This window comes from Haematobia irritans, chromosome 4 (genome assembly GCF_050003625.1).
Source record: "Haematobia irritans isolate KBUSLIRL chromosome 4, ASM5000362v1, whole genome shotgun sequence".
Lineage (NCBI taxonomy): Eukaryota > Metazoa > Arthropoda > Insecta > Diptera > Muscidae > Haematobia > Haematobia irritans.
The window spans coordinates 104,100,525-104,673,604 of NC_134400.1; the positions used below are offsets into that span (position 1 = coordinate 104,100,525).

A 573,080-nucleotide genomic window follows, 5' to 3' on the forward strand; every position below is an offset into this window, starting at 1 on the left:
TTTATTCACATTTATATGCTAGAGGGCTCTAACAATTACAACTTGTGGCTTTCCTCTCAAATATAAAATTATAATACAATCAGGCTTGAATACAATTACGAATAACTTTATTTCTGAATGCAATTGATAAAAACGTACGCTTGTAAACAATAAAATGAACTGTCACTGGATTAAATCTGTCAGCTATTCAGACAAACGTTTTAGAAATGATAGCAACCTTAATTCGGTTGCAATACATGTCAGCCACACTGTATATAAGTAAATAAATAAAATAAAAATAAGCACTACAAATTTGATTAAGAGTGTTTGAGAAATTACCATTGATACAATGACTTTTGCTGCTCACTTTATATTTACTACGAGCCACATGTATAAATACTCCAAAATAAATTCAACCGAAATTGACCCTGTCAATTGCCAATTGTTTCGATTAATATTTAAATAATTATGACACAATCATTTAAAATACGTTAAATTAAAACCATTTATGTGATTGTAAGGGTTGTATATATATACATATTCAGTATACTTACATATTCTTATTTATGCGTTTTATGGCAAGTGTTACAAAAATATCCACTGACCATATCGAAAATAATAGCAAATGATACTCGTATGAGTTCCATTCATGGTAAATAAAACCAGAAACTATAACAGGGTAGACCAAATGGCACCAGAATAGTACTTTGCAAAATGACCTTCCTTTCAGGATTTTGGTAATGATTCCGAGCCAAAGATGCGGCTTCTTAAAAATAAAGACATTTTTTAGCGACCTTTATTTAGGATCAATAACATTAAAATTAGGATACAGATTTCTTTTATCGAATTTTCATTCTATTTTCCCGGTATATTAATAATGCTACTGCACATACAAACAAATGCCAGTTTAAAAATCCAAACTATAACTGATACTTCAAAGTGAAATATGTTATGCTAAATCCTCACAATAAGTCTTAGCCTATATTTGAAGCGTTTTTATCTCAAATCTAAAGATTTAATATTTCAGTTAATTTAAGGATTTAATTTTCTTTAAATCAAAAGTGTGTTTCTTTACTTTAAGGAAAATTTTCGTTAGTTCAAAGACATACGACTTTAACGGAGGGACGCAAATTTCCAAAATTTGTGTCTTAAATTAAAAAAAAAAAATTTAAAGCAAAGATTATTTCAATCAAAAATTTAATTTTAACAAGTATATACGGCCGTAAGTTCGGCCAGGCCGAATCTTATGTACCCTCCACCATGGATTGCGTAGAAATTTCTACGAAAGAATGTCATCCACAAATTTCAACTCACTCGGATGAAATTTGCTCCTCCAAGAGGCTCCAAAACCAAATTTCGGGATCGGTTTATATGGGGGCTATAAATGATTATGGACTGATATGGAACACTTTTGGCATGGTTGTTAAATATTATATACTGAGGACCTGTTTATGGGTTGCTCCCGCTAAATTGTCCCAGGACGTGTCCTTTGGGATGAGTCCAAGACGCGTCCTAAAATGTAAGTTTACTCCGTCAATGACAAACGGTCCCTTCCATACGTTTTGATCAGAACTGGGACTGGTCCATACACACCAGGGACTAGTCCTGTACCAATTATTTGGTTGATCCATTTCCCGTAGGGTAGTTCCACACTTTTCCCAGCAAACAATTGGGAGTTGTTCTAAAGGCACAACTTTAAAAGCACTTCCAAGAATGTCTTCACAAAGAAGTTAACTATTTTAACTACACAGGAAGTTTTTTTACTTCATATTTTTATATTTTAATGCGTAATTTTTTGTTTTCTTTTTTCAAATAGTTTAAAAAAGAGTAAGAATAAATAAAATGGTACAAATTATTCAAATTTTGCCACAAAAATGCTAAATCCATTATAGAAAAATCGATAATATTTGAAAATATTCGAGGGAAAACTTTTCAAACAAAATATCACAAAATTATTAATTCACATTCAAAACACTGAATTCGGATCACACCTAAAGAAGTGATGCAAATTCATTGCAACGGCTGTTGAAACGGTGGACATTCGTTCTATGACAAGTTCATATTACATTCATCGCTTCTCCGCCAATTTTGCAACACTTCCAGACTCAAAAAGAACATTTTCACTTCTTTTTTTGGCGACGCTTTTTTGCAGCATTACTAAGATATTAATTTATGAAAGAATAGTTTTAATATCAATTACTATTTTTTATTCAACTAAATCATAAGTTCAACCACAGCTTTATTTCATAAATATCATACTTCTACCACAACCCAAGTAATTCGATTGTGCATGAAAGTCTTTAGTGGAACTTTGTGCGTTGTACGAGTATATACTTGTTTACTTTTTATAAAAATGTAAAATCGTAAATAGGTTTTCAAATTCTGGGGGGGGGCTAAAATTTTTCCGGGGGGTCTAAGCCCCCTCCCCAGAGGCCTTCCTACGCTTATGAATACCATCCGACCTACATCAATAACAACTACTTGTGCCAAGTTTCAAGTCGATAGCTTGTTTCGTTCGGAAGTTAGCGTGATTTCAACAGACGGACGGACGGACATGCTCAGATCGACTCAGAATTTCACCACGACCCAGAATATATATACTTTATGGGGTCTTAGATCAATATTTCGATGTGTTACAAACGGAATGACAAAGTTAATATACCCCCCATCCTATGGTGGAGGGTATAAAAAACGACGTCATTGGAAAGTTTATCGACTTTTGGACAAAGATATGCGTAAGTTATGAAATTGTTAAACTCACGACAATTTTGTTTTCAGTATACACCGAAAAAAGTAAACTCTTTTGTAGGAAGAATAAACTAAATCGTGCGGAAATTAAACTAAATTGTAAATTGTGTTAAAACCAGGAAAATTTAATGCCTACTATTCACTAAAACTAATGAAGAAAATCATTGGCGCCAAATCATGACCATTTAACCACATAGAAGTTATTTCTTACTATTTTTGGGAATCGTACGAAAATGATTTTTTGCTTTAGTTCATATTGAACTTATGTGTACGGTCATTGAAGTTCACCAATGTGGTATCACAATGGACTGAATAGTCTAAGTGAGCCTGATACATCGGGCTGCCACCTAACCTAACCTAACCTAACCTACGGTCATTGAACGTTTAGTTCATAAAACGCTTGAGACATACTTAAAAAAAGTCAAATTTCATTAAGCTATGGAAAATTTCGAGAAAAAAATAATAATTTTACAACAAACCAATAATTTTTAAAAATAAGTTAAATTTAGCGTTATTTTAACTATTCTGTGTACCTTAAGTATAGGTCTAAATATATCACATTCAAATTAAACGCCAATGAGTAAAAAACGCACCCAAAATACCAGTAATTGCCACAAACATACCATAAGTATGGGTGGAGCCTGCTTACATTTTATTCTAATTATATTTATCGTTTTACAATTACTTGAATCCTCTTCTCCCAATTGATGTAATAATTCTTCCTAAACAAATTTCCCATTCATCAAATTTAACTCTTTTGTTTCGACTTCTTCGTACCATATAATGAATATTCCGTTAGATGTTTTACTTTAAGAGAATTCTTCCTTACCAAATTATAATTCAGAGTTGAACGTTGAAGGAAACGGAAAATTTTACCATAATACGTTTATTTCAAAAATGTATGTCACACTTCCGGCTCTCGCTGTGGCCGCGTACACGGCCACATCATAAATGCTTGGATGTTTGCCATCCACACATTAATCCACTGTGACAGCATCAAGAGGCGTATGCAAGACATAAATTATTTAAACGTAAAACTGGGCAAAACCAACCAAACAGACTTTTGTCGCCACTCCACCCAACGTCAACTTCAATGAAATTTTTTCAGTTGGCCCCCATCAAGAACGTGAAAAACATAGCACACCGTCACCGGAGTAGAAGTGAATCACACCCACACTTGTTTACTTACAGTGTAAATAAAAGAAAACAAAAATACGTTGTTACTTTTCACAGAATTGATCTACAACAACAGCTTCATTGTTGAGTGAGTATTTTTATGAGAGCTTTTGTAGCTGTGGAAGCGGTTTAATGTTTTTTTTTTTATATAATTCATATGTAATTTAAATTAAATGTATATTTGTATTCTTGATTACCGTAGTCCAATTGTGAAATATGGCTAGATGCTATCCATGATATGTGATATGTGAAAATCTCTGTTGGTATTGAGCGACTCCTTTATGTGGGCAACAGAAATCGTTCATCACCAAACCCAAAGCCAACGTCAAAAAACATCAATTATACAAAATGCCAGAAGAATGATTACAGAATGCATTTTGTGAACTACTTTAATGTGGCTACATGGAATTGCAGGCGCCAACAGCTCCATCTGCTTTGGCGAAGAAGAAAGAACGGTTGACATAGCTTCGACTATGGAGTGACATTATTACCATAGGGCCAATTAATTGCAAATTAAACACCAACATTTTATTTTTGAGTGCAGTTTTAACTTAAGTTTTTTTTTTTGTCGAAAACCTTTGTTTTTAGTACCTTCCCCATTTAATATCATAATTAATTATGATTTAAAATTGTTCAACAAATGTTGTAGACAATTAAAAAATTATTTACGTGATATTAAAGATTACGCAACCCAAATTTTAGGGTGCGCAATTAACAAAGTATTAAAAATTTCTTTGAAATAATGAAATTTTTATTAAAATAAAGTTTATAATCTTTATTATAAATATTTTTTTGTTCAAATTTAGGACACAAATTTTGTAAATTTGCGTCCCTCCGTTAAAGTCGCATGTCTTCGAACTAAAGCAAATTTTCCTTAAACTAAAGAAACACATTTTTGGTTTAAAGAAATCGTCTTTAAATTACTTGTAACACTGAATCTTTCACCACTGTGGTCAGTGTTACCGTTGTGCGGCTTTAGTCGCATTTTGCAACCTTTCTGACGTCTGCGACTTTTTCCGACTTTTTTAAAATATGCAAAATGTGCGACTTTATTGTTTTTGTGTTGTTTTATACAACATTTTTTTTGGGAGCCACCGTGGTGCAATGGTTAGCATGTCCGCCTTGGATACACAAGGTCGTGGGTTCGATACCTGCTTCGACCGAACACCAAAAAGTTTTTCAGCGGTGTTGTCGTTGAACTTAACATGGAATCGGGCAGCACTTATTGATAAGAGAGAAGTTCACAAATGTGGTATCACAATGGACTGAATAGTCTAAGTGAGCCTGATACATCGGGCTGCCACCTAACCTAACCTAACCTACAACATTTTTTGTTATGGGACTTTTTTGTGCGACCTTTTTATATCCTTCACCACTACTATGGTACAGGGTATAATAAGTTTGTGCATTTGTACGTAACGCCAAGAAGGAAAAGTCGGAGACCCATCGTTTAGTATGCCGGTCGTCTTAGAATTAAATCGATTTAGCTGTCTGTCCGTCTGCCTGTATATGTAATTTTGTGTGCAAAGTACAGCTCGCAGTTTAAGTCTGATCGTCTTCAAATTTGGCACAGACGTTTACATTGGCTCAAAGACAATCACTATTGATTTTGAGAAAAAAAACGGTTCATATTTAGATATAGCTGTCATATATATTTATCACCGATCTCGTCATAATTGACGTATTTATAAACGTATTTTCTCAAAACTTCGGGCAGCCAAATATTTTGGGGTTTTCGAAAGATATGCAAAATATCAGCCAAATCGGTTCAGTTTTAGATATAGCTCCCATATATATCTTTCGTCCGATTTGAACTTATATGGCCTCAAAAGCCAGAGTTTTGCCCTGATTTGCTTCAAATTTTGCACAAGGAGTACGTTTAATAGCATCATTAAATATACCAAATTTCGTTGAAATTTCTATTCTTGTTTTCATATATTTTCGCGTAAAATCGCCTGATTTAAAATTGAATTTATATTCAGAGTATAGCAACGAAATACAGGTGATGGGTTTTGTCAAAGACCATTCAGTTTAAGCAGAGTTTTGTCATTGTAAAATTGAAATACCAGAGGTTCAATGGACATTCTGCCAACAGAATGTCGATAGCGCCGAAACATATCTTAATTGAAAACAACAAAAGTAATGCAAAAATGGTTATCTTTATATGTATTCAAAATTCAAAGTATGTTTGTTTATTTGTTTGTTTGCATGTTCCGGGGAAGCTCGGAAACAGCTGAACCGATTTTCTTTAACTTTCGGAGAACGTAGAGGGTTATCATGTGGTGAAAATATGGTACCTCATTTTTTGATATCTGGAGCGGGAGGAGTCCAAGTTCGCCCCCTTGCCGGGGCGAACTTGGACCAAAGTTCTCCGATTTGGGTGAAATTTCCAAAAAGGTTAGGGGTGATGTTTAGACAAAGATCCGCGACTTTATTTTTCGAATTTGGTCGACCTTTTTTTTTTAAGTACAGAGAAAAAAACAAAAATTCTCTGATTTACTTGAGACTTACAGAGGACATGGCGGTTGTGATTATGAAAATAATATGGGGTAGCTGATTTTTTAATATTTGGCCGGATTTGCTTGAAGGTTGATGGGGGCGTCTAGACAAAGAATGGCTACTTTATTTTTCGAAATTTGGGGACCTCCCCTTTGCCCGACTGTTTTTATAGTACAGTGAAAAAACTAAAAACTATCCTGAGGGATGTTATGAAATTTATACGAGGTACATGATTTTTTAACAAAGACACTGTGCCGTAATGGTCAGCATGGCCACTGTGCTGTAATGGTTAGCATGGCCACTGTGCTGTAATGGTTAGCATGGCCGCCTTGGGTCGTGGGTTCAAACCCAGTTTCGACCAAACACCAAAAAGTTTTTCATCGGTGGATTATCAGTAATGCTGGTAATATTTCTGAGTGTTTCAAAGCTTTTCTAATTGGTTTCACCGCAATGTGGAACGTCATTCGGACTCGGCCCTTGTTATTCAGCTAAATATAGAATCAGGCAGTACTCAGTGATGAAAGAGAAGTTTACAACTGTAATAGAATGAATAGCCGGTAAACGTAGGATAACAAATTAAGTCCAACTATTCAATTCTTTTTTTTTTTTTTTTTGACAAATCTATTGCTCAACTCCTACACCCAAAGAAAATATAAATAATTAGCTTCGAAACAAAATTGAAGAAAAACTTAATTCCTTAATGGCAAAAATTATTTTCCTATTATTATCTTTTTCAAAGGGGAAATAGAAAAATTTCTGATAATATGAAAAATGTATAATTAAGTTGAATTTAAATTTGAAATCTCATAGTTTTAAATTTTGGTTTCAATTGTGTGATTTCATTTTGTAACATCTCCTGATTTTGCCAACAGTGTTGCGTTTTTTTTATTCCTTTCACAAATAGAAACTTAATCCAAATATATGACGAATAAAAATAAAACAGGTTGAAAGGAAAAATAAAACAGTTTGCAACAAAAACAATTTATTACAATGTTGATGTGGATTTAGCTTAATTTCATTTTTTTTTTCGATAATTTAATTTGTTTTCTATCACCAAATGACTAGCAAATCCTATCTACCTAAACTACCATGCATATAAAGCACATGTTCAATGTATCATAACAACATCAATGTTGGACCAATTAAACGTAATTCTCATTCATGCAATTATTTCGAATGTGAAGTATTATTGTCAAATTTTATAGAATTAAATGTTTGTCAAATGAAACTGAAATAATTAAAACCAATTCTGGACAAAAAATTTAATTATGTTGGCCAAGGTGTTTTATTTGTTATAAACTTAAAACACTACTATTAGCGAATCACATAATTTTTCGTTCAAATTGGTATGGTATAGGTATATTTATGTGTATAAATTTTCGTAGGAGGAAAATTTGGAAGTCTTTTGTCACATTTTTGGTAAATTTAAATTTTATTTTGTCCAGTCGCATTAATAAGTAGGAACACTGAAAAAATACGCTTGTCCGGTTCTAAAGATTTTTGAAATGAAATAAAGATTTTAACTTTACACTACTGCTAAATGCTTTTTTGGCTAGAAATCAATACCAAGATTCCTAGCCAAATAAGCGGAGTTTTGAAGCAAGGATACCTTGAAGACAAATTTGTCTTTTTGAGTTTTGCGTACTGGATACTAGGAAGAAAACTTGAATTTAATTTTGAATAATTTTTCAAGCCAAGATGTCAATATTCTTTTCAGTGTATGACAATATACTTTGCAGTGTATACTTCATTTGTGTATAGCGTTTTATGCCCTCCACCATAGTCATTACGTTTGTAATACATCGAAATATTGGTCTAAGACCCAATAAAGTATATATAGTAGTATTCTGAGTCGATCTATCCCTATACTAACACCATGTACCAAATTTCAGCCGGATCGCAAAAAAAACTGATCCCCAGATTTGGCTTGCGGAACCTCTAAGAGACGCAAATTTCATCCGATCCGGCTGAAATTTAGTACATGGTGTAAGTATATGGTCTCTAACAACTATGCAGAAATTGGTCCATATTGGTCCATAATTATATGTAGCCCCCATATAAACTGATCCCCAGATTTGAACTCCGGAGCCTCGTGGATGAGCAAAATTCACCCGATTCGGCTGAAATATGGTACGGGGTGAAATTTGGTACATTGCTCCTTGTATATGGTCGATAACAACCATGCCAAAATTGGCCCATATTGGTCTATAGCCGATCCCCAAAAATAATCTACCAAAAATTTTATTACTATAGAAAATTTTGTAAAAATATAGACAATTTTGTAAAAATTTTATTACTATAGACAATTTTGTAAAAATTGTATTTCTATAGAAAATTTTGTCAAAACTTTATTACTATAGAATTTTTTGTCAAAATTTTATTACTATAGAAAATTTTGTCAAAATTTTATTACTATAGAAAATTTTGTCAAAATTTTATTACTATATAAAATTTTGTCAAGATTTTATTTCTATAAAAAAGTTTTGTCAAAATTTTATTACTATAGAAACTTTTGTCAAAATTTTATTACTATAGAAATTTTTGTCAAAATTTTATTAATATAGAAATTTTTGTCAAAATTTTATTACTATAGAAAATTCTGTCAAAATTTTATTACTACAGAAAATTTTTTAAAAATTTTATTACTATAGAAAATTTTGTCAAAATTTTATTACTATAGAAAATTTTGTAAAAATTTTTATTAATATAGAAAATTTTGTCCAAATTTTATTTCTATAGATAATTTTGTCAAAATTTTATTACTATAGAAATTTTTGTCAAAATTTACTATAGAAAATTTTGTCAAAATTTTATTACTATAGAAAATTGTGTCAAAATTTTATTAATATAGAACATTCTGTCAAAATTTTATTACTATAGAAAATTTTGTAAAAATTTTATTACTATAGAAAATTTTGTCAAAATTTTATTACTATAGAAAATTTTGTAAAAATTTTATTACTATAGAAAATTTTATCAACATTTTATTATTATAGAAAATGTTGTAAAAATTTTATTTCTATAGACAATTTTGTCAAAATTTTATTACTATAGAAAATTTTGTCAAAATTTTATTAATATAGAAATTTTTGTCAAAATTTTATTACTATAGAAAATTCTGTCAAAATTTTATTACTACAGAAAATTTTTTAAAAATTTTATTACTATAGAAAATTTTGTCAAAATTTTATTACTATAGAAAATTTTGTAAAAATTTTTATTAATATAGAAAATTTTGTCCAAATTTTATTTCTATAGATAATTTTGTCAAAATTTTATTACTATAGAAATTTTTGTCAAAATTTACTATAGAAAATTTTGTCAAAATTTTATTACTATAGAAAATTGTGTCAAAATTTTATTAATATAGAAAATTTTGTCAAAATTTTATTACTATAGAACATTTTGTCAAAATTTTATTACTATAAAAAATTTTGTAAAAATTTTATTTCTATAGAAAATTTTGTAAAAATTTTATTTCTATAGAAAATTTTGTCAAAATTTTATTACTATAGAAATTTTTGTCAAAATTTTATTACTATAGAAAATTTTGTCAACATTTTTTTACTATAGAAAATTTTGTCATTATTTTATTACTATAGAAAATTTTGTCAAAATTTTATTTCTATAGAAAATTTATTCAAAATTTTATTTCTATAGAAAATTTTGTCAAAATTTTATTACTATAGAAAATTTTGTAAAAATTTTATTTCTATAGAAAATTTTGTAAAAATTTTATTACTATAGAAATTTTTGTCAAAATTTTATTACTATAGAAAATTTTGTCATAATTTTTTTACTATAGAAAATTTTGTCAAAATTTTATTACTATAGAAAATTTTGTCAAAATTTTATTTCTATAGAAAATTTTTTCAAACTGAATTATTTACGTATTTAATCGGCCTTTTTTGTTTAATGTATACCCCGTATGGACTAACTTACAATTGAGAAGACGGTGTTAAGAAGTTTTAAGATACCTTGCCATCGGCAAGTGTTACTGCAATCCAAGTAATTCGATTGTGGATGACAGTCATTAGTACAAGTTTCTATGCAATCCATGGTAGAGGGTACATAAGATTCGGCCTGGCCGAACTTACGGCCATATATACTTATTTTCAATTTTAATGGAATTTTTAATAAAATGTAATTGATTCAAACAAATTTTTAATTAAAACAAACATCAATCACAAAATTTAGTAGTATAACTTAATCAATTAGTTTATTAATTGAGTTTTGTGATTGATATTTACTATCATTTCTGTTATTAAAGACATTTCAGTTGAAAATTAATTGGATCAATCAAGTTCGTGATTAAATTCCAAAATTATTTTTTTGTGTGTAATTACAATGCAGTTCATAATTATATATAGTCTACTCTGTATAAACTGATCAAGAACATAGACTCCATATGGACTAACTTACAATTAGAAGAAGATTCAGATTCCTTTCCATTGGCAATTGTAACCACAACCCAAGTTATTCGGCTCTATGAGCTTTAGCTCAGCCAAACTCCGGGACTCTTAACTTTTCACACCAAACCAAAGAAGAAGACATATCAATCATTTGTAAAACCCTGAAGATTTATATTTTACACTTTCATGATCCAAAAATAACATGGTCATACATAAAATTTATGAAATTAATGCATAGTTATATCGGTTAATGCACAATAAAAGCAAACAAAAAATAACAACTTTATTTATAGGCGGTGAACAAATGAAGTCATTTGATACTTTGGCACTTTTGTTGTCACTCTTCATGCTACATATTTATTCGGCTTGTTTTTGTTGGCGTTTATTTATTTAAATATTATGAAAAAGAACGACACAACAAAATAATCATAGGAATGCAATTGCATTTTAAATTCTTTTCCATTCGCTTTTCATTTCAAATTAATTTACACACAATTAATTGCATTTTTGTTAACTCTACCATGATATTTATTTTATTTCATTACGATTATTTTATGTCCTTTCACACGCATACGTTAACTCAGTCACTCTCTTGCACACACACCCACACACACATACACAATTTCGCATCTAGTATATTTAAATGGCAAACGGTTGGAATAATAATATTTTCTACTTCTGCTGTTGGTTGATGCTGTACTCGCAATGTTGGGTATTTGTGCAGCCCCCGTCGTTAACAATTTTATTTTATTTAAATAAATAATTCATTCCATATTTTTTACACCCTGAATTTCCGTTGCATAAAACGGAAGCTCTATTGTCTGGCCTTACAGCATACAGCTACACAAACACATGTACATTGTAGATATAATGGTGCTCAGCTAAAAACATGACGGAATTAATAGCCAGCAGAAACGAATATCTAGCATACTTTATATTTTGAGGAATGTGTTTAACTTTGTATACATATATCTAAAATTTCTGTGCCGACTCTTTGGATGGCCTCAAACTAAAAAAAATAAAAAGGATGAAAAACGGACTTCGCCAACGTTGGTCTTATGTTATAGTTTTCGAATTTCTTTGAAACGTTCAAAGTGTGTATCACAAAAAAAATATTTTTGTTGTAAATACGAATTTTTTTAATACAAAATGACAGACGATTTCGTTAGTATCAAGTTCTGTTTTTTATGTGTATCATGTGGTTTATGCCGCAAATATGACACATTACGAAATTATGTGATAAAACTTTAATATTTTACTATGTATTACCTCGTATATTTTCGAAATTTTACTACAAATTTTCAAAAATATTTAAAATTACATTATTTATGTTTCAATTCTACTGAAAATTTGTGTTTGGTACATTGTTTGTACGAAAGAGGGAATCTAAAATTTTCAACCGAAAGTTGTTTGGAAGGGACCGGCCACTTTAATATGGATTTATCACTGACGGGATAAATTTACACTTTAGGACACATCTTCGACTCATTACACAGCACACGTCCTGGGACAACTTAGTAGGATTAATCTATAGATAGATCCTCATGATCTAATCTAATAGCAAGCAATAAATTATATAAAATTTAAAAAAAATTGCAACAAATTGAAGCACCAGTGCTGTGAGAGGTCAGTTAGTGGAACGTTGGGAGCCACCGTGATGCAATGGTTAGCATGCCCGCCTTGCATACACAGGGTCATGGGTTCATACCCAGTTTCAAACAAACACCAAAAAATTTCCACCTCAGTAATGTTGGTGACATTTCTAAGTGTTTCAAAGCTTCTCTAAGTGGTTTCACTGCAATGTGAAACGGCGTTCGGACTCGGCTATAAAAATGAGGTCCCTTGACATTGAGCTTAACATAGAATGGGGCAGTACTCAGTGATAGGAGAAAAGTTTACCACTGTGATATCACAATGGACTGAATAGTATAAGTGAGTCTGAGTTATCGGGCTGCCACTATACCTAACCTAACCTAGTGGAAATTTCCACCAATTTACCGTAGGGTGGCTATAGTGATATTTGTGTGCTGATAACTATCTACTCGGCTATATAGTTTATTTGCTTACAGAACGAATGGGCTGTGATTCGATTCTCCGTCCGGGCAAGAGGTAAAACTTAAAAAGGGAAATTATAAAAGTTAATATTTGCTTCTAAATTAAATAGTTTGGAAGTGATCAATGTTTATCACTTTTCTATCAAGTAAATTTCTTACAGCGAGAAGAAAATGAAAACGATGTTCGTTTATCTCAAATTTCGTTTGAGAGAACATGTTTAATATTAAAATTGAAATTTGGTTGAAATTTCTCTTTTAATATACAACTCATCATAATGGATAAGCGTTTGCATCCAACTTATTTTCAAAGAATATAGGCAACAGTACAACATTCACTGATAGTGATACAATCCCAGCAAACAATGGAACACTATTTCAGCAGGATTGTAAAGGAGAGATGCTGTACCAACTGCTTACAAAACAACCGATTTTTGTGGGCGATTTTCCGATTTAGAGCAGCTTCTACATAGCACTGATATAATTGCCCATCTTAATAGAAATATTGCTCAGAAGTGATATAAAATCTTGAGGATAGTATTGTTGGCGTGAAGGAAAACAGCAATACTTTTCATAAATCTATACTGCATGAATTGGTTGCAATAACGTAAACGAATGATCTTAAACTAGTTTGATTACTCGTGTACGTTATTGCCACCGATTTATGCAGTGTGTATGCACTAACAGGTTGGCTGATAAGTCCCCGGTCTAACAAAGAAAAACACATTTTTTTTTTGTCAAAATTCGTTTTTATTATTCAACATAGTTCCCTTCAAGAGCGATACAACGATTATAACGACCTTCCAATTTTTTGATATCATTTTGGTAGTACTCCTTCGGTTTTGCCTCAAAATAGGCCTCAGTTTCGGCGATCACCTCTTCATTGCAGCCAAATTTTTTCCATGCGAGCATCCTTTTGAGATCTGAGAACAAGAAAAAGTCGCTGGGGGCCAGATCTGGAGAATACGGTGGGTGGGGAAGCAATTCGAATCCCAATTCATGAATTTTTGCCATCGTTCTCAATGAATTGTGGCACGGTGCGTTGTCTTGGTGGAACAACACTTTTTTCTTCTTCATATGGGGCCGTTTTGCCGCGATTTCGACCTTCAAACGCTCCAATAACGCCATATAATAGTCACTGTTGATGGTTTTTCCCTTCTCAAGATAATCGATAAAAACTATTCCATGCGCATCCCAAAAAACAGAGGCCATTACTTTGCCAGCGGACTTTTGAGTCTTTCCACGCTTCGCAGACGGTTCACCAGTCGCTGTCCACTCAGCCGACTGTTGATTGGACTCAGGAGTGTAGTGTTGGAGCCATGTTTCATCCATTGTCACATATCGACGGAAAAACTCGGGTGTATTACGAGTTAAAAGCTGCAAACACCGCTCAGAATCATCAACACGTTGTTGTTTTTGGTCAAATGTGAGCTCGCGCGGCACCTATTTTGCACAGAGCTTACGCATATCCAAATATTGATAAATGATATGACCAACACGTTCCTTTGATATCTTTAAGGCCTCTGCTATCTCGATCAACTTCATTTTACGGTCATTCAAAATCATTTTGTGGATTTTTTTGATGTTTTCGTCGGTAACCACCTCTTTCGGGCGTCCACTGCGTTCACCGTCCTCCGTGCTCATTTCACCACGCTTGAATTTTGCATACCAATCAATTATTGTTGATTTCCCTGGGCAGAGACCGGAAACTCATTATCAAGCCAAGTTTTTTCTTCCACCGTATTTATTTCCTTCAGAAAACAGTATTTTATCAAAACATGAAATTCCTTTTTTTCCATTTTTTTTTCACAATAACAAAAGTTGCTTCACAAAAGACGCTCTATCTCACATACTAATTGACTTACAGAGGTCAAATTTTGACACGAATCATTTGAATGTTGGTACTATATAAAAATAATATGCATTTAATACTAGCGACGTCATCTATGTGTCAGACCGGGGACTTATCAGCCAACCTGTTACCTACTTTATTGTATACCAAAAAGCGCAACTAAACTATTACTGCTAAAGTATGTTTTGCTGGGATGATATCATCATATTTGGCCATATAATAATAATTTCCCCCAAACGAAAATTTAGGTCAAGGAATATCATTTGCCATTTTCTTTGGGCTATAAAAACGATTGTTTGGAAGAAAAGTATTGAATATATGTTTTCACTGAATATAATTGCATAAAGACAACCCAAAAAAAATATGATTGTGCAAGGTCGACTATCAAACAAAACCTTTTTCGGGAGGTTCGAGTGTAATTCACATTGGGTTTAGTAAATTATCCGAATTTATTCTGATAGTTTCGCTGCAAGTACAGAATGCTTATGAGGAATGTGGAAGTTCCGAAACTATAGTCTATCCAACTAAATTTGACAAATATACTTTTCCTATGTTGGTTAAGCTACTCTTGTAGTTTACTCAACGTATAGTTTTATCTAAAATCAAAACAATAATAATGAAAACAAAATATATTATTTGCCTTTTTACAAACGAGATACGAGATACAAATTTTGGAAATGGAAATAATGCAATGTTTCATGAATTTCAAACATTTTCACAACATTTCGCAAAGGCGTGTGGCACTACATAGTACTAGGTATAAAAGTTTGCCAGATAACCTCAAAATATAATTTATTTGTTACATAAAACCAATAGTTTCTCATTTGGAACAAAAAGTTGTTTACTTATGCCAAAAACATGTTTTGTTTGTTTATTTTATGCATTGTATTCCGCAATGTTCCAAATTAAATCGTAAACCTTGCATCTGGTTCGACACTTTCTCATCAGATTCAGTGATGTGATGTGGCATTTTAGAACTATGTATATATTTCGAATTCGACCAGGATGAATGAAGTTTTTTGTATTTCGTGCAATTTGAATGCTTTTTTACCCCCAACTCTTTTCGTTAATTTATGGCTCTTCGTAAGTGAATTACACCAGAATTTTTTTGTTGGCTTCATTACAACACGCCCTGCTGTTGCTTTCCCATTCCGCGTGAGTGTTAACAGACATGACTTGTGGCCAGATGAGTTTAATAGACACCTTGGCACGTTTACACCGCAAAAATAGCTTACGTTGATGTCAGTATGGCGAATAGTATATACGAATAACAGTCACTATCTGTAATTACTGACCAGAAAGTGATTTAAGAATGTTAATTTATTTGCAATTGCTTTATAGCCTATGAAATTGGTTGTAATCAAACGAAACAATATGCATGTGGGACATCTGATGAAAATTAAATGTGCTGCGAGCAAAGGATAAGACAAATAATTGCAGCAGCAGTAGCAACCAGTTGGCACTATTAGTGAAATGGTCATAATTAATGGTGAATCGGGGGGAAATCAATATTTTTATAGAACTATTTATTCCATACTGAAAACAAAAGCATGCCAAAGGTTCCAAAGTTTTTTCTTTACACGAATGAACCAAAGAAGCGGAAAATTAAAGTAAGGATACATCCCAGCAAAAAATGGAACACTATTTCAGCAGAATTGTAAGGAAGAGAAACAGTACGAACTGCTTACAAAACAACCGAATCAGCGCTAATTTTTGTGGGTGATGTCCAGATTTAGAGCAGCTTCTACTCGTAAATAGCGCTGATATAATTACTCATTTCAATAGCAATATTGCTCAGATGTGATATATAATCTTGACTTTTCTATTTTATAGCATTGTTGGTATGAAGAAAAACAGCACTACCTTTCATGCATCTATATTGCATATGAATTGGTTGCAATAACGTAAACGAATGATCATAAACTAGTTTGATTACTCGTTTAGGTTATTGCCACCTATACATGCAGTGTGAATAAGCGCAACTAAACTCTTACTGCTGAAGTATTTTTTGCTGGAATTTAAGACACACATTTCTTGAATTTTGCGTATTTGATTCCAGGAAACAAATGTAAAATTAAAATTGTATATATTATTACAATTTTTTATACGAACTTTTTGGGAAAGAAGATGAAGGGAATTACATGTTATTGGCAGTTGAAAGCTAATGTCCTTGCTGAAGACTATGAAAATGTTGAGAAAATTTAGGGTATCCACTTCTGAGGAGGTTTCACTCTATGAAAATGTGATGCACAGTGGTGTGAAAATGGTTCAATTTGGGAAGAATATTTAATTGACGTATGCAATTTCCATAAGACATTCCTCCTTCAATTTCCTTCCAGCAGATCTATACTGAAGACTATGGAAATTCACTTTAGCATGCAATGAAACTTATAACTACACTGAAAAAAAAACATGTCCTACTCCAAAGATTTTGTCTTTACACTAATGATTTTGGTATTGATTCCGAGCCAAAGAATCGGAAATTTGAGGTAAAGATAAGTTTAAGACAAAATTCTCTTTAAAATTGTGTACTTGATTCTAGGAAACAAATTTTAATTAATTAACTTTTTCAGCTTTTTTCTTCATGTACTTCTTCAAGTCCATTAAAAACTTGTTGACGACTACTTAAATTTCCAAATTCATACTCGACAATAAGTAAAAATTATGCTATGTTTCAAGTAAAACAAGTATATACGGCCGTAACTTAGGCCAGGCCGAAGCTTATGTACCCTCCACCATGGATTGCGTAGAAACTTCTACTGAAGCCGATGGCAAGGTATCTTAAAACTTCCTAACAACGTAATATATACCACATAGTCCATACGTGGTATATATTAAACTACAAAAGGGCCGATTAAATACGTATATAATTAAGTTTAAAGTTTCTATAGAAATAAAATGTTGACAAATTTTGACAACATTTTCTATAGAAGTAAAATTTTGGCAAAATTTTCTATAGAAATAAAATTACGACCAAATTTTCTATAGAAATAAAATTTTGTCAAAATTTTCTATAGAAATAAAATTGTTTAGAAATAACATTTTGACAATGTTTTCTATAAAAATAAAATTTTGGTAGCTTATTTTTGGCTCGAGTGGCAACCATGATTATGAACCGATATGGACCAATTTTTGTGTGATTGGGGATCGGCTATATATAACTATGGACCAATTTTGGCATGGTTATTAGCGGCCTTATACTAACACCACGTTGCAAATTTCAACCAGAGCGGATGAATTTTGCTCCTCCAAGAGGCTCCGGAGATCAAATCTGGGGAACGGTTTATATGGGCGCTATATATAATTATGGATCGATATGGACCAGTTCTTGCGTGTTTGTTAGAAACTATATTCTAACACCATGTTCCAAATTTCAACCGGATCGGATGAATTTTGCTCTTCCAAGAGGCTCCGGAGGACAAATCTGGGGATCGATTTATATGGGGGCTATATATAATTATGGACCGATATGGACCAATTCTTCCATGGTTGTTAGAGAACATATACCAACACCATATACCAAATTTCATCCGGATCGGATAAAATTTGCTACTCTTAGAGGCTCCGCAAGCCAAATCGGGGGATCGGTTTATATTTGGGCTATATATAATTATGGACCGATGTGGACAAATTTTTGAATGATTGTTAGAGACCATATACTAATACCATGTACCAAATTTCAGCCGGATCGGATGAAATTTGCTTCTCTTAGAGCAATCTCAAGCCAAATTTGGGGGTCCGTTTATAAGGGGGCTATACGTAAAAGTGGACCGATATGGACAAATTTTTGAATGATTGTTAGAGACCATATATTAACACCATGTACCAAATTTCAGTCCGATCGGATGAAATTTGCTTCTCTTAGAGCACTCGCAAGCCAAATTTGGGGGTCCGTTTATATGGGGCTATACGTAAAAGTGGACCGATATGGACCAATTTTTGCATGGTTGTTAGAGACCATATATTAACACCATGTACCAAATTTCAGCCCGATCGGATGAAATTTGCTTCCCTTAGAGCAATCGTAAGCCAAATTTAGGGGTCCGTTTATATGGGGGATAGACGTAAAACTGGACCGATATGGACCAATTTTTGCATGGTTTTTGGAGTCCATATAATAACACCATGTACCAAATTTCAACCTGATCGGATGAAATTTGCTTCTTTTAGAGCAATCGCAAGCCAAATTTGGGGGTCCGTTTATATGGGAGCTATACGTAAAAGTGGACCGATATGGACCAATTTTTGCATGGTTGTTAGAGACCATATACCAACACCATGTACCAAATTTCAGCCCGATCGGATGAAATTTGCTTCCCTTAGAGCAATCGTAAGCCAAATTTAGGGGTCCGTTTATATGGGGCTATACGTAAAAGTGGACCGATATGGCCCATTTGCAATACCATCTGACCTACAAAATTTCCAAAATAGTCCGCAAATTTTGGAAATTTGCGTCCCTCCGTTAAAGTCGCATGTCTTTAAATCAAGTCAAAATTCCCTTAAAGTAAAGAAACACATTTTTGATTTGGCTCGGAATCAATACCAAAATCCTTAAGGGAAGGTCAAAATCTTTGGATCCAAGTAAATTTTTTTTTTTTGAGTACACAGTAAGCTCTTATAAAAAAAACATTTTAGTAATATGTAGAATAATTAATTTGAACATAAAACCAACCTGCATTGATATCAGGCTAATATAAAAGTTTAAATGTTATCACAAATCATTTATTGTTTTTAATTTAAAATTAAAATACATTTGAATACATATACGCAGAGAAGGAATATAATCACCCCAAACATATTTTAAGAGCAATATGTTATTTTTGGACGGTGAACAAGATACATTGTTTTGTTGTTTTCCCGGCCAACATATACATGGTTGCCGAAATCAGATATAACATAGTTGCGACACACATGTTACATGTTCCCCGTCCAATAACAAAATTTTGCTCTTGAAACAAGTTTAAGGTGATTATATTCATTCTCTGGTTGTAAAATAAATCGTAATATATATTTAATCATTTGTATATTTCTTTTATTCCTCGTATATCGATTAAGAAAACGTCGTTAATATCAATGGGTTACGTTAGAGTTTTACTAACTTTTTTATTCACCATACATCGAATATTGTTATTTACTATTATGTGTATATAAAATCAAATATCCATAATAATAAATATTAGCTATAAAAAATATTTCACTAAGAATTGACAAATGAGCAAAACTGAACGGAATAGCATTGCAGTTATACATAAATTCATTCATGTCAGCATACAATGGCTGGTCATCACATAAAATATTGATAAAATGACTCTGTCCAATGTTTTAAGTGCCATATTTTTATGAACTGAGACAATGTCTTCTGTAATAAAGAAAAACGAACAAATAAAACCGTGGGGGAAATATTCCCCTTGAAATGGGGTGATGTGGTAGGTTGCAAAAACTTCCGTATGCCAAATTGCATAGTGACATCTAAAAGATAACCGAAAACCCCATAAATATTTTGAAATGCTTTTACACGTATATACGCTAGGAAGTGTATGTGATTTTTTATACATTTTTCAAATGTATAATTTTTAAATATTTTAAAATTGCCACCGTATATTTATTAATTTATAAAGAAATTAAATGTTTAAAATACCTCTAGATTTTTTATTGGAAGAAGTCTTATCGGGGAGTTGGTTTATATAGAGGCTATATCAAAACTTTGACCTTCTTCAAATGTTCAACTACACGGACGAAAAAGACTGTTTTTCATATGTTTGGGCGTAAAAATTATATGTTTGGAATTAATTAATTAATTAATTATTTAATTAACACAATATTTTTAAGTGCAGGCCAATAAATTAAAACAGGACACAATAAAAAACAAAATTTTATTATGTTTTGTCCTTGTTAGAAAAATTAACTACAACAGGGGACAAAATTATACGCAAATGCAACATGCCGATTTACTTAATTCGTGTTTCTCACAAAAAAAGTTCAGAATTTCTTAAAATTTGTAAATTATATCAATAATGCGCCCATCTTGAACTTCGTAGTTTTGCAATTTTGAACTCCATGTTTTTTTTTCCTTCAAACGACGAAATTTTCTTTAACAAGTGAAAGAAAATATTTGTCTTTTTTTACTTTATCGAAAAATATTTACTTATTTTGTGAAATCAACGTGATATCTTCGTTTGATTACATGTTTTTAATATTAACCAAAATTTTCCATTCTGATGGGTTCACTGCTTTTTTAAATTTAAAGACGATTTCATTAATTTCTAAGAATTTTTCTGAATTATTAAAGAAAAGTTGACCTTAGTCAAACACATTTTTTCATACCCTCCACCATAGGATGGGGGTATATTAACTTTGTCATTCCGTTTGTAACACTTCGAAATATTGCTCTAAGACCCCATAAAGTATATATATTCTGGGTCGTGGTGAAATTCTGAGTCGATCTGAGCATGTCGGTCCGTCCGTCCGGCCGTCTGTTGAAATCACGCTAACTTCCGAACGAAACAAGCTATCGACTTGAAACTTGGCACAAGTAGTTGTTATTGATGTAGGTCGCATGGTATTGCAAATGGGCCATATCGGTCCACTTTTACGTATAGCCCCCATATAAACGGACCCCCAAATTTGGCTTTCGATTGCTCTAAAAGAAGCAAATTTCATCCGATCCGGCTGAAATTTGGTACATGGTGTTAGTATATGGTCTCTAACAACCATGCAAAAATTGGTCCATATCGGTCCACTTTTACGTATAGCCCCCATATAAACGGACCCCCAAATTTGGCTTGCGATTGCTTTAAGAGAAGCAAATTTCATCCGATCCGGCTGAAATTTGGTACATGGTGTTAGTATATAGTCTCTAACAACCATGCAAAAATTGGCCCACATCGGTCCATAATTATATATAGCCCCCATATAAACCGATCCCCCGATTTGGCTTGCGGAGCCTCTAGAGAAGCAAATTTCATCCGATCCGGCTGAAATTTGGTACATGGTGTTTGTATATGTTCTCTAATGACCATGCAAAAATTGGTCCACATCGACCCATAATTATATATAGCCCCCATATAAGCCGATCCCCAGATTTAACCTAGAAAATTTTGTCAAAATTTTATTTCTATAAAAAATTTTGTCAAAATTTTATTTTTATAGAAAATTTTTTCCAAATTTTATTTTTATAGAAAATTTTGTCAAAATTTTACTTCTATAGAAAATGTTGTCAAAATTTTATTTCTATAGAAACTTTAAACTTAATTATCTACGTATTTAGTCGGCCTTTTTTAGTTTAAGATATACCACGTATGGACTATGTGGTATATATTACGGTGTTAGGAAGTTTGAAGTAGAAGTTTCTACGATATCCATGGTGGAGGGTACATAAGCTTCGGCCTGGCCGAACTTACGGCCGTATATACTTGTTTCATACTAAGATACCCATGTTTAATTCGAATCACTTAACTATAAGGACATAAGGACTTTATTGAAAAGTTTATCGACTTTTGGACAAGAAAAAACTTTTCTAGCAGAAAAATTGTAACGTGGTTTTCTTCGTGGGCTGAGGTAGGGCAGTGGCCGTCCAGAATTACCTTTTAAGGATCCACAAACCTTAAATAATAACACACTACGTTTACTCTTTTGCGGGTTTTATTTACAACTCTTATCTATATAAAATACAGTTTTGGGTAAGGGCAATGAGTGGGCTGAGTGGGCGGCGACGACTGGTGGGGCTTCGACTATGAAATGTAGGCTGAGCTGGGTCGGACGACGACGAAGACTCGGGCAGTGCTGGTTGACGAATGGGCGATGTTGTTTGATGATGAAACGGTGTCGGTGAATCGACTGGATACGATGATGGACGGTGTCGGTGAATTGACTGGATGCGATGATGAACAGTGTCGGTGAATTGACTGGATACGATGGTGAACGGTGTCGGTGATAGGACGGGGTGATACTAACTGGTGACGACGGTGGATAGCAGGGCGTTGACGATGGTGTTCGTGTACGGGGCTGACGATGGTGTCGGCCGACGGTGTTCGTGTGCGGTGATGACGGTGGGGTCGGACCAACGGTGTTCGTGTGCAGTGATGACGATGGTATTGGGACGACGGTTTTCGTATAGGAGGATGCCGATGGTGCCGGGCCGACAGGTGTTGGTAGACTGGGATGATGATGATGTCGGTTCCGTCCCTGTAACGATACGAGGAAAGGGGAAGGGTGTTCGGCTATACTAGCTCTAGATTAAAGCGGACGAACCGCTGAAGCAGCCGAACTGCTGAAGCGAACGAATCGCGGAAGCAGCCGAACTGCTGAAGCGAACGAATCGCGGAAGCGGACGAACCGCGGAAGCAGCCGAACTGCTGATGCGAACGAATCGCGGAAGCGGACGAATCGCGGAAGCAGCCGAATCACGGAAACGGACGATCCGCAGAAGCAGTCGAACTGCTGAAGCGGACGAACCGCGGAAGCAGCCGAACTGCTGAAGCGTACGAATCGCGGAAGCGGACGAACCGCGTTGGGTGGGTGCTAGTATAGCCGGGGAGAAAAAAGGGTAGGTGAGAGGGCGGTGGTGGTGTTGGCCTACTACACTGTTAGGATGCGAACGGATCGCGCTAAGCCTACAACGAATCGCGTTGTAATGAATGGGGTCTGCTCTCGGAAGTTCGGCAGCGGTCGATGGCACTTGCTTTACTATTCTTCAAGCTTCGGGTGATTCATGCCATCGTCTCCAAAAAACCACATTCTTAAGACGATCATAATCTCGATCCAACGAGAATTACCAACATATACCCCGCTTTATGTTGGGTGTTATCCCTATGATATTTGTACTTTCATCAACTAAATGAGGCCTTGGGAACAGTAGTGGATAGTTAAATGTGCGTATGGTAAACAGTGATGCAGAGTAAATAGGTAGGTACAGTGGCGCAAAGAGAGACCAAATCTAACCAAAATAATAATAATCCATAGAATAAAGTATGTACGAGCAATTGGCTCGTTACAAAATGCTACTATGCTAAGCAAAATTCCATTTCGTATTTTAAGGACATGAAATCTTTGGCCTCACGACAATATTTTTTTCAATGCATGTAATTATGAAAACACAAAATTTCAAAAAAAAAGTATGTACGGCCGTAAGTTCGACCAGGCCGAAGCTTATGTACCCTCCACCATGGATTGCGTAGAAACTTCTACTGAAGACTGTCATCCATAATCGAATTACTTGGGTTTCCGTAACACTTGCCGATGGCAAGGTATCTTAAAACTTCCTAACACCGTAATATATACCACATAGTCCATACGTGGTATATATTAAACTAAAAAAGGCCGATTAAATACGTATATAATTAAGTTTAAAGCTTCTATAGAAATAAAATTTTGACAAAATAAAATTTTGACAACATTTTCCATAGAAGTAAAATTTGGAAAAAATTTTCTATAGAAATAAAATTTGGAAAACATTTACTATAGAAATAAAATTTTGACAAAATTTTCTATAGAAATAAAATTTTGACAAAATTTTCTATAGAAATAAAATGTTGACAAAATTTTCTATCGTAATAAAATAATGACAAAATTTTCTATAGAAATAAAATTTTGACAATGTTTTCTATAAAAATAAAATTTTGGTAGATTATTTTTGGCATGATTATGAACCGATATGGATCAATTTTTGTGTGATTGGGCATCGGCTATATATAACTATAGACCGATATGGATCAATTATGGCATTGTTATAAGCGGCCTTATACTAACACCACGTTGCAAATTTCAACCGGATCGGATGAATTTTGCTCCTCCAAGAGGCTCCGGAGATCAAATCTGGGGAACGGTTTATATGGGGGCTATATATAATTATGGACCTATATGGACCAATTCTTGCGTGTTTGTTAGAGACCACATTCTAACACCACGTTCCAAATTTCAACCGAATCGGATGAATTTAGCTCCTCCAAGAGGCTCCGGAGGACAAATCTGGGGATCGATTTATATGGGGGCTATATATAATTATGGACCGATATGGACCAATCCTTGCATGGTAATTAGAGACCATATACTAACACCACCTACCAAATTTCAACCGGATCGGATGAATTTTGCTCCTCTAAGAGGCTCCGGAGGTCAAATCTGGGGATCGGGTTATATGGTGGCTATATATAATTGTGGACCGATATGGACCACTTTTGGCATGGTTGTTAGAGACAATATACTAACACCACGTACCAAATTTCAATCGGATCGGATGACTTGTGCTCATCTAAGAGGCTCCGGAGGTCAAATCTGGGGATCGGTTTATATGGGGCTATATATAATATACCAACACCATGTACCAAATTTCAGCCGGATCGGATGAAATTTGGTTCTCTTAGAGGCTCCGCAAGCCAAATCGGGGGATCGGTTTATATGGGGTATATGTAATTATGGAACGATATGGACCAATTATTGCATGGTTGTTAGAGACCATATACTAACACCATGTACCAAATTTCAGCCGGATCGGATGAAATTTGCTTCTCTTAGAGGCTTCGTAAGCCAAATCGGGGGATCGGTTTATATGGGGGTATATGTAATTATGGACCGATAAGGACCAATTTTTGCATGATTGTTAGAGACCATATACTAACACCATGTACCAAATTTCAGCCGGATCGGATGAAATTTGCTTCTCTTAGAGCAATCGCAAGCCAAATTTGGAGGTCCGTTTATATGGGGGCTATACGTAAAAGTGGACCGATATAGCCCGACCTACGTCAATAACAACTACTTGTGCCAAGTTTCAAGTCGATAGCTTGTTTCGTTCGGAAGTTATTGTGATTTCAACAGACGGACGAACGGACGGACATGCTCAAATCGACTCAGAATTTCACCACAACCCAGAATATATATACTTTATGGGGTCTTAGAGCAATATTTCGATGTGTTACAAACGGAATGGCAAAGTTAATATACCCCCATCCTATGGTGGAGGGTATAAAAGGAAAAATAATTCCTCTAATTTTCGAATGACACTACCATTTGGGCGAAAATACAATGAGGGAGAAAGTAGTGTAACACAAAGGCAACATATTTTTTGCGCAACGAAAGCGCATTTAATTTAAATAGCTTAAAAAAAAACTTTCTCTGCCTTTTCGAACATTTTGATATTAACACTTCAAAAATCCGGATCTTTTTAAATTACTCATTGTTCTATTGTTTTTGGCTGAGATTTTTCCAATTTAGTTTCTTTTATTGATGACCAGAATATAAAACGTTTTTGTTGCCAAAATATTAACTATGCCGGTAGTTATTCTCTTTGATACAACCAAATTGCCTTGCATGGAGTGGACCTAACACTATTCGTGTTGGCTCAAATAGTTGTTTTGGCACAAGAAAACTAGCTTACGTTTATTTGTCACTTCAATGATATATTTTAGGGTCCTCATCCTTTGGACTCCCTTTGGTTTATGGCAATATGATGATGGGGCGACAGTATATTTTTGTCTAAACTCATAGATACAATTTTTGAAGAAACGTGAAATGCATTTTGTTTGATAAATATTTTATATTCATTTTTAGTCTGTCATATGCAACGGTAATAATAATTCACCATGACAAATTATGCTTTTGGCAATATTCCATTGATCCTTGCAGTTCGTGTGCAAAAGATGAAATCTAAACATTTATGGAACGTATGTGATTTATATGTAATGCACTAGCAAATATAAATATTGAGCTATAAGACCACTGTAAATACCATCGAATATGATTAAATCATAATTATTAGAATTTATTTACAATTTATGGAGGACATAACAAGTTATAGGTTGAAAAATATTCGTTTAGTTTTAAAAGTATGCGCTTAGAAATATTTGATATAATGATTGAGATACTCAAAGAATAATAATTTTGTTTAATGCAAATAAAATTTGGTCTATGGTCTCTTTCGTTTTGAAAATCTCGAACTGATTGGAGGTAATTTCTTGTTACTTTCTTGGTGAGCTATAAGTTTTGACACACATTTGCTTGACGTCTCCAAACCTTTGCACATTTCTTCCATCGATCAATACACCGAAAGAAAATTTTTCTTTTCTGATTAATGAAATTTTAGACAATAGAACTTTTCTTTTGACGCTAAAAATTTTTCTTTAAAAGCAAAGTAGAAAAAATTACATCGATGAAAAAAACTGTTTTTCATATATTTCGCTGCTAAAAATTATATGTTTGTAACTCAAATTTTAACACATTATTTTTATGTGCAAGCATATAATGTTCGTCAACTAGTATAATATATATTAATATGTTAGACCATATTATGTGGATACAAACACATATTAATTTAAACATTTAGTATAAACATATATATGTTTAGAAACGTCAGAGAGAGCGAGCGGGAATAGAGAAAAAAGAAATAAAGGTAGCATTTAGATGACATTATAATATAATAATATGCTGGCACAATGCAAACAATTTTTTGTTTGAACACATTCTGAAAATATATATGATTGAAGCTGAATATGTATGGGAGTATATGTTATAGAGGCGTTCCTTTAGAGGGTGTAGAGTCAATTATTGAATCCCTTACATTATTTCGGTTTTATTTGCTATAATAGAAAATACTTTAAAAGAAGGAGAATTTTGTTTGTCTAAAATTTCGGTCCGGATGATGGCATTTTTATTCCCTTCGCCACACTGTGGAAAAGGGTATTATAAGTTAGTGCACATGTTTGCAACACCGAGAAGGAGATTATATAGACATATGGTGTCTTTGGCAATATTGTTCAGGGTCGGCCCCTGAGTCGATCTAGCCATGTCCGTGTCTGTCTGTGAACACATTTTTGTAATCAAAGTCTGTAGGTCGCAATTTAAGTTCCATCGACTTCAAATTTGACACAAGTATGTATTTTGGGTCTGAATAGAACCCTATTGATTTTGGAAGAAATCGGTTCAGTTTTAGATATAGCTCCCATATATATCTTTCGCCCGATATCTACTAATATGGCCCCAGAAGCCAGAATTTCAGCCTGATTTACTTTTAAGAAGTGCAAGTATGTATTTTGGGTCAGAATAGAACCCTATTGATTTTGGAAGAAATCGGTTCAGTTTTAGATATAGCTCCCATATATATCTTTCGCCCGATATCTACTAATATGGCCAAGAAGCCAGAATTTCAGCCTGATTTACTTTTTAAGAAGTTCAATTGATAGTGTCGTAAAGTGTGCCGAATTTGGTTGAAATCGGTTCAGATTTGGATATAGCTCCCATATATATCTTTTGCCCGATATGCACTTATAAGGCCCCAGAAGCCAGAGTTTTGCCCTAATTTGCTTTAAATTTTGCACAGGGAGTAGAACTAATATTGTAGCTATACATGCCAAATTTGGTTGAAATCGGTACAGATTAAGATATAACTCCCATATATATCTTTCGCCCGATATGCACTTCTATAGCCCCAGAAGCCAGAGTTTTGCCCTAATTTACTTCAAATTTTGCACAGGAAGTAGAATGAATATTGTAGCTATATGTACCAAATTTGGTCAGATTTATATATAGCTCCCATATATATCTTTCCCTCGATTTTCACTCATATGACAACAAAGGTCAAAGTTGTAATCCGATTTAAGTAAAATTTTGCACAGCGAGTAGAATTAACATTGTAGCTTTGCACGCCAAATTTGGTTGAAATCGGTCCAGATTTAGATGTAACTCCCATATATATGTTTTTTGTGATTTCGGCAAAATTGGACAAAATACCCACATTTTCCTTGTAAAAACGACACTGCTAAGTCGAAAACTTGCAAAAATGGCTCTAATTTTCCTATACGTCTAGTACATATCTATCGACCGATAAATCATAAATACACTTTTGTAAAGTTGCCTAAAAATTGCGGATTTGATATGGTATCGAAAATGTGGATCTTTAAGTGGTGCAGGGTATAATATAGTCGGCCCCGTCCGACTTTAGACTTGTTATACCCTCCACCACAGGATGGGGGTATATTAACTTTGTCATTCCGTTTGTAACACATCGAAATATTGCTCTACGACCCCATAAAGTATATATATTCTGGGTCGTGGTGAAATTCTGAGTCGATCTGCGCATGTCCGTCCGTCCGTCTGTTGAAATCACGCTAACTTCCGAACGAAACAAGCTATCGACTTTAAACTTGGCACAAGTAGTTGTTATTGATGTAGGTCGGATGGTATTGCAAATGGGCCATATCGGTCCACTTTTACGTATAGCCCCCATATAAACGGACCCCCAAATTTGGCTTGCGATTGCTGTAAGAGAAACAAATTTCATCCGATCCGGCTGAAATTTGGTACATGGTGTTAGTATATGGTATCTAATAACCATGCAAAAATTGGTCCATATCGGGTTATAATTACATATAGCCCCCATATAAACCGATCACCCGATTTGGCTTGGGGAGCCTCTAAGAGATCCAAATTTCATCCGATCCGGCTGAAATTTGGTACATGGTATTGGTATATGTTCTCTAATGACCATGCAAAAATTGGTCCACATCGGCCCATAATTATATATAGCCCCCATATAAACCGATCCCCCGATTTGGAGCCTCTTAGAGGAGCAAAATTCATCCGATCCGGTTGAAATTTGGTACGTGGTGTTAATATATGGTCTCTAACAACCATGCAAGAATTGGTCCATATCGGTCCATAACTATATATATAGCCCCCATATAAATCGATCCCCAAATTTGTCCTCCGGAGCCTCTTGGAGGAGCTAAATTCATCCGATCCGGTTGAAATTTGGAACATGGTGTTAGAAAGTGGTCTCTAACAAACACGCAAGAATTGGTCCATATCGGTCCATAATTATATATAGTCCCCATATAAACCGTTCCCCAGATTTGATCTCCGGAGCCTCTTGGAGGAGCAAAATTCATCCGATCCGGTTGAAATTTGCAACGTGGTGTTAGTATAAGGCCGTTTATAACCATGCCATAATTGGTCCATATCGGTCTATAGTTATATATAACCGATCCCCAATCACACAAAAATTGGTCCATATCGGTTCATAATCATGATTGCCACTCGAGCCAAAAATAATCTACCAAAATTTTATTTTTATAGAAAACATTGTCAAAATGTTATTTCTATAGAAAAATTTGTCAAAATTTTATTTCTATAGAAAATTTTGTCAAAATTTTATTTCTATAGAAAATTTTGTCAAAGTTTTATTTCTATAGAAAATTTTTTCCAAATTTTATTTCTATAGAATTTTTTTTTAAATTTTATTTCTATAGTTTTTTCCAAATTTTACTTCTATAGAAAGTGTTGTCAAAATTTTATTGCTATAGAAACTTTAAACTTAATTATATACGTATTTAATCGGCCTTTTTTAGTTTAATATATTCCACGTATGTACTATGTGGTGTATATTACGGTGTTAGGAAGTTTTAAGATACCTTGCCATCGGCAATTGTTACCGCAACCCAAGTAATTCGATTGTGGATGACAGTCTTCAGTAGAAGTTTCTACGCAATCCATGGTGGAGGGTACATAAGCTTCGGCCTGGCCGAACTTACGGCCGTATGTACTTGTTTTTTTTTTTTTTGGTTGTATTTTTGACCCACGACTTAATCTGTTTGCAAAAAAACTGTTGATAATACGTGTAATTGGTTTACCAAAATATTCCATTAATCCAGAAACTATATTCGCGAAGTTATTCAACTTTCATTACTTCCATGTTCTTCAAAATGGGATTCGCTTAACGATATAAAATTCATTTACTACACAAGCGAATTTAATGGATCTTCTATATTGACGAATTCGACTGTGATTTTTGCAAAAAAAATAAAACAAAATATTTTGGTGATAATAGTACGAACAAACAACATAGCAATTTCAAATGCTATATTTTTTTTATTTTTTTTTTTTTGCGTGTAACAATGTCAACATAATATTTGTAAAACATTCCAATCCAAGTTTTTCAAATTAAATAATTTCGATATAATTTGTTTGGATAACAAAACTATTGATAATACATGTAATTGGTTTACCAAAATATCCCATTAATCCAAAAACTATTTGCAAATCGCAAAGCTATTCAACTTTTATTATTTCCATGTTCTTCAAAATGAGATTCGCATAACGATATAAAATTACTTTACTAGAATATCTTGTGGACTTTAGCTTTAGCTTTAAACAGATCTACACTTATTTGAAAACTTGTCGAATGTTGAAAAAGAAAAATATTCCGTAATGACCATGATGGCCCCACTGAAAATTCTCATTCTCCCCATTGACTCGTCTTATGTTTCAAAAAAACTTTTAATTTCCTCATTGGGCATTTGCTGTTTCTTTTGGCTTTTTTTTGGCTTTAGCTTTTTTTGCCATTGCTATTCACCTCTTAATTTTTGTTTTTGTTTTGCAATACAAATTATCCTTCGCATTCGGTGACATCCTGGCGGAACCATTCATATCCCAGGTTGGTGGTCTTCTTTTTTTTTCATTCATGCTTCGATGGTTTTTTTATTTACTCTCATTATTTGTTGAGTTCAGAGAGTGTATTGGATGGGATTCTAGCCAGTGGCTGATAAGAGGATTGGTAGGTATCGTTTTTGTTTTCTTATCGCTTAATATATAAAATAAAAAATCATAAAGTGGATTTCCAAATGATGACTCCTAAGGCGATATCATTCCTGCTGGAAAGCATAACATAGAAGACGTAGCAGGTACCAAGATAAAGGACGAGTTGGCGAAAGATATGCCATGGTATATATAAAATTGAATAAAACGAATCGGATTTGTAGACCAGTTTTAGCAAACAAGGACTGTACAAGACTGCCTTGATCAAAGACTATGGAGTTAAAATTAAACCACGGTTTCGAATGAACACTAAGGCTTCTCACCGTGAGTGGCCGTGAATGTCATTGAAGGAATAGGATCAACTACAAACATATCTCATTTACACCCAAAAAAAGTGAACCCACAGTGGAAGAAAATGTAGGTTTATTTTAGAAAATTTTAACTAAAATAGTTTTCTAATTGCAACATGTTACAAATAAGTTAATAATTTTTGTCAAATTGAAGAAAATTTATTAAAAATAATTAATTTTTTTTCTCTTGATTAAGAAAGTTTCATATGTTGAAAGAAAAAATTGGATTTAAAAATTGTTAAAATGTCTTTAGCGCTATACGAAGTTCATGATAGGTACAATTTGAGTAAAATTTACTCGTTTGAGAGACTTGTGAACTCAATTTAAGCAAACTTCTGCCATTTTAGGAAAATATGAACTATTTTATTTTTAGTAAAATTGTGCGCTATATTTGTCTACAACTTTTTTTCCTTATTTTTATTTCACGTCATTAAAGTTAGCAAAAAATTATTCTAATAAGGAACATTTACTCATATTGTGCAAAATTTAACTAAAATCAACTAATCTTCATGAACTAAAATAAAGTTCAGTTGGCATTAGAGCCCCTTTTTTCTGGGTGTATGTTACTTTTTCACTTTGTCGCAAAAATATTGGTTTTTCGTCGAAATCGGATAAATAACTTCTAGGAAAATAAAATTGTTGCGACAAACATGTTACATATTCCCCGTGAAAAAGTAATAAGCACTTAAAACCATGTTTGAGTTGATCGTAAGCTCTCTCCGGGTATAGGATACTTTGAAAATTTATTTTTTTATACACATTATTTGCGGAACAACATCCATCTTTACCTATAGCAATAGAAAGAAATTGCACACAAGGAAAAAATATTTAGAAAACGTTGTACTTTTGTTCGAATTTCTTCGAAAACGTCCAACTTTTATCACCAAAAAAAATATTTTGTTACAAAATTTGTATTTTTGCAATAAAAAATTATTTTTGTTGCAAAATCACAGTCCATTTCGTTTATATCAAGCACTATACTTTTCTGACTTCAAGTCTTTAATAAAACACATTTTAAAGTTGCATAGTAAAAATTTAATACAGTAGTATGTAATGTTGGACATCTTTTCGAAATCTTGCGAAAATTTTTGGAATATATGAACAATTACATTGTTTCCATTTCCAAAAGTTCTATTATTAGTGGTCAACTAAAGGTATGTTTCTGTTAAAAAAAATCTTTACATCAGCTCGTAGGTGCCCAAAACGATGCTCTATAAATATAGCTCCTAAACTGTATGAGTTTATAGCTATAGCGATAATTATCTGTTGACGGCAATAACAACTATGTAGCCCAGTGGAGAGTGTGGACTTATAACTGTGTGGTTCGCGGTTCGATCCTCCGTCCAGACGAAAATAAAATTTTAAAAAGTTATAAAATCAAATAATTTCTTCTACATTGTTTGTATTACCGTAAAAAGTGTTAAGAACTTAATTAACGTCGTGGTAGTGAGAAAGATGTGAGGGAAGATGCAATTAGCCAGAAAAATAAAAAAAATGTTTTTGAGTAAGTCTTCATGAAATTGTTTTTATATCCCGTAAAAGTATCAACTTTTATCAAAAAAAGTATATTCTTTTCTTCAAAAAAAAAGAAACTCCCCTACAGCGCAAACTAAATGGGAAACGATATTTGGGAAACGATTCTTTTCGTTTGAGAGAAAAAGAATTATTTTTTTGCATGTGTTATTCGAAGCGAATTAGTCCATTCGTTGCACACTTAGCGTGATTTCTAGAAACGGACATAGATGGTTAAATAGGCTCAGAGTTTCATCGTGAACACGAATGTACTATACTGCACTGAAAGAAGAGTTTTCTTTTATGACCAACGAAATTTTCTTTTGATTCTAGAAAATTTTCTATCTAGATTAAAAACAATCGTTGCCGTCAAAAAAGTCTATTTGAATCCAAAGATTTTGATTTTTTAAATCTATGATCAATAAAATTAGAATACATTTATCGAATTTTCATTAATTATATGAATTTTCATTAATTTATTAATACGGTATATTAATAAAGCTATTCACGTACAAACAAATGTCCAAATGTTAACGGATACTTCAAAGTAAAATATGTTTTCTTAATTCAAAAAAAAAAAACTAAACCAAATATGCTAAATCCTCAAAATAAATATTTGTATTGAAGCGTCTTTATCTTAAATTTAAAAATTTAATCTTTCAGTCAATTTAATGACGATATCTTTAAATCAAAAATAATGTGTTTCCTTACTTTAAGGAAAATTTGCCTTAGTTCAAAAATATATGGTTTTAACAGATAAATTTAATTATAAAATTGTTTGAAGCAATGGTTATAAACTTTATTTTAAATAAAATTTCATTGTTTTAAAGAAATTTATGCTTAATATTTTGTAATAGTAACTGCACTGCGCATACCAAAATCTTTAATATCTCGTTAATATTTTTTTTTTCAGTGTGGAAACCTTATTTATAAATTCATTATAATTATACCCTGCGCCACACTGTGGAACAGGGTATTATAAGTTAGTGCATATGTTTGCAACACCCAGAAGGAGACGAGATAGACACATGGTGTCTTTGGCAAAAATGCTCAGGGTGGGCTCCTGAGTCGATTTAGCCATCTGTCCGTCTGTCCGTGAACACATTTTTGTAATCAAAGTCTAGGTCGCAGTTTTAGTCCAATCGACTTCAAATTTGGCACAAGTATGTGTTTTGGCTCAGAATAGAACCCTATTGATTTTGGAAGAAATCGGTTCAGATTTAGATATAGCTCCCATATATAAATTTCGCCCGATATGGACTTATATCGACCCAGAAGCCAAAGTTTTACCCTAATTTGCATAAAATTTTGTACAAGAAGAACAATTAGTACTATAGTCAAGTGTGCCAAATTTTTTGGAAATCGGTTCAGATTTAGATATAGCTCCCATATATATCTTTCGCCCGATATGGACTAATACGGTCCCAGAAGCCAGAGTTTTACCCCAATTTGATTGAAATTTTGCACTAGGAGTAAAATTAGTAGTGTAGTCAAATGTGCCAAATTTTATTGAAATCGGTTCAGATTTAGATATATCTCCCATATATAGCTTTCGCCTGATTTACACTCATATGACCACAGTGGCCAATCTTTTACCCCGATTTGATTGAAATTTTGCACAGGGAGTAGAATTAGCATTGTAGCTATGCGTGCCAAATTTGGTTGAAATCGGTTCAGATTTAGATATAGCTCCCATATATAGCTTTCGCCCGATGTACACTCCTATGACCACAGAGGCCAATTTTTAACACCGATTTAGTTGAAATTTTGCACAGAGAGTAGAATTAGCATTGTAGCTATGCGTGCCAAATTTGGTTGAAATCGGTTCAGATTTAGATATAGCTCCCATATATATGTTTTTCTGATTTCGGCAAAAATGGTCACAATACCAATATTTTCCTTGTCAAATCGCCACTGCTTAGTCGAAAAGTTGTAAAACTTACTCTAATTTCCTAAACTTCTAATACATATATATCGAGCGATAAATCATAAATAAACTTTTGCGAAGTTTCCTTAAAATTGCTTTAGATTTAAATGTTTCCCATATTTTTTACTAACATTGTATTCCACCCTAGTGCATTAGCCGACTTAAATTTTGAGTCTATAGATTTTGTAGAAGTCTATCAAATTCTGTCCAGATCGAGTGGTACTCTGGAGTGAAGTAAAGAGTGTAATTGTATCGATTTCAAAAAAGGCCCTTTTGTCAAATGACCCCACCCGTAAGCACCTGCGACAACTATGGTAGGAGTATATATGAGTTTTGTTTACAATTTGTTATAACTTTGTTTTTCATTTAGTTTCCTATGAGAATGTTTGTGGAAGGTATGTGCTTGGCTGATAAATGTGTATGTGTGCCATGTGAGTGCTTAGTTTCAGAAGGCTACGTAAAAATAGATATGTATGTTTGTTTGAATATACGATTGTGTGTGATATTACTACGATTATTATACAATTTTTCTTGATCGAAAATTATGATTACAACCGTAATGTGTAACGCCTGTACGGGGAATTTTTTTTTTGTGCTATGTTTTGTTTTATTCCGGTGCCGGATGTCAGAGCTAGAACCAACAGTCATAGCCAGCTCCAACACCCCCCACCGGCCTTACCCAACCATATCGCTGTCATACATTCCATCGTTGAACCCTGAAATTGAGTACAGAATTTTTTATTTTTATTTGTACTCGTTATACGTCGAATGAAACTGAACAAAAAATAACACGAGAAAAATTCTTCTACCCTCAAGTTATATATAGGGTAGGCTTTTTTTGGTTTCGCGTCGTCTTTCGTCCTTTGTGCCTTGCAGAATTTAAAAAATATTATACATTGTATGAGTCCTTCGAGGCCATGATGGTATTCCTTTTGCTCGAAATGACTGTTTTACCCAATAACGAAAATGTAATGTCTACAAAATGGATAAGAGGGGAATCGGAAGGTATGGGGTTTTCGATTCGAATAAAACATTTCATATAAGCAACATCCAATGAGTATGAGTTGAGACATTTAGAGAATTCGTTATTCTCTGTTATTATTCTTTATTTTGGAGGACTTGAAGGAGGTTTAATGCCAAATAAAATGTAGGTAAACGTGTGACACTGTAAGCCCCTTCTAGCTCCATCGCTTAACCCCCCCCCCCCCCCCTTTCAAACAGCTTCATTGTCTCATTGTATGTAAATTACATGGCATTTTGGAGTTTTATTCAATACTGGCAAAGAGACAATCCACAAACTTCTTTATTTTCGATATGACAATTATGGTGGCGGTATATTACAAAGGAGGTTAATATTGATTCAATTTATGGATTACAAATGGTTTTTTTTTTCTTTCCTTACCCAGGGCTGGCTGTTTCGATGCAAAAGGTGATGCCACGGAATACGAAGAAGAATGGAAGATGGTGTCATAAAGCAAATGCTTCCCAAAGGCATCTATCTATCTAAAGGGTGATTTGTTAAGAGCTTGATAACTTTTTTTTTTTAAAAAACGCATAAAATTTGCAAAATCTCATCGGTTCTTTATTTGAAACGTTAGATTGGTCCATGACATTTACTTTTTGAAGATAATTTCATTTAAATGTTGACCGCGGCTGCGTCTTAGGTGGTCCATTCGGAAAGTCCAATTTTGGGCAACTTTTTCGAGCATTTCGGCCGGAATAGCCCGAATTTCTTCGGAAATGTTGTCTTCCAAAGCTGGAATAGTTGCTGGCTTATTTCTGTAGACTTTAGACTTGACGTAGCCCCACAAAAAATAGTCTAAAGGCGTCAAATCGCATGATCTTGGTGGCCAACTTACCGGTCCATTTCTTGAGATGAATTGTTCTCCGAAGTTTTCCCTCAAAATGGCCATAGAATCGCGAGCTGTGTGGCATGTAGCGCCATCTTGTTGAAACCACATGTCAACCAAGTTCAGTTCTTCCATTTTTGGCAACAAAAAGTTTGTTAGCATCGAACGATAGCGATCGCCATTCACCGTAACGTTGCGTCCAACAGCATCTTTGAAAAAATACGGTCCAATGATTCCACCAGCGTACAAACCACACCAAACAGTGCATTTTTCGGGATGCATGGGCAGTTCTTGAACGGCTTCTGGTTGCTCTTCACTCCAAATGCGGCAATTTTGCTTATTTACGTAGCCATTCAACCAGAAATGAGCCTCATCGCTGAACAAAATTTGTCGATAAAAAAGCGGATTTTCTGCCACTGATTTTGGTAATAAAATTCAATGATTTGCAAGCGTTGCTCGTTAGTAAGTCTATTCATGATGAAATGTCAAAGCATACTGAGCATCTTTCTCTTTGACACCATGTCTGAAATCCCACGTGATCTGTCAAATACTAATGCATGAAAATCCTAACCTCAAAAGAATCACCCTTTATATAAATTTTCAAATAGGGGAAAATTATGTGGGTTTTAAAGAAGTCAACATAAGAAAAGGGGGCATAGAATAAAATAAAGCCTTAAGGATTTTTTTTTTTGGGTGGGGGGGATGTAAATGAAGTGCAACATCAAAATTCATTTATGGTTTGCAGACTTGGAATATAGCTTTTAATCTTCAAAAAGAAATTTAAATCTTCAAAAGTTTGAAGTTTAGGTTTTGTTCACAGAAGATGAGTGGTTTACTCATTTCTATAATCTCAACATAAAGTGTTATAACTAATTAATTGGATCCATTAAATTCATGATTGAAGCCAAAAAAAAATATTTTTCGGGACGTAGTCAAGGTGACCACTTTAGCATTTTCAGAGCTAAATTTTGCTGTAAATTTTGCAGCCCTTGCACATTTCATTAGGACTGAGCACCATACACTGAAAAAAATGCATGCCCGGTTCCAAAGATTTTGTCTTTTGTCTTTAATCTAAAAATGTTGGTATTGGTTCCGAGCCAAAGAAGTGGAGAATACAAGTAAGGACACTTTTAAAACACAATTCTCTTTTAAATTTTAATTTTTCGTTTTTCACCTTTTTTTCTTCATATGCTATCAAAGTCCTTTAAAAACGAGTTAACAACAACTTTTTCCAAATTCAGACTCGACTTCCAGTAGAAATTATGCTATGTTTCAAGTAAAACAAGTATATACGGCCGTAAGTTCGGCCAGGCCGAATCCTATGTACCCTCCACCATGGATTGCGTAGAAACTTCTACGAAAAACTTTCATCCACAATCGAATTAATTGGGTTGTGGTATCTTAAAACTTCTTAACATCGTTTTCTAAATTGTGAGTTAATCCATACGTGGTATATATTAGACAAAAAAGGTATGTATAGGTAAGTCTACAAATAATTACGAATCGATATGGACTTGTGCACGGTACGTAGAGAGCCAGAATTGAAATATGAGGGTCGCTTATATGTGGGCTATATACAATTATGAACTTGATATGGACCAATTTTTGTGTGATTAGAGATCTATTTATCTGATGGCTATATATAACTATAGACCGATATGGGCCTAGTTAGGCATGGTTGTTAACGGCCATATACTAGCACAATGTACCAAATTTCAACTGACTCGGATGAAATTTGCTCCTCCAAGTGGCTCCAAAACCAAATCTCGGGATCAGTTTATATGGGGGCTATATATGATTATTGACTGATATGGACCACTTTTGGCATGGTTGTTAAATATCATATACTAACATCATGTGCCAAATTTCAACCGAATCAGTTGAATTTTGCTCTTCCACGAGGCTCCGGAGGTCAAATCTGGGGATCGGTTTATATGGGGGCTATATATAATTATGGACCGATGTGGACCAATTTTCGCATGGATGTTAGAGACCATATACTAACATCATGTACCAAATTTCAGCCGGATCGCATGAAATTTGCTTCTCTTAGAGGCTCCGCAAGCCAAATCGGGGGATCCGTTTATATGGGGGCTATATATAATTATGGACCGAAGTAGACCAATTTTCGTATGGTTGTTAGAGATCATATGCTGATACTATGTACAAAATTTCAGCCGGATCGGATGAAACTTGCTTCTCTTAGAGGATCGGCAAGTCAAATTAGGGGGTCCGTTTATATGGGGGCTATACGTAAAAGTGGACCGATGTGGCCCATTTGCAATACCATCCGACCTACATCAATAACAACTGCTTGTGCCAAGTTTCAAGTCGATAGCTTGTTTCATTCGGAAGTTAGCGTGATTTCAACAGACGGACGGACGGACGGACATGCTCAGATCGACTCAGAATTTCACCACGACCCAGAATATATATATATATATATATATATATATATATATATATATATATATATATATATATATATATATATATATATATATATATATATATATATATATATATATATATATATATATATATATATATATATATATATTATGGGGTCTTAGAGCAATATTTCGATGTGTTGCAAACGGAATGACAAAGTTAATATACCCCCATCCTATGGTGGAGGGTATAAAAAAACTTTAAACCAAAGCCTATGTTTGAAGCATTCTTATCATAGATCTAAAGATTAAATTTTTCAGATAATTTTGGGACGATTTATTTAAATCAAAAATGTGTTTCTTTGCTTTAAGGAAAATTTACCTCAGTTCAAAGATATACGACTTTAAAGGAGGAATGCAAATTTCCAACATTTGTGTCCTAAATTTAATGAAAAAACACTAATTAATTAAAATTTCATTATTTTTGCCCTCAATATAGTGTAAATTGCGTGTCCTAAAAATTAGGTCGCGTAATTTGTAATATAACATTAATATTTTTTCAGTTAATGCTAAGCAAAATTCGTATTTTAAGGGTAGTGATTATTTCATGAATAGAAACACATTTTAAATTTATCATTGGTTTTTGGTATTTCAATATTTTAGCATTATTTCAATGCTGATTTAACTGCACTTTTTTGATCTGATTACACTAGACGTAGTCCACTCTGTCTGTGTTTCGTGATTGCAGACAAGTCAATATGTTTCCCCAGTAAAAGTTGTCCAAATATTTCCATTAATATATTAAATGGATAATTTTAAATCTTTTGTCCTTGGACAACATTTTTTTCACATTGAATTTGTAGCTATTTACATTATTAGTAATATCAAATACATACATTTATTCCAAATAACATATAATGCCATATAGATATGGAACAAATTACCACAAAACGTAAAATTAAATTACCACAAAATCCCGAAATGTCATCGCCAATCATGCAAAGTACATGCCAATCTATATCATGTCTCTAATTTCGTTCCATAAAACGTACCCTACTCAACAGGCACTCACACACATACTTACCAGGAATATGTCTCATCAGCATTTTCATTTGACGTTTGGAATTATGTTGATGAGGTGCCTTGCAGGCATATCCGGTTGTAAACATCATTTGGGCAATGGAGTTTAAAATAACTTTCCATAGACAGACATGTGTACGAATGAACACTTTATTAATTAAATGAAATCACGTTATTATAATTTGCAAACTTTTCCAATTTTCGTCTTTTTTTTTTCATTATTTTATTTTAAACAACATTGTTGCATTCGTTCTGTGTACACACATTAAATTAATCGCATTAATTATATCTGGGTAAAAAAACATCTGTTGATTTTGCCTTGAACTATGGTGACACACAAAAATAAACGTTCCCGCCTCAATTAATGCGGATAACTGCAAAGGCTTTAACTTTAAGAGCATAGTAGAAGAAAGTTCGGTCGGGCCAAATCTTAAATAGCCAACATCCTGGAACGTATACAATAATTTTCCTTAAAACCACTCATCGTAATGGATTGTCTAGACATCCAGAGAAGGAAAACATGAAATGAAATTAATATTATTCCCTCAAACATTTTTCAAGAGCAAAAGGAGAAACATTTAACATGTTTGTCGCAACTAGTGTTATTTTCTCGGAAATGATATTGTTTCCGATGTTAAATTTGTAATATGAGGTTTTAGATTTGTTCAATGTAGTATTGTTCTTTTTATATTTTTTTTAAATTAATTTACATTAAATAAATAAATAAAGATTTAACATTGTTCAAAAATCGAATCTATTCTAACTCTCTATTGGCAGCTGCAAGGGCTATTGCACACAAAACAAAATGATTACTTCATCCTAAACAAAATTTTAAAACAAGGAAGTTTTTTGGTGGAGTTGTCCCTTTAAAGGCAAATAAGTCGTTTGTTTATGGTACTCGTTGTCACGTTGGTTCCCAAAATGCTTTGTTTAGTCTGAGAGATAGAACTTTAAAAACAAAATAAAACTTCGCTGGTTAAAAATTTCATTTCCCAGAAAAGAAATTAATAATAATTTCTTCCGTTGTCACGTTGGATTCCAACTGACTTTGTTCAGCCTGTAGGAAAGAGCATAAACAACAAAAGACACACCCAGAAAAAAGTGCCTTCGAAACTAAAGGAAAAATTTTTCATCAATATAGTTTATCCATTTTATTTCCATTAAGGTAAATTTTTGTGAGAAATAATAAAATTTACTCGTTTCAGTAAAAAAATCCTATACTGTAAGCAGTTAGGAATAGTTCATTAACTAGAATAAGGCATGAAATTTTACTCATACTATTTTCTTCGCTGGGTATAAGAATTTACTACTGAACAAGAAAATTTTATTCGCCGATAACAAAGCATTCGTAAAAATAAACAAAAACCGAACTAAAACCAAGTTTCCTCAAAATTAGTAAAATTTCTTATAAAATGATAATTGCGACTTCCTTTATCATAGAAAGTTTTTCATACATACGAACAACACTTGGCATAGAAAAATATTTTAGTTCATTCGTACTAAGAAGTATGCAATCCAATCAAAACTTAAGGAAACACACTTGTTAGAATATAGGAAATTTTCCTATATTTCTATTGTCTACCTGTAATCGATACCTGTCATCGCAATCTATGTGTTTGCGCGTGGGTGTAATCGATATGTTTGCGCGTGGGTTGTTTTTTTAGTTGGAATCGCGTTGTTGTGGTATACGGAAAGATTGTTAAAAAATAATATTGTAAAATAATATAATAAATAACAAATAAAATATATAAAATATTTATTATTTTAAATTAGTGAGAAAAATTTTCGTTTTTTGAAAATAAATCTATCAATGTTCGTGATGGTATATAAAGAAAGAAAACACCAGCAGAATAACAACCCTTTCATTTGTCTTCATTTTGGAATCTTCAATTATCAGGTAATATTCAGTGACGCTAACCTTTTGTAACAAAAATGGTTTATGATTTTTTATATTTGTAGATATTGAAATTGTAAAAGGAGGACAAAATCGTTAGGCAGCAACTTATTAAAAGTGAAAAGTACAAGAAGAAGAAAAAGTGCGTTTTACAGTTGATAATATCACATGGAAATTGGAAACAGCGGAATAATAAACTAATATTTCAAGGAGATTCGATGCTGTTGATTCTTAATAAATATATTCAATATATTAATAAAACATGTCTTTTATTGAGGATAAAATTGTATTTAAAAACGAAGGTAAGCAGTTCGAATTATGAAGTAAAAGTTTTACCACAAATGTGGAAGATTTGTCCAAATGAATGAAAAAATTTCAATAAAATCATTCCATATATGAATTCAAATCAGTTAAATTTTTTCATTCTGTAGTATAGTGGTACATAAATATAGGAAAATGTTAACTAATATATGGAATGCATTATACCTAATTTCTACGAAAATCACATCGTTCAAACAAATAAAAATGTCTTTGGCGCTATACGAAGTTCAACTTTCTTCACAATGAGTTCATTTTAACTTAAAGAAGGGGTCACTTTTTTCTGGGTGCAAGTAAATAAAGTAGAAATTCGGGCGGGGCCGATTATATCATACCCTAAACCACCCCTACTGAATTAGTAAACATAAGTATTTGTGGGGTAACATTGGTATTGGTTTGAGCGATAAACCGCATTTCCATATTTAAGAACATTAAGGGGTACATTTTTATGGGAGTTTTGTCATAATCTGAACAGATATTATATATTATATATAGATATTATCTGATATTATATATAGTTGTAGCCGTTATTAAAACAGAGGAAATCGCTCAATTAATGTGGGTAATAAATCAAAATTCGGGAAAATCGGGCAATATTATTATGTAACATATGTAAGGGAGATATATCTACATCTGAACCGATTTCGATGAAATATTGCACATATAGTTAGTACTATAGAGGGCTGGGTCTAGCCAACTTTGAGTAAGATCAGTCAATAAATAAGGGTTCTATGTCCAAATTTGGTAAAATCGGGCTATACATATATATGGGAGCTATATCTAAATCTGAACCGATTTCGATGAAATTATGCATATATATTTAGTTAACGCTATAGAAGATTACATTTAGCCAACTTTGAGTAAGATCGGTTGATAAATAAGGGTTTTATTGTCAAATTTGGGAAAATCGGGCGATAACAGGTTGGCTGATAAGTCCTCGGTCTGACACATAGATGGCGTCGCTAGTATTAAATGCATATTATTTTTATATAGTACCAACCTTCAAATGATTCGTGTCAAAATTTGACGTCTGTAAGTCAATTAGTTTGTGAGATAGAGCGTCTTTTGTGAAGCACCTTTTGTTATTGTGAAAAAATGAAAAAAAAGGAATTTCGTGTTTTGATAAAATACTGTTTTCTGAAGGGAAAAAATACGGTGGAAGTAAAAACTTGGCTTGATAATGAGTTTCCGGACTCTGCCCCAGGGAAATCAACAATAATTGATTGGTATGCAAAATTCAAGCGTGGTGAAATGAGCACGGAGGACGGTGAACGCAGTGGACGCCCGAAAGAGGTGGTTACCGACGAAAACACCAAAAAAACCCACAAAATCATTTTGAATGCCCGTAAAATGAAGTTGATCGAGATAGCAGAGGTCTTAAAGATATCAAAGGAACGTGTTGGTCATATCATTCATTAATATTTAGATATGCGGAAGCTCTGTGCAAAATGGGTCCCGCGCGAGCTCACATTTGACCAAAAACAACAACGTGTTGATGATTCTGAGCGGTGTTTCAAGCTATTAACTCGTAATACACTCGAGTTTTTCCATCGATATGTGACAATGGATGAAACATGGCTCCATCACTACACTCCTGAGTCCTGAGTCAACAGTCGGCTGAGTGGACAGCGACCGGTGAAGCGTCTCCGAAGCGTGGAAAGACTCAAAAGTCCACTGGCAAAGTAATGGCCTCTGTTTTTGGGATGCGCATGGAATCAATTTTATCAATTATCTTGAGAAGGGAAAAACCATCAGCAATGACTATTATATGGCGTTATTGCAGCGTTTGAAGGTCGAAATCGCGGCAAAACGGCCCCATATGAAGAAGAAAAAAGTGTTGTTCCACCAGGACAACGCACCGTGCCACAAGCCATTGAGAACGATGGCAAAAATACATGAATTGGGCTTCAAATTGCTTCCCCACCCACCGTATTCTCCAGATCTGGCCCCCAGCGACTTTTTCTTGTTCTCAGACCTCAAAAGGATGCTCGCAGGGAAAAAATTTGGCTGCAATGAAGAGGTGATCGCCGAAACTGAGGCCTATTTTGAGGCAAAACCGAAGGAGTACTACCAAAATTGCATCAAAAAATTGGAAGGTCGTTATAATCATTGTATCGCTCTTGAAAGGAACTACGTTGAATAATAAAAACGATTTTTGACAAAAAAAATGTGTTTTTCTTTGTTAGACCGGGAACTTATCAGCCAACCTGTTGCATATATATGAGAGCTATATCTAAATCTGATCCGATTTCGATGAAATTTTGCAGACTTGAAGGGCGGCGAAAAAGATTTCCTTTTGCCAAATTTGGTAAGCGGTCCGGTTGTACAAAAGCAACGTTACCCCTTTTGTCGAAATCGGGCGATACATATATATGGGAGCTATATCTAAATTTTATCCGATTTCTTCCAAGTTTCCAATAACGTTTGTCCTTGTGCCCAAAAACACCCTGTACCAAATTTCATCAAAATCGGTTAATAATTGCAACCGGAATCCTGTGAACAACAAATACATGGACAGACGGACGGGCGGACACCAAGCGCTAGATCGACTCAGGAGGTGATTCGGAGTCGATCGGTATATATTTTATATGTTAGGGTCTAAAATCAATATTTCTGGTAGGCACATTTTTTTGGCAGATCAAAGTTATTATACCCTGGCCAGTGGCCACTATGTGGTTTAGGGTATAACAAATTCGTTGGTTTCAAATTTCGTTTCCCGGAAAAGAATTTTTTTTTTTTAGAGTATTATAGAAAATTGATTATTTGCGGCAAAGTAGCTATTTCTATTTCAACACCCGTACACTTAATAAAGTGAAACGAACAGGAAGGAAAGTTGGTAAATTTTAGAAAAATTTTAACTAAACTGTATTACAAGCTCCGACATTACAAAAATAATTCAATATTTATCGATATATTCAAGAAAAGTTATTGGAAGAAATTAATGATTTTCACTCGTTAAAGAAAATTTTTTAGTTTGAAGGAAAAAAATCAAGTTCAACATTACAAAAAATATCTTTAGCATCATATGCAGTTCAAGATGGATGCATTTCATCATTGCAAATTTAAAGAAATTCTATTTTCTACAAATTTAATAAATCATTATGCATTATTTGTGTATTATTTTGTCCACATTATTTCGGTTCATTTAACTAACATACACAAAAATTATTAAAGTCTGAGAAAGTTTTGTCATATTGGAGCAGTTTTAACTAAATCATAATAATTTTCATTAACTAAAATAGAGTTAAATTGGCTTAATGCCCAAGAGGGTTAAACTGTTTTTTCAGTGTAGAAAGTACACTCCATAATGCCATTCGATCTAGCCTTTATGCATGCAGAAGAACTTCAGTCAAAAATCTTCTCTACGAAAGGGGAAAAACTCTTCTGAAAAATTTACTTTCTGAAGAAATGTCTCCAGTTAGTTAACCTGTTGTTTTTATTTCAGCTTGAGGTCCGAAATAAAATTATAAAATTGAGGTCCGAAAAAAATTATAAGAAAAATTAATTTTTCAATTATGAGTATTCAAATAATTTTAACTGAATTTTCATGTTTTTACATTTAAAACATACAAAGAAAAATTTTTTTTTCCAAATATTCTTCGAAAAGGGCCCTTTCCATAATCCAGATTTTTTCGGAAAATGTCGAGACCAATGTGAATATAAATATACGAATGAGTTGTACTGTATACAAATACAATTTTCATTAAAATGGCTGAAAGGCAATTTCAAGTTAATAAATGAAGTTTTAATGAGTAAAACAACGCGTTCGTACGTCTTTTTCCACGGTCTCACTCCATAAATGGAAGCACTTTTCTGTTTTTGTTTTCATTTTCATTTTATTTAAGGACACCTCTTAGCGGGCGTTTGTCCCCATTCACAGTAAAGGTAAACGAAATAAAGCATCGTGCAGGTATAAAGTGAGACATGAATTATAAGCCATTAAATCGCTTCAGTTGTTATTGTTCGTTGAATATGCGTCGCTCGGTCGGTGTATGTGAAGGTTATTTGTTAACAAATAAACACCCCCCAACAGCATGCATTTTGATGTTGTTTTTAATACAATATCCTTTTATTCATCCAAATGGTAATATTGCCTTAGCATACAAATATGCAGATGCATGTGTGTGTGTTCATTTCCCTGCGTAAAACTGTATATTCAGGATGCATAATGTGTTATGTACACCCAAGTTCCAATGATGACTGGAGTTAAAGTAATTTGCAGTTGGCTTATCTTCATTTACGGCTTTGGGTCTTCTCTCTGGCATTTTTTTTCGGAGCTTTGTTTTCTCACCAAATTGGCTTATTTGTGTGCTGTTTGCCTGTTGTTATTTTATAACTTCATGGAACCAATAAAGCCTGCCATAAATGCCAGAAATTTAAGGCAATACACGAGGCAACTCTTCCTACGTTGTGGTTTCCCACGGCCTCTAACTTTCGTTACTGTGGTGTTTGCTTTTATTAACATCAAAACTGAAGGAACAATGCAGCACCAGCAGTAGAATTCAGTCCATAATGACGTGTTTCACAAAAAATCTTATTTGTGGCCTAACACAATGAAGCAAGCAATAGTTGGAACCATAGGATTTTGTAACGTTGCTCATATATTAGACTATCGTTTGGCAAATATGCAACTTTCTTGTAATAACGCTAGCAAAAAATGTCTTATATTATGTTACACCAAACCTAAACCAACATTAATCATTACCCAGCAAATACTTTAAGAAAAGAACAAAAGTTTAGGTAACTAACAAACATTTCACAAATGTAATCTTAATTAAAATAATGTTGAATATTATTGAGGGTATTCGCATTCAACAGGTTTTGACATGTGAAAGCTACACGCAAAAAACAACGTTTGGAAAACTTGTACCGAAAACGTTTTTCTTTTGTTAGAGTTTTTTTCAATTCCTTCGAAAATTTTAAACTTTTATCACCAAAAACTTCGTTTGTTACAAAATTTTTATTTTCGCAATAAAAAAATATTTTTGAACCAAAAACACGGTACATTTCGTTTATATCAAGCACTGTTCTTTTCTGTCTTTAACTCTTTAAAAGACACATTTTAAAGGTTTATAGTAGAAATTTAATATAGTATATTACATAATACTCGAACATCTTTTCGGGATCATTCGAACATATTTCGAATATATGTAAAAACAAACACAAAACATTTTGGTGTTCGGTCAAAGTAGGGATAGAATCCAAAACCCCTGGTTTGCAAGGCGGACATACTAATCATTGATCCACGGTGCCCAAATAAATTTATGTTTCTGTTAAATAAAGTTTATTTAATCTGCTCGTGGGCGCCGAAAAGTATGCTATATAAATATAACTGTTTGACAGTTTGCGTTGCTTGTGCGGCGAGGGCTATAGCGATAATTGTCGGCTGATGACAGTAACAGCTACGTAGCCCAGGGGATAGTGTGTTGGCTTACAAATTGTATGGTCCTCGGTTCGATTCTCCGTCCAGGTGAAAGGTAAAAATAAAAATAACAAGTATACACGGCCGTAAGTTCGGCCAGGCCGAATCTTATGTACCCTCCACCATGGATTGCGTAGCAACTTCTACGAAAGACTGTTATACACAATCGAATTACTTGGGTTGTGGTATCTTAAATCGTTTTCTAAATTGTGAGTTAGTCCACACGTGGTATATATTAGACAAAAAGGTATGTAAGTCTACAAATACTTACGAATCGATATGGACTTTTGCACGGTACGTAGGGAGCCAGAATTGAAATATGGGGGTCGCTTATATGGGAGCTATATACAATTATGAACTTGATATGGACCAATTTTTGTGTGATTGGGGATCGATTTATCTGAGGGCTATATATAACTTTAGACCGATATGGACCTAGTTAGGCATGGTTGTTAACGGCCATATACTAGCACAATGCACCAAATTTCAACTGACTCGGAGGAAATTTACTCCTTCAAAATGCTCCAAAACCAAATCTCGGGATCGGTTTATATGAGGCTTTGTATGATTATGGACTGATATGGACCACTTTTGGCATGGTTGTTAAACATCATATATTACCACCACGTACAAAATTGCAACCAGATCGGATGAATTTGGCTTCTCCACAAGGCACCGGAGGTAAAATCTGGGGATAGGTTTATATGGGGGCTATATATAATTATGGACTGATATGAACCAATTCATGCATGGTTGTTGGATACCATATACTAACATCACGTACCAAATTTCAACCGAATCCGATGATTTTTGCTTTTCCAAGGGGCTCCGGAAGTCAAATCTGGGGATCGGTTTATATTCGGGCTATACATAATTATGGACCGATTTCGACCAATTTTTGCATGGGTGTTTGAGGCCATATATTAACACCACGTACCAAATATCAACTGAATCAGATGAATTTCGGTCTTCCAAGAAGCTCCGGAGGTCAAATCTGGCGATCGGTTTATATGGAGTTATATATAATTATGCACCGATGTGGACCAATTTTTGCATGGTCATTGGAGACCATATACTAACACCATGTACCCAATTTCAGCCGGATAGGATGAAATTTATTTCTCTAACAGGCTCCGCAAGCCCAATCTGGGGATCGGTTTATAAGGGGGCTATATATAATTATGGACCGATATGGACCAATTTTTGCATGGTTGTTAGATACCATATACTAACACCATGTACCAAATTTCAGCCGGATCGGATGAAATTTGCTTCTCTTAGAGCAATCGCAAGCCAAATTTAGGGGTCCGTTTATATGGGGGCTATACGTAAAAGTGGACCGATATGGACCAATTTTTGCATGGTTGTTAAAGACCATATACTTACACCACATACCAAATTTCAGCCGGATCGGATGAAATTTGCTTCTCTTAGAGGCTCCGAAAGCCAAATCGGGGGATCGGTTTATATGGGGGCTATATATAATTGTGGACCGATGTGGACCAATTTTTGCATGGTTGGTAGAGACCATATACTAACACCATGTACCAAATTTCAGGCGGATCGGATGAAATTTGCTTCTCTTAGAGCAATCGCAAGCCAACTTTGGGGGTCTGTTTATATGGGGGCTATACGTAAAAGTGGACCGATAAGGACCAATTTTTGCATGGTTGTTAGAGACCATATACTAACACCATGTACCAAATTTGCTTCTCTTAGAGGGTCTGCAAGCCAAATTTGGGGGTCCGTTTATATGGGGGCTATACGTAAAAGTGGACCGATATAGCCCATTTGCAATACCATCCTACCTACATCAATAACAACTACTGGTGCCAAGTTTCAAGTCGATAGCTTGTTTCGTTCGGAAGTTAGCGTGATTTCAACAGACGGACGGACGGACGAACATGCTTAGATCGACTCAGAATTTCACCACGACCCAGAATATATATACTTTATGGGGCCTTAGAGTATAAAAAGTTATAAAATCGAATAATTTCATCTACATTGTTTGTATTACAGAAAAAGGTGCTAAGAGCTAAAAAAAAACCTTGTGGAAGTGAGAAAGATGTGAGGGAAAATGCAATGAGCCAGATAAGATAGTCTTTATGAAATTGTTTTTACATCCTGTAAAAGAATAAACGTTTATCACAAAAAATGTATACTTTTCTTCTTAAATAAAAGTTTATAATCCTTGCTTCAAAAATCTTTTTCATTAAATTTAGGACACAAATCTTGAAATTTTGAGTCTCTCTGCTGAAGTTGTAGATCCTTAAAGTAAGGCAAATTTTCCTTAAAATAAAGAAAAACATTTTTAATTTAAAGAAATCTTCTTTAACTCTACTGACATACTGCATTTTTCAATTTAAGATAAAACGCTTCAAATATAGGCTAAGATTTATTTTAAGGATTTGCATCTTTGGTTTAAAGTTTTTTTTAGCATTAAGAAAACTGTTTTTACTTTGAAGTACCTGGCATAATTTGGATTTTGAAATTGGAATTTGTTTGTACATAAATAACTTTATTAATATATCGCAAAAAGAAAATAAAAATTCGATGAATGAGATCTGTATCCAATTTTAATTTTATTGATCCTAGATTTAAATCCAGGGAGATCCGTAAGAAATGTATTTATTTTAAAGAAGCCGCCGCAAGAAAATAAAAATTCGATGAATGAGATCTGTATCCAATTTTAATTTTATTGATCCTAGATTTAAATCCAGGAAGATCCTTAAAAAATGTATTTTTTTAAAGAAGCCGCATCTTTGGAATCGATACCAAAATCCTTAAGGGAAGGTCAAAATCTTTGGATCCGAGTAAATTTTTTTTTGAGTGTAGCTCCCAATATATGTATCGCCTGTTTTTCAAAAATGTTCCTTTAATAACCGTACTTCTGACAGAATGGTTAATTATTTCTTTAAATTTGTAAATTTTACTTCAAATGCGCTCAGCTTGAACTTCGTATGGCACTAAAGTCATTTTTGCAATTTTTAACTAAATTTTTTTTCTTCAAACTACAAAATTTTCTTCAAAATTTCTGAAAAAAATTAATAATGTCTAATATATATTTATTTTTTTTTTTTTTTTGAATTTGTTGAAAAATATTCACTTTTTTGTGATATCGGCGCGATGTCAGCATTTGCAATACTGTTTAGTTAAAAATTACTAAAAATAATCTAACTTTACTAAAATTAACCAAAATTTGCCATCATGGTGATTTTTTTGTAGTGTGAAATCTTTACCCTAATTTTAATTTTATTGATCCTAGATTTAAAGCCACATAGGTCACTAAAAATGTTTTTTTTTTAAGAATCCTCATCTTTGGCTCGGAATCAGTACCAAAATCCATAAAGAAAGGTCAAAATCTTTGGATGCAAGTAATGTTTTTTTTTAGTGTCAGCATTTCTGTTCAGATTGTGATAAAACTCCCATAAACATGCACCCCTTAATGTTCTTATATATGGAAATGCGGTTTATCTCCAAAATCTGTACCATTGATACCCCACAAACAATGTTAACTAATTTAGTAGGGGTTGGTTTAGGCTATGATATAGTCGGCCCCGCCCGACTTTCTACTTTATTCACTTGTTTTATAAATCTCTCGAAATTAAAATTAGCCTGTTCCCATATTTTTAAGTGTAGATATTGACATTCACCGAAACTTGTCACCAAATATTTCGTTGGGTATATTCAATTCTTGCTTAGATGTTCACATACATATTTCTTTATAAACTCCTCACATCCACATACTCGCCTCGGTTTATATATACCTATATGGATAGGTTTTTCGATATTCTTTTATAAATTACTAAGTTATGGATTTTCTCACATCCCTGTCGTATTGAAGTTTTTTTTTTTGTGTTACCAACCAACAAAAGAAGCAACAAACAAGAAAATTTCTAAGTTTTAGATGGTAAAAAAATATCAAGTAAATGAGTGGTAAAAAGAATTTTCCATTTTTCGTTTTTTTTTTTCTCTACTTGTTCTCATATAATTTTGGAGTTTTTGTTCTAAAGAACAATAAAAAGAAATCATAAGGGAAAACTCACGCTCCACTGCGGTGGTGCCATCGGTTTAGTGGTGGGCTTTTATGTTTCATGTGGCACGCGATTGCAAATTAACTTAAATTCGAACAATATCAACAATTTCTTTAATGGTCCTTGTTGCCGCCGCATACCACCTGTCAGTAGTAGTATGAGGTAGGAAGATTCTTTTGCAATATCTAGTGTTTATTGTTGTTTTCTTGCTATTATATTTTGTAATATATGTATTGTCTTTAGTTATTAGGTCACATTGATCTAGGGACATAAATGTGAATTTGATATAAAATAAACAATGGTGTTGGGGATTGGAAGACCGTATTTGAGCTTTTAGTTTAGCAAATACATTGCAATGTAGACATATCGTTATCGAGGATCGACTTTAAGACATCAAATCTAAAGATCCGTTTATATGTAGGCTATTGAATGTCGATCTAACTACGTCGATCCTGTCGTCGAAATTAACTATCTTCTGGAAACTTGGCATAAGTAGTTACTATTAAAGTAGGTCGAATTTGGGAGCCACCGTGGTCCAATGGTTAGCATGCCCGCCTTGCATACCCAGGGTCGTGGGTTCAACCTCAGTTTCGACCAAACACCAAAAAAATTTTTCAGCGGTGGATTATCCCACCTCAGTAATGCTGGTGACATTTCTGAGTGTTTCAAAGCTTCTCTAAGTGGTTTCACTGCAATGTGGAACGCCGTGGCGTTCGGACTCGGAGGTCCATTGTCATTGAGCTTAACATAGAATCGAGCAGCACACAGTGATTAGAGAGAAATTCACCACTATGGTATCACAATGAACTGAATAGTCTAAGTAAGCTGCCACTATACCTAACCTAAACTAGGTATAACCCCCTTATAAATCGATCTTTAGATTAGATTTTTTTGAGCTTGTTGAGGCCACGATGTGATTAAAATACGATATGTAATGTCAATAACAGGTTGGCTGATAAGTCCCCGGTCTAACAAAGAAAAACACATTTTTTTTGTCAAAATTCGTTTTTATTATTGAACATAGTTCCCTTCAAGAGCGATACAACGATTATAACGACCTTTCAATTTTTTGATACCATTTTGGTAGTACTCCTTCGGTTTTGCCTCAAAATAGGCCTCAGTTTCGGCGATCACCTCTTCATTGCAGCCAAATTTTTCCCTGCGAGCATCCTTTTGAGGTCTGAGAACAAGAAAAAGTTGCTGGAGGCCAGATCTGGAGAATACGGTGGGTGGGGAAGCAATTCGATGCCCAATTCATTGCAGCCAAATTTTTTCCTGCGAGCATCCTTTTGAGGTCTGAGAACAAGAAAAAGTCGCTGGGGCCAGATCTGGAGAATACGGTGGGTGAAGCCCAATTCATGAATTTTTGCCATCGTTCTCAATGACTTGTGGCACGGTGCGTTGTCTTGGTGGAACAACACTTTTTTCTTCTTCATATGGGGACGTTTTGCCGCGATTTCGACCTTCAAACGCTCCAATAACGCCATATAATAGTCACTGTTGATGGTTTTTCCCTTCTCAAGATAATCGATACAAATTATTCCATGCGCATCCCAAAAAACAGAGGCCATTATTTTGTCAGCGGACTTTTGAGTCTTTCCACGCTTCGTAGACGGTTCACCGTTCGCTGTCCACTCAGCCAACTGTCGATTAGACTCAGGAGTGTAGTGATGGAGCCATGTATCATCCATTGTCACATATCGACGGAAAAACTCGGGTGTATTACGAGTTAACAGCTGCAAACACCGCTCAGAATCATCAACACGTTGTTGTTTTTGGTCAAATGTGAGCTCGCGCGGGACCCATTTTGCACAGAGCTTCCGCATATCCAAATATTAATGAATGATATGACCAACACGTTCCTTTGATATCTTTAAGACCTCTGCTATCTCGATCAACTTCATTTTACGGGCATTCAAAATGATTTTGTGGATATTTTTGGTGTTTTCGTCGGTAACCACCTCTTTCGGGCGTCCACTGCGTTCACCGTCCTCCGTGCTCATTTCACCACGCTTGAATTTTGCATACCAATCAATTATTGTTGATTTCCCTGGGGCAGAGTCCGGAAACTCATTATCAAGCCAAGTTTTTGCTTCCACCGTATTTTTTCCCTTCAGAAAACAGTATTTTGTCAAAACACGAAATTCCTTTTTTCCATTTTTTTCACAATAACAAAAGTTGCTTCACAAAAGACGCTCTATCTCACAAACTAATTGACTTACAGACGTCCAATTTTGACATGAATCATTTTGTACATATTTGGGTCCGTTGTACAATGTTTGGCATATTGGATTATTGTTTAAAAATAAATCAAATATGATTAGTTAGATTTTGGTGCACTCATATTTATAGAAACAGTCCAGAACCTACCACTTTCTTCACTGCGACATCTCTTTGAGGTTCCCAGTAGACAATGCATCCTGGATATATATCATTAAATCCGATTGGGGTGTGGAACGTATGATTCTTTGCGCCCTATAATATACCCAACATAAATTATCCACTTCAATATCATGTGTATCCTTTACTTACGTCCATTAATTTCAGTCGGACATCATCAAAAAAATATCTTAGACTGCATTGTGGATGCCAATAAAATTTGCAGCGGCTTAAAAATCGTCCATTGTGTTGCTTAATTTGAAAGAAAAAATATCTTCTTTGAGTACCAAATAATTAAAACAAATTTAAGTGACATTTGAAAATATTTCAAATAGAATTCGGTTGTGAATACTGATTGTCAGTGCTGATTACTAAATGACGGTTACGAAATTTATTTAAAGTTGCTCGTGCCAACAGAATTTAAAACAAATGCTACAAAATACATAGATTTTGTTGCTACAACCATTTGTCTTGTATCACAAATGAAATTCTATTGAAATGATTGCCAAATGACAGTTAGCATGAAAAAATGATTGCATTAAAGGAAATAGATTGACAGAACTAATATATAATTCTAAATGTAGAATTTTCATTATCAGAACCGATTTCCAACCAAATTGTTCTCTGTGTGTAGAAAGAGCACTCCATAGGCAGGAACCACTCTCGGACAAACTCTTAGAAATCTGTTTCATTTTGGGCATCCGAATCGTATTCGAACTTTTGAAATATGTCGAACAGTAGGTTATTCTGATAACTTTATGTCACTAAATGTGTAGATCCAATAATATTTTAATATCAAGCGAGCATAAAAAAATGTTGCATTAAAGGAAATAGATTGACAGAACTAATATATAATTCTAAATGTAGAATTTTCATTATCAGAACCGATTTCCAACCAAATTGTTCTCTGTGTGTAGAAGGAGCACCCCACTCTCGGACAAACTCTTAGAAATCTGTTTCGTTTTGGGCATCCGAATCGCATTCGATTCGACTATTGAAATTTGTCGAACTGTAGGTTATTCTGATAACTTTATGTCACTAAATCCAATAGATCCAATAATATTTTAATATCAAGCGAGCTCGGAAATCAATAAATGAAGACTATTTAAAATTTGCAACTAACTGGAGCACCGATACCAGTTCTGTTATAGGTTCGTCAGTGGCAATTTGCACCAATTTTCCGTAGGTATGCATGCTTGTATTTATTTTCTTCTAATTTTTTGTTTGCATCATCTAAAAGTTGTTCCTTAGAACAAAAAATATTCTTTCAGTGTAGCAAAATCGCATCCCGGGATCCTCCATCAATAAATCAATAAAAAGTAGGTTAGGTTATGTGGCAGCCCGATGTATCAGGCTCACTTAGACTATTCAGTCCATTGTGATACCACAGTGGTGAACTTTTCTCTTATCACTGAGTGCTACCCGATTCCATGTTAAGCTCAATGACAAGGGACCTCCTTTTTATAGCCGAGTCCGAACGGCGTTCCACATTCCAGTGAAACCACTTAGAGAAGCTTTGAAACCCTTAGAAATGTCACCAGCATTACTGAGGTGGGATAATCCTCCGCTGAAAAACTGTTTGGTGTTCGGTCGTAGCAGGAATCGAACCCACGACCTTGTGTATGCAAGGCGGGCATGCTAACCATTGCACCACGGTGGCACCCCAATAAAAAGTAAAAACAAGTATATACAGCACTAAGTTCGGCAGGGCCGAATCTTACATACCCACCACCATGAACCAAATATTAGGGTTTCCTTTTAAATTTCAGGAGGACTATATCAGATTCTGGATTTATAAGAACCATTTTTGTTTGAGTTTTAGAGGAATCATTAACATCTCTTGTAAGTATGCAAGAAAATTATAAAATAACGTCTTGATTTGAAATCTTAAATCTGTAGAAGTAAAATCTGGAAATTTTACATTGAGTTTCAAGCTATTTTCATGATCAGTGCGCCTTCTACACCATCAAGAAGTGAAGTCGGTCTATATGGAGGCATTACCACATGGACCGATAAAAACTTAATCCGATACTCGCTTTTGTGAGCCTAAAATACCACAATTTTTACAATTACAGGCAAATCAGATAAAAACTACGGTTTCTAGAAACCCAAGGAGTTAAATCGGGAGATCGTTCTTATGGGGGCTATACTAAAATATGGACCGATACTCACTGTTTTCGGCACACCTCTTTATGACCCGAAAATACCTCTAGATTTCCAATTTCAGGCAAGTAGGATAAAAACTTCGGATTCTAGAAGCCCAAGAAGTAAAATCGGGAAATGGGTCTATATGGGGCTATACCAAAATATGGACCGATACTCACCATTTTCGGCACACCTCTTTATGGTCCTAAAATACCTCTAGATTTCAAATTTCAGACAAATTGGATAAAAACTACGGTTTCTATAAGCCTCAAATCGGGAGTTCGTTTTATATGGGGACCATACCAAAACATGGACCGATACTCACAATTTTTGGCACACGTATTTGTGGTCCTACAATACCTCTAGATATCCAATTTCAGGTAAATTGAATAAACACTGCGGTTTCTATAAGCCTAAGGTGTAAAATCGGGAGATCGGTCTATATGGGGGCTATACCAAAATATGGACCAATACTCACAATTTTTGGCACACGTATTTGTGGTCCTACAATACCTCTAGATTTCCAATTTCAGGTAAATTGAATAAAAACTGCGGTTTCCATAAGCCCAAGAAGTAAAATAGGGAGATCGGTCTATATGGGGCTATACCAAAATATGGACCGATACTCACCATTTTCGGCACACCTCTTTACGGTCCTAAAATACCTCTAGATTTACAATTTCAGACAAATTGGATAAAAACTACGGATTCTATAAGCCCAAGACCCCAAATCGGGAGGTCCTTTTATATGGGGACCATACCAAAACATGGACCGATACTCCCAATTTTTGGCACACGTATTTGTGGTCCTACAATACCTCTAGATTTCCAATTTCAGGTAAATTGAATAAAAACTGCGGTTTCTATAAGCCCAAGAAATAAAATCGGGATATCGATCTATATGGGGGCTATACCAAAACATTGACCGATACTCACAATTTTTGGCACACCTCTTTATGGTCATAAAATACCTCTAGATTTCAAATTTCAGGCAAATTGGATAAAAACTACGATTTCTATAAGCCCAAGACCCCAAATCGGGAGGTCGGTTTATATGGGGACTATATCAAAACCTGGACCGATATAGCCCATCTTCGAACTTGACCTGCCTGCAGACAAAAGACGAGTTTGTGCAGAATTTCAGCACGATTGCTCCATTATTGAAGACTGTAGCGTGATTACAACAGACAGACAGACAGACAGACAGACATCGTTATATCGTCTTAGAATTTCTCCCTGATCAAGAATATATATACTTTATGTAGTCGGAAATCGATATTTCGATGTGTTACAAACGGAATGACAAACTTATTATACCCCCGTCACCATTCTATGGTGGTGGGTATAAAAAAATAATGAAAATATCGTTGAAAAGTCCATCCCTGCTGGGATTTGAACCTATACCGTTTTGACTTTTCTACTTCCATGGAGGTAATGTGAAATCCCAAGTCTTTGAAGAGGTTATTATTTTACAACCAATTCCAAAAATATTGCACTTTTTTAGGGAACCGAAATCGCTTTTCACATTCGTTGTATCTCAAAGCCTTGCATATATAAAGGCTGCTAGGATGCAAACGCTACATAAATAAAATTAGTAATCTAGTGTTTCATGTCTTTTTAATTTTGATTATATTTGAAGCGTGATAAGTGAACATCAAGAAAAACTGAAAAAGTCATTTAGTTGACATTTAGCCCAATATTCATTCTGTTTGTCATACATAAACTAAGCATAACATATAGATTTATCTATACAAATTGTTTATTTAATGTCATTAGAAATGAAAAAGAACAAACATTGACACACATATACTTGTCACCAGAATTTTTGCAATAGTGCAATAACTCTAAATAGAATTTTTGAAATCTTTTTCGATTTAGTAATTTTCTTTTTGATACATTATATTTTTATTCTAACGATGACAAATGTCGAATGCGGTAGACCATTATCCAAACCGGAGCTTATTTATAAAAACTAATTATTTTACATTTTCTATGTAAACTTTGCTTAATTGTCATATCCTCAACTTCTTTCATAATCAATATTTTTTTAACTTTGTAAATGACTATATAACTCCAAAGATACGATTTGTGTTTGCATATAAAATATATGCATACAGGTATTTGTAAGCTTTAATGGAAATTTAAAATGCATTTCAATTTAGTTATATAACAGCAATAATATTATTTCAAATTATTTAAATATACCCCCCAACAACTACGTTATGTTAGATTGCAATGGTTGTAAATGTACAAATATTTATTTTGTACAGATGAAAATAAATAGAATATGTTAAGGAAATGAATCGCATTTTATTATAATATGGAATGTATACGAGGGTAGACCCAGTACAGTGGAAGAGTTAACTTATAGGTGACGGTATAGTACTAATCTACTGAATGCTTCTAAATTTTGCCAGATATACTGATCTCAACCTCAAAGTGGAACAGGGTATTATAATGTAGTTAGTGCATATGTTTGCAACATCCAGAAGGAGACCAGATAGGCAGATGGTATCTTTGCCAATATTGCTAATGGCCGGCCCCTGGCTAGATCGATTCAATCCGTTCGTCTGTGAACACATTTTTATGATCAAAGACTAAGTCGCAGTTTTAATACAATCGACTACAATTTTGGCGGTTTAGATTTAGATATAGATCCCTTACACTCAAAAAAAAGTTTACTTGAATCCAAAGATTTTGACCTTCCCTTAAGGATTTTGGTATTGATTCCGAGCCAAAGATGCGGCTTCTTTAAAATATAGAAATAGAAATGCAGATCTCATTTATCAAATTTGCATTCTCTATTCGCGGGTTATTAATAAAGGTACACACGTACAAACAAATGCCAGTTTAAAAATCCAAATTATAACGGATACTTCATATTAAAAAAAATGTTCTTAATTCCAAAAACGCTTTAAACCAAAGAAGCAAAATTCTCAAAATAAGTCTTAGCCTATATATGAAGCATTTTTATCTTAAATCTAAAGTTTCAATATTTCAGTCTTTTTCTTTAAATCAAAAATGTGTTTCTTTACTTTAAGAAAAATTAGCCTTAGTTCAAAGACATACGACCTTAATTGAGGGACGCAAATTTACTAAATTTGTGTCCTAAATTTAATGAAGCAAAAGTTATAAACTTTATTTTAATTAAAATTTCATTATTTTAAAGAAATTTGTCCTTAATATTTTGTAAATTTCGCATCCTAAAATTTAGGTTGCGTAATCTTTAATATCAGGTAAATATTTTTTTCAGTGTATATATCTTTAGCCTGATTTAGACTCATTTGACCATCATATGTTAATTCAAAATTTCACACCAATTTAACTGACATTTTGCACACTCAAAATTCAGTGTACCCTCTAGGGCACTAAAGCCAATTTAACTCTATTTTAGTTCATGGAATTATTATGTTTTGAGAAAGTTTCCTTGGTTTTAAGATTTTTTTTTTTGCATAAGTTAGTTTGATTAACTAAACAAGAGTACAAAATTATACACAAATGAAGCAGAAAGATTTTTTAAATTAGTATTTCCAACCAAAATTTTGGTTGGTTTTAAATATTACCACAAATGTGCCCATCGTGAACCTCATATGGCGCTGAAAACATTTTTACAATTTTGAACTCAAAATTTTCCCTTCAAACTACGAAATTTTCTTTAACAAGTGAAAAAATATAATTACATGTAATAAATTATCTTGAATTTGTCGAAAAATATTTACTTCGTTCATTGGATATCGACGTTCAATGGGCTTTTGTTCTACAGTTTAGTTTTAGTTTTTAGGGAACCAACGTGCTGCAATGGTTAGCATGCTCACTTTGCATGCACAAGGTCGAGTTAAAGCCCAGTTTCGACCAAACACCAAAAAGTTTTTCCGCGGTGGATTATCCCTTCTCAGGAATGCTGGTGACATTTCTGAGGGTTTTCAAGCTCTCTACACCCTAAAAAATCACTTCTGTAACATGCTTCAAGCGTATATATTTTAAGGATTTTTCCAAACAAAATATTGTTTGTTTTGTTCAAACATATTATGTTTCAACTTAGGCATATCTATTTTTAAGGTGTCAGTTGGATTCTTTTTTTACATGTAGCAAATGCCATAAACATACTTGTGTTGGATTAGAAATAAAAAACTATGTTTATAATTTATTGCAATGTTATGTTATGATCCAAATATGTATTTATTTATAAACAAAATATAAAAGTCAACAAGCAATCACCAACATTTACGTTTTACACATTCCATCATGTGAGCTTTTAGCCTCACTATGACATCAACACATGTCTTTCGTTATCTCTCTTATTCGCTATCATTAGTTTTTCTTTATACTCTCTCGGTCTCTCTTTCTAAACTCATATATGTTTATAGGCATTTTCTAAATTAATATATGTTTGCATTCCCACATATTAGATTTAAAAAATGTTAGTCCCAATCGTAATATGTTCTAACATATTAATATATATGTCGCAAACATGTTATGCTAGTTTATGAACATTATATGATTGCACTTAAAAATAATGTGCTAAAAGTTGAGTTCCAAACATATAATTTTTACACCGAAACATATGAAAAACTGTATTTTTCGTCCGTACAAGTGGTTTCACCGCAATGTGAAACGCTGAACGGCTATAAAAGGATTGTCATGGAGCAAAACATAGAATCGGGCAGCACTCAGTGATGAGAGAGAAATTCACCACTGTGGTATCACAATGGACGGAAGAGTCTATGTGAACCCACTATATCTAACCTAACTTATCGATTCATATGATCACGGAGGCCAAAGTTTCACTCCTATTTTTTTGAAATTTTGCACAGAGAGTACAATAACACATTAGCAATGTGAGCTAAATAAAAATCGGTTAGATAAAGCTCCCATATGTATAAAATCAAAGAAAAAAGATTTGAGACAATCGTCAAAGGACATATAATAAACTAGGGTTTATTTGTTCTTAAAGAAAAGGTATTACAACATAGGGAATTTTATTTGACTGAAATTTCGTTCTGGAGGAAAAGACACACAATTTATCTCTCCAATTTTTATCGAAGAATGCGAAATCGTTGTTAAAATAAAATTTTCAAAAACTCCTAATTTTGAACGCTTTTTGCTTTGTATTATAATTGTGAAGAGTTTTTCTGAATTATAAAGGCAAGTTGATAGAAGGAAAACTCGATTTCATTGAAAAGTTTATCGACTTTGAAACAAGAAACAACTTTATATATCACATTCATATTTTAAGGAGAATAAATCTATGACGATAATATGTTTTTCAGTCTATGAAATAGAATAAAAGGGCATCAATTACTACGTAATACCCTTCCCTTCCGGTGTTAAACACTTTGTCTTTATATTTATTTTTAATGACTTTAAAAATGTAACCGCAAACTAAAACTGCCATTAGTTGCGGAAACCGAACTTAGTAACAGCCGGATGATGTTGTCAACGAAGAGTTCTTCTTTAGAAACATATGTATGTATATCACTTTACACTTTCCGTCCTTCATATACATATAATGCTCAGCATTTATATACCCATTAATTTTGTATATCTTTTCAATAATTACTGACAAAATTTCTTTTTGTATGTTATTATCACTGAACCCAGTATATTCTCAACCACAAAAAAAGCAAATCTTCCATAGCTCATTAAAAAATTTGAAAATATTTTATTATTCCGTTTCCAAAAGAAACCCAATGTCAAATTCATATGCAAACATAAAAAAGATATTATATAAATCATTTTTGTGTGGCCAATTGAATTGCAAAATTTAGATTGAATGCATAACATAAAATAGAAAAGTAATAGCATTGTGTTAGTATCAATAAAAGTAAAAAAAAAACATTTAAATTAATTCTTTTTTATTAGCAAGTATAAATATGACAATTAGTTTAATTGGAATAAAAGTCAATAAGGAATAAAGCCAATTTAGACAATAGGTGTATTTTATATGTAATACAAATTACACGCAGAGAAGAAACATGATTGTCACAATCATATTCGAAGAGCAAAATAATATGACAGGAGCTATTTTTGCGGCGACCATGTAACATTTTCACCTGCAACCATGTTGGCTCAATGAACATGGTTCTAAGAAAAATAAAATTGTCCTCATCTAAAAGGTTATTATATTGATAAAAAGAATTTTGCTTCCATTAAAAGACAATGGTCACCATCTAAAATGTTATTGCATTCGTCAAAATTGGTTTACTTCCAGTTAAAAGAACATAGTCACCACCTAAACTATTTTGATCTTTATGGTCACGAAAACAATGTACATGGTCTTTATGGCCATGTAATGGTTCTAGACATGTCTACACGTAAGCTACAAAAATACTTTTTTTTCCCTGCAAAAAAGTAAAAAAATTGAATGATCAGATAAATGATTTTCCCGACCATGTAATGGTCTCAGAATCGATCATTTAAATAATAGAGAATGTTTACGGCATTTGAGAACCATTTGAATGCTTATTGCCACCATATATTTTTCTCCGCTCGAAAATAATTTTTACAAAGACAAAATACATGGTTTTCACGACAATTACATACTCTAGATAAGCATTAAATGTATGCGGCAACCATGTCCAAACATGTTTTTTTCTGTGCGTGTATCCAGCTCATTAGTTAAAGAAGTGGCATAGTTCTGAATCTGGAGATTTAAACCAAACCCACATTTTAACAAGAAAAAAAAAATTAGCCAACTAAATCAACCAAGTCTCCCGGGAGAGACTATACGTCAATCTGGTGAGGCGTAATAAATTCGACCGATTTTAAATGAAATAAGATAGGGAGCAATACCATCAATCAGAGGAGCCCTTGAACTAGTACGAATTAGTAACAAATTTGAATCAATCCTACACTGAAAGATGAAAGCTTTTACATGAAATAAAAGAAAGATTTTGCAACCCAAATTGCAGGACAAATTGTTTCGAAATGCTAAATTCGTTTCCAACACTAAACAAATATTGATCTAATAGGAAGATTATGCAACCTAAATTTTAGGACAAGCAATTTACACAATATTTAGGACAAATTTCTTTGATTTAATGTAATTTGAATTAAAAGAAAGTTTAGAATGAATCTAATCTTGGAAATTAGCTTCCTTCTGTAAAAGTCGTATATCTTTCAAGTAAGGCAAAATTTCCTTCAAGTAAACTTACCCATAAAGAAAACCATAAAAGTAGTGCTTTTTAAATTAAGAATCTTTAGATTTAAGATAAAAACGCCTCAAATATAGTCTGAGACTTATTCCGAGAAGTTTGCTTATTTGGTTAACAGTTTTTTGGAATTACGAAAACAGTTTTTATTATAATTTGGATTTTTAAACAGGCATTTGTTTGTACGTGAATAACTTTATTAATAAATCGTAAATAGAGAATGAAAATTCAGTAAATAAAATCTGAATTCTAATTTTAATGTTATTGATCCTAGCTACATGGACGAAAAAGACTGTTTTTCATATGTTTGGGTGCAAAAATTATATGTTTGGAACTCAAATTTTTAACACAATATTTTTAAGTGCAAGCATATAATTTTCATAAGCTAGCATAACATGTTTGGGACATATATGTTAATATGTTACAACATATTATGTTTGGGACATAAAATGTTTGTAAATATAATATGCTTAGATACAAAAATATATTAATTTGGAAATAGTCTATAAACATATATGTATTTAGAAATGGAGACCTAGAGAGTATGCTGCAAGTAAAATAATGGAAGCAACCAATTGGTGCCTTAAAAATATATACACACAAAGAAAATTTCATTAAAATTTTTTAATACCAGTGTATGCCCTAAGGTGAAACATAATATGTTTGAACAATACAAACAATATTTTGTTTGGACCAATCCTGAAAATATATATGCTTGAAGCAAACCGTGTTTGGAGTATATGTTACAGAAGCGATTGTTTTTTGAGGGTGTAGAATTAAAGCTAGATAGGTCTCAAAAAATGTATTTATTTTAAAGAAGCCACATCTTTGGCTCGGAATCAATACCAAAATCAATACAAAGTCAATGCAATTTTTATACCCTGCGTCACACTGTGGAACAGGGTATTATAAGTTAGTGCATATGTTTGTAACACCCAGAAGGAGACGAGATAGACACATGGTGTCTTTGGCAATAATGCTCAGGGTGGGTCCATGAGTCGATATAACCATGTCCGTCTGTCCGTCCGTCCGTCTGTCTGTGAACACATTTTTGTGATCAAAGTCTAGGTCGCAATTTAAGTCCAATCGCCTTCAAATTTGGCACATGTTCCTAATTTGGGTCAGAATAGAACCCTATTGATTTTGGAAGAAATCGGTTCAGATTCCGATATAGCTCCCATATATATCTTTCGCCCGATATGCACTAATATTGACCCAGCAGCCAGAGTTTTATACCGATTTCCTTGAAATTTTGTACAAACATAACACTTAGTCGTATAGTCAAGTGTGCAATTTGATTGGAATCGGTTCAGATTTAGGTATAGCTCCCATATATATATCTTTCGCCCGATATGGATTTATATGGCCCCAGAAGCCAGATTTTTGGCCAAATTTGGTTGAAATTTTGCACTAGGAGTACAATTAGTATTATAGTCAAGTGTGCAAAATTTGATTGAAATCGGTTCAGATTTACATATAGCTCCCATATATATCTTTCGCCCGATATGGACTAATATAGTCCTAAAAGCCAGAGATTTGGCCCAATTTGGTTGAAATTTTGCACAGGGAGTAAATTTAGCATTGTAGCTATGCGTGCCAAATTTGGTTGAAATCGATTCAGATTTAGATATAGCTCCCATATAAAGGGTGATTTTTTAAGAGCTTGATAAAAAAAACGCATAAAATTTGCAAAATCTCATCGGTTCTTTATTTGAAACGTTAGATTGGTCCATGACATTTACTTTTTGAAGATAATTTCATTTAAATGTTGACCGCGGCTGCGTCTTAGGTGGTCCATTCGGAAAGTCCAATTTTGGGCAACTTTTTCGAGCATTTCGGCCGGAATAGCCCGAATTTCTTCGGAAATGTTGTCTTCCAAAGCTGGAATAGTTGCTGGCTTATTTCTGTAGACTTTAGACTTGACGTAGCCCCACAAAAAATAGTCTAAAGGCGTAAAATCGCATGATCTTGGTGGCCAACTTACCGGTCCATTTCTTGAGATGAATTGTTCTCCGAAGTTTTCCCTCAAAATGGCCATAGAATCGCGAGCTGTGTGGCATGTAGCGCCATCTTGTTGAAACCACATGTCAACCAAGTTCAGTTCTTCCATTTTTGGCAACAAAAAGTTTGTTAGCATCGAACGATAGCGATCGCCATTCACCGTAACGTTGCGTCCAACAGCATCTTTGAAAAAATACGGTCCAATGATTCCACCAGCGTACAAACCACACCAAACAGTGCATTTTTCGGGATGCATGGGCAGTTCTTGAACGGCTTCTGGTTGCTCTTCACTCCAAATGCGGCAATTTTGCTTATTTACGTAGCCATTCAACCAGAAATGAGCCTCATCGCTGAACAAAATTTGTCGATAAAAAAGCGGATTTTCTGCCAACTTTTCTAGGGCCCATTCACTGAAAATTCGACGTTGTGGCTCGTTAGTAAGTCTATTCATGATGAAATGTCAAAGCATACTGAGCATCTTTCTCTTTGACACCATGTCTGAAATCCCACGTGATCTGTCAAATACTAATGCATGAAAATCCTAACCTCAAAAGAATCACCCTTTATATCTTTCGCCCGATATGCACTTATATGGACCCAGAAGCCAGAGTTTTATCCCGATTAGCTTGAAATTTTGCACAAGGAGTACAATTGGTAGTATAACCATGTGTGCCAAATTTGATTGAAATTGGTTCAGATTTAGATATAGCTTCCATATATGTTTTTCGCCCGATATGGGCTTATATGTCCCTAGAAGCCAGAGTTTTGGCCCAATTTAGTTGAAATTTTGCACTAGGAGTACAATTAGTAATATAGTCATGTGTGCCAAACTTGATTGAAATCGGTTCAGATTTAGATATAACTCCCATATATATGTTTTTCTGATTTCGACAAAAATGGTCAAAATACGAACATTATCCTTGTTAAATCGCCACTGCTTAGTCGAAAAGTTGTAAAAATGACTCTAATTTTCCTAAATTTCTAATACGTATATATCGAGCGATAAATCATTAATAATCTTTTGCGAAGTTTCCTTAAAATTGCTTCAGATTTAAATGTTTCCCATATTTATTTTTTACTAAAATTGTGTTCCACCCTAGTGTATTAGCCAACTTAAATTTTGAGTCTATAGATTTTGTAAAAGTCTATCAAATTCTGTCCAAATCGAGTGATATTTAAATGTATGTATTTGGGACAAACCTTTATATATAGCCCCCAACACATTTGACGGATGTGATATGGTATCGAAAATTTAGATCTACAAAGTGGTGCAGGGTATAATATAGTCGGCCCAGCCCGACTGTAGACTTTCCTTACTTGTTTTTATTTGTTTTATCTTCAATATTTCACAATAAAAACAACACATATTCTTACTAGAGACAGAGAACACGGTTGCCACAGTTTGTAGAATTCTAGCAAAAATGCAAGATGTTTTACTGTTTGGTAGATTGGTAGATTGGTAGAATTCTTGATGTATTGGTAGATTTCTGTGGAAATACAATTTTGACAAAATTTTCTATAGAAATAAAAATTTTACCAAATTTTCTATAGAAATAAAATTTTGACAAAATTTTATGTAGAAATAAAATTTTGACAAAATTGTCTATAGAAATAACATTTTGACAAAATTTTCCATAGAAATAAAATTTTGACAAAATTTTCTATAGAAATAAAATTTTGACAAAATTTTCTATAGAAATAAATTTTTGACAGAATTTTCTATAGAATTAAAATTTTGGCAAAATTTTCTATACCTCCAAAGAAAAAATACTTTCCTCAAGAACGAAATTTTAGACAAAAGAAATTCCTCATTAATCTAAAATATTTTCTTTAAGAGCAAATGAATCCGAATTGACGATATACGATCCAACGACTACCTCCAATCATTTTTATTTGTTGTTAAGGAAAAAATGTTGGAGTCAAAAGAAAACTTTGGTTGTCTAAAATTTCGTTACTCAGAAAAGAAAACTCTTCTTTCAGCGTAGAAATAAAATTTTGACAAAATTTTCTATAAAATCAATAGTTAAAAAAAAAATAATTTTTGTTTTAAGCCAAACACCAAAGTCACCATTTTTCTCTATTTTTGTTGAAGTAGTAACTTCCTCTTGTTAGTGCAAGCTAAAAATATTTATAAGTTCAATACACTTAGGCCGATAGTTGCTAGTGCCCGTATAAATAAGTTTATTGTAATTTCTAATTATAATGAATTAAATAATAAATAAATAAATGATAAATAAATAAGTAACTTTGATACAATTACAATTCAAGTGATACATGATGATACACTCAAATAAATTGACGCTATTAGGAGTGATTATAAAATAATAAATAAACTTCTAAAATAAAATAATAAAACATTTTTATGAAGAAATATACAAATGGTTTTATAATAACCACAACAATTTGATCAAACACTGCAAAATAAGATTTTTTTTATTTGGTAATGTTTTGGTAACATTTTCTTCAAATGTTGGTAGATTGTTTTTGGCTCGAGTAGCAACCGTGACAGCACACAAAAAAAATTTTTTTCTGATTCAATCACGAAATTAATTGATCCAATTAATTTTTTAATTGAAATGTCTTCAATCACGAAAATGATAGTATCAATCACAGTTTTAATTGGGCATAGAAAAAATTCTTGATTAAAAAATTAATTGATGTCAATAGCAATTTTCAATTAATTTTTTAATTGATTCAATTAAATATTTAATTGATTTTGAATGCAAACCCCAATTAATTTTTTATTTAAAAAGGTAACTATTTTCAATTACTTTCTGAATTGGCTTAGAGTTTTTATTCGGATTAAGAAATGTTCATCACTTTTTTAACTGACTTAGTCTTCCGAATTTGATTAAAAAGTTAATTGTATCAATTAATTTTTTAATTTAAAATTTTCAATCATTGACTTACCCCCATTTTCATGAAGCTCCGTTAGTGCTACGTTAGCTAACGAACTTTTAAACCGCACTATGGACATATCAGTTACCTTGGCTATATATTCCATATGCCAGTTAAAAATTTAACTGCTGAAATTTTTTCAGTTAATGTTAACCGGAAAGAAGATATTGACAGTTCATTTTCTGTTAACTGGAAGTTAAAGCCTAACGGAGCTACATGAAAATGGCCGTTAATTAACTTAATGTCTCTATCTTGATAAAAAAGTTAATTGTATCAATTAATTTATTAATTGAAAAAAAACATTCAACTTCAATTAACTTTTTAATTGGAAATATTTTGGTGATATTTTTTTCTGTGAGAGAAACGTCTGGTTTCTACACACAAAGAAAACATACTTTCATATTATTACAATATTTTCTAAAACAAAAAAAAATCTTTCCTCCGGAACGAAATTTTAGACAAAAGAAATTCCCCTTTGTCATAGAGTATTTTCTTTAAGAGCAAATAAACCTGAATTTATGACAAGCGATACAGCATTTGTTTCTAATATTTGTAAGTTGCTTCTAAAGAAAATTTGTATAGCGTCAAAAGAAAATTTAGTTTGTCTAATATTTCTTTCCTCTGAAAATCAAAAACTTTTCTTTCAGTGTATATTGCAAAATAAAACGAATAAAAACACACATAGATCCGAAGCTTAAAAAAAGCATAGAACTTTAATTTTAAATTTGCAATATAAAACACGGTTTATATAAGACAAAATGTTTTCAAAGAGCACATACACACACACACATATATATAAAAATATATTCAATAAGCCACAAGTATGTATGGTAAATTTTTTACTTGCATAATCACACACATATATTGTACATATATATGTATATAAATATATTTACCACTAATTGTATCTATAGACTAATAACTTCAATCGCTTACAATCAGACACAAAAAAAAATTCTCACAATTACATTTCCTATATAACATTGTATATATATTTGAATGTATATTGAAATTACAGGGTAAATTTTACAATAACGTCCACCACAATCAATACCACCACCACTACCAAAACCAACCACATACACCTTATTATAATTCCACTAATAATACTAGTAATAACCATGCACGTGAAAGTATTTCACCCTATCACCACCAAATGCATCAGGACCAAGATCTTCCTGAGCCTTTCCCCCCACAAACGCCAGAAACTCCTATTGTATTGGTAGACAAACAATTCAGTCGATTGCCATCACAAGAACCAATGCATTTGAATAAGAGCGGAACCTATGATGATGGTTCATCATCTAAGGCCGGTGCCGCAAGTTCGGAATGGCAAAAACCAAGGGAAAACCAACCACCAACATTTAATCAACCATGCCAATATTATCAACAGCAATACCAGACACCAAGATATCAGCAACATCCACAGCAGCAGCAGCAGCATCAACACCAACCTCAATATCAACCACAGCAACGGGAGACGACTCCCGGTGGATGCTGGAGCAAAGTGGACCAGCCACAATCTAAGCATGATTTTCCATATACAAAACCAGCAGGTGATGTAGGTCGTGATGAGTCTACAGCCTCTCCTCAACCTATTTACCAAAGACAATTTGAATCCTATCACAAGCAACAACAACAACAACAAGAACAGCAACAAACATACGTTCAAACCCAACAACAATATCAACAACAGGTATTGCCTACACACAAACACGCGCTCCAGCAGCCCCCCAGTGGCACACATGAGAATATGCTTAAGTAAAGCTCTCTATTGGAAGCTTTCGTGTAGAGTTTAGTCCAATGCAAAGAAGAAGCAGACTCAAAAGTATCGCTTATCCACGAGGCTTGCATAGCTTTTATTATCCACAGCAAGTTTTTCTTTAGAACAATCACTGATAAAAGCAATATTCAAAACGAAAATACAAAAGAATATGGATATAATTGGTTTGGAGATTTGCTAAGCTCTTGCCTACTATAGAATGGAAAATTCGTCAAGTGAAAGCTTTAAGGGAGGAAATACTTGTTTGTGCTTACTCTGTATATATAACAAAATGCAAAACATACTAATATACAATTAAAAAAATTGATTTTTTTTTTTAATTTTAATTTCAAATTAAAATAACTCTAATTAACATTGAATTAAAAATTATTTGTCATGTATTTTTTAAAAAAATTCCATAGTATTCATAGAGAAGAGGACGACTAAGGAAAATAAATATCAGGTATTGGGATAAGTTCGGTCCAGCCGAAGCTCAAACACCCTATACCATGAATTTGAGTCATTATGCTTTGCTTTAGAAAGAGTTTAATAAATTGCTGATTTGACTGCTGCCTAAGATATAGCGTTGCTAGCATTAAATCCATATGACATTCAAACTACGCATATATACAGGGTAGCTGATATGTTTTTTTTTTTTTTTGTTATTTTATTTTTCAAAAGCAAACAATGTCGGAAATAATTAAAAATTTTAGAATCAATTTAGATTCTAAAATTCGGTCTTTAAACGGTCGACAAAGCTATCACACAATGCACAAAAGTGGCTCTGTAGTATTTTGGTCCATTCCCGGAGAAACGACGGCCTAAGACATAGCGTTGCTAGCATTAAATCTATATGACATTCAAACTACGCATATATACATAGTAGCTGATATGTTAATGCATCAAAGTAAAGCGCTATATATGTTTTCTTTTTTTGTAATTTCATTATTCAAAAGCAAAGAATGTCGGAAATAATATAAAATTTTAGAATCAGTTTAGATTCGCTCAAATTGTCTACCTTTGACATAAATTATTGTCTTTAATCAGCCGACAAAGCTATCACACGATGCACGAAAGTGGCTCTGTAGTATATTGGTCCATTCCCGGAGAAATGCTGTTTTGAGACGATCGACACTTTTGTATTTTTGTTTAGTGCCAACTTTACTCCCCAAAATGAGTTCTGGTGGCCATTCGAAGGTTTACATTTTCAACTGATGTCTTTGACAAGTGAATACTATACATGGCGATTCGATTCGAAGTCCAGATCCCGGCTTTCATCGCTTTAACTGATTTCAAAAAAGATATGATTTCTATACCCACAACCATAGAATAGTGATGGGGTATAATAAGTTTGTCATTCCGTTTGTAACACATCGAAATACCGATTTCCGACTATATAAAGTATATGTAGTCTGAAATTTGGCACAGATTAGTTTTCCATCTACAGGCAGGTCACGTTCGAAGATAAGCTATTCGGTTCAAGTTTTGATATAGCCCCCGTGTAAACCGACCACCCGATTTGGGGTCTTGGGCTTTTAGAAACCGTAGTCTTTATCCGATTTGCCTGAAATTTAAAATCTAGAGGTATTTTAAGACCACACATAGCTATGCCGAATATGGTGTGTATCGGTCCAGTCGGTTGGTGTATCCCCCATATAGACCGATTTCCCGATTTGATTTCATGGGCTTCTAGATACCGTAATTTTTAACCGATTTGCCTGAAATTGGGAATCTAACAGTATTTTAGGTCCACAAGTAGATGTTCTAAATAGGGTGTGTATAGGTCCATGTTTTGGTATAGACCAATCTCCCGATATGATTTCTTGGGCTTCTAGATAACGCAATTTTTATCCGATTTGCATGAAATTGGATATCCAAGGTAGTTTAGAGCCACAAGTAGATATTCTGAACAGAGAATGAAGCCGCCGAGGCGCGCTGCTGATTTCAGTCGCCGCCGACCATTTTTTGCCACGTCGCCGCCGAATATGTCGACTCATCTCGACTCAAATTTGGCCGCCAATTAATCAAAAATATCGATTTACATCAAAAAAAATGTATTAATAATTGTCGTATTTTTTCCAAAAGTTTGAACCTTTCACCCACAATCAATCAAATTCAAACTGCTATAACAGTTTTGATAAAATTTAGCTCAGACAATTTTAACGAAAAGTAAATTTGATTGTAAGAACGGTTGTACAAATACTCTCATTACCATTCGAATAACTTCAAATTGATTTTATAATGGATAATTGTCCGCCGCCGAATGGACAAATTTATATCGGCTTTGCCGTCAAGCCGCCGCCACCGTAGGCAAACATTTTGTGTCATCCGCCGTCGACAAAATGGGTCGGCTTCATTCTCTGATTCTGAATATGGTGTGTATAGGTCCATGTTTTGGTATAGCCCCCATAAACTCCCGATACGACTTCTTGAGCTTCTATAAACCGATTCTAAAGGTATTTTAGGTCCACGAGTAGATGTTCCGAATCCCGATATTGCGCTTGTAGAAACCGCAATTTGTATCTGATATGTGTGAAATTAGAAATCTAGAGGTGCACAAAAACCTGTGTCGAATTTAGTTTTTATCGGTCCATGTTTGGAAAAAGCCTCAATATAGAGCAAACTCCCGATTTCACTTCTTGATAGTATGTAATTTCCACTGGTCATCCAAATTGTCAGAAACTAAATGAACAATTTTCAGATTTTCCTTGTTGTACTCATCCGAATAGTTGGGGTAAAATTCTTCAGAATTCAGATTTCACATCAAGGCGAGATGTTTAAGATTCCTCTAAAACTCAAGCAAGCATTTTTCTTATAAATTCAGAGTAGGATATAATCTCCATATATAGACAATTTAAATTTATCTTCGAGAAACCTACCATCTGAATCAATCTTGAGATAGTAAAAAAAAATGAAAAAGCCGTCTTTCGGCGTTGAAATATCGACTGTTGTCGTCGCGACTTTCAACTTTTTTATGCATTTTTAACATAAAAAGAGCCACATCGGAGTTCCCTTTCATATCAAATTCGACTTTTTCTTTAGACGATTTTGGTCACTATAAAAAATTGATTAGTCGATTTTGACAAATATCAAAAGCCTGGACGGAATCGAAAATTCATGAAACAGCATTTTTGCAAATGATCCACGTAGTCTCAATCAGTTTGAGGTAAAAAACGCCCTTCTCCCAGTGAATATTTTATTGGTCTGCTTTCAAAATTTCATGTTCTTTGTAGTTTTTTTTCTATGTCAAGATGTTTATGTATGGACTTCTTGGATTTATATGTAGTTTTGTACATATTTAATGTTTAAATATAAGAAATAACAGTTTTGTATATATGCTTATTAAAAACTATATAAATGCTTTCTCTTCTTTCCCAACAATTGCAGCTACTACAGCGAGCTTAAGAATTAAACAAGCAAATGAAATGCAAAATATAAAAAACAAAAAATAAATAACTCATAACTCCTAAAACCATAACACATACTCACCTTGTCTTTTCCATGCAATTTATGTTGTTTTTACACCCATCCATAATAGACATTAATGTTGTTCTTGTCTTTTTTCTCTTTTTCCTCAACAATGCCATCCACAACCAACCACACTGTATGTCAATGTCCTACCAAATGTGCACTATCACCAATTTAAACAACATCACGATTTTCACAAATTTTAAATAAATGTCTTATATGTGAATACAATGTGATATCCTACCCCTGATGTCATCAATACTCAAATATTATAAAATAATTGAAAAAAAAACACGCACACAAATTTTCTTTATGAACAAACCCCAACCCTGGAATGGTCAAAAAAATTTTTTGTTTTGAAAATTTAACTAATAGCAACAACAATATCAACCACCTAAGCAATATTCCCCACAGCCGCAATATCAGGCATCAGCTCCTGGACAAAATCAATACCAATATCAACCCCAGCAGCAACAACAGCCCCATCATCAGCCATGGACTCAAGAACAACATCTTCCCCAACCCTATAAGCCACCAAGCCAACAGGGTCAATATCAGGCTCCACAACAACCAAGCCCATATCAACAACAGCAATATCAACAACCGGGCTATCAGGCTCCTATGAATAATCAATATCAACAACCACAACAACAACAACAACAACAACAAAATCAATTTATATCACAAACCAATCAACAACAACAATTTAATTCTTATTCACAGCCTCAACAAATGCAAAATGCTCCCATCCATGGACAGGACCAACATGATCATTTAATCCAGGGTCATGATCAGCGTGGTGCCAGCCCAGGCATTATTACTTTGCGCAAAGAGGCCCCCATTTCTCAGGCACCGGCGCCCGTTTATACCTCTCAGCCTGCAGCCGTAAGCTTCCAAGGTTCGTATTGTATTTCTCTATTCGTACAGCTCTTTGCATTTTCTATAAAATAATTGAAGGTGATGATGATATTTCAGGCGGCAACAAATTGCGTGGAGACATGAAATGGCCCCCACAGGAATACAAAGAGGCCGCAGCCCGTGAAAATGAAGAACGTCGCAAATTAGCCTTGGGTCCAGTCTGCAGACCAAGAAAAGTCGCTCGCGTAAGTATAGATTTGAAATTTGCGGCACAACACGCAAATAAAATGAAAGATAATGATGAAGTTTCATAGCTTTTAGGCCATTGATAAATACACTTAGAGAACAATGTGTGTAATAATACTAGTTGGGGATACACTTTGTAAAGTTTACCATAAATAAGAAGTATATACGGCCGTAAGTTCGGCCAGGACGAATCTTATGTACCCTGCACCATCTATTGCGTAAAAACTTCTACTAAAGACTGTCATACACAATCGAATTACATGGGTTCTTAAAATCTAAATTGCAAGTTAATCCATAGGAGGTATATACGGCCGTAAGTTCGGCCAGGCCGAAGCTTATGTACCCTCCACCATGGATTGCGTAGAAACTTCTTCTAAACACTGCCATCCACAATCGAATTACTTAAGTTGCGGTAACGCTTGGCGATGGCAAGGTATCTCAAAACCTCCTAACACCGTCTTCTAAATTGTATGTAAGTCCATACGCGATATATATTAAATCAAAAAATCTACAGAAATAAAATTTTAACAAAATTTTCTATAGAAATAAAATTTTGACAAAATTTTCTATAGAAATACAGTATTAACAAAATTTTCTATAGAAATGAAATTTTAACAAAATTTTCTATAGAAATAAAATTTTAACAAAATTTTCTATAGAAATAACATTTTCACAAAATTTTCTATAGAAATAAAATTTTGACAAAATTTTCTCTAGAAATAAAGTTTTGACAAAATTTTCTATAAAAATAAAGTTTTGACAAAATTTTCTATAGAAATGAAATTTTAACAAAATTTTCTATAGAAATAAAATTTTGGTAGATTATTTTTGGCTCGAGTGGCAACCATGATTATGAACCCATATGGACCAATTTTTGTGTGATTGGAGATCGGCTATATATAACTATAGACCGATATGGACCAATTTTGGTATGGTTGTTAGCGGCCATGTACTAACATCATGGTCCAAATTTGAACCGGATCGGATGAATGTTGCTCCTCCAAGAGGCTCCGGAGGTCAAATCTGGAGGATGGTTTATATGGGGGCTATATATAATTGTGAACCGATGTGGACCAATTTTTGCATGGATGTTAGAGACCATATACTAACACCACGTTCCACATTTGAACCGGATCGGATGAATTTTGCTCCTCTTAGAGACTCCTCAAGCCAAATCTGGGGATCGGTTTACATGGGGGCTATATATAATTAGGGACCGATATGGACCAATTCTAGGACGGTTGTTAAAGATCATATACTAACACCATGTTCCAAATTTCAACCGGATTGGATAAAATTTGCTTCTCTTAGAGACTCCTCAAGCCAAATCTGGGAATCGGTTTATATGGGGCTATATATACTTATGGACCGATGTGGACCATGGTGATTACAGACCTTATGCAAATACCATGCGCCAAATTTCAGCCGGATCGGATGAAATTTGCTTCTCTTTTAGGCTCCGCAAGCCAAATCTGGGGATCGGTTTATATGGGAGCTATATATAATTATGGACCTATGTGGACCAATTTTTGCATGGTTGATAGAGACCATATACCAAAATCTAGCCACCGTGGAGCAATTGTTAGCATGTCCGCCTTGCATACACAAGGTCGTGGGTTCGATTCCTGCTACGACCGAACACCAAAAGTTTTTCAGCGGTGGATTATCCCACCTCAGTAATGATGATGACATTTCTGAGGGTTTCAAAGCTTCTCTAAGTGGTTTCACTGGAATGTGGAACGCCGTTCGGACTCGGCTATAAAAAGGAGGTCCCTTGTCATTGAGCTTAACATAGAATCGGGCAGCACTCAGTGATAAGAGAGAAGTTCACCACTGTGGTATCACAATGGACTGAATAGTCTAAGTGAGCCTGATACATCGGGCTGCCACATAACCTAACCTAACCTAACCTAACCTAACATCATCTACCAAATTTCAGGCGGATCGGGTGAAATTTGCTTCTCTTTGAGGCTCCGCAAGCTAAATCTGGGGATCGGTTTATATGGGGGCTGTATATAATTATGGACCGATGTGGATCAATTTTAGCATGGTTTTTAGAGACCATATACCAACACCATGTAACAAATTTCAGCCGGATCGGGGGAAATTTGCTTCTCTTTGAGGCTCCGCAAGCCAAATCTGGGGATCGGTTTATATGGGGGCGATATATAATTATGGACCGATGTGGACCAATTTTTGCATGGTTTTTAGAGACCATATATCAACACCATGTGCCAAATTTCAGCCGGATCGGATGAAATATGCTTCTCTTAGACGCTCCGCAAGCCAAATCTGAGGGTCCCTTTATATGGGGGCTATACGTAAAAGTGGATCGATATGGCCCATTTGCAATACCATCAATAACAACTACTTGTGCCAAGTTTCAAGTCGATAGCTTGTTTCGTTCGGAAGTTAGCGTGATTTCAACAGACGGACGGACGGACGGACATGCTTAGATCGACTCAGAATTTCATCACGACCCAGAATATGGGGTCTTAGACCAACGGAATGACAAAGTTAATATAACCCCCATCCTATGATAGAGGGTATAAAAAGTCATCAGTACTTAGACCGATTTTTGAAAAACCAACTTGAATTTTCCAATTCTCTTTAAATACACATACAGAAGAAGTATGATCACCCCAAACATGTTTTAAGAGCAAAATATTATTTTTGGAAGGTGAACATGGAACATTTTTGTTCTAAAATACCTACAGATTTGGCTTCTAGAAGGCAAATCTAAAGAGAGCCACAGTGGTGCAATGGTTAGCATGCCCGCCTTGCATACACAAGGTCGTGGGTTCGATTCCTGCTTCGACCGAACACCAACAAATTTTTTCAGCGGTGGATTATCTCACCTCAGTAATGCTGGTGACATTTTTGAGGGTTTCAAAGCTTCTCTAAGTGGTTTCACTGCAATGTGGAACGCCGTTCGGACTCGGTTGATACATCGGGCTGCCACCTAACCTAACCTAACCTAGAAGCCAAAGAAGTTTAATCGGGAGATCGTTCTATATGGGGGCTGTACTAAAATATGGACCGAAACACACCATATTCGACACACCTATTTGTGGTCCTATAATGGCTCTAACTTTCTAATTTCAGCCAAAACGGATCTAAATTGCGGTTTCTAGAAGCCCAAGAAGTTATATAGGTATAGCCCCATATATGTGGCTATACCAAAACATTGGTCGATACACAAGTCAAATCGGGAGATTTGTGATCTAGAATGCCTCTAAATTTCTAATTTCAGCCAAATCGGATATAAATTGCCCAATAAGTTATATCGGGAGATCATTGTATATTTGAGGCTGTACCAAAACACGGGGCGATACACCCATATTCGGAAATCGAGGGGTCGGTTGATATGGAGGCTAATGGTTTTAATAGATTGATTTTTTCGGTACATTTCATGTATATGATTATCATGTATCTTTCGGCCAGCATGTTTATGTTTGACGGGAAAACAGTATTTTTGAGACAAAAAATATTTTTTACAATTTTTTATGATTTGTAATGCATTCTAATCCTTAGCTGGAACGTTAGATATTAAATATTTTGAATAATTCGCAATTTTCTAGGGGCGATACACGCATATTCGGAAATCGAGGGGTCGGTTGATATGGAGGCTATATCAAAACCTGGTGCTAATGGTTTTAATAGATTGATTTTTTCGGTACATTTCATCTATATGATTACCATGTATCTGATTTCGGCCAGCATGTTTATGTTTGACGGGAAAACAGTATTTTTGAGATAAAAAAAATATTTTTTACAATTTTTTTTTATGATTTTTAATGTATTCTAATGCTTGTCTGGATCGTTATATATTAAATATTTTGAATAATTCCCATATTCGGAAATCGAGGGGTCGGTTGATATGGAGGCTATATCAAAACCTGGTGCTAATGGTTTTAATAGATTGATTTTTTCGGTACATTTCATCTATATGATTACCATGTATCTGATTTCGGCCAGCATGTTTATGTTTGACGGGAAAACAGTATTTTTGAGATAAAAAAAATATTTTTTACAATTTTTTATGATTTGTAATGCATTCTAATCCTTGGCTGGAACGTTAGATATTAAATATTTGGAATAATTCGCAATTTTCTAGAATCGATTTAACATTTTATTCGGCAAAATTTAAATAATTTGTACCATTTTTTTTTATCCTATTTGAAACAAAAAATTTAAATTTCCCATTAAAAATATTAAAAAAGCGAGTTATAAAAAAAATTGACTCAAATGAACTTCCTGTTCAGTTAAAATAAAGAACTTCTTTGGGAGGACATTTATGGAAGTGTTTTTAAAGTTGTGCCTTTAGAAGAACTTTCAAAAATTTTTCCTGGGATGTTTTGACCTCTAGCCTTTCTTAAAAGTTATATTTTTTGAATTCCCCTAAGAAATATGTTTTTATTGTTTTTTTCTTTCTTTTCAGGACTATACCGATTTCTTTGCTAAGAATGCTTTGAGCCATCACTACCCAAGCTACAAGGTTCCTCCAGGTACCCAGCATATGACCTACTAGGAATCACGTCTCAAACGTTAGCAAAAACCAAGAACGGAAACTCAACGCCTTACAAAACACGGATATAATGATTAACAATACAAATATTTAGTTCAATGAAATGTATAAAAAAAACAAATACATAAATAACTTTTAACGAATTAAAAAGAATTACTAACGAAATAAATTAATTAACTGAGATGCAATAATTTTATAAAACAAATTAATACAAAAAAATACTAATATATATTATTAGGTATATGCAGGCACTTCACTTTACTACGAAAAGGTCATCAACAACAAAAATGGCCCAATTTTCTTATAACTAAAAATTTATATAATTTATTGTGTACTTACTAATACCACATGTAGCTTTTGTTTAATTTTAAGTGATTGATACAACATTGTTAGCTAATGTTCCTCAATAAGTTCGAAATGATTAAACAAACACTAACATAAGACCAATTTTAATTCTTTATTTAGGTTTGATCATTGGATCGACAAAAACGAATTTTATTATAAGTAAAAACAAGCAAAAAAATGTTATCTACTTAATTTTACAAAACGATGCAAATGTTCCTCAGCAAAAGTTTTGAAAAAAAAATGAAAAATTCTCAAATAATAAAAAAGCGACAAAATTATGATTATACTTATACGTTAATTTTAGATTACAACAATGTTATTGTTTCTTTTTTTAGATTTCTCTTAAAATATTTATTTCTGTGCACATGTATATTGATTGCACTTAACGAAATTTCAGAAATATCCGAATAAAATCAAAACTAACATATAAATGTTTATTGCAAATAACAAAATGAATTCAATAAAAAAACCCCCTTAACGAACTTCTAAAAAGCAAAGCAAACTAATTACACTATTTTTTTAATTCTGTGGAAGGTGTGTGATTTGGATAAAATGATAGTCATATATGACCTTTTACCAAAAGATCTTCTACCAAAGACAAACAATTATAAGGGAAGCAATTAAATAAAATCTAATTTTCCCAATTTTCGAATGGAATCATATATAGTCACTTTGACATTGATTTTATATGCATTTCAAAAAAAACAAAAACACAATCATAAATACACCCAAAAGCATGCATCTTTTTCACATCTTTTTATTGTTTATTATTTACATGTGACAGGTTGTGACTATTAAATAATATCCATAACCTGCCATTAACTCGTAACATTAAACATCATTATATATCTACCCCCATTTATTATTTTACAACAAATCTAAATAGTTTATAAAAAAAACTAAATTCTTATGTTTATAATAAAAAAAATATGAATAATAAAAATGGCTAAATATTTAATAGTTTTATTGAATTTCAAACGGAGGTAAGAAAGTTTGAAAAATTTGACTACACTACAAAAACCTTCGTATCGATTCCGATAAATTTAAGAACAAGAAATCTATCTGCTACAAAATTTTTTATTCCCTGCAACAATCCAGCAAAAAAAAAAAACAAGTATATACAGCCGTAAGTTCGGCCAGGCCGAATCTTATGTTTCCTCCACCATGGATTGCGTAGAAACTTCTACTAAAGACGGTCATCCACAATTAAATTACTTGGGTTGCGGTCGATGGCAAGGCATCTTAAAACTTCTTAACATCATCTTCTAAATTGTAAGTTAGTCCATGCGGGATATATATTAGACAAAAAAGGTCGACTAAATACGTATATATTCAGTTCTTGACCGGTATATATAGGGAAGAAATAATTACGAACCGATATGAACTTTTGTTCGGTAATTATAGAGCCAGAATTGAAATATGGGGGCTATATAACAGGTTGGCTGATAAGTCCCCGGTCTAACAAAGAAAAACACTTTTTTTTTTGTCAAAATTCATTTTTATTATTCAACATAGTTCCCTTCAAGAGCGATACAAAGATTTTAACGACCTTCCAAATTTTGGTAGTACTCCTTCTTTTTTGCCTCAAAATAGGCCTCAGTTTCGGCGATCACCTCTTCATTGCAGCCAAATTTTTTCCCTGCGAGCATCCAACAAGAAAAGTCGCTGGGGGCCAGATCTGGAGAATACGGTGGGTGGGGAAGCAATTCGAAGCCCAATTCATGAATTTTTGCCATCGTTCTCAATGACTTGTGGCACGGTGCGTTGTCTAGGTGGAACAACACTTTTTATACCCTGCTCCACACTGTGGAACAGGGTATTATAAGTTAGTGCATATTTTCTTCTTCATATGGGGCATTTTGCCGCGATTTCGACCTTCAAACGCTCCAATAACGCCATATAATAGTCACTGTTGATGGTTTTTCCCATCTCAAGATAATAGATAAAAATTATTCCATGCGCATCCCAAAAAACAGAAGCCATTACTTTGCCAGCGGACTTTTGAGTCTTTCCACGCTTCGGAGACGGTTCACCGGTCGCTGTCCACTCAGCCGACTGTCGATTGGACTCAGGAGTGTAGTGATGGAGCCATGTTTCGTCCATTGTCACATATCGACGGAAAAACTCGGGTGTATTACGAGTTAACAGCTGCAAACACCGCTCAGAATCATCAACACGTTGTTGTTTTTGGTTAAATGTGAGCTCGCGCGGCACCCATTTTGCACAGAGCTTCCGCATATCCAAATATTGATGAATGATATGACCAACGCGTTCCTTTGATATCTTTAAGGCCTCTGCTATCTCGATCAACTTCATTTTACGGTCATTCAAAATCATTTTGTGGATATTTTGATGTTTTCGTCGGTAACCACCTCTTTCGGGCGTCCACTGCGTTCACCGTCCTCCGTGCTCATTTCACCACGCTTGAATTTTGCATACCAATCAGTTATTGTTGATTTCCCTGGGGCAGAGCCCGGAAACTCATTATCAAGCCAGGTTTTTGCTTCCACCGTATTTTTTTCGAATCATTTGAAGGTTGGTACTATATAAAAATAATATGCATTTAATACTAGCGACACCATCTCTGTGTCAGACCGGGGACTAATCAGTCAACCTGTTACAATTATGAAGACGAATCTACCAAAATGGCAGATTTTTTACTAATTGGTAGATTGCTCTATGGGGCCAACGACCGGATTTAGAGGTAAAAACTACAAAAATGCACTTATCGGTTTAAAATTTGGAACACCTGTTGTGCATAACGTCAGAAGAGCTCATAGAAATTTTCAGATCGATCCGCCCACTGAAACCGTTAATATTTATACCCTCCACTAGACTGTGGTTTTGTATTCAATGTCAAGGTGGCAATTTTAGACGAATTGACTTTAAATTTTGCACACTTATGTGTATTGAGTCAGGATAAAGCCCTTTTGATTTTGGAAGAAATCGGTTCAGATTTAGATATAACTCCCATATATATTTTACGCCCGATACGCACATATAAGGCCCAAGAAGCCATAGTTCCACCCCGATTTTCTTCAAATTTTGTACAAAAGGTAAAATTGATAGTATTTTCATGTGTGCTAAATTTCGTTGAAATCGGTTCAGATTTAGATATAGCTCCCATATATATATATATATATATATATATATATATATATATATATATATATATATATATATATATATATATATATATATATATATATATATATATATATATATATATATATATATATATATACTTCGTCCGATTTTCACAAAATGTGACCACAGAAACCAAAGTTTTATTCCGATTTACGTGAAATTTTGCACAGGGAGCAGAATTCAAATTCTAACAATATGTGACATGCCAAATTTGGTGGAAATCGGTTCAGATTTTGATATATCGTTTAACTTATATGAACTTTATTGGTCCCAGAGCCCAAGGTTTTACCTTAATTTGCTTTAAATTGCACACAAAGATGACTCTATTGAAAAGATCCCTTATACTGCGAATCCTCGAGTCCTTCTTTGCATGATCAAGTTTTTATTAACATATAACATTTATTTCTATTTAATGAAGCAATTCTCGCAAACAGCCAATGCAACGCATCTGATATTTCAGTTTCTTCCATTTTTGTTTGGCTCGAGCGAAAATATTACATGTTTTCTTCATGCCATGCAAGTTTACCTTGCATTCCTCGAATATTTGGAATATGACACCAAAGGAATTCCGACCTTTTGCAGTCAATATGTAACGAGTTCAATTTTTTTTAGTTTTAGAAAGACTGAATTTTTAAAATTTTTTCATTATAAGCCGGACGCTTCCTGAATTGAAATTAAAAGCACCTGAAAGTACACACAATAACCTTTCTTCCCATACCAAAATGTCGGTGAATACACGTGAATACATTCCACGAAACACAAACATTTCATGAATATTATGAAACAAAAACTTACAACTTTAACACATCACATTTCTTTTCGCACAAACATATACGAATTTTTAATATTTTTTATATTATTTTACGTACCTGTAGTAGTCCTTTTTACACAATGTATATACGCTTATTAGTTTATTTTTAACAGCCAATTTTCTACAATGTGTTTTTTTACCTAGCGATTCAAAATTTAAACAATCTAAAAACAGCAAACTTTGCCAGCTTGTTTTAAAAGCAATCAGTTGCCATATGTTTCTAATATTTTGTATTTCGAGCTACTGGGATGTCTGAAACAGAATAACGGTATCAGTTTTTCCAATTTAAACTATCGAAAAACTGACTTTTTGCCGCATAATCCGATCATTTGCCCCATAGTGGATTGGTAGAATTGTTGATGTTTTGGAAGATTTTGCAAAACTATGAAATGCTTCATAAATTTTCTATAGAAATAACATTTTGACAAAATTTTCTACAGAAATAAAATTCTGACAAAATTTTCTATGGAAAATTTTTTTTTGACAAAATTTTCTATAGAAATAAAATTTTGACAAAATTTTCTATAGAAATAAAATGTTGACAAAATTTTCTATAAAAATAAAATTTTGACAAAATTTTCTATAGAAATAAAATTTTGACAAAATTTTCTATAGAAATAAAATTTTGACAAAATGTTCTATAGAAATAAAATTTTGACAACATTTTCTATAGAAATAAAATTTTGACAAAATTTTCTATAGAAATAAAATTTTGACAAAATTTCGTAAAGACATAAAATGTTGACAAAATTTTCTATAGAAATAAAATTTTGACAAATTTTCTATAGAAATAAAGAATTTAGAAAACATTTTCTATGGCAATAACATTTTGGTAGATTATTTTTGGCTCGAGTGGCAATCTTGATTTTTCTGTTATTGGGGATACGGACCAATTTTGGCATGGTTGTTATCGGCCATAGCGAAATGTACCAAATTTCAACCGGATCGAATGAATTTTGCTCCTTAAAGAGGCTCCGGAGGTCAAATATGGGGATCGGTTTATATGGGGGCTATATATAATTATGAACTGATATGGACCGATTTTTGCATGGTAATTAGAGACCATATACTAACACCACGTACTAAGTTTCAACAAGATCCGATGAATTTTGCTCCTCCAAGAGGCTCCGGAGGTCAAATATTGGGATCGGTTTATATAAGGGCTATATATAATTATGGACCGATATGGAGCAATTCTGGCATGGTTGTTAGAGACCATATACTAACACCATGTTCCAAATTTCAACCGGATCGGATGAAATTTACTTCTCTTAGAGGCTCCGCAAGCCAAATCTGATTTTTGCATGGTTATTAGAGACCATATACTAACACCACGTACTAAGTTTCAACAGGATCCGATGAATTTTGCTCCTCCAAGAGGCTCCGGAGGTCAAATATTGGAATCGGTTTATATAAGGGCTATATATAATTATGGACCGATATGGAGCAATTCTGGCATGGTTGTTAGAGACCATATACTAACACCATGTTCCAAATTTCAACCGGATCGGATGAAATTTACTTCTCTTAGAGGCTCCGCAAGCCAAATCTGGGGATCGGTTTATATGGGGGCTATATATATTTATGAACCTATGTGGACCAACTTTTGTATGGATGTTAGAGATCATATACTAACACCACGTTCCACATTTGAACCGGATCGGATGAATTTTGCTCCTCCAATAGGCTCCGGAGGTCAAATCTGGAGAACGGTTTATGTGGGGGCTATATATAATTATGGACCGATGTGGACCAATTTTTGCATGGTTGTTAGAGACCATATACCAACAACATGTACCAAATTTTAACCGGATCGGATGGAATTTGATTCTTTTTGAGGCTCCGCAAGCCAAATCTAAGGATCGGTTTATATGGAGGCTATATATAATTATGGACCGATGTGGACCAATTTTTGCATGGTTGTTAGAGACCATATACCAACACCATATACCAAATTTCAGCTATATGCTTTTCTTAGAGGCTCCGCAAGCCAAATCTGCGAGCCCGTTTATACGTAAAAGTGAACCGATATGGCCCATTTGCAATACCATCCGACCTACATCAATAACAACTACATAAAAATCATAAAAAATTGTTTATTTGGTAAAATATCACACATTTTTTTAAATTGACATCCATAACACTGAATCAGGATAACACCTTGGTTAGCATGCCCGCCTTGCATACACAGGGTCGTGGGTTCGAACCCAGTTTAGACCAAACACCAAAAAGTTTTTCAACGGTGAATTATCCCACCTCAGTAATGTTGGTGACATATCTGAGCGTTTCAAAGCTTCTCTAAGTGGTTTCCCTGTAATGTGCAACGCCGTTCGGACTCGGCTATAAAAAGGAGCTTAATATAGAATCGGGCAGCACTCAGTGATAAGAGAGAAGTTCACCACACCCAGAAAAAAGTGACCCCTTCTTTAAGTTAAAATGAACTCATTGTGAAGAAAGTTGAACTTCGTATAGCGCCAAAGACATTTTTATTTGTTTGAACGATGTGATTTTCGTAGAAATTAGGAATAATGCATTCCATATATTAGTTAACATTTTCCTATATTTATATACCACTATACTACAGAATGAAAAAATTTAACTAATTTGAATTCATATATGGAATGATTTTATTGAAATTTTTTCATTCATTTCGACAAATCTTACACATTTGTGGTAAAACTTTTATTTCATAATTAGAACTGCTTACCTTCGTTCTTAAATACAATTTTATTTATTTCTATAAGCAATTTTATCTTCAATAAAAGACATGTTTTGTTAATATATTGAATATATTTATTAAGAATCAACAGCATCGAATCTCTTTGAAATATTAATTTATTATTCCACTATTTCCAATTTCCGTGTGATATTATCAACTGTAAAACGCACTTTTTCTTCTTCTTGTACTTTTCACTTTTAATAAGTTGCTGCCTAACGATTTTGTCCTCCTTTTACAATTTCAATACCTACAAATATAAAAAATCATAAAACATTTTTGTTGCAAAAGGTTAGCGTCACTGAATATTACCTGATAATTGAAGATTCCAAAATGAAGACAAATGAAAGGGTTGTTATTCTGCTGGTGTTTACTTTCTTTATACACTATCACGAACATTGATAGATTTATTAAAAAAAACGACAATTTTTCTCACTAATTTAAAATAACAAATATTTTATATATTTTATTTGTTATTTATTATATTATTTTACCATATTATTTTTTAACAATCTCTCCGTATACCAAAACAACGCGATTCCAACTAAAAAAACAACAGACGCGCAAATATATCGATTACACCCACGCGCAAACACATCGATTACGATGACAGGTATCGATTACAGGTAGACAATAGAAATGTAGGAAAATTTCCTATATTCTAACAACTGTGTTTCCTTAAGTTTTGAAAGGATTGCATACTTCTTAGTACGAATGAACTAAAATATTTTTCTATGCCAAGTGTTGTTCGTATGTATGAAAAACTTTCTATTATAAAGGAAGTCGCAATTATCATTTTATAAGAAATTTTACTAATTTTGAGGAAACTTAGTTTTAGTTCGGTTTTTGTTTATTTTTACGAATGCTTTGCTATCGGTGAATAAAATTTTCTTTTTCAGTAGTAAATTCTTATACCCAGCGAAGAAAATAGTATGAGTAAAATTCCATGCCTTATTCTAGTTAATGAACTAATCCTAACTGCTTACAGTTTAGGATTTTTTTACTGAAACGAGTAAATTTTATTATTTTTCACAAAAATTTACCTTAATGGAAATAAAATGGATAAACTATATTGATGAAAATTTTTTCCTTTAGTTTCGAAGGCACTTTTTTCTGGGTGCACTGTGTTATCACAATGGACTGAATAGTCTAAGTCAGCCTGAAATATCGAGCTGCCACTATACCTAACCTAACCTAGGATCACACCTTAAGAAGTGATGCAAATTCAGTGCAACGGCTGTTGGTGGAAATCCGTCCTATGACAAGCCAATGTTAAACTTATCGCTTCTGCGCTAATTTTACACCACTTACGGATCACAACTTTTTTGGCGACGCTTTTTTTTTTTGCTGGGAAGCCCGCTTCCATATCCAAAAAGCCTATTTTCATTACTTTTTGGCTACGCTTTTTGCTGTGAAGTTACTGAATATTTTTTCAACACCCAAAAGGAGAAGGGTTCAGTCTGAGTCGATTTTGTGATGTCCGTCTGTATGTGAACGCATTTTTGGTATCAGAGTCTTGGTCGTAATTTTAAGGCAATCGATTGAAATAGGACACAATGCAAGAAACGATTCCTATTGATTTTGGTAAATATCGCTTCAGATTTGGATATATGTAGCTCCCGTACACCGAAAGAATTCTCTTCGTTATTTTTACGAAGAATTCTTCATTAACTATTTTTCGTGAATTTTTCATTAAAACAACGAAAGTTTCATTCATTTTCGTAAATTTTACGAAAAACATTTTACGAATATATGAAACGTCTATGGAATATTCTACATTAACTTTTCTTCTTAAAAAGTTCGTACTTTTAACGAAACAATCTGCGTTAAAGTTTCTTCATAAAAGTACGAGACATTTGAAATAACGAAGAAGTTTAATTGAAGAAGTAAAATTTCCGTTCGCGACATAAACTTGTCTTTGATAATGTGCTTGAGTCTATTACTTTATTCAAATTTTTAATGTATGTCTATGCTAATTCTCATTTGGGTGACAGCATGCTATGAATAAAAGTCAAGAAACCAAACTAAAAGTTATTCAAAAACTTAAGATGTAAAATAGTGATGACATTTTTCCAACTTGTTACTACAACCAAATCCACTTTGGACTATACAACTTTTTTTAGAAGTTCGAACATTTTCACAAAAAGTACGAAAGTTTTTCATAAAAAGTACGAAATTATTTCAATAAAAATACATAACAATTTCATAAAAAATATGAACAATTTTCGTAAAAAGAGCGAAACAATTTCAAAAATAGAACGAAATTATTTCATAAAAAGTATGAATCTTTTTCATAAAAAGTACGAAATTGTTTCTTAAAAACTACGAAAATTTTGGAAGTACTTTTCTTCGCAAAAAGAACGAAATATTTCGCACTTTTAATGAGAAGTTTCTTTGGTTATAAAACAATGACAAATTTCGTACTTTTAACGAAATTTTTCGTTATTTTTACGAAGAAAATTCTTTCGGTGTACTTATCAACCATCCGATATGTACTCATATAGTGTAGAAGATATATATGGCAACCAACTTCAGGCTGCTATCATTTCTAAACAGCTCGTCTGACAGCTGGCAGATTTTTTCCATTAACAGTTCATTTTATTGTTTACAAGCTTACGAAAGCATTTTGATATATTGCATTCAGAAATAAATGTTTTCGTGACGTGATACTGTGATTGCTTAATATATTCGAAGACGATTATATTTGTATCAAAACTTTCGAAATCATACATGGAAAAGCTTTAAAGCATAGATTGGTCTTATGAAATTGATTCAGAAAAGTAGCAGTAAGTAACATAAGTTGATTATCGGCGAGGAAACCGGCATAGTACCTTTACTTAAAATTTCTCACAGGAAGAGAAATAGAATGGGAGAACACCTCATATTGCAGAAGAAGACAAGAAATTTGTTATTAGAAACAGCAGAAAAGTCTGCTAAAACAGCGAAAAGTCTGCTGAAAAAGAGAAAGCAGTCACAGTTTGCTGAAACATTGTCTGTTGTTTTTTAATCTCGATTATAATATAACATGTTTTAGTTTGGCTGAAACAAATAAAAATGTCAACTTAGGGGCTATCGTAACACAATTAAAACAATATTTTATGAATATTTCTAGTATTTGCCCAAAAATCTGAATATTTATCAAATTGAAGCATAACAGCAAAGAAAATGTTTGCTGATATACCAAAAACTACTTTGGGTTCTTAAATATGCTTTGGGGATAAATGTATAACCTAAAAATTTTATAATTTCCCAGCAAACAAATTTTGTTGTTCTTCCAAAGGCAAAACTTTAAAAGCACTTCCAGAAGACGCACTCCCCATGATGTTCTTTATTTTAATTACCCAGGAAGTTCTTTTAATTCAATTTTTTATAACTTGGTTTTTTCATACTTTTAATGGGTAATTTTAACTTTTTTGTTTCAAATAGGTTAAAAACAGAGTAAGAATTCATAAAATGGTACAAATCATTTAAATTTTGTCGACAAAAAATGCTAAATCCCATCTGAAAAAATTGTGTATTTTTGAAAATATTTGAGTTCAAACGTTTCCGACAAGCGTTAGAATCCATTAAAAATTATAAAAAATTATAAAAATTATTTATTTGACAAATTATCACAGAATTTTTTAATTAACATCCAGAACATTGAATTCGGATCACACCTAAAGAAGTGACGCAAATTCAGTGCAACGGCTGTCACAATGGAGGACTTCCGTCCTATGACAAGATTTCACTCCGATTTAAAACTTAACAGAGAGAGTAGAATTGGTATTCTTTTTTCCGAACGATCCCATCGCCGACTTTCCCACCCCTTCCGACCGTAGGGACAGCGTACACACCATGATGCTGACCACGGCGGGGTGGAGGCAGGGGGATGTAACCAGCTACAGAGAAGGACTCATCAGCCGTAAATATTACATTCCAAGTCTAAGTGCTAGCATCCAACAAAAACTGTATTAGTTACGTAAATATTAGAGCATTGCATCCAAAGACAATAAACTTGAGGAAGATAGGAAATTGGCTTGCGTCATACCAAATGTTGCATTTACCATGTTAGTTCCATACATGTTCGTAATTCTTTTATTTGTTTTTCGTTTTTATTTTTTAAATGAAAAACCTAATTTTCCTAATGAAATAATGTTAAATTTTAGGCAACAACAAAAAAACTATATTTTCCCGTTTAAGGAAATTTATTTCGTGCACTTAATTTATTTTTATTTGCATTTTAATGCTATGACAATACTTGTCGTATACGCGTTTGGTTCGAGTATGAAACTAACACGGTAAATGGTTTGATCTCCTCAGTAGCCAATTTCCTATCTTCCTCAAGTTTATTGTTTTTGGATGGAAAGGCGTTTGTGTATGAAGTAAAAAAAAACATAAAGTGGACAAAACCAAAGATTATAGAAGAGGAAGATGGGAGATTGGCTACTGAGCACATCAAACCATTTACCAGATTAGTTTAATACTCGAACCAAACGCGTATACGACAAGTATTGACATAGCATTAAAATGCAAATAAAAAGAAATTAAGATCACGAAATAAATTTCCATAAATGGGAAAATGCAATTTTTTTTTTGTTGTTGCCTAAAATTTAACATTGTTTCATTACGAAAATTACATTTTTCATTTAAAAAAATAAAAACTAAAAACAACTAAAAGATTAAAAACATGTATTAAACTAATCTGGTAAATGCGACATTTGGTATGACGCAAGCCAATCTCCCATCTTCCTCAAATCTATAATCTTTGGACAAAACCTTCTGCATTTCTATGTAAAAAGGTATTAACAGCAAAACAAAATATTGCTCTAGCTTTTAGGAGAAACATTTGGGATGATATTTTTGGGCATTATAGTAAGTAATCGTTAAAATGCAATTCACGTTTTCGTATAAAAAAATAAGGGGCATTCGTATTTAAAGGAAATGAAACATTTTGTCTTTTTCTATAGAAATAAAATTTTGACAAAATTTTCCATAGAAATAAAATGTCGACAAAATTTTCTATTGAAATAAAATTTTGACAAAATTTTTTATAGAAATAAAATTTTGATAAAATTTTCCAGAGAAATAAAATTTTGACCAAATTTTCTATAGAAATAAAATTTTTGATAAAATTTTCTATAGAAATAAAATTTTGATTAAATTTTTTATAGAAATACGATGTTGACAAAATTTTCAATAGAAATAAAATTTTGACAAAATTTTCTATAGAAATAAAATGTTAACAATTTTCTATAGAAATAAAATTTTTACAAAAATTTTTTTATAGATTTACTCGTTTGCGAATAAGTTCATTGTTCTTTACTTCTAAAAAAATTTCCCTGAAAACGAACATCGGAGATGTTTCGAAATATTGGATAATATTAAATAAAAATACAACTCCAAAAAACAACAACATCTGTTTTTATTCATATGACCTCAAGCCGAATTAAACAAATATAATGTTGATAAAATTTTCTATAAAAATAAAATTTTGACAAAATTTTCTATAGAAATAAAATTTTGACTAAATTTTCTATAGAAATAAAATTTTGACAAAATTTTCTATAGAAATAGAATTTTGATAAAATTTTTTATAGATGTTAACAACATTTTCTATAGAAATAAAATTTTGACAAAATTTTCTATAGAAATAAAATTATGACAACATTTTTTATAGAAATAAAATTTTGATAAAATTTTCTATAGAAATAAAAATTTGATAAAAATGTTTATAGAAATAAAATTTTCACAAAGTTTTCTATAGAAATAAAATTTTGATAAAATTTTCTATAGAAATACAATGTTGATAAAATTTTCTATACAAATAAAATTTTGATAAAATATGGCCCACTTGCAATACCATCCAACCTACATCAATGACAACTACTTATGCCAAGTTTCAAATCGATAGCTTGTTTCGTTCGGAAGTTAGCGTGATTTCAACAGACGGACGGACGGACATGCTTAGATCGACTCAGAATTTCACCACGACCCAGAATATATATACTTTATGGGGTCTTAGAGCAATATTTCGATGTATTACAAATGGAATGACAAAGTTAATATACCCCCTTCCTATGGTGGATGGTATAAAAAACAGACAACAAATACAAAAATAAATTTACTTTTGCTATTTACATATAAAAACATAACAAATTTAAACATTTACCTTGTTAGAATTACTCATTTTATCGTCAATAAGCTTAACTATTAATTACACACTTATATCTAAAGAAACACAAACTGTATGACTTCTTTCCTCATTAAGCATGATTCCATTTTTTGTCATAACATACTCGAGAACTTTGCAAATTCCCGAAACTCCCGCTAAATGTTCGAGTATTCTCGATTATCCCGTTTCACCAAATGCAATCGAATGTTTGCTTGCGACCGAGAATGGAAACAAATGCACAACCAGCGTTGCCACAACGAAATTATATTTTGGACCAAATTTTTTCCAAAATTGGACCAAAATTCCCTCAAGCGGACCAAATTTCCAATTGCGAAGATAAATGCCTTAAAACGTATTTTATTGGCGTACATAGTACTTTTATTAAAAAAAAGTAAAGTAAACAGAAAGGACTGATATGATTTAGCGGCTGACATATTAATCAAAACGTCGACTTATCAACGTTTTTTTTTTTAATTTTGAGAAAATAGGCTTTTTGAAAAGGTCGAATTCTAAAGTCAATTTTAGTTAACATCAAAAGTCGAAATTCAATATTACAAAAAGTTGATTTAAACTTCCGACTTAGAGGAAATTAAATACCACAACAGTCACGCATTTGGTTTATATTGCATTTGACCCATGAAGACCTTACTTGAGAGAATACAATAGATTTCCGAATTTTTATCCAATTTGCTGTAGTGTTGCTTCGCACCCATAATTTTATGCGGAAAATGTGGTCCATATCGGCCCATATTCTTATATAGCTCAATCTTAATATTTCACTTATTGTGCACATTCGAATATTGGGGTTGAAATTGTCAAAAAAATATAAAACCTGACCCAATATCTAAAACGCGAAATTTTCATTAGATTTTCTGTGATTGAAATGGTATCTAATCTCACACTGAAACAAAAAACATTCACGGTTCCATAGATTTTGTCTTTGCCCTTGTCGACTACAAGGGAAAATTATTTTATGTTTCAAATAAAAAACGACTTTAAAATAAAGTGTTAAATTATATCCCTCATATGCAAAAAAGTTAAAGAAAAATTCTAGCCTACTTTTACCATATAAATTCCTTAGATAAACTGTCAATAAATTATTTTGCATATGGTCATATATTTTTAAACGCTTTTTAGTTTTATACTCAAGATACAAAAATTGAACAATACTATAGATGATTTCATTAATTTTGCAGATTTTTTTTCAGAAGTATTAAAGCCAAGTTGACTTAAGTAAAACGAAATTTTCTTTCATATTAGGATACCCAATTTTAAGTCGAATCGTTTAACAAAAACAAGGAAAACGGCTTCATTGAAAAGTTTATCGACTTCTGGACAAGGAAAAAACTTTATATCAGAGAAATGAGTGTACTGTGCAAAGAAAAATTCACATTCGTATTTAACAACATGAAATATTCGGCCTCACGACAATATTTTTTCAGTGCATAGCTACTATTGAATATGTGACAAAAATTTTAAATACTAGAAAAAAATTATAAATATGACAAAATTTATGAAAATGGACCAAAACGAACCAAATTCCGTTTGGTCCGACCATCGGACCAAATTTAAAAATTAGAAATCTTTTGGACCAATTTTGGTCCGATCGGACCAAAATGGCAACGCTGTGCACAACTTCAATGATGTGACGTCACAACAATATTCACTCGATACTGAATTATTTGGTGTGATTCAAACCATGTCTCATTCATACATTTACATTCATTCGAACCGATTCGATCAAGCCAGTGTTCTCATTTTATTCATTCGATCAACGAAGATTATTCAGTCTTCTCGAACCGTTTCATGAGTGAAGTTGTGTGCGCTATGAATGAATGTTCTCATGCAATGCTCTAGTAAATATGCTAAAATTCTGGACTTTATCACAATAATACTTAAGTTGGTGTCAATTAGATGCTAGATTTTAAAATCAATGCACATCCTACTAATAGGCTCAACAGAGGCATAATTCCAATGGAGATGCCTCAAAGCGAACAACAAGAACTGCTTCTGCACCAATTCTATCCTCTCAATGTAAACATCATATTGAGGATCCATTCTGTAGGATGGGTCTAACAAGGGCAGTAAAAAGCGTCTTGGTAACATAAGGGTCCAAAAACTACTTCGCCCAACTCTTTACGAATTCTAGAACCCCAGATGTCTTATTCACCGTTGAATTAATATGATCATTAAAATTAAGCTTACGATCCATAACAATACCAAGATCAACAAAAGAATCAACCTCTTCTAATAACGACCCCCGTATATGTTATACCGAATATCAATAGACCTAGACCTGAAGAATCGCATAAACTTACATTTCTTCAAGTTCAAATCCATTAGATTCACCCTACACCAACCACTAAAGCTATCCAAACCATCCTGTAATAAATGCGCTCGAACCGAATCATCGAACGAGGAAAATAACTTAATATCATCAGCATCATCAAAACTCCAGAGTTAACTATCGATTGAGGTAAATCGTTTATAAACAACAAAAATAGGACAGGCCCCAAATGACTACCCTGAGGCACACCCTGCGGGAAATCAAAACACCTCTAGGTTAGGTTATGTGGCAGCCCGATGTATCAGGCTCACTTAGACTATTCAGTCCATTGTGATACCACAGTGGTGAACTTCTCTCTTATCACTGAGTGCTGCCCGATTCCATGTTAAGCTCAATGACAAGGGACCTCCTTTTTATAGCCGAGTCCGAACGGCGTTCCACATTCCAGTGAAACCACTTAGAGAAGTTTTGAAACACTCAGAAATGTCACCAGCATTACTGAGGTGGGATAATCCACCGCTGAAAAACTTTTTGGTGTTCGGTCGTAGCAGGAATCGAACCCACGACCTTGTGTATGCAAGGCGGGCATGCTAACCATTGCACCACGGTGGCTCCCTGACACCTCTAAAAGGAATCCCCAATCAAACGACGAAATCTAATCCAAAACAGTACTGGTCATGAGTCCGATTCCCAACAACAAACTGACTAATAACATGAGCAGTAAACTCCACAAAGTTCATAGTAGTCGATAGGCCCTTACGAAAACCATGCTGCTGTCATGAAACATTGAATAGTCACAACTCTGACAAATATACCCAAACAAGCCAATCCCACGGCTGCGGGTTCTTCGTACCGGATTGACCCGAAGGATCCCACACATTGGCCAGCGGCTGCCACATCAGTGTGCGTGTTGTTTCGTCCGTATTTTTGTGTTGGAGGTGCATCCCGGGGAGCCTTCTCCGTTTGCGGACCATGGTACTGTTCAGTCTACCGAAACCTGATCCACCACCGTTCGGTTTCGGTGATGTGTAACCGGTGCTTAGAGTGGGTGCACTTCCGAAACTGCTCCTAACATCGCTGCGGGAGTATAGTCATACTGACTACGTGACAGGATGCTGTACCAACGACAGCAGCAGTGAGTCATCAGACTATGCGACCCCCGGCATCTCCCATACAACAATATTCTCCGCAGCAGCATCTTACATCCAATATTGTTGTATCAGTTCCGGATAGTGCATCGTTTTTGCATTTTAATTGCAACGGGCTCCGAGGTAAGATTAGTGAAATCGTCGACTTTATGAATCGGAAAAGAGTCGCGGCGATCCAGGAAACTAAGCTGAATTCCACCTGCAGCCTATGCCATTGTGATGGATACAATGTGCTACGAAAGGATCGCACAAGAAGTGGAGGTGAGGCCTGGCTTTCATATTACACCGTTCCGTGCAGTATAGACCTATCCCGCTTGTGCCAGACACTAGTGACCCGTATATGGAATGTATGGGGGTAGCAGTCAAGTCTGGGGCTGCCGAGATAGAGCTATACAATGTGTATATACCGCCGGTTGGTAGCTGTGCTCCAGGTTATAGCCCAAACATTGAGTGACTGTTGTGCAGCCGATTGGTGCTAGGAGACTTTAATGCCTACCATGAACTTTGGCATTCTCTCCTAGGTGATGACCAGAGAGGCATAGCTTTGGCAGAGCAGATATATGACTCCACATTTTGCACGGTGAACGAAGAGGCCCCCACGAGAATTATGGGTGACTGCAGCAGTTCGCCAGATTTATCTTTAGCGTCGACGTTTCCTGGCAACCCGTCATTTCACTGGGATCAGACCACCTCCCCATAATTCTCACCATTAACCGACCCTCCTTTATAACCTCTGAACGCCGGACGTTTATCAATCAAAAGAAAGCCAACTGGGAAGGCTTCAGAAAATACACACCTCGCCGCTTCAGTGGGCTCCCGTCCCCCTCTCATGTTCATGTTGCCCAGAGCGTCAGTGGGCAACATGAATGTGAGAGAAAGAGGGGAGGGCCGGTCAGTGGTAAACTATGCAGCGCCAGTGTGGACACCTCAAACGAGCGACACACAGTGGAATAACATACAGACCTGTCAGAACAGACTTGTTGTCAAAGCAGTACCTATAGGGTTGCTATCGAAGCAATCAACCAAATCACCATCTTGTGGATAGACAACCTCCACCCAGGAATGTAAGGGTTGATCTTCACCTTCTAGAGCGCGAGATCCAGCGTTATAAAAGAGAACCTCAAGATTAGGCAGCATACCAGACTGGTCTGAACAGGATTCATGAGGATACTGTAGCTGAAGCGGTGAGAAGCTACAAGGTTAATCCTGTTCTCGGAGTCCGACCACCTCCCATAGCACCGGAGGAGAGAGACTTCCCTAGGCAGACCAGTTTTGGCCCAACTAAGATCAGTCAAGTGCAGCCGCCTCAATTCCTACTTATCAGTGATCTGTAATCAAGGGCCACATTACACTCCTGACCTTTTCGCTTGCCCAGATAAGCCTACACGTCTCACCACCAGATCACTCTGGACACACCCCATCCTTGTCGCAGAGTTCCTTGATCTGACTACTAATTGAACTACATAAGCATAGAACAAAATGGATGAAACTACATTAAAAACTGTTACAACAACAACCCAAACAAGCCGCATGCGCAGTTAACAAACCCGCCAGAACGCAGAGCGCGTAAACAAATTGGATTCATATCAGTTATAATACAAGCAAACAAAAGTAAGGAAATTTGTATGGGGTAATATATAAAGAAAATATATGCAAGACAATGTTTAAATAACGCCTTGATTTTAAATATAAATTCTCTACCTGGAAATTTTAGTTTCGAGCAATTTGATGACCAGTACGCCTTCTATCCCATCAAGAAGTGGAATCGGAGATTAGTCTATACCCTGCCAACATTTTTTGAATTTGACGGCACTTCTGAGAATACCCACAAACGACGCCAATAAGAGCATTTTGGGTTAGGCAACCCTTCCCATTTTGGGTTAGGCAACCCTTCCCTTCAAGAAAATATAACTAAGAATTACATCAGAAACATGTAATGTGTTAAGGTCGGAGCTATGTTCCCTTTTCGCGGTTACTGTATTGAAATAGCTTAATTTAAATCAGACAATTTAACTCCATTGATACGAGACTTCATCAAGATTTAACACGAATATGTTTGTTATACCCTAAACCACATAGTGGCAAGGCCGTAGCCAGGATTTTAATTCGGGGGGGGTTCAAAAAATATTCATATAATCTCATGTGTAGAAAATTTTATTTATGCATAGGTATGTATACAATATTTTTATACCCACCACCATAGAATGGTGACGGGGGTATAATAAGTTTGTCATTCCGTTTGTAGCACATCGAAATATCGATTTCCGACTATATAATGTATATATATTCTTGATCAGGGAGAAATTCTAAGACGATATAACGATGTCCGTCTGTCTGTTGTAATCACGCTACAGTCTTCAATAATGAAGCAATCGTACTGAAATTTTGCACCAGCTCGCCTTTTGTCTGGAGGCAGGTCAAGTTCGAAGATGGGCTACATCGGCCCAGGTTTTGATATAGTCCCCATATAAACCGACCTCCCGATTTGGGGTCTTGGGCTTATAGAAATCGTAGTTTTTATCCAATTTGCCTGAAATTTGAAACCTAGAGGTATTTTATGACCACAAAGAGGTGTGCCAAAAATGGTGATTATCGGTCCATGTTTTGGTATAGTCCCCATATAGACCGATCTCCCGATTTTACTTCTTGGGCTTATAGAAACCGCAGTTTTTATTCAATTTACCTGAAATTGGAAATCTAGAGGTATTGTAAGACCACAAATACGTGTGCCAAAAATTGTGAGTATTGATCCATATTTTGGTATAGCCCCCATATAAAACGACCTCCCAATTTGGGGTCTTGGGCTTATAGAAACCTTAGTTTTTATCCAATTTGTCTGAAATTGGAAATCTAGAGGTATTTTAAGACCATAAAGAGGTGTGCCGAAAATGGTGAGTATCGGTCCATATTTTGGTATAGCCCCCATATAGACCGATTTCAAGATTTTACTTCTTGGGCTTCTAGAATCCGAAGTTTTTATCCTATTTGCCTGAAATTGGAAATCTAGAGGTATTTTCGGGCCATAAAGAGGTGTGCCGAAAACGATGAGTATCGGTCCATATTTTAGTATAGCCCCCATAAGAACGATCTCCCGATTTAACTCCTTGGGTTTCTAGAAACCGTAGTTTTTATCTGATTTGCCTGAAATTGTAAATATTCTGGTATTTTAGGCTCACAAAATCGTGTATCGGATTAAGTTTTTATCGATCCATTTGGTAATGCCTCCATATAGACCGGCTTCACTTCTTGAGGGTGTAGAAGGCGCACTGATCATGGAAATTGCTTGAAACTCAATGTAAAATTTCCAGATTTTACTTCTACAGATTTAAGATTTCAAATCAAGACTTTATTTTATAATTTTCTTGCACACTTACAAGAGATGTTAATGATTCAAACTCAAACAAAAATGGTTCTTATAAATCCAGAATCTGATATAGTCCTCATAGGTGAAATCTTTAAATTTATCTTCGGGAATATCCTACAGTCCTCAAGCCCTCCTGAAATTTCAAAGGAAACCCTAATATTTGGTTCATGGTGGTGGGTATTTAAGATTCGGCCCGGCCGAACTTAGTGCTGTATATACTTGTTATAATATTAAATTGATAAGATACGTCTTTAATCTCTTCATTGTTGAAAATTAACGTTCGGATGAGCACGTAGTAACTGCAGGGATGGAAAATGCAGTACTATAGTACTTTTTTCAAACCTTTTTCACCCCGGTCAGTACCGTAGTACCCCCGCGAATGATTTAGTAGCTTTTGTGTAGACATTTTTGAGTCGATATCAGATTTATGGTACAATAGCTTTGACAAAATATTTTAATATTTTGAGAAAGTCTTTATCAACCTTATTTGCTAATAGTCTTTTACAAATATGGCAAAACAGACATGTTCATGTGGGAAGAAAATCTCGATTTTATAAAAGACATAGTCAAAAACAGGATTTTATTGAACTTCAAGAAAGTTTTAGTCGAAAAAAGAATGCGATTCTATATTATCGATTTTTTATTTCGGTAGAAATAGTTGTCAACATTTTATTATACCCTTCACCACTACTGTGGTACAGGGTATAATAAGTTTGTGCATTTGTATGTAACGCCAAGAAATAGTGGTCATAAACCCATCTTTTAGTATACCGATCGGCTTAGAATTAAATTCTGAGTCGATTTAGCGATGTCCGTCTGTCTGTCTGTCTGTCTGTCCGTCTGTCTGTCTGTCTGTTAATGTATTTTTGTGTGCAAAGTACAGCTCGCAGTTTTAGTCCGATTGTCCTAAAATTTGGTATAGGGTCCTGTTTCGGCTCAAAGACGATCCCTATTGATTTTGGAAAAAATCGGTTCAGATTTAGATATAGCTGCCATATATATTTTTCACCGATCTGGTCATAATTGGCGTGCATATCAACCGATCTTCCTCAAATTCCGTACATCCGAATATTTTATGGGTCTCGAAAAATTTGCAAAATATCAGCCAAATCGGTTCAGATTTAGATATAGCTCCCATATATAGCTTTCGCCCGATTTACACTCATTTGCCCACAGAGGCCAATTTTTAACTCCGATTTAGTTGAAATTTTGCACAGGGAGTAGAATTAGCATTGTAACTATACGTGCCAAATTTGGGTGAAATCGGTTCAGATTTGGATATATCTCCCATATATAGCTTTCGCCCGATTTACACTCATATGACCACAGAGGCCAATTTTTTGCTCCGATTTAGTTGAAATTTTGCACAGGGAGTAGAATTAGCATTGTAGCTATGCGTGCCAAATTTGGTTGAAATCGGTTCAGATTTAGATATATCTCCCATATATAGCTTTCGCCTGATTTTCACTCATATGACCACAGAGGCCAATTTTTAACTCCGATTTAGTTGAAATTTTGCACAGAGAGTAGAATTAGCATTGTAACTATGCGTGCCAAATTTGGTTGAAATCGGTTCAGATTTAGATATAGCTCCGACAAAAATGGTCAAAATACCAACATTTTCCTTGTTTTTTACTAACATTGTGTTCCACCCTAGTGCATTAGCCGACTTAAATTTTGAGTCTATAGATTTTGTAGAAGTCTATCAAATTCTGTCCAGATCGAGTGATATTTAAATGTATGTATTTGGGACAAACCTTTATATATAGCCCCAACACATTTGACGGATGTGATATGGTATCGAAAATTTAGATCTACAAAGTGGTGCAGGGTATAATATAGTCGGCCCCGCCCGAATTTAGACTTTCCTTACTTGTTTCTATATAGAATTTTTGCAAAATTTTATTTTTATAGAAAATTTTGTCAAAATTTTATTTCAATTGAAAATTTTGTAAAAATTTTATTTCTATAGGAAATTTTTGCAAAATTTTATTTCTATAGAAAATTTTGTCAAAATTTTATTTTCTTTAAAATTCAGTCTCTTGACAATAATCTTCCAGTGAAATTTTTGTTGAAATTTAGTAAAAAGTACCTTTCCGCTCAAAAAATACCTTTTTTGTACTTTATTAAAAATTGTATTTTCCATCCCTGAGTAACTGGCAAAGTGACCAAAATTTTTAAAAGAATATGCACGTTTGGAAAAATCTCTTTATTGCTTCCATCGCTGAATTAGGCAGGTTCTTTTCGCAGGTTTTGCGCCATTTCATTTACTGTTTCGAGTCATGTTCACAAAAAGAACAACAAACACACATAAAAAGCAGAAATACATTTTCCAAAAATGAAATTTGTGGTGCGAGAACAAAAATAATTTTTTTTTTTTTTCGACCATCGTTTGACGGGCTTTTCAACTAGTATTCTATGATTTGTGCAAGTTTTATAGGTAAGCGTTTTTCAAAATTAAACCTCCAGATTTTCTTCAACATCTTCGATAAGATTTTTCTATGCAGCTAAAAATATATATTTATTTATATAAAAATATTCATTCGTTTCGGGGGGGTTTGATCCCCCTCATCCCCCCCCCTGAATACGGCCTTGCATAGTGGTCAGGGTATAATAAGTTTGATAAAATATATACCGATCGACTCAGAATCACCTCCTGAGTCGATCTAGCGCTTGGTGTCCGTCCGTCTGTCCATGTATTTGTTGTTCACAGGATTCCGGTCGCAATTATTAGCCGATTTGGGTAAAATTTGGTACAGGGTGTTTTTTGGGCACAAGGACGAACGCTATTGAATTTGGAAGAAATCGGATCAAATTTAGATATAGCTCCCATATATATGTATCGCCCGATTTCGACAAATGGAGTCACGTTGCGCTTTTTTACAAACCGATCGTCATCAAATTTTGCACATAGTAAACTTTTTCATCATTCTTTAAGCCTGCATCGAAATCGGTTCAGATTTAGATATAGCTCCCATATATATGTATCGCCCGATTTTCCCAAATTTGGCCATAAAAACCTTATTAATTAAGCGATCTTACTCAAACTTGGCTTACTCTAATCTTTTATGATACTGACAATATGTGCCAAAAATAATCGAAATCGGTATAGATTTAGATATAGCTCCCATATATATGTATCGGCCGATTTTGCCAAATTTGGCCGTAAAACCCTTATTTATCAACCGATAGTACTCAAAGTTGGCTAAATATAATATTCTATACCTCTAACTGTATGTGCGCAATTTCATTGAAATCGTTCCAGATTTAGATATAGCTCCCATATATATGTATCGGCCGATTTTGCCAAATTTGGCCGTAAAACCCTTATTTATCAACCGATAGTACTCAAAGTTGGCTAAATATAATATTCTATACCTCTAACTGTGTGTGCGCAATTTCATTGAAATCGTTTCAGATTTAGATATAGCTCCCATATATATGTATCGAACGATTTGGTCAAATTTGACCGTAAAACCCTTATTTATCAACCGATCGTACTCAAAAATGGCTAAATGTAATCTTCTATAGATCTAACTGTATGTGCGAAATTTCTGGACAAACCGATCGTCATCAAATTTTGCACATAGTAAACTTTTTCTTCATTCTTTAAGCCTGCAAAATTTCATCGAAATCGGTTCAGATTTAGATATAGCTCCCATATATATGTATCGCCCGATTTTCCCAAATTTGGCCATAAAAACCTTATTAATTAAGCGATCTTACTCAAACTTGGCTTACTCTAATCTTTTATGATACTGACAATATGTGCCAAAAATAATCGAAATCGGTATAGATTTAGATATAGCTCCCATATATATGTATCGGCCGATTTTGCCAAATTTGGCCGTAAAACCCTTATTTATCAACCGATAGTACTCAAAGTTGGCTAAATATAATATTCTATACCTCTAACTGTATGTGCGCAATTTCATTGAAATCGGTTCAGATTTAAATATAGCTCCCATATATATGTATCGCCCGATTTTGCCAAATTTGGCCGTAAAACCGATCGTAACCAAGGTTGGCTAAATGTAATCTTCTATAGCACTACCTGTATGTGCAAAATTTCATCGGTTCAAATTTAGATATATTTCCCATATATATGTATCGCCCGATTTTGAAAAAAATGCCCCTAATAACCTTATTTTTGACCATAGGGGCCTCATTTATTAACTGATCGTACTCAAATTTTACACAAAGTGACCTCCTGTGGTATCAATCATACCTGCAAAATATTATACAAATTGGTTCAGATTTAGATATAGGTCCCATATATATGCATCGCTTGATTTTGTCATATTTGGCCATAATACTCTTATTTATTAACCTATGTTATTCAAATTTCAAATTTTGATGTACTAGCTGATCGTATTTAGACTTTCATGTAGCTCTTACATAAATCTATTGCCCTATTTGCAGAAATTTGGATTTATTACCCACAACTAATTGACCGATTTCCTCTTTTTTAATAATGGACTCAATATTAGAGGCATACTAACTCTTTTCGTGCAAAATAAACCATAGCTCGTAATATTAGACATTTCTGCTCAGATTGTGACAAGACACCCATAAGCATGTACCACCCTTTATGTTCTCCAAAACCTATACCAATGATACCCCACAAATGCTTATGTTTACTAATTCAGTAGCGGTGGTTTAGGGTATGATATAGTCGGCCCGCCCGACTTTCTACTTTACTCACTTGTTTACTAATGGACCCAATATTAGTGGCACACTAACTCTTTTGGTGCAAAATAAACTATAGCTTCTAATAGTAGACATTTCAGCTCAGATTGTGACAAGACACCCATAGACATGTACCCCCCTTTATGTTCTCCAAAACCTATACCAATGATACTCCAAAACCTATACCAATGATACCCCACAAATGCTTATGTTTACTAATTCAGTAGGGGTGGTTTAGGGTATGATATAGTCGGCCCCGTCCGACTTTCTACTTTACTCACTGGTTTTCATGTATAATTTTGATTATTTCATAACCCTGCCAACATTTTTGGAATTTAACGGCACTTCTGAGAATCCCCACCATGAAATGGAAATGGATGATGAACTTTGAAATGCAGGCAGTGTATGAGCAGAAATTCTCCTTTGACTTACCAATAAAGAGATGCATCGAATGTAAAGTGTAAATATGGCCCATTCGTGTCTGTCTCTTCGATTTTATTTCATGGTCTCCACTTTTGTTTCCAAAAAAGAAATATAATTGCATTCAGAATTTTTGTATATTCCCGCGATTATAAAGGGTGATTTGTTAAGAGCTTGATAACTTTTTTTAAAAAAAAAACGCATAAAATTTGCAAAATCTCATCGGTTCTTTATTTGAAACGTTAGATTGGTCCATGACATTTACTTTTTGAAGATAATTTCATTTAAATGTTGACCGCGGCTGCGTCTTAGGTGGTCCATTCGGAAAGTCCAATTTTGGGCAACTTTTTCGAGCATTTCGGCCGGAATAGCCCGAATTTCTTCGGAAATGTTGTCTTCCAAAGCTGGAATAGTTGCTGGCTTATTTCTGTAGACTTTAGACTTGACGTAGCCCCACAAAAAATAGTCTAAAGGCGTCAAATCGCATGATCTTGGTGGCCAACTTACCGGTCCATTTCTTGAGATGAATTGTTCTCCGAAGTTTTCCCTCAAAATGGCCATAGAATCGCGAGCTGTGTGGCATGTAGCGCCATCTTGTTGAAACCACATGTCAACCAAGTTCAGTTCTTCCATTTTTGGCAACAAAAAGTTTGTTAGCATCGAACGATAGCGATCGCCATTCACCGTAACGTTGCGTCCAACAGCATCTTTGAAAAAATACGGTCCAATGATTCCACCAGCGTACAAACCACACCAAACAGTGCATTTTTCGGGATGCATGGGCAGTTCTTGAACGGCTTCTGGTTGCTCTTCACACCAAATGCGGCAATTTTGCTTATTTACGTAGCCATTCAACCAGAAATGAGCCTCATCGCTGAACAAAATTTGTCGATAAACACATTTCGAACCGAACACTGATTTTGGTAATAAAATTCAATGATTTGCAAGCGTTGCTCGTTAGTAAGTCTATTCATGATGAAATGTCAAAGCATACTGAGCATCTTTCTCTTTGACACCATGTCTGAAATCCCACGTGATCTGTCAAATACTAATGCATGAAAATCCTAACCTCAAAAGAATCACCCTTTATTATGATATTTAACTTTTTTCTTCAGGTGAACGTAGGCATTTAAACTTACCTCTCCCCATCGTACATATATAAAATCGATAACTTTTCCAAATGACTATAATTAAAAATCGATTTGTAAAATGCATACACATACATTTTGAAATATTATTTTATTAATACCTTATAGTTATGCAAATCTCGTGTTAAGTTCACAGTTTTGGTTTTAAAAATTTTATAAGTTTAGAACTGAAAATTTCCAAAGATCATAAAATATTACATTACATTGGCGAAACTAATTTTGTTTAAATAAATCAGTCGGTATAAGAGTTTATAATGTTTCAATATTTAGAGATATTTTACAACTTGGAGGTAACTCCTTCGTTATTTCATTTGGTTTTCAAAAATGTCAGTGGTTACTTGTTATAGACGCTTTAATGTATTTGTATAAATATTTGGGGCTCGGAAGCATAACGATTTCAGAAATATTAAAAAATTGATTTAAAAAATAACCCGAGGTTGGTTTAAAACCATTGTTTGTTATGAGTAATATGAAATTATATTCAATGTGGCACTTAAATTCAGAACTAATTCGAATATGAAGTTAAATAAAGATATTGATTAACTACTGCGGTGGTTAAAAAATATGATAGCGGTTAGAAAAGGTGAATTTAAAAAACGAAATTAAATGCAGAAATCAAGTTTTATATGTGGGTAGCTCATTACAGTTTGTTTGGTGTATTATAAATTATTTAGTAAAATACATCAATCTACATTCTATTTAATTGTTTAAGTTATTTTCAACATGTGACAACAGAATTCGAATTTAAAATAATTCATTAACATTTCATTTTATAATATTCGATTTTATTGGGGCAATTTTTAAATCGACGACTTGGTGCAAGATTTTATTTTTTTAATGCTCGTAAAATGTAGATTTGATTGATTTATACACCTTATTATTATATTTCTGTAGAATACCAAAGTATTAGGTCTACTGACCTTGATCCACATCCATTTGTCTTGAATCTGTAGATTTTCGTTCATTACGTTTAGATGTTATGGCGTCAGGATTATCACTGGCCGAATTTGAGTCTTTTTTAGATTGATCCAACGATTCTGTGTCTAACTCTTTAGCACCACGGGTTTTTTCATTTTCTTCATCATCATCATCGTCATCGTCGTCTTCTTCTTCAATAAGTTTTCTTGCCAACTTCACTGCCTCAAACTCTTTGTAATGTGCCTTTCTACGTTGTTCGAATTCGATACGTCGAGCTAGTAAAGATATAAAAATAAAAGGAAAACAAAAAAGTATGAGATATTACTGTCAGCATCTCTATTTCAAGAATTTGGTCCATATCGATCCAGAATTATATATGCATATATATGTATATATTCCCCATATAAACAGATCCCCAGATTTGACTCCCAATCACAATCTTTATGCTGTTTAATGATACAAAACCTTATGAACTTAAAATGACGCTGATAATCGGTCTATATGGGGGCCATACCTATATACATATATATTCTAATATATCCCTATATATATATTCTGATATATCCCTGTACCAGACTGGGGCTGATCCATTTCCCATAGGGTAATTACGAGGGCAGTTCGGAAACTTCTTAGCCTAGCACAAAAAGCGCGGTATAAACAGAAAAAAGTTAAGTGTTTTGGAAACTTCCATCTCTGTTATGAACACATGTTAAATTTTGTTTCGATCTGGCAACAGGTGTTCAAAAAAGACGCATCCGCAATTTTTTTTTACAATGGAAAAATTAGAAATGCGTGCTGTCATTAAATGGATTATCGGGACAAGAAATTCATAATGATATGGTAAATGTGTTAGGTGAAAGTGCTACTTCATAAGCAACAGTAAAAAATTGGGTTGCTGAATTTAAACGTGGTCGTACAAGCATTGAAGATGGCCACGTAGTGGACATCCAAAAACAGCAACAACAACAGAAATTGTAGCCAAAGTGCATGATATGGTATTAAATGATCAACGAATAAAAGTGCGTGAAATTGCTAATATCATGGGCATCTCAAATGATCGAGTCTATTTAATTTTGCATGAAGAACTACAGATGAAAAAGCTTTCTGCAAGATGGGTGCCGTATTTGTTAACAGTAGATCAAAAACGCATAAGAATGAACATTTTAAGCTTCGTTTCATAACTGTTGATGAGACATGGATCCACCACTATACTCCATAGACAAAAGAACAATCCAAACAATGGACTGAAGCTAGAGGAAGTGCCCAAAGAAGGCAAAAACAATTCAATCGGCTGGTAAGGTTATGGCAACGGTTTTTTGCGACTTCAAAGGTATTTTATTGATTGACTATCTGCAAAAGGGTAAAACAATAAATTCAGAGTACTATTGCAACCTTTTGGATCAATTAAATGTACAAATTCGAGAAAAACGACCTGGCTTACAAAAACAAAAATAATTTTAATCAAGACAACGCACAAGAGTGTTTTAACAATGGCTAAAATCAACGAATTAAAGTACGAGTTGCTTGACCACCCACCTAATTCTCCTGATTTAGCTCCCAGTGACTTTTACTTGTTCCCTAATCTAAAAAAATTCCTTGCTGGCAAGCGTTTTACCTCAAATGAAGATGCAATTACAGTTGTAAACAACTATTTTGAAGACCTTGAGGAAAAATATTTTAATCAAGGGATAGAATTGCTAGAAAAGCGTTGGACTAAGTGTATTGAAGTTTCAGGAGATTATATTGAAAAATAAAAATATTTTTGAAAAACTAACTATTCTCTTTCATTGATAGACTAAGAAGTTTCCGAACCGCCCTTGTATGGACAGATGTGAACTTACTTTTGTATGGTTGTTAGAGGTTTAATAATTCTGTCAAGTAAAGAATTTCAAGGGGATCGAAAGAATATTGAACATTCAGAGCGGTCATAAAGTCAAATTTGGGAACCTGTTCATGTTGGGACCATTTCTAATTGAAGACCAATAGGGACGAATTTATCTGTGATTGCTAGTTATATAGCGTACCGAATTTCTGGCGATTAGAATGAAAACTATAGAAGTCAAATCTGGGAATTATTTCAGCATTCAGGATGCTCAAGAATTCAAATCTGGTGATCGGTCTATATGAGGACCATAAAGGGTGATACGGCCAAATTTTGGTCAAGGGAAAACGCGTGTAAATCGGTGACATCGTTTATTTAAAAAATCAAATTAAATTTCTTCTTCAAGTTCAATTAGTATAAAATTCAGGAAAAATATTCAGTTAGGCTTTCGCTTTTCCAAATCCGAATTGCCGGGCCTCACGCTTGACACCTGCCATCAGTTTTTGTACAGCCACCTTGTCCACCTTCTTCGCCGCAGAAAGCCAATTTGCCTTGAACTGCTGCTCGTCCTTAGCAGTTTTTTGGTCTTCTTTAGGTTCCGCTTGACAATAGCCCAGTATTTCTCAATTGGGCGGAGCTCTGGCGTGTTGGGAGGGTTCTTGTCCTTGGGAACCACCTGCACGTTGTTGGCGGCGTACCACTCCATGGCCTTTTTACCGTAATGGCAAGATGCCATATCCGGCCAAAACAGTACGGAACAACCGTGTTTCTTCAGGAAAGGCAGCAGACGTTTATTCAAACACTCTTTCACGTAAATTTCTTGGTTGACAGTCCCGGAAGCTATGAAAATGTTGCTTTTCAAGCCACAGGTACAGATGGCTTGCCAAACCAGATATTTCTTTGCGAACTTTGACAGTTTTATGTGCTTGAAAATATCTGCTACCTTTCCCCTTCCTTTTGCCGTATAAAACTCCTGTCCCGGAAGCTGCTTGTATTCGGATTTGACGTAGGTTTCGTCGTCCATTACCACGCATTCAAACTTCGTCAGCATCGTCGTGTACAGCCTCCGGGATCGCGCTTTGGCCGTCGTATTTTGTTTATCACCGCGATTTGGAGTCACTATCTTCTTGTAAGTCGATAGTCCGGCTCGTTTTTTGGCTCGATGCACGGTTGTAGACGATACACCCAGCTTATTTGCGGCATCTCGAAGAGAGAGGTTAGGGTTTCGCTTGAAACTACCGGCAACTCTCTTTGTCGTCTCAGCGGCTTCCGGTTTTCGATTTCCCCCCGATCCAGACTTCCTGGCTGTCTACAAACGTTCCCCAAACACTTTAATTACATTTGTAACGGTTGATTTGGCAATTTTTAGCGATTTTGCCAGCTTTGCGTGCGAGTAACTGGGACTTTCGCGATGCGCGAGCAAAATTTTGATACGCTGCTCTTCTTGCTTGGACAGCATTTTGACAACTGAAGAGTGAATTCCAAAATCAAAATAGGAGCAACATTCTACACACACACACCTTCAAAATGAGGGGTGTTCAGGTTTAATGCAAAATTGAAAGAAATACGTCAAGTTTATATTGACCAAATTTTGACCGTATCACCCTTTACCTATATATATTCTGATATATTCCATTTACAATACCCGGCAACTTATAGCTATGAGAGAATTTTGCTAAGTTTAAATCTGCTCTTTCCTCTACAAGCAAAAAGCTCAATTGCATTTAATTCAATTATAAATATTATGTGAAAATAATAGGAATTTTTTCAATACCGTGTAATGTTTTACCTTTTTCTTCGGGAGTCTCCTCAAATTCTTCATCATCTGATAACTCTTCTTCATCGTCAAACGAAGGAGTTTGAGTGTTGGCAGCAATACGTAGCCTTTAAAGATATATTATTTATACCAGGTTTAGGAAAATATTAATTGCTAAAAAAATACATACTTCTCAGCCAATAGTTCGGCATCAAGTTGATCTCGTTCTGGGTCTGGTTCACTGTAGCCATATGGTGTTTTAGGTTCGTCGATTTTCATATGGCCATAATCTTTATCAGCTGGATGAAACGTCTGAAGCACATTAAGTTCATCAAACTTAGCACTTTTTCGAGAGCTAAAAATATAAACACATGATGAATGGAAAAACTTGGAAATCGACAATAATAAATAAAAATAAAAAATAAATAAAATGAAAGGCATAATAAAAATTGGACAATATTGATACATATCGCTACCACCAACCCAAGTATAACAAGTATGTAAAAACTAGTAGATTTTCAATTTGAATGGAACTAAATTTTGATGGAATTTTTCAATGCATTTTAATTTAAAAAAAAAAAAAATAATAATAATAAAAGACAAGACATGGTCCATGCTGGGCATATAGGTAGCGAAATGATTGTAAACCCCTCCTTATACAATAAGAAAAGATACGAATCTTTAAGAAATTTGTTGTGTGTTAAAATTGTTAATTACCTTGCTCCCGTACGATCAAAACTGCTTGAAGTTTTTAGTATTCCTTTTTTAGGACGCTTATTACTTCCACTGGGACCACTGCCGCCAACTGCATCATTGCTGCCATTAGAAACGCTCTGCATTTTAATTGCAAATATTCAAAACGCAAAGAATATTTACGGCAAATTCCTTAAGCGTGTAATTTAAAAGAATGTTTCCTCTTTGTTATGATCAATTCAAAGTTTTGATTGGGCACAATGTTTATCTTAAGTGACTAATAAGTGTTGCACAACATTCCAATCTAAAAAAATAAAATCAACAGTGACAGTTTATTAATTGTGTATAAGTAACCTAAAACACAAATAACAGATAATACGAACTAAGGGAAGACTATGACCATTCACTCAGAGAAATTTATCATAAGGCAAAGAAAAATTTGGTAAAACAGCAAGAAGCCTGCTCGAAAGGAAAATCATTCATTAGTCATTATTAACGTTTTCTTTATTCGATCTTTTTTAAATAAAATTTAATTCTTTCATTAATTTTGAGATCATTATATTTTCGATTTCATTTCACATTTATTTCTCCAATATTTCGCAATTTTCCTTGTATTGGATTTATTGTAATTATTTATTATCAGCGGACTTTGTGTTGTTTCAGCAGATTTTTCTGAAAATTCTTAGAGTGTAGGCGTATTGGCATTCATATAATTGTCTACTTAATTTAGCTAGAGGACCTGAAAATAACGATTACATGATTACTCACAAAAAACTGTGAACTCAGCAGTTTAACTTTATTTGAGTTTATATACATTCTTACGTTTAGTTAAAAATTTCCCTCATTTTAAAAAGAGAAACAAATTTATATACAAATGAAAATTTTTTCAGGAAAGTTAACAGGAGAGAATATATTTGCAATTCACTCTTTACTAACAGATAATTAAATCATAACGGAGCTAACTGGAAATGGCCATGAGACAGAAAAATATATATATTTAAGATACCATCAAATGTATAGAATAATATACTTTGTTCAGAACAATCAATCAATTATAGTAACATTTCAAATGTAGGGGAAAATAAAGAAACAAACGCATGTTCACTCAAAGCTGATGCCAGGTGAATGAAAATATGAATGGTGTTTATAGTCGTGATACTGCAACACCCAATCAATCTGTTCCGTAATTGAATTGAACCGATACGCGAATTGCGTCGTGGTATCACGCCTGCCACTATTGGTAGAATTCTACGAAAAATGGTCAATTTTTTACTGTTTGGTAGATTGGTAGAATTCCTGATGTTTTGGTAGATTTTGCAAAATATTCCACTCCAACTAAGAGATACATTTTCAATAGAATTAAAATTTTGATAAAATTTTCTATAGAAATAAAATTTTGACAAAATTAAAAAAAATAATAAAATTCAGACAACATTTTCTATAGAAATAAAATTTAGACAAAATTTTCTATAGAAATAAAATTTAGACAAAATTTTCTATAGAAATAAAATTTTGACAAAATCTTCTATAGAAATCAAATTTTGAAAATTTTTTCTATAGAAATAAAATTTTGACAAAATTTTCTATAGAAATAAAATTTTGACAAAATTTTCTATACAAATAAAATTTTAACAAAAATTTTCTATAGAAATAAAATTTAGACAAAATTTTCTATAGAAATAAAATTTAAGACAAAATTTTTTAAAGAAATAAAATTTAGACAACATTTTCTATAGAAATAAAATTTAGACAAAATTTTCTATAGAAATAAAATTTTGACAAAATTTTCTATAAAAATAAAATTTTGACAAAATTTTCTATAGAAATAAAATTTTGACAAAATTATCTATAGAAATAAAATTTTGACAAAATTTTCTATAGAAATAAAATTTTGACAAAATTTTCTATAGAAATAAAATTTTGACAAAATTTTCTATAGAAATAAAATTTTGACAAAATTTTCTATAGAAATAAAATTTTAAGAAAAATTTTCAGTGAAAATAAAATTTTAACAAAATTTTCTATAGAAATAAAATTTACACAAAATTTTCTATAGAAAAAAATTTAGACAAAATTTTCTATAGAAATAAAATTTAGACAAAATTTTCTATAGAAATAAAATTTTGACAAAATTTTCTATAAAAATAAAATTTTGACAAAATTTTCTATAGAAATAAAATTTTGACAAAATTTTTTAAAGAAATAAAATGTTGACAAAATTTTCTATAAAAATAAAATTTTGACATTTTATAGAGAAATAAAATTTTGACAAAATTTTTTAAAGAAATAAAATTTTGACAGAATTTTCTATAAAAATAAAATTTTGACATTTTACATAGAAATAAAATTTTGACAAAATTTTCTATAGAAATAAAATTTTGACAAAATTTTCAATAGTAATAAAATTTTGACAAAATTTTCAATAGAAATAAAATTTTGACAAAATTTTCTATAGAAATAAAATTTTGACAAAATTTTCCATAGAAATAAAATGTTGCCAAAATTTTCTATAAAAATAAAATTTTAACAAAATTTTCTATAAAAATAATATTTTAACAAAATTTTCTATAGAAATAAACTTTTGACAAAATTTTCTATAGAAATAAAATTTTGACAAAATTTTGTATAGAAATAAAACTTTGACAAAATTTTCTATAGCAATACAATTTTGACAAAAATTTTTATAGAAACAAAATTTTGACAAAATTTTCTATAGAAATAAAATGTTGACAAAATTTTCTATAGAAATAAAATGATGACAAAATTGTCTATAAAAGTAAAATTTTAACAAAATTTTCTATAGAAATAAACTTTTGACAACATTTTCTATAGAAATAAAATTTTGTATAGAAAATTTTGACAAAATTTTCTATAGAAATAAAATTTTGACAAAATTATCTATAGAAATAAAATTTTGACAAAATTATCTATAGAAATAAAATTTTGACAAAATTTTCTATAGAAATAAAATGTTGACAAAATTTTTTAAAGAAATAAAATTTTGACAAAATTTTCTATAAAAATAAAATTTTGACATTTTATAAAGAAATAAAATTTTGACAAAATTTTCTATAAAAATAAAATTTTGACATTTTATAGAGAAATAAAATGTTGACAAAATTTTTTTATAGAAATAAAATTGTGACAAAATTTTCTATAGAAATAAAATTTTGACAAAATTTCTATAGAAATAAACTTTTAACAAAATTTTCTATAGAAATAAAATTTTGACAAAATTTCTATAGAAATAAAATTTTGACAAAATTTTCTATAGAAATTAAATTTTGACAAAATTTTCTATAGAAAAAAATTTAGACAAAATTTTCTATAGAAATAAAATTATGACAAAATTTTCTATAAAAATAAAATTTTAAGCAAATTTTCTATAGAAATAAACTTTTAACAAAATTTTCTATAGAAATAAAATTTTGACAAAATTTTGTATAGAAATAAAACTTTGACAAAATTTTCTATAGCAATAAAATTTTGACAAAAATTTTGATAGAAATAAAATTTTGACAAAAATTTTTATAGAAATAAAGTTTTGACAAAATTTTCTATAGAAATAAAATGTTGACAAAATTTTCTATAGAAATAAAATTATGACAAAATGTTCTATAAAAGTAAAATTTTAACAAAATTTTCTATAGAAATAAACTTTTGACAAATACAATTTGTACAAAATTTTTTAAAGTAAAAATTTTTGACTAAATTTTCTATAGAAAAACAAGTATATACGGCCGTAAGGTCGGCCAGGCTGAATCTTATGTACCCTCCACCATGGATTGCGTAGAAACTTCTACTACAGACTGTCATCCACAATTACTTGGGTTGCGGTAACACTTACCGATGGCAAGGTAACTTAAAACTTCTTAACACCGTCTTCTCAATTGTAAGTTAGTCCATACGGTGTATATATTAAACAAAAAAGGTCGATTAAGTACGTATATAATTCAGTTTGACAAAATTTTCTATAGAAATAAAATTTTGGTAGATTATTTTTGAGGATCGGCGATATATATAATTATAGACCGATATGGACCAATTTTGGCATGGTTGTTAGCGGCCATATACTAGCGCAATGTACCAAATTTCACCACGTAGCAAAGTTCAACCAGATCGGATGAATTTTGCTCCTCCAAGAGCTCCGGAGGTCAAATCTGGGGATCGGTTCAAATGGAGGTTATATATAATTAAGACCGGTATGGATCAATTTTGTCATGGTTGCTAGATACCATATACTAACACCACGTACCAAATTTCAACCGGATCGGGGGAATATGGGGATCGGTTTATATGGGGGCTATATATAATTATGAACCGATATGGACCAATTTTTGCATAGTTGTTAGAGACCATATACTAACACCATGTACCAAATTTCAACCGGATCGGATGAATTTTGCTCCTCCAAGAGGCTCCGCAAGCGAAATCTGAGCGTCGGTTTATATGGGGGCTATACTTAAAAGTGGTCATATATGGCCCATTTGGAATACCATCCGACCTACATCAATAACAACTACTTGTGCCAAGTTTCAAGTCGATAGCTTGTTTCGTACGGAAGTTAGCGTGATTTCAATAGACGGACGGACATGGTTAGATCGACTCAGAATTTCACCACCACCCAGAATATATATGGGGTATTTATTGAGTTTTACAGCAATATTTCGATGTGTTACTTTTATACCCCCATCCTATGGTCATAAGCGTAGGAAGGCCTCTGCGGAGGGGGCTTAGACCCCCCAGAAAAAATTAAGCCCCCCCAGAATTTGAAAACCTATTTACGATTTTACATTTTTATAAAAATTAAACAAGTGTATACAACCGCACAAACTTCCGCTAAAGACTTTCATGCACAATCGAATTACTTGGGTTGTGGTAGCAGTTGCCGATGGCAATGTTTGAAGTCTGATATTTATGAAATAGAGCTGTGATTGAACTTATGGTTTAGTTGAATAACTAAAGCTCCTTTATTATATTGTTTAGTCTGGTTTAGTCATCTTAATTAAAAAATAGTAATTGGTATTGAAATTATTCTTTCATAAATTAATATCTTAACAATGCTGCAAAAAAGCGTCGCCAAAAAAGAAGTGAAAATGTTCTTTTTGGGTCCGGAAGTGGTGCAAAATTGGCGGAGAAGCGATGAATGTAATAGGAACTCGTCATTGAACGAATGTCCACCGTTTCAACAGCCGTTGCAATAAATTTGCATCACTTCTTACGGTGTGATCCGAATTCAGTGTTTTAAATGTAAATTAAAAAATTGTGTGATATTTTCCCAAATAAATAATTTTTATTTATTCGTTTTTTATTTGATTTTTGGTCGACCTTTTGTTAGAATTATTTATAAAGACCTCGAGCTTGAAAAAACATCAATTTATAATAATTTTTATATTTGTTTGAATATTTTCAAAAATGATCGATTTTTCCTTTTGCCTTTAAAACAAATCCCAATTTTTTTGCTGGGAAAAGTGTGGAACTACTTTTAGTTGTTTTATTATAAACTAAATTGTCGATGTCTATTTTGTTATTCATTTTTATGAAATAACACAATAATTGAACCTATTAGTTCAGTCTATAAATTTTTAGCTAGGGGGGCTATAGCAACCCCTTGGAATGTTGCCTAGCTACGCTAATGCCTATGGTGAAGGGTATAAAAGTTTTGACAAAATTTTCTATAGAAATAAAAAGTTAACAACAATTTTTAAAAATTTGACATGTTCGGATTGACCGAAAATTTCCTAGTTGCATATATACTGTGAAATAACTACACTTTCATTTGTAAATTACCTTTACACTAGTCCGAATAAGAAAACAGAAGACGACGATATTATTATTATTATTATTTTATTGTTAATATTTCTTGCATTAATAAAAACTATAACAAACGAAGTGATATTTCATAGATAGGAATAGGAAAATTAAAAAATAAATATTCTTTTAACATATATAGTTCTATTTTTGTTTTTTTTTTTTTTTTTTTTTTTGCCCAAACGTTTATTTTAGTAATTCGCAGCTTTCTTTTACGTTAAATGTATCAAAAGTTTCATTTGTGAACAATATACAAATATATAACTAAATGTATATATTATTATATTTGCTTCAACTTCAAGTTGTTTAATATCGCGGTATCCCATTTTTTTCTTTTGAATATTGAACATGAACTAACAGGACTTGCGATAAGATTTTTGCCAAAATTTGACAAAATTACAGAATTTTAATATACGACTTTGATCAGTTATTGTAGAAATTTGTAAAATGAAATTAAAGACCGTTGTATGAGTAGTTATGCAACAGAAATATGTATAGAAATGTTTATGGTTGAAGATAGTGTTAACAAATAAAACTCATGATTCATCACATTTTGAACTTATAAAAGCTGATGAAGCGTTAATCTGATATAAATTACATTTAATAACATAACAGGGCGCACATACGAGTATATTTTGGAGTAAATGCATCGTATCTAAACATTTTTTTTTTTGGTAATCGTTATCGTTATACAATATTATTTACTTAACATATAATGAAATACACATTTAAAAAAAGGGTTCTAATATTGCTACAGTGAGTGGAAACAAATATATCTTGTATACGTTTTTCAAGGAATGGAGAATATTTGGAGCCAGTGTGTACATAACCACTGCTTAAGTCTATAAGGATTGCTTTCAGGAAACTAATAACAGCACAATGTGCATTTCTAAGGAAGATAAGGATAGAATAGGAAGATCTTTGGCATTGCATGTGCCTAAGAAAAATATGCTTTAGTTTGGAACAAATTGATTAGATGTCATTAAAAATACTGCATATAGAGTGGCCTCTGTGAAAGACCATTAATTTATGAATTCATTCATTCGGATGGCTTGTGTATTTCTTGTAATGTATACATATGTATATATAGTACTTAAGATTTATCGTAATACCTCATTTCGATTGGTGTAATTAATGTTATTGGGATGAAGGCTAATAAAAAATCCAACTACTTAGATACCACTACTTTTACATTTCCTTCCATACGTGCTATGGATAGTTTAGTACTAAAATTTTATGATTACTATCAAAATGTTTATGAATTAATTTTATATACATTTTTCATAAACAAAAAATTGTATCAATATTCGATATTATTGGCGAGTTTAGATGAAATTAGCTCCTATAATTTGGCACGTTGTATTCTCATTGTTAAGATTCTTCGAGTTACTTGTCTTGATTTATATAATAAAGCATATTGTGTAACCAGTACAATATGAAATTTAATCTGTAAATAGATGTTCTTTGGGATGATTTTTTTTAAAATGTGGTATTGGATTTATGTATACTGTTGTTCTTGTTACGCAGCAGGTAAATCGAGTTAACTCTACAGTTATTGTTTCTGTTATTGTTGTTATTAATAAAGAAATATTTTTTTGCTAAAATATGTTATGGAATAATTTATAATTTACGATTACACGCCTTTGGGTGTTCATACTGTTGTGACGGATATTATATTGCTGTTAACGTTATTGCGGTCTGAGGATGTAGTTAAATGGGAGGCTGATGTGCTAGTTGCTGTTGACATTGCTAAATTTCCGGACATTTCTTGCTGGTTGTCTGTCCCACCAACACTAAGGTTATTGCCATCTTCGGCTGTAGTTGCAGCTGTTGCATTATGATAGTTCAAGGCCGATTTATGGGCCGACGAATTGAATTGTAATTGATAATGTTGCCTGTATTTCTGCCGAGAGAAGCTTAAAATGTTAGCATGTCGCATTTGCTCTCGTTCTTGTATTTCTGTACTCGTTTCATCGTAAGGCGTAGTAACTTTTTGTTGGAGTTGCAATTGGTGCTGCTGCTGGTATAGTAGTTGGTGTTGCTGTTGTTGCTGTCTTCGCTCCTTGGCCTTTTCGATGTGTTTCTTACGCTCTTCTCTGGTCCAATAACGGCCGGTCTTAATCTCGGACATGGTATCATCTTCTGTCGTGGTATTATCATCTCTTAGTCGTTCAACATTTAGACGTACATTACGTTCCTTCACGACACGACTTTTAGCCGGTCGCCGTACTATATAGCGCGTACCATCCGGTCGCCGCTTCACCTTCCACACCATTGCCTCTTCCTCAGCACAAGTTTTTGCATTATTGTTGTTGGTTGTTTCAGCTATAGCTGGGGAAGACTTTGGTATTTTGTTATTCAGAGACAAGTTGTTTACCTCTTGGCTACTGACAAAGTGGTATTGACTTAGATTAGGTGCAGTAAATTGAGGGCAGTGCATTTGTTCGGTCGTTCCAGCCGCCGCTATTTGGTGTTGATAATAAGGCGGTTGTATCATTTTATCTAAAGGCAGAGTTTGTTTCATTAAATACTGTTGCATGACTAAATTTCTCTGCTCCATGTTCCCAAAAATGGTTAGCTTTCCGCCGGCAGAAGGGGTTCCTACTGCTATATTCGCTTGACCTTGAATATCCATAACCGCTGGTAGTTTATTGCCACTCTTAGGACTTGTAATTTTATTTTTGTCCTTAGGTGAGAGTATTTTTTGTTGGGCGACATTTTTTTGCTGTAGCAAAAGTTGTTGCATACCCAAAACGTCATCTATGGATGACGAGGCTGTGTTCATGGACGCACATGCTCCTCCTATGGTTGGAAATGCATCTGAACGTTTTTGAGAATTCATCAATAATGAATGGGGAGAGACGCTGTTATTCGATCCACCAGTGTTATAAGCGCTTGATGAATTGTCCTGATCATCGACTTGAGAAGCAGGTAATGTCATAGCAGACCCAATCGCGTCAACTGAACCGTTTGTAATGGAAGTCATTGTGCTGCGCATAGTGCCCCCACCACCTGTGTTGGTTTTATGGCGATTTTTGAAACTGCGTCCACAACCACTACTGCTTCGAAGCGAATGACGCGGAACGGCTGTATTGCAAACTCCCTGAGAGGAATTGATTCCTAACCATTGGACTACACGTTGCTTGTGCTGCACACTTGAGGAGGAACTTGACGCAATGGCAGTAACATAGACTGAACTATCATATGGAGAGCAATAAAACGGCTCAGACTCTGGATCTTCGGGTATAGTTTCATAAATATGTTCAGACTCATAATAATCACTGGTCTTGTTCTCGGCAGAATTATGTTTCGCTGCTATAGATGAAAGTAAAGATGATTTGGCGCTTTCGTTGTTTGTGTTACCTAATGCCGTCGTATTGGAATTAATAATTTTCGACGTATTAGACGACCTTTTATCATACTTTGATGATTTTTCTTTATGCAGATTGGAGGGTAGAGTTACAGAGGTTGTTGACCCTGCTACCGCATCTTCTGCATTCGCTCTGGGCTGTTGTTGTTCTACTTGCGACATAATAGCCTTGTCAAAATCATCCACGTTGTTAAGGCAACAGTCAGTATTGGTCACACAATTTACGTATGTCATATTATTTTCATCATAAAATTCTTCCTCCTCATCATCCTCATCATCTTCGACCACAAGCACCTCATCGTCGTCTTCGTTAGTGGATGGGTCATTGAAATCATCCTCTCCGTACAAATATCGGCTGATCAATAGCGTCACTGCGTTATTGTTTTCTGCTATCAACGTTTCAGTCTCCTCTCTAGTGGTTATATCTTTTCCGTTTATTTGCAATATTTGATCGCCTTGCCGTAAGCGACCATCACGGCCTGCCACACTATCAGCATGTATATCACTTATATATACCTCGGTGACACCAGAGGGTCCACCATATATTTCATTGCCACTGCCAGTGCCACCACCATCGCCTCCAACTTCCCCATATTCTTCGCCATTACTATAACACACTGTTAATCCCAGCCGTTCGTGACTATGGGTTTTTCGCAATGTTATTTCTTCTATATCGATTTCGGGGGCTAAACTTTGCTCGAACAAATTGTGCTCTTCCTCTATGAGACGTTCAGTGTCCTTTTGGATGTTACGTAACTGTTCGTGGACGTAGTAGGCCATGTCATCGGTTTGAGTAGATTTAGACAAGCCATCGATTTCCCCAAATGAAAACGGTGGCATATTCGGTAAATGTAAACTTAGAATTAGCTCCGCTGCCGTGGAAGCTGCATTGCTGCCTGCTACAGTACCGCTTCCGGTCTTTTGTTGTATCTTAAGGAAGCATATTTTTTTACTTATCTCCGTTTCACCACTATCCCCATTTGCTGTCTTACATGCCACATCCCAACAAGATTTTCGCTTCAAATGCAGCACTATATTTTCCGACTCATTGTTCAATAACAGATTGAGAGCGACAGCGTTCCGTTTCTCCTGTTGCAAATGACCGATATCTGTGTCATTTATCTTCAGTAGAACAAAACTTAAATTGGCCATCATCATCGCCACCATCACCTTGGTTTGTTTGATTGTGCAGGTACCTTTTGCAAACGAAGTTGGTAATCTCGTTTGTTGGTAACAACGAATTGGAAAACCTACAAAATATCCATTTCGATATAGGTTTTTATTGATCGATCAGAGTATACGATTTTCCACAGAATCAATTTTTTCAACTGGACGGAATGATGGATGTTGTACCGAGAAATAAATCTACACAAAAACTGTTGATGTTGCCATACTGAAATATTTCTTCTCCAATTATTCGGTGGACGAAACAAAGAAAATAAGGGGAAGATAAGGCGTTGCCAGAGTTTTCATATGTGGAAACAAAAGGCGAGTAGAGTTGCCGAATTTTATTTATATCTATCACTATTTTTTGTTCAATGCATGATAAAATAAGTGGAGTAGTGTTCCGCCTGCAAAGTGTCATTAGCTCCATTCGAGCCGTTCGCTTACTCCAAAAAGTCAACAAAACAGAGCCATGGAGCCGTTATAAGTTGAAAGTTTTAGCTTTCCAGTAAAAGCTTGGAAATTAGCACATTTGTTATTTAGCCATAAACAAATCATACCAAAGACCAATATTTTTACGGCGATTCTCGTTCTCCAAAAAGGAGTTGAGTCACTTTTCTGCGCAATTGAGTGCGGTGGCAGCGCACGGAAACTAAACAAAATAATTCCGTATGGACATGAGACGTCTATACATTTCGTGGTCTATGAACATACGAGCAATATATTTCACAGTGCCAATTAGACGCGTAGTAGAAAATATGAATACGTTAAGTGTTATAATTGGGTGCAAATTTGGAGCATATATGGATCAATCTAACAGAGAAGTCACGAAGAAACTATACAATAGGCATCAGCTTATGATACAATTATAATTACGTTCACGTTACCCATTTATGTGGAATAATCTTCAAAACGTTTACGAGAACTAATTATTAAATTCGATTAGTCAGTTGTTAATACTATTCTGTTTTTGTTGTTGCTTTTGTACTTTTAAAATTTTGTTTACAATATCTGTGAAATTAATTTTTTCAAACCAAATTAAATAAATAATAATAGTAAAATATGACGGTACTGCTTCGATTCGGCAAGAATCGAATTTCTACACAGAAAAATCACGAAAATTTTTGCAATTAAAGACTTAATTGAGTTTTAAATAATATTCAATTAATAATTTGACTCAAAAAATTTTTCAATTGAAACAAAAATCAATCACAAAATGTTTTTAATTCATACTATCATTTCTGTGATTGAAGACATTTCAATTAAAAAAATAATTGGATCAATTAATTTCGTAGTTGAGGTAGATAGGGTCACGAAAAAAAGTTAATGCGGTCACCCCCCAGTTTTGTACCATATTCGAAGACAATTTCAGAACACCAAATTTTTTTTTCGTGCTCCCTACGACCCACCGAAATACAATTTATTGTGCTGTGTCGTCATTTGAAGTCCGATCGAAAAGAAACGCATATCGTTGTTCGTGGTTGATCAGGTGCTACATTTCGTGCATTGGTCATTTTTGACTACGACGTCAAATTTGAGTTTTAATTTTTTTATTTCGCTTCGTGCCCGTTTCTGATAACCATTATAAAGATCTTAACAAAATATGAAACTTTTGCTTTTGAAGTATTTACTTATATTCGTAAACAAAAAAGTTACAGAGTTAAAAAGTCAATAGGTCACCGTACACACCACCAAATAGTTTTTGCTGTGTTGTCATGATGTCCGATCGAAACCACATGCACATTTAAAAAATTAAAAATCAACTTTGACGTCGGAGTCAATAATGACCAATGCACAAAATATAGCCCCTGATCAACCACGAACAACGATATGCGCTTCTTTTCGATCGCACTTCAAATGACGACACAGCACAATAAATTGTATTTCGGGGGGTCGTAGGGTGCACGGAAAAAGAGTTTTGGTGTTCTGAAATTGTCTTCGAATATGCTAGAAAACTGGGGGGTGACCGCATCAATTTTTTTTCCTTTGGGCCGTGACCCTATCTAATATACGAGTGCGGTCAGAACATAGTCACCCCACATGAAGTAGTAGCAAATAGGGCTGTCTCATTCGGGATCGATTTTTAAAAATTCCGGGATTCGCGATTTCAAAATATAGAATACCGGGATCGCGGGATCCCGAAGTTTTCGGGATTCTTTAAATATTTTAAGTACCAAAAATTGTTGTACGTTAAACCAATTTAGTTTAAATAAATTTTATTAACAAGAAAACTACAACAAAAGAACATAAGAGTAAATTAAAAAGCAGTTTTAAATTGTTATCATACTTATCGAACACTTAGGGCGTTTTCGATTCGCAAAAAATATGTTGCCTTGGTGTTACACTACTTTTTCCCTAATTGACATTTCGCCCAAATGATAGTGTAATTCTAAAGTTATTATTAATTTATAATATTGTGAGGTATAAAGGATCCAAAATCTATGACAGTGTCCTTGATATGTTGCAATCAATTTCGAGAATGTTGCACCTTTTTTCCCAATCGAAATCGCCATTAGTCCAACTCAACATTGTGAAGAAAATAAAAACAAATATATTATAACAAAAATAAATAAGAAGCTATTTCATAACGCTATCTTACTCGACGAAACATTTTAAGGGTTAGGTTAGATTAGGGGCATTTTAGTATGTTTGTGATAATCCTATTGTACGTCGATTTAAGTAAAAATATCAAGGCATCAAGCATCCATCAGATAAACGCGATCTTGTCATATTTTCGACGGACCTTTTATTATTGCTTTTTATGTGGCACGAATTCCATTTCATATAAACTCATTATGCAAAGGACCTTATCGTTTACTTCTATTTTTGATGAAATTGTGCTGTTTAGTATACCTCATGTATAATAAATTCTTACTCAAGGTGTATCATAAATGTTTATTAACTCGATTTGACGGGTATGAAATTTAAGGGCCGTTTACACTGAGTGAAGACTCCAAATGCTTAATAAACAATCATAATTTTAACAAATTGAAATTATTTTTCGCGATCCCGAAAAATCCCGGGATTCAAAATAAAACATCCCGGGTGACAGCCCTAGAAGAAAATCACTATCGTGCTACGCATTCTCGTAAACGGCTTCTGTCAGCCAGATCGAGTCGTGTTCTTACTTTATTTGTGATTCTGTGCCAATTTAGAAAGCATCCGGTTACAAATTTGAATTTTGTGGCCATATGAGAGCTAGATCTAAATCTGAGCTAAACACGCTGATATTTTTCAAGTCGTACAATAAAGGATTGTTTCAGTTAATGGTTTCATCGATTTTAGGCTTACTTATTTATGTATTTTTGTTTTTGCGGCCTAAGTTTAGGAAATATCAGCCTGTAAATATCAAAACAATAATATTGATCTGGCGCTATAGTCGATAATTTGGTCTAACGTTCTGACCAAACTTTCACCTTGTTCCTTAAAAGGGAAAGTGTTTTTATTTTGTGGCATACTTTCCAAGAACATCTGCAACCTTTTATTTAGGGTATGCCATTTATTCGAATGGCACATTATTAGGTTGGATAAATTTAAAAGAAAATATTACATGATATTCAAATTCCAAACGAGTTACAGTGACCTTAAATCACATAATGTAGAATTGTAGGTATGCTATTATTACTGTTCTGGGAAAACTCATCCGATAAACAAATTAATTCAAACATTACTAATATCGTAATATCGCGAACATAGCAAACTTATAGAGGCAAATGAACGCCAACAGATATAAAAATACAAAATCTGCTAAATGAACATTAAGTGGATTAACTAAAATAAACAATACCATCAATTCCCATACATACAAAAAGGCGGAAAGGGGTTGTGTGAAGAATGCAAACGAAAAATGCAATATGTATCTGCATATTCATGGAAAGTTTATCGCACCTGACACCCAAATTAACAAATAGATCAGAAAAAATATTAACAAACAGTACAACCTACAAATTTATTGTATAAATTGAATGTGGTGTGCAAATACATACATATGTACACTCATATTTCGTAATCATGCACATCATCCACGCCATTGATTGATGACAATACCAAATCTATGGATGATGCATAAGTACGAGTTCTACAAATAACAATAGAAATGTTCACTCACATGGATGACTTACATTTGTTCGCTTGTTTTATGTTTTTGCAAAGTAAAGCACAACACAATGTTTTTGATTTTCCAAATATTTAATTCTTTACTTTAATCACTTGTATATAGTTGAAATATGTTAAGATTAAGCTTTTCTTTATCGAGCATGCTTTTCAAGCGTTCCAATATTTCTAAAAATATAATCTATTTTTATTTCACTTTAGCAAGCACAAATAATGTTTCTTTTTTGCGGCTCGTCGATTTTTCTCGTTAAACGTCAGATAGAATTTGACAACAAAACAAATAAGACAACTTGTAAACAAAAAACGATTGTACTCAATAATAGTGGGAATGTCATTTGTAGTAGAATGTTCGATGTCAGAGTTGCCAACCTTCAATACAAAGTGCATTTTTAATTTTGTATACAATTTGTGCATTGAAGTTGGGATTATCGCGCTAAAATTGCAAAGAAGCAGAGAATTGAAGCCAGCATACATTTTAAATTTGAGTTGCTACGAGAAAAATTTATAAGCTTTTTCTACAGTTTTTTCATGTGCCATTTCATCCTCATCGCTACCACAGACTCGTAAGTGACACTACAACAATCCCAACTGTGATGGGGGAAGCGTATCAGAAAGTACAAAATATACATGAAAGTACTTTGCCATCACTATTGTTACAAAAGCCATTTTATATTTTGTGAAACGCCCCAGCCAACATTTTTGAATTTGACATCCCCACCACGTCGAAAACAATCGTATACGACGTCCAAAACTCGTTGGAAAAGCACCGTCACTATTGAGAAGCTGTACCACGCCAAGTTAATACAAAAAGGTTTTGCATGAGTGCAATTATTAGGTGCCTTTTTAGATAAATTTAGATCGACGCAAGTAAGAGCCCCTTCAAACAATCAGAAAAAGTGAATTTTAAGATAGTTGTAAAAGAATCATTGTGGTCAAGCAAAACATTTATAAATTCTTATAAATATAACATTTATACCACTATCAAAACACATTTAACATAATTTTTGCATTAATAATAGAATGATGTTGAGTTATATGTTGCAGCGTCTCTCAGCCAGTGTTTTTATTCTCGATGGAGGCAGCGTGTTGGGAAAAATATCTGAAAAACAATCACTTAATTCCATTTGGAAAGTCAAAAAATTGTTCACCAATATACCTTTCACAATTTTAAGCTCTTCTAAGAATAGTGATGGCAAAATACTTTCATGTACATATTGTACTTTTTGATATGCTTCCGCCATCACAGTTGGCGATTGTTGTAGCATCATTTACGAGTCTGTGGTAGCGATGAGGATGAAATGGAACTTTGAAATGCTGGCAGGGGCCAAGCGCAACTATCATATTATAATTTATTTAAACAAAAATGAAGTGCTGAAAACATAGTTACGCTTAAAATTGTGAAAGGTATATTGAAGAACAATTTTCGAATTTCCAAAGTGATAGTTTTTCAGACACGCTGCCTCCACCGAGAATAAACAAACAGGCTGATAGACGCTGCAACATGTAACTTGCTACTTGTAACTCATTTTTATTGAATGCGAAAAATTGTTTTAAATATGAAGTGATAGTCGTATAAATGCTATATTTATAAGAATTTGTAAATGTTTAATTAAAACAAGTATAAACGGCCGTAAGTTCGGCCAGGCCGAATCTTATGTACCCTCCACCATGGATAGCGTAGAAACTTCTACGAAAGACTGTTATACACAGTCGAATTAGTTGGTATGTGGTATCTTAAATCGTGGTATGTGGTATCTTAAATCGTAAATCGTAAATATCATATACTACCACCACGTACCACATTTCAACCAGATCGGATGAATTTTGCTTCTCCACAAGGCACCGGTGGTCAAATCTGGGGATCGGTTTATATGGGGGCTATATATAATTATGGACTGATATTAACCAATTCATACATGGTTGTTGGATACCATATATTAACATCACGTACCAAATTTCAACCGAATCGGATGAAATTTTCTTCTCTTAGAAGCTCCGCAAGCCAAATCTGGGGATCGGTTTATATGGGGGCTATATATAATTATGGACCGATATGGACCAATTTTTGCATGATTGTTAAAGACCATATACTAAAACAATGTACCAAATTTCAGCTGGATCGGATGAAATTTGTCTCTCTTAGAGGCTCCGAAAGCCAAATCGGGGGATCGGTTTATAGGGGGGCTTAGATAATTATGGACCGATGTGGACCAATTTTTGCATGGTTGTTAAAGACCATATACTAACACCATGTACCAAATTTCAGCCGGATCGGATGAAATTTGCTTCTCGTAGAGGGTCTGCAAGCCAAATTTGGGGGTCCGTTTATATGGGGGCTATACGTAAAAGTGGACCGATATGGCCCATTTGCAATACCATCCGACCTACATCAATAACAACTACTTGTGCCAAGTTTCAAGTCGATAGCTTGTTTCGTTCGGAAGTTAGCGTGATTTCAACAGACGGACGGACGGACGGACGGACATGCTCAGATCGACTCAGAATTTCATCACGACCCAGAATATATATACTTTATGGGGTCTTAGAGCAATATTTCGATCCTATGGTGGAGGGTATAAAAATAAACATCTAAATAATCGTGTTTTACTTGACCACAATGATTCTTTTCCAACTATCTTAAAATTCACTTTTTCTAATAGTTTGAAGGGGCTTTTGTTGGCGTCGCTTTAAATTTATCTAAAAAGACACCTAATAATTGCACTCATGCGATGCTTTTTTGTAGTAACCTGGCGTGGTACAACTTCCCAATAGTGACGGCGTTTTTTCCGACGTATTTTGGATATCCTTTACGACTGTTTTCGACGTGGTGGGGATTCTCAGAAGCGCCTTCAAATTCAAAAAATTTTGCCAGGGATTATAGTAAATATACATATATAATATATAAATTTTGAAAACAAAAAGAAAATAAATAAAAATTATTATTAATGGAAATAAAATAATAGAAAACTAATTTTACTGCCTGTTCATGTAATTTTCGTTCGCCTCAAGACGAACGATTGGCCAAAAAGCACATATTGATATCCCGAAAACCAGGGTCTGTGGAATCCCAATTGTTTCGGTGTTCGATAGTAAATCATAAATAATGAGTTCAGGAAAAAATTCAGGATTTTCTAGAAAATATATCTAAAGTTATTTTAGTTTCAATCTAGACGAACGATTCGTCTCGAGTCGATTTTGTGCTTCATGAACAGGCAGTTAACCCTTTCACTACCGAAATAAACCTAATGTTACAAACTTTATTTTTTTCTGTTTTTAATTGTATTAACAGCATGTAGAATAAAAATTGTAATTCTGAGGACCTACCTCAATTACTTCAAGAGCTATAGGAGTTTGTTCTGAAAACTTGATTCTTGAATTGTGACCAAATAGCTCTATGAAAATAAGCGCTATTTGATCTTTTATATCTATCGAAGTGTGAGAAAAAATACAAAAAAGAACCCGAAATATCAGCTATACTTTTAGTACGAATGTCTATTTATTAGAGACATACAGTAAAAAAATGGACTCAAAATTTCGTATTTTTCGTTTATTGTTAAAGAAGTTTATAAAAATGCATTTTAGTGCTCACAAATATGAAAAATATTTATAGCTTAAATAGATTAAAGGCTCAACTGTAAAATTACATCGAGAAATAAATCGAAACTAAATGGGAAAATAGAATTTGGTGTCGTTTTCGAATGTCCTCCTAGGTGGACATCGGTAGTGAAAGGGTTAATATTCAAATACATTGCATTCTTGATGATTGAAATTGTGAGTCAATATTATATCTACAATCAACGTTTTAATATTAGATACTCTAATTTTGAAATAAAATAATGAATAAAAGATGATGCATTCACCCAGAAAAAAGTGACCCCTTCTTTAAGTTAAAATGAACTCCTTGTGAAGAAAGTTGAACTTCGTGTAGCGCCAAAGACATTTTTATTTGTTTGAACAATGTGATTTTCGTAGAAATTAGGTAAAATTCATTCCATATATTAGTTAACATTTTCCTATATTTATGTACCACTATACTACAGAATGAAAAAATTTAACTGAATTTAATTCATATTATTAGTTCTTTGTTTACATTTTTATTTAATAACTAATCCAAACAGAGTTTTTTTGTTCGTATGAGCAACCACAGCATACCCGCCTTATGTCAGAAATAATATCATATCTTTTCGGCTAGCAATGGCTCCTGGCCACCGTATCGCCTTGCAACATTCATCACCCATTTGTATTGACGAGGGACACTAGTATATACGGTAGGAAAATTAAGGCTTTCACACCCAACGCGTAATGATACTATTCCATAAAGCACATTATTGTAGGTCAATGGACCGCCATAATCTCCTTGACAAGCATCTCGGCCAGTAGCATTGGTGCATATTAAGTTTTTCGTTATGATATGCTTGGTTTCGTATGTAGAACGACAAACGCCATTTGGAACTACTGATATGACTGCACCCCGCAAATCCTTTTCGGGCCTGGTCTTTTCGCCAACACTTGACCATCCGCTTAAAAACAATTTCTCTGGTATGGAGACATTACCCGGAGCGAGGCGAATTGGTTGTACATATTGTGACCAGATTAAGGGCTTATTTGTACGAAGCATAGCGATATCATTTTCAAGATTTAATGTGGTGAAACCACCGTTTATAACTATGGTGGTAATGAAACGAATGTTACCACCATTTCCACTGTTTGAGGATCCATATCGTATACCAAAACTTCCTCCTCCATAAACGCATTGAGCAGCGGTAAGAATCCAGTCCTGACTTAATATGGAACCTCCGCAAATGAAATAGTTATCTCTAAACAAGGCTATTTGATACGGAACTTCCTTTATGTCCACCAGTCTACTACCATGAATCTGTGTAAGATTGCCAGCGGATTCCGAAACACTTTGAACTCCAGAACTATCCGAAGATATTGTAACATTTTTCATAGAACTTTGTGCATAACTTGTGCAAAAATTAGCAGCTATGGTGACCACGGCAAGCACAAAAAAGTTCTCTAGCAACATCTTTACTATGAAATCGTACTAATCACAATGCCACTAAGTCGCAAAAGAAAGTTTGATGAAAATTTCAATATCTAGTCTAAATCTTAATGCAAATTGATTAGGTGCTATCAAAAAATATAGCCTATTAAATATCTAGGTAGATTGTAGTAGGTTTCTTCTCTATTATGTGTAGAATAAATTAAATCGTATCAAATTAGCAAATTCATATGTCAGTCACCTTTTACTTCCACACAGAAAAAAGTATCACCAAAATATTTCCAATTAAAAAGTTGATTGAAGTTTTTGCAGCTTCAATTAAATTTAAACTGCTTCAATTAAAATTAAATAGATTTAGTTAATAAAATGATTGACATTTTTTGTGTTAAAAATATATAAAATATGTAAATAAATATATAAAATATAACAAGTACATACGGCCGTAAGTTCGGCCAGGCCGAGGCTTATGTACCCTCCACAATGGATTGCGTAGAAACTTCTTCTAAACACTGTCATCCACAATCGAATTACTTGGGTTGCGGTAACGCTTGCCGATGGCAAGGTATCTTAAAACCTCCTAACACCGTCTTCTAAATTATAAGTATGGATATATTAAAATTAAAAAGACCGATTAAATAAGTATGTAATTCAGTTTGCCAAAATTTTCTATAGAAATAAAATTTTAACAAAATTTTCTATAGAAATAAAATTTTGACAACATTTTCTATAGAAATAAAATTTTGACAAAATTTTCTATAGAAATAAAATTTTGACAAAATTTTCTATAGAAATAAAATTTTGACAAAATTTTCTATAGAAATGAAATTTTAACAAAATTTTCTATAAAAATAAAATTTTAACAAAATTTTCTATAGAAATAAAATGTTCACAAAATTTTCTATAGAAACAAAATTTTGACAAAATTTTCTATAGAAATAAAATTTTGGTAGATTATTTTTGGCTCGAACGGCAACCATGATTATGAAAAGATATGGACCAATTTTTGTGTGATTGGGGATCGGCTATATATAACTATAGACCGATATGGACCAATTTTGGAATGGTTGTTAGAGACCATCATGCACCAAATTTCAGCCGGATCGGATGAAATTTGTTTCTCTTTGAGCCTCCTCAAGACAAATCTGGGGATCGGCTTATATGGGGGCTATATATAATTATGGACCGATGTGGACAAATTTTTGCATGGTTATTAGAGACCATATACCAACAGTGTTGCCAGTATTCGGGATTTTTCCCCAGATCGGGGATATTTTTTCGTGGATGGGGACAAAATTTTTGAGTTGGGGACTTGGGGATTTGGTGGGGAATTTCCACAAATTTGGGGATTTTTGTGGGGAATTTTCGATATTTGTTCAGTATACGAGTAATTATCACAGTAAGAACTATGGTTTATATGAAAAAAAAGGCTTAAAGAAGTACAGAGATTCTCAAAAAAATAAAAAAAAACTTTTTTACTATTGTGAAATTTTTTCGTAAGGACTCATATGCGTACATCACTGATTTTGAACATGTCCCATATCCCGCACATACAGAGTAGAGTTCATATCGGGACAGCAACGCATTTTGATCGATAAGTCAACTTTATTTCTTGACTATATGTTGACCGAACTCCCATTTTTATTTCTCGAACGAGGATTTGCATAAGATGACTCTTTATACCAATAATTAACTCTGATGGGGTCTGGTATCGGATGATATTTTGAGCACCCGTCTCCTGGTTTTGTGTTTTGAAATCTTCATTCAATTGCACATTTTTATTTTATTGAAAATGTTTTTGTTTTTTAAATTTTGTACGGATTTTCTACAGCAGAGTCGTTTATTTTTACTTTACTTTACTTTTTTTTCAAAAAACTTGCCAAAAATTTCTTGGGGATTTTTGTGGGGAATTTTAAATTAAATTGGGGATTTTTGGGGATAAAAGCGATCCATTTTGGGGACAAGATCTCGGAAAATACTGGCAACACTGTATACCAACACCATGTACCAAATTTCAACATGATCGGATGAATTTTGCTCCTCCAAGAGGTTCCGCAAGCCAAATCTGGCCGTCGATTTATATGGGGGCTATACGTAAAAGTGGTCTGATATGGCCCATTTGCAATACCATCCGACCTACATCAATAACAACTACTTGTGCCAAGTTTCAAGTCGATAGCTTTTTTCGTTCGGAAGTTAGCGTGATTTCAACAGACGGACGGACAGACATGCTTAGATCGACTCAGAATTTCACCACGACCCAGAATATATATACTTTATGGGGTCTTAGATAAATATTTTGATGTGTTACAAACGGAATGACAAAGTTAATATACCCCCCATCCTATGGTGGAGGGTATGAAAACTTTAAACCAAAGATGCAAATCCTTAAAATAAGTCTTAGCCTATATTTGAAGCGTTTTTATCTTAAATTTAAAAATTCAATATGTCAGTTGAGTTAAAGACGATTTCTTTAAATTAAAAAATGTTTTTCTTTATTTTAAGGAAAATTTGCCTTCAAAGATCTACAACTTCAGCAGAGAGACGCAAAATTTCAAGACTTAATGAAAAAAAATTTGAAGCAAGGATTATAAACTTTCTTTTAATTAAACTGTCATTGTTTTAAAGAATTTTGTCCTTAGCATTGCGTAAATTTTGAGTCCTAAAATTTAAGTTGCATAATCTTCCATATTAGGTCAATATTTTTTTCAGTGTTCAATTAGGAACTTATATATTGTCAACAAAATCTATGGCATTACTTACGTTATTATTATTATATTTAATTAGGGGTACTTTTCTGATGAAAATGTTTGTTTGCGAATATTTTGAAAAATAACAAAATGATTCTTCGAAAGCCAAATGCAGTATATACAATAAAATTTTTAGTTGTCGAGGCTCTTCAACATCGTTATTAATATAACATTTAAGAAATATTCATAAAAAGCATATGAAACCAAAAAATAAAAAATAAACGTTTTAATGTTTGTCCACGGTATTGTTACCGCAATAACAGCCAAGGATTTTAATTGTTACATTAAAACATTGGAGTATTAAGCGTTTTTGCTACCTTTGGAAAAAATCCGGTTGGACCGGTTGTGCCGATTATTTATTTTTTAAAACACCGCCCACCGGTTATAAAAAATGGTCCGGTTTTTTAGAACCGAGAAAACCTTACATTAAAAAAATTTGTTTTTTGATCACTTTACATAACATACCATTTCTATATATTGTAGTATAGTATTGTTAGTCTCTAAGGATTACTCCCTAGATGAATAATTAAAAAATCTTTAATATGACGTAAATATTTTTTTTAGAGTGTACTGATTTATTAGAAATTTGGGTGCATCTACATATTAGAAGGAACATGCTAATGTTATTATTATGATAAGGAAGCTAATGATTTATTTCTGCAAAACCACAAAACACCAGATATGGACAACTGAGGTACCCTTTGAAGCAAATCATCCCTAAAAGTGTCCAAAAAATCTGAAAACTCTTGTTTAATTTTCTAAGTCGTGCAAGTTATACCACATGATCACTCTTCTGAAGCAAATCGTTTCAGCTGTTTCCGAGATTAACTGCCCTTCAGTGAATCGTTCCCAAACTGGTTGTTTAATTTTGTCCCTTTTATTGGTCATAAAGGGTGATACGGTCAAAATTTGGTCAATATAAACTTGATTTCTTTCAATTTTGCATTTAAAAAACCTGAACACCCCTCATTTTGAAGGTGTGTGTGTGTAGAATGTTGCTCCTATTTTGATTTTGGAATTCACTCTTCAGTTGTCAAAATGCCGTCCAAGCAAGAAGAGCAGCGTATCAAAATGTTGCTCGCGCATCGCGAAAATCCGAGCTACTCGCACGCAAAGCTGGCAAAATCGCTAAAAGTTGTCAAATCAACCGTTACAAATGTAATTAAAGTGTTTGGGGAACGTTTGTCGACAGCCAGGAAGTCTGGATCGGGGGGAAATCGAAAACCGGAAGCCGCTGAGACGACAAAGAGAGTTGTCGGTAGTTTCAAGCGAAACCCTAACCTCTCTCTCCGAGATGCCGCAAATAAGCTGGGTGTATCGTCTACAACCGTGCATCGAGCCAAAAAACGAGCCGGACTATCGACTTACAAGATGGTAGTGACTCCAAATCGCGATGATAAACAAAATACGACGGCCAAAGCGCGATCCCGGAGCAGGGATGGAAAATGCAGTACTATAGTACTTTTTTCAATACTTTTTCACCCCGGTCAGTACCGTAGTACCCCCGCGAAGAATTTAGTACCTTTTGTGTAGACATTTTTGAGTCGATATCAGATTTATGGTACAATGGCTTTGACAAAATATTTTAATTTTTTGAGAAAGTCTTTATCAACCTTATTTGCTAATAGTCTTTTACAAATATGGCAAAACAGACATGTTCATGTGGGAAGAAAATCTCGATTTTGTAAAAGACATAGTCAAAAACAGGATTTTATTGAACTTCAAGAATGTTTTAGTCGAAAAAAGAATGCGATTCTATATTATCGATTTTTTATTTCGGTAGAAAATGTTGTCAAAATTTTATTTCTATATAGAATTTTTGCAAAATTTTATTTTTATAGCGAGTTTTGTCAAAATTTCATTTCAATTGAAAATTTTGTAAAAATTTTATTTCTATAGGAAATTTTTGCAAAATTTTATTTCTATAAAAAAAAATTTTGCAAAATTTTATTTCTATAGAAAATTTTTGCAAAATTTTATTTATATAGAAAATTTTGTCAAAATTTTATTTTCTTTAAAATTCAGTCTCTTGACAATAATCTTCCAGTGAAATTTTTGTTCAAATTTAGTAAAAAGTACCTTTCCGCTCAAAAAATACCTTTTTTGTACTTTCTTAAAAACTGTATTTTCCATCCCTGTCCCGGAGGCTGTACACGACGATGCTGACGAAGTTTGACTGCGTGGTAATGGACGACGAAACCTACGTCAAAGCCGACTACAAGCAGCTTCCGGGACAGGAGTTTTATAAGGCAAAAGGAAGGGGAAAGGTAGCAGATATTTTCAAGCACATAAAACTGTCAAAGTTTGCAAAGAAATATCTGGTTTGGCAAGCCATCTGTACCTGTGGCTTGAAAAGCAGCATTTCCATAGCTTCCGGGACTGTCAAACAAGAAATTTACGTGAAAGAGTGTTTGAATAAACGTCTGCTGTCTTTCCTGAAGAAACACGGTTGTTCCGTACTGTTTTGGCCGGATTTGGTATCTTGCCATTACGGTAAAAAGGCCATGGAGTGGTACGCCGTCAACAACGTGCAGGTGGTTCCCAAGGACAAGAACCCTCCCAACACGCCAGAAATACTGGGCTATTGTCAAGCGGAACCTAAAAAAGACCAAAAAAAACTGCTAAGGACGAGCAGCAGTTCAAGGCAAACTGGTTTTCTGCGGCGAAGAAGGTGGCTGTACAAAATCTGATGGCAGGTGTCAAGCGTGAGGCCCGGCAATTCGGATTTGGAAAAGCGAAAGCGTAACTTAATATTTTTCCTGAATTTTATACTAATTGAACTTGAAAAAGAAATTTAATTTGATTTTTTAAATAAACGATTTCACCGATTTACACGCGTTTTCCCTAGACCAAATTTTGACCGTATCACCCTTTATAACCGATGAAATTAGTGTTAGGTAATAGGAAAAGTAAATTTACCCCCATATAGTTAACTGGTTGTTTGTAATTCCTCAAATAACCAGTTTAAGCCAAAGGGTTATATAACAGTATCATAAACTGTACCCAAGGCTGATCTGCATGATTTCAATAGAAAACCGACTAGAAAATATATACAAACCACTATTCCGAAAATAATAATAAGAATTTCCTCCAGATTTTATTTGGAGGAACAAATTTCATCCGATCCGGTTGCAATTTGGTGCATTATATTAGTTTATGGTCTCTAACAACGATGCAAAAATTGGTCCATATCGGTCTATAATTATATATAGCTCCCATATAAACCGATCCCCAGATTTGACCTCGGAAGCCTCTTGGAAGAGCAAATTTCTTGGAGGCGCAAATTTCATCCGATTGGGCTGAAATTTGGTAAGTTGTGTTAGTATATGGTCGCTAACAACTATGTCAAAAGTGGTCCATATTGGTCCATAGTTATATATAGCCCCCAGTTACACCGATCGCCAGATTTTTTTTTCCTGGATAAGCGAATTTCATTTGATCTTGCTAAAATTTAGTACCAATCACACAAAAATTGGATCGTATAGGTTTATAATTGTGTACAGCCCCCATATAAACTCACCCTCATATTTCACTTCTGCCTCTCTTTTACCGCGCAAAAATTCATACCGGTCAAGAACTGAATTGTACACCCTCAAAAAAAAATCGCTTCTCTAACATATGTTCCAAACATATTTTGCAGGAAGCACATATATTATTGGATATTGCCGAAACATTATTATGTTTATTTTATGTGAACATATTATATGTTTGGAAGCATTTTGAGCCCAAAAATATTATATGCTTGGAAGAATTTTCTCCCCAAGAAGATTGTGCTCAATCCCTCACATAATTTTCACTTCCACGAAATTTTTAGTTCTTGGCATGTTTTTCTGTAATACAAATAATGTTGAAGAAATTATCAAATTTTATAATTTTTTTAAATTTTACCTTTCGCCTGGACGGAGAGTCGAACCGGGAACCATGTAATTTGTAAGCCTAGACACTACCACTGGGCTACGTAGCTGTTATAGTCAGTGTTACCGTTGGAAATTTTGAAAAAGTCGCAAAAAAGGTCGCATACTCAAAAAAGGTCGCACAAAAAAGAAGCATAATGATAAAAAAGTCGCATACATTTGTGAAGTAAATATTTTTATTACAAAAAATCTTCTATAAATCAACACAAAACAATAAAGAAACACTCCCTTTAACATAAAGAAATATTTTAGCATCTTATTGTATCATAAAATCCAGTAAAACGTAAACTTGCAATAAATAAAAAATGGATTTTTTCTCCTTCCTAAAATTAGCAGAAATGTACGAGAACGCCATCAAGTGCCAATTTACTATCAGCCAATTAAAATCATTTAAATCAATTAAAAAAACAAAAATATTTATTTTTCATACTACACTCCTAATTGACTCTGTGAAATATATTTCATGTATTATTTGTTTATGGCTAACTCTTGCAAGATTTTACTGGGAAAAAAATTCCTAGCAAAAACTTGCAATTTATCTATTCTTCAAATTTCAAATTTGATCTCACTCTGGCTCTCTCTTGCTGGCTTTTTGGAGTAAACGAAAGACTCCAGTAAAAATTTGTGATAATTATCAAAAATTAGTGGGTACTCGAACGGAGCTAGTGGTTGAAATGATATGCAACAAAACAACGACTTAACAAACCAGAACACCGTGTAGGGTAGATATCGTAGGTTAGGTGTCCATTGTGATACTATACGTGATTTTCTTTGAAACATTCATAGCAACGTTGCTTTGAAACATTCAGCATCCATCGTAGAAACACATTTTGCTCTTTGGTCGGAACTGGGTTTGAATCCATGACCCTTTGTATACAAGGAGGCCATTGCGGTGGCTTCGCGTAAGGCACACGGCGATGAATTCCCACTTATAAAAATTGTTTAAAATTTAAGCACTTCCCTTTTGTGCCACTTTAGTCGCATGCGTGAGACTAAAGTCGCACATTTTACATATTTTAAAAAAGTCGCACAAAAAGTCGCATGACGTCAAAAAGGTTGCAAAATGCGACTAAAGTCGCACAACAGTAACACTAGTTATAGTCACCAATAGACAATTATCGTCATAAGTTACATTTATATAGCATAGTTTGCAGCGCCCACGAGCCCATGCTACATTAAACATTATTTAACAGAAACATACATTTGTTGGCCACGTGGAGCAGTGGTTACCATACGTTCCGATTTCTTTTAACGAACCAAGAAAAAAATTGTGCCCATAATGCCAAAATGATAAACAAAACACATGTCCACACATACATAAAATGCTGCTCTCAAGGCGAAAACACATGCTGTTTTTTTTTTCAAATGTCTATTCTCTTGGTTCCGAATGTCTATTCTCTTTACTCTTTACTCATTCTAATATTCAAATTAAATAATATTTAGACTTAAGCATATCAAATTTTTGGCCTTATCATAAAACAGATTTCAGAAACAACATACACCCAAAAAAATTTTCTGATTCAATCACGAAATTAATTGATCCAATTAATTTTTTAATTGAAATGTCTTCAATCACGAAAATGATAGTATCAATCACAGTGATTCAATTAAATATTTAATTGATTTTGAATGCAAACCCCAATTAATTTTTTATTTAAAAAGGTAACTACTTTCAATTACTTTCTGAATTGGCTTAAAGTTATTATTCGGATTAAGAAATGTTCATCACTTTTTTTAACTGACTCAGTCTTCCGAATTTGATTAAAAAGTTAATTGTATCAATTAATTTTTTAATTTAAAATTTTCAATCATTGACTTAATTAACTTAATGTTTCTATCTTGATTAAAAAGTTAATTGTATCAATTAATTTATTAATTGAAAAAACATTCAACTTCAATTAACTTTTTAATTGGAAATATTTTGGTGATATTTTTTTCTGTGTACAAGCGGTTTCACAGAAATTGCTCTCTTTTCATTCTCTCGCTGTGTTATGTTGATATCTTTCGTCAACCTTCCCGGTTTCCATCTCTATTTCTTTCTCTATACTCTATACTCTCTCTCTGTCGCTCTCTGAGTAAAATATCACAACATATATATGTTTACTCGAAATTTGTAAATTTATATATGTTTACATTCACACACATTATTTTTATAAAACATTCATGCCCCAAACATAATATATTCTAACATATTAACATATGTGTCCCAAACATTTAGTGTTAGTTTAGGAACATTACATATTTGCACTTAAATATATTGTGTTTAGAAATTTTGACCGAAACACATTTTGTTTATATCGGAACATATGAAAAACATATTTTTTCTAACAGTGTATAGGTTTTTAATCTGCCTTTTTTGCCTAATATATTCCCCGTATGGACTAACTTCCAATTTAGAAGACGATGTTAAAGAGTTTTTAAGATACTTTGCCAATGACAAGTATTACCGCAACCCAAGCAATTCGATTGTGGATGACAATCTTAGTATAAGTTTCTACGCAATCCATGGTTGAGGAATTAATTTAATAAATCAGACTTATAACATTTTAATATATCTTTTAATTTGTTTTTACAAACAACTTGAAATTCGCTCTTCAAACTTCACTAAGCTACCCAGCAAAAAAAGCGTCGTCAAAAAGTAATGAAAATGTTCTTTTTGGATCCGGAAGTCGTGCAAAATTGACGCAGAAGCGATGAATTTAAAATGGGCTTGTCATAGGACGGAAGTCCTCCATTTCGACAGCCGTTGCACTGAATTTGCACCACTTCTTTAGGTGTAATCCGAATTCAATGTTTTGGATGTAAATTAAAAAATTCTGTGATATTTTGTCAAATAAATAAGTTTTAATTTTTTTTTATAATTTTTAATGGATTCTAACGATTGTCGGAAATGTTTCACCTCAAATATTTTCTAAAACTCACATTTTTTCAGTTGGATTTAGCATTTTTTTTTTCGACAAAATTTAAATGATTTGTACCATTTTATAAATTCTTATTCTGTTTTTAACCTATTTGAAACAAAAAAAAGTTAAAAGTACCTATTAAAAGTATGAAAAAACCAAGTTATAAAAAATTGAATGAAAATAACTTCCTGGGTAGTTAAAATAAAGAACATCATTGGGAGTGCATCTTCTGGAAGTGCTTTTATAGTTGTGCCTTTGGAAGAACTTCATAGAAGACATGTAAAATTTTTTTTTTTTTGTACAAACAACAAAAACTATGAATTCTCCCCGCAACAGATAAGAGGAAGTGTGAATTGACATCAAGATACACACCTATAAATCAGTTTGGCCATTAGTTAAAAATTTCATAAGAGGAAACCCATAAAGTGACATACAGCAGGAATATTTAATCACTGTAATGACCGGCATTAAAGTTCAACAGATCACAGAAAATTTTTATTAAAAACATCGATTCAGATACATACGATACTTATTATATTAGTCTACTTGAACGTGGCTTTTCTTCCACCCCAACGTTTAATAACTTTCTTTATCCATTTGTTGACTCTTCGAATGTTGGTATAAATGCCAGGATAGTACGGACGTGCGCATCCAATGCCAAATGATACAATACCATATTGTATACCTCGTCGTACTAATGGCCCACCCGAGTCACCTTGGCATGAGTCCTTTCCTGCACCTTTGGCACAAATCATATATTTTGTAATGTAAACATCTTTTCTATATCTATATCTGCATTTTTTGCGATTCACTCTATGAAGTGTTACACCTTTCAGATGATTGGGAGAGGATCCTCCCTCACGCAGAGTTCCCCAACCACTTACGAAATATCTTTGGGGTAAACGACGACCGCGCTTGGCCAAAGCTATGGGTTGAACGAATTGCGTAAATCGAAATCGCCGCCAAACACGAATCAAACTAATGTCATGATTAGCGGTATATGTATTGTAACCCTTACTGATTACCACATAACGAGCACGGCGAATTTGGCCACCTCTGTTTACCCATGGGGAACCAGCTCGAACATGAAACCTTCCACCGCCCTCGACACAATGGGCTGCAGTTAAAACCCAGTCCGCACTTATTATAGAACATCCGCATATATGGTAACCATAGTAGTACAGGGCACATTGCCAAGGTACTTGTCGTATATTAACGTCCTTTCCTCCGACTATACGCGTTCCATTTATACTATACTGCTCTGGATCAAAGTAGTCCAAATCATCGATTCCCTGCTCCATAAGCGTAACATTCCGCAACTGGGCCAAACAGATGTCAAGTTGAAGCACAAAAACTATGTAGCTTATTGGCGGCAATATTAGTTTCATCCACATCCTAACTGTGCGATTATACAAGTGAAACTAAAGACCATCGTTGACCCATTCTTTTTCTTTACCTTACCCGAATAAATTTAAAACTCTTAACATACCTTCATATGTCCCCAATTAAAAAGAAAAGTATTGACAAGTATGACCCCAATATCTACCACGAACGAAGTTCATTCACTTTGATATTACGTCGTCGCCTCTAATCTTTTTTAGTCGCTCGCAAATATTGAAATTTTTTTTGGACAGGTCAAGAATTTTTAATTATAATTAACAGTATGGGAATTAATAATCCCATGCTAATTTGAATTAAATACCCATGGATGGAACATACATATATTTTTAAAGCTGAGAGATAAGTCCCTCATTACCTATAATACTTAAGGCTATTCTATGGAAACTGGAAAATATAAACATAGCACAGCTATCAAAAATAACATACTCAAAGTTGTACAGCAAAAAATGGAAGTTTTGCCCTCGACGTTTCATTCTAACATCTAATAATTTTCACTTGCGATGAAGTTCTTTTGTACAAGTCTTAAAAAATTCTCTTTTGGCCGTTTTAACCCTAGCTCAGCACTATATACAAATGTAGATATTTCATAATCTAGGGGTAATGTAGAAAAAATTGATGCCAGAGCTACACGCAGAGAAGGAATATGAGCACCACAAATATGTTTCAAGAGCAAAATGTTATTTTTGGACTGCGGACATGGAACATTTCTATTTTGGAAAAAAGTAATACATAAAAATTCAAAAGTGATCTGTGTAAAGATAGTAATGCATTGTATTGTTCATTTTATGTGGGCGTTTTTTCTACATCAGGAGTAGGGTTTTCTTTTTCTCGGACTTTTTTCATTCCCGGGAAATCGGGAATTTTTTTCGAATTTCCCGGAATCCCGGTCAAAGGGAAACCAACTTCGATGGGGCATACATTTACACAGTTGAATAAATTAGAAATCGCCTTATGCTACGATTATAAGGCGTTGTCTGGACAACTAACAATATATATAATGTTGATCTCTTACTCGTAAAATGAAAAAAAGAACGTGGAATCAGTGAAATGTGTAAAAACAAAGTTTAGTTCCTCTTTATTAATTCTTTCGCTACCGAAATAAACTTAATGTTAAAACCTTTTATTTTTCTTCTGTTTTTACTTGTAATAACAGCAATTTTGAGGACCTACCTCAATTACTTCTGATTGATTGGTCTTGATGCTTGACTTGTGACCTATATGATAAACCCATGTTAAATTCATTGCTTCTGCGCCAATTTTGCACCAATTCCGGATCCAAAAAGAACATTTTCAGAACTTTTTGCCGGCGCTTCTTGCTGGATGGTTATCGTTACGTATCGTACGTGTTTGAACCAATTGTCAAATCACTTTTGCCACTCTGATTGAGGTGTCTCCAAAACATGCATTCTGAACGCATCAACAGCTTCTTCAGGTGTCGAACTTTCGACTGCTATTTACTTTCGGGCTAAAACGCGTTAATTCACAATTCATCGTCTGTGACTATCCCAGCAAAAAAAGTGTCGCCAAAAGAGTAATGAAAATGTTCGGATCTGGAAGTGGTGCAAAATTGGCGCAGAAGCGATGAATTTAACATGGGCTTGTCATAGGACGGATGTCTACCGAATTTGCATTACTTCTTAACTTGTAATCCGAATTCAGTTTTTGGATGTGAATTAAAAATTTTTGTAATATTTTGCCAAATAGATAATTTCTGTTTTTATGATTTTTAATGCATTTTAACGCTTGTCTGAAATATTTGACTTAAACAATTTTCAAAAATTCGCGATGGATTTTATTGGACAAAATTTGAATAATTTGTACCACTTTATTAATTCTTACTCTGTTTTTAACCAATTTGAAACAAAAACAAAATAAAATTAACCATTAAAAATATGAAAAAGCGAGTTATAAATTGAATTAAAATAACTTCCTGTGTAGATGAAATAAAGAACATCTTTGGGAAAACATTTTTGGAAGTGATTTTAATGTTATTCCTTTAGAAGTATTTCTATTTTTTACTGGGATGTCATAGATGTGTTTCATCTATGAAAAGAATTAAAATAAAGAAAGGAATTAACTACCCAACAAAAAAGCGTCGCTAAAAATGTAATGAAAATGTTCTTTTTGGATCCGGAAGTGGTGCAAAATTGACGCAGAAGCGATGAATTTTACATTGGCTTGATATATGACGGAAGTCCTCTATTTCAACAGCCGTTGCTCTGAATTTGCATCACTTCTTTAGATGTGATCCGAGTTCAATGTTTTGGATGTAAATTAAAAAATTCTGTGATATTTTGTCAAATAAATAATTTTTATAATTTTTAATAAATTCTAACGCTTGTCTGAAACGTTTGACCTCAAGTATTTTCAAAAATTCACAATTTTTTCAGATTGGATTTAGAATTTTTTTCAACAAAATTTAAATGATTTGTACCATTTTATGAATTCTTACTCTGTTTTTAACCTACACTCATAGAAAAAAGTTTGGTAAAAACAGCAGTCGATGTCTGCTGTTATATTTTTGTACTTTAGGGCCTAATGAACAACAATTTATAAGATTTTTAGGTTATAAATTTTTCCCCAGAGCATATTTAAGAACCAAAAGTAGTTTTTATACCCTCCATCATAGGATGGGGGTATATTAACTTTGTCATTCCGTTTGTAACACATCGAAATATTGCTCTAAGACCCCATAAAGTATATATATTCTGGGTCGTGGTGAAATTCTGAGTCGATCTAAGCATGTCCGTCCGTCCGTCTGTTGAAATCACGCTAACTTCCGAACGAAACAAGCTATCGACTTGAAACTTGGCACAAGTAGTTGTTATCGATGTAGGTCGGATGGTATTGAAAATGGGCCATATCGGTCCACTTTTACGTATAGCCCCCATATAAAGGACCCTCAGATTTGGCTTGTGGAGCCTCTAATAGAAGCATATTTCATCCGATCGGGCTGAAATTTGGTATATGGTGTTGGTATATGGTCTCTAACAACCATGCAAAAATTGGTCCACATCGGTCCATAATTATATATAGCCCCCATATAAACCGATCCCCAGATTTGGCTTGTGGAGCCTCTAAGAGAAGCATATTTCATCCGATCCGGCTGAAATTTGGTACATGGTGTTGGTAGATGGTCTCTAACAATCATGCAAAAATTTGTCCACATCGGTCCATAATTATATATAGCCCCCATATAAACCGATCCCCAGATTTGGCTTGTGGAGCCTCTAAGAGAAGCATATTTCATCCGATCCAGCTGAAATTTGGTACATGGTGTTGGTATATGGTCTCTAACAACCATGCAAAAATTGGTCCACATCGGTCCATAATTATATATAGCCCCCATATAAACCGATCCCCAGATTTGGCTTGCGGAGCCTCAAAGAGAAGCAAATTTCATCCGATCCGGCTGAAATTTGGTACATGATGTTGGTATATGGTCTCTAACAACCATGCAAAAATTGGTCCACATCGGTCCATAATTATATATAGACCCCATATAAACCGATCTCCAGATTTGGCTTGCGAAGCCTCAAAGAGAAGCAAATTGCATCCGATCCGGCTGAAATTTGGTACATGATGTTGGTATATGGTCTCTAAGAACCATGCAAAAATTGGTCCACATCGGTCCATAATTATATATGGACCCCATATAAACCAATCTCCTGATTTGGCTTGTGAAGCCTCAAAGAGAAGCAAATTGCATCCGATCCGGTTCAAATTAGGAACGTGGTGTTAGTATATGGTCGCTGACAACCATACAACAATTGGTCCAATCACACAAAAATTGGTCCATATCGGTTCATAATCATGGTTGCCACTAGAGCCAAAAATAATCTACCAAAATTTTATTTCTATAGAAAATTTTGTCAAAATTTTATTTCTATAGAAAATTTTGTCAAAATTTTATTCGGTTCATAATGAAATGTTCATCATCGTCAAAATTTTATTTCTATAGAAAATTTTGTCAAAATTTTATTTCTATAGAAAATTTTGTTCAAATTTTATTCGGTTCATAATCATGGTTGCCGCTCGAGCCAAAAATAATCTACCAAGATTTTATTTCTATAGAAAATTTTGTCAAAAGTTTATTTCTATAGAAAATTTTGTTACAATTTTATTGCTGTAGAAATTTTTGTCAAAATTTTCTTTCTATAGAAAATTTTGTGAAAATTTTTATTTCTATAGAAAATTTTGTGAAAATTTTATTTCTATAGAAAATTTTATTTCTGTAGGAAATTTTGTCAAAATTTTATGTCTACTTTGTCAAACTGAATTATATACGTATTGGATCGATCTTTTTATACCCTCCATCATAGGATGGGGGTATATTAACTTTGTCATTCCGTTTGTAACACATCGAAATATTGCTCTAAGACCCCATAAAGTATATATATTCTCGGTCGTGGTGAAATTCTGAGTCGATCTAAGCATGTCCGTCCGTCCGTCCGTCTGTTGAAATCACGCTAACGAAACAAGCTATCGACTTGAAACTTGGCACAAGTAGTTGTTATCGATGTAGGTCGGATGGTATTGAAAATGGGCCATATCGGTCCACTTTTACGTATAGCCCCCATATAAAGGGTCCCTCAGATTTGGCTTGTGGAGCCTCTAACAGAAGCATATTTCATCCGATCCGGCTGAAATTTGGTACATGGTGTTGGTATATGGTCTCTAAAAACCATGCAAAAATTGGTCCATATCGGTCCTTAATTATATATAGCCCCCATATAAACCGATCCTCAGATTTGGCTTGTGGAGCCCCTAAGAGAAGCATATTTCATCCGATCCGGCTGAAATTTGGTACATGGTGTTGGTATATGGTCTCTAACAATCATGCAAAAAGTGGTCCACATCGGTCCTTAATTATATATAACCCCCATATAAACCGATCCCCAGATTTGGCTTGTGGAGCCCCTAAGAGAAGCATATTTCATCCGATCGGGCTGAAATTTGGTACATGGTGTTGGTATATGGTCTCTAATAATCATGCAAAAGGTGGTCCACATCGGTCCATAATTATATATAGACCCCATATGAACCGATCTCCAGATTTGGTTTGCGAAGCCTCAAAGAGGAGCAAATTGCATCCGATCCGGCTGAAATTTGGTACATGGTATTGGTATATGGTCTCTAACAACCGTGCAAAAATTGGTCCACATCGGTTCATAATTATATATAGCCCCCATATAAACCGATCCCCAGATTTGGCTTGCGAAGTCTCCAAGAGAAGCAAATTTCATCCAATCCGGTTGTAATTTGGAACATGGTGTTAGTATATGATCTTTAACAACCGTGCCAGAATTGGTCCATATCGGTCCATAATTATATATAGCCCCCATATAAAACATTCTCCAGATTTGACCTCCGGAGCCTCTTGGAGGAGCAAAATTCATCCGATCCGGTTCAAATTGTCAAAATTTTATTTCTATAGAAAATTTTGTCAAAATTTTATTTCTATAGAAAATTTTGTTCAAATTTTATTCGGTTCATAATCATGGTTGCCACTCGAGCCAAAAATAATCTACCAAGATTTTATTTCTATAGAAAATTTTGTCAAAAGTTTATTTCTATAGAAAATTTTGTTAAAATTTTATTTCTGTGGAAATTTTTGTCAAAAATTTCTTTCTATAGAAAATTTTGTGAAAATTTTATTTCTATAGAAAATTTTGTTAAAATTTTATTTCTGTAGATAATTTTGTCAAAATTTTATGTCTACTTTGTCAAACTGAATTATATACGTATTGGATCGATCTTTTTTGATTAAATATATACCACGTATGGACTTACATACAATTTAGAAGATGGTGTTTGATGGAGGTTTTAAGATACCTTGCCATCGGCAAGCGTTACCGCAACTTAAGTAATTCGATTGTGGATGGCAGTGTTTAGATGAAGTTTCTACGCAATCCATGATGGAGGGTACATAAGCTTCGGCCTGGCCGAACTTACGGCCGTATATACTTGTTTGATTTAATATATACCACGTTTGGACTTACATACAATTTAGAAGATGGTGTTAGGAGGTTTTAAGATACCTTGCCATCGGCAAGCGTTACCGCAACTTAAGTAATTCGATTGTGGATGGCAGTGTTTAGAAGAAGTTTCTACGCAATCCATGATGGAGGGTACATAAGCTTCGGCCTGGCCGAACTTACGGCCGTATATACTTGTTTGGTATATTTTTGCACTGTAATATACTTAGAAGCTCCTAAATACGATCAGCAAACATTTTGTTTGCTGTTATGCCTCAATTCGACAAATATTCAGATTTTTGGTCAAATACTATAGATATTCATAAAATATTGTTTTAACTATGTTAGGATAGCTCCTAAGTTGACATTTTTATTTGTTTTAGCCAAAATAAAACATGTTTTAGAGTAATCGAGCTTCAAAAATAGCAGGAAATGTTTGCTATTTTAGCAAACAGTGACTGCTGTCCCTTTTTCAGCAGACTTTCTGCTGTTTTAGCAGACTTTTCTGCTGTCCCTACTAACAAATCTCTTTGGGTGTATTTGAAACAAAATAAAGTTGAAATTACCCTTTAAAAGTATGAAAAAAGCATGTTATAAAAAATTGAAGAGGAGGCACTCCCACCTCTGGAAGTACTTTTAAAGTTGTGCCTTTGGAAGAACTTCCAATTTTGTTTGCTGGGTATTTGAGGCCTTTAAAAAAGATATAACATAATATGTTTGAACAAATTCTGAAAATATATATGCTTGGAGCAGAACATGTTTGGGATTAACATATATGTTACAGAGGCAATTTTTTGTGTAGGGTGTATAATAGAGTGACCGCAACTTATATGGGGCAAAAAAAATGTCGGTATCTTGTTCGCCTTAACCCCAAAATGAATCCCTTTTCCAGATATTAGGATATCCAAAATTTTAGCCCGATTAAACGACGTTAACACGTGCCGCTCGTCGCTCAAAATTTGAAAAAAAAACGAATTTTTTGGCTAAAAAATTGACGTATTGAGCCATAACTCGAGAACGGTAAATAATAAAAACACACACGATATCACAAACGATAGCTTATTTTGTCCTTAAAAAATTATGAACAAAATTGTTGTAACTCTGAGTCAAACCGAGTTACGCCAGCCTTTAGCTTCGAAAACGCGACCTGGTGCCACTATGTTATTATGTGATAAATTTATTTAATTTTTATATTATTTTTAATTAATTTAGTTAATTTTTATTTTATTTTTATACACTGTATAATCTCAAAAATGTCAAGCTTTACGGCAGAGCTGTCAGTTAGCAGATTGCAACACTAGGGTTTCCTAATTTCTAAATATAAAAGGCAACCCTAGTCTATGTTCACATAAAACAAGCTTCATAATGTTTTGGAAATATCCAAATATATATATATATATATATATATATATATATATATATATATATATATATATATATATATATATATATATATATATATATATATATATATATATATATATATATATATATATATATATATATATATATATATATATATATTTGCTTCCTGCAAAATATATTTGGGACATATGTTAGAGAAACGATTTTGTTAGGACGTGCCGATTGCAAGGTATCCTATAACTTCTTAACAAAAAACTTTTTTGTGCATTGAGATGCCCGTTTTTAGTTATCCGTTTTATTTTCTTTTGAATGTAATTCATCATACATCCGTTTGTCAAAGGAGTTTACACTCTAAAATTGGGTTTATGAGGATTTATGGGGATTGAGAACTAACATTACAGCCATCAATTTGGTTATAAACATTTCAATATCACAATTTAATTATAGTTTTATATTTATCTTATGTGTACATACTAGCTATATATAAATAAATAAATACATATATTTATAGTTAAATAAACCTTGGTCTTCGTCCACCCCAACGACGCACAACTCGTCTAATCCAATTATTCAATTGTCTGATATTGGTATAGATGCTAGGGGGCCGCGAACACTGCATTCCCAACGACACAATACCATACTGGATTCGTCGACTCACCAATGGTCCACCTGAGTCACCATTGCATGCATCTCTCCGTTGACCCCCAGCACAAATCATATTGCTTGAGATGGTTAGGCCAACACTTTGATATGTCCGTATACACTGCTGGCGATTATATTTTCTTAACGTTACACCTCTTATACGATTCGGGTTGGAACCTTGGAAGGCACGACTGCCCCAGCCGCTAACGAAAAATTTTTCTGGTAAAGACCTTCCTATTCTAGCCAGGCGTATAGCTCTAACTCGGCGCCCAATTCGAAATCTTCTGTCAACGCGAATCATGGCTATGTCATAATCGAAGGTATTTTCATTAAATCCACTATGTCTGACAACAAAGCGCGTCGATCGATATTGACCCGAACGATCCAGATATGATGAGCCAGCGCGGATGGTAAACCTCCCTCCATTTGCGACGCAATGTGCTGCTGTTAGAACCCAATCAACACTTACTATGGACCCGCCACACACGAAATCGCCATTATTATAAAGAGCGATTTGCCAAGGGACCCTACGTATATCGGTAGGCCTACCTCCAACTATACGAGTAAAATTGAAATGGTCTACACGCCGATAATGATGAAAATTCTCTACATCGGCTATCTCAGTATCTCCACTATATCGACCCTGTGCAGAGACTGGTGGCTTTACTATAGTACCTATGCTTATGAGAACTATGAACGGCCACATCTTCCAATAACAGCGATACTTTCGAAACTGATGGTTTCACAAAATTTCGCATAATTTTTTTATTTTAAAAATACCACATTTTTGCAAATTCATTTATTCTAAAATATACATTTGAATATTTACCTTATTGGCTAAAATGAAGCATTTTATGAGTTTGCAAATTTTATCCAGATTCAATCAAAACCCCTTATTTCATTTTTATTATTTTTTGTAAACATTTTAAAAATTCGTACAATATGGGATGACGACAAACAATTTATTTCCAATATGCATTTTTATGGACAATTTCGAAACACAAAGAATGGACTGAAGATGGACGTAGCTGATAGCCTTAGTTTACTCTATTAATAATATTTTACAGATTTAATGGAAATGATTATACGCAGAAAAAAAGTAAACTACTTTAAGGAAAAAATAAACTAATTCGGGCGAAAGTTAAATTAAATTGTATTTCATTTTTTGAGATTTGAGATTGCGTTGTTAAAATAACGAGAATTTACTGAAAAAGAGTATGGAAATTTACCCCTACTTTAATTAGCATTGAACTTATTTATATGGACAAAATTTTCTTGGTTTGGGAAAAATTTCTTATTTTTTTAGATAAACTAAAACAATGTTAATGATAGCATCAGTTTAACAATGGACTGTTTTCTGTGTATGTACGTGAAGATGAAAAGTTATCATACACAGCAAAAAAGTAGCTCGTGATTTGCGACAAGATAGTTCATATTTCAAGAATTTTATGAAAATCTTTTGCATTCATGAGACTACTTAAAATTAAATTAAAACAAGTAAGTAAAGTAGAAAGTCGGGCGGGGCCGACTATATCATACCCTAAACCACCATTACAGAATTAGTAATCATAAGCATTTGTGGGGTAACATATAGGTCTGGGAGATAAACTGCAGTTGCATATTTAAGAAAATTAAGGGGTACATGTCTATGGGTGCTTTGTGTCAATCTGACTATAGCTCATAGTCAATGTTGCCAGGGAAAATGTTCGGTTTACCGTACAAGGACAAAAAAAGTTCCCTACTTTCCCATACATTCCCAAACAATTTTCCCTACTATATTTTTCGTTAAATTTAAAAAATTTTACAAAACAAAAATGGTTCTAAGTACTTTATTATCTTAAAACATGAATATGCAACGTATATAACTTAGAATATAAATTTGTATTACCACTACGGTGTCCACAGTTGGTAGAATTCTACCCAAATTAGTAATCTTTTTTGTTAAATCTCTATAAAAATAAAATTTTGGAAAAAGTTTCTATAAACAAATTTTTGTGAGAAATTTTTCTATAGAAATAAAATTTTGACAATAAATTCTATAGAAATAAATTTTGAGAAAAAATTCCACAGAAATAAAATTTTGAGAAAAAATTCCACAGAAATAAAATTTTGAGAAAATTTTTTATAGAAATAATATTTTGAAAAAAATTTCTATAGAAATACAATTTTGACAATTTGGATTTCCCCTACTTCTAGCAACACTGGCTGTGTTGATATTGCGCCTACGGAGTTAGTATGCCACTAATATTGAGCCCATTATTAACAAAGAGAAAATCGTTAAATTAGTGTGGGTAATAAATACAAATTTGTAAAAATCGATCAATATTCTTATGTAAGAGCTACAAGTACGTATAAGTACGATCGGCTAGTACATCAACATTTGAAATTTGAGTAACATTGGTTAATAAATAAGAGTACTATGGCCAAATTTGGGAAAATCGAGCGATGCATATATATGGAAGCTATATCTAAATCTGAACCAATTTGCATAATATTTTGCGGGTTTGATTAGAACCACAAAAGGTTACCTTGTGCAAGATTTGAGTAAGATCAGTTAAGAAATGAGGCCTGTATGGTCAAACATAAAGTTATTAGGGGCGAATTTTTCAAAATCGGGTGATACATAAATGGGAGCTATATCTACATCTGAACCGATTTCGATGAAATTTTGCACATATAGTTAGTACTATAGAGGACTGGATCTAGCCGACTTTTAGTAAGATCGGTTGATAAATAAGGGTTTTATGGCCAAATTTAGAAAAATCGGGCGGTACATATATATGGGAGCTATAGCTAAATCTGAACCGATTTGGATGATTTTTTGCACATATAGTTAGTGCTATAGAAGATTATATTTAGCCAACTTTGAGTAAGATCGGTTGATAAATAAAGGTTTTGTAGCCAAATTTGTACACAGAAAAAAAGGTGTCTTGTTAATTTTGGGACCAGTTTAACTTCCACATAGTTCAAAAAATTTACTGTAATATAGTTCATTTTTCGTAACCACTGCGAAAATTAACTTAGCTAAAGGAAAACTTATAAAACTTCAGTAAATGTTTTTTAGTTCACTAACTACGAAATGGGACGGATTTTTCCTTAAATAAATTTCTAATACAATAGTTAATGCATCGTTGATTGTATTATAAAAAGACATAGGCAATATAAAAATCTTACTACGAAATGTGGACAATTTACTAAGAAAAATTTTTGTATGGAAAAAAATTTTTGTAGTAAAAATTAACTTAACCACAGTACCGATTCGTATGGCGGCTTCCTACAGCTTATTTCGGTTTTTAAAGGGTGATTCTTTTGAGGTTAGGATTTTCATGCATTAGTATTTGACAGATCACGTGGGATTTCAGACATGGTGTCAAAGAGAAAGATGCTCAGTATGCTTTGACATTTCATCATGAATAGACTTACTAACGAGCAACGCTTGCAAATCATTGAATTTTATTACCAAAATCAGTGTTCGGTTCGAAATGTGTTTATCGACCAATTTTGTTCAGCGATGAGGCTCATTTCTGGTTGAATGGCTACGTAAATAAGCAAAATTGCCGCATTTGGAGTGAAGAGCAACCAGAAGCCGTTCAAGAACTGCCCATGCATCCCGAAAAATGCACTGTTTGGTGTGGTTTGTACGCTGGTGGAATCATTGGACCGTATTTTTTCAAAGATGCTGTTGGACGCAACGTTACGGTGAATGGCGATCGCTATCGTTCGATGCTAACAAACTTTTTGTTGCCAAAAATGGAAGAACTGAACTTGGTTGACATGTGGTTTCAACAAGATGGCGCTACATGCCACACAGCTCGCGATTCTATGGCCATTTTGAGGGAAAACTTCGGAGAACAATTCATCTCAAGAAATGGACCGGTAAGTTGGCCACCAAGATCATGCGATTTGACGCCTTTAGACTATTTTTTGTGGGGCTATGTCATGTCTAAAGTCTACAGAAATAAGCCAGCAACTATTCCAGCTTTGGAAGACAACATTTCCGAAGAAATTCGGGCTATTCCGGCCGAAATGCTCGGCCGGAATAGCCCGACCAATCTAACGTTTCAAATAAAGAACCGATGAGATTTTGCAAATTTTATGCGTTTTTTTTTTAAAAAAAGTTATCAAGCTCTTAACAAATCACCCTTTACTATAAGTTGGAGTATATTTCCTCACATTGAAAATTTTAGATAAAGTAGAATAAAAAGTAGTTAATTTAATCCTTGACGGGTGTATATAATTTTTTATGGATTCCTCGTAAATTTTGAATATATTTTACCTTATCCTATAGATAGAATACCAACTAATCAATAAACGTGATACTGGAAATTGAAGTGAGAAGAAATTATGAAATTATTGCATCATCTTTTTTTTGTTTGTGTTTGTTATTGCGATGATGTTATGGAATGTGTGTTGTTGGTATCTTTTGTGGTGATAGTTGTTTTGTTGCAATAGCGAGATCAGAAAGGGATCATGTGTGTGTGGAGTTGTTTTTCTTTACATATGTGTCCTTTATGACTATTTGTGTCTTTGAGTTTTATTGGTGCATTCAGTTCTGTTGATGCATTTATGAAGCGCACACGTGGTGCGCTTGCGTGCGGTATTTGTGTTTATTAATAAAAATACATTTATTTCGTAACATTTTAGAAACTGATAAGTGAATGGTGTGATGTTAGAGAAAACAAAAACACTTTATATTGATAAAAAATAAATAACTCTAAAATAAATCACATATTAAGAAACTGTATATTTCTATTAATAATTTAAAATTAGTGCGGTTTTAAATTGGTTTACATAAAAATATTCATAATGAGTGGTAATAAAATGATCTATATTTACTCTACATCTGGATCACAGTACAATTTTTTGAGTCTATATTTTTATGTTATAGCGAGTCCTTAAGGTGTGTACTAAGTTCGAGTTTAGGTGCTAAAATCAGAAATAAATCAGTAAGAAAAGTATAAAATTATACGCCTTCGATGCAAATTTAAATATAACTTGATGGAGAATAGCTCGAAACAAGTTTTTTATAAAGTTTATATTCTTTAAATGGATTACACGATTAAGAACAGAAAATCGTTTTTAAGCTTATGTAGAACGCTGTTTTTTAATTTAATATGATGAATTGTTTTCAAGTTATTCCAATATATATAGCGGAATTCCCTTAATTTTGAACATAACCGTATATCTCAAAAAGTCGAGCTCTTAAAAAAACAAGTGTAAATTTGGATTCAGCAACCTCAAATTACTAAAAATTTGATATAAATTTTAAATGAACACAAAAACGGTTCAATTTTGTTCCCATGTATTTCTAAAGAAAACTAATCATGAAAAATTGGGATTTTAGCCACTAAACTCGAACTTAATATCCACCATAAATAGTAAATGCTATATTGACAAGTGGAAATTATATCTAATTTTATAATATTTTTATTTCATTTATATTCTGAGAAGGATTTCAAAAATGTCCCATTTGTGCATGGATATGATTCCACTAATGTAGTAATTGGATGATTTTTTTCAATGTGGTAAGTTTTTCGTCCATTTGTAATAAAGCCAAAATTTCTATTTATTAAAAATAATTTTCATTTGCAGGATGACAGCAAATCTAATGGTATTTTTTGGAATCTTCTTACTGTTTAATGCTATCTAAGCTGATATCCCTTTTGGCTCTAAGAAAATTCTCTTGTAAGTTAAAGATCAAAATACCATAGAATTTGATAATATTTTTATATTTCATATACCTTTTTAACTTCAGAGGCTTATGACGCAAATCCACAAAACAAAAACTAGCGAAATCGGTGAAATTGGACAAAAATGAAATGAAAATAGCAACTTATGGCATATATCTTTCATATGGATAGAAAATGGAAATTGATATTAATTAGTTTCATTCTACTAACATAGAATATTACTCTTTTGAAGAAGCAATTACTAACTACGGAAAAGTAACAACATACAGCGTACAAATAAAAACATTTCTTTTATTGTATATCATAAAAATAGTTTTATGTAATATAATAATAATTTTTTGAAATAAAATACTGGTAGTTATGAAAAATTGTCTTATATTGTACGAAAAATTTCTTAGTTGTATACAGGCTTGTTGTACCTTTAATTCCTCAATTTATTTACTTCTTTGAAAATTATACTGATAAACAGTTTATTTGAAACCAATTTCTAAATATAGGATTCCCAAAAACTTGTTCATTTTTCCGGATAGCAGGAATATTTTGAATGAGTGTAAGTACATTCTTCCCACAGCGTAGTAAGAATGAACTAAAATACGATGCAATACATAAACTTATTTATAAGTAAATCATGAACTTATCTAGATGAAAAAAATCTTTGGCGCCAAATCATGGTCATTCTTACTATGGGTTAGTTCATTTTTCGTAAACAATAGTAAACTTTTTTTTCGGTGTAGCTAGATCGACTCAGGAGGTGATTCTGAGTCGATCGGTATATATTTTATGGGGTCTAAAATCAATATTTCTGGTAGGCACATTTTTTGGCCGATCAAACTTATTATACCCTTACCACTATGTGGTTTAGGGTATAAAAAATTAAATTAAAAATTGCGATAAAAATTGAACTGCACTCAAATCGATGATTTGAAATTAGCAAAGGAAAAGAGAGATGTTTGTACAAAGATTTATTTCGACAACAACCGACTATCTTAAACTTTTTTCGGAAGGTTCATGTGTGGTTCACTTTGGGTTTAGTGAACTAACCGAATTTATTCTGATAATTGCTTGATAGTTTTGCTGCAAGTAGGGAAATAATAGACATTTTATTTCTATAGAAAATTTTATTTTATAGAAATTTTTATCAAAATTTTATTTCTATAGAAAATTTTGTCAAAATTTTATTTCTATATAAAATATTTGTCAAAATTTTATTTCTATAGAAACTATTTGTCAAAATTTTATTTCTATAGAAAATTTTGACAAAATTTTCTATAGAAATAAATCATAGACCAACCTTTTAGTATACGGATCGGCTTAGAATTAAATTCTGAGTCGATTTAGCGATGTCCGTCTGTCTGTCGGTTTATCTGTCTGTCTGTTGGTGTATTTTTGTGTGCAAAGTACAGCTCGCAGTTTTAGTCCTATTGTCCTAAAATTTGGTATAGGGTCCTGTTTCGGGTCAAAGACGATCCCTATTGATTTTGGATATAGCTGCCATATATATAAAGAAAGATTGAATAAAACCAAAATTTCTAATAAAATTTTATTTCTATAGAAAAATTTCTAAAAATTTTATTTCTCTAGAAAATTTTCTAAAAATTTTATTTCTATAGAAAATTTTCTCAAAATAAATAAAAATTTAACTTGATAGTAATAAAAGGCACTTTTTATGCGCGAACAAAAATTTTTTGTGTGCAATAAAACGAAAGTTAAATTAACAATTTGTTAACTATGATTTTTATTCTGTATAAACATTTGATAAAATATTTAAATCCCTGAAATACTTTATTTTTAATCTTAACAATATACACTGAAAAAAAAAACAGGGAACTCACCAGAAAGGAAAAATTGGTTAATTTTAGAAAATTTAAATTATTTGTAGAAATTTTTAACTAAGCTGTATTACGACGATATCACAAAAACGAAAAACAATAAAGTATATGTTTTTCGACCAATTCAAGAATAATGTTTAGGCATAAATAATTTTTTCCACTTGTTAAAGAAAATTTTATAGTTTTAAGGAAAAAATTGGAGTTCAAAATTGCAATAATGTCTTTAGTGCCATACGAAGTTAACCCTTTCACTACCGAAATAAACCTGATGTTAGAAACTTTAATTTTTCATCTGTTTTTACTAGTACAACAGCATGTAGAACAAAAATTGTCATTTTGAGAACCTACACCCAGAAAAAAGTGCCTTCGAAACTAAAGGAAAAAATTTTCATCAATATAGTTTATCCATTTTTTTCCATTAAGGTAAATTTTTGTGAAAAATAATAAAATTTACTCGTTTCAGTAAAAAAATCCTAAACTATAAGCAGTTAGGAATAGTTCATTAACTAGAATAAGGCATGGAATTTTACTCATACTATTTTCTTCGCTGGGTATAAGAATTTACTACTGAAAAAGAAAATTTTATTCACCGATAACAAAGCATTCGTAAAAATAAACAAAAACCGAACTAAAACCAAGTTTCTTAAAAATTAGTAAAATTTCTTATAAAATGATAATTGCGACTTCCTTTATAATAGAAAGTTTTTCATACATACGAACAACACTTGGAATAGAAAACTATTTTAGTTCATTCGTACTAAGAAGTATGCAATCCTTTCAAAACTTAAGGAAACACACTTGTTAGAATATAGGAAATTTTCCTAAATTTCTATTGTCTACCTGTAATCGATACCTGTCATCGTAATCGATGTGTTAGCGCGTGGGTGTAATCGATATATTTGCGCGTCGGTTGTTTTTTTAGTTGGAATCGCGTTGTTTTGGTATACGGAGAGATTGTTAAAAAATAATATGGTAAAATAATATAATAAATAACAAATAAAATATATAAAATATTTATTTTAAATTAGTGAGAAAAATGTTCGTTTTTTTTAAATAAATCTATCAATGTTCGTGATAGTGTATAAAGAAAGAAAACACCAGCAGAATAACAACCCTTTCATTTGTCTTCATTTTGGAATCTTCAATTATCAGGTAATATTCAGTGACGCTAACCTTTTGCAACAAAAATGTTTTATGATTTTTTATATTTGTAGGTATTGAAATTGTAAAAGGAGGACAAAATCGTTAGGCAGCAACTTATTAAAAGTGAAAAGTACAAGAAGAAGAAAAAGTGCGTTTTACAGTTGATAATATCACACGGAAATTGGAAATAGTGGAATAATAAACTAATATTTCAAAGAGATTCGATGCTGTTGATTCTTAATAAATATATTCAATATATTAATAAAACATGTCTTTTATTGAAGATAAAATTGCTTATAGAAATAAATAAAATTGTATTTAAAAACGAAGGTAAGCAGTTCTAATTATGAAGTAAAAGTTTTACCACAAATGTGTAAGATTTGTCGAAATGAATGAAAAAATTTCAATAAAATCATTCCATATATGAATTCAAATTAGTTAATTTTTTTCATTCTGTAGTATAGTGGTATATAAATATAGGAAAATGTTAACTAATATATGGAATGCATTATTCCTAATTTCTACGAAAATCACATCGTTCAAACAAATAAAAATGTCTTTGGCGCTATACGAAGTTCAACTTTCTTCGCAATGAGTTCATTTTAACTTAAAGAAGGGGTCACTTTTTTCTGGGTGTACCTCAATTACTTCAAGAGCTATATGAGCTTGTTCTAAAACCTTGATTCTTGAATTGTGACCTAATGGCCTTACGAAAATAAGCTCTATTTGGCCTATAATATCTTTCAAAGTGTGAGAAAAAAAATACAAAAAAGATCCCGAAAAAGTATCAGCTATAGTTTTTGTATGAATGTCCATTTACTAGAAACATAGAGAAGAAAAATTGTCTCAAAATTTCATATTTTTCGTTTATTGTTAAAGAAGTTTATAAAAACGTATTTTAGTGCTCATCAATATAGAAAATATTTATAGCTTATTTAGATTAAAGCCTCTACTTTAAAATAACATCAAGAAATAAATCGAAACGAAATGGAAAAATATAATTTGGTGTCTTTTTCGAATGTCCTTCTAAGCGGACATCGGTAGTGAAATGGTGAAAGATGGGCGCATTTGTAGAAAAATTTATAAAATTAAAGAAATAATGAACGATTTTGTGAGAAGAAGAAATTTATTAAATTTTTCTGGTTCATTTGTATATAATTTTTCCACGTTTTGTAGTTCATTGGTCTTTTGGTACTGTATAATTACTTCTTATGTCTTGAAAATGCGGATAAGTTGATTTCTCATAATATTTGCACAACTAATTTTAATCGTTTAATTTAAATTAGGGTAAATTATTGTAAGTCAACGAAATGTCGGTAATGCTCCACCCCAGCGAGTTACAACATTTGTAATCCAACCATTCATTTGTCTGACATTGGTAAATATACTAGGTGGTTGGGAACATAGCTGTCCCAAGGATACAATTCCATACTGAATTCGTCGCCAAACCAAGGGTCCTCCAGAATCGCCGTGGCACGTATCTTCTCCAATGCCTCCTGCACAAATCATGTTTTTTGTTACGTTTAAGCCCAAATTTCGATATATTCGTATACATTCCTGGCGGTCATATAGGTTTATTGTGAGACCTCGGATTTGATTCGATAAAGCACCTTGGTAAATTAAACTGCCCCAACCGCTTACGTAAAATTTATTCGGCGTAGTTTTTCCGTTTTTGGCCAGTGTTATAAATTGAACTTGCTGATTGGTTTCAAATCTCCTATTGACTCGAATCATTGCAATATCGTAATCAATTGTACTGACACTAAAAAGTCTATGACTAACAATTAAACTTGCAGTGAGATAAAGACCTCCTCCTTCATTGAGAAATGATGAACCAGCACGTATTATAAAAAACCCACCATTCACAACACAATGTGCAGCCGTTAGAATCCAATCTTCACTTATGATCGATCCTCCACATACAAAGTTACTATAGTTATAGATAGCTACTTGCCATGGTACTCTATCTATATAAATGGGAACTCCTCCAACTATACGCGTTTTATTTGTATTAAGATTATTAAGACGATTTTGATGTACGTTATGCCATAATTTGTGATCGTTAATAACACCGCTATGCAACTGTGTCAAGGATACAGGAATCGAAATAAAAGCGCTTATGATAAGTAAATTCAGCCACATCTTATCAATTTGACGTTTCTCACGAAACTATTATTAGTGTGTGACTTCAGTAATGCTGTTTTAAATTCTATTTTTTCTGAAATTTACATTTAATTTAATTGACCTCATTATGTAAAGATTTTATTCACAATCAAATATAACATATGCGGCCTAAAGTTCGGCTCGGTCAAATCTTATGTAGTCAGCGCCATGGATAGCGTACAAAATTCTTCTAACAGCGGTAATTTATAATCCCATTACTACACGCAAAAAAAGCTAAGTCTTCCCTCCCAAACGAAATTTTAAACAAACAATCACTGTTTACCACATGCTTTTCGCTGAAAAGATGTTTTTTTTTTGGGAGATAAGTACAGACTGTTTGTCATAAACAGTGTTGCCAGTATTTTTCTGGCTCTTGTCCCCAGATTAGGACGCTTTTGTCCCCGAAAATTCCCAACTTTAATTAAAATTCTTACATAAATCCCTAATACATTTTGAACAAATTTTTTATAAATAAAAAATAAAGAAATAGGCTTTGTGGAAAATCATTAGATATTTAAAAATTTAAAAAAAAATATTTTTTTTTCTTCAATAATTGTTTTGATTAAAGTTTAAAACCATACATTGTCTAAACTACAGGAGTAGCTTAATTGATAGAGGAAAAGTATTGGTTTGAGCAAAGCCCTGTAGACTGCTTAGACTGGTTGGACGATCTTTTCAAAACTACCACATTCCTACCATAGAGGGTGCTACTTCCAACGAAGCTATCAGAATAAAATAAGATAATTCACTAAACTCAATGTGAATTACACTCGGACATCCCGAAAGAAGGGAATCTTGTAGTTTAGTCAACGTACGGTTGTAAGCTGAAATCTAAACAATACCAATTTGCCTAAGGCTATGGTCACACTAGGCAAATATTTGAAAAAAATAAGTATCAAACATTTTTCCAGAACCATTTCCCAAATATCTGGATACGATTTTTGAAAAATAATCCTACCATGATGTTATATATCCAATATGAGCTAAAAATGTCTGTTGGTTTGGCTGTGCGACGGATTCTTTTTTTTTTATACCCTAAACCACATAATGGTCAGGGTATAATAAGTTTGATCGGCCAAAAAATGTACCTATCAGAAATATTGATTTTAGACCCCATAAAATATATACCGATCGACTCAGAATCACCTCCTGAGTCGATCTAGCGCTTGGTGTCCGTCCGTCTGTCCATGTATTTGTTGTTCACAGGATTCCGGTCGCAATTATTAACCGATTTTGATGAAATTTGGTACTGGGAGTTTTTTGGGCACAAGGGCGAACGCTATTGAATTTGGAAGAAATCGGATCAAATTTAGATATAGCTCCATATATATGTATCGCCCAATTTCGACAAATGGGGTCACGTTGCGCGTTTTTTCAAACGGATCGTCACCAAATTTGGCAAAAGGTAATCTTTTACATCGCCCTTCAAGTCTGCAAAATTTCATCCAAATCGGTTCAGATTTAGATATAGCTCTCATATATATGTATCGCCCGATACCATTTTGGTAGTACTCCTTCGGTTTTGCCTCAAAATAGGCCTCAGTTTCGGCGATCACCTCTTCATTACAGCCAATTTTTTTCCCCTGCGAGCATCCTTTTGAGGTCTGAGAACAAGAAAAAGTCTCTGGGGGCCAGATCTGGAGAATACGGTGGGTGGGGAAGCAATTCGAATCTCAATTCATGAATTTTTGCCGTCGTTCTCAATGACTTGTGGCACGGTGCGTTGTCTTGGTGGAACAACACTTTTTTCTTCTTCATATGGGGCCGTTTTGCCCCATATTTCGACCTTCAAAAGCTCCAATAACGCCATATAATAATCACTGTTGATGGTTTTTCCCTTCTCAAGATAATCGATCAAAATTATTCCCTGCGCATCCCAAAAAACAGAGGTCATTACTTTGCCAGCGGACTTTTGAGTCTTTCCACGCTTCGGCGACGATTCACCGGTCGCTGTCCACTCAGCTGACTGTCGATTGGACTCAGGAGTGTAGTGATGGAGCCATGTTTCATCCATTGTCACATATCGACGGAAAAACTTGGGTGTATTACGAGTTAACAGCTGCAAACACCGCTCAGAATCATCAACACGTTGATGTTTTTGGTCAAATGTGAGCTCGCGCGGCACCCATTTTCAACAGAGCTTCCGCATATCCAAATATTGATGAATGATATGACCAACACGTTCCTTTGATATATTTAAGGCCTCTGCTATCTCGATCAACTTAATTTTACGGTCATTCAAAATCATTTTGTGGATATTTTTGATGTTTTCGTCGGTAACCACCTCTTTCGAGCGTCCACTGCGTTCACCGTCCTTCGTGCTCATTTCACCACGCTTGAATTTTGCATACCAATCAATTAATATTGATTTCCCTGAGGCAGAGTCCGGAAACTCATTACCAAGCCAAGTTTTTGCTTCCACCGTATTTTCCCCTTCAGAAAACAGTATTTTATCAAAACACGAAATTTCTTTTTTTTCACAATAACAAAAGTTGCTTCACAAAAGACGCTCTATCTCACAAACTAATTGACTTACAGACGTCAAATTTGACACGAATCATTTGAAGGTAGGTACTATAAAAAAATAATATGCATTTAATACTAGCGACGCCATCTATGTGTCAGACCGGGGACTTAACAGGTTATAAGCTTAAATCTACATATAAAAGTGATATTTAGAATATACCATTGCACACAGAATGTAGGAAAATTAATTAGATAAGTATTCATACCACCGGACCAGAAAGAGTTAAGCCATTCTTGGCTGATGCGTGCTGAGTGTGATGGTGCTCAATACTATTGGAATATCCTTAGTCTTCAGCCGAAACCCTGCCCTTAGGACATTTTCTCGGCATTTATTTCGAGTTCTGGACGTCAAACGAAAGTGTACATATTCAGCTGACCTTTTTAGCAAGTATACGCGATCATTTTTTGTGTTCACAAACTGGAATAGTTTCTCATCAGAAAAACCAAAATTCAGTACCTGACCACATTCGTGCAAGCGAAACAACTTCTTAGCTCATTCCAGTCTAACTTTTCCAAACTTCAATGGCTTTAGTCCGAGCTTAGTTTTCAATATGTTGTATTTGTTCTCGCAATATGTTAAGCTCACATGCAAGTTTTCTACCACTGCGACCTGAAATTCGATCAAAAATGACCTTCACTTTTCGGTTCTGGTATTGTTACAGTTTTTTATTGCCCACTGTTTGGACGCGATGCAAAACTCTATAGGAGAACTTTTCTTCAATTTTCAAAACGTCGTGTACGCGGAAGGTTCCGCTTCGTCCAATTAGTAAAAAATTTGGATACCCCATATTAATTTCATAACCTCCCCCACGCACAGTGCTTCGAAAACCGCAATAATAATGTGCTCCAATTATTATTCTAATTTCTGTTTTTAACAGTCTATGATACCAAGCTTTGATCACAACAATAAAATTCTGCCCTATTCAACTAGAACTATTTTCAAATATTTGAACGTAGGTATTGTTGGTGGTTTCTGAACAAAAAACAACAATAAAATTCTGCCCTATTCGACTAGAACTATTTTCAAATATTTGAACGTAGGTATTGTTGGTGGTTTCTGAACAAAAAAACAAAATATAAATAATTTTGAACAAATTAAAAATTTGAAAATTTTTTTAAAGTTTAGGGATTTTTCACCCAAAATTTGCAGTATCCTCATTTTTGTTCTCACACTAGTTTTTGGATTGATTAAAATGTATATTATTGAATAAAAAAATAAGTTCTGCTATATTTGCTTAGAAGTAATTTTCCAATATATTTACTTTTTGTTGTTAATTACACTAAAAAAAAAGCATGCCCGGTTCCAAAGATTTTGTCTTTGCTTTAAAAATTTTGGTATTGATGCCGACCCAAAGAAGCGGAGAATACAAGTAAGGATACTTTTAAGATACAATTCTCTTTTAAATTTGGGTTTTGTGTACTTGCTTCTAGGAAGCAATTTTTAATTTTTCGCTTTTTCAGTTTTTTTTTCTACATATGCTATCAAAGACCTTTAAAAACGAGTTAACGACAACTTTATTTTCTAAATTAAGACTCGACTTCCAGTAGAAATAATGCTATGTTTCAAGTAAAAAACGTCTTTAAAATAAATTGTTGAAAAACATGTCCTATATTTGAACGATTTTTTGCCAAGTAGTCAAGATGCAAAAAGACAACCAATTTAAAGACAATTGCATTAAATTTAAAGAATTTTTCTTTATTATTAAAATCAAGTTGACCTTATCCCAAACATTTTTTCTTTCATGTTATGATACCCATTTTTAAGTGAAATCACTTAATTATAAGGACAATACGACTTCATTGAAACGTTTATCGACTTTTGGACAAGGAAAACAACTTTTATAGTAGAGAAATGCGTCTTCTATGCTAAGCAAAATTGGCATTCGTATTTTAAAGACATGAAATCTTTGACCTCACGACAATATTTTTTTCAGTGTAGCAACCAAAAAAATAAAATTCTGTGAACTTTAAAAAATTAACGTTACTTTTTCACAAATAGCTAATTATTATGAATTAATTATATTTTGAATTGAAAGCTAACAACAATGATAAAATAAAATCAAAGACTAAAATGAAATTCAAAGTTCCACCAAGATCGCCAAATACGGAAAATTTTTAAAATTGTATATGTTCTATAAACTTTTGAAAAAATTACTTATTCTTTTTAAAATTAGCAAATTTTTTTTTTAATTGGAAGCTATGAAATGAAGTTCAGAAATATAATTTTTTGTTACAAGTCCTCAAGATGGACATCAAAAATGTGCAAGCAAAATGTGCACCAAAAATGTGCAAATTTTACATATTAAATGTTTGTTATAAATTATAAAACATATTTCAAAGTAAATTTTTTTTCTTTTCCAGCAAAAAAAATTTGGAATTTCTTCCAAAGGCACAACTTTAAAAGCACTTCCAGAAGATGTACTCCCAATGATGTTCTTTATTTTAACTACGCAGGAAGTTCTTTTAATTTAATTTTTTAAAACTTTCTTTTTTTCATATTTTTAATGGATAATGTTAACTTTTTTGTTTCAAATAGGTTAAAAACAGAGTAAGAAATCATAAAATGGTACAAATCATTTAAATTTTGTCGAAAAAAAATGGTAAATGCTTTCTAGAAAAATTGCGAATTTTTGAAAATATTTGATGATAAACGTTCCAGACAAGCGTTATAATGCATTAAAAATCATAAAAAATTTTAAAAATTATTTATTTGTCCAAATATCACAAAATTTCTTAATTCACATCCAAAACACCGAATTCACCTCACACCTTAAAAAGTGATGCAAATTAAATGCAGAGGCTGTTGAAATGGTGGACATCAGTCCTATGACAAGCCCATGTTAAATTCATCGCTTCTGCGCCAATTTTGCACCACTTCCGGATCCAAAAAGAACATTTTCACTACTTTTTTGGTGACGCTTTTTTTGCTGGGTTATTCCAAAAAAGTTGCAAAATGCTCAAAACTAAGTCGTAGTCTACATTTGAAGCGTTTTTTAGGGTTTTCTTTGCTTTAAGGAAGCGTTTAAAATTTGCAAAATTCGTGTCCCAAATTTAATGAAAAAAAATTTTGAAGCAAAAACTTATAAACTTTCTTATAGTGAAAATTGCATTATTTTAAAGAAATTTGTCCTTAATATTGTGCAAATTTGCTTGTATAAAAATTTAGGTTGTACAATATTTCATCAATATTTTTTTCATTGTAGATATTATGAGATATAATTAAAGTTAGACATATATAAATTTACAGATATTTAAATATCTCAGACATTAGATCTCGGCAATTGTGAGGCCAAAGATTTTATGATTGAGGCCAAAGATTTTATGATTTTATGAAAATACAAACGCAAATTATGCTTAGCATAGAAGACGCCATTTCTCTATTATAAAGATTTTTTCATTGTCCAAAAGTCGATAAACTTTTCAATGAAGTCGTATTGTCCTTTTAATTAAGTGATTTCACTTAAAAATGGGTATCATAACATGAAAGAAAAAATGTTTGGGCTAAGGTAAACTTGACTTTAATAATTCAGAAAATTCTTTAAAAATAATGAAATGGTCTTTATATTTGTTTTCTTTTTTCATCTTGAATACATAGCGAAAAATCGTTCAAAAATAGGACATGTTTTTCAACACTTTATTTTAAAGACGTTTTTTACTTGAAACATAGCATAATTTCTACTGGAAGTCGAGTCTTAATTTAGAAAATAAAGTTGTCGTTAATTTGTTTTTAAATGTCTTTGATAGCATATGAAGAAAAAAGCTGAAAAAAAAACGAAAAATTAAAATTTGCTTCCTAGAAGCAAGTACACAAAACCCAAATTTAAAAGAGAGTTATGTCTTAAAAGTATCCTTACTTGTATTCTCCGCTTCTTTGGCTCGGAATCAATACCAAAATTGTTCAGTGTAATCATTCAAAGATATGTATTATACAACATTTAAAAGGTCTTGAAGAGCACTTTCAATGCTGCAAAAGTTTGAAAGTTATTCCAATACCTGAGGTGACCCATTTTAGAGACCTTTCAATAGGGTCCACCGGTTCGGTCCGGTCCGGTCCACCTAGGATCATCAACTTTGGCTCATTACTAGATAAATATCTTGGCTCTAACCCAAATGACGGGCCTTATGATATTGGTGTTATCTCACCCATCTATGCAATGAGATATTTTTGAACACTTTTTATATGAGGTACATAAAGGAGTCCGATCGGAACCAAACTTTGCATTTTTCTTATTTCACCAAGGCCCCACAAAGTTTCGCTTTCCTGCGATGTATCCTTCTATTTTTGCCCATTCGTTGTATAGGATTGAAGCACTATGCCACGTTCTCTGTAAATTTCAAGTAAATCGGAGAAGTTTAGTTTTAACAGGTTGGCTGATAAGTCCCTGGTCCTGGCGTCGCTAGTATTAAATACATATTATTTTTATATAGTACCAACCTTCAAATGATTCGTGTCAAAATTTGTCAATTAGTTTGTGAGATATCAAAATATCAGGTACCTTATTTTCACCACAAGATCACCCCCATTGTTCCTTGGAAATTTCAAGTGAATCGGTTAAACCGTTTCAGAACTTACTCGGAATATAAAAATAAATAAATTGATTCAACAGTAGAAAAATTTTTTAGGATTTAACTTGAAGAAAACGACTTTAACTGATATTAAGACTTATTTATGATTGTGGAAAAATCCAAATCAGTTAAATTTGGTATGCTATAGTATTCGAACAAATGAAAATTTTCTAACCGAAAAATGGTAATTTTACATAAATATTGGATATATGTTTTATTGACTTCTACGAAAATTACTCCATTAGAAATATACAAATAAAGGGTGATTCTTTTGAGGTTAGGATTTTCATGCATTAGTATTTGACAGATCACGTGGGATTTCAGACATGGTGTCAAAGAGAAAGATGCTCAGTATGCTTTGACATTTCTTCATGAATAGACTTACTAACGAGCCACAACGTCGAATTTTCAGTGAATGGGCCCTAGAAAAGTTGGCAGAAAATCCGCTTTTTTATCGACAAATTTTGTTCAGCGATGAGGCTCATTTCTGGTTGAATGGCTACGTAAATAAGCAAAATTGCCGCATTTGGAGTGAAGAGCAACCAGAAGCCGTTCAAGAACTGCCCATGCATCCCGAAAAATGCACTGTTTGGTGTGGTTTGTACGCTGGTGGAATCATTGGACCGTATTTTTTCAAAGATGCTGTTGGACGCAACGTTACGGTGAATGGCGATCGCTATCGTTCGATGCTAACAAACTTTTTGTTGCCAAAAATGGAAGAACTGAACTTGGTTGACATGTGGTTTCAACAAGATGGCGCTACATGCCACACAGCTCGCGATTCTATGGCCATTTTGAGGGAAAACTTCGGAGAACAATTCATCTCAAGAAATGGACCGGTAAGTTGGCCACCAAGATCATGCGATTTGACGCCTTTAGACTATTTTTTGTGGGGCTACGTCAAGTCTAAAGTCTACAGAAATAAGCCAGCAACTATTCCAGCTTTGGAAGACAACATTTCCGAAGAAATTCGGGCTATTCCGGCCGAAATGCTCGAAAAAGTTGCCCAAAATTGGACTTTCCGAATGGACCACCTAAGACGCAGCCGCGGTCAACATTTAAATGAAATTATCTTCAAAAAGTAAATGTCATGGACCAATCTAACGTTTCAAATAAAGAACCGATGAGATTTTGCATTTTTTATTTTATTTTTTTAAAAAAAAAGTTATCAAGCTCTTAACAAATCACCCTTTATATAGCCCATATAAAGTTCAATTTTATCCAAAATTACTTAATATTAATTTATCATTGGCTTTACAGTTTTCTGATACTACATGTGTGTTTTTTTATACCCTCCACCATAGGATGGGGGTATATTATTTGTCATTCCGTTTGTAACACATCGAAATATTGCTCTAAGACCCCATAAAATATATATATTCTGGGTCGAGGTGAAATTCTGAGTCGATCTGAGCATGTCCGTCCGTCCGTCTGTTGAAATCACGCTAACTCCCGAACGAAACAAGCTATCGACTTGAAACTTGGCACAAGTTGTTGTTATTGATGTAGGTCGGATGGTATTGCAAATGGGCCATATCGGTCCACTTCGGTCCACTTCGGTCCACTTGCGATTGCTCTAAGAGAAGCAAATTTCATCCGATCCGGCTGAAATTTGGTACATGGTGTTAGTATATGGTCTCTAACAACCATGCAAAAATTGGTCCATATCGGTCCACTTTTACATATAGCCCCCATATAAACGGACCCCCAAATTTGGCTTGCGATTGCTCTAAGAGAGGCAAATTTCATCCGATCCGGCTGAAATTTGGTACATGATGTTAGTATATGGTCTCTAACAACCATGCAAAAATTGGTCCACATCGGTCCATAATTATATATAGCCCCCATATAAACCGATCCCCCGATGTGGCTTGCGGAGCCTCTAAGAGAAGCAAATTTGGTATATGTTTTCTAATGACCATGCAAAAATTGGTCCACATCGACCCATAATTATATATAGCCCCCATATAAACCGATCCCCAGATTTGACCTCCGGAGCTTCTTAGAGGAGCAAAATTCATCCGATCCGGTTGAAATTTGGTACGTGATGTTAGTATATGGTCTCTAACAACCATGCAAGAATTGGTCCGTATCGGTCCATAATTATATATAGCCCCCATATAAGTCGATCCGCAGATTTGTCCTCCGGAGCCTCTTGGAGGAGTAAAATTCATCCGATCCGGTTGAATTTTGCAACGTGGTGTTAGTATAAGGCCGCTTATAGCCATGTCATAATTGGTCCATATCGGTCTATAGTTATATATAGCCGATCCCCAATCACATAAAATTGGTCCATATCGGTTGATAATCATGGTTGCCACTCGAGCCAAAAATAATATACCAAAATTTTATTTCTATAGAAACTTTTGTCAAATTTTTATTTCTATAGAAAATTTTATTTCTATAGAAAATTTTGTCAACATTTTACTTCTATAGAACATTTTGACAAAATTTTATTTCTATAGAAAATTTTGTCAAAATTTTATTTCATAGAAATTTTTTTCCAAATTTTATTTCTATAGAAAATTTTGTCAAAATGTTACTTCTATAGAAAATTTTGTCAAAATTTTATTTCTATAGAAACTTTAAACTTAATTATATACGTATTTAATCGGCCCTTTTGTAGTTTAATATATACCACGTATGGACTATGTGGTATATATTACGTTGTTAGGAAGTTTTATGATGCCTTGCCATCGGCTTCAGTAGACGTTTCTACGCAATCCATGGTGGAGGGTACATAAGCTTGGGCCTGGCCGAAGTTACGGCCGTATATACTTGTTTTTCATTGTGATCACACCTGGTCCTGATTTCAACTTTATGCAATAGAAAGCAAAAACATTATTTGTAATTGTTATAAACACTCATAGAAATATTATATTTTAGTTATAATTTCTCCAATATAAGATAGTTTCATTGATTTTAATAAATAAATACGCGCATTTTCGAAAGGCGCTAGAGATATTTTTGCAATTTTTCCTTCAAACTACGATATTTTCTTTAACAAGTGAAAAAATTAGTTATGGGTAATAAATTTTCTTGGATTTGTCGAAAAATATTTACTTCGTTTTGTAATACAGTTTAGCTAAATGTTTTTTTTTTAAATTAACCTACATTTTCGTTCTGGAGTGTATGATGTAGCAAAACTCATACCTTTATTAATTTTATGTATTATTTAAATGTAGGCTGCTTTCCACCTCTTCTACGTATAGTACTTTTAATCCATCCATTTAATCTACGGGTATTAGTATAGACACCTGGATAATTTGGCCGGGCACATCCAATACCAAAAGAAACAACTCCATATTGGATTCGACCATTAACTAATGGTCCACCGGAATCACCTTGACATGCATCTTTCCTTGGTTTTTGAGTACATATCATATTAGCATTGACAGAAATTTTATCAGGTGTATATTTTCGTTGGCATTGCCGACGGTTTATTTTATGAAGAGTTACACCCCTAATACGATTCGGAGTTGGCCCATTTTCTGTTGTTCTACCCCAACCACTAACGAAAAATCGCCTGGGTAAACGTCTATTTCGTACAGGGAGAGCTATTGGCATTACGTTGCTGGTTCTTTGCAAACTCCTTTGTAATCTTATCAAGGCGATATCGTAGTTAAGTGTGTTCGGGTTGTAACTGGAGTGGATGATGACGGAACGCGCATAACGTATTTGACCACCTCTGTTATTGTATGTGGAGCCAGCCCGTATAGAAAAAGAACCTCCACCGTAGACACAATGAGCAGCTGTTAAAATCCAATCCAAACTAATTACAGAACCTCCGCATATTGCATAACCACTATCATACAGAGCAATTTGCCAAGGAACCAGGCTAATTTCAATAGGTCTGCCTCCCACTATTCGTGTTCCATTGATCGTATCAAAGTGTTCCGGATCATAATAATCCAAGTCATCTATTCCCTGCATTGCTAATGTAGTATTCCGCAATTGACCATTGCTGCATGGAAGAAAAATGACCATACTCAGCGGCAGTAGAAGTCGAAGAGCCCACATCCTAACTTTATAACGATACTATAAGAAATGATTTACACCAATCACCAGTACGAAATTTGGTTAGTTTCTTTCGAAATATTTGCAACTTGTATTTAAATAAGAATTTGGGTTAGTAGTGTGTTTTAGTTAATGGCAAAAATAGCCGACTGACGGCTATGATAGAAAGAACATTTCTATGCCTGACCATTTTTTCGCTAAGTATTATCGTTGATGTTTGTTTTCCAATACGTTTGACCAGGTCAATTCAATGGAAGGCTCTCTTAAACCGGTTATCGCAAAAATATAGAACTGTATTGTAGGCTTATTTGTTTGAAATTAGCATAAAATGAAATTGAGACAACATGAAAAAATCTCAGAATACACACAATGAAAAAAATGTTTTGCTCCGGAAAGAAATTTTAGAAAAATGAAATTTCAATTTGTTATTAGTAACATATTTTCCTTAAAACTTTACACGGGTCATGATCGACATGTTCATTGCCAGCGTCATAAGCGTAGAAAGGCCTCTGGGGAGGGGGCTTAGACCTCCCAGAAAAATTTTAGCCCCCCAGAATTTGAAAAACTATTTACGATTTTTCATTGTTTTTATATAGTTTTATTTCTTAACATTGTCTTCTAAATTGTTAGTTAGTTTCTTTATTATAAGTGAATGCTTGAAGTCTGATATTTATGAAATAAAGCAGTGGTTGAACTTATGATTTAAGTTCCTAAATGTATGTTTAGTTTAATAACTAAAGCTCCTTTATTATTTTGTTTAGTCTAATTATTAGTCAATTTAATTAAAAAATAGTAATTGATATAAAACTATTCTTTCATAAATGTATATATTAACAATGCTGCAAAAAAGCGTCGCCAAAAAAGAAGTGAAAATGTTCTTTGGGTCTGGGAGTGGCTATAGCCCCCTAGCAAAACTGTCTAGCTACCCTAATGGCCAGCGTAGTGTCGTGGAAACAATTTTGTTGTAATGAAACTTAACGGGATATAAGACAAAAAAAAACAAGAATAGAAAGGAACTGCAATATAAATTAATCATTTAAGTTTTGATCGTTAAACAGACAAGACTCAAAAATTGTAAACCGATTATATTATAAGTTTTCAAATCTACTTTAAATAGATTTCGAGCCTAATTTGTATACGTTCGGGACCGGACAAGCCCACTTCAATTGACGCACTAGAATACAGTATTGAAGCATTTATTCGTGAGATACCGGCCGAAATGTTGCAAAGAGTATCACTAAAATATAGAATAATCTTCAAACATTAAATTATATGGACCATACTATCAATTCAAATTAAGATTTCATGCAGTATTTTGAATCTTATCTGTTTTTGTTTTAAAAAAATTTCTATAGCTATATACTAGAAATCACGTTAATATTGTCATTGATAAAATGTAGAGGTTCTGCCTCCTACTGATTCATCAACGAAAATGTAGTTGACTGTGTCTCCTATTTACTGTGTCATTGTTGTCAACGAAACCGTAGAAGACTGCGTTTCCCGCAGTATCATTGACGACAAAGTAGACTAAAATGTAAGCGATATTGACGTCATCATAGACATGATCGTTCACAATGTCCCTTGAAAATTCTTGATGGAACATTTGTATTCTTGATGCGACATTTGTATGAAAATGTCGTCAACGATTTGTTTGAAGTGTCCATAATATGTCTTCAAGAATTTAATATGATCGTGCACGATTCCTTCATGACGTCTTGCAGACATACACCACTGTGATATTTCATTTTACACCTAAAGAATTAGTGTACCACTAAAATTGTGACCATTATTAAACAAGTGAGTAAAGTCTAACGGGACCGACTATATCATACCCTACACCACCCCTGGTAAAACAGCATTTGGGCGTATTATTAAAATAAGTTTAGGAGATAAACCAAAATTTCAGGAACAAATCTACTTTACCACAAGTTGTTAAAAAAGAGAGAATATACGGTAAAGAAGTCGTCGGAAAAGCCTGGTTTTTGAGAAATCGGCCCCTGAAAATTGGAAATTGAAACCATTTTTTTTTAATGTAGGTCGGCAGTTTTTTACTAAATTTAATTAGTAAAAACCGAAACCCAGATTTGGCTTGCGGAGCCTCTTAGAGAAGCAAATTTCATCCGATCCGGCTAAAATTTGGTACGTGGTGTTAATATATGGCCTCGAATAACCATGCGAAAATTAGTCTATAACCGATCACCAAATTTTAATTCATCACAAATTTGAACTTAGTCCATTAGTTAATTAATTTCTCATAAGGTTTAACGTAGAAAAGGCAAGCTCCCCACAAGCACCCCAGCAAAAAATGGAGCACTATTTCAGCAGGATTGTAAGGGAGAGAGGCAGTACCAACTGCTTACAAAACAACCGAATCAGCGCTGGGCGATGTCCCGATTTATAGAAGCTTCAACATAGCGCTGATATAATTGCTCATTTCAATAACAATATTGCTCAGAAGTGAGCGATATTGTTATTGCCCAGCAAAAAATTGAACATTATTTCAGAGGGATTGTAAGAGAGAGAGGCAGTACCAACTGCTTACAAAACAACCGAATCAGCGCTGATTTTTGTGGGCGATGTCCCGATTTACAGCAGCTTCAACATAGCGCTGATATAATTGCTCATTTCAATAACAATATTGCTCAGAAGTGAGCGATATTGTTATTGGTATGAAAGAAAACAGCACTACCTTTCGCGCATCTATACTGCATGAATTGGTTGCAATAACGTAAACGAAAAACGAATAAACTTGTTTGATTACTCGTTTACGTTATTGCCGCCGATACATGTAGTATAGATGCACTGCCTACTTTATTGTATACCAAAAAGCGCAACTAAATTTTACTGCTGAAATATTTTTTGCTGGGACTGCTGTGCGTGGGCTGGGACCATGCCCACGTATAGCAGTGCTTGTATGACATGAATTTTATTGAGGGTTTCAGAAGGTTTTAATACATTTTTCTTCGTCGTTGAAAAATTTCTAATACATCGAATCTAACCTATCACTAAGTTTCAAGATTTTATGTTCTGGGACTTCGAAAATATTTTTGTGTCCTTTAAACCATGATTGGCGTTTGGAACTTTTAAAATATATAGAAAGATTTCGTTGTAGTTGTTCGATGTCATCTGGTATGTATTTTAATGTGGACTTGTTAACTAAATTCATAGAATGTAAAATGATCCAATAACCATCGCCTTTCTGGACTATATGGATTTATTTAGGATTTTATTCTTTAACATGATTGCTACACCAAATTTTTCCAACCTCACAACCTGCTTAACATTTCTTTTGTCACTCCACCATAGGATGGGGGGTATATTAACTTTGTCATTCCGTTTGTAACACATCGAAATATTGCTCTAAGACCCCATAAAGTATATATATTGTGGGTCGTGGTGAAATTCTGAGTCGATCTAAGCATGTCCGTCCGTCCGTCTGTTGAAATCACGCTAACTTCCGAACGAAACAAGCTATCGACTTCAAACTTGGCACAAGTAGTTGTTATTGATGTAAGTCAGATGGTATTGCAAATGGGCCACTTTTACGTATAGCCCCCATATAAACCTATCCCCAGATTTGGCTTGCGGAGCCTCTAAGAGTAGCATATTTCGTCCGATCTGGCTGAAATTTGTTACATGGTGTAAATATATGGTCTCTAACAACCGTGCAAAAATTGATCCATATCGGTCCATAATTATATATAGCCCCCATATAAACCTATCCCCAGATTTGTCCTCCGGAGCCTCTTGGAGGAGCAAAATTCATCCGATCCGGTTGAAATTTGGAACGCGGTGTTAGTATGTGGTCTCTAACAAACACGCAAAAATTGGTCCATATCGGTAAATAATTATATATAGCCCCCATATAAATCGATCCCCAGATTTGATGCAAAAATGGGTCCATATCGGTCCATAATTATATATATGTCAAATTTTATTTTTATAGAAAATTTTGGCAAAATTTTATTTCTATAGAAAATGTTTTCAAAATTTTAATTCTATAGAGAATGTTGTCAAAATTTTAATTCTATTTAAATTTTGTCAAAATTTTATTTCCATAGAAAATTTTGTGAAAATTTTATTTCCATAGAAAATTTTGTCAAAATTTTATTTCTATAGAAATTCAAAATTTTATTTCTGTAGAAAATTTTGTCAAAATTTTATTTCTATAGGAAATTTTGTCCAAATTTTACTTCTATAGAAAATATTGTCAAAATTTTATTTTGTCAAAATTATATTTCTATAGAAACTTTTGTTAAACTTTTATTTCTATGGAAAATTTTGTCAAACTTAATTATATACGTATTTAATCGGCGTATATAGTTTAATATATACCACGTATGGACTACCTTGCAATTTAGAAGACGGTGTTAGGAAATTTTAAGATACCTTGCCATCGGCAAGTGTTACTGCAATCCAAGTAATTCGATTGTGGATGACAGTCTTCAACAGAAGTTTCTTCGCAATCCAGGGTGGAGGGTACATAAGCTTCGGCCTGGCCGAACTTACGGCCGTATATACTTGTTAGCCTTAAATTTTGTCACTTTAATGAGAAAAAAACTAAAAATGAGCCAGAAAGGGCAAAAAAAAAATAAAAAGAGACAAAATAAAAAAGAGTCAAAAAATGGACAACAGCTCAAAAAAGAGTCAATTTGGCTTTTTAGAGGCCAGTAACTGTAACGCTACTGGATATGTAAATTTCATCTGATGCAGTTGGAATTTGGTACGTGGTGTCAATATGTGGCTTTTATCCACTATGCGAAAATTTGTCCATATAGGTCCATAATTATATTTAGCCCCCATATAAACCGATACCCAGATTTTACTTCTTGGACGTCCTAGATAAGCAAATTTCATCTGATCCGGCTAAAATTTGGTTTTAATCACGCAAAGATTGGTCCATATCGGTTCATAATTGTATATAGCTCTTTAATTACCGCAAAAACTGGTTCCTATCGGTTCATAATTATTTATAGACTCCATAGGGACTAACTTACAATTTAGAAGACAATGTAAAGAAAATTAAACATACTTTACAAGTGTAAATACAAGCAGGGCTGCCAGTTTTGCCGATTTATCGGCATTTTGACGATTTTTTACTCACAAAATGGGTAATTTCGATTTTTTCTGATTTCAACGATACTAACACCTTTCTTTAGACAATTAGTTTAGGGATTTAAAGTTTTTACGTTTTGAAGAAATTTTTGAAAATATGAAAATAAAATTGAAAAATGTTGGGAAAATTTTCGGAAACAAAACGTGGAGTACTTTGGTTTTTCGAGTTTTGTCAAAATTCGTACAAATAATCATGATTCTTCTACAACCCACAGCAAACGTAGAAATTTTTAAGCAAAAAACTAAAATTAGATGATAGCTGGAGAATAATTCATTGGATGGAATATTCTGTTCAAAAAATAACCTAAAATGAAATAACTCATGTTGTTTTAATACCAAAATTGATAATGATTTACTCAGAATGTGCAATAGAAACTTTTACTACCCAGCAAAAAAAGCGTCGCCAAAAAAGTAATGAAAATGTTCTTTTTGGATGTTGGATTACACTCAAAAGAAAATAAAACGGATAACGAATAACGGCCATCGCAAAGCACAACAAAGTTTTTTGTTAAGAACCCAGCAAAAAAGCATCGTCAAAAAAGTAGTGAAAATGTACTTTTTGAATCCGGAAGTGGTGCAAAATTGGCGCAGAAGCAATGAATTTAACATGGGCTTGTCATAGGACGGAAGTCCTCCATTTCAACAGTCGGTGCACTGAATTTGCATCACTTCGTTGGATGTGATCCGAATTCAATGTTTTGGATGTAAATTAAAAAATTCTGTGATATTTTGTCAAATAAATAATTTTTATATTTTTTTATAATTTTTAATGGACTCGAACGTTTGTCTGAAACTTTTGACCTCAAATATTTTCAAAAATTCACACTTTTCTCAGATTGGATTTAACAAAAATTTCGACAAAATTTATGTAATTTGTACCATTTTATGAATTCTTACTCCGTTTTAACCTATTTGAAACAAAAACAAGTATATACGACCGTAAGTTCGGCCAGGCCGAATCTTATGTACCCTCCACCATGGATTGCGTAGGAACTTCTACTAAAGGCTGTCATCCACAATCGAATTACTTGGGTTGCGATAACACTTGCCGATGGCAAGGTATAGTAAAACTTTTTAACACTGTCTTCTAAATTGTAAGTTAGTCCATAAGGGGTATATATTAAACAAAAAAAGGCCGATTAAATACGTATATAATTAAGTTTGACAAAATTTTCTATAGAAATAAAATTTTGACAAAATTTTCTATAGAAATAAAAACTTGACAAAATTTTCTATAGAAATACAATGTTGACAAAATTTTCTATGGAAGTAAAATGTTGACAAAATTTTCTATAGCAATAAAATTTTGACAAAATTTTCTATAGAAATAAAATGTTGACAAAATTTTCTATAGAAATAAAATGTTGACAAAATGTTCTATAGAAATAAAATGTTGACAAAATTGTCTATAGAACTAAAATGTTGACAAAATTTTCTACAGAAATAAATTTTTTACAAAATTTTCTATAGAAATAAAATTTTGACAAAATTTTCTATGGAAATAAAATGTTGACAAACATTGCTATAGAAATAAACTTTTTACAAAACTTTCTATAGAAATGAAATTTTGACAAAACTTTCTATAGTAATAAAATTTGACAATTTTTACATGGCTGTTAGAGGCCATATACTAACGAAATGTACCAAATTTCAACCGCATCGGATGACTTTTGCTCCTCCAAGAGGCTCCGGAGGTCAAATCTGGGGATCGGTTTATATGGGAGCTATATATAATTATGGACCGATATGGACCAATTTTTGCATGGTTGTTAGAGACCATATACTAACACCACGTACTAAATTTCAATTGGATCGGATGAATTTTGCTCATCCAAGAGGCTCCAGAGTTCAAATCTGGGGATCGGTTTATATGGGAGCTATATATAATTATGGACCGATATGGACCAATTTTTGCATGCTTGTTAGAGACCGTATACTAACATCAGGTACCCAATTTCAAACGGATCGGATGAATTTTGCCCCTCCAAGAGGCTCCGGAGGTCAAATCTGGGGATCGGTTTATATGGGAGCTATATATAATTATGGACCGATATGGACCAGTTTTTGCATGTTTGTTAGAGACCATATACTAATACCACGTACCAAATTTCAATCGGGTAGGATGAAGTTTGCTCCTCCAAGAGGCTCCGGAGGTCAAATCTGGGGATCGGTTTATATGGGAGCTATATATATTTATGGACCGATATGGACCAATTTTTGCATGGTTGTTAGAGACCGTATACTAACATCAGGTACCAAATTTCAACCGGATCGGATGAATTTTGCCCCTCCAAGAGGCTTCGGAGGTCAAATCTGGGGATCGGTTTATACGGGGGCTATATATAATTATGGACCGATATGGACCAATTTTTGCATGGTTGTTAGAGACCGTATACTTAGACCACGTACCAAATTTCAACCGGATCGGATGAATTTTGCTGCTCCGGAAGGCTCCGCAAGCCAAATTTGGGGATCGGTTTATATGGGGGCTATACGTAAACGTGGGCCGATATGGCCCATTTTCAATACCATCCGACCTACATCAATAACAACTACTTGTGCCAAGTTTCAAGTCGATAGCTAGTTTCGTTCGGAAGTTAGCGTGATTTCCACAGACGGACGGACAGCCGGACAGACGGACAGACGGACGGACGGACGGACATGCTTAGATCGACTCAGAATTTCACCACGACCCAGAATATATATACTATATTTCGATGTGTTACAAACGGAATGACAAAGTTAATATACCCCCATCCTATGGTGGAGGGTATAATAAAATTATCCATGTTTTATTTTCGCTGAAACAAATAAAAATGTCAACTGACATATATTGTTTTAACATAATTAAAACAATATTTTATGAATATCTATAGTATTTGACCAAAAATCTGAATATTTGTCGAATTGAGACATAACAGCAAACAAAATGTTTGCTGATCGTATTTAGGAGCTTGTAAGTATATTACAGTGCAAAAATTTATAACCTAAAAATTTTATAATTTGTTGTTCATTAGGTCCTGAAGTACAAAAATATAACAGCAGACATCGACTGCTGTTTTTAGCAGACTTTTTTCTATGAGTGTATAAAAAATAATCACATTTAGACATTATCGTATCTATCGGAAACACCATAAATAATCACCTGTTTTGGGAAAACATGGGACTTTTTATTTAATTTCAAAATATATAATAAATAAAATAAAAATAAATAAATAATTTTTAAATAAAAATGTTACTCAATTAATAACAATATTTTAGAAAATTAGTTTTTCTTTATACAAAAATTACGAATTAGTTTTTGTTTAACCTGAAAATGATTTTTATGGTAATGTTATTTGTATACAAAACTGGTTTCTTTATATATTTTTTAATTGAAATGCATAGTTGTGTACATTAATTTTCTGTTTTGTAGCCGATTATGACGATTTTTATCAAAAAAAGTTACGATTTTCTTTAAATTTTATTGGCAGCCCTGAACACAAGCTAAGTAACATAATTCGATTGTGAATGGCAGCCTTTAGCAGAACTTTCAGCGCACTCCGTGAGGGAATATAAGATTCGGCCTGGCCGAACTTACGGCAGTATATACTTGTTACTCTGGTTTTTTGTCTTATATCCCGTTAAGTTTCATTAGAACAAAATTGTTTCCACGACGCTACGCTGGACGCTGGTAATGAACATGTCGGCCATGACCCGGGTAAAATAATAAGCAAAATACAAATTGCAATTTCGTTTTTCTAAAATTTCGTTCCGGAGCAAAGTATTTTTTTCTTTGTGTGTATTCTGGAATTTTTTCATACTGTCTCAATTTCACTTTATGCTAATTTCAAGCATATAAACCTATAATATAGTTCTATATTTTTGCGATAACCGGTTTAAGAGAGCCTTCCATTGACTTGACCTGATCAAACGTATTGGAAAACAGCGATAATAATTAATGACAAAATGGTCATAGAGATGTTCTTTCTAGCCTAACCGTCTAGTCGGCTATTTTTGCCATTAACTAAAACACACTACTAACCCAAATTCTTATTTATTCTAAATACAACTTGCAAATATTTCGAAAGATATTAACCAAATTTCTTATTGGTGGTTGGTGTAGATCATTTCTTATAGTTTCGTTAAAAAGTTAGGATGTGGGCTCTTCGACTTCTACTGCCGCTGAGTATGGTCATTTTTCTTCCATGCAGCAATGGTCAATTGCGGAATACTACATTAGCAATGCAGGGAATAGATGACTTGGATTATTATGATCCGGAACACTTTGATACGATCAATGGAACACGAATAGTTGGAGGCAGACCAATTGAAATTAGCCGGGTCCCTTGGCAAATTGCTCTGTATGATAGTGGTTATGCAATATGCGGAGGTTCTGTAATTAGTTTGGATTGGATTTTAACAGCTGCTCACTGCGTCTACGGTGGTGGTTCTTTTGCTATACGGGCTGGCTCTACATACAATAACAGAGGTGGTCAAATACGTTATGCGCGTTCCGTCATCATCCACTCCAGTTACAACCCAAACACACTTAACTACGATATTGCCTTGATAAGATTACAAAGGAGTTTGCAAAGAACCAGCAACGTAATGCCAATAGCTCTCCCTGTACGAAATAGACGTTTACCCAGGCGTTTTTTCGTTAGTGGTTGGGGTAGAACAACAGAAAATGGGCCAACTGCGAATCGTATTAGGGGTGTAACTCTTCATAAAATAACCCGTCGGCAATGCAAACGAAAATATGCACCTGATAACATAGCTATTAATGCTAATATGATATGTACACAAACACCCAGGAAAGATGCATGTCAAGGCGATTCCGGTGGACCATTAGTTAATGGTCGAATACAATATGGAGTTGTTTCTTTTGGTATTGGATGTGCCCGGCCAAATTATCCAGGTGTCTATACTAACACCCGTAGATTAAAAGGATGGATTCAAACTACTATACGTCGAAGAGGTGGAAGGCAACCTACATTTAAATAATAGACAAAATTTAGAAATGTATGACTTTTGCTACATCACACCCAGAAAAAAGTAACCCCTTCTTTATGTTAAAATGAACTAATTTTGCGTATAGCACCAAAGACATGTTTATTTGTTTGAACGATGTGATTTTCGTAGAAATTAGGCAGAATGTATTCTATATATTAGTTAAGATGTTGCTATATTTATGTACCACTATACTAAAGAATAAAAAAATAACTGAAGTGAATTCATATATGGAATGATTTTTTTTATTCCCTCCACCATAAGATGGGGGTATATTAACTTTGTCATTCCGTTTGTAACACATCGAAATATTGCTCTAAGATCCCATAAAGTATATATATTCTGGGTCGAGGTGAAATTCTGAGTCGACTTGAGCATGTCCGTCCGTCCGTCTGTTGAAATCACGCTAACTTCCGAACGAAACAAGCTATCGACTTGAAACTTGGCATAAGTAGTTGTTATTGATGTAGGTCGGATGGTATTGCAAATGGGCCATATCGGACCACTTTTACGTATAGCCCCCATATAAACTGACCCCCAGATTTGGCTTGCAGAGCCCCTTGGAGGAGCAAAATTCATCCGATCCGGTTGAAATTCGGTATGTGGCGTTAGTATATGGTCTATAACAACCATGCAAAAATTGGTCCATATCGGACCATAATTATATATAGCCCCCATATTAACCGATCTCCAGATTTGACCTCCGGAGCCTCTTGGATCCGATCCGGTTGAAATTTGGTATGTGGTGTTAGAATATGGTCTATAACAACCATGCAAAAATTGGTCCATATAGGTCCATAATTATATATAGCCCCCATATAAACCGATCCCCAGATTTGACCTCCGGAGCCTCTTAGAGGAGCAAAATTCATACGATTCGGTTGAAATTTGGTATGTAGTGTCAGTATATGGTATCTAACAACCGAGCAAAAATTGGTCCATATCGGTCTATAATTATATATATACACTGTTAGAAAAATATGTTTTTCATATGTTCCGATATAAACAAAATGTGTTTCGGGCACAATTTTTAAACACAATATATTTAAGTGCCAACATGTAATGTTCCTAAACTAACACTAAATGTTTGGCACACATATGTTAATATGTTAACATATATTTTGTTTGGGGCATGAATGTTTCATAAAAATAATATGTTGAATGTAAACATATATAAATTTACACTTATAACAATAACTACATTGAGAATTGCGATACATGTAAAATATTAGGAGTACATTTTGATCATAAGTATAATTTTAAGAATCATTGTATTAGTCTTAAGAAGAGTTTACAACCCCGGCTAAATATTATCAAATACTTATCGTCGCCTCGTAGTTATGTGCATACAAATAATCTTCTCAAAATCGCCCAAGCTATAATTCTGTCAAAAATAGACTATGGACTTATACTCTACAATGTTGCCCCAAAAACCGCTATGTCTGCAATCGAAAGCACTATGCATAATGCAATCAGATCCAGCCTACGTGCTTTTAGAACAACTCCAGTACAAAACTTATTAGCTGAGAGTGGATTCGAGTCACTACCCGAACGTTCATATAAACTGAAATGCCGACTTTCATACAAAACAATTTGCATACAACCCAACATCTTATCAAAGGAATTATTATTACTGGGTAAACGTAAGACTAATCTACGATGTCCTTCTGCCCTTTTCAGTATATTCAAAATATCCAAAAATTTGGGTCTGACCAAGTTCAAAACACATACTCATAAATACCCGCCATGGGCTTTAGATACAAAACTATTTGATGCCTCTCTAACAAATCTGAATAAGAACAATACCAACCCAACAATTTTTCGTTCCTTATCTAATGAAATATTTACAAACTATAAAATGGATGGTTGGGATATAGTCTTCACTGACGGTTCCAAAACCACTACGAACACCTCCTTCGCTGTTGTATCGGAAAATGGTGACATTCTATCAACAGGATTAGTCCATGAGGACTCCTCCATATATGATGCCGAAGCTCTCGCAATTCAAAAAGCATTGGAAATATGCAGTAAAAGACGGGGTAAAACTTTAATATGTTCAGACAGCCGATCTGTTTTTAATGCGTGTTCTAATTGCTGGAATAAGCACGAATTTATTGTCCAAATCCAACAACTTATGCTTGATATGAAAAACAGAGTAAAACTCATGTGGATCCCCAGCCATGTTGGCATAGCTGGGAATGAAAAAGCCGATTGCATAGCAAAAGAAATTCCCAGTTATTTCCCCACTTACAGTTTTATACCTGCCAATAAAAATTTTCTGATAAAATTGGCGCTAACATCTGCCAAACAAAATACAGACAGCCATTGGGGTACATACAACCACCTATATAAAACAATAAATCCTAACAGAACGCCTCTGAAGTTACCCCCCAATACATCCTATCAAGCTAATAAATGTTTTACTCGTCTTCGACTCACTCACAGCAAACTCACGCATGGACATATTTTATCCCGAGATTCCCCACCGTTATGCGACTACTGCAAACAAACCAACCTCACTGCCAAACATTTTCTATCAGAATGCACATCACTTAAAACAATCTTTCGGAACATGTTACAAACCGACGATTTAGCAACTATCTTACAGCACCCCACCCAGGATAATATAAATAATATATACGCTCTTCTTAAATCTCTTAACTTACAAAACAAAATATAATGTACGCAAAACAAACAATAATTTTTATAATTTACTAACCCCTTTTTTCTTTTAACTCATTTATATCACCTATATTGATTAGTCATAAGCCGATAGCTTTAGCTGCTAGTGCTTAAATTTTCTTTTTATTTATTGTAATTTTAATTATAATAAATATAGAAATAAATAAATAAATAAATAATAAATTTACAAATTTCGGGTAAACATATATATGTTTACAATTTCTGTGAAACGGTTGAATGTTGTTTCGGAAAACTGCTTTATGATAAGGCCACAAACTTGATATGCTTAAGTCTAAATATTATTTAATTTGAATATTAGAACGAGTATTCGAAGTAAAGAGAATAGACATTCGGAACCAAGAGCATAGAGATTTGAAAAAAAAAACAGCATGTGTTTTCGCCTTGAGAGGAGAATTTTATGTATGTGTGGACAAGTGTTTTGTTTATCATTTTGACATTATGGACACACATTTTTTAACGGCCTTAAAGGTAACAAGTATATACGGCCGTAAGTTCGGCCAGGCCGAAGCTTATGTACCCTCCATCATGGATTGCGTAGAAACTTCATCTAAACACTGCCATCCACAATCGAATTACTTAAGTTGCGGTAACGCTTGCCGATGGCAAGGTATCTTAAAACCTCCATCAAACACCATCTTCTAAATGGTATGTAAGTCCATACGTGGTATATATTTAATCAAAAAAGATCGATCCAATACGTATATAATTCAGTTTGACAAAGTAGACATAAAATTTTGACAAAATTATCTACAGAAATAAAATTTTAACAAAATTTTCTATAGAAATAAAATTTTCACAAAATTTTCTATAGAAAGAAATTTTTGACAAAAATTTCCACAGAAATAAAATTTTAACAAAATTTTCTATAGAAATAAACTTTTGACAAAATTTTCTATAGAAATAAAATCTTGGTAGATTATTTTTGGCTCGAGTGGCAACCATGATTATGAACCGAATAAAATTTGAACAAAATTTTCTATAGAAATACAATTTTGACAAAATTTTCTATAGAAATAAAATTTTGACAATTTGAACCGGATCGGATGAATTTTGCTCCTCCAAGAGGCTCCGGAGGTCAAATCTGGAGAATGTTTTATATGGGGGTTATATATAATTATGGACCGATATGGACCAATTCTGGCACGGTTGTTAAAGATCATATACTAACACCATGTTCCAAATTACAACCGGATTGGATGAAATTTGCTTCTCTTGGAGACTTCGCAAGCCAAATCTGGGGATCGGTTTATATGGGGGCTATATATAATTATGAACCGATGTGGACCAATTTTTGCACGGTTGTTAGAGACCATATACCAATACCATGTACCAAATTTCAGCCGGATCGGATGCAATTTGCTCCTCTTTGAGGCTTCGCAAACCAAATCTGGAGATCGGTTCATATGGGGTCTATATATAATTATGGACCGATGTGGACCACCTTTTGCATGATTATTAGAGACCATATACCAACACCATGTACCAAATTTCAGCCCGATCGGATGAAATATGCTTCTCTTAGGGGCTCCACAAGCCAAATCTGGGGATCGGTTTATATGGGGGCTATATATAATTATGGACCGATGTGGACCAATTTTTGCATGGTTGTTAGAGACCATATACCAACATCATGTACCAAATTTCAGCCGGATCGGATGAAATTTTCTTCTCTTTGAGGCTCCGCAAGCCAAATCTGGGGATCGGTTTATATGGGGGCTATATATAATTAAGGACCGATGTGGACCACTTTTTGCATGATTGTTAGAGACAATATACCAACACCATGTACCAAATTTCAGCCGGATCGGATGAAATATGCTTCTCTTAGGGGCTCCACAAGCCAAATCTGGGGATCGGTTTATATGGGGGCTATATATAATTATGGACCGATGTGGACCACTTTTTGCATGGTTGTTAGAGACCATATACCAACACCATGTACCAAATTTCAGCCGGATCGGATGAAATATGCTTCTCTTAGGGGCTCCACAAGCCAAATCTGGGGATCGGTTTATATGGGGGCTATATATAACTATGGACCGATGTGGACCAATTTTTGCATGGTTTTTAGAGACCATATACCAACACCATGTACCAAATTTCAGCCGGATCGGATGAAATATGCTTCTGTTAGAGGCTCCACAAGCCAAATCTGAGGGACCCTTTATATGGGGGCTATACGTAAAAGTGGACCGATATGGCCCATTTTCAATACCATCCGACCTACATCGATAACAACTACTTGTGCCAAGTTTCAAGTCGATAGCTTGTTTCGTTCGGAAGTTAGCGTGATTTCAACAGACGGACGGACGGACGGACGGACATGCTTAGATCGACTCAGAATTTCACCACGACCCAGAATATATATACTTTATGGGGTCTTAGAGCAATATTTCGATGTGTTACAAACGGAATGACAAAGTTAATATACCCCCATCCTATGATGGAGGGTATAAAAATGAAATTAAGTACAAAACACGTTAAGTTTTAAAGGCATTTAAAATGTTGTTAAATGCTAGTAAAAACGGTTCACGCCTAAATAAATTTATGTGTACATTATAAAATTATTTTTCTATGTTTATACTCTTCTTTTGTTAGAGTTTTTGATTTTCTTCCAAAATTTCAAACTTTTATACCAAAAACAGTTTTTTGTTATAAAATTGTTAATTTTGCAAAAAAAAAAAATAATAATATTTTATTCAAAAGCCATTTCGTTTATATCAAGCACTGTTTCTGACTGTAAATCTTTAATAACCCACATTTCGAAGTTTCATTATAAAAATTTAATATAGTATAAATGTCTAAATTACAAAAAAAATTGGTTCGGTCGGAGCAGGAATTGAACCCACGACCCTTTGCATGCAAGGCAGACATGCTAACCACTGCTCCACGTGGCCAACAAATGTATGTTTCTTTTAAATAATGTTATGTTTGCATGGGCTCGTGGGCGCTGCAAACTATGCTATATAAATGTAACTTATAACGATAATTGTCTACTGGTGACTATAACTGCTACGTAGCCCAGTGGATAGTGTGTTGGCTTACAAACTGTATGGTCCTCGGTTCGATTCTCCGTCCAGGCGAAAGGTAAAATTTAAAAAATTTATAAAATTGAATAATTTCTTCAACATTATTTGTATTACAGAAAAAGGTACCAAGAACTAAAAATTTCGTGGAAGTGAAAATTATGTTAGGGAATGAGCACAATCTTCTTTGGGGAAAGTTCTTCCAAGCATATAATATTTTTGGGCTAAAAATGCTTCCAAACATATAATATGTTCACATAAAACAAACATATTAATGTTTCGGCACACAAAAATTGGTCCATATCGCCAAAACTAATCTACCAAAATTTTATTTATATAGAAAATTTTGTCTAAATTTTATTACTACACCCAGAAAAAAGTGCCTTCGAAACTAAAGGAAAAAATTTTCATCAATATAGTTTATCCATTTTATTTCCATTAAGGTAAATTTTTGTGAAAAATAATAAAATTTACTCGTTTCAGTAGTTTCCTTTATAATAGAAAGTTTTTCATACATACGAACAACACTTGGCATAGAAAAATATTTTAGTTCATTCGTACTAAGAAGTATGCAATCCTTTCAAAACTTAAGGAAACACACTTGTTAGAATATAGGAAATTTTCCTAAATTTGTATTGTCTACCTGTAATCGATACCTGTCATCGTAATCGATGTGTTTGCGCGTGGGTGTAATCGATATATTTGCGCGTCGGCTGTTTTTTTTTAGTTGGAATCGCGTTGTTTTGGTATACGGAGAGATTGTTAAAAAATAATATGGTAAAATAATATAATAAATAACAAATAAAATATATAAAATATTTGTTATTTTAAATTAGTGAGAAAAATTTTCGTTTTTTTAAATAAATCTATCAATGTTCGTGATAGTGTATAAAGAAAGAAAACACCAGCAGAATAACAACCCTTTCATTTGTCTTCATTTTGGAATCTTCAATTATCAGGTAATATTCACTTCGAGTGGCAACCATGATTATGAACCGAATAAAATTTGAACAAAATTTTCTATAGAAATAAAATTTTGACAAAATTTTCTATAGAAATAAAATTTTGACAATGATGAAAATTTTATTATGAACCGAATAAAATTTTAGCAAAATTTTCTCTAGAAATCAAATTTTGACAAAATTTTCTATAGAAATAAATAAAATTTTGACAAAATTTTCTATAGAAATAAAATTTTGGTAGATTTTTTTTGGCTCTAGTGGCAACCGATATGGACCAATTTTTGTGTGATTGGACCAATTTTGGTATGGTTGTTAGCGACCATATACTAACATCATGTACCAAATTTCAGCCGGATCGGATGAAATTTGCTTCTCTTTGAGGCTCCACAAGCCAAATCTGGGGATCGGTTTATATGGGGGCTATATATAATTATGGACCTATGTGGACCAATTTTTGCATGGTTGTTAGAGACCATATACCAACATCATGTACCAAATTTCAGCCGGATCGGATGAGATTTTCTTCTCTTTGAGGCTCCGCAAGCCAAATCTGGGGATCGGTTTATATGGGGGCTATATATAATTATGGACCGATGTGGACCAATTTTTGCATGGTTGTTAGAGACCATATACCAATACCATGTAACAAATTTCAGGAGGATCGGATGAAATTTGCTTCTCTTTGAGGCTCTGCAACCCAAATCTGGGGATCGGTTTATATGGGCGCTATATATAATTATGGACCGATGTGGACCAATTTTTGCACGATTGTTAGAGACCATATACCAACACCATGTACCAAATTTCAGCCGGATCGGATGAAATATGCTTCTCTTAGAGGCTCCACAAGCCAAATCTGGGGATCGGTTTATATGGGGGCTATATATAATAAAGGACCGATATGGACCAATTTTTGCATGGTTGTTAGAGACCCTATACCAACATCATGTACCAAATTTCAGCCGGATCGGATGAAATTTTCTTCTCTTTGAGGCTCCGCAAGCCAAATCTGGGGATCGGTTTATATGGGGGCTATATATAATTATGGACCGATGTGGACCAATTTTTGCATGGTTGTTAGAGACCATATACCAACACCATGTACCAAATTTCAGCCGGATCGGATGAAACTTGCTTCTCTTTTAGGCTCCGCAAGCCAAATCTGGGGATCGGTTTATATGGGGGCTATATATAATAAAGGACCGATGTGGACCAATTTTTGCATGGTTGTTAGAGACCATATACCAACACCATATACCAAATTTCAGCCAGATCGGATGAAATATGCTTGTGTTAGAGGCTCCACAAGCCAAATCTGAGGGCCCCTTTGTATGGGGGCTATACGTAAAAGTGGACCGATATGGCCCATTTTCAATACCATCTGACCTACATCAATAACAACTACTTGTGCCAAGTTTCAAGTCGATAGCTTGATTCGTTCGGAAGTTAGCTGATTTCAACAGACGGACGGACGGACGGACGTACATGCTTAGATCGACTCAGAATTTCACCACGACCCAGAATATATATACTTTATGGGGTCTTAGAGCAATATTTCGATGTGTTACAAACGGAATGACAAAGTTAATATACCCCCATCCTATGATGGAGGGTATAAAAGTGCGTTTTACAGTTGATAATATCACACGGAAATTGGAAATAGTGGAATAATAAACTAATATTTCAAAGAGATTCGATTCTGTTGATTCTTAATAAATATATTCAATATATTAATAAAACATGTATTTTATTGAAGATAAAATTGCTTATAGAAATAAATAAAATTGTATTTAAAAACGAAGGTAAGCAGTTCTAATTATGAAGTAAAAGTTTTACCACAAATGTGTAAGATTTGTCGAAATGAATGAAAAAATGTCAATAAAATCATTCCATATATGAATTCAAATTAGTTAAATTTTTTCATTCTGTAGTATAGTGGTATATAAATATAGGAAAATGTTAACTAATATATGGAATGCATTATTCCTAATTTCTACGAACATCACATCGTTCAAACAAATAAAAATGTCTTTGGCGCTATACGAAGTTCAACTTTCTTCACAATGAGTTCATTTTAACTTAAAGAAGGGGTCACTTTTTTCTGGGTGTATAGAAAATTTTGTCAACATTTTATTTCTGTAGAAAATTTTGTTAAAATTTTATTTCTGTAGAAAATTTTGTCAAAATTTTATTTCTATAGAAAATGTTGTCAAAATTTTATTTCTATAGAAAATTTTATCAAAATTTTATGTCTATAGATAATTTTGTCAAAATTTTATTTCTATAGAAAATTTTGTCAAAATTTTATTTCTATAGAAAATTTTATCAAAATTTTATTTCTATAGAAAATTTTGTCAAAATTTTATTTTTATAGAAAATTAAATCAACATTTTATTTCTTAAGAAAATTATGTCAACATTTTATTTCTATAGAATATTTTGTCGAACTGAATTATATACGTATTTAATCGGCCTTTTTTTTGTTTAATATATCTCCCGTATGGACTAACTTACAATTTAGAAGACGGTGTTAAGGATTTTTTAAGATACCTTGCCATCGGCAAGTGTTACCCAAGCAATTCGATTGTGGATGACAGTCTTCAGTAGAAGTTTCTACGCAATCAATGGTGGAGGGTACATAAGATTCGGCCTGGCCGAACTTACGGCCGTATATACTTGTCACAAATTTAAATATAGCCCCCATATATGTTGTTAAATGGGAGAAATATGACTAGAATAGCCACATTTAGCCTCGAGGTTTAACGAGGTTTAGTCAAGCGTCATAGTAATCGTGTGTGGGGTAATAAAAAAGTTTTCATTTATCAAATTTATTGACTATGCTTAAGTTGGTTACATAACATGTCTCTTAGTGCACTGCTGAATGCTACATAGTCGTTATTCGTCTTCACTCGCTATATTATGAAGAAAGCAGCACGTCTGCATGAAAAGTTTTTTCATTTCCCGCAATTTGCAATAACAGAGCTGTGGAAATCTCTGTTTTAAATTTCCAAATGTATGTTAAATTACTACACGCAAAGAAAAAAACGTTTGGAAAACGTGTACCGAAAACGTTTTTCTTTTGTTAGAGTTTTTTGAATTGCTTCGAAAAGTATACACTTTTATCACCAAAAAAAATCGTTTGTTACAAAATGTAATTTTTTATTAAAAAAAGTTATTTTTTGAACCAAAAACACAGTCCATTTCGTTTATATCAAACACTGTTCTTTTCTGACTTTAGGTCTTTAATAAGACACATTTTACAGTTCAAAATTTAATATACTACAATGTAATTCGTTTCTCCGTCCAGGCGAAAGGTAAAAAAAAAATTAAAAATTTATAAAATCCTATAATTTCTTCTACATTGTTTGTATTACAGAAAAACTTGCTAAAGAACTAAAAAACTTCGTGGAAGTGAGAAAGATGTGAGGGAAAATGCAATTAGCCAGAAAAATTTTTTTTTTCAGTTAGTCTTTATGAAATTGTTTTTACATCCTGGAAAAGAATAAACGTTTATCACAAAAAGTATATACTTTTCTTCCAAATACACTTCCTTTCAACGAAAAGCAAGTGAGAAACGAACTTTGTTTGTCTAAAATTTCGTTTGGGAGGAAAGAATTATTTTTTTGCGTGTACTAATAGTATAACGATGTAATGTATGATCGCTTATATGCGAACAACGGATGGGCAAATAAAAGAAGATGTTCAATTATTACGCGGCCAGAACTCAACTTTATGTTAAAGTTTTCTTTAGTTCTGCTTAAATGTCCATTATAAGCACGCAAAAAAATAATTCTTTCCTCCCAAACGAAATTTTAGCAAACAAAGATCGTTTCTCATTTGCTTTTTGCTGCAAGGAAGTTTACTTGGAAGAAAGGTATATACTCTTTGTGATAAACGTTTATTCTTTTCCAGGATGTAAAAACAATTTCATAAAGACTAACTCAACAAAAAACAATCTTTTCTGGCTAATTGCATTTTCCCTCACATCTTTCTCACTTCCACGAGGTTTTTTAGTTCTTAGCACCTTTTTCTGTAATACAAACAATGTTGAAGAAATTATTCAATTTTATAAATTTTACCTTTCGCCAGCACGGAGAATCGAACCGCGGACCATGTAATTTGTAAGCCAACACACTATCCCCTGGGCTACGTAGCTGTTATTGTCATCAGCAGACAATTATCGCTATAGCCACCAACGCACAAGCAAGACAAACAGTCAAATAGTTATATTTATATAGCATAGATTTCGGCGCCCACGAGCCCATTAAACAAATTTTATTTAACAGAAACATACATTTAGTTGGGCACCGTGTAGTAATGGTTAGTATGTCCGCCTTGTATGGGTCGTGGGTTCGATCCCTGCTTCGACCGAACACCAAAAAAAAAATTTTTAACATGTATTCCAGATATGTTCGGAAGATTCCGAAAAGTTGTTCAACATTACATACTACTATTTTAAATTTTTACTATGAAACTGTAAAATGTGTCTTATTAAAGAATTAAAGTCAGAAAAGAACAGAGCTTGATACAAACGAAATGAACTGTGTTGTAGGTTCAAAAATATTTTTTTTTTTATTGAAAAAATAAAAATTTTGCAACAAACGAATTTTTTTGGTGATAAAAGCTTAACATTTTCGAAGAAATTCAAAAAACTCTAACAAAAGAAAAACGGTTTCCAAACGTTTTTTTCTTTGCGTGTGGAGTTACAATTATTTTGCCATGTAACATATACATGTATACGCCGAGTCACCACGTAGATAGAAATCTGAAATTTCTTAATAAACTATACAAAAATGCAACGTTATTTTCACTATTACTTTACCTCCACAGTAACTTTGCATTTTTTGCTAATCGGTCGAATTTTGTAAAACTCAACTGTCGTGGAGAGAACCCAGATAGATAACCCAAAAAATATTGGTAAACTTTTTTGCTTCATTACAAATTTCTTGCTTTACAATAGTAGCATTTCCCTTTCTATCAATAAAGGGTGATACGGTCAAAATTTGGTCAAGGGAAAACGCGTGTAAATCGGTGAAATCGTTTATTTAAAAAATCAAATTAAATTTCTTTTTCAAGTTCAATTAGTATAAAATTCAGGAAAAATATTCAGTTAGGCTTTCGCTTTTCCAAATCCGAATTGCCGGGCCTCACGCTTGACACCTGCCATCAGATTTTGTACAGCCACCTTGTCCACCTTCTTCGCCGCAGAAAGCCAGTTTGCCTTGAACTGCTGCTCTTCCTTAGCATTTTTTTTGGTCTTCTTTAGGTTCCGCTTGACAATAGCCCAGTATTTCTCAATTGGACGGATCTCTTGCGTGTTGGGAGGGTTCTTGTCCCTGGGAACCACCTGCACGTTGTTGGCGGCGTACCACTCCATGGCCTTTTTACCGTAATGGCAAGATGCCAAATCCGGCCAAAACAGTACGGAACAACCGTGCTTCTTCAGGAAAGGCGGCAGACGTTTATTCAAACACTCTTTCACGTAAATTTCTTGGTTGACAGTCCCGGAAGCTATGAAAATGCTGCTTTTCAAGCCACAGGTACAGATGGCTTGCCAAACCAGATATTTCTTTGCGAACTTTGACAGTTTTATGTGCTTGAAAATATCTGCTACCTTTCCCCTTCCTTTTGCCGTATAAAACTCCTGTCCCGGAAGCTGCTTGTAGTCGGCTTTGACGTAGGTTTCGTCGTCCATTACCACGCAGTCAAACTTCGTCAGCATCGTCGTGTACAGCCTCCGGGATCGCGCTTTGGCCGTCGTATTTTGTTTATCATCGCGATTTGGAGTCACTACCTTCTTGTAAGTCGATAGTCCGGCTCGTTTTTTGGCTCGATGCACGGTTGTAGACGATACACCCAGCTTATTTGCGGCATCTCGGAGAGAGAGGTTAGGGTTTCGCTTGAAACTACCGGCAACTCTCTTTGTCGTCTCAGCGGCTTCCGGTTTTCGATTTCCCCCCGATCCAGACTTCCTGGCTGTCGACAAACGTTCCCCAAACACTTTAATTACATTTGTAACGGTTGATTTGGCAACTTTTAGCGATTTTGCCAGCTTTGCATGCGAGTAACTCGGATTTTCGCGATGCGCGAGCAAAATTTTGATACGCTGCTCTTCTTGCTTGGACGGCATTTTGACAACTGAAGAGTGAATTCCAAAATCAAAAGAGGAGCAACATTCTACACACACACACCTTCAAAATGACGGGTGTTCAGGTTTTTTAAATGCAAAATTGAAAGAAATACGTCAAGTTTATATTGACCAAATTTTGACCGTATCACCCTTTATATGTTACTCATCTTTGCAATTTTCGGCGCGTCTATAGTTATATGTGTTCTATCTATGCAACCTAAAGAGAAAAGTATTAATTTATATTGAAATTATCCTGGACGAATTCCTACCTACCAATAAACCCGGAAAAATTGTTTTTGAACAAAATCACTTGTTTGCTGTTTACTGACTTAATTGCTCAGGAACACTCTCACCCGTGAAATGACTCTGTTGACTGAGGATATAGTCACATTAAATCTATCATAACTGTCCCGTCAAAAGTTCGAAAATGCCTATTGTGAAACTTTGGCACAACAACGAATTAAATAGGCACTGTGAAATACGAAAATGCGTTTTGAACTCTTCATCTGAGTAAACGGAACGGTTTCTAGTAAAAACTAGTAAAAGTAGGAACAAGTAGTAGATAAAGGAATACAACTATTCCAAGCAAAAAAATTTGAAGTTGTTCCACAAACATTTCTTTTAAAACGCATCCCAGGATCCCCTATCGATTTTTCAGCTTCCGATGCAGTCCTTTTGGACAAGTATTAGAAAGTATGAAACTATGCTATTTTAATCGAAAATTTTAGTTTTGGAAAATTAAATTTCACAAAAAAATGGAAAATCATTAAAAAAGTTAAAAAAATAATATTAAAAAAATTAATTTTTTTACTTTTTCACATCCATGGAAGTTCTTTTGAGAAGATTTTGCAAATTATGACTATTTTTAATTTTTTTTGTTGACTTTCACTGGAAAAAATATATTTTTATAAAACAAGCATATACAGCAGTAAGTTCGGCCGGGCCGAATCTTAAATACCCACCACCATGAATCAAATATTAGGGTTTCCTTTGAAATTTCAGGGGGGTTTGATGACAGATATTCTCCCAAGCAGAGCAGATCAACTAGTACACTTCCCCAAGATAAATTTCAAGATTTTACCTATGAAGACTATATCAGATTCTGGATTTATAAGAACCATTTTTGTTTGAGTTTTAGAGGAATCATTAACATCTCTTGTAAGTGTGCAAGAAAATTATAAAATAACGTCTTGATTTGAAATCTTAAATCCGTAGATTTTCACCCGAGAAGTAAAATCTGGAAATTTTACATTGAGTTTCAAGCAATTTTCATAATCAGTGCGCCTTCTATACCTTCAAGAAGTGAAATCGGTCTATATGGAGACATTACCAAACCGATAAAAAACTAATCCGATACACGTTTTTGTGAGCCTAAAATACCAGAATATTTACAATTTCCGGCAAATCGGATAAAAACTACGATTTCTAGAAACCCAAGGAGTTAACCCTTGTGTATGTGATAACACCGGATGCGATACCAGCGTGATAAGGTCCCGTGGGACCTATAATAAAAAACGAATGGTAGAGAGGTTATCGCTACGATATTTTTCGATTTTTTACTATGGGTGGAGTCTTCTATGACTCACAAATTGCATATATAGATATTCGTTAGTAAATATAGAGTTTTTTTTTTTAATTTTTAATAGAATACAGATAATGTTTAAATTTTTTATTAGTATTCTAGAGGCCCTGATGTTTGTCAAAGGCGTGGTACGTATAAGTATCCTTATACGTACCAAGCAACAATATATTGTTTTAGAAATTGAATGTTCTGAACAAACTGGATTTTTGAAGGAAAAACAAAACGATTTTTTGTAGTGACGTTCGTTTTGTTCGCAGTATTATGTGCAGTGGTCGCTTCAAACTTGGTCAAAATTGAGGAACATTTTGCCAAATTCCAGGAGCCTATGGGTCTGGAATATGTATAGAAATATAAAAACTTAGATCGACCATGATTCCTATGAAGTTCAAATAACTTTTTTTCCACTTGTAGTTTCGCTATAGTGGATATATCCTCGGAACACATAAAATTATGTACTATGAAGCAATGAAACCAATGGAAACTTCAAAAATGACAAGTTCTTCTAAATAACGGAATTTTCTGAAAGGATGTTATTGTTATTAATTGTTCCAAATATAAAAATCGCATTATCTTTATGCAACTTTTTAAACTGCGCTAAAACCACTGATGCAATTAGTGGTAGGTCCCAATGGACCTCATCACGCAGAATAGCACTAAACTTTTTAAAATACCTATAAAAACCGATTTAATGATTCAATCACATAAAAATTTACAGTTTTCAACTTAAAACCCTTTTATACAAGAAGTCATAAACCATCACGCTGCAAATCATGCAAAAAATAAAGTTATGTAGGAATAAAAATCAAAGAAGTCCAGCGGGACCACATCACGCACAGAAGGGTTAAATCGGGAGATCGTTCTTATGGGGGCTATACTAAAATATGGACCGATACTCACCGTTTTCGGCACACCTCTTTATGGCCCGAAAATACCTCTAGATTTCCAATTTCAGGCAAATAGGATAAAAACTTCGGATTCTAGAAGCCCAAGAAGTAAAATCGGGAAATCGGTCTATATGGGGGCTATACCAAAATATGGACCGATACTCACCATTTTCGCCACACCTCTTTATGGTCCTAAAATACATCTAGATTTCCAATTTCAGGCAAATTGGATGAAAACTACGGTTTCTATAAGCCCATGAAGTAAAATCGGGAGATCGGTCTATATGGGGGCTATACCAAAACATTGACCGATACTCACCTATTTTGGCACACCTCTTTATGGTCATACAATACCTCTAGATTTCATATTTCAGGCAAATTTGATAAAAAACTACGATTTCTATAAGGCCAAGACCCCAAATCGGGAGGTCAGTTTATATGGGGACTATATCAAAACCTGGACCGATATAGCCCATCTTCGAACTTGACCAGCCTGCAGACAAAAGACGAGTTTGTGCAAAATTTCAACACGATTGCTCCATTATTGAAGACTGTAGCGTGAACAGACAGACAGACAGACGGACATGGTTATATCGTCTTAGAATTTCTCCCTGATCAAGAATATATATACTTTATATAGTCGGAAATCGATATTTCGATGTGTTACAAACGGAATGACGAACTTATTATACCCCCGTCACCATTCTATTGTGGTGGGTATAAATATATGCCGAAAATAACAAAATAAAAACGATGTACAAAATAAAAAAAAAATATTTTTTGAAAAATAGTCTATAAAAAAATTTCCGCTGGTGAGGTTTGAACCAGCGTTCTTTATTTTTTCATTCATAATAATAAAGTACATTTCAGGAAGTAGTTAGAATGTTATGCCGTGGTGTCATATTAGGTTCATATGACAAACATTTGCATCATATTTGAATATTGTGCATCGTGTTCAATGGCGTTTGCGGCTGAGTGTGCTAAAGCGTTTTGTTATGGTGCCAACTGACCCGGGTTCAACCCCCGGCGAAAGCGAAGAAATTTTCCAATTTGTAAAAAGTAGTTAATAAGAAAATAAAATTGTAACAAAAAATAACAAAGGAATAGATTTCTTTTCCTGTATAATTTTGATTATTTCAGAAAAAATAATTGGGAAAATTAAGTTATTTTCAACTCGAAAACAAAACATAGTACCGGCCTGTAAATATGAGAATTAAAAGCAAAATAAAATTATAGACTTTTTTGGCAATTTCTATTGCAATACTAATTGGTTTATTTACTTTTCATTGCAGATTGCCTTAACGCTGTAACGTCAAGGCCAAAGAAGAAGAAACACAAACGACAACACTCAAACTAAACTGTCCATACCTCTCTAATGGGATTTGATGTAATTCTATTTATTTCACATATTTAATAAATGTAGAATTTTTTGTATTAAATGATTTATTTTATTTCAAAATGTCGAAAAAAAATGAAAAAGTTTGTTGCTAGGACAACAAACATTAGTAGTTGTTATAGCAGAAAAATGTTAGCTATTTTAGCTGACGCAGTTTGCTATTTGAGCAGCGATGTTTATCCAAAAATAACTACAGGCTACAGCTTTCCCTTTTTCAGCAAACAAAAACTAACAAAATTTTTTGGTTGTAAATATCATTTTCAATATAAATTCAACTTGCTTTGAAACAGTATCAATTCAACTTGCTTTGAAACAGATCATCTTGAATACATTTTGCAAATTGTTTGCGAATTACTTCCAAATCGCCAAAATGTTGACGAAATATTTGAAAATGTATTTTTTAATACTTCTTTGTGCAACGAAGTTTGCAGAAAACTAAATTTGGATTCTATATTCTTGAAAACATTAAAAAGCTGATCGATGTAAACATTTTGGACAAATAGCTGGAATTGCTTCAAATAGTTTATAAACATTGGTAAGTCAAAATAAAATGAAAACTTTAGGGAAGTCACACTTTTCCGACGAGTTTTGGATGTAGTATACGATTGTTTTCGACGTGGTGGGGATTCCCAGAAGCGCCGTCAAATTCAAAAAATGTTGGCAGGGCGCTAAAGTGAAAACTAAATCAGCAAAAAAGGCACACAATTGTACATATTTGTTGCAAATTTTATTATAACTTGATGGGGTATAGCCCATAGCAAATTTTTACAAAGTCTGTATTCCTTAAAATGGATTATTAAAGAAAAGTAATCGTGAAAAATTACGATTTTAGCGGCTAAAGCCACGTTTTCGCACGAAAAACTGTTATACTCCATATAAAAAAACGTTAAGCCTAGTACTAAGATCACGTTTTCGCACGAAAAACTGTTATACTCCATATAAAAAACGTTAGCGCGGAATAAATGCGAAATCTTTGTTATGAGCATTTTCCAACAAATATTTATACAACCCTGGATTTTTCGCACGAATAAAAAGGCAAGCATATTATTTCGCATAAATAAGTTAACATCCCTGGGTTTGAGATAGAGGTGTGCACGTGAGTAATATTTTACTCACGCTCACGCACACTCACGACGGAAAAATCTTACTCACGCACACTCACGCACGAAAAATTTTCGAGTCGCTCACGCTCACGAAAAATCACGAATGAATTTATTTTAAAAAATCACGCTCACGCACACTCACGATAGAAAAATTTTACTCACGCACACTCACGCACGAAAAAATTTGGAGGCATTCACGCTCACGCACACTCACGAAAGAAAATTTTTGCTCACGCACGCTCACGCACGAAAAATATTCGAGCCGCTCACACTCACGCACACTCACGAATGGATTTACTTTAAAAAATCACGCTCACGCACACTCACGAAAGAAATTTTTTGCTCACGCACAAAAAAATTTCAAGGCGCTCACGCACACTCACGAAGGAATTTATTTTCCAAAACTCACGCACGAAAATTTTGTGAGGAATTCACGACTGTAGAAATGCTAATTTGACGTGAAATAATATATATACCCAGCAAAAACTAGGCAACCACATCTCATTAGAATTGACATTACCAGGAGTAAAGCTGTCATTACACGTTGCATTACATTGCGGTAAGTTATAATGACTTACTTGTAATGACAAAAATAAATATTTCTCGGTAATTTTCGAATTGTTATTCTCAAATGTTAAGGCAGTTGGCTTAATAAAATAGAATTGAAAGGTTGAATACTTCTTAGTACGAATGAACTAAAATATTTTTCTATGCTAACTTAATGGAAACTAAAATACATATATAACGATCGACTCGGAATCACCTCCTGAGTTGATCTAGCCCTTGGAGTCCGTCCGTCCATGTATTTGTTGTTCGCAGGATTCCGGTCGCAATTATTAACCGATTTTGATTAAATTTGGTATGTGGCGCTTTATTGGCTCAAGGACGAACGCTATTTAATTTAGATATAGCTCTCATATATATGTATCGCCCGTTTTCGATAAATGGGGTCAGATTGCGCTCATTTACTAACCGATCGGCGTCAAATTTGTCACAATGTAATCCACTGACTGCAAAATATCATCCAAATCGGTGCAGATTTGGATATAGCTGCCATATATATGTAGCGCCCAATTTTCAAAATTTGCCCTTTATAACCTTATTTTTTACCATTGTGGCCTCATTTATTAACCGATCTTACTCAAATTTAGCACAAGGTAATCTCCTGTAATATCAACAAAACCTGCAAAATATAATCCAAATCGGGTCATATTTAGTTATAGCTCTTATAAAGGGTGATTCTTTTGAGGTTAGGATTTTCATGCATTAGTATTTGACAGATCACGTGGGATTTCAGACATGGTGTCAAAGAGAAAGATGCTCAGTATGCTTTGACATTTCATCATGAATAGCCGAACGATCTGCCACAACGTCGAATTTTCAGTGAATGGGCCCTAGAAAAGTTGGCAGAAAATCCGCTTTTTTATCGACAAATTTTGTTCAGCGATGAGGCTCATTTCTGGTTGAATGGCTACGTAAATAAGCAAAATTGCCGCATTTGGAGTGAAGAGCAACCAGAAGCCGTTCAAGAACTGCCCATGCATCCCGAAAAATGCACTGTTTGGTGTGGTTTGTACGCTGGTGGAATCATTGGACCGTATTTTTTCAAAGATGCTGTTGGACGCAACGTTACGGTGAATGGCGATCGCTATCGTTCGATGCTAACAAACTTTTTGTTGCCAAAAATGGAAGAACTGAACTTGGTTGACATGTGGTTTCAACAAGATGGCGCTACATGCCACACAGCTCGCGATTCTATGGCCATTTTGAGGGAAAACTTCGGAGAACAATTCATCTCAAGAAATGGACCGGTAAGTTGGCCACCAAGATCATGCGATTTGACGCCTTTAGACTATTTTTTGTGGGGCTACGTCAAGTCTAAAGTCTACAGAAATAAGCCAGCAACTATTCCAGCTTTGGAAGACAACATTTCCGAAGAAATTCGGGCTATTCCGGCCGAAATGCTCGAAAAAGTTGCCCAAAATTGGACTTTCCGAATGGACCACCTAAGACGCAGCCGCGGTCAACATTTAAATGAAATTATCTTCAAAAAGTAAATGTCATGGACCAATCTAACGTTTCAAATAAAGAACCGATGAGATTTTGCAAATTTTATGCGTTTTTTTAAAAAAAAAAGTTATCAAGCTCTTAACAAATCACCCTTTATATATTTTTCGCCCGTTTTTGAAAAATGTACCCCTTGTAACTTTATTTCTTACCATAGTAGCCTTATCTAATACCCGATCTTACTCTAATTTAGCACAAGGCAACCCTCTGTGGTATCAACCAATATATGGATATAGCTCCCATATAAATGCATCGATCGATTTTTCCACATTTGACCATAATACTCTTATTTATTAACCTATATTACTCAAATTTCAAATAAACATGTATTAGCCGATCGTATTTAGACTTGTATGTAGCTATTACATAAATCTATTACCACATTTTCAGAAATTTGAATTTATTACCCACACTAATTGAGCGATTTCCAGTTTTTTTAATAAAGGACTCAATATTAGTAGCATACTAACTCTGTAGATTCAGAATCAATTATATGTTAATATCAGAAATTTCTGTTCAGATTGTGATAAAACTCCCATGTACCCAGTAATGTTATTAAATATGGAAATGTGGGTTCCCCCAAACCTATATCATTGATACCCTACAAACAATGCTCACTAATTCAGTAGGGGTGATTTAGGGTATGATATAGTCGGCCCCGCCCGACTTTCTACTTTACTCGTTAATTCGAATTTTATTTAATCTACCAATTTTTTATGGTACACTTTTTCGACAATATTTCTCACTTTCGTTAGAAAAAAAAAAACAAAGCAATATTTTATAAAAGGTTTTATTGTTTAAGGAACGGCACTATACTCGGTTTTTGCACCGAAAACCAGCGCTTCAAAATTAATTTTTTTAATCAATTAATTTTAAATGAAAAACTATTGCACAATCCGTACATTGGAAGGTTTAGTGTGACCAAATTTGTGAGTGTGACCAATGTCGTGAGCGTGATTAAAATCGTGAGCGTGACTGACATCGTGAGTGCGATTGACATCGTGAGCGTGATTCAAATCGAGAGCGTGATTCAACTCGTGAGCGTGATTCAAATCGTGAGCGTGATACAAGTCGTGAGCGTGATTCAAATCGTGAGCGTGATTTAAATCGTGAGCGTGATTAAAGCAGTTATCGTGATTCAAATCGTGAGCGTGATTTTGTTTTCGTGAGTGTAATTATCAAATATTTTTACTCACGCACATTCACGAAGAATTTTTTTTCGTGACTCACGCTCACGCACGAAAACTTTGAGCTTGATCACGCTCACGCACGCTCACGAGATTGACTCCATCGTGACTCACGGCTCACGCGTGAGTCACGAAAATTTTCGTGAGTCACGAAAATTTCGTGTCACGTGCACACCTCTAGTTTGAGACCCTATTTACGGAGATAGATGAAGATATTCGGTTTTCGCAGAAACGAACTTAGTACTAAGCATAAAGGTAAGTACTATGTTGTTGTTGTAACAGTTTTTAATGTAGTTTCATCAATTTTGTTCTATGCTTGTGTAGTTCAGCTGGTAGGTCAAGGAACTCTGCGACGGGTGTGTCCAGAGTGATCTGGTAGTGAGACGGGTAGGCTTAGCTAGGCAAGCAAAAAGGTGACGAGTGTCATGTGACCCTTGATTATAGATGGGACACACGTCAGCTACGCTGCTATCAATCACTGATAAGTATGAATTGAGGCGGCTGCACTTGCCTGATCTTAGTTGGGCCAAAACTACCCTGGTCTGCCGTGGGAGGTCTCTCTCCTCCGGTGCTATGAGCGGCAGTCGGACTCCGAGAACAGGATTAACCTTGTAGCTTCTTACCGCTTCAGCTACAGTATTCTCATGAATCTTGTTCAGACCTGTCTGGTATGTTGTCTGATCTAGAGGCTCTCTTTTTATAACGCTGGATCTCGCGCTCTAGAAGGTGAAGATCAACCCTTACATTCCTGGGTGGAGGTTGTCTATCCACAAGATGGTGATTCGGATGACAACTTCGATGGCACCCAAGAGGTACTGCTTTGGCAACATGTAATTGTGTCGACGCACTGTGATGATCTTGGTCTCCGTATAAAGGTGATCCAGGGGCGTACTGCGGAGATCCAGCGGTGTACTGTAAGTAATATGTTCGCTTTTCATGTTGAAATTTTCGCGGTTACTTTATTAAAATAGTTCAATATAAAGCAGATGGATTAACTCAATTTATGTGCAAATTTCTTGTTCCTCTAGATTTCGCAAAGACTTTACAGAAGTATGTCTGTTTTCATTTAATAATTTTGATTATTTCAGGAAAAGTAATCGCAAAACTAATGTGATTTTCAACTCGAAAAAAGTACACACCTTAAGTCTAGTACTAAGATCACATTTTCGCACGAAAAACTGTTATACTCCATACAAAAAACGTTTGCGCGGAATAAATGCGAAATCTTTGTTTTGAACATTTTCAAACACATATTTATACAACCCTGGATTTTTCGCACGAAAAATAGGCAGGCATAGTATTTCGCATAAATAAGTTAACATCTCTGGGTTTGAGACCCTGTTCACGGAGATAGATGAAGATATTCGTTTTTCGCCGAAACGAACTTAGTACTAAGCATTAAACTCGAACTTAATACCCACCTTAATCCTTTGAAAATAAGTTTAAAAAATTATTGAGTTTTAGCATTTTTCAAACGTCCGTGTTTATTAGTTAAGATGACAACATCACTTTTTTAGATCTGGTTACTCTGTTCACCTCCATAAATACTGGTATTTTGAACAGCTGATATTGTCTATACCAACAACAAAAGTACGGGTGGAACTCAAACCTTTTTAAACCAGATGTATCACTAATAGTATTTCCGTGTTATTAATTACTATGCGTCGTTTCCAGATTAATCGCAAAAAATAAAATAAATAAGTCCCGAGTTCCATCAAAAAGTGAAATTGTGTGCATAAACAAGTATAATAAAAGTGTAGGGAAAGAGTAATAGTGTACAAGTTCTCAAATAACAATTTCGAATATCTAAAACAATAACATTCTAATAAATCTTCTATAATGCTTAATGGTTAGTATTATCAAATGAGTGCTAATATCAATAAATATATCGATTTTCTATATAAATATGTATATTTATGTATTGTGCTTTGATGATTTTGCGAATTATTATTATTCATATCAACGCAAAATCCATAACACTACTCTTACACAAGTATTGTAACACACATACACATACACATCTATACCTATTTTCCAAGCAACCTTTTCGCGATAAATGCATGTAGTAGCATATGAATGCAAAAGGAACTAACCTTACCAACTCAAAAATAATTAAATTGAGGAGCTCGAAGTAATTGAATAACAAATGTATTATACAATATTATTATGCTATTGTGTGAATTTTTATGATATGCATTTTGAAATAATAAAACAAATTTATAGGGCTACTTTTTAACGAAATTGCTATATGTTTATGGAAGCGCACTCGTCTGTCCCTGCAGGATTCGCTTATCTAATGATACAACGGTTAATATCGGCAAAAATGTTTATTTCCTTTTTGCCCCTAGTATGAATGTTCGTAGCGAAACGTCCAGAGTAGAGAATGAAGCCGAACCATTTATGTCGGCGGAGGATGACACTACATTTTTGCCTCCCGCGGCGGCGGCTTTACGGCTAATGCGCCGTCCAGATTATACGTTTATCCGGACGGAATGTCTGTATTTGAAAAGAATCTTACAGTGTGGCCAATCGATACGAATTGTCGGCGATGACTAAGTATTCGATAAATGTGTTATCGATCACATTAACAAGCGGCAGTATCGGTTATGCCGTCTGACTTAACTTATAGTGTGGCCAACATCTGATATATGTTCGACACGAGTACTGTCGTCCAGATAAAGTTATAGTCTGGACGGTGCATAAGCCGATATAAATTTGTTTATTCGGCGGAGGACAGCTATCCATTATAAAATCAGAGAATGAAGCCGACCCATTTTTGTCGGTGGATGGCACTAAATTGTTGACTCCGGCGGCGGCGGCTTGGTATAAGCCGATATAAATTGGTATATTCGGCGGCGGGCAATTACCCTGCCAATATTTTTTGAATTTAACGGCGCTTCTGAGAATCTCATCCACGTCGAAAACAATCGTATACGACATCCAAAACTCGTCGGAAAAGCGCCGTCACTATTGAAAGTTGTACCACGCCAAGTTACTACAAAAAGTATCCCATGAATGCAATTATTAGGTGCCTTTTTAGATAAATTTAGAACGACGCCAGTAAGAGCCCCTTTAAACTATCAGAAAAAGTGAATTTTAAGGTAGTTGTAAAAGAATCATTGTGGTCAAGTAAACACGATTGTTTAGTTGTTTATTAATTTGTTTAAACATTTATAAATCCTTATAAATATAACATTTATACTACTATCAGACCACATTTAACACAATTTTTTGCATTAATAAAAGAATGATTTTGAGTTACAAGTTGCAAGTTACATGTTGCAGCGTCTATCAGCCAGTGCTTTTATTCTCGATTGAGGCAGCGTGTATGGAAAAATATTTGAAAAACTATCACTTTATTCCATTTGGAAAGTCAAAAACTGTTCACCAATATACCTTTCATAATTTTCAGCGAAATAACTATGTTTTCAGCACTTCATTATCGATTTTATTTAAATAAATTATAAGAAGCTAGTTTCGCTTGGTGTTTCACAAAATATAAAATGGCTCTTGTAACAAAATACTTTCATGTGCATTTCATACTTTTTCATACGCTTCCCCCATCACAGTTGGCGATTGTTGCAGTGTCACTTACGAGTCTGTGGTAGCGTTGATAGGATGAATTGGAACTTTTAAATGCTGGCAGGGTATCCATTATAAAATAAATTTGAAGTTATGCGAATGGCAGTCAGATTAGTTGTAAAACCAATTATACAATCAAATTTCCATTTCATTCACATTTTCTGAGATTTAAATCAATATTTTTGATGAATTGGCGGCTAAATCGACTGGCAAAAAATGGTCGGCCGTACTATTTTTGGGTTTCTTATTAAAAATCGATTTATTTTCTTTCTTTATTGAGAGTAATATTAAAACATTTTCTTACCTTAACCGGGGAACCAACTATTTTCGAAATATTGGGAAAAAAAGCTTTGTCGGCGAATATATCTATGTCATTTATTTACCAATCCGGAGTCAATATCACGCTTTTTGGCTGTAATTTACATAGAATATATGCCCGATTCTCATTGATAAGAAAAAACATTACCACTTGTGGTATTACAATGGACTGAATAGTCAAAGTGAACCGCTATACCTAACTAATCTAACCTAATATTTGAAAGCTAAACACGTACAGCCCATTGTAATTTATATAAATAAACTTCAAATTACAATATGAAACAAAAATAAATAAGCAACTAATGGTAAGATGATTCCGCTGCCGAAGCCAAGCAAAGATTGGCGCAAGGGTGAATAATTCAGGCCGAGAATTTCCGGCTGCCACCCATCAGCACAAATATCGAAAACAACACAGCATAACAACAGGGTTTTCCCCAAGACGGGAGTGATCTACAAACTATTTGAAAGAGTGGACAGCGTAAAAATTCGGACATAACTGCCATAAAATTCTCGGAGTCACATTCGACAGTCTTTTTAAGTCGATTTCCCATGCCACTGCTATCTGTGGTAAGCTCCGTGGTAGTAAAAGGCCTTTAATATTACTCTTCATAAAGAAAGAAAGAAAAATGTCCTCAAGCCACTTGCCGCCTGCACAAGAGCTGCGGACAATGAAACCTTGTTAGCTATCCATAAGGCAATTGACCGACCGGTGGAGAGCTATGCAATGCTATTGTGGACTCCACAGACAAGCTAAATGCAGTGGGATAATATACAGATCGGTCAAAACGCTGCCCTCAGAACTGTGTCTTGATACTCCGCACGCACCTAAATCATCTTTATGTTGAGACCAAGATCCTTCTCGTGCGCAGACGTAATTACATTGTGTCTAAGCAGTTCCTCAGGGCTGACCATCCCTCTTATGGATAGTCAATCACCCTCTAGATCAGAGAGCCTCTAGATCAGGTATAGACTGGATTCATGAGGATACTGTAACCGAAACATTGCGAATCTACAAGTTTAATGCTGTTCTCGTAGTTCAACCACCGACCAAAGTTCCTGAAGAGTAGGGTAGTTTTAGCCCACGTGCCGCGACCCTAATTTGTATTTATAAAATTTCTCTTGCCACACTAAACTCACACAACATCAAAATGGACGACAAACACAAAACACTATTTCGGTAACAACAACCCCCAGCAATCCAAAATACGTCTTAAGACATGCCATTTTTACAAATTAAATTCCTTATCGATAAGATAGGAAAATTTAGTATTATATACTACAATATGTAGTGGTTCGGAATATACAATATGCAGTGGTTCGGAAAATAAAGATTCAGAAAAATTTTTGGTTTTGCGAATTCGTAAACCATCCCTACTGAATTAGTAAATATAAGCATTCATGGGGTATCATGTGTATAGGATTGGGAGATACACTGCATTTCCACATTTAAGAACATTAAGGGGTACATATTTATGGGAATTATATACCAATCTAAACAGAAATGTCTGATATTAGGAGCTATTGTTGATTTTGCACCTAGAGTGTTAGTATACCACTAATATTGAGTCCCTTATTAAAAATGAGGAAATCGCTCAATTAGTGTGTGTAATAAATCCAAATTTGTAAAAAGCGGGCAATAGCTACATGTAATTCTAAATACGATCGGCTAGTACATCAAAATTTTAAATGTGACTAACATTGGTTAATAAATAAGAGTATTTTGGCCAAAAATAAATAAATACATAAAAAATGTATATAAAACATTATTGATATAAGATTGCTGGTTCAATTTTTTATATAAGATTGTTGTTTATTTTTATTAATTTATATTTTTATATAATATTGTAATGTCCGTTAGAGTAGTATATTGTAATCCATTAAATTGGCCCTGTAAAGGCTTTGAATTGCTTAAATAAATGGAAATAAATAAATAAATTTGGCAAAATCGATTTATCGCTCGATATATATGTATTAGAAGTTTAGGAAAATTAGAGTCATTTTTACAACTTTTCGACTAAGCAGTGCCGATTTTACAAGGAAATTTTTGGTATTTTGACCATTTTTGTCGAAATCAGAAAAACATATATATGGGAGCTATATCTAAATCTGAACCGATTGCAACCAAATTTGGCGCGCATAGCTACAATGCTGATTCTACTCCCTGTGCAAAATTCCAATTAAATCGGAGTAAAAGATTGTCCACTGTGGTCATATGAGTGTAAATCGGGCGAACGATATATATGGGAGCTATATCTAAATCTGAACCGATTTCAATAAAATTTGGCACACTTGACTACACTACTAACTGTACTCCTAGGTCAAAATTTCAACCAAATTGGTGTAAAACTCTGGCTTCTGGGACCGTATTAGTCCATATCGGGCGAAAGATATATATGAGAGCTATATCTAAATCTGAACCGATTTCTTCCAAAATCAATAGGGTTCTATTCTGAGCCAAAACACATACTTGTGCCAAATTTGAAGTCGATTGGACTAAAACTGCGACCTAGACTTTGATTACAAAAATGTGTTCACGGACAGACGGACATGACAAAAATGCCCACCCTGAGCATTTTTGCCAAAGACACCATGTGTCTATCTCGTCTCCTTCTGGGTGTTTGCAAACATATGCACTAACTTATAATACCCTGTTCCACAGTGTGGCGCAGGGTATAAACACCAATAGTATATAACAATGTTCGTATGCAGTGTCTTGCAATCTTAAACCAATCGACATCGTAACAACGCTCGGTAAACAAAAGACGAGGTTGGCACTTAAATGTGATTGCACTCAACAATAGCTCCGTTCGAGAACCCCATAATTTTTGATAATTATCACAAATTTTTACTGGAAGTCGTTCGTTTACATCAAAAAGCCAGCAAAAGAGAGTCAGAGAGAGAAAAAAAATGACAGTTCTAGCTTAAATATTTTGCAAGTTTTTGCTAGAGATTTTTTCTCCAGTAAAATCTTGCAAAACCTACCATTTGTAAGAATCAGCTGTTCATTTTGTAAACAAGTTATTTAAAGATACACTCTTTTTGCTGTGGTCAATGTAAGTTTTAACAAAACTTGTAAGTACCAGTTATAAAACCCCGGACAAATGGAAATTACTACAGAACATTCGATTGGGGATGGTACCCACTCCATAGAAATGCAAGGTAAATACATTAGCTTTTTGAGTTATTACAAAGATAATTTGCTGGTCATGAATCTTGCAGTTTTCGAGATCTGTCTGATCGATTCAATATGTCCCTTTCAACAATAAGCGCTATAATAAATATGGTGTCTTTGTTTTTTAGCAGTTTGAGTCCAGAAATTATACGATGGCCGTCAGATGAAAAGAAGGAGGAATCATCTAAATACTTTGCAGAGAAATGTATGATACCAAAAGCTATAGGTAGAACTTTGTACAGTTTTGTTTTTAAATTATTAATCCAATGTTTCCAATTACAGGTTGTATTGATGGTACCCATGTAGTCATTGACCCACCAAAATGTGGAAAAGATGAATATATTGATAGAAAAGGGAACGTAACAGTTTGCTTACAGGGAATATGTGATGAACGCAATAATTTCATAAATGTATTTGTCGGATATCCTGGATCATGCCACGATAGTTGGGTTCTGAAGAATTCACCAATATATAACAAGTTACCGTCATATTGTGGAGGTTGGACATGTCTACAAGTTTAGACTTTCCTTAATTCTTTATTTTCAGATTATTATTTACTAGGTGATTCAGCATATCCTTGCAATAAATACATCGTTACACCTTACAAGGACAACGGGCATCTTAGAAAGGCTCAAAAAGAGTTCAATATGAAACTGAGTACTGGTAGAATTAAAATTGAACACTCATTTGGAATACTAAAGCAACGATTCCGGCAGTTATACTACTGCAAATTGCGAGGAATGAGAAAACTTTGCCATTTTATAAGAGCCTGCTGTGTTCTTCATAACATTGCTAACGAAGATGGTATGCATTTTGAGCCAACTGCATTCCAGGAAGAGGAAGAAGATTTTATGGATGATTATCCAGATAACGACAACATTTCGCGTGGAGATGACGTGCGAAACGCAATATCAAAATCAATACAAGATGTACTTACTACAAAGAATTAATTTTAATTTATTTAACTTTTAATTATAGTTCTACATTTAAAAATATAGTAAGGTAATCATATCGACTAGAGAATACAGCAATCCCTCGATTTACGTCGCCTCGGTTTACGTTGTTTCGATTTACGTCGTTAAATTTTTTGTTTCATCTACCTTATATGAATATTGTTTTTAAGAACTCTGAATCCAAATCTGCATTTGTTTTTTTTTTTCTATCAGCTCGATTTTTCGAGATATACCGTTATGTTCAAAATTAAGACACTTCCGCTATATAAATTGGAATAACTTGAAAACAGTTCAACATATTAAATTAAAAAAAATCAGAAAATCCCTAGCAATATTCTCTTTTAGCCGCCTTTACATTGTTTTTCAATTTTTCAAGTAGTTTTGGAGATATCGTTCAAGGAAAGACGGCTAAAAGAGAACATTGTTAGGGATTTTCTGATTTTTTAATTTAATATGTTGAACTGTTTTCAAGTTATTCCAATTTATGTAGCGAAAGTGCCTTAATTTTGACCATAACGGTATATCTCGAAAAATCGAGCTGATAGAAAAAAAAATAAATGCAGATTTGGATTCAGGGACCTCAAATTACTAAAAATTCACTATAAATTTCAATAAAACGAGGGATTACTGCATTTATTTCACATAGAGTAATACTATTTATTTTTCTAGAAAGAAACATTGTTTGCACTGTTAATTATTTTTTGTGAATATTTCTATTACAAAGACGAAATAGAAAAAAATAAAAAAATTCATTTACACTGAAAATTATTTTAAAACTATTTCATTTCACTAAATAAAACATATTTTGTAATTTTCATGTTGTATTTTAAATTTTAGAAATATGGTGAAAATACCAAATGTTCATTTTGGTTAACTAAACTGTAAGTTAGGAATTGATAAATTAAATATCTTGGAAGTATTGATAAACAAATTATTTTTTCAATATGTTCACTAGGGTTTCAAGCAAATCCACTTTCTTCTTCTCCAGAGCTTCTTTTCGTTCGGCACGTTCTTCTCTTTGTTTCATACTTTGTTCTAATGTTTGTTGTAGAATTGCATCACTCTCTTCTCTTTTTTTTTGCATGTTCTTCAGACATGTCTATGAATTGTTGAAGGGCTGTTTTCCGTTTTCTTGATGATGAACAACATGGATCTTCGAAAAATATAAAAAATATTATAACATGAAAAACCTGGTTAAGTGGACCCAAGACTCAAGTCCGTATTGCTACGGGCTTGCTGGCATTGTGATCTATAAATCTACATCTAAATTGAGAAACAAATTAGTCCTGGACGGTATCGTTTTACTACCAATAAATATTACAATAGAATGATGACGCATGCAAAGAATATGTATCGACATTGAAATTTGTTATAGGATCACATTACACTCAAAATCTACATTTCAGATTTGAAATCTACTTTTTATAAGGCAAATGACAGTTGAATCTAGTAAAAGTGGATTTTGAAATTGTAATGTGAATGAGGTATTAGAATAAATAATAACAAAACGTCATTAACGGAATTATTTTCGAAATAGGACGATTTTTTCCGCGTAAGGCGTACCCTTAAAATTCCAAACGAAATTTTCGTACCTGTTTCAGATAAATTTGGGCCTTCGATGAGTTTTAAATCCGCCGAAGACACTTCCGCTTCACTGTCGAGTACAAAATCTGGATTTATAGACTTTTTTTCTTGCAAAAGATCGTCCAATTCGCTGCAAAACGAAAGGACATAATGGTATTAGATTCTTAACAAACATGTGCATGCATTTTTTAATTTACCTTTGATAAGGGCACGTCTGCCTATTCCGACCAGTCTTAGAGTTGTAAAGTTGTGTGCGTTTGTATTTCCGTTCCAAACTGAAATACTTGGTTTCCACTTGTTGAGAATTGAAATTGTATCCAAGTGAACACAATTCTTCTGAAATCTTTATCCACATTTGTTTTTTATTTTTTAGGCTGGCCGATTTTCCCACTTTTGGCCGTAATTCTTTCACTTTGGATATCAAAAATTTTACTGCTGGCTCAATCCACACGGGCTTCCCGGTTCCTTCATCGTCGTTGGTGCAAGTGATGACTTCATTTTCAACGTGGAAAAGAAAGTCATCTTCACTCTGGGTGAAAACTACTTCATCAAAACTATCACCAGCAATTTCGTCCACCACATTTTGCTGGTATTCCTCATCTGTAAAATGTCCGAAAGTTACATTTTCTTGAATTTATTTATTTCTTGTATCATACTTACCGAAAGAAATTCTTTTGTATGTTCCCGGTGAGCAAATTACGTCCAATTTTCTTTTATTCATTTTTCTTGGTTTACGTATTTGAAACATAAAATACAATCATCTGATCTGTTTTATTTGCAAGTTTTTACTGGATGGCGTTCGCGTACTTTTTGTGGCAAGAGAGCAAAAACAAAGCAAAGAGAGTAAAAACGGTTTTTACTCTCTTGCTGGTTTTTACTGGATATTTTTTACTGAGAAAGTACGCGAACAAACCTAATAACAATTACTAGCAGTTGACATTAGCTCAAGAGAATTGAGAGAGTACCAAATAAGAGAATAACAAACTGCTGAGATATGGGTAACCAATTTGTGTGATTGCTTTACTACGTTGTTTTCGAGAGACCAACAGTCATACTAACAAAAACCGACAGTCATCGGTTGCATTCGATATTGGTGGTTGAAATTTTTTTTACCAATTGGTGTTTTAAGATTGCAAATGTTGGTGTTTACTAAATACACTGGTCGGTTGCGGTAGATCGCAGCCGTTCTCTGGTTGATATTACAGAAGATTACATTGTGCTAAATTTGTGTAAGATCGGTTAATAAATGGGGCCACTAATGCCAAAAATATGGATATTAGGGGCAATTTTTTGAAAATCGGGTGATACCTATATATACGGTATATATACGGTAGTTATATCTAAATATGAACCGATTTCGGTGAAATTTTGCACATACAGTTAGTGCTATAGAAGACTAGATCTAGGCAACTTTGAGTAATATGGGTTCATAAATAAGGGTTTTATGGCCAAATTTAAGAAAATCGGACGATACATATATATGGGAGCTATATCTAAATCTGAACCGATTGCGATAACATTTTGCACACTTAAAGAGTTATATTAAGCGGACCTTAGACGTTCGGATAAACACTGCGACAGAGGTTCGTCTATTTGTTGTGTGTTCGTTCAAGTTTTGCCCTTACACTGCAGGAACAAATGTGATGACAACATCAAAAAAATAAGAAGAAGCATAAACAAACAATGAAGTTGTATGAAGATTTATGGGTGAAACCATTTTTTACTGAAAAAATGGAAGAAAATAATAAAAAAATCTTGATATTTGTATCAAAACAATGATTCCTGAAGTAATCCACATTTAATATATTACAAATTATTTGATGAATTTCAAATACTTGTCGCCTGGTTTTCCATTGATTGGAAGTGAATTTTTCCACGTTTTTGCCACAATACTGGTATAGATTTATATATTTCTTTAATTTTCAACCAGAATTGGCGATCCATCATTAATTTCATTGCAGAAATGCCTGTTTTTAATGTAAAAATAAATTTGTTTTTGATAATGTTTGTCAAACATCCCCTTACACTCAATGACTTGTACCACCCAACCAGAGAAAAGTTGTTTTGATTTTATGCCAACACGTCCCCGCGACAGCCGAACACGACCTTATACTATCGGATTTGTCGACGCAACGTGTTGTGTCGCAGGGTTTATCCGACCGTATAAGGTGCCCTTTACCTGTGCTAAATTTGACGAAAATTGATTAGAAAAGAAGCGCAATGTGACCCCATTTGTCGAAATCTGGAACTATATCTAAATTTGATGCGATTTTTTTTCCAAATTCAATAGCGTTCGTCCTTGTGTCAAAAAACACTCCAAATTTCTTAGAAATCGGTTAATAAATGCGACCGGCAAATACATGGACTCAGGATTCTATCTTATGGTGTCTAACATCAATATTTCATTTTTTGGCAGATCAAAGTTATTATTTATGATTAGGGTATAATAATTTGTCTAATTCGAATATTACAAAAAATATTACAACTTTAACAAAATGCGATTTTATGCACCGTTTGCCTTTACCGGATGGACATATATGTCCAGTTTGTATTATTTTTTTTCTAATAATCTGGAGACATGGGATCTGTTAAAATGTTGACCCATATTAGTATTAAAGTTCTAACAGTGATTTCGATTGATAAAAATATGTTGCATATTTTACACCTTACCCCCATAAATCGAAAATTTTTGTTCTATTGGAAAATCCAGTGCAAACATTTTGCCCTGTAGCTAGTCTATGGCGCAGGTGATTACACTTTCAAACAACTGTTTAAGACTCTTTTATTCTTAAACCTAAATAATAAACGCAATCACCATAATATGTGACAAATAAAAAATACCCTATTACTAAAGGCTACAGCCAAATGCTGTTATAACGAAATTTTAGCTCGATGTATCCTTAGTTCACTATAGCCATAACATAGAATTATTCAAGAAATATCTCAGGGGGCCGAAGAACTATTCGTTCATTATAAATGTGCTCGTCAGTACCACAATACTGGTGCGGAGGGCAATGAACACAATAAAATGATGACTTATCTGATATTTCTGAATATTAATGTGAACTAAAATATAGGGATCAATAAATAAAGTAAATACGATGCTATGTGTTTCCACTGTTACTTCTGTGATACGGCAATTGATTTATTTTAATGAATCGAATAACTAATAATTACTACTGTTAAAATTATCTTCTAAAATTGTGTGAGATACATACATGTACACATTATTTTAATTGCCTTTGGTTTCATACACTACTCTTATTAACTATGGCTTCAAATTACAAAATGGAAATAAATGAAATGAAACGAAACGAAATATAAGAACACAAAATTCCAAAGTGTGGACTTTGAATTCAGATAATTACACATTAAAATTTCTAGACAAGAGCTCGATTCGACACTATTTTCCACAATATTCATAAATTTTAATTGTTTTCATGGAATTATGATGAGACAAATGGTCGTAAATTGTTAACTAAATACTTTTTAATGGCTCTATACTGGTAAAGGTAAATGGTAATTGAAAATTCTATGTATCTTCAAGCGTGGGATCTGTAGGGTTTTATTTGTTTTTTCTTCAATATGTCGCAATTTTCTTAAGAAAGTTTTTGAGTTTTTTTTTTTTAATAAAGATCGAAGAAGCACAAAAATCTTAAAAGTAACAAGTATATAATATGGGGGTCGCTTTATATGGAGGCTATATACAATTATGAACACGAATCTACCAAATATGGCAGATTTTTTACTGTGTGGCAGATTGGAAGAATTCTTGATGTTGTGGAAGATTTTGCAAAATATTCCTCTCCAACAATGAAATGCTTCCTAAATTTTCTATAGAAATAACATTTTGACAAAATTTTTTACAGAAATAAAATTCTGACAAAATTTTCCAAAAAAATAAAATTTTGACAAAATTTTCTATAGAAATACATTTTTGACAAAATTTTGTATAGAAATTATATTTTGACAAAATTTCCTAAAGAAATAAAATATTGACAAAATTTTCTATAGAAATAAAATTTTGAAAACATTTTCTATAGAAATATAAAATTTTGACAAAACTTTCTATGGCAATAAAATTGTGGTAGATTATTTTTGGTTCGAGCGGCAATCGTGATTTTTCTGTGATTGGGGATCGGTTAATTTGGGGACTATATATAATAAAGATCGATATGGACCAATTTTGGCATGGTTGTTATCGGCCATACACTAGCGAAATGTCCCAAATTTCAACCGGATCGCTCCTTCAAGAGGCTCTGGGGATCGGTTTATATGGGGGCTATATATAATTATGAACCGATATGGACCAATTTTTGCATGGTTGGTAGAGACCATATACCAACACCATGTTCCAAATTTCAGCCGGATCGGATGCAATTTGCTTCTCTTTGAGGCTTCGCAAGCCAAATCTGGAGATCGGTTTATATGGGGTCTATATATAATTATGGACCGATGTGGACCAATTTTTGCATGGTTGTTAGAGACCATATACCAACATCATGTACCAAATTTCAGCCGGATCGGATGAAATTTGCTTCTCTTTGAGGCTCCGCAACCCAAATCTGGGGATCGGTTTATATGGGCGCCATATATAATTATGGACCGATGTGGACCAATTTTTGCATGGTTGTTAGAGACCATATACCAACACCATGTACCAAATTTCAGCCGGATCGGATGAAATATGCTTCTCTTAGAGGCTCCACAAGCCAAATCTGGGGATCGGTTTATATGGGGGCTATATATAATTAAGGATCGATATGGACCAATTTTTGCATGGTTGTTAGAGACCATATACCAACATCATGTACCAATTTTCAGCCGGATCGGATGAAATTTTCTTCTCTTTGAGGCTCCGCAAGCCAAATCTGGGGATCGGTTTATATGGGGGCTATATATAATTATGGACCGATGTGAACCAATTTCCGCATGGTTGTTAGAGACCATATACCAACACCATGTACCAAATTTCAGCCGGATCGGATGAAATTTGCTTCTCTTTTAGGCTCCGCAAGCCAAATCTGGGGATCGGTTTATATGGGGGCTATATATAACTATGGACCGATGTGGACCAATTTTTGCATGGTTGTTAGAGACCATATACCAAATTTCAGCCGTATCGGATGAAATATGCTTCTGTTAGAGGCTCCACAAGCCAAATCTGAGGGTCCCTTTATATGGGGGCTATACGTAAAAGTGGACCGATATGGACCATTTTCAATACCATCCGACCTACATCGATAACAACTACTTGTGCTAAGTTTCAAGTCGATAGCTTGTTTCGTTCGGAAGTTAGCGTGATTTCAACAGACGGACGGACGGACGGACGGACATGCTTAGATCGACTCAGAATTTCTCCACGACCCAGAATATATATACTTTATGGGGTCTTAGAGCAATATTTCGATGTGTTACAAACGGAATGACAAAGTTAATATACCCCCATCCTATGATGGAGGGTATAACAAAACTTAAACATTATTTGTAAACACTTTTGCATTGATAATTCGATTTCCTTCCTGTTGGTGTCATAAAACAGCATTAAAATTTATTAATATGCGGGCAATTTGAAATTAGGAACGTACTGGATCGCGTCTTAGAATAGAAGGAATTCACAAAATATCCATTTTAAACTGATAATCGGATATACATTAAACTAACGATGTGATGCACATTTTCATCCAGAAGTTGCTGATTTTTTCATTGGTCAGCTTCTTAATGTTTGCAGGAATGTACCATCCAAAGATTTTAGTTTTCTGCAAAGAGTTTTGAATTTAGTGACTTCTCTAAAGTGTCGATTTAATTTTTCATATTGACTTACCAATTATTATAAACTATTTGAAACAGTTCCAGTTAATTGTCCAACATTTTTTCACCGGTCAGCTTTTTAATGTTTTCAAGAACGTAGAATCCATAATTTTAGTTTTCTGCAAAGATATATACATTTAGTGACTTCTTTAAAGTTTTATTTAATTTGTATACCCTCCACCATAGGATGGGGGGTATATTAACTTTGTCATTCCGTTTGTAACACATCGAAATATTGCTCTAAGACCCCATAAGGTATATATATTCTGGGTCGTGGTGAAATTCTGAGTCGATCTAAGCATGTCCGTCCGTCTGTCTGTTGAAATCACGCTAACTTCCGAACGACACAAACTATCAACTTGAAACTTGGCACAAGTAGTTGTTATTGATGTAGGTCGGATGGTATTGCAAATGGGCCATATCGGTCCACTTTTACGTATTGCCCCCATATAATCGGAACCCCAGATTTGACTTACGGAGCCTCTAAGAGTAGCATATTTCATCCGATCCGGTTGAAATTTGGTACATGGTGTTGCTATATGTTCTTGAATAGTCATACAAAAATTGGTCCATATCGGTCCATAATTATATATAGCCCCCATATAAACCGATCTCCAGATTTGACCACTGGAACCTTTTGGAGGAGCAAAATTCATCCGATTCGGTTGAAATTTGGTACGTGGTGTTAGTATATGGCCGCTAATAACCATTCCAAAATTGATCCATATCGGTCTATAGTTATATATAGCCAATCCCCAAGCGCACAAAAATTGGTCCATATCGGTTCACAATCATGGTTGCCACTTGAGCCAAAAATAATCTACCATAGAAATAATAGAAAATTTTGTAAAAATTTAATTTCTATAGAGAATGTTGTCAAAATTTTAATTCTATTGAAAATTTTGTCAAACTTAATTATATACGTATTTAATCGGCTTTTTTTAGTTTAATATATACCACGTATGGACTACCTTGCAATTTAGAAGACGGTGTTAGGAAGTTTTATCTTGTGAAATTTTTATTTCTGTACAAACTTTTGTCAAAATTTTATTTCTATAGAAAATGTTGTCAAACTTTATTATATACGTATTTAATCGGACTTTTTTAGTTTAATATATACCACGTATGGACTACCTTGCAATTTACAAGACGGTGTTAGGAAGTTTAAGATACCTTGCCATCGGCAAGTGTTACCGCAACCCAAGTAATTCGATTCTGGATGACAGTCTTCAGTAGAAGTTTCTACGCAATCCATGGTGGAGGGTACATAAGCTTCGGCCTGGCCGAGCTTACGGTCGTATATACTTGTTCATTTTCACTTACCTATTATTTTAAACTATTGAAGAGTAAATTCAGTTATTTGTCTAAAATTTTCCAATTTTTTTATTTTTTCCAATTGACCACGAACTTCGTTGCACAAATAAGTATTGAAAACCACATGGTTTTTTTCCCAATAAAAACAAACGTTTGAAAAATGCTAAATTTCAACAATTTTTCAAACATTTTTTCAAAGGATTAGGGTAATATTCAAGTTGAGAAATTGTTGAGAAAATCGCGTTCTCAACAAAAAACAGACATTACCCTCAACAGTGAAATTCAATACATTAGCAATAATATCTCAAGTGTTATCCTCAAATTGAAATGCATCGCTACTCAATAATTTGTCAAACAATTTTCGACGCGAGTCAAATTCAAAATTAACATCGTTGCAAATACTATTCAACCTAAATTTGTATGAATGATATCCCCACTTCAAATTGAAAGTCAAAGCCAAAATTCTATGAATTTTGTATAATTTATTCATTTTCATCAAAATAAAAAAACATATCAACAAATAAGAACAAAAAAACAAACAACAAAACTTTAAATATCTTAAACATTATTTAACACTTTTGAATTGATAATTCGTTTTCCTTCCTTTTGGTGTCATAAAACAGCATTAAAATTTATTAACATGCGGGCAATTTGAAATTAGGAACGTACTGGACCGCGTCTTAGAAGTGATTTCCTGCAGAAGGAATTCACAAAATATCCATTTTAAACTGATAATAGCATATGAATTAAACTGACGATGTGATGCACATTTTCATCCAGAAGTTGTTGATTTCAACAATTTGTTGTTTTTAACAATTTTAATTGGTTGCACTTTTAATGTTTCTGGAAACTTTTTCTTGTCGATAACCCACTTATTTTTCATTGGTCAGCTTCTTAATGTTTGCAAGAATGTAGCATCCAAAGATTTTAGTTTTCTGCAAAGAGATTTAAATTTAGTGACTTCTCTAAAGTGTTGATTTAATTTTTCATATTGACGTACCAATTATTATAAATTATTTGAAGCAGTTCCAGTTAATTGTCCACCATCTTTTCAACGGTCAGCTTTTTAATGTTTTCAAGAATCCATAATTTTAGTTTTCTGCAAAGAGATATACATTTAGTGACTTCCTTAAAGTTATATTTCATTTTTTATTTTCACTTTCCTATTTTTATAAACTATTTGATTATTTGTCTAAAATTTTCCATTTTTTTATTTCTTGCAATTGACCACGAACTTCGTTGCACAAATAAGTATTGAAAACCACATGGTTTTTTCGTTGCATTTTAGGGTAGTGTTTTGTCAAAGTTTTCCCGTATTATCTTCAACACCTTTTCAAAGATTTCGTCAACATTTTTTTTTTTATTTTTGTTGAGAACGCGATTTTCTCAACATTTTCTCAACTTGAATATTACCCTAATCCTTTGAAAAAATGTTTGAAAAATTGTTGAAATTTTGCATTTTGAAATTTTGCAAAGGTTTGTGTTTATTGGGTTGGGTTCGTTGCATTTTAGGGTAGTTTTCTCATTATATCTTCAACATCTTTTCAAAGATTTCGTCAACATTTTGGCAAATTGGAAGTAATTCGCAAACAATTTGAAGATGTATTGAAGATGAGCTGTTTCAAGTCAAGTTGAATTTATGTTGAATGTTATAATTACCCTCAAACTTAAAAGTTGTTGCATTTGAAAAACGCTCATCCTGTGTTTATTGGGATTGATCATAGTTTCGTATGAAAATATTCAGTCAAACAACTACACTTGCAATTTTGGCTCAGAAATTAGGAATAAGGCAATCAATATTAGAAATTTGAATGAAATAAAATAATTTTTCTATCAAGAGTTGTCTGATCTGGCAGAAGTTTCGACATGACTTCAAAATCAAGAATCATAAAATCCTAAATATATTTTTTACCCATTTCAGGATATAAAAAATGGTATATGTGGAGTCAACATTTGATGTCTTGAATATTTTAAGTATGCAGATTGCTTTTAATCTTCCGAAATTTTATATTTTATTGTCAGATACACATCAAACTCCACATTTTAAATGGATATTTTTATCCCACTTGATTATAATTCGGTCATTACCTAAAATATGTGTACAATATTATTTATATTGGACTCCTTGAGCATTTTGAAGGCGAACTGACTACTTCAAATTGTACCAAATAGGTCATTGCAGTACCATTGTACTTTTGAGAAGTGAAATGTACCAAATAGAACAATTGTACCAACTATTACAACCCTACTCCATTTGCAAAATTTAATGTAAATCGGAGTGAGTGAAACTATGGCCTCTGTGGTATTATGAGTGTAAATTGGACAACAACTATATACGGGAGCTATATCTAAATCTGAACCGATTTCAACCAATTTCGGCATGCATAGTAAATGTGAACCCAAAATCAATAGAGTTCTATACTTTCCCAAAAAACATACTTGTGCCAAATTTGAAATCGATTGAACTAAAACTGCGGCATAGACTTTGATCACAAAAATGTGTTCATGTTGAATGTTATAATTACCCTCAAACTTAAAAGTTGTTGCATTTGAAAAACGCTCATCCTGTGTTTATTGGGATTGATCATAGTTTCGTATGAAAATATTCAGTCAAACAACTACACTTGCAATTTTGGCTCAGAAATTAGGAATAAGGCAATCAATATTAGAAATTTGAATGAAATAAAATAATTTTTCTATCAAGAGTTGTCTGATCTGGCAGAAGTTTCGACATGACTTCAAAATCAAGAATCATAAAATCCTAAATATATTTTTTACCCATTTCAGGATATAAAAAATGGTATATGTGGAGTCAACATTTGATGTCTTGAATATTTTAAGTATGCAGATTGCTTTTAATCTTCCGAAATTTTATATTTTATTGTCAGATACACATCAAACTCCACATTTTAAATGGATATTTTTATCCCACTTGATTATAATTCGGTCATTACCTAAAATATGTGTACAATATTATTTATATTGGACTCCTTGAGCATTTTGAAGGCGAACTGACTATTTCAAATTGTACCAAATAGGTCATTGCAGTACCATTGTACTTTTGAGAAGTGAAATGTACCAAATAGAACAATTGTACCAACTATTACAACCCTACTCCATTTGCAAAATTTAATGTAAATCGGAGTGAGTGAAACTATGGCCTCTGTGGTATTATGAGTGTAAATTGGACGACAACTATATACGGGAGCTATATCTAAATCTGAACCGATTTCAACCAATTTCGGCATGCATAGTAAATGTGAACCCAAAATCAATAGAGTTCTATACTTTCCCAAAAAACATACTTGTGCCAAATTTGAAATCGATTGAACTAAAACTGCGGCATAGACTTTGATCACAAAAATGTGTTCACAGACAAACGGACGGACTGGATGGCTAGATCGACTTAGGAACCCACCCTGAGCATTATTGTCAAAGACACCATGTGTCTATCTAGTCTCCTTCTGGGTGTTGGGTATAACAACCCAAGCATCCACCACCACCACTTGAAAAATAGTTAGCTCTTATTTTATTTAAAGTTAACTGCATGTACACAAAAACAAAAATTTTTCTGATTCAATCACGAAATTAATTGATCCAATTAATTTTTTTAATTGAAATGTCTTCAATCACGAAAATGATAGTACCAATCACAGTTTTAATTGGGCATAGAAAAAATTCTTGATTAAAAAATTAATTGATTGAATTAAAAATTTAATTGATTTTGAATGCAAACCCCAATTAATTTTTTATTTAAAAAGTTAACTATTTTCAATTACTTTCTGAAATGTTCATCACTTTTTTTAACTGACTTAGTCTTCCGAATTTGATTAAAACGTTAATTGTGTCAATTAATTTTTTAATTAAAAATTTTAAAATTTTCAATCATTGACTTAATTAACTTAATGTTTCTATCTTGATTAAAAAGTTAATTGTATCAATTAATTTATTAATTGATAAAACATTCAACTTCAATTAACTTTTTAATTGGAAATATTTTGGTGATATATGTGAACCATTCTATTCACTAACATATGATTCATTTCACATACCATATATTGCTGTAAAATCGAATACACATATTCTTATCTCTTTTCGTCAATTGGAATATCCATCTATGTTATTTTTGTAATTTTCTTATTCTTATTAGGTTTCATTTACTAAACGCATTTCATCAACAAGTCCTGCCTTCATCTGACGAAGATCATAAATTTCATACGCTATGTCTTGGATGAGTTTTGGAGTTATTGCTACTGGTTTCGGTATAACACTTCTCATAACATTTTCTGTAATACTAACATAATAGTAGGATACTATCATAATATCTAAACTGTAAATTAAACACCTTTTTCATATGTGATTCTTCTGCGAGAATCTAAACGCTAGAGCACAACAGTTCTAATTTGTATCATATCGCTTGTGAGACTATTCTTAAGTTATTTTTATATAATATAAAGTATTTTCGTATAAATGATAAGTGTAAATAAATAAATCAATCATTTAATGACAAAGTCTATTAATATAATTTTATATAAAATTTTTGATTTGATTTCAATACAATATTATTACATATAAAATTTGAAAAAATGCTAAATTGATTCAATTTGAATTTAGCTTGGGGCAGATGGTAAACCCATAGAACCCCTTTACTGACAATCAAAGTTCTACTGGTTTCCAAAGTGAAAAATTATATATTGGGTTGATCGAAAAGAAACTGGAGATTTAAAAGTGACAGCTAAAAACTGACAAAAGAAAAAATGCAATCACGGACTCACAAACCCAGACCAGTATAGGTCCATTGTGATTCCTCGAGGTAATTTTCTCAACTTCTTGTGGTAGTCTCCTTCAAGATCACTCAAGTTGTAGGCGAGTATGTTCCTTAAGCTACACTTTCACAGATTGGTGGTAGCCTGAAAGTATCTTGTTTCTCCCTTAAGCTACACTTCCACAGATTGGTGGTAGCCTGAAAGTATCTTGTTTCTTCTAAACGATAATGCTGGACACTGGCACAGGAAGTTGTACGAGTCTTCCGTAACTTCCGGGTCCTGGCACCATCTGCAAATATCGTCATCTCTAAGTCCTTTTCTTACCATATGTTTCCCAAGTGAGTTATGTCTAGTTACAATGCCAATTAAAGGCCTAAATTCCTGTCTGTTCATCGCCATCTGAATTTCGCAACTTCTACGTTTTTTCGTCCGACATCAACTTGGTTTGTTCGCAACTTTTCGAAGAGAACCGAGTGAAGACAGCAAGGACACGAGCGCCTCGTTAGACAGCACATTTGCTTCTTTATTTTCCCTTTATATCATAGTGCCCGGTACTCAGCACAGAGTTTCATTATGCTGTTCAGTGAGAGCCATAAGTTCTCTACGACAGCGGCTGACTACCTTAGACCTAATGTCTGCATTGCTTAAGGTCTTTATAATTGTTTGGTTGTCGATGAAGAAGGTGATATCGATTTTGAATAACAGCCTCATCATCAACGACTCAGCAACTTTTGTGATTGTGGATATTTTTGCCTGAGAGATACAGTAATCGCTAGCTAACGTGTATGACTAGTTCCTAGTTCACTGCAATAAATACCCCTATCCGTTCATTCGTCTATTTTAGATTCATCTTTATACATATCCAGAGTTCCGAATGGTATTTTCCTTTTCTTCGACTCCTCAATAGTTGGTATATCGTGATAAACATACTCAGTCGTTTCTTTATAACGCTCGACTAGAAGTTCTGTATGTCTGCAAACAATGGTTAGGTTAGGTTAGGTTAGGTGGCAGCCCGATGTATCAGGCTCACATAGATTATTCAGTCCATTGTGATACCACATTGGTGAACTTCTCTCTTATCACTGAGTGCTGCCCGATTCCATGTTAAGCTCAATGACAAGGGACCTCCTTTTTATAGCCGAGTCCGAACGGCGTTCCACATTGCAGTGAAACCACTTAGAGAAGCTTTGTAACCCTCAGAAATGTCACCAGCATTACTGAGGTAGGATAATCCACCGCTGAAAAACTTTTGGTGTTCGGTCGAAGCAGGAATCGATCCCACGACCTTGTGTATGCAAGGCGGGAATGCTAACCATTGCACCACGGTGGCTCCCAATCAATGCTCTCCAATATATCTAAACTTTTATGTCTCATGAGGGTCACCTCTACCATTTTCTTTATGTGAAAATAGAGTGGGCAGACTCCCATCAGGGCCTATAAGGGCCAGTGAACGTGGTCCTCATAGCTCTTATATAAATATATATTTTCGATATCTGATTTTGGTGGTTCGCGATTGTGATAACAGACAAATGAAAGAATGCAATTACAGAGTCACAAACCGTTCAAAAAAAATCAACGCCGTTTGTGGAAAATCACTGGTTTCTTTTCGCTCAAAACAATAGTTAACTCACAAAACATTAAATGATACAAAATTGTATAAACCTGTAGTTTACATTCCCTCGGTTCTATTTTGCTTGTTCATTAATTTTTTTGACGGATTCTCACTTGGAGTAAATTATTGTTGATATTTTTCATTACGTTGTATTGTATTTAAAGCGATCCTCTGTAATAGCAAAAATTGTTAGCTGATGCATTTTGTTATTTTAGCAGCTTACTATTATTTTATCTCACCGTAGATAACTATGTTACGTTTGTCACTATTATTTTTATAAATACTATAATTTATTTATACTTTTAAATTTAGCATTGCAGCGTTTATTGGGTACCGAAAATCCTCCCAATAAGGTACTGGAAATAAAAAGTGAATCTTTAGGTCTACTACAAATTTTAGCTCGAGATGAGGCTATGCTACTCTATGCTCCACCCTTCAATTCGAACGATAAGAAATGCTATGAAATTGTATTACAACGACCTCATACAGATTCTAATACAACATCATTTAGCTTATTTCGGTCGCCATCCCAACAAGAGGCCGAAGACAAATTTAATGCTTTCTTGCATAGACTTCCACTATTTGTGTCCATTGTGAAAGAAGTAAGCACCAGACATGTTGCATTAGATATATTATTAATAATATCATACAAATTCAAATATTTTATATTCACAGTTCTATAATGTCAATGGATTGCAGAAATTGAGTGACATTTTAACGGAAAATCCATCATGGTCAATAACACATTTAGTGGCTTATTTCAATTTAGTGGATTATATTAGTCATCCGAAAGTATTGCAGTTCATTGATTATGCCGACCATGATAATTGCATGTCTCCGTTTCAGGTTTGTTTCCATTAATACATATTTTGTAATCATTATTTTTAATTAAAAATTGTGTTTACACATTATTTCAGCTGGCTATTAAAACCGGTAATGTAGAAATGGTGAAAGCTTTGCAGCCTTTGTGCAAAATGGAGCACTTAGATAATAACAGCAATTCCGTATTTCATTATGCTGCTGGTACTACCAAAGAAATCTTAAATGTAAGTTTAATTTGTACATACACAATTTCTACATAATTGTATACTAGAGCTCGGACGAAGTGGATTTTTGGCCGAAGACAATTATTATGTTCGCAAATAAGGCAATATTCGGCAGAAGGGAAAACCAAATTATTTGTAGTATATTACAATAAGTTTCGAGAGCTTTCCTTTAATATTTTTGAACAAAAACGTAAAACATGTGTTATACTACTCTTGCAGGATTCTAGGATTTTCAAAACTCTGACAGTTTAATAACATACCGACAATACAGCCCTTTCGTTATTTACAAAAATCAAGCCCTTTCGTTATTTACAAAAATTCGTTAAATCGAATCGGGAATTTGAAATGTTAACTTTTATTGAAAATCGTAGTTTTTTACCATATGAGTATTATAGAGGCACTTAAAAAATAAACTGTTGAATTTGATACATGTATCTAGGATAAGCTGTTTCATAAGGGGCTATATATATCAATATTCGCCTTGATGTGTGCCTGGTTTCAAGCTGGGCCAAGCATAGCTAGAGTTCATAGTAACATCCTTAACACGTCCTACACACACCATTGTTCACTGATTCCTGTTCGGCATAGATGTACTCGCAACGCCAGATTCCCGTTTCGATCTAGCACTAAAAAAGTTCTTCAACGGTAGTTTATCCCTCTCAGTAGAGAGAAGTTCACCACCTGTGGTATCACAATAGACTGAGTAGCTCCTTACTTATTTAGTCCAAATAGCGATCCAACGGAAAATTGGTACATACTGCCACTAACAGACCTACCAAAGGACTAGTAATAGTGCTCCAGTTTGTGGCAATTTTTTTAAATATCAATATAATTTATTGATTTCTATAGTCTCTTGATTTTTAAATCTCATTAGATCAACACATTCCAAAAGTTTTTCCTTTCTGATGCGATTGGAATTGGGAAATGAATCCTAAGAGTTTGTCCCAGACTGGTTCATGAGAACCTGTGTAGTCCTACTAAGTTCTCCCAGGTCATGTCCTTCGAAATGAGTTCAAGCCGTATCTTGCAGTGTAAATTTACCTCGTCAACGGCAAACCTGTGTTACAGTGGTCGTTCCCTTCTGATTCTGGTCCATTCACACAGTAGTCCTGTACCGGTTCTGGGGTAGATCGATTTCCCATAGCGGAGCTGCCACTCTATCTATCCTACCTAGGTACCTAGGTACCTTACCATTAAATATGTGTTTCCAAACATTTGATTCGATCTAAATCAAAGTAGATACGAATTTTGTATTGAAATTTGTTTGTCAATTGCCCCCATTTTCATGAAGCTGAGTTAGTGCTACGTTAGCTAACGAACTTTTAAACCACACTATGGACATATCTGTCACCTTGGAGTTACATAAAAATGGCCGTTAGTCGTGTAAATGGTCATGTATGAAACTTAAATTTTGTATGGTTAGATTTTAAAATTACTAAAGATTTTAACAATCAATTCATAGTGGAAAGATCCACACTTTTGGATCTTTCCCATAGCTTTTAAACGGTCGAAAATTGTTTGTTGTGCAACATTTTACAAAGCTGCCATTTGCTTTTGACTCTCCATCCAATATCGTTTGCAATTCGGCTCTTCAAACTTTTTTAGTGGGCTTCCACGTTCTACATTTCTCACATCAAAATCATTATTTTTGAACCGTTGAAACCATCTTTTGCATGTTGCTTCTGATAGAACTTGATCACCATATGCCTCGACAAGCATTCGATGCGACTCTGCAGCACTGTTCTTCAAATGAAAGCAAAAATTTAATGCTTTCCGCAAATCATCACTTTCTGGTACAATATTGGACATTTTTCCTATTTATTGGATAATGGGATGAGGGGGAAGTCTCCATAATTCACCGCTTATCATAAATTTGACCATAATTCCCCTCATTAATAAACCTAAGTTAGGTTAGGTGGCAGCCCGATATATCATGCTCACTTAGACTATTCAGCTCAATGACAAGGGACCTTCTTTTTATAGCCGAGTCCGAACGGCGTTCCACATTTCAGCGAAACCACTTAGAGAAACTTTGAAACACTCAGAAATGTCACCAGCATTACTGAGGTGGGATAATCCACCGCTGAAAAAATTTTGGTGTTCGGTCGAAGCAGGAATCGAACCCACGACCTAGTACGCAAGGCGGGCATGCTAACCATTGCACCACGGTGGCCCCCCAAATAATAATAAACCTAATTTGTTCTCAAGCAAATAAAAATTTGTGGTATAAGGTGGGTATTAAGTTCGAATTAGAGGTGGGTATTAAGTTCGAGTTCAGCCGCTAAAGTGAAAACTAAATCAGTAAAAAATGGCATAAAGTTATACATATTTGTTGCAAATTTATTATTAAAGCTTGATGGGGAATTGGGGAATTTTCACAAAGTTTGTGTTCCTTAAAATGGATTATTAAAGAAAAGTAAAATGACGATTTTAGCGGTTAAACTCGAACTTAATACCCACCTTTAGCCGCTAAAATCGTAATTTTTCACGATTACTTTTCTGTAATATCCATTTTAAGGTATAGGTTTAATAGTTAGTTTTAAGTTTTAAGTCCTGAATTGTACTAAATTCTATCAACATGTTGTCCTATAGGGCTTTGGTTGATTAAATAAATGAATAAATAAATAAAATACAAACTTTGTGAAAATTTGCTTTGGGCTATTCCCCATCAAGTTATAATAACATTTGCAACAAATATGTATAATTTTATGCCTTTTTTACTTATTTAGTTTTCACTTTAGCGGCTAAACTCGAACTTAGGTCTCACCTATAATGCAAAGAAAACGGTGAATTTGTTTTTAAAATGACAAATTATTATTTATTTTTATAAATCAATTTCATTCCCTTCAAAGTAATCCCCTCCCGATAAAATGCACTTATGCCAACTTTATGCCTCGAAACATATCAAATAGTCCCTTTCCGGTATAGAGCCAAATCAGTCGAATACGGCAGTTGTGGAACTATATTGGTTGAATTTTTGGCAAAATGGTCATGAAGAACGAGTGCAGTATATAAAGATATTATACAAATCGAAGAATGCTCTTTGGTCGTTTGGTAAAAGCAGGAGCTGATACTGATACTAGTAACGAATTTCGATTTACAAGTTTCGTTATCCGTAGACAACTTTAACAAGTATAAACGGCCGTAAGTTCGGCCAGGCCGAATCTTATGTACCCTCCACCATGGATTGCGTAGAAACTTCTACGAAAGACTGTTATACACAATCGAATTACTTGGGTTGTGGTATCTTAAATCGTTTTCTAAATTGTGAGTTAGTCCACACGTGGTATATATTAGACAAAAATGTATGTAAGTCTACAAATAATTACGAATCGATATGGACTTTTGCACGGTACGTAGGGAGCCAGAATTGAAATATGGGTGTCGCTTATATGGGGGCTATATACAATTATGAACTTGATATGGACCAATTTTGGCATGGTTGTTAAATATCATATAGTAAAACCTCGTACTAAATTTCAATCAGATCGGATGAATTTTGCTTCTCCAAAAGGCACCGGAGGTCAAATCTGGGGATCGGTTTATATGGGGGCTATATATAATTATGGACCGATTTCGACCAATTTTTGCATGGGTAATTGAGGCCATATACTAACACCATGTACCAAATTTCAGCCGCATCGGATGAAATTTGCTTCTCTTAGAGGCTCCGAAAGGGCTATATATAATTATGGACCGATGTGGACCAATTTTTGCATGGTTGTTAAAGACCATATACTAACACCATGTACCAATTTTCAGCCGGATCGGATGAAATTTGCTTCTCTTAGAGGCTCCGAAACCAAATCGGGGGATCGGTTTATATGGGGGCTATATATAATTATGGACCGATGTGGACCAATTTTTGCATGGTTGTTAGAGACCATATACTAACTCCATGTACCAAATTTCAGCCGCATCGGATGAAATTTGCTTCTCTTAGAGGCTCCGAAAGCCAAATCGGGGGATCGGTTTATATGGGGGCTATATATAATTATGGACCGATGTGGACCAATTTTTGCATGGTTGTTAGAGACCATATACTAACACCATGTACCGAATTTCAGCCGGATCGGATGAAATTTGCTTTTCTTAGAGGGTCTGCAAGCCAAATTTGGGGGTCCGTTTATATGGGGGCTATACGTAAAAGTGGACCGATATGGCCCATTTGCAATACCATCCGACCTACATCAATAACAACTACTTGTGCCAAGTTTCAAGTCAATAGCTTGTTTCGTTCGGAAGTTAGCGTGATTTCAACAGACGGACGGACGGACGGACGGACGGACATGCTCAGATCGACTCAGAATTTCACCACGACCCAGAATATATATACTTTATGGGGTCTTAGAGCAATATTTCGATGTGTTACAAACGGAATGACAAAGTTAATATACCCCCCATCCTATGGTGGAGGGTATAAAAATGACTTTCCAAAGAAGCATGTTAAAAAAGTATATTTTATTTATTTTTATCAATAGGACATATGTTTTACTGTACAAACTTGTTCAACTGAAATAAAGGGTGATTCTTTTGAGGTTAGGATTTTCATGCATTAGTATTTGACAGATCACGTGGGATTTCAGACATGGTGTCAAAGAGAAAGATGCTCAGTATGCTTTGACATTTCATCATGAATAGACGAACGATCTGCCACAACGTCGAATTTTCAGTGAATGGGCCCTAGAAAAGTTGGCAGAAAATCCGCTTTTTTATCGACAAATTTTGTTCAGCGATGAGGCTCATTTCTGGTTGAATGGCTACGTAAATAAGCAAAATTGCCGCATTTGGAGTGAAGAGCAACCAGAAGCCGTTCAAGAACTGCCCATGCATCTCGAAAAATGCACTGTTTGGTGTGGTTTGTACGCTGGTGGAATCATTGGACCGTATTTTTTCAAAGATGCTGTTGGACGCAACGTTACGGTGAATGGCGATCGCTATCGTTCGATGCTAACAAACTTTTTGTTGCCAAAAATGGAAGAACTGAACTTGGTTGACATGTGGTTTCAACAAGATGGCGCTACATGCCACACAGCTCGCGATTCTATGGCCATTTTGAGGGAAAACTTCGGAGAACAATTCATCTCAAGAAATGGACCGGTAAGTTGGCCACCAAGATCATGCGATTTGACGCCTTTAGACTATTTTTTGTGGGGCTACGTCAAGTCTAAAGTCTACAGAAATAAGCCAGCAACTATTCCAGCTTTGGAAGACAACATTTCCGAAGAAATTCGGGCTATTCCGGCCGAAATGCTCGAAAAAGTTGCCCAAAATTGGACTTTCCGAATGGACCACCTAAGACGCAGCCGCGGTCAACATTTAAATGAAATTATCTTCAAAAAGTAAATGTCATGGACCAATCTAACGTTTCAAATAAAGAACCGATGAGATTTTGCAAATTTTATGCGTTTTTTTTTTTAAAAAAGTTATCAAGCTCTTAACAAATCACCCTTTATATTCTCAAAAACTTAATTAATTTCTTAAACCATTTTAGATCCTTATAGAAAAAAGTACCGTGAATTTGAATCACATTAACTCTGACGGTTATACACCACTTCATTTGGCGTGTTTGTCTGACAAGCCCGAATGCGTAAAAGCTCTACTTATTGCTGGTGCAGACGTAAACATCGAAGCAAAAAATATTAGTAAATTATATAAAACATCAACTCCTACCTCTGTAGCAGAATTTTTGAAACAAAACGCCAACAAACTGTACACTCAGGATATGAAATTCGGGGGTAGTCCATTACATTGGTGTTCCTCGAGAGAAACCCTGAACGCATTAATAATGCAAGGCTGCAACGTTAATGCAACGAACTTCGATGGACGCACGGCTCTTCATGTTATGGTGGCCCGAAATCGTTTTGAATGTGTGGTCACTCTTCTTGCTCACGATGCTGAAATTGATATTGTAGATAAAGATGGTAATACACCGTTACATATAGCTATAGAACAAAAATTGGTGAATATTGTTCAGTGCTTGGTGGTATTTGGATGCGATATAAATATGAAGAATAAAAACGGCGTAACACCTCGTCACATGGTCGGAAGTGAGGCTGGGGGCAGCAAGCAGGATGAAATACTATATATTTTGCATTCTGTAGGAGCTAAACGGTGAGTGGTTATTTTATTTTTATACCCTGCGCCACACTGTGGAACAGGGTATTATAAGTTAGTGCATATGTTTGTAACACCCAGAACGAGACGAGGTAGACATATTGTGTCTTTGGCAATAATGCTCAGGGTGGTTCCCTGAGTCGATATAACCATGTCCGCCTGTCCGTCCGTCCGTCTGTCTGTGAACAAATTTTTGTGATCAAAGTCTAGGTCGCAATATAAGTCCAATCGCCTTCAAATTTGGCACGTGTTCCTTTGGGTCAGAATAGAACCCTATTGATTTTGGAAGAAATCGGTTCAGATTTAGATATAGCTCCATATATCATTCGCCCGATATGCACTTATATGGCCCCAGATGCCAGAGTTTTGGCCCAATTTGGTTGAAATTTTGCACTAGGAGTACAATTATTAGTATAGTCATGTGTGTCAAATTTGATTGAAATCGGTTCAGATTTAGATATAGCTCCCATATATATATTTCGCCCGATATGCACTTATATAGACCCAGAAGCCAGAGTTTTATCCCGATTAGCTTGAAATTTTGCACAAGGAGTACAATTAGTAGTACAGTCATGTGTGCCAAATTTTATTGAAATCGATTCAGATTTAGATATAGCTTCCATATATATCTTTCGCCCGATATGGACTTATATGGCCCCAGAAGCCAGAGTTTTGGCCCAATTTGGTTGAAATTTTGCACTAGGAGTACAATTAGTAGTATAGTCATGTGTGCTAAATTTGATTGAAATCGGTTCAGATTTAGATATAGCTCCTATATATATGTTTCGCCCGGTATGGACTATTGTGGTCCTAGAAGCCAGAGTTTTGGTTCAATTTGGTTCAAATTTTGCACACGAAGTACAATTCATAGTATAGTCATGTGTGCCAAATTTGATTGAAATCGGTTCAGATTTAGATATAGCTCCTATATATATGTTTCGCCCGATATGGACTATTGTGGTCCTAGAACCCAGAGTTTTGGTTCAATTTGCTTCAAATTTTGCACACGTAGTACAATTCATAGTATAGTCATGTGTGCCAAATTTGATTGAAATCGGTTCAGATTTAGATATAGCTCCCATATATATCTTTCGCCCGATATGGACTAATATGGTACTAGAAGCCAGAGTTTTGGCCCAATTTGGTTCAAATTTTGCACTAGGAGTACAATTAGCATTATAGTCAAGTGTGCCAAATTTGATTGAAATCGGTTCAGATTTAGATATAGCTCCCATATATAGCTTTCGCCCGATTTAGACTCATATGACCACAGAGGCCAATTTTTTACTCCGATTTAGTTGAAATTTTGCACAGAGAGTATAATTAGCATTGTAGCTATGCGTGCCAAATTTGGTTGGAATCGGTTCAGATTTAGATATAGCTCCTATATATATGTTTTTCTGATTTCGACAAAATGGTCAAAATACCAATATCTTCCTTGTAAAATCGCCTCTGCTTAGTCGAAAAGTTGTAAAACTGACTGTAATTTGCCTTAACTTCAAATACATATATATATATATATATATATATCGAGCGATAAATCATAAATAAACTTTTGTGAAGTTTCCTTAAAATTGCTTCAGATTTAAATCTTTCCAATATTTTTTTTAATAACATTGCGTTTCACCCTAGTGCATTAGCCGACTTAAATTTTGAGTCTATAGAATTTGTAGAAGTCTATTAAATTCTATCCCGATCGAGTGATTTTTTTGGGGCAAACCTTTATATATAGCCCCCAACACATTTGACGGATGTGATATGGTATCGACAATTTAGATCTAAATACAAAGTGGTGCAGGGTATAATATAGTCGGCCCCGTCCGACTTTAGACTTTCCTTACTTGTTTTGATATAAATAGATGATAACACAAATTTATTCAGCATAAAGAAAAAAGACGATTAATTTTTCTGAATAGACTCGTATTTGAGTTTGGAAGAAATTAATCTCAAAGTTATTTGTGGTGATATTGAAAAATAAAAAGTAGCAACTGTAGTTTAGCTATACAACTCAAAAAAATTTTGTTTTTTGGGTCGATAGAGAATTAAATTTTATGTCGAAATAGCAGTAACCCGATTGCGGTCGTAACCGGATAATCGGTTATTCGAGCCTAAAGTATAAGTAAATAATCTTTAATAAAGCCGGTTCTACTGAATCGATACTTTTAAATATACATCACTAAAAAGGTAAAGGCATTACCTTTCAAATGAGGCATGATCCTAGTTTTTCCGGCTATTGATCTAGTTTCTACTTAAAAAATGTGTATTTGTGAACCGATTTTGTTACAAAACTGGCTATAAATCGAAAAGTGTTCGATGTAAAGGTATTAAGTAACCCGTTGTAACAACACTACCACCTATCCGTTAATGTTAAATTTAGGGATTTATGCGCTTTTGAATTTAATTGTATCCGTGAAAAGTGGACATTTGCATAGTAACCTATTTTACTAATTTTGGCTTAGAAGTTGTTTTTTTCGGGTAGAATAAAACAGAAGCGGTTTTAAACCGGTTATGGGAACCTGGTTGTAAATCGATTGTTTGGAAAATTACAATAACAAAACAAAATAATATTTCCTTTTAAACCGGATATAGGTATAAATCGGGTAATATCTGCGGTTCTAAAACAATTTCGATATAAAAAGCATCGCGGGCGAATTTTTACCGGATATTTATTTAAATCGGTTAATATTGTTACGTTTTTATATTTAGGCGTTTTTAATTACCCGATAATTAAAACACAGTTCTTCTAAATAACGACAATCTACAATTTATTTACTATGACTTCACACTTTACAATTCGTTCACACTGAAGTTATTCGTTTGACGCTTTAATTAAGACTGACCCGTTAGCAGCATGCGAGCGCTTTTATATATGACGGTGTGGCAATACGAGAACATTCTGGTAGCACTACAATATTCTGGCAACGCCAGAACATTCTTAGACAATGCTAGAAGGATCTACGACCATTAAGTTGTTTACCTGGTGGCTGCCAAACACATACACACTCACATAGATATATGCTCGCACTACTACAACAACAACAATAATGACAATAGACAATGAGATGAAATGAAATGAGAATGCAGAATAACAAAGCAAAGGGGTTGCTATTCTATGAGAGAGTAAGAACTAACATTTCGGTAAGCAAACAAAAGAACATAAAAGAAATTCAGGAAAATACTAGAAAATGAATAGATGATTCCAACAAGTGATAGCGAAATTTTATCGTTACAATTTGAAATTTTAAATTAACGGAAACTAATTTAAATAAACTTATATCTATAATTATCAAATTCGTAACACTGCCTCCCGCTTAAGCCTGTTCGTCCCGAACAGGCACAGAACCTGTTCCGTAAGGAGCCAATCGTTCCAGATGTACAACTTTCATCTTTGATCTAGGGCTGTCGTCCTTCTGAATCCGGTATACAACATCATTGATCTTCTTGATGACTTTGTATGGGCCTTCCCACTGTGTTTGCAGTTTAGGACACAATCCTTTCTTTCGTTGCGGGTTAAATAGCAGAACCAATTCTTCTTCTTGGAAGCCCTCAGTATTTACAGCACGATCGTATCTCGCCTTCATTCTGTTGCTGACCATTTTTATTTTGTTGCGCACTGATTCGTGAACTTCACCGAAAGTGTTTGGGATGTCGTCTCTGTTTTCTTCCATGGCGAGCTCATTAGGTTTAGCGCCGAATATCAGATCTCCAGGCAACTTCAACTCAGTTCCGAATAGAACATTGGCCGGTGTTCGAGAGGTGGAATCATGAATGGCAGATCTATACGACAGCAAAAACTTTGGTATATGCTCGTCCCAGTCCCTCTGGCCGTTGTCCACTACTTTTCGAAGATGTTCCTCCAGAGTGCGATTAAACCTTTCTACCATGCCATCGGATTGTGGATGTAATGGTGTAGTCCTCGTTTTCTTGATACCAAGGGATTCACACATCTCTTTGAATATGGCCGATTCAAAATTTCTTCCCTGGTCTGAGTGAATCTCGGACGGCACACCGTAGCGACATATCCAGTTTTTGTTGACAACATCCACAATCGTTTTTGCCTCTTGGTTTGGAATTGCATACACCTCCGGCCATTTGCTGAAGTAATCCATGACCACAAGGACATAACGGTTTCCAGAATCACTTACTGGGAAAGGGCCTGCCACGTCCATTGCTATTCTTTCAAACGGGGCTCCTGGTCTATATTCTTGCATAGGACCTCGACTTTTCCTTGTTGGACCTTTCGCCTTCATGCACTTCTCGCAATTGGCTACCCATTCAGCAATTGATTTCTGGCATCCAACCCAGTAGAATCGTTGCTTCACTTTCTCGGCGGTTTTGGTTATTCCCAGATGACCTCCACTGGGACCATTATGGAACTCCGCCAAAACGTCTCTTATTTTGGAATCTGGAACGATGATCAAATTTCGGCTGCTCTTGCCATCTTCGCTTTCCCATTTACGTTGCAGGGATCCATTGACTAGAACTAAACTATCCCATTGAGCCCAGTATGATTTCATAAGTGGACTTTCGGCTGCGATGTCTTTCTTACTGGGCTTCTTGTTCTCTTCCTTTGCCGAGATAATTTTGTTCAAAATGGGATCTTTACGCTGTTCTGTTGGCCAGTCCACTCCAGATTCGATGTGTAACAGCCGAATATCAACAATCTCCTCCTTATGTTCAGCTTTCGAGCAGTGCTTGCATTCTATACTGCAAGGTCGACGTGACAAAGCGTCAGCGTTACCGTGTTTTCCACCTTTTCTATGCTCGATACTGAAATTATAGCTTTGGAGCCTCTCGATCCAACGTGCCAGTTGAGCTTCCGGATTCTTGAATTGGAGCAACCATCGTAGAGCTGAGTGATCAGTCCTGAGCAAGAAGTGTTGTCCATACAAATATTCATGATAATGTTTTACACCCTCTATGACGGCTAGCAGCTCTCGTCGCGTTACACAGTAGTTCTTTTCGGGCTTGGACAACGTTCGGCTGAAATATCCGATGACCTTCTCCTTGCCGTCTATCTGCTGGGATAGCACACCTCCAATACCATGCGCGCTAGCATCTGTATCCAAAACAAATTTTTCGCCCGGAATAGGATACGCTAGAACAGGAGCTGAACATAAAAGTTCTTTTAAATGTTGGAATGAATCCTCCTGTTCGTCGCTCCACTGGAACTTCTGACCTTTTTGCGTCAATTTATGGAGACTAGCGGCGATGCTGGCGAAGTTTGGGACGAATCGTCGGTAATATGTACATAACCCAAGGAAACTTCTTAATTCGTGGAGATTTCGGGGTCGTGGCCAATCTCTGACAGCTTGGATTTTGTCTTCATCGGTGGATATGCCCCCTGCAGTCACATGATGACCCAGGTATTTAACTTCCCGCTGAAAAAGGGAGCATTTCTTTGCGTTAAGGCGTAGACCAGCGGCTGACAATTGCTGGATAACGTCTTTCAAGTTCTTAAGGTGCTCGTCAAATGTTTTGCCCATCACTATGATGTCATCCAAGTATATCAAGCACGATTTCCAGTGCAACCCCTTCAGTACCCGCTCCATCAATCTTTCGAAGGTAGCCGGAGCGTTGCAGAGCCCGAACGGCATTACATTGAATTGCCAGAGACCGCCATTAACGCCAAAAGCCGTCTTTTCCTTGTCTTTCTCGGCGATCTCTACTTGCCAATATCCACTCTGCAAATCGAGCGTAGAAAACCATGTTGTTCCGGCTAGTGTGTCCAACGTGTCATCAATGCGTGGAAGCGGATAACTGTCCTTTTTGGTGACATCATTCAGTTTTCTGTAGTCCACGCAGAATCGGGTACTTCCATCTTTCTTTTTGACCAGCACAACTGGGGAACACCAAGGACTTGATGATGGCTCGATCACTCCACTCTCCGCCATTTCCTTTATGAGCTTTTGAACTTCGTCTCTTTTTGCCAGGGGAACACTTCGTGGTGCCTGTTTTATGGGCCTTTCTTCTGCGGTTTTAATTTCATGTTTCACTACAGATGTTCTTCCTTGATTTCCCTTTTCAGAAGCAAAAGCAGAGGCGTTTTTCCGCAACAATTGCTTGGCTTTATTTCTCTCTGACGGCGATAGATGACGTGTCCAAGCCTCAAAATACCCTTCTAGATGTTTTCTCACTGCTCCATGTGTCTTTGATGAGTTGCCTTCCAAATTGATTATTGCCTCGGCTGGTGTACATTTTCCAATATCAGAAAATTTTGCAATTTGCTCATGATTGTCAGACATGCTCAAGACACGAACTGGTATTAGTCTCTCTTCGTTCGTTGTTACCAGGGCATTTGCTATCAAGATGTTGTTGCTTTTGTTTTCTGCTGGTTCAACAACCCACAATTGGCCGACTTCACAATCTCCATTCATAGAAACCCATATAATTGCTTCGGCATTCGGTGGTATAGACTCTGACTGGCTCGTTGTCAAACGTCTGACAGGTGTATTCTCGTCGTATCCCACGTTTACCGTTATTTCGGCATCGCACCATGTCATTACACGACGCTTCATATCCAGATTGAGGCCAAAAGCAATCATGAAATCCGCTCCAATTATAACTTCGTCTACTATATCGGCCACAATGAAATCATAAGTAACGGATTTGTTAGCAATAGTTAATTTTACGGCGACCTTTCCATATACGGTTGCGGGTTCCCCTGTAGCCGTGCGTAGCTTGACTCCAATCAGTGGTGTAACTTTTCCTTTTACTAAATCAGATCTAATGATAGACTTTGATGCACCAGTATCCAACGTCAAAGTACGCTTGTCGCCATTAATAACACCCGCAATAGTTAAATTGTTATTTTTCTGTTGAACTATTGCTATGGAGATGGTGGGGCCATCGTCTGTGGGAGCCAGCTCTTGCCCCGCTGAACTAGCTCGATTTAGTTTAAAGGTGACTCACTTGACTGTGGGGTCACCTTCTTATGGCTATTGTTTAATGGAGATGGTGATGTGGACCTTGACCGTTTGCGTCGTGCTTTGCATTCTCGAGCTAGATGTCCCGGCTTATCACAGTTATAGCATTTGATCCGGGATTTATTTGCCTCTTGCTTCATTTCTTGCATTGCCTGCTTCATGGCCTCTTTCATCGACTCAATAACGGACTTTGATTCATCACACTCTGTCTCTACTTTACGTACCTTGTGAATTTGAGGGCGCGCTAGCAATCTCGCAGTCTCCTGTGCAAGTGCGAATGTTACTGTTTCAGCGAATGTAGCCTTTTGTGACGCATATGTTGCACATTTTATATCTGGGTCTCGAATTCCATTGACGAAGGTTTCAATCTTGATGCGGTCCACAAGAGGATGACACTCACCTGGGTATGTCAAAAGCACTAGCCGCTCAACTTCTGTTGCGAAATCTTGTAGGGTTTCATTCGATTTCTGGATTCTTCCTCTCAATTCCATTCTGAAGATGTCCTGCTTGTGCTCTCCACCATACTTGCGTTGAAGTGCCGCTATTACTTCATTATAGTTATTTCTAGAAGCAGCGGGAATGCTTTGTATCACATCAGCAGCATTGCCCTTTAATGCCAATAGAAGTTCAATTGCTTTATCATCGTCATTCCACAAATTTCTACAAGCAACCATTTCGAATTGGAATTTGAAGACATCAAATGACGTTGAGCCATCGAAAACAGGAGTTTTGATTTTTGAGCCCTCGATGACGCGCACTGGACCACCTTTAATTTCCAGCTCTGACATTTTTTTCTCAAGGTGTAGAAATTTTTCATCGTGAACCACAAATTTCTTATCCAATTCCACAATTTGATTTTCTATATGGTCCACACGTTTCTCCATGCCTTCAGAAATTTGTTGTAATTTTTCGTTGACCATTCTAGAATTTTCGTCGAATTTTTCTTCCAATTTTCTAGAATTTTCTTCCATTTTTCTAGAATTTGCTTCCATTTGTAGGGCATTTTCTTTCAGCAATTTTCTAGAATTTTCTTCCATTTTTCTAGAATTTTCTTCCATTTTTCTAGAATTTTCTTCCATTTTTCTAGAATTTTCTTCCATTTTTCTAGAATTCTCATCCATGATTTTTCTAGAGTTTTCTTCCATCATTTTGCTTAAAACATTGAGCATTGAGGTGTAATCCACAACACTTGAAGCCACAGATGGATTTTCTACACTGCTGGTATTGACGAGTATTGATTCGTCAATGTCCTCCTTATAATCAAACTCATGCGTCGCAATGTCCATATTACGCCGTTCAAACTCTTCCAGTAGACGCTTTTGAAGCTGGGCCTTATTGCCTGTTGTCGGCAGGTCCAGTTTGCTCAATTCCCTTTTTAAGTCTTCCACACGAAGCTCATTAAACTTCATTGTAGATTTTTTTTTTCGTTATCCCACTTCTGACACCAATTGTTACGTTTTTATATTTAGGCGTTTTTAATTACCCGATAATTAAAACACAGTTCTTCTAAATAACGACAATCTACAATTTATTTACTATGACTTCACACTTTACAATTCGTTCACACTGAAGTTATTCGTTTGACGCTTTAATTAAGACTGACCCGTTAGCAGCATGCGAGCGCTTTTATATATGACGGTGTGGCAATACGAGAACATTCTGGTAGCACTACAATATTCTGGCAACGCCAGAACATTCTTAGACAATGCTAGAAGGATCTACGACCATTAAGTTGTTTACCTGGTGGCTGCCAAACACATACACACTCACATAGATATATGCTCGCACTACTACAACAACAACAATAATGACAATAGACAATGAGATGAAATGAAATGAGAATGCAGAATAACAAAGCAAAGGGGTTGCTATTCTATGAGAGAGTAAGAACTAACATTTCGGTAAGCAAACAAAAGAACATAAAAGAAATTCAGGAAAATACTAGAAAATGAATAGATGATTCCAACAAGTGATAGCGAAATTTTATCGTTACAATTTGAAATTTTAAATTAACGGAAACTAATTTAAATAAACTTATATCTATAATTATCAAATTCGTAACAATATATTCGGTTCTAAGAAGAATGTATATGTAAGAAACGCCTCAGACGAAAAGTGTTTCTTTTTAAACCTGTGTAGTGATACAAATCACTGGGTAGTGATTAGAAGTGTGCGCTTGACACGAAATTCTCGTGACACGCGTGGATCTCGTGAGACGTGAGCAACTCTCGTGAATGTGCGTGAATGGGACTAAAATAAATATGTCATGCTTCGGACTTAACTTATAATGTGGCCAATATATGGGATATCTTCGACACGACTACTGTCGCCCGAATAAACTTATAGTCTTCAAGGCGCATAAGCAGAGTACAGAGTGCTGTTGAACGACCAAATCGCACAGCTGGCTGGTAACCGTTATTTTACTACCTTTGATTTTGTTATGACTGGTAGTAGAGCAAGTGAACGCTTGTCAGTTATTGGCGCACCTCGATAACTTGATAATTCCCGGTAAGATCATCAACGAAGGTTTGGAACGATTTTTGGATATTCTCAAGAACTGTGGACTCACCTTACAATGAGAACCAATAATGGTTCTGTTTACAGTGTGTATACGAAGATTAAGTCAATGGCGACTTTGGACAGAATTGGCCGAACTCTCAAGTGACATTATACCCAACGGGTTCTTTTCACCGGATTGACCCGATGGGTCCTACTTATCGGCCAGCGGCTGCCACATGGTTAGGTTAGGTTATAGAGGATGACACCAATCCGTAGAAATGGAATTGGTTTTCACTTAGACCACATGGGCCGATTATGATTCGTCATACTTGTTTCCGCTTCATCATCTATCTTCCTCCGTCAGGATTGATCCCATCATATTCGCGTTTCCAAACGAGTTTTCTAGGTCTTCCATCCAGAAGTGTTGATGCAAATATGTTCTGCAGATTACAGTCCCATACATCGGTAGTATCCTCGAAGAAAAAGGAGCCCAGTATCTGGTTTCTTCAAAATGATAATGGTGGCCAGTGGCACTGAAAATGGTAGCAGTCTTCCGTTGCCTCCAGGTATCATCAGTCATTAAGCCAATCCTTACCATATGTTCGATCCATACCAACATCCTTTCCTTTCAATATATTTGACACATACATGTTATTCGTTCCGCATGCGCCTTCTTTAGCCAGCACATCCGCCTCCTCATTATCCATTATTCCATAATGGCCAGGTTCCCAGCAGAAAGTAATATTATGCTGTTCAGTGAGAGCTCTAAGCTCTCTACGAAAGTGGCTGAATTCCTTCGACGTTCGGATTACCCTTTATTGCTGCCTGACTGTCGATGAAGAAGCTTATCGATTCTGAAAATCGGGTCATCAACAGGAGTTCTGCAGCTTTTGTAATGTCATTTACCTCCGTCTGAAAAATCCCTGCCAACATTTTTTGAATTTGGGGGCGCTTCTGAGAATCCCACTACGTCGAAAACAGTCGTATACGATATCCAAAACTCCTCGGAAACGCGCCGTCACTATTGAGACTAATCCACAACTCTTCGCAGTAAATACTACTGCTAGTGCCTTTAACCATTTTCGATCCATCCGTATAAATGTTCAGATCTATAATATGTATGCGCCTTTTTTCCCAATCCTCTACACTTGATATAATCGTTTTCGACTTGCCCTTATAAATATGTATATGATGAGTCGCCATATATTATGTCGTCATATCCTGCCTAATTGAAGCAAGGATTTCTGTGTATCTGCAATCTGCGTTTCCGAGCGAGTCTAAGCTCTTCAGTCTCATGAGTATCACCTCAGCATGGAATCTGCCCACATCAGTACCTTCAGAGCTTCTGTGACTGATGCAATGAGACTGGTGTAACGGCTGCCAGTGTACGTGTTGTTTCGTCTGTCTTTTTGTGGTGGAGGAGGTGCATCCGGGGAGTTTTTGCTTTTAGTCCGAGTAGGGATAGAAGAAAACTGTTCATTCTGCCAAAAACAGATTTGGTTTCGGTGAGGTGTAACAGGTGCCTGGAGTGAATGCACTTCCGGAATTGCTCCGGTTTAACATCGCTGTAGGTGTATAGTGATACCGACTACAAGGCAGGATTTCATAACCTTTGAATTCCGGACGTTTATCAGCCAAAAAAAAAACAACTAGGACAGTACTGATCTGCGGGAGCGCAGTTTAAGGAACATACCTGCCTTCATCAGGGACTCTAGTTGGTTGTTCTTAGATTTATTTTAAAGAAACGGACATGTGGAAGTTCTGGGACTATGCCAAAGGCCGCATCGGAAGGAAGAAGATGAAAATATCACATCGAGGAATCACAATGGACCTATATTGGTCTAAGATATAAATTCAATACAAAATTGACGTCATCCTCTACAACCTAACGGAGACAGCTTAAGACAATACACAGGCTGTGGCTTCAGTGAGCTCCCGTCCCCTCCAATGTTCATGTTGCCCAGAGCGTTTTCCGGGGCATCACCGTAACAGTCGCTGGTCGAAACTATAGAAGGCGCTGGACCCCGACGGTATTTCTATGCTAATGCTGAAGCATCTGGGAATGCTGGGAGCTGATTACTTGACAAAACTCCTCAATTTGTTGTTGGAATCACTCATTGTACCCGATGTCTGGAAAATGGGTTGGGTGATACCACTACTGAAGCCAGACAAAGTCTCGCGCAAGGATGAATCTTATAGGGCGATTTCCCTACTTTCACCAGTAACCAAGACACTTGAGGCACTACCCCTCCCCACTCATTGTACCCGATGTTTGGAAAATGGGTTGGGTGATACCACTACTGAAGCCAGACAAAGTCTCGCGCAAGGATGAATCTCATGGGCCGATTTCCCTTATCTCGCCAGTAACCAAGACACTTGAGACACTACTCCTCCCCAGCCTTGTGGTGATTTTTCCAGCTGCCAACCATCAATATGGATTCCGTAAACTACATAGCACCAGACTGTTCGAGGATATCAACAATACGTCCCTACCGGCAGGAATCAAACCTTGGGTTCTAAATTATCTGTGTGGGCGCCTGTCCTATGTGGAATTTAGAGCTAAAAAGTCGATAGAGTGAAGCAGGGAGTTCCCCAATGTCGGGTGATATCTCTGGCACTTTTCAACCTCTACCTATCCGGCTCCATTATATATGACATCTGCTATCGATTTCACACGTCTACCTTGCCAATCTCACCAGTAATTTTACTGCTAGATATATGCCACCTAGTGCGTAGACACAATTACATGTTACCAGAACAGTATCTCCTGGGTTGTTCGCAGTAATCATCCATAAACATCCACTACCTACGAATGTAAGTGTTGATTTACATTAGCTAGAGCGCAAGTCCCTTCACCGCCCATAGCACCGGAGGAATGAGACCCACCAGTTTTGGCCCAACTACGATAAGGCTGCAGCAGCCTCATTTCCTATCTATCAATGATTGGAACCACCGTGGTGCAATGGTTAGCATGCCCGCCTTGCATACACAAGGTCGTGGGTTCGATTCCTGATTCGACCGAACACCAAAAAGTTTTTCAGCGGTGGATTATCCCACCTCAGTAATGCTGGTGACATTTCTGAGGGTTTTCAAAGCTTCTCTAAGTGATTTCAGTGCAATGTGGAACGCCGTTCGGCCTCGGCTATAAAAAGGAGGTCCCTTGTCATTAAGCTTAACATGGAATCGGGCAGCACTCAGTGATAAGAGAGAAGTTCACCAATGTGGTATCACAATGGACTGAATAGTCTAAGTGAGCCTGATACATCGGGCTGCCACCTAACCTAACCTATCAATGATTGATAGCAGCGTAGCTGACGCGTGTCCTATCTGCAACCAAGCGCCACATAACACTCGTCCGCCCAGCCAAACCTACTCGTCTCACTACCAGATCACACGCATCCCTTCATAGTCGCAGAGTTCCTCGATGTAGATACAAGCTGATGTACCAACGGCACAACACGAAATGGATGATAACGCAACACACTGTTACAACAACAATGATCCAGAAAGCGGTTGTACAGAATGATATTAAAAGTCTGTCTTCACAATGAATAAGATTTAAAACTCTTTGTTTATATTATCTCTTATCTTTATTGTTGTAGTACTTTAACGTCTATCAATTCATCGGTGCCTCTTAGATTGGTCTAACGAATCCCATCAGTTGATATACTTAATGAAATTCGCTATTATTGGAATAAAAAAATAACAAATTAATCATTCTAATAGTGGAGGAAATTTTTAAACCATTTCTTCAGACCAGTACTTGCACTTTATATTGAATATCATCCATGATGATTATAGAGTTTCGCAATGATAGAAAGAAAATCTTTGTCAACAACGAAGTGATGTGAATATATATTTTGTATTTAATCATTTATTGTTGCTGCTACATCTCTTTTGATGTTGCACGATTTTATTATCACTATAGAATTAAACCATCAGCCATTATATTATATATATTAATAATTATTTTTCAGTTGCAATGATGCTAAAGGCAAATGCCCAGCTGGATGCAGCCCTACCGGCACTTATAACGGAATACCTCCAGAGGCCCCTGAATCTGTAGAAAAAAGGGAACATATTGAAACAATGCTGGCTTCCACCAGCAGGCAGGGTGCTATGTCAATGTTTACGTCTGTAGCAAATGATTTCATGAATGATATGAAAGAGTAATTTTTCAATAGTTTTAGGGAGTTTGAAAAGAATTTTACTTAATAGAAATAAATTTCGCCCAATTAGGCCTCCAGTAGTGGTTAATACTGAAAAGGTTGAAAAAGGACAAAGCATCATGGACGCTCTTCTGGGGATGTTTAAAGTAAATGCCGATTCTAAGAAGGGTACGTGAAATATTTTAGAATATCTTGTAGTACTCAAGACCTATAGTAACCCATGTATTTTCAGCTTCACCAAGTAGCAGTGTATATAATATGAATGCCATTGAGGATGAAGAAGCCGGCTCGGCGAAAGGCTCCCCAGATGCCACATCCTCAAACATGTCTTTAAATTCCGCCCTTTCCAGTCAAAAAGTTGACAGACCATATGGAAGAGGCCGTTTACTGTGTTTAGATGGCGGTGGTATTCGTGGTTTAGTTCTTGTCCAAGTTCTTCTTGAAATTGAGAAAATTTCTCAAACGCCTATTGTGCATATGTTTGATTGGATTGCCGGAACTAGTACCGGGGGTATCTTGGCATTGGGTCTTGGATGTGGTAAAACAATGCGTCAGTGTATGGGATTATATTTACGCATGAAAGAGCAATGTTTTGTTGGATCTCGACCATATCCTAGTGAATTTTTCGAATCAATATTGAAGGATAATTTGGGTGAATTTACAGTTATGACTGATATCAAACATCCAAAAGTGATGGTAACAGGTGTTATGGCTGACCGAAAACCCGTAGATTTGCATTTATTCCGAAGCTACCAATCTGCCAGCGACATTTTGGGTATTGTAACACCAATAAGTAAGTTACCTATAGTTATTATGTATCTATACTAACTATCCGAATTTTGATCAGCCAATCGCAGAAGTCCTCCTCCAGATCCTAAGGACCAATTGGTATGGAGAGCAGCTCGGGCTACAGGAGCAGCACCTTCATATTTTAGGTAATTATTGAATTTCAAAATATATTCTAATAAATTTTAAAAATTAATATGCAACAACAAATTCTTTATAATAATTAAACATCAAAAACTGTTTTGTAGGGCTTTTGGACGATTTTTGGATGGCGGTTTAATAGCAAATAATCCCACCTTAGATGCAATGACTGAAATTCACGAATATAATATGGCATTACGTAGTGTTGGACGTGAAAGCGAGGCTGTACCGGTAAGAATGATTTCTTATTGACCATAAATGCATTTTCTATACTTTTGAACACCATTGCAGGTTTCTGTTGTTGTTTCAATAGGTACTGGTTTGATACCTGTGACAGAATTGAAAGATATTGATGTTTTCCGACCTGAAAGTATTTGGGATACAGCAAAACTTGCATATGGGTTATCAACCATAGGTAGTACCACCAAATTATTTTTAATATTTCGAAATGTATAACATACGGTTTATTTTAGGAAATTTGCTTGTTGATCAAGCAACAGCTTCAGATGGCAGAGTCGTTGATCGAGCTCGCGCCTGGTGTAGTACCATTGGTGTTCCATATTATAGGTAAGTGCGTAAGTTTTTGAGCAAGAAAAAAACGGAAAGAAATAAGATATTTTGCGTATATTTGGCAAAAATAGTAAGGCTCTGATTATAATTTATTATTTTCTGCAAGATTCACGTCGTCACCTAAAAGTAATCCCCGGCCAAATAAGATATCTGTAAGCACATGTTAACTATGTTTTAATTGGTCGATTCTTACTTTTGACCACTCGTTGTGATTATCGATTGACCTCCGGGCAGGTAAATCAAATCACAGACGTGGTTATTGCAGTGCGATTTTCTGTGAACTATCTTCATGTCGACTTGTTCTCAGATTGAAATAGGTTGGAGTTGTTGTTGAAGCCCCTGAAATTAATACGTATTTTACAAATATGGGAAGAGAAGAAAAACCAATACAATTACATTGAGGCTAATTAACATTTCAAGCATCTATATTCGGTTCAAGGAAGAGGGTTACCTCTACTGGATGCGTCCAGAGTAAAATATGTGTCAGGTCTATCGGGTTTGTACCACGATGTGAGAAAAATGTGTCCAGAGTTATCTGGTGGTGAGTCGGGTAGGTTTGGCCGGGCAATCGGAAAGGTGACGCATCCTATGTGGCCCTGCAGATGGATCAGATGGTTTAAACGGCTGTCGAATGTAATCCCGAGAATCTTGGGGTTGTGTGAGGTCGGAATTATCTCGTCGTCGATTCTGCCTGCTTATTTCTGGTGTTCAAGTAGTGAATAGTGTGTCTGAGGATTTTGTAGGGGATATACTTAAGCAGTGAAATAACTGGTAAGATGATCAAGGTAGATGTTTAATCGTTCGCATATGTCATTAACAATAGGCTCCGATGTCATGATTGTACAGTCGACCGCATAAGATACAATCTCAATGTCGTCAGGAGGTGATGGAATAGAGGTTTGGAAAAGGTTGAACAGTGCCGAAGATATCACCCCACCTTGAGGAACCCTACCTTCGTTCACCGTGCAAAATGTGGAGTCATCTAGTTGCTCTGTCAAAGCTATTGGTCATTACCCAGGAGATAATGCCAAAGTTCATGGTGGGCATTAGGGTCTCGTAGCACCAATCGGTTAAGCAACCACGCAATGTGTGGGCAATAACCTGGATCACAGCTAACCTCTGCCGGTATAAACACGTTGTATCTATCTCTATCTCGGCAGTCCCAGAGTTGACTGCTACCCCCATACATTCCATATACGGGTCACTAGTGTCGTTCTACAATGCACGAAATGGTTGCACTTTCCGGAACTGATACAACAATATTCGGTGTTAGATGCTGCGGCGGGGAATATTGTTGAGCGGGACGAGTGTGACGACCCACTGCTGCTGTCGTTGACAAAACATCCTGCCACATAGTCAATATGACTATGCTCCCGTAGTGATTTTAGGCCGCAACTGTTCCGAAAATGTCCCCATACCAGGCACCGCTTATAACTCACCGAAACCGAGCGATTGTGAAATTGGTTTCGACAGACTGAAGAGTACCATGGTCCGAGATTTTCCTCTATTGCGCCTTTCAGACTATAAGTACAGTGGTCGTGTCGAACATATCCCATATATTGGCCACATTATAAATTAAGTCCGAAGGTACAATCAATACTGCTGCATGTTTATGGGATCGATAACACATTTACCGATTATTTAGCCATCAACGAATTGTCGTATCGATGGGACACACTGTAAGATTCTTTACAAACACATACATTCCGTCCGGAAAAACTTATAGTCTGTAAGACGCATATCCCTGCTCGGACCAAAGCAAGCGGAGAAGGCTTTCCGAGATGCACCCCTTCCAACACAAAAATACGGACCAAACAACACGTAAATTAAAGTGGTAGCCGCTGACCAATGAGCTGGACCCATCCGGTGCAGAGAACCCACCGCCGTGGGATTGATCCTAATGTTTCCTAATCACGGTCGTCACCAATAATATTATATCAGGTGCTGGTCGGTGATGAGATCGCGGTGTTGACTAACCGAGATCGTTTTGAACTTATTCTGCTGATGTTGTTCCGGTTTCTTATAGTGATATCCGGTAACATTCCGCAGCGCTGTATTCTACACCGACTGTAGGCTTCTCCATTCGGTTTCGCTTATACTGGGAGTCTAAAAGGTGCCGCATATTCGCATATTCAAGGGGCGACCACTCGACTCTTAGGTTTTTTGAATCGCCTCCTTATGTTATCCTTCATGCTATCAACCTATGCCTTCAGGATATTATTTCCACTCCCAACAATTTTGGCAATCGCTTCTGCGTGTTTACCAAAGAGGACGAGGCAGTACTCATACACTTAATGATGCGACATGTTTACTAGAATAGAACCTGTTATGGGGCAAGAATATACTGTAAGAATTAGCGGAAGTACACTCAAAGAAATTTTTTAGTAGGGACAGCAGAAAAGTCTGTTAAAACAGCTAAAAGTCAGCTGAAAAAGGGAAAGCAGTCACTGTTTGCTGAAATATCAAACATTGTCTGCTACTTATACCCTGCTCCACACTGTGGAACAGGGTATTATAAGTTAGTGCATATGTTTGCAACACCCAGAAGGAGACGAGATAGACACATGGTGTCTTTGGCAAAAATGCTCAGGGTGGGCTCTTGAGTCGATATAGCGATGTCCGTCTGTCCGTGAACACATTTTTGTAATCAAAGTCTAGGTCGCAGTTTTAGTCCAATCGACTTCAAATTTGGCACAAGTATGTGTTTGGCTCATAATAGATTGATTTTGGAAGAAATCGGTTCAGATTTAGATATAGCTCCCATATATATATATATATATATATCGCCCGATATGGACTTATATGGCCCCAGAAGCCAGAGTTTTACCCTAATTTGCCTAAAATTTTGCACAAGAAGAACAATTAGTACTATAGTCAAGTGTGCCAAATTTTATTGAAATCGGTTCAGATTAAGATATAGCTCCCATATATATCTTTCGCCCGATATGGACTAAGACGGTCCGAGAAGCCAGTTTTTCCCCAATTTGGTTGAAATTTTGCACAGGGAGTAGAATTAGCATTGTAGCTATGCGTGCCAAATTTGGTTGAAATCGGTTCAGATTTAGATATAGCTCCAATATATAGCTTTCGCCCGATTTACACTCATATGACCACAGAGGCCAATTTTTAACTCCTATTTAGTTGAAATTTTGCACAGGGAGTAGAATTAGCATTGTTGCTATGCGAGCCAAATTTGGTTGAAATCGGTTCAGACTTAGATATAGCTCCCATATATATGTTTTTCTGATTTCGAAAAAATTGGTCAAAATACCAACATTTTCCTTGTAAAATCGCCACTGCTTAGTCGAAAAGTTGTAAAAACAGCTCTAATTTTCCTAAACTTCTAATACATATATATCGAGGGATAAATCATAAATAAACTTTTTCGAAGTTTCCTTAAAACTGCTTCAGATTTAAACGTTTCCCATATTTTTATACCCTTCACCACTACTGTGGTACAGGGTATAATAAGTTTGTGCATTTGTATGTAACGTCAAGAAGGAAAAGTCTGAGACCCATCGTTTAGTATACCGATCATCTTAGAATTGAATTCTGAGTCGATTTAGCGATGTCCGTCTGTCTGTCTGTCCGTCTGTCTGTCTGTCTGTTGGTGTATTTTTGTGTGCAAAGTACAGCTCGCAGTTTTAGTCCGATTGTCCTAAAATTTGGTATAGGGTCCTGTTTCGGCTCAAAGACGATCCCTATTGATTTTGGAAAAAATCGGTTCAGATTTAGATATAGCTGCCATGTATATTTTTCACCGATCTGGTCATAATTGGCGTGTATATCAACCGATCTTCCTCAAATTCCGCACATCCGAATATTTTAATAGTCTCGAAAAACTTACAAAATATCAGCCAAATCGGTTCAGATTTAGATATAGCTCCCATATATAGCTTTCGCCCGATTTACACTCATTTGCCCACAGAGGCCAAGTTTTTGCTCCGATTTAGTTGAAATTTTGCACAGGGAGCAGAATTAGCATTATAGCTACGCGTGTCAAATTTGGTTGAAATCGGTTCAGATTTAGATATAGCTCCCATATATAGCTTTCGCCCGATTTACACTCAAATGACCACAGAGGCAAATTTTTAACTCCGATTTAGTTGAAATTTTGCACAGGGAGTAGAATTAGCATTGTAGCTATGCGTGCCAAATTTGGTTGACATCGGTTCAGATTTAGATATAACTCCCATATATATGTTTTTCTGATTTCGACAAAAATGGTCAAAATACCAACATTTTCCTTGTTAAATCGCCACTGCTTAGTCGAAAAGTTGTAAAAATGACTCTAATTTTCCTAAACTTCTAATACATATATATCGAGCGATAAATCATAAATAAACTTTTGCGAAGTTTCCTTAAAATTGCTTCAGATTTAAATGTTTCCCATATTTTTTTACTAAAATTTGTTCCACCCTAGTGCATTAGCCGACTTAAATTTTGAGGCTATAGATTTTGTAGAAGTCTATCAAATTCTGTCCAGATCGAGTGATATTTAAATGTATGTATTTGGGTCAAACCTTTATATATAGCACCCAACAAATTTGACGGATGTGATATGGTATCGAAAATTTAGACTTTTCTTACTTGTTTTTAACCTCGATTACACTAAAACATTTTAGGAGCTAAACTTACACAATTGAAGCAATATTGTATGAATATCTGTAGTATTTGCCCAAAAATCTGTTTGCTGATCGTATTTAGGAGCTTGTAATATAAATAAGCTTTTGGGAAAAATTTATAACCTAAAAATGTTATAATTTGTTGTACGTTAGACCCTGAAGTACAAAAATACAACAGCATACATTGACTGCTGTTTTTAGCAGACTTTTATATAAGTGTATATAGAGGTAAATGAGTCGAGAAGAGAGTGATCTAGCAACCGATGCGACTTTGTTGTCTGTTATTCATATATTATTATCGTTGAGTAACTGCAACCAAATTACCTATTTATAAATTTGAATTGTTTTTTAAATGTACGGAATATGAAAAGAAGATCCCATACTCACCTCACTTAAAAACTCTATTAATCTAGTATTAACAAATATATATTTCCTTGTTTAATTTCAGATTCAATCCACAGTTATCTGAAGATATTGCTATGGATGAGAAAAATGATCAGAAGCTAATAAATATGCTGTGGTGTGCCAAGGCTTATGTACATGCGAATCGCAACAAAATTATTGAAATGATCAATTTGTTGAAATAGCATATACGACGAATTTAGACTGCTCTTCTTGCAGGTTATTCTAAAACGTCTTTTTTGATATTGACCAAAAAACAAAGAATATACATATTTAACATTAAATGTCTACAAATGGAGAAACAGAAAAGATGTTTTTACAAAAGATACTAATAACACCTTAATAACTATGCATTAAGTGTATTCAACGTCTTAAAAGCGGTCTAAATTCGTTATACTACATTCAAAACTCATGGTACGCTTCATTCCCAGTTCATCTCCAATATTGTGCGATTCCAAAGCACAGATATTTATAAAAAAGTAATTGTGTTGTTCATAATAATTGTAGTTATTTGGCGCCAGCTTCTTAATACCGAAGCCGATTCTTTTGTGCAACTAGTTTACGAGTTTCGGTTCAACCCGTCATATCAAAAATAAATTAAAGTAAATTGAATGAGCAATGTTCTACGCCCGATGCGAGAACATCGACATACAAGTTTTCTACACTTCAAGCGGAAGCTTTATGTCCATTTATAGTATTAAAATTAACGTGACCATTAGATTTTAAAGTGTTTCAAGCCGTTGTTTGAACATGTGCCGCACGGTGCAATTACTCCTGAACCTTCGCCCAAATATTTTACATTAATTAGAGTCAAATACGGTTATAACGAATACCCAGACCTCAAAAATATCTCAAAGTTTTTGTATTTCATTTATTTCCATGCATATTTCGATCCCATTAATCATTTGAAATTAATGCACAATTTCTTTTATTTTTCTGTTAATATTTCTTTTATTTTTCTGAGCTTGTCTAAAAGCTAACGATTTGTTGTTGGACATATATTTACGTGTAAAAAGATCAAAACTCTTTTTGGGGAAAATATTTCAACTTTATTTGCGAAGAATTTTTTTTACATATAAAAGTTCTTAATTTGGAAAAAAATACGCAATATCGCAATTATACTCGACATATGTAAATAATAGATGAATCTAAAATTCGTTCTCATTGACTTCTAAAAAGAATATTCATCTAAGTGTGTAAATGTAACCATAGTAATAGGCGACACATTTTTTCCGCGACGACAAATACAATAAGCTTGTCGGGAAAAAAATGTCCTCTTCTCCTGTTACCGTTTTTGTTTTTTATGTCAATAAAAAAACATGTAATGTCTTGTTATTTATTGGGTTATTTCAAGAAAATAGAATTTCCACTTGGCCAAGCAATAACAATGTCTAGTGGTGAGTTCGAAAATTTGATAAGCGATGGCAACACTGTACCATTTTCCGCCAAGGAACTAGAGTAGATTTTAATTTGGCGACATGCCCCTAGCTGTAACAGTATTCCGTCAGGGATTTTGGGCTTCCCATAACAAATACACGTAAGCAACTGTTCGCCTACCGCCTATCCCTGTGGTTATATTTACACACTAACTAACTAACAACGATGTTGTCGCATTTCGTTATCAGTCACCCAACTAATTTTCACATTAATTAAAACTAATGGAAATTTTCCTTAATATTAACTTTGTAACCAAGTACATTTTCAAATATCTTTTGAAATTGTGGATATTAATTTTAATAAAGAGGATTTTATTTGGTTATGGGCCCAGTTTTTCTACTCGCCGCAAAGAAGTTTATACGCAAATATGGAAGATTTCAAGATAACATGGAACTTAGAATTGGTCTTGGAAGTTTCTAAAATCAATAAATCTCTTCAAGGATATCAAAGCACAAAGGATATATGCAGTGTTGCAAGGAGTCCATTCAACCGTCTAACGGAACCGACGTGTTTTTTTTAATAGCGGACTAACTCATCGTAATAAGTACCTACTACGAATTTCAAGTGTGGTGGGATATTAAGCCACCATGTAGCGAAATTCAAAGTCATCCACTGGGTTGCTAACTTCAGGGCCCAGTGGACGGGTATCGACTGGGGTTATAAATTTGGGCAATGACCAAGAGTTAGGCCCAATTAGTCGACCTGTAGACGGGTCGACAGGTGGCACTTTGACAAGTCGAACCTTTTCTAAGGTAACGACTTCAAAAGGAGGTAATCTCTCACGAAAGAGATTCAAGGAACACGGAAATGCTTTGTTTATCCTAAAGAAATTAGGATCAGTCGACCCAAGTTTAGGTTAGGTTAGGTTAGGTTAAAGTGGCAGCCCGATTAAGATTCAGGCTCACTTAGACTATTCAGTCCATTGTGATACCACATTAACTAAAAGTACCTATTACATATGGGCACTTCTAGTTTTAACCACTGAACCTTCTCGATTATTTTCTTCCGTTGAACCAACCAGATTGCTCCAAAAACATTAGCAGACTGCTTAAGTTAACGTTTTCCAGGTCCGCCAGTAATCTGAAGCTATATGCCCCTAAAATTTGCTTACGCCTTACACAAAATGCAGGACACTCACACAAGAGGTGTTCCTTTTCCTCCGCATCATGACAGCTCATACAATAGTCATTATAGTTCGCCTATCAGGCAGCGACCCGTTATAGCAGATATCAGGAGTGATATCTGGCGTCTCGAGAACACTAGCATATCTAGTGTGCGGTTTAAGTTTAAATGGGGTCATATTTGCTTGGGGTCGTTACAACCCTTGCAATTCTCCCATCGAACATTTGCCATCATGACAGCCTTCTCACGCAGTAAGAGCTTGCAGGTAGCCAGAGACATACCAACAGATTCTAGTTCCCCTGGAATATGTAAGGTAGTTCCTAGCCTTGCTAGTTCATCTGCTTCGCAGTTCCCCGGCATGTTCCTATGGCCAGGCACACATATTAGGTGAATATTGTGCTGCTCATCCATCTCATTGAGAGATTTGCGGCAGTCGATGGCCGTTTTCGAGTTGAGGAACACAGAGTCCAAGGATTTTATTGCAGGTTGACTGTCTGAGTATATATTAATGCCAATATTGCTTGGAGCATTACTTCTCAGTCAATTCACCACTTCTCTTATTGCAAATATTTCAGCCTGAAAAATACTACAGTGATCAGGTAATTTGTTCGCTATTCGAAGTTCCAGATCTTTAGAATATACTCCGAAACCCACTTGTCCATCCAATTTGGAGCCATCAGTGTAGAAATCTATATATCTTTTATTCCCCGGGGTTCGTGTACACCACGCCTCACTATTGGGAATTAGAGTCTCAAACTTTTTGTCGGAAAGTGGTCTCGCCAAAGTGTAATCCACTACGTTAGGCACATCTGGCATTATTTTGAGGACCGTAACTTTTTTCCGACCACAGCGATAGCTCGCGCAACCGCACAGCAGCTGACTGTTTGGCCAAAATGTCTAAAGGCAATAGATGCAGTACATTAAGGGAATTTGTTCCTGTCTTGCTGAATGCACCGGAGATACACAAGCACGCCATACGCTGAACTTTATCTAAACTTGTCGGCTGGTGAAGTGCCGGCCACCAGACTACAACAGCCAATGCACAATTTTTGGTTTTAGTCCCCACTTTTTCCCTATTGCCTTTTTGCACGAGTATAAAGCTACCGTTGCTTTCCTCGCCCTTTCTTCAATATTAAGCTTAAAGTTCAGCTTCCTATCCAAAATAACGCCAAGGTATTTTGCACACTCACTAAAGGGAATTTCAATACCCCCTAAGGAAATGGGCCTAACCGTGGGAGTTTTGCGATGCTTGCAGTACATGACTAGTTCTGTCTTTGCAGGATTTACCCCAAGACCATTATCTTTCGCCCATTTCTCAGTCATCCGGAGGGCCCTCTGAATAATATCTCTAACTGTTGATGGGAATTTTCCCCTGACTGCTAGCGCCACATCATCTGCGTATGCCACCACTTGTATCCTTTCTTTTTCTAGGGAAACCAGAAGGTTGTTTGTAACAACATCCCAAAGAAGTGGTGATAGAACTCCTCCTTGAGGAGTGCCTCTGTTCACATACCTTTGCATGTTTGCTTGTCCTAGTGTGGCTGAAATGCGTCTCTTCCTTAGAAGTTCGTCTAACAGCCTAAGTATACCTGGATCAACATTCAGAGTTGTCAGTCCATTTAATATCGAGCTCGGATGCACGTTACTGAACGCCGCTTCGATGTCTAGAAACGCCACGATTGTGTATTCTTTGACAGATAGTGAGCTTTCAATAAAGCTGACTAGTTCATGCAAAGCGGTCTCAGTAGACCTGCCCTACGAGTATGCATGTTGTCGTTTCGAGAGCAAACTTGAATCGACGCTAGTTCTAAGATAAATATCTATCATCCTCTCCAGTGTCTTAAGTAGGAATGATGATAAGCTGATTGGTCGGAAATCCTTCGCATTCGAGTGAGAGGCTTTTCCCGCTTTAAGGTGAGTATTAAGTTCGAGTTTAGCAGCTAATTTTCACTAAAGTGAAAACAAAATCAGTAAAAAAAGTTATAAAATTATACATATTTGTTGCAGATTTCATTATAACTTGATGGGGAATATCCCAAAGCAAATTTTCACAAAGTTTGTATTCATTCAAAGGGATTATTAAAGAAAAGTAATCGTGAAAAATGACGATTTTAGCGGCTAAACTCGAACTTAATACCCACCTTTAGGTATGAAAACGACTTTCGTTTCCCTCCACTTTCCTGGAATATATGATAAGTTGATACATCCTTTATATATCGCCGACAACCAGGGGATAATTCTGTCAGCCACCGCTTGTAACTCCGCCGGAGTAATTCCATCAGGTCCGGGGGATTTGAATGATCCAAAGCTATTTAACGCCCATTTTATTCTAGATTCCGATACAATTTCCTCGATAGGAAACCACCGCTGAGCCACTGTGGCACCGCCAGTACATTGTTCAACCGTCTGATTTCCGGGAAAATGTGTGTCCAGTAGTACCTCCAGCGACTCCTCACTGGACGTTGTCCAATTTCCCTCCGATGTTTTAATGAAATCTGGAGCGGAGTTCGTGGATGCCAGCACCTTCCGTAGTCTGGAAGACTCGGACGTATTCTCAATGCTGCTGCAGTAATCATTCCAAGATTTATGCTGAGCCTTCCTCAGATTTATGCTGAGCCTTTCTCAAGGATACAAGCGAGAAGTATCCTCTCAGATTCTTCTTGTAAGCGTCCCAATCCACAGGAGCTCTGCTGGACTTTGCTTTGTTAAAGAGCTTCCTGCACGATTTCCTCATATTACCTAACTCCGTAGACCACCATGGTCGTCGATTTTTCCTCCTTGGCTTCCCTCTAGGGCATGCAGCTTTCAGTGAAATGTTGAAGGACTTAGTAATCCTCCCCACTGCGTGTTCGATAACTTGCACAGTGCTCATATTTGTCTCTGGTATTTCCGGTATCATCATATTGAACGATTCCCTATACCTATTCCAGTCAGCTTTCCTAACATTTGGCGGAAATATAGTATTGGTGGTATGAACATCAAATTTGAAACTGATGTAGCGATGATCTGAGAAGCTGTGTTCACTTAAAACCTGCCACTCAGATATCATTTCATTCAGTTCTTTCGAGGCCAAGGTGATGTCCAAAACCTCCTGCCTGTTTTTAGTAACAAAGGTTGGGGCATCTCCCTTATTGCAAACTACAAAATTACGGAGTACTTAATTCACATATTTTGTTTCTATAAACATATGGTTCTTGAATAAGAACTATATCTATGTCCCCTTTCATCAGGAGAACTTTTAAGGCAGCACATGCAGCCTTACAATGGTGAAGATTTATCTGGAGCATCCGTAGAACCATCGAGATTTTCAACAACCGTCACATCAGCCGTTTCAATCGAGTCATCAAGAATGTCCTCTTCAGAGATCTCGGTGACTCTCGCAGTAACCATATGTTCAAGTTTGGTGAGTTTTGAGGCAGTAGAAACCTTCTCTCGCATACGGTGTCTATCCAAGTCTGCATCTTTGGTATCTCCCTCGACTTCGCAAGAGGATCCGCTTATTTCTGATTCAGACGGAGGCTTGTCGATTTCCGAATCCTTAAGCTGATTGTTTTTATATACCTTCATTTGTATATAATGAAAGCCATAGCATACACGGCCCTGAGATTTTGCTAGATGTGGCAAAGACTGAGTGTTCAATATAAACACTGCATGCCGTCTTGGTCCATCCACTTCATCCAAACGGCCAACCTTCCAATCAACTGTTGGAAGATCTGGATTGCATTGTTTCAGTCTATTTAAAATAGATTCAGGGTCAGGAGGGTTTGCAGGTATCCACGCATGTGCTCTAGGTCTAGCCGGTATGTCGTTTTTCTTGACTAACTCTAGAGCAGCTCCTTCCCAAACTTCACCAATTAGTATCAGAGCAGCTTTAAAACATTCTATAGACCTCTGGTCCTCAAATGCGACTAGCTTAAATCGTCTTTGATACCAACCAGCCTCTTGGTGTCGAGGATCTGGGCCGGGAAACTTTTCCAGCACCTGTGCGTAGACGCCAGACAAAGCATTCTCAATTTCCCCTCATTTTTGCTTTGGAACCATACCGTCCAATGCCCCTTTATTAATGATAGCCATCACAAGGCTGTCTTTAGCAACTGAGGCAAACGATCGTTGATCCCTTTTGGAGGATGGCAGCTCATCCGGTGATCGTTCCCTTTTTCCAGCCTCAAGAATTCCTTGAGCCCATTTTAAGGAATCGCTTTGTTTGGGCTATTCCCCATCAAGTTATTATGAAATCTGCAAAAAATGTGTATAATTTTATGAATTTTTTTTACTGATTTAGTTTTCACTTTAAGGTGAGTATTAAGTTCGAGCTTAGCCGCTAAATTTCACTGAAGTGAAAACTAAATCAGTAAAAAAAGTAATAAAATTATACATATTTGTTGCAGACTTCATTATAACTTGACGGCGAATATCCCAAAGCAAATTTTCACAAAGTTTGTATTCATTAAAATGGATTATTAAAGAAATGTAATCGTGAAAAAATGACGATTTTAGCGGATAAACTCGAACTTAATACTCACTTATATAAAAAATCAAGTCCAAAACACAAGTTTTCCCCAAAAACACGTCAATTGTAGAATGTGAACCCACCTACTTTGGAATATACCCCGAATAACATACCCATTTCAAAATATATGTCAAATTATTGATATAAATTTCATAGGAAAAAGGAATAAACAAAGGCTTTAAAGAACATGGACATGTGAAAAAAACATAACATTTTTTCCCTTTGCGCTCGCGGTTATTATTTCAACATACGTTGCATATATGTGCATTTAGAGTAAATGGGAATTTCGAGATTCCATGGCAACCGTCAAACTAAAACATCTCAACCCGGTGTGAACGGTGAAATGTTTTGGAAAAACGAATGAGGAAAACGAGTCGGTGGGAACATAGCATCCCAATAAACACAAACGTTTGAAAAATACTCAAGGCATATTAAAGAGGTAAAGTCATGCAATCAGGTGACTAATATCGACATTCATCTTGTCAAAGGCTTTGTTTACGTTTAGTAGGTTTGTTTACATTCTTTGTGTACATAAATATTACAATACAACAACAATACACATACACAAATGTCAACTTAAGTGACCTGCCATTTTAGTTTGACTTTCTAAATATCATGGGGGGGTACACACGTTTGCTCGTGACTTTACCTTTAATTAATATGCCTTGAAAAATACTAAAATTCAATAATTTTTCAAACATTCCCAATAAACACAGGATGAGCGTTTTTCAAATACAACACCACTTCAGTTTGAGGGTAAATATAATTTTCAACATAAATTCAACTTAACTTGAAAAAGCTCATCTTCAATACATCTTCAAGTTGTTTGCAAATTACAACCAATTTGGCAAAATGTTGACGAAAACTTTGAAAATGTGTTGAAGATAATTGGAGAAAACTTTGACAAAACACTACCCTGAAATGCAACGAAAAAACCACATGGTTTTCAATACTACTTTGGACAACAAAGTTCGTGGAAGAAATACAAAAATGTGGAAATTTTTTAATAATCAATTGAAATTGCTTATAATAATTGGTAAGTAAAACTAAAACACGAAATGAAAACTTTAAGGAAGTCACTAAACTCAAATCTCTTTGCAGAAGACTAAAATATTTGGATACTGATTCTTGGACACATTAAGAGGCTGGCCGATGAACAATGGTAGTGGCTTATCGAGAAGAGAAAGTTTCCATAAATCAAAGTGCAACCAAAAAAACTACTGGATGATAATTCGCATCACATCGATAGTTTAATTTACATCGCATCATCGGTTTAATTTGTTATTTTGTGAATTGAAATTGCTGGAAATTTATTCCAATTATGTGGACATCAAGTTCCTGAAAATTGCCAGTATTTTAATAACAACAATTTTGTAACACCAACGATCTTGAGGAAATCACGAAGTACGTGGTCAGTTGGAAGAAATACAAATTGGTAAGTCAAAATAAAAAGTGAAATGAAAACATAATGGAAATCACAAAACTCGATTGTTTTGCAGAAAACTAAAATCATTGGATGGTATATTCTTGGAAGATGTTGGCCGATGAAAAACCAATGAAGGAAACAACAAAGAAAGGTTTTCAGAAAACTTACAAAGTGCAACCAATTAAAACAAAGTGCAACAATTCCTATATCAAGAACTTCTGGATGAAAATGTGCATTACATCGATTTACATCCCGTCATCAGGTTGATATTTTGTGATTTCCTCTTGCTGGAATCTATTCTAACACACAAGCCAGCAAGTTCCTCGATAGTAATTATTTCAAATTGCCAGCATATTAATTAATAGTTATTTGACACCAACATTATGGAGGAAATGGAATTATACATGTAAAAATGTTTAAGATATTTAAAGTTGTATTCATAGTTTTATTTATTAATACGTTTAATAAGATAATTACATTTTGATTGGTATTATATTATTATTTTTATATATTATTAATGTTATTTTTAAGATTATTAAATTTGTTAACGAAAAAAATAATAAAATTTACAAAATCCCTAGAAATTTAGTATTGACTTTCAGTTAGAACTAGGATTGACTTTCATACAAATTGTGGTTTGAAAGTATTCGCAACAATGCTAATTTTTTATTTTTCTCACGTTGAAAACTGTTTGAGAAATTATTGAGTAGCGATGCATTTCAATTTGAAGATTACAATTGAGAGATTATTGCTATTGTGTTGAATTTTACTGTTGAGGGTAATGTCTGTTTTTTGTTGAGAACGCGATTTTCTCAACAATTTCTCAACTTGAGTATTACCCTAATCCTTTGAAAATATGTTTGAAAAATTATTGAATTTTAGTATTTTTCAAACGTTTGTGTTTATTGGGTTTTTTCAAAGGATTAGGGTAATATTCAAGTTGAGAAATTGTTGAGAAAATCGCGTTCTCAACAAAAAACAGACATTACCCTCAACAGTAAAATTCAACACAATAGCAATAATTTCTCAATTGTAATCCTCAAATTGAAATGCATCGCTACTCAATAATTTCTCAAACAGTTTTCAATGTGAGAAAAATAAAAAATTACCATTGTTGCGAATACTTTCAAACCACAATTTGTATGAAAGTCAATCCTAGTTCTAACTGAAAGTCAATACTAAATTTCTAGGGATTTTGTAAATTTTATTATTTTTTTCGTTAACAAATATAATAATCTTAAAAATAACATTAATAATATATAAAAATAATAATATAATACCAATCAAAATGTAATTATCTTATTAAACGTATTAATAAATAAAACTATGAATACAACTTTAAATATCTTAAACATTTTTACATGTATAATTCCATTTCCTCCATAATGTTGGTGTCATTAATATGCTGGCAATTTGAAATAATTACTATCGAGGAACTTGCTGGCTTGTGTGTTAGAATAGATTCCAGCAAGAGGAAATCACAAAATATCAAACTGATGACGGGATGTAAATTGATGTAATGCACATTTTCATCCAGAAGTTCTTGATATAGGAATTGTTGCACTTTGGTTTAATTGATTGCACTTTGTAAGTTTTCTGAAAACTTTTCTTTGTTGTTCCCTTCATCGGTTTTTCATCGGCCAACATCTTCCAAGAATATACCATCCAATGATTTTAGTTTTCTGCAAAACAATCGACTTTTGTGATTTCCATTATGTTTTCATTTCACTTTTTATTTTGACTTACCAATTTGTATTTCTTCCAACTGAGCACGTACTTCGTGATTTCCTCAAGAACGTTGGTGTTACAAAATTGTTATTAAAATACTGGCAATTTTCAGGAACTTGATGACCAGATAATTGGAATAAATTTCCAGCAATTTCAATTCACAAAATAACAAATTAAACCGATGATGCACATTTTCATCCAGAAGTTCTTGATATAGGAATTGTTGCACTTTGTTTTAATTGGTTGCACTTTGTAAGTTTTCTGAAAACTTTTCTTTGTTGTTTCCTTCATCGGTTTTTCATCGGCCAACATCTTCCAAGAATATACCATTCAATGATTTTAGTTTTCTGCAAAACAATCGAGTTTTGTGATTTCCATTATGTTTTCATTTCACTTTTTATTTTGACTTACCAATTTGTATTTCTTCCAACTGACCACGTACTTCGTGATTTCCTCAAAAACGTTGGTGTTACAAAATTGTTGTTATTAAAATACTGGCAATTTTCAGGAACTTGATGTCCACATAATTGGAATAAATTTCCAGCAATTTCAATTCACAAAATAACAAATTAAACCGATGATGCGATATAAATTAAACTATATCACATCGATAGTTTAATTTATATCGCATCATCGGTTTAATTTGTTATTTTGTGAATTGCGAATTATCATCCAGTAGTTGTTGATATGGAAAAGCATAAATACCAAGTTTTTTTGGTTGCACTTTGATTTATGGAAACTTTCTCTTCTCGATAAGCCACTACCATTTTTCATCGGCCAGCCTCTTAAGGTGTCCAAGAATCAGCATCCAAATATTTTAGTTGTCTGCAAAGAGATTTGAGTTTAGTGACTTCCTTAAAGTTTTCATTTCGTGTTTTAGTTTTACTTACCAATTATTATAAGCAATTTCAATTGATTATTAAAAAATTTCCACATTTTTGTATTTCTTCCACGAACTTTGTTGTCCAAAGTAGTATTGAAAACCATGTGGTTTTTTCGTTGCATTTCAGGGTAGTGTTTTGTCAAAGTTTTCTCCAATTATCTTCAACACATTTTCAAAGTTTTCGTCAACATTTTGCCAAATTGGTTGTAATTCGCAAACAATTTGAAGATGAATTGAAGATGAGCTTTTTCAAGTCAAGTTGAATTTATGTTGAAAATGATATTTACCCTCAATCTGAAGAGGTGTTGCATTTGAAAAACGCTCATCCTGTGTTTATTGGGATAACTGATGTCTGTAAAGCGCATTACAGAGTATACCTTATAAGTATACCCTGATCTTGTCCTGTATTTTATACGCTACATTGTCAACACTGACAGTCGAAGTGTTGCCATATCTTGCTTCGTTGTTCGCTGCTTATTGTTTACAAAGGCAATTTGTTTTTTTTTTGTTTATGTTAGCAAGGTATATACACAAGAGATGCACATAAAAATATTGCATTGAAAATCAGACATTCAGCAGACTTGTAATAAGTAAATGGTGAAAAGTTTAACATTTATTCAGCAAATGCAATAAATTGAGCAGAACACAAAAATGTCTGGAACAATATTGGAGAATCTCAGCGGTCGGAAACTTTCCATATTGGTAGTTGCTTTGATGATGTCTCAAGTGGCATGTTTCTTACTGGGTGGTCTTTTTGCACCTGTACCGGCCGGTCATCAAAACATATTGGGTATGGTCTGTAAGGACAAACCACAAAGGCAGAATGATACAACTTTCTGGCTGTATTCAAGGGGAGTTGGACAGTGTGCCTCCATATCACAAGAAGAAATTGAGCAACATTACACCAAAATGGCAAATGAAATAGTATATATTTTTCAAATGCCTTTGCCACGCGATGGAAAGCAATTGGATTATTCCCGTTGGCAGCAAAATTTAATTGGAGTTTTACAGGTCGATTTAGCATATGTGTCCGAGGTGGGTTTGATTGACCCTCCTAAGGAACTGAAATTGACTATCGATGCTCGTTTGGCATACCGTAACAAGGAAGAAGCACCTAACGACTGGAAGTTGTACGCCCGTTCAATAGAACAGCGTTATTTGGATTGTCATGCTGTTCACACTAGCCAACAGGAGACATTGTATTCTTGCGAAATGATTCCACTTTTTGAATTGGGTGCACTTCATTATGATTATTATCTTCTAAACTTACGTTTTCCCATTGACTCAGATATGCACATGAATTTGAATATTGGCCACATGCATGATTTAACATTAACTGCAATTTACCAAAATGGAGGTTTTACAAAAGTTTGGCTTAGTTTAAAGACTGTTCTATTCCCATTCATAGTGGCAATTATGATATGGTTTTGGCGTAGAGTACATATATTACAGCGTTCCCCGGCTTTATTAGAGTATATGCTTATTTACTTAGGCGGAGCTCTGACATTTTTGAATCTACCTCTGGAATACCTTACACTTAGCTTTGAAATGCCCTATATGTTATTGCTTAGCGATATACGTCAAGGTATATTCTATGCAATGCTTTTGTCTTTTTGGCTAGTTTTTGCTGGGGAGCATATGCTGATTCAGGACTCACCCCAAAAGAATTCGATTCGGTCACGCTATTGGAAACATTTGTCTGCGGTAGTTGTTGGATGTCTGTCTCTCTTCATATTCGATATATGTGAACGTGGTGTGCAATTGCGCAATCCCTTCTACTCAATATGGACTACACCCATGGGGGCTAAAGTTGCACTTAGTTTCATCATATTGGCAGGTATATCGGCAGGAATTTACTTTATATTTTTATGTTTCATGGTTGGTAAAGTATTTCGAAATATCGGTGCTAAAAGAACGTCATTACCGTCCATGTCGCAAGCTCGTCGTTTACACTATGAAGGTAAGTCTATTTTTTGGGTTACCACTATTTGCATGCTTTTCTACCGAAATTTTATTTGTTTTCAATTTGAACAATTCAAAGCCTTTATATGGCCGATTTAGCCAGTTGCAATGATACATTAATCAATAATTACAATCAATCATAAATTCTACCATAAAATACATAACAAATTATTTTTTTCTCTTTTCTGTTGAAAGTAGTGTTAGATCCATCCATTAGAAAAGTCAAATTATTACTGATTACTCACTATATAAAATTTTAATTTCGGACGTTAAAATGACAATATGATATTTATTCCTCTTTAGGTCTTATCTATCGCTTCAAATTCCTTATGCTCGCTACTCTTCTATGTGCTGCACTGACTGTCATCGGATTTATTATGGGTCAAGTAGCGGAAGGTCATTGGAAATGGGATGAAGACATCGAAATTCAACTGACTTCGGCATTCTTAACAGGAGTTTATGGAATGTGGAATATTTACATATTTGCTTTATTAATTTTATATGCCCCCAGCCACAAACAGTGGCCATGTTCAAACTCAAATGAAACTTCTCAGTCGAATGAAAACATCGTTGCTGCAGCTGCCAATGAAGAAATCGAATTTAATAACTTGCCTTCCGATACGAATCCAAGTGAGATATCTTCACTTACCTCATTCACTCGTAAAGTCGCATTCGATTAGAAAGTAAATTTATGCAGAAGCCCCCATTGTCTTTTGATTATATTATACTAAATATAAGTACTTATTAAGATAACTTGAAGATATAAGATTATAACATAATAATTTAGATTTTAGATGTCTGTCAATCTCCAGACATTTTTTTATTAATTTTTTTTCGTATAATTAAGAATTTATAAATGTCCATTTTTAATACAATATCGATTGCGTAGCACACATTTGTATTGTATGCAGATGTTTTGTCTCGTTATTGATGTGTACATTTACGATACTATCTAAGACTAGGAACTATAATTTTGTTTCACTGTGAGTATGAAAACAGATGAGTTCATTTTACATTTTCAATTCATTTCTCAGTGTAGGTAGTATTTTCTCATATAAAGCCCTATTGCGTATCTGCTTCATTCATATAAACTTAACACTTAACTGTTTCCAGTATTATAAAGAATGCAATTCTTTCTAACATTTAAAAATAATTATCAAAAATACTTAGTAGAGTCATATACATACATTTTTATATTTTATTGGTAGAATTTTAACAAGTTTAATAAAAAATAAAGCATTCACATAAATCTACATATGGTTTAAAGTTACTCTATGAGCTAAATGTTAAACTCGGTGGACAAAAGTAATGCCGTTAACCTTCTAAATCTAAAATAGTTTGTGATACAAGTATTTGGTAATTTAGCTGTAAAACTGTTTTTTTTTTATTTTGATTACTGAAATTTGCAATTTGGTTACCCCAATTTGGGTACACAAAAAAATTTTTTTTTCACGAAAATTTTTCCAATTAAAATCTCACTTGAGTTTTAAAAAATATTCAATTAAAAATTTTATTGATTCAACAATTTTTTAATTGAAACAAAAATTGATAGTATCAATTCACAAAAAAAAATTTTTTTCACGAAAAATTTTCCAATTAAAATCGCACTTGAGTTTTAAAAAATATTCAATTAAAAATTTAATTGATTCAACAATTTTTTTAATTGAAACAAAAATCAATCACAAAAATTGATAGTACCAATTAATTTTTTAATTCGCTTTCAATTAATTTTTTAATTGATACTATCATTTCTGTGATTGAAGACATTTCAATTAAAAATTAATTTGATCAATTAATTTCGTGGCAGTAGACAAAAAATATTTTTTTGTGTGTATGATAGCTTTGATCATTGTGAAGATGTGGGTTCCAGAAATAATGGTTCTGAACATCACATTATGTATAGATAAATCCGTTGCTGTCCGCCTGATTTTCGTAATTGGTTTATAGTACACCCAAAGAAATTTGTTAGTAGGGACAGCAGAGAAGTCTGCTAAAACAGCAGAAAGTCTGCTGAAAAAGGGACAACAGTCACTGTTTGCTGAAATAGCAAACATTTCCTGCTATTTTTGAAGCTCGATTACACTAAAACATGTTTTATTTTGGCTAAAATAAATAAAAATGTCTACTTAGGAGCTATTCTAACATAATTAACACAATATTTTATGAATATCTATAGCATTTGACCAAAAATCTGAATATTTATCAAATTGAGGCATAACAGCAAACAAAATGTTTGCTGATCGTATTTAGGAGCTTGTAAGTATATTACAGTGCAAAAATATACCAAAAACTACTTTTGGTTCTTAAATAGGCTTTGGGGAAAATTTTATAACCTAAAAATTTTATAAATTGTTGTTCATTACGCCCTGAAGTACAAAAATATAACATCAGACATCGACTGCTGTTTTTAGCAGACTTTTTTTCTATGAGTGTAGCTCCTTTTGGGGCGTATGGGCGATAATTTTTGAAATTGAAAATTCAGATTTTAATTTTTATTGAAAAACAAGCAAACATAGTTAGTATCCTATAAACGGAGTTTATTAAACCGATGTTAGAAATCAGTTCTCAGTAGTTTGAATAGTACATTATCGATAATGGTATTGATTTAAGTATGTAACATAAATAGTAAAAAAAAACTAAAAATCTTCGCTGCAACAGGGATTTCAACATTTTCTATTAGCATTTTTCCCTTTCTTTCATTAACAGAATATTAAAAGCCTTCAAGCCGACAATAATATTACAAACTTCAATAACGTTGCTACATCTAATTTTGGACCGTAAAGTCTAATTTTGTGAGGATTTATCTGGGGTATATCTAACATATATTTTTTCACGGTTACTTTTGCAGAAAGAAAATCTGCTAAACTTAGCAGTCGGTGTCTGCTGTCATATTTCTGTAATTAATTAGAAAATAGGTTAGGTTACCCAAGGGATTTTCAAGGATTCTTTTGTAAAATCTAGAAGTCCAATATTTTTTAAAGTTTCTAAATACGATGAACAAAAATTTTGTTTACTGTTATGCCATAGATTGAGAAATATTCACAATCTTCAGCAAATACAAGACCTTAGTGCAATCGTGATTAGGCAGACAATGTTTGTTGTTTTAGCAAACAGTGTCTGCTTTCCCTTTTTCCGAAGACTATTTTGCTGTTTAGCAAAATTTACTGTTATTTCTACTAACAAAATTCTTTGGGTGTATTTTATCATACCAACTTGCAATACTATTTTGACAGAAATTGACAACAGTAGAAAATTAAAATAAAATTTCCAAATCCCTTGTGTATTGTTTAATATCTTGAAATGGCCTCTAAGGAAGAAGAAATTGAGAGTCTTGATAACCAGTTTATGAATGGATTAAAAAAAATCGAAAATTTATTAGATAACTTAAACTTTCGGCAAAAGTTTATTGTGAATCAATGGATAAAAAAATTGAAAAATTCGGATAGTTCAATTGAGGAGAGAAAATTGCGAAATCAATTAATACTAAATTTTCTTAACAATCGAGAAACGGATGCCCTCAATTTAGAACCATTTAGTAACTTGCCCGAAAGGTTTAATGGACCTTTAACTGATTTTAGAAAACTCATGGTAGGTTTGAATAGTTTTTATTTCTTTATTATGCATTGATTTCACTGCGACGCAAAATTAAACTTTTTGACTCCAACCAAAAAATCACTTATCCCAGCCGAAAGTATTCGATGAGAGGAGAAAAGTAATTTCACAGCATTTTTCGAGCTATGCTATACGAATTTTGCGAAAAGTGTTCAAAATCGAATTTGGCGACAAAACTTTAGAGGCTCATAAAAGACGAACGGCAACCAATCTAGCAAAATCTCATCGAGTACTTTCGGCTGGGATAAGTGATTTTTTGTGTTGCACTGTGTTATTAAAGAAAAGTAATCGTGAAAAATTACGATTTTAGCGGCTAAATTCGAACTTAATACCCACCTTAACACAGCCAGTTTTCCACGGTCACTTTTGTTTAATAATTGATTTTATATTAAAAAAAAAAAAAAAAAACAAGTAAGGAAAGTCTAAAGTCGGGCGGGACCGACTATATTATACCCTGCACCACTTTGTAGATCTAAATTGTCGATACCATATCACATCCGTCAAATGTGTTGGGTGCTATATATAAAGGTTTGTCACAAATACATACATTTAAATATCACTCGGTCTGGACAGAATTTGATAGACTTCCACAAAATCTATAGACTCAAAATTTAAGTCGCCTAATGCACTGGGGTAGAACACAATGTTAGTAAAAAATATGGGAAACATTTAAATCTGAAGCAATTTTAAGGAAACTTCGCAAAAGTTTATTTATGATATATCGCTCGATATATATGTATTAGAAGTTTAGGAAAATTAGTCATTTTTACAATTTTTCGACTAAGCAGTGTTGATTTTACAAGCAAAATTTTGGTATTTTGACCATTTTTGTCGAAATCAGAAAAACATATAAATGGGAGATATATCTGAATCAGAGCCGATTTCAACCAAATTTGGCACGCATAGCTACAATGCTAATTCTACTCCCCGTGCAAAATTTCAACTAAATCGGAGCAAAAAATTGGCCTCTGTGGCCATTTGAGTGTAAATCGGGCGAAAGCTATATATGGGAGCTATATCTAAATCTGAACCGATTTCTTCCAAAATCAATAGGGATCTATTCTGAGCCAAAACACATACTTGTGCCAAATTTGAAGTCGATTGGACTAAAACTGCGACCTAGACTTTGATTACAAAAATGTGTTCACGGACAGACGGACATCGCTATATCGACTCAAGAGCCCACCCTGAGCATTTTTGCCAAAGACAGCATGTGTCTTTCTCGTCTCCTTCTGGGTGTTGCAAACATATGTACTAACTTATAATACCCTATTCCACAGTGTGGCGCAGGGTATAAAAAACTTCTTCAATTGATGCTTTGGATAATTCTCCATAAAGTTGTAATTCGAAGTTTTGACAAAATTTCACAAAAATATACTCTTCTTTATATAGATTTTTGCACTTTTAACTGCACTTTTGGCGGGGAAAACCGAACATAGTACCAACTTTAAAGTCACTTTTGATATTTTTCGTTGCATCAATTGTTTCTTCTACTTTTTCAGACCACAAATCTAGGCGTTCGCGAAAATCTGGTAGAAGATGAAAAAACTGCCTATTTGTTCGAACTATTTTCCATGTTCCCTGATAAAGGAGTATTTCTGGCAAAGCAACCAGTACCGCACGATGGGTTTTTTATATTAACAGTCTTAAAAAGAAATAGAGCAAAGAATTTGGATCAACCTGATTATTAAAAAAAACCGTTCGCATTTTAATACTTAATATTAATATATCTTTAGAAACTAAATTCAAGTTTAGCGAATAAAATTATCTATTGTTAGCAAATATAATTTGTCTACATTCAAAAATAAAACATTTTAGAAAACGATTATAGCAACGATTTTCTATTGCAGTACTTTTTTACTACAGTACTAATTTTATTATAACTTGATGGGGAATATCCCAAAGCAACTTTTCATAAAGTTTATGTTCTTTAAAATGGACTATAGCCGTGATAAAGTCCATATAAAAACGTTAGCGCGGAATAAATGCGAAATCTTTGTTTTGAGCATTTTCAGACACATATTTATACAACCCTGGATTTTTCGCACGAAAAATAATACCGGCCTTTAATCCTAAATATTCTCATGTGACACACTAAACCTTTTGGGTAGGTGTTACTACCTTTAATGGGATATCATCATATAGTGAGTGATTTTACAATTATAACGGCGTAACAATTTATAGACGACAATGTTGTCTGACCGCAACGTGAAAATTTGTAGTTTTGAAGAAATTTAAATAGTAGATTGGAATTGGAATATTAATTAAACAAAAAAACAGCAATCAAGAAATTTACACACTTCGTTATTAAACATAACGACTAAATCCAGTGGCGAAAGACTAGAACAAAGCCGGTAAATTAAAATTCCGACGGTCTAACCAAATTGTAGTAGTGTGTTTCCACGAATAATTTGAACAACGTAGTCAAAATCAAGATTAAAAAGTTGATTCCGGCATTGTGACAAAGGAATTTTCTGCAGAATCTGAGGTTTTCTTCAATCTTGCCGATTCCTGATCCCAAGAACAGCCTTCAATAAATTGACTTTTTGTGATGGCAACGTGTGTGTGTTTGTGCATTTGAATAAATCACATTAGCGGCAGTCAGCGGCGAGAAGCAAAATAAAACACTGAATTGTGCTGATACCGCACATACGCACACAAACAAAAGAAAGTTGACCACCGTCAGAAAAGTCAATAGGACAGTAAACCTGACCGTCTACATTGATTCCAGCAGCTACACCATTACGCACTGATAGGCCTCTTCTATCCATTGCTAAAAAGATCTTGCAACAGGCAGACATACATTTTCATGACATGTTCTTAGATCATTTATTGAAAACAGTTAAAAGGTAAGCAGAATCCATTTAACTTTACAAATACGAAGAAGACAGTCGTAATTTACAATTCGCCCATATGAGAAATGTCTCCCCCTCCAGTTTTTCGTGTGTGAAATGTAGGTTCTTCCCCATCAATGCATTCCAATAGTAAAGAGATCTTATTTACAATAAGTTTAGCCGGTATTGGAAACATTTATTTGCATAGGTAATACTACGTAAATGGTTCTTATTGGCTGGTACCGGGAATTTGTCATTATGTGTCATAGCTCGTGAGAGTCTGAACAGCAATTGGTGATATTCTATATCCGTATATGTATCGTTTTCGATTAAATATTTTTCGTGCCTCTATAGAATGTTGATCATTTTTAAGTTTTTTTTTGGCTTAGTATCGATTGAATTTTTCGAAAAAATAATGCAATTGATATAGTTTTCCATTTTTGTTATACGCAATTGAAGCAGCACGAAATCTTATACGAAACCAAATGGAGAGGTAGGATGGAAACTTTGAAATGGTCATTATAGTTGGGATATTTTCCAAAAATTGAGATTTGGGTCTTTCGCACTCTGTTAAGTGCTAATACCGGCCGGTTTTTCGAAGTCACACGAATTCTTTCGTTCGACTGAAATACTAAAAATGGCTGTATTTATAACAAAACATCAGCAGATGCGTTTCGTTTTGATGCAGAGAAATTGGATAAATCAAAATGAAGTTCAAACATAAATACCCTACAGGAAAAGGATTAATCCCCAGGTACAGGTAGAGGACTAGTCCTTGGTATGTATGGACCAGTCCTAGTTCTGGTCAAAACATATGCAAGGGACGGACGGCACGACCTGGGACAGTTTAGTAGGATAACCCCATAGCAGATCCTCATGAACCAGTCTGGGGCAACCTCTTAAGAACCTGTTTAATTTTGAGTATCTGAATCGTACGTGTTTCATACTGCTCCAATAATATTTTAATATCAAGAGATTATAGAAATTCATACATTATATGAAATTTTAAAAATTTCGAGAACCAACAGCATCGGTACCAGTTCTTTGATAGAAATTAAACACTTTCCTACTTGTCAAATAAAGAGCATTTAAACGCTTTGAAACCGCGAGACAATAAACGGTGTACTATTTACGCAAATACTACACGTTATATATATTGATGCCCTCATTCCAGAGTACGCTACATCGACTTTGCATGTTTTGATGGAGTTCGCTGTTTTTTATTCGGATTGATGTGATCCTGTCAAAAGTTCGAATTTATTGGACATTTCTATCAAAAGTTATGGTTAATATTGTACTTAGCCTGTGTCTTAAGTTTTAAAAAATGTCCAATCCAAAAAGGGCAAAAAACTTTGTTCGGTCTAAAGTGGTCTAAGTCATTTTTAGCCATGTTCACTATTTTGAGTTCGTATATACTAAAAAAATTATAAAAAATATGATTTTGAGACCTAAAATAAGGAAATTTCTATCTTATACGGGTTTTGAGAAATTTCAAAAAACAAAACTTGTTTCTTGTTTCCTGTAAAATTCACTTTTTAGACTTAGCGCACTTTGGAATGTATACATTGATATGCTAAATTGTAAAGAATTTTTATATCCTCCTTAAAAGAAGCCGAGGCTTTTATAATAATAAATTTCATATTGAATTTGTCCCAGTCAAAACGCCCCGCTCAAATAAAACAAAAAGCTCAAAGTCCTCCAACATTCCATGTCTAATAAAGGGTGATTCTTTTGAGGTTAGGATTTTCATGCATTAGTATTTGACAGATCACGTGGGATTTCAGACATGGTGTCAAAGAGAAAGATGCTCAGTATGCTTTGACATTTCATCATGAATAGACTTACTAACGAGCCACAACGTCGAATTTTCAGTGAATGGGCCCTAGAAAAGTTGGCAGAAAATCCGCTTTTTTATCGACAAATTTTGTTCAGCGATGAGGCTCATTTCTGGTTGAATGGCTACGTAAATAAGCAAAATTGCCGCATTTGGAGTGAAGAGCAACCAGAAGCCGTTCAAGAACTGCCCATGCATCCCGAAAAATGCACTGTTTGGTGTGGTTTGTACGCTGGTGGAATCATTGGACCGTATTTTTTCAAAGATGCTGTTGGACGCAACGTTACGGTGAATGGCGATCGCTATCGTTCGATGCTAACAAACTTTTTGTTGCCAAAAATGGAAGAACTGAACTTGGTTGACATGTGGTTTCAACAAGATGGCGCTACATGCCACACAGCTCGCGATTCTATGGCCATTTTGAGGGAAAACTTCGGAGAACAATTCATCTCAAGAAATGGACCGGTAAGTTGGCCACCAAGATCATGCGATTTGACGCCTTTAGACTATTTTTTGTGGGGCTACGTCAAGTCTAAAGTCTACAGAAATAAGCCAGCAACTATTCCAGCTTTGGAAGACAACATTTCCGAAGAAATTCGGGCTATTCCGGCCGAAATGCTCGAAAAAGTTGCCCAAAATTGGACTTTCCGAATGGACCACCTAAGACGCAGCCGCGGTCAACATTTAAATGAAATTATCTTCAAAAAGTAAATGTCATGGACCAATCTAACGTTTCAAATAAAGAACCGATGAGATTTTGCAAATTTTATGCGTTTTTTTTTAAAAAAAAAGTTGTCAAGCTCTTAACAAATCACCCTTTATAATTGAGGAGAGTATAAAAACAATATCAGAAAATGTAATGGATTCATATATTACATTTCCTACTATGTTAAGCAACGTTAACACATTTAAATATTGGGAGAGTTCTGCTTTTCAACATTTAAAGGTATCGGAAATAAAATATTTAAGGACTCCATCGACAAAGAATATCATAAGACTTATTTTCGTTTTTATTTTCATTTCATTTATTTAACAATACTGCAATCCTTCCTAGCCAATAAATCATATTGCTCTTAAAAATAGTAATACACTAATTTTTGTCCCATTTTCAAAAAGTTGGGCAAAGGGTGTTCCTTCTTCCCGTCCAAATATTAAAAACTCAGATACTCCATATTAATGTGTAACCTCGCCGCATCTTCTATGTAAATCTTAAGTAAATCAGAGAATTTTATTTTTTCAAAGTCGGAGTGTCGACCAAGTATCGGAAAATACAGTAGCGGACCAATGGTCCAATTTTGAAAAATTCGGGCAAGGGGGAGGGCCCACACCTTCACAAGATATCTACAAATGAGCTACCCTATTTTCACCACATGATAACTCTCTACGTTCTCCGAAATCTTAAAGGAAATCGGTTCAGTATTTTCCAAGCTTACCCGGAGCATTCAAACATACTTAAAATCTTATATATAGAATAGATTTTGTCAAAATTTTATTTATTTATACCCTATTTTCACCACATGATAACTCTCTACGTTCTCCAAAATCTTAAAGGAAATCGGTTCAGTATTTTCCAAGCTTACCTGGAGCATACAAACAAAGAAATAAACATACTTAAAATCTTATATATAGAATAGATTTTGTAAACATTTTATTTCGATTATTAATTTTGTTCGGCTTGAGGTCATAGAAACAATCGATTATTGATTTGTTTTAATATTTATTTCTACGTAAAATACAAAAATTAAATTACAATTTAATGTAATTTTGTCAAATTTTTATTTCTATAGAAAATTTTGTCAAAATTTTATTTCTATTGGAAATTTTGTCAAAATTTTATTTCTATTGGAAATTTTGTCAAAATTTTATTTCTATAGGAAATTTTGTCAAAATTTTATTTCTATAGAAAATTTTGCCAAAATTTTATTTCTATAGAAAATTTTGTCAAAATTTTATTTCTATAGAAAATTTTGTCACAATTTTATTTCTATAGAAAATTTTGCCAAAATTTTATTTCTATAGAAAATTTTGTCAAAATTTTATTTCTATAGAAAATTTTGTCAAAATTTTATTTCTATAGAAAATTTTGTCAACATTTTTTTTTTATAGAAAATTTTGTCAAAATTTTATTTCTATAGAAAATTTTGTCAAAATTTCATTTCTATAGAAAATTTTGTTAAAATTTTATTTCTATAGAAAATTTTGTAAAAATTTTATTTCTATAGAAAATTTTGTCAAAATTTTATTTCTATAGAAAATTTTGTCAAAATTTTATTTCTATAGAAAATTTTGTCAAAATTTTATTTCTATAGAAAATTTTGTCAAAATTTTATTTCTATAGAAAATTTTGTCACAATTTTGTTTACTATAGATTTTGTCAAAATTTCATTTCTATAGAAAATTTTGTCAAAATTTTGTTTTCTATAGAAAATTTTGTCAAAATTTTGCCAAAATTTTGTTTTCTATAAAAAATTTTGTCAAAATTTTATTTCTATAGACAATTTTGTCAAAATTTTGTTTTCTATAGAAATTTTTGTCAAAATTTTGTTTTTTTTTTCATTTCATTTCATTTATTCATAAATTATAATACAAAAGCCTATTGGCCAATAACGTATTACAAAGCAACATCATACCTAAGTAATATAAAATAATTCTTTGTATGACAGAAAAAAATGTATATATATATAACAAAAAATATATGTCTTTAAATTTATATATAAATAAATCAGTGATAACTTAGTAGTTTTCTATAGAAAATTTTTTCAAAATTTTATTTCTATAGAAAAATTTATTTCGTTAGCAAATTTTTTCAAAATTTGTGAAGTATCTCCTAGTTGGGAGGAATGTTTTGCAAAACATCAAGAATTTTACCAATCTACCAAACACTAAAAAAATCTACCATTTTTTGGTAGAATTCTACCAACGGCGGAAGCCGTGGTTACAACCCCAACAAGGAATGTCTTCTTCGGGGCTGCGTCATTACAAGTTCAGAGTTATAGCATTATGTCAGAAAGCTGAATCAGTTTTTTGTTTGGTTTATCGTACTTGTTTAAACTTGGGGTTTATGTTCTAGTTTAAATTCCTCTCTACTAATGGTACTAAAAACCAATTTGTTATACTAGTAGTAAAATTTTATATAAAAAATTGTAAAGGAAAATGCCCGGTATTTTCGATATGAAAATTTACATTAAAAAAAGTAATCATAGTCGAAGCTATTAGATATTTTTATATAATATTATCATATTCTACAAATCTCTCCCATTTCGTCTCATTTCAGAATTTGATGATAACTTCTCTGTAGTGGCATTGTTGTGTGAATTTTCAATTTGTTTGATTTTGGAATACATTAAAGTTGGCATCAAATACATCGTTAAACTTTTACTATGACCCAATATACGCAACCAGTTGTTGGTCAACAACAACAAACATCACCCCCTCAGCAGCAGCAGCAGCAGCAACAAAACACAACGATACAGACTACAAATAACAATAACATGAACAACAGCCCAGCCGCTCCTACAACTCCAGCTACAAACACAACCAGTAACAACAACAACCAAACACAAGCTATAGCTGTACAACCGCAAGCCCCAAGCAACAACAATAACTCAAACACTTATACACCTCAACCAAACTCTGTTCCAGGTGCGGCTGGTGGCGTTGGTCCTGTCTATAATCCCCAACTGCATGCAACTAATATGTACGTTCCTGCTCATACTGGCATGTCAGGCCCCCACCACCCTCATCATCAACCTGGAGCAATGTACTCAACAATGATACCAGCTCCATTGTCGAGCAATGTTTTCGTAAACAATGTTACTGCAAATGTAAATTTACATGGTTGGTCACATACAGCCGTCCCTCAAGGTGGATGGGTACATCACGGTGGAGCTCCACAGTTTATACACGGTGAAATATCACCCGATCAGGTAAAATATATTCACACATATTTTATTTGCTTTGATTTCGCTGATTTTTTCCATGCATATTTAGGGAGCCGCGATGCAACCAATGGGCGCTATGCCAGTCGGATATCATCCAACAGGCCCCTTATTGCCTGCTCATGCCGGTGGAGGCCGGGATTCACGTCGTGGACCAGGGCGTGGTGGCGGCAGTGGTTCGAGGAAGAATGATTATAATATGCAACGTCACAAACGTCAGCAACATCACCATCAACAACAGCATGAGGGCAGTCCGGCTCCTCAAACCGGTGGAGGCCAACCAAGCAATCAACAATCGCAGGAACAGCAAACCCTGGAATCTCAAATGATATCCAATATGCCATATGCAGCCCATGCACAGCCCCAGTATGCTGCCTTGCATGGTCCACAATATCAATATCCATACCCTTATTTTGCTCCACACCAACCTATGATACATGCGGGCCAAAGTCCTGCAGCACAACAAGCGGCGGGACCCCCTATATACTTTTCGCCAATGCCAGTTTACAATGGTCCACCCATATATAATTATGGTTACATTATACCCCCCGTCTCAAATCCCACGGAATACCAATATATTCCCGCCGAAGAAGTTATGGCCGGTTCCGTTGATGAAAGACAAACAGGTGTTGAACAATCTGGCATGATGTGGCATCAGCAGCCTATGTATCCAGATGAATATACTGTGAATCCTAATGATATTCATACTGTGGGTAGCGATGATATGAATCACAACGCTGGCTCAGCCACAGATACTCCCACAAGTATGTTAAGTCCAAATTATACTCCTATTTATGATCCACAGATGCATGAAATGCAACAACAAATGGGAGTTATGCAAATCTATGATGATCCGCAAATGGGTCAAATACAAGTGATGCATGCTCAGGGAACTGGTCTACCAACACAGGTAGGTATCAAGCATTTAATTTTGGCTCTTCTTCTAATTTCTTATGATATTATGTTAGATTGAAGACGATATTTCGGAATGTGAATCGCAACAATCGGTTCCCATACAAATGGTACCGGCTGGTGCCATAATAACAACAGGAATATCATTACAATCAACACAACAAGGTGGCGCAGATCAAATACATCAGCAACAGTCGCACCTAATTGTAGCCAGCAGCAATGCCAATACTATTATGGCTATTGAGCAATCAACATCTACGACTCAACTCCAACAACAAATATCAGGAGGTGAGTTTTTGTATTTTCCTTACCAATTGAATATTAAAGTCGAAATACCCGTACGATGTATTTATTATTTACATAATAATACATACATAAAAATAGTTTATATACCTTTCGACACTACTGCCGTCAACTAAGTTTCCCAATGTGTGTGTAATGCCCAGAACGGAGGTGACGGCTTATACCCATCATTTAGTAAAAAATCGAATATTGAGTCGATTTAAAACTAAATATGACCACATACACTCGATTCATTGCTCAAAGCCCTGATTGATGATATATTGGTATTCGAAGTACCGCTCGCAATAAAAGCCTGATCGTCTTCAAATTTGAATGATTTCATAATTTGCATGATGTGATTAAAATCAAAGGTCATTTTTGTGTTAATAGAACAGTCGTGACTCTTAAATAATGAGTGTGTTACGACGATATCGTTTTTTATTCTATTTTCAAGCCTGATTGACCGCAGCTCAGTGTATTATGCATCTTGCTAGCAATCAATGTTATTTATTCTTCGATTACCTAGCAGAGTCCTTGAAAGACACCAGAGGTCTTGTACCATGATCGAAAAGTGAAGGGTCGAATATATGTTCTCACAAATTTTAAAACCCGACTCTTCCCATTTTCGAAAATATTTAAAAGTCAAATTTGGAAAAGATCGAAAACTCGTGGAGTCGTTTAGTAGGTTAGGTTAGGTTAGGTCTAATGTCGATCTATCGACATTTTGGTCCTAAATACTATACAATCGAATGTATAATTTTTCAAAATCTTAAAAAATCGTATAGGCGAAATGTTGGTTTTTCCAAAATTTCCAAAGGTCGAAAAGTCGACTTTAACAAAAGTCATTTTCAAATTATGAAAAAATACAAAAGTCGAATTTTCCAAATTTGGAAAAGGTCTCTTAGTCATCTCTTTGATGCTCATTACAATCTCTAATAGACGTCCGAATGGCGTTTCTTTGTATCTCAGGCACTTTTAATTAGTGCAAAATGTAGAAGATCCATTCCATCATCATGATTGATGAGGCTTGTTCCACTTTGGCTAGGTAAACAAGTAAAATTTTCGCATTTGGGGCGAAATTACCCCGGAATTACTTGAAATTTTGCACTGAGACTATAATTAATATTTTGGAATTTTTTTTCTAAAATTTTTTTTTAGAACTTTTTTTCCTAAATTTTTAGAATCGGTAAATATTTGAATTATTTGGGGAAATATGATAGATACTTTCATATTTTACTTCCATTTTCACCGGGACTGTACAACAATTGACTTGATATTTTTCATAGAGAAAAGACTCAACATTTATTTCAGTGTATCAATTTGATCCAAATCGGTGCAGATACAGATAAAGTAAAAATGGCCAGAATACCCACATTGTATGCACAACGTGAAGTGTGGCCAGCGAACAACTTTTCAGTGCAGCTGGACGTTAAATTGGGTTGGGAAGCTCTATTCTAAAGGAATATTAGTTGTGTTCCTTTACCTACTACTAGAAACCGATTCTCAAACCACAGTAGTTCCAAATCGCTTTTTTTTGTTGGGAAATAATTCTGTAACTTTGGAATGAATTAAGATATCAACATAATTTTTTCTTTGTGTCAAAGCTGAGATATTTTCCTCCAAGTTGGTCTCCTCGGGTAATAAAATTTGGTTTTACTTGTGATTTTTTTCTTTTCTGGATAGAACTCATAAACTCCTACAAAAAATTGATTCCGTGTGTGTGCGAATATCTCTAAAATTTTACGAGATACAGGCCTTATTTTTTTTTGCAAAATTTCTACAAAGTGGGGTCAGTATTTCGGATCTAGAAGGACCGTTTTTGGGGCGGCTTATTGTTTTCTTTTTCTAACTGCATGCTAACAAACTTCTACGCATTTGAGAAGAAAATTTGTGCACTTATGTCCTTTATATTAACCCTCTAATGCCCAAGCCCGCCTTTAGGCGGTCTTCATTTAATAAAGAAGCTTTTAGTAAAACACACCTTAAGACAACAAAAATGGGTAAAATAAAAAGAAAACTTAGTTAAAACTGTTCAAGAGGCTTTGCAGCATGTACTGAATTTTACATTTTTCTTGTTTAGTTTTCTTGCTTTCGTGTCGATAACATTGAAAATTTAATCAGCTGGCAAAAAAAATTGGGGCATTAGAGGGTTAAATATTGTAGACTGCATAATTTAGAATTTCAAAAAATACCGAATTTTGATTAAGTTTTTCGAAACAAATTCCTATATTCTTTCTGTCGTAGCATTTTGTTATAGACTTCACCCAATATTTTTGCTTGTTTTTTATAGAACACCAACTAAGAATAAGTTTTTAGTTTTATATCGCCTTTTTTGGTCAGTTAATATATGATTTCTTCTTATCCTAAAATCGGCAATTTTATTTTAAAAAAATCGCAAATGGCAAAGTACCGAATGCTAAGTCGAACTTTCTTCCCAAATTCTCATATGTCTGCTAACTAACTGCAAAATGTTTCAACATCCTACCGGTAGTGCCTGAGAAATATGCAAATAACAAAAACAATGACAATTTGTTAATATTTAATACTTGATCTTTTAATAATTTGCTTCACACTTTGCTCAAGGAGTAAAATAATCATATCCATGATTTTGCAGCCGTCAAGCAGCCGCCGCCGTAGTCAACAATTTAGTTCCAGCCGCCGACAAAAATGGGTCGACTTCATTCTCTGCGTGGTGTTTATTTATATAGCCCCCATATATATATAAACCCATTCCCAGATTTGACTTTCGGAGCCTCTTGGAGGACCAAATTTAACCCGATTCTGTTGAAATTTTGTATTTTGTGCTAGTATATGGTCACTAACAACCATGCAAAAATTAATCTATATGGGCCATAATTATATAGCCCCCATAATAAACCGATCCCCAGATTTGACCTCCGGAGTCTCTGGGAGGAGTAAATTTCATCCGATTCAGTTGAAATTTTGTACGTTGTGCTACACCCATAGAAAAATTATTACCATACGGGCTCAAATCGATACCGTACGTTATTGATAGTTAGCCAACCCCGTATGGTACAATATCAATACCGAACGGTACAGGCGGTAGGCAAAGCATGAAAGTACCATACGGTATTACGAAAATACCAAAATGGTATTAAAAATAAAACCTAAGCGGTATTAATATTTATACCATTAAGTTATTGATGTATAAACAGTGTGGTATTACCAAATAATACCAAAACGGTATTGGGTTTAATACAAACCCGGTATTTACTGTTATAATACATATTAGTTCAATGAAACACACGTAACAATGACTTTTCCTTTAATACATTTATAAAATACATAATACATACACTTCACCACTTTTTTCATGCAAAATTATTCTTTGAATTTTATGTCCCATCACAGGCTCTGCATGCCTCAAGCTGTCTGTTGTGAGATTTGGAAAGCTTTTGTATGTCTCTTACGTATCTAATGAGAGAATGGTTCCGAATTAGTAAACACTAATAATACTAAAACATTTTATACTTACGAATACTTCTCTATATCCACAAATTTATTTTTTCCGTCATCACGTTTTCCAAAAAATATTGCAATTAACGCGTCTATTTACTTTATGTGAACAAATTAAACTATGTTACTAAGGCGACAACTTAGTTTTTAGCAACGGCGACATATCATATGCTACGGGTATGTGATAGTTAATACCATAATAATATCGGATGTAAATGATTTGATAGAAAGTGGTATCAAAATTAGAAGGTAACGTGAACCAATCAATTGATACCAAACGATCATGGCCACGTACCGCCTTTTTTCTACCAGTGTAGGATGCCAAACCATGCCAAAAGTGTTCCATATTGGTCTATAGTTATATATAGCCCCAGATAAACCTATCCATTAGTCCATATCAGTTCATAATTGTATATAGCCCCCATATAAGGCGACCCCCAAATTTCACTCTTGGCTCTCTAATATAACCCGTATGGACAAACTTACAATTTAGAAGACGATGTTAAGAAGTTATAAATTCTGATGCCATCGGCAAGTATTACCACAACCCAAGTAATTCGATTGTGGATGACACTCTTTAGTAGAAATTTGAACGCAATCCAACCTTTGGAAGAAGATACTCTAGCTTTTGTTGGAGCTTCAGACCACATTTACTTTCCGCTCGTTGCATATTCAAGAAATCTAGTCTCCCTTTCCATCGCAATAAGGTTTTTAAAGTTTCCTCTAAAAACATCCGCCTTTTATCCAATTATAACTGATACTTCAAAGTAAAAACTGTTTTCTTTATTCCAAACCCATTTTTAAAGATGCAAAATCCTCACAATAAGTCTTAGCCCATATCGGTGTCAAATAAAATTTATTAGTTTTCTATTTTTTTAACAAAATCTATTATATTACTAACGTTATTTTTAGTTTTCGATGCTCTTCAACATCATGTTTAATATAACATTAAAGATATATTCACAAGCAGCAAATGGAACCAAAAACTAAAAAATCCAAGATTTTAATGTTTATCCACGGTATTGTTACCGCAATTACAACCAAGGAATTTAATTTAACCTGAAAACATTGCAATATTTTCCTTCATTTATATTAAATTAAGCGTTTTTGCTACTTTTGGCAAAAACCGGTTGGACCGGTTATGCCAGTTATTTAATTTTTAAAACAGCGCCCACCGGTTTTAAACAATGATCTGGTTTTTTAGAACCGAGAAAACCCCGGTTTTTTGATCACTCTAACTAGAATACATTTCTATTCATTTTTGATAATAAGTGAAATATAAGAACACGACTTGGAAGAAGAGGAAATAGACATATCAGACATGACATGTAAGTCGAGCACAAAAAATTCATAATAAAATAGAATCGGATATAATGATTAAATCTGCAACATATAAACCTTTTGTATTAGAAATCCTGCTTCTCAATTGGCAAACTAATAGCATGGGATAACGAATAATAAACGAAACTAATTACCTTTGATTTTTCGAATTTATGGCAGAATGAAGTTATTAAATTGTCATTGTTTTTTTATTACAAATATTTGAAAGATATTAAACGAGATTTCTTAATTTTCTCTCCAATACTGAAATATTATAAAAAAAAATCCATATAAGAAATACAAAAACACATATAAGAAAAAGCTGTGTTCTTTTTCTGTATTTCTTATATATGTTATCAACTGTATTTGAAATGTCTTAAATATACAGTGGCGTGGCGTACATAATTAATTTTTTTTTTTAATTCTAAACGAATAAAAAACTCAAAATAATTTTATTTTTCCTTTATTCCTTCTTCAATTCTAAATAAAACAACAAAAAACTCAAAACAAAAAGTAAAGAATACAGAGAGATAAATAAACATAAAAAATCTCGATCAAGTTTGCACTTTTTTGTGTATTCATCATAAAACCAAAATATACCGTTAGTTTTGTACATTTTGTCTTTATGATCAGTAATACAACTTTGTGTTTAGAAACGTATTTGCTAGTTATCGCGCGATGTGGACGACAATATAGTTTCCTTAACTAATAATAGGTCTTGATCGCGGAAAATAGCCAAGGAACTAAATATAAGTCAGTCTGTGGTCATTCGCGTCCAAAAAAGACGAAATACATACTACTCCCAAAGAGCAAACCAGAGGCCGCCAAAAACTGTTGACCGAAGTGGACGCTCGCCTTATGATGGCAGAAATGAGGCAGAACAAGTCCGTAACGCCGAAAAATAGTGCTGTTGCCAAAAATAAGCAAGTTAGTGGATGGACAGCAAGACGAGCGCTGCAAAAAAAAAACATTGTGTTATCTGGTCAGATGAATCAAAATTTAATCGTTTCCAATCGGACCGTAAACAATATTGCTGGCGTCCTGGTGATACCATTCAACGCCACCATGTTAAACAGACTGTGAAGCATAGTGGTGGAAGCATGATGGTTTGGGGCTGATTCACTTGGTGTCACATTGGGCCATTGCAGAAAATTGATGGTATAATGAAGCAGGAAGACTACAGACACATCTTCCCGAGTTTGTTGAAAAGAGTGCCTATCCTGAATATGAAGTCGTATTTGAACAGGATGCTGATCCGAAGCATAGTAATAAAAATAGTGAAAAAATGGCTTTGTAAGCATAAACTCAACCCGATTGAGAATTTATGGTCAATCGTGGGAAGACGGCTGGTATTGTACAAATCAGCTCCATCAAAATTAGAAGACCAGTGGGACCGAGTACAGCTTGACTGGCAGAATATACCAGATGAAATTATACTGGAATTGGTTGAAAGTATGCCAAAAGGTATAAATATGGTATTATATGGTATATGGTTATGGACCAAGTACTAGAAAATGTTCCAACTGACACCGGTATAGAAACGTGCATAATTAAGTACATGCGAGTTTTTTTTTTGTTATGTTTATTTATCTCTTTGAGTTCTTTACTTTTTGTTTTGCGTTTTTGTTGTTGTTTTATTTAGAATTGAAGAAGGAATAAAGGGAAACTAAAATTATTTTGAGTTTCTTTATTACTGCTTATTTTATTCGTTTAGAAATGAAAAAAATTAACTATGTACTCATTTCTGCACGCCACTGTATCTAAAGAAGATCCCGGAATATTTAAAAAAATTCCGCTTTTCGAGAATGGAAGGGAAAAATGCTTAGTTGTTAGTCCAAAAATCGGCAGCTGCTTTTATTTCTAGTACTTTGATAAGAAACTTGTTTCTCTAAGTAAGAACAGTATACTCTCAATGCCATAGATATACTTTAAAGTTTAAATTTGCCAAATAAATAAAATAGCCAAAATTCTAATAAAATATCAATATGTGATTGTATACTTATGTTGCTTCCTACCGATTACTTCTGCTTAAAATTTTTATTGCATTCTTTTCAATATTCAATATTTCAGTTGTAGTATATACGACATTTTATCGTTTAGTTTATGTCATATTGTTGATAAAGGTATTTTTCAAATTGTTTTGTCCCCTTTCAAATTCGACAGCAAGTGTCAAATGCTTTCTCATTAACTTTTAGGTATGTCATAATAATTGATTTGCTTCAATGTAGTAAATTTCATAATTATTATTATTATGAAATTGTTGCTAGTGTTTTACTAATGCTGATGTTGGTCATCGACTCGTGGAAGAAAAAAGAAAATATAAATGATATTAAGGCAAAATCCACTCCACCACCATTTGTATTGTCGGTGTGTTTAATTTGTAAGAAATTTCTTTTTATTCTTATCAATTCTAATGAAAGAGTACCAACAGTTATGTGACTTGGAACGATTATACATTTAAAATAAAAATAAAACAAAATAAAAGTTAAAAATATATAGATTAGAAATCTCATGAAGAGATAGCTGGGAATAATGCATTTGTCATATCAGGCATTTCACCTAATATCCGTCAATGTAAAGCTTATCCTGCTGTTATTTCCAATTACAATAACATAAATGTTCACATCTCAAGCTACGAAATTTGAGTAGTCATTTTGAATTTTGACTCCAAATTTGTCTCTTATTCTTATCCCAGAAATTTCTATTGTTAAGAGAACTATTCTAAAATTTTATCAAAAATTGTGCGAACAATTACCCTATACATTTTTAATTCGCTTTTCTTCCAATAAAATTAATTTTTAAAATTTGGTTCTATGAAAATTTTCTATAGAAATAAAATTTTGACAAAATTTTCCATAGAAATAAAATTTTGACAAAAGTTTCTATAGAAATAAAATTTTGACAAAATTTTCTATAGAAATAAAATCTTGACAAAATTTTTTATAGAAATAAAATTTTGACAAAATTTTTTATAGAAATAAAATTTTGACAAAATTTTCTTTAGAAATAAAATTTTGATAAAATTTTCTATAGAAATAAAATTTTGACAAAATTTTCTATAGAAATAAAATTTTGACAAAATTTTCTATAGAAATAAAATTTTGACAAAATTTTCTATAGAAATAAAATTTTGACAAAATTTTCTATAGAAATAAAATTTTGACAAAATTTTCTATAGAAATAAAATTTTGACAAAATTTTCTATAGAAATAAAATTTTGACAAAATTTTCTATAGAAATAAAATTTTGACAAAATTTTCTATAGAAATAAAATTTTCACAAAATTTTCTATAGAAATAAAATTTTGACAAAATTTTCTATAGAAATAAAATTTTGACAAAATTTTTCTATAGAAATAAAATTTTGACAAAATTTTTCTATAGAAATAAAATTTTGACAAAATTTTCTATAGAAATAAAATTTTCGTTTTGTTTGTTATTGTTGGCTTCTCTTCAATCGTTATTGTTGTTTTTGATCTCAGCTTAAAGCCATGCATTGACTAAACTACAAGTGTAGCTTAACCAACAGAGGAAAAGTATGCTTGTCAAATTTATTTGGGCAAAGCCCTATAGACTGCAAGATGGTTGGATGTACAGCTGTTTCGGAATTACCACATTCCTCATCAGCATCCTCTACTTGCTGCAAAACTATCAACCAATTATCAGAATAAATTCGGGTAATTCACTCAACCCAAAGTGAACTACACTTGAACCTCCCGAAAAAGGGTTTGATAGTCTGGCAAATTTGTTTAGGCAGTAGCCGACTATCAAACCCTTTTTCGGGAGGTTCAAGTGTAGTTCACTTTGGGTTGAGTGAATGCAAATGACACCCTGAATTCTAACGTTGATGCTGTTAGTGAACTTCATGATAGGTTTGCTGCTGTCACAGCCTCTATTGAGAGTCAGCTCGAAGACTACAAACGGGAAATCCAAAACAGAGTAAATGTACTTGAAAAAAGTATGGAATCTTCAAACAAAGCAATGCAAGCAGATCTCACTACATCCACGAAGAAGTTGGAGGAACAAATTTTTAATTGTTTGGCGGTTGCTAAGCAGCTTGAAACTGACCATAACACCGCCATTTCTGAAATTCAAACACACAACGATGTACTTCAGAGAAGATTAAACAGGGCAGACATCGTAATTAATGGCTTACCTGAAGGTATAACTGACCTAAGGGTACCCATAATAAAGATTGCTTCGTTATGTAACATAGACCTCCCACTGTCCGGTATACAACACTGTTGTTATATGGGCAAATCTGTTTTATTGAAACTTAATTGCATTTACACCCAGGATGTACTCATGGCAAACTATTACAATGGCGATCCATTATTACTTTCTACTATTCTTGGAGAAAATACTGCTGGAAGAGTGTTCTTAAACGATCATTTACATCAAGCTGCGTCAAAATTAACATACATATGTCGAAAGCTTCGTAGGCAGAAAAAATTGCAGCATTTAAGCTTATAAACGGAGATTTGCCTAAAGTTGTCGTTAATCTACCAAATGGTAAGAGGACGACTCTGGATACCCGCGAATGTGCTGACTTACTTGATGCAGTAGACCGCACCAATATCACATCCATCCTTTTAGTAGTAGTGGATTTTCCACCTGACCTCTTTTAGTAGTTCAAGTTCAATTTCAATTTAAATTACTTGCCATATATGATCCTTGTTTCATATTTTTTTATACTAACTAAACTTCTACCTAAAAGCAGATATCAAAATTCAATTTTAGTAGATTTTTTTTCTTTTTTCTTTTCTTTTAATTTTTAAAGCTAAGTCTACTCTTCGTAATTCAAGTATTTAATAATTATTTCTGATGTCTGCTTTTAGATAGTAGTTATAATAATTTCCTGGTAACATTACTTAATGAATGAATCATATTTACTAACAATTATATATACATATTCTATGGATCTCAGTAATATAGGTGATATTATCCATGACAATTCATTTTTACGTTCCCAATTGTCCTCTTTTAGTAACAACTTAAATTTTGCTCATTTTAATGCACAGAGCTTCAATATTAAGCCAACGTCAACAAAATTAGCAGAAATTCGAAGCATTGTTGAGGGTAGTCTACTCGATATAGTCGGCGTGAGTGAGACATGGCTTAAGGGCCAAAATTCTAATGTAGTCAAAATATCTGGTTATTCTTCATACAGAAATGATAGGCCACTTCGGAGAGGAGGAGGGGTTGCCTTATTTATTTCCAGTCGACTTACGGCAAAGGTTGTACATTCTGGTCTTAATTATGGTGTGGTGGAATGCATTTTTGTGGAAGTGTTAGTTGGGCGGGAAAAAATATTGGTTGGTGTTGTTTACCTTCCAACTGGGGACTTCGAGTCGCTCGAGTCAGAACTTTCTGATTTGCTGGTACGCTATTCTAACATTATAATAATGGGGGACTTCAACAACAATTTATTTGATGCCGCTAAGTCGTACAACCTGAGACGTGCATGCCTAAGAATGGGTGTTTCCTTGGTTCACAATAATGTACCAACGCATTATGACGCATTTCATCAGTCGTCTTCCCTCATTGACTATTTTCTGATTTCTTGTCCGGAACGTAAGCGTGCTGGTGGGCAGTTTATTTCACCTGGCATTTCAAAGCACGCTTTCATTTACTTATCGTTAGATTTTAGTGTTCGCCAAAGCAGCGACATCTATGAGTATTTTGATTACAACAACTATGATGATCAATTGTTGCGAAATACTATTTCGTGTGTTGATTTCTCGAATATATACTTAACCTCCGATGTGTGTGCTTATGGCTGGAATTGACACAATACATTCTGCTTTTCCTAAAAGAATAGCAAAGTTTTTCAATAACAGTCGTGATGACTGGATTAAGTCTCCCCTTGTACGCTACCATCAGTCATTGGCTGATATAGCTTATAAAGCTTATCTTCGTGACAGGAATCAAGAAAATTGGTCAAATTATTGTAGGGCCAGAAATCGGGCAAAAACCGTCAAAAGGAGGTTAAAGAGGAACTGTCATGCCGCTATGTTTGATCGCTGTGGACACCCTAAGGAATTTTGGAACATAATTAGGGATAACGGCATAATTGGTGGTGAAGTATCCCCTATTCGTACAGCTAATGTTAGTAGTGTTGATGACCTGAATGATGGATTTGTAAGTAACCAGTTAAATGTCGTGGGGGATTTTGGATCTTTTTTAACATCTTCACTTGGTGAAGCGGGATTTTCATTCAACTGTGTTACTATTGACGATGTCATCTGTGCTTTTTCGTCCGTTAAGTCGAATGCTTCTGGAAACGATGGATTTCCACTCAAATTCTACAAAATAGTAATACCATATATCGCCGACCACTTCCTATATTTGGTCAATACCATTATCATGACTTCTAAGCAGTGTTGCCAACTCCCCAAGGCCAAAAAGCACCAAAAATATATTATAAATTCTAACATACCACCTTCCACCACAAAATCGAAAATTAACTGCTCTACTAAAAAAAAAAACTTCCGAAGATGTATTATGAATTGAATTTTAAGAAGTTAAGGTGGGTATTAAGATCGAGTTTAGCTGCTAAAATAGTCATTTTTTCACAATTACTTTTCTTTAATAACTCATTTTGAGGAATACAAACTTTGTGAAAATTTGGCTATTCCCCATTATAATAAAATTTGCAGCAAATATGCATAATTCTATACCGTTTTTACTGATATAGTTTTCACTTTAGCGGCAAAATTCTAACTTAGTACTCACCATTATGAACCGCTATATAGTATGCACTTTGATCAGTTTTAATGCTTTCGTCCAATTCATTTTGATCAGTCATGTTTTTCAACTTTCAAAATATTAATATATGGAAGAAGTCTATTGCTTATTCCAATTCTGCGTGCTTTTGTGAATTTAATACAACGTTTTTAATGACATCTTTACCAAATTCAAAAATTCGGCACTCATCGTTCGACTTTCCTACAGAATACCCTAAATAACAATATTAATTACAAAATAATCAATACCAACTTCATAACAATCAAATTCTATATTTGGAAATAAATTTGAGTTTCTTCGGCTCTTGAAAGTCTAATCAAAATTTTTGTATCAATTAAACTTAATACTGTTCAAAATAAAAAAACACCAAAAGCACTAAATGAAAATGCCAGAAAGCACCAAGTTGGTGCTTTTTTTGAAAAGGCACCAAAAAGGCAATTTGGTGCTTTTTAGAAATCAAAAAGCACTAAATTTGGTGCTAAAAGCACCAAATTGGCAACACTGCTTCTAAGTTCCCTCGTGAGTGGAAAACGGCAAGAGTGTGTCCGATTAAGAAAAAGTCAAATCCGGATTGTCATGAGTATAGGCCGATAGCGCTAATGCCTGTTTTATCTAAGGTATTCGAATATATTTTGAAAAAGCAACTTAATGATTATCTGGAATTTAATAATTTACTTTCTGATTGTCAATGTGGCTTCAGAAGTCATAGAAGCACAACAATGTTACTGCTTGGCCTAACTGATGCTATAAGGGGGAATTTCACGCATAATAAAGTATACGTTTTACTTTCATTAGACTTAGAAAAGGCCTTCGATCGCGTGGATCATTTCAAATTGGTAAAAAAGCTTCACCAATACTACGGCTTCGGCTTTAGTGCCTGCAAACTTATTGCTTCATACCTTACAGGTAGAAAGCAATATGTACAGATCAATGGAGAAAGATCAAATATTTTGTCGGTAAGGAGTGGAGTCCCACCAGGGCGTTTCACATTGAAACACTCAGCATCCACCGCTGAAAAACTTTTTGCTGTTTGGTCGAAACTGGGGTTGAACTTCTGACCCTTTGTATGCAAGTCGGGCCATTGCACCAAGGTGGCTCCCGCGTAAGGCGCACGGCGAATTCCCATTTATAAAAATTGCTTTACATTTACGCATTTCCCTTTTGTGCTACTTTAGTCGTATGCGTGCGACTAAAGTCGCACATTTCGCATATTTTAAAAAAGTCGCACAAAAAGTCGTATGTCACAAAAAAAGTTGCAAAATGCGCCTAAAGTCGCACAATGGTAACACTGGTTACTGTTAATTTTTTTCAACCCATATTTATTACCCAAATTAGGAAGTCTCCCACGGCAACAAAGAAACAGCATGTTAGGTACTCATAAACAATGTTATCTTTGCGCTGATAATAAAATAACATTTAATTGACCATATTCGATTTTCTTTTCTTTAACTTTTTCGCCATAAGCTATCGTAAATCTCGTGTGTTTTTCTTTCCGAACATTTCTAATTTCTAATCTCTGGGTATTGGCAATTCAGGGTCGTCATAAAAAAAAAACACTCCTTCCTACGATTTCTTCTGACAGCTGAGAAGAGATATAGTATTGTGTTGTTGGAGAAAATAACACAAATATCACTAGATTTTGTGAAGATTTATAATTTTTGAAATACTTGAAATGTAGTTTTAGGAATTGTTTCGATTTTTAACATTTAATGTGAAACTGCCAAATGTAATCTCTTTTTCTCCGTCAATCAGCCATGATGTGTCAAATGTTTGCACCAAATTTCTTAATGTTTACCATTTCGATCGTTGTCGTATAATTCTTGAGATAAGATTCCGATTTAATCAGGTAATATGAAGGTGCTCTAGATTAAATTCTTTAATTGTATGCTTTTTAATGAATTTTGTTTTTATCATATAAAGTTGATTCCAAGAGAATAAACGAGTCAAAAACAAGTCAAAAGATCAAGTATACACGCAAAAAATAATAGTCCCGACATGGCTCCAAGTATTACCACCTGTTCCTGTGCAAGTCGAATAATTTTGCTGTTGAAGAACAAGCTTCAAGAGTTAGTTTTTCTAAAACTAACCAAAATTTGCCTCCCTGGTGGGTTCACTGGTTTTTTAGTGCACTATTGATATTGGTATGGATTTCGAGTCAATGGCAACAAAATTGAATGTATTCGTTTTTTTCTGCTTCAAACATATTTTGCAGGAAGCATATATACCCAGTAAAAAATTTAAAAACACTTTAAAATCACTTCCAAACATGTCCTCCCAAATATGTTCTTTATTTTAACTGCACAGGAAGTTCATCTGAGTTAATTTTTTTATAACTCGCTTTTTTCATATTTTTAATGCAAAATTTAAAATTTTATTGTTACAAATAGGTTAAAAACAGATTAAGAATTAAAAAAATAGTGCAAATTATTTAAATTTTGCCGAACAAAATGCTAGACAAATTGCGAATTTTTGAAAATATTTGATGTCAAACGTTACAGACAAGCGTTATAATGCATTAAAAATCATTAAAAATTTTAAAAATTATTAATTCGTCAAAATATGCAAAACACTGGATTCGCCTCACACTTTAAGAAGTGATGCAAATTCAGTGTAACGGCTGTTAAAATGGTGGACATCCGTCCTATGACAAGCCCATGTTAAATTCATCGTTTCTGCGTCAATTTTGCAACACTTCCTGATAAAAAAGGACATTTTCACTACTTTTTGGCGACGCTTTTTTTGCTGGATATTTTTGGACATTGCCGGAACATTACTTTGTTTGTTTTATATGAACATATAATACGTTTGGAAACACATTGACCCAAAAAATACTATATGTTTGGAACCATTTTCTCCCAAAGACGATTGTGTTCTTACTGAAATTATAAATTATTCGTCGCAAGTCGAGTATAAACATTAAAATTTTTCCATCGAATCCTATAGTTTTTAAATATAAATATTCAAAAGTACATTATCTTTAAACCACAAACAATAATTTTTCAACCCACACATAACTTTATTTAGGAGTGCACTAATCTTTGCTTGCATTTATATCTCACACCGAAAAAAAAAGTGAACTATAGGAAGAATGAACTACCTCGCACGAAAATTGAACTAAATTTTGCTCCACATTTTGATATTTCCACAAAGCGTTGTTAAAACCAGGATATTTAAATGCCCTGTTGTACTTTTTAACTGCAGTTCACGAAATTACATCATCTCATAGAAGAAAAAATTAACTAAAAGTAAAGAAGAAAATCATTGGCGCCAAATCATGACCATTTTAACCATACAGTAAGTTCGTTCTTACTATTTTTGGGTATCGTACGAAAATCTTCTTTTGCTTTAGTTCATATTGAACTAGTGTGTACGACCATTGAACTTTATACCCACGTTTAGTTCATAAAATTTTTGAGACATTCTTAAAAAAAGTAAGATTTCATTAAGCTGTGGAAAATTTCGATAAAAATAATAAAATTTAACTACTAGCAAACAAATTTTTTCCAATAAAAATAAGTTTAATTTAGAGTTAGTTTAACTACGTAAATTTTTTTCTGTACATTTTCATTCAAAATTTATCGTATTTAGAAACACAAATGAATACGAAATTTTCCGTAAACTCCTCTTGGTCTCCCTGTTAATAAAGAGTAACTAAACTTTTTTTAACATCTCATATCAAATGCGAATGAACAATAAAATGAATTACTATTCACTATTGCTGTAGCCTCTAAAATGCGTTGAGTGCCCTTTCGTTAGATTTTAGTCCTTTTGGAATTTTTAAGTATATTTCACTGAATCGTTTCTTTTAATTTCCTTTTTGTGAACGTTTGGACTTACTCGTTGATTTCTTTCGATGCCACTGGAAGAAAAACACGATGCTGATATAGGTAAACAAAACACATATCCCCACATAACAGGTTGGCTGATAAGTCCCTGGTCTAACAAAGAAAAACACATTTTTTTTTGTCAAAATTCGTTTTTATTATTCAACATAATTCCCTTCAAGAGCTATACAACGATTATAACGACCTTCCAATTTTTTGATACCATTTTGGTAGTACTCCTTCGGTTTTGCCTCAAAATAGGCCTCAGTTTCGGCGATCACCTCTTCATTGCAGCCAAATTTTTTCCCTGCGAGCATCCTTTTGAGGTCTGAGAACAAGAAAAAGTCGCTGGGGGCCAGATCTGGATAATACGGTGGGTGGGGAAGCAATTCGAAGCCCAATTCATGAATTTTTGCCATCGTTCTCAATGACTTGTGGCACGGTGCGTTGTCTTGGTGGAACAACACTTTTTTCTTCTTCATATGGGACCGTTTTGCCGCGATTTCGACCTTCAAACACTCCAATAACGCCATATAATAGTCACTGTTGATGGTTTTTCCCTTCTCAAGATAATCGATAAAAATTATTCCATGCGCATCCCAAAAAACAGAGGCCATTACTTTGCCAGCGGACTTTTGAGTCTTTCCACGCTTCGGAGACGGTTCACCAGTCGCTGCCCACTCAGCCGACTGTCGATTGGACTCAAGAATGTAGTGTCGGAGCCATTGTCACATATCGACGGAAAAACTCGGGTGTATTACGAGTTAACAGCTGCAAACACCTCTCAGAATCATCAACACGTTGTTGTTTTTGGTCAAATGTGAGCTCGCGCGGCATCCATTTTGCACAGAGCTTCTGCATATCCCAATATTGATGAATGATATGACCAACACGTTCCTTTGATATCTTTAAGGCCTCTGCTATCTCGATCAACTTCATTTTACGGTCATTCAAAATCATTTTTTGATGTTTTTTGATTTCGGGCGTCCACTGCGTTCACCGTCCTCCGTGCTCATTTCACCACGCTTGAATTTTGCATACCAATCAATTATTGTTGATTTCCCTGGGGCAGAGTCCGGAAACTCATTATCAAGCCAAGTTTTTGCTTCCACCGTATTTTTTCCCTTCAGAAAACAGTATTTTATCAAAACACGAAATTCCTTTTTTTCCATTTTTTCACAATAACAAAAGTTGCTTCACAAAAGACGCTCTATCTCACAAACTAATTGACTTACAGACGTCAAATTTTGACACGAATCATTTGAAGGTTGATACACCAAAAAAAAAGTGACCCCACCGTGGAAGAAAATGTAGGTTTATTTTAGAAAATTTTAACTAAAATAGTTTTCTAATTGCAACATGTTACAAATAAGTTAATACTTTTTGTCAAATTGACGAAAATTTTTTAAAAATAATTATTTTTTCCTGTTATTTAAGAAAATTTCATATGTTGGAACAAAAAAATTGGATTTAAAAATTGTTAAAATGTCTAGCGCTGTACGAAGTTCAAGACAGGTAGAATTTTAGTAAAATTTACTCATTTGAGAGACTTATGAACTCAATTTAAGCAAACTTCTGCCATTTTAGGAAAATATGAACTATTTTATTTTTTAGTAAAATTGTGCACTATGTTTGTATACAACTTTTTTTCTTATTTTTAGTTCATGTCATTAAAGTTAGCAAAAAATTATTCAAATAAGGACCATTTACTCATATTGTGCAAAAATTAACTAAAATCAACTAATCTTCATGAACTAAAATAAAGTCCAGTTGGCATTAGAGCCCCTTTTTTCTGTGTGTACTATATAAAAATAATATGCATTTAATACTAGCGACGCCATCTATGTGTCAGACCGGAGAATTATCAGCCTCAGAAATGTCACCAGCATAATCCACCGCTGAAAAACTTTTTGGTGTTCGGTCGAAGCAGAAATCGAACCCACGACCTTGTGTATGCAAGGCGGGCTTTCTAACCATTGCACCACGGTGGCTTAAGCATATCCATTTTACAAGCAGTTTCAGAACAACCACCAATTGTTCTCATTTAATTCTCTTGTTTTGATATCTTTCGTCAAGTCTCTCGGTTTTCATTTCTATTTCTTTCTTTTACCCTCACTCTTGCTCTCTGAATAAGATATTGCAACATATATATGTTTTTTATTTGTCAATATAATCTCCTGGAACTTCAATACACTTAGTTAAACGCAATTCTATCCCTTGATTAAAATAGTTTTCCTCAAAGTCTTCAAAATAGTGGTTTACAACTGTAATTGCATCTTCATTTGAGGTAAAACGTAATTTTTTTATACCCTCCACCATAGGATGGGGGGTATATTAACTTTGTCATTCCGTTTGTAACACATCGAAATATTGATCTAAGACCCCATAAAGTATATATATTCTGGGTCGTGGTGAAATTCTGAGTCGATCTGAGCATTTCCGTCCGTCCGTCCGTCCGTCCGTCTGTTGAAATCACGCCAACTTCCGAACGAAATAAGCTGTCGACTTGAAACTTGGCACCAGTAGTTGTTATTGATGTAGGTCGGATGGTATTGCAAATGGGCCATATCGGTCCACTTTTACGTATAGCCCCCATATAAACGGACCCCCAAATTTGGCTTGCGAGGCCTCTAAGAGAAGCAAATTTCATCCGATCCGGCTGAAATTTGGTACATGGTGTTAGTATATGGTCTCTAACAACCATGCAAAAATTGGTCCACATCGGTCCATAATTATATATAGCCCCCATATAAACCGATCCCCCGATTTGGCTTGCGGAGCCTCTAAGAGACGCAAATTTCATCCGATCCGGCTGAAATTTGGTACATGGTGTTAGTGTATGGTCTCTAGCAACCATACAAAAATTGGTCCACATCGGTCTATAATTATATATAGCCCCCATATAAACCGATCCCCCGATTTGGCTTGCAGAGCCTCTAAGAGAAACAAATTTCATCCGATCCGGCTGAAATTTGGTGCATGATGTTAGTAAATGGTCTCTAATGACCATGCAAAAATTGGTCCATATCGGTCCATAATTATATATAGCCCCCATATAAACCGATCACCAGATTTGACCTTCGGAGCCTCTTGGTCCACATCGGTCCATAATTATATATAGCCCCCATATAAACCGATCACCAGATTTGACCTCCGGAGCCTCTTGGAAGACCAAAATTCATCTGATTCAGTTGAAATTTGTTACGTGATGTTAATATATGGCCTCAAACACCCATGGAAAAATTGGTCGATATCGGTCCATAATTATATATAGGCCCCATATAAACCGATCCCCAGATTTGACCTCCGGGGCATCTTGGAAGGGCAAAATTCTTCCCATTCGGTTGAAATTTGGTACGTGATGTTAGTATCCAATAACCATGCAGGAATTGGTTCCTACCAGTCCATAAATATATATAGCTCCCATATAAACCGATCGCCAGATTTGACCTCCGGTGCCTTTTGGAGAAGCAAAATTCATCCGATCTGGTTGAAATTTGGTACGTGGTGGTATTATATGATATTTAACAACCATGCCAAAAGTGGTCCATATCAGTCCATAATCATTTATAGCCCCCATATAAACCGATCCCTAGATTTGGTTTTGGAGCCTCTTGGAGGAGCAAATTTCATCCGAGTGAGTTGAAATTTGTGGATAACAGTCTTTCGTAGAAGTTTCTACGCAATCCATGGTGGAGGGTACATAAGATTCGGCCTGGCCGAACTTATGGCCGTATATACTTGTTAGATTTGGGAACAAGTAAAAGTCACTGGGAGCTAAATCAGGAGAATAAGGTGGGTGGTCAAGCAACTCGTACTTTAATTCGTTGATTTTAGCCACTGTGCCCTGGTGCGTTGTCTTGATGAAAAATTATTTTTTGTGTTGTAAGTTAGGACGTTTTTCTCGAATTTGTACATTTAATTGATCCAAAAGGTTGCAATAGTACTCTGAATTTATTGTTTTACCCTTTTGCAGATAGTTACTCAATAAAATGCCTTTGAAGTCCCAAAAAACTTGTAAATTCAGCAACCCAATTTTTACTGTTGCATATGAGGTTAGGTTAGGTTAGGTTATGTGGCAGCCCGATGTATCAGGCTCACTTAGACTATTCAGTCCATTGTGATACCACAGTGGTGAACTTCTCTCTTATCACTGAGTGCTGCCCGATTCCATGTTAAACTCAATGACAAGGGACCTCCTTTTTATAGCCGAGTCCGAACGGCGTTTCACATTCTAGTGAAACCACTTAGAGAAGCTTTGAAACCCTCAGAAATGTCACCAGCATTACTGAGGTGGGATAATCCACCGCTGAAAAACTTTTTGGTGTTCGGTCGTAGCAGGAATCGAACCCACGACCTTGTGTATGCAAGGCGGGCATGCTAACCATTGCACCACGGTGGCTCCCAAGTTGCATATGAAGGAGCACTTTCACCTAACACACTCACCATATCATTATGAATTTCTTGTCCCGATAAACCGTTTTTATGTAAATATTTAATGACAGCACGCATTTCTAATTTTTCCATTGTAAAAAAATTGCGGATGCGTCGTTTTTGAACACCTGTTTCTATATGAAGGAGTTGCCAGATCGAAACAAAATTTAACATGTGTACATAACAGAGATAAAAGTTTCCAAAACACTTGACTTTTTTCTGTTTATACCGCGCTTTTTGTGCTAGGCTGAAAAGTTTCCGAACTGCCCTCGTATGTTTACATCCACATATATTATTTTTATGAAACATTGATATCCCACACATAATATATTCTAACATATGTGTCCCAAACGATTTATGCTAATCAAGGAACATTATATTTTTGCAATTAAATATATTGTGTATAAAAAATTTAGCCCGAAACATTTTTGTTTACATTGGAACATATGCAAAACCTAATGTAATCGTGAAAAAATGACGATTTTAGCGGCTAAACTCGATCTTAATCAAATTCGGAAAAATTCCGACATGCATTTGCAGAAAAAAAGTTCCTACGGTAAATTGAAGTATGTAGCATTACCTTTGCTATACTTTTGAAATGCTTCTGTTGAAAGTACATTTCCAATGTTCGACATAGTTAAAAACAAATTAAGAAATCGTATGTTAACTTCAATAGCTGAAAGCACACAACTTTACACCTACAATTATTAAATTATTTACTTCCAACAATTTGTACACTGCAACTGCAGAAGGATTAGGAATTTTGGACTATTTTGGCAATAGTGTCTATATTTACTGAATTTTATTTCAGTTTACTTTTCTACATTATAAATCATATTTTCACTTATATATTTTTAATTAATTTGAGTTATCCACACAGAAAAAAAAGTGAACTGTTTTATATGAAAAATGAACTATCTCGTGCGAAAATTGAACTAAATTATATTCCACAGTTTGAGATTTTCACAAAGCGTTGTTAAAACCAGGAAAATTTAATGCCCTTTTGTACTTTTTAACTGCAGTTCACGAAATTATATTCTCTCATAGATGACAAAATTAACTAAAAATAAAGAAGAAAATCATTGGCGCCAAATCATGGCCATTTTAACCATTAAAAAAATGTTCTTTTGCGTTAGTTCATATTGAACTTATGTGTACTTATGTTATGTGAACTTTGAGACCTACACGCAGAGAAGAAACATGATTGTCATAATCATATTCGAAGAGAAAATAATATGATAGGAGCTATTTTTGCGGCGACCAGGTAACATTTTAACCTTCAACCATGTTGGCTCAGACATCATGTAACTGCAAATAAAAATAAATTATATCATATATCAAAATGCAGAACAAAAACCAGGTACAGGTACAATTACAATTTCCTTTTTTATGTTCACATAAAACCATGTGCCACTTCTGAATAAATAAATTAACACAATAAATCCGTATTCTCCGTCCATTCCAAGAAAAATCGTGTGTACCTGCTCAATGTTTTTATAAAATTCTTTTCGCTGCAAAAAACTAAAAAAAATTAATTGGTCACGAAAACAATGTACATGATCTTTATGGCCATGTAATGGTTCTAGACATGTCCATACGTAACCTATACAAATAATTTTTTCCCTGCATGATTTTCCTGACCATGTAATGGTCTCAAATTCTATCATTTAAATAAAAGAACATGTTTGCGGCATTTGAGAACCATTTAAATGCTTATGGCCACCATACATTTTTCTCCGCTCGAAAACTATTTTTACAAAGAAAAAATACATGGTTTTCGCGGCAATTACATGCTCTAGATAAGCATTATATGAATGAGGCAGCCATGTCCAAACATGGTTTTTCTGTGCGTGTACTTAACAAAAGGAAAATTTCATTGGGTTGTGGAAAATTTCGAAAAAAAAATAATAAAATTTAACTTCAAACAAATAATTTTTTTCCAATAAAAATAATTTAAATTTAGCATTAATTACGGAAATTTTTTTGGGTGCATTGAATTATTTTGCTTTACCTGTTTTTTAGATTTATATACATATTTTGTATTTGTATACATATTTTGTATATGCGCATGTACCCAGGATTTTTTTTTTCAAAATTTGGAAAACCATTTTTTACCTATTTATATTCCAAAATAAGGGGGTTTGAAAAAAATCTAGAACAATTTAGGGTTTTTTTTACTGTTTGTGGGTAAGGTTCAAGAATCACCTGGCAACGTTGGTGTATAATCACAGTTATGAAAGACGATTTAGTGCTGAAAAAATCTACACAAAAAAACTAATTCATTCCTCTGAAACGCAAATAAATCTTTATTTGTGATAACTGTTGCCACGTTTTTCCTTAACGAAGTTTGTTTGTTAAAAATTTCGTTTTCCAAAAAAGAAAGTAAATTTTTGCCTGTAATTGATTCCAACTTCCCAAAAATATTGGTACACAAGGGAGCCACAGTGGTGCAATGGTTAGCATGCCCGCCTTGCATACACAAGGTCGTGGATTCGATTCCTGCTTCGACCGAACACCAAAAAGTTTTTCAGCGGTGGATTATCCCACCTCAGTAATACTGGTGACATTTCTGAGGGTTTCAAAGCTTCTCTAAGTGGTTTCACTGCAATGTGGAACGCCGTTCGGACTCGGCTATAAAAAAGAAGTCCCTTGTCATTGAGCTTAACATGGAATCGGGCAGCACTCAGTGATAAGAGAGAAGTTCACCAATGTGGTATTACAATGGACTGAATAGTCTAAGTGAGCCTGATACATCGGGCTGCCACCTAACCTAACCTAACCTTGGTACACAAGATTGCCCGCGTGGCAGCCTCTCGCATTTTTTTCTTTGGAAAAAAATATGTACAGTTGATTATTCTTTCAATATATTCTTTATCGCAATTCCATCGAGTGATATTGTGAACCAATTAATTTTTCATGAAATTGTATGGCTACTTATGTGTGTGTGTGTGCTTTTCTACGGCACTGAAGGTTTCGTGAGTCAATATTATGCGAAAATATCAATATAGTAGATGGGTATATACAAAGCAATGATAGATTGTTGATAAATCTAGTCGAAAGTGTAAATCTTTTTGACATGGCAAATGAAATGAGTCAGGAAAATGTAACCTGGAAACACGTATGTGATACACTAACTGATCGATTTGTAGGATAGTGGTTGTCAATGTACACATAAACAATTAATTCTTTCCTCAATATTAGTGACAGACTAACTCTATAGGTGTAAAATCAAGTATAACTTCCAATATCAGGCATTTCTGTTCAGATTGGCACAAAGCTTAAACCTATTTCAATGATATCCCACAAATGCTGAAAATTCGTACAAAACATTTGTGTATTCAAAAGCGGTTAAATTTTATCATAGTTTTTTATGCTATCCATTCTCTATGGTCTTTGGGTCAAAGAAACGCAGAGAATTTATAAAATCCTCGTTCTTTGTTTCCATCACAAAAAACATGAACATCTTTACTTTGCATTTGGTTCATGCGTATTTTATCATCATTTTTTAATTCTTATTTCTTTTTATTGTATTATTTATTCATTGCATTTCTGCAATCATAACAAAGAATTTCTCGTCGTCAGAAATGTAAACAAGAGAAATCAGTAATGTTGGAGAAATGTTTCCGCTTGTGACTCTTCTTTAGTTAATACGATGAATGACATCTTTGCCATTGCACCAAAAATAATGAATCATCTTTTGTATGAATGTAATTATTTGCCTTTTATTATTATATAGGATTTTCATATGAAAATTTTATAAAAAAAACATACATATGGTTCAGGGTACATATGGTTCAGGGTATGTGCCTGCAAAAACACCCTTTCCTTATACGCCATATAAGGAAAGGGTGCTTTTCTAAGAGCTAGCTGACAACACGATATGCCTGTTAACGAAGATTGTTTCATTGGAATATTTGCTGATGACACAGTTTTAATGTCAACTGAAACAAGTAAGTAAAGAAGAAAGTCGGGCAGGGCCGACTATATCATACCCTAAACCACTCTTACTGAATTAGTAATCATAAGCATTTGTGGGGTAACATTGATATAGGTCTGGGAGATAAACCGCAGTTGCATATTTAAGAAAATGAAGGCGTACATGTTTATGGGTGCTTTGTCCCAATCTGACTATAGCTCATAGTCAGTGTTTCCAGGGAAAATATTCGGTTTACCCTACAAGGAAAAAAAAAGTTCCCTACTTTCCCATACATTCCCAAACAATTTTCCCTACAATATTTTTCGTTAAATTTAAACAAATTTTACAAAACAAAAATGGTTCTAAGTACTTTATTATCTTAAAACATGAAAATGCAATGTATATAACCTAGAAAAAAATTCGTATTATCACCACCGTTGTCACAGTTGGTAGAATTCTAGCAAAAATAGCATTTTTTTGTTAAATCTCTATAGAAATAAAATTTTGGAAAAAAGTTTCTAAAAACAAATTTTTTTGGAGAAACTTTTCTATAAAAATAAAATTCTGATAATAAATTCTATAAAAATACAATTTTGAGACACAATTCCATAGAAATAAAATTTTGAGAAAATTTTTATTGAAATAATATTTTGAAGAAAATTTCTATAGAAATACAATTTTGACAAAATTTTCTATAGAAAAAAAATGTTGACAAAATTTTCTACAGGGATAAAGTTTTGACAAAAATTTCTATAGAAATATTTGTGTGGTAGATTTGTGATAATTTGTGGTAATCTTCAAATTTTGTTAGATTTTTTTTTGCACGAGTGGTAACTGTTGTTACCACACATTGGTAAGGATCAAGCCTTGCCGGCTTCTAATTTCCTCCACTAGAGCCACCAAAATTATTACAAATTGTGTTGAGTGAAAATGTCCCTACATTGTGGCCCTACGTCCTACAAGACGCTAAATATTAGAAAAAGCCTACATATAGGGAATTTCCCCTACTTCTAGCAACACTGTCTGTAGTTGATATTGCACCTACGGTGTTAGTATGCCACTAATATTGAGCCCATTATTAAAAAAGAGGAAAACGCTCAATTAGTGTGGGTAATAAATCCAAATTTATAAAAATCGAGCAATATTCTTTTGTAAGAGCTACAAGTACGTATAAATACGACCGGCTAGTACATCAAAATTTGAAATTTGAGTAACATTGGTTAATAAATAAGAGTATTATGGCAAAATTTGGGAAAATCGAGCGATGCATATATATGAAAGCTATATCTAAATCTGAACCAATTTGCATAATATTTTGCGGGTTTGATTAATACCACAAAACGTTACCTTGTAAAAAATTTGAGTAAGATCAGTTAAGAAATGAGGCCTCTACGGTCAAACATAAGCTATATCTACATCTGAACCGATTTCGATGAAATTTTGCACATACCGTTAGTACTGTAGAGGACTGGATCTAGCCAACTTTGAGTAAGATCGGTTAATAAATAAGGGTTCTATGGCCAAATTTGGGAAAATCGGGCTATACATATATATGGGAGCTATAGCTATATCTGAACCGATATCCATGATTTTTTGCACATACAGTTAGTGCTATAAAAGATTACATTTGGCCAACTTTGAGTACTATCGGTGGATAAATAAGGGTTTTATAGCCAAATTTAGAAAAATCGGACGGTACATATATATGAGAGCTATATATACCGATCTACGCAGAATCACCTCCTGAGTCGATCTAGCGCTTGGTGTCCGTCCGTCCGTCTGTCCATGTATTTGTTGTTCACAGAATTCCGGTCGCAATTATTAACCGATTTTGATGAAATTTGGCATAGGGAGTTTTTTGGGCACAAGGACGAACGCTATTGAATTTGGAAGAAATCGGATCAAATTTAGATATAGCTCCCATATATATATATGTATCGCCCGATTTCGACAAATGGGGTTACGTTGCGCTTTTTATACCCACCACCATACAATGGTGATGGGGGTATAATAAGTTTGTCATTCCGTTTGTAACACATCGAAATATCGATTTCCGACTATATAAAGTATATATATTCTTGATCAGGGAGAAATTCTAAGACGATATAACGATGTCCGTTTGTCCGTCTGTCTGTTGTAATCACGCTACAGTCTTTAATAATGAAGCAATCGTGCTGAAATTTTGCACAAACTCTTTTGTCTGCAGGCAGGTCAAGTTCGAAGATGGGCTATATCGGTCCAGGTTTTGATAAGGTCCCCATATAAACCGACCTCCCGATTTGGGGTCTTGGGCTTATAGAAATCGTAGTTTTTATCCAAATTGCCTGAAATTTGAAATCTATAGGTATTTTATGACCATAAAGAGGTGTGTCAAAAATGGTGAGTATCGGTCCATGTTGTGGTATAGCCCCCATATAGACCGATTTCCCGATTTTACTTCTTGGGCTTCTAGAATCCGAAGTTTTTATCTTATTTGCCTGAAATTGGAAATCTAGAGGTATTTTTGGGTCATAAAGAGGTGTGCCGAAAACGGTGAGTATCGGTCCATATTTTAGTATAGCCCCCTAAGAACGATCTCCCGATTTAACTCCTTGGGTTTCTAGAAACCGTAGTTTTTATCTGATTTGCCTGAAATTGTAAATATTCTGATATTTTAGGCTCACAAAAACGTGTATCGGATTAAGTTTTTTATCGGTCCATTTCTACAGATTTAAGATTTCAAATCAAGACGTTATTTTATAATTTTCTTGCACACTTACAAGATATGTTAATGATTCCTCTAAATCTCAAACAAAAATGGTTCTTATAAGTCCAGAATCTGATATAGTCTTCATAGGTGAAATCTTTAAATTTATCTTCGGGAAGTGTCCTCAAGCCCTCCTGAAATTTCAAAGGAATCCCTAATATTTGGTTCATGGTGGTGGGTATGTAAGATTCGGCCCGGCCGAACTTACTGCTCTATACACGCAAAAAAATAATTCTTTCCTCCCAAACGAAATTTTAGACAAACAAAGTTCGTTTCTCATTTGCTTTTCGTTGAAACGAAGTGTATTTGGAAGAAAAGTATATACTTTTTGTGATAAACGTTTATTCTTTTCCAGGATGTTATAACAATTTCATAAAGACTAACTCAAAAAAAAATTTTTTTCTGGCTAATTGCATTTTCCCTCACATCTTTCTCACTTCCACGAAGTTTTTTATTTCTTACCACCTTTTTCTGTAATACAAACAATGTAGAAGAAATTATACGATTTTATAAATTTTTAATTTTTTTTTTTTACCTTTCGCCTGGACGGAGAATCGAACCGCGGACCATGTAATTTGTAAGCCAACACACTATCCACTGAGCTATGTAGCCGTTATTGTCATCAATAGATAATTACCCATATAAGTTATATTTATATAGCATAGCTTGCGGCGCCCACGAGCCGATTAAACAAAGTTTATTTAACAGAAAAATACATTTAGTTGGGCACCGTGGAGCAGTGGTTGCTACGGCCGACTTGCATGCCAAGGGTCGTGGGTTCGATCACTGCTTCGACCAAAGTTTTTTTTACATATATTTCAGATATGGTCGGAAGATTCCGAAAAATTTTTCAACACATTCTACTATATTAAATTTTTACTATGAACTTTAAAATGTGTCTTATTAAAGACCTAAAGTCAGAAAAGAGCAGTGTTTGAGATAAACGAAATGGACTGTGTTTTTGGTTCAAAAATAACTTTTTTTATTGAAAAAAATAAAAATTTTGTACCAAACGGATTTTTTTGGTGATAAAAGTGTATACTTTTCGAAGCAATTCAAAAAACTCTAACAAAAGAAAAACGTTTTCGGTACACGTTTTCCAAACGTTTTTTCTTTGCGTGTATACTTGTTCTTCTTCATTTGGGCCGGTTTGCCGCGATTTCGACCTTCAAACGCTCCAATAACGCCATATAATAGTCACTGTTAATGGTTTTTCCCTTCTCAAGATAATCGATAAAAATTATTCCATGCGCATCCCAAAAAACAGAGGCCATTACTTTGCCAGCGGACTTTTGAGTCTTTCCACGCTTCGGAGACGGTTCACCAGTCGCTGTCCACTCAGCCGACTGTCGATTGGACTCAGGAGTGTAGTGATGGAGCCATGTTTCATCCATTGTCACATATCGACGGAAAAACTCGGGTGTATTACGAGTTAAAAGCTGCAAACACCGCTCAGAATCATCAACACGTTGTTGTTTTTGGTCAAATGTGAGCTCGCGCGGCACCTATTTTGCACAGAGCTTACGCATATCCAAATATTAATGAATTATATGATCAACACGTTCCTTTGATATCTGTAAGGCTTCTGCTATCTCGATCAACTTCATTTTACGGTCATTCAAAGTCATTTTGTGGATTTTTTTTATGTTTTCGTCGGTAACCACCTCTTTCGGGCGTCCACTGCGTTCACCGTCCTCCGTGCTCATTTCACCACGCTTCAATTTTGGATAGCAATCAATTATTGTTGATTTCCCTGGGACAGAGTCCGGAAACTCATTATCAAGCCAAGTTTTTGCTTCTACCGTATTTTTTTCCCTTCAGAAAACAGTATTTTATCAAAACACGAAATTCCTTTTTTTCCATTTTTTTTTTCACAATAACAAAAGTTGCTTCACAAAAGACGCTCTATCTCACAAACTAATTGACTTACAGACGTCAAATTTTGACACGAATCATTTGAAGGTTGGTACTATATAAAAATAATATGCATTTAATACTAGCGACGTCATCTATGTGTCAGACCGGGGACTTATAAGCCAACCTGTTAATTAGAAAAGTATTTTAGTTAACGTGCATTTTGAAGCAGTTAACATTTTCTAAAATAGAACTACATTTTCTTGGGTGAGAGTGATTGATATAAAAAACACCCTTTATATTTACTTGATATAATCTATGACCAATTGGTGCATTGGCCAGAGGCACATTTATTATTGCTGCCTTTTTTGTTTTTCTTTTTGTTGTTGTATGTCAATGTAACGTTTTCATTCCATGGCAATTTCATAACGGAAATGCCTTAAAATACACGCAGAAAGTTCATGGTCAGAGATATATGGGTCATTTTAGCAAAATATATTCTACACCATCTGTAAACATGGAATTCTTTGTAAATCGATGATAATCCCATCTCAGTAATGCTGGTGACATTTCTGATTGTTTCAAAGCTTCTCTAAGTGGTTTCACTGTAATGTGGAACGTCGTTCAGACTCGGCTATAGAAAGTATGTTCCTTGTCATTGAGCTTAACATAGAATCGGTCAGCATTCAGTGATAACAGAGAAGTTCACCACTGAATAGTCTAAGTTAGTCAGAAATATCGAACTGCCACTATACCTAAACTAACCTAATTGGCGCACAACATCAATGGTTTCCCGAATAACAACTGATTTTGGACATCCTTCTTGAAATTTGTCTTGGAGTGAACTACGAATTACAATTAAATTTCGAGTCGATTCAGTGATGTCCGTCCGTATCTCTCTCTGTATGTTAATTTAATTTTGTGTGCAAAGGACAGCTCGCAGTTTAAGTAATAAGATTAAGGGATTTAGAGCTATATGAAGAGATGATGTACAGTGGGAGATAAGATGATTCAATTTGTAAGAAGCCAATTCCTAGATGTTTTCTCCATTAGAAGTTGGAACAAAGAACCCAAAATTGAGTTATCTATCACAGCCAGATCTACGAGGGCAGTTCGGAAACTTTTCAGCCTAGCACAAACGGCGCGCTATAAATAGAAAAAAAGTTAAGTTAAGTTTTTTTAAACTTCCATCTCTGTTATGAACACATGTTAAATTTTGTTTCGATCTGGCAACTCCTTCATTTAGAACAGCCGTTCAAAAAAGACGCATCCGCAATTTTTTTACAATGAAAAAATTAGAAATGCGTGCTGTCATTAAATATTTACATAAAAAAAGTTTATCGGGACAAGAAATTCATAATAATATGGTTAATGTGTTAGGTGAAAGTGCTCCTTCATATGCAACAGTAAAAAATTGGGTTGCTGAATTTAAACGTGGTCGTACAAGCATTGAAGATGAACCATGTAGTGGACGTCCAAAAACAGCAACAACAACAGAAATTGTAGCCAAAGTGCATGATATGGTATTAAATGATCGACGAATAAAAGTGTGTGAAATTGCTAATATCATGGGCATCTCAAATGATCGAGTCCATTTAATTTTGCATGAAGAACTACAGATGAAAAAGCTTTCTGCAAGATGGTTGCCGCATTTGTGAACAGACGATCAAAAAACGCATAAGAATGAACATTTCTCAAGCTTGTTTGGATAGTTTTAAGCGAAATAAAATGGATTTTAAGCGGCGTCGTTTCATAACTGTTGATGAGACGTGGATCCACCACTATACTCCAGAGACAAAAGAACAATCCAAACAATGGACTGAAGCTGGAGGAAGTGCCCCAAAGAAGGCAAAAACAATTCAATCGGCTGGTAAGGTTATAGCAACGGCTTTTTGGGACTTCAAAGGTATTTTATTGATTGACTATCTGCAAAAGGGTGAAACAATAAATTCAGAGTACTATTACAACCTTTTGGATCAATTAAATGTACAACACAAAAAAATAATTTTTCATCAAGACTACGCACCAGCGCACAAGAGTGTTTTAACAATGGATAAAATCAACGAATTAAAGTACGAGTTGCTTGACCACCCGTGGACGAAATTGTGAACATTCCGTTTTGATTTTCTGTGAACGTTTCCGTTTCATTTTGTCATCATCCGTTCACGACTACGGAACGTAAATTTTTACCCTCCACCATAGGATGGGGGTATATTAACTTTGTCATTCCGTTTGTAACACATCGAAATATTGCTCTAAGACCCCATAAAGTATATATATATTCTGGGTCGTGGTGAAATTCTGAGTCGATCTGAGCATGTCCGTCCGTCTGTTGAATTCACGCTAACTTCCGAACGAAACAAGCTATTGACTTGAAACTTGGCACAAGTAGTTGTTATTGATGCTGGTCGGATGGTATTGCAAATGGACCATATCGGTCCACTTTTACGTATAGCCCCCATTTAAACGGACCCCCAAATTTGGCTTGCGATTGCTCTAAGAGAAGCAAATTTCATCCGATCCGGCTGAAATTTGGTACATGATGTTAGTATATAGTCTCTAACAACCATGCAAAAATTGGTCCACATCGGTCTATAATTAACATTATATAGCCCCCATATAAACCGATCCCCAGATTTGGCTTGCGGAGCCCCTAAGAGAAGCAAATTTCATCCGACCCGGTTGAAATTTGGTACGTGGTGTTAGTATATGGTCTCTACCAACCATGCAAAAATTGGTCCACATAGGTCCATAATTATATATAGCCCCCATATAAATCGATCACCAGATTTGACCTCCGGAGCCTCTTGGAATACCTAAGTTCATCTGATTTAGTTGATATTTGGTACGTGGTGTTAATATATGGCCCAAACACCCATGCAAAAATTGGTCGAAATCGGTCAACAATTATATATAGGCCACATATAAACCGATCTCCAGATTTGACCTCCGGAGCCCCTTGGAAGAGCAAAGTTCATCCGATAAGGTTGAAATTTGGTACGTGATGTTAGTATATTGTATCCACCAACCATGCCGGAATTGGTTCTTATCACTCCATAATTATATATAGCCCCCATATAAACCGATCCCCAGATTTGACCTCCTCTGCCTTTTGGAGAAGCAAAATTCCTCCGATCTGGTTGAAATTTGGTACGTGGTGGTAGTATATGATATTTAACAACCATGCCAAAAGTGGTCCATATCAGTCCATAATCATATATAGCCCCCATATAAACCGATCCCGAGATTTGGTTTTGGAGCCTCTTGGAGGAACAAATTTCATCCGAGTTGAAATTTGGTACATTGTGCTAGTACATGGCCGTTAACAACCATGCCTAACTAGGTCCATATCGGTCTATAGTTATATATAGCCCTCAGATAAATCGATCCCCAATCACACAAAAACTGGTCCATATCAAGTTCATTATTCTATATAGACCCCATATAAGCGACCCCCATATTTCAATTTCCATGTCGATTCGTAATTATTTGTAGACTTACCTATATATAACTGTCTAATATATACCACGTATGGACTAACTCACCATTTAGAAAACGATGTTAAAAAGTTTTAAGATACCACAACCCAAGTAATTCGATTGTGGATGACGGTCTTTCCATGGTGGAGAGTATATAAGATTCGGCCTGGCCGAACTTACGGCCGTATATACTTGTTTCTATTAGTGTAGTTCCCATACCCAGCGAAAACTTTCATTATCCGGTAATCTTATAAGTAAGCCTACTTAAAAAGTAACAAGCATTTATTAATTGGTATCGCTCTGGATTACATTTACATACACATATCCTAGGAGGAAAATACTTCACCCCAGGCATACCTTTGGCCATGAAATAAGTAGTGTTTTATACACTACCTAGTATATAATCACCTAGTATATAATCAGTTATTCTTAGTTTGAAAAATAACTACTTCTCAGGTATTAATATTTCGAAAAAAAAACTTCTGTCACCGATTCTCATGGATCAATGCTGAAAGATGAATACAACTTGAATAGGAACTTTTAAAGTAAATTAACATTTTTCTAATGAATAGGTGTTGAGATTTATGTATAATTGTACCACCATAGAATGGTGACGGGGGTATAATATGTTTGTCATTCCGTTTGTAACACATCGAAATATCGATTTCCGACTATATAAAGTATATATATTCTTGATCAGGGAGAAATTCTAAGGCGATATAACGATGTCCGTCTGTCTGTCTGTTGTAATCACGCTACAGTCTTCAATAATGAAGCAATCGTGCTGAAATTTTGCACAAACTCGTCTTTTGTCTGCAGGCAGGTCAAGTTCGAAGATGGCTTATATCGGTCCAGGTTTTGATATAGTCCCCATATAAACCGACCCCCCGATTTGGGGTCGTGGGCTTATAGAAATCGCAGTTTTTATCCAATTTGCCTGAAATTTGAAATCTAGAGGTATTTTATGACCATAAAGAGGTGTGCCAAAAATGGTGAGTATCGATCCATGTTTTGGTATAGCCCCCATATAGACCGATCTCCCGATTTTACTTCTTGGGCTTATAGAAACCTCAGTTTTTATTCAATTTACCTGAAATTGGAAATCTAGAGGTATTGTAGGACCACAAATACGTGTGCCAAAAATTGTGAGTATCGGTCCATGTTTTGGTATGGTCCCCATATAAAACGACCTCCCGATTTGGGGTCTTGGGCTTATAGAAACCGTAGTTTTTATCCAATTTGTCTGAAATTGGAAATCTAGAGGTATATTCGGGTCATAAAGAGGTGTGCCGAAAACGGTAAGTATCGGTCCATATTTTAGTATAGCCCCCATAAGAACGATCTCCCGATTTAACTCCTTGGGTTTCTATAAACCGTAGTTTTTATCTGATTTGCCTGGAATTGTAAATATTCTGGTATTTTAGGCTCACAAAAACGTGTATTGGATTAAGTTTTTATCGGTCCATTTGGCAATGTCTTCATATAGACCGACTTCACTTCTTGAGGGTGTAGAAGGCGCACTGATCATGAAAAATGCTTTAAACTCAATGTAAAATTTCCAGATTTTACTTCTACAGATTTAAGATTTCAAATCAAGACGTTATTTTATAATTTTCTTGCATACTTACAAGAGATGTTAATGATTCCTCTAAAACTCAAACAAAAATGGTTCTTATAAATCCAGAATCTGATATAGTCCTCATAGGTGAAATCTTTAAATTTATCTTCGGGAAGTGTCCTCAAGTCCTCAAGCCCTCCTGAAATTTCAAAGGAAACCCTAATATTTGGTTCATGGTGGTGGGTATTTAAGATTCGGCCCGGCCGAACTTAGTGCTGTATATACTTGTTTTTTCCTAACATTGTGTTTCGGATTTAAAAATTAAAACTAGTGATTTTGTAGAAGTATCAAAAACATTCTCTAAATCGTTTCACATTTAAATATTCGCATATGGGAATACAAACCTTTATATAGCTCCCCACAAATTTGATGGAGTTGAGATGATATGAAAAATTTTGGTCTAAATAGTGGTGACGGGTATAATATATTCGGCGCCGCCCGACTTTAGACTTTCCTTACTTGTTTATTTTATCACTCTATTATCTCTGTCAACATACACCCAAAGAAAAAATATCGAAAGCGAAATTCCTCTTTGTTATAAAGTATTAGTTTTGAATGAAAGCTAGTAAAACCGAATTTATGGTAATCGTTGGGACGATTGTATCTTATCTCTTAAAGATACTTCGTTTGTATAAAATTTCATTCCTCACAAAGGAAAACCCATTTTTTTGTAGTATGTACAGCGTTTTTTTTACAATGTGGGTCGTTGTTTTTGATTTCATTGTTTTTATTTTTATTTATTTTGTTAACCTTAACCATTTAACGATATTAACCGGGTCCCCGTAACAATAATTGGTCCGCATCAAACATCCATCATTTTTAATTACTCCGTGTGCAACATTCGCTCCATTTGTTTTGCTGTTGAATCTGTCTCTTCTCTTCGTAGTAGACATACATGCATTATTTCTCTCTTGCCCAAAGCTTGCACCCCTATTGATGTCTGGTTTGCCTATCAAATCAAATTACTTTTCTAGTCGTCGAGAATTTTTTTTATAGCTAAGCTTTACACATTTACAAAATCAATAGAATTCTGTGCTACTATGTTCGTCACAATCTCTAAGTAAATCGATAATTTATTCAATTTTTTACTGTCGTTACGTTTGGTAATGTATTCCAAGTCACGAATTTACTTATATGAATCAGGTTACTCCTATTAGTATAATTCATCTCACTACACGGAAAGAAAAAATAATCGGGTGTTGTAAACGTTGTTTTTTTGTCACAGTTTTTTTTTATTTCTTCGAAAAGTTGAAACCGTATAGTAAAAAAAAAAAAAATACAAAATTTTTATATTAGCAATAAAAAAAAAATATTCCAAAATCACAATCCATTTCGTTTTACCTACACCCTCAAAAAATCGGTTCTCTAACATATGTTCCAAACCTATTTGCAGGAAGAACATATATTATTGGATACTGTCGAAACATTAATATGTTTGGTTTATGTGAACATATTATATGTTTGGAAGCATTTTGAGCCAAAAAATATTATATGCTTGGAAGAATTTTCCCCAAAGAAGATTGTGCTCATTCCCTGGCATAATTTTCACTTCCACGATTTTTTTTTGAGTTCTTGGCACCTCTTTCTGTAATACAAATAATGTTGAAGAAATTATTCAATTTTATAAACTTTTTAAATTTAACCTTTCGCCTGGACGGAGAATCGAGCCGATGACCATACAGTTTGTAAGCCAACACACTACCCACTGGGCTACGTAGCTGTAATAGTCACCAGTAGAAAATTATCGTTACATTTATATAGCATAGTTTGCAGCGCCCACGAGCCCATGCAAACATAACATTATTTAACCGAAACATACATTTGCTGGCCACGTGGGGCAGTGGTTAGCATGTCTGCGTTGCATGCGAAGGGTCGTGGGTTCAATCCCTGCTCCGACCGAACACCATTTTTTTGTAATTTACACATCTATATTTATACTATATTAAATTTTTATAATAATAAAAATTCGAAATGTGGGTTATTAAAGATTTACAGTCAGAAACAGTCCTTGATATAAACGAAATGGACTGAGCTTTTGGATAAAATAACATATATTCCAACATATTAACATATGTGTCCCAAACATTTAGAGTTAGTTTAGGAGCATTACATGTTTGCACTTAAATATATTGTGTTTAAAAATTGTGTCCGAAACACATTTTGTTTATATCGGAACATATGAAAAACATGTTTATCTAACAGTGTACTACTTGGTACCATAGGGTAAGTGCAGCAAATGTGGTATACCCATTTGTTTTTCGATAGCCAAATTGTTTGTTTTTGTCCGACGCTAAGATTTTATCACATTCATTTTACTAGTGTTAGCCATCCACGCAACTATGAATTTATTAAAAAAAAAACATATTTTGTTTATATCGGAACATATTAAAAATATATTTTTCTAACAGTGTAGCATTGTTCTTTTCTGACTTAATGTTTTAAATAAGACACTTTTTGAGGTTTGGTAGTAAAAATAGTACGGTCCATATAATTTAATGTTTGAAGTTTATTTCATGCAAATGCTGACATTTCGGCCTGTATCTCACTAAAAACAGGTTGGCTGATAAGTCTCCGGTCTAACAAAGAAAAACACATTTTTTTTTGTCAAAAATCGTTTTTATTATTCAACATAGTTCCTTTCAAGAGCGATACAACGATTAAAACGACCTTCCAATTTTTTGATACCATTTTGGTAGTACTCCTTCGGTTTGGCCTCAAAATAGGCTTCAGTTTCGGCGATCACCTCTTCATTGCAGCCAACTTTTTTCCCTGCGAGCATCCTTTTGAGGTCTGAGAACAAGAAAAAATCGCTGGCGGCCAGATCTGGAGAATACCGGTGGGTGGGGAAGAAATTCGAAGCCCAATTCATGAATTTTTGCCATCGTTCTCAATGACTTGTGGCACGGTGCGTTGTCTTTATATATAGTTGTAGCTATAGTTAATTTTGCACCTACAGAGTTAGTATACAACTATTATTGATTCCATTATTAAAAAAGGGGGAAATCGCTCAATTAATGTGGGTAATAAATCCAAATTCGTGCAAATCGGGCAATATTATTATGTAAGAGTTACATGTAAGTCTAAATAAAAATTTTAAACTTGAGTAGCATTGGTTAATAAATAAAAGTATTATGGCCAAATTTGTGAAAATTGAGCGATGTATATATATATGGGAGCTATATCTAAATCTGAACCAATTTTGATGATATTTTACTGGTTTGGTTAATACCACAGAAGGTTACTGTGTGCTCAATTTGAATAAGATCAATAAATAAGGCTATTATGACCAGATTTTCGAAAATCGGGCGATACGTATATAGGAGCTATATTTAAATATGAACCGATTTCCATGATTTCTTGCACATATAGTTACTACTATAGAAGATTAGAGTACCACAACTTGGAGTAAGATCGTTTGATAAATAAGGGGTTTATGGCCAAATTTGAAAATAACGGGCGATACATGTATATGGGAGCTATAGCTAAATCAAAACCGATTTCGATGATTTTTTGCTCATATAGTAAGTACTATAGAAAATTAGATTTGTCCACCTTAGAGTAAGATCGGTTGATAAATAATGGACTTGTGGCCAAATTTGAAAATAAAATTTGAAAAAGGTGGTAAATTAGATTACTTTGTTGGAAATTTGACTCCATTTAACGAAATCGGGCGTAACATATATATGGGAGCTATATCTACATTTGATTCGATTTTTTCCTAATTCAACAGCGTTTATCCTTGTGCAAAAAAAACCGCCATTTACCAAATTTCATCAAAATCGGTTAATAATTGCGACCGGAATACTGCGAACAACAAATACATGGACAGACGGACTGACGGATGGATGGACGGACACCAAGGGCTAGATCGACTCAGGAGGTGATTCTGAGTCGATCGGTATATATTATATGGGGTCTAAAATCAATATTTCTGGTAGGCACATTTTTTGGCAGATCAAAGTTATTATACCCTGACCACTATGTGGTTTAGGCTATAATGACGAACACAGGTCCAAATCTTTTTTCATTAAATAAATTTCTAAACATATATCTATTAATGGCATACATCGTTTTTATTTCGTTATATTCGGCATGTTGTATATTTTTCATTAAAACAACAAACAAGTTTTAAAATTTTCGTAATTGCAAATTCTTCTCAAAATAACTCACATGGATCTGAAAAAATCAACTGCCTAAGGTTCAAATTCCCGAAAGAGTGAGTTTTTAATTTAACTTTTATTAATTTTCATTTAATTAATCAAAATCTAAATGTCCACTTTAAACGACCAAATAGCGTAGATTCTAAGACTTGTGCGAAATAATGCCCGGATGCGTTTGAAATGAAATGGTTTTGAAACAACTTCCATTATCTTTGCTGGGTCCGTGTTTATTGTTGATCGGCTACATCCTTTAAATGATGCTCAAAATGCCACCTTTTTCGAACCCCACACAGAAAAAAAAAAATATGACGAAAAATTTTCCAATTAAAATTCTAATTGAGTTTTAAAAAATATTCAATTAAAAATTTAATTGATTCAACAAACTTTTTAATTGAAACCAAAACCAATCACAAAAATTAATATTATCAATTAATTTTTTAATTTTTACTATCAATTCTGTGATTGAAGACATTTCAATTAAAAAAATAATTGGATCAATTAATTTCGTGATTGAATCAATTTTTTTTTAATTGAAACAAAAATCAATCACAAAAATTAATATTATCAATTAATTTGTTAATTTATACCCACCTCAGTGTTAGGTCGAAACAGGAATCGATTCCAATAATATATATATAATATTACATTTACCCCCATTTTCATAAAGCTCCGTTAGTGTTCCGTTAACTAACCAACTTTTAAACCGTATTATGGACGAAGCTGTCATCTTGCCTTTATATTCCATAGGCCAATTAGGAGTTTAAGTGACGAAAATTTTTCAGTTAAAGTTAACCGGAGAGAAGATATTTGCAATTTGCTTTCTGTTAACTGGCAGTTAAAGCCTAACGGAGCTACATGAAAATGGCCGTTAAGCGAACATATATGCCTAGGTTTTTTCTTATTTGATTGGTTATAAACCTTTATTGGACCTTTTTTACTTTACCTGTTACTTCTGCATCTTGCATATTGACTCATTATACGAGTACATATAGCAACCTTTCCATCATTATGCTCCCTAATGTTTTTTTCACTAAAACAAACTCTCAGGGATTTTTTTGTAATATTTGTTTTAATCACTTAGCCTTTTTCATCAATGTTAACAACAATCACTCTGTTATACATTCATTGTTATCTTAATTATGGACACTTTTTAGAAATATGTCGCCTTCCTAATTTTAAGGGATTGGGTGTGGACATTTTTAAAATGAATTCAATTTAAAACGAACGTTAATAATGTATGGGATAAGAAAAATCGCAATAATAATAATAAATAATAAAAGGAATCTGTAGTCTCTATGGAAACTGCAAGAATTTTTTTTGTCCCATGCTTCATTGGTATAAAAATTGGCTTAAAAGAAATTTCAATACTACTATGTAATTTTTGCGTCATATTCCGGGAGCTTAAAACTTGGATTTTATTAGGATTTGGTGAAGTGAAACTGAGAATTGGGATGGTAGATAAAATCAATTTCTCCTTCCTTATTGTTTTTTTTATAATTTTTTAGTAGTTTTTCTTAGCAATAGTTAGGGTTTAAACGAAAAGTTGTAATATATTTTGATAATACAATATTTTTTTTTTGTTTAGTTTAGAGTTATCTCTATGGTAATTGAATAGTAGGTCAGTAGTGTACTACAGTATTCCCCGCTTATATACCCCTACGGGTTAAAAACAATTTCACGCTTATGTGCTCAAATTCCAGAATCTCCGTTTAGGTTTTTAATACAAAAGTATACGGTTAATTAACTTACTTTAATCGCCCTTTTCAGTTATATGCCCAAATTAAAAAGTCCTTAAATTTTTCTATGTATAAATACCCATTTATATATAACATCGGCACAAAAATGCGTTACATGCAAAATTTTTGCTTTCTAATTGTTTTTTTAAAGCATGGATGGGATTATTGCAAATTTGAGGTAATTATGCAAGCTCTCCTATAACCATGCCCAGCAAAAAAATTTGGAAGTTTTTCCGAAGGCACAACTTTAAAAGCACTTCCAGAGAATGCACTCCCAATAATGTTCTTTATTTTAACTGCCCAGGAAGTTCTTTTCATTCAATTTTGTATAACATGCTTTTTTCATATTTTTAATGGGCAATTTTAACTTCTTTTGTTTTAAATAGGTTAAAAACAGAGTAAGAATTCATAAAATGGTACAAACCATTCAAATTTTGTTGAAAAAAATCTAAATCCAATCTGAAAAAATTGAGAATTATTGAAAATATTTGAGGTCAAACGTTTCATACAAGCGTTAGGATCCATTAAAAATTATAAAAATTATTTATTTGACAAAATATCACAGAACTTTGTAATTTACATCCAAAACAGTGAATTCGGATCACACCTAAAGAAGTGATGCAAATTCAGTGCAACGGCTGTTGAAATGGAGGACTTCCGTCCTATGACAAGCTCATGTTAAATTCATCTCTTCTGCGTCAATTATGCACCACTTCCGGATCCAAAAAGAACATTTTCATTACATTTTTGGCGAAGCTTTTTTTGCTGGGCAATTGTAGGTATCTAAATGTACACATTTATTTACCTCTTTAAGGTAATCAAACAGTTTGGAGATTTTCAGCGAGTTAATTAAGCGGGGATCACTGTATAACAATTAAGCATTTGCTGTATTTTTATTTTGTTTTTGTTTTTTTTTTCTATTCTGATAAATAAATTAATCGTCAGTTTAAAATATTCGTTTGACAGAAGAATATAATAGTTTTTTTGGTTTAGTTAACATTTTATTATTTGTATATAATTTTTGTTTTGTGTGTATGTGTGTGGTTTCTTTTTATTTATTATTTAAAATTTAAAACTTAAAAAAACATAACAATACTTTTCTTTATACAATAATTATTACATACAATACAATACATACATTTGTTGTTGTTTCCATTCATAATTTTGCATCACATTTATTATTATTATTTTTTTTTAACAAAAAAATTGTATTTGTTTCTCATCAAATGAAACATTATGTTTTATTCACTTTCTTTTGTCTTTTTTGCAATTTTGTTTATGGATTAATTTAACTGGAATTTTTGTAAACAATTCTCAGTTAATAGATTTTCTTTTAACTACTAATTTGTTAATAATATTTGGTTAAAACAATTTGTTTCAAATTTTTGTATATTATGCTCTTGTTTTTGAGTTTGTCATACGGCGCTCGGTTTTTTTTATTTATTTTCGGTATGCCCATTTGTTCTCATTGTAGAGTGTGAACTCTTTTAATCTCTCCTATTTACAAAACGTATGATTTTTCGAAATTGTCGCAACTTTTATGAAATTGAACATAAACTTCTTAGATCTCAGGATTTTTGTGTTTTTTATGTAAAACAATACTTGTTTTTATAAATTTTTAGATAGCGAAAGAGAGCAAGGGAGATCTTTCTTCTTCTATGTTATTTTGCGCTCCTATGCTGCGTTTAAAATTTATCCTTGTGTTTTCTTTTGTGTGCTATTTTTTGCTTAATATCGAGGAGAGTTTGAAATATTCTCCACTATTATGCATTTGTTTTGTAAACTCTTGGGGTTATCACCCTAATTGTTAGAGTTTAAGTTTTAGGCATTTTTGTTCTTAAAAAATCGTAAGCTTACTTTAGCAAAATTTTAGCTTAAAATATAAAATGTATAGAGTGTACATGTGTGTTTGTCGCCGTTTTCTCATATCTACATATAAAGAAAATAATTATAAATTTGTAGATTGTTTTTTACAAAAATAAAACTAGAAAATACCGCCTTGGTTTTGTTGTTTTCGTGGTCATCCTATTCCTTACCTTTTTTCGGAGTTTGGCTGAGGGAAGAGTTGGCTAAGTGTAGCTAAAATTAAGCTCTCTTTGGAAATTTGCTTTTATTGTTACATTCACAGATACATTCTGGAATCCCTCTGTAGTTATGTTCTCCTCCTCCTTGTGGTTAGTGATGCTTTGGTTGATTTATTTTTTAACGGCTACAATCGACTTTTTTCCATCACCTAAATAAAATCTTATAATTTCGATTCAGCATTTGGAAATTTAGGACTCTTATCACCTGCTTGCTGTGGACTGGGTAAAGTTTTGACGATTTTCGGTACTATTGTTATGGGTTGATCCTCTTCGTCCTCTTCATGTTCATCGATGGGTGTCAGGGTTTCTGCATGGGCGGGCGAATCTTGAGATTTGGAACATCTCTTCAGACAGGGTGCCAAAAAGCTGGTTACCGTTGACACAGCAAACAGACCACCGGCCATAAAGAAGGGTAAATCGTAGGTTTGTGTAGCATCGTATACTGCTCCGGCCAATGGTGAACCAATGATGGCAGCAAAACCTCTGAACAGAATCAACAAACCAAAGGCATTGGTTAATTTATCCAAACCCAACAAATCGACCAGGATAATTGACGTTAGGGATATGTAGCCAGAAACAGCTAGGCCAAAGAATATGGACATGGTAACATAGGATCCATATGAGGCACAGAGAGGAGTCAGAATCACAGATATTGTACACACCACTAGGCACATATTGTTGAGGAATAACGAATTCACCTGGGGAAAATCAGCCACATAGCCACAGATAATACGGCCGACCGTATTGGTAATGCCTATGATTGCAATCAAAAAACTCGCCGAGTCAGGATCAATACCCTTAGAAGTAGTGGCATCCACCAAATACACAAAGGGCACATATAAGCCAGCCATACCGAAGATATTCGATAGACCAATCATCATGAAAACAGGATCCTTGAGCAGACTTACATCCAACATATTGTTAATAACGGATTTCACCGAATCGGGTATGCCTAGACATGGGCAGAGGTCATAGTTTTCACGATTGCGTTCGGTCTCCGCCAATCTGTTGACACTTTGCATGCTCTTCTCATATTTCGTTAGCGATACTACCGATTGGCGATAATTTGTTAGAGATTTTTGTGATTGATATTGTGGCAGATTGGTCACGGAGCCCGAATAGAAAATATCCTTACGGGACATGGGACGTACCATTTTGCCAGTACTGCCCTCTCCACGTGATAGTGACATTTTAGAGCCCACCATGCCTCCTTCTAGGTCGGCACGAGATGAGGCACGTATTGCGGCCAGTGAAGGTTGAAATTTCTCTGAGGCTGAGGTCTTGCGAGACCTTTGAAAGGACGGCACAGAACCATTTTTTGGAAGACTTTGGTGTTCCATCATGAATGCAGGTTGTGAGGCATTGCGTGTCATGTAATCGGATGAATTGTAGGGACTAGTACTCGATTCTGATAGGCGATGGGGACGTTTGGATTTAACATCTAAATGACCATTGCTGTTGTCATTGGTGCTAGTTGGACTTTGCTGTTGTTTTTGGGCATTCTTCATATCAGTTACCTTGGCCTCGGTGATGGTGGGTAGTGTGGAGACTGGCTGCAGACCGCCACTGGAGGCTTGTTGGGCTAATAATTCCAGATTGAGTGAAGAATGTACACCAGGATCTGCATTCAAGGGCATTTTCAATTTACGCTCCATGGTACCATCAGGCAATTGAACCATAAATGAACCGGCTATTGATCCTCTCTCCAGTTGCAATTGTTTCTCCTCGTACATCCGCTGCATCAAAGGTTTAACCTTCTTTTTCTTGGGATATTTCAAAGGTTTCATCAAAGCTCCGAACACACCACATCCCAAAATCATGGCGGAAAATATGAGTAAAGAGTTCTTCCAGCCGTAGTTGGCCAACAGATAAGTGGCCAAAGGAGCAAAGGCAAATGTTCCAAAACCTGAACCGCATACAGCAATACCAGTGGCCAATGAACGCTTTGTTTCAAAATAATACCCGACTGCTACGACGGCTGGCAAGTAGATCATACCAAATCCAAAACCACCAATTACACCATACAGCATCATCAGCATACCCACAGATGTGCTAAGGGTACTCAGGGCAAAGGCGGCACAGCCAATAATACTACCCGCTATGCAAACCGTACGACAACCGAATTTATTGGCCAGGGCGGAGACTATGGGACCAGCGGCTAAATAAACGCCACTTAGCAGACTGCCTACCCAGGCAACTTTACCTTTACTCTCGCCAAAGTAGTCCACAAATTCTCCCAGGAATATACCAAAAGTGTAGGCAATACCATCCACAACCATATTGCACATGAAGGAGGCAAAACAGATTACCCAGCCATAACCACCGTCCGGCGGTGGGGGTAATACATTGCATTCGCTGTATTCATCATCATCCTCCACAGGACTGCCAGCAGCTCCCGTTTCATGCATATCGGTAGTAAGGCGGGCAGCCTCCTCACAGGCCAACTCACTATCGGTACGATCGAATTTACGCAGTCGGGTCGCAGCCCCCTGCTGCCCAGTAGCAGCACTATCGGTCATGATTTAAAAATTCCTTTAAAGATTGGCTGTGGTGTAATTCAGAAATGACTATACAAGAGCTTGGACGGCGTTTAGCTTTGTTGGATGGCTTCGTAGGAAATTTTAAAATTGTGCAGAAAGTAAGAATTACTACACTGGAACACTTCGAGCTGTGTGTTTGTGTAGTTGTGGAAGGGTTGGAAAAAAACTAACGAACACTGAGGCCACAAAACTGAAAATTTTCACTGTAATCCACCCATGTTAATCGCTGAGGGCTGGTTTGTTTTGTGCTGTTTAATACAGACTATTTAAGGATATTATTTTTGTGTGTTTTTTTTTATACTTTTTATAGAAGCTTTATTTTTTTTCTTTGCAATTTTACTTGCATTCACTATTATTTGTTTCACTTATCAGGGAAGTTTTGAGGGGTGTTATCAGAGTTTTTTTCTATAAACGACACCTTTCGATTATTCGTATGCAATTCACTTTAATGCACGATATTTTAAATGGTTTATTATTATTGCTGTACATATATTTATATTTTTTAATTTATTTTTTCTTTGCATATATGTATGTTGTTCTTCTTTGTCTCTTTTGTGCTTTGTTTGTATTTTTAAAACTATTTATTTCATGTATAATTCACTTTTATCCACTTCACCATTTATTGTCGTTACATTGCCTTCTGCCAAATACCGAGGGGTTTCCACGTCTGCCTTTACGTTACAACAGACGTTGTTGTTTCTTTTTTTTTAATTATCACACGCTAGTACTGACGATGTTTATCCGACCACATTTTATTTGAAAATGATTAAAAGGGTTTTTGTGCTAAAACTTCTTTGCTGTATTTTTGATACGACTATTGCTGCTGTTACTGTCGTTGCCGCGGACTTCTTTCTGTTTTTTTTTTCATAGACTTTGAATTGCCTCTAATTCTGCTGCCGCATTGGAAAACACACTCACATACACACTCACAGTTATTTGTATTCAAATCAATTTGTTATTTGTTATTATCAATTTCGATTTGTTTTTGTCATTTCCTTTCTTTGCTCTGCTATTCGCTCACATGGTTTTTTTATCTTGACATTTTAGACTAGGGATTTTTGTTGTTGTATTTTATTATTGCATATCACTAACAACTGCTGCAACTGTGATTCTCTCACTCTCTTCTGTCGCTCATATGTGCTATCAATTTCTGATTACAACTCTCAATAAATCACTCTTATTTGCACCAAGAGTTGCTATGGGGAATTGTTGTAGTCGTCTCTCTTTTCTCTTTGGGGAGAACAGGTTTATCTCTTACTAAATACTGCAATATCTTGCCAGTTCAGTTGAAAATTTATAAATCTACAAAAAAGAAAGAAAGGAAGTACGTCAGTTTCACCTTCATCATTGTTATAAAATATTAATTGTGAACTTTGGTGTTAATTGAATTATGGATATTGCAAAACTTTTAATTGGAAATATTTTCTGAAATTTCAAGTAATTATTGGCCTGATATTAAGGACTAATATGTTAATCTCTCTAGCATGTTATTATCGATACTTTCTGTGTTAGGTGAACAATTAAATTAGTCATATCAAATTATAAAACACATATGTTTGTGATTATGTTGTTAAGGAAATATGTATGTGTCTTTACAAAGGAAGCTTTCCGGAGATGATATATAGAATATAGGAATAAATTCCAAATGCAATTCATTTAATAAAAATGTTATTTACTAACAATAAATTCCCTCAAGAAACATAAAATGACACTGAATACACACACAAACATTCTAAGTGAACAGCACACGAGTTGGTTGGATAAAACGTAATATATATATACCTACCTTTGGGCAATGATACTAAGAAAAATATATCTTTGCAAACGATTACCTACATCAAAAAAGGGAACCAACTATGAAAGAAAATTTAGACCCATAGAAAAAATACTTTCCTCCCCAACGAAATGCTAGACAAATGAAATGCAAATAAATCCGAAATTCTGACCATTGTAGCAAACTTTGTCTTACTTTTTTATTTTCTTCTTAAAAAATGTCTTTTAGCTTCGACAAGAACATATCTTTCAGTATACGTTTATTTTACAAAAAAAAATTAACTTTAATTATTACCAATAACAACTTGGTGCAAATGAGTTAATTCTGGTCAAGTTCAATGAAAAATGTATTAAACATAAATAATCATTTTTGTATTTCGAAGAAAAAATTTGAGTTAAAATATCCTTAGCGCGATAAAAAGGTCAAAACGGACACGATTTAGATTAAGTTGACGTATTTTAGAAAATAAAATACTTTAATATAAATTAATTTTATTTAATTGAATTGAGCCCGAAATACTTTTGCAAATCAATAGCAATTTCGTCGAGTTTCATTTTTATCTTTGGTTTTATTCCATCTCGAGGCCATAAATGAAAAACTCCAGATGTTTTTATTTGAGTTTTAATGTATTAGGCAAAATTAAAAATTGCAACGAATTTCATCTAATTTTTTGAAAATTTATTTGTATAATGAAGATTTTGTAGCTAAAATTAGTTAATGGTATACCTATTCAGGCAATTTTTCAAACTTCAGGAATCAACATTTGTCTTTGAAATATCGTGCTTAAAATTTTTCCATAAATACAAGCGAAAGAAAATCAAAAGTTACCATGTAAAAAAATACTTTGTTGTCTCAAGAAGACCTCAAGAGTGCCCCTTTTGTTTATGATTTGTCCTGTTGCGGAAAATATTCTTATAATCCGTATTGATATTTATTTTGCATTAGCTTTGACATCTGTATTAACCCTCTAATGCCCAAGCCCGCCTTTAGACGGTCTTCATTTAATAAGGAAGCTTTTAGTAAAACAAAATGGACAACAAAAATGGGCAAAATAAAAAGAGAGCTTATTTGAAACTATTTAAGAGGCTGCAATATGCTGAATTTTACAGTATAATTTTTTCTTGCTTTTGTGTCGTTAACGTTGAAAATTTAATCAGCTGAAAAAAAATTGGGGCATTAGAGGGTTAAGGATCTGGCAACTTTAATCTAAATGTCATAGAGAGCAATTGAAATGGAAAGAGTATAAAACAAAATGGAGATAAGTAACTCTGGAGCTGAAAGAGTAAAGATAGCGGATTTAGTTCATTTAGTTCTAGCTTCGGAATAGATCCATAGAAGTAATTCCCGGAACTACTCAACTCTAGCTTGCAAAATCTTGTCCCACAGGGGGCCCACAATTTATTTTATTTTTTATAATTTATTAAAGGATTCAAAGACATTGCTTCAAAGATTTTAGATTAATTTCTGAAACTAGTTATTAAAATTTTCTATAAATATAAAGCCATACACCGTTGTTTTTTTTATAGTTTCCGTATATTTTATTTTTTCCCAAATTTTCAATATGTTTTCATTATAAAGGCTGAGTTACATTTCATGCGTTAATCCGTGCGTTGATGGAAGGGTTGATATTTTCCAGTTTGAAGTACTCTAACAATACTGTTGCTTTCAAAGAGAAATTTCATCTATTCAATCAACGGACGCATTAACGCATAGTATGTAACTCAACCTTAAGTCCTTATTTTGAGGGGTTTAACTGTAGTTGTAGCTTTATTTTATTGTGTTATTAGTATTTCCTAGAAATTAAATAACAATTTATTTTATTTAAGATAAATTTGTTCGTTTATTTCATTCTTTTAAGTGTTTAACTTGTAAACGAAACACAGCTAAAGTTAATTGTTATGGTATGAATTATAATTGAAACAAACGGTGTAACGCGTTTGCCTTTGTATATCAGTGAATCATATATGACACCGGTTATTCGAATTGGTTTATACAAATCTCATTCAATGTACTTTATTAATCTCATCGTTATTTGTAATCGGAGAGCCAACAGTGTTTGTGCTAAGTGACCTCTGTTAGAATCGCTCTGGCTTACATTGCCACTCCATTATTATAACAGAAGTCTATTCTCTTCTCCAATTTTACTGCTACCACATTTATGCTTTATCAACCCCACATCCCCCCTATTCATTGCAAAGTGTTGGGTTCACTTTTGATTGTTAGTTTTAGACAAAATGGAAAGAGACTCTCTCTCCCCCTATTTCATTCTTAATTGTTTTATTTCCTTTTCGTATTGCCTTAATTATTTTGTTTATTTTGTCTTGGGGTGTTGTCTCTGTTTCTTGTTATTTTTTTTTCTTTCTAAATATCAAAATTATTGACGTTTTGAAAAAAAAAAAGTTTATTTTTAATTTTCACTTGTATGCAAAGTATTTATTTTTTTTTTTTCAAATGAATTTGATTTACATGTTCATGCTCGTTTGTCTGCAATTCTGTTTGGGTTGTGAGGAGAGGAACCAAGTAAATTTGCATTCGCTGCATTTACTAACAATGTTTGTAATTATTTGGATGGCGATTATTGTTTCTTTTGTGTCTGTCATTACTATAGGTAATACGAAAGCTTCCATTTCTATTATAGTTATTTTATTTTGTATAAAATAAAAATGTTTTTCCTCATTGTTGTATATAGACAAGCAGACATTCAGTAACATCTATTGTTTAGGACAAGTGACTCGAGAAGCAAAACTACATTACTGAGAACTGTAGCAACACAAAGTGTATGAGATTGAAACAAGTCTTATGACTGTTACAGTATGCCAACACATTGCGAAAGTAGCCATACAAAAATATTGGTTAATTTAAGTTTTTTCTAATACTTATGCTTGTTTGCATTATGGCCAACTGACCTTTGTCTCAAAGATATTCGACTTTTATAATTCAAATTTATTTAAAGTATATACATCTTTTAAAATATATTTTAACTATTTTAATGCATGAGCTACATATATGCTCTCTGGAGTTTGCTTCCAAGATTTTGTTTTTGTTAATATGAAAAATATATATTGACTTAATATAAAAAACTATCCAACCGATTTTTTTGGGTACAAAAATTTCTTTACAATAAATTTTAATTAAAGAAAGTTGTACAATGTTTGTTTTAAAATTTCCAACAGAAGAAAATAATCGAGAAGGTTCAGCGGTTAAAACTAGAAGTGCCCATATGTAATAGGTACTTTTAGTTAATGTGGTATCACAATGGACTGAATAGTCTAAGTGAGCCTGAAACTTAATCGGGCTGCCACTTTAACCTAACCTAACCTAACCTTGTTTTAAAATTTATCTTAATTAAACTATCTATATTAAAGAAATTTTGGCGTTCTATGCCCGCCCTGCTATGTTGCTTTCTTATTAAAGGTGGATATTAAGTTCGAGTTTAGCCGATAGATTTAAAGTTATGTTGCTTTCTTATATAGTTTTTTAAAAAGCCGCGTCTTTGACACGTAATTAATACCTTAAATCCTTAAGTGAATGTAGTAAAAATCCTTGGATACAAGTAAATCTTTTTTTGACATTTTCCCCCATATACGAAAAAGTTAAAGAAAACGTCAAGCCTACTTTTGCCATATAAATTCATTCGATAAACTGTTAATTAATTGTTTTGCATATGGGCATTTGTGTGCAAGGTACATAATAATCTTTTTCACTCTACACTGAAAAAATATTTTTGAAACACATTTTGGATTTAAAGAAATCGTCCTTAAATTAACTGAAATATTGAATCTTTAGATTTAATATAAAAACGTTTTAAATATAGACTAGTACATATTTTGAGAATTTAGCATCATTAGTTTAAAGCTATTTTGGAATTAAAAAAAAAAATTTTTACTTTGAAGTATCCGTTATAACTTGGATTTTTAAACTGGCATTTGTTTGTACGTGAATAGCTTTATTAATATACCTTGAAAAGAGAATGGAAATTCGGTAAATGAGATCTGTATCCTAATTTTAATTTTATTGATCCCAGATTTAAAGCCAGAGAGGTCGCTAAAAATGTCTTTATTTGTCTTTATTTTAAGAATATGTTACGGTTCGCAAGAAGAATTGAACTTATTCTTACCATCAATTATGAGAACCATTTATTTCGAAACTTTTCTGTCATCATTTTAAAACAAATTGAATATTTCAAAAATTTTATAATTCTATTTAAAATTTTTATTATTATTTGTCACAATTGTTAGCAAAACATTGTCGTAGCTAGCCTAAGGGGTGAATGCTACAATGTGTGCTCATTGTTAAGTTACCTCAAAAAGAGAAAAAATTAATTTAAGGATATGTAATCATAGCTTGAAGAAATACTGCATGGCGTTTGGTACGGGGAGATGAGATGCCAGTAATAAAATTTAAGCAAATATTGACAATCAAAGTTCTGCTCAAATGAAAAAATTGTAATCAGCGGATAGCATGAAATTACCTTACTAAATATCCCTTGGTAAGGACAATGTAGACTAATTTTAGAAATTTTCAACTAAAATGTACTACAAGCCCCAATATCACAAAAATAATTAAATATTTTTCTACAAATTCAAGAGAAAATTAATATTTTTCGCTTGCTACAGAAATTTTCGTAGTTTGAAGGATAAAAATTGGAATTCAAAATTGCAAACATGTTTTTATAGCCACACTTAGCTCAAGATTTTTAAAAATTTTAAGAAATTCTGAATTATTTTGTGGAAAATACAAATTTAGTAAGTTTTCCATATTTTTAGTTCATTTAACTAACATACAAAAAAAAATTGCAAAAGTCAAGGATAAAGTATCATTTCATTCATTGAAGTAATTTCGTTATTGAATCTGAAAAAGTATTTTTTTTTTCTGTGAAGGACACCTAAAGGTTCTTATTAAGTAAATTTTCTGTTTTTTTTTCTGTCATGTATGTATGTAAACTTCATTGTAATATTTTTCATTAACATGCCGAACATTTATGAAATCAGCTGTTTTTTTATGCGGCAATCATATTGTGTTGCCATCACTCCAGAGAGAAAGAAGGAAAGCGTGAGAGAGGGAAAAAAAGAGATGTAACAACCAGGAAAGAACAGCTGTTGTATCCATGTAGCAGAGTTTGTGGGGTTCCTGGAACGATATATGCATGGCTCTTATAATAATCAATGGAGAGTTTTGTTTTTCAATATAATAGTTCACTTCTAAGAATTGGACTACGAGAGATTTTTATTGTACTATGAAAAGGATAGCATAAATTGAAAATTCGTTGAAATTAATCCATGCGTATTAGTATTCGTCCACGTGTGTTGGCTTATTCGTAGGTTTGTATCAATCAATGAATACGGTCTGAGAAATAGCTCTACTCCCGAAAAAGCACACAAACGAATTACAACAGAATTAGAGAAGAAAAAAAAGAAACACAAACCCATTATAAAAATGGGGTAGTCGTCTGTGTTATATGTTTACTAGTACTCCCATTCATACTCTCCCATTGAAAGTGGAAAAAGCTGGATGTATGTAATCCATGTGTACGACGGTGTGTTTTGGCCGGAAGAATATTTTTTCTCGAAAATTATCGCGTATTTATTTTTAATTGCGTTTTTCTACGTCGGAATATTTCTTGCAATTTCCATAATTCAAAAATTATTTGTATTCTCCTCACTATTGGGGTATTTGTGTGTGTGTGTGTGTTTTTTTTTGTACACCAAAATTGAATTCAGCATCATTAACTGTAATGAAAAACCCACCTATATTATTTTTACGTAGTATCGCTTTTGTCACAAAACACGTAATCGATATTTTTTACTTGGTTTTTGATTTAGATGCTAATATTTGTTTCAACATAAAAAGTGAGCAGGTCGTTGTATCTTGTTTTTTTTTGAGGTATTTTCTAAACAGTTCCACTTTTTTTTTGGAAAATAATATATTGAATATGTATCAAATTTATATATAATATATTTTGAAACAACAGAAATTTATTTGTTTTCGAATTTTATCGCCTAGCATTTTTTCTTTTATAATTTTAAATTAAAAAAAAATAATTTATTTCTTACAATTGATGTTTTAGAAATTTCAATTGTAATTATTACTGCTGTCTTGTGCTTTTTTAAGTACTCTTTCGCGCCGTCATGTTATGACTGCTTCAATAAAAACTGTAAACTGAATAATTCGTTACGATATTTGTAAAGTTTTACCCTCAAACGTTGAGTGATTCGATGAACGTCAAACTGTTATACCGAGTTGTACGTTTTGAATGTGAATGGCTGGCTGACGACGTTGACGACGGCGTTGTTGACGACAACGACAGCGACCACAATTCTCTGGTGTTCTAAAGAAACATACCAACAACGACGGGAAAATCTATATTTTTCAGTAGAGCTAAACCAAATCAACATCTCCCAAACATATCATATGCGTTTGTCGAATATTGAATGATTCTAAAATAATTTAATATAGCGAAAAAAAAAAATAATAAAAAATCTCAAATTCACCAAAAGTCGACATAGGCTGTTTCATGGAAATGAAAAGAATTAACGATGTTGTCCAATTGCCGCCAATGCTCCACCATTTTGCCATTGTTTATAATTCTACCATGTGTTCGCAATGCATTTTTTTATTCTAACTGTTATATTGCTAACCAACCCCCTTTGTGAGTTTGTTTTTGTTAGCTTTGTAATCAAAACAAAAACTGAAAAATGAGAATATTCAGGTTTCTTTGTATTTCATTTAATTTTCTCAATGATATCTACGCTCTTTGTGAGTATAATTATTCGCTCTCAATGCCATATACCAGTGTTGCCAACATACATAGTATATTGGAGGGAGAATATAAAAAGAACTAAACTGAAAATAACGCAATTATATTTGAAAATATCTAAAAAATTAAATAATTGTATTATTAGCGTAATACATAGCTTAAAAAGTCTCAAATTTTGGAATCTATGCGGTCACATTTAGAAAAAAGTGAACACATTAGGAAAGAAAATGTAGGTTAATTTAAAATTTTTTTATTAGAAATTGATACGCCGATATGACAAAAATATGTATATATTTTTTCGACATATTTAAGAAAAGGCATTACACAAACAACAACATTTATATATCACATAATTATTTTTCACTTAAAGAAAATTTCCTAATTTGAAGGAAATAAATTGTATTAGAAATTGCACAGATGTCTTTGGCGACTTATGAAATTGAAAAATTTTGGGAAATTCTAAATTATTTTGATGAAAATACGAATTTACCAAACCTTTAGTTTTTATTCTTTATTTTTATTTCACTTTTTTAGTTTCTTTAACTAACGTACGTTTCTTGCCCGAAAGACGATGAACTTTTCTTTACAGTCGTTTTTTTCTTATAATTAAGTGATTCAAATTAAATAATAACATGATTCAAATTAAATAATAACATATAATAATAATTCCCATGAACTGGAGCATTTACTCTTGCTTGAATGTAATATCCACACTGAAAAATATAATGTCGTGAGGCCAAAGATTTCATAGAAGACGCGTTTCCCTGATAGAAAGTTTTTTTCTTGCCCGAAAGACGATGAACTTTTCTTTACAGTCGTTTTTTCTTATAATTAAGTGATTCAAATTAAAAATGGAAGAAAATTTTGTTTGGTTAAGGTCAACTAGTCTTTAATAGCTGTGAAAAATTCTTCAAAATTAAAGAAATTGTCTTTAAATTTGTTGTCTTTTTGCATCTTGACAACAAAGCAAAAAGCGTTTAAAAAAGGAGACGTTTTTCGACACTTTATTTTAAAGACGATTTTTACTTGAGACATAACATAATTTCTACTTGAAGTGGAGTCGGAATTTGAAAATTTATATTGCCACTAACACGTTTTTAAAGGACTTTAATTACACATGAAGAAAAAACGATTAAATTAAAATTTGCTGCCTAGGATCAAGTACGTAAAACTTAAATTTAAAAGAGAATTCTGTCTTAAAAGTATACTAACTTCAATTCTCCGCTTCTTTGGCTCGGAATCAAAGCTAAAATCATTAGTGTAAAGACAAAATCTTTGGAACCGGGCATGTGTTTTTTCAGTGCATTTATTCATCTTAGTTGTGAATTTATTATATTACTACCAGCTCAATAGCGATGGTTTCCGATCTCCTTCAATATTCGATCGGCGCCTACATCGTGCGAAAACTGAACTAATTTAAATCTTTTGAGATATTAATCAGGTGTTGTTAAAATACCAGTAATATACTGTCATTTTTGAATTTTGTATTCTAAGCAAAACGGTCATTCGTTTTTTAAGGACAAGAAATTTTTTTGTGTAGTTTTGGAATCCGTATATGGCTTTGCGGCTTGGATTCGCCAAGAGAAAATAAAAATAAATAAAAATAAAATAAATAAAATAAATCTTTGTGCTCTTCTCATCCCTTCTTCACACTTTGACATTTAAGGACAAATTGACCTCAATTCAATATAATTTTCTTTTATGTAAAGAAAAAACAAAACTTCGTATCAGCGAAATGCGTCTTCGATTCTAAGCAAAACGTCAAGGATAAGAAATCTTTGTGCTCATGACAATTTTTCTGTGTGCTTTGGAGAAATTGACATAAAAAGCGATTTTTTCTCATAATTTTCTACGCCTCGACATTTGTTCGCTCATTTTCAGGGGACAAGGCTACCAAGATTTTCTTTTCCGCCTACAAAGACGACATCATTATTATTCTTTTATGTGGTTATATTTTCGCTTGGCAACCCTACTCAAGTATTCTATATTCTGTCGTTGTCTCTACAATATCATCCCCTCTGTCTCTCTCTCTCTCTCTGTCGTTCTCGCACACTCACGCTTATGCATTATTCATTGGTTGTTTGACTATTGTTTTTTGTTTATACCATGCGTTTTAATTTTATTATATTTGTAATTTTTTTAATTGTTGTTGTTTCTGATAATAACCCCGGCGCGTATACTTTATGATTTAAACTCAAAATCCAATCTATATCACTCATACCCACCAACACATATGCCCCATACACCGCATGCACCGCTAGATGTAGATGGATGATTTTTTTTTCTCTGTTTTGGTTTTTAATGAAATTTATTTGTATGCCAATCAAGTTCGTCAAGTTTCTCTTCTCCCCGTTAGCTGCACATATTTTGTGCATGTGGCTATTGAATGGTTGTTGTACCCGAAAAAATTCAAATGGTTTGTTTTTCTGTTGTTGTTGTTTTTTTTTTTTTTTTTTTTTTGGGAAACCTGTAGGAATTTTTTGTTACAAGGGTCAATTTGTTTGTAACAAAGAACCACCATAGTGGTTTGCTTTTTAGGTTGATATTTTTTTGCAATGCCAAAGGCTTTATGCGATTATTCTATTATTTTGATAGAATTAAAATGAAATTGGTAGACTCGTGTATCGTAGAGCGTGAAGTACGGACGTGCTCTATAAGAAATGTTTGATTGTCATGCTTTAACCTAACCTATGGGAGTACAATATGTGTTGGGTTCAGTCCTGGACGAAAGTATAACAATTTATTTAAAGTAGTGTTACACCTAGTAGAGGGTGACTGATACGAACTGTTACACTAAAAAAAGGGAGCCACCGTGGTGCAATGGTTAGCATGCCCGCCTTGCATACACAAGGTCGTGGGTTCGATTCCTGCTTCGACCGAACACCAAAAAGTTTTTCAGCGGTGGATTATCCCACCTCAGTAATGCTGGTGACATTTCTGAGGGTTTCAAAGCTTCTCTAAGTGGTTTCACTGCAATGTGGAACGCCGTTCGGACTCGGCTATAAAAAGGAGGTCCCTTGTCATTGAGCTTAACATGGAATCGGGCAGCACTCAGTGATAAGAGAGTAGTTCACCAATGTGGTATCACAATGAACTGAATAGTCTAAGTGAGCCTGATACATCGGGCTGCCACCTAACCTAACCTACACTAAAAAAACGTGTACCCTATATGGCACTAAAGCCTATTTCATTCTTAGTTAATGAAATTTTTATGTTTTGAGAAAATTCAAAGACCCCTTTTCCTTTGCATGGAAATGTTTGATTTAAAGGAAAAACTATTCTGAAAAAACATATTGTCGTGAGGCCAAAGATTTCATGTCCTTAATATACGAATGCAAATTTTGCTTAGCGTAGAAGACGCATTTCTCTAATATAAAGTTTTTATTTCTTGTCAAAAAGTCGATAAACTTTTAAATGAAATCGTGTTGTCCTTATAATTAAGTGATATGACTTAAAAATGGATATCATAACATGAAAGAAAAATTTTTTGGGCTAAGGTCGACTTGACTTTAATAATTCAGAAAAATTCTTTAAAATCAATGAAATTGTCTTCAAATTTGTTGTCTTTTTGCATCTTGACTACAAAGCAAAAACTCGTTCAAAAATAGGACATGTTTTTCAACACTTTATTTTAAAGACGTTTTTTACTTGAAACACAGCATAATTGCTACTGGAAGTCGTGTCTGAATTTGGAAAATAAAATTGTCGTTGTTTTTAAAGAACTTTGATAACATATGAAGAAAAAAAGCTGAAAAAGCGAAAAATTAAAATTTGTTTCTTAGAGTCAAGTACACAAAACCCAAAATGTAAAAGATAATTGTGTCTTAAGAGTATCCTCACTTCTATTCTCCGCTTCTTTGGCTCGGAATCAATATCAAAATTGTTAAAGTAAAGACAAAATCTTTGGAACCGGGCATGCTTTTTTTCAGTGCACGAAATTAATTGATCCATAGTGTGCATAATAAAAAAATACCGTTGGTTTAACTTCTGATGCTATTGTTGTTGTAAAAAAATCGACATAAGAAGAATCCCTTTGCAAGCTCCAAAACAAATAAAAGGGTTATAAGCTAGCTTACAAACAATTAAAAGACGAAAATAATTTAGCTGTCCATAGTCCAAGAAAAGTCACTCTCCTTTAAAAAAAAAAAACATGTATCGAAAAGAATAAAGTATGCCCAAGAGGATTTCCATTGGTCAGTACAGAAATGAAGGAACATTCCCCAGTACAGAAATGGACGAACATTGGATGGATGAGTCAAAAATGGTGCTTTATGATTGAAGAGGATCCCGTCTATATGTTCGGCAACCTAAAAACACTGAGTACAGTACCAATTTTACGACAAAAACTGTACATCACGATGGTGCTTTAATTTATTTGCTACTAATATTATTTTGAGCGCAGCTGTATGACATCAACGGCCATTTTTATGTAGCTCCGTTAGACTTTAACTCCCAGTTAACAGAAAGTAAAATGGAAATATCTTCTCTCCGGTTAATTTTAACTGAAAAATTTTTTTTAGCAGTTAAGTTCCTAACTGACATATGGAATATATAGACAAGATGACAGATATCTTTATAGTACGGTTTAAAATTTCGATAGGTAACGTAGCACTTACGGAGCTTCATGAGAATGAGTGTAAGTTAGGGAAACAAATAGACAGTGTTACGGTGTCAACACTTTTGTTTCTTGACGATTGAATATTTTTTTTAAATTCAATTAATATTTTAATTATATTTTTTTCTGTGTGTATGAATTAATATTCAATCAATTAATATTTTAATTATATTTTTTTTTCAGTATGTATGAATATAATTGGCCGGTACTTTGGTCCATTCTCGTGTACTCTTACTCTTTTCACCGCATATACGAGGGCGGTTCGGAAACTTCTTAGCCTATCAATGAAAGAGAATAGTTAGTTTATGAAAAATATTTTTATTTTTCAATATAATCTCTTGAAACTTCAAAACACTTAGTCCAAAGCTTTTTTAGCAATTCTATCCCTTGATTAAAATAGTTTTCCTCAAGGTCTTCAAAATAGTGGTTTACAACTGTAATTGTATCTTCATTTGAGGTAAAACGCTTGCCAGCAAGGGATTTTTTTAGATTTGGCAACAAGTAAAAGTCACTGGGAGCTAAATCAGAAGAATAAGGTGGTTGGTCAAGCAACTCGTACTTGAATTCGTTGATTTTAGCCATTGTTAAAACATTCTTGTACGCTGGTGCGTTCTCTTGAAGAAAAATTATTTTTTTGTGTTGTAAGCCAGGACGTTTTTCTCGAATTTGTACATTTAATTGATCCAAAAGGTTGCAATAGTACTCTGAATTTATTGTTTTACCCTTTTGCAGATAGTCAATCAATAAAATACCTTTGAAGTCCGAAAAAACCTCTGCCATAACCTTACCAGCCGATTGAATTGTTTTTGCCTTCTTTGGGGCACTTCCTCCAGCTTCAGTCCATTGTTTGGATTGTTCTTTTGTCTCTGGAGTATAGTGGTGGATCCAAGTCTCATCAACAGTTATGAAACGAAGCTTAAAATCCATTTTATTTCGCTTAAAACGATCCAAACAAGCTTGAGAAAAGTTCATTGTTACGCGTTTTTGATCGACTGTTAACAAATGCGGCACCCATCTTGCAGAAAGCTTTTTCATCTGTAGTTCGTCATGCAAATTTAAATGGACTCGATCATTCGAGCTGCCCATGATATTAGCAATTTCACGCACTTTTATTCGTCGATCATTTAATACCATATCATGCACTTTGGCTACAATTTCTGTTGTTGTTGCTGTTTTTGGACGTCCACTACGTGGTTCATCTTCAATGCTTGTACGACCACGTTTAAATTCAGCAACCCAATTTTTTACTGTTGCATATGAAGGAGCACTTTCACCCAACACATTCACCATATCATTATGAATTTCTTGTCCTGATATCTTTTTTTATGTAAATATTTAATGACAGCACGCATTTCTAATTTTTCCATTGTAAAAAAAAAATTGCGAAGTTGCCAGATCAAAACAAAATTTAACATGTGTTCATAACAGAGATGGAAGTTTCCAAAACACTTAACTTTTTTCTGTTTATACCGCGCTTTTTGAGAAGTTTCCGAACTGCCCTCGTATACTCTAATATTTTTTTGGTTATTTCTAAAATTGTCTCCATAGGATTGTCTTTGTTTTGCGGGTTGGGATACAAAGACATTTTGTAGTCTTTAACGAAAAATATTTGCAAGTCTACCGACATCGAAATAGTTGAAAGTCTTTTCTAAATTAAAACAAAAAATACATTAAACAAATTCTAACACTGGACTTTTCTCAAACTTGAAAATTGCCTTCTTTAAAGTTTAAAAAAGTCGAAATATCGATTTGCCAATTTTAAAATTACTTCACCGAGATAATAATACTTTCATTTATTTAAAATATGCTAATTATTATATTTTATTTATTTCTTTACAGGTAAGTTGAAACCACATAAATGGTATTATATAGACGTCGACTATCATACCGGGTCTGATTCGTTATTCTCTGGTTCAAAGGTATATAGAGTTTAAAAGTAAAAAATGCTTTTGCTTTAATCCAAAAAAGTAATAAATAACAATTGAAAAGAATATGTAACAACTAAGTGAAAGTGAAATGAAAATTGTAATTTTGAGGGCTTCCTCAAATAGTTAACATAAAAAGCTATATGAGCTCCTGCTAAAAATTTCATTGTATGAGAAAATATTTTTTTTTATGCAAAAGAAACCCGATCTCAAAATTACGCATTTTTCGTTGATTGTAAAACAAGTTCATAAAACTGCATTTTAGAACCCACTAATATGGAGAATGTTTATAGCACACTTAGATAACAGTCCCTACTTGAAATTAGCATTGAGAAATAGATCGAAACGGGAGTTCGATTATAAGGTCGTTTTTGAATGTCTTCTGTAGTGGACATCGGTAGTCAAAGGGTTAAAGATAAAGGCTTCCAATAAAGGGTAATTTCTAAAAGTTAGAAATGAAAATTAAAAAACAAAAAAATTAAAAAAAAAATAAAAACATTGATATTTCGGGTTTTATAATATAATGTTTAAAGATTATATCGCTTAGTCCAATTTTGGCATGGTCTTTCCAACATTTCGGCCGCTATCTCAATAATAAATGCTTCAATGTTGTCATCCAATGCGTCATTTGAAGCGAACTTGTCTGTATAACAGGTTGGCTGATAAGTCCACGGTCTGACACATAGATGGCGCTGCTAGCATTAAATGCATATTATTTTTATATAGTACCAACCTTCAAATGATTCGTGTCAAAATTTGACGTCTGTAAGTCAATTAGTTTGTGAAATAGAGCGTCTTTTGTGAAGCAACTTTTGTTATTGTGAAAAAAAAACGGAATTTCGTGTTTTGATAAAATACTGTTTTCTGAAGGGAAAAAATACGGTGGAAGCAAAAACTTGGCTTGATAATGAGTTTCCGGACTATGCCCCAGGGAAATCAACAATAATTGATTGGTATGCAAAATTCAAGTCTGGTGAAATGAGCACGGAGGACGGTGAACGCAGTGTACGCCCGAAAGAGGTGGTTACCAACGAAAACATCAGAAAAATCCACAAAATGATTTTGAATGACCGTAAAATTAAATTGATCGAGATAGCTTAGGCCTTAAAGATATCAAAGGAACGTGTTGGTCATATCATTAACCATTATTTGGATATGCGGAAGCTCTGTGCAAAATGGGTGCCGCGCGAGCTCACATTTGACCAAAAACAACGTCTTGATGATTCTGAGCGGTGTTTGCAGCTGTTAACTCGTAATACACCCGAGTTTTTCCGTCGATATGTGACAATGGATGAAACATGGTTCCATGGTTATTGGAGCGGTTGAAGGTCGAATTCGCGGCAAAACGGCCCCATATGAAGAAGAAAAAAGTGTTGTTCCACCAAGACAACGCATCGTGCCACAATTCATTGAGAACGATGGCAAAAATTCATGAATTGGGCTTCGAATTGCTTCCCCACCCATCGTATTCTCCAGATCTGGCCCCAGCGATTTGTTCTTGTTCTCAGACCTCAAAATGCACTAAATCGCACGATCTAGCCGGTCCCGAACGTGAAATAAAATGTTCACCGAACTCGCCGCGCAATAACTTGATTGTGTGACATGTGGAATGTGTGTGGCATGTGGAGTGTGCCTTGAGTAACAGAAGGGCAATGGTTAGCATACCCATCTTGCATACACAAGGTCGTGGGTTCGATTCCTGCTTCGACCGAACATCAAAATGTTCTTCAGCGGTTTCAAAGCTTCTCTATGTGGTTTCACTGCAATGTGGAACGCCGTTCTGACTCGGCTATAAAAAGGAGGTCCCCTTGTCATTGAGCTTAACATGGAATCGGGCAGCACTCAGTGATAAGAGAGAAGTTCACCACTGTGGTATCACAATGGACTGAATAGTCTAAGTGAGCCTGATACATCGGGATGCCTTAGGTGGTAGCCTAACCTAACCTAACAGAGGGGCCCCAATTGCTTGGAACGGAGACGAATCGATGATTGATGGTCATCATTACACTGAAAAAAAGTTTGTCCGGTTCTAAATATTTTGGTGATAATTATATGTAAAGATAACTTTAAGACACAATTCTCTTGTAAATTTGTGTTTTGTTTACTTGTTACTACACGCAGAGAAGGAATATGATCACTCCAAACATGTTTCAAGAGCAAAATGTTATTTTTGGACGGTGAACATAGATTTCGGCAATCATGCACATTTTCACCGAGAAAATATTTTTTTTTCTCGATTAAAAAGCTCCATGATCGCCGTCTAAAAATATCATTATGCTCTACAAACATGTTTGGGGTGATCATATTTCTTCTCTGCGTGTAGGAAATAAAATTTGAATATATTAGTTTTTTTGTTTCTTTTTTTCTTCAGGTGATATCAGGGTTCTTTAAATACGTGTTAACCCTTTCACTACCGATGTCCACTTAGAAGGACATTCGAAAAAGACACCAAATTCTATTTTCCCACTTAGTTTCGATTTACTTCTCGATGTTATTTTAAAGTAGAGGCTTTAATCTAAATAAGTTATAAATATTGTCCATATTGGTGAGGTCTAACATACATTTTTATAAACTTATTTAACAATAAACGAAAAATACGAAAATTTGAGACAATTTTTCTACTGTAAGTTTCTAGTAAATTGACATTTATAACATACAAACCCTATAGCTGATACTTTTTCGGGTTCATTTTTGTATTTTTTCTCACACTTTGAATGATATTTAGGGGTTTTTTTCCCGGGAACGGGATCCCGGGAATTCCCGGGAAATTGCTATTCTTTTCGCTCCCGCTTTCCCGGGAATGAAGTGCGGGAATTCCCGGGAAATTTTCTTTACAATATTTTATGTATAATAGAGGATTTTATATGGCAAATGACAGTTGAAATCTAGTTAAAGTGGATTTTGGAAGTGTAATGTGAATAACTATGGTACCAAGTCGTAGTAGTTGCCTTGAGGAGCATACATAGTCGTGGGTTCCAATCCAGAATCCAACGGGCTCCCAATTGTTGAAAATAAGTTTGCACTTCCTTATTTATGATTGTCATATTTCTGTAAACCGACATTCCGATAGACTGGTAGACTGAGTAAACCTTTAAAAACAACGGGACATTTTACCTTATGTAACCCACGTTGGCAATTGCATAATTTCAAAATTTCATAATTATTGCAGGGATGTTCTTTTTATGAAATAAGAAAATTTCAACCTTTTTATACCTTATACACATTAGGCTTGAAATCTATTAAAATTGGGGTTTAAAGCCCTTATTTATAGGGTATACGACAATTTAAATCTAGTTAAATTGGATTTTGGAAGTGTAATGTGAATGTCGTATTACATGGTAGTGTTTCCCTTTTGGGAATATTGACTGAATATGTGCATTTATTGACCCCGTTGAACGATGGTGAAATCGAAATAAGTTTCTTTCATTTTCAAACTGGTTTTTAGTGTTACAAAAAATCCCACTATATTAAAAGTGTTCTTCCGAAAACTATACCGAAAGAGACTGCCTATATTATATTCGTATTTTAGTATGATTTATGGCTGATGTAAGAGAACAACATAATATATATTATTATTATTACTACCTTATAACCGTAGCTTTAGGCTATTACTAATTTATTAAAATGTCTAAATGTATTCCACATCAAAGTAGGTTTCCCTTTGACCGGGATCCCGGGAAATTCGAAAAAAAATCCCGCTTTCCCGGGAACGCAAAAAGTCCGGGAAAAAGAAAACCCTAATGATATTATAGGCCAAATAGCGCTTATTGTTGTAAGGCCATTTGGTCACAATTCAAGAATCAAGTTTTCAGAACAAGCTCATATAGCTCTTGAAGTAAGTGAGGTAAGTTTTCAAAATTACAAATGTTGTTCTACATGCTGTTAGTACAAGTAAAAACAGAAGAAAAATAAAATTTGTTAACGTTAGGTTTATTTTGGTAGTGAAAGGATTAACGACACCTTAAATTTTCAAATTACGTCTCGACTTCAAGTAGCAATTATGCTTGATTTCAATTTCATTAATTTTGAGGAATTAATTTTCTTTAGTTCGCACTCTACGTAAGCGTGTTGGTGGATTGGTTGGTCACAAAATTATTCAGGTGGTCTATTAAACTGACCAAAAAATTGCGAAATTTGCCTCAGCTGTTTAAACAAGTGTTACCATAAATATAATAGCTAAAAAATCACCCTTTATAAAGATATTTGTCCTTAATATTGTATCATTTTTTCAGTGTATTCAATATTTACCACTGTGCGTATTTTCTTCCTTGACAATTTTACATCTTTGGCTTAAAGTTTTTATTCCGAAATTAGGAAAATACTTTGAAGTATCTGTCATACTGATTTTTATATGTGAATGAAAATTTGATAACTGAGATCTGTATCCCAATTTTAATTTTATGGAGCTTAGATTTAAAGCTATCTATCTTCCCAAAAATCGTCCTTATTGTAAAAAAGCCGCATCTTTGGCTCGAAATCAATACCAAAATCCTTAACCCTTTGACGTCGAATGGGACATATATGTCCCATTACGTATTTCCGTTGTAAAATCTACATTTATCAGCCGATTTAACAAAAATAGTTTTTAAATATAAACATGAAAAATCTAGATTTTTTTTTCACTAAATCATTTTTTGTATATTTCAAATATTGGTTGTCTGAGACGGCTGTATTTATACCCTAAACCACATAGTAGTCAGGGTATTATAACTTTGATCTGCCAAAAAATGTGCCTACCAGAAATATTGATTTTAGACCCCATAAAATATATACCGATCGACTCTGAATCACCTCCTGAGTCGATCTAGCGCTTGGTGTCCGTCCGTCTGTCCATCCATGTATTTGTTGTTCACAGGATTCTGGTCGCAATTATTAACCGATTTGGATGAAATTTGATACAGGGTGTTTTTTAGGCACAAGGACGAACACTATTTGGAAGAAATCGGTACAAATTTAGATATAGCTCCCATATATATGTATCGCCCGATTTCGACAAATCGAGTCACGTTGCGCTTTTTTACAAACCGATCGTCATCAAATTTTGCACATAGTAAACTTTTTCATCACCCTTTAATGGCGTTTTCGATTCGCAAAAAATATGTTGCCTTGGTGTTACACTACTTTTTTCCTCATTGTATTTTCGCCCAAAATGACAGTTTCATTCCAAAGTTATTGTTAATTCATAATATTTTGAGGGATACAGGGTCAAAATCTATGATAGTGTCCTTCATATTTTGCAATCAATTTCGAGGATGTTGCCTCTTTTTTCCCAATCGAAATCGCCATAAGTCTGTTCACATTTAGATATAGGTCCCATATCTATGTATCGCCCGATTTTCCCAAATTTGGCCATAAAAACCTTATTTATTAAGCGATCTTTCTCAAACTTGGCTTACTCTACTCTTTTATGGTACTGACAATATGTGCTAAAAATAATCGAAATCAGTTCAGATTTAGATATAGCTCCCATATAACAGGTTGGCTGATAAATCCCCGGTCTAACAAAGAAAAACACATTTTTTTTTTCAAAATTCGTTTGTATCATTCAACATAGTTCCCTTCATGAGCGATACAACGATTATAATGACCTTTCAATTTTTTGATACCATTTTGGTAGTACTCCTTCGGTTTTGCCTCCAAATAGGCCTCAGTTTCGGCGATCACCTCTTCATTGCAGCCAAATTTTTTCCCCGCGAGCATCCTTTTGAGGTCTGAAAACAAGAAAAAGTCGCTGGGGGCCAGATCTGGAGAATACGGTGGGTGGGGAAGCAATTCGAAGCCCAATTCGTGAATTTTTTCCATCGTTCTCAATGACTTGTGGCACGGTGCGTTGTTTTGGTGGAAGAACACTTTTTTCTTCTTCATATGGGGCCGTTTTGCCGCGATTTCGACCTTCAAACGCTCCAATAAAGCCATATAATAGTCACTGTTGATGGTTTTTCCCTTCTTAAGATAATCGATAAAAATTATTCCATGCGCATCCCAAAAAACAGAGGCCATTACTTTGCCAGCGAACTTTTGAGTCTTTCCACGCTTCGGAGACGGTTCACCGGTCGCTGTCCACTCAGCCGACTGTCGATTGAACTCAGAAGTACAGTGATGGAGCCATGTTTCATCCATTGTCACATATCGACGGAAAAACTCGGGTGTATTATGAGTTAACAGCTGCAAACACCGCTCAGAATCATCAACACGTTGTTGTGTTTGGTCAAATGTGAGCTCGCGCGGCACCCATTTTGCACAGAGCTTCCGCATATCCAAATATCGATGAATGATATGACCAACACGTTCCTTTGATATCTTTAAGGCCTCTGCTATCTCGATCAACTTCATTTTACGGTCATTCAAAATCATTTTGTGGATTTTTTTGATGTTTTCGTCGGTAACCACCTCTTTTGGGCGTCCACTGCGTTCACCGTCCTCCGTGCTCATTTCTTCACGCTTGAATTTTGCATACCAATCAATTATTGTTGATTTCCCTGGGGCAGAGTCCGGAAACTCATTATCAAGCCAAGTTTTTGCTTCCACCGTATTTTTTCCCTTCAGAAAACAGTATTTTATCCTTTTTGTCCATTTTTTTCACAATAGAGCGTCTTTTGTTTCACAAAAGACGCTCTATCTCACAAACTAATTGACTTACAGACGTCAAATTTTGACACGAATCATTTGAAGGTTGGTACTATATAAAAATAATATGCATTTAATACTAGCGACGCCATCTATGTGTCAGACCGGGGACTTATCAGCCAACCTGTTAATTCAGTAGGGGTGGTTTAGGGTATGATATAGTCGGTCCCGCCCGACTTTCTACTTTACTCACTTGTTTTGGTTAGGTTATGTTAAAGTGGCAGCCCGATTAAGATTCAGGCTCACTTAGACTATTCAGTCCATTGTGATATTGTTTTGGTATAATTTGTATCAACTCGTCCTCTATCGATAATGGTTTAAATGGACTAATTCGGCCACATAGATTTTCTAAAAAGGTATCGACACTAATGGGACATATGTGTCCCATTCATCGCCTGGGGTAAGAAAAATGACCAACCAACACAATGTGGGGAATGTATGGGTGCTCGTAGAAGGAAATATTTTTTCGTAGAAGCAAATATTTTTTTTAACATTTTGGCAACATTTTACTTAGTAAATAGGTGTATTTTGAATATGAATTCGCAAAAAAAACTTACTTTTATTGAGCGGTTAATTTTTCGTCGCCAAAGGGTTAAGAGAAGGTCATAATCTTTGAATCCATGTAAACTTTGTTGAGTGTAGTTATCGAAATGATTTTAAAGTTTAATTTGCTCTCCTATTATAAATAGTTCTTCTTTTTCTTTGCATAAAAAAGAAAAGAAATAGAAAGCCCTCTCTTTGTATCTGATAGTACACAAGAGAAAAAAAGTGTACGGCATTGTTTTGTATAGTTGTTGAATTCTTTTCAATATTTCTGAACTCAGTATAGGTTTGAATTTCCATACTGCAGTGGGTAAGAAGACGTAGAGCACTGACAAGATATTCCAACGAAACCATGTGCATATTACCGCACAGTGGTCGCATTTTGTTTTTCATTCATAATGTTAAGCTGTGGGTCCAATTACATCGAACAGATTACACGCGAAAATTTCCTTTAAAATATTTCAAAAATAATACCCGATATTGTCCATCACGGATGACTTTCACCCATTTTCACATGCTTCAGGTGGGAAACTAAAGAAATTGTGAATCCACAAAACCGGCGATGTTGTTTCGGGAGTTCTCATAATCACTGTATGTAAATGTATACCACTTCGGTGTGTAGATATTTGTTTTATATGTGTGCTCGTTGTATGTGCCAATATACAACGTCATCACATTCTATGACATAAAAGAGGAGAAGTGTGCAAAAATATGTTTAATAATCGGTGGGAAAATAAAATGTTTTTGGTCCCTAAGACAAAGATTTTGTAAAGTAATGACTTGGCTATTAATTCCGAGCCAAAGAAGCGGAAATTTGTATGGGGGTGTCTTAGCCCTCCTAGGACCCCAGTAGCCACGCCAATGAAAAATTCGCCAAGAAATTTCCAAAGTTGATTAAAGTTAACACCGTATTCAGTTGAAAAATTACAACATAAAAATAACTTTTTAAGCAAATTAGAAAGTAAAGTCAGTTTAGAAAATGATTGAAAATGTTAAGTTTTTAATTAAAATATTAATTATTCCAATTAAAAATATTGAATAATAGCGTCACCCGGAGTATATTTGTATATTTGCCTTCCGAAGTATATTTGTAGAAACATTTTACGTTAACTTAGTCAACCATACACGCAAAAAAAATAATTCTTTCCTCCCAAACGAAATTTTAGACAAACAAATTTCGTTTCTCATTTGCTTTTCATTGAAAGGAAGTGTATTTGGAAGAAAAGTACAAACTTTTTGTGATAAACGTTTATTCCTTTCCAGGATGTAAAAACAATTTCATAAATACTAACTCAAAAAATTTTTTTCTGGCTAATTGCATTTTCCCTCACATCTTTCTCACTTTCACGAAGTTTTTTAGTTCTTAGCATCTTTTTCTGTAATACAAACAATGTAGAAGAAATTAATACGATTTTATAAATTTTTAAATTTTTTTTTTACCTTTTGCCTGGACGGAGAATCGAACCGCGGACCATGCAATTTGTAAGCCAACACACTATCCACTGAGCTATGTAGCCGTTATTGTCATCAATAGACAATTACCCATATAAGTTATATTTATATAGCATAGCTTGCGGCGCCCACGAGCCGATTAAACAAAGTTTATTTAACGGAAAAATACATTTAGTTGGGCACCGTGGAGCAGTGGTTGCTACGTCCGACTTGCATGCCAAAGGTAGTTGGCAACTCTGGAGAGAAAACCGTGCTTTTGCGACTGTCCGCGATCAAAGAAATTAATATTACAAAATAAACATAAAGAGAAAAAACTCAATATAAATAATACGTGAAATTTATTGACTTTTGTTATCCAGAATCCAAAGACAATAAAAGATGGCTGGCAAAAAACGCCGCAGTGTAGTTATTAAAAAAATTTTATGTGGTCAATGTAAGATGGAAGTGCCAGAGAATGAAAACTCCATCCAATGTGACAACTGTGAGAGATGGTTTCATGCTCAATGTACGGACAAGGACAAAAGAGAATTTGAAGAATTGGTCGAAAACGATGAAATTGCTTATGTATGTCATCTATGTAACAAAAGCAAAAAAAATGACAGTGACTTGTCAGACATTAAGAGAAAAGTAGATCAACTTGATGAGATTAAAGAATCTCTTAAACATATGTCATCTCAATATGATGCAATTTTGTGTGGAGTCAAAACAAATACGAAAAGAATTGAAAAATTGGAAAAAGAAAATAAAATGCTTAAACAAGAACTAAAAGAAGCGAAGATGTCTATTAAATTATTACATGATGCTCGTGTTGAAAAGGACTGTATAATTAGAGGTGTAAAGTCAAATGAACCAGCAGTAAAAGTTGTGATGGATATTGCTCAAAAAATTGGTTCATCGACATCAGAAAACCATATTGAAGAGGCATATTTTGTGGGCAGAAATAAAGACCCTAGTGAAAGCAGGTCCATTGTAGTGAAATTTGCACGCAAGAGTAACAAGAAGATATTTATGGATAACAAACGTAAACTTAAAGAAGTGGAAGAGCTGAAGAATATATACGTTAATGATTTTTTATCAAAAGAAACCAATGAAATCTTCAATTATGCCAAATCTACAAAAGCTGTTGGTTATCAATATGTATTTTGCAAAGGAAACAATGTTTTTATAAAGAAGAATGAGAGGTCAAGAGGAATTATAGTCAAAACAAAAGATGATGTGGATAAAATTTTAGTGCAAGCAGCCAGTGGAGTTAGTTCCCGTTCTCGTTTAATTATACCTGCAAATGAAAGCTCAGATGAGGAAGATATACAAGAGAATATTTAAATATAAACTTTTTTGTCTTTATATTAAAAGCTTATTACTATTAACTAATATAAATAATGAACAATATGTATTTTTATGATGTAAACAATTATAATGTATTTGTAAAAGGTATTGATTTTAGTTTTATTAAAATAGTATCTATAAATGCAAGAAGTTTATCATCTTTATCGAAATTTAACAAGTTTAGATCAGAAATAAATAAGTTTTATCGATTACCTCAAATACTAGCAGTGCAAGAGTCATGGTTCGATGAGAGTTTAATGCAATTATATAATATCCCGGGCTACAATGCGGTTCACTGTTGCCGTAAAGATGGATACGGTGGAGTTTCTCTATTTTTGTCTAAGACATTAAAATATGAAATCCTACTCAATAAAAGTGAAAACTATTTGGATATGATAATTTTATCTTTTCCTGAGATTAAAATTAATGGAAAACCGTTACACATCGTTAACCTGTATCGATCTCAAAAATGTAATTTTAAAACTTTTTTACAATCTATTGAACACGTACTAGAACGCTATTCTTCTGGGAAGTGCCTCCTTATTGGTAATTTTAACATAGATATTAGAAGTAAACACACTCATGCTGCTGCATTAAGGAACTTACTATGTGAATACAATTTTTATTCCCACCATGAAATGGTTACAAGGCCGATTAGTAAATCATCAATAGATGGCGTTTTTGGAAATGTCAGCAATCTCATAACAGTATTTTCAATTGAAAATCAGTTTACTGACCATAACTATATTAGCTGCTTGCTAAAAATAGAAAACAATACCAGTGAGATACTTGATGAACAGTTTTGCAGAGTTGATTATAACAAAGTTGGAGAGTATTTAGATCAGAATATGAGATTAAATGTGTCTATTTCTGACCCAATAAAAATTTGTAATGAATTTGTTGAATGTTTTTCAAAAGCACTACTCTTGAGTACAGAAAGGAGAACGATTCATACAGATATTCGGAAACAAATGTGTCCGTGGATGACAAAAAATTTGCTTGACATTATAACATTAAAAAATACGTTAATTAAAGGGAAGAAGAAGAGCAGGAAAAAGAAACCTATTTTAGCTGACCAAATTTGTCGACTAAGTAAAATTATAAAGAATGTTAAGAAAAGTTTAATTGATTCTTATTATAAAAAATCAATAACACAGTGTGAAAGTGATCCTAAAAAGATATGGCGTTTTTTGAATAAAGAGATGGGAAGAAACCAATCTGTAAACTGTCAATTGAAGGATATGAATGGAATAGATCTCATTAGTGATTCTGAGAAGGCTACGGCTTACAACAATTTTTTTCATGATGCTATAGACAATATTCGAAGTAACATTTTAATTGAAGATGGTGACAACTTTAACAATCTTGGAACACTGTCAAACTGCCAGACCATTTTTAGTTTCCATAAAACTGACATCCAAAATTTGGAAACAACTATAAATGAAATGCCGAAAAATAAAGGATCAGGGCATGATAGCATAACGATGAAAGCATTGCTGATCAGAAAGTCTATAACGTCAATTATGTTAACACGGATGTTCAATAGTATTATTGATAATTCAATTTATCCCGACGTATTAAAAATTCACAGTATTGTACCAATTCCAAAAAATCGCTGTCCAACTAATGTGTCGATGTACCGCCCAGTATCAATTTTATCAAACATAAGTAAAATTTTTGAAAAACTAATATATAATCAAATGTCAAAATACTTAGAAAATAATGAATTCTTATATAAAAGACAATTTGGTTTCCGTAAAGGCACAGGTACAACTGAGGCTCTGATAAGCCTTGTTAATGAGATTTGCGATGGGTTAGATAAAGGCTACAATGGAGTGGCTGCTGTATTTTTTGATATGAGTAAGGCTTTTGACCTTGTTGACCACAAGATTCTCTTGAGAAAATTACAGTACTATGGATTTCAAATGTCAGCAATTAAACTAATTGAAAATTATTTGCTGAATAGGAAGCAATGTGTTAAGATTGGAGAGTATAAAAGCAATTACAAATTTGTGAAGTGTGGTGTGCCACAGGGCAGCGTGCTTGGCCCTCTCCTTTTTAAGATTTATATAAATGATCTGCCAAACTTAAATCTCAATGGAAAAGTATTTATGTATGCAGACGATATTTGTATATTGTATAATTATAAATATCAATTAGCATTAAAAGCTGCGATTGAATATGACGCGTCCATATTATGTGAATATTTTCGGTTGAATAAACTTGTTTTAAATGCTGATAAAACACAGTTTATACGATTTCGTCCTTGTGAGCTAAAGGGAGATCCTGAAATGTCCATTCACGTCGATGGTAAACTCATTTTGGAACAGAAAACAGTAAAATACCTGGGAGCTTATTTGTCATACAACCTTTCTTGGGACAAGCATATTGAGATGATAAAATCTAAAGTATCCAAGGCAACAGGGATCTTGCGAAAATTCAAAAGCAAACTATCAACAGATACGAAGCTACTAGTATATTACGCTTTGATACATTGTCATCTTGTCTACGCCACTACTATTTATGGATATAAAAAGTGTTATGCTATTAAATCCTTACAGTCAGCACAAAATCAAGCTTTAAAATGTGTGTACAATTTGCCAAAGGATTACTCTACAGCACTGCTCTTTAAAAACTATGCAAAAACTGTGCTCCCCATAAGAGGAATATACAAACAGCACATTTTAGTTGCTATGTTTAAAAATTTGAGAACCAATAACCCATGCTTCAATTTCAACTGTAATAATGATGTCTGCCATATGCGTACTAGGCAATATGGTAACTTGATGTCAGCCCGATGTAGAACCGAACTAACAAAACAGAGAATTGAATATGCTGGACCTCATGAATTTAATGAACTACCACAGACTCTTAGAGACACTGCTAGAATTTCTGTATTTAAAACCCAATTGAAACAGTATCTCTTTGAGAGAATTGAAACGTTACTTTAAAAAAACAAAACATAATTTTTTATCTTTATATTTAAATGAATAATTTTAAAATATTTATGAATTGTAATAAGAAACTTGCCAACTAGTCTCTACTAAAGCCTTTATGGCGCAGAGACGAACATATCTTTGTAAATATTGAATTATTGAAATAAATAAATAAAAAAAAAAAAAAAAAAAAAAAAAAAGGTCGTGGGTTCGATCCCTGCTTCGACCAAAGTTTTTTTTTTTTTACATATATTCCAGATATGGTCGGAAGATTCCGAAAAAATGTTCTACATTACATTCTACTATATTAAATTTTTACTGTGAACTGTAAAATGTGTCTTATTAAAAACCTAAAGTCAGAAAAGAACAGTGTTTGAGATAAACGAAATGGACTGTGTTTTTGGTTCAAAAATATCTTTTTTTATTGAAAAAATAAAAATTTTGTAACAAACGAATTTTTTTGGTGATAAAAGTGTATACTTTTCGCAGCAATTCAAAAAACTCTAACAAAAGAAAAACGTTTTCGGTACACGTTTTCCAAACGTTTTTTTTGCGTGTATTCTTCGAGATGAAAACAAATTCGAAAAGATTTGAAGTCATTTAAAGAGTAAGGTCAGGAAAAGTCGGGCACAAAAACAGAGGAGAGGGAACACCCTCTCCGTCAATTTTTTTGAATTATGTTCTGTAATCAAGCTGTTGGACTTTCCTGTGTATTTAAAGTGTGGTTTGTCAAGGGGAGCGTCATATTTCAATTACATACACAAAATCAATGTTTCCCTCCTCGTAAATCGGAAAAAGGTTAGGATAGGTTAGGTATAGTGGCAGCCCGTTGTATCAGGCTCACTTAGACTATTCAGTCCATTGTGATAACACAGTTGTGAACTTCACTCTTATCACTGAGTTCTGACCGATTCTTTGTTAAGCTCAATGCTTTTATAGAAGCTCAAGCTTTTTATAGACGAGTCCGAACGGCGTTCCACATTGCAGTGAAACCACTTAGAGAAGCATTGAGACCCTCAGAAATGTCACCAGCATTACTGGGGTGGGATAATCCACCGTTGAAAAACTTTTTGGTGTTTGATCGAAACTGGGTTTGAACCCTTGGCCCTGTGTATTCAAGGCGGGCATGCACCACGGTGGCTCCCTAAAAAAAGTATTTAATAATTGAGTATATAACATTTGTTAAAATGTCGGAAAACTCCTCCAAAGTTTAAGTTTTTTAAGAAGTCTGAACATAAAACATAAAATTTTGTAACGAGTGCCCATTTATGGACAACCCTCTTCTTTCAATTTTCAAAAAATCGGGCAAAAGGGAACACTCTCCTCTCGATCAAATATCAGAAAATCACGTACCCTATAACATATTCATTTCTCAAACCATCCCAATGATCGCTATAAATGCGCCACACTGTGGAACATGGTATTATAAGTTAGTGCATATGTTTGTAACACCCAGAAGGAGACGAGGTAGACACATGGTGTCTTTGGCGATAATGCTCAGGGTGGGTCTCTGAGTCGATATAACCATGTCCGTCTGTCCGTCCGTCCGTCCGTCTGTCTGTGAACACATTTTTGTGATCAAAGTCTAGGTCGCAATTTAAGTCCAATCGCCTTCAAATTTGGCACATGTTCCTAATTTGGGTCAGAATAGAACCCTATTGATTTTGGAAGAAATCGGCGCAGATTTAGATATAGCTCCCATATATATCTTTCGCCCGATATGCACTAATATGGACCCAGCAGCCAGAGTTTTAAACCGATATGCTTGAAATTTTGTACAAACATAACACTTAGTCGTATAGTCAAGTGTGCGAAATTTGCTTGAAATCGGTTCAGATTTAGATATAGCTCCCATATATATTTTTCGCCCGATATGGACTTATATGGCCCCAGAAGCTAGATTTTTGGCCGAATTTGGTTGAAATTTTGTACTAGGAGTACAATTAGTAGTATAGTCAAGTGTGCAAAATTTGATTGAAATCGGTTCAGATTTAGATATAGCTCCCATATATATCTTTCGCCCGATATGGACTAATATGGTCCTAAAAGCCAGAGTTTTGGCCCAATTTGGTTGAAATTTTGCACAGGGAGCAGATTTGGCATTGTAGCTATGCGTGCCAAATTTGGTTGAAATCGATTCAGATTTAGATATAGCTCCCATATACATCTTTCGCCCGATATGCACTTATATAGCCCAGAAGCCAGAGTTTTATCCCGATTAGCTTGAAATTTTGCACAAATTTTGGTAGTATTGACTATACTAGGAGTACAATTAGTAATATAGTCATGTGTGCCAAATTTGATTGAAATCGGTTTAGATTTAGATATAGCTCCCATATATATGTTTTTCTGATTTCGACAAAAATGGTCAAAATACCAACATTTTCCTTGTTAAATCGCCACTGCTTAGTCGAAAAGTTGTAAAAATGACTCTAAATTTTCCTAAACTTCTAATACATATATATCGAGCGATAAACCATAAATAAACTTTTGCGAAGTTTCCTTAAAATTGCTTCAGATTTAAATGTTTCCCATATTTTTTCACTAAAATTGTCTTCCACCCTAGCGAATTAGCCAACTTAAATTTTGAGTCTATAGATTTTGTCTATCAAATTCTGTCCAAATCGGGTGATATTTAAATGTATGCATTCGAAAATTTAGATCTACAAAGTGGTACAGGGTATAATATAGTCGGCCCCGACCGACTTTGGACTTTCCTTACTTGTTTCTTCTTCATATGGGGCCGTTTTGCCGCGATTTTGACCTTCAAACGCTCCAATAACGCCATATAATATTCACTGTTGATGGTTTTTCCCTTCTCAAGATAATTGATAAAAATTATTCCATGCGCATCCCAAAAAAACAGAGGCCATTACTTTGCCAGCGGACTTTTGAGTCTTTCCACGCTTCGGAGACGGTTCACCGGTCGCTGTCCACTGAGCCGACAGTCGATTGGACTCAGGAGTGTAGTGATGGAGCCATGTTTCATCCATTGTCACATATCGACGGAAAAACTCGGGTGTATTACGAGTTAACAGCTGCAAACACCGCTCAGAATCATCAACACGTTGTTGTTTTTGGTCAAATGTGAGCGCGCGCGGCACCCATTTTGCACAGAGCCTCCGCATATCCAAATATTAATGAATGATATGACCAACACATTCCTTTGATATCTTTAAGGCCTCTGCTATCTCGATCAACTTCATTTTACGGTCATTCAAAATCATTTTGTGGATTTTTTGATGTTTTCGTCGGTAACCACCTCTTTCGGGCGTCCACTGCGTTCATCGTCCTCCGTGCTCATTTCACCACGCTTGAATTTTGCATACCAATCAATTATTGTTGATTTCCCTGGGGCGGAGTCCGGAAACTCATTATCAAGCCATGTTTTTGCTTCCACCCTACTTTTTCCCTTCAGAAAACAGTATTTTATCAAAACACGAAATTCCTTTTTCCATTTTTTTCACAATAACAAAAGTTGCTTCACAAAAGACGCTCTATCTCACAAACTAATTGACTTACAGACGTCAAATTTTGACACGAATCATTTGAAGGTTGGTACTATATAAAAATAATATGCATTTAATACTAGCAACGCCATCTATGTGTCAGACCGGGGACTTATCAGCCAATCTGTTAAAGTGTTTTTCCTTGTCCATAAGCCGATAAACTTTTCAATGAAGTCATATTGTCCTTATAGTTAAGTGATTTTACTTAAAAATGGGTATGTTTGGGCTCAAGTCAACTTGACTTTAATAGTTCAGAAAATTTCTTTAAATTTAATGAAATTGTCTTTAAATTTGTTGTCTTTTTTCATCTTGACTACAAAGCAAAAAATCATTCAAATATAGGACATGTTTTTCAACACTTTATTTTAAAGACGTTTTTTACTTGAAACATAGCATTATTTCTACTGGAAGTCGAGTCTTAATTTAGAAAATAAAGTTGTCTTTAACTTGTTTTTAAAGGCCTTTGATAGCATATGAAGAAAAAATCTGAAAAAGCGAAAAATTAAAAGTTGCTTCCTAGAAGCAAGTACACAAAACCCAAATTTAAAAGAGAATTGTATCTTCAAATTATCCTTACTTGTATTCTCCGCTTCTTTGGCTCGGAATCAAGAAAAAACTGAAAAGTGGATAAATTAAAATTTGTTTCCTAGTATCAAATACGTAAAACTTAAATTTAAAGGCCAGTATTAAGTTGGGATTATCGCGTTATATCGGCCATTTTGTCTTTTATAATTCATTTCACCGAAAATAAACATTTTGAGATTAGACCCTAAAATCGCCCTTTTTTCACGACTACTTTTGTCTAATAATCCTTTAAAAAGAATATAAACTTTGTGAAAAGTTGCTTTAAGGTATTCCCCCATCAAGTTTTAATACAATTTGAAAATGGATAAATTAAAATTTGTTTATTTGTTTGTACGTAAAACTTAAATTTAAAGGCGAGTATTAAGTTGGGATTATCGCGCTATAACGGCCCTTTTTATACCCTTCACCACTACTGTGGTACAAGGTATAATAAGTTTATGCATTTGTATGTAACGCCAAGAAGGAAAAGTCTGGACCCATCGTTTAGTATACCGATCGTCTTAGAATTAAATTCTGAGTCGATTTAGCGATGTCTGTCTGTCCGTCCGTCTGTCTTTATATGTAATTTTGTGTGCAAAGTACAGCTCGCAGTTTAAGTCCGATCGTCCTCAAATTTGGCAGAGTTTTTCATTGGCTCAAAGACAATCGCTATTGATTTTGGTTCTGATTTAGATATAGCTGCCATATATATTTATCACCGATCTGGTCATAATTGACGTATTTATCAACGTATTTTCTCAAAATTTCGGCCAGCTTAATATTTTGGGGCTTTCGTAAGATGTGCAAAATATCAGCCAAATCGGTTCATATTTAGATATAGCTCCCATATATATCTTTCGTCCGATTTGAACTTATATGGCCTCAAAGGCCAGAGTTTTGCCCTGATTCGCTTCAAATTTTGCACAAGGAGTACATTTAATAGTATCATTAAGTGTACCAAATTTCGTTGAAATCGGTTCAGATTTAGATATAGCTCCCATATATATTTTTTGTCTGAGTTTTGTCCTGATTTGCTTCAAATTTTGCACAAGGAGTACGTTTAATAGTATTGTTAATTGTGCTAAATTTATTTGAAATCGGTTCAGATTTAGATATAGCTCCCATATATACCTTTCGTCCGATTTCGACTAATATAGCCTCAAAAGCCAGAGTTTTGCCCTGATTTGGTTAAAATTTTGCACAAGGTGTACGTTTAAGAGTATAATTCAGTGTGCTAAATTTAGTTAAAATCAGTTCAGATGTAGCTATAGCTCCCATATATATCTTTCGCCCGATTTAGACTCATATGGCCTCAAAAGCAAGAGGTTTGCCATGATTTGCTTCAAATTTTGCACAAGGAGTACGTATGAGTAGTATCGTTAAGCGTGCTAATTTTGGTTGAATAGATCCCATATATATCTTTCGGCCGATTTACACCCATATGACCACGGAGGCCAAAATTATTCTCCCATTTATGTTTTTTGCTGAGATAGCAGGATTATCATTCTAACTATGCATGTCAAATTTGGTCAAAATCGGTTTATATTTAGATATAGCTCCCATAGATATGTATGCCAGAGTAGGGGAAATATGGTAGAATGTTTAATATTTTAGACCCATTTTCAATGGGAGTTTCCTCCAATTGATTCGATAGTTTCTACATAGAATACATTTAATATGCTATTTAAATGTGTCATCTTGATCTAATATGGCCAAAATACCCACATTTTATACAAAATTCTGTGATGATTTCCCCATATCGTAGTCATGTCCTACACTGTAATGCCAAACTTTCCACAGAATGGTCGAATTTTCAATAAACTTCCGATTTGTGGAAATATCGCCCGAATTGCCCAAATAATATATCACAACCCACAATTTACCACATATCTTGGCGAGATTTAACCAATATCCTTGTAAAATCGCCCCTGCTGAGTAGCAAAAATTGTAAATATTACTCAAATTGTCCTGTATCTCGAATACATATGTATCGCCCGATAAATCATAAATGCTATTTTGTACAATTGCATCAAAATTGCTCTAGCTTTATATTTCCCATATTTTTTTTTTACTAACATTGTGTTTCATCCCAGGGTATTAGCCGATTTAATTTTTAATTCTAGCGATTTTGTAGAAGTACAAAAAATTGTCTCCAAATCTTTTCAGATATAAATCAGATATGGTAACACAAATTTTGGTCTACATAATGGTGAAGGGTATAATATAGTCGGCCCCGCCCGACTTTAGACTTTACTTCCATGTTTCTTTAATAATTCATTTCACTGAAAATATACATTTTAAATGTTTGCTTTGGATCTTTCCACCGCCCCACCCCCATCAAGTTTTAATAAAATTTGCAACAAGAAGATATAATTGTATAAGCTCGAACTTAGTACCCACCTTAAAGGAGAATTTTGTCTTAAAACTATCCTTATTTCAGTTCTACACCCCAATAAAAAATAATTTCCTTTTGTTATAAAGTATTTTCTGAAAGTGTAAATAAATTCGATTGTGACAATTGTTGTAGCGATTTTATCTAATGAGTTTTATTTACTTCAACAGAATTTTTTTTAGCATCAAAAGAAAACTTTGTCTAAAAAGAAAACTCTTATTTTCTGTGTACGCTTCCTTGGATTCGATATGAGTCGATTTTCCCAAGTATCAAACGACGAATTTGTCGATTTTCGACTTTTATATCATAGCCCTAATGACGCCGTTGTTTACACCCATAAAAAGTGCCATAGCATATTGTCACAGACATTGGGCAATAATTTCGTTACATCTATTGATTGATTTCCATCCACTAGAAAATTAGGAACACCATATCTGGCCCCCATAGTATGGTGTATGAGACAAAAAACAGCAAAAACACCCCGATAACATAATCCCTCCTTAATTTTTATAGGCTATTGAAATTGAAAAGTAGTCGCAGGCAAAATAAAAATAATCGCTCGGAAAAATTGACAATCTTGAAAAGTGTGTCATAGTCGTCGATAAATACTTGTATTTGAGGTCATTACTACACACAATCGCGGTCACACACACACACATGTACACAAAATCACACTCAAAAGTTTATAAGAAACAGTTACACACCCCACTCATAGCCCAGTTACTCAATTGAGTTTCTCAAACTGTGTAATGAGTGAGTGTTTCCGTCTTCCCACAATGTTTGTACGGAAGGAAGTGTTGGTAAATCGTAAACAATGAAGAATACTTCCACTCCTGCTTCATTATCAACATCATCACCAACCTGGTCGTTGTTCTATTGTTCGCACTGTCATATTTGTTGTTTTCTCCAAGACTCTTTGGACCAGGACTGAAAAACATTCTGCCCTGACAACGTGTTTCCATGTTCCCATTACAAAAGTTTAACAAAGACGATTGAACTTTCAAGGAATTTCCATACTATTTGAGTGATTGTGGTTTTTGTATCTCTGCCTCAGTAGCCGTTGCAGCAGCTGAGAGTTTAGTACAGTTTTCTATTTTACGATACAATTTTTGTATAACACTTTATCATTATATCGGCTAAAGGGTGGAATTGGGTATGAAATTTAAAAAGCCGAGAGATATGGCGACATTGTTTGGTTCTTTGGGGCCGGGTCAAAATACTACATTTTTCATTTGTTTTTATTTGCGATTCTGCGCATATTATTCTTTTTCTCTTTGTATTTTTGTTATTGACTTTCACATATTTTGAGAGATAAATTTGGGAGATATGCTGTTATACGTTTCTCTTTGCAGTTTTCATTGGTACGTACTCTCACGTTTGCAGAGATGCCAGACATACGTTATTCTAATTCAAGTTAACAAGTGTTTATTTTTGATTTTTATTGACAATTATACTATTTGATTTTATATTTTAACAAGTATAAAAAATACAAAGTTTAACATGTCACTGAATTACTTTGTAAATACTGAATTCCACAAGAAATGCAACGTTTCGAAAACGGATTTCGCTCAAGTAAAAATTTGCACTTCCAAAAATTTCCTACCAAAGTTGTTCTATATTTTAACTACACAGGAAGTTCTTTTGATTCAATTTTTTATAACTCGCTTTTTCATATTTTTCATATACATAATTGATTTTATTTTTTTGTATGGAATAGGTTAAAAACAGAATAAGAATTAATAAAATGGTACAAATTATTTAAATTTTAGCAAGAAATGCTAGAAAATTGCGAATTTTTGAAAATATTTGAGGCCAAACGCTTGATACAATCGTTAGAATGTATTAAAAATCATAAAAAATTAGAAACAATTTTTGGCAAAAAAAAATTTTAATTCACATTCAAAACACAAAATTCAGAATACACTTTAAACAAATGTGCAAAATTCATTGCAACGGCTACCCAGTAGGGCTATCACTCTGGATAAATCCCGTCCCGAAATTCCGGGATTTCGGGACGAGATAAATCCCGAATCCCGGGATTTTTTATGTTTAATCTCAGGATTTATCCCGAGTGACAGCCCTACTGGGTAGCCGTTGCACTGAATTTGCACCCTTTGTTAATAAATTGGAGTCTTCATTCAGTGCAAACGGCCCTTAGATTTCATACTCGACAAATTGAGTTAATAAACATTTATGGTACACCTTGAGTAAGAATTTATTACACATGAGGTATACTATAAAAAGCACAATTTCATCAAAAATCGAACTAAACGATAAGGTCCTCCTTTAAACCATGAGTTCATGTGAAATGAAATTTATGCCAAACAAAAAAGGCAATGATAAAAGGTCCTTCGACAATATGGCCAGATCACGTTTATCTGATAAAAATTTGGATGCCTTGATATTTTTAAGAAGTTACTTTAGACGATGAAGTACAAAAGAAAGAAGGATTACGAAAATATACACTGAAAAAAATGTATGCCCGGTTCCAAAGATTTTGTCTTTACTTTAAAAATTTTGGTATTGATTCCGAGCCAAAGAAGCGGAGAATAATAGTAAGGACACAATTCTCTTTTAAATTTGGGTTTTGTGTACTTGCTTCTAAGAAGCAAATTTTAATTTTTCGCTTTTTCAGCTTTTTCTCTTCATATGCTATCACAGTCCTTTAAAAACGAGTTAACGACAACTTTATTTTCCAAATTAAGACTCGACTTCCAGTAGAAATTATGCTATGTTACAAGTAAAAAACGCCTTTAAAATAAAGAGTTGAAAAACATGTCCTATATTTGAACGATTTTTTGCTTTGTAGTCAAGATGCAAAAAGACAACAAATTTAAAGACAAATTCATTAAATCTAAAGAATTTTTCTGAATTATTAAAGTCAAGTTGAACTTCGCCCAAACATTTTTTCTTTCATGTTATGATACCCATTTTTAAGTGAAATCACTTAATTATAAGTACAATACGACTTCATTGAAAAGTTTATCGACTTTTGGGTAAGGAAAAAAATTTTATATTAGAGAAATGCGTCTTCTATGCTAAGCAAAATTTGCATTCGTATTTTAAGGACATGAAATCTTTGACCTCACGACAATATTTTTTTCAGTGTACCTAATCTAATCAAAATCCTTAAAACATTTGATGAGTAAGACAGCTATATGAAATTGGGTTTTAATTTATTTTATCATAATTTTTTTATACCCTCCACCATAGGATGGGGGTATATTAACTTTGCCATTCCGTTTGTAACACATCGAAATATTGCTCTAAGACCCCATAAAGTATATATATTCTGGGTCGTGGTGAAATTCTGAGTCGATCTGAGCATGTCCGTCCGTCCGTCTGTTGAAATCACGCTAACTTCCGATCGAAACAAGCTATCGACTTGAAACTTGGCACAAGTAGTTGCTATTGATGTAGGTCGGATGGTATTGCAAATGGGCCATATCGGTCCACTCTTACGTATAGCCCCCATATAAACCGATCCCCGGATTTGGCTTGCCGAGCCTCTAAGAGAAGCAAATTTCATCCGATCCGGCTTAAATTTGGTACATGGTGTTGGTATATGGTCTCTAACAACCATGCAAAAATTGGTCCACATCGGTCAATAATTGTATATAGCCCCCATATAAACGGATCCCCAAATTTGGATTGCCGATCCTCTAAGAGAAGCAAATTTCATCCGATCCGGCTGAAATTTGGTACATGGTGTTAGTATATGGTCTCTAACAACCATGCAAAAATTGGTCCACATCGGTCAATAATTATATATAGCCCCCATATAAACGGATCCCCAAATTTGGATTGCCGATCCTCTAAGAGAAGCAAATTTCATCCGATCCGGCTGAAATTTGGTACATGGTGTTAGTATATGGTCTCTAATAACCATGCAAACATTGGTCCACATCGGTCCATAATTCTATATAGCCCCCATATAAACCGATCCCCAGATTTGACCTCTGGAGCCTCGTGGAAGAGCAAAATTCAACCGATTCGGTTGAAATTTGGTATGTGGTGTTACTATATGGCCTCAAACACCCGTGCAAAAATTGGTCGAAATCGGTCCATAATTATATATAGCCCCCATATAAACCAATCCACAGATTTTACCTCCGGAGCCCCTTGGAAGAGCAAAATTCATCCGATTCGGTTGATTTTTGGTACGTGATGTTAGTACATGATATTTAAATACCATGCCAAAAGTGGCCCATATCAGTCCATAATCATATATAGCCCCCATATAAACCGATCCCGAGATTTGGTTTTGGAGCCACTTGGAGGAGCAAATTTCATCCGAGTCAGTTGAAATTTGGTACATTGTGCTAGTATATGGCCGTTAACAACCATGCCTAAATAGGTCTATATCGGTCTATAGTTATATAGCCCTCAGATATATAGATCCCCAATCACACAAAAATTGGTCTATATCAAGTTCATAATTGCACACAAAAAATTTTTTTTCTGATTCAATCACGAAATTAATTGATCCAATTAATTTTTTAATTGAAATGTCTTCAATCACAGAATTGATAGTATCAATTAAAAAATTAATTGACAGTCAATTAAAAAATTGATTGATCCAATTAAATATTTAATTGATACTATTAATTTGTGTGATTGATTTTTATTTCAATTAAAAAATTTGTTGAATCAATTAAATTTTTAATTGAATATATTTTAAAACTCAATTAAGATTTTAATTGGAAAAATTTTCGTGAAATTTTTTTCTGTGTGTATATAGCCCACATATAAGCGACCCCCATATTTCAATTCTGGCTCTCTACGTACCGTGCAAAAGTCCATATCGATTCGTAATTATTTGTAGACTTACCTATACATACCTTTTTTGTCTAATATATACCACGTATGGACTAACTCACAATTTAGAAAACGATGTTAAGAAGATACCACAACCCAAGTAATTCGATTGTCGATGACAGTCTTTCGTAGAAGTTCCTACACACAAAGAAAATTTCATTAAAACTCAGCCAACGAACAATTTTCATTGATATAACGAAGCATTTTCATTAATACAATGAAAATATTCGTTAATAGTACGAAACGTTACGTTAATTAACAGAAACTTCGTTATAATAACGAAAAATTCGTTGTATTAATGAACTTATTTCATTGGCTGACTTTTAACGACACATTTCGTTAATATAACGAAACTTTTGTTTCAAGATACCTTGCCATCGGCAAGTGATACCGCAACCCAGGTAATTCGATTGTGGATGACAGTCTTTCGTAGAAGTTTCTACGCAATCCATGGTGGAGGGTACATAAGATTCGGCCTGGCCGAACTTACGGCCGTATATACTTGTTTTTCTTTTCTTTATATTGTTCAGTTGGACTAAGTGTTCGTTAAGTATGGTAGTATTTGTAATTGGTTTTTAGCTAATTTTTGTGTTCTTTTGTTTTTTTGTTAATAAAATTGAATTAAACTAAATTAGTTTAATGTACAAAAATTTTTGGCGCTGTAGATTGTTATTACATAAAATATTTAAAGAATCCCGAATATTTCGGGATCCCGAAAAAATCCCGGGATTCTATATTTTGAAATCCCCAATCCCGGGATTTCTAAAAATCAATCCCGTATGACAGCAGCCCTACTACCCAGTAACAAAGCGTCGCCAAAAAAGTAGTGAAATTTTTCTTTTTGAATCCGGAAGTGGTGCAAAATTGGCGCAGAAGCGATGAATTTAACATGGGCTTATCATCCCAGCAAAAAAATTTGGAAGTTCTTCCAAAAGCACAACATTAAAAGCACTTCCAGAAGATGCACTTCCAATGATGTTCTTTGTTTTAACTACCCAGGAAGTTCTTTTAATTCAATTTTTTATAACTTGGTTTTTTCATACTTTTAATGGGTAATTTTACCTTTTTTTGTTTCAAATAGGTTAAAAACAGAGTAAGAATTCATAAAATGATACAAATCATTTAAATTTTGTGGAAAAAACGCTAAATCCAAGCTGAAAAAATTTTCAATTTTTGAAAATATTTGAGGTCAAACGTTTCCGACAAGCGTTGGAATCCATTAAAAATTACAAAAATTATTTATTTGACAAAGTATCAAAGAATTTTTTAATTTACATCCAAAATATTGAATTCGGATTACACCTAAAGAAGTGATGCAAATTCAGTGCAACGGCTTTTGAAATGGAGGACTTCCGTCCTTTGACAAGCCCATGTTAAATTCATCGCTTCTGCGTAAATTTTGCACCACTTCCGGATCCAAAAAGAACATTTTCATTACTTTTTTGGCAACGCTTTTTTTGCTGGGATGGGACGGATGCCCACCATTTCAACAGCCGTTGCACTGAATTTTCATCACTTCTTAAGGTGTGATACGAATTCAATGTTTTGGATGTGAATTAAAAGATTGTGTGATATTTAGCCAAATAAATAGCTTTTATTTTTTTTTTTTTTTATTTTTAATAGGATTTTATTAATTCTTACTCTGTGTTTAATCTATTTGAAACAAAACAAGTTGACATTAAAAAAAGTTGAATTAAAAGAACTTCCTGTGTAGTTAAAATAAAGAACATCTTTGGGAGGGCATTTCTAGAAGTGCTTTTAAAGTCGAGCCTTTAGAAGAACTTCCAATTTTTTTGCTGGGTATTGTTGGACATTCGTCCTATGACAAGCCCATGTTAAAATCATCGCTTCTGCGCCATTCCGTATCCGAATAGAACATTTTCATCACTTTGGTGACGCTTTTTTTCTGGGTGTTGAATAACCCAGCAAAAAAAAATTGGAAGTTCTAAGGGCACAACTTTAGAAGCACATGGTAATTTTATTTCTTTTGTTACAAATAAGTTAAAAACATAATAAAAATTAATAAAATGGTACAAAGTATTTAAATTTTGTCGAAGGAAATGCTAAATCAATTCTAGAAAAAATTCGAATTGTTGAAAATATTTGAGGTCAAACGTTTCACACAAGCTTTAATATGCATTAAAAATAAAATACAAAAAATAAAAACTATGTATTTGGCAAAATGTCACTCCATTTTAGAAAATTTAAGAATTTTTGAAAATATTTGAGGTGACACGTGTTCAAGAAAAAAATTCAACAACAAAGATTTGCCACTTCGGCGGCTTGAAACGGTCAAACGGATTCCGATATTGTTTTAAAATTTTGTTAATTTTTTTTTTTTGGTAATCTGTTGTCAACATTTTTGTATCACCAAATTTTCAAAAATAGATTTTATGCTTGAAATTTTCGGTCCCATAGTGCATTGTTACAATGGGCAGTAGTTTTTATTTTCCATTACAATCTATAAGATCTTAAATATGAGTGTACCATTGGTACTATTATCTTACAACAATGCTGAGAGAAATCATTTCAATTTTGGAGGCAGAGAGAGAGAGAGAGAGAGAGAGAAAGTGGAATAACAGCTTCCCATTAAAACGGTATTCCATTTTGTATAACAGTTATACACGACAATGCAAAAAAAAAAAAACAAGCGGATAATGCGGAAATTCTTTTGAACATTATCGGCATCGTATACACATCCTAACTTGCAGTCATTCATCTATACACTCCCACTCAGCCACCATCAGATGAGAATGATTCTTCAAAAGCATCGGCATCGGCAACGAAACGAAATACACAAAAACCCAAGAAAGAAAAAGAAAAAAAGTAATGCGATTTTTTTCGATGTCAATGCCATTCATGAAAAATATATTTGGTAGACAAAGCAATAAATGGTTTTCCCACAGTCCATAGGGTATTTGGCGCACTACAGCAAAGATTTGAATAATAATAAGTGGTGGTTCTTAACATTTTTCGATTAGCTAATAACATTTCTAGAAAAATAAAAAAAAATAACCAACCTATAAAATATTGGCAATAACTATGAAACATTTGAAAAGTCTAAATTCCACTTGAATTATCTACACAAAATAAAAAACTGCTTTTCTACGAAACGAAAATTTGTTAGTAAAGTTGTCCCTTTGAATTGGGTATATAGAGAAAAAAATATCACCAAAATATTTCCAATTAAAAAGTTAATTGAAGCTGAAAACCTTTTCAATTGTAAACTTAATTGATACAATTATCTTTTTAATCCAACTAGATAGAAACATTAAGTCAGTTAAGATAATCATTGAAACATTTTCAATTTTAAAGAAAACAAGTATGTACGGCCGTTCTGCCAGGCCGAATCTTATGTACCCTCCACCATGTATAGTATAGAAACATCTACTAAAGACTGTTATCCACAATCGAATTACTTGGGTTGTCAGTATTTTTCTGGCTCTTGTCCCCAAATTATGATGTTTTCGTCCCCAAAAATCCCCAATTTAAACATAAATTCCTCACAAAAATTCCCAATACATTTTTAACAAGTTTTTTTTTTTTTTGAAAAAAAAAAAAATAAATAAAGCAAAAAGGTCTGCTGTAGAAAATCAGTAATAATTTAAAAATTTCAATTTTGTCGAATTCAATAAGCTGCAATAAGATCAAGATTTCGAACCACAACACCAAGAGACTGGTGATCGTCTTCCAAATGCTGGAGGTGTAAATAAGGGAGTTTGGTCGCCTTGTATTTATGAATGAAAATTTACTTCCAAAGTTGGTAGAATTCTACCAGAAACGATAGATTTTTTTTGATTGTTTGATAGATTGGTAGATTTTTTGATGTTTTAGTAGATTTTGTAAAGATGTACTTCATAAATTTTCTATAGAAATAAACTTCTGACAAAATTTTCTATATAGAAATAAAATTTTGAGATAATTTTCTTACAGAAAAAAATGTTGACCAAATTTTTATAGAAATAAAATTCTTAGATAATTTTCTATACAGGAAAAAAATTGACAAAATTTTCTATAGAAATAAAATTTTCACAAAATTTTCTATATAAAACTAAAATTTAGAGATAATTTTCTATACAGGAAAAAATTTGACAAAATTTTCTATAGAAATAAAATTTTCACAAAATTTTCTATATAAAACTAAAATTTGGAGATAATTTTCTATACAGAAAAAAATTGACAAAATTTTCTATATAGAGATAATTTTTTATACAGCTACAAATCTTGACAAATTTTCTATAGAAATAAAATTTTGAAATAATTTTCTTACAGATAAAAATTTTGACCAAATTTTCTATAGAAATAAAATTTTTAGATAATTTTCTATACAGGAAAAAATTTGACAAAATTTTCTATAGAAATAAAATTTTCACAAAATTTTCTATATAAAACTAAAATTTAGAGATAACTTTCTATACTGAAAAAAATTGACAAAATTTTCTATATAGAGATAATTTTTTATACAGCTACAAATCTTGACAAATTTTCTATAGAAATAAAATATCGACAAAATTTTCTATAGAAAAAAAAATGTTGACAAAAGTTTTTATGGAAATAACATTTTGGCAAAATTGTCTATAGAAATAGAAATTTGACAAAATTTCTTACATACAATTTTGTTAAAAAAAAATTAAACCGATTTCTCGAAAAAATCTCCACAAAAATCCCCAAATGTATGGAAATTCCCCACCAAATCCCCAAGTCCCGAACTCAGGAATTTCTTCCCCACTCGCGAGCAAATATCCCCAATTTGGGGAAAATCCCAAATTTTTTATACAGCTACAAATCTTAACAATTTTTTATAGAAATAAAATATTGACAAAATTTTCTATAGAAATAAAATTTTAACAAAAGTTTTTATAAAAATAATATTTTGGCAAAATTGTAGAAAATTTGACAAAAGAAATTTGACAAAATTTCTTACATACAATTTTGTTAAAAAAAAATTAAACCGATTTCTCGAAAAAATATCCACAAAAATCCCCAAATGTATGGAAATTCCTCACCAAATCCCCAAGTACCGAACTCAGGAATTTCGTCCCCTCTCGCGAACAAATATCCCCTATTTGGGGAAAAGCCCAAATTTTTTATACAGCTACAAATCATGACAAATTTTTTATAAAAATAAAATATTGACAAAATTTTTTTTTATAGAAATAAAATTTTGGCATAAGTTTTTATGGAAATAAGATTTTGGCAAAATTGTGTATAGAAATAGAAATTTGACAAAATTTCTTACATACAATTTTGTTAAAAAAGATCAAACCGATTTCTCGAGAAAATCTCAACAAAAATCCCCAAATTTATGGAAATTCCCCACCAAATCCCCAAGTCCCGAACTCAGGAATTTCGCCCCCACTCGCGAACAAATATCCCCAATTTGGGGAAAATCCCCAATACTGGCAACACTGGTTGTGGTAACACTTGCCGACGACAAGGTACCTTAAAACTTTTTAAGACCGTCTTCCAAATTGTAAGTTAGTCCATACGGGGTATATATTAAACAAAAAATGGCCGATTAAATACGTATATAATTCCGTTTGACAAAATTTTCTAAAGAAATAAAATAAAAATAAAAATAAAATTTTGATCTCAGCTTAAAACCATGCATTGACTAAACTACAAGTGTAGCTTAACCAACAGAGTAAAAGTATGCTTGTCAATTATTATTTGGGCAAAGCCTTATAGACTGCAAAATGGTGGGATGTACAGCTGTTTCGGAATTACCACATTCCTCATCAGCATCCTCTACTTGCAGCAAAACTATCAACCAATTATCAGAATAAATTCGGGTAATTCACTCAACCCAAAGTGAACTACACTTGAACCTTCCGAAAAAAGGTTTGATAGTCGGCTACTGCCTAAACAAATTTGCAAGCATATCTCTTTTCCTCTGTTGATTAAGCTACACTTGTAGTTCAGTCAATGCATGGTTTTAAGCTGGGATAAAAAACAACAATAATGATTGAATAGAAGCCAACAATAACAAACAAAACGAATGAAATAAAATTTTGACGAAATTTTCTATAGAAATAACATTTTGTATAGCAATAAATTTTTGACAAAATTTTCGATAGAAATAAAATTTTTGACGGAATTTTTTATAAAAATTTTCTATAGAAATAAAATTTTGACAAATTATTCTATAGAAATAAAATTTTGACAAAATTTTCTATAGAAATAAAACTTTGACAAAATTTTCTGTACAAATAAAATTTTGGTAGATTATTTTTGGCGATATGGACCAATTTTTGTGTGATTGGGGATCGGCTATATATAACTATAGAACGATATGGACCAATTTTGGCATGGTTGTTAGCGGCCATATACTAGCGCAATGTAGCAAATTTCAACCGAATTGGATGAATTTTGCTCCTCCAAGAGGTTCCGGAGGTTAAAATCTGGGGATCGATTTATATGGGGGCTATATATAATTATGAACCGATATGGACCAATATTTGCATGGTTATTAGAGACCATATACTAACACCAAATTTCAACCGGATCGGATGAATTTTGCTTCTCCTATATTCTCCGGAGATCAAATCTGGGGATCGGTTTATATGGGGGCTATACGTAAAAGGGGACCGATATGGGCCGTTTGCAATACTATCCGACCTAAATCAATAACAACTAATTGTGCCAAGTTTCAAGTCTATTGCTTGTTTCGTTCGTAAGTAAGCGTGATTTCAACAGACGGACGGGCGAACGCTTAGACCGACTCAGAATTTCACCACGACACAGAATATATATACTTTATGGGGTCTTAGAGCAATATTTCGATGTGTTATAAACGGAATGGCAAAGTTAATATACCCCCCATCCTATGGTGGAATGTATAAAAATTTTAACAAAGGGAAATTTCCTTTGCCTATATCTTCATCCCGGAGGAAAGTATTTTTTCTTTGACTTTAGAATCATATATATTTTCGAGTCCGACGGAGATGTAAGCACACTGTTTAGAGTGTTAAATTTGCGAATCGTTTGCTGAATCGCGACAAAATTGGGGCATGTCTGTAGCAGTGAGGGTTAACCTCCGAAAATTTGATCACTTACGACAACATTAAGCTGAAATTGTCGTGGTCGAAACGTGCGTTTGGTAGGAAATTATTTACTGCTTCAATACAGCAAAGTTCGTAGCTCGCAGTTGTACTGTCAGCAATAGAACTGTCTGGGGGAGTAAATGTCCAGAAACGAATTGTGAGAATTGGCAATTTTTCCCAAGTTGGTAAACATGGTGGAGAGTTTCCATAAATTTTGGAATGTTTTTTGTTTGTTTTTAAATAGGTTCTACCTTACATATTAAAAACGCATAAAAGATTGCAATAGAGCATTTGGACTAGAAATCGACACAAAATTTTGTTCTGGAGACTCACGCACTACTTTATAATTTTACTCAGCTGGGCTAAAAATTTTCTACAATTGTGAAATCAATTCGTGAGAACTCGAGCCTAAATGGTTACCCTCTCATTACACTTTGGCGAGTCCACTTTTCGACAAAAAGTTTGAGACTCTAATCCCCAACAGTGAGGCGTGGTGCACACAGACCCCGGGGAATAAAGAATATATAGATTTCTACACTGATGGCTCCAAATTGGATGGACAATTGGGTTTCGGAGTATATTCTAATGATCTGGAACTTCGAATAGCGGAAAGATTACCTAATAACTGTAGTGTTTTTCAGGCTGAAATATTAGCAATAAGAGAGGTGGCGAATTGGCTGAGAAGTAATGTTCCCAAAAATGTGGGCATTAATATATACTCAGACAGTCAACCTGCAATAAAATCCTTGGACTCTGTGTTCCTCAACTCGAAAACGGCCATCGACTGCCGCAAATCTCAATGAAATGGCTGAGCAGTACAATACTCACCTAATATGGGTGCCTGGCCATAGGAACATACCGGGGAACTGCGAAGCGGATGAGTTGGCAAGACTAGGGACTACCTTACATATTCCAGGGGAACTAGAATCTGTTGGTATGCCCCTGGCTACCTGCAATCTCATGCTGCGTGAGAAGGCTGTTATGACGGCAAATGCTCGATGACAGAATTGCAAGGGCTGTAACGACACCAAGCAAATATGGCCCCATTTCAACTTAAACCGCACACTAGATATGCTAATGTTCTCGAGACGTCAGATATCACTCCTGATATCTGCTATAACGGGTCGCTGCCTGATAGGCGATTTTGCAAAAACTATTGGTGCGAAGTATAATGACTATTGTATGCGTTGTCATGATGCGGAGGAAAATGAATCAATTAAACACCTCTTATGTGAGTGTCCTGCATTTTGTGTAAAGCGCAAGCAACTTTTATAGCTTTAGATTACTGGCGGATCTGGAAAACTTTAACTTAAGCAGTCTGCTAATGTTTTCGGAACAATCTGGTTGGTTCAACAAAGAAAAATAATCAAGAAGGTTCAGCGGTTAAAACTAGAAGTGCCCATATGTAATAGGTACTTTTAGTTAATGTGGTATCACAATGGACTGAATAGTCTAAGTGAGCCTGCATCTTAGTCGGGCTGCCACTTTAACCTAACCTAACCTAACCTACCCTCTCATCAGTGTTCATCACTGATTTTGACAATATATAAGTATAGAGATTATAAAGATAGTTCACCTTCATATTTATCTACAACCCAATTTTATTCTTTGAGTATTTAGATGGAAATTTCCTTTCATACATACGAGGGCAGCCTAGCACAAAAAGCGAGGTATTAACAAAAAAAGTTAATTGTTTTGAAAACTTCCATCTCTGTTATGAACACATGTTAAATTTTGTTTCTATCTGGCAACTCCTTCATATAGAAACAGGTGTTCAAAAATAACGCATCCGCATTTTTTCTACAATGGAAAAATTACAAATGTGTTCTGTCATTAAATATTTACTTTTTTATCTCATAATATCGGCTATAAATTAAACTTGAAATAATGAAATAAACTTGGTTTCTTGTTTTTTTATTTTCCGATATTTCGGTTGACTTCGTCAGAACCGTTTTCAAGGATTTTCTCCGCTGTCTTGTTACTTCGCTGTCTGTTTCTCTGTTTTCAGTAGAAAAACAGACAGCGAAGTAACAAGGCAGCGGAGAAAATCCTTGAAAACGGTTCTGACGAAGTCAACCGAAATATCGGAAAATAAAAAAACAAGAAACCAACAATTTCAAGTTTAATTTATAGACCTATAGCCGAGATTATGAGATAAAAAAAATCATAAAAATTAAAATAAAAAGGTCAACAATATCAACAACAAACATTAAATATTTACATAAAAAAGATTTATCGGGACAAGAAATTCATAATGATATGGTGAATGTGTTAGGCGAAAGTGCTCCTTCATATGAAACAGTAAAAAATTGGGTTGCTGAATTTATACGTGGTCGTACAAGCATTGAAGATGAACCACGTACACCCTCACAAAAAATCGATTCTGTAACATATACTCCCAAACATATTTTGCTTCAAGCATATACATTTTTGGGTATTGCCCAAACATTTATATGTTTGATCTCTACTAATATATAATATGTTTGAAAGCATATTGGTCTAAACAATATATGTTTGGGAAGTCTAAGTTCCAAACATTTTGTATTTTTGCATCCAAATTCAATAATGTTGTCTTCCAAAAACCAATATGTTATTATGTGACCATATAATATGTTTGGAAGCATTTTGCACCCAAAAATATTATATGCTTAAAAAAAATTCTCCCAAACAATATTGTGCTCAAAATTTTATTTATTTATTTATATATTTACAATCATAATGAATTATGAAAATAAACAGGTAATATAGGTGCTAACAACATAGGTTTTCGAACTGAATGCTCAAAATTTTGTTTCTGCCTAATTGTATATTCCCCCACATCTTTCTCACTTCCACGAGATTTTTTAGTTCTTAGCACCTTTTTCTGTAATACAAACATTGTAGAAGAAATTATTCAATTGTATGATTTTTTTTATTTTAATTTTACCTTTTGCCGGACGGGGATTCGAACAGCGGACCACACAGTTTGTAAGGATCAAAGAAGTAGCTGATCAATTGCCCAAGGAAAAATAAAATGTTAATTTTGTAATAACAAGCAACAACCACCAACTTAATTCAATATCGCTCCCTGTTAAATAGCGCTCCAAGCTACTAAACACATATATGTTTATAGGCTATTTCTAAATTAATATATGTTTGCATCCAAGCATATTATATTTACAAACATTTTATGTCCCAAACATAATATGTTCTAACATATTAACATATATGTCCCAAACATGTTATGTTAGTTTATGAACATTATATGCTTGCACTCAAAAATATTGTGTTTAAAAATTTGTGTTCCAAACATATAATGTTTATAGCCAAACATATGAAAAACAGTCTTTTTCATCCGTGTAGTGGACGTCCAAAAACAGCAACAACAACCGAAATTGTAGCCAAAGTGCATGATATGGTATTAAATGATCGACAAATAAAAGTGCGTGAAATTGCTAATATCATGGGCATCTCGAATGATCGAGTCCATTTAATTTTGCATGAACTACAGAACTACAGATGAAAAAGCTTTCTGCAAGATGGGTGCCACATTTGTTAACAGTCGATCAAAAACGAATGAACATTTCTCAAACTTGTTTGGATCGTTTTAAGCGAAATAAAATGAATTTTAAGCATCGTTTCATAACTGTTGATGAGACATGTATCCACCACTATACTCCAGAGACAAAAGAACAATACAAACAATGGACTGAAGCAGGAGGAAGTGCCACAAAGGAGGCAAAAACAATTCAATCGGCTGGTAAGGTTATGTCAACGGTTTTTTGGCACTTCAAAGGTATTTTATTGATTGACTATCTGCAAAAGGGTGAAACAATAAATTCAGTGTACTATTGCAAGCTTTTGGATCAATTAAATGTACAAATTCGAGAAAAACGTCCTGGCTTACAACACAAAAAAAAAAAAAAAAAAAAATTTCATCAAGACAACGCGCCAGCGCACAAGAATGTTTTAACAATGGCTAAAATCAACGAATTAAAGTACGAGTTGCTTGACCACCCACCTTATTCTCCGGATTTAGCTCCCAGTGACCTTTACTTGTTCCCAAATCTAAAAAAATTCCTTGCTGGCAAGCGTTTTACCTCAAATGAAGATGCAATTACAGTTGTAAACCACTATTTTGTATAGACCTTGATCCAGGGATAGAATTGCTAGAAAAGCGTTGGACTAAGTGTATTGAAGTTTCAGGAGATTATATTGAAAAATAAAACAATTTTTGAAAAACTAACTACTTCTTTCATTGATAGGCTAAGAAGTTTCCGAACCGCCCACGTATTTACAATTTAAACGACAAAATTGAAAAGCACGTAAAACGGATTATTTAGTGGGCGGCTAAGAGAAACAGCTCTATGGATTTGTTCTTGTATTCTGATTTCAATGCTGTAACAGAAAGGATGTGTGGTGTAATAGTCAACACATTGCATATCCAGATTCTACAAATGGAATTCATGCTTCAATGAACACAAACCAACAGAAGAGGTTGTATGATTGGTATCTTTCAGGGACAAAGTGAATGTGTGCAAGGATTTTGTAACACACAACATTAAATTGGATTAATTGGAAATTGTTCTTATTGCAATGCAATTTCATATCTTAACCGTGGGTCCAGAGGGAATTTTAAAATATGTGTACTACACTGCAAAAAATGTATTGGCACAATATTAAGGGAAAATTCTATTGATTATAATTGGTCATAAATTTTTGTGTTCGAGAACATATCGAAGCCCAACAAGTAAGGTAGAGATTTGTAGTCGTTCCCGTTTGGACCGATGTTTGTAAGTTCGAATACAACCATAACTCGTTCTCGTTTGTATTATATGAAACGGTCAATCAAACAACTTCAGTCTTCGGGATCAAACACAACGAGTCAAATTGTTTTCGAAAACATAGTGAAGGAATCGAGGATTTCGAATCTTTTTTTGCCCTCACGTAGTAACAATAACAACAACTTTTCTATGTATTGTACGTTTGTTTAGTTGTATGTTGATGGAAAGACGTTTGTCTATGAAGTAAAAAAAACAAGTAAGGAAAGTCTAAAGTCGGGCGGGGCCGACTATATTATACCCTGCACCACTCTGTAGATCTAAATTTTCGATACCATATCACATCCGTCAAATGTGTTGGGGGCTATATATAAAGGTTTGTCCCAAATACATACATTTACGTATCACTCGATCTGGACAGAATTTGATAGACTTCTACAAAATTTATAGACTCAAAATTTAAGTATGCTAATGCACTAGGATGGAACACAATGTTAGTAAAAAAAATATGGGAAACATTTAAATCTGAAGCAATTTTAAGGAAACTTCGCAAAAGTTTATTTATGATTTATCGCTCGATATATATGTATTAGAAGTTTAGGAAAATTAGAGTAATTTTTACAACTTTTCGACTAAGCAGTGGCGATTTAACAAGGAAAATGTTGGTATTTTGACCATTTTTGTCGAAATCAGAAAAACATATATATGGGAGCTATATCTAAATCAGAACCGATTCCAACCAAATTTGGCACGCATAGCAACAATGCTAATTCTACTCCCTGTGCAAAATTTCAACTAAATCGAAGTTAAAAATTGGCCTCTGTGGTCATATGAGTGTAAATCGGGCGAAAGCTATATATGGGAGCTATATCTAAATCTGAACCGATTTCAACCAAATTTAGCACGCATAGCAACAATGCTAATTCTACTTCCTGTGCAAAATTTCAACTAAATCGGAGCAAAAAATTGGCCTCTGTGGTCATATGAGTGTAAATCGGGCGAAAACTATATATGGGAGATATATCTAAATCTGAACCGATTTCAACCAAATTTGGCACGCATAGCTACAATGCTAATTCTACTCCCTGTGCAAAATTTCAACAAAGTCGGAGTTAAAAATTGGCCTCTGTGGTCATATGAGTGTAAATCGGGCGAAAGCTATATATGGGAGCTATATCTAAATCTGAACCGATTTCAACCAAATTTGGCACGCATAGCAACAATGCTAATTTTACTCCCTGTGCAAAATTTCAACTAAATCGGAGTTAAAAATTGGCCTCTGTGGTCATATGAGTGTAAATCGGGCGAAAACTATATATGGGAGCTATATCTAAATCTGAACCGATTTCAACCTAATTTGGCACGCATAACTACAATGCTAATTCTACTCCCTGTGCAAAATTTCAACTAAATCGGAGGAAAAAATTTGTCTCTGTGGTCATATGAGTATAAATCGGGCGAAAGCTATATATGGGAGCTATATCTAAATCTGAACCGATTTCAACTAAATTTGGCACGCATAGGTATAATGCTAATTCTACTCCTTGTGCAAAATTTCAACCAAATTGGAGTAAAACTCTGGCTTCTGGGACCGTATTAGTCCATATCGGGCGAAAGCTATATATGGGAGCTATATCTAAATCTGAATCGATTTCAACTAAATTTGGCACGCATACAATGCTAATTTCTACTCCCTGTGCAAAATTTCAACCAAATTGGAGTAAAACTCTGGCTTCTGGGACCGTATTAGTCCATATCGGGCAAAAGATATATATGGGAGCTATATCTAAATCTGAACCGATTTCAATAAAATTGTGCACATTTGACTATACTACCAATTGTACTCCTAGTGCAAAATTTCAACCAAATTGGGGTAATACTCAGGCTTCTAGGGCCGTATAAGTGCATATCGGGCGAAAGATATATATGGGAGCTATATCTAAATCTGAACCGATTTCTTCCAAAATCAATAGGGTTCTATTTTGACCCAAAACACATACTTGTGCCAAATTCGAAGTCGATTGGCCTTAAATTACTACCTAATCCCTTGGTTACAAAAATGTGTTCACGGACAGACGGACATGGCTATATCGACTCAGGAGCCCACCCTAAGCATTTTTGTCAAATACACCATGTGTCTATCTCGTCTCCTTCTGGGTGTTGCAAACACATGCACTAACTTATAATACCCCGTTCCACAGTGTGGCGCAGGGTATAAAAAATAACATAAAGTGGACAAAATCTTCTGCGTTTCTATGTAAAAAGGTATTAACAGCAAAACAAAATATTGCTCTAGTTTTTAGGAGAAACATTTGGGATGATATTTTTGGGCATTATAGTAAGTAATCGTTAAAAATGCAATTCACTTTTTCGTATAAAAATAAGGGGCATTCGTATTTAAAGGAATTAAAACATTTTGTCTTTTTCTATAGAATTTTAAATAAAAATAACAACTCAAAAAAAAACAACAACATCTGTTTTTATTCATATGACCTCAAGCCGAACTAAACAAATATAATGTTTATAAAATTTTCTATAGAAATAAAATTTTGACAAAATTTTCTATAGAAATGAAATTTAGACAAAATTTTCTATAGAAATACAATTTTGATAAAATTTTCTATAGAAATAGAATTTTGATAAAATATTTTATAGAAATAAAATTTCGACAACATTTTCTATAGAAAGAAATTTTGATAACATTTTCTATAGAAATAAAATTTTGACAAAATTTTCTATTGCAATAAAATGTTGACAAAATTTTCTATAGAAATAAAATTTTGACAAAGTTTTCTATAGAAATAAAATTTTGACAACATTTTCTATAGAAATACAATTTTGACAAAGTTTGATATAGAAATAAAATTTTGACAAAATTTTCTATAGAAATAAAATTTTGACAACATTTTTTATAGAAATAAAATTTTGATAAAATTTTCTATAGAAATAAAATTTTGATAAAAATTTTTATAGAAATAAAATTTTCACAAAGTTTTCTATAGAAATAAAATTTTGATAAAATTTTCTATAGAAACACAATGTTGATAAAATTATCTATAAAAATAAATGTAATAAATAAAATTTTGATAAAATATGGCCCACTTGCAATACCATCCGACCTATATCAATGACAACTACTTATGCCAAGTTTCAAGTCGATAGCGTGTTTCGTTCGGAAGTTAGCGTGATTTCAACAGACGGACGGACATGCTTAGATCGACTCAGAATTTCACCACGACCCACTATATATACTTTATGGGGTCTTAGAGCAATATTTCGATGTATTACAAACGGAATGACAAAGTTAATATACCCCCATCCTATGGTGGAGGGTATAAAAATTACGTTCCATAGTCGTGAACGGATGATGACAAAAAAAATGATTGTGTGCCACCTAACAGGTTGGCTGATAAGTCTCCGGTCTAACAAAGAAAAACACATTTTTTGTCAAAATTCGTTTTTATTATTCAACATAGTTCCCTTCAAGAGCGGTACAACGATTATAACGACCTTCCAATTTTTTGATACCATTTTGGTAGTACTCCTTCGGTTTTGCCTCAAAATAGGCCTCAGTTTCGATCACCTCTTCATTGCAGCCAGATTTTTTCCCTGCGAGCATCCTTTTGAGGTCTGAAAACAAGAAAAAGTCGCTGGGGGCCAGATCTGGAGAATACGGTGGGTTGGGAAGCAATTCGAAGCCCAATTCATGAATTTTTGCCATGTTTCTCAATGACTTGTTGAACGGTGCGTTGTCTTGGTGGAACAACAGTTTTTTCTTCTTCATATGGGGCCGTTTTGCCGCGATTTCGACCTCCAAACGCTCCAATAACGCCATATAATAGTCATTGTTGATGGTTTTCCCTTCTCAAGATAATTGATAAAAATTATTCCATTCGCATCCCAAAAAACAGAGGCCATTACTTCGCCAGCGGACTTTTGAGTCTTTCCATGCTTCGGAGACGGTTCACCGGTCGCTGTCCACTCAGCCGACTGTCGATTGGACTCAGAAGTGTAGTGATTGAGCCATGTTTCAACCATTGTCACATATCGACGGAAAAACTCGGGGTGTATTACGAGTTAACAGCTGCAAACACCGCTCAGAATCATCAACACGTTGTTGTTTTTGGTCAAATGTGAGTTCGCGCGGCACCCATTTTGCACAGAGCTTCCGCATATCCAAATATTGATGAATGATATGACCAAAACGTTCCTTTGATATCTTTAAGGCCTCTGCTATCTCGATCAACTTCATTTTACGGTCATTCAAAATCATTTTGTGGATTTTTTTGATGTTTTCGTCGGTAACCACCTCTTTCGTGCGTCCACTGCGTTCACCGTCCTCCGTGCTCATTTCACCACGCTTGACTTGTGCATACCAATCAATTATTGTTGATTTCCCTGGGGCAGAGTCCGGAAACTCATTATCAAGCCAAGTTTTTGCTTCCACCGTATTTTTTCCCTTCAGAAAACACGAAATTCCTTTTTTCCACTTATTTCACAATAACAAAAGTTGCTTCACAAAAGACGCTCTATCTCACAAACTAATTGACTTACAGACGTCAAATTTCGACACGAATCATTTGAAGGTTGGTACTATATAAAAATAATATGCATTTAATACTAGCGACGCAATCTATGTGGACTTATCAGCCAACCTGTTAGAGGCGATTTTTTGAGGGTGTATGAGTTATACAGATTAACCGCCTGTAATTTTCGCTTAAAGAAATCATCTAGCTCTTATTTATTATATTTATTCCAATCTAAATTTCACAACTCTTATTATTAACCCTTTCACTACCGATGTCCACCTACACGCAAAGACAAAAAAAAACGTTTGGAAAACGTGTACCGAAAACGTTTTTCTGTTGTTAGAGTTTTTTGAATTGCTTCGAAAATGTTAAGCTTTTATCACCAAATAAATTCGTTTGTTACAAAATTTTTATTTTTTCAATAAAAAAAGTTATTTTTGAAACAACAACACAGGTCTTTAGGTCTTTAATAAGACACATTTTACAGTTCAATATTTAATATACTACAATGTAATGTTGATCATTTTTATATGGATATTTATCTATTGATGACCATAACAGGTACATAGCTCAGTGGTTAGTGTGTTGGCTTACAAAGTGCATGGTCCGCGGTTCGATTCTCCGTCCAGGCGAAAGGTAAAAAAAATTTAAAATTTATAAAATCGTATAATTTCTTCCACATTGTTGGTATTACAGGAAAAGGTTTCATGAACTAAAAAACCTCGTGGAAGTGAGAAAGATGTGAGGGAAAATGCAATTAGCAAGAAAACAATGTTTTTTTTTGAGTTAGTCTTTATGAAATTGTTTTTACATCCTGGAAAAGAATAAACGTTTATCACAAAAACTGTATACTTTTCTTCCAAATACAATTCCTTACAGCGAAAAGATAATGAGAAACGAACTTTGTTTGTCTAAAATTTCGTTTGGGAGGAAAGTATTATTTTTTTGCGTGTAGGATGTCATTCTATTACCCGATTTAGTTTCGATTTATTTCTCGATGTTATTTTAAAGAAGAGGCTTTAATCTAAATAAGCTATAAATATTTTCCATATTGGTGAGCACTAAAATGCATTTTTATAAACTTATTTAACAATAAACGAAAAATACGAAATTTTGTGTCCATTTTTCTACTGTATAGCGCTTATTTTCATAGAGCTAGTTGATCACAATTCAAGAATCAAGTTTTCAGAACAAACTCATATAGCTCTTGAAGTAATTGAGGTAGGTCCTCAGAATTACCAATTTTTATTCTACATGCTGTTAATACAAGTAAAAACAGAAGAAAAATTAAAGTTTGTAACATTAGGTATATTTCGGTAGTGAAAGGGTTAAAGGCAGATTGCATTGAATCTGGCACTTAATGTGAAACGTATTTTCTCTATGGAAAACAATTTTTCTCAGTATACATTTATTGGAATGTCCTTCAATCATACGACTTAAAATGCCTTTGCCATTCTTGGAAAATTCAAAACTCGAGGAAATTCTGTTATTTCAAACAAGTTTACTTGTTCGTCTTGTTTCATTAATGATTATTGAGATTATCATAGTTGCCTTGTGTGACTTGTCTATTTTAACTGCTTTTCCATAGACAACGAGACACACTCTACATGTAATTTGTTATGATTGTAAATAGATAACTTGTTAGTTGATGGAAGTGCAAACATACATCCATTGGATATGGATATCAAGGACTTTGGTGACTACAAAATAATAAAATTTTAAATGGTAGGAGGAAATATTTCAAATTGTTGGCTGTGTGAGACCAAGCAAATATTTAAATTGCCGCCTGTCCATTAGGGAGTGTTCTAAGCCATTTTAGGATGGATAATGTTAAGCATATTGTTGTCAGTCAATTGTTCATAAAAAAAAATTTAATATATTTTTTTACTATGTGGTTATTTGATAAATATGCAAATTTACATATTTTAGGCGTGTATGTGTGTTATTTATATTGACAAATTAAGAAATTGTATACAAACGATTTATCATTTGACAAATTTGAAGGGAAGAATGATAATGTTCTGCGAATGAAATATTAGGTATACTCAGAAAAAAAGTTACCCTTCTTTAAGTTAAAATGAACTAATTTTGAAGAAAGTGGAACTTCTTACAGCGCCAAGTAAATAACTCTTTAAAATAATGTATTGAAATACGTTTACTATATTTGAATACTGTTTCGCTTTGCACACTCATAAAACAAAAAAAGTGAACTCTCTATTTCACTAAAGCCAATTTAACTTTATTTTAGTTCATTGAATTATTATGTTTGGAGAAAGTTATCTTCACTCTAATAATTTTTTGCGTACGTAACCAAATTCGGGGGAAAAATATACACAAATGAAGCATAAAGATTAACTAAATTCGTGTCTTCCACAAAATAGTTCAGTATTTCTTTAAAATTGGAAATTTTACTACAAATGCGCCCATCTTGAACTTCGTATGGCATTAAAGACATTCTTGCAATTTTGATCTCCAATTTTTTCCTTTAAACTACAAAAAATTAATTACACCCTCAAAAAAAAAAAAAAACAAAAATCGCTTCTCTAACATATGTTCCAAACATATTTTGCAGGAAGCACATATATTATTGAATAATGCCGAAACATTGATCAGAGAGAAATTCTAAGACGATATAACGATGTCCGTCTGTCTGTCTGTCTGTTGTAATCACGCTACAGTCTTCAATAATGAAGCAATCGTGCTGAAATTTTGCACAAGCTCGTCTTTTGTCTGCAGGCAGGTCAAGTTCGAAGATGGGCTATATCGGTCCAGGTTTTGATATAGTCCCCATATAAACCGATCTCCCGATTTGGGGTCTTGGGCTTATAGAAATCGTAGTTTTTATCCAATTTGCCTGAAATTTGAAATCTATAGGTATTTTATGACCATAAACAGGTGTGCCAAAAATGGTGAGTATCGGTCCATGTTTTGGTATAGCCCCCATATAGATCGATCTCCCGATTTTACTTCTTGGGCTTATAGAAACCGCGGTTTTTATTTAATTTAGCTGAAATTGGAAATCTAGAGGTATTGTAGTACCACAAATACGTGTGCCAAAAATTGTGAGTATCGGTCCATATTTTGGTATAGCCCCCATATAGACCGATCACCCGATTTTACTTCTTGGGCTTATAGAAACCGCAGTTTTTATTCAATTTACCTGAAATTGGAAATCTAGAGGTAATGTAGGACTACAAATACGTGTGCCAAAAATTGTGAGTATCGGTCCATGTTTTGGTATGGTCCCCATATAAAACGACCTCCCGATTTGGGGTCTTCGGCTTATAGAAACCGTAGTTTTTATCCAATTTGTCTGAAATTGGATATCTAGAGGTATTTTAGGACCATAGAGAGGTGTGCCGAAAATGGTGAGTATCGGTCCATATTTTGGTATAGCCCCCATATAGACCGATTTCTTGATTTTACTTCTTGGGCTTCTAGAATCCGAAGTTTTTATCCTATTTGCCTGAAATTGGAAATCTAGAGGTATGCCGAAAACGGTGAGTATCGGTCCATATTTTAGTATAGCCCCCATAAGAACGATCTCCCGATTTAACTCCTTGGGTTTCTAGAAATTGAAACTCAATGTAAAATTGAAACTCAATGTAAAATTTCCAGATTTTACTTCTACAGATGTAAGATTTCAAATCAAGACGTTATTTTATAATTTTCTTGCACACTTACAAGAGATGTTAATGATTCCTCTAAAAATCGAACGTGGTTCTTATATATCAAGAATCTGGTATAGTCCTCATAGGTGAAATCTTTAAATTTATCTTCGGGAAGTGTCCTCAAGTCCTCAAGTGCTCCTGAAATTTCAAAGGAAACCCTAATATTTGCTTCATGGTGGTGGGTATTTAAGATTCGGCCCGGCCGAACTTAGTGCTGTATATACTTGTTTTTTTTAATTTGCCATGTTTCAAGTCGATAGCTTGTTTCGTTCGGAAGTTAGCGTGATTTCAACAGACGGACGGACGGACATGCTTAGATCGACTCAGAATTTCACCACGACCCAGAATATATATACTTTATGGGATCTTAGAGCAATATTTCGATGTGTTACAAATGGCATGACAAAGTTAATATACCCCCCATCCTATGGTGGAGGGTATAATAAAATGGATTTTAAGCGTCGTTTCATAACTGGACTGAAGCTGGAGGAAGTGCCCCAAAGAAGGCAAAAACAATTCAATCGGCTGGTAAGGTTATGGCAACGGTTTTTTGGGGCTTCAAAGGTATTTTATTGATTGACTATCTGCAAAAGGGTAAAACAATAAATTCAGAGTACTATTGCAACCTTTTGGATCAATTAAATGTTCAAATTCGAGAAAAACGTCCTAGCTTACAACACAAAAAAAATTGTTCATCAAGACAACGCACCAGCGCACAAGAGTGTTTTAACTAAAGGTCTGCATCGAATAACTTTTCACTACATGTATGCAATTCGCTGTCGAATCCCTGCCAACATTTGGGTGATAGTTTTATCGCCTTTCGCTAAGATGTCACTATTTCGGATCCCCAGGAGGTTTTCTGGTAGTAAAATCTCAAGCACAGCAACAATAGAAACAACTATCGCGTGGGGTGTTTCCGTTTCGAAACAAATTCGACTCTAACAGCGATCAAAAATCTAAATATAGACTCCATACATCGACATAGCTAATTTTTCAATAGCACCTCTCTGAGAGTACATGTGAGTAAAAAGCCACTATCAACCAACGAGCGTAGGTGGCACAGAAGGAGAGCCTCTGACTTGAAAACGAAAGGTTCCGAGTTCAATGCTCGGTGCATCCGATCATCATTTTTATTTTTTTAAAAATAACTATCGCTTTTCTAACTACTTTTAGTCACTGGTTCGATTCCCCGAGAACACTATCGCGTAGTGGGACATTTGTTCCCGAACGGGGACCCTAATTCGATAAGAAGATGATATCGCCTGCGAAAGTTTTATCTTCCGTGGCGAAACTACTTCGATACACTTTCGATAGAAAATGTTTGCAGGGATATAGTACATACACTGTCTTTCTCTCAGAGCGCAAGTAGTGAAGTGAAGAGAACACTTGCTTGTCAAATACCACCAAGTACTTATCCGAAAAAATATGTGTTCCGAAAAAAAGGAACAATAAAAATGCAAGTACTTGAGAAAAAGTACAACATGGATTCTCTTCACTTCACGTGGCACCACAAGTATTTCTTAGTTATGTGCGAAGCAAAACTTTCTATTATTATCAGAGATGGTCCAAGTAGCAATTTTTTGTGTTTTCTACTGTCAAAAAGTTGTAAACGTCGAAAACGTCATATACCTGTATAAAAGGTAAAAAACGTAGTAAATGTCAAAAACGCCTACAGGACCCTTAGATTTGATTTCAAAAACTATTTTTAGTATCCTAAGCCATGAAAACGTCATATTGAAGTATTTTAGATTTTTTATAATAATATTTTAAAATTTTTATTCAAACGAAATTTGCACGATTCGCTGGCATAAACATTTGAATGCAACTCGTTTTCATTGTTGTGCACAAATCGGATTTAGGTACAACATGTGGGCATGCAAAATACCAACCACGCATATTTAATTTTATTAATAATCATTCTCAAATCAAGTAAGACATAAATGGTTCTAATAAACGTACTGTACAAAAAAATATATTTTTGCCAAAAAGTAAGTATTTTACGAAGGTTAGCATTTTCTTTTTTATAATGAAAAGTCATTCATAAATACAAAAATTAAAAAAAAAGTACGAAATAAACGGTTCTAAAAAAAAGTATTCAATAGAAATTCGTATATTGTAAAAAACTAAGTATTTTACGAAGGTTTACGACGTTTTTGACGTATGGTAAAATACGTCGTAAATGTATGTCAAATACCTTACAGTTTACGACAGACCATCTCTGATTATTATTAATCATAGATATGTATGTATGTCACATATTTCATATATTTATGTATGTCACACACGTTTGCCGTTCTTTATAACAAACGGAAAACATATATTATGGAGAGTAACTGTTTTTTGTATTTCTGAAACTGCACGTGGTACATGGAGTACTCTATGAAGTTTTGTTCTTGCAACATACTCGATGTGATCACTCTGAGTACACTTAAATAAGAGAATAAGAGGAATATGTGTTTGTTGGTAGTGAAGACATCAGAGTAGCAACAAGAATTTACTCGTGGCTTTTGGTGTTCATCAAAATGTGTACCAATTGTTTTGCGACTCTCTCAAATAGATGTACGCATGTAGCAAGTACACGTGTACTCTTCATTTACAAATGGAATTGTGCAGACCTCTAGTTTTAACAATGGCTAAAATCAACGAATTAAAGTTGCTTGACCACCCACCTTATTCTCCTGATTTAGCTCCCAGTGACTTACTTATTCCCAAATCTAAAAAAAATCTTTGCTGGCAAGCGTTTTACCTCAAATGAAGATGCAATTACAGTTGTGAACCACTATTTTGAAGATCTTGAGGAATAAAAATATTTTTGAAAAACTAACTGTTCTCTTTCATTGATAGGCTGGCTAAGAAGTTTCCGAACCGCCCTCGTATAAGGATAAAACGACTTCATTGAAAAGTATATCGACTTTTGGACAAGGAAAAAAAAAACTGTATATAAGAGAAATGCGTCTACTATGGTATGCAAAAAAAAAACGCATTCGTATTTTAAGGTCAAGAAATCTTTGGCCTCACGACAATATATTTTTTTATTTTTTTTATTCAGTGTAAGCTAGTTTTATATTTGTACTATCTATGAAATAATTTAGGTTCTTAGTGCTTAATATTTACAATATTTATACATTATTGTTAAAATAATATATTTTGTCACATAAGGAGATTTGTTTATTGTAATATTGTATGTCAATTAGTTCCTGCATTTACATAGAATTTTTTAAAATGTTTATATTTACATGTGAATGATTGATTAACATTCAATTTCTAAAGCTTTCTCCTTTCTTACTGTCCCCTTTTGATCTATCGGAGCAAACAAACGGAAGATAAACGTTCCACTTAGCGACCTAGACTTCACTATACAAGTACAAACAACAGTCCTGATCCCATCTCATAATGGTCTGGGTATTAATTTCCATTTAAATATTGTTTCATGTTTCAGTAAAGAAAGGAAATTAATCTGTTTTCATTTGCTTACACTTGATTGTTATTTGTTGCGGTTTGTGGTTTGCTCTGCGATAGTGTCGAAGATTTGTAGTTGTCTAAACTTTGGTACACTGATAGGAAAAACTTCTTTAATAACATTAGTTATATGGTTATATTAAAGGAATTGGTCCAACGAATGACAATTTCGTTATACAGTGCACTCGCGGTAACGTGAACTAGCGAAAATGTTCACGTTAGCGAATTTCAGAGAATTTCAGAACAAAATATAGTCATATTTTGGAGTTTTACACGTTCTAGCGTGATAGTCTTTTATTTGTATACCCTCCACCATAGGATGGGGGGTATATTAACTTTGTCATTCCGTTTGTATGAAATGAGAGAGAACAGTTAGTTCAACTTAAAAAAAAACATTCATATAATCTCATGTGTAGAAAATTTTATTTATGCATAGGTATGTATACAATATTTTTATAATATTAAATTGAGCCGACGGGCTTTTTGGGCAGCAAATAAATCAATGACTTCTTCAGTCGGCACATTTATTCGGCGATGAACCGACATTAATGCCAATCCATTGAGTCTACTCTCGCTAGTCGAATTTCTAAGATACGTCTTTAATCTCTTCATTGTTGAAAATGAAAGTTCGGATGAGTACGTAGTAACTGCAGGGATGGAAAATGCAGTACTATAGTACTTTTTTCAATACTTTTTCACCCAGGTCAGTACCGTAGTACCCCCGCGAATGATTTTGTACATTTTTGAGTCGATATCAGATTTATGGTACAATAGCTTTGACAAAATATTTTAATATTTTGAGAAAGTCTTTATCAACCTTATTTGCTAATAGTCTTACAAATATGGCAAAGCAGACATGTCCATGTGGGAAGAAAATCTTGATTTTGTAAAAGACATAGTCAAAAACAGGATTTTATTGAACTTTAAGAATGTTTTAGTCGAAAAAAGAATGCGATTCTATATTATCGATTTTTTATTTTGGTAGAAAATGTTGTCAAAATTTTATTTCTATATAGAATTTTTGCGAAATTTTATTTTTATAGAAAATTTTGTCAAATTTTTATTTCAATTGAAAATTTTGTAAAAATTTTATTGCTATAGGAAATTTTATTTCTATAGAAAACTTTTTTTTTTCTACAGATTTTTTTTTGCAAAATTTTATTTCTATAGAAAATTTTTGCAAAATTTTATGTATGTAGAAAATTTTGTCAAAATTTTATTTTCTTTAAAATCCAGTCTCTTGACAATAATCTTCCAGTGAAATTTTTGTTGAAATTTAGTAAAAAGTACCTTTCCGCTCAAAAAATACCTTTTTTGTACTTTCTTAAAAATTGTATTTTCCATCCCTGAGTAACTGGCAAAGTGACCAAAATTTTTAAAAGAATATGCACGTTTGGAAATATCTCTTTATTGCACTCTCCAAGTGCTTCCATCGCTGAATTAGGCAGTTTCTTTTCGCAGGTTTTGCGCCATTTCATTTACACATGTGTTTGGCTGTTTCGTTGTTGTTGCTATGGCCAAACAAAGCGAGTCATGTTCATAAAAAGAACAACAAACACACATAAAAAGCAGAAAGACATTTTCCAAAAATGAAATTTGTGGTGCAAGAACAAAAACAATTTGTTTTTTTCGACCGTCGTTTGACGGGCTTTTCAACCAGTATTCTATGATTTGTGCAAGTTTTATAGGTAAGCGTTTTTCAAAATAAAACCTCCAGCTTTTCTCCAACATCTTCGATAAGATTTTTCTATGCAGCTAAAAATATATATTTATTTATATAAAAATATTCATTCATTTCGGGGGGTTTGATCCCCCTCATCCCGCCCTGAATACGGCCTAGCTCTATACGGATCAAAACTCACCATTTTCGACACACCTCTTAATGGTATCAAATACCTCTAGAATTCCAATTTCAGCGAAATTGGATAAAAACTATGAATTCTAGAAGCCCAAGAAGAAAAATCGGGAGAACAGTCTATATAGGCACTACACCAAAACGTGGACCGATACACACCGATGTCGGCACACCTATTTGTGGTCAGAAAATACTTCTATATTTCAAATTTCAAGCAAATCGGATAGAAAATGTAGTTTCTAGCAGTCCAAGAAATAAAATCGGGAGATCGGTCTATATGGGGCTATACCAAAACATGGACCGATACACCCATTTTTGACACACCAATTTATGGTCCTAAAATACCTCTAGATTTTCAATTTCAGACAAATCGGATAGAAAATACAGTTTCTAGACGGCTAAGAAGCAAAATTTGGAGATCGGTCTATATGGGGGCTATACAAAAACATGGACCGATAGGCACCATTTTCGGCACACCTTTTTACGGTCCTAAAATACCTCTAGATTTCCAATTTCAGGCAAATTGGATAAAAACTACGGGATATAAACCGATCTCCCGATTTGGCCTGCCTGCAAACAAAAAACGAATCTGTGCCAAATTTCAGGATGATAGCGCCATTATTGAAGGCTGTAGCGTGATTACAACAGACAGACGGACATGCATATATCGTCTTCGAATTTCTCCCTGATCAAGAATATATACTTTAAATAGTCGGAAATCGATATTTCGATGTGGTACAAACGGAATGACAAACTTATAATACCCCCATCAACATTCTATGGTGGTGGGTATCAAAATTGGCACATATTCATTAAGTGAACGAGATTCATTTTATTAACGAACATATTCATTTTTTAATTAAACTTCCTATGGGAAATGGAACAACCACAGGACCGGTACAGGACTAGTCCCTGGTGTGTATAGACCAGTCCCAGTTCTGGTCAAAATGTATGGAAGGGACCGGTCACTTTAACATGGGTTTGTCATTGACGGGGTAAATTTACACATTAGGACACGTCTTGGACTCATTCCAAAGGACATGTCCTGGGACAATGTAGCAGGAACACTCCATAGGCAGGTCCTCAGGACCCACACTCGGACAAACTCTTAGAAAGCAGTTTCAGTTTGGGCATCCGAATCGCATTCGAACATTTGAAATATGTGGAACAATAGATTATTCTGATAATTTTGTTTCACCAAATGTGTAGATCCAAAAAAAAAAAAAATTATATCAAGCGAGTACGGAAATCAATAAATTACGACTGTTTAAAAATTGCAACTAACTGGAGCACCGGTACCAGTTCTGTGATGGGTCCGACATTGGCAATTTGCACCAATTTCCCGTAGGGCTAATTCACTAATATTACGATCTATTTGTCTATCAGTGTAGTGTCGATAACTTTCATGGAACAATGGGTACAATGCATTTATTCCAATTAAATATGGCACGCCTCACATCCACGTGTTCAGTATGAAAATACTAATTGATGTTAATAAGGATATCATATTCAATTTCCAAATATTAAGTTATTCAATTTTCATGGTATTAGTGAATTGACAACAATCTTAAAAATTATATACACTCTTTCCTCATGTAAAAAGAAAAGTTTTACTAATACCATGGTATGAAAATGTTGTGATTTCGAGTGAGGTTGTTGTAGTGGAGGAGAAAGCAATGGTTCTATTCATAACATATATGTTATGAATATGTTCCCTACGGGAAATTGGTGTAAATTGCCACTGACGGACATATCACAGGACTGGTACCGGTGCTCCAGTTTGTCGCAATTTTTAAATAGTCATAATTTATTGATTTCCATACTCACTTGACAATACGATTATCATAATAACCCATTGTTCAACATAGTTCGAAAGTTCTTCACTTCTAATGCGATTCGTGTCCAAAAGGAAACAGATTCCCAATAGTTTGTCCGAGATTGGTTCATGAGTACCTGTCCATGGGGTACTCCTACTAAATTGTCCCAGGGCGTGTTCTTTGTAATGAGTCCAAGTCGTGTCCTAAAGTGTAAATTTACTCCGTCAATGACAAATCCATGTTAAAGTGACCGGTTCTTTCCATACGTTTTAACCAGAACTGGGACTGGTCCATACACACCAGGGACTAGTCCTATACCGGTCCTGTGGATGATCAATTTCCCGTAGGATAGTTAATACTGGAAAGGCGGGCTATGGCAAAAATCTGCGATAATAAGATGAATTTATTTAATTTGTATACCCTCCACCATAGGATGGGGGTATATATTAACTTTGTCATTCCGTTTGTAACACATCGAAATATTGCTCTAAGACCCCATAAAGTATATATATTGTGGGTCGTGGTGAAATTCTGAGTCGATCTGACCATGTCCGTCCGTCCGTCTTCCGAACGAAACAAGCTATCGACTTGAAACTTGGCACCAGTAGTTGTTACTGATGTAGGTTGGATGGTATCGCAAATGGGCCATATCGGTCCACTTTTACGTATAGCCCCCATATAAACGGACCCCCAAATTTGGCTTGCGGGGACTCTAAGAGAAGCCAATTTCATCCGATCCAGCTGAAATTTGTTACATGGTGTCAGCATATGATCTCTAACAACCATGCAAAAATTGGTCCACATCGGTCCATAATTATATATAGCCCCCATATAAAACGATCCCCCGATTTGGCTTGCGGAGCCTCTAAGAGAAGAAAATTTCATCCGATTCAGCTGAAATTTGGTACATGGTGTCAGCATATGGTCTCTAACAACTATGCAAAAATTGGTCCACATCGGTCCATAATTATATATAGCCCCCATATAAACCGATCCCCCGATTTGGCTTGCGGAGCCTCTAAGAGAATAAATTTCATCCGATCCGGCTGAAATTTGGTACATGGTGTTAGTATATGGTCTCTTATGACCATGCAATAAATGGTCCACATCGGTCCATAATTATATATAGCCCCCATATAAATCGATCCCCAGATTTGACCTCCGGAGCCCCTTGGAAGAGCAAAATTCATCCGATTCGGTTGAAATTTGTTACGTAATGTTAGTATATGGTATCCAACAACCATGCAGGAATTGGTTAATATCAGTCCATAATTATATATAGCCCCCATATAAACCGATCCCCAGATTTGGTTTTGGAGCCGCTTGGAAGAGCAAATTTCATCCGAGTCATTTGAAATTTGGTACATTGTGCTAGTAAATATATGGCCGTTAACAACCATGCCTAACTAGGTCCATATCGGTCTATAGTTATATATAGCCATCAGATAAATCGATCCCTAATCACACAAAAATTGGTCCATATAGAGTTCATAATTGTATATAGGCCCCATATAAGCGACCCCCATATTTCAATTCTGGTTCTCTACGTATTGTCTAATACATACCACGTATAGACTCACTCGCAATTTAGAAAACGATGTTAAGAAGTTTTAAGATACCACAACCCAAGTAATTCGATTGTGGATGACAGTGTTTCGTAGAAGTTTCTACGCAATCCATGGTGGAGGGTACATAAGATTCGGCCAGGCCGAACTTACGGCCGTATATACTTGTTATTAATAATAACTTCTTTATTAAAATTGAGTCAATGAAGTTTTTAATGGATACAATCAAAATTTCATTTTATTTATAGAGAACTTTTCGTAAATATAATGAAAATATTCGCTGTAATGATGATGACGTGTCATTGTAAAATGAAATTGTATGTGGTCTTAAAAATAGATACACTGAAGATGAAACGTAATATCCCAGCACACATAGCGTAACCATAAAATCAATGAAAATATTGGATACGGAAGTAGTGCAAATTTGGGTCAGAAGCAATGAATTTTACATGATCTTGTCATAGGGTGGAAGTCATCTTTTTAAGCCTCCGCTACGTTGTTTTCGCATTACGAGGGCAGTTCGATAACTTGTTAGTCTAGCACAAAAAGCGCGGTATAAACAGAAAAAAAAATTAAGTGTTTTGGAAACTTTCATCTCTGTTATGAACACATGTTAATTTTTTTTCGATCTGGCAACTCCTTCATATAGAAACAGGTGTTAAAAAAAGACACATGCGCAATTTTTTTACAATGGAAAAATTAGAAATGCGTGTTGTCATTAAATATTTACATAAAACAAGGTTTATCGGGACAAGAAATTCATAATGATATGGTGAATGTCTTAGGTGAAAGTGCTCCTTCATATGCAACAGTAAAAACTTGGGTTGCTGAATTTAAACGTGGTCGTACCAGCATTGAAGATGAACCACGTAGTGGACGTCCAAAAACAGCAACAACAACAGAAATTGTAGCCAAAGTGCATGACATGGTATTAAATGATCGACGAATAAAAGTGTGTGAAATTGCTAATATCATGGACATCTCAAATGATCGAGTCCATTTAATTTTGCATGAAGAACTACAGATAAAAAAGCTTTCTACCAGCGCACAAGAGTGTTTTAACAATGGCTAAAATCAACGAATTAAAGTACGACTTGCTTGACCACCCACCTTATTCTCCTGATTTAGCTCCCAGTGATTTTTGCTTGTTCCCAAATCTAAAAAAAAAATTCTTACAGTTGTAAACCACTATTTTGAAGACCTTGAGGAAGGGATAGAATTGCTAGAAAAGCGTTGGACTAAGTGTATTGAAGTTTCAGGAAATTAACAGGTTGGCTGATAAGTCCCCGGTCTAACAAAGAAAAACATATTTTTTTGTAAAAATTCGTTTTTATTATTCAACATAGTTCCCTTCAAGAGCGATACAACGATTATAACGACCTTCCAATTTTTTTGATACCATTTTGGTAGTACTCCTTCGGTTTTTTCTCAAAATAGGCCTCAGTTTCGGCGATCACCTTTTCATTGCAGCCAAATTTTTTCCCTGCGAGCATCCTTTTCAGGTCAGAGAACAAGAAAAAGTCGCTGGGGGCCAGATCTGGAGAATACGGTGGGTGGGGAAGCAATTCGAAGCCCAATTCATGAATTTTTGCCATCGTTCTCAATAACTTGTGGCACGGTGCGTTGTAATGGTGGAACAACACTTTCTTCTTCTTCATATGAGACCGTTATGCCGCGATTTCGACCTTCAAACGCTCCAATAACGCCATATAATAGTCACTGTTGATGGTTTTTCCCTTCTCAAGATAATCGATAAAAATTATTCCATGCGCATCCCAAAAAACAGAGGCCATTACTTTGCCAGCGGACTTTTGAGTCTTTCCACGCTTCGGAGACGGTTCACCGGTCGCTGTCCACTCAGCCGACTGTCGATTGGACTCAGGAGTGTAGTGATGGAGCCATGTTGCATCCATTGTCACATATCGACGGAAAAACTCGGGTGTATTTAACTCGGGTGTAGTTAACAGCTGCAAACACCTCTCAGAATCATCAACACGTTGTTTTTGGTCAAATGTGAGCTCGCGCGGCACCCATTTTGCACAGAGCTTCCGCATATCCAAATATTGATGAATGATAGGACCAACACGTTCCTTTGATATCTTTAAGGCCTCTGCTATCTCGATCAACTTTATTTTACGGTCATTCAAAATCATTTTGTGGATTTTTTTTTTGATGTTTTCGTCGGTAACCACTTCTTTCGGGCGTCCACTGCGTTCACCGTCCTCCGTGCTTATTTCACTACGCATGAATTTTGCATACCAATCAATTATTGTTGATTTCCCTGCGATAGAGTCCGGAAACTCATTATCAAGCCACGTTTTTGCTTCCACCGTATTTTTTCCCTTCAGAAAACAGTCTTTTATCAAAACACGAAATTCCTTTTTTCCACGTCAAATTTTTACACGAATCATTTGAAGGTTGGTACTATATAAAAATAATATGCATTTAATACTAGCGACGCCATCTATGAGTCAGACCAACCGTTATATTGAAAAATAAAAATATTTTATTTTTCAATATAACAATGATAGGCTAAGAAGTTTCCGAACTGCCCTCGTAGTTCTTCAGAAGTGATTCTATTTCCGTGTTTCGGATTTCTCTAGTTTGGATCCCTAATTTGTGATCCAGAAGTAGTTCAAAATTATATCATCTCCAATTAATTGTACATGGGCTTGTCATAGGACGGAAGTATTCCTGTATTATTTTGTCGCATATTACATGTCTACCGAGAAAAGGATCGGAACACTTTTCAATATGGTACTTATCTTTACTGTTTTTTATACACAGTAAAATTTAGAAAATTTAAATTTGTTGCAAAAACTGCACTCAAAAAAAAAGTGAACCCTCTATTTCACTAAAGCCAATTTAACTTTAATTTAGTTCATGGAATTTTTATGTGTGGAGAAAGATTCCTTTACTCTAGTAATTTTTTGCATACGTTACTTGAATGATCTAAAAACTGCAAAAAATTATGCACAAATGAAGCATAAAGATTTACTTAATTCGTACTTCTCATAAAATAGTTAAATTTGTAAATTTTACTATAAATACGGCCATCTTGAACTTCGTATGACACTAAAGACATTTTTTGAAATTTTTAGCTCCAGTTTCTTCCTTCAAAGTACAAAATTTTCTTTAACAAGTGAAAGAAAAAACGAAATAGTTACGTCTAATAAATTTTCTTGAATTTGTCGAAATGCATTTACTAATTTTTGTGAAATCGGCGTGATGTCAGCATTTGTAATACTGTTCAGTTAAAAATTACTAAAAATAATCTAAATTTTCACTGTTTTTTGCAGTGTCAGTAAAATAGCCGATATGTATATTTCACCTCAAATGAAATTCTTTTGAATTGAAAATTATGTCCATTTCTAGAAGAGTATTTTTGAATGTACATTACAAGTAATGACTAAAATAATTAAGAGAAATTTCAATTTGTTTGCTGGGATTTTTGCACGGTGCGAGCAATATATTTTTTTAATAAATTCTGAATATGTGTAGGAATATATTTTACAGATGATGGCAAAAAATTGCCCATTTTTCAATTGATAACATCCTACTAAGTTTATCATACAGATTATAAAACAAAACAAGGAAAAAAACGAAACAGTAAAATCCAGCACGTGCTATAGAATTTGTTGTACAGCTTCAACTAAAAAAGGAATTCTTTCGTAGTTTTTCTGCTCATACATCCGAGCTCGTGAATAAGTTGTCTTTTCTTGTATTTTATTCTCCTATGGGGGGGTACAAATTAATATGAGTTTATCGATTTGTAATTACCATTACCATTCATTAACATCATATGACAACAAATTCTTGTTATCTTTTGGTGTAAAATGTATCATTATCGTGTTAGATTTTGCACATTTTTAAACCAATTTATATATTTTTAGTTATATTTGTTGAAAGAAAATCTCTAGCCGAACACTTATAGAAAAATTATCACCAATATGGTAATTATTTTTTAAATACCCATTTTATTTAAAGTTAGATAAACTTCAACAGTAAAAGGGTAAACAAACAAATTGCATATTTCAAAGTTACAATTTGGAGATCAAGGAAAGTTATTCCACATTTGTTAAATCCAATGAGGAACAAAGAATATCATGAATGTAGGTTATCCAAAAAAATCCGATATAATATATAGGTGAAATACTAGCTAAAATCAATTAATAGCAGATAGTTGCAAAAATAAATTGTAAAATGGCTTTTTGTAATATCGTCAAACAGTAGAAATTTGGAGTAAAGGCTATTTTATTGAGCTAAGAAAATTTTTAAAAATAAATTAAAACAAGTATATACGGCCGTAAGTTCGGCCAGGCCGAAGCTTATGTACCCTCCACCATAGATTGCGTAGAAACTTCTACTAAAGACTGTCATCCACAAACGAATTACTTGGGATGTGGTAACACCTGCCGGTGGCAAGGGATCTTAAAACATCCTAACACCGTCTACTATATTGTAAGTTAGTCCATACGTCTAATATATAATTAAACTAAAAAAGGCCGATTAAATATGTATATTATTCAGTTTGACAACATTTTCTATAGAAATACAATTTCGACAACATTTTTTATAGAAATACAATTTTGACAAAATTTTCTATAGAAATAAAATTTTAACCAAATTTTCTATAGAAATAAAATTTTGACAAAGCTTTCTATGAAAAAAAGTTTTGACAAAATTTTCTATAGAAATAAAATTTTGACAAAATTTTCTATAGAAATAAAATTTTGACAAAATTTTCTATAGAAATAAAGTTTTGACAAAATTTTCTATAGAAATAAAATTTTGACAACATTTTTTATAGAAATAAAATTTTGAAAAAATTGTCTATAGAAATAAAATTTTGACAAAATTTTCTATAGAAATAAAATTTTGACAAAATTTTCTATAGAAATACAATTTTGACAAAATTTTCTATAGAAATACAATTTTGACAAAATTTTCTATAGAAATAAAATTTTGACAACATTTTTTATAGAAATAAAATTTTGAAAAAATTTTCTATAGAAATAAAATTTTGACAAAATTTTCTATAGAAATAAAATTTTGACAAAATTTTCTATAGAAATAAAATTTTGACAAAATTTTCTATAGAAATAAAATTTTGACAAAATTTTCTATAGAAACAAAAATTTTGAAAAAATTTTCTATAGAAATAAAATTTTTACAAAATTTTCTATAGAAATAAAATTTTGACAACATTTTTATAGAAATAAAATTTTGAAAAAATTTTCTATAGAAATAAAATTTTGACAAAAATGTCTATAAAAATAAAATGTTGACAAAATTTTCTATAGAAATAAAATTTTGTTATTTTTAGGTTTAGGTTTACCTAAACCTGAACCTATATATAACTATAGACCGATATGGACCAATTGCATGGCATGGTTGTTAGCGGCCATATACTAACACCACGTTCCAAATTTCAACCGGATCGGATGAATTTTTCTCCTCCAAGAGGCTCCGGAGGTCAAATCTGGGGAACGATTTATATGGGGGCTATATATAATTATGGACCGATATGGACCAATTTTTGCATGGTTGTTAAACACCATATGCTAACACCACGTTCTAAATTTCAACCGGATCGGATGAATTTTTCTTCTCCAAGAGGCTCCGGAGGTCAAATCTGGGGAACGGTTTATATGGGGGCTATATATAATTATGGAGCGATATGGACCAATTTTTGAATGGTTGTTAGAGACCATATTCTAACACTACGTACCAAATTTCAACCGGATCGGATGGAATTTGCTTTTCCAAGAGGTTCCGCAAGCCAAATATGGGGTCGGTTTGTATGGGGGCTACACGTAAATGTGGTCCCATATGGCTCATTTGCAATACCATCCGGCCTACATCAATTACAACTATTTGTGCCAAGTTTCAAGTCGATAGCTTTTTTCGTTCGGAAGTTAGCATGATTTCAACAGACTCAGAATTTTACCACGACCCAGAATATATATACTTTATGGGGTCTTAGAGCAATATTTGGATGTGTTACAAACGGAATGACAAACTTAATATACCCCCCCCCCCTATGGTGGAGGGTATAACAAGGCATATGAACAAAACATATTTCCTTTTATATAGCGGGATTGAACAATCCTAGTAGTGCAATCTGCCAACTGACCGCTATCGTAAAGCTTGACATTTTTGAGGTTATATGTACTCAGAACATTTTGAACATACGAGCTCTATTTGTATTGTTTATAGCAACTTAAAAGATTAATCTCGCCCCAAAAAAACGGAATTACGTCGTTAACATTTCCGTCCGACGATTTTTTGTTGAACCTCCAACGTGGATTAACTCAACAACTGCTCGTCGTTTAGATTAATTGAATTTTCTTGGTGATGAATTTTCCGTCAAGGACCAGTATTTATTGATGGTATCGTGAATTCAACTGAGGTCGTAGTTCGCTTCAAGACAAATTTTATGAATGTTGTCCAAAACCACACTCAAAAAAAAAAAAAAAAAAAAAAAGTTTAATTGGACCCAAAGATTTTGATTTTGGTATTGATTCCGAGCGAAAAATGCGGCTTCTTTAAAATAAAGAAATTTTTTAGCGACCGATCTGTCTTTAAACCTAGGACCAATAAAATTCAAATTAGGATACAGATCTCATTTATCAAATTTGCATTCCCTTTTCGTGGTTTATTAATAAAGGTACTCACGTAAAAACTTTAAACCAAAGACGATAAATCCTCAAAATAAGTCGTAGCCTATATTTGAAGCATTTTTATCTCAAGTTTCAATATTTCAGTCAATTTAAGGACAATTTCTTTAAATCAAAGATGCGTTTCATTACTTTAAGGAAAATTAGCCTTAGTTCAAAGATATGCGACTTAAACGGAGGGACGCAAATTTACAAAAGTTGTGTCCTAAATTTAACAAAAAAATATTTTTTTGAAGCTAAGATTATAAACTTTATTTTAATAAAAATTTCATTATTAAAAAAAAAACGTGTCCTTAATATTTTGTAAATTCCGCTTCAAAGTAAAATATGTGCGTCCTCCAACTAAGGCAAATTTTCCTTAAAATAAGGAAACAAATTTTTAATTTGTTTATGAAATCGTCCTTAAATTATTTGAAATATTGAATCTTTACATTTAAGCTAAAAACTCTTCTAAGAAAACATTTTTTACTTTGAAATATCCGTTAAAAATTGAATTTTTAAATTGGTATTCGTTTGTACACACAAAAAAATGTTTATGATTCAATCATGAAATTAATTGATCCAATTAATTTTTTAATTGAAATGTCTTCAGAAATGATGGTATCAATTTAAAAAATTAATTGAAAGTCAACTTAAAAAATTTATTGATATTATTAATTTTTGTGTTTTGTTTGTTTCAATTAAAAAATTTTTTGAATCAATTAAAATTTTAATTGAATATTTTTTAAAACTCAATTGATTTTTATTGGAAACATTTTTGTGAATTTGTTCGTGAATAGCTTTATCAATATACAGCAAATAGACAATGAAAATTCGATAAATGAGATCTGTGTATCCTAATTTTAATTTTATTGATCGCAGATTTAAAGCCAGAGAGGTCGCTAAAAATGTCTTTATTTTAAAGAAGTCACTTTTTTTGGCTCGAAATCAATACCAAAATCCTTAAGGGAAAGTCAAAATCGTTGTTTTGAGAGCACTAATGATTTTGGCATTGGTTCCGAGCCAAAGAAGCGGAGAATTGAAGGACATATTTAAGACACCATTCTCTTTTAAATTTGAGTTTTGCGTACTTGATGCTACGAATAAATTTTAATTTATTCGTTTTTTCGACTTTGTTCTCCTTTAAAAAGTGTTAACGACAACCTAAATTTCCAAATTCAGACTCGACTTTGAAGAAAAATTTATTTCAAGAAAAACCCATCTTTAGTGAAATTTTCTTTCATTTTAAGATACCATTTTTAAGTCGAATCACTTAACTATAAGGACAAAACGACTTCGTTGAAAATTGTATCGACTTTTGGACAAGGAAAAAAAAAACTTTATATCAGAGAAATGCGTCTTCTATACTAAGCAAAATTCGCATTCGTATTTTAATGATAATATTTTTTCAGTGTATAGTCTCTGCCTCTATTTGTACGAAATTTCTAATTTAATTAATATGCTTGCATTTGCAAATATTGTGTTACCAAATTGAGTCCCAATTAATTTTTTTTACATCGAAATATATGAAAGATACACATTTCTGTGCCTGTACCTTATTGCTGACCAATATATCGGCCATACCGAAGGATTTCAATATATTGATAGAAAAGTCTGCGTTATATTAACGAAATATTTCATCGAAATTGCGCCAATGTAAAAAATTTGTAGATTGAACAAAATATTTCGTTATTATATAGAGTTTTATGTTAAATAACGAAAATATTGATTGTCTTAATGGAAACCTTTGGTTACCTCAAGTAAACTATCTTTGGTTTCATTTGAATTATTGTTATTTGTGCGTAGAGATATTTGTCTGAAAAAATGTCATTTCTACGAAATTTTATTATTTTTAGTGCTCATATTTTGCAGTCGTTTCTTTAAGTGTGGATACTTCCTTCCTTCATTAAATTATGCAATTTTTGGGTTGCTAGAGCTATTTGGTGATATGGTTGAATGCTGAATAACCACCTGCTGGTTACTCTGAATTTCTCTAGTACGCAACACGTCACCACTTACATTGTATTAGACGTGGAGCGAACTACTATTATTGAATTCTTAGAGTATGATGGCAAAAAATATTAGTTATCAACATGTCGACATAACATTTACAACCCACTAATCGACCAAAGATTGGTTTACTAACAATATTGACAGAATTCATCCATTGCCTTATCTGATATTTGGCTGATGGGCGTAAGTGGTATGTATTAATTTGTGAAGTGATAAAGCGATTGGTAACAAGCTGTTAGCAATTTAACTTAGTTTCTCCAAAGAAGATGATTTTTTCCATCAGTTCACAATAGTCATGTAAATGTAGTAGAACAATAAATTTGTACAGACACCATTGCCAACTAAATCAACGTTAATTTTAGCGTGTGTACTTCGTCAAGTGGGGGTGGATTTTCTCCAATCTCATCTTAGAATAGCCTCAATAATTTCGCATTGTACACCCTGTATTAGATGTACCATCGTACTCGTTGTGCTGAGCACGTCATCTGAATGAATTGAATGCAAATAATAAGAAATTAATAAAAATTAGTTACTAGATGAACCGAAAAAGTCATTGTAGTAGAAAAGAAAAGAGCTCTAAGAATTGAGGGAAAATCTCTTTGAACGACCGTCAAATCTTTTAAGCGATCGTTACTCTGTGTTCTTAAAGCCCTAAAGAAAAGAAGTTCTGAGAAAACACGTGGACAACCAAGCAAGACACTTCGAAAAACAGATAATCTTTTTGTCACTCTCCCAAAAAAGAGACCCTTTCAAAACATCCAGACAAATTTCTGCTGAATTAGGCAATTAGATATCTGCACGATCTATTTGGCGGCAATTAGTGCATGCCAAATTACCCGGCCGAACAGTCAGAAAAGTTCCTATGGTACGGAAATAATTTTGTAAGATGAGACTATGCTTCGCCATAAAACATTATATGTGGTCAGGAACGGTAGGTGAGAGAAAATGGCGCAATATTCTGTGGAGCGATGAAACTAAAAAAAAAAAGAGTAAGGAAAGTCTAAAGTCGGGCGGGGCCGCCTATATTATACCCTACACCACTTTGTAGATCTAAATTTTCGATACCATATCACATCCGTCGAATGTGTTGGGGCTATATATAAATTTAAGTCGGCTAATGCACTAGGGTGGAACACAATGTTAGTAAAAAACAAGTAAGAAAAGTCTAAAGTCGGGCGGGGCCGACTATATTATACCCTGCACCACTTTGTACATCTAAATTTTCGATACCATATCACATCCTTCAAATGTGTTGGGGGCTATATATAAAGGTTTGTCCCAAATACATACATTTAAATATCACTCGATCTGGACAGAATTTGGTAGACTTCTACAAAATCTATAGACTCGAAATTTAAGTCGGCTAATACACTTCGGTGGAACACAATGTTAGTACAAAACAAGTAAGGAAAGTCAAAAGTCGGGCTGGGCCGACTATATTATACCCTGCACCACTTTGTAGATCTAAATTTTCGATACCATATCACATCCGTCAAATGTGTTGGGGGCTATATATAAAGGTTTGTCCCAAATACATACATTTAAATATCACTCGATCTGGACAGGATTTGATAGACTTCTACAAATCTATAGACTCAAAATTTAAGTCGGCTAATGCACTAGGGTGGAACACAATGTTAGTAAAAAATATGGGAAACATTAAAATCTGAAGAAATTTTAAGGAAACTTCGCAAAAGTTTATTTATGATTTATCGCTCGATATATATGTATTAGAAGTTTAGGAAAATTAGAGTCATTTTTACAACTTTTGGACTAAGCAGTGGCGATTTTACAAGGAAAATGTTGGTATTTTGACCATTTTTGTCGAAATCTTAAAAACATATATATGGGAGCTATATCTAAATCTGAACCGATTTCAATCAAATTTGGCACGCATAGCTACAATGCTAATTCTACTCCCTGTGCAAAATTTCAACTAAATCGGAGTTAAAAATTGGCCTCTGTGGTCATATGAGTGTAAATCGGGCGAAAGCTATATATGGGAGATATATCTAAATCTGAACCGATTTCAACCAAATTTGGCACGTATAGCTACAATGCTAATTCTACTCCCTGTGCAAAATTTCAACTAAATCGGAGTTAAAAATTGGCCTCTGTGGTCATATGAGTGTAAATCGGGCGAAAGCTATATATGGGAGATATATCTAAATCTGAACCGATTTCAACCAAATTTGACACGTATAGCTACAATGATAATTCTACTCCCTGTGCAAAATTTCAACTAAATCGGAGTTAAAATTTGACCTCTGTGGTCATATGAGTGTAAATCGGGCGAAAACTATATATGGGAGCTATATCTAAATCTGAACCGATTTCAACCAAATTTGGCACGCATAGCTACAATGCTAATTATACTCCCTGTGCAAAATTTCAATTAAATCGGAGCAACAAATTGGTTTCTGTGGTCATTTGAGTGTAAATCGGGCGAAAGCTATATATGGGAGCTATATCTAAATCTGAACCGATTTCAACCAAATTTGGCACGCATAGCTACAATGCTAATTCTACTCCCTGTGCAAAATTTCAACTAAATCGGATCAAACAATTGGCCTCTGTGGGCAAATGAGTGCACATCGGGCGAAAGTTATATATGGGAGCTATATCTAAATCTGAACCGATTTGGCTGATATTTTGCAAGTTTTTCGAAACTCATAAAATATTCGGATGTACGGAATTTTAGGAAGATCGGTTGATATACACGCCAATTATGACCAGATCGGTGAAAAATATATGGCAGCTATATCTAAATCTGAACCGATTTTTTCCAAAATCAATAGGGATCGTCTTTGAGCCGAGACAGGACCCTATACCAAATTTTAGGACAATCGGACTAAAACTGCGAGCTGTACTTTGCACACAAAAATACATCAACAGACAGACAGACGGACAGACAGACAGACAGACAGACAGACAGACAGACAGACAGACGGACATCGCTAAATCGACTCAGAATTTAATTCTAAGACGATCGGTATACTAAACGATGGGTCTCAGACGTTTCCTTCTTGGCGTTACATACAAATGCACAAACTTATTATACCCTGTACCACAGTAGTGGTGAAGGGTATAAATATGGGAAACATTTAAATCTGAAGCAATTTTAAGGAAACTTTGCAAAAGTTTATTTATGATTTATCGCTCGATATATATGTATTAGAAGTTTAGGAAAATTAGAGTCATTTTTACAACTTTTCGACTAAGCAGTGGCGATTTTAGAAGGAAAATGTTGGTTTTTTGACCATTTTTGTCGAAATCAGAAAAACATATATATGGGAGCTATATCTAAATCTGAACCGATTTCAACCAAATTTGGCACGCATACACTGGTAGAAAAAGTTTCGTCATTAAAATCATTAAAATTGAGCCAATGAAACAAATTCATTGATATAACGAAATTGTTCGTTATTATAACAAAATTTCTGTTAGTCAACGAAACGTTTCGTACTATCAACGAATATTTTCATTGTATGAATGAAAATGTTTCATTGTATCAATGAAAAATTTTCGTTGGCTCAATTTTAATGAAATTTTCTTTGTGTGTAGCTACACTGCTAATTTTACTCCCTGTGCAAAATTTCTACTAAATCGGAGCAAAAAATTGGCCTCTGTGGTCATATGAGTGTAAATCGGGCGAACGATATATATGGGAGATATATCTCAATCTGAACCGATTTGAATAAAATTTGGCACACTTGACTACACTACTAATTGTACTCCTAGTGCAAAATTTCAACCAAATTGGTGTAGAACTCTGGCTTCTGGGACCGTATTAGTCCATATCAGGCGAAAGATATATATGAGAGCTATATCTAAATCTGAACCGATTTCAATAAAATTTGACACACTTGACTACACTACTAATTGTACTCCTAGTGCAAAATTTCAACCAAATTGGGGTAAATTTCTGGCTTCTGGGACCGTAGTAGTCCATATCGGGCGAAAAATATATATGGGAGCTATATCTAAATCTGAACCGATTTCAATAAAATTTGGCACACGTGACTATAGCGCTAATTGTTCTTCTTGTGCAAAATTTCAAGCAAATTAGGGTAAAACTCTGGCTTCTGGGGCCATATAAGTCCATATCGGGGAAAGATATATATGGGAGCTATATCTAAATCTGAACCGATTTCAATCAAATTTTGCACACTTGACTATACGACAAAGTGTTATGTTTGAACAAAATTTCAAGCAAATCGGTATAAAACTCTGGCTGCTGGGTCCATATTAGTGCATATCGGGCGAAAGATATATATGGGAGCTATATCTAAATCTGAACCGATTTCTTCAAAAATTTTTGCCCAAGACACCATGTGTCTATCTCGTCTCCTTCTGGGTGTTGCAAACATATGCACTAACTTATAATACTCTGCTCCACAGTGTGGCGCAGGGTATAAATATTCCGAAATGGTAGTAGTCGTCATGATCGTCGACCCCAAGGAAAAGAATTTCATATGCGCTTCACAAAAATGACGGTCAAGCATGCACGTACAGAAAAACCATGTTTGGACATGGTTGCCGCATCCATTTGATGTTTTTCTAGAGCATGTAATTGCCGCGAAAACCATGTATTTTGTCTTTGTAAAAATAGTTTTCGAGCGGAGAAAAATGTATGGTGGCAATAAGCATTTAAATGATTCTCAAATACCGCAAACATGTTCTATCATTTAAATGATAGAATTTGAGGCCATTAAATGGTCGGGAAAATCTTGTACGCCCATTCAATTTTTTTTAACTTTTTTTTGCAGGGAAAAAAGTGTTTTTATAGGTTAAGTATAGACATGTCTAGAACCATTACATGGTCATAAAGACCATTTACATTTCTCGTGACCATTTAATTTTTTAACTTTTTTGCAGCGAAAACAATTTTATAAAAACATTGAGCAGGTACACACGATTTTCATTTTGCGCGTCAGTCGTGTGTTGATTGTTTCTTGGAATGGTCGGAGAATACGGATTTATTTGTGTTTTGTGTTAATTTATTTATTCAGAAGTGGCACGTAGTTTTATGTGAACACAAAAAAGGAAAGTGTAATTGAAAAAATGTACCTGTTTTTTGTTCTGCATTTTGCTATATGGATCATTTATTTTTATTTGCAGTTACATGATGTCTGCGTTTGTACATTTGATGGGCACGATGTAAAAATATATGATGTTTGCTTGAACGGCATTATAAATACAAATAAACAGTGAATTAGTTTATAAATAAATAGAAACAAACAAATAAAGTTAATTGTGTGTTTTCTTTTCTCAAGTGGCGATGAAAAAAGTTTTTTCAAAAGATCAAAACATTTTAGGTTGTGACCATGTTCTTTTAACTTGGAGAAAAACATTTTTAATGAATACCATAACATTTTAAATCGTGACCATTGTCTTTTCATTCAAACAAAATTCTTTTTATCAACATAATAACATTTTAGATGAGGACAATTATATTTTTCTTAGAACCATGTTCACTGAGCCAGCATGGTTGCAGGTTAAAATGTTACATGGTAACCGCAAAAATAGCTCCTATCATATTATTTTGCTCTTCGAATATGATTGTGATAATCATGTTTCTTCTCTACGTGTTCCCTTATTTCGTTTTCTGACCCTTTATAATTCCAAACAAATAATTTTATAATACACTAATAATTTAATAAAATGCAATTAAAGAAAACGCAGAATAGTTTAAGAGTTTTTGACAATATAAACTATTGCGATTTTCGAATTAAAAAATTAGAAAACTGGGCAGAGTTTTCTTGTAGAAACCGTAATTAATGCGATGAGTACAATTTATATCGGTTTAGTTTTTATATAAACCCCGATCCATTGTTTCCATTAGTTTATCAATTTTATTAGAAATCATGTATATTAAACACCTGGTTTATTTTTCTCTTTACAGGTAAGTTGCTGCGATCTAAAGAAGTTATACTGAAACATTATAGTAAGTAAATGGTAGTTTTTTAGGATCTAGATCTATAATTTAAATAAAAAGAAAGCAAAAAGACAAAAATTCAGAAAAATGCATGAAATCTTTATTTGAATCGATAGTACGATCCATATAACAACGTTTGAAGATTATTTCATGCAAAGCATGACGAATAAATGCTTCAATGTTGTCTTCCAATGCGTTGGTATAGATACGAGCTTTAACAAAGCTCCACAAAAAATATTCTAAAGGCGTTAAATCTGATCTAAAATCACGATCTAGGCGGCCAACTGATCGAGCCCGAACGTCTAATAAAATGTTCACCGAACTCGCTTCACAATAACTCGATCGTTACGCGTGATGTGTGCCATGTGACACGGTCTTGTTGAAACCACATGTTATGCAAGTCAAGCTCTTGCATTTTGGGCAAGAAAAAAAGGATGGATATCAGCTTACGGCAGCGCTCACCATTCAAAGTTACAATTTGATTCGCATCGTCTCTGAATTAGAATTAGTCCAATGAACCGCATGAACCGCACCAAACAATTAATTTTTAATGAAATGTTATTCAATCACAGAAATGATAGAATCGATCACCAACCTCAGTTTAAACAAGTATATACAGCCGTACACTCAAAAAAATGTTTACTTGGATCCAAAGATTTTGACCTTCCCTTAAGGATTTTGGTATTGATTCCGAGCCAAAGATGCGGCCTCTTTAAAATAAAGAATCTGTTTAGCGACCTATCTGGCTTTAAATCTAGGATCAATGAAATTAAAATTAGGATACAGATCTCATTTATCAAATTTTCATTTTCTTTTCGCGGTTTATTAATAAAAAAGTACTCATGTACAAACAAATGCCAGTTCAAAGATTCAAATTATAACGGATACTTCAAAGTAATAATATTTTCTTAATTCCAAAAACAAAAAAAAAAAAAAACTAAACCAAAGACGCTAATTCCTCAAAATAAGCCCTAGCCTATATTTCAAGCGTTTTTATTTTAAATCTAAAGTTTCAATATTTCAGTTAATTTAAGGAAAATTTCTTTAATTCAAAAATGAGTTTCTTTACTTTAAGGAATATTAGCCTGTGTTTAAAGACATGCGACTTTAACGAAAGGACGCAAATTTACAAAATTTGTGTCCTAAATTTAATGAAAAAAATTGTTGAAACAAAGATTATAAATTTTATTTTAATTAAAATTTCATTATTTTAAAGAAATTTGTCCTTAATATTTTGTAAATTTCGCATCCTAATATTTAGGTTGCGTAATCGTTACTATCATGTAAATATTTTTTTTCAGTATAAGTTCGGCCAGGCCGAATCTTATGTACCCTCCACCATGGAAAGATTGTGATAGTGGTAATACTTACCGATGGCGTGGTATCTTAAAACTTCTTGTAAGTTAGTCCATACGTGGTATAAATTAGGCAAGAAAGTATATATAGGGAAGTCTACAAAATAAACACGAACCGATATGAATTTTGCGCGGTAATTAGAGAGTCAGAATTGAAATATGGGAGTCGCTTTACAAGGGGGCTATATATAATTATGAACCGATATGGGCCAATTTTTGTGTGATTGGAGATCGGTTTATCTGAGGGCTATATATAACTATAGACCGATAATGACCAAGAATGGTTGTAAACCTACCAACATAATATACCAAATTTCAACCGAATCGGATGGAGTTTGCTCCTCCAAGAGGCTCCGGAGACCAAATGTGGGGTACGGTTTATATGTAGGCTATACTTAATTATGAGCCGATATGAACTAATTGTATTATATGAACAACATACAAAATTTCAACTGAATCGGTGAAATTGTCTCCTCCAAAAGGCTCCAAAACCAAATCTGGGGATCGGTTTATATGAGGCTGTATATACCCAGCAAAAAAAGCGTCGCCAAAAAGTGAAAATGTTCTTTTTGGATCCGGAAGTGGTGCAAAATTGGCGCAGAAGCGATGAATTTAACATGGGCTTGTCATAGGACGGATTTCCATCATTTCAAAAGCCGTTGCGTTGAATTTGCATCACTTCTTAAGGTGTGATCCGAATTCAGTGTTTTTGTATGTGAATTTAAAAAAATATATATTGTTACAAATAAAATAATTTTATAAATTTTTATGATGAATGCAATAAAATTCTAAGGCTTGTCTGAAACGATTGACCTATAATACTTTCAGAATTTTTTTTAGAATAAATTTAGCAATTTTTTCGATAAAATTTAAATAATTTGTAGGATTACTAAAAATCCTTATTCAGTTTTTAACCTATTTGAAAAAAAAAAAACTTAAAATTACTCATTAAAAATATGAAAAAAACGAGCTAGAAAAAATTGAATTAAAAGAACTTCCATGTTAGTTAAAATAAAGAACATCTTTGGGAGGACATTTTTGGAAGTGCTTCTAAAGTTGTCCGATATGGACCAAAGTTGGACCGATATGGACCAATTTTGGCATGATCGTTAGGGACCACATAGTAACACCACGTACACAATTTCAACCGGATTGAATGAATTTTGCTCCAAGAGACTCCGGATTCAAATCTGGGGATCGGTTTATAGGGGGCTATATCTAATTATAGACCGATGTAGACCAATTTTTGCATGGTTATTAGAGGCTATATAGTAACACGACGTATCAAATTTCAAACGGCTCCGATAAATTTTGCTCCTCCTAGGGGCTCCGAAGGTCAAATCTGGTGATCGGTTTATATGGGGGCTAATATAATTATGGACCGATATGGACCAATTTTTCCATGGTTATTATAGACCATATACTTACACTACGTACCAAATTTCAACCGGATGGGATGAATTTTGCTCCTCGAAGAGGCTCCGGAGGTCAAATCTGGGGATCGGTTTATATGGGGGCTATATATAATTATGGACCGATATGGACCAATTTTTGCATGGTTTTTAGAGACCATATACTCACACCACGTACCAAATTTCAACCGGATCGGATGAATTTTGCTCCTCGAAGAGTCTCAGCAAACCAAAATATTCATCGGTTTATACGTAAAAGTGGTCCGATATGGCACATTTGCAATACCATCCGACCTACATCAATAACAACTACTTATGCCAAGCTCCAAGTCGATAGCTTGTTTTGTTCGGAAGTTGTGATTTCAACATACGGACGGACGGACATGCTTAGATCGACTCAGAATTTCACTACGACCCAGAATATATATACTTTTTGGGGTCTTAGAGCAATATTTCGATGTGTTACAAACGGAATGACGAAGTTAATATACCCCCCATCCTATGGTGAAGGGTATGAAAATAACACTACACGGAAGCAAAATACTGTTTTTCATATGTTTGGAACTCAAATTTTTTAACACAATATTTTTAAGTGCAAGCATTTATTGGTCATAAACTATCATATCATGTTTGGGACATATATGTTAATATGTTAGAACATATTATGTTTGGGACATAAAATGTTTAGATACAAACATATATTAATTTGGAAATAGCCTGTAAACATATACTTGTTTTGGCACCTTAAAAATATATCCACACAAAGAAAATTTGATTAAAATTTTTTACTACCAGTGTATGCCCTAAGGTGAAACATAATATATTTGAACAATACAAAGAATAGTTTGTTTGGACCAATTCTGAAAATATATATGCTTGAAGTAAAATGGATTTGGGGTATATGTTACAGTGTAGTTTACACTGGAAACTTTTCTTATGTATTTTGATCTGCTGAATATGAAAATTAAGGTTAAACCTATTTTTATGGAACAGTTTTTGAGATATCCCGTTATTTTTAGTTTTTCGGACTTTTTTCACTAAACAAATTATAACTCGAGCTGGAAATGTCCGAATAATCGGATCTGTAATAAGTTAAGTGGTTCAGAATATATCGATGAAAATAGGTCGAATTTTCATTGTTTATCAACGATTCATTGCCGTCAGAAAAGACGTCTGGTTTCTCTTCATGATCGTAAAGATGATACTTTAACGTATTTAGGTATATCTCCCATATATAGCTTTCGCCCGATTTACACTCATATGACCACAGAGGCCAATTTTAAACTCCGATTTAGTTGAAATTTTGCACAGGGAGTAGAATTAGCATTGTTGCTATGCGTGCGAAATTTGATTGAAATCGGTTCAGATTTAGATATAGCTGCCATATATATGTTTTTCCGATTTCGACAAAAATGGTCAAAATACCAACTAACATTGTGTTCCACCCTAGTGCATTAGCCGACTTAAATGTTAAGTCTATAGATTTTGTAGAAGTCTATCAAATTCTGTCCAGATCGAATGATATTTAAATGTATGTATTTGGGACAAACCTTTATATATAGCCCCCAACACATTTGACGGATGTGATATGGTATCGAAAATTTAGATCTACAAAGTGGTGCAGGGTATAATATAGTCGGCCCCGCCCGACTTTAGACTTTCCTTACTTGTTTAAACTGACATTTGTTTGTACGTGAGTACCTTTATTAATTAATAAACCGCGAAAAGAGAATGAAAATTTGATAAATGAGATCTGTATCCTAAGTTTAATTTTATTGGTCCTACATTTAAAGCCAGATAGGTCGCTAAACAATGTCTTTATTTTAAAGAAGCCGCATCTTTGGCTCGGAATCGATATCAAAATCTTTGGATCCAATTAACTTTTTTGTTGAGTGTATATTTGAAGCTTTTTTATCTGAAATCTAAGCATTCGATAGATCAGTTAATCTTAAGACTATTTCTTTAAATCGAAAACCTTTCTATTTTCTTTCAGGACAATTTTCCTTACTTCCTTATTTTAAAGGAATTTGTGTAAATTGTGTGGTCTAAAATTTAGGTTTCATAATCTTTCATATTAGGTCAATATTTTTTTAGTGTGTATGTAATAAATAATTTTTATTCAACCTAAGATCATTCGCCACAATGAAATTTCCTCAATGTACAAAAAAAGCCCATAATCTTTACATATGCAACCACGATTAGCAAATAACTGAAATGAACAAGTTTTACTAACTTTAAAAGTAATAATAATGCATTTAATATTTATTATTGTTAGTCGTCGTGAGTTCATAATTTGTAAGATGAAAAATCACTTTTGTATTTACACCATATATCATAGAATTGCTATTTTAAATCCCGGCATTTGTTGTGAATTGTTGCGGACAAGGTCAATATTGAGGAGAACATTTAAATGTATACTCTATTTGAAAATATCATTAAAGTTTACTGAATACTCGTATAATAAACAAGGAAATCTAGTAAACAAAAAAAAAAAAAATAAACTATTGAAAAACAAAATATCATCAAAACAGTTTCATAAGATTTCTGCTTCCAATATTAGCAACATTTCACGTGAGATGTGTATCTATAGAAATTATTTAACAACAGCGATTACTGTGTCACCATCATTTTGAAACCTTTGATCAGCATTTTCTCTCAATTACAAATCGATATTTTCGGAATAAAATTCATTGATTGAATTCTGTTTTTGTTCGGTGTGTTTGCAATGATTTGCAAAGGTTTCTCTCGTTTTCATTTTCTGTATACTTTCGCTGATGTGATGACAGATATTTTGGGGATCATCCATTGAGGCATTACCACAACCACACAAAATTATTTTCCGATTGTTATCTCATTACATCAAAATGCACACAAATCAGCCAAAATTGCATTTTGATTGGCAAATGTTAGTTCAACATTTTTTGGCAAACAATTGTTTTCACATTTAATCAAATGCAAACAAGTTTCATTTTAACTTTGAAACAAACAATTACAATTATTTATTGCAATTAATTAAGTGTAACATATCAAATGAATTATTGAATATATATATAAATAACATCATAAAATAAATTGATTATGTTGTGTATCCCCGTAAAAAAAGTAAACTGTTTTATAGGAAGAATGAAGTAACTCGTTCAAAAATTGAACTAAATTGTACTCTATATTTTGAGATTTCCCCACAACCTAAACAAAAAAACAAGTAAGGAAAGTCTAAAGTTGGGCGGGGCCGACTATATTATACCCTGCACCACTTTGTAAATCTAAATTTTCGATACCATATCACATCCGTCAAATGTGTTGAGGGCTATAAATAAAGGTTTGTCCCAAATACATACATTTAAATATCACTCGATTTGGACAGAATTTGATAGACTTTTACAAAATCTATAGACTCAAAATTTAAGTCGGCTAATGCACTAGGGTGGAACACAATGTTAGTAAAAAACAGCGTTGCCAATTTAGCTTTTTTTCCCGCTAGATTTGGCTTTTTTTGGAGACCTTTAGCGGGAAAAAATGCATTTAGCTTTTAGCTTTTTTTCTGGCTTTTTTTCATGACCCTTTAGCTATTTTTGGCTTTTTTTATTTTCGACATGTTTCTATTGAAATATGAATAAATCGGCGTTTTTATGTAAGCCTTGCTGCAAGTATAAGGGTTTCCACATATTTCAAAGCTCAGTTGAAACATTAATAATGAGTCCAGCCATTATGCGGGCATTTTTGTAGCAAATACACCTTGTTGTAAAGTTTTTTCATTATATACATAAAAGTTATCGTAAACTTTAAATCTACTATTACCATACAAATTTGTTAGATAAACTGTCAGTAAATTATTGGGAATATTATCATTTGACTCGTTTATCCTTTTTATGTTATTATAATATTCTAAAGTTATTACGATATTACTAAATTAAAATAGTAGATGTGAATACACGGATGAAAAAGACTGTTTTTCATATGTTTGGCTATAAACATTATATGTTTGGAACACAAATTTTTAAACACAATATTTTTGAGTGCAAGCATATAATGTTCATAAACTAGCATAACATGTTTGGGACATATATGTTAATATGTTAGAACATATTATGTTTGGTACATAAAATGTTTGTAAATATAATATGCTTGGATGCAAACATATATTAATTTAGAAATAGCATATAAACATATATGTGTTTAGTAGCTTGGAGCGCTATTTAACAGGGAGCGATATTGAATTAAGTTGGTGGTTGTTGCTTGTTATTACAAAATTAACATTTTATTTTTCCTTGGGCAATTGATCTACTACTTCTTTGATCCTTACAAACTGTGTGGTCCGCTGTTCGAATCCCCGTCCGGCAAAAGGTAAAATTAAAATAAAAAAATCATAAAATTGAATAATTTCTTCTACAATGTTTGTATCACAGAAAAAAGTGCTAAGAACTAAGATGTGAGAAAGATGTGGGGGAATATACAATTAGGCAGAAACAAAATTTTGAGCATTCAGGTCGAAAACCTATGTTGTTAGCACCTATATTACCTGTTTATTTTCATAATTCATTATGATTGTAAATATATAAATAAATAAATAAAATTTTGAGCACAATATTGTTTGGGAGAATTTTTTTTAGGCATATAATATTTTTGGGTGAAAAATGCTTCCAAACGTATTGTATGTTCACATAATAACATATTGTTTTTTGGAAGACAACATTATTGAATTTGGATGCAAAAATACAAAATGTTTGGAACTTAGACTATCCAAACATATATTGTTTAGACCAATATGCTTTCAAACATATTATATATTGGAAGAGATCAAACATATAAATGTTTGGGCAATACCCAAAAATGTATATGCTTGAAGCAAAATATGTTTGGGAGTATATGTTACAGAAGCGATTTTTTGTAAGGGTGTAGCTTTGTGCACTGAAAAAATATTGTCGTCTCCTTAAAATACGAACGCATTTGTGAATTTCTTTTATATAAACTGTTTTCCTTGTCCAAAAGACGATAAAGTCGTTTTGTCCTTATAATTAAGTGATTCAACTTAAAATTGGATATGTTTTCATGAAAGAAGGAAGAAATAATGAAATAGTCTTTAAATGTGAGGAGTTTTTGCATCTTAACCACAAACCAAAATAGCGTTCAAAAATAGAAGATGTTTTCAACACTTTATTTTAAAAACGTATATATACAATAATTTCTACTTGAAGTCGAGTCTGAATTTGGAAATTTAAGTTGGCGTTAACACGTTTTTAAAGCACTTTGATAGCTCATGAAGAACATGAAAATGTTTTTACTGGGAAATGTAAACTATAGGTATTTTCTACAATTTAAATAAAAGTAATGTATTTCGAATTTTTCACAATTTCAAATCCAAACTAAAATTTTATTTAAAAAAATGACAAATAATTTTTTTTGCCAAATCCAAAGCATAGCTTAGATCATTTAGATCAAAGCAAAGCATAGATCATTTAATATTTTAAAATAACACGTAAATAAAATAGAGGTGTTGGGAAGGTAGCTCCCACAAAACGAAAGACTTCCAGTAAAAAATTTGTGATAGTAATCAAAATTTATCGAATACGCAAACAGAGCTAATATGCCTTAGATATTGTTACAGTCTCACAGAAGTGGAATTAAAATGAAAATAATATGCATTGTAAGTGAAATAAAGCCTTTAAGTTTGTTAAATTTCAATCAAAAATGTGACTTTTGATACAAAAAAATTTAGCTTTTATTCTAGCTATTTTTTAGCATTTTTAATTTTTTTTTTAGCTATTTTTTTTTGGGCAAATCTAGCGGTTTTTGGTGAAACAATTCTGGCAACGCTGGTAAAAAATATAGGAAACATTTAAATCTTAAGCAATTTTAAGGAAACTTCGCAAAAGTTTATTTTCGATTTATCGCTCGATATATATGTATTAGAAGTTTAGGAAAATTAGAGTCATTTTTACAACTTTTCGACTAAGCAGTGGCGATTTTACAAGGAAAATGTTGGTATTTTGACCATTTTTGTCGAAATCAGAAAAACATATATATGGGAGCTATATCTAAATCTGAACCGATTTCAGCCAAATTTGGCACGCATAGCAACAATGCTAATTCTACTCCCTGTGCAAAATTTCAACTAAATCGGATTTAAAAAGTGGCCTCTGTGGTCATATGAGTGTAAATTGGGCGAAAGCTATATATGGGAGATATACCTAAATCTGAACCGATTTCAACCAAATTTGGCACGCATAGCTACAATGCTAATTATAGTCCCTGTGCAAAATTTCAATTCAATCGGAGTAAAAGATAGCCCACTGTGGTCATATGAGTGTAAATCGGGCGAACGATATATATGGGAGCTATATCTAAATCTGAACCGATTTCAATAAAATTTGGTACACTTGACTACACTACTAATTGTACTCCTAGTGGAAAATTTCAACCAAATTGGGGTAAAACTCTGGCTTCTGGGACCGTATTAATCCATATCGGGCGATAGATATATATGGGAGCTAGATCTAAATCTGAACCGATTTCAATAAAATTTGGCACACTTGACTATAGTACTAATTGTTCTTCTCATGCAAAATTTTAAGCAAATTAGGGAAAAACTCTGGCTTCTGGGCCATATAAGTCCATATCGACCGAAATATATATCTAAATATCTATATCTATCTATATCTATATCTATCTATATCTATATCTAAATCTGAACCGATTTCTTCCAAAATCAATAGGGATCTATTCTGATTCGATTGGACTAAAACTGCGACCTAGACTTTGATTACAAAAATGTATTCACGGACAGACGGACATCGCTATATCGACTGAGCATTTTTGCCACAGACACCATGTGTCTATCTCGTCTCCTTCTGGGTGTTGCAAACATATGCACTAACTTATTATACCCTGTTCCACAGTGTGGCGCAGGGTATAAAAAATACAAGACAAGTATATACGGCTGTAAGTTCGGCCAGGCCGATGCTTATGTACCATCCACCATGGATTGTGTAGAAACTTCTTCTAAACCCTGCCATCCACAATCGAATTACTTGGGTTGCGGTAACGCTTGCCAATGGCAAGGTATCTTAACCCTTGTGTACACAGAAAAAAATTTCACGAAAAATTTTCCAATTAAAATCTTAATTGAGTTTTAAAAAATATTCAATTAAAAATTTAATTGAATCAACAAATTTTTTAATTGAAATAAAAATCAATCACACAAATTAATAGTATCAATTAATTTTTTAATTGGATCAATTAATTTTTTAATTGACTGTCAATTAATTTTTTAATTGATACTATCATTTCGGTGATTGAAGACATTTCAATTAAAAAATTAATTGGATCAATTAATTTCGTGATTGATTCAGAAAAAAAATTTGTTGTGTGTATGTGATAACACTGGAAGCGATACCAGCGTGATGAGGTCCCGTGGGACCTACAATAAAAAAAGGATGGTAGAGAGGTTATCCCTACGATATTTTTCGATTATTTACTGTAGGTGGACTCTTCTATAATGCACAAATTGCATATATAAACATTTGGTTGTAAATATAGAGTTTAATTTAATTTTTAATAGGATACAGATAATGTTAAAAATTTTTGATTAGTATACTAGTGGCCCTGATGTTTGACGCAGGCGTGGTACCTATAAGTATCCTTATACGTACCAAGCAAAAATATATTGTTTTGGTAGTTGAATGTTCTTAACAAACTGGATTTTTGAAGGAAAAACAATACGATTTTTTTTAGTGGCGTTCGTTTTGCTCGCAGTATTATGTGCACAGTGGTTGTTTCAAACTTGGTCCAAATTGAGGCACATCTTGCCAAATTCCAGGAGCCGATAGGTCTGGAAAATGTATAGAAATATAAAAACTTATTTCGATCACGATTTCCATGAAGTTCAAATAACTTTTTTTGCACTTTTACTCTCACTATATTGGATATATCAACGGAAGACATAAAATTATGTACTACCAAGCAACGAAACCAATGGAAACTTCAAAAATGACAAATTCTTCCAAATAACGGTATTTTCTGAAAGGATGTTAGTGTTATTAATTGTTCCAAAGACGAAAATCGCAATATCTTTACACTGCTTTTTAAACTGTGCTAAAACCACTAATGTAATTAGTAATAGGTCCCATTGGACCTCATCACGCAGAATCGCACTAAACTTTTTAAAATATCTATAAAAACCGATTTAATGATTCAATCACATAAAAATTTAAAGTTTTCAACTTAAAACACTTCAGTACAAGAAGTCATAAACCATCAAGCTGAAATTCATATAAAAGATAATGTTATGTATGAATAAAAATCAAAAAGGTCCAGCGGGACCTCATCACGCACAGAAGGGTTAAAACTTCTTACCACCGTCTTCTCAATTGTAAGTTAGTGCATACGGGGTATACATTGAACAAAAAAAAAAAAGGCCGAGTAAATACGTATATAATTCAGTTCGACATAATTTTCTATAGAAATAAAATGTTTATAAAATTTTCTAGAGAGATAAAATTTTGACAAAATTTTCTATAGAAATAAATTTTTGACAAAATTTTGCTCGCGCATCGCGAAAATCCGAGCTACTCGCACGCAAAGCTGGCAAAATCGCTAAAAGTTGCCAAATCAACCGTTACAAATGTAATTAAAGTGTTTGGGGAACGTTTGTCGACAGCCAGGAAGTCTGGATCGGGTGGAAATCGATAACCGGAAGCCGCTGATACGACAAAGAGTTGCCGGTAGTTTCAAGCGAAACCCTAACCTCTCTCTCCGAGATGCCGCAAATAAGCTGGGTGTATCGTCTACAACCGTGCATCGAGCCAAAAAACGAGCCGGACTATCGACTTACAAGAAGGCAAAGATTATAAAAGAGGAAGATGGGAGATTGGCTACTGAGCACATCAAACCATTTACCACATTAGTTTAATACTCGAACCAAACGCGTATACGACAAGTATTGACATAGCATTAAAATGCACATAAAAAGAAATTAAGAGCACGAAATAAATTTCCATAAAGGGGAAAATGTAATTTTTTTTTTGATGTTGCCTAAAATTTATCATTGTTTCATTAAGAAAATTAAATTTTTCATTTAAAAAATAAAAACTAAAAACAACTAAAAAGTTACAAACATGTATTAAACTAATCTGGTAAATGCAACATTTGGTATGACGCAAGCCAATCTCCCATCTTCCTCTTTTATTATCTTTGCAAGAAGGTAGTGACTCCAAATCGCGATGATAAACAAAATACGACGGCCAAAGCGCGATCCCGGAGGCTGTACACGACAATGCTGACGAAGTTTGACTGCGTGGTAATGGACGACGAAACCTACGTCAAAGCCGACTACAAGCAGCTTCCGGCACAGGAGTTTTATACGGCAAAAGGAAGGGGAAAGGTAGCAGATATTTTCAAGCACATAAATCTGTCAAAGTTCGCAAAGAAATATCTGGTTTGGCAAGCCATCTGTACCTGTGGCTTGAAAAGCAGCATTTTCATAGCTTCCGGGACTGTCAACCAAGAAATTTATGTGAAAGAGTGTTTGAATAAACGTCTGCTGCCTTTCCTGAAGAAACACGGTTGTTCCGTACTGTTTTGGCCGGATTTGGCATCTTGCCATTACGGTAAAAAGGCCATGGAGTGGTACGCCGCCAACAACGTGCAGGTGGTTCCCAAGGACAAGAACCCTCCCAACACGCCAGAGCTCCGCCCAATTGAGAAATACTGGGCTATTGTCAAGCGGAACCTAAAGAAGACCAAAAAAACTGCTAAGGACGAGCAGCAGTTCAAGGCAAACTGGCTTTCTGCGGCGAAGAAGGTGGACAAGGTGGCTGTACAAAATATGATGGCAGGTGTCAAGCGTGAGGCCCGGCAATTCGGATTTGGAAAAACGAAAGCCTAACTGAATATTTTTCCTGAATTTTATACTAATTGAACTTGTTGCTAGTTTACGAACATTATATGCTTGCACTTAAAACTAATGTGCTAAACATTTGATTTCTAAACATATAATCTTTACACGGAAACATATGAAAAACAGTCTTTTTCGTAACTACAAACAAATAATTCGTTTAAGTAAGTTAAATTTACCGTTAGTTTAACTACGAAATTTTTTCTGTGTAGCGCAGTATTCTTATTATTGACAAAAATAAATCTGTATAAGTTTTTCTTTTTTCGATGTTATGGAATATGGATTATGCATACTGTACTGTTTATATTAAATTCCCAAATTGTTTTAAATTTGTAATTTATTCATAAACATTTAATGCAAGTTTTCATTTTCAATTTATCCAGATTTTAATCCTGGGAATGATAAATGCATTTTATATACAATCTGCCTACATGACCTGACAATGCCTGCCATACATACTGAAAAAAAAACTTTTTGCCATCGATTAATGGGATTTTTGCTCTTCGCTCGTATGGAAATTGCAAATGAGTTAAATGAAATTCACTTTCCATTATTTCAATTTACAAGCATTTGAGAAAATTCCTCGAAAAGGTTTTAAAACAAAAAAATTAAAGCTATAAGGGAATGCAAGTAATATTTTGGTCCATCACGATAATATTATGTGGGCTATTTTTAATTGAATTTAATTGTCATAGTGATGCTATGATTGGCATGTAGCCATTTTATTTTTCAAAGTTCAATGCATAGATGCCAATTTTATGAGCAACTATAATCGTTTTGTTGATAATTCAAATTGAAAACTTTACAGAACGTAGATAAGTGTGAACGATTGTCCGTTTGTCTGTACGTCCCAATTATAATAGATTCTTAATCATGGAACTTTCGTACTAAGTTTACATGTTCTTCGTCCAAAAATAAAATTTTGCTTTAGCAGATTATTGCCTTGCATACCCAAGGTCGTGGGTTCGATTCCTGCTTCGACCGAACACCAAAAAGATGTTCAGCGGTGGTGGTGGCAGCACTCAGTGATAAGAGAGAAGTTTACCACTGTGGTATCACAATGGACTGAATAGTCTAAGTGAGCCTGTTACATCGGGGTGCCACCTAACCTAACCTAACTTCTCTGGGTGTAACGAAGATGGTTCAATTTTATGTAGCCCATTGTCCGATCTTTTTGACAAAGGATCTTTGAGTCTACTGAAAGAAGTTTATTTGAAAAACAACTATATGCGGCCTGAAGTTCCTCCAGGCCAGGCCAGAATCTTATGTATTCTGGCCTGACCTGTTTTATCCACAATCAAATTGCATCCAGAAAAGGAATATGATCACCCCTGTTTCAAATTCAGTGCGACCGGATGAAATTTGTTCCTTCTTGAGGCTCCAGAAGTAAATTCTTGGGTGTCGGTTTATATGGGAGCTATATAAAATAATGAATCTAGGGGTCGGTTTATATGGTTAACCTATACCTAAAAGTGGGTCGATAATAGTCCATTTGCAATGAAATCCGACCTATATCAGTAACAGTAAAAATACCAAGAAGATAGCTTTTTTCATTTGTAAGTTGGCGTGATTTCCACAAACGGACGGACCAAATCTCTTTTTATACCCTCCACCATAGGATGGGGGGTATATTAACTTTGTCATTCCGTTTGTAACACATCGAAATATTGCTCTAAGACCCCATAAAGTATATATATTCTGGGTCGTGGTGAAATTCTGAGTCGATCTGAGCATGTCCGTCCGTCTGTTGAAATCACGCTAACTTCCGAACGAAACAAGCTATCGACTTGAAACTTGGCACAAGTAGTTGTTATTGATGTAGATCGGATGGTATTGCAAATGGGCCATATCGGTCCACTTTTACGTATAGCCCCCATATAAACGGACCCCCAAATATGGCTTGCGAGGCCTCTAAGAGAAGCAAATTTCATCCGATCCGCCTGAAATTTGGTACATGGTGTTAGCCCCCATATAAACCGATCCCCCGATTTGGCTTGCGAGGCCTCTAAGAGAAGCAAAATTCATCCGATCTGCTTGAAATTTGGTACGTGGTGATCGTATATGATATTTAACAACCATGCCAAAATTGCTCCATATCAGTCCATAATCATATATAGCCCCATAGAAACCGATCCCGAGATTTGGTTTTGGAGCCTCTTGGAGGAGCAAATTTCATCCGAGTGACTTGAAATTTGGTACATTGTGCTAGTATATGGTCGTTAACAACCATGCGTAACTAGGTCCATATCGGTCTATAGTTATATATATCCCTCATATAAATCGATTTCCAATCACACAAAAATTGGTCCATATGAAGTTCATAATTGTATATAGCCCTCATATAAGCGACCCCAATATTTCAATTCTGGCTCTCTACGTACCGTGCAAAAAGTCCATATCGATTCGTAAGTATTTGTAGACTTAACTATACATAGCTTTTTTGTCTAATACATACCACGTATGGACTAACTCACAATTTAGAAAACGATGTTAAGAAGTTTTAAGATACCACAACCCAAGTAATTCGATTGTGGATGACAGTCTTTCGTAGAAGTTTCTACGCAATCCATGGCGGAGGGTACATAAAATTCGGCCTGGCCGAACTTACGGCCGTATATACTTGTTTTTTTTTTTTTTTTTTTTGGAAATAATTCTGAAATTTTTAACGGATAAAGATATCACCATACTTTTTTCTTTGTGTGAAGGCTGGGGTGTTTTCCTTGTAGGTTCAAAATACTGACTCCACTTTGTTAAAATTTTGCAAAAAAAAAAATAAATAAATAAATAAATTGTGAAGCTCGCTATAAAAGATATTCGCACACATATGTTCACTTTTTAGGAATTTACAAGTTCTATACAGCAAAGGAAAAAAATCATAGAAATTATTTTTGTGACATCGACTAATGTCAGCATTTGCAATAATATGGCTGTTTTCTTTTTGCTCTGGATGCAACATTTGTATGGGCTATCCAGAACATCGCTGCACTGGTATTCTATCCAGAACATCTCATCAGTGCAAGTCGCGCCGATGTTGCCAGAGTGTATTTGGATAAAGTGACGCTTCTTCGATTCACAATAGCAATTTATTGTGACTTATTTATCGAAAAACATGAAATTCAAAGTGATACAGTGTCATAAATAATCGCAGCATTAAATATTTATTACTAATTGGAGCATTTCATACATTAAAAATGCAAGATTTCACTTCTTTTCTGTGATTGTTTTTAAACAGCTGATGACAGTGTTGCATATTTTTGGAGATGTCCTGGATAAACGAGTACTCTGTTTTCTTTTAGTCCTTAACGGCTTAGCATATCCACACCCTCACAAAAAATCGCTTCTGTAACATATACTCCCAAACATATTTTGCTTCAAGCATATACATTTTTGGGTATTGCCCAAACATTTATATGTTTGATCTCTACCAATATATAATATGTTTGAAAGCATATTGGTCTAAACAATATATGTTTGGGTAGTCTAAGCTCCAAACATTTTGTATTTTTGCATCCAAATTCAATAATGTTGTCTTCCAAAAAACAATATGTTATTATGTGACCATATAACATGTTTGGAAGCATTTTGCACCCAAAAATATTATAAGCTTAAAAAAAATTCTCCCAAACAATATTGTGCTCAAAATTTTATTTATTTATTTATATATTTACAATCATAATGAATTATGAAAATAAACAGGTATTATAGGTGCTAACAACATAGGTTTTCGACCTGAATGCTCAAAATTTTGTTTCTGCCCAATTGTATATTCCCCGACATCTTTCTCACTTCCACGAGATTTTTTAGTTCTTAGCACCTTTTTCTGTAATACAAACATTGTAGAAGAAATTATTAAATTTTATGATTTTTTTTATTTTAATTTTACCTTTTGCCGGACGGGGATTCGAACAGCGGACCACACAGTTTGTAAGGATCAAAGAAGTAGCTGATCAATTGCCCAAGGAAAAATAAAATGTTAATTTTGTAATAACAAGCAACAACCACCAACTTAATTCAATATCGCTCCCTGTTAAATAGCGCTCCAAGCTACTAAACACATATATGTTTATAGGCTATTTCTAAATTAATATATGTTTGCATCCAAGCATATTGTATTTACAAACATTTTATGTCCCAAACATAATATGTTCTAACATATTAACATATATGTCCCAAACATGTTATGCTAGTTTATGAACATTATATGCTTGCACTCAAAAATATTGCGTTTAAAAATTTGTGTTCCAAACATATAATGTTTATAGCCAAACATATGAAAAACAGTCTTTTTCATCCGTGCAGTGCTAAAAGAAAACAGCCCTAATGTTTAATTAAAAATTTCTAAAAATAATCTAATTTTGCTAAAAATTTTTTCTTCCAGATTGGTTCTCTGTAACCTATATAAGACCTGTACTTTGATTTCAAGAATACACGCAGAGAAGGAATATGATCACCTCAAACATGTTTCAAGAGCAAAATGTTATTTTTGTATGGTGACCATGTAACATGTTTGTCACTAAAATGTTATTTTCTCGTCAAATATAACCTGCTTGCCGAAATCAGATACATGATTTCCGAGAAAATAACATGGTTGCGAAAACCATGTTACATGGTCACCACCTAAAAAGTGATCATATTCGAGGTTATCATATTCCTTCTCTGGGTCTACAGGAACTGACAAAATCTTCAGATTTGTATGGGAAGTTGGCGTCTTCGTCAACATCGTTCATATCAAAACCATATAATTTCAAGGCTCTATGTTTAATGGTTCAAAAGATATTGACTTTTGGCGTATGTTATACAGTTTGATTAAAAACTTTTTTTCCTGATGTAGAAAAACGTAAAGTCTTGATTTTGCTTGGCAATGTATATATCAGAGCTCCGGTATTTTCGTAATATTACGTAAAGTTTGATGTATTTGATGAAGGTTACATTATTAAATAGTTCATAACTTTATGGTATGTATTTACGAAAACAATATATGTTGTGAAAGTTCGTCTATTTTTTTTTTGAGGGAAGAAAACCAGTAAAATATCTCTTTTCTAGTATCCAGTTGCATACGCCTTTCCACCAACGCAAGGTAAACCAAATAAAAATGGCAATAAGAAAATTCCCAATAAAATTGTAATTGAAAAAAAACTTTTTTTCAATTAATTTCTTAAAAATAGAAAAAACACATCAAATTAATTTTGTTTTTGTTTCATCTGTGATTTCACTTTTCGAAATATTTATGTGAGAATATATCACCTGAATATAAAATAAAATTAGCAAAACGAAGAAAAACGCAAAGACACTTGTTTCTCAACACCGCCAGCACATTGCACTTAAGGTGATATCAATAAAAAAAAAATGCCTTCATATAACCTGTTGAGCCTTGTTAAATATATTTTTTTTTATTTGTTATTGTTTTTTTAATTCTTTTTGATATCTCATTTGTTTAAAATATTTTATAAGACGCGTGCCATTAACACTACATATTATGTTATATTAGAATTTTGTGTGTTGGCCCCATTCCAGTTTTGGAATGCAAATGACAGTTTCTGGTTTCGATGTCATTGTTATGGTCACATGGATATTGAGGTTGTTGATATTGCTGGGCATTTGTCTCGTTTTTGTGCCGTCTAACAATTTATTCTTATGCCAGAGGCAATTACACCGGGTGGAAAGAGGCCCGCAAGCATGGTGGCCACAGTTGGTAGAATTCTACCAAAACTTTTACTGTATTGTAGATTGTACAGTCATTGATGTTTTGGTCGACTTTCCAAAATATACCTTTCCAAATAAGAGGTACACCATTTTTCTGTATAAATACAATTTTGACCTTTTCATAAACATAAAATTTTGACAAAATTCCATATAGAAATAAAATTTTGACAAAATTTTCTATAGAAATAAAATTTTGACAAAATTTTCTATAGAAATAAAATTTTGACAAAATTTTCTATAGAAAAAAAATTTTGACAAAATTTTCTATAGAAATCAAATTTTGACAAAATTTCATATAGAAATAAAATTTTGACAAAATTTCATATAGAAATAAAATTTTGACAAAATTTTCTATAGAAATAAAATTTTTTATAGAAATAAAATTTTGACAAAATTTTCTATAGAAATAAATTTTTTACAAAATTTTCTATAGAAATAAAATTTTTACAAAATTTTCTATAGAAATAAAATTTTTACAAAATTTTCTATAGAAATAAAATTTTGACAAAATTTTCTATAGAAATAAAATTTTGACAAAATTTTCTATAGAAATAAAATTTTGACAAAATTTTCTATAGAAATAAAATTTTGACAAAATTTCATATAGAAATAAAATTTTGACAAAATTTCATATAGAAATAAAATTTTGATAACATTTTCTATAGAAATAAAATTTTGACAAAATTTTCTATAGAAATAAATTTTTGATAAAATTTTCTATAGAAATAAAATTTTGACAAAATTTTCTATAGAAATAAAATTTTGACAAAATTTTCTATAGAAATAAAATTTGGACAAAATTTTCTATAGAAATAAAATTTGGACAAAATTTTCTATAGAAATAAAATTTTGACAAAATTTTCTATAGAAATAAAATTTTTACAAAATTTTCTATAGAAATAAAATTTTTACAAAATTTTCTATAGAAATAAAATTTTGACAAAATTTTCTATAGAAATAAAATTTTGACAAAATTGTCTATAGAAATAAAATTTAGACAAAATTTTCTATAGAAATAAAATTTTGACAAAATTTTCTATAGAAATAAAATTTTGACAAAATTTCATATAGAAATAAAATTTTGACAAATTTTACTTTGAAATAAAATTTTGACAAAATTTCATATAGAAATAAAATTTTGACAAAATTTTCTATAGAAATAAATTTTTGATAAAATTTTCTATAGAAATAAATTTTTGATAAAATTTTCTATAGAAATAAAATTTCGACAAAATTTTCTATAGAAATAAAATTCGGACAAAATTTTCTATAGAAATAAAATTTTGACAAAATTTTCTATAGAAAAAAAATTTTGACAAAATTTTCTATAGAAATAAAATTTTGACAAAATTTCATATAGAAATAAAATTTTGACAAAATTTCATATAGAAATAAAATTTTGACAAAATTTTATATAGAAATAAAATTTTGTAAAAATAAATAAATATAGAAATAAAATTTTGATAAAATTTTCTATAGAAATAAAATTTTTACAAAATTTTCTATAGAAATAAAATTTTGACAAAATTTTCTATAGAAATAAAATTTTGACAAAATTTTCTATAGAAATAAAATTTTGACAAAATTTTCTATAGAAATAAAATTTTGACAAAATTTCATATAGAAATAAAATTTTGACAAAATTATCTATAGAAATAAAATTTTGATAAAATTTTCTATAGAAATAAAATTTTGACAAAATTTTCTATAGAAATAAATTTTTGATAAAATTTTCTATAGAAATAAAATTTTGACAAAATTTTCTGTAGAAATAAAATTTTGACAAAATTTTCTATAGTTTAGTCAATGTATGGTTTTAAGCTGCAGTAAAAAACAACAACAATGCTTAAAGAACAAAACCAACAATAACAAAACAAAACAAATGGAAAAAGAAGAGGAGGGTCGCTCAAAATAAACCCAGCCATGTGAATTCAAATCGATGATTTGACAGTGGCATAGGAAAAGAGATATGTTTGTTTCGAATTTATTTCGGCATAAGCCGGCTATCAATGTAAAACCTTTTTTCGGAGGGTTCAAGTGTGGTTTTTGTTGGGTTTAATAAACTGCCTGAATTTATTCTGATAATTGGTTGATAGTTTTGCTGCAAGTAGAGGATGCTGATGAGGAATGTGGAAATTCCGAAACGTGCGTCCATCTAACCATCTTGCAGTCTATATAGTCTTACAGTCTATATAAAAATTGTATTTCTTTTCCTCTGTTGGTTAAGCTACACTTGTAGTTTAGTCATTGTATGGTTTTAAGCTGCAATAAAAAACAACAACAATGCTTAAAGAACAAAACCAACAATAACAAAACAAAACAAAAAAAAAATTGACAAAATTTTCTATAGAAATAAAATTTTGACAAAATTTTCTATAGAAATAAAATTTTGATAAAATTTTCTATAGAAATAAAATTTTGACAAAATTTTCTATAGAAATAAAATTTTGACAAAATTTTCTATAGCAATAAAATTTTGACAAAATTTTCTATAGAAATAAAATTTTGACAAAATTTCATATAAAAATAAAATTTTGACAAAATTATCTATAGAAATTAAATTTTGATAAAATTTTCTATAGAAATAAAATTTTGACGACATTTTCTATAGAAATAAATTTTTGATAAAATTTTCTATAGAAATAAAATTTTGACAAAATTTTCTGTAGAAATAAAATTTTGACAAAATTTTCTATAGAAATAAAATTTTGACAAAATTTTCTAAAGACATAAAATTTTGACAAATGTTTCTAAAGACATAAAATTTTGACAAAATTTTCTATAGAAATAAAATTTTGACAAAATTTCATATAGACATAAATTTTTGACAAAATTTTCTATAGAAATAAAATTTTGACAAAATTTCATATAGAAATAAAATGTTGACAAAATTTTCTATAGAAATAAAATTTTGTATAGAAATAAATTTTTGACAAAATTTTCTATAGAAATAAAATTTTGACAAAATTTTCTATAGAAATAAAATTTTGATAAAATTTTCTATAGAAATAAATTTTTGATAAAATGTTATATAGAAATAAATTTTTGTCAAAATTTTCTATAGAAATAAAATTTTGACAAAATTTTCTATAGAAATACAATTTTGACAAAATTTCATATAGAAATAAAATGTTGACAACATTTTCTATAGAAATAAAATTTTGACAAAATTTTATATAGAAATAAAATTTTGACAAAATTTTCTATAGAAATAAAATTTTGATAAAATTTTCTATAGAAATAAAATTTTGACAAAATTTTCTATAGAAATAAAATTTTGACAAAATTTTCTAAAGACATAAAATTTTGACAAATGTTTCTAAAGACATAAAATTTTGACAAAATTTTCTATAGAAATAAAATTTTGACAAAATTTCATATAGAAATAAATTTTTGAAAAAATTTTCTATAGAAATAAAATTTTGACAAAATTTCATATAGAAATAAAATGTTGACAAAATTTTCTATAGAAATAAAATTTTGTATAGAAATAAATTTTTGACAAAATTTTCTATATAAATAAAATTGTGATAAAATTTTCTATAGAAATAAATTTTTGATAAAATTTTATATAGAAATAAATTTTTGTCAAAATTTTCTATAGAAATAAAATTTTGACAAAATTTTCTATAGAAATAAAATTTTGACAAAATTTTCTATAGAAATAAAATTTTGACAAAATTTCATATAGAAATAAAATGTTGACAACATTTTCTATAGAAATAAAATTTTGACAAAATTTTATATAGAAATAAAATTTTGACAAAATTTTCTATAGAAATAAAATTTTGATAAAATTTTCTATAGAAATAAAATTTTGACAAAATTTTCTATAGAAATAAAATTTTGACAAATGTTTCTAAAGACATAAAATTTTGACAAAATTTTCTATAGAAATAAAATTTTGATAAAATTTTCTATAGAAATAACATTTTTGACAAAATTTTCTATAGAAATAAAATTTTTGACAAAATTGTCTATAGAAATAAAATTTTGATAAAATTTTCTATAGAAATAAAATTTTGACAAAATTTTCTATAGAAATAAAATTTTGACAACATTTTCTATAGAAATAAAATTTTAACAAAATTTTCTATAGAAGTAAAATTTTGACAAAATTTTCTATAGAAATAAAATTTTGATTTATTTAAGTTTCGTAGATTTTCGGTAAATTTTTCTTAAAATTTTGGTAGATTATTTTTGGCACGAGTGGCAATGTTGTCATCATTACGCCCACAATGCAAAAGGCAATACAAATTATTGATCATAAACAATATCAACAAATTTTTGACATCATATATGATAAGTATCTATGTAATGTCTGCGATTTGCACACATTGGCCATGCTGATGCATACTTGATTGGGGTGCAATTAATAAAAGAGAATAATGAAAATTTTATATGTATAAATGTTTTTTTGCTTAGTCTTCGCAGTTGACCTTTGGAAATTTGCAATTTTGGGATGTTTTCTTTGGCTTGATGTTATGAACTAATGGAAAATGCTGGTGTAATTGTGTTTGATTACTTTATTCTTGAAATATTGCTATTATCGAATATTTCGTTACCAAAAGTGTAAAACAAATGTAAAAGTGAGAACCATCTCAATATATCCATGAATTTTGTACAATTGAAAATATATAAATAAAAATTGGTACACTAAAAAAAAGCATACTCGGTTCCAGAGATTTTGTCTTTACTTTAAAAAATTTGGTATTGATTCCGAGCCAAAGAAGCGGAGAATACAATTAAGGATACTTTTAAGACACAATTCACTTTTAAATTTAAGTTTTGTGTACTTGCTTCTAGGAAGCAAATTTTAATTTTTCGCTTTCTCAGCTTTTTTTCTTCATATGCTATCAAAGTCCTTTAAAAACGAGTTAACGGCAACTTTATTTTCCAAATTAGGACTCGACTTCCAGTAGAAATTATGCTATGTTTGAAGCAAAAAACTTCTTTAAAATAAAGTTTTGAAAAACATGTCCTATATTTGAACGATTTTTTGCTTTGTAGTCAAGATGCAAAAAGACAACAAATTTAAAGACAATTTCATTAAATTTAAAGAATTTTTCTGAATTATTAAAGTCAAGTTGACCTTAGCCTATAAATTTTTTCTTTCATGTTAAGATACCCATTTTTAAGTCAAATCACTTAATTATAAGGACAAAACGACTTCATTGAAAAGTTTATCGACTTTTGGACAAGGAAAATAACTTTATTTTAGAGAAATGCGTCTTCTATGCTAAGCAAAATTTGTATTCGTATTTTAAAGACATGAAATCTTTGACCTCACGACAATATTTTTTTCAGTGTAGAAATATATATTTTGTGGTTTATCAACCTTTATATTGTAGTGGTTATACAGAGATTCAAATGCATTCTAGAAATAAGAAAAAAATATAGTTTTCAAGTTTCTTAACACTGTACGCAAGTTTGTTTGGAAGAAACGTATATACTTTTTGTGATAAACATTAATTATTTTACATGGTTAATAAAATTTAAATTAGGATACAGATCCCATTTATCAAATTTTCATTTCCCTTTCGCGGTATAAATAAATCTATTCACGTACAAACAACTGCCAGTTTTAAAATCCAAATTATAGCGAATACTTCAAAGTAAAAAATGTTTTCTTAATTCAAAAAAAAAAAAAAAAAAAATAACAAAAAAAAAAACACTTTATCCCAAGATGCTAATTCTTTAAAATAAATCTTAGCTTATAGTTTAAGCATTTTTATCTTAAATTTATATATTCAATATTTCAGTAAATTTAAAGACGACATCTTCAAATCAAAAATGTGTTTCGTTACTTTAAAGAAAATTTGTCTTAGTACAAAGACATACGGCTTTAATGGAGTACGTCCCTCGAAAATTTGTGTCCTAAATTTAATAAAAAAAAATTCTTTGAAGCAAAGATTATTTTTTATTAAAATTTCATTATTTTAAAGAAATTTGTCGACCCCGATTTTTTTATCGGTATCGCTAATTTTTTTTTTAACTTTTAATCATGTTGAAGTCATTTAAGAAGCGTCTAGCTAAAAATTAAATATATATGGCAGCTATATCTAAATCTGAACCGATTTTCAATATCAATAGGGATCGTCTTTGAGCCGAAACAGGACCCTATACCAAATTTTAGGACAATCGGACTAAAACTGCGAGCTGTACTTTGCACACAAAAATACATCAACAGACAGACGGACAGACAGGCAGACAGACGGACATAGCTAAATCGACTCAGAATTTAATTCTAAGCCAATCCGTATACTAAAAGGTTGGTCTATGATTACTCCTTCTTGGCGTTACATACAAATGCACAAACTTATTATACCCTGTACCACAGTAGTGGTGAAGGGTATAAAAAGAAGTGAACTCTCTATTTCACTAAAGCCAATTTAACTTTATTGTAGTTCATGGAATTATTTCGCCCGATATGGACTTATATGGCCCCAGAAGCCAGAGTTTTACCCTAATTGGCTTAAAATTTTGCACAAGAAGAACAATTAGTACTATAGTCAAGTGTGCCAAATTTCATTGAAATCGGTTCAGATTTAGATATAGCTCCCGTATATATCTTTCGCCCGATATGCACTACTACGGTCCCAGAAGCCATAGTTTTACCCCAATTAGGTTGAAATTTTGCACAGGGAGTAGAATTAGCAGTGTAGTCAAGTGTGCAAAATTTTATTGAAATCGGTTCAGATTTAGATATAGCTCCCATATATATCGTTCGCCCGATTTACACTCATATGACCACAGAGGCCAATCTTTAGCTCCGATTTAGTTGAAATTTTGCACAGGGAGTAGAATTAGCATTGTAGCTATGCGTGCCAAATTTGGTTGAAATCGGTTCAGATTTAGATATATCTCCCATATATAGCTTTCGCCCGATTTACACTCATATGACCACAGAGGCCAATTTTTTGCTCCGATTTAGTTGAAATTTTGCACAGGGAGTAGAATTAGCATTGTAGCTATGCGTGCCAAATTTGGTTGAAATCGGTTCAGATTTAGATATATCTCCCATATATAGCTTTCGCCCGATTTACACTCATATGACCACAGAGGCCAATTTTTAACTCCGATTTAGTTGAAATTTTGCACAGAGAGTAGACTTAGCATTGTTGCTATGCGAGCCAAATTTAATTGAAATCGGTTCAGATTTAGATATTGCTCCCATGTATAGCTTTCGCCCGATTTACACTCATATGACCACAGAGGCCAATCTTTAGCTCCGATTTAGTTGAAATTTTGCACTGGGAGTAGAATTAGCATTGTAGCTATGCGTGCCAAATTTAGTTGAAATCGGTTCAGATTTAGATATATCTCCCATATATAGCTTTCGCCCGATTTACACTCATATGACCACAGAGGCCATTTTTTGCTCCGATTTAGTTGAAATTTTGCACAGGGAGTAGAATTAGCATTGTGGCTATGCGTGCCAAATTTGGTTGAAATCGGTTCAGATTTAGATATAGCACCCATATATAGCTTTCGCCCGATTTACACTCATATGACCACAGAGGCCAATTTTTTGCTCCGATTTAGTGAAAATTTTGCACAGAGAGTAGAATTAGCATTGTAGCTATGCGTGCCAAATTTGGTTGAAATCGGTTCAGATTTAGATATAGCTCCCATATATATGTTTTTCTGATTTCGACAAAAATGGTCAAAATACCAACATTTTCCTTGTAAAATCGGCACTGTTTAGTCGTAAAGTTGTAAAAATTACTCTAATTTTCCTAAACTTCTAATACATGTATATCGAGCGATAAATCATAAATAAACTTTTGCGAAGTTTCCTTAAAATTGCTTCACATTTAAATGTTTCCCATATTTTTTTACTAACATTGTGTTCCACCCTAGTGCATTAGCCGACTTAAATTTTGAGTCTGTAGATTTTGTAGAAGTCTATCAAATTCTGTCCAGATCGAGTGATATTTAAATGTATGTATTTGGGACAAACCTTTATATATAGTCCCCAAAACATTTGACGGATGTGATATGGTATCGGAAATTTGGATCTACAAAGTGGTGCAGGGTATAATATAGTCGGCCCCGCCCGACTTTAGGCTTTCCTTACTTGTTTTTATTTTAATTTTACCTTTTGCCGGACGGGGATTCGAACAGCGGACCACACAGTTTGTAAGGATCAAAGAAGTAGCTGATCAATTGCCCAAGGAAAAATAAAATGTTAATTTTGTAATAACAAGCAACAACCACAAACTTAATTCAATATCGCTCCCTGTTAAATAGCGCTCCAAGCTACTAAACACATATATGTTTATAGGCTATTTCTAAATTAATATATGTTTGCATCCAAGCATATTATATTTACAAACATTTTATGTCCCAAACATAATATGTTCTAACATATTAACATATATGTCCCAAACATGTTATGCTAGTTTATGAACATTATATGCTTGCACTCACAAATATTGTGTTTAAAAATTTGTGTTCCAAACATATAATGTTTATAGCCAAACATATGAAAAATAGTCTTTTTCATCCGTGTAGGCGTGCCAAATTTGGTTGAAATCGGTTCAGATTTAGATATATCTCCCATGTATAGCTTTCGCCCGATTTACACTCATGTGACCACAGAGACCAATTTTTAACTCTGATTTAGTTGAAATTTTGCACAGGGAGTAGAATTAGCATTGTAGCTATGCGTGCTAAATTTGGGGCATTAAATTTTCCTGGTTTTAACAACACCTTGTGGAAATCTCAAGATGTGGAGTACAATTTAGTTATAACATATTTTCGCTCGAGTTAGTTCATTCTTACTATAAAACAGTTTTCTTGGTTTTTCGGTGTACATACTGTCCTACGATTTTGCAAAATATTGTCTCGAAACCAAAAATTTATCTATCTTGGATAGATCTAGCCAATATCCTTGTAAAATCGCCACTGCTAATTAGCAAAAGTTGTAAAAATGCCTTAAATTTGACTATACGAGGGCATTTCGGAAACTTCTTAGCCTAGCACAAAAAGCGCGGTATAAACGGAAAAAAGTTAAGTGTTTTGGAAACTTCCATCTCTGTTATGAACTCATGTTAAATTTAGTTTCGATCTGGCAACTCCTTCATATAGAAACAGGTGTTCAAAAAAGACGCATCCGCAATTTTTTTTTGCAATGAAAAAATTAAAAATGCGTACTGTCATTAAAAATTTACATAAAAAAGGTTTATCGGGATAAGAAAATCATAATGATATGGTGAATGTGTTAGGTGAAAGTGCTCCTTCATATGCAACAGTAAAAAATTGGGTTGCTGAATTTAAACGTGGTCGTACAAGCATTGAAGATGAACCACGTAGTGGACGTCAAAAAACAGCAACAACAACAGAAATTGTAGCCAAAGTGCATGATATGGTATTAAATGATCGACGAATAAAAGTGCGTGAAATTGCTAATGCCCACGATATCTCAAATGATAGAGCCCATTTAATTTTACATGAAGAACTACAGATGTAAAAGCTTTCTGCTAGATGGGTGCCGCATTTGTAACTGTCGATCAAAAACGCATAAGAATGAACATTTCTCAAGCTTGTTTGGATCGTTTTAAGCGAAATAAAATGGATTTTAAGCGGCGTCGTTTCATAACTGTTGATGAGACATGGATCCACCACTATACTCCAGAGACAAAAGAACAATCCAAACAATGGACTGCAGCTGGAGGAAGGATCCAAACATTACATTTTCATTGCTTTTTGGTGACACTTTTGTTTTGATGGAAAACACATCCCAGCAAAAAAGAATGGAAGTTGTTCCACAAACATTTCTTTTTAAGAGCATCCCAGGATACTTCCATCAATTGTTTTCACTTCGAATGAAGTTCATTTGGACCAGTCTTAGAAAGTACGCTATTTTGCGGGTTAAATTTTGGACCATTACGTGTCGCAAAAAGAAAATCGTCAAAAAGGTGATAAACAATAAAAATAAAATTAAAAATGTTACCCCCGCGGGTATTTGAACCTGTGCCTGTTGGCTTTTTCCCTTCTATGGAAGTTTTTTTGAGAAGGTTTTACAACCCAGCAAAAAAGAGCTTCCAATAAAGTAGTTTGGATCCCCAATCTGTGATCCGGGAGTAGTGCAAACTTGGCTCATCTCCAGTGAATTTTATATGGCCTTGTCATAGGACGGAAGTAATCCATATTTGGATCATTTGCATTGCTTTAGAAGTTGTGCCTTGGACGTTCATTTGGATGAAAAAAAATTTAAAAAAACAAACATTTTTTCTCCATTTCACTTTTTATTTTTTTTCAGTATTTTTTGTTATTTATTTTATTTTTTTCAGTATTTTTTGTTACACTTTTATTTTCTTATTATTTAATTTTTACAAATTGAAAAACTTCTTCGCTTCCACCGGGGGTTGGACCTGGGTCTGTTGGCACCATAATAGAATGCTTTAGCACACTCAGCCACAAACGCCATTGAACATGCTATAGCAAAACGTCTATTCAAATGTTTGTGATATGAACCTAATATGAGACCACAACATGACATTCTAACTATTTCCTGAGATGTTGTTTTTTATTATGAATGAAAAACTAAAGGACGCTGGTTCAAATCTCACCAGTGGCAATTTGTTTTATCGAATATTTTTCGAAACAATTATTTCTTTATGTTATCATTTTTATATTGTTATCGATTCGCAAAAAATATGTTGCCTTGGTGTTACACTACTTTTTCCCTAATTGACATTTCGCCCAAATGATAGTGTAATTCTAAAGTTTTTGTTAATTTATAATATTGTGAGGTATAAAGGATCCAAAATCTATGGCAGTGTCCTTGATATGTTGCAATCAATTTCGATAATGTTGCACCTTTTTCCCAATCGAAATCGCCATTAGACATATATTTTTGTATAAATATATTTTTTCCAATAAACATCCACAAAAAAATTAAAATTATCGTAATTTGCAAAACCTTCTCAAAAGAACTTCCATGGAAGCCCAGCGGGAATGAAATTTTTAATTTTACTTTTTTTTATTGATTTTCTATTTTTTTTTTTGCGAAATTTAATTGTCCAAAACTTAAATTTTCACTTAAAATAGCCTAATTGCGTACTTTCTAATACATGTCCAAAAGGACTGCATCGGAAGTGGAAAAAATCCATGGGGGATTCCGGGATTTGCATTAAGAGAAATGTTTGTAGAACAACTTCCATTTTTTTTTGCTGGAATGTCAAGCCAATGTAAAAATTCATCGCTTCTGCGACAATTTTGCACCACTTTTCGGAAAAAAAATTTCAAGGCGGCACTTTGCTTGCTGGGATGATAAGGCCATGTAAATTTCATTGGAGATGTTCCAAGTATGCACTACTTCCGGATCACAACGTGGGACCCCCAAAAACTTTTTTGGATGCTCTTCTTTTTTGCTTGTTTATCGAGTTTTAATTCTATTTTTGCAATTCATCTATAAAACTAGACAAATGAGTTTCAGTTTAATAATCAAATTATCAACGATATATTAAAATAAAAAATGTTTTGTTAGTTTCACAAACATTGGAAACCAAAAATGTAAAATCTTCAAAATAAATTTAAGCCTACACTGAAGAAACAGTGAACCCACCAGGAGGAAAACTTTCGGTAAATTTTAGAAAATTTTAACTAAACAGTATTACAAACGCTGGCATTACGCCGATATCACAAAAATTAGTAAATATTGTTCAACAAATTCTAGAACATTTATTAGACATAATTAATTTTTTTCACTTGGCAAAGCAAATTTTGTAATTAGAAGGAAAAAATTGGAGTTCAAAATTGCAAGAATGTCTTTAGTGACATAACATACGAAGATCATGATGGACGCATTTGTAGTAAAAGTTACAAATTTTAAGAAATTATGAACTATTTTGTGAGAATTACGAATTTAGTAAATCTTTATGCTTAATTTGTGTATAATTTTTTCCGGTTTTTTAGTTAATTTAACTAATGCACGCAAAAAATTACTGGACTAAAGGAAACTTTCTCCAAACATAATAATTCCATGAACTAAAATAAAGTTAAATTGGCTTTAGTGAAATAGAGAGTTCACTTTTTTTTAGTGTATGCCTATATTTTAAACTTGTTTTAAATCCAAAGATTTAATATCTCATATAAGTAAAAGAATCCAAAAAGAAAATGTGACTTTAACAGAGATATATAACACAGCTCGTTTAACTTTCTCATAAAAATTAATTCTATTTAGTTCCTTCGAAAATTCAATACAAACCCATTGCAATGGCGTTCACGCAATCTTCTTGTACTTAACAAACAAGAAATTGTCGGAAGCCATTGGTTTCCAAAATGAACTTAGACAATAGGGCTCGAGTCATTTGTATTCACACATTTTTATGAATTTTCATGATGCTTTTCAATTAATTTTTACATGCAGATAGGAACTCATTTTACCCCTTTAGCAACGTGCACAGCTTATATTACATTTATCACTACTCCATTATCATGTTTATTTGGCGCTTGCCATCGAGCACTTGAAAATGTGTGATATTCAAACGTTATCTCCCACTTCCCTCCTCTTCACCATGATTTACTCAATAGAATTGTGATGTCGCAAAACGCCTCAATTTCATTTAAATTAATTCCAATAAAGCAATGAGAGTGGAATAATGAATGGCTGGAGGATATATGGTGGCTGGACAACCAGACAGACGGACAACACATGGACAGACAATTGGGCGTTTGAAATGAAACGAGCTCTGATACTTAGCCAGACACTTATGGAACAGTAAAAATACACAGAGCTGCTAATGGGTATCAACAAACAAACAAAAATAAAATAATTGTAATTATCCAGAGCAATAAAAAGTCCGTACAGTTTACGAAATTCATGGAAAAAATGTGTAAATTGTGAAACATAAAGGGAAAAGAAACCGTTTTTATTTTTTTAATAATGGGCTGTATCGAAAAAAGTAATGTCTGCCCAGCGAATACATTTGGATATTCTTTCTAAGAATTTATGAAAAGTCAATGCAACGGATGCTCAATAAGATAACTTCTTCCCCACAACAAGCCCATTTAAAATTCTAGCTTCTGATCCGATTTGGGATCATTGCATTTTACACTTTTTAGGCTACACTTTTTTTCTGGTGTGTTCAAATTAAAAAAAATATCCATTGACAATTTTTTCACATTTTCAAATCTATCTTAAAAAGTTTGCAAAACATAATTTCTATAGGAAATGTTTGCAAAATTGATATATAAATTTTTTTTTTTTAATTTTTTTCTGCTCAAAAACATATTGATCTAATATGAAATATTATGCAATCTAAATGTTAAGGCACAAAATTAACACGATATTGAAGCCAAATTTCTAGAAAAAAGAAACATTTAATTAACCCTTTCACAATCGAAATAAACCTTGTGTTAAAAACTTTAATTTATCTTCATTTTTTACTTGTACTAATAGCATGTAGAAAAGAAAAAATTAATTTTGACCTTGTGCATTTAAGGGTTAAGATAAGTATCTTAACCGTTAAATGCACAAGGTCACTGATTCCTCCGAAAAAAAAAAACTATATAAAATCCCAGCAAAAAAAATTGCAAGTTCTTCTAAAGGCACAACTTTAAAAGCACTTCCAAAAATATTCTCCCAAAGATGTTCTTTATTTTAACTGCAAAGGAAGTTAATTTGAGACAATTTTTATAATTCGCTTTTTTATATTTTTTATTGGGAAATTTAAAATTTTTTGGTTTCAAATAAGTTAAAAACAGATTAAGAATTAATAAAATCATAGAAATTATTTAAATTTAGGCGAAAAAAGCTAAATCCATTCTTGAAAAACTTGAGAGTTTTTGAAAATATTTGATGTCAAACGTTCCACACAAGTGTTAAAATTCATTAAAATTTTAAATAATTATTTATTTATCAAAATATCAGAGAATTTTTTAATTCACGTCGAAAACACTGAATTCGGATAATACCTTAAGCAGTGATGCAAATTCAGTGCAACGGCTGTTGAAACGTTTGTAACACATCGAAATATTGCTCTAAGACCCCATAAAGTATATATATTCTAGGTCGTGGTGAAATTCTAACTCGATCTAAGCATGTCCGTCCGTCCGTCTGTTGAAATCACGCTAACTTCCGAACGAAACAAGCTATCGACTTGAAACTTGGCACAAGTAGTTATTATTGATGTAGATCGGATAGTATTGCAAATGGGCCATATGGGTCCAGTTTTACGTATAGCCCCCATATAAACGGACCCTCAGATTTGGCTTGCTGAGCCTCTAAAAAAAGCATATTTCATGGTGTTGGTATATGGTCTCTAACAACCATGTAAAAATTGGTCCACTTCGGTCCATAATTATAAAGGGTGGTTAAAATTTCAAGGGCCGATGTTGATTTTGAATAAAACACAAACTATTTAGGAAATTATTGTAATTTTATTTTATTATGATATACTGGTATTACTCAATTATGTATGGAACAAAATATCGGCCAACTGGGCGCCGCGACCTCGGTGACACACCTTCATCCGATGGTCCAAATTTTCGATAACGCTGAGGCATAATGGAGGTTCTATGCCGTTAATGTGCCGAATTATCTCATCCTTTAGCTCTTGAATTGTTTCTGGCTTATCGACGTACACCTTTTCTTTCAATTAACCCCAAAGACAAAAGTCCAACGGTGTCAAATCACATGATCTTGGCGGCCAATTGACATCGCCATTACGTGAGATAACACGGCCATTGAATTTGTTGCGCAAAAGAGCCATTGTTTCGTTAGCTGTGTGGCAAGTGGCACCGTCCTGCTGAAACCACATATCGTCCACACCCATATCTTCCAATTCGGGCCATAAAAAGTTCGTTATCATCTCACGATAGCGAACACCATTCACAGTAACTGCCTGACCGGCCTCATTTTGGAAAAAATACGACCCGATGATGCCGCCAGCCCATAAACCGCACCAAACAGTCACTCTTTGTGGGTGCATTGGGTTTTCGACAATCTCTCTTGAATTCTCATTCGCCCAAATGCGGCAATTCTGTTTATTGACGAATCCACTGAGGTGAAAATGTGCCTCATCACTGAAGATGATTTTCTTCGAAAATTCATCCACTGTTGCCATTTCTTGGAACCATTTAACACGTTGTTGGATTGTGTATCTCTCCATAGTTCAAATTGAGTAAGTCTGAAATAGAGAAATGTCATTCGCCCAAATGCGGCAATTCTGTTTATTGACGAATCCACTGAGGTGAAAATGTGCCTCATCACTGAAGATGATTTTCTTCGAATTCAACATCACATTCACATTCAACATCGGCCCTTACAATTTAACCACCCTTTATATAGCCCCCATATAAACCGATCCCCAGATTTGGCTTGCGAAGCCTCAAAGAGAAGCAAATTTCATCCGATCTTGCTGAAATTTGGTACATGGTGTTGGTATATGGTTTCTAAGAACCACGCTAAAATTGGTCCACATCGGTCCATAATTATATATAGCCCCCATATAAACAGATCCCCAGATTTGGCTTGCGGAGCCTCAAAGAGAAACAAGTTTCATCCGATCCGGCTGAAATTTGGTACATGATGTTGGTATATGGTCTCTAACATCCATGCAAAAATTGGTCCACATCGGTTCACAATTATAAAGGGTGATTCTTTTGAGGTTAGGATTTTCATGCATTAGTATTTGACAGATCACGTGGGATCTCAGACATGGTGTCAAAGAGAAAGATGCTCAGTATGCTTTGACATTTCATCATGAATAGACTTACTAACGAGCAACGCTTGCAAATCATTGAATTTTATTACCAAAATCAGTGGCAGAAAATCCGCTTTTTTATCGACAAATTTTGTTCAGCGATGAGGCTCATTTCTGGTTGAATGGCTACGTAAATAAGCAAAATTGCCGCATTTGGAGTGAAGAGCAACCAGAAGCCGTTCAAGAACTGCCCATGCATCCCGAAAAATGCACTGTTTGGTGTGGTTTGTACGCTGGTGGAATCATTGGACCGTATTTTTTCAAAGATGCTGTTGGACGCAACGTTACGGTGAATGGCGATCGCTATCGTTCGATGCTAACAAACTTTTTGTTGCCAAAAATGGAAGAACTGAACTTGGTTGACATGTGGTTTCAACAAGATGGCGCTACATGCCACACAGCTCGCGATTCTATGGCCATTTTGAGGGAAAACTTCGGAGAACAATTCATCTCAAGAAATGGACCGGTAAGTTGGCCACCAAGATCATGCGATTTGACGCCTTTAGACTATTTTTTGTGGGGCTACGTCAAGTCTAAAGTCTACAGAAATAAGCCAGCAACTATTCCAGCTTTGGAAGACAACATTTCCGAAGAAATTCGGGCTATTCCGGCCGAAATGCTCGAAAAAGTTGCCCAAAATTGGACTTTCCGAATGGACCACCTAAGACGCAGCCGCGGTCAACATTTAAATGAAATTATCTTCAAAAAGTAAATGTCATGGACCAATCTAACGTTTCAAATAAAGAACCGATGAGATTTTGCAAATTTTATGCGTTTTTTTTTTAAAAAAGTTATCAAGCTCTTAACAAATCACCCTTTATATAGCCCCCATATAAATCGATCCCCAGATTTGACCTCCGGAGCCTCTTGGAGGAGCAAAATTCATCCGATCCGGTTCAAATTTGGAACGTGGTGTTAGTATATGGCCGCTAACAACCATACCAAAATTGGTCCATATCGGTCTATAGTTATATAGCCGATCTCCAATCACACAAAAATTGGTCCATATCGGTTCATAATCACGGTTGTCACTCGAGCGAAAAATAATCTACCAAAAAACTTTTGTCAAAATTTAATTTCAATAAAAAATGTTGTCAAAATTTTATTTCTATAGAAAAGTTTGTTAAAATTTTATTTCTATAGAAAATTTTGTCAAAATTTTATTTCTATAGAAAATTTTTTCAAGATTTTATTTCTATAGAATATTTTGTTAAAATTTTATTTCTATAGAAAATTTTGTCAAAATTTTATTTCTATAGAAACTTTGTCAAACTGAATTATATACGTATTTAATTGGTATTTTTTGATTTAATATATACCACGTATGGACTTACTTACAATTTAGAAGACGGTGTTAGGAGGTTTTAAGATACCTTGCCATCGGCAAGCGTTACCGCAACTCAAGTAATTCAATTGTGGATGCCAGTGTTTAGAGAAGTTTCTACGCAATCCATTGTGGAGGGTACATAAGCTTCGGCCTGGCCGAACTTACTTACTTTTTTGATTTTTGATCAAAATTTGATTTTTAATGTTGACTTCAGATTACTCAGAAGTACAACAAATTTTCCGACAAAAACATATTTTTAGAAATAGCGTTATGAAGTAACAGGTTGGCTGATAAGTCCCCGGTCCAACAAAGAAAAACACATTTTTTTGTCAAATTCGTTTTTATTATTCAACATAGTTCCCTTCAAGAGCGATACAACGATTATAACAACCTTCCAATTTTTTGATACCATTTTGGTAGTACTCCTTCGGTTTTGCCTCAAAATAGGCCTCAGTTTCGGCGATCACCTCTTCATTGCAGCCAAATTTTTTACCTGCGAGCATCCTTTTGAGGTCTGAGAACAAGAAAAAGTCGCTGGAGGCCAGATCTAGAGAATACGGTGGGTGGGGAAGGAATTCGAAGCCCAATTCATGAAATTTTGCCATCGTTCTCAATGACTTGTGGCACGGTGCGTTTTCTTGGTGGAACAACACTTTTTTCTTCTTCATATGGGACCGTTTTGCCGCGATTTCAACCTACAAACGCTCCAATAAAGCCATATAATAGTCACTGTTGATGGTTTTTTCCTTCTCAAGATAATCGATAAAAATTATTCCATGCGCATCCCAAAAAACAGAGGCCATTATTTTGCCAGCGGACTTTTGAGTCTTTCCACGCTTCGGAGACGGTTCACCGGTCGCTGTCCACTCAGCCGACTGTAGATTGGACTTAGGAGTGTAGTGATGGAGCCATGTTTCATCCATTGTCACATATCGACGGAAAAACTCGGGTGTGTTTCGAGTTAACAGCTGCAAACACCGCTCAGAATCATCAATACGTTGTTGTTTTTGGTCAAATGTGAGCTCGCACGGCACCCATTTTGCACAGAGCTTCCGCATATCCAAATATTGATGAATGATATGACCAACTCGTTCCTTTGATATCTTTAAGGCCTCTGCTATCTCGATCAACTTCATTTTACGGTCATTCAAAATCATTTTGTGGATTTTTTTGATGTTTTCGTTGGTAACCACCTCTTTCGGGACTGAATAGTCTAAGTGAGCCTGAAATTGAATTGGGCTGCCACATTAACCTAACCTAACCTCTTTCGGGCGTCCACTGCGTTCACCGTCCTCCGTGCTCATTTCACCACGCTTGAATTTTGCATACCAATCAATTATTGTTGATTTCCCTGGGGCAGAGTCCGGAAACTCATTATCAAGCGAAGTTTTTGCTTCCACCGTATTTTTTCCCCTTCAGAAAACAGTATTTTATCAAAACACGAAATTCCTTTTTTTCCATTTTTTCACAATAACAAAAGTTGCTTCACAAAAGACGTTCTATCTCACAAACTAATTGACTTACAGACGTCAAATTTTGAAACGAATCATTTGAAGGTTGGTACTATATAAAAATAATATGCATTTAATACTAGCGATGCCATCTATGTGTCAGACCGGGGACTTATCAGCCAACCTGTTAGACCACCCTTTAAGTGTGCCAAATTTCATTGAAATCGGTTCAGAATTAGATATAGCTCCCATATATATGTATCGCCCGATTTTCCCAAATTTGGCCACAAGTCCCTTCTTTATCAACCGATCTGACTCAAAATTGGCCAAATCGAGTTTTCTATAGCACTTACTATATGTGCAAAAAAACCATCGAAATCGGTTCAGATTTAGCTATAGCTCCCATATATATGTATCGCCCGGTTTTGAGAAATTTGGTCATAAGACCCTTATTTATCAACCGATCTTACTCAAATTTGGCTTACTATAATGTTCTATAGTACTGACTATATGTGCAAAATATCATCCAAATCGGTACAGATTTAGATATAGCTCCCATATATATGTAGTGCCCAATTTTCAAAAATTTGCCCCTTATTTATAACCTTATTTTCGGCCATAGTGGCCTCATTTATAAACCGATTCTACTCACATGTAGCACAAGGCAATCTCCTGTAATACCAACAAAACCTGCAAAATATAATTCAAATCGGTAGCGCCCGTTTTTGAAAAATTTACCCCTTATAACTTTATTTCTGGCCATAATAGCCCTATTTAACACCCTATCTTACTCTAATTTAGCACAAGGTAACCTTCTTTGGTATCCACCAAATCTGAAAAATTTCATCCAAATCGGTTGAGATTTAGATATAGCTCCCATATATATGCATCGATCGATTTTCCCAAATTTGGCCATAATACTCTTATTTATTAACCAATGTTACTCACATTTCAAATGTACATGTATTAACCGATCGTATTTAGACTTACATGTAAAAAAAAGAAACTCAAATTTAAAATAGAATTAAAAAAAGAAACTCAAATTTAAAATAGAATTGTGTCTTAAAGTTACCATTACATCAATTCTACTTCTTCTGCTTCTTTGGCTCCGAATCAATACCAAAATCATTAGAAACAAAATTTCTATAGAGATTGCATATTCATACACTCCACTATGGGCGGAAATCGCAAAACAGCGGCAAAAAGTCAAATTTTCAAAATGAAAAATTATTGTATATTCCAATTGAAATTACTATAGAACATCTTGGATAGTAAAAATCGAAAGTTAATTTAAAACTTGGCAACCCTGTTCAGGAGAAAAAGGAGAAAAAGAAAAATGTTTACCAAAATTTATGCCCGTTACGTTTAATCAAGGCGAACAAAAATTGACAAATTTCGTGCTTAATTTTTTTCGCAATAAAAGTGAATAAAGAAAACTTTTAAATGTAGATTCTAAGAGGAGGTTTCATAGTTCAAAATGTTGTAAAGACTTTACAAAATATTTTTGTTTTTGAACTTGAATTTATGGATTCAAAAGTGCGGTTTATATGTGAAAATTGTAACACATACGTATATTTGGGAGGAATAGAACTAGAAATGTTAACGATTGTTAATGAAAATTTTTGCTTATTATTGTTCGTGAGGAAATATACTTTTACGTGCTGTAAAGTTTGTCTGCCAAAACTTGCCCATACTAAAATAAATGTAAGGGTTTTATAGTCAAATTTGGGAAAATCGGGCGATACATATATATGGTAGCTATATCTAAATCTGAACCGAATTTGATGAAATTTTGCACACTTTAAGGGTACTATAAAAAATTACTTTGTGTTAAATTTGAAGACAATCGGGTGGTAAATAAGCGCAGTATGGTCTAATTTTTCGAAATCGGGCGATACATATATATGGTAGATATATCTAAATCTGAACCGAATTTGATGAAATTTTGCACACTTTAAGGGTACTATAAAAAATTACTTTGTGTTAAATTTGAAGACAATCGGGAGGTAAATAAGCGCAGTATGGTCTAATTTTTCGAAATCGGGCGATACATATATATGGGGGCTATATGTAACTTTGATCCATTTTTTTCCAAATTCAACCGTGTTTGTCCTTTGACCAAGAAAACATGTTGTACCAAATTTTATCAAAATCGGTTAATAATCGCCACCGGAATCCTGCGAACGATAAACACAGAGGGACGGAATTGGAGTTAGATACCGAAGAAAGTGATTTTGATGGTTAATATTTTTTTAATTTTAATTAATAAAATTAATTTAATAAAATGACAATTTGTTTATACTATTTACATGAAGTTCTGGGGATAAGGCGCTTTCTTAATAAGGAAAAAAAGCAAATATAAATTAAACTCCATCTAAGAGTATATTCTATAGTATTCCAAGTGGAATTACAATTTCGACCCCTCTATAGTAACGCACCTGGAATAAGGGGGACTGACTCCCTTTTTGTTGTTAACATTTGATTTTGATAAGATATATCGATATACCATGTTTGGCGATACTAGATTGACTGTAAATAATTTTTGCCCCAAATTTTCAATTTCCGCCCGTGCACTATGGGCATAAATGGAATAAATAACAAAAATTCTATATTCAGATTGTATTTATTGCAATTTATTCTGCAACTACATGTCGATGTATTTCTACAATTGTTCATCATTATTCCCAACAAATATTTTGATAAATTTCCATACCAAATGACTAATTATCAAAAAAAAAAAAAAAGATGTTATGTTTTATTCCATTTCATTAAATTGCATATTCGATGATGCAGTTATTCTGCATCTCCAAAAATTCTATATTAAGATTTTGTTTTAAAAAAATCCATATCAAATAACTATTTTTCAAAAAAAAAAAAAATTTTTTTAACGATTTTATCTTTTATTGTCCATTATTCCATTAATGTTAAATTTCTACAGAAATTTCATGTTCATGTTCACTTTTTGTTGGGGAGAATAAATAACTTAACAAAAGATCCATATTCAGTGTCATCTCCTGCAGCTATCCCTTTGTAGAGGCTAACCAGAAGCCCATATGAAATAATTAAAATCAATTTATTGATTTTAAACGACGTTGCTCCATGGGCTTTTTTCATGTTTTCACTCGTATAGGGTCATCGATGAAATATTGTTTTATTTCTTCTTTACATATGTGGAAATTGATAAAAAAAAACCATGGAACACCCAGTCATATGGCTGGCTTCATATCTAGCCTACGGCAGATACGAGATTTCTTTCTATATGGAATGTGCTTTTATTAATAATAAATGGCGGCGAATAGTATTTGCGATATGCACATATTCACACTAAATTAGACGAGTCAATATCTTATCGAAGTGTAAATAAACTTGAGCAGACATTGCAATGGTCACTAGGATTCATGAAATCCAATGTATGCATATAGCAGCATGGCACCGCTGGAATAAATATTCAGAATTTAAATCAAACGAGAATAGGTTGGGTGGATATTCTTTAAGATAATATATTGAGTAAATATATCTATATGCATTTATTTACAATGGTTGTATTAGTAAATATTGAACTTGAGCAAGGGAAAATTCCGTTAACATAGAGATATAAATTTTCCCAAAGATATGAATTCGTTACAAAACTTTGTATTAAGAGGTGTAGAAAAACAAACAAAAGATTCCGAAATTTTCCATATATATATGATTTTTGTAAACAATTACATGTGTTTTCCCATAATAATTATATTGTTGGATTTTTTCCTCGTATACACACAAAAAAAAATTTTTTGATTTCAATCACGAAAATGATAGTATCAATCACCCATTTTGATTGAAAACCAACACGATTTTCAATTAAAAATTTAATTGACTTTTGTAACGGAATCAATTAATTGTGTGATTGAATCAATTAAAAACGTGATTAATTTTTAACATAAAATTCAATCACAGTTTTAATTGAATCAATTAAAATTTTAATCAATTTCGCGACAAAAATCAATCAACTATTTGATTCATTCAATTAAATAATTAATGCACACATTTTGAATGCAGCAGACAGAATGTCGCCAATCATGTTTTTCAATTTACGCGAAAAACAAAAACCCAACCGTTCGTTACGAGTTACATCCACAGACTGATCTCTCCATCACACATTTTTTTATAAATACCCATTCTCTTGTTCTCTTTTCGCTCTTTCGCTCTTTCCATTGCTCAAAATTATTCAATTTCAATCACAAAGGTGATTGGATCAATCACATGTGTAATTGGAAACGGAAAATTTTTCAATCACGTTTGTAATTGAAAATTATTTCCGAATTGATTAACAAATTGATTGAATCAATTAATATTTTAATTGGAAACGTAACAAATATCAATCATTTTTTTAATTGGTTTTTATTCGGATTTGATTAAATAATTAATTAAATCAATTAACATATTAATTGAATCCGTTTCCAAATTCAGTTAAATGTTTAATTGAAAAAAATTTGGTGATAATTTTTTGTGTGTATGCTTATTTAATGAGCCAATGACATTTGAAACGTATTTAAGCTGCTGGTTCGTGTCTCATCTAAGTTTTCTGCAGCAACTTTAAAATTCAAATTTCTCTTTGCACAAATATTCCTACACGGATGAAAAAAACAAGTTTTTTATATGTTTCTTCAGACTCAATTTTTTATTTTTGGCACATTATTTTTAAGTGCAAGCATATAATGTTTATAAACTAGTACAAAGTGTTTGCGAGACATATGTCTTCCAAAAATGCCCTCCGAAAGATGTTGTTTACAGAGGAAGTTCTTTTAATTAATTTTTTTACAACTTGCTTTTTCCATATTTTTATGGGTAATTTTAACTTTTTTCTGTTTCAAATAGGTTAAGAGCAAGAATTAATAAAACGGTACCAATTATTAAAATGTTGTTGAAAAAAGTGCAATATCCATTCCAGAATAATTGAGAATTGTTGAAGTCAAATGTTTCAGGCTAGTGGCTAGAAATTTATAAAAAATTATATAAATTATTTATTTAGCAAAATGTTACAAATATTTTTAATTCACATCCAAAACACTGAATTCGGATCACACCTTAAGAAGTGATGCAAATTTAGTGCAATGGCTGTTGAAATGGTGGACATCCGTTCTATGACAAGCCCATCCCAGCAAAAAAAAAAAAATGGAAGTATGTACTTTCTAAGGCACAACTTTAAAAGCATTTCCAAAAGTGCCCTCCCAAAGATGTTCTTTATTTTAACTATTCAGGAAGTTCTTTTAATTCAATTTTTCGTTTTTTTTCATAACAACTTTTTTTTTGTTTCAAATAGATTACAAATAGATTTAAAAGATGTTACAATTTATTTAAATTTTGTCGAAAAAAAATCTAAATCCATTCTAAAAAAATTGCACATTTTTGAAAATATTTGAGGTCACGCGTTTTAGACAAGCGTTAGAATGCATTAAAGATCATAAAATATTAAAAAAAAAAAAATATTTATCAAAATATCACAAAACTTTTTAATTCACATCCAAAACACTGAATTCGTTCACACCTTAAGAAGTGATGCAAATTCAGTACAACGGCTGTTGATATGGTGGATATCCGTTCTATGACAAGCCCATGTTAAATTCATCGCTTCTGCGCAAATTTTGCATCACTTCCGGATCCAAAAAGAACATTTTCGCTACTTTTTGGCGACCACTCAAAAAGCAATCACTTCTGTAACATATACACATTTTTCTTCAAGCATAACTATTTACAGATTTTTTTAAGTGCTATATGAAAAATTAAAAACACACACACTCAAAAAAAAAAGTTTACTTGGATCCAAAGATTTTGACCTTCCTTTAAGGATTTTGGTATTGATTCCGAGCCATAGATGCCGCTTCTTTAAAATAAAGTCATTTTTTAGCGGCCTATCTGGCTTTAAATCTAGGACCAATAAAATTAAAATTAGCATACAGATCTCATTTATCAAATTTTCATTCTCTTTTCACGGTTTATTAATAAAGGTACCCGCGTACAAACAAATGTCAGTTTAAAAATCTAAATTATAACGGATACTTCAAAGTAAAAAACGTTTTCTTAATTTCAAAAAAAAAAAAAAAAAAAAAAAAAAAAACGTTAAACCAAAGACGCTAAATCCTCAAAATATGTCTTAGCCTATATTTGAAGCGTTTTTATCTTAAAACTAAAGTTTCAATATTTCAATTAATTTAAGGACAATTTCTTTAAATCAAAAATGGGTTTCTTGACTTTAAGTAAAATTAGCCTTATTTCAAAGACATGCGACTTTAACGGAGGGACGCAAATTTGTGTCCTAAATTTAATGAAAAAAAAATTGAAGCAAAGATTATAAACTTTATTTTAATTAAAATTTCATTATTATAAGGAAATGTGTCCTTAATATTTTGTAAATTTCGCATACTAAAATTTAGGTTGCGAAATCTTTAATATCACGTTCAGTGCACACACATAAAATTTAGAAAAGGGCATAAAATCTTAAATCGAAATTGTGTGTCGAAAAATACTGTTTATACCCTTCACCACTACTGTGGTACAGGGTATAATAAGTTTGTACATTTGTATGTTACGCCAAGAAGGAAAAGTCTGAGACCCATCGTTTAGTATACCGATCATCTTAGAATTAAATTCTGAGTCGATTTAGCCATGTCCGTCTGTCTGTTTGTCCGTCCGTCTGTTCATGTATTTTTGTGTGCAAAGTACAGGTCGCAGTTTATTTCATTATTATAAAGAAATTTGTCCTTAATATTTTGTAAATTTCGCATCCTAAAATTTAGGTTGCGAAATCTTTAATATCACGTAAATATTTTTTTTAGTGCACGCACACATAAAATTTAGAAAAGTGCATAAAATCTTAAATCGAAATTATGTGTGTCGAAAAATGCTGTTTATACCCTTCACCACTACTGTGGTACAGGGTATAATAAGTTTGCGCATTTGTATGTAACGCCAAGAAGGAAAAGTGTGAGACCCATCGTTTAGTATACCGATCGTCTTAGAATTAAATTCTGAGTCAATTTAGCGATATCCGTCTGTCTGTCTGTCCGTCCGTCTGTTCATGTATTTTTGTGTGCAAAGTACAAAGATCGTCCTCAAATTTGACATAGGGTCGTTTTTTGGAACAAAGACAATCGCTATTGATTTTGGAAAAAATCAGTTCAGATTTGGATATAGCTGTCATAAAAAATTATCCCCGATCTGGTCATAATTGGCATGTTTATCAACCGATGTTCTTCAAATTCGGTACATCCGAATATTTTATGAGTCTCGAAAAACGTGCAAAATATCAGCCAAATCGATTCAGATTTCGATATAGCTACCATATATACATTTCGTCCGATTTAGACTCATATGACAACAGGGCCAAAGTTTACTACCGATTTTTGTGAAATTTTGCACAGAGAGCAGAATTGACATTCTACCAATGCTTGGTAAATTTGATTGAAATCGGTTCAGATTTAGATATAGCTCCCATATATATCCTTCGTCCGATTTGCTCTTATATGGCCTCAAAAGCAAGAGTTTTGCCCTGACTTGCTTCAAATTTTGCACGAGAGGTAGGTTTAACGGCGTCGTTATGTGTGGCAAATTTGGTTAAAATCGGTTCAGATTTAGATATAGCTCCCATATATATCTTTCGCCCGATTTACACTCATATGACCACGGGGGCCAAAGTTATACTCCCATTTACGTGAAATTTTGCAGAGATAGCAGAATTATTATTCTAACCAGGGCTGTGGAGCCAGAGTCGGAGTCTTGGAGTCGGAGTCTGAAGATTTTGCTGGAGTCGGAGTCGGAGTCGTAAAAATTTTGCTCTACTCCGACTCCGGCTAAACCAAATTTTTTAAAACACTTCACATTTTTGTAACTAAGCAAGTTTTTACGCAAATTAGTTTCCATTGCGTTATTCATTCGATCAATGTACAGCATGATTGTAAATGAAAATCAACTTCCAATTACGGCTATCTTTTTATGTTTCCTAGAATGTTCGACTAGCAGATGGGCTGTATCGATCCATTTTAGTGCCCATATCAATTTATTTGAAATATTTCGAACAATCGAAATTATTTTTTGTTTGTTTTATTTTAAGGCCATATATATATATGTGGAATATTGACAGAAAATTTTTTCATAGTTGTTTTTATATAAAATTTTGTCAAAATGTTATTTCTATAAAAAGTTTTGTCAAAATTTTATTTCTATAGCAAATTTTGTCAAAATTTTATTTCTATAAAAAATTTAGTCAAAATTTTAAAAAATTTTGCAAAATTTTGTTTGTTACACAAACATTTTTTCAAAATTTTATTTCTATTGATAATTTTATTTCTATAAAAATTTAAGTCAAAATTTTATTTCTATAGGAAAATTTTCCAAAATTTTATAGTAATAGATATTTGTATTAGAAAATTTAAGTCAACATTTTATTTCTATAGAAAATTTTGCCAAAATTTTATAGTAATAGATTTTTTTATTAGAAAATTTGGTCAACATTTTATTTCCATAGAAAATTTTGTCAAAATTTTATTTCTATAGAATATTTAGTCAAAATTTTGTTTCTGTAGAATATTTTGCAGAATTTTATTTACTACACAAAAATTTTTCTAAAATTGTATTTTTATTGATAATTTTTCCAACATTTTATTTCTATAAGAACAAATTGTCAAATTTTATTTCTATAGCAAATTTTCTCAAAATTTTTTTCTTACTGATGCTCACTGCTATAGAAAATGTATTCAACATTTTATTACTATAGAAATATTTTTTTCTATATAAAATTTAGTCAAAATTTTATTTCTATAGAAAATTTAGTCAAAATTTTGTTTCTATAGAATATTTTGCAAACTTTTATTTCTATAGAAAATTTTGTTTGCTACGCAATGTTTTTTTTTTAAATTGTATTTCTATTGATAATTTTTTCAAACTTTTATTTCTATAAAAAATTTTGCCAAATTTTATTTCTATATATTTGGTCAAAATTTGATTTCTATAGAAAATTTTGCCAAAATTGTATATTCTATAGAAAATTTAGTCAAAATTGTATTTACTAGACACAAATTTTTCCAAAATTGTATGCTCACTGATACTATTTAATTTAAATTTTAAGTACATAGATTTTGTAGAAGTATATACAATTTTGTCTAAATCAATTCAGATTCAAATTCATGCATACGGGAATATAAATCTCTATATAGCTCGCAACAAATTTAAAGGATTTGAGATGGTATCAGTAATTTTGGTCCACAAATACATATACTGTTGGTATCTTCTCATATTATGAGGGGTATTTATATCATAATTTTATTTATTAAACATTGCCCTAAATTTGAAATATAGAGTTCAATTGGCATCTAATGTGCAATTAAGACCTTTTTTTGCACACATAAATAAATACGATATTTTATAGCGATCCACTTACGGTACCCCCACAATAGAACTACAAATTAGTGGTATTAAAATTAGATTTAGTTATATTACCCGGAGTCGACTCCGGAGTCGGAGTCGAGCTGATGAAAAATGCTGGAGTCGAAGTCGAGCAAAATTGGCTCGACTCCACAGCCCTGATTCTAACTATGCATGTCAAATTTAGTCAAAATCGGTTTATATTTACATATAGCTCCCATATATACGTACACCAGAGTTGGGGAAATATGGTAGAATGTTTCATATTTTTGACCCATTTTCAATGGGATTTTCCTCCAATTGACTGGAGAGAATATATTTAATATGATACTTAAGTGTGTCAAGTTTGTTCTCATTTTGTTCAGATTTAGATAAAGCCTCCATATATTCGTTTTTCCGGTTTATACAAATATGGCCAAAATTCCCACAATTTACACAAAATTCTGTGAGGAATTCCCCATATCTTAGTCATATCCTACACACTGTAAAGCCAACATTTCCATAGAACGGTAGAGTTTTAAATAAGGCTCCAAGTCGCCCGTCCCAGACTGGAAGTTTTATTGCTACAAAAAATGTAGGTTGCTGATTAAACTGTTATGATTGCTTATCGACTTACATATTTTGTATATAAATAAATATTTGGGGTGTAATATTCAAATAAATTACATTGATATTTATTTGTATTCTAACACAATAATACATTTTGCTGCAAGCAAAGAAATATTTAGATAATGTAATAAACTAATTGGGGCACAAATATACTTATTAAACAAATATACTTACTAAAAGAGATTTAAAATCCACTTTTTATAGATTTCGAGCCTAATGTGTATGAGGTATAAATTTGAAATTAAAGTAACTACACCCTCAAAAAAAAATCGCTTCTTTAAAATATGTTCCAAACATATTTTGCAGGAAGCACATATATTATTGGATACTGCCGAAACATTAATATGTTTGTTTTATGTGAACATATTATATGTTTGGAAGCATTTTGAGCCCAAAAATTTTTCCCAAAGACGATTGTGCTCATTGCCTAACATACTCGTAATTTTCACTTCCACGAAATATTTTAGTTCTTGGCACCTTTTTCTGTAATACAAATAATGTTGAAATTATTCACTTTTATAAATTTTTTAAATTTGACCTTTCGCCTGGACGGAGAATCGAACCGAGGACCATACAGTTTGTAAGCCAACACACTATCCACTAGGCTACAGTCGACTCCGCTTTACTGAAACGTTAAAAATGCAGCCATTTAATTTCAGTTATCCGAAGTTTTTGCTAAAGCGGACTACGGATAACTGAATAAAACTTCCAGTAATGCGAACTTCGGATAACTGAAAAAGTTTCAGTAAAGCGGACTCCGTATAACTGGAAAAAAATCCACTCAATTTCAGTTAACCGAACTTATGACCAATGCTATGTACATAAAATAATAAAAACAAGGTGTTTGATTCCGTGTGTGTGCCATCTACAATTTTACCTTTCAGTTGATTTTATTTACAGAGTGATTTAAACTGTTTTGAAAGTGCCATCTTCACTTGAAATAAAGCGTTCTCAATACGGAGAAGAAAATGTACTTTTTTTGTAAAAAAAAAAAAAAAATAAATGCAACATATATATGGCAATTGCATACATTTTATGCTTATTTAGTATTTGTCAGTTATTTACATCCGAAATTTTATAAATTGAAAATATACCTTCACACAAAATGAAATGATTAGAAACCACAAAGAAAAAACATTCGAACACAGGTAAATGGGATTTTTTTTCAACTGGCACAGAGAAAGAGTTGCAAAAATCAAACTGATCTTTGATTGCTTCATTCTCTGACACCCGCAATCTATTCAGGTTGATTTCGTTATTCGTATGTTGTTAGATAAAAAAACCTACTATAGCACATTACCAGCCTGTTGCACATTTGCTGCACTTACTCTAGTCATTCACATTACACTTCCAAAATCCACTTTAACTAGATTTCAACTGTCATTTGTCATATAAAACCCTCTATTATATATAAAATATTGTAAAGAAAATTTCCAGGGAATTCCCACACTTCAAGCGAGAGCGAAAAAATAGCAAATTCCCGGGAATTCCCGGGATCCCATACGCGGAAAACCCCCTAATTATAGATCAAACTGAAGAAGTTTGCCGGTGTAACAAAACACGAAACATACGTCAGTTTTTTAAACCACTGTTGCCAAAGAGATATTAGCTAAAAACTCACCTTTTATTTAAAAACAAAAAACATTTATTTGAAACTCAAATCTCCCTCTGCTAAGTAACTAAGCCCAAAAAATGCTTATGTCACATGTGTTTGCATATTGTTGTGTGAGGGGGTGTGTCTCGTGACTTCTTCTCCTACCGACGAATTATATGGCATGTCCAGCATTAAAAACCTTGTGTTTACTATATGTATTTCACATACTTCAATATCAAAAAGAAATTTGAAATTGAGAAAATTAAGTTGCATTTATCATACATATCGGTATTGTTTCCTCTTCATCATGGATCTTACCAAGTTTCGAGTCACTGTCTGTCTATAACTATCCCTAATGCCAAAAACACATCTATGTATGTTATAATTGATGATAATCAATATCAATTGACGCAATATTTAAAGCTATTTAAATGTGCTAAATGTTCGTTAGTATACAATAGCTTGTTGAAACGGCATGATGGGGGAAGACCATAAATGGAATATACCTCTCTTATTATTTTTACTCAGCTTGACGGCAGCCACAAACTTGAAAAATCGGATATAAATATTTAGACAAACAAACGAACCCAGAAATGTATACCCCTTATCTGCGTGAACTACATCACAGATGGATACAGTGGAGTACAAAATTATTGTTATACATTCGATTCGATTTATTTAAGCTTATTATACCCACCACCATAGAATGGTGACGGGGGTATAATAAGTTTGTCATTCCGTTTGTAACGCATCGAAATATCGATTTCCGACTATATAAAGTATATATATATTCTTGATCAGGGAGAAATTCTAAGACGATATAACGATGTCCGTCTGTCCGTCTGTCTGTCTGTCTGTCTGTTGTAATCACGCTACAGACTTCAATAATGAAGCAATCGTGCTGAAATTTTGCACAAGCTCGTCTTTTGTCTGCAGGCAGGTCAAGTTCGAAGATGGGCTATATCGGTCCAGGTTTTGATATAGTCCCCATATAAACCGACCTCCCGATTTGGGGTCTTTGGCTTATAGAAATCGTAATTTTTATCCAATTTGCCTGAAATTTGAAATCTGGAGGTATTTTATGACCATAAAGAGATGTGCCAAAAATGGTGAGTATCGGTCCACGTTTTGGTATAGCCCCCATATAGACCGATCTCCCGATTTTACTTCTTGGGCTTATAGAAACCGCAGTTTTTATTCAATTTACCTGAAATTTGAAATCTAGAGGTATTGTAGCACCACAAATACGTGTGCCAAAAATTGTGAGTATCGGTCCATATTTTGGTATAGCCTCCATATAGACCGACCTCCCGATTTGGGGTCTTGGGCTTATAGAAACCGTAGTTTTTATTCAATTTACCTGAAATTGGAAATCTAGAGGTATTGTAGGACCACAAATACGTGTGCCAAAAATTGTGAGTATCGGTCCATATTTTGGGATAGCCCCCATATAGACCGATCTCCCGATTTGGGGTCTTGGGAAACCGTAGTTTTTATCCAATTTGTCTGAAATTGGAAATCTAGAGGTATTTTAGGACCATAAAGAGGTGTGCCGAAAATGGTGAGTATCGATCCATATTTTGGTATAGCCCCCATATAGACCGATTTCCCAATTTTACTTCTTGGGCTTCTAGAATCCGAAGTTTTTATCCTATTTGCCTGAAATTGGAAATCTAGAGGTATTTTCGGGTCACAAAGAGGTGTGCCGAAAATGGTGCGTATCGGTCCATATTTTAGTATAGCCCCCATAAGAACGATCTCCCGATTTAACTCCTTGGGTTTCTAGAAACCGTAGTTTTTATCTGATATGCCTGAAATTGTAAATATTCTGGTATTTTAGGCTCACAAAAACGTGTATCGGATTAAGTTTTTATCGGTCCATTTGGTAATGCCTCCATATAGACCGACTTCACTTCTTGAGGGTGTAGAAGGCGCACTGATCATGAAAATTGTTTGAAACTCAATGTAAAATTTCCAGATTTTACTTCTACAGATTTAAGATTTCAAATCAAGACGTTATTTTATAATTTTCTTGCACACTTACAAGAGATGTTAATGATTCCTCTAAACCTCAAACAAAAATGGTTCTTATAAATCCAGAATCTGATATAGTCCTCATAGGTGAAATCTTTAAATTTATCTTCGGGTTGTGTCCTCAAGTCCTCAAGCCCTCCTGAAATTTCAAAGGAAACCCTAATATTTGGTTCATGGTGGTGGGTATTTAAGATTCGGCCCGGCCGAACTTACTGCTGTATATACTTGTTTTTGTTTATGTTTTGGGAGGGATGAATTTTAATACAAGAACATAGCTTTCAAATACACAATTTTTTTCAGATTCAACCACGAAATTAATTGATCCAATTATTTTTTTAATTGAAATGTCTTCAATCACAAACAAACTCTTTCTGGGAATCACAATTGGCATTTTCAATTCATATTTGTCTGATACTGTGAAATAATAGCCCCCACTTCATCATCTATGTATTTTATTATCAATATAATTGTTCAGTAGTTGGGAAATTGATGTAACACGGCATGTATATACAAATATTGGATTGAAAAGAATGTCTTAAACAAACTAGCGATAAAGTGCTGTTCTATATATATGCCAAATGGGTTTGCTTAACCATTTTCATAAAACAACTTGTTTATGGACAATTTAATTGGTCTGGACTATTTGGGATAACACAATTGTAAGATATCGTAAATATCAAATACAGAAGAAGCAGTGAACTTTTCCATGCACTACACAAAAAAATGATTGAATTCGGGCGAAAAAGGCGGGTACATAGAAAAAAGTCTGTCTGATTCAATATTCGTAATCCAATTAATTTTGTAAATGAAAGTTCTTCGATCACGAAAGTTATAGTGAATTAATTAGAAATAAAAAATAGGCTTGATTAATTAGAAATGAATTGATAATTTTTTTAAGTTAAATATTTAATTGATTTTGGTTTATTGTATTATTATTTATTTATGTGTAAATTATTTTTACTTTAGATTAAATAAAGTTTGTAATAATATAATTGTAAGATATCGTAAATATCAAATACAGAAGAAGCAGTGAACTTTTCCATGCACTACACAAAAAGATGATTGAATTCGGGCGAAAAAGGCGGGTACATAGAGAAACGTCTGTCTGATTCAATATTCGCAATCCAGTTAATTTTGTAAATGAAATTTCTTCGATCACGAAAATTATAGTGAATTAAATAGAAATAAAAAATAGACTTGATTAATTAAAAATTGATAATTTTTTTAAGTTAAATATTTAAGCCATGCATTGACTAAACTACAAATGTAGCTTAACCAACAGAGGAAAAGTATGCTTGTCAAATTTATTTGGGCAAAGCCCTATAGACTGCAAGATGGTTGGATGTACAGCTGTTTCGGAATTACCACATTCCTCATCAGCATCCTCTACTTGCAGCAAAACTATCAACCAATTATCAGAATAAATTCGGGTAATTCACTCAACCCAAATGAACTACACTTGAACCTCCCGAAAAAGGGTTTGATAGTCGGCTACTGCCTAAACAAATTTGCCAGCATATCTCTTTTCCTTTGCTTCTCTTAGAGGCTCCGCAAACCAAATCTGAGCGTCGGTTTATATGGGGGCTATACGTAAAAGTGGTCCGATATGAGCCATTTGCAATACCATCCGACCTACATTCATAACAACTACTTGTTCAAAGTTTCAAGTCGATAGCTTGTTTCGTTCGGAAGTTATCGTGATTTCAACAAACGGACGGACGGATGGACATGCTTAGATCGACTCAGAATTTCACCACGACCCAAGTCTTAGAGTGTTACAAACGGAATGACAAAGCTAATATACTCCCCATCCTATGGTGGAGGGTATAAAAACTTCAAACCAAAGATGAAGAATCTTTAAATCCATATCTTTTTCTACACCCATAAAAAAAAATCGCTTCTGTAACATATACCCCAAACACATTTTGCTTCAAGCATATATATTTTCAGGATTGGTCCAAACAAAATATTGGTTGTATTATTCAAACATATTTTGTTTCACCTTAGGGCATACACGGGTAGTAAAAAATTTTAATGAAATTTCCTTTGTGTGGATATATTTTTAAGGCGCCAATTGATTACTTCCATTAATTTACTTGCAGCACACTCTCTAGGTCTCTCTTTCTAAACACATATATGTTTATAGACTATTTCCAAATTAATATATGTTTGCATCTAAGCATATTATATTTTCAAACATTTTATGTCCCAAACATAATATGTTCTAACATATTAATACATATGTCCCAAACATGTTATGCTAGTTTATGAACATTATATGCTTGCACTTAAAAATATTGTGTTAAAAAATTTAAGTTCCAAACATATAAGTTTTACACCCAAACATATGAAAAACAGTCTTTTTCGTCCGTGTATATTTGGAGCATTTTAGGAAAATTGTTCCTTAGTTCAAAAACACGCGACTTAAACAGAGGGACGCAAATTTCCAAGATTCGTGTCCTCAATTTAAAATTTTGTCAAAATTTTATTTCTATAGAAAATTAACAAATTTTTATATAATTTGCAAAAATATTAAGAGCTAAACCGTTAAAAGCATTTACAACTTCTTCTTCATTAAGTTCTAGTTTTCAAAAATAAAAAAAACTCACTCTAAATTCTCTAAGAGCGTAGATATTGAATTTTTATAGATATTGAATTTATAGAAAATGTTGTCCAAAAAAATTCTCAAAATTATTATTATTTCTATAGAAATTTTTGTCAAAATTTCATTGCTATAGAAAATTTTATCAAAATTTTATTTCTATACACCCTCAAAAAAAATCGCTTCTTTAACATATGTTCCAAACATATTTTGCAGGAAGCACATATATTATTGCATACTGCCGAAACATTAATATGTTTGTTTTATGTGAACATATTATATGTTTGGAAGCATTTTGAGCCAAAAATATTATATGCTTGGAAGAATTTTTCCCAAACACGATTGTGCTCATTCCCTAACATACTCGTAATTTTCACTTCCACGAAATTTTTTAGTTATTGGCACCTTTCTCTGTAATACAAATAATGTTGAAGAAATTATTCACTTTTATAAATTTTTTTAAATTTTACCTTTCGCCTGCACGGAGAATCGAACCGAGGACCATACAGTTTGTAAGCCAACACACTATCCACTGGGCTACGTAGCTGTTATAGTCACCAGTAGATAATTATCGTTTTAAGTTACATTTATATAGCATAGTTTGCAGCGCCCACGAGCCCATGCAAACATAACATTATTTAACAGAAACATACATTTGTTTGCCACGTGGAGCAGTGGTTAGCATGTCTGCCTTGCATGCAAAGGGTCGTGGGTTCAATCCCTGCTCCGACCGAACATTTTTTTTTTTTTTTTTTTAATTTACACATTTATATTTATACTATATTAATTTTTTTAAATGAAACATCGAAATGTGCGTTATTAAAGATTTATAGTCAGTAACAGTGCTTGATATAAACGAAATTGAATGATTTTTGGATAAAATATTATTTTTTATTGCAAAAATAACAATCTTGTAATAAAAAACTGTTTTCGTACAAAACTTTAAAATTTGGAAGGAATTCAAAAACTAACAAAAGAAGAACGTGGAGTCGAGTATAAACATACATACATAATTTTATAATATAAACATAAATTTATTTAGGAGTGAACAGTTTTTTACTAGCATTTAACACCATCGATCTAAAATTCCTTTTATTTTTCTTTAATAATTCATTTTAAAGAAAATAAACTTTTTAAATTGTTTTAGCTGTAAAAGTCGAACTTAATGCCCGCTTTTATATTTGATGGTGTCCGTCAACTCCTCGTGGACTACTTTTTAATAAAGAGAAACTAAACTTTGTTTTTTTACATTTTACTGTGTAATTTTTCACTATTTCCTCCTTATTTCATTTTACCGTCCCAACTCTAAAAAGAGTATAGTGCCCTTTCGTTATTTTTATGAAGACCCCTGATTTCTTTCAACGAACCAAGAAAAAAATAATGCCAAAATGATAAACAAAACACATGTCCACACATACATAAAATGCTGCTCTCAAGGCGAAAACATAAGCTGTTTGTTTTTCAAATGTCTATTCTCTTGGTTCAGAATGTATATTCTCTTTATTCAAATTAAATAATATTTAGACTTAAACATATCAAATTTTTGGCCTTATCATAAAACAGTTTTCCGAAACAACATACAAGCGGTTTCACAGAAATTGTTCTCTTTTGACTCTTTTGCTGTGTTATATTGATATCTTTCGTCAACTCTCCCGGTTTCCATCTCTATTTCTCTCTATACTCTCTCTGTCGCTTTGAATAAAATATCACAACATATGTATGTTTAGTTGAAATTTGTAAATTTATATATGTTTGTATTCACACATATGATTTTTATGAAACATTCATGCCCCAAACATAATATATTCTAACATATTAACATAGATGTCCCAAACATTTAGTGTTAGTTTAGGAAAATTACATGTTCGCACTTAAATATATTGTGGTTTAAAATCGTGCCCGAAACACGTTTTGTTTATATCGGAACATATGAAAAACATATTTTTCTAACAGTGTAGAAAATTTTGTCAAAATTTCATTGCTATAGAAAATTTTATCAAAATTTTATTTCTATAGAAAATTTTGTCAAAATTTTAATTCTATAGAAAATTTTGTCAAAATTTTATTTCTATAGAAAATTTTTTCAAAATTTTATTTCTATAGAAAATTTTGTCAAAATTTTATTTCTATAGAAAATTTTGTCAACATTTTATTTCTATAGAAAATTTTGTCAAAATTTTGATAGAAAATTTTTTCAATAATTGATTTTGTCAATAATGGAAAAATTCGAATAGTAAGCGTTAGAATAGAATATTTTCTTTATTTATATAATTAAATAAATTTATTTTTAGTGTTATATGGGTCTGATTCTAACATTGTTATCGTCCTCATCATCATCATCATGGTTATTGTTGCCACCAATCGTCATCAATGTCATAAGCATTTTATTATTCGAAACCCGGCTTATTTTGAATCATTTTGTTGTTCTAATAAAACAATTAAGATGATTGAAGAAATGTCTAATGCCAATTAGGAAGAAACATGATGGTAGACATCGTATTCGAGAAACATATGTTCATACATATGTTTGTCGGCTGTATGTATGTATATGAAAACATTGATTTGAGAGCGTTATCTTGCCTTAGATAACAAATGAATCATATTTACTGGAAACGAAATATTGTAATTGGCATAAAAATACAAAAATATTTCACAAAATAGCCTTCATCGTATACAATATGATTGCAATTGGATACGAAATATTTTTTATTTCGCATTTCTTCAAAGTTTTTCCTTGTCGAAAAATCGATAAACTTTGCAATGAAGTCTTTTTACCCTTATAATTAAGCGATATTCGACTTAAAACTAGGTATCTTTACATGAAAGAAAAATTTGTTTGACTACACAGAAAAAAAGTAAACGGTTTATAGCAAGAATGAACTACGTCGTGCGAAAATAGAACTAAATTATACTCCACATTTTGAGATTTCCACAAAGCATTGTTAAAACCAGGTGTACTTTTTAACTACGTTTAATTAATTTTTTCTTAATTTAGAAAAAAATATAATTAAACGTAAAGAACAAAATCATTAGCGCCAAATCATGACCATTTTAACCATACTGTAGTTCATGCTTACTGTTTGTTCATATTGAACTTCTGTGTACGGTCATTGAACTTTATACCCACGTTTAGTCCATAAAATGTTTGAGACATACTTAAAAAAAGGAAAACTTCATTGGCTGTGAAAAATTTAGAAAAAAATAATAAAATTTAACTACAAACAAATATTTTTTTTTGCAATAAAAATAAGTTAAATTTAGCTTTAGTTTAACTATGGATTTTTTTTTCGGTGTAAGGTCAAGGTTTAAAATTAATGAAATTGTTTTTATTGTTGACATTTTGTATGTTGACTACAAAGCAAAAAAATCCTTCAAAAAGAGGACATTTTTTCATCACTTTATGTTAAATATTGTTTTAAATTTCATTAAAATTGAGCCAACGAAATTTTTTCATTGATGTAATAATACAATGAAAATATTCGCTAATAGTACGAAACTTTCGCTGTATTAACGAATTTGTTTCATTGGCTCACCTTGTATGACACATTTCGTTAACATACGAGTAACGAAACTTTTTCTATTAGTTTAGCTTATTTTTTCGGGTCTGAAGCTGCCGATAACACATGTTTAAAGGGCTTTGATAACATAGCACATGAAGAAACAAGCTGAATAAATGAATAACCCGAGTAAAAATTGAGAGATCCAATTTGATATGAATTATATCTATTTACTATGGAAATAGATCTGATGAGATCTCAAAATTGGCCCAGATCTAATCTCTTAATTATAATTATATCTATACCTATATTGTTCTGGTGTTAGATCTCAGTCTACAGGGAATTACACATAATTATATCTGATTCTATATCATCATATCTGGGTGTATCTGCCTAGATATGAAGTGGCCAATTTTGAGATCTAATAATATCTAACTAGACCCACCAATTTTTATACGGGAAATTAAAATTTGGTTCCTAGAATCATGTACGCAAAACTCAAATATAAAAGAGAATTGTGTATTAAATACATCCTTACTTCAATTCTCCGCTTCTTTGGTTCGAAATCAATGCCAAAATCATTAGTGTAAATACAAAATCTATGGAACCGGCATGGCACATTCGACTTTCATAACTTAAAACAGAAATATAACAGGTTGGCTGATAAGTCCCCGGTCTAACAAAGAAAAACACATTTTTTTGTCAAAATTCGTTTTTATTATTCAACACAGTTCCCTTTAAGAGCGATACAACGATTATAACGACCTTCCAATTTTCTGATACCATTTTGGTAGTACTTCTTCGGTCTCAGTTTTCAGCGATCACCTCTTCGTTGCAGCCAAATTTTTTTCCCTGCGAGCATCCTTTTGAGGTCTGAGAACAAGGAAAAGTCGCTGGGGGCCAGATCTGGAGAATACGGTGGGTGGGGAAGCAATTAGAAGCTCAATTCATGAATTTTTGCCATCGTTCTCAATGACTTGTGGCACGGTGCGTTGTCTTAGTGGAACAACACTTCTTTCTTCTTCATATGGGGCCGTTTTGCCGCGATTTCGACCTTCAAACGCTCCAATAACGCCATATAATAGTCACTGTTGATGGTTTTTCCCTTCTCAAGATAATCGATAAAAATTATTCCATGCGCATCCAAAAAACCAGAGACCATTACTTTGCCAGCGAACTTTTGAGTCTTTCCACGCTTCGGAGACGGTTCACCGGTCGCTGTCCACTCAGCCGACTGTCGATTGGACTCAGGAGTGTAGTGATGTAGCCACGTTTCATCCATTGTCACATATCGACGGAAAAACTAGGGTGTATTACGAGTTAACGGCTGCAAACACCGCTCAGAATCAGTTGTTGTTTTTGGTCAAATGTTAGCTCGCGCGGCACCCATTTTGCACAGAGCTTCCGCATATCTAAATATTGATGATTGATATGACCAACACGTTCCTTTGTTGTCTTTAAGGCCTTTGCTATCTCGATCAACTTCATTTTACGGTCATTCAAAATCATTTTGTGGATTTTTTCGATGTTTTCGTCGGTAACCACCTCTTTCGGGCGTCCACTGCGTTCACCGTCCTCCGTGCTCATTTCACCACGCCTGAATTTTGCATACCAATCAATTATTGTTGATTTCCCCGGGGCTGAGTCCGGAAACTCATTATTAAGCCAAGTTTTTGCTTCCACCGTATTTTTCCCCTTCAGAAAACAGTATTTTATCAAAACACGAAATTCCTTTTTTTCCATTTTTTTCACAATAACAAAAGTTGATTCACAAAAGACGCTCTATCTCACAAACTAATAGACTTACAGACGTCAAATTTTGACACGAATCATTTGAAGTTTGGTACTAAAGGGTGATTTGTTAAGAGCTTGATAACTTTTTTTAAAAAAAAAACGCATAAAATTTGCAAAATCTCATCGGTTCTTTATTTGAAACGTTAGATTGGTCCATGACATTTACTTTTTGAAGATAATTTCATTTAAATGTTGACCGCGGCTGCGTCTTAGGTGGTCCATTCGGAAAGTCCAATTTTGGGCAACTTTTTCGAGCATTTCGGCCGGAATAGCCCGAATTTCTTCGGAAATGTTGTCTTCCAAAGCTGGAATAGTTGCTGGCTTATTTCTGTAGACTTTAGACTTGACGTAGCCCCACAAAAAATAGTCTAAAGGCGTCAAATCGCATGATCTTGGTGGCCAACTTACCGGTCCATTTCTTGAGATGAATTGTTCTCCGAAGTTTTCCCTCAAAATGGCCATAGAATCGCGAACTGTGTGGCATGTAGCGCCATCTTGTTGAAACCACATGTCAACCAAGTTCAGTTCTTCCATTTTTGGCAACAAAAAGTTTGTTAGCATCGAACGATAGCGATCGCCATTCACCGTAACGTTGCGTCCAACAGCATCTTTGAAAAAATACGGTCCAATGATTCCACCAGCGTACAAACCACACCAAACAGTGCATTTTTCGGGATGCATGGGCAGTTCTTGAACGGCTTCTGGTTGCTCTTCACTCCAAATGCGGCAATTTTGCTTTTTTACGTAGCCATTCAACCAGAAATGAGCCTCATCGCTGAACAAAATTTGTCGATAAAAAAGCGGATTTTCTGCCAACTTTTCTAGGGCCCATTCACTGAAAATTCGACGTTGTGGCTCGTTAGTAAGTCTATTCATGATGAAATGTCAAAGCATACTGAGCATCTTTCTCTTTGACACCATGTCTGAAATCCCACGTGATCTGTCAAATACTAATGCATGAAAATCCTAACCTCAAAAGAATCACCCTTTATATAAAAATAATATGCATTTAATACTAGCGACGCCATATATGTGTCAGACCTTATCAGCCAACCTGTTTCATATTTTTTTTTGGCTGGCAATAGCTTAAGTTGTGCTCATATATTTTCTGCTTACTACATTGTGTTACATATATATCGAAATTTAATCGCTGAAAATTTCAGCCAAATGCGGCAAATATAAGGGAAGTTATACCACTATTAGTAAAAATGATAAAAAGATGCAGTCTGTTTTCATCGCCTGTGTATATGGAGGCTTTATCTAAATCTGAATCGATAAGGAACAATTCTACACATTTAAATAGAATGTCAAATCTATGCTCTGCGCAAACTACCAAGTTAAGTGGAGTAAAAAATATTAAATGTTCTAGCATATTTTCCAAAATCAGGCGTACATACATATATATGGGAGCTGTATCTAAATCTGAACTGATTTGGCTGATATTATGCAAAATTTACGGAACTCACATTGTGTGAAATCTGAAAAAGATCGGTTGATAACCACGTCAATTGCGACCAGATCGGGGACAAATATATAACCGATCACTTTTTTTGGGTTCAAACCAAATACTGTGGTGAAAGGTATCAAAATACAATAAAGAGCAATTATTATACTACGCTGTTGAATATGCGCTCCAGCAAAACCTTCATAGTACATAAAAGCCTTCACATAATCGAATCCAAAGATTAACAATGTTGTGACCCAGCTGGAATATTGAGCGTTCATTCATACTGATCTATGACTTTGACACCCGAAGTAATGCCGGTATTTACTGTTTGACTTTTTTCCCACTGAATCTATTTTATATGGTTGACAATTCTCGAGAGTCGTTTGTGCTATACTATCACATTAAAATTAATCTCTCATTAGTGGACAAAATTTAGGCGACCGTAAGAGGGTGACCACTTCTGAGAGGTTTCACTGTTTTGTCATTCTCATTCACCACCTCACTACATATTTCTATTATGTAGTGTGGTAGTTTAGTAAAATTGATAAGAAATTTATTCATAGAAAAATAAATGATGGTGAAATGTTTTCTTTCTATTTCAGATAATAGTGCCGTTATCGATGGCAACCAGCAGCAGAGCAATGAATTCGTTGTTGCAAGCGCAAATATGCAAACGTGCGAATCGGTTACTAGTCTCAATGATGAAAATGTACAACAATGTAATGAAACTGTTGCCCAAGACTATCAACAACAACCTCAACCATCTCAACAGGTAACGGCCACACTTATGGTTGATGGATCCTCAACAGTAATCCCTCATATGGAGCAATATAACAATGCCAACACCACTACCAACAATAAGATTCTAATGACTGATGTCCATGAATTGCAAGAAAATGTTGCAGCTCCTGTGGTGAATGCCACCGCAAGCACCACTACTACTACAAATATAGATGTGGCCATAGAAGCAACAATGCATCATCAAACGGAAGTACCACCACAACAACAGCCACAATTAAATTATCCTCAGGATAAACAAAAACAACCTCAAAATTATAAACAACAACAATATCACCAACATCAACAACTTCAAACACAACCGTCACAACCTCACCACCAATCTCCCCAAAATCCGCAACAACAACAACAACCAAAACATCAGCAACAACCACAACCATCGCATTATCATAACTATGATAATCGTAAATCGTCATCATCCTCCTCCTCCTCCCAAATGTATGGTAATCAACCACAGTCCAGACGCAAACATGACTACCACACTAATCAAGGATCTATCAATGATGCCTCAACAGCATCCTCAAGCCAAACACATCAGGGACAACAGCCGACAACGAAAACTATGTCATGGACTAATTCGTCACAACACAAAAAGTCTACAAATACTGTAGCCGTAACAGCTACTCCTTCTTCTACACATGGTGGCGGCGGCAATTATAATAAACAAACAAATTCATCGTCTACCTCGACCCATGGCACACGTACCTATACCAATCAACAACATCAACATAGTTATCAGCAACAACAACAAACTTCTACACAAACCCGTAATTATGGAGCCATGAAAATGCCTTCTTCACCAGTATCGTCTGGATCGAATACCGGGAGCACAACAAGTGTTGGTGGTGGTGGCTCATCGACTATGGAACGTAAGATCAGTCAATCTAGTGAGAGTGGAAAAGTTCACACGCAACAAACCACATCGACAGCGTCAACCACAGCTGCTCCCCATCAGTTCCAACAAATAACAGCTTCACAAGGTAATACAAATGAAGCCAAACAATATCCTCAAAGTGGATCATCGAGGAAACAAAGTACAGGCCAACAAAGCCAAACAGGATCAACAACCAGCTTGAATGCCGCCGAAATAAAAACTACACCGCCTATTAATTTGGCTCCACCAGCAACGGCTACCACACAAACGGCACCATCAACTCCCTCATGGGCAAGCTTGTTCACAAGTACTGCACCAGCCTCTGTGGCGGTATCGTCCACATCTGGCACAGGAGCTAGTCAAAATCGTAACACTAGCAATTCGAATACTTCCAACATTGTCAATACGGGAAGTTCATCCTCTTCCACTGCCAACTATTCACAAAAACCTATTGCTAAAGTTGCTCCCTTTGAGAGTGCCTCTTCATCGACTGTTACACCAGTTGCTGCTGCTGCTGTTACTGCAGCAGTAACACCAGGTGCCTTGTCCTATTCAGCAGCTTCAGCGCAAAATTTATCAGCACCATCTACAGTCTCAGCAACTTCCAATTCCGCTACTGCTACTGCTCCTGTTGCTGGTACGGTCAATAAGAAAATCACAACTTTGGCCAATCTTGATGAGTTCTCATTGAAATTTGCCGATTTTCTGACAAAATATAAAAGTGATTGGGCCAATATTAGCCTAAGACCAAGAGGCCTTACGAATCGTTCAAATTATTGTTACATCAACTCCATTTTGCAAGCCCTATTGGGTTGCTCTCCTTTATATAACCTGATGAGAAGTATTCCCAAACAAGCAGCAACTTTGTGTGAAGTAAAAACACCCACAATTAATGCCATGTAAGTATGTAAGGGTGGAGAGGAGGCGTTAAATCAACCACTAATTTGGGGAATTATGTTATCATTCCAAATTATTTTACCTTCACCTTAATAACTTTCGTGACAATGATTTCCAAGACAACTATTTATATTTCCTCTTTACCTTGGAATTGGATTGCCCAGAAGGCCAATTACTCATTATTAGTTTTAAATTATTAAACATTTCGTCATTATTTTCTTCCTAGGATGTCATTCATGTGCAATTTCTCTAATTTGCCAAGTGGCCTTCGCCTACGTAGTGCCAAAGGTGGCAAAGGTAACAAAGATGATTTAACGGCTGAATTACAATGTGATCCTGCTTTTGAACCGACTGAAATATATAAACTATGGAATGATAGCCGTGAAGAGCATGTTGAGGGTCGTCAAGAAGATGCTGAGGAATTCCTTAGCTATATTTTAAATAAACTTAATGATGAAATGTTGGAGGTATGTATTGGAGGTTTCAAATAAATGGAGAGGTGAGATAAACTTTGTTTCGTTTTTAGGTTATAAAACTAATCGCTAAACCCAAAGCCGAGCAGAATGGGCAAAACGAACAAGATGGTGAGGATGGTGATGTCTGGCAGGTAAGTTCATGTGTCACAATAGGCTTTTGCTATACACACTCCCAACTGCTCTTTGTTTTTCCAGATGATTTGCAACAATCGCAATAAGGGCAGCGTAACACGACAAACTGATTTTGGTTGTACACCATTGAGTGATATTTTCCGCGGTGAATTGAGATCACGTTTACAGCGTGAGGGTGAACATCCTACGGATGTTATACAGCCATTTTTAACATTACCTTTGAATATAGAGGTTTGATCGATTTTTTGTTTTTGTTTTCTTTCGTTTTTTTTATTTAATTCGTTTTTTTCTCGCTATTTTACAGAAAGCTGCCTCCGTTAAAGAAGCCTTGGAGATTTTGGTTGGGCGTGATCAATTGGAGGGTGTTACTGGTAGCAAGAGCAAACAGGAAGTTCTTGCCTGGCAACAAATGAATGTTGAGAAATTACCTCCCATATTGATATTACATTTGAAATGGTTCGATTATCGTTCTGATGGTTGCACCAAAATCCTTAAAAAGGTCGAATTTCCAGTTGATTTGAAAATTGATGCAAGTAAGTACAATTTTGTGTGAGAATAAAAGAACTCATCCATAGCATACTATTGAGATGACAATAGTCTGGAATGTTCGTGGCAAGGAAGCATGTAGATATTTTAAGTTTGTTTTAGAAGAAATCATAAAACAACTCATACTTCCATATCATTGGTTACACTACAAACCAATATGGAACTGGAGATGAAAATGTTGACAATCATTTTTTTTTTTTTTTTAGAAAATTAATTTAATCTCGTGATAGTGACCATTGTGTTTACTCGATTACACCACTTTATCGAACTTTGGAATAAGCTTTACATAAATAAACACCAATATTAATGAAAGGCAAATCGTTTAAAAAATCTATTCACTTACGAAGTAAAATTCGAGAGACCGTTTGTAGGGGATATATCGAAGCACTAGCCATATTTAGCTCATTTCTTTGAGGGCTTCCAAATAACTCTAGCTTCAAAGTTTTTGTCAATTTTCATAATAATTGCGACTCTATACCTTAGAGGATTAATATTAATATGTATAATTATAAATGTATAATTATGAACAAAATATTTTTTTTTTGCACATTGAAAAGTTTTTTAGCTAGAGTTAACATGAGGCAATATATCTGTATTTTACAAAGCCCAACGGAGCTACACGACCGTTAAAAAAATTTTAATTTTATTCGTGATCAGGAATATATGAAAAGAATATTCGTATAAATCTTTTGTAAGAGCAATAGCATTGTCAATGGACTGCATTTAGGGATTTAAGGGGTACCATTGAAATACAATACTCGGTATCCAATAGCCTATATCTCTAAAAAAAAAAAACAACAAAAATCTATTCAGTTCAGAAAATGAATTTTAATTACCCATATCTCTAAAAAAATCTATTCAGTTCAGAAAAAGGAATTTTAATTATTTTTGTTTAAAATTTTTGATTCTGGTGCAATTCTGAATCACTGTATTAAAATTTGACACGGGAAAAGGTGGAGATGCATATACAAGGACAGCAATGACTTCTAAAACTATAAAATTGCTCAAGGATCATTTAAAACAATTTCCCTTGTGTCAGAAGTCCTACATACAGCAAAAATCACAATATCCCCTCAGTGGACAAAGCTTTAAATGTCGAATTCAGTTTGCATTTCTATGAAAAGTGGCTGGATATATTGATGTAACACACAAAATATTGGCCCCAAATAGAATAGCATTTTAGCCTTGAAGACTTTGCATTACAAAATAAATGTATTTCAAATAACACATTAAAATTGAACTCATATCTAGTTCTTCAACGATTTTTTTTGTTTAACTTGAGAATTGGTCACTATCATACTAGTTTTGTCTCTCCGTGTATAACGCATCGAAATATTGGTCTCCACGCCCATAAAGTATGTAACAGGTTAGCTGATAAGTCCCCGGTCTAATAAAGAAAAACACATTTTTTTTTGGCAAAATTCGTTTTTATTATTCAACATAGTTCCCTTCAAGAGCGATACAACGATTATAATGACCTTCCACTTTTTTGATACCATTTTGGTAGTACTCCTTCGGTTTTGCCTCAAAATAGGCCTCAGTTTCGGCGATCACCTCTTCATTGTGGGCAAATTTTTTCCCTGCAAGCATCCTTTTGAGGTCTGAGAACAAGAAAAAGTCGCTGGGGGCCAGATCTGTAGAATACGGTGGGTGGAGAAGCAATTCGAAGCCCAATTCATGAATTTTTGCCATCGTTTTCAATGACTTGTGGCACGGTGCGTTGTCTTGGTGGAACAACACTTTTTTTTTCTTCATATGGGGCCGTTTTGCCGCGATTTCGACTTTCTAACGCTCCAATAACGCCACTGTTGATGGTTTTTCCCTTCTCAAGATAATCGATAAAAATTATTCCATGCGCATTCCAAAAAACAGAGGCCATTTGTTTGCCAGCGGACTTTTGAGTCTTTCCACGCTTCGGAGACGGTTCACCGGTCGCTGTCCACTCAGCCGACCGTCGATTGGACTCAGGAGTGTAGTGATGGAGCAATGTTTCATCCATTGTCACATATCGACAGAAAAACTCGGGTGTATTACGAGTTAACAGCTGCAAACACCGCTCAGAATCATCAACACGTTGTTGTTTTTGGTCAAATGTGAGCTCGCGCGGCACCCATTTTGCACAGAGCTTCCGCATATCCAAATATTGATGAATGATATGACCAACACGTTCCTTTGATATCTTTAAGGCCTCTGCTATCTCGATCAACTTCATTTTACGTTCATTCAAAATCATTTTGTGAATTTTTTTTGAGGTTTTCGTCGGTAACCACCTCTTTCGGGCGTTCACCGTCCTCCATGCTCATTTCACCACGCTTGAATTTTGCATACCACTCAATTATTGTTGATTTCCCTGGGACAAAGTCCGGAAACTCATTATCAAGCCAAGTTTTTGCTTCCGCCGTATTTTTTCCCTTCAGAAAACAGTATTTTATCAAAACCCTAAATTCCTTTTTTTTCCATTTTTTTTTTTCACAATAACAAAAGTTGCTTCACAAAAGACGCTCTATCTCACAAACTAATTGACTTACAGACGTCAAATTTTGACACGAATCATTTTAAGGTTGGTACTATATAAAAATAATATGCATTTAATACTAGCCACGCCATCTATGTGTCAGGCCGGGGACTTTTCAGCCAACCTGTTATACTCTTGATCGTGGCGAAATTCAGAGTTGAACGATGTCCGTCCGTTGTTGTTTTAGCAGCTTGGAAATGCTGATGTGATAATCCTCAAGTTCGTGTTGACTTCGCTCCGGCTTCATCGCAGCCGATTATTGTAAGAACTTGTTTTTACATTACTGTTTATATTATCCGGATATGGATTAACAGGTGTTTTGTTAATGGATGAGAGGAAATGGGTGTTAGTTGAGTTTCGCGACTATTCTCCACTAGTGGCGCTGCGGGTTAGTGCTATTTATAGCTTCTTTGTTGGTGTTAGTGAATCGTTATATCTCCCCTCTTTTTTAGTCTTGTTTTAATTATAGAATGGTAGTGCGACCTATTGTAAATGTATCAGCAGATATTCGAACAAGCGATAAATTCAATAGTCTACAAATGTAAATTGCTTTTGCCATACACCTTTATCATGTCAGACTAATGCACTTCCACTGTGCTACCGAAGACCACATCCGTCCGTCTGTTAAATCACGCTTGCTTCCGGGAGAGCCACCGTGGTGCAATGGTTAGCATGCCCGCCTTGCATGCACAGGGTCATGGGTTCAAACCCACTTTCGACCAAACACCAAAAAATTGTTCAGCTGTGGATTATCCGACCACAGTAATTCTGGTGACATTTCTGAGTGTTTCAAAGCTTCTCTAAGTGGTTTCACTGCAATGTTGAACGCCTTTCGGACTCGGCTATAAAAAGGAGGTCCGTTGTTATTGAGTTTAACATAGAATCGAGCAGCACTCAGTGATAACAGAGAAGTTTACCACTGTGGTATCATAATGGACTGTATAGTCTAAGTGAGCCGGAAATATCGGGCTTCTTCTATATCTAACCTAATCACGATTATTTCCGTACGAAACAAGCAATCAGCTTGAAACTGGGCACAACAACTACTTGTTTGTTTTGTATGTCGGATGGTATTGGAAATGGGTTATATCGGTCCATATATAATCCTCCCCAGAGTTTACCTTCGAAGTGTCTTGAAGGAGTAAATTTTATTCGGTACGCGATGTTAGTGTATGTCCTCTAACAACCAAGCAAAAATTGGTCCATATTTGGTTAGGTTTGGTATAGTGGTATGCCGATTTTTCAGGCTCACTTAGACTATTCAGTCCATTGTGATACCACGGTGGTGACAAGGGACCTCCTTTTTATAGTCGAGTCCGAACGGCTTTCCACATTGCAGTGAAACCACTTAGAGAAGGCTTTTGAAGCACTCAGAAATGTCACCAGCATTACTGAGGTGCGATAATCCATTGCTGAAAAACTTTTTGGTGTTTGGTCGAAACTGGGTTTGAACCCACGACCCTGTGTATGCAAGGCGGACAATTGCTAACAATTGCACCACAGTGGCTCCCATTTGGTCCATAATTATATAGCGAAAACTTTTTATTGAGACAATGAAAATATTTATTAGAAGTATGGTATATGTGGTTTGTTTTAATAACATTAACGAAACGTTTCGTTGAATCAATTTTATTGCCGAAATGTTTCATTGTTTATACACACAAAAAAATTTTTTTTCTGATTCAATCACGAAATTAATTGATCCAATTAATTTTTAATTGAAATGTCTTCAATCACAGAAATGATAGTATCAATAAAAAAATTAATTGAAGGTCAATTAAAAAGTTAATTGATCCAATTAAAAAATTAATTGATGCTATTATTTTTGTGATTGATTTTTGTTTCAATTAAAAAAATTGTTGAATCAATAAAAATTTTAATTGAATATTTTTTCAAACTCAATTAAAATTTTAATTGGAAAATTTTTCGTTAAATTTTTTTGTGTGTACCTAATACCAATTAGTAGCCACAAACAAAAAGCCAACAATTGGAAAATCTAATTTTCCCTTTTTACACATGCTGAAATATAAAGATGACTACTATTAGTTCACAGCCACAAACTTGTCGAATAAACGGATCATCTCTTTAGGTTTTTTTATACGATTTCCTCTTTAAAACTTATCCCACCTATGCTATGTAATATAAATTATTTTTATCCAAACTTTTTTTTTACAACATGATTAAATTTTTCTTTTTTCTAATTAACAGAAATATTGGCTTCCAAAAAGTACTCACAAAAACAACGAGCTTATCGCCTTTTTGCAGTAGTTTACCATGATGGCAAAGAAGCCTCAAAAGGTCACTATATCACCGACGTTTACCACACTGGTTATGGCAGTTGGTTGCGGTATGATGATAGTTCAGTAAAATCGGTTAGTGAGAATCATGTATTGTTGCCAAGGACACCACGTGTGCCTTATTTGCTATACTATAGACGTTGTGACACAATACCACAACAAAGTAACAACAGTGGAGGCAACAATTCCGCAACAAGTGGTAACAATGCCTCTGGTGGTGGCGGTGGCAACAATTCATCAAAATAAATTACATTAGAGGTACAAAGCTACAGAGCAGAGCGCATCAAATGGACAAAAGGACTATGAGAAAAAGTTTTTTTTTTTATACAAGCAACAAAAGCAAAACAACCTATATTTATATGCTAACACAAATAGCAACTGGCATATAGTAATGTAAGACACAAAGAAAATAATAATTAAATACGCCAGGAGCAAAACACTAGAACGCATAAAGTAATTACTCTTAAACAGTCATCCAGCCAGCAGCCAAAGTGCAAATAGAGGCACAAATATGGTGGAAGGCATCAAACTAACAACGAGACTCATGCCAGGAATATGCCAACCGAATGCAATTATCAGAAAAGAAAAACTCACAATTAGTGGCATATGCAATGTCCTTAGAAGAGCCAAGTGTGAGATTGGGTTATAGCAATTCTGTTCATGACGCCAATCATATACACCTTTATGCATTGGCAGCCATCCATCCTTCCTTCCATATTTATGTGAAATAACACAAGAATTGCGAAGAACAAAAGAACAGTAAAAAACCACCAACTCTATTACATATATAAAAATAGTTTTTGTTTTTTTAATTTGTGTTTTAAAATGCAACAGGTGATACATTATGATAATGACTGACGTGTAATAATTCTATGAATGTATATGTATGTATATGTATCTATGTAAGTAGTTAGTCTTCTATTATAATATTTGTACATTTAAATCTCAAACTATAAGATATATGAGATACACAAAGCAAAAATGTCCCTTTACTCCAAATGAATCTTAATGGATTAGTAGTTAGTAGAATACAAATTAATGGAGCTCAACCGAGTTGTTGTCAACCAAGTAACAAAACAAACATAAATTCATCGCAAGAATCGAATTATTTCATCCTTTATATTATTTTCTTAATAAATGCAAAAAAAAAAGAAACAATGCTTTACAACTTTAGCAGATATAAGCATGCAAATATTTCTAAACCGAGATTTATCAATAGTTAACATTTTTGAAGTATTTATATCATTTATCGGTTGAGCTTGAAAATTCAATATGTTTTTTGCAAAATCTAGAAAAAGCCAATGAAAAACAATTTCATAATCAATTCATACCTTTTTTGTTTTAGTAAAATCGAGATATTTAGTTTTTTTTTATTGTTTCTTCTAATAATTATATTTTTATAAGTAATAGCTTTAGGTAATTGCATTGCTAGTTCAACTAGATTTTTATTATAATCGGATTAAGTTTATTTAGGGATAATCAATTTCATTTATTCATTATAGTGAAAATCTGGCATATGAATTTTATAGTGGCTGACAAAAGTTTTGTGGGGAATTTTTGAGAAGAAGAAAAATACAACAATTTTCTTTTTGATATCACTGTGTCTAATTATTAAAAAACTAAGGTCCTTCTGTCAACAGAAAAAAAAAATAAAATAAAATAAATAGAATTCGTTGTCACGGACAACATAGCAAACACTTTTAGCTCATATTTGGTGTATAACATAATGAGTGGAATAGTTTCGAAAAACAGTCTCCAGATATTTCAAATACGGTCCTGGAAAATGTTTAACACTCAATTTGGTCAAATATTTGCCTACTTACTTAAACTTCTGAATATGTTATCCAACTCTTTAAGATAATCCAAATAGACTAGTCGACTTTCCCAATCCTTTATACATTGAAAGAAGAGTTTTCTTTTTCAAAATGTTAGACAAACAATTTTTTCTTTGGAAACTAACAAATTTTCTTTAAGAGCAAATAAATAAAAAATAGAAGCAATCGTTGCATTGTTTCTCATATATTCGGGTTTAGAGAAATTAATTTAAATTAGAAGGAAATTTCATTTGTCTAAAATTTTGTTTCGTAAGTCGATTAATATATTATGGCATAACTATTATGGCGATAAAAACTAAAATCAAAAGGTCATAGACAAGAAAAGCCGGGAAATTTGGATGGTAATGAAAATCAAAAATTCGACATTCGACTGCTTTAATATAAAATGTCCAGCTGCGGTTAAATGGTACGCAATTTATTAATCATTGTAAAACGCAGATAATGAATGTGTGAATGTGTTATTCATTTTACACTTCACATACGAATGGAATCTATCAAAAATATTAAAAGTCGCTTATTCGTAATTGATTATTACAAAAAGCCGACTCTGACGATAACAATGTTTGTATTATATTAGTCGAAAATTCGATTTTCATTATTTTGTTTTTATCCCTATAGGCGATGAATGCGGAACATTAATATATAAAAATCATAATTGCACAAATTATATTCACAAGGCTAAGAAACATTTTATGCAGTTTTGGAGCATTCGATGAAAACTACACTATGACGATTTTAGTAATGCTATTTTGTTGTATCCATTTCAATAAAGAAAATCTCTCATTCCTTGAAGAATTTTCGAAAGATTGTTTTTTTTTTTGGAAACCATATTTTTTAATTTAAATTAAAAAATATGTAATTTTCCTTTATTAATCAATTTCATTAATGAAATAAGTCGAAATAATAAGAAAAATGTATGCGCTCAAAATAATGGGATATGTTCTAATATTCGAAATCGCAAATCTTAAAATTTTCATTAACCAAATAAAAATTTTAATGTTGGCAACATATTTCTCTTTGGTAAGAAATTTTAATAGAAATTGAAGTCTGATAGTATCTCAATTTTTTTCTATATAAGAAAACTAAATTCTTGCGATTCCGAATATCGGAATATGGGAGAATATAATTTTCTAAATTTGAATTGAAAAATGAATCCTCTTCATCGTAAAGGACTTTACAGCCAGCTCATCATTATGATATAATTCCACTTTATGTGAACTATAAAAATCTAATAATTGATTTTCTATAATTTTTCAAACGATTTTTTTTCTTATTTTAGTTTTTGTATTTCCATTTATTTAAGCAATTCAAAGCCGATTTAATGAATTATAATGAGCTACTCTTTTAACAGACAAACAAGTCCAAACAAGACTTCCATATTCCATGCAATAAGACAATGTGATAATAATAATTTCTGATTAAAATTTTCAATTTAAATTATTTTTATACTCCCTAAATTTGTGGATCTTTCCATTTTTTCTTCTTCTCTGTGAACTTTTTCTCCATTGGAACTTTTTTTGTTTGTTATTATGCCATCATTACTATATATTGGATAAGTGTTTACATTAAAATTCTCCCATAAAGCTGTGCCTTATTTTGGCCCAAAAGTCATTGAGTTTTATTATATCATCCAGAAATGAAATTGTATAACATATATCTAAGTTTCTGTCTACATCTACATATAAAAACCTAAGTAGAATCTAAAAGCACCATAATACACCATAAATTGTTACTAAAGGCATTAATCAATAATGCTGTTATTATCTATTTGATTTTCACAACTTGCAGTTGTGTTAACTAACCCTATACCTATATATTGAATATACTATAATATTTTTACTATTATACATAGTTGTAAGATGCATTTTTATTGATTTTGAATTTAAAGAATTATTAAGGAACATGAAGGCATGAATATTTATACATATATATCTTCTTTACTATTCCCACAACCCGCCTATGAAAATTCCCTTAGTTGGCATATATCTGTGGTTAGTTATATGAGGAAAAGAATATAGTTAATGGCTCAATTGAATATTTTTAATATTAATATTTTTTTCTAATATATTCACATATTAATATATGATATCCCCATATTCAGTAATTGTATGATAAATTATATTATTTTCGAATGGAAATAGGTATTTTTCATTTGGCTATGAAATATTGCTTTCAATCATAAAAATAATTTTAATGAAATTTTTAAATTATTTTGTTAAATTAACCCAATAAATTTATTAGGAGGAGTAAACATGGCAATGCAAAGCCAAATTTACCAACAATTATCTCTTAATGTTGTGGGATTTATTGAGTATTTTAAAATTGAAAAATTAGCCTAATCTATGGCATTTTATAAACGAAACATCAAGAGTTAGGGATTCGATCCCAGATGTTGAAATACATTAAACAACATTTCAATCATAATAAAAATGATTTTAATGTAGTTTTTAAAAAATTATGTTAAAGTGAGTTAATAAATTTTTTTAAGATTTTAACATCTGAAATAAATGAGTTAACATGGGCAATGCAATGCCAAATTCACCAACCATAATGTTGTAATGTTGTCGGCTTTACTGAGTATTTTAAATTTGAAAAATTAACCTAAAAGCAAGGGATTGGGTGGCTGTTGACATGTCCGTTTTATTCAAACCCAGAGGTTGAAATACATTAAACATTTTTAATATTGGGAACATTTCAATCATAATAAAAAGTAATTTTAATGTAATTTTTAAAAATAACATAATAAATTTATTAAGAGTAACATCTGAAATAAATGAGTTAACATGGGCAATGCCAAATTCATCAACCATAATGTTGTAATGTTGTCGGCTTTACTGAGTATTTTAAATTGAAAAATTAACCTAAAAGCAAGGGATTGGGTGGCTGTTGGCATGTCCGTTTTATTCAAACCCAGAGGTTGAAATACATTAAACATTTGTAATATTGGTAACATATCTCATTAATTCAACTTTCCCATTTGAGATGACTCGCGTTGTATGATAAGTAGCTCAGACTAATTTTTTTTCATATTCTATAAAATAGGATAAGATTGGATTGATGAACGTATATCAACGTTGTCCACAATTCTATTAGTCAATTTTGAAGGTCTGGAAATGTTTATTAAACGAAGGTCTGGAAATGTTTATATTTTGAAAATCATGAACGATTCTACAAATACCAAAAGTAACTTTGTTTGTTTGGAACATAAAGTGGCCTTTCGAATTTAGATCTGTAGTTTCAGACACTATTAGGGAATTCATTGTTAAGATCTATTTATGTCGATTAGTTGCATTTAAAAACCATGATAAAGTTTCTTCGATATATATTTCTTTAATTTTCTTTGATAATGGCCAAATAAATACACTTACAAGCTGTATAAAAGTCATTAAATACAAATGCGTTTTAAGCTTAGTTCAAAAGCCTAGTTCCGATTAATCGTAAAAATTGACATCAAAATTTCATTAAGTTAAAAAATCTAACTTTTTTCCAAAAATTTAAAAATTCAAAAGCTAAATGCATGCGCTTATAAAAACTAAAGTTCGTACACAGAAAAAAATTTCACGAAAATTTTTCCAATCAAAATCTTAATTGAGTTTTAAAAAATATTCAATTAAAATTTTAATTGATTCAACAAATTTTTTAATTGAAATAAAAATCGATCACACAAATTAATATTATCAATTAAATATTTAATTGGATCAATTAATTTTTTAATTGACTGTCAATTAATTTTTTAATTGATACTATCATTTCTCTGATTGAAGACATTTCAATTAAAAAATTAATTGGATCAATTAATTTCGTGATTGAATCAGAAAAAAAAATTTTTGTGTGTATTAGAAAACAATAGGGCAAATATTTCATATGGGTAAATATCCGTGCACAAATGTAACCATTAAAACAAAAAGTTATAAAATCTTCTCACACATTCTAAGAGTAGTTGTGAAACACTCAGAGATATAATTACCTTGACTACACACAAAAAAAAATTTTTTTGGTTCAATCACGAAATTAATTGATCCAATTAATTTTTTAATTGAAATGTCTTCAATCACAGAAATTATAGTATCAATTAAAAAATTAATTGATCCAATTAAAAAATTAACTGATACTATTAATTTTTGTGATTGATTTTTGTTTCAATTAAAAAATTTTTTGAATCAATTAAATTTTTAATTGAATATTTTTTAAAACTCAATTAAAATTTTAATTGGAAAAATTTTCGTGAAATTTTTTTCTGTGTATGTAAAAATAATCTACCGCTGAAAATGGTTTTGGTGTTTGGCCTAAAGTCGGAGAGATATCATGACACTTCACGTGAAAGGCAAGTATGTTAGGCATTACGCCGATGTACCTTAATTCAAAACATTCGAGATTCAAGATGAAAATTAGTTTATTGCTGCTTTTGAACCAAAAACAAAAAAAAAATTGTACACAATACACACTAGTAAATAAGTTTAGTAAGAAATTGATTTAGTGGTTTTTTCATGATAAAACTAATATAATTAATATATTAATTATAGTAAAAGAAAAACATGGCATTTTAAAAACTAATCGATTATTCAATTATATACTCTTTAAAAAATTAAACATGCTACATATAAAAGGCCTCGTATCTTTTCTCCATCAAAACCTAAGTTGTGTTTCTTAAGAATCTGTAAGATGGGTTACAAACGACGAGTAATAGATTTTTACCAAAAAAAAAAAAAAAAAAAAATAGGGGAAACGGCATGTTTATATTTTAAATTATTTGAGCATGTGCTATATTAGAAGTTGGAGGTAGCTTATCTTTCTCACCAGATTTGATTTCCTCATCAAATATGATGATCATTCAAAATAATCACAGATATTGCCATTAGTAGTTAAGACCATTATTTCCTTTGCACACTTATTTTTAATTTACAATAAGAAAACATTGTACAATATATAAAATAAAAACAAAATGAAATGAAATATAATTACAATTATTCATTGTTTATTTTATATAGACATTTAAGCGAAGAACTATAAATTCTTCATGTATTTGGTTTGTGTATGTACAATCACTATTATGTTTTTGTCTCGTAGATTTTTTTTAATCATATAAATTGTATTTGAAATGGATATTTGTTTTGTTTGGTATTTGTTCAGTTTTCATTTTTTTTAATTAAGTCTATTTTTTATTTAAATCATATAAAATTATGTGTATGTTTGATTTTCGTAAAACAAAATATTTAATACGTATAAATAAAAATATAAATGATTAAGTTTAATGAAATTATTAAAATGATTTAAAGATGATAGTTGGTTATTCCAAAAGACATTTGAATAACATTTTCAAAAAAAAAAAAAAAAAAAAATATGTAATAAAACAAAACCAATAAATTAAAAATTGTCCTCTTATATCCTTTATTGTAGTTATTACTTATAGAATATATCTTAGTTTTTACATACATAGTTAGCAAATCGTTATACTTTTATTATTATAAATTTCGTAATACTTAATATAATGGCATGTAATTTTCTCTCCTTATATTGCACCTTTTAATCCTTGATAATAACAAATCCATACATAAGAATCACTTGCTTCAATTTCACTTTGCTGAAAAATTATATTCAAAAATATTAAATCCTTTATACTTTGATCATATAAGAAACGTTTATTTTTTGTTTAATGAAATTTAAAATTTTTATTTTTTTTCAATTAATTATCTTGCCCCCTCTAATAACATTCAAAGCGAAATAAAATCGACATAAACCAGGAAACATATAACATTTTGAATTAAATAACATTTTAGTTGTGTGTGTGTTTTTTTTAACAATACAAATACAGCCAATATAATGATAAGTCAATTTGCACTCATGGGGTAGTGATACAAATGTCGTAAATCGACATTATTTTCAAATTAGTCAAACCAACTAATCGGCATTTGATGGTTTTTTATAGTCAATCGGTTTTTTATAGTCAATAAAATCTAGAAATCGAAATTACAAAAACAAACAAACAAAAAAAATAGGAAAGTCAAATTTGAACTCAGAAGGAAAGTCGAAAGACGCGAAATTTTAAAATAGTGGCAAGGTTATCTTTTTTAAATCTCGAAAAAGTGGAATAGTCAAAAACTTTACTTTTTGCAACCATTGTGGTTGCCTGTAACCATTGAGTTCCAATATTGATTACTCGACAGTACTTCAATTTAAATAAAAATAAATTTGCAAAAATATGTTTGTTTTTGATAAACGACAGCTCACACATACGATTACCCAACGTTAGCAAAACATAAACGTTTCGTAAGATTCAGACAAAAAAAACATAAAAAAGTGAATAGGGTATATAAAAAAAATACTATTGTGTTTTTTTTCAGTTAAAATGGACGATGATTGATATTATTCGTTTCAATTCATTTCAAATGCTAAAATTTTTCTGCCTGTTCTTAATAGTTTGTTGGTCCGTTTTTGCAATTAGGCTAATCGCCAAAGAAAATCATACGTTGCCCTTATATAACGGCTACGTTACATTTTGAGATGCATTGCCAGGCCTTAACTCTTAACTATCCTAACTCGCTTTTGATAAGAGACTATCATTTCGCTACCAATTTGATATTTTTAAACAAATGCCACATATAAAATAACATACATAGGGGACCCGGTCCCTATCTTAGAAAAATGGTCAACAATGTCAAGATTTAATTTGTGACTTTTTAGAAAAATTTACTTTGAGATGAGGATAACTTTCAAAATTATTTATTTTTTTTTTTGTAATATATTAAGTGTATTAATTAGTACATAATCTTGCATTAAAATTATTTCGTTGAAATCAAATTCTTATTAAAATGTAAGGCCAACATTTCATTCAGCTTGAAACAGCAGCAAACTACAGATTTTAGCCGAAAGTTTGCTATTACACAATTGCAGTTGGTGCAACACAACTGCGGTTGAAAAAAATCAAAATAGCAGAAACTTGACTGCAAAAAAACCAGCAGTATATTTTTGTTATTATTAAGAAAAGAGTTGTTTTTCCATAAGTGCGTACCAAACACTTTTTAAAAATGTTTAACTTTGATTAATGTTTGTGAGAAACAATTACAGGTTTACCACAATACACACAATGCAATTGGCTTATAACTGAAAAAATAAGTTATTTACATTTATTTATTTTTTTTTTTCATTTGAGTCGATGTTCGTTACATGTCTGTAATTCTTTGTCTAGTGAACAACCTAATTAATTTTCAAGAACCATTAAAAAATATGTACTGTTGTTTTGTTTGTTTAAAAACTAATCACAAAGAAATTTCTTAGTAGGCAGCAGAAAAGTCTGCAAAAAAAGCAAACTTTATTTAACTTTCTGCTGAAAAAGTTCGATTACACTAAAACATGTTTTAGTTTTGCTAAAACAAACGAGTTAAACTAGGGGCCATCGTAAAAAAAAAACGACACAGAAAACCTAATTAAAATTCAATTAAAAAATTAATTGATAAAATTAACTTTTTAATCAAACTAGAAACATTCAGTCAGTTAAGTTAATGATTGAAAATTTTTATATTTTTAATTAAAAAATTAGTTGATTGAAAGTTTTATCAAAGTCGTACAACTAAATCAGTTAAAATAAAAAACGTTTGGAATATTTTTATTTTATTTTCGATTCGACCTTTTTATTTGTTTTCAAACATCTGTTGCTATTTTTGGGCTCTAACGCCAGTTATTTTAATGCGTATAAACGATTCACTTATATCATTTTTGCCATTAAACGTTTCGCTGGGCGATTCCAGCTTCTTTAGGGATGGTATATTTATTGAATGTTTAATCTTTCGTCAGGTTATTCTCTATTGCATTTTTAAAGTTTGCCCATTCGCTAACATAACATCAGACAAACACACAACTTTTATTGCTGAAAATAATCAGATTAAAAACTAAATATCACAGAGCTTTCCTATTAAAAGCTAAATATCACAGAGCTTTCCTATTATTTAGATCACAGTTGAATATCGACTTTTTAATTAAAAAAAAAAAATAAAAATAATAATTGCAACAATTAATTTTAAATCAAATTAAAACATTAAGTCATCACAATGGACTGAATAGTCTAAGTGAGCCTGAATCTTAATCGGGCTGCCACTTTAACCTAACCTTTAAGTCATCTAAGAAAGTGATTTCTCAAAAGTTACGTTTTTAATTATGAAATCAATTGATTTTTGCAATCAACCTCAATTTAATTTTTAAAAAATTAATAGAAATTTGCTAATGAACTAAATTGATTTTTTAATCAACCATGTTTTTAATGCTCAACTTAAACTGTAAGTACTTGATAATCTCAATTAAAAAAATTAATGTAATATTTTGATCAAAATCAATTAAATTTTTAATTGAAAAAATTAAAAAAATAATTGGAAAGACCGGAAGAAATCAATTAATTTTTTAATCAAGTATATTTTTTTTATTTCTAATTTATTCTCTGATTGATACTATCATATTTGTTATTGAAAAAATTTCAATTAAAAAATTAATTGGATCAATTAATTTCATGATTGAATCCCCCCAAAAACTGTGTAATAAGTCTTGTATACGCTCAAAAAAAAAAAAAATGAAAATGTTTACAGACTGTATGAGCTTATTAAGATATTAGAGTGCAGGAATATAAAAAAAACAATTTTTGGTTCTAAAATATACTTTGGGTATCATGTTAAAACATAAAAATTTTCCAATTTATTGTTCGCTAGACCGATTCAATTAATTGACATTTTTTCAATAACAAATATGATAGTATCAATCAGAGAATTGATTTCTTCCGGTCTTTCCAATTAATTTTTTAATTTTTTCAATTAAAAATTTAATTGATTTTGATCAAAAAATTACATTAATTTTTTTAATTGAGATTATCAAGTACTTATTATATTATTGTTTTTCCTTTAGATGAAAATATATGTTTGTGCTTTTTCAAGTGTTTATACTTTCATGTAATATTCCGGTTATAATTATTGTTTGGATTCTTTAGATTTGATGTACCAATGAAACTATTATAATTGGAATTTTTGTTTAAATTAAATTAATATTTTAATTAAAAATGTAAAAATTTTTAATCATTTTCTTAACCCTGGAAAGTCATCACAACCCTCTAATGCCCCAATTTTTTTCTCAGCTGAATAAATATTCAATGTTAACGACACAAAAGCAAGAAAACTAATCATGAAAAATCTATACGGTAAAATTCAGTATATGCAACAAAGGTTCTTGAACAGATTCAACTAAGTTTTCTTTTTATTTTATTCATTATACCCTAAACCACATAGTGGTCAGGATATAATAAGTTTGAACGGCCAAAAAATGTGCCTACCAGAAATATTGATTTTAGACCCCATAAAATATATACCGATCGACTCAGAATCACCTCCTGAGTCGATCTAGCGCTTGGTGTCCGTCCGTCCGTCTGACCATGTATTTGTTGTTCACAGGATTCACAATTATTAACCGATTTTGATGAAATTTGGTACAGGGAGTTTTTTGGGAACAAGGACGAACGCTATTGAATTTGGAAGAAATCGGATCAAATTTAGATATAGCTCCCATATATATGTATCGCCCGATTTCGACAAATGGGGTCATGTTGCGCGTTTTTTCAAACGGATCGTCACCAAATTTGGCAAAAGGTAATCTTTTTCATCGTTCTTCAAGTCTGCAAAATTTCATCTAAATCGGTTCAGATTTAGATATAGCTCCCATATATATGTATCGCCCGATTTTCCCAAATTTGGCCATAAAAACCTTATTTATTAAGCGATCTTACTCAAACTTGGCTTACTCTAATATTTTATGGTACTGACAATATGTCAAATCGAAATCGGTTCAGATTTAGATATAGCTCCCATATATATGTATCGTCCGATTTTTGCCAAATTTGGCCGTAAAACCCTTATTAATCAACCGATAATGCTCAAAGTTGGCTAAATATAATCTTCTGTACCTCTAACTGTATGTACGCAATTTCATCGAAATCGGTTCAGATTTAGATATAGCTCCCATATATATGTATAGTCCGATTTGGTCAAATTTGACCGTAAAACCCTTATTTATCAACCGATCGCACTCAAAGTTGGCTAAATGTAATCTTCTATAGCTCTAACTGTATGTGCGAAATTTCATCGAAATCGGTTCAGATTTAGATATAGCGCCCATATGTATGTATCCCCCGATTTTGCCAAATTTTGCCGTAAAACCCTTATTTATCAACCGATCGTAACCAAGGTTGGCTAAATGTAATCTTCTATAGCACTAACTGTATGTGCAAAATTTCATGGAAATCGGTTCACATTTAGATATAGCTCCCATATATATGTATCGCCCGATTTTGAAAAATTTGCCCCTATTAACCTTATTTTTGACCATAGGGGCCTCATTTATTAACTGATCGTACTCAAATTTTACACAAAGTGACCTTCTGTGGTATCAATCATACGTGCAAAATATTATACAAATTGGTTCAGATTTAGATATAGGTCCCATATATATGCATCGCTCGATTTTCCCAAATGTGACCATAATACTCTTATTTATTAAGCTATGTTATTCAAATTTCAAATTTTGATGTACTAGCTGATCGTATTTAGACTTACAATGTAGCTCTTATATATATCTATTGCCCTATTTGCAGAAATTTGGATTTATTACCCACAACTAATTGACCGATTTCCTCTTTTTTTAATAATGGACTCAATATTAGTGGCATACTAACTCTTTTGGTGCAAAATAAACTATAGCTCCTAATATTAGACATTTCTGCTCAAATTGTGACAAGACACCCATAAACATGTACCCCCCTTTATGTTCTCCAAAACCTATACCAATGATACCCCACAAATGCTTATATTTACTAATTCAGTAGGGGTGGTTTAGGGTATTATATAGTCGGCCCCGCCCGACTTTCTACTTTACTCACTTGTTTTTTTTTTTTGTCTTAAGGTGTGTTTTACTATAAGCTTCCTTATTTAATAAAGCCCGCCTAAAGGAGGGCGTTGGGCATTAGAGGGTTAATGTTTTGTACACTAAAGTGATCTTTCGTCATTTTGACTACGGCCTATTTCAAGGCGCTTAAAATTGCATCATGAGCAAAAATGAGAACCACTATTTAGTTTAATTTTTCTTCAGCTCATGTTTATTTAACAATAAAATTGATAAAATCTTTGCAGTGGAATATCTTAAATTTATCATTTTCCAAACAGTTTAGTCCGAAAATGAAATTTAGCGTCATTTTGACATTCTAGCCCAGCAAAAAAAGTTCCAATGGCACAACTTTAAAAGCACATCCAAAAATGTCCTCCCAAATAAGTTCTTTATTTTAACTACACAAGAAATTATTTTAATTCAATTTTATATAACTCGCTTTTTCATATTTTTAATGAGTAATTTTAACTTTTTTGTCTCAGAGTAAAAATTAATAAAATGTTACAAAATATTAAATTTTTTTTTGGAAAAATGCTAAATCAAATCTAGAAAAGTTGTGAATTTTTGAAAATATTTGAGGTCAAACGTTTCCAGACAATCAATAAAAATCATAAAAAATTATTTATTTGGCAAAATATTACAAAATTGTTTAATTCACATCCAAAACACTGAATTCGAATCACACCTTGATGCAAATTAAGTGCACTGAAAAAAAAGCATGCCCGGTTCCAAAGATTTTGTCTTTACTTTAAAAAATTTGGTATTGATTCCGAGCCAAAGAAGCGGAGAATACAAGTCAGGATACTTTTAAGACACAATTCTCCTTTAAATTTGGGTTTTGTGTACTTGCTTCTAGGAAGCAAATTTTAATTTTTCGCTTTCTCATCTTTTTTTCTTCATATGCTCTCAAAGTCCTTTAAACCCGAGTTAACGACAACTTTATTTTCCAAATTAAGACTCGACTTCCAGTAGAAATTATGCTATGTTTCAAGCAAAAAACTTCTTTAAAATAAAGTTTTGAAAAACATGTCCTATATTTGAACGATTTTTTGCTTTGTAGTCAAGATACAAAAAGACAACTAATTTAAAGACAATTTCATTAAATCTAAAGAATATTTCCGAATTATTAAAGTCAAGTTGACCTTAGCCCAAACATTTTTTCTTTCATGTTATGATACCCATTTTTAATTCAAATCACTTAATTATAAGGACAATACGATTTCATTCAAAAGTTTATTGACTTTTGTACAAGGAAAAAAAAATTTATATTAGAGAAATACGTCTTCTATGCTAAGCAAAATTTGTATTCGTATATTAAAGACACGAAATCTTTGACCTCACGACAATATTTTTTTCAGTGTGCAAAGGCTATTGAAATGGTGGACATCCGTCCTATGACAAGCCCATGTTAAATTATTCGCTTCTGTGCCAATTTTGTACCACTTCCGGATTCATAAAGAACACTTGCAATACTTTTTTGGCGACGTTTTTTTTTTGCTGGGAGGGTTAATGGACTTTATTTTTTAATTTGATTAAAAACTTCATTGAATCGATTTCGATCACCATTTTAATTAGAAATATTTTGGTGATATATTTTTCTGTGTATAACAGTAGACTTCACCCCCTGTTTGTAGTAGACTCTTTTTCTATGAGTATCGAATGGCATCGGCAAACATTTTGATTATGATATGGCTTTATTTGACAAAAAAAAATCAGATTTTGTGGCAAATATAAGTCATATTTTTTCTTTGTTGTTTTTTTTTTTTTTTGCTCTAAATTATCGTTTCATTGTTTTCTCAACCAAATTAAAAATTGTTTTGAGACAATTGAGTTAAAAAAAAACCAAAACTATTTCTTCGACTATTTGAAAGTTTTATCAGATTTTCACAGCAAAATTTATTGAGTGCATTGAAAATATAAAACTATGATACAATTACAATATTTATGCCAAATTCTATTGTTATTTTTTGAATAATATATGCAAAAAGAATATACAACTATAAAATACATATATAATATAATTCCTAGTTTTTAAGTAATATTCATACATAACCTAAATACATGTAATGTTAAATTTAATTTAAGCAAAAGAGAAAATAATAAAAATCAATATATATATTTTTATTAACCTTTGAACAACCATTAGGCATATACATATATGTAATACATATACATATAAAAAAGAATCATATAAAATAATATTAAAATATAACTAATATATATTAGAGAAACTAAAAATATTAATAGCAGTTACCACAACCGCAAAATTAATTTATTTTAATTACATGATTGGCAATTTTTTTCCATAATCTTAAATAAAAATCTTGAAAATACATACATATATAGAAAAAATGTCAATGAAATCATCTTGATCATAAAATAATGACAGTAAACAAATTTGTTGTACCCAAATGATTAGTTAATAAAACTAGAAAGCAAATCATGAACTATATATATATCGTGCCAATATCTTAAAAGAAAATAAACATACACTTGTAAAAGTAAAAACTGCAAAAAAGCAATAAATAATTCCTTCTATAGTGAAATATTAATAAACTTAAATAAATCCAAAAATGCTAACAAAAAATATTTTTATATGAATTATGAGAACAAATCAAAACTGAAAGGCACTTTTAGAAATAAAATTACCCATAATAATAAATAAACTAATATTAGTTTGTTTCATTTTCCTAACATAGACTCCACACTGAAAAAAAGCATGCCCGGTTCCAAAGATTTTGTCTTTACTTTGAAAATGTTGGTATTGATTCCGAGCCAAAGAAGCGGAGAATACAAGTAAGGATACATTTAAGACACAATTCTCTTTTAAATTTCGGTTTTGTATACTTGCTTCTAGGAAGCAAATTTTAATTTTTCGCTTTTTCAGCTTTTTTCCTTCATATGCTATCAAAGTCCTTTAACCCAGATATGCCGACGGGCCGTTATATTCTGTAGCACACCAACAAGTAGATTAGAAACGAGTTAACAACTTTATTTTCCAAATTAAGAATCGACTTCCAGTAGAAATTATGCTATGTTTCACGTAAAAAAACTTTTTAAAATAAAGTGTTGAAAAACATGTCCAACATTTGAACGAATTTTTGCTTTGTAGTCAAGATGCAAAAAGACAACAAATTTAAAGACAATTTCACTAAATTTAAATAATTTTTCTGAATTGTTAAAGTCAAGTTGACATTAGCCCAAACATTTTTTCTTTAATGTTATGATACCCATTTTTAAGTGAAATCGCTTAATTATAAGGATAATATTCATTGAAAAGTTTATTGACTTTTGGACAAGGAGAAAAACTTTATATTAGAGAAATGCGTATTCTATGCTAAGCAAAATTTGCATTCGTATTTTAAAGACATGAAATCTTTGACCTCATGACAATATTTTTTTTCAGTGCATATGGACTAATTTACAATGACTACAAGGACTAAAGGCAATGTTAAGAAGTTTTAAGATTCCTAGCCATTGACAACTGTTACCACTACCAGCGCACTAACATAGATTTTGCTTAATTATGCGGCCAAAATTGAAGATTTTAAACTAGTTACAAATAAAAAATGTTATATCTTTCTGGGTTAACAATAGAACAGGCGATAATAAACCGGTATTCTCGGCTTCGATACCCGTGAACTTGTTAGTCTCGCGCTAAACGCGCGCTTTCGCTCTTTACGCTTTTAAAGTGATATTTTAAAGTCGGCAATATTTTTTTATTCGAAGACAGTTACCAAAGTAAACAATATGGATTCAAGTGCTTCAGGTAAATACCATTATTTATTATAGAAATTGTCAACTTAGTATAGTAAAAAAACCGTTATTTTAAAGCTTCTAAACATATTACATTGTCTTGAAAAAATATTCTTGAGTTTTCAATTTAAAAGAAATTTAGTTATATTATCGCTTCCTATCGCCGCAAAATTTTTATTTATTATAACACTTAATACCATTTTCTTATAATTCTGATAAAAATCAGCTGCAGGTAGGTGCAGGTAGGGTAAAAGAAGTTATGTTGAAAAATGTTCAAAAAAAAAATGTTTTCTTTTTCGTCGTAGGTCATCCTGGTTTATCCGGAACAAAATTAGTCTCCCGTCAATTTCTCTACGATAAATTACAAAGCCAGAATTTAATAACTATGGATGAAAAATTGGCCTATTAAGAAAATTACCTGTTTTCTTCTTATGGTGACACAGAGGAAAATAAAAAAAACTGAAGCGAAATATTACTTACTTCAAGACTGCCATAAAGAAAAAATGGTCTAAAGCACAAAGAAAAGTAGATGATTTCTTAAAATCAAACCAGTCATCAGCGTTGCCAGAATTGTTTCATCAAAAACCGCTAGATTTGTCCAAAAAACTAGCCAAAAAAAGCTAAAAAATGTTAAAAAATAGCTAGAAAAAAAGCTAAATTTGTTTGTATCAAAAGTCACATTTTTGATTGAAATTTAACAAACTTAAAGGCTTTACTTCACTTAAAATGCGTATTATTTAAATTGTATTCATTTTAATTCCATTTCTGTGAGACTGTAAGAAAATCTAAGTCATATTAGCTCTGTTGGCGTACTCGATACATTTTGATTACTATCACAAATGTTTACTGGAAGTCCTTCGTTTATATTTCCTAGTAAAAAATTTTTCCCAGTAAACTTGCAATTGTCAGCTGGTTAATCATCAACAAGTCCAATGTGCGATATATTGCAAGTTGTCACTTAGAACTGCATTAGAAAATATCAATATATTTCGTTTTAACTGAATTAATGATAAATTCGTGAACGTGTACACTTCTCCTAATTTTACCCACGAGAATAAAACCCATTCCAACTGTCTTGCAAGTTTATACTGAATAACTTTTATTCGGAAATTTCCCATACAAACCTATTGTTGTCCAGTTTTCGTAAATGTAAATCCATTCCAATAGCAGATTTGTTTTGATCCTATCACTACGAATTTTTCATTGCATTTTTTGATGTTAAAAAAATACCACATTCAAAACTTTATTTCCTTAATTATTTCTATGTTCGGTTCCAAAGATTTTGTACACTAATGATTTTGGTATTGATTCCGAGTCAAATTTGAATTTATTAGGTTTTTAGGCTTTTTCTTCATGAGCTACACACTGTGCTTTAAAAACGTGCTAAGGACAACTTAAATTTCCAAATTCAGACTCGAATTTAGGTAGAAATTATTTTATGAATGCGATATTAAAATAAAGCTGAGTACTATGTTAAGTTTTCAAGCTGAAAATCAGCTTGTTTTCACGGTTACTTTTTTAATTAATTAATTTAGAAATATAAAATTATTTGCAATCAATTCCTTGTATCTTTTCCATCCATTATTTGGTAAGACTTGAGCAAAATATAAACGTCTTCACAAATATATTTGTACTTTTAGTTTAGTGTTTTGGTGAAAACCCCGAACATAGTACTCACCATAAAATGTTGAAAAACCTCTTCTATTATTTAACGATATTTTGCTTTGTGGTATAAGATACAAAAACTCCACAAATTTAAAGACTATTTCATTAATTTTTTAGAATTGACCTTAGCCTTCCTTCATGAAAAGATACCCATTTTTAAGTTGAATCACTTAACTATAAAGACAAAACGACTTTATCGGCTTTTGGACAAGGAAAACAGTTTATATACACTCATACAAAAAAGTCTGCTAAAAACAGCAGTCGATGTCTGCTGTTATATTTTTGTACTTCAGGGCGTAATGAACAACAATTTATAAAATTTTTAGGTTATAAAATTTTCCCCAAAGCCTATTTAAGAACCAAAAGTAGTTTTTGGTATATTTTTGCACTGTAATATACTTACAAGCTCCTAAATACGATCATCAAACATTTTGTTTGCTGTTATGCCTCAATTCGATAAATATTCAGATTTTTGGTCAATATTCAGATTTTTTAGGGTTTCGCTTGAAACTACCGGCAACTCTCTGTCGTCTCAGCGGCTTCCGGTTTTCGATTTCCCCCCGATCCAGACTTCCTGGCTGTCGACAAACGTTCCCCAAACACTTTAATTACATTTGTAATGGTTGATTTGGCAACTTTTAGCGATTTTGTCAGCTTTGCGTGCGAGTAGCTCGCGATGCGCGAGCAAAATTTTGATACGCTGTACATAGGTAGATATTGAGTAATTAGGCGGCCAAAAGTCAAAATTTGAAATTCGTAGTAGGCATAAAATTTTGACGTCTACCTGTAGTAAACTCTTCCCCGAATTACCCCCCATCCTTTTTTAACAACCATACGTTACCCCTTCCGTGCAATTAGACGCAATTTGATCGTTGACGTGATACGTATTTCGATTTGGGTGCCCGGATTCTATCAAATTTCGCAATACGCATGTATTCTTATTTTAAGTTGTGTAGTGAAGTGAAAGTGAAAGTGATTCCAATAGCTCAAGTAAGCTTCTATTAGATAAATAATAGTTTTAACTTTTATTTTAGGTTAGGTTAGGTTATGTGGCAGCCCTATGTATCAGGCTCACTTAGACTATTCAGTCCATTGTGATACCACAGTGGTGAACTTTTATTTTTAACTTTCGTTATATTTTTCGGTAGTTGAACATATCCTCTTTTTCACATAAAAAAATAATTTTTTTAATTTCAAAAGCAATTTTGTTATGGATCAGGATTCGTCCGGATCATATTTTTTTGTTTATTGAATACGTTACACATTTAGCTTTTCTTTAAAAAAAACAAGAGCCGCAGAATCCCGCAGAATCTCGCAGAATCCAGCAGACAGCAGTTCAAAGTAGTTTGTTAAAAAAATTAAAAAAAAAAAATTTGCTATGGAGATGCCTAGTTCATCGGGGGTGAAAATAGTAGCTCGTAAATGTCTGTTTGAGCAAATGCAAATTCAAAATTTACCAAATATGGATGAAAAATTGGAATTTTTAGAAAACCACTTGCTATTGTCTTGCGGAGACACTGTGGAAAGAAAAAAGGACCTTAAACATAAATTTTCCTACATCAAACACGAGTTTAAACAGAGATGGCTGCTCATAAAGTTGAAGAAGTTTTTTATGAAAAACAACCAGAATTGGCTGGAAGGCACTTTTGAAATACCAGTGCATTCGCTTAATCAACCAGGTCGTCCGAGCAAATCATTTTCGGAATCGAGTGAACGAAGCAAGAGAAGAAAAACTGAGGAACTTCGATCAAATGTTGATGATGAAATGATTATACATGCCGCACAAGTCATATTGCAAACGAAGGGACAGAGAAATGCCTCAAAAGTGCTCAAAGAAATAGGAAATTCGCCAACAAAGTCTAGCCAATATAGAAAAGCCTATTCCAAGACCAATGAAACCATTGCTCCTTTGACCCCGTTCCAAGCACTCAAAATGTTCGTAGAAGCTGATCTAACAAGACGACAAAATGAAATAATAAGGGCAACTAACCCAAAGCATTACCCTTGTTACGACCTTTTGTTGAAAGCAAAACAAGAATGCTACCCACCAAAGACGGCATTGCGAGTAACGGCTACGTGCGCAGAAATTAATTTACAATACCTAATGGATCATATTATTCAACGGTTATCAATCTACCTGGAAGAAGCGTTATTAACCCTTAACGAAATTTAAAGAAAGTCATTAACGATCATTTAAAAATGGGCTTGTGACGGGTCACAACAAGCGCGGTACAAACAAAAATTCTCAAATTATCTCAAATTATTTGTGGTAAAGAAAACAATAAAGTGTTATGGCAAAACACAACACCATCATCACCACGATTTTGCCGCCCCATCAGATTTCGGTATGTGAAAGAAACTACAGATGTAACAAAAGAGGAAATATGTTATGTGCAAAATGAAATTAAGAACCTCACTCCTACAAAAGTACATATTGATGGAAAAGAATTTGATTATAATCACATTTTGAAAATGACCATGGTTGATGGCAAAGTTTGCAATGCTGTAACCAACACGACCTCAACTAGCCGATGCTATATATGTGGCGCCACTTCCAAAGATTTCAATAATTTAAGCAAACAGAACGAAATAAGTCCCGATGCTCTTAAGTTTGGAATTTCGGTATTACACGCAAAAATACGTATTTTTGAGAGCATTCTGCATTTGGCATATAAATTGCCCGTGAAGAAATATGGAAAGAAAAGGACCCAGGAAGAGAAAGCATTAGAAGAAGAAAGGAAAAAAGAAATCCAAGAAAGATTCCGCTTAGAAACTGGCCTGTTGGTTGACATGCCTAAAGCCAATTTTGGTAATACCAATGATGGAAATACGAGTAGGAGATTTTTTGAAAACACAGAATTAGCGGCGGGCATAACAGGCATTAACCACGAATTAATATATAGATTTAAAATCTTATTAGAGGCGATTTCAAGTGGACACAAAATAAATATAACAAAATTCAAAGAATATGCCTTCAACACCGCGCAAATGTATGTGGAATTATACGATTGGCATCCCATGACTCCAACAATGCATAAATTACTATTACATGGGGCGACCATCATAGATAATGCACTGTTGCCCATCGGCCAATTGTCGGAGGAGGCTGCAGAAGCACGAAATAAACATTTTAGGTCATACAGACAGAATTTTTCAAGAAAATTTTCAAGGGAAGAATGCAACCATGATATTTATCAAAGATTGCTCCTTACTTCAGATTCACTCGTAAGTAGTGAAAGATCGTTAAAGCAAACTTCACACAAGATTTTTCTAGTGAAGTTATAGAACTAAAGGGTGATTTGTTAAGAGCTTGATAACTTTTTTTTTAAAAAAAACGCATAAAATTTGCAAAATCTCATCGGTTCTTTATTTGAAACGGTAGATTGGTCCATGACATTTACTTTTTGAAGATAATTTCATTTAAATGTTGACCGCGGCTGCGTCTTAGGTGGTCCATTCGGAAAGTCCAATTTTGGGCAACTTTTTCGAGCATTTCGGCCGGAATAGCCCGAATTTCTTCGGAAATGTTGTCTTCCAAAGCTGGAATAGTTGCTGGCTTATTTCTGTAGACTTTAGACTTGACGTAGCCCCACAAAAAATAGTCTAAAGGCGTCAAATCGCATGATCTTGGTGGCCAACTTACCGGTCCATTTCTTGAGATGAATTGTTCTCCGAAGTTTTCCCTCAAAATGGCCATAGAATCGCGAGCTGTGTGGCATGTAGCGCCATCTTGTTGAAACCACATGTCAACCAAGTTCAGTTCTTCCATTTTTGGCAACAAAAAGTTTGTTAGCATCGAACGATAGCGATCGCCATTCACCGTAACGTTGCGTCCAACAGCATCTTTGAAAAAATACGGTCCAATGATTCCACCAGCGTACAAACCACACCAAACAGTGCATTTTTCGGGATGCATGGGCAGTTCTTGAACGGCTTCTGGTTGCTCTTCACTCCAAATGCGGCAATTTTGCTTATTTACGTAGCCATTCAACCAGAAATGAGCCTCATCGCTGAACAAAATTTGTCGATAAAAAAGCGGATTTTCTGCCAACTTTTCTAGGGCCCATTCACTGAAAATTCGACGTTGTGGCTCGTTAGTAAGTCTATTCATGATGAAATGTCAAAGCATACTGAGCATCTTTCTCTTTGACACCATGTCTGAAATCCCACGTGATCTGTCAAATACTAATGCATGAAAATCCTAACCTCAAAAGAATCACCCTTTATTAGAACCTGCCGAGCCCCACACAATATAGTATTGAGCACGAAGAAGTCGAGATAGAAACATCTTTCAATAAGAAAATTTAATTCATTTTTATTTATTTATGATTTATGAGAATAAAATGTGTTTTTTATTATAAAATATATGTTTTTCTTATTTATTTTTTAAAATAAATAGGTAGTTTTTTTAAAATACAGTCTTTCGAAGCCATTAACGTCCAAAACTATTATTGGCCGCCTAAATATTTCAAATCGACCACTGTGCGGCGTTGCCTAACAAATTTGCAAGTAGTTTTCTTTTCCTTAACCAAAGTCAAATCATCGATTTGAGTGCAGTTGGCAGGGTGTGTTTTGAGCATGCTTCCTCTATCTTCATTCGCTTTGTTATTGTTGGTTTATTCTTCAATCATTATTGTTGTTTTTGATTTCAGCTTAAAACCATGCATTGACTAAACTACAAGTGTAGCTTAACAAACAGAGGAAAAGTATGCTTGTCAAATTTATTTGGACAAACCCCTATAGACTGCAAGAGAGGGAATAACCTGAAGAAATCGAACATCTTGTTAGCATCTACAGCGGCCTATGCAAACATCCTTCCTAAAGAAGCAAAGATGGGATTGCAAAGGACCTGACATGAAGGGAATTTGTATCTGCATTAAAATCTGAAAGACAGAGCCTCAGTATGAACAATATATAAACGTCATGAGATGTATTTGCTCTAAGAGCGAGGGAAAAGTAACAGATCACATGGCGGGTTCCCGTAGCTGTAACCCCACAGCAAATAACAAGTAGTGAAGTTTTACAAGGAAAGATGCACATAATAAAGGTGGCACATGATTTCCCGTCCGACATTGTGAAAGAGGAGGACGTATGTATACTTTGTTATTATCAATGAGCAATATAGCAGTATGACAAATGGGTTTTTAGCTCGAAGACTGGCTTGGAACAGCTGCAATATGGTCTCCAACTTACAGGACAGCGAACGAGGAAATTACTTCGTTTGAGTGCAGTTTACGACTTACAAGATTGTAAGCTGCTATTGATAGTATCGCTCACTTTCAGGCAGAATTTAATGACATGGGGAACTTTTCACGACTCAGACATGGCGACCTGAGAGACTTCACTTCACGCGCGATTGAGCTGCAACATTGACCTGGAATACGTTCTCAGCAAGAGAAATGGACGCGACGTCATTAGAAATCTGCTTTAGTCTGTACGCGGACTAAAAGGAGTCATTCAAGGACCACGTGGGAATCCACCTCGAAGTAGCGCGGAAGCGGTTCCGTGGTGGTACGCTGAAGGAAGAGGGATTGATTTTTAGCCTACGCAGTTGGCTATTATAGTTCCTTTAAGTGATCGCTTCGCTCCGTTCCGCAATAGGAACTAGTTCCTTTTTAAATTTGGTTCTGCATGTCATTGTCGCTCAATTAATTCTCAGAGCTTGATATAATAAGAAACAACAAACTAACTGATTATTCAATGCACAAAGGTATAAATTGCATGCATTTATTTTTGCGAAAGCACAGTATTAAGCAGAGAAAGTAAAGGAACTGTGAAATTAAAACATCGAAAGAGATGGAACTATTCACTTTATTAGCCTGTCGATTGTGATCAAAGACAATAGACTTTAGGAAGATGGGAAATTGGCTTGCGTCATACCAAATGTTGCATTTACCATGTTAGTACCATGCATGTTTGTAATTTTTTTATTTTTTTTTTTTTATTTGTTTTTCGTTTTTATTTTTTAAATGAAAAACTTAATTTTCTTAATGAAACAATGTTAAATTTTAGGCAACAACAAAAAAATTAAATTTTCCCTTTATGCAAATTTATTTCCTGCACTTAATTTTTATACCCTCCATCATAGGATGGGGGTATATTAACTTTGTCATTCCGTTTGTAACACATCGAAATATTCCTCTAAGACCCCATAAAGTATATATATTCTGGGTCGTGGTGAAATTCTGAGTCGATCTAAGCATGTCCGTCCGTCCGTCCGTCCGTCCGTCCGTCCGTCCGTCCGTCCGTCCGTCTGTTGAAATCACGCTAACTTCCGAACGAAACAAGCTATCGACTTGAAACTTGGCACAAGTAGTTGTTATCGATGTAGGTCGGATGGTATTGAAAATGGGCCATATCGGTCCACTTTTACGTATAGCCCCCATATAAAGGGACCCTCAGATTTGGCTTGTGGAGCCTCTAACAGAAGCATATTTCATCCGATCCGGCTGAAATTTGGTACATGATGTTGGTATATGGTCTCTAACAACCATGCAAAAATTGGTCCACATCGGTCCATAATTATATATAGCCCCCATATAAACCGATCCCCAGATTTGGCTTGCGGAGCCTCAAAGAGAAGAAAATTTCATCCGATCCGGCTGAAATTTGGTACATGATGTTGGTATATGGTCTCTAACAATCATGCAAAAATTGGTCCATATCGGTCCTTAATTATATATAGCCCCCATATAAACCGATCCCCAGATATGGCTTGTGGAGCCTCTAAGAGAAGTATATTTCATCCGATCCGGCTGAAATTTGGTACATGGTGTTGGTATATGGTCTCTAACAATCATGCAAAAATTGGTCCATATCGGTCCATAATTATATATAGCCCCCATATAAACCGATCCCCAGATTTGGCTTGCGGAGCCTCAAAGAGAAGCAAATTTCATCCGATCCGGCTGAAATTCGGTACATGATGTTGGTATATGGTCTCTAACAACCATGCAGAAATTGGTCCACATCGGTTCATAATTATATATGGACCCCATATAAACCGATCTCCAGATTTGGCTTACGAAGCCTCAAAGAGAAGCAAATTTCATCCGATCCGGTTGTAATTTGGAACATGGTGTTAGTATATGATCTTTAACAAGCGTGCCAGAATTGGTCCATATCGGTCCATAATTATATATAGCCCTCATATAAAACGTTCTCCAGATTTGACCTCCGGAGCCTCTTGGAGGAGCAAAATTCATCCGATCCGGTTCAAATTAGGAACGTGGTGTTAGTAAATGGTCGCTAACAACCATACCAAAATTGGTCCAATCACACAAAAATTGGTCCATATCGGTTCATAATCATGGTTGCCACTAGAGCCAAAAATAGTCTACCAAAATTTTATTTCTATAGAAAATTTTGTCAAAATTTTATTTCTAGAGAAAATTTTGTTCAAATTTTATTCGGTTCATAATAAAATTTTCATCATTGTCAAAATTTTATTTCTATAGAAAATTTTGTTCAAACTTTATTCGGTTCATAATCATGGTTGTCACTCGAGCCAAAAATAATCTACCAAGATTTTATTTCTATAGAAAATTTTGTCAAAAGTTTATTTCTATAGAAAATTTTGTGAAAATTTTATTTCTATAGAAAATTTTGTTAAAATTTTATTTCTGTAGAAAATTTTGTCAAAATTTTATGTCTACTTTGTCAAACTGAATTATATACGTATTGGATCTTTCTTTTTTGATTTAATATATACCACGTATGGACTTATATACAATTTAGAAGATGGTGTTAGGAGGTTTTAAGATACCTTGCCATCGGCAAGCGTTACCGCAACTTAAGTAATTCGATTGTGGATGGCAGTGTTTAGAAGAAGTTTCTACGCAATCCATGATGGAGGGTACAAAAGCTTCGGCCTGGCCGAACTTACGGCCGTATATACTTGTTATTTGCTATGTCAATACTTGTCGTATACGCATTTGGTTCGATTAATAGCACTAGCCAACAACCATTTTGTGAATTGTTTCTAGAATATTTTTTCTTATTGATTATGACCTACTGAACACGAAAATGATTTTTAAAAAATTTTCTGTCGATTGGTTTTCGAGATATAATTTTTTTAATTTTTTTTTTAATTTTTGGAGGTACACCTACAATTTTGAGCATATCTTTCGTTTTCTTTGACCTTTTTGATCCTAATACTACTCAAATTAAAGAAAATTGAGCCGTCTACAACTCATTCTCAGAAAATTTTCAAATCGGGTAAGTAGTTTGGATGTTAGCGACTTAAAAAGGTAAAAAAACGGCGTTTTTTAAGTAAAAATGTGGTAAAAAAAAAACATATAAAAATTCATATAAAATATAAAAAAATTTCTAACATTTTTTTGTTTTCTTACGTGTAGCTGGAATCTTTACAAAGAAATTAAGCCCTTACTTAACGAAATCTGACAACAAATAGCGGACTGATAATTTTTTTTGGTAAAACCTAAACTAACAAAAGTAACCAAATCAACGCCCAAAAAAGAAATGAGTAGAAACAAAGGTAAAGGGTGATTCTTTTGAGGTTAGGATTTTCATGCATTAGTATTTGACAGATCACGTGGGATTTCAGACATGGTGTCAAAGAGAAAGTTGCTCAGTATGCTTTGACATTTCATCATGAATAGACTTACTAACGAGCCACAACGTCGAATTTTCAGTGAATGGGCCCTAGAAAAGTTGGCAGAAAATCCGCTTTTTTATCGACAAATTTTGTTCAGCGATGAGGCTCATTTCTGGTTGAATGGCTACGTAAATAAGCAAAATTGCCGCATTTGGAGTGAAGAGCAACCAGAAGCCGTTCAAGAACTGCCCATGCATCCCGAAAAATGCACTGTTTGGTGTGGTTTGTACGCTGGTGGAATCATTGGACCGTATTTTTTCAAAGATGCTGTTGGACGCAACGTTACGGTGAATGGCGATCGCTATCGTTCGATGCTAACAAACTTTTTGTTGCCAAAAATGGAAGAACTGAACTTGGTCGACATGTGGTTTCAACAAGATGGCGCTACATGCCACACAGCTCGCGATTCTATGGCCATTTTGAGGGAAAACTTCGGAGAACAATTCATCTCAAGAAATGGACCGGTAAGTTGGCCACCAAGATCATGCGATTTGACGCCTTTAGACTATTTTTTGTGGGGCTACGTCAAGTCTAAAGTCTACAGAAATAAGCCAGCAACTATTCCAGCTTTGGAAGACAACATTTCCGAAGAAATTCGGGCTATTCCGGCTGAAATGCTCGAAAAAGTTGCCCAAAATTGGACTTTCCGAATGGACCACCTAAGACGCAGCCGCGGTCAACATTTAAATGAAATTATCTTCAAAAAGTAAATGTCATGGACCAATCTAACGTTTCAAATAAAGAACCGATGAGATTTTGCAAATTTTATGCGTTTTTTTTTTTAAAAAAGTTATCAAGCTCTTAACAAATCACCCTTTATAAAAATTTTTGTCAACATTTTATTTCTATAGAAAATTTTATGAAAATTTTATTTCTATAAAAATTTTTGTCATAATTTTATTTCTATAGAAAATTTTGTCAAAATTTTATTTGTATAGAAAATGTTGTCAAAATTTTATTTTTATATACAATTTTGGCAATAGAATTTTTGTTGCAATTTAGTAAAAAGTACTTTTTCACTCAAAAATATACATTTTTAGTACTTTCTTAAAAATTTTATTTTCCAACCCTGATATCGGTCCATAATTATATTTAGCCCCATATAAATCGATCCCCAGGTTTGGCTTTCGGAGGATCAAATTCCATCCATTATGTTAGTATATAGAAATACAATTTTGACAAAATTTTCTATAAAAAGGAAATGTTGACAGTTGTTTCTACAGAAATAAAATTTTGACAACATTTTGTACAGAAAATAAAATTTTTACAAAATGTTCTATAGAAATAAAATTTGACTAAATTTTCTATAGAAATAAAATTTTGACAAAATTTTCTATAGAAATAAAATTTTGACAAATTTTCTGTAGAAATAAAAGTTTGACGGAGAATAGAATGTTTCACAAAAAAAATTTTCTTTGGTAGGTGTTTGCTAAAGTTTTCTCCAAAATTTTGGTACAAAATGTGAAGCAACACCATATGAAACTCTGACCTCTGGGGCCATTTATGTATTTATCGGTCAAAAGATATGTAAGGGTGCTATATCTAAATATGAACCTATATAGACATATTTACGAAAGACAAAAAACATTCAGACGTACGCAATTTGGAATAGATAGGTTGATAAACATGCCGATTGTGACCAGACCGGTGATAAATATATATGGCAGCTATATCCAAATCTAAAGCGATTCAAAATCAATAGGGATTATCTTTGATCCGATGTAAGACCCTATATTAATTAATACTTGTTTTTAAATCAAGTAAGTAAGACCCTTGACCAAATTGGAGGACGATCGGACTTGTACTTGTCACACAAAAATATATGACCAGACAAACGGACATTGCTAAATCGACTCAGAATATAATTCTAAACTATGTGCACACTGAAAACAAAGAATATCCGTTTCAAACGATATTGTCTTTAAACTAATGATTTTGGTTGATTGCTCATTTCGAGCCGAAGAAGCGGAGATTTGAAGTAAGGATACATTTAAGACACAATTCTCTTTAAAATTTGAGCTTTGCGTACTTGATTCTAGGAGACAAATTTTAATTTATTTGTTTATCCAACTTTTTTCTTCATGTGCTCCTTTAAGAACTTAAAGGGTGATACGGTCAAAATTTGGTCAATATAAACTTGACGTATTTCTTTCAATTTTGCATTTAAAAAACCTGAACACCCCTCATTTTGAAGGTGTGTGTGTGTAGAATGTTGCTCCTATTTTGATTTTGGAATTCACTCTTCAGTTGTCAAAATGCCGTCCAAGCAAGAAGAGCAGCGTATCAAAATTTTGCTCGCGCATCGCGAAAATCCGAGCTACTCGCACGCAAAGCTGGCAAAATCGCTAAAAGTTGCCAAATCAACCGTTACAAATGTAATTAAAGTGTTTGGGGAACGTTTGTCGACAGCCAGGAAGTCTGGATCGGGGGGTAATCGAAAACCGGAAGCCGCTGAGACGACAAAGAGAGTTGCCGGTAGTTTCAAGCGAAACCCTAACCTCTCTCGCCGAGATGCCGCAAATAAGATGGGTGTATCGTCTACAACCGTGCATCGAGCCAAAAAACGAGCCGGACTATCGACTTACAAGAAGGTAGTGACTCCAAATCGCTATGATAAACAAAATACGACGGCCAAAGCGCGATCCCGGAGGCTGTACACGACGATGCTGACGAAGTTTGACTGCATGGTAATGGACGACGAAACCTACGTCAAAGCCGACTACAAGCAGCTTCCGGGACAGGAGTTTTATACGGCAAAAGGAAGGGGAAAGGTAGCAGATATTTTCAAGCACATAAAACTGTCAAAGTTCGCAAAGAAATATCTGGTTTGGCAAGTCATCTGTACCTGTGGCTTGAAAAGCAGCATTTTCATAGCTTCCGGGACTGTCAACCAAGAAATTTACGTGAAAGAGTGTTTGAATAAACGTCTGCTGCCTTTCCTGAAGAAACACGGTTGTTCCGTACTGTTTTGGCCGGATTTGGCATCTTGCCATTACGGCAAAAAGGCCATGGAGTGGTACGCCGCCAACAACGTGCAGGTGGTTCCCAAGGACAAGAACCCTCCCAACACGCCAGAGCTCCGCCCAATTGAGAAATACTGGGCTATTGTCAAGCGGAACCTAAAGAAGACCAAAAAACTGCTAAGGACGAGCAGCAGTTCAAGGCAAACTGGCTTTCTGCGGCGAAGAAGGTGGACAAGGTGGCTGTACAAAATCTGATGGCAGGTGTCAAGCGTGAGGCCCGGCAATTCGGATTTGGAAAAGCGAAAGCCTAACTGAATATTTTTCCTGAATTTTATACTAATTGAACTTGAACAAGTATATACAGCACTAAGTTCGGCCGGGCCGAATCTTAAATACCCACCACCATGAACCAAATGTTAGGGTTTCCTTTGAAATTTCAGGAGGGCTTGAGGACTTGAGGACACTTCACGAAGATAAATTTAAAGATTTCACCTATGAGGACTATATCAGATTCTGGATTTATAAGAACCATTTTTGTTTGAGTTTTAGAGGAATCATTAACAAAAAAATTATAAAATAACGTCTTGATTTGAAATCTTAGATCTGTAGAAGTAAAATCTGGAAATTTTACATTGAGTTTCAAGCAATTTTCATGGTCTGTGCGCCTTCTACATCCTCAAGAAGTGAAGTCGGTCTATATGGAGGCATTACCAAATTGACCGATAAAAACTTAATCCGATACACGTTTTTGTGAGCCTAAAATACCAGAATATTTACAATTTCAGGCAAATCAGATAAAAACTACGGTTTCTAGAAACCCAAGGAGTTAAATCGGGAGATCGTTCTTATGGGGGCTATACTAAAATATGGACCGATACTCACCATTTTCGGCACACCTCTTTATGACCCGAAAATACCTCTTGATTTCCAATTTCAGGCAAATAGTTTAAAAACTTCGGATTCTAGAAGCCCAAGAAGTAAAATCGGGAAATCGGTCTATATGGGGGCTATACCAAAATAGGGACCGATACTCACCATTTTTGGCACACGTATTTGTGGTCCTACAATACCTCTAGATTTCCAATTTCAGGTAAATTAAATAAAAACTGCGGTTTCTATAAGCCCAAGAAGTAAAATCGGGAGATCGGTCTATATGGGGGCTATACCAAAATATGGACCGATACTCACCATTTTCACCATTTCCTAAAATACCTCTAGATTTCCAATTTCAGGTAAATGGAATAAAAACTGCGGTTTCTATAAGCCCAAGACCCCAAATCGGGAGGTCGTTTTATATGGGGACCATACCAAAACATGGACCGATACTGACAATTTTTGGCACACGTATTTGTGGTTTTTCCAATTTCAGGTAAATTCAATAAAAACTGCGGTTTATATAAGCCCAAGAAATAAAATCGGGAGATCGGTCTATATGGGGGCTATACCAAAATATGGACCGATACTCACAATATGTGGCACACGTATTTGTGGTCCTACAATACCTCTAGATTTCCAATTTCAGGTAAATTGAATAAAAACTGCGGTTTCTATAAGCCCAAGAAATAAAATCGGGAGATCGGTCTATATGGGGGCTATACCAAAACATGGACCGATACTCACCATTTTTGGCACACCTCTTTATGGTCATAAAATACCTCTAGATTTCCATTTTCAGGCAAATTGGATAAAAACTAAGATTTCTATAAGCCCAAGACCCCAAATCGGGAGGTCGGTTTATGTGGGGACTCTATCAAAACCTGGACCGATATAGCCCATCTTCGAACTTGACCTGCCTGCAGACAAACGACGAGTTTGTGCAAAATTTCAGCACGATTGCTTCATTATTGAAGACTGTAGCGTGATTACAACAGACAGACAGACGGACATCGTTATATCGTCTTAGAATTTCTCCCTGATCAAGAATATGTATACTTTATATAGTCGGAAATCGATATTTCGATGTGTTACAAACGGAATGACAAACTTATTATACCCCCGTCACCATTCTATGGTGGTGGGTATAAAAAGAAATTTAATTTGATTTTTTAAATAAACGATTTCACCGATTTACACGCGTTTTCCCTTGACCAAATTTTGACCGTGTCACCCTTTAAGCTTCCAAATTCAGACTCGTCTTCAAGTAGAAATTATGCCAAGTTTCAAGTAAAAAATGTCTTTAAATTAAAGAGTTGAAAACCATCTCCTATTTTTGAACGCTTTTTTGATTTGTAGTAAAGATACAAAGAGACAACAAATTTAAAAACAATTTCAATAATTTTTAAGATTTTTTCAGAATTATTAAAGCCAAGTTGACCGTAGTAGAACAAAATTTTCTTTCATGTAAAAATACCCATTTTTAAGGCGAATCACTTAAATACAAGGACTAAGCGAGTTCATCGGAAAGTGTATCAAATTTTGGACAAAAGAGCAAACAGAGAAATACGTCTTCTCATTCTAATTTGTATTTTAAGGACATGAAATCTTTGGCCTCACGACAATATTTTTTTTTCGGTGCACAAACTTATTATAAGCTGTGAAGGTTATAAAAAAAGTTTGCTACTCCCTTTTTCAAAACGTTTCATTTGTGCTATTTTCGTGTGTGTAAAGTTTCAGTTTTAAAAGCACCGCATCATTGGCTTGGAATCAGTTCCAAAATCGTTAAATAAATGTTATAATCGTTGGATCCAAGTAATTTGTTTTTATACCCTAAACCACATAGTGATCAGGGTATAATGGTTAGGTTAGGTGGCAGCCCGATATTTCAGGCTCACTTAGACTATTCAGCCCATTGTGATACCACATTGGTGAACTTCTCTCTTATCACTGAGTGCTGCCCAATTCCATGTTAAGCTCAATGACAAGGGACCCCCTTTTTATAGCCGAGTCCGAACGGCGTTACACAATGCAGTGAAACCACTTAGAGAAGCTTTGGAACCCTCAGAAATGTCACCAGCATTACTGAGGAGGGATAATCCACCGCTGAAAAACTTTTTGGTGTTCGGTCGAAGCAGGAATCGAACCCACGACATTGTTTATGCAAGGCGAGCATGCTAACCATTGCACCACGGTGGCAGGGTATAATAACTTTGTTCTGCAAAAAAATGTGCCTACCAGAAATATTGACTTTAGACCCTATAAAATATATACCGATCGACTCAGCATCACCTCCTGAGTCGATGTAACGCTTGGTGCCCGTCCGTCCGTCCATGTTCGCAGGATTCTGGTCGCAATTATTAACCGATTTTGAAAAAAACTTGGTATGTGGCGTTTTTTTGGTACGAGGACGAACGCTAAAAAAATCGGATCAAATTTAGATATAGCTCCCATATATATGTATCGCCCGATTTCGATAAATGGGGTCAGATTGCGTTGACTTCCTAACCGATCGGCGTCAAATTTGCCACAAAGTAATCTAATAGACCGGCCTTTAAGTGTGCCAAATTTCATCGAAATTGGTTCAGAATTATATATAGCTCCCATATATATGTATCGCCCGATTTTGCCAAATTTGGCCATAAGTCCCTTATATATCAACCGATCTGACTCAAAGTTGGCCAAACCTAATTTTATATAACACTTACTATATTTGCAAAAAATTATCGAAATCGGTACAGATTTAGCTATAGCTCCCATATATATGTATCGCCCGATTCTCGAAAATTTAGTCTTAATAGCCTTATTTATTAACAGATCTTAGTAAAATATAGTACACAGTAACCTTCTGTGGTACCAACCAAACTTGCAAAATATCATCCAAATCGGTTCAGATTTAGATATAGCTCCCATATATATGCAGCGCCCGATTTTGAAAAATTTGTCCTAATAATAACCTTATTTTTGACCATATTGACCTTATTTATTAACCGATCTTACTAAAATTCAGTTCAAGGTAATCTCCTGTAATATCAACCAAACCTGCAAAATATCATTCAAATCGGTTCAGATATAGATATAGCTCTCATATATATGTTGCAACCGATTTTGAAAAATGTGTGCCTAATAACTTTATTTTTGACCATAGTGGTATCATGTATTAACCGATCTTACTCAAATTTAGCACAAGGTCACCTTCTGTGGTTTCAACCAAACCTGGAAAATATCATCCAAATCGGTTCAGAGTTAGATTTATCTCCCATATATATGTATCACTCGTTTTTCAAAAATTTGGTCTTAATAGCCATATTTATTAACCGATCTTACTCAAATTTAGCACACAGTAACCTTCTGCGGCATCAACAAGCCTACAAGATATCATCTAAATCGGTTCAGATTTAGATATAGTTCCCATATATATGCATGCTCCCATATATAGCAATGATACCCCAAAAATCGTTATGCTTACTATTTCAGTGGTTTAGGGTATAATATAGTCGGCCCCGCCCGACTTTCCACTTTACTCACTTGTTTAATATAGGCTTTGACATACCTTGAATATGTTTTGGTGGCAAACAAAATAAAAAAGCACCATCGAAATTTGTTTCTTGTATTTTTCTGAATGGTGAAAGAGGCAAACCATGATTTCTCCAAATAAGTAACTGGCAGATGGCTGGATGTTTCCTCATCTGCTAACAGTGTGCTTGGGCTGATAGTGTCGTCGATACTATAGGCAGAGCTAAGGATTCGTCAGAAATTGCGCAGTATTTTTAAGTTCGTGATACAAAGTTCGAAGCTGAAAATGTTGTTGGTAATGCTAACATTGTGGAGTTGTGTGTGTGTGTGTTGGTTTGCAATAACTGAACATTTGTTTAGGGGTTCCTGCGTAGTTTTTGCTTGTGGCCTCTTTTTTCCCTGAATACTCATTCACTTAATCCTGTTGCTGGTGTATCAGACATTGTTGTGGCTCTTGGTGTTTTTTGTTGCTCCATTGGCTGGTTAAATGGCTGGCATGTATTCGGCATATTTTTACGTCTGATAAATGGCAGACATCGTGGTGTCTTCGATTTTTTTGTAATCTCCTATTCAAAGGGTCTTTTGGCGCATGCGTGACGCTGCCTTCATTTTGGATTAAATTCTGTGTGAGATCATCATTTCTAAAGGAAGTAGACTAAAATATAAATCAAATAAATTAGCAAAACAAGTAATTAAGTAGAAAGTTGGGTGGGGCCAGACAAAAATCGAGCGATGCATATATATGGGAGATATATTGGAAAATCGGGCGATACATATATGTATATAGGAGCTATATCTAAATTTGAAACTAGTACTATAGAAGATTAGACTTTGAGTAAGGTTAATTGATAAATAAGGGGTTTTTGCCAAATTTGGGAAAATCGGGCGTTACATATATATGGAAGCTATATCTAAATCTGAACCGATTTCGATTAAATTTTGCATACTTAAAGGATGGTAAATTAAATTATTTTGTGCCAAATTTGACGCTGATCGGTTAGTAAAGGGTCGCAATCTGACCAAATTTATCGAAATCGGGCGAAGCATATATATGGGAGCTATATATAATTTTTTTTTTTCCAAATTCAATAGCGTTCGTCCTTGTACCAAAAAACGACATATGATCAAGCCGATATCATGTGTAGCAAGTCCTGTAATGTGTATTATAGATTTTAGAATTGTAATAAATAACAAGTATATACGGCTGTAAGTTCGGCCAGGCCGAAGCTTATGTACCCTCCATCATGGATTGCGTAGAAACTTCTTCTAAACACTGCCATCCACAATCGAATTACTTAAGTTGCGGTAACGCTTTCCGATGGCAAGGTATCTTAAAACTTCCTAACACCATCTTCTTTTCACAAAATTTTCTATAGAAATAAACTTTTGACAAAATTTTCTATAGAAATAAAATCTTGGTAGATTATTTTTGGCTCGAGTGGCAACCATGATTATGAACCGAATAAAATTTAAACAAAATTTTCTATAGAAATAAAATTTTGACAATAATGAAAATTTTATTATGAACCGAATAAAATTTTGGTGGCAACCATGATTATGAACCGATATGGACCAATTTTTGTGTGATTGGACCAAGTTTGGTATGGTTGTTAGCGACCATATACTAACACCACGTTCCTAATTTGAACCGGATCGGATAAATTTTGCTCCTCCAAGAGGCTCCGGAGGTCAAATCTGGAGAACGTTTTATATGGGGGCTATATATAATTATGGACCGATATGGACCAATTCTGGTACGCTTGTTAAAGATCATGTACTAACACCATGTTTCAAATTACAACCGGATGGGATGAAATTTGCTTCTCTTGGAGACTTCGCAAGCCATGAACCGATGTGGACCAATTTTTGCATGGTTGTTAGAGACCATATACCAATATCATGTACCAAATTTTAGGCGGATCGGTTTATATGGGCGCTATATATAAGTATGGACCGACGTGGACCAATTTTTGCATGGTTGTTAGAGACCATATACCAATATCATGTACCAAATTTCAGCCGGATCGGATGCAATTTGCTTCTCTTTGAGGCTTCGCCAACCAAATCTGGAGATCGGTTTATATGGGGTCTATATATAATTATGGACCGATGTGGACCAATATTTGCACGGTTGTTAGAGACCATATACCAACATCATGTACCGAATTTCAGCCGGATCGGATGAAATTTGCTTTTCTTAGAGACTCCGCAAGCCAAATCTGGGGATCGGTTTATATGGGGGCTATATATAATTATGAACCGATGTGAACAGATTTTTACATGGTTGTTAGAGACCATATACCAACACCATGTACCAAATTTCAGCAGGATCGGATGAAATCTGCTTCTCTTTGAGGCTCCGCAAGCCAAATCTGGGAATCGGTTTATATAAGGGCTATATATAATTATGGACCAATGTGGACCAATTTTTGCATGGTTGTTAGAGACCATATACCAGCACCATGTACCAAATTTCAGCAGGCTCGGATGAAATTTGCTCCTCTTTGAGGCTCCGCAAGCCAAATCTAAGGATCGGTTTATATGGGGGCTATATATAATTATGAACTGATGTGGACCAATTTTTGCATGGTTGTTAGAGACCAGATACCAACACCATGTACCAAATTTCAGTCGGATCGGATAAAATATGCTTCTGTTAGAGGCTCATCACGCCAAATCTGAGGGTCCCTTTATATGGGGGCTATAAGTAAAAGTGGACCGATATGGCCCATTTGCAATACCATCCGACCTACATCAATAACAACTATTTGTGCCAAGTTTCAAGTCGATAGCTTGTTTCATTCGGAAGTTAGCGTGATTTCAACAGACGGACGGACGGACGGATCGACTCAGAATATATATACTTTATGGGGTCTTAGAGCAATATTTCGATGTGTTACAAACGGAATGACAAAGTTAATATACCCCCATCCTATGGTGGAGGGTATAAAAACTTTAAACCAAAGATGCAAATCTTTAATAGAAGTCTTAGCCCATATTTGAAGCGTTTTTATCTTAAATTTAAAAATTCAATATGTCAGTTGAGTTAAAGACGATTTCTTTAAATTAAAAATGTTTTTCTCTATTTTAAGGAAAATTTGCCTTACTTCAAAGATCTATAACTTCAGCAGAGAGACGCAAAATTTCAAGATTTGTGTCCTAAATTTAATGAAAAAAATTTTTGAAGCAAGGATTATAAACTTTCTTTTAATTAAAATGTCATTGTTTTAAAGAATTTTGTCCTTAGCATTGCGTAAATTTTGAGTCCTAAAATTTGAGTTGCATAATCTTCCATATTAGGTCAATATTTTTTTCAGTGCACTTGACTACACAACTAATTGTACTCCTAGTGCAAAATTTCAAGCCAATTAGGGTAAAACTCCGGCTTCTGGGGCCATATCAGTCCATATCGGGCGAAAGATATATATGGGAGCTATATATAAATCTGAACCGATTTCAATCATATTTTTCACACTTGACTATACGACCAAGTGTTATGTTTGTGCAAAATTTCAAGCAAATCGGTATAAAACTCTGGCTTCTGGGTACATATAAGTGAATATCGGGCGAAAGATATATATGAGAGCTATATCTAAATCTGAACCGATTACTTCCAAAATCAATAGAGGTCTATTCTGACCCAAAACAGGAACTTGTGCCAACTTTGAAGGCGATTGGACTTAAGCTGCGACCTAGACTTTGATCACAAAAATGTGTTCACAGACAGACGGACGGACGGACAGACGGACATGGTTATATCGACTCAGGGACCCACCCTGAGCATTATTGCCAAAGACACCATGTGTCTATCTCGCCTCCTTCTGAGTGTTGCAAACATATGCACTAACTTATAATACCCTGTTCCACAGTGTGGCGCAGGGTATAAAAATGGTTCTTATAAATACAGAATCGGATATAGTCTTCATAGGTAAAATCCTTAAATTTATCTTCGGATCCACAGTGTGGCGCAGGGTATAAAAATGGTTCTTATAAATACAGAATCTGATATAGTCTTCATAGGTAAAATCCTTAAATTTATCTTCGGGAAGTGTACTGGTTGAACTGCTCTGCTTTATCTGTCATTAAATCCCCCGGAAATTTCAAAGTAAACCCTAATATTTGATTCAATGTGGTGAGTATTTAAGATTTGACCCGACTGCTGTATATACTTGTTTTATCTCATTTTATACTATATAAAATTATATTATAAAAAATATGTCACTTTCTTCATAGGAGTTAATTTCATCTTGGTCGTCTCATGTCCACATTATTAACTGAGAATATTAGCTTTCATGGCAGAAGTTTTCGCTAAATAAATAAATAAAATAAATATATTACAATGTAATTCAACATAGTATAATAAAATATTCGTCAAAAAGTATATATACTTAACGCATATTGCTTCTACCAAACTTAAGATGGCATTTTCGGACATTTTGGAAACACGTGTTGCTTAATATAAAGGGTGATTCTTTTGAGGTTAGGATTTTCATGTATTAGTATTTGACAGATCACGTGGGATTTCAGACATGGTGTCAAAGAGAAAGATGCTCAGTATGCTTTGACATTTCATCATGAATAGACTTACTAACGAGCCACAACGTCGAATTTTCAGTAAATGGGCCCTAGAAAAGTTGGCAGAAAATCCGCTTTTTTATCGACAAATTTTGTTCAGCGATGAGGCTCATTTCTGGTTGAATGGCTACGTAAATAAGCAAAATTGCCGCATTTGGAGTGAAGAGCAACCAGAAGCCGTTCAAGAACTGCCCATGCATCCCGAAAAATGCACTGTTTGGTGTGGTTTGTACGCTGGTGGAATCATTGGACCGTATTTTTTCAAAGATGCTGTTGGACGCAACGTTACGGTGAATGGCGATCGCTATCGTTCGATGCTAACAAACTTTTTGTTGCCAAAAATGGAAGAACTGAACTTGGTTGACATGTGGTTTCAACAAGATGGCGCTACATGCCACACAGCTCGCGATTCTATGGCCATTTTGAGGGAAAACTTCGGAGAACAATTCATCTCAAGAAATGGACCGGTAAGTTGGCCACCAAGATCATGCGATTTGACGCCTTTAGACTATTTTTTGTGGGGCTACGTCAAGTCTAAAGTCTACAGAAATAAGCCAGCAACTATTCCAGCTTTGGAAGACAACATTTCCGAAGAAATTCGGGCTATTCCGGCCGAAATGCTCGAAAAAGTTGCCCAAAATTGGACTTTCCGAATGGACCACCTAAGACGCAGCCGCGGTCAACATTTAAATGAAATTATCTTCAAAAAGTAAATGTCATGGACCAATCTAACGTTTCAAATAAAGAACCGATGAGATTTTGCAAATTTTTTGCGTTTTTTTTTAAAAAAAAGTTATCAAGCTCTTAACAAATCACCCTTTATAACTGTACATTTTATGCCATGTGGAAAAACAGCTGACTTCTTCTTTCGATCTTTTACCAAAAACATTATAAGTCCGCTATTTGTTGTCAGATTTTGTTAAGTAAGGGCTTAATTTCTTTGTAAAGATTCCAGCTACACGTAGAAAAACAAAAAATTGCCGTTAGAAATTTTTTTATATTTTATATGAATTTTTATATGTTTTTTTTGCCACATTTTTACTTAAAAAACGCCGTTTTTTTACCTTTTTAAGCCGCTAACATCCAAACTACTTACCCGATTTGAAAATTTTCTGAGAATGAGTTGTAGACGGCTCAATTTTCTTTAATTTGAGTAGTATTCGGATCAAAAAGGTCAAAGAAAACGAAAGATATGCTCAAAATTGTAGGTGTACCTCCAAAAATTAAAAAAAAAAAAATTATATCTCGAAAACCAATCGACAGAAAATTTTTTAAAAATCATTTTCGTGTTTAGTAGGTCATAATCAATAAGAAAAAAAATGCTAGAAACAAGTCACAGAGAAAAGTTTGTGATTTGTTGCCTAGTGTAATATATATTATGACGTAATAAAAAGACTTTCCTGATTTATATTGGACAACTTCCTACATTAATCAATCAACATTGATTGATCAGAAAATCGTTAAAAAATATCTTTGGCTTGTTCATAGCAAATTGATGGAGGGAACGCAAAAGAAATTAACTCCTTTTATGGAGATTTATAGTAGTAGAAATTAATTAAAATAACACCTAACTAGATTTATTTCTTATATTTCATATGTGTGAGCATATAAAGAAGATTTTATGAGACATTCATCGTTGATGTTTATCGAGTAATGTAGAACACCATTAATTAACATTTTTTCATCAAAACAAAATAAAAGCAAATCGGCCCATATAGGAAGTGTGAGGTAGAAGTGAGTCTAACATAAGATTTGTGTTTGATGTCTTAAGAGGAATACCCCTTGCCCACTTATCTGATGGACCATTCAGTTTCTAATTTAATATTTAGTAATTATTTGTATTAAAACAGTGATTGAGTTTATACATACTCGTATATGAGTATCTACTTCTGACAATCTAATGATAATCTATGTGCGAAAAAGTAAGACTTTTCCATTTACATGCTTGTGGGCTACACGAAAAAAAGTAATTCTTTGCTTCCAAACGAAAGAATTATTTACCATGGTTTGGGATTTTCTTTTTATGATAAAAAAAGTTTGTTTTGTTGGCATCTTTTATCGGATGTAAAAACACATAGTTTAATTAGCTTTTTTGTCGTTTGTTATACAAAATTTCTAAATTATTTTGCATCCAGATAAAAAAGTTTGAGAATCAATAACTTTCGTTGGAAAAAGAAACGACAAAAATTGTTAATTTTCTTGCAACAAATTATTTTGTACTTTTAATAACCATTCCCTGCCAACATTTTTTGAATTTGGGGGCGCTTCTGAGAATCCCCACTACGTCGAAAACTGTCGTATGCGATATCCAAAGCTCCTCGGAAAAGCGCCGTCACTATTGAGAAGTTGTACCACGCCAAGTTACTACAAAAAAGTATCGCATGAGTGCAGTTATTGGGTGCCCTTCTGGATACATTTAGAAGGACGCCAATAAGAGCCCCTTCAAACAATCAGAGAAAGTGTATTTTAAGATAGTTGTAAAAGAATCATTGTGGTCAAGTAAAACACGATTGTTTATATGTTTATTAATTTTATGAAACATTTATAAATTCTCATAAATATAACATTTATACGACTATCACATCACATTTAACATATTTTATGCATTAATAAAAGATTGTTGTTGAGTTACAAGTTGCAAGTTACATGTTGTAGCGTCTATCAGCCAGTGCTTTTATTCCCAATGGTGTGTCTGGAAAAATATTTGAAAAACTATCACTTTATTCCATTTGGAAAGTCAAAAATTGTTCACCAATATACCTTTCACAATTTTAAGCGAAATAACTATGATTTCAGCACTTCAATATCGTTTTTATTTAAATAAATTATAAGAAGCTAGTTGTGCTTGGTGTTTCACTAAATAAAGGGTGATTTGTTAAGAGCTTGATAACTTTTTTTTTTAAAAAAACGCATAAAATTTGCAAAATCTCATCGGTTCTTTATTTGAAACGTTAGATTGGTCCATGACATTTACTTTTTGAAGATAATTTCATTTAAATGTTGACCGCGGCTGCGTCTTAGGTGGTCCATTCGGAAAGTCCAATTTTGGGCAACTTTTTCGAGCATTTCGGCCGGAATAGCCCGAATTTCTTCGGAAATGTTGTCTTCCAAAGCTGGAATAGTTGCTGGCTTATTTCTGTAGACTTTAGACTTGACGTAGCCCCACAAAAAATAGTCTAAAGGCGTCAAATCGCATGATCTTGGTGGCCAACTTACCGGTCCATTTCTTGAGATGAATTGTTCTCCGAAGTTTTCCCTCAAAATGGCCATAGAATCGCGAGCTGTGTGGCATGTAGCGCCATCTTGTTGAAACCACATGTCAACCAAGTTCAGTTCTTCCATTTTTGGCAACAAAAAGTTTGTTAGCATCGAACGATAGCGATCGCCATTCACCGTAACGTTGCGTCCAACAGCATCTTTGAAAAAATACGGTCCAATGATTCCACCAGCGTACAAACCACACCAAACAGTGCATTTTTCGGGATGCATGGGCAGTTCTTGAACGGCTTCTGGTTGCTCTTCACTCCAAATGCGGCAATTTTGCTTATTTACGTAGCCATTCAACCAGAAATGAGCCTCATCGCTGAACAAAATTTGTCGATAAAAAAGCGGATTTTCTGCCACTGATTTTGGTAATAAAATTCAATGATTTGCAAGCGTTGCTCGTTAGTAAGTCTATTCATGATGAAATGTCAAAGCATACTGAGCATCTTTCTCTTTGACACCATGTCTGAAATCCCACGTGATCTGTCAAATACTAATGCATGAAAATCCTAACCTCAAAAGAATCACCCTTTATAAAATGGCTCTTGTAACAATAGTGATGGCAAAATAATTTCATGCGAATAGTGATGGCAAAATACTATCACAGTTGGCGATTGTTGCTGTGTCACTTACGAGTCTGTAGTAGCGATGAGGATGAAATGGAACTTTGAAATGCTGGCAGCTTACAAAATAAATTTTTTTCATGTCATGAGAGGTGACTTCTCCTATGTATTTTGATCTGCTGAATTCGAAAATAAAGGTAAATTTTTTGTATGGAAAAGTTTTTGATATATCGCGTTATTTTTAGTTTTTCGGCCTTTTGTCTCTAGACAAATTATATCTCGAGCTAGATTATACCGTTGTTGGTACTACAAGGTATTGAGATGACAAACAAACGTATATAATTGGATCTGTCATAAGTTAAGTGGTTCAAAATATATCGACGAAAATAGGGCGAATTTTCAAGAAATCGTGTTTTACAATGACTCTGTGCCGCCGGAATAGTATAAACCATTCAAAAAAAGCTGTTTCTCTTCATGTTCGTAAAGATGCTATTTGAACGTAAGAAATAAGACCAACTAGAAGACAATCGACCGAAAAATGACAAAGTTATAAGAAATTGAGTGAATAAATCCGAGGTCAAATCATACAAATATGAGCCACTCACCCACACAAAAATGCATGTTTGTGTGGCCGCGTGTCATTTTTGTGTGGGTGAGTGGCTCATATTTGTATGATTTTTAATGCAAAATTTATAAAATAAAATGTTGACAAATATTCTATAGAAATAAAATTTTGACAAAATTTTCTATAACAAGTATTTGTATATGTCCGTTAGGTTAGGTGGCAGCCCGATGTATCAGGCTCACTTAGACTATTCAGTCCATTGTGATACCACATTGGTGAACTTCTCTCTTATCACTGAGTGCTGCCCGATTCCATGTTAAGCTCAATGACAAGGGACCTTCTTTTTATAGCCGAGTCCCGTGGGGAGCCACCGTGGTGCAATCTGGGGATCGGTTTATATGGGGGCTATATAATTATGGACCGATGTAAACCAATTTTTGCATGGTTGTTAGAGACCATATACCAACACCATGTACCAAATTTCAGCCGGATCGGATGAAATATGCTTCTCTTAGATGCTCCGCAAGCCAAATCTGAGGGTCCCTTTATATGGAGGCTATACGTAAAAGTGGACCATTTGCAATACCATCAGACCTACATCAATAACAACAACTTGTGCCAAGTTTCAAGTCGATTGCTTATTTCGTTCGGAAGTTAGCGTGATTTCAACAGACGGACGGACGAACATGCTTAGATCTACTCAGAATTTCACCACGACACAGAATATATATACTTTATAATATATATATTATACTTTATAATGTTATTTTGATAACATTTTCTATAGAAATAAAACTTTGACAAAATTCTCTATAGAAATAAAATTTTGACAAAATTTCCTATAGAAATAACATTTTTACAAAATTTCCCTTAGAATTGAAATTAAAAAAAAAAAAATCCTACAGAAATAAAATTTTGACAATAATATTCTATAGAAATGAAATAAATATTGATGAAATTTCCTTTAGAAATGAAATTTTGAAAAAAATTGTTATAGAAATAAAACTTTGCCAAGATTTACTATAGAATTAAAAATTTGACAAAATTTCCTATAAAAGAAATAAAATTTGGCAACATTTTCTATAGAAATATAATTTTGACATAATTCCAAACATTGTAATTTTAATAAGAAATGAAGACTAGTAAAGACGATTTAAAAAATTGAAAAAAATTGACCCGGTATTAAAATAATTTTAATAAAATTCTCTATAGAAATAAAATTTTGACAAAATTTGCTATAGAAATAAAATATTGACAAAATTTTCTATAGAAAAAAAATTTTGACAAACTTTTCTATTGAAATAGAATTTTGACAAAATTTTCTATTGAAATAAAATTTTGACAAAATTCTCTATAAAAATAAAATTTTGACAAAATTTCCTATAGAAATAAAATTTTAACAAAATTCTCTATTCAACTAAAGTTTTGGCAAAATTTTCTGTAGAAATGAAATTTTGAAAAAAATTCCCTATAGAAATACAATTTTGACAAAATTTCCTTAGAATTGAAATTTTGAAAAAAAAACATACTACAGAAATAAAATTTTGACAATAATATTCTATAGAAATGAAATATTGACGAAATTACCTTCAGAAATGAAATTTAAAAAAAAAATTGCTATAGAAATAAAATTTTGACAAAATTTCCTATAAAAGAAATAAAATTTTGACAATATTTTCTATAGAAATAAAGTTTTGACAAACTCTTTTATATAAATAAAATTTTGTTTTTCTATAGAAATATAATTTTGACATAATTCCAAGCATTCATCCAAACATTGTAATTTGAATAAGAAATGAAGACTAGTAAAGACGAATTAAAAAATAGAAAAAAATTTACCCGATATTAAAATAATTTTAATAAAATTCTCTATAGAAATAAAATTTTGACAAAATTTGCTATAGAAATAAAATATTGACAAAATTTTCTATAAAAAAAAATTTTTACAAAATTTTCTATTGAAATAGAATTTTGACAAAATTTTCTGTAGGAATAAAATTTTAACAAAATTTTCTATAAAAATATGATTTTCACAAAATTTTCTATAGAAATAAAATTTTGATAACATTTTCTATAGAAATAAAATTTTGACAAAATTCTCTATAGAAATAAAATTTTGACAAAATTCTCTATAGAAATAAAATTTTGACAAAATTCTCTACAGTAATTTGAATAAGAAATGAAGACTAGTAAAGACGAATTAAAAAATAGAAAAAAATTGACCCGATATTAAAATAATTTTAATAAAATTATCTATAGAAATAAAATTTTGACAAAATTTGCTATAGAAATAAAATATTGACAAAATTTTCTATAGAAAAACAAGTATATACGGCCGTAAGTTCGGCCAGGCCGAAGCTTTTGTACCCTCCATCATGGATTGCGTAGAAACTTCTTCTAAACACTGCCATCCACAATCGAATTACTTAAGTTGCGGTAACGCTTGCCGATGGCAAGGTATCTTAAAACCTCCTAACACCATCTTCTAAATTGTATATAAGTCCATACGTGGTATATATTAAATCAAAAAAGAAAGATCCAATACGTATATAATTCAGTTTGACAAAGTAGACATAAAATTTTGACAAAATTTTCTACAGAAATAAAATTTTAACAAAATTTTCTATAGAAATAAAATTTTCACAAAATTTTCTATAGAAATAAACTTTTGACAAAATTTTCTATAGAAATAAAATCTTGGTAGATTATTTTTGGCTCGAGTGACAACCATGATTATGAACCGAATAAAGTTTGAACAAAATTTTCTATAGAAATAAAATTTTGACAATGATGAAAATTTTATTATGAACCGAATAAAATTTGAACAAAATTTTCTCTAGAAATAAAATTTTGACAAAATTTTCTATAGAAATAAAATTTTGGTAGACTATTTTTGGCTCTAGTGGCAACCATGATTATGAACCGATATGGACCAATTTTTGTGTGATTGGACCAATTTTGGTATGGTTGTTAGCGACCATTTACTAACACCACGTTCCTAATTTGAACCGGATCGGATGAATTTTGCTCCTCCAAGAGGCTCCGGAGGTCAAATCTGGAGAACGTTTTATATGAGGGCTATATATAATTATGGACCGATATGGACCAATTCTGGCACGCTTGTTAAAGATCATATACTAACACCATGTTCCAAATTACAACCGGATCGGATGAAATTTGCTTCTCTTTGAGGCTTCGTAAGCCAAATCTGGAGATCGGTTTATATGGGGTCCATATATAATTATGAACCGATGTGGACCAATTTCTGCATGGTTGTTAGAGACCATATACCAACATCATGTACCGAATTTCAGCCGGATCGGATGAAATTTGCTTCTCTTTGAGGCTCCGCAAGCCAAATCTGGGGATCGGTTTATATGGGGGCTATATATAATTATGGACCGATATGGACCAATTTTTGCATGATTGTTAGAGACCATATACCAACACCATGTACCAAATTTCAGCCGGATCGGATGAAATATACTTCTCTTAGAGGCTCCACAAGCCATATCTGGGGATCGGTTTATATGGGGGCTATATATAATTAAGGACCGATATGGACCAATTTTTGCATGATTGTTAGAGACCATATACCAACATCATGTACCAAATTTCAGCCGGATCGGATGAAATTTTCTTCTCTTTGAGGCTCCGCAAGCCAAATCTGGGGATCGGTTTATATGGGGGCTATATATAATTATGGACCGATGTGGACCAATTTTTGCATGGTTGTTAGAGACCATATACCAACATCATGTACCAAATTTCAGCCGGATCGGATGAAATATGCTTCTGTTAGAGGCTCCACAAGCCAAATCTGAGGGTCCCTTTATATGGGGGCTATACGTAAAAGTGGACCGATATGGCCCATTTTCAATACCATCCGACCTACATCGATAACAACTACTTGTGCCAAGTTTCAAGTCGATAGCTTGTTTCGTTCGGAAGTTAGCGTGATTTCAACAGACGGACGGACGGACGGACGGACGGACGGACGGACGGACGGACGGACGGACGGACGGACATGCTTAGATCGACTCAGAATTTCACCACGACCCAGAATATATATACTTTATGGGGTCTTAGAGGAATATTTCGATGTGTTACAAACGGAATGACAAAGTTAATATACCCCCATCCTATGATGGAGGGTATAAAAATATGTAATGTAACGGTAATTCTGAAGATTTTTCATTTAGGAGTATTCTTCATAAATATTTCATAATAATTGTGTTTTAAATACACAACCTTACCATATTATATATTAAATAAATACTTTATTAGGTATATTATAAAGTATTTCACGAATCTAACTCCCTTAAAGAACCAATTTTTATTCCCATTTTCGGCGTAAATTTAGTTCGCGTTTAATTTTACTTAGATGAATATATTACCCCATGTTCTAATATTCGGAATCGCAAGTCGAAAGAAATTACTTTTCTTATAAGAAAATAACAAGATACCCTCGGTCTTTAATACAATTTCATTTTAAACATCTCATTAAAGACAACTATATAATTTTTTTGATTTTCTATTTCTACAATATTCGTTCCTACTCAAGTATTGTTCATGTTACAGCATTACTCGGCGTATTTTGATCCAATGTAATCGGCGAGTCATTATTTTCGAGATTTGGTTACCAGAGTCAATAAGTGGTTATTTTACAAACTTTTGTATATCTACAAATAAGTGATTACATATTAGGTGAACATATGCTCTAAATGCACTACTTATTTCATGGCCGAAGGTATGCTTGGGGTGAAGTACTTTCCTCGTAGGACATTCGTATGTAAATGTAATACGAAGCGATTCGAATTTATAAGTGGTTATTTCTTTTTGCTTGAGATTACCTACAATATTACCGGGTAATGAGAATTTTTGCTGGGATTTTATCAATTGTACAATAAACACATAAATCGAAAAAATATAAGTTTTTTGCAAGTGCTCATACTCATTTTGTTCTAACTGTATTCTTCGTATACTTCTTTTAGCTTTCGTACATATTCTTATTTTCATATGCTATAGCTGTCAACTATTTTTTTGAACAAAACAATTTGTTGGAAATTCATGATGTTTCTACTGTCAACCATCTATAAACACATTTCAATAACAAATTGCTCACATTCAATGAACAAATTTGTTGAGCTTTCCTAGAGTTTAGATACAAATAAAGTTCTTAATATTTATTTGCGGTTATTTTCTGTGTGCATTATATGCTTGCATTCAAAAAACAAAAAAAAGTGCTAAAAATGTGAGTTCCAAACATATAACTTTTACACCGAAACATATCGAAAACAGTCATTTTCGTCCGTGCATTGATGAAGATTCGGGCTGGCCAAACTTTCGGCTGTATATACTAAATAAGCCTGATATCATTTTGAAAACAAAAAGAAACAAAAATCAATTGAACCACAAGTAAAAAACTGCAATAAAATGTATTAGCGAATTATAGCCATATTGCCATAAGTGTGCAGATCTTGTCCCAGAAGAAATGCTGTCGTATACATTCGCATTGTATTTAAATTATTCTGCCTGCTAAAGAAGCTCTCGGACAATCACCTAAACTTTCAGTTATTATTTAGCATGACACAGAGAAACATTGAAACGGCTCTGCATCGAAAGTTAATCATATTTGAAAGCCGAAAACAAGTTTTGCGAATTATTAATTTAATCAGTGAGAGTGAATAATAATACAAATAATAACAATAGTACAAAAAAAAAAAGATATTTAAACGAAAAATTTTCCGTTATGTTTTGGACTTGGAAAGATGATTAGATTAAAATCAAAGCCATTGACATTGACTTCCGTTCGAATGTTGCCACCAACTTCATCGGTCGGTTCCATTTTTAGAAATCTTTTATGTCTTAGCATTGGATTTTGTATTGGCATCTATTTTACTGCTGTGTGGCTTAATATCAAATCATCGGAAAATCATGCAGTATTTACCGTAATCGAGGATGCCAGAGATCCTGAAGATCTTGTCCAATATTTGTTCAATAACACACGTGTACTTTGCTGGATTATGACAAAGCCTGAAAATCATTTAACCAAGGCCATACATATTAAAGATACATGGGGACGTAGATGCAATAAATTACTTTTTATGAGCTCCCAAGAGGATGCGGTGCTGCAGACCATCGCCTTGCCAGTCGAAGAAGGTCGTCAAAATCTCTGGCATAAAACAAATTTGGCATTGAAATATATTTACGATAATCATCTCAATGACGCCGATTGGTTTCTGAAGGCCGATGATGATACGTGAGTTTTATAATTTACATATGGTAGGGCAATAAAATCAGTTACAAGTATGGATAATGGATTGTCCGAAAATCCGAAAATTAAAAAAAAAAAACAAGTATATACGGCCGTAAGTTCGGCCAGGCCGAAGCTTATGTACCCTCCACCATGGATTGCATAGAAACTTCTACTGAAGATTGTCATCCACAATCGAATTACTTGGGTTGCGTTAACACTTGCCGATGGCAAGGTATCTTAAAACTTCCTAACACAGTCTTCTAAATTACAAGGTAGTCCATACGTAGTATATATTAAACTAAAAAAGGCCGATTAAATACGTATATAATTAAGTTTAAAGTTTCTATAGAAATAAAATTTTGACAACATTTTCTATAGAAGTAAAATTTAGAAAAATGTTTCTATAGAAATAAAATTTGGAAAAAATTGTCTATAGAAATAAAATTTTGACAAAATTTTCTATAGAAATAACATTTTGACAATGTTTTCCATAAAAATAAAATTTTGGTAGATTATTTTTGGTTCGAGTGGCAACCATGAATATGAACCGATATGGACCAATTTTTGTGTGATTGGGGATCGGCTATATATAACTATAGACCGATATGGACCAATTTTGGCATGAATATTAGCGGCCTTATACTAACACCACGTTGTAAATTTCAACCGGATCGGATTAATTTTGCTCCTCCAAGAGGCTCCGGAGATCAAATCTGGGGAATGGTTTATATGGGGGCTATATATAACTATGGACCGATATGGACCAATTCTTGCGTGTTTGTTAGAGACCACATTCTAACACCATGTTCCAAATTTCAACCGGATCGGATGAATTTTGCTCCTCCAAGAGGCTCCGGAGGACAAATCTGGGAATCGATTTATATGGGGGCTATATATAATTATGGACCGATATGGACCAATGTTTGCATGTTTGTTAGAGACAATATACTAACACCACGCACTAAATTTCAATCGGATCGGATGACTTTTGCTCCTCTAAGAGGCACCGGAGGTCAAATCTGGGGATCGGTTTATATGGGGGCTATATATAATTATGGGCCGATGTGGACCAATTTGTGCATGGTCATTAGAAAACATATACCAACACCATGTACCAAATTTCACCCGGATCGGATGAAATTTGGTTCACTTAGAGGCTCCGCAAGCCAAATCGGGGGATCGGTTTATATGGTGGCTATATGTAATTATAACCCGATATGGACCAATTTTTGCATGGTGATTAGAGACCATATACTAACACCATGTACCAAATTTCAGCCGATCCGGCTCTCCTTCTCTTAGAAGCTTCGCAAGCCAAATCGGGGCATCGGTTTATATGGGGGGCTATATGTAATTATGGACCGATATGGACCAATTTTTGCATGGTTGTTAGAGACCATATACTAACACCATGTACCAAATTTCAGCCGGATCGGATGCAATTTGCTTCTCTTAGAGCAATCGCAAGGCAAATGTGGGGGTCCGTTTATATGGGGGCTATACGTAAAAGTGGACCGATATGGCCCATTTGCAATACCATCCGACCTACATCAATAACAACTACTTGTGCCAAGTTTCAAGTCGATAGCTTGTTTCGTTCGGAAGTTAGCGTGACTTCAACAGACGGAAGGACGGACGGACATGCTCAGATCGACTCAGAATTTCACCACGACCCAGAAAGTATATACTTTATGGAGTCTTAGAGCAATATTTTGATGTGTTACAAACGGAATGACAAAGTTAATATACCCCCATCCTATGGTGGAGGGTATAATAAAATAGATTATTATATGAAAACCGGTAAGCATGACGTCATTTCGTCTCATCCACCCTAAAAAAATCGGGGATCGGTTTTCGTCTCATCCACCCTAAAATTTAGTCCCAAATTATTACAAACAAAACCTATTTATTTATGATTTAGTTTTTGAAAAGTGAATTGATAAACGGGTCATCCTGTAGTCGAATGTATTCGCTGGATAGGTCATGTGAAAATATATGTTATTAATAGTTTAATTAATGAATAATTTTGTATACCCATAACAAATTTACTTGAACACAAAGATTTTGACCTTCTCTTAAGGATTTTGGTATTGATTCTGAGCCAAAAACGCGCCTTAATTTTTTAGGGACCAATCTAGCTTTAAAGCAAGCATCATTTAAATTAAAATCAGGATACAGATCTCACTTAACGAATTTTCATTATCATTTTGCGAATGTCAGTTTAAACAACCGAATTAAAACATATAGCTGAACCCGGCCCGCTTCGCAGCGCCTTCTGAAGCATATTTTTCAGGAACATTTCATGTTAACTTAATCAACCACAGAGTACTTCGATATAATCTCTCTGAAAAAAATTCGAAAGTATTTCAATTCTTTGAAAGAGTAGGGTCAGGAGAGGTGCCCTTTATTCTGAGTGCATGCTTCGAAAATTGGTTTAAATGCATGCAAAAGGATCTACACACTTTTGGGGAATAATTTGAAAAACAATAAAGCTATTTTCGATGATTAATATGTTTTTGTTCTATAATACCGAAATATGCAAAAAATTCAATCCTCGTACAATATAAACATCTGCTAATTACATATATATTTACAACCCTTTTGTCTGGGAATATATATTTCAGATATGTAATTATGGAGAACCTTCGTTACATGCTTTATCCATATCCATCCGAAGCTCCCTTATATTTTGGCTGTAAATTGATGCAGTTTATACAACAGGTAGGTATCAAACAAAGTTTACTAACAATAAAAATTTTAATGTACGTGCAATGGTCAACTTGAAGGAGTAGGGAAGATAAACCAACATTCAGTATAAATTCAACAAGACCAGGGAGCCACCGTGGTGCAATGGTTAGCACGCCCGCCTTGCATACACAAGGTCGTGGGTTCGATTCCTGCTTCGACCGAACACCAAAAAGTTTTTCAGCGGTGGATTATCCCACCTCAGTAATACAGGTGACATTTCTGAGGGTTTCAAAGCTTCTCTAAGTGGTTTCACTGCAATGTGGAACGCCGTTCGGACTCGGCTATAAAAAGGAGGTCCCTTGTCATTGAGCTTAACATGGAATCGGGCAGCACTCAGCGATAAGAGAGAAGTTCACCAATGTAGTATCACAATGGACTGAATAGTCTAAGTGAGCCTGATACATCGGACTGCCACCTAACCTAACCTAACCTAACCATAGTTGGTAGAATTCTACGAAAAATAGTAGATTTTTTACTGCTTGGTAGAAATCTTGATGTTTTGGTAGATTTTGCAAAATATGCTTCCACAACTCAGAGGTAGTTCTTTTCTATAGAATTAAATTTTGACAGAATTTCTATAGAAATAAAATTTTGACAAAATTTCTATAGAAATAAACTTTTTGACAAAATTTCTATAGAAATAAAATTTAGACAAAATTTGCTATAGAAATCAAATTTTGACAAAATTTTCTACAGAAATAATATGTTTTTTATTTTTTTTTTAATTTTCTATAGACAAAATTTTCTACAGAAATAATATTTTGACAAAATTTTCTATAGAACTAAAATTTTGACAAAACTTTCTGTAGAAATTAAATGTTGACAACATTTTCTATAGCAATAAAATTTTGGTAAAATTTTCTATAGAAATAAAATTTAGACAAAATTTTCTATAGAAATAAAATTTTGACAAAATTTGCTACAGAAATATAATTTTGAAAAAAATTTTCTATAGAAATAAAATTTTGACAAAATTTTCTATAGAAATAAAATTTTGACAAAATTTGCTATATAAATAAAATTTTGACAAAATTTTCTATAGAAATAAAATTTTGATAAAATTTTCTATAGAAATAAAATTTTGACAAAATTTTCTATAGAAATAAAATTTTAGCAAAATTTTCTATAGAAATAAAATTTAGACAAAATTTTCTATAGAAATAAAATTTTGACAAAATTTGCTATAGAAATATAATTTTGACAAAATTTTCTATAGAAATATAATTTTGACAAAATTTTCTATAGAAATAGAATTTTAGCACAATTTTCTATAGAAATAAAATTTTGACAAAATTTTCTATAGTAATAAAATTTTGACAACATTTTCTATAGGAAGAAATTTTGACAAAATTTTCTATAAATAAAATGTTGAAACACTTTTCTATAGAAATAATATGTTGACAAAATTTTCTATAGAAATAAAATTTTGACAAAATTTTCTGTAGAAATTAAATGTTGACAAAATTTGCTATAGAAACATAATTTTGGCAACATTTTCTATAGAAATAAAATTTTGGTAAAATTTTCTATAGAAATAAAAATTTGACAAAATCTTCTATGGGAATAAACTTTTGACAAAATTTTCTATAGAAATAAAATGTTGACAACATTTTCTTTAGAAATAAAATTTTGACAAAATTTTCTATAGAAATAAAATTTTAGTTTTTGTTTTGATCTCAGCTTTAAAACCATTGTGTTGACTAAACTACAAGAGTAGCTTAGCCAACAGAGGGAAATAATGTTTGTCAAATTTATTTGGGCAAAGCCTTATAGACTGCAAGATGGTTGGATGGACGCACGTTTCGGAATTACCACATTCCTCATCAATTATCAGAATAAATGCAGGCAGTTCGCTAAACCCAAAGTGCAGTCTATAAGGCTTTGCCCAAATAAATTTGACAAACATTATTTTCCTCTGTTGGCTAAGCTACTCTTGTAGTTTAGTCAACACAATGGTTTTAAAGCTGAGATCAAAACAACAAATAAAATTTTATTTCTATCAATTGCCGACGGCAATATACTAGAGTGGTGTTAATTGGAAGGCAAAAATGTTTCTACTATTTTTCTTTTTTTTGGACATTTTGGATTGTTTGAAGCTCATTCTTTGCAATATAAGAAAGCTTTACCAATATTGTCTAACAATTGAAATGAGTAGATCGTCCAATAAAAGGAACTGATGACGATGTGGAAATCCGAAACAGCTGTCTTCCCAACCATTTTGGACAACATTTTTGCTCTTCCATAACATCATAAAAAAGGAGTAATGATAGGCTCATATATATGAGCCATAATATCATTACATGTACTAGAGTACAATAATGTACTTCGTACAACAACAGTCTCGAATGCGCGCATCGTAGCTGATCAATGCATAATAAAATTTAGACAAAATTTTCTATAGAAATAAAATTTTGACAAAATTTGCTATAGAAATATAATTTTGACAAAATTTTCTATAGTAAGAAATTTTGACAAAATTTTCTATAAATAAAATGTTGAAAAAATTTTTTATAGAAATAAAATTCTGACAAAATTTTCGGTAGAAATTAAATGTTGACAAAATTTGCAATAGAAACATAATTTTGGCAAACATTCTCTATAGCAATAAAATTTTGGTAAAATTTTCTATAGAAATAAAATTTATACAAAATTTTCTACAGAAATAAAATTTTGACAAAATTTTCTATAGAAATGAAATTTTAGCAAAATTTTCTATAAATAAAATGTTGAAAATTTTTTCTATAGAAATAAAATTTTGACAAAATTTTCTATAGAAATAAAATTTTGACAAAATTTTCTATAGAAATAAAATTTTGACAAAATTTTCTATAGAAATAAAATTTTGACAAAATTTTCTATAGAAATAAAATTTTGACAACATTTTGTTTAGAAATACAATTTTGACAAAATTTTCTATAGAAATAAAATTTTGACAAAATTTTCCATAGAAATAAATTTGACAAAATTGTCTATAGAAATAAAATGTTGACAAAATTTGCTATAGAAATTTATTTTTGACAAAACTTTCTTTAGAAATAAAATGTTGACAAAATTTTCTATAGAAATAAAATTTTGACAAAATTTTCCATAGAAATAAAATTTTGACAACATTTTCTATAGAAATAAAATTTTGACAAAATTTTTTATAAAAATAAAACTAAGAAACTCTTTAAAAAAACTACCAAATTAACAGGTTGGCTGATAAGTCCCTGATCTGACACATAGATGGCGTTGCTAGTATTGGCATGCATATTATTTTTATATAGTACCAACCTTCAAATGATTCGTGTCAAAATTTGACGTCTGTAAGTCAATTAGTTTTGTGAATCAACTTTTGTTATTGTGAAAAAAATGGAAAAAAGGAATATCGTGTGATTAAAAAATACTGTTTTCTGAAGGGAAAAAATACTGTGGAAGCAAAAACGCGGCTTGATAATGAGTTTCCGGACTCTGCCCCAAGGAAATCAACAATAATTGATTGGTATGCCAAATTCAAGCGTGGTGAAATGAGCACGGAGGACGGTGAACGCAGTGGACGCCCGAAAGAGGTGGTTACCGACGAAAACATCAAAAAAATCCCCAAAATGATTTTGAATGACCGTAAACTGAAGTTGAACGAGATAGCAGAGGCCTTAAAGATATCAACGGAACGTGTTGGTCATATCATTCATCAATATATGGATATGCGGAAGCTCTGTGCAAAATGAGTGCCGCGCCAGCTCACATTTGACCAAAAACAACAACGTGTTGATGATTCTGAGCGGTGTTTGCAGCTGTTAACTCGTAATACACCTGAGTTTTTCTGTCGATATATGACAATGGATGAAACATGGCTCTATCACTACAGTCCTGAGTCCAATCGACAGTCGGCTGAGTGGACAGCGACCGGTGAACCGTCTCCGAAGCGTGGAAAGACTCAAAAGTCCGCTGGAAAAGTAATGGCCTCTGTTTTTTGGGATGCGCATGGAATAATTTTTATCGATTATCTTGAGAAGGGAAAAACCATCAACAGTGACTATTATATGGCGTTATTGGAGCGTTTGAAGGTCGAAATCGCGGCAAAACGGCCCCATATGAAGAAGAAAAAAGTGTTTTTCCACCAGGACAACGCACCGTGCTACAAGTCATTGAGAACGATTGCAAAAATTCATGAATTGGGCTTCGATTTGCTTCTCCACCCACCGTATTCTCCAGATCTGGTCCCCAGCGACTTTTTCTTGTTCTCAGACCTCAAAAGGATGCTCGCAGGGAAAAAATTTGGCTGCAATGAAGAGGTGATCGCCGAAACTGAGGCCTATTTTGAGGCAAAACCGAAGGAGTACTATCAAAATGGTATCAAAAAATTGGTAGGTCGTTATAATCGTTGTATCGCTCTTGAAGGGAACTATGTTGAATCATAAAAACGAATTTTGACAAAACAATTTGTTTTTCTTTGTTAGACCGGGGACTTATCAGCCAACCTGTTACTTTATAAAAATATGAAAAAACACGAAAATATACGAAGATTTGTATTAAGGCCGGTTCGGTGTTAGCATTGAAATTTTCGCGACTACTCTGATTTAGGGACTCTAGCTTCCCTGCAAAAAAATCAGAGCGTCGGGCACTCCCCAATTTTCACGTCTTCTATAAATTTCAAGAATATCAAAGAAGTGACCAAATTTCAACGCCCATGGTCAGCACCTACTAGGGACCCACAAACTTACAAACTTAGAGGAAAGCACCTCAGCTTTCACATAAAGAAAAAAATTATGTTGATATCATGATCGTTTCAAAAGTTGCAGAATTATTTCCAAAAAACAACGATTTGGAACCACTGTGCGGCGCCAGTTATGGTGTTGGTTGCACTACTTGACTTTGTATATATGGAAACTTTTGGAATCTTCTCATTATTGTTTTTTTTAATTTTTTTAGGGATATATGTCCGGTGGAGCTGGTTATGTTCTAAGCAAGAGTTCCCTTGAGAAATTTGCCACTACAGCCTACAACAATAATCAAGTATGTAATCACACCTTCAAAGAAGAAGATATACAATTGGGAAAGTGTTTAGAGAATATTGGTGTTATAGCTGGGGATACTCGCGATGACGAAGGCAAGGAGCGTTTCATACCCCTCACCCCCAATACTGTAATTCCTAATAATTTATCCAAATGGTATCCCAAATTAGTATATCATGCCATGAATGAAGTGAGTCAATATCATTTCGTGGGTTTTGTTTTATTAAAATACATATGTTGATTTACGATTTTAGAAAGTTAACTGCTGCTCGGATCATGCTATATCATTCCATTATATAGAGCCCGATGAATTTTATGTCATGGAATACTTGCTGTACTCTCTGAGGCCTTTTGGCATGTTCGAAAATGCAACCTTGCGATTACCACCAAAGATTACCATATCTCAAATTTATGATCAAACAGAAGACTATGTCTTGCCCTTATCCTCACCACCAACTGTATAATTAAATAAATTCATTGTATAGAAAAATTATTAATCTTTCAAAATATATTGGATAATTAAGAAGGACCTTGTTTGGTCGAACCAAAGCTCTCCATTTTCTTTAATAATTTAATGAATAGAGAATGTAAAAATTTAACCCTTTGACGACGAATGGGACATATATGTCCCATTTTGTATTTCCGTTGTAAAATCTACAATCAAAATCATCAACCAAGTTTCAGAAAAATAGATTCTATCGACGCAGAACACATGTAGCTATGAAGTTGTAAATTTAAATGGGGGTATTTGTTCGTAATGTGTGCACTGAAAAAACAGTGAACCCATCAGGAAGAAAAATTATGGTTAATTTTAGAAAATTTCGATTATTTGTCGAAAATTTTAACTAAACAGCACGCCGATATCACAAAAATAAATAAGTATTTTTCGACAAATTCAAGAAAATTTATTAGATGTAATTAATTTTTTTTCACTTAATAAAAAAAGTTTGTAGTTTGAAGGAAAAAATTGGAGTTCAAAATTGTAAGAATGTCTTTAGTGCCATACGAAGTTCAAGATGGGCGCATTTGTTGTAAAAATTACAAATTTAAAGAAATAATGAACCATCTTGTTAGAGGTACGAATTTAGTAAATCTTTATGCTTCATTTGTGTATAATTTTTTCCCGTTTTTTAGTTTATTTAACTAACGTACGCATAAAATTATTAGAGTAAAGGAAACTTTCTCCAAACGTAATAATTCCATGAACTAAAATAAAGTTACATTGGCTTTAGTGAAATAAACATGAAAAATCTAGATTTTTTTTCACTAAATATTTTTTTATAACATAATTTACAATTAATTATTACTCGAGCTTTATGGATAAAGTAGATTAACCCTTTCACTACCGATGTCCACTTAGAAGGACATTCGAAAAAGACACCAAATTCTATTTTCCCACTTAGTTTTGATTTATTTCTCGATGTTATTTTAAAGTAGAGGCTTTAATCTAAATAAGTTTTAAATATTTTCCATATTGGTGAGCACTAAAATATATTTTTATAAACTTTTTTAACAATAAACGAAAAATACGAAAATTTGAGACAATTTTTCTTTTGTATGTTTCTAATAAATGGACATTTATACAAAAACTATAGCTGATACTTGTACAGTTTCTTTTTTGTATTTTTTCTCACACTGTGAAAGATATTAAAGGCCAAATAGGGCTTATTTTCGTAAGGCCATTTGGTCACAACTCAAGACTCAAGTTTTCAGAAAAAGCTCATATAGCTCTTGAAGTAATTGAGGTAGGTTCCCAAAATGACAATTTTCGTTCTACATGCTGTTAGTACAAGTAAAAACAGTAGAAAATTTAAAGTTTTTAATATTAGGTTTATTTCGGTAGTGAAAGGGTTAAGGGACTTGATCAATAGAACCATTGAAAAGAAAACGCCATACTGAAACAAGTATATACGGCTGTAAGTTCGGCCAGGCCGAATCTTATGTACCCTCCACCATGGATTGCATAGAAACTTGGGTTGTGGTATCTTAAACCTTCTTAACATCGTTTTCTAAATTGTGAGTTAGTCCATACGTGGTATATATTAGACAAAAAGTTATGTATAGTTAAGTCTACAAATAATTACGAATCGATATGGACTTTTGCACGGTACGTAGGGAGCCAGAATTGAAATATGGGGGTCGCTTATATGGGGGCTATATAAAATTATGAATTTGATATGGAACAATTTTTTGTGATTGGGGTTCGATTTATCTGAGGGCTATATATAACTATAGACCGATATGGACTTAGTTAGGCATGGTTGTTAACGGCCATATACTAGCACAAAGTACCAAATTTCAACTGACTCGGATGAAATTTGCTGCTCCAAGAGGCTCCAAAACCAAATCTCGGGATCGGTTTATATGTGGGCTATATATAATTATGGACTGATATGAATCAATTCCTGCATGGTTGTTAGATACCATATACTAACATCACACAGAAAAAAATATCACCAAAATATTTCCAATTAAAAAGTTAATTGAAGTTGAAAATTTTTTCAATTAATAAATTAATTGATACAATTAACTTTTTAATCATGATAGAAAATTAAGTTAATTAAGTCAATGATTGAACATTTTAAAATTTTTAATTAAAAAATTAATTGATACAATTAACTTTTTAATCAAATTCGGAAGACTAATTCAGTTAAAAAAGTGCTGATTTTTTTTTAATTTTTAATGAAAAATGTATTTCAACCAATCATTTGTTAATCCAAATAAAAACTTTAAGCCAATTCAGAAAGTAATTAAAAATAGTTACCTTTTTTAATTAATAAATTATTTGAGTTTTGCAATCAACATCAATTAAATTTTTAATTGAATCAATTAAAAAATTAATTGAAATTTGCTGAAAAAAATCAATTAATTTTTTAATCAAGAATTTTTTCTATGCCCAATTAAAACTGTGATTGATACTATCATTTTCGTGATTGAAGACATTTCAATTAAAAAATTAATTGGATCAATTAATTTGGTGATTGAATCAGAAAAAAAAATTTTTGTGTGCACGTACCAAATTTCAACCGAATCAGATGAATTTTGCTCTTCCAAGGGGCTCCGGAGGTCAAATCTGGGGATCGGTTTATAAGGGGGCTATATATAATTATGGACCGATTTCGACCAATTTTTGCATGGGAGTTTGAGGCCATATATTAACACCACGTACCAAATTTCAACTGAATTCGATGAATTTTGGTCTTCGAAGAGGCTCCGGAGGTCAAATCTGGTGATCGGTTTATATGCGGGCTATATATAATTATGGACCGATTTGGACCAATTTTTGCATGGTTGTTAGAGACCATATACTAACACCATGTACCAAATTTCAGCCGGATCGGATGAAATTTGTTTCTCTTAGAGGCCTCGCAAACCAAATCGGGGGATCGGTTTATATGGGGGGCTATATATAATTATGGACCGATGTCGACCAATTTTTGCATGGTTGTTAGAGACCATATACTAACTCCATATACCAAATTTCAGCCGGATCGGATGAAATTTGCTTCTCTTAGAGGCCTCGCAAACCAAATTTTGGGGTCCGTTTATATGGGGGCTATACGTAAAAGTGGACCGATATGGCCCATTTGCAATACCATCCGACCTACATCAATAACAACTACTTGTGCCAAGTTTCAAGTCGATAGCTGGTTTCGTGCGGAAGTTAGCGTGATTTCAACAGACGTACGGACGGACGGACATGCTCAGATCGACTCAGAATTTCACCACGACCCAGAATATATATACTTTATGGGGTCTTAGAGCAATATTTCGATGTGTTACAAACGGAATGACAAAGTTAATATACCCCCCATCCTATGGTGGAGGGTATAAAAATTATTGTCGTGATTCCAAAGATTTCACGTCCATAAAATGCTATATCTAAAACTGAACCGATTTGGATTAAATTTGGGCTGATCAGGTTGGGCTGATATTACATGAGATTATCCTGTGCTAAATTTGAGTAAGATCGGTTAATAAATGAGGCCACTATGATCAAAAAAGGTTATAAAGGGCAAATTTTTCAAAATCGGGCGCTACATATATATGGGAGCTATATCTAAATCTGAACCGATTTGGATGATATTTTGCACATAACAGATTGGCTGATAAGTCCCCGGTCTAACAAAGAAAAACACATTTTTTTGTCAAAATTAGTTTTTATTATTCAACACAGTTCCCTTCAAGAGCTATACAACGATTATAACGGCCTTCCAATTTTTTGATACCATTTTGGTAGTACTTCTTTGGTTTTGCCTCAAAATAGGCCTCAGTTTCGGCGATCACCTCTTCATTGCAGCCAAATTTTTTTCCCTGCGAGCATCCTTTTGAGGTCTGAGAACAAGAAAAGTCGCTGGGGGCCAGATCTGGAGAATACGGTGGGTGGGGAAGCAATTCGAAGCCAAATTCATGAATTTTTGCCATCGTTCTCAATGACTTGTGGCACGGTGCGTTGTCTTGGTGGAACAACACTTTTTTCTTCTTCATATGGGGCCGTTTTGCCGCGATTTCGACCTTCAAACGCTCCAATAACGCCATATAATAGTCACTGTTGATGGTTTTTCCCTTCTCAAGATAATCGATAAAAATTATTCCATGCGCATCCCAAAAAACAGAGGCCATTACTTTGCCAGCGGACTTTTGAGTCTTTCCACGCTTCGGAGACGGTTCACCGGACGCTGTCCACTCAGCCGACTTTCGATTGGACTCAGGAGTGTAGTGATGGAGCCATGTATCATCCATTGTCACATATCGACGGAAAAACTCGGGTGTATTACGAGTTAACAGCTGCAAACACCGCTCAGAATCATCAACACGTTGTTGTTTTTGGTCAAATGTGAGCTCGCGCGGCACCCATTTTGCACAGAGTTTCCGCATATCCAAATATTGATGAATGATATGACCAACTCGATCAACTTCATTTTACGGTCATTCAAAATCATTTTGTGGATTTTTTTATGTTTTCGTCGGTAACCACCTCTTTCGGGCGTCCACTGCGTTCACCGTCCTCCGTGCTCATTTCAGCACGCTTGAATTTTGCATACCAATCAATTATTATTGATTTCCCTGGGGCAGAGTCCGGAAACTCATTATCAAGCCGCGTTTTTGCTTCCACCGTATTTTTTCCCTTCAGAAAACAGTATTTTATCAAAACACGAAATTCTTTTTTTTCCATTTTTTTTTCACAATAACAAAAGTTGCTTCACAAAAGACGCTCTATCGCACAAACTAATTGACTTACAGACGTCAAATTTTGACACGAATCATTTGAAGGTTGATACTATATAAAAATAATATGCATTTAGTACTAGCGACGCCATCTATGTGTCAGACCGGGGACTTATCAGCCAACCTGTTATTGTCAGTACTATAGAAGATTAGAGTAAGCCAAATTTGAGTAAGATCGGTTGATAAATAAGGGTTTTATTACCAAATTTGTCAATATCGGGCGATACATATACACCCAAAAAAAAAAGTGACCCCACCGTGGAAGAAAATGTAAGTTTATTTTAGAAAATTTTAACTAAAATAGTTTTCAAATTGCAACATGTTACAAATAAGATAATACTTTTTGTCAAATTGAAGAAAATTTTTTAAAAATAATTATTTTTTTCTGTTGTTTAAGAAAATTTCATATGTTGGAAGAAAAAATTGGATTTAAAAATTGTTAAAATGTCTTTAGCGCTGTACGAAGTTCGAGACAGGTAACATTTTAGTAAAATTTACTCATTTGAGAGACTTATGAACTCAATTTATGCCAACTTCAGCCATTTTAGGAAAATATGAACTATTTTAGTTTTTAGTAAAATTGTGCACTATATTTGTATACAACTATTTATACCCTTCACCACTACTGTGGTACAGGGTATAATAAGTTTGTGCATTTGTATGTAACGCCAAGAAATAGTTGTCATAGACCCATATTTTAGTATACCGATCGGCTTAGAATTAAATTCTGAGTCGATTTAGCGATGTCCGCCTGTCTGTCTGTCTGTCCGTCCGTCCGTCTGTCTGTATATGTAATTTTGTGCACAAAGTACAGGTCGCAGTTTAAGTCCGATCGTCTTCAAATTTGACATAACGTCTTTCTTCGGGTAGAAGACAATCGCTATTGATTTTGGAAAAAATCGGTTCAGATTTAGATATAGCTGCCATATATAGTTATCACCGATTTGATCATAATTCACGTATTTATGAACCGACGTTCTTCAAATTATGTACATCTGAATATTTTGTTAGTCCCGTAAAAACTGCCAAATATCGGTTCAGATTTATATATAGCTCCCATATATATCTTTCGTCCGATTTGGACTTATATGGCCCCAAAAGCGAGAGTTTTGCCCTGATTTGCTTCAAATTTTGCACAACGAGTACGTTTAATAGTATCGTTAATTGTGCCAAATTTAGTTGAAATCGGTTCAGATTTAGATATAGCTCCCCTATATATCTTTCGTCCGATTTTGACTTATATGGCTTCAAAAGCCAGAGTTTTGCCCTGATTTGATTAAAATTTTGTACAAGGAGTACGTTTAATAGTATCGTTAATTGTGCCAAATTTAGTTGAAATCGGTTCAGATTTAGATATAGCTCCCATATATATCTTTCGACCGATTTGGACTTATATGGCCCCAAAAGCCAGTGTTTTGCCCTGATTTAATTCAAATTTTGCACAACAAGTCCGATAAATAGTATCGTTAAGTGTGCTTAATTTGGTTAAAATCGGTTCCGATTTAGATATAGCTCCCATATATATCTTTCGTCCGATTTGGATTTATATGGCCTCAAAAGCCAGAGTTTTGCCCTGAGTTGCTTGAAATTTTGCACAAGGAGTACGTTGTATAGTATCGTTAATTGTGCAAAATGTAGTTGAAGTCGATTCAGATTTAGATATAGCTCCTATATATATCATTCGCCCGATTTGGACTAATATGCCCACAGAGGCAAAAGTGCTACTCTGATTTACGTAAAATTTTGCAGAGGAAGTAGAATTGAACTTGAAACTTTGCACAGGCAGTAGAATTAAGGTTCTGCATATGCGTGTTTATTTTGGTTGAAATCGGTTCAGATTTTGATATAGCTCCCATATATATCTTTCGCCCGATTTTCCGTCATATGACCACAGAGGTCAAAGTTGTTATCCGATTTACGTGAAATTTTGCACAGGGAGTAGATTCAACATAGTAACTATGCATGTGAAATTTGATTGTAATCGGTTCAGATTTCGATATAGATTCCATATATATGTTTTTCCTATTTAGGCAAAACTGACGGAAATACCTACATTTTCCTTATCAAATCGCCACTGCCAAGTCGGAAACTTATCAAAATGACTCAAATTTTCCTATTACTCTATTACACATCTATCGATCGATAAATCATAAATACACTTTTGCGAAGTTGCCCCAAAATTGGTTCATATTTAAATGTTTCCTATCTTTTTTTACTAACATTGTGTTCCACCTCAGCGCATTAGCCGACTTAAATGTAAAATCTATCAGTATTGCAGAACTCTGTACAGATCTGCTCAGATATACAGAATATATGTGTATGGATTCATATAGCATCCAACACATTGGACGGATGTGATATGGTATCGAAAATGTGGACTTACAAAGTGGTGAAGGGTATAATATAGTCGGCCCCGCCCGACTTTAGACTTTCCTTACTTGTTTATTATGTATTTCTTTTGGAATATCCGACTAATTGTGTTGAACTTGGGTCTGGACTTCATCGCTATTTTTTGTTGCTCTTTGGTGTACTCACAAGGGCCTTTTAACCGGAGACCATAAATTGCCAATGCGATTAAACTGGGGGCTTTGTGGTCACTTTTTGAGCATTTGAGAACTGTGCTCCGACAACCATTTCTTCACTATTTCGAAAATATGCTTGAGTTTGCCATTTTGTTGAAAAACAACTTGATCCCCATCGTAGGCGCAAACCTCAACAATCTTGGGCGTGATGTTGTCTTTTTGGAAACATTGTCATTACCAGGTCATTACCAGTAATATTCGGAGGTCGTTACTAGTAATGTTCTTTTCCATCGGATGGAAAATGTTTTTTGTTTCATCTGACCATATACTCGTAACTTATTTCCAGTCATCAACGTTCCAATCCTTGTGGAACTAACTTTCGTAGTTAATAAAGATTACAAAATGTGAAAACATGCAGTCGGTTTTGCTCTCCACTGTATTTATGGTCATAAAAAACCTCTAGATTTCGAACTTCAGCAAATTGGATAAAAACTACGGTCTCAAGAAGACCAAGATGTAAAATCGGGAGATCGTTCTATATTGGAGCTATACCAAAACATGAACCAATAGGCACCATTTCGGGCACACATATTTGTGGTCATAAAATACCTCTAGATTTCCAATTTCACGCAAATCGTATAGAAACTATGGTTTCTAGAAGCCCAAGAAGTAAAATCGGGAGATCGGTCTATATACGGGCTATACCAAAACATGGAGCGATACACCCCATTTTCGACGCACTTATTTGTGGTCATATAATACCTCTAGATTTCCAATTTCACGCAAATCGTATAGAAATTATGGTTTCCAGAAGCCCAAGACCCATATGGGTTCGGTTTATATGGGAGCAATATCAAAACCTGGACCGACATAGCCCATTTTCGAACTTGGCCTGCGTGCAGACAAAAGACGAATCTGTGCCAAATTTCAGGACGACTGTAGCTTGATTACAACAGACAGACATGTTTATATCGTCTTACAATTTCTCCCTGATCGAGAATATATATACTTTATATAGTCGAAAATCGATATTTCGATGTGTTACAAACGGAATGACAAACTTATTATACCCCCATCACCATTCTTTGGTGGTGGGTATAAAGAGGAAATCGCTCAATTAGTGTGAGTAATAAATCTAAATTTTTGAAAATAGGGCAATATATAACGCAAGAGAAACATGTGAGTCTAAATAAATACGATTTGAAATTTGAGTAACATTGGTTAATAAATAAGAGTATTGTGGCCCATATATATGGGAGCTATATCTAAATCTGAACCGATTTGGATAATATTTTGCAGGTTGGATAATATTTTGCTAAATTTGAGTATTATCGGTTAATAAATAAGGCCATTATGGTCAAAAATAGGGTTATTAGGGGAAATTTTTGAAAATTTGGCATACATATATAAGAGGGCTATATCTGAATTTAAACCGATTTCCTCCGAGTTTTTGACACGAGTTTTTCCACATATAGTTAGTATTATAAAATATTAGATTAAGCCAACTCTGAGTAAGATCGGTTGATAAATAAGGGGTTTATGGCCCATATATATGTATCGGGCGTAAATAAACCGATTTCCATGATTTTTTGGACATATAGTTAGTACTATAAAACACCAGATCTAGCCAACTTTGAGTAAGATCGGTTGATAGATAAGGGACTTATTTGAGAAAATCGGATGATATATATATATATATATATATATATATATATATATATATATATATATATATATATATATATATATATATATATATATATATATATATATATATATATATATATATATATATATATATATATATATATATATATAGATATATATGGGAGCTATATCTAAATCTGAACCGACTTCGATGAAAGATAGAGTGATCAAGATCCCGGGTAAATAGAGTGATCAAAATCCCGGGTTTTTTAAGTGGGGTTTTCACGGTTCTAAAAAACCGGACTGTTTTTTAAAACCAGTGGGCGGTGTTTTAAAAATTAAATAACCGGCATAACCGGTCCAACCGGGTTTTTCCCAAAAGTAACAACAACGCTTAATTTAATATAAATGAAGGAAAAAATACTTCAATGTTTTAATGTAAAAATTAAATTCCTTGTCTGTAAGTGCGTTACCAATGCGTAGATAAACATTATAATGTTGTGTTTCTTTTATTTTTTGGTTCCATTTGCTTTTTGTGAATATTTCTGAAATGTTATATTAAAGACTGAGTCTCGACAACTAAAAAAATTCTTTCTTTGGCTTTCGAAGAATCATTTTGTTGTTTTTAAAATATTCACAAACAGAGCTCATTTTCTACAGAAAGGTACACCAAATTAAGTCGAATAATAATAAAGTAAGAAATATCATTGATTTTGTTGACAAAATATACGCTCCTAATGGAACAAGCACGATTTGCTTATATTTCATTGCAATATCTCTGGGATTTCTTTAGAAAACCAAGTGCGCAGAAAATACATTCGGGAAGTTGTGTTATTTTTAGTTAGAAATCACGCAAACTTCCGAACGAAACAAGCTATCGACTTGAAACTTGGCACAAGTTGTTGCTATTGATGTAGGTCGGATGGTATTGCAAATGGGCCATATCGGTCCACTTTTACGTATAGCCCCCATATAAACGGACCCCCACATGTGGTTTGCAAATTTCATCCGATCAGGCTGAAATTTGGTACATTGTGTAAGTATATGGTCTCTAACAACCATGCAAAAATTGGGCCATATCGGTCCACTTGTACGTATAGCCCCCATATAAACGGACCCCCAAATTTGGTTTGCGATTGCTCTAAAAGAAGCAAATTTCATCCGATCAGACTGAAATTTGGTACATGGTGTAAGTATATGGTCTCTAACAACCATGCAAAAATTGGTCCATATCGGTCGACTTTAACGTATAGCACCCATATAAACGGACCCCCAAATTTGGTTTGCGATTGCTCTAAGAGAAGCAAATTGCATCCGGTCCGGCTGAAATTTGGTACATGGTGTTAGTATGTGGTCTCTAACAACCATGCAAAAATTGGTCCACATCGGTCCATAATTATATATAGCCCCCATATAAACCGATCCCTAGATTTGGCTTGCGGAGCCCCTAAGAGAAGCAAATTTCATCCGATCCGGCTGAAATTTGGTACATGGTGTTGGTATATGTTCTCTAATGACCATGCAAAAATTGGTACACATCGACCCATAACTATATATAGCCCCCATATAAGCCGATCCCCAGATTTGACCTCCGGAGCCTCTTAAAGGAGCAAAATTCATCCGATCCGGTTGAAATTTGGTACGTGGTGTTAGTATATGGTCTTTAACAACCATGCAAGAATTGGTCCATATCGGTCCATAATTATATATAGCCCCCATATAAATCGATCCCCAGATTTGTCCTCCGGAGCCTCTTGGAGGAGCAAAATTCATCCGATCCGGCTGAAATTTGGAACATGGTGTTAGAATGTGGTGTCTAACAAACACGCAAGAATTGGTCGATATCGGTCCATAATTATATATAGCCCCCATATAAACCGTTCCCCAGATTTGATCTCCGGAGCCTCTTGGAGGAGCAAAATTCATCCGATCCGTTTGAAATTTGCATCGTGGTATTAGTATAAGGCCGCTAATAACCATGCCAAAATTGGTCCATATCGGTCTATAGTTATATATAGCCGATCCCCAATCACACAAAAATTGGTCCATATCGGTTAATAATCATGGTTGCCACTCGAGTCAAAAATAATCTACCAAAATTTTATTTTTATAGAAAACATTGTCAAAATGTTATTTCTATAGAAAATTTTGTCAAAATTTTATTTCTATAGAAAATTTTGTCAAAATTTTATTTCTATAGAAAATTTTGTCAAAATTTTATATCTATAGAAAATTTTGTCAAAATTTTATATCTATAGAAAATTTTGTCAAAATTTTATTTCTATAGAAAATTTTGTCAAAATTTTATTTGTATAGAAAATTTTGTCAAAATTATATTTGTATAGAAAATTTTATCAAATTTTTATTTCTATAGAAAATTTTGTCAAAATTTTATTTCTATAGAAAATTTTGCCAAAATTTTATTTCTATAGAAAATTTTGCCAAAATTTTATTTCTATAGAAAATTTTGCCAAAATTTTATTTCTATAGAAATTTTTATCCAAATTTTATTTCTGTAGAATTTTTTTTTCCAAATTTTACTTCTATAGAAAATGCTGTCAAAATTTTATTTCTATAGAAACTTTAAACTTAATTATATACGTATTTAATCGGCCTTTTCTAGTTTAATAAAGGGTGATTTGTTAAGAGCTTGATAACTTTTTTTTTAAAAAAAACGCATAAAATTTGCAAAATCTCATCGGTTCTTTATTTGAAACGTTAGATTGGTCCATGACATTTACTTTTTGAAGATAATTTCATTTAAATGTTGACCGCGGCTGCGTCTTAGGTGGTCCATTCGGAAAGTCCAATTTTGGGCAACTTTTTCGAGCATTTCGGCCGGAATAGCCCGAATTTCTTCGGAAATGTTGTCTTCCAAAGCTGGAATAGTTGCTGGCTTATTTCTGTAGACTTTAGACTTGACGTAGCCCCACAAAAAATAGTCTAAAGGCGTCAAATCGCATGATCTTGGTGGCCAACTTACCGGTCCATTTCTTGAGATGAATTGTTCTCCGAAGTTTTCCCTCAAAATGGCCATAGAATCGCGAGCTGTGTGGCATGTAGCGCCATCTTGTTGAAACCACATGTCAACCAAGTTCAGTTCTTCCATTTTTGGCAACAAAAAGTTTGTTAGCATCGAACGATAGCGATCGCCATTCACCGTAACGTTGCGTCCAACAGCATCTTTGAAAAAATACGGTCCAATGATTCCACCAGCGTACAAACCACACCAAACAGTGCATTTTTCGGGATGCATGGGCAGTTCTTGAACGGCTTCTGGTTGCTCTTCACTCCAAATGCGGCAATTTTGCTTATTTACGTAGCCATTCAACCAGAAATGAGCCTCATCGCTGAACAAAATTTGTCGATAAAAAAGCGGATTTTCTGCCAACTTTTCTAGGGCCCATTCACTGAAAATTCGACGTTGTGGCTCGTTAGTAAGTCTATTCATGATGAAATGTCAAAGCATACTGAGCATCTTTCTCTTTGACACCATGTCTGAAATCCCACGTGATCTGTCAAATACTAATGCATGAAAATCCTAACCTCAAAAGAATCACCCTTTATATACCACGTATGGACTATGTGGTATATATTACGGTATTGGGAAGTTTTAAGATACCTTGCCATCGGCTTTAGTAGAAGTTTCTACGCAATCCATGGTGGAGGGTACATAAGCTTCGGCCTGGCCGAACTTACGGCCGTATACACTTGTTTTGTTTCAATTTCGTTAAAAACAGTTTAAGAATTCATAAAATGGTAAAAATTATTAAAATTTTGTCGAAAAAAATGCTAAATCCAATCTGAAAAAATTGTGAATTTTTGAAAATATTTGAGGTCAAACGTTTCAGACAAGCGTTAGAATCCATTAAAAATTATAAAAAATTATAAAAATTATTTATATGACAAAATATCACAGATTTTTTTAATTTACATTCAAAACATTGAATTCGGATCACACCTAAAGAAGTGATGCAAATTCAGTGCACCGGCTGTTGAAATGGAGGACTTCCGTCCTATGAAAAGTCCATTTTAAATTCATCGCTTCTGCGTCAATTTTGCACCACTTCCGGATCCAAAAAGAACATTTTCATTACTTTTTTGGCGATGCTTTTTTTGCTGGGATGTAATGCAACAAAGCAAAGTACAAAATTAAATTTTTTTTTATACCCTCCACCATAGGAGGAGGGTATATTAACTTTGTCATTCCGTTTGTAACACATCGAAATATTGCCCTAAGACCCCATAAAGTATATATATTCTGGGTCATGGTGAAATTCTGAGTCGAGCTAAGCATGTTCGTCCGTCTGTTGAAATCACGCTAACATCCGAACGAAACAAGCTATCGACTTGAAACTTGGCACAAGTAGTTGCTATTGATGTAGGTCGGATGGTATTCCAAATGGGCCATATCGGACCACTTTTACGTATAGCCCCCATATAAACCAACGCTCAGATTTGGCTTGCGGAGCCTCTTGGAGAAGCCAAATTCATCCGATCCGGTTGTAATTTGGTACATGGTGTTAATATACGGTCTCTAACAACCATGCAAAAATTGGTTCACATCGGTATATAATTATATATAAACCGATCCCCAGATTGGACCTCCGGAGCCTCATGGATGAGCAAAATTCATCCGATGCGGTTGAAATTTGGTACGAGGTGTTAGTATATGGTATCTGACCACCATGCAGGAATTGGTCCATATCGGTCCCTAAACCGATCACCAGATTTGACCTACGAAGCCCCTTGGAAGAGTAAAATTCACGCGATCCGGTTCAAATTTGGTACGTGGTGTTAGTTTCTAACAACCATGCAAAAATTGGTCCATACCGGTCTTAATTATATATAACCCCCATTTAAACCGATCCCCAGATTTGACTTCCGGAGCTATTGGGGGAGCAAAATTCATCCGACCCGGTTGAAATTTGGTACGTGGTGAAATTTGGTACATTGCGCTAGTATATGGTCGCTAACAACCATGCCAAAATTGGTCCATATCGGTCTATAGTTATATATAGCCGATCCCCAAAAATAATCTATCAAAATTTTATTTCTATAGAAAATTTTGTCAAAATTTTATTACTACGAATATACAAAATTTTGTTAAAATTTTATTTCTATAAAAAATTTTGTCAAAATTTTATTACTATAGAAAATTGTGTCAAGATTTTATTTCTATAGAAAATTTTGTCAAAATTTTATTTCTTTAGAAAATTTTATCAAATTTTATTGCTATAAAAAATTTTGTCAAAATTTTATTTCCGTAGAAAATTTTGTCAAACTGAATTATTTACGTATTTAATCGGCTTTTTATACCCTCCATCATAGGATGGGGGTATATTAACTTTGTCATTCCGTTTGTAACACATCGAAATATTCCTCTAAGACCCCATAGGTTAGGTTAGGTTATGTGGCAGCCCGATGTATCAGGCTCACTTAGACTATTCAGTCCATTGTGATACCACATTGGTGAACTTCTCTCTTATCACCGAGTGCTGCCCGATTCCATGTTAAGCTCAATGATAAGGGACCTCCTTTTTATAGCCGAGTCCGAACGGCGTTCCACATTGCAGTGAAACCACTTAGAGAAGCTTTGAAACCCTCAGAAATGTCACCAGCATTACTGAGGTGGGATAATCCACCGCTGAAAAACTTTTTGGTGTTCGGTCGTAGCAGGAATCGATCCCACGACCTTGTGTATGCAAGGCGGGCATGCTAACCATTGCACCACGGTGGCTAAGACCCCATAAAGTATATATATTCTGGGTCGTGGTGAAATTCTGAGTCGATCTAAGCATGTCCGTCCGTCCGTCCGTCTGTTGAAATCACGCTAACTTCCGAACGAAACAAGCTATCGACTTGAAACTTGGCACAAGTAGTTGTTATCGATGTAGGTCGAATGGTATTGAAAATGGGCCATATCGGTCCACTTTTACGTATAGCCCCCATATAAAGGGACCCTCAGATTTGGCTTGCGGAGCCTAAAAGAGAAGCAAATTTCATCCGATCCGGCTGAAATTTGGTACATGGTGTTAGTATATGGTCTCTAACAACCACGCCAAAATTGGTCCACATCGGTCCATAATTATATATAGCCCCCATATAAACCGATCCCCAGATTTGGCTTGCGGAGCCTCAAAGAGAAGAAAATTTCATCCGATCCGGCTGAAATTTGGTACATGATGTTGGTATATGGTCTCTAACAATCATGCAAAAATTGGTCCATATCGGTCCTTAATTATATATAGCCCCCATATAAACCGATCCCCAGATATGGCTTGTGGAGCCTCTAAGAGAAGTATATTTCATCCGATCCGGCTGAAATTTGGTACATGATGTTGGTATATGGTCTCTAATAATCATGCAAAAATTGGTCCATATCGGTCCATAATTATATATAGCCCCCATATAAACCGATCCCCAGATTTGGCTTGCGGAGCCTCAAAGAGAAGCAAATTTCATCCGATCCGGCTGAAATTCGGTACATGATGTTGGTATATGGTCTCTAACAACCATGCAGAAATTGGTCCACATCGGTTCATAATTATATATGGACCCCATATAAACCGATCTCCAGATTTGGCTTACGAAGCCTCAAAGAGAAGCAAATTTCATCCGATCCGGTTGTAATTTGGAACATGGTGTTAGTATATGATCTTTAACAAGCGTGCCAGAATTGGTCCATATCGGTCCATAATTATATATAGCCCCCATATAAAACGTTCTCCAGATTTGACCTCCGGAGCTTCTTGGAGGAGCAAAATTCATCCGATCCGGTTCAAATTAGGAACGTGGTGTTAGTAAATGGTCGCTAACAACCATACCAAAATTGGTCCAATCACACAAAAATTGGTCCATATCGGTTCATAATCATGGTTGCCACTAGAGCCAAAAATAGTCTACCAAAATTTTATTTCTATAGAAAATTTTGTCAAAATTTTATTTCTAGAGAAAATTTTGTTAAAATTTTATTCGGTTCATAATAAAATTTTCATCATTGTCAAAATTTTATTTCTATAGAAAATTTTGTTCAAACTTTATTCGGTTCATAATCATGGTTGTCACTCGAGCCAAAAATAATCTACCAAGATTTTATTTCTATAGAAAATTTTGTCAAAAGTTTATTTCTATAGAAAATTTTGTGAAAATTTTATTTCTATAGAAAATTTTGTTAAAATTTTATTTCTGTAGAAAATTTTGTCAAAATTTTATGTCTACTTTGTCAAACTGAATTATATACGTCATTCTTTTTTGATTTAATATATACCACGTATGGACTTACATACATTTTAGAAGATGGTGTTAGGAGGTTTTAAGATACCTTGCCATCGGCAAGCGTTACCGCAACTTAAGTAATTCGATTGTGGATGGCAGTGTTTAGAAGAAGTTTCTACGCAATCCATGATGGAGGGTACATAAGCTTCGGCCTGGCCGAACTTACGGCCGTATATATTTACTTGTTTTGTTTAATATATACCCCGTATGGACTAACTTACAATTTAGAACACGGTGTTAAGAAGTTTTACGATACCTTGCCATCAACAAGTGGATGACAGTCTTTAGTAAAAGTTTCTATGCACTCCATTGTGGAGGGTACATAAGATTCGGCCTGGCCGAACTTACGGCCGTATATTCTTGTTTGCATTTGAATTCGATTGCAATTATGGATTTGTTCGGTGCATTACCAACAGCGTTGCCAGAATTGTTTCACCAAAAACCGCTAGATTTGCCCAAAAAAATAGCTAAAAAAAGCTAAAAAATGCTAAAAAAATAGCTAGAAAAAAAGCTAATTTTTTGTATCAAAAGTCACATTTTTGATTGAAATTTAACAAACTTAAAGGCTTTATTTCACTTACAATGCATATTATTTTCATTTTAATTCCACTTCTGTGAGACTGTAACAATATCTAAGGCATTTAGCTCTGTTTGCGTATTCGATACATTTTGATTACTATCACTAATTTTTTACTGGAAGTCCTTCGTTTTGTGGGAGCTACCTTCCCAACACCTCTATTTTATTTACTTGTTATTTTAAAATTTATTTTAAAAATAAAATATGCTTTGGATTTGGTAAAAAAATGATTTGTCATTTTTTTAAATAAAATTTTAGTTTGGTTTTGAAATTGTGAAAAATTCGAAATACATTACATTTATTTAAATTGTAGAAAATACCTATAGTTTACATTTCCCATTAAAAACATTTTCCTTTTCTGCATGAGCTATCAAAGTGCTAACGCCATCTTAAATTTCCAAATTCACACTCGACTTCAAGTAGAAATTATTGTATATATACGTTTTTAAAATAAAGTGTTGAAAAACATCTATTTTTGAACGCTATTTTGGTTTGTGGTTAAGATGCAAAAACTCCTCACATTTAAAGACTATTTCATTAATTCTTCCTTCTTTCATGAAAACATACCCATTTTTAAGTTGAATCACTTAATTATAAGGACAAAACGACTTTATCGTTTTTTGGACAAGGAAAACAGTTTATATAAAAGAAATTCACAAATGCTATTATAACCAAAATTGGCGTTCGTATTTTAAGGAGACGACAATATTTTTTCAGTGCACAAAGCTATTAACATCTACTATTTTAATTTAGTAATATCGTAATAACTTTAGAATATTATAATAACATAAAAAGGATAAACGAGTCAAATGATAATATTCCCAATAATTTACTGACAGTTTATCCAACATATTTGTATGGTAATAGTAGATTTAAAGTTTACGATAACTTTTATGTAATTATACAATTATTTTTCGAGCTTTATGGACAGATATAGATTAAGGAACATGATTAATAGAGCCATTGAAAAGAAAACGCCAGATACCAATCTATACACGCCTGGACTGTACATGTTTCGGTTCGGGCGAATGAACCTTTCCACAGCCTTTAGTATAGATCTGGCTGGGAGAGATAACTCAATTTTGGGCCCTTTATGCTAACTCCTTATGGAGAAAACATTTGGGAAATTTCCTCTTACAAATTGAATCATCTTTTCTCCCACTGTACATCATCTTTTCATATAACTTACGAGTCCCTTAATCTTATTTTTATTTCGTTTTGTTACATAGTAATGCAACAACACGAAATTTATTTTTAGAAAGCTAATTTGTTAGAATTCACCTAAGTGGTGAACAGTCGAACAATGCTTATTGTTTCTACAGTCAACTACAACATATGACAATTAACAGAAACTGGTTTCCAGGATACAACAACAATTCTAACGCGTACATTAGTCGTGTTTTTTCCTAGTTTTACGACGGGCTCATCGTTGCTTATTATATTACATGTTAGCCTGATACCGAAACAGGCAATTGACGTCCAAATGCATTATATCTAATTATACAATTATTTTTCGAGCTTTATGGACAGATATAGATTAAGGAACATGGTTAATAGAGCCATTGAAAAGAAAACGCCAGATACCAATCTATACACGCCTGGACTGTACATGTTTCGGTTCGGGCGAATGAACCTTTCCACAGCCTTTAGTATAGATCTGGCTTTCATTATGTATATAATGAAAAAACTTTACAACAAGGTGTATTTGCTACAAAAATGCCCGCATAATGGCCGGACTCATTATTAATGTTTCAACTGAGCTTTGAAATATGTGGAAACCCTTATACTTGCAGCAAGGCTTAGATAAAAACGGCGATTTATCCATATTTCAATAGAAACATGTCGAAAATAAAAAAAGCCAAAAATAGCTAAAAGGGTCATGAAAAAAAGCCAGAAAAAAAGCTAAAAGCTAAATGCATTTTTTTCCCGCTAAACGTCTTCAAAAAAAGCCAAATCTAGCGGGAAAAAAGCTAAATTGGCAACGCTGATTACCAAATAGCCGAGAATACGTGACCACTATTTTGTGAATAAGTTTCCCTCTCACATAAAACTTATTTCAAGAAGGAAAATGTACCGCCTGAAAGTATGCAAAAAGAACTTAATCAATTTTTGTAGTAAATATACTGCCCAATAATTACAAACATTAGATAAATGCTTGTATTCAACACGCTTTTAAACTAAAATTCAAGTTGAGAAAATAGCGTTGTTAACAAACAAGAGAAGATGATACGCTCAACAATAGGAATCAATAAATTAGCAATAATATCTCACATTTATTCTCATATCAAAATGATTACTCAAAAAAAGTTTACTTGGATCCAAAGATTTTTACCTTCCTTTAAGGATTTTGGTATTGATTCCGAGCCAAAGATGCGTGTTCTTTAAAATAAGAAATTTTTTTGCGACCTATCTGACTTTAAATCTGCGATCTATAAAATTAAAATTAGGATACAGATCCCATTTATCGAATTTTCATTCTATTTTTCCAGTATATTAATAAAGCTATTCACGTACAAACACATGCCAGATTAAAAATCCAAATTATGACGGATACTTCGAAGTAAAAAATATTTTCTTAATCCCAAAAAAAATTTAAACCAAAGATGCTAAGCCCTTCAAATAAGTATTAGCCCATATTTGACTAAGGACCGTTTGCTAAGCTGAATTCTTTTCCAAAAAGCCTTAAATGTCCACTAACTAACTATAAAAGGTCGAACATCCTACCGGTAAGCAGCTGAGAAATATGCAAATTACAAAAAAAAAAAAAAAAGTAAACGCCTATTTAACATCTCAGCAAAAAACAAGTATATACGGCCGTAAGTTCGGCCAGGCCGAAGCGATTTATATGGGGGCTATATATAATTTAAGACAGATGTGGACCAATTTTTGCATGGTTTTTAGAGACCATATACCAACACCATGTACCACATTTCAACAAGATAGGATGAAATGTGCTTCTCTTTGAGGCTCCGCAAGCCAAATCTGGGGATCGGTTTATATGGGGGGCTATATATAATTATGGACCAATGTGGACCAATTTTTGCATGGTTTTTAGATACCATATACCAACACCATGTACAAAATTTCAGCAAGATCGGGTGAAATTTGCTTCTCTTTGAGGCTCCGCGAGCCAAATCTGGGGATCGGTTTATATGGGGTCTATATATAATTATGGACCGATGTGGACCAATTTTTGCATGGTTTTTAGAGACCATATACCAACACCATGTACCAAATTTTAGCAAGATCGGATGAAATTTGATTCTCTTTGAGGCTCTGCAAGCCAAATCTGGGGGTCGGTTTATATGGTGGCTATATATAATTATGGACCGATGTGGACCAATTTTTGCATGGTTGTTAGAGACCATATATCAACACCATGTACCAAATTTCAGGCGGATCGGATGAAATTTGCTTCTCTTTGAGGCTCCGCAAGCCAAATCTGAGGGTCCCTATATATGGGGGCTATACGTAAAAGTAGACCGATATGGCCCATTTGCAATACCATCCGACTTACATCAATAACAACTACTTGTGCCAAGTTTCAAGTCGATAGCTTGTTTCCTTTTAGAAGTTTTTCTAAAGGCACAAGTACTTCCAAAAATGTCCTCCCAAAGATGTTCTTTATTTTACATACGCACATTGGTAAAAAAGTTTCGTTAATACGATGAATTCCTACGTCAGCCAACATAGCATTTCATTATAACAAAGTAATTTTACGTTATATTTACGAAACCCTTTATGGAATACATTTCGTAGTATTAACGAATAATTACGTTGCTATAACGTAGCCTTTTCGTTGTATTAACGAAAGTTATTCGTTGTATGAATGAAACTTATTCATTGAATGGATGCAGCTTATACGTTGTATGAATGAATACCATTCATTGTGTGAATGAAAGGCGAACGTTGTATCAATGAACACAAACGTTATATTAATGAAACCTAACCAATTATTATTTTTTGTTAAGATCTTAGAAATTTTAACTTTGCCACTTAGGTTAATTCCGGTAATTGTTACACGTTTTCATCTGAAAGTTAACTTCCCAAAATTTACACCAAATTTCTTGCGAATATAAAAAAATTAACTCACCCACGATCTATGTTTATAATTCACAACGAAACTCTAATGAGCCTGTGTACTCTTCAGCGAAAAGAACGTAAATGTTGTATAATTTTTCGGTTGAACTTTTTACCATTTATTTTTCAAGGTGCACACGGAAACATGTGCTTGTTGTCATGTATACATACATGTGTATGTACACTTTACATAGACGTCACAGATGTATTAGAGAGAGTATGGATCCATACTCTCTCTACACGCAAAGAAGAAACATGATTGTCACAATCATATTCGAAGAGCAAAATAATATGATAGGAGCTATTTTTGCGGCGACCATGTAACATTTTAACCTGCAACCATGTTGGCTCAGTGAACATGGTTCTAAGAAAAATGTAATTGTCCTCATCTAAAATGTTATTATATTGATAAAAAGAATTTTGTTTGAATGAAAAGACAATGGTCACGATTTAAAATTTTATGGTATTCATTAAAAATGTTTTTCTCCTAGTTAAAAGAACATGGTCACAACCTAAAATGTTTTGATCTTTATGAAAAAACTTTTATCATCGTCGAAAAAAGGACGCCACTTGAGAAAAGAAAACACAAAATTAACTTTATTTGTTTGTTTTTATTTATTTATAAACTAATTCATTGTTTATTTGTATTTATAATGCCGTTCAAGCAAACATCATATATTTTTACACACTCTATTTTATTTCAATTTCAACAATAATTAATTATTCCATATTTACATCGTGCCCATCAAATGTACAAACGCAGACATCATGTAACTGCAAATAAAAATAAATACCATATAGCAAAATGCAGAACAAAAAAGCAGGTACATTTTTTCAATTACACTTTCCTTTTTTGTGTTCACATAAAACCACGTGCCACTCCTGAATATGTAAATAAATTAACACAAAACACAGTAAATCCGTATTCTCCGTCCATTCCAAGAAACAATCAACACACGACTGACGCTCAAAATGAAAATCGTGTACATGCTCAAAGTTTTTATAAAATTCTTTTCGCCACAAAAAAGTTAAAAAATTGAATGGTCAGGTACATGATTTTCCCGACCATTTAATGGTCTCAAATTCTATCGTTTAAATGATAGAACATGTTTGCGGTATTTGAGAACCATTCAAATGCTTATTGCCACCATAAATTTTTCTCCGCTCGAAAACTATTTTTACAAAGACAAAATACATGGTTTTCGCGGCAATTACATGCTCTAGATAAGCATTAAATGGATGCGGCAACCATGTCCAAACATGGTTTTTCTGTGCGTGTAATACATCTGTGACGTCTCTCGAGAGACGTATTAGAGACAGAAATACTCAAAGTCCCATTCGTATTATTAACGAACATATTTCATTAATATGACGAAAGATAACAATTTTAAATTTATTTTTTAACGATCCATATATATTAATTATATTAACGATAACATTCGTTTTATAAATGAAATTTTCAATTCCAGTTTGGGAGTATATAAAAGGACTGTGTTTTAATTGCTAAAACTTTCCAAAAGATTATCTCTATGTGCAAATGATTATAATAATTCCATCTTTGCAAAAATTTTTATTCTAATTCTCTAAAAAAATACAAAGTTTATATTCGTAATATTAACGAACCTATTTCATTAATATAACAAAAAACGAAAACACAAAATTGTCTTTTTACGATTGATTTCATTGTATTAACGATCACTTTCGTTCTTATAACGAAACATTTCGTTATATTAACGAAAAATAATCAACAAAGCCCTTTCTTTAATAGTACGAAGAATTTTTCTACCACTGTAGGTTAAAGTAGTAGCCCGATTAAGTTCGTTTTCGAGTTAAGGAACACATAGTCCAAGGATTTTATTGCAGGTTGACTGTCTGAGTATATATTAATGCCAACCTTTTTTGGAACATTACTTCTCAGCCTATTCGCCACCTCTCTTATTGCTAATATTTCATCCCGAAAAACACTACAGTGATTAGGTAATCTATTTGGTAATCGAAGTTCCAGATCTTTAGAATATACTCCGAAACGCACTTGTCCATCCAATTTGAAGCCATAAGTGTTGAAATCTATATAGCGTTTATTCCCTTAACATTTGATGTTAATGTTATTTGTATATAAAACTGACTTCTTTATATTTTGTATACTCTCCACCATAGGATGGGGGGAATATATTAACTTTGTCATTCCGTTTGTAACACATCGAAATATTACTCTAAGACCCCATAAAGTATATATATATACTGGGTCGTGGTGCAATTCTGAGTCTATCTAAGCATGTCCGTCCGTCCGTCTGTTGAAATCACGCTAACTACCGAACGAAACAAGCTATCGACTTGAAACTTGGCACAAGTAGTTGTTATTGATGTAGGGCGGAAGGTATTACAAATGGACCATATCGGTCCACTTTTACGTATAGTCCCCATATAAAGGGACTCTCAGATTTGGTTTGCGGAGCTTCAAAGAGAAGCAAATTTCATCCGATCCGCCTGAAATTTGGTACATGGTGTTGGTATATAGTCTCTAATAACCATGCAAAAATTGGTCCACATCGGTCCATAATTATATATAGCCCCCATATAAACCGATCCCTAGATTTTGCTTGCGGAGCCCCAAAGAGAAGCAAATTTCATCCGATCTTGTTGAAATTTTGTACATGGTGTTGGTATATGGTCTCTAAAAACCATGCAATAATTGGTCCACATCGGTCCATAAATATATATATATATATATTCCCATATAAACCGATCCCCAGATTTGGCTTGCGGAGCCTCAAAGAGAAGCAAATTTCATCCGATCTTGCTGAAATTTTGTACATGGTGTTGGTATATGGTCTCTAATAACCATGCAAAAATTGGCCTCCGGAGCCTCTTGGAAGACCAAAATTCATCTGACTCAGTTGAAATTTGATACGTGGTGTTAATATATGGCCTCAAACAAACACCCATGCAAAAATTGGTCGAAATTGGTCCATAATTATGTATAGCCCCCATATAAACCGATCCCCAGATTTGACCTCCGGTGCCCTTTGGAGAAGCAAAATTCATCCGATCTGGTTGAAATTTGGTACGTGGTGGTAGTATATGATATTTAACAACCATGCCAAAAGTGGTCCATATCAGTCCATAATCATATATAGCCCCCATATAAACCGATCCCCGAGCCTCTTGGAGGAGCAAATTTCGCCCGAGTCAGTTAAAATTTGTTACATTGTGCTAGTATATGGTCGTTAACAACCATGCCTAACTAGGTCCATATCGGCCCTCAGATAAATCATGGACCACACAAATTGATCCATATCAAGTTCATAATTGTATATAGCCCCCATATTTAAATTCTGGCTCTCTACGTACCGTGCAAAAGTCCATATGGATTCGTAATTATTTGTAGACTTTCCTACTCATACCTTTTTTGTCTAATATATATAATATAAATCTGTTCGCATACAATCAAATGCCTGTACTGTAAATTATAGGACCTTGAGTCTTGTTGTGCAGGAACCAAACTCAATAAATACAATCATATATACACTGATAGAAAAAGTTTCGTTATATTAACGAAATGTTTCATTAAAAGTGAGCCAATGAAACAAATTCGTTAATACAATGAAATTTTTCGTTATTATAACGAATTTTCTGTTAATCAACGTAACGTTTTGTACTATTAACGATTTATTTCATTGTATTAATGAACATTTTTCGTTATATCAATGAAAATGTTTCGTTGGCTCAATTTTAATGAAATTTTCTTTGTGTGTACCACGTATGGACTAACTCACAATTTAGAAAACGATGTTAAGAAGTTTTAAGATACCACAACCCAAGTAATTCGATTGTGGATGACAGTCTTTCGTATAAGTTTCTACGCAATCCATGGTGGAGGGTACATAAGATTCGGCCTGGCCGAATTTACGGCCGTATATACTTGTTTTGTTTAATATATATCCCGTATGGACTAACTTACAATTGAGAAGACGGTGTTAAGAAGTTTTAAGATACCTTGCCATCGGCAAGTGTTACCGCAACCCAAGTAAGTCGATTGTGGATAACAGTCTTTAGTACAAGTTTCTATGCAATCCATGGTGGAGGGAACATAAGATTCGGCCTGGCCGAACTTACGGCCGTATATACTTGTTTATATTTTCTGATTAATTATGCGATTTATACTATGATTTTCGTGATTGAAGCTATATTAATTAAAAAATTAATTGCATCAATTAATTTCGCGATTGAAACAGTTCTATGTTAGATGAAGTCATCCATTGTTGTTGCAATCTTATTTTCCATTCCTTTGGATAATATATCGTCATCGTTAAATTTCAAAGGTAAATTTGACAAAACATTTTCAAAGACTCCAAATGGTCTTAGATGATATATCAAATAATCGTAGATATAAAAAGCTCTTGGATCAAAATAATGAAACGATACAGCATTAGGAGAACAACAGGAGACATTCTAAAATGAAATGGTCGAATCATATTTTGATCATAACGAAAATGTCCAATAGCTTCTACTTACCTCATTCGGCCGATGATAGATTTCAATGGGATACCATTCCATTTTAAATGTGGGTATAACATAAAAAGGTTGCATAGGTACAAATCGTTCTAGGCCTTTCTCATCTCTAGAATCCCCAGCTATAACTCCAATATTATCCAAACACTTCGATAAATCTCTGTCCTGGTCTGTCTGTATAATATCACAAATTTCGCTATTGTTGTAAGCTTCAGTCATGAATTTGATTAAAGCCGTTTTACTAAGGACTACACCTGAACCACCGACCACATAATCCTAGATGAAATATCGAAGAGGAGAAATTAGAATTTATAAAACAATGATTAATTGATTATATTGTATGTTATTACCGGTTCGATATGACGCCTAAGTTTGCATCCGAAATATATAGGGAGGTTGGGCGAATATTGATAGAGCATCATACGTAGATTTTCCATTATCACATAACTAAAAATTAATAAATATATTAAAGAATATTAATTATTAATTCGAATCCCGAATGACTTCACCAGCCGATATTGTATGGCAGAGAAAATAAACACGTTTGGAAAACGTTTATCGCAAACGTTGTTCTTTTCGTACTGTTTTGTTTAATATCTTTAAAAAAATTGAAGCTTTATATTCGACAATTACAATCGTTAATATCTTTCGTTAATATCAAGCACAGTTCCCATCTGGCTTTTTGCCTTATATAAATTAATTTTAGGGGTTCGTTGTAAAAGTAGAAAATAGTAATCTTGCGAAAATTTTGAAAACATATTTATGAATTTCCATTTCCAAAATAAAAAAATGGTACGTCGTTTCTAAGAAAAGGATCGACTAATGTGATTTGTTTTCATTATGTAAAGTTACTTTAAATCGGTTGTGTGTGCCCAACAATCTCGCCCAGCAAAAAAAAAAACCGTCACCAAAAATATACATATATATATATATATATATATATATATATATATATATATATATATATAATATATATATATATATATATATATATATATATATATATATATATATATATATATATATATATATATATATATATATATATATATATATATATATATAATATATATATATATATATATATATATATATATATATATATATATATATATATATATATATATATAAAAATAATTCTTTACTCCCAAACGAAATTTTAGACAAACAAAGTTCGTTTCTCATTTGATTTTCGCTGTAAGGAAGTGTATTTGGAAGAAAAGTATATACTTTTTGTGATAAACGTTTATTCTTTGCCAGGATGTAAAACCAATTTCATAAGGACAATCTCAAAAAAAAAAAACGCTGTTTTCTTGCTAATTGCATTTTCCCTCACATCTTTCTCACATCCACGAGGTTTTTTAGTTCTTAACACCTTTTCCTGTAATACCAACAATGTAGAAGAAATTATACGATTTTATAAAGTGTTAAAATTTGTTTACCTTTCGCCTGGACGGAGAATCGAACCGCGGACCATGCACTTTGTAAGCCAACACACTAACCACTGAGCTATGTACCTGTTATGGTCATCAATAGATAATTGTCCATATAAGTTATATTTATATAGCATAGCTTGCGGCGCCCACGAACCGAATAAACAAAGTTTATTTAGAAGAAACAAACATTTAGTTTGGCGCCGTGGAGCAGTGGTTGCTACGTCCGACTTGCATGCCAAGGGTCGTGGGTTCGATCCCTGCTTCGACCAAAGTTTTTTTTTTCTTTATACATATATTCCAGATATGTTCGGAAGATTCCGAAAAAATGTTCAACATTACATTGTAGTATATTAAATTTTGAACTGTAAAATGTGTCTTATTAAAGACCTAAAGTCAGAAAAGAACAATGTTTGATATAAACGAAATGGACTGTGGTGTTGTTTCAGAAATAATTTTTTTTTATTGAAAAAATAAAAATTTTGTAACAAACAAGTTTTTTTGGTAATAAAAGTTTAAAATTTTCGAAGCAATTCCAAAAACTCTAACAAAAGAAAAACGTTTTCGGTACACGTTTTCCAAACGTTTTTTTTTTCTTTGCGTGTAGTGAAAATATTCTTTTGGAATTCGGAAGTGGTGCACAATTGGCGCAGAAGCGATGAATTTAACATGGGTTTTGTCATAGCACTGATGTCCACTATTTCACTCAATTTCACTTCTTAAGGTGTGGTTTGTTTTGGATGTAAATTAAAAAATTTGTGATTTTTTTTTGCCAAATAAATAACTTTTATAATTTTTTATGATTTTTAATGCATACTAACTTGTGTGAAATGTTTGATTTTTGATATTTTCAAAAGTTCGAAAAAACTTGTACCATATTATTAAATCTTAATCTGTTTCTAACCTACTTGAAACCACAAAAAGTTAAAATTATCCATAAAAAGTATGAAAAAGCGAATTATGAAAAAAAAATTAATTATAAGAATTTTCTGTGCACACAAAAAATTTGTTTTTGATTCAATAACGCAAATAATTGATCCAATTAATTTTTTAATTGAAATATCTTCAATCACGAAAATGATAGTATCAATCACAGTTTTAATTGGGCTTAAAAAAATATTTGATTTGATTTGAAAATTTCAATTAATTTTTTAATTGATTCAATTAAAAATTTAATTGATGTTGATTACAAAACTCAGTTAATTTTTATACCCACCACCATAGGATGGGGGGTATATTAACTTTGTCATTCCGTTTGTAACACATCGAAATATTGCTCTAAGACCCCATAAAGTATATATATTCTGGGTCGTGGTGAAATTCTGAGTCGATCTGAGCATGTCCGTCCGTCCGTCCGTCTGTTGAAATCACGCTAACTTCCGAACGAAAGAAGCTATCGACTTGAAACTTGGCACAAGTAGTTGTTATTGATGTAGGTCGGATGGTATTGCAAATGGGCCACATCGGTCCACTTTTACGTATAGCCCCCATATAAACGGACCCCAAAATTTGGCTTGCGAGGCCTCTAAGAGAAGCAAATTTCATCCGATCCGGCTGAAATTTGGTACATGGTGTAAGTATATGGTCTCTAACAACCATCCAAAAATTGGTCCACATCGGTCCATAATTATATATAGCCCCCATATAAACCGATACCCCGATTTGGCTTGCGAGGCCCCTAAGAGAAGCAAATTTCATCCGATCCGGCTGAAATTTGGTACATGGTGTAAGTATATGGTCTCTAACAACCATGCAAAAATTGGTCCACATCGGTCCAAAATTATATATAGCCCCCATATAAACCGATCCCCCGATTTGGCTTGCGAGGCCCCTAAGAGAAGCAAATTTCATCCGATCCGGCTGAAATTTGGTACATGGTGTCAGTATATGGTCTCTAACAACCATGCAAAAATTGGTCCACATCGGTCCATAATTATATATAGCCCCCATATAAACCGATCCCCCGATTTGGCTTGCGAGACCTCTAAGAGAAGAAAATTTCATCCGATCCGGCTGAAATTTGGTACATGGTGTTAGTATATGGTCCCTAACAACCATGCAAAAATTGGTTCACATCGGTCCATAATTATATATAGCCCCCATATAAACCGATCCCCCGATTTGGCTTGCGAGGCCTCTAAGAGAAGCAAATTTCATCCGATATGGCTGAAATTTGGTACGTGATGTTAGTATATGGTCTCTAACAACCATGCAAAAATTGGTCCACATCGGCTCATAATTATATATAGCCCCCATATAAACCGATCACCAGATTTGACCTCCGGAACCTCTTGGAAGACCAAAATTCATCTGATTCAGTTGAAATTTGGTACGTGGTGTTAAGATATGGCCTCAAACTCCCATGCAAAAATTGGTCGATATCGGTCCATAATTATATATAGGCCCCATATAAACCGATCCCCAGATTTGACCTCCAGAGCCCCTTGGAAGAGCAAAATACTTCCCATTCGGTTGAAATTTGGTACGTGATGTTAGTATATGGTATCCAACAACCATGCAGGAATAAGAAGTTTTAAGCTACCACAACCCAAGTAATTCGATTGTGGATGACAGTCTTTCGTAGAAGTTTCTACGCAATCCATGGTGGTGGGTACATAAGATTCGGCCTGGCCGAACTTGCGGCCGTATATACTTGTTTTTATTAAAAATTTTAATGTTTTGCAATTCATTTCTGAATTGACTTAGTTTTTTTTAGCTTGGTTAACAATTGATCGTTTGAAATAAATTTTTAATAAAAAAGTTTGATTTAAAATTTGTATATTAATTTTTTTTTTTAATTCCAATCATTGACTTAATTAACTTAATTTTACTATCTTGATTAAAAAGTTGTATCAATTAATTTATTAATTGAAAAAATTTCATCTTTAATAAACTTTTTAATTGCATATATTTTGGTGACATTTTTTCTGTGTGTAGTTAAAATAAAAAGCATCTTTGAGAGGGCATTTTTGGAAGTATTTTAAAGTTGTACCTTTAGAAGAACATTTAAATTGTTTTTCTGCGCGTCTATAAATAGAATTGTGTGACTGTAGGCGTTGAAGGCTATAGTGATATTGGCTATAGTGATATTGGAAGTTGTTCCACGCACATTTCTTTTTAAAAGTATCCCCGGATCATCCATCAATTTCTCTCCACTTCCGATGAATTTCTTTTCAACCAGTCTTAGAAAATACGCTCTTTGGCGGTTTAATTTGATTAAATTTGACATGTAACATATAGTTAGAATAATAATTCTGCTATCTAAGCGAAATTTCACGTAAATGGGAGTATAACTTTGGCCCCCCTGGTCATATGAGAGCCATATCTAAATCTGAACCGATTTTAACCAAATTTGGCACAATTACCAATACTACTAAACTTACTCCTTGTGCGAAATTTGAAGCAAATCAAGGCAAAATCCTGGATTTTGAGGCCATATAAGTTCAAATCGGGCGAAAGATATATAAGGGAGCTATATCTAAATCTGAATCGATTTTGACCATATTTAGCACATACAATAGTACCGTTAAAAGTACCGCTTGTGCAAAATTTGAAGTAAGTTAGGGCAAAACTCTGGCTTTTGGGATCATATAAGTCGAAATCGGTCGAAAGATATATATCTGAGCTATATCTAAATCTGAACCGATTTTAACAAAATTTGACACACTTAACGATACTATTAAACGTACCCCTTGTGGCAAAACTCTGTCTTTTGTGGCCATATAAGTTCAAATCGGACGAAAGATATATATGGGAGCTATATCTAAATTTGAACCGATTTCAATCAAATTTACTAAGCATTGGTAGAATGTCAATTCTACCCTCTGTGCAAAATTTCACGAAGATCGGTAGTAAACTTTGGTCTCTGTGGTCATATGACTCTAAATCGGACGAAAGATATATATGGGAGCTATATCTAAATTTGAACCGATTTGGCTGATATTTTTTTTCAAGATTTTCGAGACTCATAAAATATTTGGATGTACGGTATTTCAAGAAAATCGGTTGATAAACACGCTAACTATGACGAAATCGGGGATAAATATATTTGGCAGCTATATCTAAATCTGAACCGATTTTTTCCAAAACCAATAGCGATTGTCTCTGTCCCAAGAAACGGCTCTATGCCAAATTTGAGGACGATCGGACTTAAATTGCGAGCTGTACTTTGTGCACAAAATTACATATACAGACAGACGGACAGACAGACAGACAGACAGACAGACAGACAGACAGGCAGACAGACAGACAGACGGACATCGCTAAATCGACCCAGAATTTAATTCTAAGCCGATCGGTATACTAAAAGATGGGTCTATGACCAATAATTGGCGTTACATACAAATGCACAAACTTATTATACCCTGTACCACAGTAGTGGTGAAGGGTATAAATAGTATTTCCGTCCTATGACAAGCCATGTAAAATTCATTGCAGATGATCGTAGTTTGCACTATTTCAGGATCACAAAATGGCTACAAAGTTTCATTCCGATTTACTTGAAATATTGCACTGAGGTTAGAATTAACATTTTATAAAGGTGTGTCAAATTTGGATGAAATCGGTTAAAATTTAGATATTTCTCCCACATATATGTACCCTACCAGCAAAAAAGAGATCCCAAAAAAGTAATTTCGATCCCCAACTTGTGATCCAGAAATTTTGATAATCTCCAATTAAGTTTACATGGGCTTGTCATAGGACGGAAGTACTTCGTTTTCGGATGTTTTGCATTATTTTAAAAGTTGAACCTTCGAAGCCACCGTGGTGCAATGGTTAGCATGCCCGCCTTTTATACACAAGGTCGTGGGTTCGATTCCTGCTTCGACCGAACACCAAAAAGTTTTTCAGCGGTGGATTATCCCACCTCAGTAAGCTGGTGACATTTCTGAGGGTTTCAAAGCTTCTCTAAGTGGTTTCACTGCAATGTGGAACGCCGTTCGGACTCGGCCATAAAAAGGAGGTCCCTTGTCATTGAGCTTAACATGGAATCGGGAAGCACTCAGTGATAAGAGAGAAGTTCACCAATGTGGTATCACAATGGACTGAATAGTCTAAGTGAGCCTGATACATCGGGCTGCCACCTAACCTAACCTTCGAAGTTTATTTGAATGAAGAAATTGAAAAAAAAAACTTAAAAACAAAATATTTTTCACCAATTTCTTTTTTTATTTTGTATCAATATTTTATATTACACTTTTATTTTCTTACTATTTAATTTTTATAATTTAAAAACCGGGCATTTAGCCTGCGTCTGCTGGCATCATAACAGACTGACTTATCACACTCCACAAACGTCATTGAACAAAACGCATCAAAACATCCATTCAAATGTTAGTGATATTATTGTATTATGACATCAAGGCATAACATTCGAACTACTTCTCGAGATGTTCTTTATTATTATCAACAAAAAATTAATGAACGCAGGTTCATATCTCACCAGCGGTGAATTTTTTATCAAATAGTTTTTCGAAAGATTTTTTTTTGTATTTTATCGTTTTTATTTTTGTATAAAAAAATTTCCATTAATAGTCAACAAAAAATTGCTAACCTTCTCAAAATAATCGATGAAGGATACCGGAATATGCTTTTCAAGAAATGTCTGTTGAACAACTTCCAATTTGTTTTGCTGGGGATTATCTTTTGTTTTCCATTTTTTCTTTGTATAAATTTTTCTGAACATTCTTAAAAATGTAACTGTTATATTTGACAATATAGCTATCCTTAAGAAACTGTTCCAAAAGTATCTTAATTTTTTCGTTTTGTGAAAAATAAATTCTTGCGATTCCGAGTAATGGAACATGGGCGAAACTCCCTCCCGTACATACTTTTAATGCAAAATTTCACTTGGATAGAAAGAATAATTTCTTTGCATGTTATCGAACTTACGTATCATCTTCGGCCTTAAGAAACCAATCGGCATCATCCAAATAATGATCATAAATATACTTCAACGTCAATCTAGTTTTGGTCCACAAATGATCACCACCTTCTTTAACCGGTATCTGGACAGTTGGCAAGCGATCATCTTCTTCAGTACTTATGAATAGCAATTTATTGCAGCGACGTCCCCATGTATGACGTATGTGTATGGCCTTGTTCATATGGTTCGTAGGATGGGTGGTAATCCAGCAAAGAACTCGGGTATTATTGTATAAATACTCCGCCGTAGAGTTGGATGCTGCGGAGTGATGGTGTCTACTACCTGTCAAGTTTAGTGATAAGTGCTTTCCAAAGTTAATCGATTTATGTTCAATGGGTACATCATCAAACCATAAAATGGTAAATTGTATTCCCATAATTAGACCTACTACCAGCCACAATAACTTCTTCAATAAAGATCTCAAAGATTCTGATTTGATTAACGACCATGACGATGATGATGATGAATGCATCAGTGGTGCTGGTTTAGTCATTCTTTGTATTAATCACTTGTATAATTACTTGGGATATGCAAATAGCGCCTAATTAAAATATTCAAAACTTGTCGCCGCATCCGTAAGATATTTAATGCTGCTAGTGGAACTTCTCAATAACGACTGACAAACGACTTAGCCTAAAAGAAATGCCAAGGTATAAGAATTATTTTGGAAAGTATGAAAAAAGTTGATGGTATTTAATTGAGATGTTTAGCAGTAATTTGATTTTTGAATTGTTTTTATATATAACTATAATAACATTGTCAATCCGTTGGTAACATATCGTAATAATGGTCTCTTATGGTCCCCATAAAGTATGTATATATTCTGGGTCGTAGTGAATTTCTAAGTCGATCTAGCGAAATTATGCAAATTATTTTTATAGAAAATTTGTCAAACTATTATTTCTATAGAAAATTTTGTCCAGATTTTATTTCTAAAGAAAATTATGTCAAAATTTTATTTCTATTTTTGTATATAAATTTTGTCAAAATTTCGTTTCTATAGAAAATTTTGTCACAATTTTATTTCTATAGAACATTTTGTCAAAATTTTAGTTCTATAGAAAATTTTGTCAAAATTTTATTTCTATAGAAAATTTTGTCATAAATTTTTTCCATAGAAAATTTTGTCAAAAGTCATTTTTTTCTATAGGAAATTTTGTCAAAATTTTATTTTTATAGAAAATTTTGTCAAAACTTTATTTCTATAGAAAATTTTGTCAAAATTTTATTTCTATAGAAAATTTTGTCAAAATTTTATTTCTATAGAAAATTTTGTCATACATTTTTTTCCATAGAAAATTTTGTCAAAAGTTATTTTTTTCTATAGGAAATTTTGTCAAAATTTTATTTCTATAAAACATTTTGCCAAAAGTTTTAGTTCTATAGAAATTTTTTTCAAAATTTTATTTTTATAGAAAATTTTTTCAACATTTTATTTCTATAGAAAATTTTGTCAAAATTTTATTTCTATAGAAAATTTTGTCAAAATTTTATTTCTATAAAACAATTTGTCAAAAGTTTTAGTTCTATCGAAAATTTGTCAACATTTTATTTCTATAGAAAATTTTGTCAAAATTTTATTTCTATAAAACATTTTGTCAAAAGTTTTAGTTCTATCGAAAATTTTGTCAAAATGTTATTTTTGTAGAAAATTTGTCAAAATTTTATTTCTATAGAAAATTTTATCAAAATTTTATTTCTATAAAAAAACTTGGCACCATAAGCTATTATTAATTTCGGTCAGATGGTACTGCAAATAGGGTTGCCACTCGAGCTAAAACTAATCTACCAAAATTTGGAGAAAATTGTAAAAAAAAATTATGCAAAAAATTTATTTTTATAGAAAATTTGTCAAAATATTATTTCTATAGAAAATTCTGTCAACATTTTATTTCTATAGCAAATTTTGTCCAGATTTTATTTCTAAAGAAAACTATGTCAGACTTTCATTTCTATGGAAAATTTTGTCAAAATGTTATTTCTATATAAAATTTTGTCAAAATTTTTAGTTCTATAGAAATTTATTTGTCAACATTATATTTTTATACCCTCTACCATAGGATGGGGGTATATTATCTTTGTCATTCCGTTTGTAACACATCGAAATATTGCTCTAAGACCCCATAAAGTATATATATTCTGGGTCGTGGTGAAATTCTGAGTCGATCTGAGCATGTCCGTCTGTAGAAATCACGCTAACATCCGAACGAAACAAGCTATCGACTTGAAACTTGGCACAAGTAGTTGTTGGTGATGTAGGTCAGATGGTATTGCAAATGGGCCATATCGGTCCACTTTTACGTATAGCCCCATATGAACGGACCCCTAAATTCGGCTTGCGATTGTTCTAAGAGAAGTAAATTTCATCCGATCCGGCTGAAATTTGGTACATGGTGTTAGTATATGGTCTCTAACAACCATGCAAAAATTGGTCCACATCGACCCATAATTATATATAGCCCCCATATAAGCCGATCCCCAGATTTAACCTCCGGAGCCTCTTATTGGAGCAAAATTCATCCGATCCGGTTGAAATTTGGTACGTGGTGTTAGTATAAGGTTCCTAATAACCATGCCAAAATTGGTCCATATCGGTCTATAATTATATATAGCCCCCATATAAATCGATCCCCAGATTTGTCCTCCGGAGCCTCGTGGAGGAGCAAAATTCATACGATCCCGTTGAAATTGGGAACATGGTGTTAGAATGTGGTCTCTAACAAACACGCAAGAATTGGTCCATATCGGTCCTTAATTATATATAGCCCGCATATATACCGTTCCCCAGATTTGATCTCTTCCTCTTGGAGGAGCAAAATTCATCCGATCCGGTTGAAATTTGCAACGTGGTGTTAGTATAAGTCCCCTAATAACCATGCCAAAATTGGTCCATATCGGTCTATAGTTATATATAGCCGGTCCCCAATCACACAAAAATTGGTCCATACCGGTTCATAATCATGGTTGCCACTCGAGCCAAAAATAATCCACCAAAATTTTATTTTTATAGAAAACATTGTCCAAATGTTATTTCGATAGAAAATTTTGTCAAAATTTAATTTCTATAGAAAATTTTGTCAAAATTTTATTGCTATAGAACAAAATTTTATTTCTACCGAAAATTTTGTCAAAATTTTATTTCTACAGAAAATTTTGTCAAAATTTTATTTCTACAGAAAATTTTTTCCAAATTTTATTTTTATAGAAAATTTTGTCGAAATTTTACTTCTATAGAAAATGTTGTCAAAATTTTATTTCTATAGAAACTTTAAACTTAATTATATACGTATTTAATCGGCCTTTTTTAGTTTAATATATACCACGTATGGACTAAATATGTGGTATATATTACGGTGTTAGGAAGTTTTAAGATACCTTGTCATCGGCTTCAGTAGAAGTTTCTACGCAATCCATGGTGGAGGGTACATAAGCTTCGGCCTGGCCGAACTTACGGCCGTATATACTTGTTTTTTCATTCGTTTTGTTTTGTTATTGTTGGTTTTGTTCTTTAATCATTGTTGTCGTTTTCTTGATTTCAGTCTAAAACCATGCATTGACTAAACTACAAGTGTAGCTTAACCAACGGAGGAAAAGAATGTTTGTCAAATTTATTTGAGCAGAGCCCTATAGACTGCAAGATGGTTGGATGGACGCACGTTTCGGAATTACCACATTCCTCATCAGCATCCTCTACTTGCAGCAAAACTATCAACCAATTATCAGAATAAATTCAGGCAGTTCGCTAAACCCAAAGTGAACCACACTTGAACCTTCTGAAAAAAGCTTTATGATAGTCGGCTTATGCCGAAATAAATTCATACAAACATCCACAATAGGATGAGGGTATATTAACTTTGTCATTCCGTTTGTAACACATCGAAATATTGCTCTAAGAATCCATAAAGTATATATATTCTGGGTCGTGGTGAAATTCTGAGTCGATCTGAGCATGTTCGTCCGTTTGTCTATTGAAATCATGCTAACTTTCGAACGAAGCAAGCTATCGACTTGAAACTTGGCACAAGTAGTTGTTATTGATGTAGGTCGGATGGTATTGCAAATGGGCCATATTGGTCCACTTTTACGTATAGCCCCTATATAAACGGACCCCCAAATTTGGCTTGCGATTGCTCTAAGAGAAGCAAATTTCATCCGATCCGGCTGAAATTTGGTACATGGTGTTAGTATATGATCTCTAACAACCATGCAAAAAATGGTCCACATCGGTCAATAATTATATATAGCCCCCATATAGACCGATCCCTACATTTGGCTTGCGGAGCGTCTAAGAGAAGCAAATTTCATCCGATCTGGGTGAAATTTGGTACGTGGTGGTAGTATATGACATTTAGCAACCATGCCAAAAGTGGTCCACATCAGTCCATAATCATATATAGCCCACATATAAACTGATCCCGAGATTTGGTTTTGGAGCCTCTTGGAGGAGCAAATTTCATCCGAGTCAGTTGATATTTGGTATATTGTGCTAGTATATGGCCGTTAATAACCATGCCTAACTATGTCCATATCGGTCTATAGTTATATATAGCCCTCAGATAAATCGATCTCCAATCGCACAAAAATTGGTCCATATCAAGTTCATATCAAGCACATATAAGCGACCCCATGTTTCAATTCTGGCTCTCTACGTACCGTACAAAAGTCCATATCGATTCGTAATTATTTGTAGACTTACCTATTCATATCCTTTTTGTCTAATATATACCACGTATGGACTAACAACAATTTAGAAAACGATGTTATGAAGTTTTAAGACACCACAACCCAATTAATTCGATTGTGGATGACAGTCTTTCGTAGAAATTTCTACGCAATCCATGGTGGAGGGTACATAAGATTCGGCCTGGCCGAACTTACGGCCTATATACTTGTTTATTGTTAGTTTTTACCGTAATCATATTTGTTGTTTTGATCTCAGCTTTAAAACTATTGTGTTGAAAAAATTTCATTCCTATAGAAAAATGTTTTAACATTTTATTTCTACAGAAAATTATGTCAAAATTTCATTTCTATAGAAAATTTTGTCAAAATATTATTTCTATAGAAAATTTTGGCAAAATTTTATTTCTATAAAAAATTTTGTCAAAATTTTTAGTTCTATAGAAAATGTTGACAAAATTTTATTTCTATAGAAAATTTTGTCAGTATTTTATTTCTATAGAAAATTGTGTCAACATTTTATTTGTATAGAAAATTTTGTCAAAATTTTATTTCTATAGAAAATTTTGTCAACATTTTATTTCTATAGAAAATTTTGCCAAAATTTCATTTCTATAGAAAATTTTGTCAAAATTTTACTTTTATAGAACATTTTGTCAAAATTTCATATTTGTTGTTTTGATCTCAGCTTTAAAATAGGCGTGTGCACGTGAGTAATATTGTGCTCACGCTAACACACACTCTCGACGGAGAAATCTTATTCACGCACACTCACGCACGATATTTTTTGGTAGGACTCACGGTCACGCACGCTCACGAAAAGAAAATTTATACTCACGGACACTCACGCACGAAAATCTTTTAAATATCATGACTCACGAAATATATCGTGACTCACGAAAAATGTCGTGACCCACGAATAATTTTATGAGTGATTTACCTGTAGAACCTGACATGAGTATGGTTAAAATCGAGTGCGTTATAAAACTCTTACCACCTAGGATGTTACTAAAATTATAAATGAAGTCAACTCGTAAGCATTTTATGTTGGTAAGCGGGATTATTTTCGTGAGCGTGTTTTTCCGAAATTCGTTACTCACGCACACTCACGAAGATATTATTTTCGTGACTCACGCTCACGCACGACATTTGGTTGTTTAATCACGCTTACGAACACTCACGCCGTTGCCGTCAGCGTGACTAACGACTCACACGGGAGTCACGAAAATTTTCGTGAGCCACGACAATTTCGTGTCACGTGCACACCTCTACTTTAAAACCATTGTGTTGACTAAACTACAAGAGTAGCTTAACCAACAGAGGAAAATAATGTTTGTCAAATGTATTTGGGCAAAGCCCTATAGACTGCAAGATGGTTGGATGGACGAACGTTTCGGAAGTACCACATTCCTCATCAACATCCTCTACTTGCAGCAAGACTATCAACCAATTATCAGAATAAATTCAGGCAGTTCGCTAAACCCAAAGTGAACCACACTTGAACCTTCCGAAAAAAGGTTTATGATAGCCGGCTTATGGTCATATTTGCTAAAATCGGAAGAACATATATATGAGGGCTTTGTCTAATTCTGAGCCGATTTTGATAAAATTAGGCAAACTTTGGTAAAATTTGAATTGAACTCTTAGTGCAAAACTTCAAAATCTTCGAAATAAGACTTTGACTTCCGTGGTAATATGAATCTAAATCGGGCGAGAGATATATGGGAGTTATATCTAATTCTGAACCTGTGCAAAACTGTGCAAGTAAATCAGAGTGAAATTTTGACGTCTGGGGCCATATAAGTGCGTATATCGGACGAAAGATATATATGGCAGCTATAATTAAATCTGAACCAATTTCATCTAAATTTGGCATGCATAGTAAAAATGTTATTTATATTCCTTGTGCACAATTTTAAGTAAATCGGTGGGAAATTTTGATCTACGGTACTCATATGATTGTAAATCGGACGTCAGATATATATGGGAGCTATATATAAATCTGAACCGATTTCAACCAAATTCAGTACAACTCGCATAAGCTGCGAGTTGTACTTTGTACACAATGATACATGAACAGACGGACATCGCGAAATCGACTCAGAAATTAATTCTAAGACGATCGGTATACAAAAAGATGCACGCTCACAAAAAATCGCTTCTGTAACATATACTCCCAAACATATTTTGCTTCAAGCATATACATTTTTGGGTATTGCCCAAACATTTATATGTTTGATCTCTTCCAATATATAATATGTTTGAAAGCATATTGGTCTAAACAATATATGTTTGGGTAGTCTAAGTTCCAAACATTTTGTATTTTTGCATCCAAATTCAATAATGTTGTCTTCCAAAAAACAATATGTTATTATGTGAACATATAATATGTTTGGAAGCATTTTGCACCCAAAAATATTATATGCTTAAAAAAAATTCTCCCAAACAATATTGTGCTCAAAATTTTATTTATTTATTTATATATTTACAATCATAATGAATTATAAAAATAAACAGGTAATATAGGTGCTAACAACATAGGTTTTCGACCTGAATGCTCAAAATTTTGTTTCTGCCCAATTGTATATTCCCCCATATCTTTCTCGCTTCCACGAGATTTTTTAGTTCTTAGCACCTTTTTCTGTAATACAAACATTGTAGAAGAAATTATCCAATTGTATGATTTTTTTTTTATTTTAATTTTACCTTTTGCCGGACGGTGATTCGAACAGCGGACCACACAGTTTGTAAGGATCAAAGAAGTGGCTGATCAATTGCCCAAGGGAAAATAAAATGTTAATTTTGTAATAACAAGCAACAACCACCAACTTAATTCAATATCGCTCCCTGTTAAATAGCGCTCCAATCTACTAAACACATATATGTTTATAGGCTATTTCTAAATTAATATATGTTTGCATCCAAGCATATTATATTTACAAACATTTTATGTCCCAAACATAATATGTTCTAACATATTAACATATATGTCCCAAACATGTTATGCTAGTTTATGAACATTATATGCTGGCACTCAAAAATATTGTGTTTCAAAATTTGTGTTCCAAACATATAATGTTTATAGCCAAACATATGAAAAACAGTCTTTTTCATCCGTGTGGGTCTAAGACCGGTCCTTCTTAGCATTAAATACAAACATTAGCGTAGCTAGAAAATTTTCCTAGGGGGGGCTATAGCCCCCCTAGCTAAAACTTTATAGACTGAACATATAGGTTCAACTAATGTTTTATTTCATAAAATTGAATAAAAAATAGACATCAAAATAACTCGAGAATCAATTTATAATAAACCAACTAAAAGTACCCTATGGGAAATTGGTGCAAATTGCCACTGACGGACCTATCTCAGAACTGGTACCTGTGCTCCAGTTAGTTGCAATTTTCACATTTAGTGAAATAAAATTATCAGAATAACCTTTTGTTGGACATATTTCAAAAAAAATTTTTTTTCATTTCGGGTTCAATTAGGAGCCCAAATTGAAAGAGATTTCTAAGAGTTTGTCCGAGACTGGTTCCTGAGGACCTGTTTATGGGTTGCTCCTGCTAAATTGTCCCAGGACGTGTCCTTTGGGGTGAGTCCAAGACGCGTCCTAAAATGTAAGTTTACTCCGTCAATGACAAATCCATGTTAAGGTGGACGGTCCCTTCCATACGTTTTGATCAGAACTGGGACTGGTCCATACACTTGTTTAATTTTTATAAAAATGTATAATCGTAAATAGGTTTTCAAATCCTGGGGGGGGATAAAATTTTTCTGGGGGGGTCTAAGCCCCCTTCCCAGAGGCCTTCCTACGCTTATGAATACAAATGCACAAACTACTGTGGTACATGGTATAATAACCTGTACCACAGTAGTGGTGAAGGGTATAAAAAGTAAACAGATAGGAAGAATGAACTACCTCGTGCGAAAATTGAACTCAATTATACTATATTTTGAGATTTTCACAAAGCGTTGCTAAAACCAAGAAAATTTAATACCCCGTTGT

General features: G+C 33.7%; 17 protein-coding genes and 4 long non-coding RNA genes across 31 annotated transcripts in view; 9 read left to right on the top strand and 12 right to left on the bottom strand.

Moving 5' to 3' along the window:
* Positions 1-80,305, top strand: part of LOC142236755 (uncharacterized) — an 825,257-nt gene extending 744,952 nt beyond the window's left edge. For 2 of the 6 annotated variants that reach the window (XM_075308025.1, XM_075308028.1), the window contains exons 6-9: positions 70,268-70,288; positions 74,198-74,720; positions 74,780-74,925; positions 79,368-80,305. In XM_075308025.1, coding sequence (XP_075164140.1) covers positions 70,268-70,288; positions 74,198-74,720; positions 74,780-74,925; positions 79,368-79,457 — 780 coding nt within the window. In that variant the 3' untranslated portion in view covers positions 79,458-80,305. Of the gene's footprint in view, positions 1-70,267; positions 70,289-73,741; positions 74,103-74,197; positions 74,721-74,779; positions 74,926-79,367 lie in introns of those variants that run through there. The other 4 variants (XM_075308026.1, XM_075308027.1, XM_075308029.1 and 1 more) reach the window with 4 other exon arrangements.
* A 26,141-nt stretch (positions 80,306-106,446) lies between these two features.
* Positions 106,447-125,581, bottom strand: I-2 (protein phosphatase inhibitor-2). Its single transcript, XM_075308216.1, has 5 exons — positions 125,339-125,581; positions 110,897-111,176; positions 110,370-110,534; positions 110,213-110,307; positions 106,447-106,876 (listed from the first exon to the last, which is right to left on the bottom strand). The coding sequence occupies exons 2-5, from the start codon at positions 111,016-111,018 to the stop codon at positions 106,596-106,598; spliced, it is 663 nt and encodes a 220-aa protein (XP_075164331.1). The 5' UTR covers positions 111,019-111,176; positions 125,339-125,581; the 3' UTR covers positions 106,447-106,595.
* Positions 118,169-121,355, bottom strand: Slip1 (SLo interacting protein 1). The gene has a single exon (XM_075308215.1). It carries the CDS (start codon positions 121,218-121,220, stop codon positions 118,335-118,337), a length of 2,886 nt encoding a protein of 961 aa, XP_075164330.1. The 5' UTR covers positions 121,221-121,355; the 3' UTR covers positions 118,169-118,334.
* A 3,923-nt stretch (positions 125,582-129,504) lies between the features above and the next one.
* LOC142233310 (trypsin beta-like) lies at positions 129,505-130,359 on the bottom strand. Its single transcript, XM_075304191.1, has one exon. It carries the CDS (start codon positions 130,357-130,359, stop codon positions 129,505-129,507), a length of 855 nt encoding a protein of 284 aa, XP_075160306.1.
* Positions 130,360-140,441: 10,082 nt separating this feature from the next.
* On the bottom strand, positions 140,442-141,200 carry LOC142233315 (trypsin alpha-like). Its single transcript, XM_075304200.1, has one exon. It carries the CDS (start codon positions 141,198-141,200, stop codon positions 140,442-140,444), a length of 759 nt encoding a protein of 252 aa, XP_075160315.1.
* A 7,954-nt stretch (positions 141,201-149,154) lies between these two features.
* Positions 149,155-149,991, bottom strand: LOC142233317 (trypsin delta-like). Its single transcript, XM_075304203.1, has one exon. It carries the CDS (start codon positions 149,989-149,991, stop codon positions 149,155-149,157), a length of 837 nt encoding a protein of 278 aa, XP_075160318.1.
* Positions 149,992-153,869: 3,878 nt separating this feature from the next.
* On the top strand, positions 153,870-154,970 carry LOC142236315 (uncharacterized). The gene is made up of 3 exons (XR_012721982.1): positions 153,870-154,098; positions 154,737-154,810; positions 154,878-154,970. It is a non-coding gene; the product is annotated as an uncharacterized LOC142236315 (long non-coding RNA).
* Positions 154,971-158,986: 4,016 nt separating this feature from the next.
* On the bottom strand, positions 158,987-160,374 carry LOC142234673 (trypsin delta-like). Its single transcript, XM_075305847.1, has one exon. The coding sequence runs from the start codon at positions 160,087-160,089 to the stop codon at positions 159,250-159,252; it is 840 nt and encodes a 279-aa protein (XP_075161962.1). The 5' UTR covers positions 160,090-160,374; the 3' UTR covers positions 158,987-159,249.
* Positions 160,375-163,559: 3,185 nt separating this feature from the next.
* LOC142233321 (trypsin alpha-like) lies at positions 163,560-172,822 on the bottom strand. The gene is made up of 3 exons (XM_075304217.1): positions 172,679-172,822; positions 170,418-171,240; positions 163,560-163,693 (listed from the first exon to the last, which is right to left on the bottom strand). Exons 1-3 carry the CDS (start codon positions 172,820-172,822, stop codon positions 163,560-163,562), a joined length of 1,101 nt encoding a protein of 366 aa, XP_075160332.1.
* A 7,621-nt stretch (positions 172,823-180,443) lies between these two features.
* Positions 180,444-181,384, top strand: LOC142234918 (trypsin alpha-like). Its single transcript, XM_075306130.1, has one exon. The coding sequence runs from the start codon at positions 180,472-180,474 to the stop codon at positions 181,318-181,320; it is 849 nt and encodes a 282-aa protein (XP_075162245.1). The 5' UTR covers positions 180,444-180,471; the 3' UTR covers positions 181,321-181,384.
* A 22,568-nt stretch (positions 181,385-203,952) lies between these two features.
* On the top strand, positions 203,953-254,517 carry iPLA2-VIA (calcium-independent phospholipase A2 VIA). Of its 2 annotated transcripts, XM_075308031.1 has the most exons (14): positions 203,953-204,214; positions 223,250-223,361; positions 225,790-226,079; positions 226,153-226,323; positions 226,395-226,523; positions 232,018-232,637; positions 246,043-246,234; positions 246,305-246,402; positions 246,467-247,027; positions 247,082-247,169; positions 247,269-247,392; positions 247,453-247,576; positions 247,635-247,728; positions 252,805-254,517. In XM_075308031.1, the coding sequence occupies exons 2-14, from the start codon at positions 223,322-223,324 to the stop codon at positions 252,941-252,943; spliced, it is 2,670 nt and encodes an 889-aa protein (XP_075164146.1). In that variant the 5' UTR covers positions 203,953-204,214; positions 223,250-223,321; the 3' UTR covers positions 252,944-254,517. The 2 variants fall into 2 exon arrangements, with proteins under 2 accessions (XP_075164146.1, XP_075164147.1); XM_075308032.1 differs by lacking the exon at positions 223,250-223,361.
* LOC142234180 (uncharacterized) lies at positions 210,371-212,882 on the bottom strand. The gene is made up of 4 exons (XM_075305267.1): positions 212,635-212,882; positions 212,172-212,574; positions 211,983-212,104; positions 210,371-211,543 (listed from the first exon to the last, which is right to left on the bottom strand). Exons 1-4 carry the CDS (start codon positions 212,720-212,722, stop codon positions 211,449-211,451), a joined length of 708 nt encoding a protein of 235 aa, XP_075161382.1. The 5' UTR covers positions 212,723-212,882; the 3' UTR covers positions 210,371-211,448.
* On the bottom strand, positions 217,484-219,193 carry LOC142232756 (uncharacterized). Its single transcript, XR_012721197.1, has 3 exons — positions 219,109-219,193; positions 217,799-217,904; positions 217,484-217,733 (listed from the first exon to the last, which is right to left on the bottom strand). It is a non-coding gene; the product is annotated as an uncharacterized LOC142232756 (long non-coding RNA).
* Positions 254,518-258,651: 4,134 nt separating the features above from the next.
* On the top strand, positions 258,652-261,837 carry LOC142236759 (uncharacterized). Its single transcript, XR_012722184.1, has 3 exons — positions 258,652-260,863; positions 260,929-261,262; positions 261,327-261,837. It is a non-coding gene; the product is annotated as an uncharacterized LOC142236759 (long non-coding RNA).
* A 599-nt stretch (positions 261,838-262,436) lies between these two features.
* On the bottom strand, positions 262,437-264,157 carry LOC142236758 (uncharacterized). Its single transcript, XR_012722183.1, has 4 exons — positions 263,872-264,157; positions 263,393-263,806; positions 263,000-263,328; positions 262,437-262,935 (listed from the first exon to the last, which is right to left on the bottom strand). It is a non-coding gene; the product is annotated as an uncharacterized LOC142236758 (long non-coding RNA).
* Positions 264,158-264,330: 173 nt separating this feature from the next.
* On the top strand, positions 264,331-267,079 carry wls (Wnt ligand secretion mediator). Its single transcript, XM_075308033.1, has 2 exons — positions 264,331-265,824; positions 266,130-267,079. Exons 1-2 carry the CDS (start codon positions 264,516-264,518, stop codon positions 266,504-266,506), a joined length of 1,686 nt encoding a protein of 561 aa, XP_075164148.1. The 5' UTR covers positions 264,331-264,515; the 3' UTR covers positions 266,507-267,079.
* Positions 267,080-269,048: 1,969 nt separating this feature from the next.
* LOC142236761 (uncharacterized) lies at positions 269,049-271,266 on the top strand. The gene is made up of 2 exons (XM_075308034.1): positions 269,049-269,414; positions 270,941-271,266. Exons 1-2 carry the CDS (start codon positions 269,127-269,129, stop codon positions 271,127-271,129), a joined length of 477 nt encoding a protein of 158 aa, XP_075164149.1. The 5' UTR covers positions 269,049-269,126; the 3' UTR covers positions 271,130-271,266.
* A 379-nt stretch (positions 271,267-271,645) lies between these two features.
* Positions 271,646-480,885, top strand: Usp10 (ubiquitin specific protease 10). Of its 2 annotated transcripts, XR_012722185.1 has the most exons (11): positions 271,646-272,287; positions 277,381-278,032; positions 278,097-278,954; positions 279,013-279,244; positions 466,154-468,122; positions 468,347-468,587; positions 468,647-468,727; positions 468,792-468,959; positions 469,033-469,261; positions 473,998-476,482; positions 476,540-480,885. XR_012722185.1 is itself a non-coding variant. In XM_075308035.1 (10 exons), the coding sequence occupies exons 2-10, from the start codon at positions 277,487-277,489 to the stop codon at positions 474,330-474,332; spliced, it is 4,659 nt and encodes a 1,552-aa protein (XP_075164150.1). In that variant the 5' UTR covers positions 271,646-272,287; positions 277,381-277,486; the 3' UTR covers positions 474,333-480,885. The 2 variants fall into 2 exon arrangements, 1 of the variants encoding a protein (XP_075164150.1); XM_075308035.1 differs by having other exon boundaries at positions 473,998-480,885.
* On the bottom strand, positions 317,863-331,151 carry LOC142236763 (monocarboxylate transporter 14). 4 transcript variants are annotated; one of them, XM_075308040.1, is made up of 3 exons: positions 331,000-331,151; positions 320,838-324,474; positions 317,863-320,781 (listed from the first exon to the last, which is right to left on the bottom strand). In XM_075308040.1, exons 2-3 carry the CDS (start codon positions 323,149-323,151, stop codon positions 320,744-320,746), a joined length of 2,352 nt encoding a protein of 783 aa, XP_075164155.1. In that variant the 5' UTR covers positions 323,152-324,474; positions 331,000-331,151; the 3' UTR covers positions 317,863-320,743. The 4 variants fall into 4 exon arrangements, with proteins under 4 accessions (XP_075164155.1, XP_075164154.1, XP_075164151.1 ...); XM_075308039.1 differs by adding an exon at positions 324,959-325,004 and having other exon boundaries at positions 317,863-324,474; positions 331,000-331,077; XM_075308036.1 differs by having other exon boundaries at positions 317,863-324,474.
* A 41,596-nt stretch (positions 480,886-522,481) lies between the features above and the next one.
* Positions 522,482-531,739, top strand: LOC142236404 (glycoprotein-N-acetylgalactosamine 3-beta-galactosyltransferase 1-like). The gene is made up of 4 exons (XM_075307640.1): positions 522,482-523,451; positions 526,073-526,169; positions 531,108-531,380; positions 531,445-531,739. Exons 1-4 carry the CDS (start codon positions 522,961-522,963, stop codon positions 531,652-531,654), a joined length of 1,071 nt encoding a protein of 356 aa, XP_075163755.1. The 5' UTR covers positions 522,482-522,960; the 3' UTR covers positions 531,655-531,739.
* A 24,941-nt stretch (positions 531,740-556,680) lies between these two features.
* LOC142234304 (glycoprotein-N-acetylgalactosamine 3-beta-galactosyltransferase 1-like) lies at positions 556,681-565,024 on the bottom strand. Its single transcript, XM_075305404.1, has 4 exons — positions 564,361-565,024; positions 557,386-557,482; positions 557,039-557,311; positions 556,681-556,975 (listed from the first exon to the last, which is right to left on the bottom strand). The coding sequence occupies exons 1-4, from the start codon at positions 564,885-564,887 to the stop codon at positions 556,766-556,768; spliced, it is 1,107 nt and encodes a 368-aa protein (XP_075161519.1). The 5' UTR covers positions 564,888-565,024; the 3' UTR covers positions 556,681-556,765.
* Positions 565,025-573,080: the final 8,056 nt, after the last annotated feature.

Excerpts from the sequence above, each read along its gene's own strand:
- LOC142234180 (XM_075305267.1), bottom strand. The coding sequence starts at position 212,722 with ATGTTTCAAATACGTAAACCAAGAAAAATGAATAAAAGAAAATTGGAC. Across the intron at positions 212,105-212,171 it reads CAGACGTGCCCTTATCAAAG|CGAATTGGACGATCTTTTGC; the intron begins GTAAATTAAAAA and ends TTCGTTTTGCAG. Across the intron at positions 211,544-211,982 it reads CCCAAATTTATCTGAAACAG|ATCCATGTTGTTCATCATCA; the intron begins GTACGAAAATTT and ends TATTTTTCGAAG.
- LOC142236763 (XM_075308036.1), bottom strand. The coding sequence starts at position 323,151 with ATGACCGATAGTGCTGCTACTGGGCAGCAGGGGGCTGCGACCCGACTG.
- LOC142236404 (XM_075307640.1), top strand. The coding sequence starts at position 522,961 with ATGATTAGATTAAAATCAAAGCCATTGACATTGACTTCCGTTCGAATG. Across the intron at positions 523,452-526,072 it reads CTGAAGGCCGATGATGATAC|ATATGTAATTATGGAGAACC; the intron begins GTGAGTTTTATA and ends TATATATTTCAG. Across the intron at positions 531,381-531,444 it reads TATATCATGCCATGAATGAA|AAAGTTAACTGCTGCTCGGA; the intron begins GTGAGTCAATAT and ends TTACGATTTTAG.
- LOC142234918 (XM_075306130.1), top strand. The coding sequence starts at position 180,472 with ATGTGGGCTCTTCGACTTCTACTGCCGCTGAGTATGGTCATTTTTCTT.
- LOC142236761 (XM_075308034.1), top strand. The coding sequence starts at position 269,127 with ATGGCCTCTAAGGAAGAAGAAATTGAGAGTCTTGATAACCAGTTTATG. Across the intron at positions 269,415-270,940 it reads CTGATTTTAGAAAACTCATG|ACCACAAATCTAGGCGTTCG; the intron begins GTAGGTTTGAAT and ends CTACTTTTTCAG.
- LOC142233317 (XM_075304203.1), bottom strand. The coding sequence starts at position 149,991 with ATGTGGCCGTTCATAGTTCTCATAAGCATAGGTACTATAGTAAAGCCA.
- LOC142233315 (XM_075304200.1), bottom strand. The coding sequence starts at position 141,200 with ATGGAGCAGGGAATCGATGATTTGGACTACTTTGATCCAGAGCAGTAT.
- Usp10 (XM_075308035.1), top strand. The coding sequence starts at position 277,487 with ATGACCCAATATACGCAACCAGTTGTTGGTCAACAACAACAAACATCA. Across the intron at positions 279,245-466,153 it reads CCAACAACAAATATCAGGAG|ATAATAGTGCCGTTATCGAT; the intron begins GTGAGTTTTTGT and ends TTTCTATTTCAG. Across the intron at positions 468,588-468,646 it reads TTAATGATGAAATGTTGGAG|GTTATAAAACTAATCGCTAA; the intron begins GTATGTATTGGA and ends TTTCGTTTTTAG.
- iPLA2-VIA (XM_075308031.1), top strand. The coding sequence starts at position 223,322 with ATGTCTTGGATGAGTTTTGGAGTTATTGCTACTGGTTTCG. Across the intron at positions 247,170-247,268 it reads GCAGCACCTTCATATTTTAG|GGCTTTTGGACGATTTTTGG; the intron begins GTAATTATTGAA and ends ACTGTTTTGTAG. Across the intron at positions 247,577-247,634 it reads ATATGGGTTATCAACCATAG|GAAATTTGCTTGTTGATCAA; the intron begins GTAGTACCACCA and ends GGTTTATTTTAG.
- LOC142234304 (XM_075305404.1), bottom strand. The coding sequence starts at position 564,887 with ATGACTAAACCAGCACCACTGATGCATTCATCATCATCATCGTCATGG. Across the intron at positions 557,483-564,360 it reads CTTAAGGCCGAAGATGATAC|TTATGTGATAATGGAAAATC; the intron begins GTAAGTTCGATA and ends ATTAATTTTTAG. Across the intron at positions 557,312-557,385 it reads TTAGGCGTCATATCGAACCG|GATTATGTGGTCGGTGGTTC; the intron begins GTAATAACATAC and ends TATTTCATCTAG.
- LOC142233310 (XM_075304191.1), bottom strand. The coding sequence starts at position 130,359 with ATGTTGCTAGAGAACTTTTTTGTGCTTGCCGTGGTCACCATAGCTGCT.
- wls (XM_075308033.1), top strand. The coding sequence starts at position 264,516 with ATGTCTGGAACAATATTGGAGAATCTCAGCGGTCGGAAACTTTCCATA. Across the intron at positions 265,825-266,129 it reads TCGTCGTTTACACTATGAAG|GTCTTATCTATCGCTTCAAA; the intron begins GTAAGTCTATTT and ends ATTCCTCTTTAG.
- Slip1 (XM_075308215.1), bottom strand. The coding sequence starts at position 121,220 with ATGGTGGCGATGATGATGGCCAATTTAAGTTTTGTTCTACTGAAGATA.
- I-2 (XM_075308216.1), bottom strand. The coding sequence starts at position 111,018 with ATGCAGAGCGTTTCTAATGGCAGCAATGATGCAGTTGGCGGCAGTGGT. Across the intron at positions 110,535-110,896 it reads TTTGATCGTACGGGAGCAAG|CTCTCGAAAAAGTGCTAAGT; the intron begins GTAATTAACAAT and ends TTATATTTTTAG. Across the intron at positions 110,308-110,369 it reads GCCGAACTATTGGCTGAGAA|GCTACGTATTGCTGCCAACA; the intron begins GTATGTATTTTT and ends ATATCTTTAAAG.
- LOC142234673 (XM_075305847.1), bottom strand. The coding sequence starts at position 160,089 with ATGTGGCTGAATTTACTTATCATAAGCGCTTTTATTTCGATTCCTGTA.
- LOC142233321 (XM_075304217.1), bottom strand. The coding sequence starts at position 172,822 with ATGTTCCATCAAGAATTTTCAAGGGACATTGTGAACGATCATGTCTAT. Across the intron at positions 171,241-172,678 it reads TCGTTGACAACAATGACACA|TATCGTTATAAAGTTAGGAT; the intron begins GTAAATAGGAGA and ends CATTTCTTATAG. Across the intron at positions 163,694-170,417 it reads ATTAAATGGATGGATTAAAA|AAACCACCAACAATACCTAC; the intron begins GTACTATACGTA and ends TTTTTTGTTCAG.